General features: G+C 38.1%; 39 protein-coding genes, 2 long non-coding RNA genes and 10 pseudogenes across 50 annotated transcripts; 31 read left to right on the top strand and 20 right to left on the bottom strand.

Annotated features, from left to right (window-relative positions):
• Positions 1 to 1,481: 1,481 nt before the first annotated feature.
• OR52B6 (olfactory receptor family 52 subfamily B member 6) lies at positions 1,482 to 2,492 on the bottom strand. Its single transcript, XM_006203437.3, has one exon. The coding sequence runs from the start codon at positions 2,490 to 2,492 to the stop codon at positions 1,482 to 1,484; it is 1,011 nt and encodes a 336-aa protein (XP_006203499.1).
• Positions 2,493 to 13,730: 11,238 nt separating this feature from the next.
• LOC102532681 (olfactory receptor 52H1-like) lies at positions 13,731 to 14,681 on the top strand. Its single transcript, XM_015238361.1, has one exon. It carries the CDS (start codon positions 13,731 to 13,733, stop codon positions 14,679 to 14,681), a length of 951 nt encoding a protein of 316 aa, XP_015093847.1.
• Positions 14,682 to 26,255: 11,574 nt separating this feature from the next.
• LOC102529932 (olfactory receptor 52H1-like) lies at positions 26,256 to 27,302 on the top strand. The gene has a single exon (XM_006203436.2). It carries the CDS (start codon positions 26,269 to 26,271, stop codon positions 27,220 to 27,222), a length of 954 nt encoding a protein of 317 aa, XP_006203498.2. The 5' UTR covers positions 26,256 to 26,268; the 3' UTR covers positions 27,223 to 27,302.
• A 6,081-nt stretch (positions 27,303 to 33,383) lies between these two features.
• On the top strand, positions 33,384 to 34,455 carry LOC102529655 (olfactory receptor 52H1). The gene has a single exon (XM_015238360.3). The coding sequence runs from the start codon at positions 33,421 to 33,423 to the stop codon at positions 34,366 to 34,368; it is 948 nt and encodes a 315-aa protein (XP_015093846.1). The 5' UTR covers positions 33,384 to 33,420; the 3' UTR covers positions 34,369 to 34,455.
• A 3,725-nt stretch (positions 34,456 to 38,180) lies between these two features.
• Positions 38,181 to 59,969, bottom strand: LOC140698698 (uncharacterized). Of its 4 annotated transcripts, XR_012076545.1 has the most exons (5): positions 59,767 to 59,969; positions 58,678 to 58,836; positions 55,762 to 55,835; positions 38,588 to 38,671; positions 38,181 to 38,368 (listed from the first exon to the last, which is right to left on the bottom strand). It is a non-coding gene; the product is annotated as an uncharacterized lncRNA (long non-coding RNA). The 4 variants fall into 4 exon arrangements; XR_012076542.1 differs by lacking the exons at positions 38,181 to 38,368; positions 38,588 to 38,671; positions 55,762 to 55,835 and adding exons at positions 56,908 to 57,134; positions 57,907 to 58,020 and having other exon boundaries at positions 59,767 to 59,961; XR_012076543.1 differs by lacking the exons at positions 38,181 to 38,368; positions 38,588 to 38,671; positions 55,762 to 55,835 and adding exons at positions 57,233 to 57,385; positions 57,907 to 58,020 and having other exon boundaries at positions 59,767 to 59,961.
• LOC102532435 (olfactory receptor 52B2-like) lies at positions 45,813 to 46,382 on the top strand (annotated as a pseudogene).
• UBQLNL (ubiquilin like) lies at positions 53,607 to 55,928 on the top strand. Its single transcript, XM_072969353.1, has one exon. It carries the CDS (start codon positions 53,889 to 53,891, stop codon positions 55,731 to 55,733), a length of 1,845 nt encoding a protein of 614 aa, XP_072825454.1. The 5' UTR covers positions 53,607 to 53,888; the 3' UTR covers positions 55,734 to 55,928.
• Positions 59,584 to 62,656, top strand: UBQLN3 (ubiquilin 3). Its single transcript, XM_006203435.2, has 2 exons — positions 59,584 to 60,078; positions 60,365 to 62,656. Exon 2 carries the CDS (start codon positions 60,402 to 60,404, stop codon positions 62,361 to 62,363), a length of 1,962 nt encoding a protein of 653 aa, XP_006203497.2. The 5' UTR covers positions 59,584 to 60,078; positions 60,365 to 60,401; the 3' UTR covers positions 62,364 to 62,656.
• A 4,537-nt stretch (positions 62,657 to 67,193) lies between these two features.
• Positions 67,194 to 69,255, top strand: LOC102529130 (ubiquilin-4-like). The gene has a single exon (XM_015238403.3). The coding sequence runs from the start codon at positions 67,517 to 67,519 to the stop codon at positions 69,077 to 69,079; it is 1,563 nt and encodes a 520-aa protein (XP_015093889.2). The 5' UTR covers positions 67,194 to 67,516; the 3' UTR covers positions 69,080 to 69,255.
• Positions 69,256 to 75,610: 6,355 nt separating this feature from the next.
• Positions 75,611 to 76,567, bottom strand: OR52D1 (olfactory receptor family 52 subfamily D member 1). The gene has a single exon (XM_006203434.2). The coding sequence runs from the start codon at positions 76,565 to 76,567 to the stop codon at positions 75,611 to 75,613; it is 957 nt and encodes a 318-aa protein (XP_006203496.2).
• Positions 76,568 to 77,540: 973 nt separating this feature from the next.
• On the top strand, positions 77,541 to 89,196 carry LOC102531935 (olfactory receptor 51I2-like; annotated as a pseudogene).
• An 8,380-nt stretch (positions 89,197 to 97,576) lies between these two features.
• On the top strand, positions 97,577 to 98,515 carry LOC102538844 (olfactory receptor 51I2-like). Its single transcript, XM_006219933.2, has one exon. It carries the CDS (start codon positions 97,577 to 97,579, stop codon positions 98,513 to 98,515), a length of 939 nt encoding a protein of 312 aa, XP_006219995.2.
• A 12,798-nt stretch (positions 98,516 to 111,313) lies between these two features.
• Positions 111,314 to 112,258, bottom strand: LOC102528609 (olfactory receptor 51I2-like). Its single transcript, XM_006203433.2, has one exon. It carries the CDS (start codon positions 112,256 to 112,258, stop codon positions 111,314 to 111,316), a length of 945 nt encoding a protein of 314 aa, XP_006203495.2.
• Positions 112,259 to 120,426: 8,168 nt separating this feature from the next.
• Positions 120,427 to 121,371, top strand: LOC102528350 (olfactory receptor 51I2-like). The gene has a single exon (XM_006203432.1). It carries the CDS (start codon positions 120,427 to 120,429, stop codon positions 121,369 to 121,371), a length of 945 nt encoding a protein of 314 aa, XP_006203494.1.
• A 7,358-nt stretch (positions 121,372 to 128,729) lies between these two features.
• On the bottom strand, positions 128,730 to 129,785 carry LOC116282016 (olfactory receptor 51I2). Its single transcript, XM_031680990.2, has one exon. The coding sequence runs from the start codon at positions 129,711 to 129,713 to the stop codon at positions 128,775 to 128,777; it is 939 nt and encodes a 312-aa protein (XP_031536850.2). The 5' UTR covers positions 129,714 to 129,785; the 3' UTR covers positions 128,730 to 128,774.
• A 9,401-nt stretch (positions 129,786 to 139,186) lies between these two features.
• On the top strand, positions 139,187 to 140,181 carry LOC102528089 (olfactory receptor 51I1). The gene has a single exon (XM_006203431.2). It carries the CDS (start codon positions 139,227 to 139,229, stop codon positions 140,169 to 140,171), a length of 945 nt encoding a protein of 314 aa, XP_006203493.2. The 5' UTR covers positions 139,187 to 139,226; the 3' UTR covers positions 140,172 to 140,181.
• A 5,920-nt stretch (positions 140,182 to 146,101) lies between these two features.
• On the top strand, positions 146,102 to 147,052 carry LOC102531693 (olfactory receptor 51I2-like). Its single transcript, XM_006203597.2, has one exon. It carries the CDS (start codon positions 146,102 to 146,104, stop codon positions 147,050 to 147,052), a length of 951 nt encoding a protein of 316 aa, XP_006203659.2.
• Positions 147,053 to 151,408: 4,356 nt separating this feature from the next.
• On the bottom strand, positions 151,409 to 152,377 carry LOC102531448 (olfactory receptor 51Q1-like). The gene has a single exon (XM_006203596.2). It carries the CDS (start codon positions 152,360 to 152,362, stop codon positions 151,409 to 151,411), a length of 954 nt encoding a protein of 317 aa, XP_006203658.2. The 5' UTR covers positions 152,363 to 152,377.
• Positions 152,378 to 156,660: 4,283 nt separating this feature from the next.
• Positions 156,661 to 157,682, bottom strand: LOC102531205 (olfactory receptor 51J1). The gene has a single exon (XM_006203595.4). It carries the CDS (start codon positions 157,680 to 157,682, stop codon positions 156,729 to 156,731), a length of 954 nt encoding a protein of 317 aa, XP_006203657.4. The 3' UTR covers positions 156,661 to 156,728.
• A 2,749-nt stretch (positions 157,683 to 160,431) lies between these two features.
• Positions 160,432 to 419,539, bottom strand: LOC102530707 (olfactory receptor 51M1-like). Of its 6 annotated transcripts, none has more exons than XR_012076536.1 (4): positions 419,450 to 419,523; positions 200,870 to 200,948; positions 161,176 to 161,267; positions 160,432 to 160,886 (listed from the first exon to the last, which is right to left on the bottom strand). XR_012076536.1 is itself a non-coding variant. In XM_072969351.1 (4 exons), the coding sequence occupies exons 2-4, from the start codon at positions 336,298 to 336,300 to the stop codon at positions 171,052 to 171,054; spliced, it is 1,104 nt and encodes a 367-aa protein (XP_072825452.1). In that variant the 5' UTR covers positions 336,301 to 336,412; positions 419,450 to 419,539; the 3' UTR covers positions 170,963 to 171,051. The 6 variants fall into 6 exon arrangements, 2 of the variants coding, with proteins under 2 accessions (XP_072825452.1, XP_006203656.2); XM_072969351.1 differs by lacking the exons at positions 160,432 to 160,886; positions 161,176 to 161,267 and adding exons at positions 170,963 to 172,050; positions 336,275 to 336,412 and having other exon boundaries at positions 419,450 to 419,539; XM_006203594.3 differs by lacking the exons at positions 160,432 to 160,886; positions 161,176 to 161,267; positions 419,450 to 419,523 and adding exons at positions 170,963 to 172,050; positions 202,016 to 202,093.
• Positions 192,704 to 193,640, bottom strand: LOC102527829 (olfactory receptor 51B6-like; annotated as a pseudogene).
• LOC102527557 (olfactory receptor 51B6-like) lies at positions 199,588 to 200,927 on the bottom strand. Its single transcript, XM_006203430.3, has 2 exons — positions 200,870 to 200,927; positions 199,588 to 200,654 (listed from the first exon to the last, which is right to left on the bottom strand). The coding sequence occupies exon 2, from the start codon at positions 200,491 to 200,493 to the stop codon at positions 199,594 to 199,596; it is 900 nt and encodes a 299-aa protein (XP_006203492.2). The 5' UTR covers positions 200,494 to 200,654; positions 200,870 to 200,927; the 3' UTR covers positions 199,588 to 199,593.
• On the top strand, positions 213,815 to 214,741 carry LOC102527043 (olfactory receptor 51B5-like). Its single transcript, XM_006203429.2, has one exon. It carries the CDS (start codon positions 213,815 to 213,817, stop codon positions 214,739 to 214,741), a length of 927 nt encoding a protein of 308 aa, XP_006203491.2.
• Positions 224,316 to 225,246, top strand: LOC102527298 (olfactory receptor 51B2-like; annotated as a pseudogene).
• Positions 233,621 to 234,556, top strand: LOC102526789 (olfactory receptor 51B2-like). The gene has a single exon (XM_015238389.3). The coding sequence runs from the start codon at positions 233,621 to 233,623 to the stop codon at positions 234,554 to 234,556; it is 936 nt and encodes a 311-aa protein (XP_015093875.2).
• HBE1 (hemoglobin subunit epsilon 1) lies at positions 261,612 to 263,253 on the top strand. Its single transcript, XM_006203428.1, has 3 exons — positions 261,612 to 261,783; positions 261,907 to 262,129; positions 262,993 to 263,253. The coding sequence occupies exons 1-3, from the start codon at positions 261,692 to 261,694 to the stop codon at positions 263,119 to 263,121; spliced, it is 444 nt and encodes a 147-aa protein (XP_006203490.1). The 5' UTR covers positions 261,612 to 261,691; the 3' UTR covers positions 263,122 to 263,253.
• Positions 271,518 to 276,947, top strand: LOC102526108 (hemoglobin subunit epsilon-4). 2 transcript variants are annotated; one of them, XM_006203426.3, is made up of 3 exons: positions 271,518 to 271,612; positions 271,732 to 271,954; positions 276,819 to 276,947. In XM_006203426.3, exons 1-3 carry the CDS (start codon positions 271,521 to 271,523, stop codon positions 276,945 to 276,947), a joined length of 444 nt encoding a protein of 147 aa, XP_006203488.2. In that variant the 5' UTR covers positions 271,518 to 271,520. The 2 variants fall into 2 exon arrangements, with proteins under 2 accessions (XP_006203488.2, XP_006203489.1); XM_006203427.3 differs by lacking the exon at positions 276,819 to 276,947 and adding an exon at positions 272,806 to 272,934 and having other exon boundaries at positions 271,521 to 271,612.
• LOC102525863 (hemoglobin subunit beta) lies at positions 281,135 to 282,641 on the top strand. Its single transcript, XM_006203425.4, has 3 exons — positions 281,135 to 281,288; positions 281,418 to 281,640; positions 282,387 to 282,641. Exons 1-3 carry the CDS (start codon positions 281,197 to 281,199, stop codon positions 282,513 to 282,515), a joined length of 444 nt encoding a protein of 147 aa, XP_006203487.1. The 5' UTR covers positions 281,135 to 281,196; the 3' UTR covers positions 282,516 to 282,641.
• Positions 295,549 to 296,502, top strand: OR51V1 (olfactory receptor family 51 subfamily V member 1). Its single transcript, XM_072970774.1, is given in 1 exon segment — positions 295,549 to 296,502. A coding segment is annotated over 1 exon segment (945 nt). The 5' UTR covers positions 295,549 to 295,557.
• On the top strand, positions 309,033 to 309,962 carry LOC102530440 (olfactory receptor 52Z1P-like). Its single transcript, XM_015238388.3, has one exon. It carries the CDS (start codon positions 309,061 to 309,063, stop codon positions 309,940 to 309,942), a length of 882 nt encoding a protein of 293 aa, XP_015093874.2. The 5' UTR covers positions 309,033 to 309,060; the 3' UTR covers positions 309,943 to 309,962.
• Positions 314,778 to 322,258, bottom strand: LOC102530187 (olfactory receptor 52A1). Its single transcript, XM_006203593.3, has 2 exons — positions 322,225 to 322,258; positions 314,778 to 315,694 (listed from the first exon to the last, which is right to left on the bottom strand). The coding sequence occupies exons 1-2, from the start codon at positions 322,256 to 322,258 to the stop codon at positions 314,778 to 314,780; spliced, it is 951 nt and encodes a 316-aa protein (XP_006203655.3).
• Positions 327,621 to 328,577, top strand: LOC102529933 (olfactory receptor 52A5). Its single transcript, XM_006203592.3, has one exon. The coding sequence runs from the start codon at positions 327,621 to 327,623 to the stop codon at positions 328,575 to 328,577; it is 957 nt and encodes a 318-aa protein (XP_006203654.1).
• On the top strand, positions 355,992 to 356,936 carry LOC102529397 (olfactory receptor 51V1-like). The gene has a single exon (XM_006203591.3). The coding sequence runs from the start codon at positions 355,992 to 355,994 to the stop codon at positions 356,934 to 356,936; it is 945 nt and encodes a 314-aa protein (XP_006203653.2).
• LOC102525617 (olfactory receptor 51I2-like) lies at positions 369,310 to 370,262 on the top strand (annotated as a pseudogene).
• On the top strand, positions 386,533 to 388,857 carry LOC102529132 (olfactory receptor 52Z1P-like; annotated as a pseudogene).
• Positions 413,443 to 414,387, top strand: LOC102528352 (olfactory receptor 52D1-like). The gene has a single exon (XM_006203589.1). It carries the CDS (start codon positions 413,443 to 413,445, stop codon positions 414,385 to 414,387), a length of 945 nt encoding a protein of 314 aa, XP_006203651.1.
• Positions 419,540 to 419,619: 80 nt separating the features above from the next.
• LOC140698696 (uncharacterized) lies at positions 419,620 to 446,207 on the bottom strand. The gene is made up of 3 exons (XR_012076540.1): positions 446,062 to 446,207; positions 420,154 to 420,349; positions 419,620 to 419,726 (listed from the first exon to the last, which is right to left on the bottom strand). It is a non-coding gene; the product is annotated as an uncharacterized lncRNA (long non-coding RNA).
• Positions 428,237 to 429,196, bottom strand: LOC102528091 (olfactory receptor 51L1-like). Its single transcript, XM_006203588.3, has one exon. It carries the CDS (start codon positions 429,182 to 429,184, stop codon positions 428,237 to 428,239), a length of 948 nt encoding a protein of 315 aa, XP_006203650.2. The 5' UTR covers positions 429,185 to 429,196.
• LOC102527830 (olfactory receptor 52A1-like) lies at positions 441,894 to 442,836 on the bottom strand (annotated as a pseudogene).
• An 8,025-nt stretch (positions 446,208 to 454,232) lies between the features above and the next one.
• LOC102527559 (olfactory receptor 52D1-like) lies at positions 454,233 to 455,212 on the top strand. Its single transcript, XM_006203586.2, has one exon. It carries the CDS (start codon positions 454,233 to 454,235, stop codon positions 455,175 to 455,177), a length of 945 nt encoding a protein of 314 aa, XP_006203648.1. The 3' UTR covers positions 455,178 to 455,212.
• Positions 455,213 to 463,022: 7,810 nt separating this feature from the next.
• LOC102527300 (olfactory receptor 52R1-like) lies at positions 463,023 to 463,970 on the top strand (annotated as a pseudogene).
• An 8,022-nt stretch (positions 463,971 to 471,992) lies between these two features.
• LOC102527046 (olfactory receptor 52P1-like) lies at positions 471,993 to 472,959 on the top strand (annotated as a pseudogene).
• Positions 472,960 to 480,633: 7,674 nt separating this feature from the next.
• LOC102526792 (olfactory receptor 52A1-like) lies at positions 480,634 to 481,571 on the bottom strand. The gene has a single exon (XM_006203584.2). It carries the CDS (start codon positions 481,566 to 481,568, stop codon positions 480,639 to 480,641), a length of 930 nt encoding a protein of 309 aa, XP_006203646.2. The 5' UTR covers positions 481,569 to 481,571; the 3' UTR covers positions 480,634 to 480,638.
• A 12,502-nt stretch (positions 481,572 to 494,073) lies between these two features.
• On the bottom strand, positions 494,074 to 495,024 carry LOC140698965 (olfactory receptor 52A1-like). The gene has a single exon (XM_072970773.1). The coding sequence runs from the start codon at positions 495,022 to 495,024 to the stop codon at positions 494,074 to 494,076; it is 951 nt and encodes a 316-aa protein (XP_072826874.1).
• An 8,720-nt stretch (positions 495,025 to 503,744) lies between these two features.
• On the bottom strand, positions 503,745 to 504,668 carry LOC102526533 (olfactory receptor 52J3-like; annotated as a pseudogene).
• Positions 504,669 to 514,709: 10,041 nt separating this feature from the next.
• Positions 514,710 to 515,660, top strand: LOC102526272 (olfactory receptor 52D1-like). The gene has a single exon (XM_006203583.3). It carries the CDS (start codon positions 514,710 to 514,712, stop codon positions 515,658 to 515,660), a length of 951 nt encoding a protein of 316 aa, XP_006203645.1.
• Positions 515,661 to 528,050: 12,390 nt separating this feature from the next.
• LOC102526017 (olfactory receptor 52D1-like) lies at positions 528,051 to 529,034 on the top strand. Its single transcript, XM_006203582.1, has one exon. The coding sequence runs from the start codon at positions 528,051 to 528,053 to the stop codon at positions 529,032 to 529,034; it is 984 nt and encodes a 327-aa protein (XP_006203644.1).
• A 4,248-nt stretch (positions 529,035 to 533,282) lies between these two features.
• Positions 533,283 to 534,224, bottom strand: LOC102525771 (olfactory receptor 52E1-like). Its single transcript, XM_006203581.1, has one exon. It carries the CDS (start codon positions 534,222 to 534,224, stop codon positions 533,283 to 533,285), a length of 942 nt encoding a protein of 313 aa, XP_006203643.1.
• A 17,107-nt stretch (positions 534,225 to 551,331) lies between these two features.
• LOC102525529 (olfactory receptor 52E2) lies at positions 551,332 to 552,340 on the top strand. Its single transcript, XM_015238386.3, has one exon. It carries the CDS (start codon positions 551,332 to 551,334, stop codon positions 552,259 to 552,261), a length of 930 nt encoding a protein of 309 aa, XP_015093872.3. The 3' UTR covers positions 552,262 to 552,340.
• Positions 552,341 to 559,962: 7,622 nt separating this feature from the next.
• On the bottom strand, positions 559,963 to 560,898 carry LOC102525274 (olfactory receptor 52E2-like). The gene has a single exon (XM_006203579.3). The coding sequence runs from the start codon at positions 560,896 to 560,898 to the stop codon at positions 559,963 to 559,965; it is 936 nt and encodes a 311-aa protein (XP_006203641.3).
• Positions 560,899 to 567,388: 6,490 nt separating this feature from the next.
• On the bottom strand, positions 567,389 to 568,324 carry LOC102525364 (olfactory receptor 52J3). The gene has a single exon (XM_006203423.3). The coding sequence runs from the start codon at positions 568,322 to 568,324 to the stop codon at positions 567,389 to 567,391; it is 936 nt and encodes a 311-aa protein (XP_006203485.2).
• Positions 568,325 to 573,866: the final 5,542 nt, after the last annotated feature.

Here is a 573,866-nt window from a genome sequence, read left to right as displayed (position 1 = left end):
GTAATAGATAAATGATGTTGTATCATCCTCATCTTCTTTACAGATGAGTAGAACATGAAATTCATTGGGATTATGCAACCTCTCAAACTCATTGAATTAAGTAAGCAGTAGATCCAAGGTTTAAATCAGCATCTCCTGACACCTAGCACTGGTCTCTTCTCTACCTGACACTGAATTTCAGGGCTGAGAAGAACTCATTCAAAGAAGAATAAATATTGAGCAGAAAAGTGAGGTCAAAAAAACTTTAAAATAAGAATTGTATGCGCATTCACACGTATTGCATATTTGCTTTGGGCAGGTTCTTATGCTTTGGAGCAATAGAGATAAAAATCCTTTCAAAATGAACTCTTTCCTCAAGGAATGCATTCTAGGCAGGATGTAAGGGAACAAACATGAAAAAAGATCTCTAGTCAAAGAAGAAGAAATATTCTCAGGGCCCAACAAATTAGTGATTTAGATGAAAAGAAGTGGAGAATCTTAAAAGATGAATTTTTCACTGTGGGCTGAGTACCGGAGAGGACAGAGTTGAGATGTGAGCTAGGTTTTTGAGGATGAATTGTTCTTGGGCTAAAATTCGGGTTGAATTGCTCTTCTGAATCTCAGAGGACAACAGGCTAGGCTAATCTCTGGTGTTAATAATATAATGATTAGTGAGCAAGTTACCAAATTACACACTTACATTTCTTTAACATTTTATTAAAGAATATATAAATCTATGTCTATTAGATACAAGTAGGTATTTGACTTATTTTAATGATAACTATAATTTTTAAATACAAAGCATATTTGGATGGAAAAGAGTACTCTACCACCATACAATTATTTATATTTTGAGGACAACTCTTGTCTAGGACAGGTAACAGTAGCCCAGGCTTATTTGATAAAATTTTTTCAAAGGCTTATGTTCATATTTAAGCTGGTGATAAATAGATGTGTCCACCTACATATGCTGCTGTGCGTTAGCATCTCTGAACCTGAGTATTTAAACATGTCTAGTTATAGATGTGTGTAGCGGACAATAAAAAAATAAATATCATCCCAGGGGACTATGAAATTCTAGACATGATAGATCTCAGGGGTTCTCATTGTGAGAAAGATGTTAAACTGGCAAATTTAAATGTCAAAATTATATACAAGTGATTAGGTACCGTATTAGGGAGAGAATGAAAGTGGAGGCTGAAAAAAGTCTTATTCAAATGGTAGATTCCAGGTAAGTTATCACATTGCTCCTAATTAGGTTTTCTTGAGATAATGGGGGATCAGAAGTTAATTTGAATAATATATGGAAGAAAGTGGGGTGGGTATTACTACGGATTTATAAAAAAGTTAATCAAAGGAGGATTTGAGTAGAATGTCTAAATAATTGGAACCTAGATGAGGATAGCACAGGGGTAACTGGAAGATATAGAGATGGGGAGGGGGTGACTATTGAACAACTAATAGTACAGAAAGGGATTAAGTTGAGGTCAAGTTGGGAGCATTTATTTAGATTCTTTGGCAAGATTTGTAAACATCTGCTTAGCCCCGTCCAAAATCTGCTTGGTCCTCACTCCATAAATAATGGGATTGAGCATAGGTGGGATGACCACATAGAGGTTAGCCAGGAGGATGTGGACATAGCGTGGAATGCGTTTCCCACCAAACCTATAGGCAAAGACAGAAAAGAGGGCAGGGATGTAGAAGAGTAGGATGACACAGACGTGGGAGCCGCAAGTGCTCAGGGCCTTGGACCGGGCACCTTGAGAAGGGAGGTGGAAGATAGCTCGGAGGATGTGAATGTAGGAAACAGCGATAAGGATGATGTCCAGGCCTGTGCAGAGCAGAGCAGCTGCCAACCCGTACCAGACATTAGTGGAGATATCAGAGCAGGACAGACGGGCAATGCCCATGTGCTCACAAAATGTATGCACGATGATATTGATCCGACAGTAGTGCAGGCGCTTGAGGAGAAAGATGGAAGGAAACATGATGATGAAGCTGCAGGTCAGAGTGGCAGCGGCGATATTCCCAATGACTGTGCTGGTGAGGATGGTGGCATATCTCAAAGGGGAGCAGATGGCCACGTAGCGGTCAAAGGCCATTGCCAGTAGGACTGCAGAGTCAGCCACGAAAAGGAAGTGGATGAAAAACATCTGGGTGAGGCAGCCATCAAAGGAAATATGGCTGAAACCTAGCCAGAAGTTGGCCAGTGCTTTGGGCATGGTGGAAGTGGAGAGCAAGATGTCAGCACTGGCCAACATGGACAGGAATATGTACATGGGCTCGTGCAGGCTTGGCTGGGAGAGGATGACACAAATTAAAATGCCGTTGCCTGTCATGGCAGCTACATACATGGTGCAGAAGGGGGTGGAGAGCCAGATGTGGAGGTGCTCCAGTCCAGGGATGCCAATCAGGAGGCAGCCGGCCATGCGAGTATCAGAGTTGTTCACAGCAGCTGTGTTGCTAGCAGATAAAAGGGCCATGATTTTCCGCAGCGCCCTCGCCTGCGCCATAGGAGAAAAAGAGCTTCAGACACTGTACATTGACTGAGAGCCCTTATGGCTTGCAGTCAGCCACGAGGTCAGCACACACTCACAGGGTTCTTCACGTGTGTGTATTCTGTACAGGAAATCACATGCAAGATCTGCACAAAGCGCACAGCTCTAGGCCCTGCCCACAGACAGGCTCTGTGTCCTTATTCAGAGACTCCTCGTGCAGCTATAAGATATTCAGGCACCTACAGGGCTCGGAAACATTGCCAGTGCCAGTAGAGAGCCACAGGTTCTGAGAAGAGCAGGGGTAGCTAGAAAATCAAAAACAATCTCTGTAATCTCTACGGGTATGTGAACTGGAATGAGGTCTGCAGAAACCCCAGGCTCTGCACAGAAGGGCTGCAGTCTCGCCCCAAAGAGCAATTGCCCCTGCCTAGCAGACTATGTGGGAAGTTAGGGTTGGGGGCGGTGTGCCCTGCAGACCCGAGTCTCTCTTCTGCCAGTCACAGATGCTCTGACAATTACAGAGGCAGTGAAGGCAGCAGTGGCATTTAGAAATCACACTGGACAGTGTGAAATATTCTGGTTCAGAGATCTCGGTCAGTGAGACTGAGATTTTGGACAAGATACTGTCTTTTCTAAGAAACAATTGTTTGATCTTGAAAATGAGCATAAGTGTTGTCCCAGAGGTGTGTCACATTAAATTTTGTCTGTGGAAGCCTTATTAAACTGTGTAGTGCTTCTGGAGTCACCTTTGTGGCTCTGAAGTGTGGTGTCATCACCCAGAACATGAAGGAAGTTGTGGATTCTTCTCAGAGCGCCGTCCCCGGGCCAGCATCGTCCACGTCACCAGGGGACTTGCAAGTTCTTGCACCACAGACTTTATGAATCAGAAACTCTGAGGTTGGAGCAGCAATCTCTAATTTAGCAAGATCACCCGGTGATACTAATTCATGCTGAAGTTTGTGAACAACTGATGCGAGGACTGATGTTTTCACTTTCTCCTCTATCTAGTCTAGATGTCGATCTCATAGGGCCAGAAACTTCTCAAATTTGATAGTTTCTGCTGCATTGTCCGTGAAAATGCTCGGGCTTCAACTAAAACTAAGTAGTGCTTTCCTCAACTCACATCATCAGGATGTGAAGAAAATGACACAATCATAGCAATAGCCTTTACCACACGTTAGACCCCTTGACCCCTCCTTGATCCTATTAAACTGTTCTCACAAAGGCGATGAAACCTTTACCGCCGCCCAGACCCCTGTTCCTGCCTCTCAGTTGAACTTCCTTCCTACCTGACTGAGACTTCGGGACTGTCAGGAGCCAACTCCTCGCTTTATTATTACACTCCTATAAATTTATCTTTTATCTCTGCAAGCATTTCTCCACTCAGAGAAAGTAATGTCGATGCCATGCCTGCATTTTGATGTCTCCTCCCTTAGAGCTGTGGTACATTTTCACTTTACCTAGGCACAGGAAAGCTCGTGAAGTCATTTACTTATTTAGAGAGTATAAAGACAATATAAATCAATTATTTTATTATCCTAGTCACAAACAACTATAAATTCAAGTGAACATTTTCTTTTTATATTTAACTCAAATTTTCAAAGCCTCTGCATTAAGATGTACAAAATATTGCCAGAAGAGATTTTTTTAAAACATAAATAAATGGAGACGTATATCATGTACCAGATCAGAAGATTCAATGGCTTGTTAAAATATAAATATAAGTTTTCTCAAAATAAATATGTAGTTTTTAATTTAATTTAATTTCTCCAGCCTTATTGAGGTATAATTGACAAATAAAAACTATATATATTTTAGGTATACAATGTGATAATATAATATATGTATACACTGTGAAATGATTACCACAATCAAGTTAACATACTCATTTTATTTTTGTGGGCTTATCTTAAATTACTTTTAAAAATAAGCTGGATATACACACACCATACCAAAAAACACACAAGAACACAAATATACATATATACACATTTGTATATATGTGTATGTCTGTAAGTGTGCACATGTGTGTAAGTATTTATGTATGTATGTACATCTCCAAGAATAATTTGCCCACCTATTCTCTGAATCCACTTTCTTTCCTACCTCCTCAAGGACTTTGTTCTATCAATTATCCCCTCTTTTCTTTATCATCTGTTACTCCTGATTTCTTGAGTATTTACATTTATGAACATTCAAATACTTTTAACCTTGAAAGTAGACAAAAATTTAACTACTATAATAAGAAATTGCTTATTCACCTAGCTTGTCTCACTTTTTGTTCTATCTTCTTTCGTCCAAAATCATACCTTTCATTAGCTACTCATTTTGGCTTTGATTTCTTTGTCCTCCACTGGTTCTTCTCTTGCCCCTGAACTTCCATCCTAGTCCTCACAAAGGGCTCCTCTGTCCTTGCAGGCTGGACACCTGCTGGTGTTTCCTACTGGTGTCTCTATGCTCCCCTCACTCTTCATGCTACCTGGCCAAGCTGCTCACCAGCCTTGGCTTCATTTAGCCTGCATGTACTAAGACCTCCCAAATCTACAGTTGCCATTTATATTGCTTTTCAGACTCCAGATCTGCTTATCCGAAGACCTCCCCACTAGTCTCCTAGCCTGCAGTCCTTTCAGTATCTATTTTATTTCCAAAAAATCATTTTGAGCACATTACATACTTGATTACAGATAATTTCCCGTTGCTTAATAGATTCATATACACATGTTCTATGCTTTCTCTACTGATGTTGGTCAAGATGCACATCTCCAAACCTGCCCTTCTTTCTCTGTGGTCTTTTGTGCATTCCACTTCCTCTGTCTCCACCCTCCTCATTAATCTAGCTAGTCTGTATTTCTCATTCAGGAAGACTTTTCTCATTTCCCAAGGCTGAGTTATGCATGTCCTCTGTGCTCCTATATTCCCCTGCACTTATCTATTTCTTTTTCAAGCACTTATCACACTGAAATATTACCATCCCTGATATATCATGCAGGACACATACAAATACCATAAAAATCAGGCGTTTATAATCACAGATCTTCTGTCCTCACATTATTTTCTTGTCTGTAGTCTGTGTCATTCATTGCGTTTATTCTTTCCACAGTATCACTCAACACACTCATCACTACATGCTCCCACTTTTGTCAGTCACATCAGCACCTGCACAAAATTTTCTTCTCCAGTTTCAGTTCTCCATCTAAATAATCAACTTCCAAGGCAGGCTTTGTTCACAGTTTCTTCCTATCATTTATTCATGTGACTTCTGCTTTCATTCCAATTTAGGCGTCCATTGATGTTGACTCACCCCCAAACTAGGGAGCAAGTCCAAGTACTCTGCTTAAATTTATCTGTCTGATAGCCTTCTTTTTCAGAACTTCTACTTTTTAAATGCCCAATTTTCTTGCCCACTGATTCCTGCTTCTGTCATCTTTGGAAAAATTACCAGAAAAAAAGTGTCTCTTCTATGAATTCCTTTTTCTACCTGTTTTTGAATCCTTTCCCTGACTGCTCTGCCCAGGAACTTTGTTCTTTTAAAGTGGTCCACCAAATGCAGTAGAATAACTTTTCTTGCCTTTGCTCCTTAATGTCTAAGGGCAGAACATCGTGTTTACGAGTCTTGCATCCTCCTTAGGAGCCAAGGATCACTTATTCATCAATCTCTCCATCCTCACCTGGACAATGACCCTCCAAACTTCTCCCCTTTGACTTCCCAGGAAAACACAATTCACTCTAGCTACCCCGGACAAATTTTTCTTTCAGCCCTCCACTCCTTGAACATTGCTACAGAGCTTTCCACTTACCTGGTTCCCATTCTCCATCCATCTTGCTGTATTAATAACCTCCTCTCAATCCTGAAATATCTGACCCAGACTTACCTCCCCAATGCCACCTTCTCGGACTCACAGTTTCTCAATTCAACATTTCATACACAGCTGAGGCTTCCTTAATATACAGAACTGAATCTCGGGTCTTGCTTCATATGGTGTTTACTTCCTCTTCTCCTTTGGGAGCAAAAATTCTCCTCCCTTTGTGTTCTTCCCTTCGTCATTCATACTGTAGTGTGTGTCAGTTCTTCATTTCTTTGTGTGGCTGAATAATATTTTAATGTATTGAGGTAACATATTGTGTGCCTCCATTTGCCCATCAGTGGACATTTGGGCTATTTCTGTCTTTGGGCTATTATGAATAATGCTGTTGTAAACATGTATACGTCATGGTGATTTCTCCCAAGCACTTCTGGAACTTGAGAATCACCTGTGGTAACATGAAGGCAGACGTGGCAGCTTCTTCATTCTGGTATTTTTTACGGTTTGACCTCAGATACAGTAGTTTCTTCACTGAAATATTATTCTAACAGTCCTGGCTCCCTTTTCTTGGAACCTGTTCTTTCAACTCTTTCAAATGTATTTTTAAAATTAGTATCAAATTATTCTCCAGGATTTCTGTATCAATTGACAGTCATACAAGTCTGTGTGTACCTTGTATAAGACCATCCTTTGCCCCATAGTTAAACGCTATTCATTCAATTTTATATATATATATATATATATACATATATATATATATATGTATATTTATTTATTTATTGAGAACTTGCTGAGGATAACCAAACAGAGAAAGCCATTGCTCTCATGGAACTTACATTCTAGAGAAGAGAGATAGATACTAATAAGTAAATAAACAAATGAATCATCATATGACAGGTTGTGATAAGTGTTATGAAGGAAAATAAAGATAATGAGGTTGAGAATAATGGGGGCAGCGAGTTAGTGCTATTTTAGATTGGGTCATCAGGGTGATATTTAATCAGAGACTTGAATAAATTGAAGGAAGCAAACATTCAGAGTTCTGGTTGAAGATCAGTCCTAGTAGAGATAAAATTAATTGCCTCGAACCTAGAGACATGGGCTTGCTTGGAGTATCTGAGGACTAGGAAGTGGCATACTGTGGCTGGAGAATCAGTGGGGGTGAGCAGTTGGGTGGGAAGAGGCCAAACCATGCCGAGTTTTGTAAGTCATGCAATATAGATTATAAATTTTATTCTTAGTGAGCTAGAAAAACATAGTAAGAGGTGTTTGTTTGTTTTTTTTAAAGCTTTTTATTTTGAAATAATTATACATTCACAGAAGTTTACAAGAAATGTGCTGGGAATTCCCAAGCCTTCTATTCCAGCCTTTCCTGTAAGTTGACCTCTTAACAACTATACTACAGAATCAAGCCCAAGAGCTCGATCGGCACAATCTATACAGCTCATTCCAGTTCCGTCATTTATACATGCATTCATTTATGTGTGTGTGTGTGTGTGCAGCTCTGTACAGTTTTATCACATGTGTAGCCTATCATAACACCACGAAAATCATGATATTCAGCTGTTACAGGACCACAAGCTTCATCTCCTTTAGCCGCAACCATCCCCTCCCTCTTCCCTAACCCTTGGTAACCACTAAACTGTTCTCCATTTCTATAATTAGGTTATTTTACCAATGTTTCACAAATTTAATTATGCAGTATGTTTTTTTTTTAGTCGGGGGATAGCTTTTTCACTCGGCAGAATTTCTTTGAGGTTTATCTAAATTGTTGAGTGTATTAATAATTTGTTTCTATTTATTGCTGAGTATTATTCCACTATGAAACTGAACCACAATATTAAACCATTCACCCTTTGAAAGACATTTGTATAGTCTTCAGTTTTTGGCTATTGTAAGTAAAGCTTTATGAATATCCAGGTACAAGTTTTTTCATGAAAATATCTTTTATTTCTCTGGGATAAATGCCCAAAGTTCCTGGGTCATATGGTAAGTTCATTTTTAGTTTTAAAAAGAACTGCCAGGCAATTTTCCATAGTGGTTGTTGGGAAAAAATGGAACTGAGAAGTTATATGTTATGACCTATATGTTTAGAAATATTACTGGCTTTTACATGGAAAGTAAACTGAAGAGACACCATTTAAAAAGATACTACAATATTCCAGACAGAGATTATGGCCAGGTGGACTAAAGAGGGAAAGTTAGAGTTCTTGGAAATTGTCAGATTTTGAATGCATTTTGATAGTAGAACAGAGTTTAAATGATGATCACACATGTGATATAAGAGAAAAAATCAAGGATGATTACGAGGCTATTGGCCTGAGCAACTGGAATAATGGAGTCACCACGGTGATAGAGATGATTTAAGGACAGGAAGGAAGAGTCTGATATCGGGCATGTCAGCCTGAAATGCTTATCAGGAATCCAGGTGGCATGCTGAGAAAGCAGCTGGATTGGGGAATCTGGAGGATACATTTAGGAGTTAAACATGAATAAATGTCACTTAACGTGCACACACTGTGTCAGGTCAATCTCTCTGGAGAAAAATGAGGAAGAGAAGAGGAGACAGTTGGAGACTGAGTACTGGGATAGTTCAAAATTTAGGAAAAGGAAAGAGACAGAGGACCTAGAAAAGGGAACAGTACAGAGCAGCCAGTGCAGTAGAAGAGGGGATGGGAGAAAACAGAAAAACCCAGACACGAAGAGAGAAAAATTAAGTAGGTGAGAGTGTTTACAATTGTCTAATGTTGCTCATTCATTGAATAAAGTAAAGATGAAGAATTGCTCATGAGATGAGGTATTATGGAGGTCACTGGGCACAAGGCAGAAGGCAGTTCCAGGGGATGGTAGAGACTGAGAGTGTTTGGAGAGAATGGGGAGAGAGAAGTGGAAACTGTAATGAGGGAAATATTTTTCTCATATTTTTACAGATTATTGCAAGAGAAGAGAGAGATGCCAGTGATTTTTAAAACATTAATTTGCATCCTGTTACTGAAATAAACTCTTATATTAGCCATTTCTAGCACAGAAAACTTACAAAGATAGTACAGAAAGCCCTGTAATTAATAATAAGATATTATTACAAATCTTACTTTATGACACATTTGTTATAATCAATGAGCCACTACTGGTACATTATTATTAATTAAGGTAGAGATATATTAACTCAAGTCCATTTCTGATATAATGTGTAACAGAAAGATTTATTCCTGTTTACACTGTATTTGCAGTACAAATAGTGGTGTATAATTCTTGAAGATTATTTATACAGACAAGTAACCTTACAGTTCTTTGGTATAATAGATAATATAATGTATGTATCCATGTATATCCTTTATTACATACAACAGCTAATAATAATGAACGCCTTTGGGGCATTTAGTGTATGTCTTACAGATTCAGGAAATAACTCATGTTTATTAGGAAGAGCTGTAACTTAGACTTATTTTGATACAGCTTTCTAGAATGGCATGCATCTGCCACATTTTCAACAGCCACTTTATAATTAAATGTATTTGTTCCAAAGAATTATAATCTTGCTGGTTTGATAAAGAGACCAGTCAGTAGTAAAGACAGTTTCTGTTTCTGTGACTCATTGTTTCTTAGGGACATTTTGTTTTACTTGGTTTTGTGCTCAGACTAAGATATACTTATTCTATATTTTCAAATTGTCTATGTTAGGAACAGTGAGGAGTCTGGAATTTTATTCTATTTGCAAGCTACCAAGTTAGCCTGCCACAGTTTCATGAGGCTAGTAGAAGACACAAAACTCCTGGGTCAGAGACAGGACACTTCAGTGCACACAGCAGTGGCAGATTTCCCTAGATTTAACCTACTGTTCTTTTTTTTCCCCAGAGTCCCATCCAGGAAACCTCATTACATTTAGTTGTCATGTTTCCTGAGGCTCCTTTTGGATGCAACAGTTTCGTTTTTAAATGTTTTCCATCTCTTACTATTTTACTTTAATTTTTAAAAACTACTTCTTTGTGTATGTTATGTGTTTTTATTGGGAAATGTTTAATTTATTCTTCTATGTTGTTGAAATGGATGGAGTTGATGTCACTGTGTTCCCAATTTGATTTTTTTTTGCCAGAGAATCAACTCTGACTTTTGAAACGAGAGAAAGACAGTTTCATGTGAGAAGCTGAGAGACCTGCAAGAATTCACTCACACAGACAGAATCAAAAGAATAAATGTAATTTTTTAGGGAGGCAGAAGTTTATTTTACCCATTTTTATGTGCCACAATTGATCTGCCAAGCTAGTCAGCATGCAGCCACCTTTAATATCTTGTTCTGTGTTCTCTTCTGATATTCTAGACTTAATATTTATATCTGAATTAGTAAAATGCAAAGAATAGTTAACACCACAAAATCACAATGTATCTTCAGCTCTTTCTCCAATGTAAAGCTGCATCTGCATTATAAATCCATTACACTGTCATAAAAGACAATTCAAGTAAGAAATGTCTCTGTAAGACACTGAGATCTATGGTAGTTTTTTGTTGTTGTTGTTTTGTTTTGTTTTTTGTGGCAATGCATTAACAGCATCAATAAAATAAGAGTATTGGAAGTGAGAAAAAATGTGGTGTCAAGAATAACTTTTAAATGACTGAAAAATTGTGCTGAACACTGGAATTTGACACAACACTGTAAAATGATTATGAATCAATAAAAAATGTAAAAAAAAAAAAGAATAACTTTTAGGTTTCTACCTTTAGCAGCTGGATGATCACTTTGAATTCAACAAATTCTAATGATACATCTCCAGCCACTTAGTACGAATTAAATAGTTAGTGATCTAAGGGAGTAGTTTATGTAAAAGTTTAACTCATCTATCTTGCTCAGAAATTGCTGGGTTTTTTTCAGTCCAAAAAGTATTTCAATGCAGTTACAAGTAGAGCCTAGAAAGCCTCATTCAGTGAAATAAAAGGTGATATAACAATCCAGGAAAACTCTCACTTGATGGAGGAGTTGGGGCTGAGGAACTAAATGCACCAGAATTTGGAGGACATGGAAAGACTGGTGTTCACATCTGTCCTACAACCCTATCATCTGGAACTCACTAGCATCCCTAATCAATCAGCTGTCTTGTCTCCAAACAGTCACATAAATCATCTTCTGGAACCCAGAATTCTAAATATCATCATCACACCATTCTTCTGTGTCAGAGCCTGGTGCCTACCTACTTTAATTCATTTATTCTTTCAAAAAGTGTTAATTGACTAGTCTATATAGGTCATGCCTTGAAGAATCCTGGTACTTTCCGGTTTCTTACCTCTGTCTAAAACCCTGAATCATATCCTATGGGTATATGCTGTCATTTCTAGGCTAGGAAAATGTTAATGTAAACAATTAGGTACTAATAATACTGACTGGGGACTGGAGTTCCTGGAATTCCCCCAGGTTTTTAGAGTCCTCATTTTTTTCAGAGTTCCCACCACCCCCTGAGAAAACCAAGAGATAAAAGGTTATGCCATCCAGGTGTGCCTGTCTTTCCTGGCTGGAATTAAATTTCTTTCTCCCCATGCCTCACCTTCCTTTCTGTCTTCGTGTATGTCCTCCTCAATTGTGTTATGTTCTATCCTGCATCTCTGTGTTCTCATCCTTGGAGCTATCCTCTACAAGCTCTCTACTGGCTTTCTAACCCAGCACTAACCTCAAAATCAGGTGTCTGTGAGTATTATCTGAGTGTGGTGATGATGGCGACGGTGGTACAAGTTTGGGGAGGCAGAATGGGAAAGATCCAGGTAGCGTAAAGGGTCCTGTGGTAGGCAGAATAGTGAATGGTCCCTCAAACACATGCACATTCTAATCCCTGGAACCTGGGCATATGTTATAAGTCAAAGAAGATTTATGGTTGATAATCAGCTGACTTTAAAATAGGGGGATTATAGTGGATTATCTCAATCATTTATGAAGGATAGCTACGTACCTAGGAAAGAGAGTCTAAGAGAATAAGTAGGAGAATAATGCAGAGCTCAATATAACTATCTGATAGCTTCTTGTGTAACAATTAAGGGCCGTGATTGTACAGAGGAGTAGACTGTGTGGTTCAGCTATACTAAAGAACATTTCTTGTAGACATTAGCACTTGAAGAGACCAGGAGTAATAAGTAGAATTTCAACATGTTGAAAGAAGACAAGGTTGCATTTCTGGAAAAGACAGCAGTACACTCAATTAAAGGTAGGAGTGATGGAGAAATATAGAGAGGCCTATATAGATGCGTTTTAGGGAGCAGTGTAAGACGCAGTCACATAGGTAGATCTAATGTATTAAGGAAAGTACCGACTGCCAAACTCACATATTCTGTAGTCATGATGAGTGTGATTACGCACTTTTAAACAAGGTTGCCAATGTCTTGATAACATCATGTTTTCGAGAGAGCAATATGGCAGCAAAAGATGAAGAAAAGACTTTCAAAACAATGGAAGAACGTAAATTCTTATTCTGTGATTCCAATTAGTGATTAAGATGACTTGAGTAGGTGAGGAAGTGGAGAAAAAAGGGAATAAGTGATCAAACAGAGATTTCAGACAAGGATCCCATGAGCTGGCAGATAAGATACAGTGACTGAAGAAGAAAAAAGAGTCACAGTGAACCCTCAGTTTCCTGTTCCAGCAGTGGGAGGATGATGCAATCATAAAGTAGGGTAGCTGGTCAGGAGGTTAGCAGGTGTAAGAAGATACTGAGACTTGGATAATGATGTGTTAGTTGACCGAATATTTAGATGAAGATTTTCCTCCAGATACTGAAGAAGCAGGGGCAAGTAGGCAGTAGTAGATTTACTCAACAGAATCCTAATGATACATTGGTTTTATTTTTATTTTTTACATTTTGGTTGGGGGAGGTAATTAGATTTTATTTATTTATTTTTCAGAGGAGGTAGTGGGGATTGAACCCAGCACCTTGTGCATGCTAGGCATGCGCTCTACCACTTGAGCTATACCCTCATCTGATACATTAGTTTTAAAACAATGCAGATTTGCTAATTTGCACATGGTTCCTGTTATTTCTTTGAATGGATACCTCAGCGAAGATATTACTGAGACTCATGGTGTAGGGTAGATAGTCAATATTTACATCTTTGAGAAATCTCAGACTGAGTTACTTGGTAAGGGCAGGACAATCTTGAAATTTTAACTGACAACCAAGGGCCAATATGTTCGTAGGTCATGAATCTGTTGGGACTTGGTCCTAATATAGTAATAATACAGTTATGGTGATATCCATAGATGGGGAATAATTGGTTTAATTGAGGTCTCTTGGCAGCTTTTGGAAAATGCTGTAGTGGTTGTGACAAGAGGTAGGTTACATTTTCCCTAGTTTTTGTTAGGTGATCGTGATAGAAAGGGAGGATCCTAGTTATGGAAAAGACTGAAAGGGAATTCATGGGCTGTCTGTCCCTGGAGTCAACTGTGATATTTTGTCCTCAGGGAATGACAGTCAACATGATGGTCACGTTGAATTCAACAAATTTTAATCCAGACCTCTTCATTTTGGTGGGCATCCCGGGGCTGGAGCAGTTCCATATTTGGATTGGGATTCCTTTCTTCGCTGTCTACCTTGTGGCCCTGGCAAGTAACGGCATCCTTCTCTACCTCATCACTGTGGACCACAGCCTCCATGAACCCATGTTCTTCTTCCTCTCAATGTTGGCCTCTGCAGACCTCATATTATCTACCACATGTGTTCCCAAAACACTTGGCATATTCTGGTTGAAAGCTCAAGAAATCACATTTGCTGGGTGCCTCACTCAGTTGTTCTTTCTCCACTTCAGCTTTTTTCTGGACTCAGCCATCTTGTTGGCCATGGCATTTGATCGTTACATGGCCATTTGCTCCCCTTTGAGATACACCAGCCTCTTGACACCAAGGACAATTGTCAAGATCATGGTGGGCATTGTTGGTCGGAGCTTTAGTGTCATTTTGCCAGTCGTGTTCCTGGTGAAGCGTTTGCCTTTCTGCAGGACACGTATCATCCCTCACACATACTGTGAGCATATAGGGGTGGCCCGACTCGCTTGTGCTGATATCTCCATCAATATCTGGTATGGCTTTGCCGTGCCTGTAATGACTGTTATCTCAGACCTGATCTTCATTGGCATCTCCTACACTCTTATCCTTCATGCTGTTTTCCATCTTCCATCCAGAGATGCCCGCCAGAAAGCCCTCAGCACCTGTGGTTCTCATGTCAGTGTCATCCTCATATTCTACACACCAGCCATGTTCTCTGTCCTTGCTCATCGCTTTGGCCACAATATCTCTCATACCTTTCACATCATGTTTGCCAACCTCTATGTAGCCATCCCTCCCGCCCTCAATCCCATCATTTATGGTGTCAAAACAAAGCAGATCAGAGACAAGGTCATCTTTCTATTCTTTCCTAAAGATATGCAGTGACCTGGGGATAAGAACATGGGTGAGGAGAAAAATTGTGGGAAGTCAAGTAATCACACTGATTCAATAGAATTTCTTTTGTAAATAAGTAGCAGGAAGCCTCAATAATGGATCCAATTCCTATGAATTTCAAGGCCTCAATTCTGTTAGAGAAAATTATTGGTAAAATTAGAGGGAGAAAGGTAAGGATTCCAGGACCAAGAAAGTGATAGGCATCAGATGGAAGGCTCCTAATTTTCTACAATAAAAATGTCAAAGCACAACATTTTTACTCTTTCTTTGATTCTTTTATCCTGGTTCAGTTTCCTCTTTTTAAAATAAAAGAAAAGATCGTACTTAATTTATAGGCTTATTGTGAGATTAAATTTGTTTAACACAAAGTAAGCTCATAAGTTCAATAACCATCTGGATGAGAAAAACTTCCAAGTCTAAAGAACAGGCTCTACTTTCTACAGAATTAATTAGGGATGGCCCAGACTATATGAATCCCTTATTTCAAAAGTAAACAGGTTCTTAAAAATCCACATATTTGCAGACGTAAAAATTACTATTTGCATTTGAAATAATGTTTTCTCTGCCTAGCATGTTTCTATTCCCATGATGTTCCTTGAAAACACCTATTTTTCCTTCAAAACTCAGCTGTGATGTAAGAGTCGTGACTAGCTTGCCCTGTCCCCAGATGATGTCAGTACCCTCCCCTGTGTCCTCATGGCCCCTTGTGTTTCGTAAAGACAGATCTCTTGTCACTCTGTACTGGAATTGCCTGCTTCCTTATGTGTTTTCCCACACTAATCTGTGACATCCTTGAAGGCAGTGAACATGTCTTAGCCACATCTGCAGCCACAGCACCTGTTACACAGTAAAGTAAAATCGAATTAAAAAAATGGGTTTTCACGTAATCCCAAACAATGTGCAAAGTACCGTTCACACAACATCCCAATCAATCCTCAAACCTTGTGTGATAGGTAAGAACTCCATGAACACACGAGGAAACTGAAGCTTGGATGATTTGCTAAATTTCTCAATTCCATCCAAAGGTGGAGTTGGTAAATTGCAGCCAGCAGTCGGTGTTTGGCCTCAAGCCTTTTCCCCTTGATTCCGCTTATGTGCTTCCTGTAGATGCCTTAACAAATGTAGGTTGGATGAATACACAAATGAATGAATGGTAAACTAGGGCAAGGAATATGCTGTTAAGCTGAATATCATCTTTCAACACAATTCCTTGGAAAGTCTATTTACTTACTAAAAAAGGCTTTTGTTGCTGGTAACATTTTTAAGTATATGAACCACAAACAAACAAACAAAATACTACCTGTTCCTAAGGTGCTTGTATTCACATCTTCCTCCTTCTTGCCTAAGGGCCTTTGCACATTCTTTTCTTTGTGACTGGAATCTCTCTCTCTCTCTCTCTCTCTCTTTTTATTTTTTTAAGCCTGCTGGAGAGAATGTAGCATAATGTGAAGCAGAGTTAGCAATTCTTTACTTCACAGCTGAACAATTTGGATTGACTTTCTATGTATCATTTGTCGTATCTGCGATATAGAAACAATAAGGATATTATTGATTTGGAAGGAAGTAAGGACTAAATCCAATAATGCTTCTGAAGGGTTTGGCTCTGTAACTGACAGATAGCAAGAGCCCCAAAAAACATTTCTATTTGATTAGCTTTTAGTTAAAATTATCTTCATCTTTCAAATATTTTCCTCAAGGAATCTTTTCCTATCATCCCCAGGCCTGATCAGATACCTTTGTCATTTACTCTTAGAACACTCTACAGATTTTCATAACAGTTATCAAAGGTAGTGATTATTTTTTCACTTATAGTCTGTTGAATATTTGAATAATGCATGCCTTCCTCAAAGGATTGAATATTCCACGAGGAGAGGCATTATGTCTGATTCACTTTTCACTATATTACTGATGTCTGTCATGGTGTTTTGTTCCTACTGAGTGTTCATTGTATCTGTATTGAATGATTCAAGTTCTGCATGCATGAATGCATGGTTGATTGCCTGCCTACCTCAGCAATTTTGTTTCTCAGCACTTCACTAAATGTGCGCATGGCTCTACTAAATGACACACATTTCCCAAACGCATCATATCCTCTGATACTGCTAAGCCTTTGCACATGCTGGTCTCTTGGCTCAAAATACCTTTTCTGTGTTTTTCTTGAATCTTTATTCATCCTCAAGACTCATAGTAAGTGAACATAGTCCTCAAGATGGTCTCTGATCCCTAAGCTGTGGTATTAATACCCCTGCACTCAGTTTCCATGGACATCTCTGGATTACCTATGATTCTCATTCTGTATTGAAATTTTGTTCTACAAGTCTATTGACCTTAGAAATTTATGTCCGCAAGTAAATAGACTGTTATTTATCTCTGAATATTCAGAGTCCAGTTTGATGCCTAGTTTCCTGGGCCTGACATATTATTCCTAGTTTTAGTAAATACTTGTTGTGAAAAAGGAGTGATCTTGAAGTCCTTTTATAGCTACTCATAGTGCTTCCCATATTTCACACATACAGGATAGGGGACCTCTTCTGCTGAAGTAAGTTTCAAAGGGGGTTATTCAAATAGAATTATAGCGGATTGTCTTTAAGAAGCCTAAATGGCCAAGAACTGTATACCCTGTCTTGACCTTTACTTCCTTATCCATGGGTAGGGCTATGAAATGATAACCTTCATTCCTCTTCATATTAGTTATCTATGCTGTGTAACAAATTACCTCTAAAGTTAGCAATTCAAACAAACAAAAACAACCATTTATTATCTAAAACAGTTTCTGCCTGACAGGAATTTAGGAGTGGCTACCTAGGTGGTTCTGTCTTGGGTCTCTCACTAGGTTGCAGTCAAGGTGTTACTGAGGTCACAAGCTTCAGAAGGGCTGGTGGGAGCTGCAGGGTCTACTTCCAAGGTGGTCACTTACATAGTGTTGTTCGTTGGTGAGAGGCTTCAATCCCTCCTCACACAAGCTGCTTGTCCTCATGTCATGGAGGCCAGCTGCTTCCAGATGGGGCAATTCAAGAGAAACAGCAAGAAGGAAGCTTCAATGCCTCTTATGGGCTGGTCTCAGAAGGGACACCCTGCTACACACACCACATGCTCTTTGTTAGAGGTGAATCACTAAGTTCAGCCTGTATGTACGAAAGGGGAGGGGAATTAAGCTCTACCTCTTGAAGATAACAGTATCACAAAGTTTGTGAACACTTTGTAAAACCACCATGCATCATTGTTAATAATCACTCAGGTTCTTTGTCTTTCTGATGTGTTATCACCTGACCTTGGGTGACACACACACACACACACACACACACACACACGCACACACACACAGCAGGGTATCAGCATTAAAATGCCCTGGGCTCTACATATGAACCGCAGTGCTTACACTATATTTGTCACCATTGATTCTAATCAGAACAACAATTGTTTCCTCAAAAATTGTATCTGAATACATAAAGCATTTATAGAAAACATGAATAAACCCCTCCCCAAAGACAAAAGTAAATTTTGGGCAGCTGTTAGAGTCCACAATTCCTTATTTTCTTCTCTACTAATCATGCTTGTCATGGGATATACACTTTTCTGAAAATTAGGGTGGAGGTAAAAGTTTGAACTGGGAGAAGACGACAAAATGTTACAGTAAAGATGAGGTTCTAATGTAAGGTATGCTTTTGTCGAATGATTCTAATGTGATCTGAGTTTTTGCTATCACCATAAGCTAAAAAGGGTTTCTTAAGATTTAACAATTCAGTATTATCTCTCCTTTTCTCTGTATTGTGCTGTAACTTCAGGAAGTTTTAGGCCTTTTTTAGATGCATCAAGTAATATAAAGTTATTTTCTAATTGGCATTAGTAACTTCAATATATAAAAATGTTATATAAATAAATGTGATATAGATACATGATGATATTTCTACTACTAATAATAATTGAGGACATAGATTGAAAGCATAGTTTGTGGACAATAGTGAGCATTCAGAATGAGGTCCTCAACTCCAAGAAATTTGCCTTCTGAAGGTAGAGACAGAGAGCTACACAGATAATTGAAACATGGTGTGGTTAGTCCCCAGGCAAAGGGTAAACACAGGGGTGATTGAGGGATGACTTTCCAAATGAAGTGATGCTAGGTTCTAAGCTGAGTCAGACAGAAAAGAATAGGAAAGATGTTCTCTGAAAGAAGAAACAACATATGCAAATGTAAGATGCTTGCAAAATTACGTGTGTGTGAAAATCCAAAGAGATCAGTTGGAATGCAGGGTGTTTTGGAGATGAGTGGCAGGAGACAGAACTGAAGAGAAAGTTAAGGGCCTGAAATTGCTAGATCTTGTATGTTATGCTAATGGAGATTTATTTTATCCTAAAGACTCTGCAGAGATGACAATCATATATCTATTTTAGAAAGATTATTATGGCTTCGGAGGAGAGGGTAGATTGGTGGGGTGGAATTGAAATCTTTAGATCAGTAACAAGAATAGTTACTGAAGGAGGAAATGATGCAGGAGAATGGATGTGGGGCGTGAGGAGGATCGTGTCCCAGGATCCAGTTGAGCCCCTGGGACGTGCCCCACCAAGTGTGGGTCCTTGGCTTCGCACAGGAAAGAATTCAAGTGTGAGCCACCGTTGAGTAAAGGTAGATTTATTTAAAGAGACACAAACTGCATAGAGTGTAAGGCAAGAGAGAGGCAAGGAAAGGGGTGTGGGAATTGGGTGCTCAGGTTAAAGTAAAAGTAGGCACACACTCCATAGACAGAGTGCGGGCCGTCTCCAAAGGGGGGGGAGCGAAAAGGGCCACTAGGTGTGGTGTTGTCAGTTTTTATGAGCTCAGTAGCTTTACACCTTGCAGGTGGGATCATTCCAACTGCCCTGGGGAAGGGGTTGGGATTCCCAGGGATTGGGCCACCACCCTTTCTTTGGCCTTTTGCAGCTAGCTTTGAGACTATCATGGCACCTGCAGGTATGTTATTTATCAGGCTATTATAATGAGCATATAATGAAGCTCAAGATCTGCTAGAAGTCAAACCTCTTAATCCTCAAGGCCAACTAGGAGTTGAATCTTCCACCATTTCAGTGAATCTTCCACCATTTTGGTGTTAAATTGCTGTCATTCCTTGAGTGGCTGTGCCCTGCCCCCTTCCATGCTGTCTCAGAAAGTGGTTCTAAAGATATTTTGATGTCTACATTGACAGATATGACAACTGTATGTGTAAGGAGTTTCATATGAAAGTTCAAGCATTTGATCAATATGAATGATTTGTGATAACTAGGGTATTCCCTGTTTAAACCTGAACCAGAAAAAAAGATTCTGTATCTTTTCTTCTATAAATCTGTTCGCATTTTCATACTAAAACAAACGTTATACATATTTACACAAATGATTGAAATTTATAACATAAACAAAATAACAGCAAAGAAATGCAGGTCGCCTCAAACAGACACACACACACATATACATAACAAATACACAAAATATCACGTAAGCATCTTTAGCAGGAGTGGAGAGAACACTTGTCATTTTGAAAGCCCAGGAGATTCTGTCTGCTCAGATACTCCTGTCCCAGAAGACCTGAGCCTGCAGGGACTCAGTCCACCCCAGCCCGTGGGACCTCAGGACTGCAGGACCAAGACCTCTGGGAACAGCCTTACCGCGCAGCCCACAGCTCACTGATTGGATTCACGTCTGGAGCCTCTTGAGGGCCCACCAGCTTGAGTGCCTTCTCCAAAGGCCCAGGAAGAGAAAGAACATTGGCACCTTGAGGATGCCACTTCTGTCCACCCTCATCAAGGGCCCAGGGACCGGGGAGTCCCCAGGTGAGATCTACCTGGGAGGGCAGGTATGGTTGGAAAGCCAAGGGCATGGCTCAGGCCCAGATCCCGGGGCAGCTGACTGAAGGCCGGACCTACAGAGGACGTCAGAGGAGGGACAAAGAGTCAGTAAGAAAAGACAAGGTGGTCTCAGTCTAGCTTTCCCCTGGATATAACATGCAGACGTGAGGCTGGATTTAAAAATCTTAGCGGTTGGAGTGAGGATGGGTACTTAAAGCAAAAGGAAACAAGTAGGACTGGGGCCGTCTTGAGGACACAATTCAACAGCCAAAAACAAATGGTCTGAGAACTTGGATCTAAAGAATGGACCTGGGCTCTGTGATTTTCACGCGATTTGAAAGTTTCTGCCGTCCGTGTGTATTTGCCTTTGTTTGTGATTGTAATGTCATCACTAGTCATTATTTATTGAGAGCTTAACATTTCCACTCATTGAATTAAGAACTTTTCTCCTGTAGAAAAATCTCCTTACAAAGCTTCCATTCACAAAAAATTCTATGAGGAAATAGACATTTTAGAGAAATCAAATAGTTTGTTTGGGATAATCAAAAAAGAGGCAGAGATTAAGTGCAAATTCCAGAGCCTCGACTCTAAGATTAGGGTTCTTAAGTGGGGGCTATAATATGATTTCATGTGAGTTTACGTACCTGTGATTCCACAATTTCTGGGTATATGTGTAAAAATGTGTCTTTGTGTGTTAGTTCATGAATTAATTCATTATTTTAGCCATTTGTTCATTGACCTGCACTTTAATAGAATACGGAATAAATAGAAGGGAGACTAGAGGAGGGGTGGGAAGGGATGTGGCTGCAAAAGTGCAAAGGTCCCGTGTCACACAGGAGCTTGTGTCTGTGCATCATTCATTTATTTAATAAAACTTAAGTGTTTACAGAAATTAAATTAGGATAAGGAAATGAAAGTAGGAATATGAAAATGTCTTTACACTCAGGAAAGGGAGATGATAAGCAAATAAATGTAATAAATTATGATAAGTGCTTTCATAAGTCCATGGTTCTGTGGGTGTGAATAAGAGGACTCAGTCTTGAGGGTTAAGGAAAGGTTTCCTGGAAGAAAACCTAAGCTGAGACAAAGGACATGGACAAAAGTAATCAGTCCTAAAAATATCCGATTTGCCTGGATAGAACTTCTTGAGAAATGTTAATAAAAAGGATAATGATGATTTTGTTTTTTCTTTAGTGGAAATGCCTGTAGCGTTTTTCTGGTTTGGCATGTTCTGAGCTGGCAGTTTGCACAGGTTCATTTTCCTTTACTTATATAGTAATAGACATTTAATGATTGCAAATGCATTTTCAGAGACAATGAGAATATTCTTTTTGTCTTGACTCATTGGTGATATCCAATTCCAGAAATATTTAATAAGCACCTTTTAAGGGCTACCATTGTGCAAACATTGAAGATATTATTAAAACAAAAAAAAATGTTAAACAAAATTGACATGATCTTCGTCTTTGCAGAAATTGCAGTCTATCAGGAAAATAAATGACGATAAACTATTAGTTACAAGTAAGATGAATTTCAGAAAAGAGGAAATACATGTACAAAATAAAAGTTTCTAAATATAGAGAGATCAGGAAGATGGTTCCCATGGAAGAGATGTTTAAACTGAATGAAAAAGGGGCTTTATTAAGACTTGAATGATAAACAGAACTTAGCCTTGTTTGGGGAAAAGAGTAGGGATGAGAATACTTGTTCTGTCAAGCGAGAAGTATGTGCATAGCCTCACTGTCAGGAGACTTTGAAGGAACGGAAAGAACACTTTTTAGGTTACCTTTGTTTAGAATAGCACACGTTATCTGTTTAGACTTTTACTCATCCAAATGACCACTGTTCAGAGAAGCACAGTATCAATGCATGACTACTCTGTGCTTGGGTACTACTTTGAACACCTTGCACTGTGTTAGCTCAGCCTTAGGGAGTGGCCGTGGTCTCATTCTTCTTCACCACATGGGTTTCCACCATCATTGGCCTCATTTCTATTCATCTTCAGAGAAAAGATAGGAGTCTCAGTGGATACTGAAGTAAAAATATATGAGGAAATAATTAAATACTGTAAATGAAGTGGTAGAGGAGTTTACCATCATCTCTCACATGGACATTGCTTTTAACATGTGTATTTTTAGAAAATGCAGGATTTTTCTGGCAAGCATTTGTAGAGTATAGCAAGCAGTCTGAAAAGGTTGTAAGTCTAGATTGTGGAGACTCTGTTAGTTATGTTAAGGATTTTTAATTTAGATTGAAAAGATAATTGGATCAATATAATGGATTGTCTATGGTGGATTTAAAGAGAGAAGGTACAAATGAGGTATTTCAGATCTCTCTATTGGCTCATTTATTGCATGATATTAACATTCTCTGAAATATTAGACACAGTAGAAGGCATTAAGTTTGTGGAGAAATACGATGAATTTTAATTTTAATTTTTAAAATGTTAAATATGAGGTACCCATGAGATACCCAAAAACGGTGCACATCCACGGTGCAGATGGATATGTGTGTCTTGAAAGATCTAAATGGGAGCTAAAGAGTTGGGAGAGGCAATGTATAGCTATTAATTGGAGTCTGAAGAGTTGATGATATAGATCAGGAAAAGTATGGACAGGAAAAGGATGGCTTCAGGCAAAGCCTTGAGAAATAGCAGGATTTAAGAGCTACAGAGTAAGAGAAACAGTCAAGGATGAGGTACAATGTTAGTGATGTTGAATAAAAACTCAAAAAGTTTGTGATAAACATTAAGTGGATGTTTCCAGACTGAGGGGATGATCAGTAGTGTCAAAGGCTGCTGAGACGTCCATCAGGACTGAAAGATGGGTTGTGGACACCATGGGTGACCTTAGTGACAGCTGCTTCAGTGGAAAGGTGAGGACAGAAATGAGATTAACATGAGACAGAGGGTAAGTGGGAGCTGAGAATGGGGATGAGTAGTGTAGACAACTATGTATTTAGTTATAGAGGTGAGAATATAATTCTTTATAATTTAGTTGGGAAGACATTTGAGCACATTTTAATTGTTTCAGTGCTGAAGGAGCAGATGTTTTAAAGGACTAGGTTGAAGACAAAGGCAAGAAAGAGAATGGGTGATAATGAAAGGTACCTGATGACAGGGGAAGGTTGACATAAAGGGTATGAGTTTGTTTTTGGTCCCAGAAATGACAGGGGCATTTTTGCCAACTATAACAAGGAAAAAGGGTAGAGAATAGGCAGATGTGATGGCTATCTTACATGATTTCATAGCTAATGGATTCTAATTTCTCTCTGAAGTCAAATAAAAGATTATCTGTTGAGAAAGAGGGGGTTGGGGGTGGTGAATGTGCTTAGAGGAGAGGAGGGGAAAAGCCACAGAGGGAGACTGAGTTGAACAGGATCAGGCTGTTGGACCACTGGACAGGGTGGAAGATTAAGTTAACCGTGCATGATCATGAAATTTGGGGAACACAAGTGTGCCTAGTTAAGAAGTGATTTCCATTATGACCAAGAGTGCTTACTGGGTTTATTAATCTAGTAATTGAGTTTAGACACATACATGAAATGGAAGGTCAGTGGAGCAAGGGGAGCAAAATGTTTGTAAAAGAGTTGTTAAAATGGTGACTCATAGAATTTACCTTATGTAACAAGGGATGCAAAGAAACTTGGATCCTGAATGAATCATAGTGAAAAGTCAACACCCTACAGGGCTCAAGGTTGTTGAAGAGAGAATCAGTATTAGCTGAACCACATAATTGAACAGATACAATAAATACATTTGTTATGTGTGACATTAGTCAATTTTAGGTTACAGTACTTCAAAGGTATGGCCCTGGAGTTGTGTGGCTGACCCTCTGCAACAAAATAAAGCCATCCAGGATGATGCTACATACTTTGAGGGCAAGTCTTGGGTAGGTGAATGGCAAGGATGTTAAATTTATTGCAGGTAATAGCTGGGCTTGTGTCTTCAAAGAGTGAAGGGAATTACAAGGAAGTCTGTGAAGGCTAATAATTAGAAAAGAGAAGAAGTGTGTAAATGGATAGATTGATGCGTTATTTATTTTTCATTTTAAATGAGTGTTTAGAAGAGCTGTCTGCAGGCAGTATGACATGCCTTCATTTAGAAGTGCTCCTTTTAATTGTACAAAGTATCTCTTGCTTCACTTAATGCTTTTAAAATTAAATTTTACACTTTTTGATTTTCATTTTGTCAGGTTTGCTTCCTTTGTCTTTAATTTTTTCTGAAGAAGCCTTGTCTATCTGTCCCTTTTACCCTCTCCATTACTTTCTTTCAGAGCTTTCTCATGAGAGCAATGTGACATTGGATTTTATTTAAAGGACTTGATTCATGCCTATGTTTCTAAATATAGGAATTCAACAATATACGTTTATAATCATAAGTGATGTGCTTGATTTTAGGCTGTTAAGTTGTTTTGTGCTTCTGGTTTTCTATATTTTTTATTTGAGTTATTTAATATCTTTTACTATACACATATCATGTGTATACCCTTTGCCACAGACTTTACAGAGAATTTTGGTCATATACATAGAAGTCTAGGAAAATACCCCTTGGATTTGATTCCCATTTCTACCATTTCTTCATTGGGTGGCTTTGGCCAGTTACTTAACTTCTCTCTCAGTTTTTACATCTTTAAAATGTGATTAACGTTATTATTTATCTCACAATTTTGTTAAGATGATCATAAAAGTGATTACATGTAAAAAGTTCTAGATTTGTCTAGAATAATGAAGATTCTAAAAAATATTACCTTTTGTTCTGGAGGTTGCTTATTTCCTTTTATCTTGACCCAGAATTTAGAATACATAAATTCTATATTTCTTCCACTAGAAGTCGCCTCGGTATTTATCAAAAGCACACTTAAACTAATTTCCTCATTAAATCGTCTGAGTGGGCTAGAGACTGAGTTGTTTGTGAATCTTTTTCTCATATTATTCTCCATGGTAAGGCATCAAACAACACAGCCTTAGAAAACATTCTGATCTGCAAATCCCAAGACTGTCTAGTGTCAGGAAAATCACTGCAGCCGTGATAGGGGTGGTGTGACAAGTTATGGTTCCGTGTTATGTCTTTCCTTATACCTTCTCTATGTCTCCCGCCTCTTCTCAATTCTTCACATTGAGCAGTGTGTTGAGAAAGTCACCTGGTGTGAAGCAGCAGCAAAAACTGTTGTCTGCGGACTCTAAGGATCTTGGCTCTGCCAGTTACAGAACATGAGATCTTGGGTAAGATAGCTCTCAGAGTTTTTCTTCTATTAAAAAAAAGGAAAGGAAAAAAAAAAAAAGAGGAGGATAAAAATAAACATCTCACAAGATGGTTCTAAATGAGATCATACTTTATAAGAGTCTGGCCCATGAGAGGAGTCTGTAAAGATTAATTATCTCCTTATTTTCCCAATTATGCCTCACTTGTCTAATTTTTTTCTCTCTCAGCATGTGGTTAGATTGTTTTTCTCTATTCTTATAATTATACAGCAACACATTACACAGAGCCAGGAAAAACTTGAGCATTAAAATGGAAATAGCATTTTATGCAGTTTGAAGAAGACTTTGGCGAGCTCTGGGGATTAGTACCAGGAGTACGGCTCTGGGGAATTTTTCTGGAAGAAATGACCTTCACTATTAATAGCAAAGGGAGGCTCTCTCTTGGTAGATCCGAAAAAGGAGTGATGGTCCTAAGACAAGAGTTCAGGGAGAATTGCAATACAATATTTTAATGTTCATTATATACAATTTATTTTAGGACACAGAAGCTCTTCATCGGATGTCAATGGCCACGTACAACCTGACTGGCTACAACACAGGTGCCTTCACCCTTCTGGGCATCCCTGGACTTGAGCAGTACCACATCTGGATCAGCATCCCCTTCTGTTTTATCTATCTTGTGGCCATTGTGGGTAATAGCATCCTTCTCTACCTCATTACAGTGGAGCGCAGTCTTCATGCACCCATGTGCTTTTTCCTTTCTGTGCTGGCTATTACTGATCTCATATTGTCTACCACCTGTGTCCCCAAAACTCTCAGCGTCTTCTGGTTTGGTCCTCAGAAAATCAGTTTCCCTGGCTGTCTCACCCAATTATTCTTCCTGCATTACAGCTTTGTTCTAGACTCAGCTATACTGATGGCCATGGCCTTTGACCGCTACGTGGCCATCTGCTTACCCTTGAGATACACCACTATCCTGACGACCAGGACCACTGTCAAAATTGCTCTGGGAATCATCTTCAGGAGTTTCTGTGTTTTTGTCCCATGCGTTTTCCTTGTAAATCGTCTGCCCTTCTGTAGGACACACAACATTCCCCACACATACTGTGAGCACATAAGTGTTGCCCGGCTTGCCTGTGCTGATATCTCCATCAATATCTGGTATGGGTTTTGTGTTCCAATCATGACGGTGATTATAGATGTGATTCTAATTGCTGTCTCGTACACTCTCATCCTCTGTGCTGTTTTTTGCCTCCCCTCCCGAGATGCTCGCCAGAAGGCCCTGGGCACCTGTGGGTCCCATGTCTGTGTCATCCTTATATTCTATATACCAGCTTTCTTTTCCATCCTTGCACATCGCTTTGGACATAATGTCCCTCATACCTTTCACATTATGTTTGCCAACCTCTATGTTATCATCCCACCTGCACTCAACCCTATTGTCTATGGGGTCAAGACCAAGCAGATCCGAGACAAAATCATTCTTCTCCTGTTTCCTAAGGGGTCCCACTGATGTTTGCCTGAAGCCTAGGAGGCAGGGGCAAGTTCCTAGTGTACATTAGGTTCAAGACTGCACTTGTTGCTTTGGCCCCAGAGAAGAGCCTAATGAAAAAATTCCTTATTAGTCAGAAACGTGGTTTTGCTTCCTTTGTTGCTTTAGGCAGAAGTCTTCTCAGCCATTCTAAAAATTTTTTAGTCTAGGAAATAACATATATATTTTTGTTTCTGGAACCTAAAAGAATTTAATTTCTTTTAAATTCCCTAAGGTAATTGCAAAACTTTAAATGAAAACAAAATGATTAGTGTCTCTTTTTCTTTACAAAGATACTTCTAAGGAATCTGATTTTTTTTTCAGATTTATACATCAGAGTAGTTTATACATCATAGTAGTACAAGGAATTTCTACCATGATGATGCTGCGAGCTCCTAGAGTTTTAGTTTGGTTGCTTCATTCCGTACCTGGACAGCTTGAAGCATAAGTCTTGGCATGTACTGTGTGCATAAGCATTGTTTAGCAAATAAATGAATGGCAAATACCCATGTAGTTATTAAATTGAGAGCGCAGGGGTTTATTTGAGACAAAGGAAGAAGGCAATGATGAAATCTAAAGCTCATTTTTTACTTAATTTTGAGAAACCCAAATGCGATGTGGATGGGTAGAGTCCCCTAAGAAGGAATACACAGAGGAAGCCAAATTCTTATGGCCAATAAGATAGAAAAGCACATACAGACTAAGATGTGGGTTTCAGACTTGACCAATTAGAAGCACTGCTGGTCCCAACTCTCTTGTATATCTCAGAAAAATTGTAGTCTCATGCCAAAGTGTATCTCCATTTATATTATTCATTATCTCTTCAAATCCAGTATGCTTAACTTGGTCTAGTAAGTCCTTTAGTTTCTGAATCAGTTAAGAAATAACTATTTTTGGTATTTGGTGGGTGCCAATGGTAGCTGATGTCAGGTTTCCTCCCATATCCACTATGATCTTAAAGCCTACTGCTTCTTTCCAGACGACCTCTCAGATTCCCCAGTCCGGTGTAAACACCCCTTCTCTTACCACTTTGGTTCAAACACTCATCACTTTTCATCTGAATCAAACTACCAAGGTTCTACATGGTATCTCTCCTTCTAGACTGCTTTCCCATCTCCACACTACCACTCCATTCATGTCCCTAGATTTATATTTCTATAATAATTCTCAACATAAAATTTTAATAAGAAGCATATGGTCTTTGACCTCAGGGAGTCAAATTTTAGTATATCATTTTACTGGGTGACAGCCACACATGTTGTTTTCAACATTATCTGTATAAATAAAGGTAGTCTGAAGTTTAAGGAGAAGAGAAAGTAGAGCCAAAAGAAAAAACAATTAGAAACAAACCAACAGAATATCTCTGTCTGAGGCTAAGGAGTCCCTGTGAAATAACTCTGATTCCATGTTGTACGAAATCGCTAAATGGGAGTTCAAGTAATTGACAGGGGTCAAAATGAATATGTACAAAATATTAAACCCAGCATATGGAAATTTCCACCTTCGTCATTTTAACCACTTCATCTCTTAATCATAAAAAAAAAAGACTAACATGATTTCCAGTTGAACAAATTGTTACATACATGATAGTAATTGAATTGTGGGGGCTTCCATTCTGCTGACATAGCTGATTTGTGCTCCCGGATGACAATGCTGAGGCACCTCTCCTACATTGTGCTGATAGAACCGTAACATTCGTATGTAAAGTAATAGTTGGTTTGTTGTTTGCTGTTACTTAATTGGGGGTGAAGAGTGGGGGGTGTGGCTTACATTTTTAGGGTGTGAATTATAAATAGAGAAGGGACACCAGAATATGTTTGTATTTTAGTCCAATGAAAATCAGTAACTGATTTACTAGAAAAATATGCTTTTATTAAACCAGGTTATGGAAACATTAAGCTCTAAGTAAGTTCTTCACAACCTTTTGTTTGGACCAGGTGTTCATATAAAATACATACAACTTACCTATGGCCAGTTCTTTTCCACTAAATCTAGTCAAAAAGGACAAATGTCTCCATAAATATCCATATCATCCCAGAGTACTCTGAAGGTAAGAACTGGGAATTTTCACTACTTAAATGTACGTACTTTTCCTTTAAAAATATTGGCCCAAGAAAACTCAATAGTACATCAAACTAAACACTGGTGTGCATTTGACTGATATTTTCAATAGTCTCAATGTTAGATATAAAAAGATAGCCATTGTCAATGGAATTATTTGTGCTCAGTGTCCAACCAGAAGGAAAGCTGCCTGTGGACTAGATAAAGGCAAAAAAGGAGCACTCTTAAAGCCCAGTATTCAGGGTTATTGTTGAATATCTTTGTAGACATATAGGCAGAAAGACTGGATTTACCACACGTAGGGAAATTAAGCTGGCTGTTAGAGTTGTAGGACAAAAGCCTCTTAGATACGAACTGAGATCTGGGACTCCTCACAGTACCAACAGGCAGATCTAAACGTATCCCCACAGGAATGTATTTCATTAATTATTTGTTTTAACCACGATACGTTTATAATGAAGTTTCATTTTGTGTTGAGTCTCAAATGATGAAAAGATGACAGCCTCCCAAAGACCAGGATGAAGATAAATAGAAGTAGAAGATACAGCAAGTAAAGATTCCAATGAGAACAAAATGAGATTTAAGCCAAGGAACAACATAGTCTGATGTACATTTTGGAAAGAGCAGTCCGTCCTCAGTGTGGAAAATGCACTGAGGGAGACAAAACAGAAATAAAATGATACTTTAGGAGGCTATTAGAGTACCTTAGGGAAGAGATGATGATGGTAGCTGGGCACTGGAGACAGAGAAGAGAATGGATTCAAGAGATCTTTAGGAGGAAACAGCAGCACGATGTAGTTTAAAAAATTCATCTAAGTAGTGAGGTGTGACATTTGCTAAACTTTGGAACACTGAAAGAACAGGTTTGGAGAGGGGGCAGTGAATGCAGCTTGGGACCAGACGATTTTGAAGCTAAAGTGGGATATTTAGCCTAGGATGTTTCAAAGAGCCCTTTGGTGCCCGGCAGGTCCATCCCATGTGGTCCTTCAGAGGAATCTGCATCCAGTTTTTGTTCCACTTCTGCCCTGATGTAGACAGTTCCAACCCACTTTCCTGTTTTCCAGTCTTTATGCTCTCATCCACATATAAAACCAGTCCTTCAGGGGAAAAGAAAAGGTGCACAAATGCATTGTAGAGCTTATGAATGAAGATCCTGGATCCTTACTCTGAAAGGCAATGTTAGGCTATCTTGAAATGGACCGTATAATCATTTTAACAGGTGCACGGTGAGTCCGCCACTGTGTTAAGCATTTTATAAGCACTGCCCTATTTAATTTGTCAATCCTTATATAATCTTGAGAAGTAGGTAAGACATCATCACCTTTTAATAGATATGAAGTACCATATTCAAAGTCCTTTCCCTGGTGAGGGCATGAGCTCAAAACCTAGGTGATCAGACAAGTGGGCACACACAAGGCCACACACCTGCGGGCATATAGCTCACCTATAATTGCATAAGATAAATAAACTCTGAGGTAGTGTTAACTCACAGGCATGGGCAGGGTTAATATAATCTTCTTTATACTCTTTTCCTTGAGAGTGAGAAGAGAGGGTGTTAAGGTCCCTCAGGCCCTAACTATTTACCTCTTCCTCACATTGAACAATGGACAGAAAAAAATAAATAAATGAGCAGGGACTAAACCTTTGAGTCTTTTCCTTTCCCCTCCACTTATTTCTTTGGTTGGTGTGTCCCCGCCTCTTACAGGTTTTCTGTGTGACTATCAGCACAATCTTTCTTCTTTCCGTTTGACCCAAGCCCCAAGACTGGGTGAGTGCTGGCTGTTTGGCGGGGTTTGTTTGGGACTAGGATTTGGAGAGAGAGTGAATGAAAAGCTCAGGGCTCCATTTTCTAGGGCATGGACTGAGCACTGTAACTTTCTGTCCCGAGCAACTCCCATTTATAAGCTGAAGTCATGGTCTCCTGTACTTGGATACACACTCCATCAAATGAATGCCGATGATTGGAACAGATGATCATGTAAGGAAGGGGCTGGACTGTGGACCACCGTCTGAACTCTGGACTGTGTTCCCAGAACCCAGAACATATGAATGATGAGACACTGTTGAGGAGTGTTTAAGTTGCTATAAAAAATATGATTTTACTTATCGATAAGGGAAGGTCCGAAAGAAAAGAGTGCCTGATTTCTCTTTGGCAAAATTGGAAGAGTGGAGAAACTAAGCACTGGCCTGGGAGATGGAAGGTGTGGTGGTCTGGGCCTAAGAATGTGATCAAAGTGAGGGGAGGGAGAAGGTTGGGCCTGAGTTTTGGCCTTGTCAGGTTAAGTATCTGAGGCATGTGGCTGTCACAAACTCTTCCCTAGTGCTGATCTTGGGAGTCCCTGGCCTTGTGATATGGTTGGTTATTTCTAAATTTTAAATCACTTTCTATGTAGATGCATTACTGGAGAAGGAAGAAAATTGAAGAACCTAGCCTTTTTTTGTGCATGATGTTATTTAATCATAACTTGGACAACTGAATCACAAACATCCTTGTCCAGCAAACAACAGGAGTCTACAGCTGCCCCCTTTCCTTCTCTTCTAGCCTCGAGGGAACAGCTCACCTTTGTTCCTACTTGAAAAATGAATCTTTTTTTTTCTTTTTCTTAATACAATTTTTAAAGGTTACACTCCATTTGCAGTTATTACAAAATACTGGCTATATTCCCCGTGTTGTACAGCACATCCTTGTAGCCTGTCACACCCTATAGCTTGTACCTCCCACACCCCTCCCCTTGATTGTCCGTCCCCACCCCCCGTGTGTCCACTGGTAACCACTAGTTTGTTCTCTGTATCTGTGGGTCTGCTTCTTTTTTTATACTGACTAGTTTGTTGTATTTTTTTTTTTAGATTCCCCATATTAGTGATATCATACAGTATTTGTCTTTCTCTGTCTGACTTATTTCATTTAGCATAATGCCCTCCAAGTCCATCCCTGTTGGAGCAAATGGTAAAATTTCAAGAATCTAGTCTTTAAAAGATTAACTCCCAGAGTAAAGGTTTTGGGAATTTACAAAGAGAATGGCAGTGTCAAAATTCAGGCATGAAATCTTTTGTTTATATTTTCCTTGGTGTGTGTGCTTGTGAGGCTATGGTATGTGCATGTGGGTATGTGTGCACATGCATGTGTGCACACGTGTAGATCTGTGTAAGACAGAGGTGGGGGAAGGGAGTTTGCCTTGTGTAAGATTATGTGTGGGTTAATAAATTATGGTAAAATGCATGTGAGAATGTAAGTATAGGTCAAGGTATGCTTGAGATTTTAAGTACTACTAAGTACGTTTGTATATCTAAGAGACTATACGTCCTGGAGTTTATGTGTCTATCTAATAGAATATGTATTTAAAAAGAAAAAAATTCGTCTTTTGTACGGAAGTCTTGACCAATAATGTTATTAAATTCAAAATATTGAGATATTATGCAGCTGTATAGTGTTAGGGTGGCAGAAAACAGTATTTTTGTAGGAGCAAGGGCTCATGAAGCTCAACTGTAAAGTACTTTAAAAATTTAAGTTTAAGTTACACCTGTTTTTCAGCATAGTGTAGGAACCTAGGTAGTGTTTGTTGAACTGAATTTTTGGATGACAGTAAAGTGGTATTGACTTCACATATCTAAGAGCCACAGTTATCAGGTGGCCTTGAAAAGAATAAGTAATTGTCTTGGGGCAGAGATTGATAATCCACAGTGACAGATCTTAACTAATAATGTATGTAACATCATATAAACTATAATCCACCAACCTATGGGAAAGTACACCCTGTCATTTGTTAGCTTGTATCAAGGGTATACAGTATAATGAAAAAAGTGATTATAGCCAATATGGGAAGCTGCCTGGAAAAGTTGTGTAAATCAACAGAGGTGGCCAAAAGAAAGAAGATGTTCTCGATAGAATGCCCATACATCCCAATACATCTGAGACAATCTGGTTTGTGCGTGTTACCCACCATTGTTCTAACACCAACCTTTTATCACTTCAAAGGTGCCCTACTTTGAATGATAAATTAGCCGATCACCTTACCTTTAGGAGTCAGTAATGATGAGTGGTTGGAAGTGAGAGTGACTCTGACTGTCCTTTATCACCCACTGTCCTCAGGAGCTGGGACGTGTGTCACCTTGTCTGCCATGGTCATTTTCAACCTAAGCAGTTACAACCCAGGACCCTTCATTCTGGTGGGGATCCCAGGCCTGGAGCAAGCCCATGTGTGGATTGGGATTCCCTTCTGTATCATCTATATTGTGGCTGTTATGGGAAACTGCATCCTTCTCTACCTCATCATGGTGGAGCGTAGCCTTCACGAACCCATGTTCTTCTTTCTTTCCATACTGGCCATGACTGACCTCATCCTGTCCACAGCGGGAGTTCCTAAAACACTTAGTATCTTTTGGCTTAGGGCTCGAGAAATCACATTCTCAGGGTGTCTTACACAAATGTTCTTCCTCCACTATAGCTTTGTCCTGGACTCAGCAATCCTGATGGCCATGGCATTTGACTGCTATGTGGCCATCTGTTCTCCCTTGAGATACACCACTATCTTAACCCCCAAGACCATCATCAAGATTGCTGTGGGCATCTCTTTTCGAAGCTTCTGCATCATCCTGCCAGATGTTTTCTTGCTCACACGCTTGCCTTTCTGCAGAACACGCATCATACCCCACACATACTGTGAACATATCGGAGTTGCCCGGCTGGCCTGTGCTGATATCTCCATCAACATCTGGTATGGCTTTTGTGTTCCCATCATGACGGTCATCTCCGATGTGATCCTCATTGCTGTTTCTTATACGCTCATCCTCTGTGTTGTCTTTCGCCTCCCCTCCCAAGAAGCCCGCCAGAAGGCCCTTGGTACCTGTGGTTCCCATGTCTGTGTCATCCTCATGTTTTATACACTTGCCTTCTTCTCCATTCTTGCCCATCGCTTTGGACACAATGTCTCCCTCACCTTCCACATCATGTTTGCCAACCTTTACATTATCATCCCACCTGCACTCAACCCCATTGTTTATGGAGTAAAGACCAAGCAGATCAGAGATAAGGTCATAATACTATTTTCTACCAAAGGTAAAGAATGATGTTCCACTGCCCAATGGAAAAGCTAAGATAAGTTTATAATGTCTATTAATGTATCCAGAATTTAAAAAAAAAGCAAATGATATTTAAAGTAAGAACTGTCTACAAGTGATTTTGTGTACCAAGAAGGTGACATAATCTATATGAAAGAAATTGTTGTATGTATAAAAAAATCCTGGAAGACCTGCTTGCTTGTGGAACATGAAGTTGCACAGGATATGCTCAGAAAGAAGGAGGGGAAGACAAAGAGCTAAATTACTCCATATAGAAAAAGCAGTAAAAATGTGGAAATTGAGATTCGCACTTACGGAAAAAGGAAGATGTGTTAAATGGGACAGAGACACTGAAGAAGAGAGACTAAAACTGAAACTATCAAGAAGAAAATTTTCATTTAGGGGATTAGTCGATGGATTTAGGGCATTTATGATAATATCAGCTCTAATTATTGTCCATGTTATGTTTCTGTAGTTCCCTTTATTTTTTTCTGTTTTTAAAAAAAGAAATGGAAAATTTCATTTAAGCCAAATTTGAGGATGATAAGCCGGGAAGAGCATCTCAGAAAGTTCTGAGAACTGTTTCGCTAGTTAGAAATCAAGGCACAGTTTTATAAGTTTTTTGAGACTTGTAGTTCCCTTTAAATGTCACCCTCCCACCCCACCCCCAAAAACCTTTCGGTACAAGTCTGTTATAAGCAGGAAGTTCTATCACCAGTGCTATAATGGGAGCGGGAGAATATAGTTATGAATGCCAGAATTGTTGGCACCTATGCTGGGAGGAAAGAGTAGCTCCTAGGCTCCAAGACATATTGAGAAAGTGAGCTTCAGAGATGGTGCCCAGGAGAACATGGCCCAAAGTAGGTGGAGACTGAGAAGAGGGCTGGACTGCCCACAATACATAGATGAGACCTCAAGCCAATTTGTTTGGACACTAAAGAAAAAAAAATGGCCAGAGGACTTGTGGAGTTCTTATCTACAGAGTGCATTTCCTTGATTAAAAGAGAAAATCAATTACAAAATACATTTCTGTAGTGAGGAGTGCGGTGGGAAGGAGAAAACTACAGCAAAGTAATACATTCAACGTAAGATGCATTCAAATTCCATGAGCATTAGTGTGGAGAAAATACGTCGTAATCAAAGAGATATCCAGAGTTCTTCCAATAATTGTTTTGAAAATTATCTATTCATCTGGAAATTGTTTATTGAGTATATACTATATTCCAAATTTTGTTCTAAGCATTCAGGATATGAAGATCAATAACAGGGAGAGGCTCTGCCCTGCTTCTGCGGAGCTTATATTCCAGGGAGCGTGACAAAGAAGAAGCAGGAAAACAAATGTTTGTTACTTTCAAATAGTAATATAGTCAATAGAAAAATGAAGCCTAATAAAGTGATGGGTGAGGAAGACAATGGCAGGAGGAGAGTTAGTAGAAAGGCAGTGTGGCTGGAGCAGAGGGAGGTGGGATAGGAGTAAGGGATGAGGAGGGGCAGGGCCAGACCCCAGGGGACGGGAATCATCCAGACCTCATTCTTGCAAGAGGAAACAGAGTGAAAATGAGTTTTCCAAAGCACATAGCAAAGAGTTACAAATGTGGAGCTAGAGTAGAATCTGCTGCCCTCCAATTCGGTGATATCCCCACTGAACACGGCCTCTCTCCTCTGAAAACAGACTCCAGAGAATCCGGGGCTGTCGGAGCCTGTCTTTATCGTCCTTGTGAACCCCACTAGTCGGCAGTCATGCCACTGACTAAATGAGGACTCAGCTTTCTGTGTCAGCTTGCCAAAAATGCTGTATCAGAAGAGGTTATCTTTTAAACTCTTCTTGTCATTTCCATTTTGCTGAGTACATGGATTGGCCAAGAGCTGATATTTTTACAAGTTTGCTGAAGGAATAATAAATAAATAGAGTCTGAGCTGAGATCATTTAAAAGTACACACTCCTTTCATCCTGGTAGGAACTCAAACCCATGGTTATTCACTGACACGCACGAATGGCTCCCACGGAGGCTTAATGACCTAGAAAAACCAACAAAGGAAGGGACTGTCTCCTGCACGGTCTCCATTTTCTTCTCCCATCCTCTGTCTTTGGGCCAGTTATCTGTTATTATTTTTCTACCCTTCTCGGCAGAGTTCCTTTATTACTGTGGCTTAATGGTGACTCTGCTGGTTGGTAATTCTATATCTTAGTTTTTAATATGTGATCTTCTTGATAAATTTAAGTACTAGTTTTAAAAGCAAAATGGAGATGAATGTGCATCACAGGCTGTAAAACACTGTTCTAAAATTAGCTGTTATGTTAGGATTTTCACTAATTTTCACTGATATTCTCATCTCAGACTCATCATGTTCAAAGCAGAGATCATCATTGTCGTTTAAAATCCTCCCACCCTTTTTCTGTTTATGGGAGGAGAAAACAAGTTAAGCCCGGTTTTGCTCTTCCCTCAAGTGTAAATTTACTGCCCTAGCTGCTGATGGCTCCTTCTGGTGAGACTGGTTGCAAATATTCTGTCCCATTGTCAAATCATGAATTAAATCACATATTCTGCTTTGGATTAAAGAGGATTATTATACAAAAATCAGCAGTTAACTTGCTCACACATAAATGGTCTTGCCCTACATCTATTCCTTTCTGCAAATTCCCATCTCTCATGTTAGATATTAGATATTAAGACATTATCAACAGAGGAATTGACTTACTATCTTCCTCAACTCAGAACTTAGAACTGTATTCTACAAATAGTAGGGATCCATAAATGTGTCCGTAACATCCTCTTTTCAAGATGTCCCATACATGCCATTCTTTAAGTCTTTGTGATTCCATTTTTGTTGCCTCTTGGATTTTTAGCCCTACTCATTCCACCATCCCATTTGCTGCAATCTTAGCCAGACCATGTGCCTAGACCAGATACTGTGTATATGCTCTGTCATATGCCAAAGGCAACTTCACATAGTTACTGTATTCAGAAGAATAATGTAGGGCTTACCAAAGATGAGTTGTAGAATAGATTTACAACATTTGCCTTGGAAGAAAGGGGGCAGTTGGAGGTTTCATGCCTTGTATCTGCCATTTTGAACTTAATATCACTAAATAAATTTACAAAAGATTTATGTCGTAATTTCAGTCCAATAGCATTCTCAAAGTACCTGTTATTTGAAAGCAAATGCATACAAACTGGGAGTAGAGATACAGAGCCAGTACACCTGCTGCTTACAACCAAGAAGCTTGTAGTTTAGCAAAAGGGTAAATTACAAAAGTAGGTGATTTACTCAGGCAGTTTTATGTATTGCAATGATTGAGGTAGGGTGTTAGGGAAGCACAAAGGAAGCATACACAACCATTCCTTGCAGTCCAAGAAAGTTTCCTGGAAGAGTTCATTTCAGAGATTGTCTTGAAGAACACAAAGAAGCTGAGCCTCAAGAATAAGGGGAATGGGACCTGCCTGAGGGAGGGTATTGCTTGAGCCTAGGTGGGAAACCATGCATTTCAAAGATCTGAAAGCTTGGGTTGATGGAGGAGCCATCCATGGTGATGATGCATTGCTTAGGGGCTGCAGGGGTTGGGCAGTGAGAAATAGGGGCGCTCATTAGCCAGCCTGCGTGGATGTAGGCAACTGAATGGAATCTCGGTGGATGAGGTTTGTAAACAGTCCCGTAGCTTGATGCTATGATTTGCATTTGAAAGCTAATAATTACTCACACATTCTCTACTTCCTTTTGCAACCTAACTGTGAGGTAAGTAGAAGAGTCAGACAGTGGATATAGAAGTCTGAACTTTATTTCTGGTAGTATTGGATTCGAGAATATGATATGACTGTATATTCAGATTGACTCTTACTATTTTATTTCTACGTCTGAACTTGAGAGGACACACCCCAGAGTGAGTTGGAATCCACAGAACAGCAATACCAGCTCATTCAGCAGCAGAAGGAAATCGCTGTGTCACAAATGCAGATTGCACATATGTGGACGTGCGTAGAGAACGGTCTCTAGGTCAGGTCTTCTCGAACTGTTGATGAGGAATCATAACAATTTTAACAATTTTAATGTCTAAAAGCTGCAGATTAATACTTCTGTAAAGTACAAAAGATAAATTAGTAGAAAAAATAAAACTGAAAAATAAATGTCGAATACACAAGTCTTGCTTCTATTATTACATGCAAAAGACATAAAATATATTACGGTAAATACAACCAAAATAAACACAGGTGAAAAATAAAGGACTTACAGAAATCATACACACTTTTTTTGAGAGTATGCGTACAGGTGGTTAATGTAGAGAACATGCATTGCATCCTGAGCGTTTGTCATTCTGCGATTAAAATTAAACAAAAGTTATAGTGAAAAGTGAAAGCCTTAAATGCCTTTTGAAGCAACACCATGTGTATCAATAACTTCACCTTTTAAGGTATCAAATGAGTGCACATTGTTCTTGTTAATTTGTCTGACATAGGTTGGATTGATGACAGTGTTACTTGTAGGCAATAATTTACGTCTAAACCAAATTTTGTGTGTTTTGTTTATTTTTTTTCTAATGTGAAGAGTAAGGAAATCTATCTGACAAAGGTCTACCGAATAAAATGGAACACGTGATTTTAAAGAAATTTAATCATTATAAGAACATTTTATATTTTATTCAAAATTATGCAAGCGATGCTGTATTTTCATTATTTTATCTTCAGAGCTCACTAGTGGCCAGTTTCAACAATTTATTTTATGCTTTATAGTTAAATTCATATAACCTTTCAATAAAAGAAATTCTGAATCCTATGTGTGGATTTTGTTTTGATGAAAAATAGAATTCAAACATTCTATTAAATTTATAAGGTGTTCAGTGATAACTTTTGTAGATGGGCTACATGCAGCTCAATTTATTTACTGAAAATTATTGTTATTTTATGGAATGTGTCATGACATTCTGCAGAAAGACTGATCTTCCAAATTTCTAACTTCTGTATTTGCCTCTAAAACTTGTACACTATTGAAAAATATGTTGCATCGAAGTATTAAGAATATTAGACAAACAAAGATCATCAAATAAGAAAATCTGTCTGTCTAATTTACATTCTTAAGAAGTGGAGCCAAAAAGGTTTCTTGGCCAAAAAGTTCATTCCATGGTTCAAACATCCCCATAGAACTTTTAGCCACAATAACCATCATTCCTCATCAGGCAGAAACTCTTGTTTTTGGCCAACTTCCATGCTATCACACAATAAAGAGAGTCATCTTGAATGTAACACATTGAGTTTTATACAATTCCCCATTCTTACTCTAGCACAAAATCCATTATTCACTTGAGCTTTTATTTTCCACAGCAAGCCTTTAGGTTTACCTTGCGATGTAAGCTCCTTCATCGTGCTAGCTACTGCAGAATGATCACTGACTAACTAACCTACCACTGTTCCATCAGATCACACTTTTACACCAAACCTAAACCCTAAACTACAGCTGTTCATACTGTATCTTTCATAGTTTCATATACGGTCCAGATTTAGCTGGGTTTGTCAACAAGGATGTTATAAAAATTCCTTCACAGCACTTTCATGTTCAAATCACACATCAGATAATTATTGTCCTAGCAACATCTGCACATTCAAGCTGCAATTTTAAAAAACTGCCAGCTCTATTTGTCTTGTGAGTCGGACTCCCATGTCATTAACTAGCTTCTAAATCTGTCAGATGATGTTGTATTGGAAGATGGGCAGGTGCGCTCACAAGAAGTAGTGAAGGAAGGATTCCTCACCCAGAACCCCTAGGAGTGAATCGTCTCATGTGCACAGTGAGCTTGTTGTTTATGGTCTCTGGGCCGCATCTCAATAGCTCCTTCCAGACCCTCTAGGCTAGAATGTGTACACACACACACTCCACAAGGAAATGGTCCAGCACAGAAGGGGGTTATTGGACGATTCCAGAACATCAAAAAACACAATTACAATAGTATATGGAAATTTTTTTGTCTTTGGTAAGGTGTGAATTTGTTCTGTTGTGGTGTAAACACAAAATAATTTTATTCAAACTAGGGACTAAAAACAAATAAAAACTGTGGGTGACACATTGTGAAGTATCTGTCATTACTACATTCTCTTAGGTACCTCTAAATGGAAGGGAATGCATTTCTGGAGGAGAGAAAATGTTATGAAACGAACAATGCCTATTATTAGGGTCCAAGAGCTACCCCATGTGGGTCCAGCAATTATCTCAGAAAGCCAGAATTTGTTCTCAGGCCGACTCTTTCCAAGTCACACGTGCTTGAGTGATGCTGTGCTCATTGTCCTGAGCTCAAAGCACTCTGCTAGGTGATTTACACATGTTACTCGATTCTTCACAACCATCTTTTGGGGAAGATACACCAATCATCACTGTACGAAGGAGAAAACTAAGGTCAGAAGAGTTAAGAGACTTGTTGAAGGCTTCACAGCAGTGGAGCCTTATTCAAAACCAAGTCTGCCCAATTCAAAAGCCCAGACTCTTTCCACAGAGCTGCTTTGTCTCTTTATAGGGCTAAGGCAGAAACAACGCTAAATGATAATGCCTGTCCATATTTAGATGACAACTGGGTTTGTCATTTGCGTGGAGTGTACTGCATCTGCATCTGAGTTTGCTGTGCCCCATCCAATGGTTCTTTGGGGTCCTGTCTCCTCTCTGCTCAGTCTCTACCTTTTACCAGGTCCTGAATGTGTCCAGGAAAGTCAGCAGAGATGACCACAGACCTCTGTTAATTCCTCATTAACTATTCCCAGCTGCAACTAGCAAGTTCTCGATCCCGCCAGGGGCCCAGGGCCCATGCCCCCCTGAGGGGTTCAGAGGAGAGAGCCATAAATCCTTCGCATCCCCACCTGCTCCCTCCCAGGCCCTCCACAGGAGCATCTTTGGAGTCTCCTGGATCCTGGGTGCACTGACAGCTGAATGGACAAGCTGGTGCAGCAGGGACTGAAGCAGATAGTGGCTGGATGCCCATTCCTCGTCTTTAATCCTTCCTCTTCAGCAGAGGTGAGAGGGTCCTGTCCCATCAGCAGCAGGAATTCATCAGGGGAGATCAGTCCCATCCTAACCAGGATCTGGGGGCTCCTGAAAACGTCTCCTCCTTATCCTCTACCTGGATTTATTCCAGACTGAGCCGAACACTGAAAGTCCCATTAAAAGTGCCAATCCTTAAAGAGATGCTCCAGAAAGCCTCTCTGTCCTGATGGAAATGAGTTGTTTAAGATTTTTTTTCGGAGAACTACTCTGGGATGCAAAGGCAAGTCCCATGCAGAGGAGGGCCAGTGTGGCTGTTAAGTTTGAGAACTAGGATTAAGGCACCACCACTCCCTTGCTCTCTCTCACCATTCCTGAGCCAGAATCGCGTGAAAAGGTGGACTCTGGGGACTGAGAATAGGATTAGAAGACAATGCCGCCAAATGTTCTTACACACATTCAAGAAATCAATCACCTAAGTTATAAATAATAAGTAGTTCATTTGTTCTGGAACACGTGTAAGCACATTTGCGTGTCCTTTATGGTTGGATTACCGCATTCTGTTGATTCTTATTTTGTGGTTGGCTTTATTCCTTTGATAACTCTGTAAGTTTAAAAAGCTAAAGCTCTAAACTGTTCTTAGAAACAATGAACAGTAAATATATGTAAATTTTTTTTAAATGTGCAGTATATTGTATTTATGTATTTACATGCAATATATTGTATATGTGCTGTCAAATTGTAACAGTTCTACCTGATAAAACTGAAAAATGAAGGGAAAAAAAAAAGACAATGCCACCAAATTCCCCATTTTACGTAGAAACAGTCTGGTACTCAACTTCCTTTTCTTGAGCCTATTGGCAAAGGAAGTTCTTTCTTTAGTCTCATCAGATCCAATCTGAATCTTTCAGCCTCCTTTTAGCCTTTTCTTTTTTTTGAACTCAAGACCATGCTTTCAAATAACCTGAGTTCAGTCCCCAACTCATCTTATTCTTTTTAAGATTTAATAAAGGACTTTTTATCAGCTTGTAAAACAGAACCAATACAGTAGAAAAGACCACGAAAGGAATGGCTTCCCACAGAGCCAAGAGGGCCAAGGATAATAACAACAGTACTATTTCAAGTGCGTTGGGCAGTTACTGTGTTTCAGGCACTGTTGTACCCTATGCAATTGCTTTACATAGGTCATTTTTTTTATCCTTGCACTATTCCTGTAAAGTGGGTGCATTTATTTTTATCCCTGATTTAAAGATAAGGAAATTGAAGCATAGAGAAGTTGAGTATCTTGTCCAAAGCCACACAGCTTACACGTGGCAGTACGAGGATTTGAAACTAGGCAACCTGGCCTCAAAGCCCACTCTGGACTTTGAGCCCTGTGTTAGAGTGGGGATAAATAAAAATAAGAAAACGGTGATGCTATGCCACGTCTCCTTCTCGCCGTTACTACTCCCAAAATCAGGGTGGGGAATCACACATCCCGTTTAAACCAAGGTTCAAAGTGATTAATCGATTCACCCCAAATCATGTAATAAACCTGAGGCTACACACATGTCGCCCAAGTTCACTTCTTAAACTCTTCACTGTGCCTTCTTTTTCCGTGAAATCTCCCAGCCGCGTTCAGCGTGTTCTTTCATGTTCTACTCTCCCCTGGAGGGAAAACCTGTCCCCCAAGCCCGGTAGGCGGGGCACAGGATGTGAGCCACCCTAAGGAGAAGGGCTCTGAGGAGCCAGAGGCACCCTGAGAAGGATCAACAGAAAAGAAGAGGGAGGGGATGCGCTGGCCTGGGTGCCCGCGAGGAGGAGGGAGCGGGAAGTGGGAGACAAGTCTGTCTGCAGCTGGTTCATGCAGGTCTCGTCCCCTAGTGCCCCCAGTGACTCATGCCAGTAAAAAGGAGCGTGGGTGTGGATGGCGTCAGAATGGGGATTCCCTTAGAGTGGAAGTGGAAACCAGGGTAACACAGAGCCGCAGAAACTGTGTGTGTGGCAAAGAATGCTTTCTCTAAAAACAAGAATATTGCTGTCAAGTGAGGAGCAAGGCAAGAAATCCAGGGGTCAAAACAGTCCTGGACTGGGATCCAGGTCTCTCTCTTTCTTTCCTGTACATCAGTTTCCTGATCTGAGAAAGGGGCACGAGATCACGTGGTACCTTTGCAGTGCATCACCACCCACGAGATGTTCCAGGACTCCGAGGCACAGCTCAGAGACAGTCCTGCCCCTGGGAGCTCAGGGAGAGCAGGGAGAGTAGAGATACTACGTCACTTCTCCCTCAATGTGTCCCTTGCTGAATTTCTGACTCACAGGGGAAGCTGAGCTGTGTGAGGCTGGACACTCATGTGTGGATGGAGTCAGAATAAGGAGACCCTCAGGGTGGGTGTGGAAACCCAGGCTCAAGTAGAGCTGAAGAATCTGAGTTCATTTCTTGAATTCTTGTCACTCTGCCTTCTTTTTCTCTGAATGCCTCCAGCAACACTTAATGTGTTCTTTGATGTTCTGCTCTTTTCTGGAGGAAACACCTTGTCATGTCTTGGTGATGAGGAGAGGGACTTGGCAGGCAGAGCAGGCAGGTGGAAGATGAGAAGGGTGCAGCTGGGCACAGAACAGGACACAGGGCAGAGGCTGAGGCTGGAGGGCAGGAGGAAGGTCCCCAGCTCCCCCCTCTTTCCCTTCACTTGGCCTGTGGAAGGAAACAGAAGACGCAGCAGTGTGGGCTGTAGACACGAGGGAGATGGTGGCGTTGTCTTCGGAATTTTGCCAAAAGGAAGTAAGCTAGTAGGGCCCCCACGCCCTGATGCAGGCCTTTCTGACGAGGCCCCTGGCTATGGGTTGTGCCTGCCCTGTGGTTTGGGGAGAGACAGTCCCAGGCCCTGAGGCAGCTGACATCCTCCAACTCCTGTCAAGGCTGGGCCTGCCCTCTGGGTCCTGGCACAAGTTTCCCAGGATCTAAAGGACCCCGCAGGGCCCCCATTGTGAGAGGCAGAAGGAGGCCCCGTGACTTGGCAAAGCCTCACCCTTCAGAAGGAAGCTCTGGGTTTGAAACCATCAAGCCTTCCACATGGGCAATCCTCGCTGGGTCATTACCTGCCTCTACACTGCAAGAGCCGAAGTGTGAGGATCTCCGAGACTGTCCGAGAGGCAGTGCCACAAAGAAGACTGGAGCAGACGCAAATGTGAGGACCCTGAGAGCTTCATCCAGGGGCAGAAACCTTGTTTTCTGCTCACCTACCCCCGGCTCCTCAGTCTGCAGGACGAGGTTAAGATACCAGGTGCTGGGAGAGGAGGGTATAGCTCGCTGGTAGAGCGTGTGCTTAGCATGCACGAGGTCTTGGGTTCAAACCCCAGGACGTCCATTAAATAAATAAATAAATAAACCTCTCCCCACCGAAAAAAGAAAAGAAAAGAAAAGATACTAGGTGCTGTATCTCATAAAGTTCAAGGACGTAACTCTTGTCCTCGGGTGGAACATGCCAAGCCCAGGCTTATATCCTTCTTCCAGGCTGTCCTTTACCCACTTAAACCCAGGGAGGTAGCCCTCCCACCTCCAGCGTTTTAACCTGACCACCAGTTGCACTGCAGTCTCTGACCCCAGGCCCTCCCCCTGCAACCCAACCTGGATGCTCTGCTGTGTCCTCAGTGGGATCAGAACTTCCCCAGACTGAATTTCCATAGAACCCAGGGGGTGTCCTTGTGGACAAAGGACAGGAGAAAAAAGAGCCACAAAGCTGAGTCAGGGGATGAATGTCTGCACTGGTCAAAGAAGACATTAAGTTCCATGATTCAAGTATACAGAGGTATAGTGGGTCAGAGCCAGAGGGAGGGACGCCAAAGGCCATGAACAGCTGGGTAAAAGCACTGGACGTGATGTTTGGGACAGTGTCTGAGCTAATAAAGTATCTTCTGGAAAAGGATCTTGGAAGAGGAGTTTTGTCTGAGCACTTGTCAGTGCGTGGAGTAGAAATGGCAGTTTTATATCTTCTTCCTTCCCACTTACATCTCCCCTAGGCTGAAGGGAGCACAGATGCCTAACTCCTTTAACCTCAGTTAACTGAGGTTAGATTAGGATTAGGCAACAGGAATGACTTCCCCTGGGAAAGCACACCCCCATGTCCCCATGCCCCCGGGCTGAAGAAAAGACTTTCCAACTCCAGAAGATTGTCAGAAAAGCATGGCCTTTAGTCAGATGAGTGGATTCTCATCTTAGTTCTTCTACGTACCAGATGTACAACTTGGAGTAAGTCTGTTAGCCCTTAGAAACCAATTCCTTGATCTATGCTATGGGAGGGAGCATTGACAGACTCACAGAGAATTAGGGCATTTGTAGGTCGGTGTATGTCAAGCCCCTAGAATAGTGCCTGACACAAAGATGCTCCCAGCAAAGGCTGCGGCAACCCCAGCCCTGATCCTCACGCCCACCTATCTCAGATCTCTGTAGAACCGGTGCTTGCCTCTCACAGGCCCCTCTTATTCCCTGCAGGGACAGAGACAGGTGGAGCCAGGAGATGGGACCAGGCCCTGCACTGCCTGCTTTCAACCAGACTGTGCTCATCCCTGGGCCTGGGCCTTTTGTCCTGCTGGGGGTACTGGGAATGGAGGCCTTGCACGCCTGGCTTTCTGTGCCCATGTGTCTGCTGTACGTGGCAGCTCTGGCAGGGAATGCCCTTCTCCTGGGGCTGGTGGCAGCTGACAAGGCACTTCAGGCCCCCATGTACCAATTGCTGGGGTTTCTGGCCACTGCCGACTTGGTTCTGGCCACATCCACAGTGCCCAAAGCCCTGGCTGTGCTCTGGGGCCTGCGGAAGAGATCTCCTTCAGGGCCTGCCTAAAGCCCAGCTCTTTGTTGCCCACGTGGCCTTCATCGCCGAGTCCTCGGTGCTGCTGGCCGTGGCCGTGGATCACTATGTGGCCATCTGCCAGCCTCTGCGCTATGGTGCGTTGCTGACCCAGCACGTGGTAGGCATCGTGGCTGCAGCTGCGGTGACCCGTGGTGCCTGTGTCATGGCCCCCACTGTGGCCTTGCTCTGGAGACTGCCTTACTGTGGGCATCGGGCCCTGCCCCACACCTACTGTGAGCACATGGGCGTGGCTCAGCTGGCATGTGGCGACACGTGCCCCAGCGTCTGGTACGGACTGGCCACCAGGCTGCTCTCTCCAGCCCTGGACCTAGGGCTCATAAATGCTTCCTATGCCCTCATCCTCTGGGCTGTGTGTCGCCTGCCATCCCGTGGTGCCCGCCACAAGGCCCTGGGCACCTGCGGGGCCCATGCCAGTGTCATCGCTCTCTTCTACACACCTGCCCTCTTCTCCTTCTTGGCTCACCGTTTCGGCCACCACACGGTGCCCAGCCATATCCACATCCTGCTGGCCAACCTCTACGTGCTGGTGCCCCCAGCTCTCAATCCCGTGGTCTACGGAGTGCAGACCCAACAGATTGCTGAGAGGCTCAGGCGCCGGCTTCGGCTCTGCTGGGCGGGGGCCCTGAGGGGTGTGGGCCCTGAGAGGGCCTCCCACAGGAATGAATGAGCCCCTGATTTTCTTCAGCAGTTCCCCTCAGTTGTCCAAGCCCAGCTGCGGGACCCATCTGGGCAGAGCTCTAACCGGGGCATCTCCACTGTCTGCCACCAGGTGGCGCTAGGCCAACCCCAGCCCTATTACGGTCATGGGGGCAAAGAGCACATAGAACTGAACTTTCCCTACTTGGGTCTACGGTGCTGAGTCGGTTCCTCCCTCTTTCTAACTCCGCATCGATCTCTGTAGATGCATCACACACATTGGGCCTGGACGGTGGCGGACAGGGAGGCCTAGGACACAGCCCGGGATCAGGACCTCGTCTTCATCACTCTGCACAACTAGAACCGGGTTGCTGAAAGGTGGCTCTGAATGGGGCCTCTCCTGCTGTGTGTGACACAGAGCAGGAACTCCAGGTTTGCTGAAGGAATGAAAACAGGAGGGGCTGGGAAAGTGCCACAATAGGAATAAAACAGAACACAGCCCTGGAAACTGACATGATTCCTGACCTGGGTGATTATTATCTAAATCTTGGGAGACCTTGGCCCCGGGAGGGAAGGGCGTGGACAATTCTGTGCTGCCTCCTGAAGGCACTTTGCTCACATGTTGAGGTTCTCCTGTTTTTCCCACTAGAGCCACTCACTAGCCTTAGTTGGCAAAATACAGGAAGGTGACTCCAGAGTAAGCTGTCAGGCTTCAAGCTCTGTCTGTTCTCCTACCCTTCTCCCCTCCATCCCTCCCTCCCTAACATTCTATTAACACTCTGTAGAAACTCTGATCTTCCAATGTTCTAACTTCTGTATTTGCCTGTGAAATTTATCCAGTATTGGAAAATATGTTGCATAAAAGTATTCAGAATATTAAGACTACCAAAGTTCATCAAATAAGAAAGTCTGCCCAACTTACATCCTTAAGAAGTGGGGGACCCCCCCCAGTACCGCCTCTAAAAATAAATAAATAAACTGAATTACCTGCCACCTCCAAAAATACTTTAAGAAAAACGTGAGACCAAAAAGGTTTCTTATTTTGCAAAAACACTAAATTTTGTTCCGTAGTTCAAATATCTCAGTAGAACTCTTCTTTACAATAACTACCATTCTTCATCAGGCAGAAACTTTTTTGATCACCTTCCATGCTATCACACAATAAAGAGAATTACCTTGAATTTAACACATTGAGTTTTATACAATTTCTCATTCTTACTCAAGCACGAAACCCATTACTCATTTAGCTGATGTTTTCCACAGCATGCCTTTAGGTTTACATTTTGATGTAAGCTCTTTAATCTTGCCAGCTACTGGCACTGATTCCGGATAGGATTCGCACTCCACAAAGCTTAGATTTTTCAACTCCTTCTTCTCCTACCTCCCCAACCTCTGTGATTCCTCTGGACCCCATGGTTACAGCAAGGCCAGACCAGGGGAGTTAATGGAGAATGGGTCCCTGACCTTGGGCAGGGAGTCAGAGGGTGAAAATCTGCATAGCAAGATAAAAAGGGATGCTCTTTCACTGAGGCTTTCCCAGCAGAGCCCTGGGCACGTCCTCCTGGAGTGATACTTTCACTTGATCCCTGAGATCCTTTACTTAGAAGGGGAAATAGAGGTATTATGTGCTGGGTAAAGGATTCTGAAGGATGGGATGAGTCAGCAGAGGGCCCTTTTGCTAAGTGCTCACAGTACCTAAGTTGAGGGTGCAGCGAGAAGTAGGGAAATGATAAAGGGTTTAGACAGCGGATCTCCTGAGGCCAAACTCCTCAGTGGAAACATGGAGGCAACACACTCTTCATAGGAAATCTGACATCCTTCTAGGCATTTGGGTGGGTGTGAGACTTGTCACTGCCTGACAAGTACTCAGAGAAGAGACAGAGCAGAAGAACACAGAGTAATCGAGGGTGGCCGGCACGGGGAACACGGCTGTGGCTCCTGGTTCAGACCTCAGGAACCAAGCTCCTGGTTCTCTCTAGGGGTACCCCAGGCAAGAGTCTGGAAGTCCAAAGGCTTGACAGGCTCCTGTGGCTGATTAGAAAGTCCTGGGAGGGGCTTTCTTGGAGAACAGGCAGTGAAATCTGCTGGCATCAGGAGCTCCAATTAAGGGATACATTAGAATGGTGGGGTGGAATGGAGGTGCCTAGAATAACGGTGGAGACAAGTTTCTAGGGGTAAAGAGGGCATATAACAGAGCAGGCCTGTACATGCTGCTAGAGTGACCCCACCCCACCCCCGGATACACAGTTTGACCCTCATTCAAGGGTGCACGGTTAAGTAGATGGCTCTGTCCTCAAGACTGAGCATTTTCTCCTAGAGTAGTCCCTCCCTCAAAGTTGAGACCATAATCCTTCCTGAAAGGGACCCATCCCAAGGCCCCCACAGGATGTCTCAGGTTTGCCTTAATGTGTTTGGGCAGGAGGGCCCAGCAGGGCTGGACAGATCTCAGCTTGGGGACGGGTGAGAAAGACACGTCTGTAGTGAGAAGCTCAATCTCCCCCTATTTTGAAGGCACCTGTCTTTCACAACCCTTTTCTTCCACACCCTCCCCCGACTCCCTCTCCACACCCTCTCCCACTCTCAGTCCTTTCTGATGTCGAAATCTGTGCCCCTTCTGCTGAGATTGTTTACTTGGGCCAGCGATAAAATCCTAGGGGAGCTCAAAGGTCTTACTCCACGTCTGCAGCTGATACAAGATGCAGCCTGTCCCAGAACTCCTGACCCCCCTGCTGCTGCTGCTCCTGGTGCTCCCAGGACAGCCTCAGGTACAGGGGGAGGGCAGAGGGATCACAGGCATGCAGGGAGAGGGTTCTGGGCTTTAGGATGGCTCTCCTCTTCTCTTTGATCCTTTTCAAGAAGCCCCAGGTTATGGGAGACAGTGAAGGTGGAAAGACCTAGAGACGACAGACGGAAGGAAGATAAGGAAGATGGGATACCCTGCCTGCTCCGATTATCCCTTGTCGGGTATAGGCATAGGGTAAAAGAGGGGAACAAGGATGGACGCAGGAGTGGGAGGAGTCCTGGGTTGTACCTGTGCTCTTTTGTGAAGTCTTGTCCTTCCCAGATGTCTGCCGCCCTCTTCCTGTGCTAAGGATGCGGGAGGTAAGGGAGGCCCACCTGGGCTGTTGTAGGCTATGTAACCTCTGCTTCGTTACCCACAAAGGCTAAACTACTGGGCTAGAGTTACAGGCTGAACACATAGCCAGACGAACTACCAGGGCTGTAGAAGCTTTAAGTGTGATTGTTCAGAGAAGGACAGCGGCCACACATCTTAATTTTTGAAAATTATATAAGGAAACCCCAGTTGGTGCTATAAGCTTAACCAACAACTTGAGAAGGGGTCTTTGATCCAATATTGGCTCACCCAGCTTCAAATGGGAGTGGAGGGGGCAGGGTATGGTTCAGTGGTAGAGTGCTCATGTAACATGCATGAGGTCCTGGGTTCAATTCCCAGTACCTCCATTTAAACAAACAAACAAACATAATTACTTCCCCTCCAAAAAATAAATAAATAAAAAATAAATTTTTTTTTAATGAGAGTGGCGATATAGACATAGGGACACATGTAAATACCCTTAGGAATGTAGACACTCACTCAAATGAGCACATGGTTATTACACTTTCACATTCTGCTTCCTGCGTGCTGCGTGCCTGCACTCTTCCCTCGGTTTCTGTGCTCGGGGAGGCCTCCAGGAAGTCACCAGACCCCCTGTGGCGCAGCTCAATCGGAGAGGCTTCTCGTACAAGACGGTGCCCGGGGCTGAGACTCGACACCCAGTCCAGCCTCTGCCCTCGACTGGGTGACCCCACTGCGTGTGGATGGCAGGTGAGCCCAGGATGATTTCTCTTCTGCAAGCAGGTTTATTCCAAATGTGCCCTCCCCTGCCCTAACAAGTTTCCTTGTGGCCCCCGATCAGCTTCCTCTCTCTATTTTAGGTTTCCCCCCAGATAAACAGCCTGGGCCCGACTGATCGCCTCCTAGTGTTCCTCTCATGGGTTAAGGATGGTCCAGACCGCCCTGAGCTACTGCCTGGAATCTCTAACCCTATCATAATCCAAAGCAGTTGTATCCTTAGCCTGGTCTTATCTTAAAAACTAACTCTTCCATTCCTGGCCCTTAGACTCTTAACTTCTTCTCAGAAGTTTAGAGGATAAACTTAATGAAGTTTCAGACTTGGAGTCAAGTAGATCCGAGTTTGAGTCTCAGTCCTGCCACTTAAGCTCAGTGTCCTTGGAGAAATGAATGAACATCTCAGACCCATTCTTAGTTATCTGTAAAATGAGGCTGATTCAATATATGAAAATATCACATGAGATTACATAGAAATGTGTGGACAACATAGCAGGTGCTGATAAATATTGGTTAGATGAAAAAATTGCTAAATGGATCAATGAGTACACAGATGAACCCTTCAGTGAATTGGCAGCCTGGCCAGGGAGGTAGGTACAACTCACAGACAGGGTGTTTAAAGTCAGTACATACCGGAGAGTGATAAAGACCCAGCTGGGCAGGAAGGAGATCCTGGGCAGGAAGGGTGACTCTAGTCACTGAAAAGCCGCAGTGGAAGCTCATCTCAGGAAGATTATTGCCACTGACAACAATGCTCCCTAATTTCTATAGACATTTTGTAGCATATGAAACACATTTACATGTCGTTGCTTTTTTTTTTTTTACTGGTAACTGTTTTATTATTTATCTTTTATTGAGGTGCAGTTGATTTACAATGCTATGTTAGTTTCAGTTAGCACAGCATAGTGATTCAGCTATACATACATACATATCTTCTTTTTCATATTCTTTTTCATTATAGGGTATTACAAGATATTGAATACAGTTCCTTGTGCCATACAGTAGGACCTTGTTATTTATCTCTTTTATATATAACAGTTTGTATCTGCTAATTCTGACTCCCAATTTATCCTTCCCCTCTTTTCCCCTTTGGTAACCGTAAGTTTGTTTTCTATGTTTTTGAGTCTGTTTCTGTTTGATAAATACATGGCATTACTTTTTAAATCCTCTCAAAATCTGTGGGTAAGGCATGACTTACTGGCCAATGTTAAGCAAAGACAATACTTATAAGTCAGGAATAATGTAAAGAACTTTCCAAAGTGACCTCATGAATATAAATCTCCTTATATTCATTGTCCTGCTACAGGACACCTGTGTCTCAAGGGCAGGTGGAAGGTGGTGGAGTCTAGACACAGAAGAGTGTCCATAAAGAAGGGAAAAAAATAGTAGCTCACTTTTTCATTGCTTATTCTGAAATGAATACCTTACGCTCGTTGTTTTGCTTGCATTATCTTGGTCAGTCCTGCCCATCAAGGAGATAGATCCTTTTGTTATTCTTTTCACAGAATTTAGTTATGACCTCCAGCAAACTGTGTAACCTTTCTGAGACCCGGTCTCTGCATCTGTGGGAATAAACCTACCTTCCAGTGTTTTCACTATCATCGAACAACGTAAGGCATGCCCGGTGCCCATTAGGCCTTGTTGCGGTCAGTGTTAATGTTATTACTGTTACTGTTTTCGGTTGTTGTTGCAATTATCTATTGTCATAAAATACTGTAAATAAAAGAGAGATCACTGTTTGATTCCAAAGCCCTCAGTATTAATCAGAACACCAGCCTGCTCATTTTTAAATAGCTTTTGGTTGCCCTGATGATGCTGGCGGGGGGCTTGGTCTAGGGTCTTTGACTACCACCGGCCGCACAAGTCCTGTGATGACCTGGAGCTGCTGAAGAACTATGAGGAGAGGAAGATGGCTATCGTGACAGTGCTGTGGACGAGAACATCATGTACTTGAACCGCTACGGCACAGGTGACGTGGCCAAGGCGGGCCTCTCCTCCAACACCCCAGTGCTGCAGCGCCCACTGCCCGCTGCCGCCTACAACAACCGCTTCTCCTATGCTGGCGTGCCCTGGAAGGACTTGGACTTTGCTGGAGATGAGAAGGGGCTGTGAGTGCTCTACACCGCTGAGGAGACCAAGGGGAACCTGGTTGTGAGTCGTCTCAATGCCAGCACTCTCGAGGCGGAGAAAACCTGGCGCACCAGCCAATACAAGCCAGCCGTGTCAGGAGCCTTCATGGCCTGTGGGGCGCTCTATGCTTTACGCTCACTGAGCACCCGCCAAGAGGAGATCTTCTATGCTTTTGATACCACCACTGGGCAGGAGCACCATCTCAGCATCCTGCTGGGTAAGATGCTGGAAATGCTGCAGGGCACCCATTACTGCCCCTCAGATCACAAGCTCTATGTCTACAGTGGTGGCTACCTGGTTATTTATGACCTCAGCTTCCAGACACTGAAGCACAGCCTGCCAAGACCACCAGCCAAAAGACCCTCTGGGGCTTGGGTACAACCAAAACCTGTCAAACCCCACAAACCTTCCAGGCCCCCAGACTGCAGGACACAGCATTGGTAGAAGTGTGTCCTCCTTCTCCTCCAGATGGGCCACTCCCCAGAATGGCCATCAGCCCTCATGATTGGGAGACATTGATTATGTCCAGTTAGTTCTTCATAATTAATATCAAGGGACCCACACACAGCGCCACAGAGAAACATACATCCCACATAAACAATCTGTTCTTTTATTTATTTATTTTTAATAGTTCCATCCTGAGAACTTTGTCCCCAGTTTCCTGGAAAACTGTCTTATTTTATTTTGTTATGGAGACGAGACTCCCAAAGTACACCTCCTTCCCCAGCTAGTTCAGGCAGAGACTGTAAAGCTTGAGTTGACATCATAATATCCCTTTTCTGAAGAGGGTATGCTTTTGGTGGGTGGGGCAGGGGAGGGGAGACCCTGGGAGGGGCCATCACCACTTAGCCTACCTTCTATCAAGTATGAATCAGTAGCCACGCCAGACCTCAGCTAGGCCACATCTGGAGAACTGGGGTGGGGGTACAACATCGTAAAATACCTGGCCTCAGCCTGGTCACTCATCCCTTTTGGGGCAACAAGGAAACCAGCCTGTGGACCAAGAACACAACACCAGAGACGGAGGCCAGCAGAAGTATTTGTCTGCCCTCACCCCTCTGCCCCTGCTCCTACTTCCACCTGCTCCCCACCTGCCACGAAGGTCCATGCCGCACGTCATCTCTCGAACACCAAGGATGGCCCAGAGCGGGCGTCCTTCATGTCTGCCTGCAGGCAAGAACACCGCTTCGAGTGTCACTCGAGTGATAGTGAAGACACCAGGCAAGCAGGAAGACTTTATGATAACTGATGACACCTCGGTGAGGCAGTTCAAGGAGAAGCTATCGGCTCACTTTAAATGCCAAGTGGACCAACTCGTGCTGGTCTTCATGGGCCGCCTTCTCAAAGACCATGACACACTGAGCCAGAGGGGCATCCTGGATGGCCACACCATCCACTTGGTCATCAAGTCCAAACACAGCTCCAGATCCCTAGCCCATTCCTCACGGAAACCGTCGACTGATGAGCCCTGCCACCAGGACAAAAACACCAAAGGAAACAGCAGTGGGGTACACCAACCTGCCGGTGTGAATCACAGTCCAGTGGAATCAGCTGTATCCGCAGAGCCTGGCGTGCCCAGGGTGCACACTCAGGGCCTGGGAGTGCTCGGTCTGGAGCGCATAGCACAGATACTGGAGAATCCTGGCATCCAGCAGCTTCTGTCTAACACAGACTTCATGAGACGGTTGATCTCAGAACACCCAGACATGCAACAGTTGATGCAGCAGAACCCAGAGGTCTCACACATCTTTGACGATTCTGATGTCCTATGGCAGACTCTGGAGCTGGCCAGGAATCTTGCCATGATTCAGGAGATATTGCAGATCCAGCAACCTGCACAGAATCTTGAACATCCATCGGACCCACAGTCACATGTGGGCTCAGAGACCACCCGAGGTGAAGACAAGGCCCTGAGTCAGAACTCCGCTGATTTCAATGACCAAATGCTCAGTAGCTCACACGATCCATTTGGGGGCAACCTTTTCACAGCTCTCCTGGGAGGACAAGTGCCAGAGCCGGTCCAGTCCTCACCCCCATCTCTACCACCACCGCAGGAGTGGCAGGAACAGCTCCCACAGCTCCCTACAGCCCGAGTCATCTATGCCAGCTCTCGTGATTTATCTTCAACCGCCTCAGCCAGTGCTACCCCTAGCAAGGCAAACCAGACTTCCAGGGCCAATACTGCCGCCAGCTCCACCAGCGGCTGGAGTCATACTTGTGACATTGAGCAGCTAACTGGGGCACCAGCCTTACCCAGCATAGAGCTCACCCAGCAGCCCCAGGCAGAAGACAGAGATGCCACAACCCCTCTAGATAGCTCTGATCAGAAATTAGAGGATGACCTCCGGCTGCTGGATGAGCAGACCGGCTCCCAGATCGCCGGAAGCATGACGCAGGTGCTGTTGAACAACCCCTCCCTGGCCGCCCAGATGATGCTGTGCATGAGTGTGCCCCAGCTGAGTGAGCAGTGGAGGCAGCAGCTGCCCGCCCTTCTGCAGCAGACACAGCTTTCTGATATGCTTACAGCCCTAGCCAACCCTAAAGCGTCACAAGCGATACTGCAGATTGAGCAGGGTCTGCAGCTGTTGGTCACCGAGGAGCCTGTTCTACTACCTTGGGTTGCACCCTACCTATGGGGCCTGGGCTGGCTTCCTGCACCCAGCTGCAGCTACCCTGACACAGTGCCCTGGGCCTGGGATGTGCCAGATATGGAGGAGCCTAAAGGGCCCGAGTCCTGCCACAAGTCTGGAACGGTCCTGCAGAGTCTACAGTCCCGAGCTGGAGACCCTTCCCACCTCCTGCAAGCCCCTGAGATTCATTTCAGCAAGCAGATGGAATCTCTGCACGCCATGGGGTTCGGGAATCACCAAGCCAACTTGCAGGCCCTCATTGCCACCGAGGGAGACACCAGCGCAGCCGTCCGTAAGCTCAGGAGATCTCACGGATCCTAACCACTGTGCCCACCCGTTTGCTGGTTACCTGACTGCTGACCCATTTGACTTCCTCATCTCTGCCTTTTCCGTCTCTTCTGATGCTTCCAGCTAGGAGAAGTCCTGGAATAGGAGAAACCAAACAATGCTTTCTCTGCTGAAAAGACCACTGGCCATGGCTGAAAGATCTGTCAATAAAATGGCTCCATCAACTTACCTCCATCTGAGGTTTGGCTTACTTTTTTGCAAAAAAGGCCAACTGTCTATGTGCAATAGACACCTATATCACCTGCTTCACCTGCCTCACCTATTATGCAGGCATACATATACATACATGTTCATACATGCGTGTGTACATAGTACATACATGAACACACGTAGCACATGCATGTATTCACAGAGAGATAGAGAATCATATCTGCACACACAGAAACACTTGTACAGATATCATATGCTCACACACCCAAGAACACACATATATAGCCTTGGACCAGTGTGCACATGTGGCTCACACAGCCAAAGATTCAAGTATATAGGCACATAAAGTCAACACACTGTACACACAGCCACGTACACACAGCCCTGTACACACACGGCTGCACACAAATATGTAGAGACCCATAAACAGACCCACGTGTAGAGGAAGATAGTCAAAACGTACCCATGAGACGCTGCTACAGAGACTGACTCAGATATTTAGTCGTAAAGATTTCCTTGATTTCTCAAGTCCAGATTGCTCAGGTTTGAGTGTGGAAGAAGAATGAGCTGGTAGGCCAGAGTAGGAGGGATCCACATTCAGCCAGGTCTTGACAAGAATTTAACCACCAGGAGTCTCTTTATGAATTGTCGCTGTCACAATCACAGGGCCCTGCGGGGCTGCTGCTGTTCTGTCCAGCAGAGAGGGACGGAGCTGCTGCCACTCTCACTGCACAGCCCAGCCACGGCCACCCCGGGTCCCCACGGGGCATGGCGCCTTTCAAGAAGATCACATCCTTCCACACATCTGACGTTTGCAGCTTTGTTCTCTATAGTTAACCAAGGTCCTGTCACGCCACCTCCTGCCTCACCAAAAGTATCTCAGCCGATTGGCAGGTAAACAATTGTGATTCAATTATTCAATGATTACTTAATAAGCTCTTGCCATAATAAGTCAAATATTGTGTTAGGCCTTAAAAAACAGCAGTGACAAAACAAATATCCTTTATTTGTGGAGTGTATTCTCTTTCTTTTGTGGGAATACAACCACTTGAATGTATAGCTACGTGATAGGTTACGTGATGATAAGTGCTATAAAGACCGGTGAAGCAGGATAGATGATTCTAAGCAGGGAGTCATCAGGGAAGGCCTCTCTGAAAGGTGACAGCTGAGCAGAAGAGCTGCACATGCAGTTCCCTGGGAGAAGTATGTTCCAGGCAGAGCAGGCTGCATGAGAGCAAAAGCCATGCGGTAAGAATAGTCTTGTGTTTGAAGAATAGCAAGGGGGCAGTGCGGCTGGAGTGGGATGAACCAAAAGACAGAGGGAAAAGGAGGATTATCAGAATCATGAAGAGCTTTGTAGGTCTGGTAAGGACTTTGGATTTTATTATGAATGCAACAGAAAAATCACGGCTGGATTTTAGGCGAAGGGATGGAGTGATTCAATATATCGGTCTGGCTGCTGAGTGGGGAATACACTGTGGTAGAAGGAAAAACTGGAATCAGGAAAACTAGTTAGAGCGGGTGGGAGGTGGCGGTGTCTGGGACTAGGGCAGGAGCAGCAGAGGAGGAGAGGAAAAGCATTCAGATCCTGGACTGAAAAGAGAGCCCGCAGACATCCGTGTGGTCCTGACAAGCCACCCCTCCTCCAGCCCTGACATGACCATCGGCAAGACTGGAGGAGGCCCTGAGCTCCAAGTGCTTCAAGTAAACCTACTGCCAGAGACCCCTCACTCCGCTACCACCACCCACCAAAACAATACAGCTCCAGAAAGAAAATTATAGCCAAGAACAGCTTTTTCACCACCCGCCTCCATTAAGATGTCTCTCTGAATCCGATTAAGCCTTATGTCCTCAGTTTACATAAAAAGCCCAAATTCTTCAGACCATCGTCCTGATTCTCCCTAGGTGCTCTGAAAAATCCCTCATCCGACTCATCAATTCTCCAAACCATCGCGCCCCACCATGTAGAGCTCAGTTTGGCAACAGTGAAACAAACCTTGTATCGGCAACCTTTCCCCTAAACGTTCCCTCGCCTTCCTGCTGTGACTGAAGTCCGGCTGGCCGCCAAGGACACCGCTTCTCCAGCAGTGCTGCCTGCTTCCTTCATTCCCTGTGGACTCAGAAGTGGGGTGGGGGGGTCCTCCTGGGGCCTTCTATTGCTTCCTAACCGCAGTTTTCTAGCTTCAGTACTGCTCTGTCTTAATTATTCTGGCGTAATATCCTCCTAGCAAACTCACCATGGTTCTCTCCAGCTCTGCCTCTTCTCTATGTAGGCAGACGAAAGCAGACAATTGTGTTGACTAGCCTCATTTAACTTCATTACCAAAGCCTTCACTGTTCTGTTTGTGTTTCTTACTGCATTTTCCTATGCTAACTTTTTTCACCAGAAACCTGTGTTGAAACGCCAAGTTTTTGAGCTTCATTCCAAAGGCTTCTGATTCTGCAGGTCTAGGGTAGGGCCCCTAAAATGTGCATTTCTACCAATTTCCAGGTGATCCTGATGCCGTCTGTCTAGAGACCACGCTTGGAGATCCAAGGCCCTGGTCAATTCACTACCTTATATTTTTGAGTTGATCATTGCATGTCTTCTCTGCCCTTCTCAAACCCTCAACATCCTTTTATATATTCTGTCTCAGGTGATATTTTGCTTATTCCAACAAGATGGCAAAAAGTGACTTTCCCCCATGTCTGCCACTAAATCAACCAACTAACTTGCCTTTGTACCCGTATACTCTGCCCTGCCTCCTGTTATAATGAATACACTGACCATGCTCCCAAATCAAGCTCTTCACTTGGGCACTTGATTGCAGTCCTTCTATCTTCTCAGCAGCTACTCTTGCCACTGTTTTGTGTTTTTCTCACATCACTGTGTTCTTCCTCCCTGGATTGTTCCCATCCGAATAAAACCATGTTGTAATGGTCTCATCTTAAGGAAAACAAAACAAAAACCCTTAATTTTGTATTTCCACACAGCCATCACTAACATTTCCAATACTCTTATTGGATCCACTTTCTTTCCAACCCATTTACTTTTAAACCCACTCCAGTCAGGTTTTCTGCCCTCACCACTCGTCCAGACTCAGTCTCACCATGCTCTCCAGTCTAACTGGTCTCTCTTGTTCAAATCCAGTGGTCAATTCTCAGTGTTCATTTTACTGACCTACCAGCACAATTTGACACAGTTGGTTACTCTCTCCCCTTCTGAAATTCTTCTCCTTCTTCAGTTGGATTCTTTCCCTCTCATTTAACTTCCTGACAATGCTTTACTTGCTCTCAACTTCCTTTGCTAAATTCATCTGATGAACCTTCCAGACTTCTAAATATTGTACTGCCTATGGCTCAGTCTTTGTACCCCTATCCTTTCACTATACTCACTAATCTCACGATTCTAAATACTCTATCAATGCTGAAGAAGTCTAGACTCACAATACTGGACTTCCTACATTTCCATTTGGATATGAAATAGACATCTCAAATATATGTAAAACTGAACTCTTAATTTTATGTTTAACAACATTATTCCCCGGTGATTTTTACCTCAATAAATAGCCAATTAATTCTTTGGCATTTTCTGAGGAATAACAACAACGAAAATAAAAAGTTAAAGAAAAAGTTTATTCTATCCTTAACCTCTCTCTCATATCCTGGATCCCACCCATCAGAAAATCAATACGTTGAAATAGATATAAAGAATTCATGGCTGATGTTGAATCAGAGAGAAGACAGAGGCATAAGATGCCAGGAAGAAGAAGCTCAACCGAAGAGCAGCTGAGTTTGGGTCTTGATGGGGACGCAAGGGATGAAGGACCCTTTCCTCGTTGTCCAGTCCCAATGTGAGTCTCCACATACCACATACCAGGTTGTGTGAAAGCAGAACTCTTGGCTTGAGAAGGAAGAGTCAGCCCAGACTCCTCACTATGAAGAAGGCAATTGAGATAAAGGAAGGAGAAGAGTTGCAGGGTTGGGGGAGATGAAGTCGGCAGGGATCCCGAGCACCTTGGAGAAGTCTCAGGAATCCATTGTGTGAGGCTGTGATGTCAATGCTGAGGTCACAGGGGTGACCTGAAGGAGTGGGTTCTGGCTTAGAAGGCTTCAGGGGTGGCTGTTCAGCAAGATGAGGGCGGTTTGGAGCCCTGTATAAGAGGAAGGACGGGGCCACAGCTGACTGGTATGTATTCCCCAGACTGGGTCCTATTTGCTGCCCTTGCCCCTTCACTCATCAACTATAGACCTCTTCTTTCCCAGGGCCTCAGGCCTCCCTCCCCTGGCCCTCAAACTCTCTCAAACCCAAAGTCCTCCCAAAGCATCCTATCCCAGGGACCTCATAGCCCCTTCCACGTGGACCCTCAAGTTCCCCCACCCTGAGGCCCCAGATCCTCTTCCTGTCCACCTTTCTTACTTTCACCACTGCCCAAAAGGATGATGGAGGTCTATCATTCCCACCCCACCCCCAGCTGTGTCCCCACAGACTTGGACCTCCTGCTGCCCACCATGGCCAAAAGTGGAGAGGCCCTGCCTCAGGGCAGCCCAGTGCCGGTCCAGGACCCCCACCTCATCAAGGTGACCGTGAAGACGCCAAAGGACAAGGAGGATTTCTCAGTTACAGACACTTGCACCATCCAGCAGCTGAAGGAAGAGATATCACAGCGCTTTAAGGCCCACCCTGATCAGCTGATCCTAATCTTTGCTGGCAAAATCCTCAAGGACCCTGACTCACTGGCCCAGTGTGGGGTCCAAGATGGCCTCACTGTTCACCTGGTCATCAAAATGCAGCGACGCACCATGGGCACGGAGAGCCCAGCTGCTTCAGTCCCTACCCCAGCCCCAAGCTCTGGATCACTCCCTCAGCCAAACTCCATTTACCCAACAGATGGGCCACCCACCTTTAGCTTAGGTGTCCTCACTGGCCTCAGTGGGCTAGGCCTGACCTCTGGTAGCTTTCCTGACCAGCCAAGCTCACTGCTGTGGCAGCACGTGTCTGTGTCTGAGTTTGTGGCTCAGATCATCGACAACCCCTTTATCCAGGGTCTGCTGTCCAACACAGGCCTGGTGCGCCAGCTGGTTCTTGACAACCCCCATATGCAGCAGCTGATCCAGCACAACCCTGAGATTGGGCATATTCTCAACAACCCTGAAATCATGCGGCAGACCTTGGAGTTTCTACGCAACCCTGCCATGATGCAAGAAATGATGCGGAGCCAGGACCGGGCACTCAGCAACCTGGAGAGCATCCCTGGTGGCTACAATGTGCTCCGTACCATGTACACAGATATCATGGACCCTATGTTTAACGCAGTACAGGAGCAGTTTGGGGGCAATCCCTTTGCTACCTCCGTGGCTGCTAATGCCAGCAGCAGCAGCAGCCAACCTTCAAGGACAGAGAACTGTGACCCTCTCCCCAACCCCTGGGCTTCCACATACACAGGCTCAGGCAGCAGGCGAGGCAGAAGGCCTGGGGACCTGAATGTATCTGAAATTAGAAATAGGTTTCCCAACATTCTAGGTAATATAGGGCTCAATGACTATTTCCAGCAATTACCCCAGGACCCCCAGTCCCTGGGAACCTATCTGCAGGGGATTGCATCTACTTTCAGCCCAAGCCAAGATCTACCACCACCATCACCACCAGGAGGAAGCCAAGTTCCTCCAACTTCCCCATCAGGCCAGCCTATCCCCAAGGAGTCAGTAGCAATCAAGGGAAAGTCGTCCTGCCCAGCATTCCTGAGATACCCCACAGAGAGCAGTATGAGAAAAGATGGAGGCCAAAGTGGCACAGGGAATGGCTCCACTGGCCACAGCACCAACATATCTGATCTTGTCTCCGGGCTGGGGAATGCTGCCAGCAGGGCCCCATTTGTTCCTTCACCACCTTCTCCCACAGCAGCTATGGCAGAATTCCCTGAGCATGCCTGGTTGCCCCCACCAGGTTATCCGAGATCTCTGAGGCCAGCCAGCATGAATCAGACCCCACAGCTGCAGGACGAGATGCGCTGGCAGCTGCCGCTGCTGCTACGTCTTCAGGCAGCCATGGCCAACCCTCGTGCCATGCATGCCCTGCTGCAGATTGAGCAGGGTCTGCAGATCCTGGCTACTGAAGCACCTTGCCTCCTGCTCTGGTTCATGCCTTGCCTCACAGGTTTGGGAAGCATGGCAGCAGGTACCGAGCCCAGAGAGGGTGCCCTCATGCCTGAAGATTGCCTTCCAGCCCCAGCTCTTGAGGTTCCCTCAGCTCCAGGCTCTGTGGAGCTGGGCCTCCATTCCAGTCCCTTCCTCCAGATGTTGCAATCCCTCACTGGCTCCCATCCCCAGCAGCGGCAGCCCGAGACTCACTTCCAGGTACAGCTTGAGCAACTGCGGGCCATGGGCTTTCTGAATCCTGAAGCCAATCTCCAGGCCCTCATTGCCACAGAGGGTGATGTGGATGCTGCTGTGGAGAAGCTGAGGCATTTGTAGGAGCCCTGGTCGTTCGGACCGTATCTTCTCCTCTACGCACCTCTCCCCCCGTGTCCCGCTCCCTTACCTCCCCGATTCTTGAATGCAGCTGCACTATGAACAAAATTTACTATGATGCTCTTTGCTGTGGAGACAATGTTGTTCCAGAGTCAGTGAGGAGGAATGAGAGCCAGAACAGGGTGGGGGTGCCATGAGAGACCCAACCGCCCCTGCCACTGTACCATCATGGGGCCCCCATCTGAGCTCTGCTAATGCCTATCCTGAGATGCAATTACATCCAATCTCCAGTGTCATTTGCTGCCTGACTGTGATTCTTTGTGGGTTATGAGAAAAAGGGAGGACACAGGAGAAGAGGCGGTGGTAAGAGCTGCCTGTGTGGATACGAGGGCTTGGAGGGAAAACTGAAAGATCTGAAGTTAAGATTCAGAGGCACGGAGAACAGAGGAGAGTGAGCCGAGGTCTGCAGCTTTCCTGGTGTCCTTCCAAAGGTCCTCCAGATTTCATGTCCTGTAGGAGTTGTCACCAGCTACTCTGTGTTCTTTGGGGCTCTCTACCACTAGCCTGAGTAAAAAGTGGTAAAAATGAAGTAGGTAAAGATTTGAGAGGGGAGGGAAGAGAGTTCCAGCAGAAGAGCCCTTCTGCACAAAGGCACAGAGGGAGGGTGTGCATGCCACATGGGACTTGCTCTCCGAATCTCAGACAAACTTCTCATTTGCATTCAAGGATGCTTCCCAAAAGGTTTGAAAGATACTCCTCTAATATCTCTGCCATAAATACCTGCATGCACTTTTTCCTGGATATTTTAGGGTTTCACTACTTATATTTACTTTTAAATAATAGTTAACGTTATTGAGGCTTTCCTCTAGCCAGGCCCTGTTCTAAGCCCTTTACATCTGAATCCACATCAGTCCTTTAATGCGGGTAAGTATTATTATCCCTGCTTTCAGATGAGGAACACTGAGGCATAGGGAGAGAGGCAGTATGTCACTTAAAGTTATACAGCTCTTGTATATTGCAGGCAGGATTTAAAATTAGACAGTCAACTTCTGGAGTCTAGACTCTTAACCAGCACACCAAATCAAGTTAACTAATGTTTTCATCCTTACCCATAGAAAGTGAACCCAGAAGAGTAAAGGAATTTTTCTTCCTCCCAGACTATCCTATTGCTGGACATTTAGGTAAGCGAAACATCCTAGCCGCCCATGACAATGAATCATTGTCCAGGTGTTTCATTGAATCGTCTTTTCTCTTTGTTTCCACCTCCCTCCCTCCCACCTTTCTTTTCCTCCTTCCTACACTTATTTTATTTAGTAACCTGCTGCCACTGGGGTTCTAGTAGCAAATAAGATAAGGTTCCTGTTCTCATGGAGCTTACAGTCTAGTGAAGGGAGACAGAAAAATAAAATGAGTGACTGAAGAAGAAATATGACAGAAAGATAAGTTCTATGCAGATAATGAAAACAGACCGATAAGAGAGTGAATGGTTGGGAAGACCTCTGGGAAGAGATGGTTTGAATGGTTAAGAAGAGTGACTCTTGTAAAGACTAGTGGTCAAGCGTTAAAGACTTAGGCCACAGCTAATGCGATGACCTTAGGTGTGGGAAGGCGCCTGGCCGTTCCAGATACAGCAGGGGAGCCAGTGTGGCCAGCTTTTGTAAGAAAGGGGAAACTCCACATCAGGAAGTTAAGGAGACTGGTGGGAATGTGGCCATGGGGGGCTTTGTAGCTAGATACCGAGCTTGTATTTTATTCTGATGCTGATATTCCAAACGTAGCCTTTGCTACTCCCATCAGCGGCTCTTCTTAGGCTTAATTAAACAGACTCATTATTACAAGCCACCCTTAACACAAATCTACTCAGAGTATACAGGAGGGAAACTGCAGCTCACCAACTGGGCAGAATCAGGCATTTCTCATTGTCTGGGAGTCCTTGCAGCATAGCCACCCAGGAGCCGTCTTCTCCCAGGTGGCAGTTCCATGTTAAAAAATAAACAAACAAATAAATAAACAAACAAACAAACAAACAAATAAAACTGTCACTGGATTTTTCAGAAGGAAAATTCTGGCAAAAAGCACTGAAACTGCACATGACAGCGATCGCTTCACACCGTTTGATGCATCTAGTGAAAGTGCAGCTAAGATGGACAAACTTTAACCAGTCTCTGTGCAAAAGATGGAAATGCAATATATTTTCTAGAAATTAGATCTTAAATATAGTGAACTTCAGTTCAAACACATAAAGTCAGTGTTCTACTGCGTCTGGTTGGAGCCCTTAGCCTGACGGTAAGTTTCTGGATATGATGCTTTCTTCACCAGTGTGCTTGGAGCTGTCTTTGCTGTCTGCTGCTGAATATGTCCCTGGGGATTCAGTCAGCCCTGACAGACATGTCTGTTCTTTGCACCTCCCCATCCCGTTATGGACCTGACCACAGAATTTGTCAGATTGGCCTTGCCTGTGGTGTGAACATAATCCTCAGTGTTTAACAGGTGTCTGCTCTGTGCCAGGTACCATGGGTGTCACTTTATAAACAAATTCTTCAAAACAAATCTGTGAAGAATCACCATATTATAAATGATAAAGACCAGGCTTAAAAAGGATAAGTGCTTGCCAAAGTTATGAAGTGGTGGCTGTGAGATTTAAACCAGGACTATTGGACCCTAGAGATGCCAAGCTCCCCTTTTTCTTTTTTAATAATAAAGTTTAATTAAATAAATAGTTAATTATTTTACTTTACTTTATAGTTATAAAAGGAGTATATGTACAATATAAAATATTCAAATGATGCTAGCCCTTCAGGAGGGATAAAGTGTGGTTCTTGTATTGAAGAATTCGGTGGACTGTGTGGACTGGACTCCTGCCTTGAGACGCAAGTGTAGGAATGGTCTGGGAAGACCATCAGCTCGGGCAGCAGACGTTTAGGCACCAATTGTAGAGCCTGTAGGGGAGATGATGAAGGGGCGGGTCACCTCAAAGACTATGAGGGGAAAAAAAAAACCTGGAACCATGAGATATTCGAAGGTGATCACGGACAATCATTATCTGGAATGTTCTTCAGTGCCTGCTACACATTAATGCACCAGCTAAGGAAAATTCAGAAACATTCATTTGGATATCTGATTCTGCTGAGGGCAACCCAAATGGAACGCCCGATGGGAACTGATTTTGGCACTGATATCTGTGTAACAGAAGTTGTCCTGAGGCCCGGGCATTACTAGGAAAGTCCCACTAGGCTGCTGGCTGCAACCAGCCGTGAGGCTCACTCTGGGACATTTACTGGGACTGAAAAGGTCTTTTGAACTCAGAAATTACAACTTATCAAGGTCTTGATACTGATTGGACGTGGAAGAGGGCCAATTCAAACTAACTGAAATCAGGAATATTATATTAATATCTAATCGACAAAGTAGTGTAGAAAGATCTAGATGTTCATGCTGCCCACATCTACCAGAATCCTCTAGAGGTGGCATTTTAGGCAACTGGATTCTAATTTTACAGTCCTTTGAAATCGTAGAATCAGAAAAAGGGGTCAGGTGTATAACGGCAAAAGCCTAAACAACCCCACGTATCCATCTTCACAATAAAAAATGTAATTGTTGCAGGGATTAGACAGACCTTACTCTTAGGCCTAACCTGCCTGGAGCAGTCAGTGCCTTAGGGAGTCACTAGTAATCTGCTTTACATCAGAATATGTCCCCTCCCAGGTGACAATTCTCCTCCTCAAATATACTTTATATCTAGTAATTGTTAAAGTCGTGAAGACCTAAGGTCAGCCTGTTGCTTTCTCATTCATTTCTTTTGTCTCATCTTTGATCCTGCGGAAGCTGAGAGAGCACCTTTCCCCCCAAGTTCTTGGAGGACATGCTGCTGCTTTCTTAGAACTGTATGGATGGGTCACCCACCTGGTGAGTGTTAGAGATGCAAGTGGCCTCAAGATCCCAGTGAAGCTGGATGGGCTAATTATACATGTCTTTATTCCATTCATATAGAAACAACAACTTGAGACCTTGAACGAGGCATGGTTGGTATACAGTAATTTAGTAGAAGATAGCTGACTAGAATTAGCACTTCCTAAGCTAGTTCTTGGACTAATGCGTTTTCTCCTGAACTATATTCATTTATCAAACTCAAGTGGTATGATTTTCAACCATGCAAGGGGCTAATGCAAAACATGGTTTTAGACAGGAACATTTAAATTTTTTCTTTTGTTATTTAAATAAAATACTTTTTTCACTTTCAAAATTTAATGCTCTTGAAATATATACATACCAACACTTTCAGAAAGCTAACGTTCCAATAGTAATCTTGGCTAAGGGTAATCGAACTATTTATTTTCCTATATACAGTGAAGTTTGTTTGAACATTTGAAGTCCAGTTAAAATGTCTCAACTGTTCTGACTGTAAATCAACAACTGTAATTGCTCTAGGTCCCATAATATCTCTTTGTTGGGGGGAAGGTACAGCTCAGTGGTAGAGCACATGCTTAGCATGCATGAGGTCCTGGGTTCAATCCCTGGTACCTCTATTAAATAAATAAATAAGCCTAATTACCCCCCCAAAAATTGTAGAAACTATGTATACATATACCTTTGTGAATCAGAATAGTATATTGTAACCTGAACCCTAATATAAACTACATTATACAAGATATGCTTTCTTCTTAGGTTTTGTTAAAGTATCAGTTCTGTAGATGAATGGTTCCAACTTCACTAGTAATATAGGGCATCACTTCTCAAACTGTACTGGGCACAGGGACCATCTGAGGGTGTGCTAAAATGAAAATAATGATTCTGTACATCTGGGTTCCAGCCTGAGAGTCTACATTTGTAACAAGCTCCCAGCTGAGGCATTACTAAAATCAAATCTTAAAGAAAGCCAACCTCTGGCAGGTGGTAGAGACCACTGCCCTTCCCCTAACCAGGTCTACTTCTCAACTGTGACTTCATCGCTGACATCATCTCCCCTAAGGCTGGCTCTAGAGAAGGGCAGCTGCCACCTCATGGGAGCCAGGTGGTGGGAGGGCTACACTGGAAGGCGGTGTCCACAGGACATGGGTGAGAGGACATCATTGTACACCTACTGGTCCCTGCGTCCAGGTGTACTCGGTACTACATCTAGACTTCTTCAGACTCCTGCATTCTGCTCTTGAGGAAATATGGCACAGGCTAGAGAAGAAGCAGGGGAAGGTCAGCTGGTGTCTGGTTGGGAGCCACCATCACGCATTATCAGAGTGTCTGTCAAGACCCCACAGGACTGCCAGGAATTTATGATGGAGGAGAACAGCAGCATCCACCACTTTAAGAAGCAGATCTCCAAACGCCTTCACTGTGACTCTGACAGACTGGTGCTCATCTTCACAGGAAAAATCCTCCGGGATCAAGACATACTGAGTCAGCGAGGCATCCTTGATGGCACTACAGTCCACTTGGTAGTGAGGTCTCGTGTGAAAGGAACTCAGCCCGGTCCCGGCGCTCTGCCAGGTCCCACTGGACACTGTGCCCATCATTCTGAACCATCCACCTCGGAGAGTGCTGGGATGCTAGCCAGGCTGGGCCGGCTGGCCCAGGGCTCTCCTGATCTGGCGGACCTCCTTGGCCAGCTAGCGCAACTCCTGTTGATTGCGCCCGAGGCCGTGGTGCAGCTCTCGGAAGACCCTATGGTTCAAGGCCTGGTAAGTGAGAAGCTAGCCAATGCCAGCCACATTCCTGACTCCTCAAAGCCAGTACACAAACCTGAGCCGGCTCTTAAGGCTCTGGAAAACTTGCAGAACCCGGCCCAGCCACCGGAACTCCTGCAGGCAGACAAGTGGGGACTGGAGGCCTTGAAGGCAGTGCCAGGTGGTGACAATGCCACACATCCAGTCTGCTCTGATATCCAGCACCTCATGCTCTCCACTCTGGCCTCACTGGCTGCTTCCAAAGGCCATGGCCCAAGTTCAGAGCCCAGCAGAGGGGGCGCCAATCCTCACAGCAGTACTAACACAAACGCCACCACCATCCCCACAGCCGCTGCACCTGCCAGGCCACCGGCACAGGAGGTCAGAGTAGGAGTCGTTGCTCAAGTCAGGGGCATGGTCTCAAACCAGGCCAATTCAGGCTGCAGGACTGGGATGTCGGACTTAAATTTGGGCCAGGATCTTTCCTCCCAGGAGAGCCAACAGCCCATAGGGAAAGCCACACCAGCCAGTCAGCTGAGACCTTCACCCTCTGCCTTGCGCAGAGCTCTGCATGTCCTGCAGCAGAATCCAGCTCTGCTGCGCCAGCTGGTGACCGACAGCCCCCTGCGACACCATATGCCACTGCTTCCCATACTCACCAACCCACAGGCACTGCAGGCATTGATCCAGATAGAAAAGGGCCTGCAGATACTGTCCAGGGAGGTGCCTGGGTTGGGACCTTGTTTATGGGGTCCAGGTAGACCATATGGGGCTAGAGGAGCTCCTGAAACTAGGGGTGGAGGACAAGGTCACAGAGCAGACCCTGTGCAACCCACACTGGCCGTTCTTCAGCTCCTCCATGCACTGGCCAATGCTTGCTCCCAGTCTACCCAGTCCTCCCTGTCCTCGTGCCCCCTCGCTGACAGCTGCTACCAGCAAGGACTGGAGCATCTGAAGGCCATGGGCTTTGCTAATCGTGATGCCAATCTTCAGGCCCTGGTGGCCACAGGTGGAGACATCCATGCTGCCATTGAGAGGCTGCTGGGGGTACCAGAGGCCTAGTTCCCTCCAGCTGGTGCCCACAATGCACCACCCGCAGAGAGGAGAGAGGAAAGGGAAGGGGAGGGGAAGAAGTAGCTTATTCTGGGAATTCCTCCTGCTCATATTGTGCACACTGCTAGAGCCTCCCCTCACTGCCCAAGCCTGTTCTACATTAAAAAAAAAAAAGATTGCTTGGATCTCAAATGTGGTGTCGATTTGGGGGCTGGGTGGGCAAAGAGAACGTTGTTTGGGCAAGGGGTTGATCATGTTATGCGATCTTGAGTCTGGGCTTCACCTATTCTCATACCCCTGATCTCAGAGTATTTTCTAAATCTGAACATGAGGTAGGGAAATACTGAGCTTTCTTTTCCTTATCTCTACTCCTGCTCAGTTAGCAACCCAGTTCCCCCACCAACACTGCTATCGCCACCCTATCACAACTCTGCAGTGACTCGGAAAGAATCTTGGCTTTTGATCCCCCAGGAAGTCATGAATTTCTTCACGGCCTCTGAAAGCCACTCAGCCTTTGACCATGTTTCTCGGTCTTTAGATCCAGCCTCTTGATGTTGTAGGAAATGTGTTTAACTTCCCTCTCAGTTACGGCTCTTCCAATATCTGCTTGTGCCATGATCCTGCCCTTACACGAGGTCCACCTCCACTAATTTGGAAGCTCCATCCTCTCCTCCTCTGCAGGTTTCTTTCCTTTATCTACAAAATGTTCGACTCTGCTGCCTATTCAGCTACAGAACTTGATCTTTCTTTTCATCTCTGAATTTCTTGAAAGTGCCTCCCCTTCCATTGGTCACATTTCACCATCCTCTGCAGTCAGGGACTTGTCCACAGGACAGAGCAGAATCTTTCTCAAAACTGTTGCCCATTCCTAATCTTCCTAAATGTTTCTACCGTACCTGATACACTGATCCTTCTTTAAGCTGCTTAGTTTTATATATTTTCTTATCCATTCTCTTATAAAGTGATGCTTCCTGAGAGTATGTTACACCAATTCTTTCTCTAGTCATCCTTCAAAGAGTTTGACCATTTCCTTGGCTCTGGTTTTTAGTCTTATGTTCGCAGTTCCCAAATCTCTGAGTCTATGTGTACTGCTAACCTGTCTGGGTGTCCCAAAGGAAGCTCTGGCTCAGCATAGCCAAGTATAGCTTAGCATCTTTCCACTGGCCCCCCATTTCTTTCCTAAATTCCGTGGTTTCTTTGTCTTAGTAAAAGTCATTAATCCATTCTTAATCTATCCATTCTCTTCTGTAAACTTCTAATATCAGTGAGGAGACACATGGTGTAGGTGGATGGAACATTCTTCAGAGGACCAGTGGCTACCTGTAACTATGTAGTAGGATAAAAAGTGATGAGAAAGGAGAGAGCATGTTGATGGAGTTGCTTTAGGGGAAACCAGGGATTAAATTCAGAGCCAGACTCGGGTCAATTGAGGTTGGGCTGAGAAATAGCTGAATCTCATGCTTCCTGGGGGCTGGAGAGGACTGATGTCTCTCAGATAGACACTGTGACTTAACTGTGTTGTGATGCCCATGAGCCAAGAGACCTGAGGTTGTGGAGGTCAAGGGCTGTGTATAAAACATCTTTTGGACTCCACTTCCCAGCAGTGAGCCTGGTACACAGTTTACTCTTCATTTGCCTGTAGCCACCAGAATATTGGTCTGTATTTCTAAGATCAGTGATGCATGCTTGGTCTCTGTGATGAGGGAGATTCCTGGGGATGGAGTTGGGGCGATGGGCAGGGCAGTATTCTGGGATCCTAGAAGAAAGCTTCACCCTCCTCCATCATGCTGGCTCCAGTGATCAATACCTCAGTGGAGTAACACACCTTGACAATAATGTTAGTAATCTTCCTGGGGGCTGGACCCTGCTACCTCCAATCTGATAGCAGTTACTGGCTTCTACAAATTGCTTTCCCCCTCTTGGAACTATTGTATTCTAGCTTTAGGATTACAAAAGAGTCAAAAAAAAAAAAAGAAAAAAAAAAACGAAGGAGCTCTCAGGAGTGGAGTAGGAGTAAGCTGCAGAATCCTCTGTCTGTCTGTTACCTGTGGTTACGAAAGCTGAACTTTGGTCAGCAAGAGGGAACTATGGAGAAGAACAGTCCTGTGCTAGATCCCTAGGGCATCAGCCCAGTGCATAGGGCACAGCTCAATCCCTGTGCCAAAGTGTCTGCAACCGTGTGGTCCCTGCATCTCATATTATCTCTTTAGGCAGGACAAAGGGAGGTGAGATGCTCTTGGAAAATCCAAAATTGGAAAAGAGGGTTGTCTGTGGGAGATCTCTGCTAAACTGTTTTTTCTGTAATACCAGTGTTGGAGTGAGATTAAAAGTTTAGGGAAGGAGGAGGGATGCTGGGCAGAATGGATGGACTGAATCCCACAATGCTCTCTTATACATGCATCAATTTGCAGAATAATATACAATGAAAAATGTGGTTAATGAGACATATGGTAGAATTGTAAACTAAAGTTGGGCTAGTTCACATGGAGGATATCACACAGTCCTACAGCAATAGTACTGTAGAAAAGAGAATGTGATAGCCTTATGCCTGAATTTTCAGTCTTACGTAATGAGAGAAGCACAGAGATGAATTATTTCTACTCAATAGCAACTATTAATCGGATGCCTGCCGGTTGTAGATGTATATCACAAAATCATACACAGTTTCAATCGCAGGCATCTAGTCAGCACACAGACATTTATTCACATACAGAAATATAAAGAAAAATGAAAATTATAAATTGTGATAAAATGACTTCAGTTCTTCTTATAGGTAATGTAACTAAAATTCTTGACTGTTTTGCTTAATATAATACATTTAAGATCTTAAATGTCAGTGTTAGCTTTCACTGGGAGTAAAAAAAAAATGAGAAATTCAGAAAGTGACTCCTTGAAATTTCTTCCATGGTGGAGAACCTGAGAGAAACCCAGGCAGCCGGGGAATAATAACAAAGCTAGCAACCATTCTGGAAGCAATGGGAGCCTTTCTCTGTTGAGAGAGTACAGCTATTCCTTAGAAATTCCTGAAAGATATGGGGTGTTATTTTCATTTTACAGCTAAAGAAACAGGCTCAGAGGGGTTAAGTGACTTCCCACACACGTGTGGTAGAATTTCTAAGCTGGTTTTCACGATACCAGCACCCTCATTCTGTGCGCCACACACAGGATCAGATGATGAGAGTGCAGGATTCAAAATGGCCATTAAGGAAACAGAATGTGGTCAGAGTACGAAGGTTTGAATTCAGATAAGGGTGATGGGAAGGCTTAAAGGTCTGCCCAGAGTGTGGAATCTTACGGAGGGTGGAACCAATGGATCAGAGTTGGTGGTTTGTGGAATAATTTCTTCAGAAGGGGCAATGGGAACAAGACCTAGGGTTGAGCAAAGATGGACAGATATATCAAAGGGATGATGCAGAATTCTTGAGTTTGTCAGCTATACCAGGGAGCAGAGGAACAAGAAAAAGATATCTGTTGAACTCATTTAAAAATATATGAAAGAATATAGTCCATGAATAAAAGTATAGTCACTAAAGCACTGAGATGTGTCCGTCTCCCTGAAGTCTACCTCTGTCTGCCCTGTGTGGAGAATAACGTCTAGTCAGATATATTCTGACTTGACTCTTTATATTAAAAAAGTGCCTAAGGGTTATGCAGTGCTGGACAAGGGAAGTGGACAGGGATGAGTCACCAAGATCACTGACATTGGAGAGGATATACCTTGTATAGTTAACTCAATTTCTTGGACTGGAGTAAAGTCAAAAGCATCCAGTTCCTCTCCCACTGGGCTGCTGATTTTTGGTCTTGTGGGATGATGATTTTATGCCCTAGGCTCTGTCTTAAGTGATAATAGAGAGAAAGGAGAAAGAGAAAAGAAATAGCAAACATCATCCCCAAAAGAAGATGTTGGGAGGGAAGCTAGACTCTCTGACACACGATATGGTGAAGAGAGGTGAAGGGAGCAGAAGTATTCTTTACTGGATAATGTCTGAGAGGTGCCTGTGAGGCATCTTCAGCCATGTAGAAAGAATAGGTCCTCTAATAATGGGGTTTTGTGCTAGTTATTCTTTCCCCTGAAGTAGTAGCTGCAGTGCCTGCTGACATCAAATAAGGATGCTGACAGCCTCCAATGTCACTGTTGACAGCCTCCCTGAAACTTTCATCCTGAGGGGATCCCAGGGCTGGAGGCTGCCCACACGTGCATTACTGCCCCCTTTTGTGCCATGCACCTGGTGAGACTGGCTGGGAGTGCTGCTCTGACCCTAGTCATCGTGATGGGCAGTACTCTTTATATGTCCATGTATCTATTCCTTTGTCTTCTCTCACTCACCCCTCCTGGGTCTCACCTTCATCACTGTGCCCAAGACACTGGCCATTTTGTGGCTCCAGGCTGCTGGGATTCCCTTTGGTGGGTGCTTGGCTCAGAAACCTTATGTCCATTTTATCTATGCTCTAGAGTCCTTGGTTCCTCCTTTCATGGTCTTTGATTAATACGTGGCTATCCACAATCTACTGAGATATACAACACAGGGAAGGATTTGGTCTGATCCATCAACTGGAGATAGAAAATGAAGACAGTATAGAGCTAGAGTGGTTGGTTGAGAAATTTGTGGGTAGAATTGGGGAGCACAAAACTATGAGACTTGGGTCCTAATATTGGACACATCATTTGGCCGCTGGTGAACCTAAATTTCCTTACTAGTATCTCAAGCTCCTTATAGCTCTATGATCCTGTAAATCTAATCCATAGGTAGGTGCATTTTAAATATCACTGTGGGAGTCCAGAGTCCTGAATCCTGGCCCTGCCTCTAACACTAACTTTACTTTATTCCAGTGTAATACAAACAAAAATCAAATGAACGAATATCTACTCTGTGCCAGACACTGTGCTAGGTACTCTACATACACTGTCCATTGTTGTTACTTATCACAATAGCACAATGAAGACATCATTCATTTATTCATTAATTCAGCAAAGGACATGATGTATACCAGTATGACCCATGCATTTGTTCCATAATATTTTTGTAATACTTAGCAACTATATGTAAGGCACAGAAAAGATGCCTGCTGTGATGAAGTTTTAGAATGGCAATGAATCATGCAAGAAGCAAATAGACAAACACTATATAGATTGTTTTAGGTCATGCAAATAAAATAAAACAGAGCACACTTTTATATACTTAGGGTGTATTAGCCAAATGCCATCAATAACCACCAGCTTTATTGAATGCTTGATTTTATGTCATGCACGTGATAAACATTTTTACTAAGGCTGAGGATGGTTAAGTGGAATGCCCTAGTTGATGCAGCTCAAGTAGATAAGAAAGCCAAGTGTTAAGGCCAAGGTTATATGGGCCCAGGTCTCACTTTTTTTCTATTATAAAATATTAGGTAATGTGTAAGACATTGTTCATATAAATGCATAACCTTAGGACTATTACCATCTTCAAATCACAGGCTCTTAATTTAAAATGCAGATACCAGTAGCAATCTTTCTGAACCTTTGGGAGGAATATCTGCTGACCTATTTGTGTATTTTAAAACTGAAGTTACAAGTCAATGAAGGGATGTTGAAGACGACACTTGGATTCTGAGCAGTCTCCCTAAGTCCTCAACAAGGGATAATTTTATGGCTGAAAGGAAAAGAACCTCAAAGTGGAGGACCAGAGGAAAAGTGGAGAAAATACAGTTTTAATAAGTGCTATTCATATCCCAAACACTATCTAAATATTTTTAAGTTGTTATATAATATAGTTATCACAATAACCCTGTAAAGTGATATAATTTGAAACAGTCCTAAACATATAACAACTTGGCTAATAATATTTAGAGAGGTTACATGACATTCCCACATTTATTTATTGAGCATTTTACCTGTTATGTACTGTCTTCACTTTTCTACATTCACTGATTTATTTATTCCTCACCACAACAGTAAGAGTTACATATTAACATTATCCTCCATTTAACTGTTGGCCAAGCTGAGGCTTAAAGAGATTTAGCAACATGCTCGAAGGCCACAAAACTAGTAAGCAGAGAAACCAGGATTCAAACCCAGGTACTCTTACTTCAGACCTCCTGCGCGTCATCACTGCCCAAAGACTTGGATTCAGAGGAATTTCAAATGTTCTTTTCATTTTCTACTTGGACTCACAGAAGAGCACTCCCACCATGACACCCAGACTGCTTTCAAGCACAGGAAGTGACTTGATTTTTAGTACGCCATGGACGCTTCTGAGTCAAGAGGAAAAATATTATCATAGCTAATGAGGTTTACCAAGGCATGGTTATTGTTAACTGAAAACTTTTTCCAAAAGTGAAAGTATTATCATCTTTCTGGGCTATTCAGAATTGCTCAAGGAGCCTTAAGGATATGATACATTCAGTGTGATTGTTGATACCTCCAGCTCATCTGACCTTTTCTTATCCTTCCTCCCATACAACATATTCCTCTCGTATCAGAGGTCTCCATCCGTGAAAACGCATCCAGATAGCTACCATACACATTTACTTTTCTTATCTCCAGTCTCTGCTCAGAATTCATATTGAAATCTTCCCCAAGTGAAGCAGTCTTGAAAGTCGATTCCGAATCTCCTTGGTCCTCGCCCCATAGATGATGGGGTTGAGCACAGGAGGCACCAGCACATAGAGGTTAGCCAGAAAGATGTGCACATGCCTGGGGACTCGGTGTTGCCCAAAACGGTGGGTGAGGAAGGAGAAGAAGGCAGGAATGTAGAAGACCAGGATGACCCCGAGGTGTGAGCCACAAGTGCTTAGAGCCTTGCACTGGGCATCTCGGGATGGAAGACGAAAAACAGCACGGAGGATAAAGCCATAGGAGAGAGCAATGAGAATAGAATCTAAACCCATGGCCAGAAGGGCCACAGTCAGCCCATAGACAATATTGACAGTGATGTTGGCACAGGCCAGTCGAGCAATGCCCATGTGCTCACAGTACGTGTGCGCCATGGCACGGTGCTGACAGTAGGGCAGTCGCCTCAACAAGAAGATGAAGGGAGAGACAATGGCCACACTCCGGAACACCCCAACAAGGCCAATTCTGCCTATGACGGCATGGCTGAGGATGGTTGTGTATCTCAGGGGGTTGCAGATAGCCACATAGCGATCAAAGGCCATGGCAAGAAGAACCGAGGACTCTAGAGCATAGATAGAATGGACACAAAACATCTGGGCCAGGCATCCTCCAAAGGAAATCTCACCAGATTGGAGCCACAAAATGGCCAACGTCTTGGGCATAGTGGTGGAGCTGAGAGCCAGGTCGGTGAGTGAGAGAAGGCAAAGGAAGAGGTACATGGGTGCGTGAAGGGCACTGTCTGTCACTATGACCAAGGTGAGGGTGGCATTCCCAGCCAGCGCTACCAAATACATGGCACAGAAGGGGATGGAGATCCAGACGCGTGCCCACTCCAGCCCTGGGATCCCCGTCAGGAGGAGAGTGTCTGGGAGACTGCCATCACTGCTGTTGGAAACTGGCATTCTGGATAGCAAATAGAGGGCCCTGTCCGAGGGGTGATGGTACTTCTGTCCTGTAACAGGAGAGATTGGTTCATTCACACAAAATGATGACCTTTCTGTGAAATCATCTTCTAAGAAAGATTTTTATTGTTATTAACTTAATAATCTTAAAAGATCTCAAGGATGTATTTTACAACACTGACAATATTTTGTAATAACCATTAAGTGGAAAGTAACCTTTAAAAATTGTTTAAGTATCTTTAATTTAAAAAATAAAATTCAAAAAAAGAAATTTAAAAGATTACCACATATGATCCGTTTTTCCATCTGCCATTTCTTTTACTCAGAATTCGTGTTTTGAGTTCTGTGTTTCAAGCACCAAGCTAAGAACTGAAGCATTTGCCCAGTCTAACTCTTCCAGGCTCATCTCTCACCACACTCTGCACCTCATTCACGTGTCTTTTGTCTGCATACAGCTAATGAAATTTTGTGACTCTTTTTTTAGTTTATGCTATTCCATTTGCCCAAGAAGCCACTGTTCACTTATTTTTTTCTCTCTAGTTTTTAAACATCTGAACAAGTGTCTCTGCCTTTCCTCTCTAATTTAGTTCTTAGTAGTCTTTATAGTTTTCATTCATCCACTGTTTTTCAAAATCCTATTAAGCTGTCTTTATACAATTGCAATCTCCACACAACATGACTGTGGCTGTACCTAGAAAGTTTGACCAACATTCACTGAAAGACTCAATCCTGATAACCCTTAGTAACATAGCACTGCCTTATGCCTTAATGCTGCAATGTTTTATTTACTTAGTCTACATTTGTAAGGTTACTGCCTAAATGTACACCACACGGCTTGTTTCTGTATCTCACCTGGAGTGCCTGTAAGGAGGCTAGGCAGCCTGAGCACACTCAAATACCCCATCACTGAGTATCTGCAGTATTTAGAGCACACCTGTGGGTACAGTGGAAGAACGCAAGAGAGGCATTAGACATGCTAGCTGGGGAGCTGGGGAGCTGGGGAGGCAGCACTCCCAGCTATGGCAAAGCCAGCTCGAAGTCCTACATTCCCACTGGTATAACGGTTGCATGTAATGGCCAGATCAGAATGTCAAGTGCAGATAGAGGCAGATTGAGGAGGGAGTGGAGTGTCTTAGAGTTCGCCAACAGTAGCCATCCTGGAAGAGAGAAGACTTTTTTCCGTTGCAGAGTGCTAGTATTATATACTTCTTCTCTCAGTAGCATTGTTTACCTTAAAGAGTCCTTTGTGGGAACACTGGGACCCTGAACGTTACTTCTGAGTCTGTCTCAAAAGTGTTGTACGACCTTGAGAATATCCCTTCCCTTCTCTGTGAACTCTCAATTTATAAAAAAAAAATCCTGAAATACTCATCTCAGATTTTCTACCTATTCACTATTTAGCATTGGATACGTCTCACGACCTTTTCTTTTTTATAAATTGAAAATGGAAACACCTGGCTTACTCTTTAAGTGGGTGAGAAAGAGTAAAGTATGTGGGATTAAAAAGTTTGGACACCAAAACTAATGTTCTCCCCATTTTTACAAGCTCTTGGTCCCATAGTACATATTGGAGCGATACAGGGTAGAGCAATTATTCTATCTCTGTCTTAGCAAAAGGAGATCCAAGTTCATAGAAATGAACTGTTGTCATCTAGATCACAAAGCATGTTAATGTCAGAACTGAAATTAGGTCTCAGAGCTCCTAATTTAAAGTTTGGTGTTCTCCTCTCATTTAACCATCCATTTATATGGGCAATACTTTAGTTCCTATCTTTCTTTTTTGAGGCACTCTAATACTAATACGTACTGCTTCAATACCATTACTGATTACCTGGACTCCAAAGAGCCAGATGAAGTGGAAAGCCCTTCTTACTGCTCGGAGACTTTCACAGACGGCCCCAGTGACTAAAGGAAAGCAGCTGTGTGGTGGAGACCTTGGGGTTACTCCCATCGTCTCTTTCCCTCTTTACCCACAAAGAACAATTTCAAAAGGCCATTGTAAGGAAGCTGCTACTCTGTGAGCATCTGTGGATGTGAGGACCAGAAGGATTATGTATAAGCAGGACTGCTCTCCAGGGGAAATCACAGGAAAGAAGACATTGTACTGCAGCCCCAGTCTGGGTGGAATAGGGGAATCTTCCCAAATTTGTCTCACTCAGCCTTGTTTCTCGGTCACTATGATGGTTAAGTTTTTGAGGTCTCCCTCTAAGATCTAGACTTCAATAATTCAACTTCGAGTTCTTTCTCTGAACAAGTATTTTTGGGAAATACAATTTCAAGGACATACCTGTATGATTCACATCCATCCACAAGTTGAGTGCACCAAGGTTGGGGCTCTGTGATGAGTGTCACATACCAGTGTGAGGCTCTACGGGAGAGTGTGTGGTGGAACAGCAGGTTGTGCAGGTGATGTGTACCTGAATGTAATGGTTGTTAAGAGATATGGAAGTCTTTTTTGTGCAGATTGTATGGTTGTGATTTAAAGGATAGTAAGGTCTGAGTGTGTAATCTGAGATGCCTGATGTAGTCTCACTTTTGTGTGCTCATTGAGTGTCTTCAGCTTAGCTCCAGCCTCCAGCGTCCTCAGGTCAATGGGCTAGGTAAATGTGGTTATTAATTCTCTGTGACACTCAGGTGTGAAAACCCAGGGGGCCTGCTCTAGGGATGTCATAGAAACAGAGATAATTGGATATGCACATGCAAAAGACTGATGTTGGACCCTTCTCTCAAACTAAATAACAAAATTAACTCAAAATGTATCAAACATCTAAAATGTAAGATGAATCTATAACATCTTAAAAAAAACTTAAATATAAATCTTTGTGTCTCTGTATTAGACAATGGTTTTATGATATGACACACCAAAAGCACAAGTGACCAAAGAAAAAACAGGCAAATTGGACTTGACAAAAATATACTTTTGCCCTTCCAAGGACAGTGTCAAGAAAGTGAATAGACACCTGCAGAATGGAAGAAAATATTTGCAAATCATATATCTGTTAAGAATTTTATATCTAACATATATAAAGAAATCTTATAACTCAACAACAAAAATACAAATCAATTAAAACTGGACAAATGGTTTGAGCAGAAATTCCTACAAAAAAGATATACAAGTGGCCAATAAACACACACACAAACAGATGTTCAACTTCACTAGTCATTTGGGAAATGCAAATCCAAATTCCTATGAGATACCACTCCATTCACTCTCACCACTTCTATTCAACATAGTATTGGAAGTCCTAGCCATAGTAATCAGACAAGAAGAAGAAATAAAAGAGATCCATGACCCAGGAATCCCACTCCTGGGCGTATATCCAGAAGGAACCCTACTTCAAAATGACACCTGCACCCCAATGTTCATAGCAGCACTATTTGCAATAGCCAAGACATGGAAGCAGCCTAAATGTCCATCAACAGGTGACTGGATAAAGAAGATGTGGTATATTTATACAATGGAATACTACTCAGTCATAAAAACCAAGAACATAAGGCCATTTGCAGCAATGTGGATGTTCCTGGAGAATGTCATTCTGAGTGAAGTAAGCCAGAAAGAGAAAGAAAAATACCATATGAGATCACTCGTATGTGGAATCTAAAAAAAAAAACAAAACATAAATACAAAACAGAAACAGACTCATAGAAATAGAATACAAACCCCCTTGTGGTTGCCAAGGGGCCAGGGGGTGGGAAGGGACAGACTGGGATTTCAAAATGTAGAATAGATAAACAAGATTATACTGTATAGCACAGGGAAATATATGCAAGATCTTACGGTAACTCACACCGAAAAAAAATGTGACAATGAATATATGTATGTTCATGTATAACTGAAAAATTGTGCTCTACACTGGAATTTGACACAACATTGTAAAGTGACTGTAACTCAATAAAAAAAAATGTAAAAAAAAAAAAGAAAAAGAGAGAGAGAGCGATCCAAATTGGAAGAGAAGAGGTAAAATTTTCACTATACATGGATGACATGATACTATATGTAGAAAACACTAGAGGCTCCACACAAAAACTACTAGAGCTTATAACAGAATATGCAAGGTAGCAAGACACAAGATTAACATACAGAAATCAGTTGCATTTCTTTACTCTAACAATGAAATATCAGGAAAGGAAAGGAAAGAAACAATGTCTTTAAAACTTGCATCAAAAAATATTGAAAAAAAAAAGGAATAAACTTGACCAAGGAGCTTAAAGACATATGTGAGACCTACAAAACATTGATTAAGGAAACTAAAGATGACTTAAAGAAATGGAAAGATAACCTATGCTCTTGGATTAGAAAAATTACAATTGTTAAAATGGCCATATTACCCAAAGCAATCTATAGGTTTAATGCAATCCCTATCAAATTACCGAGGACATTTTTCACAGAACTAGAACAAATAATTCTAAATTTTGTCTATAAGCACAAAAGACCCAGAATTGCCAAAGCAATATTGAAGAAAAAGAACAAAGCTGAAGGAATAACCCTCTAGACTTCAGACAATACTACAGAGCTTCAGTAATCAAAACAACATGGAATTATCACAGTAATAGACATATGGATCAATGGAACAGAATAGACAGCCCAGAAATAAATCCACAGATTTATGGTCAATTAATCTTCAACAAAGGAGGCAAGAATATACAATGGAGAAATGACAGTCTCTTCAGCAAGTGGTGTTGGGAAAGCTGGACAGCTGCAGGTGAATCAATGAAGTTAGAGCACTCCTCACACCACACACAAAAGTAAACTCAAAATGGGTCTGAGACTTAAACTTAAGACAAGACACAATAAACCTCCTAGAAGAAACCATAGGCAAGACATTTGCTGACATAAATATGAGCAATGTTCTCCTACAGCAGTCTACTCAGGTACTAGAAATAAAAGCAAAAACAAACAAATGGGACCTAATTAAACTTATAAGTTTTTGCGCAGCAAAGGAAACCAGAAGCAAAACAAAAAGACAATATTCAGAATGGAAGAAAATATTTGCAAATGATGCAACTGACAAGGGCTTAATTTTCAGAATATGCAAATAGCTCATACAACTTAACAACAACAAAAAACAAACAACCCAATCCAAAAAAATAAGCAGAAAACCTAAACAAGCAATTCTCCAGTGAAGACAGAGAAATCTCCAATAGGCACGCGAACAAATGCTCAATTATCAGAGAACTGCAAATCAAAACTACAGTGAGATATCACCTCACACCAGTCAGGATGGCCATCATTAAAAAGTCCACAAACAATGCTGGAGAGGGTATGAACAGGGAACCTTCCTACACTGTTGGTGGGAATGTAGTTTGGTATGGCCACTATGGAAAACAGTATGGCAATTCCTTAAGAAACTAAAAATAAACTTACCATATGATCCAGCAGTCCTGCTCCTGGGCATATGTCCAGAGAAAAACAATAATTCTAAAATACACATGCACCCCAGTGTTCACAGCAGCACTATATACAATACCCAAGACGTGGAAACAACATAAATGCCCATCGGCAGATGACTGGTTAAAGAAGCTGTGGTATATTTATACAATGGAATACTACTCACACATAAAAAATCATAAAATAATGCCATTTGCAGCAACATAAATGGACCTGGAGAATGTCATTCTAAGTGACGTAAGCCGGAAAGAGAAAAAACAAATATAATGTCACTTATAGGTGAAATCTAAAAAATAAAATAAAATAAATGACACAAATGAACTTATTTACAAAAAAGAAACAGATTCACAGACATAGAAAATAAGCGTATGGTTACCAGGGGGAAAATGGGGGGGAAAGGAATAAATTGAGAGTTCAGGATTTGCAGATACTATTACATACAAAATAGATAAACAGAAAGTTTCTTCTGGATAGCACAGGCAACTATATTTAATATCTTGTATTAACCTGTAATGAAAAATAATATGAAAAGGAATATAGGTATGTACATGTATGACTGTGGGTTTTGTCCAGAAAAGTCCCACTGTGGAAGAACGAAATTACTCAAGACTTTATCAAGTCAAGAGAGTGAGAGGGAGCCGGAGGTCAACTCCCCGAACTCCTCCAAGACCCTCATTTTTATTGAGAATAATCAAAAGGTAGATACGTCATCGGAATTTGTGTAAAGGGCAGGGGGCAAGGCACATGTGCTCAGACACAAATCAACAAAGTTGCAGACGAACGGTTTTTGTGAAAAACAAGAACATAAATCTTAATTTCATGATACGGGAAAGGTTAAAATTTTCAAAGGCCGGGGGGCTTAACAATCGATAATAAATAACCAAGGATAAAGGGCAACTAACACCGATGGCTAAGCTTAGCGAATACACAAAACAGGCAGAAGTCATAAACTGTTCTTTTGAAAGGCACAAAGTCTCCATAAAGCCTAGAGTACTCATCAAGAGGGTTGCAGTGTCCCTGTTTCAGGAACTGGATTTAAAAAATCGGTAACAAAGTCCGGCCACCACAAGACTTCTTGTTAAATGATCAAAGGTAACCTGAGCAAGCGAAGCAGCCTCGCTGTTCCCAGCTAAGGGCTAAGTCTCAGCCTTCTGTGAGTGCCAGCAGCTCCACTCTAGCCACCTACGCCGTAGATAAGCGAAGTACGTCCTGCTGGTTAGAGCAGGTGAGAGTGATGGCTTTCCATAGCACAAGCAGCCCTTAACGCATGAGCTCAAGCCAAGCAAGCAGGCAAAGCATGTCTCTGCTTCTTACGGCAAGGAGACGGGTCGTAGCAGCCTTCTGCTAGCTTTAAAGCAGCTTTAAAGCAACTAAACTAAATTCCACAGATAAGGTGACGACTTAACTGAGAGATTAACGCTTGAGCTCTTACACATTTTTCTTTACGCAATAGTAAAAAGGGCAGATACAATTTAGACGTAAGACGTTAAGTTTGATTGCACAATTCCATATGCTTATGTCAGATTGAGAATAGAATTTAGCAAAATTAATTGTTACAATATCAAAGTTTGTTAATCCAAGTTTGTGCTCCCCCATATGACTGACACATTATGCTGTACACCAGAAATTGACACATTGTAAACTGACTATACTTCAAGAAAAAAAGAGAGATACTGCTCCATACATATTAGGAAGGCTATAAACAAAAACGAAATTAATAAAACACACACACACACAAACAGAAAATAACAAATGTTAGTAAAAATGTAGAGAAGGTGGAATCCTCATACGTTGCTGGTGGAAAAGTAAATTGGTGAAGCCATTTAGGACAACAGTTTGGCTTTTCTTCAAAGTTATACATAGGGTTACCAATGAGTCAGCAATTTTACTACTAGGTATATATGTTAAAGAACTAAAAACGTATTTTCACGCAGAAGCTTATATACAAATATTAAAAGAAGCATTATTCCTAATAGTCAAAGAATGAGAACAGTACAAATAGCCATCAACTAATTAATAAACAAAATATGGTATATTCATACAGCAGAATATTATATCAGGAATGAAGTACTGATATAAAATGCACCTTGAAAACATTTTGCAAGTGAAATAAACCAGCCACAAAACCCCACATATTTTATTATTATATATATGAAATGTTCAGAATAGACAAGTCTAAAAAAACAGAAAACAAGTTAGTTCTTGCCAGGGGTGAATGAGAATGGAGAGTGAATGCTAATGATAACAGACTTTCATCTTTGAGGGACAGCAATGTTCTGGAATTATATGTTGGTGACAGTTGCACAACTGTAAATATGCTGAAAAAAACCCCACTGAATTGAACACTTAAAACTGAATTTTACGGTATATGAATTATATTTTAATGGTAAAATTTAATAAAATTATAAAATCATGTAATCATTGAAACTTAAAAGTTTAACTGCCTGGGACCCATTTATCCATGTGACACCACACATAAAGCAGACGCAAAGCCTGGGTCTGGGTGAGGGGCACGGAGGAAGGGGCCAGGGCTTGTATTCCAGGTCTCAGCCCTGTGGGAAAGCCAGACATTTACAGTCATAAGAATGGAAGAAATTGATTTAGCTTCTTTTATTTTTTTCCTTTTTTAGTTTTCTCTGTTTATTTTTGAGGGAGTTTGCAAACAGAGGCAAAAGCAGAGAGACAATCAATTATAAATTATATTGGGGAAAAAAGGATAAACAGGAAAAAAAAAAGATAGAAATGATAACAATGAATATGTAGATGCCATTTGTTCCAGGGTTTTTACTGGATAAAATTTCATATTAGGTTTTCTGAAAATGTTAAGTGAATAAATGAGTGATCTGTGTTTGAATACGGCTCTGCTACTTAGTGGTACTATAAATTCAAACTTAATTTGACCTCCTGAGGAACTCATTTTTTCTCATTTGTACAATGGGAAGATAATATTTCTCTCCAAATTTGTTTGTTAGGATTGAAAAAGACAAAGCACATGAAATTCTTAGCGGAGTCAAAGGAACATTGCAAACACTGAGCATCATTGATGATTATTGTATTTTCTATCACCTATAACTCTAACCAACCCTACATCCCAGCTTCTGAAGTTTCCATAAGAAGAGAGCCCTGGAGTGGGGACTCGGCTTGGGAAAAAGAAACCCTAAAGCTGAAGGTCAGGAGGAGTGAGTTATATTATTGGCACTCACACTCCTCACCTGCCAGAGGTTCCTTGGGACCCATTGATAAGGTGCCATGAGGACTCGGAGTGGAGGCAGATAAGCCCTGCTCAGCTAAGGGGGAAGAGGTGTTACTGAATCAAACTTGGGTACCCTGGCCCACGCACAGTAAGTCAATCTACTGGTGTCTACTGACACCTGGTGGTGGCATTGGAAATTGCAGCATTTAGTGTAAGGCACAGGACAAGGAATCTGGGGCAGCTAAAGAGCAAAAACCCTACCTCTCCTATGGGTTTCAAGAAAGCACTTTTAAAGGCAAGATGAGGAAGGGGAGTTGCAGGATTTGTGATCAGCTTGAGCACAATCCTCTGATAGAGCAATGTCACAGGGATTAACATTATCAATCCTCGGCCTCCTGTAGGTCTGGGGCTATGTGCTCATAGTCATTCAGTGGTTAACTTCCTCCATTTGATAGGGATTTTAGTATCTGCAAAATGACTCAGGAAATGTGCATCAGATACTGTTATCTGTGTATTTCAGGGAGAAGCTAAAGATTCTGTGACCACCATACAATTGATCTACTGTTTAAATTGGTACCAGTTCTCCTGGCCCAACTGCTACTTTGGTCACTACATGTTCATATCCTTTTGATGCAGGAAAAACTGATGTGGGGCGTGAGAAGGGCCGTGTCACAGGCTCCGGCTGAGCCCGTGGGACGTGCCCCGCCAAGTGTGGGTCCTTGGCTTCGCGCAGGAAAGAGTGAGCCACAGTTGAGTACAGGTAGATTTATTCAGAGAGATTCATTGAAAGGCAAGAGAAAGGCCACAAGGTGTGGGGGTTGGGTGCTCAGATTAAAAGTAGGTACACATTCCATTGACAGAGTGTCGGCCGCTCCGAAGAGGGAGAGAGAGGGGGCTGTGGCCGCAAGGCACTGAGGCACCCAGTTACCAGTTTCTATGGGCTCAGTGGCTTCATATGCTAATAAGTGGAAGGACCAGTCTAACTAGTCTGGGGAAGGGGCTGGGATTCCCAGAAAGTTAGCCATTTCCCTCTTTGACCTTTTGTGGCTAGCCTTTTAGGACTGCCATGGTGCCTGTGGGCATGTTAGTCACCATGTTAATATATTACAGTGGCATATAATGAAGCCGAAGATCTGCTAGAAGTCAGATCTACCACCATCTTGAGCCTCAAGGCCTCCTGGGGGTTGAATCTTTCACCATTTTGATGTTAATTGCTGTAGCATTCCTTGAATGGCTGTGCCCTGCCCCCTTCCTGTCTCACTTTCAATCATTAATTCTTGAGCCAGGCCTTTGTGACTCCGGGGAGGCCTGGGAGACTACGGCTTTTCCAGAAACAAGAGCAGGCAGAGGACATGGGAAGGAGTGTGCCCCAGGAAGTTCCCGTAGTGTCCTGCTGGGTTACAATTGTGTTGCCTTGGCCTTTGCAGACAAGTCTGAAACACCCATGGGAATATAGCAAGAGGTGTCCACTGGGACCCCACTGCAAGGAGCCTGTTCCCAACAGGGTTTAGCTGGGAGATATTACGGCTTGCCACAAGCCCCTCCACTGCTCAGAGCCTGAGAGGCAGCTTCTGCGCAACGCGATGTGTGTGGGGTCTGCTACAGCCTTGCCTAGCTTGGGGGAAACACAGCCCCATCGTCCTGGAGCACCTGGGTCAGGCTGGGGCACCTCCTTGTAGCTGTTCCTCTGTCTTCTTATTTGTCTTCTCTTCCTTCTCCCTCTCCAGGTTCAATGTTCCAGCCACTGTCTTTTTAAAATCCCTTCTTGGATCTGCATTCCCTTTCCCTTCCCATTTTTATATTGTTTCTTCTATATTCTTTATCTCTTTTTCTCTGTCTCTTTCCCACTCTCTGCCTTTCCTGCTGCCCTTTGATCTTTCTCCCTCTGACTTTTCACTTCTCTCTCCATCCTTTGCTCCCACTTTTTGCTTGGCATGAACATGGAGAAAAATTATTAAGGAATAGAAAAGAACACTCAGCTGAACTCAAGCATCATCTCTAATGAGGACAGGAAAGAGGTACTAATGTTACGGAAACGACCGGCCAGTCAAGAAACAAGCACCACTCGGAGGGTTGGAGTACTCAGATGTATTACGCCGGCGGGCTCAGAGGGGCTTCTGCTCCGAAGCTCTGAGCACCTCCAAGACGTGCACATGAGGTCTTATAGGGTAAAGTACAAGCTTGGGGTATTCGGCCAATAGGCATGGAACACTTTAGCAGCATCATCATCACAAAAGTGGAGGCGGGGAGGCAGCAAACCAACATTCCAAAGCTAGATATGTATCTTTGAAAACCCAGCTTGCTAGCAAAAAACATGAACAGCAAACCAACACTAATTAACCTAGATTTACAAGTTAGTCTAGCAGAACTCAGATCAGTATTCCAATACTTAGATTTGTGAGTTATCTTGTTAGACCAGCACAGCTTTTCCTTCACACTAAAAGTGGCCGGATTCTGTGGCAGCCGGCTTTTAGTTAAGACAATTTTAGACTTCCTTATAGTGGAATATGTGACATGATGAAATGAAACTCAAGGGTGGGGTGCTCAAGAAGTTGGGGGGGCATTGTCTCCTTAAGACAGTCTCCTCTAAAACCCTCAGTGTCAGTTCCTTTGTGCAGTACTAATCAGAGCTCATTACGTTGGACGGGTTTCCCAGGGCTTATCCGATTCCTCCTTTCTGCCTCTTCAAACCCAGTGCCCTTACTCAGCATCTCCATCCTTCAACAGTAGTTCGCGGAATCTGTTGTCCAAAACACGTATCCCTCTGGTAGAGAATTTCTCTCTGATTTCCCATCTGATTGTTCATTGATATAAACTGAAAATTTTCTGGCAGAAAAACATTTTCCCCCCAAGGAACACATAAAATAATAAAGTACTCAGTAGTGGGTAATTAAACTGAAACATTAGGAATGATTCATGAAAGGCAGAAGGGATCTAACAAATTCCAAAACTAGTAGGCAAAGCCACTCAGCCCAGGCTCTGGGAGGGTCTTGGATGCGCCACAGAAATACTGAGCAATATTCCTAAACGTAGCTCCTTCCTCGGATGGTTGTTTCTGAAACTCCGCAGTGCAAGAGACCAAAGGGAAAGATGTAAAATGCATTGATGACTCTTATCAGCCTTTCTCACAACCTCATTTGGTCTGATGTAAAGGTAACATTTCTCATCATCTACTCTTGTTGAGTTTGAAAGTCTGTGAGAAGGAAAACAATGGTCTGTTATGGAAATTAAAGAATGCTGCTTTTTTAACCACTCATAGGAAAAATAAGGTAATGAATAGAATGTCTTCAATGTTACAGTTTTCCTTTCTCAAGTTTTCTTAAGCTTTTGCTTGTCTGCACCATAATTTATCAGCTGCCCTCTGCTTCCATGCCCGAGTGATTGCCTTTAATGCCTGCTTGGCCCAAATGTTTTTCATCCACCTCTTTGCTTGGACAGGGTCTGGCATCCTTCTGGCTATGAGCTTCGATCGCTACGTGGCCATCTGCAACCCACTGCGCTATGCCTCCGTGCTCACTAACGCCCGCGTCGGGGCGATGGGCCTGAGTGCTGTCCTCCGAAGCTTTGCTCTCATCCTGGTCTTACCGCTGCTGCTGCAGACTGCCCTTCTGTCGCCCCCAGAACATTCTCTCCCACGCCTACTGTCTTCATGCAGATATGATTAGGCTGGTATGCTCTGATGTCTCCCTTAATAGCCACTATGGGTTGTCCATTGTGCTAGTCACCTTCGGCCTGGACTCTGCACTCAGTTTCATCTCCTATGTGTTCATCTTTCGATGAGTGCTAGCCATCGCCTCCCGAGGGGAGTGCCTCAAGACACTCAATGTGTGTGTGTCCCATATTCTAGCTGTGCTCATCTTCCATGTGCCTATGGTGAGTGTGTCCCTTGTGCATCGCTTTGGAGCTGGCCTGCCCCATGCTGTCCATATCCTCATGTCTATAATCTACCTCTTTGTGCCTCCCATGCTCAACCCTATTATCTATTCCATTAAGACAAAGGAGATTTGCCGCAGATTTCTCAAGATGCTCTGCAGGGTTATGTCCTGACTCTTTGGTAGATCTGGCAGCCCTGGAAGATTTGTGTTGGAGGAAGAACCATCCGGACACCAGAGGAGGAAAGGATCACTGGGTGTCAGTGTTACGCTTTTTGTGAAAGGATCATTTAGTCTAGTATATGGGCCAGCACCTGCCAGGACCATCCTGGGTTTCATCCAAAAATCAACCATGTCAATGTTCTCTAGAGACAGAAAAATTATCTCTTTTCAAGAGTAACCAAGAGAATAAATCAATAAAAAATGTTAAAAAAAAAAAAAAAAGAGTAACCGAGAGAATGACAAATATTACTACAGGGTTAGGAGGTTTTTCCAAGAGGACCAGGGAACAAACTTCAAGACACTTGGTAACAAGGCTGGGGCTTCTGGTTACGGGCTTGCACAATTCTGAAAAAGACAGCGGCACAGATGGAGTAATTACAGGCTGGGAATCACAGCATTATCACATGCAAGTTTAGCTTGGGTGATCGGTTTTGGAGGCAGTGAGGATCCAAAGCCCTTCTTACCTTGCTGCTTGAAAAGTTGAGTTTTAGAGTCTGATAACTGTAATGCTTAATTTAATGGGTCAACTTGACTGAGCCTCAAGGCATCTGGATATTTGGCTAAACGCTATTTCTGGGTATGTCTGTGAGGGTAGTTCCGGATGAGACTAACATTTGAATGGATAAACTGAGTAAGGCATACTGTCCTCCCCGGTGTGAGTGGGCTTCATCCAATCCACTGAATTGCTGAATAGAATAAAAAGCTGAGTGCCTAAGAAAGAAATCTCTGTCTGATCATCTTAGAGCTGGATATGAGAACTCTCCTGCCTTTGGAGACCCTCCAGATTGGGACTGCAGCTTTCACCGCTGGCTCTCCTGGTTTTCGGGGCTTCAGACTCGGACAGTAACTGTACCATTGGCTCTCCTGCGTCTGGACTCCTGAGTCTCCATAATTGTGACAGCCAGTTCTTTATAATAAATTTAAGAAATCTTTCTGTACACGTATTCTACTAGCTCTGTTTATCTCAAGAACACTGACTCATACAACAGCTACGATACTAAAGCAGTCAGAACTAGACTTCAGGATTCTTGGCACGTTCTTTTCACACAGGAGGCCCTGAAATATGTAGGCACTTGGACCTGCCAACCCCAGCTGAACTCAGCAGCCCTTGGTTTATACCTCTCCTGTGACCTCCCTTCACTCTTTCATGTCTATCTGCCCTCCCCTCGTGGAATCTGAGCTCCCTAAAGCCGCAACCTTGTCAAACACTTTGTCCATCCACCTCGGACGTGCTGTTCCTCCTCCGTTCAAAGCGTGGCTGATGATGAGAGCAATATGAAAGAATTAGTGAGAGCCTGGATGAGTAATCCATAGTAAGTGGTAACAGAAGGAAATCAGGAGTGAACAAATTAATAAATGAGCATTTGAACTAATGACTGATTTCCTTGAATCAGAATCTCGTATCAGGGAACATTTCTTCTCCCTCGGTGCCCATAACTCCTCTATAGAGAGAAATGCAAATTAGAGGTGGCATTTTTTCCCCTTTGTTCTTTTATTCTCCCAGCTTCATTGAGTTGTAAATGATATATAACTTTGTGTAAGTTTAAGGTGAACATGATGACTTGTTACGCACAGACACTGTGAAATGATTACTCCTATAAGGTTACTTACCCCATCCAAAGAGGTGACCCTTGAGTGAGTGGACTGAATTCAGTCTTAATTTCCTCAACTGTAACATGGGATCTCTGATTCAGCTATCTCATATGTTTATTTCGAAGAGTAAATAAATTGTTCTGAAAATTATATGATAATATGCTTTGCTTATTTACTCAGTGCTTGTATTCAGCAGAATCAATGTAAAATCCAATGTTTAGCTTCAAAAGATCACGTGCATCAGCCATGGTCTAAAGAAATGTTTTGTCTAAGGTTTTCTTGAACCCCAAATAGAACTGTTCCACATCTGCTTTGTGTCCTCATTGTACTTGGAATGTACCTTAATCATATAAGTTGCTTTGGGCAGTTTGAATTCTCAACTAGACTCCAAGCAATTCATGGGCAGCAAGCCTGTCTTACTCATCTTTGTACCCTTCAGTCTCATTAACATAGCCAGACATCCTCAAAAAAATAGTTAGGACATGCTCAAAAACTACCAGACATACTCAAAAACATACACATCCATCCATCCATCAATACATACATATGTATATATAATGAATTTTTTTCTCTATTAGGAAAATAAGAGCTTATAATTTTTTTTTGCCTCCTGAATAAATTTATCTATAACTCAGTCACTATAAACAGGTTGTGCATGTGTATGCCCATGCCCCAGAGGTCCATAACTAACCAAGAGCTGGAAAGTGAGTACTTCTGAACACTGAAAGAAATTTCTAGCACTGTTTTGTGCAGTGATCTTTTATTTATGCACAGCTTAACTCAACATATTTGCATTAAACTGGTGTGACTTCTTCCCATTCCCAGTTACTCTCTCATCAAAATATCAACATGTCAACCTTAGATCATTACAGCAGCCTTTATTGATTTCCCTATGTTATTCAACCCTAACCCAATCCACTCTGCAAATTACAGAAATGCATTAAGGACAATTTCATTATATTATTTCCATTTCCATTACCATCAAGTCCAACCTTCTATATGGCCCAGAGGACCCTATGTGATATGACAACTCCCTTCTTTCAAACTTTATCTTGAGCCATTTCCCCTTTGTTCTTTTTGTTGCAACTTTAATGATCTTTCAGTCTCTTGAATATTCAAGGTTGATTCCTTCCATGTGGCCTTCACAAATGCTGTTACCCAAGTCTTGGAGGTTCTTCCCTTCATCTGGCTGGCTCCTTATCTACTATCTTCCAGCTTAAATTGCCCTGTGGAAGATTCCTAGCCTAATAAATGCTTATATTATATTCTCTATTGATCTTTTCTAGGACCTTGCAGAGTTGTGATTAAGTGAAATGGCATATTTGTTTGAGAATCTGCAAGAGGTTCAGAAAGACAGAAACAAATATTATAAGTCTTGGAGTGCAGAGAGATCATTCAGAAGAGGAGCAGTGAAGGGTCTTGTGTACACGCCACAGCTCAATCCTTGCAGAGGGAATGACTTGATAACAGAGAATAGACAAATACAAAATTGCTTAACTGAGTTCAGAAAATGGCCTTTTGAGAAGAAAAATTCTAATCTGTTTGAGATGTTTTGCATGTGGAACAGAATTTTTAAATGGCTTGTGCATATCTTAACATAGCTAATACATGAAGACAATGGATATTATATTCTTAATGGACAACCATGGGGAAATTGTGAATTCATTTTCATAGAACTGGTTACCTGACTTGTAAACTCCCCTGAATTCAGTAGTTCTCAACCAGGGGTGATTTTGTCCCTCAGGGGACATTTGGCAAAGTCTAGAAACATTTTTAGTTGTCAAAAATGGGGTAGAGCATCTATTAGGTTAAGACCAGAGATGCTGCTAAATATCTTACAATGCACAAGACATCACATTACAACAAAGAACTATCCCTCCCAAAAAGTTAACAGCACTGAGGCTGAGAAATCCTGCCCCAATTACAGACTCAAGGAGTTATGAATTCCAGGATGTAAATAGAGGTTCCTGAAGAGAACCACTGGAAAGAGTGAGGCCTCACCTCACACCCAAGAATGGGACAGGGAGTTACACGGCACTTTCCTTGAAGCAAAAGAGAGGATCCTCAAGAATTCCGCTCAGGAAACAAACGTCCCCTGAGGTTTGGGGAAAGCGAGGCATAGCAGAATGCCTCCTTACATGTGCCTGAAAATCTGGATAGAGCGATAAAAGCTCCCTTGCTGTTCTCATAGCAGGACTGAATGGGAGCCTAGTCCTGTTTTGCGGTAGGGCATTTGTTGCAACCATTTCCTGGGTGGGCTACATGTTACAGCGTGCTGTTGTCTGAGATCTCGGCCAGAAGAATGTATGGTTTTACAAAGGGGGCCTGGCTTGTGGATGGAATCAAAGGCAACCATATATTAGTTTAAACCAAGTGGAGAAGGAAAAGATGGGGAGAAAGCTCTTCATTCATCAAGGAAAGCACCCAATGAAAGAAAGAGTCAGCTCTAAACACTTAACATGCCTGGGACACATGACAGCAGCTAACTGAACCATAATCAACTATGAATCTTCCCCTTGCCCTTGTGGCTTCTCGGGGGAGGAGGAGCCAGAGAACATGCTTAGCAAGTGAAGGATGGGAGAAGACGAAAGGCTGTGCCTCTGAACCCTGGAAAGGGTGACTGTCCCAAGAGGCTGAGCAGTCTAATAGTCACCAGAGGATGTTTTATTTTCTGAATGTGACCAGAACCATAGGGAACTGAGTTCTCATCCAAGGGTAAGGAAAGAACTAATCCTTTCAGTACATTTAAAGGAGTAAGAAAAGTAAACTTATATTCTCATTATCCCTTATTTGTCATACTAGGTGAACAGATGACAAAATGCTGGGATTGCTTAGAAGGTAACGAGCTCCTCTCTTACATGCCTGCCCAGCGGCCACCAGATGGTGTCTTGCATTGGGTAGAGAAATGCTCTGGCAGGTTGCTGAGTTTTTTTTCAGCTAAGAGAATGTGCTTTATTCTCAGTAGTCATGGAAAACCTCAGGAGACTAGAGCCTTCCTGCTGTGTTTTCACACATGAAGTCAGCATCACTCTTTGCTCTCTCTCCAGGGGCTTAGAGTGAAACATAATAGTGGGAAGTGTGAACACACTGTTGCAAGCAGAGAGAAGGAAGTGTAGTTCTGCTGGTGTCTCTCATCTGTCTGTCTTCTGGTGAGTTCTGAAACCCAGTCGGGGTGAGCTAGCAGACTGTCCTGAAGCCTGTCTCAAGAAAGGGTTAAACTGGGGAAGGGGCAGGGTGAGGTGCAGAGGGAGAGACTGAGTGGTGGTTATCAGATAGAAGCATCTGAGCTGAGTGGGCAGAGCAGGTGGAAAGTTCCGTGGACTCGTGGTTCTTGCCATGGCACTATCTGATTGTGTGACTCTGGGTAATTCACTGTATTCTCTAGATTGCCCCCTTTCCAGAGTCAGCTTCCTTGGGATCCATGTTTCTCTGACTCACTAACATTGTTGCAAGTTCAGAGAGGAAAGCAGGACTCTGAGTACAAGAAAAGTTCAGAAATCCAGGAGCAAAGTGGTTACTACCAGTTTCACTACTCTAACAGCAGAGCCAGCTCACATGGTCTTACCTTATGAATTCTGAGAAACAATACATAAAAGTCACCCAGGAGATTATAAAAGTAGGAGAAATCAGCTAGTTATAAACTTTAGATGAACATGGATAGATAAGCATTTCTAGATTTTTTTATAATCCATGATGTAGATTAACAACTATGGCTTTTAGGGGGAGGTATAGCTCAGTAGTAGAGTGCGTGTTTGGCAAGCATGCGGTCCTGGGTTCAATCCCTAGTACCTCTATTTAATAAACAAACAAACAAACCTAATTACCCCTTCAAAAAAAAAAAAGCCCCCAATACTATGGCTCTTAGAAGACCCTTTCTATACACACTTCCAGTCCCATCTCTACCTTGTTTTTGTTGTCCTTAGCATCGCTGGCAAATCGTCACAGCTTTTCTTTGCTTGACCAAAAATTAACGAGGAAAATAAAAGAACATCAAAGCCATAAAGGATATTCTAAAATTTCCATAGAGATAGTTATAAAAAAGAAGACATTGAGGTGTAGAAAGAGAAACAGATTTGCTGAAGCTCACACAGCCAGGACATGCCAGAGCACGGTTAAATCACAGGACATTAGATTCCCAGGCCAGTACCTGTTCCCCTACACCATCCTGGTTCCTATAAGGCTTCAGTTAAAGAAAGGCTCTGGGTTGTGGGGTCAGAAGAAATTGAGTCCAGCATTGAATGCAGGTACTTTTTACATCATTTTCACCACATGAATCTGCCTTTAGCCACCCTCTCTCTTCAAGGATATCTGAGAAATCTCCATCCAGACACATACACCTCTATTTTCTTTATCCATGTCCTTTCCAGCATCTTTGTGATGCCTCTCAGACCTCAGTGGGGTCTTCATATCCTTTTTTAGAGAGTCTTATGTATCTTTATTTACATTGAGGTTTATCAGCTCCTTGATCTACTCTGGGAGGCAAGCTCTCCTCAGTGAGCCTTAGTTTCCACTTCTGTCGAGGATTTAAAAAGTAGATGGTTGTAAAGGTCCGTGCAGAGTGTTTGGCACATAGCACATGCTCCATAAGCACTGGTTTTCTCTCACTGCATTCTTTTCTTCACTTGCATCTAGACAACCGCCAAGTTTAGTGGCTGCCAGATATGATAAAGGATATGATCCTGGGACTGTCGGGCAGCCTTTTTGCCATGAATACTAAGGTGTAGATAGCCATACCCAGAATGCCTTTGGCTCTGCCCTTCACAGAATCCTGGTTTCACTGAAGCCTGTTTCCTTTTCCCTTTTCTTCCTATTTCCTTTACATTAGCTCAGTCCTCACCTGTTTCTGCTCCTTACCTTCCATGAAGCTGTGTAAGAAGGAATTGTAGTCAGGTGGGAAAAACAAGAGATGGAGAACTTTGGAGTCCTGGATCCCAAGGAATCACAGTTCTGAAGGGGAGACGTGCCTGCACAGACCGAACTGTAGGACCAGAAGGGGTGTAATCAGTCCAACTCAGACAAGTGGCCACTACCTTTTTACAAATCTGGAGAAGGTCTGAGTTCTATATTGATGGAGAAAGTCCAGGAGTCTTTCCCAGAGTGTTGATGTTGCATGACAAAGCATTGCAGCATCTCTGTGGCCTTCAGGTACCTAAGGTTCCCAGGGCCCCTTCCTCTGCCATTCCCATCAGGAAGGACTCTGAGATCATGCTCTGGCCTTGCTCTGACAGAGGTTAAAGAGGAAGGGAAAAGGATAACAGTGGTACATATTTCTGGGGTTCCCTCCCCACCACAGAGAAGGGTGCTTTATAAGCCTGAAACACATCTGCCAGGTGAAAAGCTTTTTGCCTTCTCAACCTCCGTCCATCATCAAGGAGTCAACATGGAAGAGTTTCAAAAATAGGAGAATGATAGGGGAACGAAAAACATCATCACTCTCAGAGGGAAGTAGCTGTGGGTTGGCCTCTAGAATTGGGTAAGTAATATAGACGTGCCACAGTAAGAAAAACTGAGTAAATGCAACACGTGAGGGTGGAAGGAGTGTCTGTGTGGGTGAGCGGGTTAGTAGCTGTGAGCAGGTAGGAGTCTATGAACATGCAGGTGGAAGTGTTTGCTTTGTGAGGACACAAACCTATGTGTGCACTTGAGTGTTATGCAGGTGTGAATGCGGCATATATGTCAGTGTGGACTGAGAGTACGAGCAGGACAGGACATGTGCGTGTTGAAGTGTACAAAAGTCAAGAGGGAGTGCCAAACACATAATTGTATAATAAAAGTAAGTTTGTGAGACAGAAAGAGATGTGGGTGAGTGCTTTTACAAAGCGTATGAATGGGATCCAGCATGAGGCTGTCGTGAAGGTACGTGACTGTGTCTGTGTGAATTGTGTATATTTTGAGAGTCCGTATGACGTGTACGGGTGTGAAAATCTCTATCTGGAACAATGCTCTCCCACAGGCTGAATGTTAGTGTACCTAGAGCAGATTTAAGGGAGAAATCATTTTTTTTTTCCAAAAACAGGGGTGGCTTGTGCCTTTGCACAATTAAATAAATTTTTTTTTTTTGTAGCAACTCTTCCAATGAAAGGCTGATGTCCAGAGGGGGTCAGTTCTCTCCAAGTCCCACTGCGCCTTCTGCATCCTGAGTGTACACACATGATCATTCAAACCAGCTCTGGGGAATACTTTCATTAATCACTGACACCACTGAATTAAATGACATTTTCAGGGGAAATTTTTAAATTTTCAATAGTTATTGATGGCTCAAACTCATAGTGTCCTTTTATAATAACTATCTATGAATTGTAATTAACTTACTTCCATTCAAACTCTAAGTGTCCTATAAAAACGATCTCTGATTTGTAGTTAACATATTTGCATTCAGTGATGCTTGTAAAGCAGTTAAAATTGTGGACAATATTGTTAAAGTTTTTTCTTGGTGACTAATTGATATGTTTAAGCATTTATCAATATCTTCCTTTTTCCATAAAACAGAGCCCAGGCCATAAAATATTCCAGAAAACAATAGCCCAGCCCATGCCTTGATGACCATAAAACACAAAGAAAAGAAGTTTGCTTGCAGTGTCCCCGAACCAGTGATTTCACGAGTGCATCAGCTCAAACTGTGTAGACACCTCCTGCTGTGTCTTTTACTCCCTGGTTCCCTCTCCTCCAGTAAGTGCAATTCTCACAAATCTCTCAGTCAGAAGGTCTGACCCTGAAAAGCTCTCTGGCTTTCTCTTGTCATGGGATTGTTCAACGTCACTCACCCTGCTTTCTTCCTCCTGACTGGCATTCCCGGTCTGGAGAGTTCTCAGATCTGGCTAGCCGGTCCCCTCTGTGTGATGTATGCCGTGGCTCTCGGGGGCAACGCAGTGATCCTGCAGGCGGTGCGAGTGGAGCCCAGCCTGCACGAGCCCATGTACTACTTCCTGTCCCTGCTGTCCTTCAGTGATGTGGCCATGTCCATGGCCACACTGCCTACCGTGCTCAGGACCTTCTGCCTCAATGCCCGCAACATTGATTTCCATGCCTGTCTCATCCAGATGTTTCTCATCCATTCCTTCTCCATGATGGAGTCAGGCATTCTGCTGGCCATGAGCTTTGACCGCTACGTGGCCATTTGTGACCCCTTGCGCTATGCGACTGTGCTCACCAACGAAGTCATTGCTGGAATGGGTTTAGTGGTGATTGCTCGGAGCTTCGTCATCCTCTTTCCTCTCCCCTTTCTCTTTAAGAGGCTGCCTACCTGCAGATCCAATGTCCTTTCCCACTCTTACTGCCTTCACCCGGACATAATAAAGCTGGCCTGTGCTGATATCACTATCAACAGCATCTATGGACTCTTTGTTCTCATATCCACCTTTGGCATGGACCTCTTATGTATCTTCCTCTCCTATGTGCTCATTCTGCGCTCGGTCATGGCCATCGCTTCTTGTGAAGAACGCCTCAAAGCTCTCAACACATGTGTGTCACATATCTTGGCTGTACTTGCGTTTTATGTGCCAATGATCGGGGTCTCCACAGTGCACCGCTTTGGGAAAAATGCCCCACGCTACATACATGTCCTCTTGTCCAATGTCTACCTCTTTGTACCTCCTGTGCTCAACCCTCTCATTTATAGCGTCAAGACCAAGGAGATCCGCCGAGCCATTGTCCGCATGTTTCATCGCATCAAAATGTGACTTCACATTTGGCTTATAATCTGTTGGTTACTGTAGCCATAGGCTGTCATCCATGGGGTCATCGTTGTCATCATCATCATCATCATCATATCATCATAAAGAATAACATGGACTTTTATACTGAAGGAAAATTAAAAGATCAGGAATGGAGCTGCAAAACTTATAGCACAAAACAAGTGATCAGTCCATTCAGGAAACAGTGGCATTTATAGAAAGATAACTTTTAGAGGAAATTGAGTGACTAGACAAAACCTTACAAAGGGGATTAATGTAAGCTAGGAATCATTTCCTATTATAATAAAAGTTACTAATATAATGCTAATTAATATATGGAGTCCTTAAAAGTTCCAGATTTTGTTTGAAATTATTTTTGCATGAATACACTTAACCTTTGTAACAATCTTACAAGGTACAGAGAGTTAAGTAAACTGTTCAGAGTAATACAGATAATCTGTGACCCAGAGGAGATTCAACACTAGTCTGTCTCCAGTATCTGTCCCCAACCACTACAAATCCTGCCTAACTGATATCACTATTAACATTACAGCTGCTGTTCTTGCTTCCACTACCATCATCGTTCTCAAAATTTAATGAGTTGTTTTAACTTCACAAAGTGAAATTTGATGTGCTGTCAGAATTTGCCGTAAGATGTATAAACAAGTATGACCCAGGAAAACTGATAGAGGCTGACATCTAGAAAAAATTCCAGGTTCCTCTCTGCCGCCCTTATCTGCCCACCACTCAAACACGTCCCAAGGAAAACAATATTTAATAGCCGAAACCATTCCTCCCTCTTCCCACTGGTAACCACTAGTTTGTTCTCTATATCTGTGAGTCTTTACGTTGTATTTGCTACTTTATTTTATTTTTCTGATTCCACATTTTCGTGATATCATACTGTATTTGCCATTGACTTCTTTCTCTAAGCATAATGAATTCTAGGTACATACATGCCATTGAAATTGGCAGAACATCATTCTTTTTATGGCTAAAAACTATTCCATTATATATATTATATATAAATATAGTATATTAATTAATATATACATATATATATATATCACACCTTCTTATCCATTCATCTGTTGATAGACACTGAGACTGCTTCTATATCTTGGCTATTGCAAATAATGCTGCTATGAACATTAAATGCATGATCTTTTCAAGTTAATGCTTTATTTTCTTTGGATATATACCCAGGAGTGGAATTGCTGGATCTTATGGTAGTGCTATTTTTAGTTTTTTGAAACCTGCATATTGTTTTCAACAGTAGCAAAACAAATTTACATTCCCACCAACATTGTACTAGGGTTCACTTTCCTCCACATCCTTGTTAACATTTGTTATTTCTGGTCTTTTTGATGGTAGCCGTTCTGGCAGGTGTAGGTGCGGGGAGCTGCCTCATGAAGTGAGAGTCTGGTAGACAGGAGTTAACAGTCCTGATTTACAAGACACAGCCCCTGCGGGGAGCTGCTTCATGGATTGAAGGTCTGGTATCCGGGAGTTAATAGCTCTGTTTAAGTTGCCTCCTTAGCGCAGTAGGCAGCGCGTCAGTCTCATAATAGCTCTGTTTACAAGACTCAGCTCTGGGAGGATTCCCTGTCCCGCCACCCCTACGTTCTTAAGATAAAGGATTAACAGATGTTTTCCCGGAAGGAGTTTCTGTGCTTTGTTCTTTGCCCAAGAAAAAGGGTAAAAACAGGACTCCTTAGATTGATGATTGTAAATGTCATTCCTTGAGATAAACATGAGTGTAATTGTAAAGAAATCTATGTAATCTTTCTGGTATTCAATGTTTCTTCCTTCTTGCATACTATAAAAAGTTGCAAAATAAACTGCGTTGGCGGTGTCTGCCCTTTGCTTTAGCAGGTGTAAGACTCGTCCCTCTCGACCCCATTCTGTGTCTGTGTGCTTTCTCTTCTTAGTCGTGTCGACCGCGTCTTCGGACCTGTTCGTTTTGCCGGCAGGCTCCGGCATGTAGGTGTTATCTCACTGTGGTTTTGATTTGCATTTCCCTGATGATTAGTCATGTTGAGCATCTTTTCATTTGCCTCTTGGCCACCTTTTGGGGATTTTAATTCTCTGCCACACAATGACGTAACGAAAGATGTCAGAAGCATGTGTTCTAGAATTTCTAGCTCCAAAAAGTCTGGAGTAAGCAGAATAGAGTTTTTCATGATTTATGCACTAGAAAATATTTTTTTAAAGCTTCTCTTATATAGATTTTTCTTGCATACTCTTTCCTTGATACAAGGGAGGTAGGATATATTAGAAAATCCCTTGACCTCATTTTAGTGCTTACGAGTAAGTCGAGCATATGTCTGTATTACACTAAAGAGGACACCCTATGGAGATTAATCTACTCACACAGAACCTGGGCTAGAGACCTCATAGCAGCATTGCATACAGTTATTAGATTTTTTTTTTCTAGTACAAGTCTTTATTGGTGAAGTGTTAGGAAACAGAAAAAGGGAACTATTTCTTAATGGAGATAATATATTTAAAATCCAGGTTTAAAAAATATCCAGAAGCACATTAAGAGACTCAGAAGTGCCCTTGTTCACTAAATTAATTACTTTAGGGGCAGGATTGAATAACATAACTTAGCAAGATATCAAACACAAAACAGTTGGGATATTTAGCGGTCCAGAGGCAGACTCTGGTCTTCAGTCAATGTAAATAATGACTTTTCTGATTCATACAAGAAGTTATTTATTTCAACATCAAATAGTAATAATAATAATAATAACAATAATAATAATAGTAATCCATAATGCCTTGAGAGTTATTTTAAAAGATTCTGCAGATGCAGAGACAAGGCTTGGAAAAACTGCTATACATGAAAAGGAGGTGAACACTCATTGATTCCCACCCCAGGGAGCAGGAGGAAGATGTCCTTTTCATCACAGGCCTAACTTTAATACCAGAGAGGACAAGGAGCAGGGAGTGGGAGCCTCCTTGAAGAGCCTCGCCCCCTCCCCACTCTTTTCTCTTTGTTCTCCATCATCAGTTAGAAATGCTGCCTGTGTGCAGAGGATAAGGGAAAAAGCATTTTTAGGTTTCATCTCCTCCTATGAGGCTGGTGCCTTAAAAATAGATTCACAACCTCAGCCTCCGTCCTAAGAAGGCCAATGATATGTAGAAATTCTCTTTCACCTCTTTTTATTTAACAAGGTTTCCTTTGAACTCAGCATTTTTTCCTCTTAAAGTGGTAAAATACCTGGATTTTGGCATAGTGAAAATAAAAAATAAACTCTTATACTCCTTTTTGGGAGGGGGGGCACTAGGTCTGCCCCTAATCAAGAAAGTGAAATACTGAACATGATTCAGATAGGCTGGTGAGAGGCTATTTTCAAATCTGTGGAAAAAAAATCTCTGAGTAATAAAGGTCATTCCTTACAAGCTAAACAATGAAAGCAATAGTGTATTCAACAGTGGATTGAGTGATACAGTCGTGTGCAAATACAAAAACAGAAACAGAAACAAAAAGGTCATTCTTTTGTCTGATCTTGTTGTGGGTGCATATGTCTTCCTCCCAGGCTGGTGCCAGGTGGTCAATGGAGACAGAAGACAGAGAAGGAACTAGAACAAGAGTTATGGGAGGATAGGATCCCTGAACTCAGGGCCTCACAGAGTCTCATAGAAAAGTTTACACGGCTAAATGTCATATAGAACCAAACAAAATCCACATTGCATGGACATGTGTGGAATTAATTTCCACGTGGGCCCAGGAAGTGGGAGAACCTTACAAAGGAGAGGGTGGTAAAGAGGGTGATGGATGGGCCCCTGGACACGGCTCACCATCTGCGCACTTCCTCAGTTCCACAAAGAGGTCCAGCCTGAGCTCATCGAAGCCGTCTCCAGGCCTGATCTGCTCTGCTAGGACAAGGTGACTTTGCTGCGCGGTAACAATTCAGTGAGATGAGAGTGCTCTTCCCGCAGACACTGTTTTACCAGGTGGTAAGTAGGAGCCAAGGTAAGGAGAGTCCGTTTCCCTAGGCAGGATCATCTCGAAGGGCATTTCCTCATCAGGAGACTATCCAATACTCCAGTATCAACTGGATACATTTTCTAAATGGGCCGATGCAGTGTGGGCTCAGGACTCTATTGTTCCGTCTCATTTTCTGATAGGAAGGGATCCAGTTGATTGTACATTTAAGCACAAGGAATCCAGACAGCTCAGTGGGCTGTGTGCTTCTAAATGCTTTTAAGTCTCATAGAATCAGCAAACAGCTTGTGGAGTCAGAATTGCTTTGTGAATTATCATCTTCCTGACCTCAAATCGTCAGGAGTCACTGCCAGGGAATTACCCTCTGCAGGGGAGGAGGAGGACTGCTCAGCAAGCCGAAACTCCACAGGAATGTCAGAAAGTGAGATTTGGTTTCATGGATTTCCTGTACTACAATTAAGTATATGTGGTTTGTCTTCATACTTATACTGTTAAGTGTTGATTTTCTTTTTCTTTTCTTCTCTCACCCATTGAAAACTTGTAGATCAAATATTTATAAGAAAATAAGTAACATAGATGTATTATCCATTAAGTGATTAATTAATTTGTTTGTTTTGAACATGAATAGCTCAGAAGTCAAATGACACCCCCTAAACATTTGCTGTTTCATTGAAATCTGCATAAGCTTCCAACATCTTCAAATGGAAAGGGTAACCCCAGCCAAAACTTTCTATGCATTTCCGGAGTCGTGTATCAATCACCAAAAGCATTGGTGTGTGGCAGAGTCTATTAAAAGTTTAGATGACAAACAGATCTCAACTAATAGAATTGCAGAAAACAGAGCTGTTTATTGGGCAAACTTGATCTTCCATCATTTTCTGTCTGTCATGTTGATCAGGAAAATTTTGCCCTAAAATGTTTCTCAACTTCCATTCCTCCTAGCAGAGATATTTAGCCACTGTCCTTTACTCAATCCTTGGCCTAAAAAAGTGCAGTGATTTTGGGGTGAAATGAATATAATTCTGGTGACAATCTGTTTTTCTTTGCTTATAAGGCACATAGTAGTTCATTCACTTATTTATTCACTCAGCATTATTTATTGAAACCCACAATGTGGCAAGCATGGTGTTAGGTTGGAGGGCTCAGTGATTACAGAATTTTGTCACTAGGGTTTCTGAGAGAAACCTACCTGGAGAGAGACAGAAGACGGATGTCAAGTCTCCTGGGATGTTTACTAACTGCACATTCCTTTTAAATACCTCCTCACAGAGCTGTACCGCATTTGACTGGCTACAGTGTGATGGCGGGTGTTAGTGGTGGAAATGTGGCCGGTGTTCTTGCGAACTGTGCCCAGGCGATGTATCTAAGGGAAATATCCCATATTATAAGCTTCCTGGGTGACAATCTGTATGTTTACAACGAAAGACAGATATAGGTAACAATGGTTTAGAGTCAGGTTTAATTAATTATTAGTCTCGACACTCAAGTCTATAGTCTTGATTGAGACAAATACTTTTGTAAATGTTAAACAGCTTAGAATTGATAGAGGCCAAATGACTTTTTTTTTATATTTGACATGACATTGTGAAAACAAGGTCTACTGTGGAAGTTAACTCAAAAATCTAAGAATAAAGAATTTAATATACAAATCTTGACTAAATGTAGAAGATGCAAGTAAAATAAATCTGAAACTCAAAGAAATGTCTGCTAAACAGATATATTAAAAATGATTTAACTGGCTTATAGACAGCAGATTGGTATGTCAATGATTCAGCTAGGTATGGAGTATATAATTCAACAGGAAATACTACTCAACATTTGGAAACCCAATAACTACAAGAACATTTTTACAAATAATATAGAAAAATAGATTTTGGTTATTATGGGAAAAGAGCATTGTAAGACACAACTCAGGTATCAACCGGACAATTGGTCATTATTTTTAAAACTATCCTGTTATGTTTTCGTCATACTCCTTAAAGAAGCCTTTTAACATTTAGTTCATACAAAAATATTATAAATACCTTTATTATTTATAATTTACTTACATGTCAGTACCCTGTTTAAATACTTACTTTAACAGTTTGAGCAAATACAACTTCTCTCAGACAAGAGGAGCCCTTTTTCGGAACCCTCCTACACTGCCAGTGGGAATGCAGTTTGGTGCAGCCACCGTGGAAAACAGTGTGGAGATTCCTCAAAAGACTAGAAATAGACTTACCATATGACACAGCAATCCCACCCCTGGGCATATATCCAGAAGGAACCCTACTTCAAAATGACACCTGCACCCCAACATTCATAGCAGCACTATTTACAATAGCCACGACATGGAGACAGCCTAAATGTCCATCAACAGATGACTGGATAAAGAAGATGTGGTATATTTATATAATGGAATACTATTCAGCCATAAAAACAACAACATAACATCATTTACAGCAACTTGGATGTTCCTGGAGAATGTCATTCTAAGTGAAGTAAGCCAGAAACAGGAAGAAAAATACTGTATGAGATATGTGGAATCTAAAAAAATTGAGAAAATAAATACGAAACAGAAACAGACTCATAGACATAGAATACAAACTTGTGGTTGCCAAGGGGGAGATGAGTGGGAAGGGATAGACTGGGAGTTCAAAGTTTGTAGATACTGACAAGCATATGTAGAATAGATAAACAAGATTATACTGTATAGCACAGGGAAATATATACAGGATCTTGTGGTAGCTCACAGCAAAAAAAATGTGGCAATGAATATATGTATGTTCATGTATAACTGAAAAATTGTGCTCTGCACTGGAATTTGACACAACATTGTAAAATGACTGTAACTCAATAAAACAATGTTTTTTAAAAAAAAGGGAGCCTTTTTTCTCACAAGTCTCTTAATTAGGAAATTGATCAATATTTATTAGGTAGCAGTAAAACTCATACATATACATACATACATCTATAAGAATTTATAATGGATTTTTTTTTCTGTTAAGAAAATAAAAGCTTTAGGGGGAGGATATAACTCAGCAGTAGAGGGTATGCCTAGCATTTACAAGGTCCTGGGTTCAATCCCTAGTACCTCCACTGAAAAATGAATAAACAAGTAATTAAGTAAACCTAATTATGCCCACCACCAAAAATAAAAATGAAAAAAAAAATTACGTGATGTTAAAAAAAAATGTTTAAATTTTCTGCCTCCTCAACAAATTTCTCTCTAATCTCTAGTCACTAAAAATAGGTTATGTGTCTGTGCATGTGTCCCAGTGGTCCTCTTCCAACCAAGAGCTGGAAAGTGAGTCCTTCTGTAACAAAGAAAGAAATGTGTTGAGATCCCTTCTTTGTTGAGAACTTAGCTCTGCATATGAGTATTCAACCGCTGAGACGCAGGCAATAAAGCACCTTCTAGTGTCACAAGTTCTTTGTTATCAAGAATCAGGCCCAACCCACCTCCACATCCCCTCTGCTTAACCCAGAGCTAGACCTGGAGTAGTCACTCCACGCACGTGTGTTAAATCAATAAAGAAGGGGTCACTGCACAAAAGGCTGATAGAAATACATTCCCTGTTACGTGGTACTCACTCTTCCCATCCTCATGCCTTCTTCTGTGATTCCTCAGTTCTTTAGTTGAGATGAGGAAGTGTTTCTTAGAAGGAAACCTAAAAACTACTGAACACACACTCAACAGTGTGGTTTTTAATATTCAGGTCTGGATACTGAAGCATCTGATTAGGATATAATCAAAAATAATTTTTTTTTCTTTTAAAAGGAAACTCTCCATTGTAAACATGGGAATCCCAGGGTGATGGGTTAATCTTAGTTCTTGATTTCTTTTTTCTTTCACTTTTTTTGCTCTAAACTGTATACAGAGTTAGCTATATCCATATATAAACAAGGATGGTTTTCCAGAATAACTGGAAGGAGGATTCTCTGGACTGAGAAGGGATAACAGAGTAGCTTTCCAGCTTCACTGGCTCTAAGACCCCCTCTTCTGCTATGGGAACAGCTCAAAGTAGCACTTTTTCTTTGAGGCCACTTCTGTGAGTCAGAGCTAAGTCTCTTTCTAGAAGATGTCTGACTCCCTCTGTTATAGCAATAAAGTTCATTTGTGCAATATTTTCTCTCAGTCCATAGGTTGTCTTTTTGTTTTGTTTATGGTTTGCTTTGCTGTGCAAAAGCTTATAAGTTTAATTAGGTCCCATTTGTTAATTTTTGCTTTTATTTCTATTGCCTGCTAGACTGCTCTAAAAGAACATTGTTAAGATTTATGTCAGAAAATGTTTTGCCTGTGTTTTCTTCTGGGAGGTTGATAAGTGTCTGCCTTGTGGTGTTGGGAATACTGGACAGCTGCATGTAAATCAATTAAGTTAGAACACACCCTCACACCATACACAAAAATTAACTCAAAATGGCTTAAAGACTTAAACATACTAGGTTTTTTGGATATAGATTAATTAATTTATTAATTATCCGACAAAACCTGATGAATACATTTTATGATGTCTCAAATCAGTACTGAATTTTTCAGTAGGCAGACTAAACATACATACTAACATATATACTAAAGTCACAAAGAAATAAAATGCAAAACTGTGTATAGTACATTCAGATAACTTTTTTAAATGTCAAACTGTCAATGTCTTCCTCATGAGAAAATTAGAAATGTGTTGAACTTTACAGCAGTTGTTTCAGGGTTTCATTCTTTTAATTGTCTTTAAATTAATACAGAGGAACATCAAAGTGTTATTTAATATCCATAGAATCCTTATCACCTATATTTTTGTCTTCTTTTTACAAATGAAATATCTGAGATTCAGGGAGTTTACGACACTCACTGAGATGGAAAAGTTATTAGAGAAACCAAGATTCCAATCTGGGTGAAAAATCATAATTATAAACATATATACTACACATGCATGCATGCACACAAGCACAGTCACCATTTGGAAGAGGAGATTAAAGCAAAGTGACTCAGTTATACATATACATACATATATTTTTTCAGATTCTTTTCCATTACAGTGTATTACAAGAAATTGAATATACTTCCCTGGGTTATAAGTAGGTCCTTGTTGTTTATCTATTTTATGTACAGTAATGTGTGTCTATTAATCCCAAATCCTAATTTTTATCCTTCCTTCCCCTTTCCCCTTTGGTAACATAGTTTGTTTTCTATGTCTGTGAGTTTATTCTTGGTTTGCAATTAAAATTTGTATCTTTTTTTAGATTCCACATATAAGTGATATCACATGATATTTGTGTTTCTCTGTTTGACTTACTTCACTTAATATGATAATCTCTAGGCCATTTAAAAATATATATATATTTAAAGCACCCAGCACAACATTTAGCAAATGGTAAACATACAACTATTTTTACCGTAACTATATCATTAGCATAACACCACCAGCCTTCTTTCCATAAGTTTCTGCAAAATGGATAACAATGGTATTTGGTGCATCCCATATTAAAGAAGATATAATATGCACACACCTATTCAAACTATGCTTTTTTATCAATATATCTGGATACATATGAGCCCCACAGTACTGTCCTGCAGAATGGCCCACGCTTGGATCATTTCCTCATTTTTTTTTTTAAACAAAGCTGTTCCCAGTCTGTACACTGTTTTCATTCCTGTATAGAATCTTTGTAAAGTATTTGATTCACTTTTCTACATTAATTAATTCAAACCAACGTGTGCTAGAGATAACCATGGCTCTAAAGGCCGTGTTAGATGCCCCTTTTCTGGGCTATCACCAACAGTAACCATGGCACCGTATCTCCCCAGATTGCAGCTGTTCCCTGCCCCAGTACTAACATTTATGTTTACTTACTGAGTGTTTTATGTGTTGATCAACTTCATTAATTCATTTAAACCTTAGAACAGCCTTATGAAGCAGATATTCTTATTAGCTATCTTTTTTCACATAAGGAAACTGAGGCACAGCAAGTTAAATAACTTTTCCAAAGTCACAAAAAGTATCAGTAGCAGAACTGGTGTTGGAATCTAGGTACTCTTTTTCCTATTGTTACCGAGTATATTTGATTTACAATGTTGCAGCAGTTTCAGGTGTACAGCAAAGTGATTCAGTTATACATATACATACATATATTTATCCTTTTTCAAATTCTTTTCTAAGTTATTATAAGATATTGAATAAAGTTCCCTGTGCTATACAATAGGTCCTTGTTGTTTACCTACTATATAAATAGTAGTCTGTGCATGTTAATCCCAAACTCCTAATTGATCCCTTCACCTCTACCCCTTTTCCCTTTGGCAATCATACTCTGTTTTCTATGTCTGTGTGTCTATTTCCAGTTTGTAAAGAAGTTCATTTGTGTCATGAATCTAGGTTCTCTTAACCATCATACTCTACGGTCACACTGAATTCAGAGGGTACGTGCTCCTCTGCTTTATTCTCCATGGACTCCTTCTGTGCCTGACGTGAGGCCTGGCACATCGTGGACGCTCAATAAAGAGCCACTGAATGGCCAGATGAGCCTCCTTTTCATTTGGTATCTTGCAGATCTCCAGGCCAGACTAAGTATCGTTTGTGTTAAGTATGTGTGGCTGTAGATGGCAATGCACATAAAAGGTAAGAATTGCAAGATACTCCAAAGCAGTGTCATCGACTCAAAGTCACACTAATTGGACTCAGGAGTGGGGCTTCCTGGATCCACCTCCCGCTCCTCCTCTCACTAGCTATGTGCTCCTAGACGATTAATCTTTTCTGTGTGTCTCAGTGTCTTCACCTAAAAAACAAGAATAATAATTTTACCTACATCGTAGGCTTGCCGATAAAATCTAATGAATTTTTAAGAGTAAAATAAATAATAAAATAAAATAAAATAAAATAAAATAAAATAAAATAAGCTTCGCACTTTGACTGTCTCCCAATAAGCTGTGAGGAAATGTTACCCTTAGTAGCACTCCGCTGCTGGGAGAGTGAGCATCAGAGGCTTTAAATGACGGTGTAGTTAGTCCAGTTGAATGAAGAGATCAGTGCGATTAGTCCTGACATCAGGCCTGCCAGGCATACATAGTCTGCCATTTTGTTTTAAACTAATGATCTCATATTATCCTTTCATGCTACAGAGTGAACATTCTGACTAGCATAGGCTTCTGCTGAATCGGGATGTAGGGGTGAAAGTTTGATGTGTTTCCAATATGCACCACGGGAGGTGAGTCTCTTGGGGCCTGGAATCAAGCCCCTGTGGGTAGTGACGTGGGCCCTCCACAGCCCGTGGTCACATCTGGAAGGGAGCGGCTCTCCTGGGACAAGAACCACTTATCCCCTGAGAGAAGCAGAGAGGAGCATTTAGAAAGCACCTGGTAGGGAGCCAGCAGGGGCGTCAACGCTCAGACTTCTCCCTTATGAGGCTCACCTCCTTGAACTGTCTGATTATTTTCATTCGACTGCCCCTCTCTCTCTCTCTCTCTCTTTCGTTTGATTAAAAAGCATAATGTATGTTTTATGGAAAAGCAGAAAATGAAGGTAAATAGATAATAATCTTCCCAATCTTTCCTAACCAGAAACAACTACTAATAAAATTTCCATTAATTCTTCCAAATATGTTTTCCATGCAAGTATATGCATGTTTAACAATAATATTACATCTTAGTGTTTTTACCAAGAAAAAAATTGAGACCATGCTACCAACACTTTTTATATAACGTTTTGTTTGAAATACTCCTCTACAGTGGTTTACACATTCTTCTAAGCTATCCTATGCCAGAAATCTGCTGTTGCAGCCACATCTCCTTTTTTAATTAGTGTAGGTTTTTTTTTTCAGTTTTTTTCTTTTCTTTTTTTAACATTTGAGAGATCTGCTTTATTCCTGTACCATTTCTCTCTTTTTTTAAAGAAATTTTCAGGACAGATAATCTAAACTGTACTAGAATTCTAAATTTATTTTTAAATCATTGTTCTGTGTTTCCCTAAATATTCAGAATGAAGCAAAATGAACTGGGAAAAAACAATACCTTCAATATTTGTTCCATCTTTTCACCAAGGCACATGATTTGTGTCCATTCATTCAAGTGTACATCTAAGTAAGTATGTGATAAGGAGTTAATCTCCAAAATATGAAGAAACTCCTACAGCAGCAAAAAACAAAAACAAAAACAAAAAACAACTGATGACTTCATTTCACTGTGGGCTAAGGAATTGAAGTTTCTCCAAAGAAGACATTCAAATGGCCAACAGGTATATGAAAAAAATGCTCAGTGTCACTAAATCATCCGGGAATTGCATATTGAAACCACAATGAGGTATTATCTCACATCTGTCAAAATGGCTATTTCCAAAAATACACAAAGGCTGGGAGGAGACTGAGAAATTCAGACCCTTGCACACTGCCAGTGAAAAAGTAAAATCATGCATTTTCTATGAAGTATGAAGATTCCACAAAGAATTAAAAGAGAGCTACCTTTGACATAATCTTGGGGAAAAGAATCATTTAGCCATTATGACAGCCTTCCCATGGTAATAAGTAACTTCCTCTGTGATGATTCACCTTAAAAAGAGATGATAGAAACATATTATAACAGAATGAGGGAAGGGACAAATTTTGAGGATGTACATCTTTGGCTTTAAAAAAAGGAAAATTTGACTTTATTTATTTATTTATTTATTTATTTTTGTAAATTATGACCTGGTGTACCTTGCCAAAACTCTTTGGTTTGGGCCTTAACTAGTGCCAGACTATCATCAAATATCTGGTGACAGAAATCCTAATAGGTTTGTGCCCAAAAGGAAATTTTAAAAGTCTTGTCAAAACAGGACTTAACACCTCAAATCTGTAAAGTAACAGTAAATATCCTCTGAATTTTGGCCTTTCAGTATGCCTCCTGATTAAAACTTGGATCCGACTAGCATTCTGCTAAGCTTTCGACGGATCTCTTTGGGTTTGATGGAATAGATAACAGGATTGAGCATCGGAGGCACAAAGAGATAAATAAGGGACATGAGTGTGTGCACATGGGTTGGGGCATGCTTCCCATAGCGAGCAGCCATGGACACACCAACCATGGGCACATAGAAGATGAGCACAGCACACGTGTGTGACACACACGTGTTGAGTGGCTTTACCCGTCCCTCCCAGGATGCAACAGCAAGTACAAAACGCAGTATGAACATGTAGGAGAGGAGAATGAGTACAGAGTCCACGCCAAAGGTAGAGATGACAATGAAAAGACCAAAAATATTATTGATGGTGATGTCACCACAGGGAAGACGGATCAGATCTGGATGCAGGCAGTAGGCATGGGACAGTACATTGGTCCTGCAGAAGGGCAACCTCTTCAGAAGGAAAGGCAGTGGGAAAACCATGCAGAAACTGCGGATGATGACAGACAAGCCCATGTGTACAACACGGGCATCAGTGAGCACTGTGGCATAGCGCAGCGGGTTGCAGATGGCCACATAGCGGTCAAAGCTCATAACCAGCAGGATCCCAGACTCCATAAAGGAGAAGAGGTGGATAAAGAACATTTGCGCCATGCAGGAATCAAAAGTGATCTTCCTTAAGTGGAAGCAAAATGTGGCTAGCACAGTGGGCAATGTGGAAAAAGACACGCCTAGATCATTAACTGACAGCAGGGACAGGAAGTAGTACATAGGCTGATGCAAGCTCTGCTCCTCCTTGATAATGAAGAGGATGAGGGCATTGCCCACAATGGAGACAGTGTAGAGGGCAGCAAGGAGCAGGAACATCCAGTGTTGGGAGGTCTCCAGCCCTGGGAGTCCTGTCAGGGTGAAAGTTGGCAACTCTGAGCTGTTGTGAGGGTTAGCTCCCATGCTGGGACTAATGTGCAGACTGTAGGACCACTATCCTGTAAAGACAAACATCCAGTTTATTCATGACCTAGACCTGATATTTGAAGACTCTCATCTACCATCCAGCCCCTCACTTTACACCATTAATCAATTCTGTTCACCAAATCACTCATTTTTGTCTCTTTTTGTCACCATCATTTCTAGACTTGTCTGAGATTTTTCAGTTTATCCAGCTGGTTAAACAGGTCTCATTGCCTTCCTTGACACCCTTACCTGTTTCCTCTGTGCTCTATCTCACATTCAAAGCTATGATCTTGTTATCAATCTGTGGGCATTTCTTTCTTCAAGACCTAAGACAAAATTCTCCTGATGACTGCTGCCTTGACTACTCTGCCTTCCTGAGCATTCCACTTTTTCATCAAGCCATAAACCTTTCCCCTTCCCGCTCTCTTTCTACTGAACATTTACTGCCTTATGATGACGCCCCCAGCTTTCTTATTCCTGTACAATCTTTCAGCTCTTCGATCTACTCATCCAGACTGAAGACAGATGCACAGAAAGATACCCATCCCTAGTGAAAGCCTTCTAGAGATTCATCAAGATGCACTCGACTGCCGTATTTCCACTCATCTTTTCATTCTTCTATCCATTTATCTTATGGCATTACTTTTCTTCGTGAACAACTTCATTTACTGAAAGTCTTCTCTTAATAATTTCTTTCAGATCTGAATAATACCTAGCTCCCTAAAGCCACTGGATTAATAAGCAGTTCGCAAAAGGAATATATATATATATGTGTGTGTGTGTGTATAACTGAATCACTAAGTTGTAATCAGAAATTAACACAACACTGTAAATCAACTATACTTCACTAAAAAAGAGAAAACCAGCCCCCCCAAAATATCATTTCTCTATACCATGGAATTGCCTCTCAGTGTTCTCCATCTCTCTGAACAATACTATCATTATGCCTAAGACTGAGACTCAAAATCCAAACATCATTTTGACTCTTTGCTTTACTATTACATTAAAAGGGGTAACAATCAATGAAAATGCTGACCCCTAAGTGCCTCTGCCAGCCTTTGTCCACTTCCTTCCACTCAGTCTCATGCTTCAGATCCAAGAAATCACATTCTTGTACCATAATATTGCCCTCCTAATAAATCTCACGTCTCTATTTCATTCTCTAATCTGGAGTAGGACTAATATTTTTAAAGGACTAATCTGAAAATGGCGCTGTTCTAATTAGAAACCTTGAATGCTCCCTTACTACCAGAGGGTCAAATCGAAGCCTGCTGGCCTAGAATTAAAAGCCCACTGTGGCCAGTACTAAATGGATATTTCTGGTCTCATTCTAAAAATTTCCAGACTTGTACCTCCAGATATCCAGATGGGTCTATTTGCTATTATCCAAGCATGAATTACAGCTCCCAGATCTCAGACTTGCCCAGAATGTGTGGGCTATATATTCAATCCATCTTTCGGGGCCCAGGATCGGTGATGCCATCCTCCATTCAAATTTGACTGGTCATTGCTAGAGGAGGTAACTTCTCTCCATGCCCCACCACTCCTACAGCTACAGGTTTACATCTTCTTTTGTGCCCCTTTCTCTGCCTGTTCTGCCTTATAGCTTTCTATCATGCAGTTCTAATAATTCCCACAGAATCACGAATCCCATCTTCCCTCCTGACTCACCAACTCCAAGAACTCAGCTCTGACTTTTATTAATTGTTTCAGCCCCTGCTTGCCTAGCGCAAGGCTGAGCACAGGAGGTGCACTCAGTAAGTCACTGATCCCTTCCGGTTTGGGGTTCTCTTCATTGTAAATTGGAGATGCTAAGGAACTTTGCTAATGGGGTTGCGAAGATCCAAAAGTGGACAGTTGCAAAACCTCTTAAGACCAAATACTATACTACTTGGAGTTCTAAAGGCTGCTTCAAACCCCCACCTCCAGCCTCTCAGCTGCCTTTTTAACTCCATCTGCATCAGGTCTCTTCTATCCTTTCTTTTCAGGATTCATTTTTTTTTTCTCCATTACATATTCATAGAATCTCTGTGTTTCCCTACCTGCAGGCTCCTCCTAAACATTTTTGTTTGCCTCTGTATGCGATAAGCAGACCTACTGGAGTCTTTTAGCACTGAATAGGATCTTGACAAATGGCTTCTAAAGCAGCCATTGTCTTTTTAAATATCCCGTCTCCTACCAGATTAACTCTGAAAAATGCACACAAAGGTATCTACATCTAAAGTGTAGCCTGAAGGGGTTTCCATGCTGAGAAAGTAATGCCTGAAGCAAAGACATGGCAGGATTTCAGAGAACAAGAGCAACAAATAGAAAATAAAGAATCGGGTAAGTTTTAAAGGTGAAAATAAGCAGAAAAAAACCCCAAAAAACTGACCCCAATTAGGGACAGTCTTTCCTTCTTCAGATTGTCACATTATAACACTCAGGATTTCTCAGCTGGGTCAGAGTGCTTTAGAGCCTGAGTCTGGAGTGTCTGACCCTCCAACTTACCTACCGGAGAGAGCTCTATGCACGGAAGGAAGGGCAGCAGTCGGGGCCCTGCATGCCCTGCCCATAGCCCCCCATTACCTCTGCCAACTCTGGCCTGAGCAATATAAGGCTGCATCCAGGGAGTCCCTTGAGCTTACGTCAGCTCAGGAGCTCATGGGCCGCTGGGAATAAGGGCGTCTACTGTGCCCCGCCCCTCTCTGACTTGGTGTTTCCTTGCTCATAGGGGTATGCAGGAGTAGAAATAATCAGAACGGGAAGGGGTCTGCAAGAACATTGTATATAGCCCCTCGTTTTGTAGGAAGGTCTTAGAGCCTAGGAAGGAGAAGAGACATCTCAATTTTATAGCTTGTTAAAGATCAACGGAGAATGTAATAGAAGCATTTATTTAGGTTAGGAGGTTAGGGGAATCCTCCATGGGGCAATTTAAGCTAGCAGATACTGGATAAGGATCCAGCCAAATGAAGGGAAGGGGAGTAAGGAGAAGCTTCCAAGACTTGGGGAGCAGCACTTGTGAAGGCCACATGGGAGGGGTCAACTTTGCATATTCACGGAACTGAAAAATCTTTGTGGTTGCAACAGAAAGAACAAATGGCTCAAGATAAAGTTAGAAAAAAAGGAAGTTGTCTTATTACTCAGGGTCCTCTGGGCCATCTGAAAGTTGGATTTGATTATATTGGAAATGGAAATAATACGATGAAATTTTACTTAAAATATTTCTGTAATTTGTAAAGTAAATAGGAAACGGGCTGAATAATGTAGGGAGATCAGTAAGGACACTAGCGTAATGATCTAAGGTTGACATATTGATATTCTGATTAGAGAGTCACTGGGAATGGGAAGAAGTCGATTAAACAGATGTTTAGGAGGTAACACTGAAAGGACATAATTATTTCTGCAAGTAGAGTTCACTCCGACACTTATTTGTTGAGCTCTCTTCTCTCTTCCCCTGTACATCTCTAATTTATCCTTCAAGACCCAATCTAAACTACTCTTCCTGATGTTTCCTATTTATAGCTGTCCAAATGTCTTTCCTGAGGCAGACTGACACAGGAAATGACTTGTTTAGTCTCTTGTCCTGATCACTGTGAGAGCAGAGAGGAGGCCTATCCTCTTCATTCTTCTACCTCAGACTCCCTTCTGTGTGGTTCTCTCTCAGTGATGAACTCCCACAAACCAAGACAATGACATACGTGCACAATGTTATTAATTAACAATGAGAAATAGAATTATTACATGGGCAAAAATTTTCTTCCCAACTTGAATAGCACATCCTACCTACCTGGTAAGAGACAACCATAGTTACATATGAGGTGAATAAAGAGAAAGAGGTAAAGGGCATAATCATAAAATTCAAAACTTTATGTCTTAAATTCTGATGGACAAGCATCTTTCCCCAAAACCCTAAAACATTAACCCTGTAGTCTCCGGTGCTTAGTGGGCCAGTCATGTCTTCTTATAACTGCTTGATGGATGCTGTCCTTCAAGTCTCTTTTTTCTTTGCTCTAATCTCCTCTTCCAAAGGGTGGCTGTGCTTGTGTGCATGCATGCATGTGTAGTATATGTTTATAATTATGATTTATCATCCAGATTGGAATCTTGGTTTCTCTAATAACTTTGGCAATGATCTTGGCAAGTGTCTTAAACTCCCTGAATCTCAGATATCTCATTTGTAAAAAGAAGACAGTAAATATAGCTGATAAGAATTCTGTGAACATTAAATAAGACTTTGGTGTTCCTCTATAGAAATTTAAAAGCAATTAAAAAATGAAACCCTAAAATAAAGGTTGTAAAGTCCAACACATTTCTACTCTTCTCATGAAGAAGATGTTGATGTTTTGATGTTTTTAAAAAATGTTATCTAAATGTACTAAACATAGGTTTTTTGTGTGTTTCTCTGTGGCTTTAATTCTGTATGTTCGGTCTGCCTACTGAAAACTCCAGTGCTGATTTGAGGCATTATAAAATGTATTCATCAGGTTTTCTCTGATGATTAAATAAGTTAATCCATATCAAAAAACCTAGCATGGTCACAGACACTTTGCAGGTGCTCAACAAAAATCAGCGTCACTTCTCTCCCATCCAAATCCCTGGTAATAAGAGATGGCGCTGACAGCGGAGATAGACCTTGGGGTGTGAATCAGGAATAATTATGCGCAAGTCTTGACTTTGTTAGCAACTTCATGATGGATGTCAGCAAGCCTCTTACGCCTTAAAGTCTTAATTTCCTCATTCCACAATTTGGGTGTGATACAAGATGGTCCAGAGACTCTCTTAATTTTAAGACCTTTGAATTAGTATCTTGGGACTCAGCCTGCCCACACAGCCCTCAGGATTCCCAGAGCCAATTGGCTATCCCATCTTCTCAAATTATTTCCTGACAAATGGAAAACTGGCAAGTCATTGGAGTTCTGGTTCATGATGGCTTACCATGTAGTATTGAGTTTCATGGTCAACTGGATCATTATGGGCATTTGTGCTCCAATTTTACAAATGAGGGATTTGGAATTTGAGCAAACTAAGTAATTTTCTTAAGGACACTGAGACAGGGAAGGTGATGGTTTTGAACCCAGATCTGGGCAAAGGGTGACAAACTATCCCAGTTTGCAGCTACAGAGGGTTTGTCCCCTGTGCAGGCCCTTCAGTGCTAAACTAGCACAGTTCCAGGCAGACCAAGATAGTCACCTACTTGCTGACTATAATTATTTAAGCTCTTAGTGGTTATGTTGTTTTGTTTCTTGAAATCTCTTTGGGTTGTGACATAATTCATAGAAAGATCTCTAACTTGGCAATCAGGTCTGGGATTCAGTATAGTTGTTTTCTGACTAATTGAATGGATTCTCTTAGTTCCTCTTCTATATAATGATGCACAACACAGTTATAACTCAAATCTCTGAAGCGTGTAAGGGGGAGAAGTGAAAGGACACAGAGGAGCCGTCCACTCAAGAGTTTTCACATTCCCTGCTGCCCCAGCCACCTCGCTAAGTCCTGAAACTTACTGGGCCCAGGGGATCCTTAAGATGAAGCTTTATAGCTCAAAGGAAGAGGCTGGCTGGGAGGTTGTGTGCAGAGTCCTCCATGTTTCTCCCTAAGAGACCCTTCACCTCTCCTCTCATCACTAGAGCTGCCCTGGGGAGGTAAGTTGGGGCTTCAGCTCTCCCTTCACAGAGGTCTATAGGAATCACATTTATAGCTTCAAAATCCTAAAGTGATTTAAGGTACACTTATGTGTCTGTGATCTAAGTTTAGAGATTTTCTCTTCATTCCACTTCTGCCCTCAGACCAATATTCCTCATCTGTAGCCCTCAGTGCCTGAGATCCCCCAGTTGTTGTTTGGTGCAGTTGCTTCTGTGTGTTTAACTTGTACTCTAGTATTCTCACTGCAGGGTGGATACACAGCCAAGATAAAAGGAGAGCTTTTGTTCGGGAAACTGAGAGTGGTAACGCAGAGGACCAGGGAACCTCAGCCCCTAAATGTTCCTCTTCATCAGTTACCATTTATTTAGTACATATCTTGCACAAGAGTCCTGAATATGAATTTTAAATGTTTTACTCTGTACTTTGCTATACAATAGCTGTAAAAATAAAGTATAAAGAAGTAAATTAAATTCATAGCTGGCAGGTGCTAAAGCTTAGATAAAAACAGTAATTAGATTTTAGGAGAATTATTTACATTACCTGAATTTATTTTACACTTCAAAATGTGGGTCATAATACATTCTCCCTAAGATAGTTTATTTATCCATTTAATCAATAAGAATGAGAAGCAGTAATCTCTGAATCCTAATCCTAATCTACGCCCAGAGACTTGGCTAAGCATTGAGGATAAAATAAGAAGAAAAAGATGATTATGGGATCCTGTAATTCACTGGGGGAGAAAGATACTAATCAAATGATCAAACAGATATAAAATAATTAACTGTGATTCTAAAGTATGATAAGATTCATGAAGTATGTGTGAGGATGCATAACAGAGACATACAACCACGGGCAGAGAAGTAACCGATGATTGGAATCACTGGAAGATTATGTGTTCCAAGGTAGTGCATATGCTGCTGCATGCCATAGTAAAACTGTTCGAATTTTCACTTGAATTCTTGTTTTAAAAGAGAAAGGAAACCACTGAAAGGTTTTCCATAGGAGTGTAATATCATTTTATTTATATTATTAACAAATGATTTGGCTGCTTCGTGAAGAATGGATTAGAGAGAGGCATGACACTGAGCTGGGTGAGCAGCAAGAGAGGTTCTGCAGACATCCTGGGGAAAGATGCTGAGGGACAGAGTAGTGAGATAGATGGGACTGATGGATTAGCTGGAAGTGAGACAGAGAGGAGAACCGGTGTTAAGCATATTTTGGAAAGCCAGTAATAGGTTAATTAGACCTGAGAGTGGAAGAGTGTAGAGATTCCTCCTAAGTTTTTCTGGCTTAAGTGCATGGATAAATGCCGATGGATTTTCATGAGATAAGTAATATTGCAGAGGATCAAGTATGATGATTAACAGAAGTTCAACTTTGCATGTTGTGTTTGAGATGCTGATGAGCTATTCTAATTGACAGCCCAATAAGGAGTCAGGTGGGTTGACTCTATAGCCACTGAAGAGAAATCTGAGCTAGTGACATAAATCTGGGATAACTGATGTACAGAGGAGAGGTAAGAACATTATGAGTGGAAAATAATCTTGAAGATACTGGTTATGAAAGAGAGCAGAGGAATGAGTGATTACTAGAAGAATATGTGGGACAATAAGAGGGTTTTTTTTGTTGTTATTTGTCTTCTTTGAAATTGATCCTCAATAAGGAAAAAATTGGTGTAGGTACAACATACAAAACTGATAAGAGTGATCTAAATCCCTCACTCTCAAACTTGGCTGCCTATTGAAATTGTCTCGGAAGTTTCTTTAAAAAAATATTGATTTTTGACTCCCACTGCTAGAGATTCTGATTTATGGTATGAGTGTGGTCCAGGAAAAGGAGATTTTATTTTAAAGATCTTCAAGTGAATCGAACATACAGCACAGTTTAAGAATACTTAATCTAAACAGAGGGAAAATTAAGAACATTCAAGAGAGAAAAACCAAGAGCAATCAAGAGTGGAGGAGCATGAGAGTCTGGACACTTGGTGAATAAGTGAGGAACTCAAGCAACAAAGAGAGGATAAAGAGCTGGAGTGATGCTCAGCTGCAGGCAAGAGAGGGGACACAGCCCAGAGTACAGACAGAAGTGTCATCACCTGCACACACGGGAATGCATTAGTAAGTGAAGAGATGAAGGAAAGACCTTGTGGAGGTCATATCGTACCTCACTTCTTGAAGAAGATGATGGCTAGAATTGGTAGATAGAAAGGGCAAATCATTTTCTGATATTGGAGACAAATTTGAGTAATTTTGCCAAGAATACTGAGACAGGAAAAATAAGATATCTTGTCCAAAACAAGAGTCAAAGGATTTTGTGGGGAAGGGATTGGAACCTACACCCCATCTGCAGATATGATGAGACTGCAGAAGGCCTGAGATCTAACTGATGATCCCCCAGCCTTCTCCTTCCTAATCTTTCATGATCTTTGGTATGAAATGTAAGTAATATGTCCCTTCCATCCTGGACAGTGACCAATCCTTCCACTGTCTGACCTCATTTTACTCTGGTTGTATTTCCCCAAAAGCTACTCAGGGACCCTTATGGGAAATTTTGGAACCAACATCACGAGCACTACCAGCTTCACACTAACAGGCTTCCCAGAGGTGGAGGGACTGGAGCACTGGTTAGCTGCCTTCCTCTTGCTGCTTTATGCTATCTCCATCCTGGGCAACATCCTCATTCTCTTCATCATAAAGGAGGAGCAGAGTTTGCACCAGCCAATGTACTACTTCCTGTCTCTGCTGTCTGTCAATGACCTGGGTGTGTCCTTTTCTACGTTGCCTACGATACTGGCTACTTTGTGCTTTCATGTACCAGAGACTGCCTTTGATGCCTGCCTGACCCAGATGTTCTTCATCCACTTTTTCTCCTGGACAGAGTCTGGGATCTTGCTGGCCATGAGTGTTGACCGCTATGTGGCCATCTGTAACCCCCTGCATTATTCTACAGTGCTCACTGACACCCGTGTGGCTCACATGGGCATATCCATCATCATCCGCAGCTTCTGCATGGTCTTCCCATTGCCTTTCCTTCTGAAGAGGCTGCCCTTCTGTAAAGACAACATGCTGACCCATTCCTACTGCTTGCATCCAGACCTGATCCGCCTGCCCCGTGGAGATACCACCATCAACAGCACGTATGGCCTGTTCATTGTCATCTCTGCTTTTGGGGTAGACTCAGTGCTCATCCTCCTCTCCTATGCACTCATACTGCACTCTGTGCTGGCCATTGCCTCCCAGGAGGAGAGGCTGAAGACACTCAACACATGTGTGTCACACATCTGTGCTGTACTCATTTTCTATGTGCCCATGGTTAGTGTGTCCATGGTCCATCGATTCGGGAAGCATGCCCCTGAGTATGTGCACAAGTTCATGTCCCTGGTATATCTCTTTGTGCCTCCAATGCTCAACCCAATTATCTATTCCATCAAGACTAAGGAGATTCGTAAGAAGCTACACAAGATATTATTGGGGACTAGGTACTGATCAGAAAGAGAACTTCTAGAAATCCAGGTTTCTAAGAGTTTGTTGTTATTGCCAATGTTTGGGTTTACAGGCTAGTCTGTTGGATGGTGTCAGTCTCCTATACGTGGACCTAGAGTTAGCTATATGGTGTAGCCTGGCTATAATCCATAACTTAAAACATCAGGCTGCCCTACTTTGTACTTAACTGAACCACAGGTTTCCATCAATGATTTCTCTCAGACGCAATAAGGATGAGTCTTCAACCAGACTCTTTTATTTGTTCTAATATACTAGTGTCATCTATACTTTTAAGTAAAGCTCAAAAACAGACAAAAACTGATGCATACATATAAACCATGTTATAACTGGGGGTTATGTTACTTGAGGTCATAGGTACCACCCAATACTTTTATTATTCTGAGACCTATAAAATGGCACATATGTGCTTACCATACTGACGTTGCAGCATCAGCCTGGATTCAGAACTTTAAAAGCAGGAGAAAAGTTTTGTGGAAAACAATCATTTGTTGCCATGTCTCACGCATGATGAGGGGAAGGCTCACCTTTCTTCTAGGGAGCTAGTAACCACCATAATGGGAAGGAAACCATAAACAAAACAAAAAGACAACCTATGGACTGAGAGAAAATATTGTGCAAATCAACTCTAGGACCATAACAGGGAGCCAGACATCTTCTAGAAAGAGACTTAGCTCTGACTCACAAGAGTGGCCTCAAAGAAAAAGTGCTACTTTGAGCTGTTCCCATAGCAAAAGAGGAGGCCTTAGAGCCAGTGAAGCTGGAAAGCTACTCTGTTATCACTTCTCAGTCCAGAAAATCCTTCTTCCAGTTATTCTGGAAAACCATCCTTCTTTATATATGGATATAGCTAACTCTGTACACAGTTTTGAGCAAACAAATGAAAGAAAAAAGAAATCAAGAACTAAGATTAACCCACAGCCCTGGGATTCCCATGTTTACAATGGAGAGTTTCCTTTAAAAAAATTTTTTTTTAATTATATCCTAATGCTTCAGTATCCAGACCTGAATATTAAAAACCACACTGTTGAGTGTGTGTTCAGAATTTTTTAGGTTTCCTTTTAAGAAACACTTCCTCATCTCAACTAAAGAACTGAGGAATCACAGAAGAAGGCATGAGGATGGGAAGAGTGAGTACCACGTAACAGGGAATGTATTTCTCTCAGCCTTTTGTGCAGTGACCCCTTCTTCACTGACTGAACACACGTGCGTGGAGTGACTACTCCAGGTCTAGCTCTGGGTTAAGCAGAGGGGATGTGGAGGTGGGTTGGGCCTGATTCTTGATAGCAAAGAACTTGTGACACTAGAAGGTGCTTTATTGCCTGCGTCTCAGCGGTTGAATACTCATGTGCAGAGTTAAGTTCTTAACAAAGAAGGGATCTCAACACATTTCTTTCTTTGTTACAGAAGGACTCACCTTCCAGCTCTTGGTTGGAAGAGGACCACTGGGATATGTGCATAGACACACAACCTATTTTTAGTGACTAGAGATTAGAGAGAAATTTGTTGAGGAGGCAGAAAATTTAAAGCTTTCCTTTTCTTGTTTTTTTTTTAACATCATGTGACTTTTTTTAATTTTTATTTTTGGCTGGGGGGTAATTAAGTTTACTTATTTATTTGTTTATTTTTTAATGGAGGTACTAGGGATTGAACCCAGGACCTCTTGAAAGCTAAGCATGCCCTCTACCAGTAGGGCTGCAACCTCTCCCTAAAGCTTTTATTTTCTTCATAGAGAAAAAAAATCCATTATATATATGTATGTATGTATTCATGTAGGTATATGTAATATGTGTTGGGAAACAAGCTGCTGGAAAACAAGCCACACCTAAATTTCCATGAGCTTAAAATATTATACTCACACTTGCTTGCTTAATATGCACATGCTTGCTTTGTTTTAATGTTTACGCAGTAGATGACCTATAGCACATATTATGCTAAAGAAAATTTCAGGTGAGCTATCCTGAGATTGACTATAAGGGCATGAAAGAAAGCAGATGTTTCCTTAGGGTAAAACAATGGACAGTCCTGAAAGGCCAGATCATCCATTAACAGAACTTTGTTCTGGCATGAAAGCATGCAGTTAAGCCCAGGGGAAATATTTGCTATCTCAAGATGTCCCGGAGGCAACAACAGGATAGATTTAGAACTTTTGCATACCCCAAGAAGGGTGATTGTTCCTGGAAGGGATGGGCCTGAAATTAATCAGTTAAACAGCAAGCAGAACTTGGTGCTTATCGCGTGGGATATCTAAAGCCCCACCTCTTTGATCGCATTTTTTCTGAGCTGTTTACTCCTGATAAATATGATGTTGACCAGGCATTTGGGGACTCTCAATCCACAAGATTTTGAGTCCCCTGGTCCCACCTTGCTCTTTACTTTGTCTCTTTGTTTCTTAAGTCTTGCATCGCCATCCTCAGACATGGTCCTGAGCTGCGCTGGATGCAACATATGTGTATGTGTTTTACTGCTGCATAATAAATACTGACCAATTCCCTAATTAACACACTTGTAGGGAAAAAATGCTTTTTTTTATCTGAGATAAACTGTGTTTGTTCAAACTGTTAAAATGAATATTTAAGTAGGGATTGATATCTAAGTAAATTATAAGTAATGAAACTGTTTGTACTATTGTTGTGTGAACTAAATGTTAAAAGGCTTCTTTCAGGAATTACAATGAAAACACATCAGGATGGGTTTAAAAATAATGAGCAATTGTCCGGTTTATACCTGAGCTGTGTCTTATAACTCTCTTTTTCCCTAATAATCAAAATCTATTTTTCTGCATTGTTCATTAAAATGTTCTTGTAGTTACTGGGTTTCCAAATGTTGAGGAGTATTTCCTGTGAATTATAATCCATACCTAGCTGAATAATTGGCATGAGAAATATTTCCAATCTACTGTCTATAAGCCAGTATAAATAGAGTTTTGAATATATTTGTTTAGCAGAAATTTCTTCATTTGAGTTTCAGATTTACTTTACTTGCCTCTTCAACATTTAGTCAAGAGTTGTTTATTAAATTCCTGATTCTCAGCTTTTTTGAGTTAAAATCCACAATAGATTTTGTTTTCACGAACACATGTCAAATATAGAAAACGTCATTTAGCACTCTAAGCTGTTTAACATTTCAAAAGAACTTGTCTCAGAGACATTGGACTTGAATATGGAGACTAATAATTAAATCTGACTCTAAACCATTGTTACCTATAATCTGTCTTTCATTGTAAATGCAGATTGTCACCCAGGAAACTTCTGTTTCCCAGTTAATAATATAGGATATTTGCCTTAGATACATCACTTTGGCACAGTTCACATAAATATTGGCCACATTTCCACCAGTAACATCCCCCCATCACACTGCAGACATTCAAACGTGGTAGAGCTTTGTAAGGAGGTATTTAAAAGGAATGCGCAGTTAGCAAACATCCCAGGAGACTTGACATTCCTCTTCTATCTCTCTCCAGGTAAGTTTGTCTCATAAACGTAATGACAAAATTCTGTAACCACTGAGCCCTCAAACCTAACACCATGCTTACCACATTGTGGGTTTCAATAAATATTGCTGAGTGAATAATCAGCTATGTGTCTTATAAGCAAACAAAAAGCAAAGTTTGTAAGAAAAATACACTGTCACTAGAATTATATTCATTTCACCCCAAAATCACTATATTTTTTAAACCCAGGGTTGAGTAAAGGACAGTGACTAAATATTTGTGCTAAGAGGATTGGAAGTCAAAAAACACTTTAGGGAAGAATTTTCCTAATCAACATGAGTAACAGAAAATGATGAGAGATCGTGGTTGTCCAATAATCAGATCTATATTTTGGAATTCTATTGAGATGGGTTTGTCATCTAAACTTCTAATAGACTCTGCCACACACCAATGCTTTCGATGATTGATACATGACTCCGAAAATGTATAGAAAGTTTATACTTTAAACTTATAGAAAGTTTATACTTTATACTATAAGTATAAAGTATAAACTTTCTATACATTTTAGGATTTACTTTCCATTTGAAGATATCGGAGGCTTATGCAAATTTCAGTGAAATAGCAAATGTTTCCATGATGTCAGCTGACTCCTAGTTATTCATGTCCAAAACAAATTAATTAAATAATCACTTAATGGACAATATATCTACTTTACTTTCTTATAAATATTTGATCTACAAGTTTTCCATGGATAACAGAAGAAAAGGAAAAAAACACACTTATACTATAAATAGGAACACAAACCATGTATACTTAATTCTTGTATAGAAATCCATGGAACCAACTCTTGGTTTCTGACATTCCTGTAGAGTTACTGCTTGCTGAGCAGTCCTCCTCCTCCCCTGCAGAGGGTAATTCCTCAGCAGTGACTCCTGACTATTTGAGGTCAGGAAGATGATAATTCACAAAGTAATTGCTGACTGCATAAGCTGTTTGCTGATTCTATGAAACCTGAAAACATTTGGGTGCTTGTAGTCTACTCAGTTGTCTGGAAGGCATCTGGTTGCTTGTGCTAAATGTATAACCATCACCAAATAGACACTTATTAGAAAATCATACGAAATTATATAGGATCCTGAGTCCACACTATATCAGCCCATTTAGAAAATGTATCCAGTTGATACTGGAGTATTGGATAGTCTCCTGATGAGGAAATGACCTTGGAGATAATCCTAGCTATGGAGACAGACTCCCCGACCTTTGATCCTACTTATCATCCTGTAAAACAGTGTCTGCGGGAAGAGCACTCTCATCTAACTGAATTGTTACCGTGCAGCAAAGTCGCCTTGTCCTAGCAGAGCAGATCAGGCCTGGAGACGGCTTCAGTGAGCTCAGGCTGGACCTCTTTGTGGAACTGAGAAAGTGGGGCAGATGGTGAGCCATGTCCAGGGGCCCATTCATCACCCTCTTTACCACCCTCTCCTTTGTAAGGTTCTCCCACTCCTGGGCCCACGTGGAAATTAATTCCACACATGTCCAAGCAATGTGGATTTTGTTTAGTTCTATATGACATTTAGCCGTATAAACTTTTCTATGAGACTCTGTGAGGCCCTGAGTTCAGGGATCCTATCCTCCCATAACGCTTGTTCTAGTGCCTTCTCTGTCTTCTCTCTCCATTGACCACCCAGCACCAGCCCGGGAGGAAGACATATGCACCCACAACAAGATCAGACAAAAGAATCACCCTTTTCTGGTACGACACAGTATCACAGAATCCACTATTTAATAGACGATTGCCTTTGTCATTTAACTTGTAAGGAATGGCCTTTATTACTCAGAGATTTTTTTTCTGGAAAATCTGAAAACAGCCTCTCACCAGCTTAGCTGAATCATGTTCAGTATTTCATTTTCTTAATTAGGGGCAGACCTAGTGCCCCCCCTCCCAAAAAGGCGTATAAGAGGTTTTGTTTTTTTTTTCACTATGTCAAAATCCAGGTATTTTACCACTTTAAGAAGAAAAATGTTGAGTTCAAAGGAAACCTTGTTAAATAAAAAGAGGTGAAAGAGAATTTCTACATATCATTGGCCTTCTTAGGACGGAGGCTGAGGTTGTGAATCTGTTTTTAAGGCACCAGCCTCATAGGAGGAGATGAAACCTAAAAATGCTTTTTCCCTTATCCTCTGCACACAGGCAGCATTTCTAATTGATGATGGAGAACAAAGAGAAAAGAGTGGGGAGGGGGCAAGGCTCTTCAAGGAGGCTCCCACTCCCTGCTCCTTGTCCTCTCTGGTATTAAAGTTAGGCCTGTGATGAAAAGGACATCTTCCTCCTGCTCCCTGGGGTGGGAATCAGTGAGTGTTCACCTCCTTTTCATGTATAGCAGCTTCTCCAAGCCTTGTCTCTGCATCTGCAGAACCTTTTAAAATAACTCTCAAGGCATTATGGATTACTATTATTATTATTATTATTTAATGTTGAAATAAAGAACCTTTTGTATGAATCAGAAGTCATTATTTACATTGATTGAAGACCACAGTCTGACTCTGGATCACTAAATATCCCAATTATTTTCCATTTTAAATCATGCTAAGTTATGTTATTCAATCCTGCCCCTAAGATAATTCATTTAATGGAATATATTTTGAGCCTCTTACTGTGTTTATGGACACTTTTGGAAACTTGAATTTTAAATACTTACAATATCTCCATTCAAAAATAATTCCCTTTCTCTACCACCTAACCCTTCAACCCTAGAGCTTTGTATGGAGTGAAAAACTCAAGGTAAGTGTATGATCTGCAGCTATGAAGCCTCTGGCCCCGAGTCCCTGGTGAGTAGGTAAGTCTCCACAGGGCATCTCCTTTAATGCATTCTAGATGTATGCCCAACTTAGTCTTCGAGCAGTAAAATGAGGACAAGGGATTTTGTGTCATAGCTTACCTCCCAGCTATCAAGGAAAGAGTATGCAAAAATAATTAACTTAAGAGAATATCCAAAAATTATTTTCTAGTGTATAAATCATAAATGCTCTACTCTGACAATTCCCAGCCTTTCTGAGCTAGAAATTCTGGAAGGACATAATTTTTGTCATCTCTATTTCATCAAGTATAGAAAAAAATTAAAACCCCAAGAAGGGAAGAAAAAGGTAAATCATATACTTAGCACAATGAAATAAGTCTATGGTTCAAATATCAAACATTATTTTCCTTGGGGAAGGAGTGATGGGCAGATAAAAGGAGAGAGGAATCTGGAGATTTTTCTACACATCAATCTCTTTCAGTTTTCCAGGGTCATATTCGTTCATACATCTTATTGTAAGTCTGGCATCAAATTTCACTTTGTGAAGTTAAAACACTCATGAATGTTTGAGAATGACGATGGTAGTGGAAGCAAGGACAGCAGTTGTAATGTTAATAGTGATGTTGATTAGATGGAGAGGCAGGATTTGTAGTGGTTGGGTACAAATAGTAGAGACAGATTAGTATTGAATCTTCCCTGGATCACAGATTATCTGTGTTCCTGTGAACAGTTTACTGAACTATGTATACTTCATAAGATTGTTATGAACATTAAGTGAAATAATGCAAAACATTCAGGACAGAACTCAGTACTTTTAGAAACCCAATAGTATAATAATTACTGTTGTACTAGTAACTTTTATTATAATAGAAAATGATTCCTAGCTTAGATTAATCCCCTTTGTAAGGTTTTGTCTGGTCACTCAATTTCCTCTAAAAGTTATCTTTCTATAAATGCCACTGTTTCCTGAATGGACTGATCACTTGTTTTGTGCTATAAGTTTTGCAGCTCCATTCCTGATCTTTTACTTTTCTCTCAGTATAAAAAGTCTATCTTATTCATTATGATGATATGATGATGATAATGATGATGAAAATGACCCCATGGATGACAGCCTATGGCTACAGTAACCATCAGATTATAAGCCAAATGTGAAGTCACATTTTGATGCGGTGAAACATGCGGACAATGGCTCGGCGGATCTCCTTGGTCTTGGCGCTATAAATGAGAGGGTTGAGCACAGGAGGTACAAAGAGGTAGACATTGGACAAGAGGACATGTATGTAGCGTGGGGCATTTTTCCCAAAGCGGTGCACTGTGGAGACCCCGATCATTGGCACATAAAATGCAAGTACAGCCAAGATATGTGACACACACGTGTTGAGAGCTTTGAGGCGTTCTTCACGGGAAGCGATGGCCATGACCGAGCGCAGAATGAGCACATAGGAGAGGAAGATACATAAGAGGTCCATGCCAAAGGTGGATATGAGAACAAAGAGTCCATAGATGCTGTTGATAGTGATATCAGCACAGGCCAGCTTCATCATGTCCGGGTGAAGGCAGTAAGAGTGGGAAAGGACATTGGATCTGCAGGTAGGCAGCCTCTTAAAGAGAAAGGGAAGGGGAAAGAGGGTGATGAAGCTCCGAGCAATCACCACTAAACCCATTCCAGCAATGACTTCGTTGGTGAGCACAGTCGCATAGCGCAAGGGGTCACAAATGGCCACGTAGCGGTCAAAGCTCATGGCCAGCAGAATGCCTGACTCCATCATGGAGAAGGAATGGATGAGAAACATCTGGATGAGACAGGCATGGAAATCAATGTTGCGGGCATTGAGGCAGAAGGTCCTGAGCACGGTAGGCAGTGTGGCCATGGACATGGCCACATCACTGAAGGACAGCAGGGACAGGAAGTAGTACATGGGCTCGTGCAGGCTGGGCTCCACTCGCACCGCCTGCAGGATCACTGCGTTGCCCCCGAGAGCCACGGCATACATCACACAGAGGGGACCGGCTAGCCAGATCTGAGAACTCTCCAGACCGGGAATGCCAGTCAGGAGGAAGAAAGCAGGGTGAGTGACGTTGAACAATCCCATGACAAGAGAAAGCCAGAGAGCTTTTCAGGGTCAGACCTTCTGACTGAGAGATTTGTGAGAATTGCACTTACTGGAGGAGAGGGAACCAGGGAGTAAAAGACACAGCAGGAGGTGTCTACACAGTTTGAGCTGATGCACTCGTGAAATCACTGGTTCGGGGACACTGCAGGCAAACTTCTTTTCTTCATGTTTTATGGTCATCAAGGCATGGGCTGGGCTATTGTTTTCTGGAATATTTTATGGCCTGGGCTCTGTTTTATGGAAAAAGGAAGATATTGATAAATGCTTAAACATATCAGTCACCAACAAAAAACTTTAACGATATTGTCCACAATTTTAACTGTTTTAAAAGCATCATTGAATGGAAATATGTTAACTACAAATCGGAGATCGTTTTTATAAAAGAACACTGAGGATTTGAGTCATCAGTAACTGTTGGAAGTATTTAAATTTTTCCCTGAAAATGTTTTATTCTGACACTTCACTGATTAATAAACACTCACCAGAGTGAGTTTCAATGATGATGTGTGTTTGCTCAGGAAGAGGATGGGGCAGTGGGACGCTGAGAAAACTGACAGCCTCTGGACACCAGCCTTTCATTGGCAGAGTTGTTGCATGAAAGCAAAAAAGAAACCACTTATTTGTGCAAAGGCACAAAGCTGTTTCTGTTTTTGGAAAAATATATGAATACTCCTCTAAATCCGCTCTAGGTACACTGACAGTCTGCCTGTCTGAACACTTCAGTTTTTTAATTTACATTTTTTATTAAAGTATATTGTTAATATAAGGACCATAGTTTTTATCTTTGTCACAGTTATCAACATTTAAAAATGCTTATCTATGTATGATTCATCTGAAGTTTATGACAAGCTGATTTCTTCTACTCTTTTAATCTCCTGAGGGACTTTTACATACTATTTCTCAGAAATCGTAAGATGAGAACAAAGTTAGACCATGTGAGCTGGCATTGCTGTTCGTTTGAGTCATGGCATTGGTAGAGATGACTTTGCCTCTGGATTGTTAAAAATTTTTCTTGTACTCAGAGTCCTTCTTTCCTCTCTGAACTTGCAACAATGTTAGTGAGTCAGAGAAACATGGATCCCAAGGAAGCTGACTCTGGAAAGGGGGCAATCTAGAGAATACAGTGAATTACCCAGAGTTACACAATCAGATAGTGTCATGGCAAGAACCACGAGTCCACGGAACTTCCCACCTGCTCTGCCCACTCAGCTCAGATGCTTCTATCTGATAACCACCACTCAGTCTCTCCCTCTGCACCTCACCCTGCCCCTTTTCCAGTTTAACCCTTTCTTGAGGCAGGCTTCAGGACAGTCTGCTAGCTCACCCCGACTGGGATTCAGAACTGACCAGAAGACAGACAGACGAGAGACACCAGCAGAACTACACTTCCTTCTCTCCATCTGTGACAGTGCGTTCACGCCTGCCTCTTTTATGTTTCACTCTAAGCCCCTGGAGAGAGAGCAAAGAGTGATGCTGACTTCATGTCTGAAACACAGCAGGAAGGCTCTAGTCTCCTGAGGTTTTCCATGACTACTGAGAATAAAGCACACACTCTTAGCTGGAAAAGAACTCAGCAACCTGCCAGAGCATTTCTCTACCCAATGCAAGACACCATCTGGTGGCCGCTGGGCAGGCATGTAAGAGAGGAGCTCGTTACCTTCTAAGCAATCCCAGCATTTTGTCATCTTTTCACCTAGTATGACAAATAAGGGATAATGAGAAAATAAGTTTACTTTTCTTACTCCTTTAAATGTACGGAAAGGATTAGTTCTTTCCTTACCCTTGGATGAGAACTCAGTTCCCTATGGTTCTGGTCACATTCAGAAAATAAAACATCCTCTGGTGACTATTAGACTGCTCAGCCTCTTGGGACAGTCACCCTTTCCAGGGTTCAGAGGCACAGCCTTTCGTCTTCTCCCATCCTTCACTTGCTAAGCATGTTCTCTGGCTCCTCCTCCCCCGAGAAGCCACAAGGGCAAGGGGAAGATTCATAGTTGATTATGGTTCAGTTAGCTGCTGTCATGTGTCCCAGGCATGTTAAGTGTTTAGAGCTGACTCTTTCTTTCATTGGGTGCTTTCCTTGATGAATGAAGAGCTTTCTCCCCATCTTTTCCTTCTCCACTTGGTTTAAACTAATATATGGTTGCCTTTGATTCCATCCACAAGCCAGGCCCCCTTTGTAAAACCATACATTCTTCTGGCCGAGATCTCAGACAACAGCACGCTGTAACATGTAGCCCACCCAGGAAATGGTTGCAACAAATGCCCTACCGCAAAACAGGACTAGGCTCCCATTCAGTCCTGCTATGAGAACAGCAAGGGAGCTTTTATCGCTCTATCCAGATTTTCAGGCACATGTAAGGAGCCATTCTGGTATGCCTCGCTTTCCTCAAATCTCAGGGGACATTTCATCTCATTTTCTCATCTCCTCCTCCCATGGCTCTCTTCTTTCACCCTTCTTTTCTCTGTGTTCTCTTCCACTTGTCCCTCTTTATCTTCTTTCCCAGCAACAGCTATGGTAGAAGTGATTCTTTTCACTTGACATCATGAAACTGTGTGCTTTAGCTAATGCTGTTCCTTATCTCCTTATCTCCTTCACTGCAGAAAACAAAGCAAAGCAAAGCAAAAATGAAAAAAATAAAAGAAAACAAAACTCTGATTCTACATTGCCCAAGTCACTGGACTCCTCTGATTATTCAATCAATATAGAGAGAAGTTTTTTAAGTGCCAAGGCACCGTGCAAAGCATTGGCAAGCCTAAGAACATGACAATATGTTCTTAGTTTTAATCTTATTTTCTTCATCCCTCTTTTCAGTCTGAAATTGCCTCATTACTTGTCTGTTGCCTGTCATCTCCACTATACGATAGGCACCAGACAAACGGGCCTGGACTGTTTTGTTCACGGGAGTATCTGCATTATTTTAAATATTGTAGGACATGTGCTAGATGCTCAATAAGCATCTGCTGAATAATTGAATTTATGACCCCTGTTCTTTTTGGTGAAAGCATTGTGAATGTACCTCTTGTTTAACATCTCTGAAGTTTTAGCGTCTTTGCGATTCAAATATTTCTGATCATTTGCATCATAAATGCTTTGGCATTCCCACAGTATTTTTTACTTTCCTGAGAAACTTCCACATTGATTGTGGTAGATTCACTTGTATTTCCAACCGTACCGTGCGTTCTCCCATAGAAGGATCGCACTGTTCTTGACCAGGCCCTAGAATAGTGCTTGGGATGTGATACTTGGTGACTGTCTGTTGAATTTATACGTGTTAATTGTAATCCAACCCAGGAACTAAAAACTATGACCTAGTTATGGTCCAGTCAGAATATAAGAACCACACCGATTCCTTTAATTGAGAAAAGTTAATGTAAAAAAGTTTTAACCAAGCATTAGAGAATGCACAAGACAAAAAGAGGGTATGATGTCATTATTAGAGGTAGGAACTTCAGGAAGCAGCTTCTAACCATAGGACTAGAAAAACAAAGTCAGAGGTTTGGAATGACTAATTCTTAGAAGCTTGAAGAAAGATGAAACCCGTGCCAGAGACTTCTTTAAGCAGGAGAGTGCAGTGAGTAACATAAGCTCTGTCTACCAGTGTTTCTTAACTGCTGAACCCATCTGGAAGCTAGCTGATATTAGAGTTTGGGATATTCTTTAAGTAATAATTGGACTCCTGTGATGTGGACAAGAGCCACAGAAAAGTGAGAAGTGGATCTCAAGGTAAACAGGCCATTTCTTGGTATAGAGCGTAATATATCCATTCACCTCAGTCTTACTATACCACTAGAACTGTAAGAGACAAGATCTTTCATGGACTTTCATATTCATAGCCAGCGCCATGGAATGTGTCAACTCACTGTAGTCTGTGAAAAATCATGGTATTGAACTTCTCATGTTCTGAGAAGTAGAGTTTGTGTTGTATAAAATGATCTTCTCTCTCAAAAGTTAGACAAGCCAGATTTCTCTGGGGACGACTTCAAAATTGGCACACAATTTAGAACCTACTTATATCCCTAAAACTGTACCCACTCAAGTAGAAGGGAGGATACTTTCTTCATGACATTGTTCACTTCTGCCATGCAAGCAGTTATCTCACTCTGTTATTATTGGCTTTGAGTGGTTCTGGAGCCTCCACTGGAGAGACAGCAGTCTGGGGGAGGAACCAGATGCCCCTAGGATGGAGCTCAGACATGGCATGGAGTGTCAGTTCATTAAACATTAGTGGTTGACCTTGGGACAAAACAAGTTGCAGCTGAGAAATTGGATTTTGTCTTTAATCATGTGAAAATATATCAAAGATGCCAAGTACATAAAATTTGGCCCATAACTTATACAAATACTGATTTATACAGAAGATGTTCAGGGTTGGTTTAAACTGGGACTTGAGATCATTCATGTTAGGTTGAATTTCATTGCAGCTGAACGTGGTGTATGCCTTCAGAAGAATGGTCTATGGCTTGCTCCTTCTGTAGTTTTTTTTTTTTTATTTCAAAAAATTTCCCAACATTTTATCAGGAAGAATTATAACATGGAAAATCTAAAATAATTTTACAGTGAACATCAGTATACCCACCACCTATATTATATCAATAATATTTTGCTTGTTTTGTCATGTATCTGCCCACAGAGCCATTCCTTCAACCACTCATCAGTCAATTGATTTTATTGTGCATTTCAGAATAAGTTGCCACATCAATACACTTCCTCCTAAATGTTTCAACCTTCATATAATTAATTGAAGTTTAATATTTTGTATAGTTCTTTGGGTTCTTTCAAGCATACAGTGCACAGATCTTACATGCACATCAGGTAAGTTCTGACAAATTTTTTGGTTTGGTTATGAAATATGGTTTTGGTTTATGACATATTTCTAGGTACTGTCTGGAGGCCTGTTTGCCTCTGAGTAGCATCTGGACTGTTGAGTGGATCAGCTTTTCAATATTTATCTTCTTTGCAAGAATCAGTGCTGTGTCTATATTGCTCTGCATAATTTCAGTGCTGACAATAATACCTGGAGCAAAACAGCGCTCAAAATGCATTTTTCACTTTTTTTTTTTTTTTTTGTCTGGTCTTAGTTGAACTGAACTAAGTTTGTAATTTTTAGGCCTCATCCAGTGATGGGGTAAAAGGAATGTTTGCATAAGATGCATGTTGAATGGATGTTGATATGCAGTTGAAGTAAATGCAAAGCACTTCAATTCATATATAGATCTGTAAAGAGACGTGGCAGTGTGAACTTGTTGGACATTTTGTTGATCTGTTCATGAGAATGTGGGTGTTTGTTTGAAACACTATGTAGTTTTAGATATGTGAGAAGGGGAGTACATTTGAAACACATTTGATTATTTCTTTGATTATGTGTATGGGTCTCTACTTATTTCTCAAATTGTGTCTCTAATCTGCATGAGTTTCTTATCATTAATGTAAGATGCAGCATGTATGTTTCCAGATATGTGACTAAAGCATTGGGCAGGTGTATGAAAATATTCAGGTTTATCTGTATGTGTATGGATCTAAAAGAGGCAATGTGAATGTTGATAAATAAATAGCTGAATGTGCTTATGGGTGTGTCTGCGGGGGTCTCAGAATTTCCGTGGTATGAATCTTTGTCTGCATTCACGGGATTGCATTCCTTGACTAAGGAAGGATTAACGCAGTAATGGAGACAGATGGTGACATCAGCAACAATGGGGCTGAGAGGGAGAGTCCCCTGGGAGTAATTCTCTGGTGGCCAGCTCCTTTCTCATTGATACCACCCTCCCTATTATCTTTCCTCTCCCTCCTCTGACCACAACAAACAAGCCTAGGGATCTGATAAATTTATGAGTCATAGGAAGCTGAGCTGATGCCGCTCTGCCCGCGGGACCCACGGACCAGTACATCCAGCCACAGGGAAAAGAAACGTCTGCCACCCAGTGAGTGTCACTGCCTTCACATCACTCACAGGGCTCCTAGACAGAACTTACCTCAAACTTCAGCACTCTTACTGCTACTCCAGGCAGACTCTCTCACCATTCTCCTCCAAATAGGAGCAAATTTTTTTCCTTTCCAAAGCCTATCACAGAACCTGATGCCAGTTTCCCTTCTTAGAATCAAAATCCTACTACCCAACCACACACGTTTAGATTAAGGGGCTGAGTCATCATGTCTACATTTTATCTTGAGGGTATCCTATACATTTTTCTGTTGCAATTTGAATTATTGCCTCCTATACCTAACTCTTGGGTGTGCAGCTGTAAACAAACAAACCAAAAAAAAAAAACACAGACCCAAAAGTATTGAAGTCATTCAACAGTGTGACCTGAGCTTCAATCTTAGCTGGATTTTCAATACTGAGTATGCCGTGGGGACGTAACTGATGGGGATATTACTGTGAGTCTGTTAGTGCTGATGTGTTTATGGCACTGTGTGTGTGTGTGTGTGTGTGTGTGTGTGTGTGTGTATGTATGTACACTTATAAGTACATGTTCAGGTGGGTATAAAAATGGGAAGATATCTGAAATATATCATGTAAAACCAATGAGTACTATCTGTCTTCTAAAATTCCGTGGTTGTGCTAGTGTTACGTGTGACCAGAGGAGCATGCAATCGTTTCTGTTCTGTATGATGTGAGATAATGCCTTTGAATACCCGAGAGTGTAAGTGTGTACAGGCGTGTAAAACAATGTATGTGTTGGTACCCTTGTGTGACCATGTGTGCGTGTGTATGCCCATATGCTTTCTGTGCAAAAGAAATGCATTGCTTGCGTTTGTTCCCATTTTCTTGATGTTTATCCCTAGATTAGACACATTTAGGAAAACTTAACTGACACCCTTTCGGTCAAAAGAAATTTTGAAAAAGGGTATTTGGGTGGTGACAGAGCATGTTCTCCTTGGGGCAGATATTTTCAAAGTCGCTTTCTGTACTGAGGAAAATTTGAAACATTGACGATCTCTGCCCTTCTGGATTACCTACATTTGCGCACCAGTGGTTCAGGATAGCGGGTAAAACTGTCTTGTAGAATCCTTAGTGTCTGTTGGTGCTCAGAAAAGTCTTTCCATTTCTTTAGGACCAAGAAATAGTCTTGGAGTGAAAATGATATCAAAAAAAGTAGACACAAGACAGGCTGTATGCAAGACTTCTCGGAGGCATCAACTTTAAATCTGGGTGGGCAGGAAGAGAGACGTTTACAGGGGAAGTAAGGAAAAGAAACCCTACTTATTAAATGCTTCTTTTGAATTCTCAGTTGGAAGGGAGAGAAATCAAAAGAATAGAATTCCTACTCACAGCCCATATATTTTCAGGATTATTACGGATATCAGGTCATTCTCTAGCTCTAGTCACCATCTCCTTTCACTGAATTTACCAAGAGGGCTGGGAAGAGGAGTATGAAAGTTACTATGCCTGTATTTCAGAATAGAGCTTTATTTTATTTTCTTAATTTTAAATACAGATTTTTCCAACTTTATTGAGCTATTATTGACATACAACATTTATAAATTTAAGATATACAATGTAATGATTTCATGGACATATGTATTACAAAATGATCACCACAGTAAGGCCAGTTAGCACCTCCATTTCCTTACATAATTACCATTTTTTGCATGTGGTGATAACAATAAAGATCCCCTTTCTTAATGACTTTCCAGGACATATATTACTGTATTGCTAATTTTAGTCACCATGCTATAGTTAGACCCCCAGAACTTATGCATCTTATAACTGGAAGTTTGTGTCCTTTGACCGACATCTTCTCGTTCTTCCCCCAAGCCTGCCCCAGCCCCTGGCAACCACCATTCTACACTCTACAGAGTGGAGCTTTAATTTTAAGATACCTAATACCATAAAAATGTGGTTACTGAGATATTTTGGACAAAAGCTGAGAAGTCCTTTATGATGTGGTTTCTCAATTTGTACTGTTCTGATTCTTACTTACTTTTCCTGGAGTCTGGCTGGTGCTGCTTAGGGACAAAGCCAGAGAAAGACGAATCAGCAAAGAAGGCAGAGAAGAAGATGCCAAGGCTGGAGGAAAATTAGGGAGAAATGATGCCTTTTAAGTAAGAAGGCCATTCTAAAAGGGGAGTTACCAATGGTGTTGACTCTGGCAGGAAGGCCAAATGGATTAGGAAAGAGAATATTTTCATTAGATTTAGTGACAAAGAAGTCACTAATAATCACCTAGAAATTAGTTTCCGTTGGAAGGGTGCAGTGTGGAAGCCAAAATACAATACAATACATTGAGCAGTGCTAGAAAGTAAGGACAATAAGATAGAACTCCTGAATTGGGTGATCTCAGAATGGACTAGAAAAACAGACCCAAGTTCCCCTTCCTTGGCATCCAGAGAGACAATGTTTCAAGAAGTTTGACTATGAATTGGAGAAGAGTAAAAGAATGGCAGCTAAAGAAGGAAGGTTCTGTTTTTATGATGGGGTAGTCTTGCCCATGCTTATTGTGTAATGGGAAAGAGACAGAAATTGAGAGGTTGAAGATGTGTATAATGGACTAATGGAAAAGGTCTCTGAAAGAAATGGCAAGAAATAGAATCCTAGAGGTGGAGGGTCTGGACTAGGAGAAGAAGAGATATCAGAAACCAAGAGGCAGGTGTGAATAAGTTTAAAGTTCTAGTAGTGGTAAATAATACGTCTCTTTGTCTCTTTTTCCAATAAAATACTTGCTTCTTTGGTTTTATCTAGCCATACACCTGGTTTGATTATAGAACTGATCAAAGGTTGGGGTTTACTGCGTGAATGTAAAAGAGAGGAAAAGAAGAGATGAAGGTACCAGTCCTAGTGGGAGATTAGGTCAGAAAAAAGTGAGGAAGGAAAAGCTAATAGATGAATAGATGAGAAGAAAATGAAAGAATGAACAAAACTCTGAGAGTCAGTCTATGGGCATGAGAACGTAAGGGAGCTTACAGTTTGAAGGCTATGATCAGAAGCTTAAAAAATAAACAAACAGAATTTAAGATTTTAAAGTTGGAACATGGGATTGGGAGGTTGAGGTGAAGTCTGAGTAACGGTATTGATTTTTTATCTTTAGAGGTTTCATCTTTGCCACCTCAAAAGTGTCCTCAAAGGCATGGGCAGTGTTTCCCTTTCCCTGTACAGCTTACTTTTTTCTTTCTTTTTTTTTTTTTCCCCTCAAAATTCCCAGAATATGGCTTCTGGGGTAAGATGGGGAAGTAAAGGGATACCACAGTTTAAGGTGAGCATTAGAGGCTTTTCTCACATTGTCTTTCGCCTTGTCATTTTATGGGTACTCCCTCGTTCATCATACATTCACAGAGTTTATACTATGGTTGAGACAGGATACTGGGTTCTGGTGATATAGAAATAAATGCAACCTAGAGCTCATAGTCTAATAGGGGAAGCAGGACCATAAACAAACACTTTCAATCTCTGACCCTCTGTGTTGGAGACAGGATGTCTGAAAGAAAGTGAAGAGCTTTCCCAACACACTCTCTTGGGCACATCCCCATCTGTGTTCCCCCACCTGCCTGCCATGTTGATCCTCAATGGCACCCCCTTCCAGCCAGCCACACTCCAGCTGACAGGCATTCCAGGGATGCAGGCAGGCCAAGCCTGGGTTGCCCTGGTTTTCTGCATCCTCTACCTGATCTCCATCATAGGCAACCTCACCATCCTCGCTCTGGTGATTAAGGAGCCTGCTCTGCACCAGCCCATGTACTACTTCCTCTCTGTGCTCTCTCTCAATGACCTGGGAGTGTCCTTCTCTACTCTTCCCACTGTGCTCGCTACCTTCTGCTTCAACTATCGTCATGTTGGCTTTGATGCCTGCTTGGTTCAGATGTTCTTCATTCATACTTTCTCTTTTATGGAATCAGGCATACTACTGGCCATGAGCTTTGATCGTTTTGTGGCTATTTGTGACCCACTACGCTATGCAACTGTGCTCACCAACAACCGCATCTTGGCTATGGGCCTGTGCATCCTTGCCAAAAGTTTCACCACTCTCTTCCCTTTCCCCTTTCTGGTAAAACGACTGCCCTTCTGCAAGGGCAATGTTTTGCATCACTCGTACTGCCTCCATCCAGATCTCATGAAAGTGGCATGTGGAGACATTCATGTTAATAACATCTATGGACTCTTCGTGGTCATTTTCACCTATGGCATAGACTCAACTTTCATCCTGCTTTCCTATGTATTGATCCTGAGAGCCGTGCTGGCCATTGCATCCCAGGAGCAGCAGCTCAAAGCACTCAACACCTGCATGTCGCACATCTGTGCTGTGTTGGCTTTTTATGTGCCCATAATTGCTGTCTCCATGATTCACCGCTTCTGGAAAAGTGCCCCACCTGTTGTTCATGTCATGATGTCCAATGTCTACCTGTTTGTACCCCCCATGCTCAACCCCATCATTTACAGTGTGAAAACAAGGGAGATACACAGAGGGATACTCAAAGTCTTCTATAAATCTCAGAGCTGACTAAGGCTGCGGACCCTGAGAGAACTACCTTAAAGAAAGGACTGGGGTTGTTTGCCATCTTTAGGAATGCTAAAACAAGGAGGAGAAGAACCAAGATCTTGGCAGTTGTGAATATGGAGCTAATAAAAAAATCTGACTCTATAAAATGATACAAATATGTATTGAACATTTACTATATGAAAAATTTTGTACTAGTTGCTAAGAATGCTATAACAGTGAGTGAAACATATTGTTAAGTGAGAGATATTTGCTGGGAAATACATAAAAAAAGGATAAAGATACCCTGAACATGTTTAACATATATGACAATCATGGATTTACAGTGCAGATAGCTTTGAACAGAGATAATTCTGCTACCACCCAGTGCGTGGAAAACACAAATAAATTTCTGTGGCAGCTTGGCGCTTCAGGGGAGAGAGAGGACCCATTGGTTTGTGGAGATCAAAATAAGTTTTTTCTGTGTTTGTAAGTAGCTTGTGAAGGATGAGAAGAGTTAGAGTAGTTGGTCGGGGTGACAGGAAGAAGGGACGGTAATGATTTTCGCATAGGTAGCTGCCTGAGAAAAGATATTTAGGCAAGAAAGTTTTGAACCTTACTATCCCAAGCATGGTCTGATGAACAACAGCATTGCTCTGTCTGGTGATTTTTTTAGAGAAACAAAAATGTAGACAGCACATAAGACCTACTGAACTCAAGTCGCATTTAATAAGGCCCTGGAGTGATGAAAGCTGAGAAGCGAAGTGCTTCAATTTTGTAACACCTCAGGTTATCTTGCCTATCTGATGTGTAACAAAGATAACAAGATTCCTGACTAACAGGAGATCCGGAAAGCTGTTGTCAAAGTGTGATTCCCAGACCAGCACCATCACCATTGTTTGGGAAATTTTTAGGCATGCAAATTCTCAGGCATTTCCTCAGACACCCTGATCAGAAACTCCTAGGTGGTGAAGTACGGAAATCTGGGTTTTAATTAGTCCTCCAAGCAGTTCTAATATCTGTTAAAGTTTGAGAACCTTTAATCTAGAATATTGGTCTAGAATATTTGGGAGATTTGCGAACAGCTTTATTTAAAGGGGGAGGTTTCATTTCGAGAAGCTCTGGAAACAAGAACCTGGGAGATTGCCTAAGTCAGATTGTGGGTGGATGTCAATGCTGGAGGAACCCAAATGCATGACAACTAGGCATATGCTGTTGGTGGCAAAGGGAAACGCAGACTTAGAGCCTACTATCTCCATGAGGTGGCACAGATGGGACACAGAAATAACTTCACAGAGGAAGTTTCACAGACGAACACTCTCCAGCCACTTCGCCACCACACAGAGGCTCCTGCCCCATCATGCGATTCTCTTCTTCTCCCAATTTCCACCCCCTGAAATCCCAACCTACCTGAAATCCAAAATTTAGGTAAAATCCAATGATAATTCTGCCCTCTAAGCAAAGAGAACCTAGAGGGGGAAAAATCAGTTGGTTGTTACAATGAGATACAGGATCAGCAAGATTTCTTGGCGTGGAACTTGAATGCATACAAGCTTCTGATCAAAGCCTCTCTGAGACTTTTTTCTTTTCTACAAAGTCTATTAACTTCCTTCTGGAGAGTATACTCCTCCCTTAAACGGAAAATGTTTACTCTGGTTGTATGTTTCCACACCAAACATGTACCTGCATTGTGTCTACCTTTGCTGTGCTCCATGGTGGAAATTTTGATTTCCATACCACAGTACAAATTTATTTCCCTATTTAAGCTCTATGGGGGAACTGCTTTATAATTTTGCCATAAGTGATATTTAACATTTATAATATATCCCTTTTGTTGGGATTTGCACAGACATTATGTTTGGCGTATCACTCTCAGAGTGAGCAAATACTCTGTTTTCTCTGACTTCTTTTCTCATTTAGTGGAGGCAGAACTAAGCCTTGAAAGAACTTTTCAAAAGTGGAAAAAAAAAAAAAGGTCAAATCTAAAATTCTACAAATAGTACAGTGTTCGGTGTGCCTAGTACATGTGAATTAAATAAACAGCCAAATGCTAATTAAATAAATGAAGGAATTGGATCCAAGCTGATTTATTTCCCTTTATGCCGCCTCCAACGACACAGCGAGAGTCACGTTGCTCTGTGGCTTCTCAGAGCCCCCCTCCCCTCACCAGGGACTGCTGCTCGGTCTGAGACACCGTGTCGGTCCCTTTCTTTTCCCATAATTCTATGACCTTATTCACAAGGTTGTTTTCTGCATTCTCCTGAATTTCATTCTCTTTTTCCTAACTCATCAATTTTAACCCAACCAGTTCTACAATCAGGGAAAGGAGAACGTTTTTCAAACAGCTTCTCTAAGACATTTCAAAGTTTTATACGGTGAAAGGAAAATTTTCTCTATGTCCGGCTTCTGTTTTCATCCTCTCCCCCCCCGGAAAAGAAGAGAGCTCTCCCAGAATTCTTTTCCTTGATACACACTCCATATGAAACTGAAGAAAAGAGGAGGTAAGATGCGCTATTTAATGGGAAGACTAGGTATTTGGGAAAATAAACAATTTGGAATGCCTAAAACTGAAACCTGCAGCAGATCTTCTGACAGGCATAATTATCACGTGTGGTACAATCACATTAAAAGAAAGTCACTTTCTTTTTATTTGAATCTCCCCCGTAGAATAGGATCTATTCTCTTTACAAATCAGGTTCCAAATTGAAACAATACTAATGTCATGAAATCATGAAGCTAACAGATGGCAAAGCTAGGACTCAAACCCACGTCTGTGTGAGTTTGGACCCCATGCCCTTTCAATACCCTGCGATGTCTCTCCTGGAAGAGACCTCAGTCCTATGAAACTTGGTAGAGAGTTGGGTGGGAGATGGTGGGACTGGGAGCCGAGCAGGGAACAGCAGTGGTAAGTCAATAAGGCAGCCGTGGTCATATATTCTATTGGTTAAATCCTGGGACAGCTTTACATTTCAAGTTCTGTTCTCCTGGCTCTGAGTTCTGAATTTTGTCCATTGGGCCTAAACTTGAGGTTCTGCCTGGAATATGAGTTTTCAGCCCAGAGTTCAGGGATCTAAGTGGGGTCTGGGCTCGGAGCTCTGACTTTGAGCCTGGATAATTGATGTGGGAGGGCTGTTGCTATGGAGCTTGGGGGAATCTGTCTCCATCCTCCTCTTCATCACAAGGAAGGAGCTGGAATATTATTTTCTCTGAGAAGAGAGGAAAGTACTTCCAGGGGGAGTATTTTTTGTTTTCTTTTGTTCCCAGGGTGAGATATAATCCCCCTCCTTTCCCCATCGTCAGCACAGCATCAGACGCAGGAAAACCAGGACCCCAGAGGCCCTAGCCCCTGGGAACTCTCATTCAGAGACATAAAGCCCGCCTGTCTCTTGGCTAGCGCCTGCCTGAGGCCCATTCTGGAGCCACTGTGAGCTCTGGCCTCTGTCTGCCAACTCAGCTCTCACTTCACAGAAAGAACTCTTCCAGGCGAGCGTGAATCTATTTGTGTCCCCGGGTATGTGCACAAGAAATGTGTTTCTGTGTCAGTTCTCTCTGTTCCGCTGTGTGGTTCCCTCAGCCTCTCTCAGGTCTCTGTAACTTTGAGTGAGTCTCTGTCCACGCGTGTGTGGAGATGTTTTTTAAAAAGGAAAAAATTCTCAAAATCTGATTTTTTGTGTCTATTTTCTTAAAAAGAAATAATATACATCCCGATGCCCTGCGTCCTCCGCAGACACTTTCAGATAGAGCTGCCGACACTGCTCCGCAGGGAAAGACACGTGCTAGTCACATGACGGGGTTGACGTCTTGCCTCAGTTCTATTTCACACAGTTCTATTTCCAAAATCATGATATTCTCAGGGTTACAGACTAAGAGAGATTTTTGACCTTCTGGAACATCCTGCCCAAGGGCAGGAGAGTTGAAAGGGACCTTAATCCCAGTTCAGCAGATGCTGGAATTCTCCCTCCAGCATTTCCATCAAAGGTCATTCAGCTGTTGCAGCTGTGGCTTGAATATCTTCACTGACCAGAAATTTATTACTTCATCATGTAGCTTTGACTCTCAGAGAAAGAGTCTTCCTTCCCTGTGCCCTAGACCATCCCCTGTCATCTCTGTTGTGGGCACACAACATGGTGACAGTGACACGGAGGTTGGTGTCGACTAAAATAAATGTGTACCCTGAAAGTTGAGAGTTCTGTTTTATTTGGCGGGAGGACTCGAGCCAGGATGACAGCCTCTCAGATGGCTCTGAGGGACTGCTCCGAAGAGGTAGGGGAGGGGCTAGGACATGTAGGATCTTTGCGACAGAGACCAGGTAGTTGGAACAATAAAAGTTATCTAAAGAAAACTGGGCATCTCAAGTTAAAGAATTTAGTGCTTTTCTATGTACGGGAGGAAGCAAACATTTGGGCTCACTGAATTCATTCCTTTGACAAGCACCCAGCTATCTAGGGCCAGTATCTTGTCCTTTCTTATTCTGAGTCCCCTCAGAGGGCACCATTGGAGTGGCTGCAGACGCCGGGCTGCAGGCTTGTCTTCACTGGAGGGTGGCAGTAGCCGCTGATGACCTGACACCGGATGGCTTCAGCATTCTTTGTGTACTGATATGGTTTGCAGTGCTTTTCGTTCACATTGGTAAAGAACTACCAGAGACTGAGAAAAGTTTAGGAAAGTTTGATAGACACGTTGCTACAGGCAACAGTGGGCCACACAGGCGACAGCTGCCTGCATGAGGGCCCAGGATGGGCATGCAGGGTCTTTCATTGGGGGGAGGGGGCTGTGCACACAAGGAGTAGGGGCTACCTGATCAGTTTGTGCGCAGGCACCTGATTGGCTGTAAGATCTGTCAGGGACTTCTCCGAACAATAGGTTTTCTGACTTGATAAGGGCAGGATGTGAGGCCAGTGCCCTAGGCTATTGTGGGGCTATCTCCCAGGGTGATGAGTTTTGTTAGGGAAAACACACATCAAGAGAAGATGTTTTATATCTTGCAGAAATGCAGGTATGCGAAGGGTCCTGCAGTGGAGAGTGGGGGTTAATGTGTCAAAGGCTCCAAGCACACAGGCACACGGAGAGCCCAGGGGTGGGGGTCTTATGACACCAGAGAGTGCCAGCTGTCAGTCTCCACCCGTCACCCACTTCCTCTCACACCCATCCCCACCCATCTCCGCTGCAGTCTCCTCTTCTCAAAACAAAACATCACTGGTTCCTTCAATGCTCTTTCTAGGACTTGGTTCTCCTTGCCTTTGAGTGTTTCCCAATTGGTTTAACTCTGATCTAGAATATGGAACCCATACTCTGCTCAGAATGGGCCTCAGGCAGGCACTTTCTGAATGTACTTCAGTTATAGCCCTGAGCAGTGTGTTCATGTTTTCATTAATTCATGAATTCTTGAGCATGTCTTTGTGCTAGAAGCAAGAAGTGGTGGGGAGGCAAGAATGAATGAGGCACATGTTTAACCCTCAAAGAGCCCGAACTATGACTGAGGGAACAGGGGTAAAAGTACTTCCCCCAAAATAAAAAGTATGTATAAAATATTACAAGTCATGGATGAAATTTTATTATTTCTGCTTAAACAGTGATAGGAAAAGCTGCAGACAAAAATAAAGGTTTTGAATATGAGTGATAGTAAGAATTCAAAAACAAGAAAGAGAAAGAAAATGAAAGAAAAAAAGAAAACATTGAACTGTAGATGCACATTTTAGAACATATTATCTTCTGAATAAAATATTCTTGTTCACGATGCCTAAAACCCATAAAGTTGCAAGCTGCGTATCACACTTTTGATTCATATTAGATTTACTATCCATGGAACATCCTGACAGGAGGACTTGAAGTAAGTGAATTAAAAGTCAGTTTCTTTGAGTAGCTAAATAAATTTAAGGTAGGTGAGAGCTAACTTTTGTTTTTGTTTTTGTTTTCCAAATGTCAGGTGAAGACTGATCTCTGCTGTTGGTGACATGAAAACTGAGAGCAATGAAAGTCTTGACCTCTTATCTGTCTTCCTGACTGGCATTCCAGGATTGGAAGCCCAACACGGCTGGCTTTCCATCCCCTTCTTCACCATGTACATTGTGGCCATTGTGGGCAACAGCCTAATCATGGCAGCAGTGCAGGCAGACCCTGCCTTACATGAGCCCATGTACTTGTTCCTCTCCATGTTGGCTGTCACTGAGGTGGGTGTCTCTGTGTCTACACTGCCCACTGTCATGGGCATTCTTTGGTTTGATACCTGCCAGATTGACTTTGATGGCTGCCTGGCCCAGATGTTCTTCATTCACACCTTCTCTTGCATGGAGTCAGGGGTCCTACTGGCCATGAGCTACGATCGCTTTGTAGCCATCTACAACCCACTGCGATATACAGCTATCCTGACCCTGCCCCGTATCATCTCCATGGGTCTGGGCATCACTGTGAAGAGTGTGACTCTCATGGCTCCCCTTCCAATCCTTTTGAGGCAACTGCCCTATTGCCACACTAACATCCTCTCCCACTCTTACTGCCTCCACTCAGACCTGATCCAGCTGCCTTGTGCTGATACTAAGCTCAATAGCATCCTGGGTTTGGCCATTGTCTTGGCCACTTTTGGGCTGGACTCACTGCTCATTGTGATTTCTTATATGCTGATTCTTTACACAGTGCTGGGCATTGCTTCTGGGGAGGGACGATGGAAGGCCCTCAATACGTGTGTGTCACACATCTGTGCGGTGCTTGTGTACTATGTGCCTATGATTGGTGTGTCTGTGATGCATCGTGCCGCCAAGCATGCCTCACCCCTGGTCCACACACTCATGTCTAGCATCTACCTCTTTGTGCCCCCTGTACTCAACCCCATCATCTACAGTGTCAAGACCAAGCCAATCCGACAGGGAATTGTCACCTTGTTTTCCTGTAAGAGAGAACTACTCTGAATCATTCCCAGGGGCAGGGACTTTGTCAGTCCATAAACTCTGATGGTGCTTCTTCTGTGGGCAAAGTGCTACATCAGGAGTTTTCAGGAAGAATGTGAGTCAGAAATTCAAAGTGTTGCCTACAGGATTGAATCTGGATCACAAGACTTATCTTAACCCCTCCCCATCTCACACCTTATCAGTGTATGTGTGTCTCTGTTTGTGCCCATGTGCATGCCATCTCTGGCAGATATGATGATCTTCAGGGCAGAGATCATGAATTCCCTTTTCGTTTTCCTCTCAAAGCTCCCAGCAAAAAGCCTGGCAAATAATAAGTTAACAGTAAAGGCTTAAGACTTGATGATATTTGAGTTGAAATAAAACAAATTCTTGTTTAGAGGGGTCAGGCAGGAATTGTGTCTCCTCCAAGAAAAAGTCATCCTAGGAATATGGCTTTGAGTAACGTAAGTACATTTTTTGGTTTGTCCCAGATAATCATGATTTACACTTATTCTTCTCAGCATCACTATTAATGGCACTCCTTTTTCCTCTCAAAAATGTCCTTGTTTAAACAGTAAATTAATGCTAAACCTATTCATGAAGCAACCTCCTTCCTATTATGTAAGGAACCAGACTCTTTCAACAACTTACCATCCAAAAGTCTCTACCCTCAGAGTTTACGTACTGGGAGATTCTGAGGATGAGGATTAGCTGAATAGATGGTGTCAGCTTAGGTGCCAAGTAAAATATGGCAAACTCACAAAGCCAGGTTTCAGATCCTAAGAATCCTAGGAAAAGCTCTAAATTCTGCTTTAGTAGAAACTTGGTTCCTATTTTTCTTATGTCATCATGCCTGGAAATACTTGTTCTCCTCTCCTCCCATCCCTTCGGCCTTCAGCCAGCTCACCATGGCATGCAGCAGGTATATTTTCACCTGTCCCTTCACCCCACCCCTTCTCTAGCTCTGTCAGCCTAGCTCCAGTGGGCACCGCTTCCTTCTGCCCGTGGCTGTCTGTGGTATCCCGGAAACCTTTGGTCAAATGGGAGAGTGTCCCCACACCTCCTAAACAACACAGGTCTGTGTAGGGTGGATTGATAAGACCGTGCTGGTCGATCAGTAACTGGTCTCAGATTTTAGCCTCTCTCACTTCAGGGCCTCCAGTTACAATGGGAGTGTTTCCCTCACCATGTGCTATTCTTCCAGACCTCATCTAGTTCATCAGGGTCACCTTTACACAGGGAAATTTTTTAAGTACTCAATCTGTTTAGGATAGTGATTGCTAAATTTTTGTGTATTCTATAAAACAATTAATGAAAGAAAAAATAAACTATGTATCTTTTTATGCATTTTCAGATTGACATCAAAATTTTATAAATTTACATAGTCGTTGAGCATGCATTTTGGTATATAGTATAAATATAGTGAGTTTAAAATAAATTGTTATATCACATTTAAAAATAACTAATGGAAACTAAATATGATATTTTGATACTTGACATCATGGATTTAAAAATGCATGAACACATTCTTAACCATTCACATATTTTTACATCAATTCCTTTTCTCCTTGAATCCAAATTTTTATTTTATCCCCACCAAAGAGTTTTTTGATTGTGTAATATATTTTTCTGTTTGAAACAATTTTGATGATCACTCTGTCATAATACTTTCCAAAAAATGTATATAAATGTATTTAAATTTGATGTTTAATAATTGATGACACATAGAGCATTATTTTTAAAATGTATTCTGCATTAAGTTATTTTTTTTTGCATTGAGTTATTTTTCTAATGCTTATTAGTACATAATTAATCAAAACAACATAAGCATGACACAAATATTGATATACTCAAAGTAAAATTTGATTGGCAATTCATCTCTTAATGAGCTGCATGAGCTTTTTTTTCTTGGAGGAGCTGAAAATGAATATTATTTATTAAAAGAATGAGACATAGTTCAGTAGTAATTCTGTTCCTATTGACTTTCTCCCTATTCCATAATTGTTAATACTGATATGTTTAATAACATAAATAAGATGATGATATGGGTACTGTTTTATCATTGCCCACTGCCATTTTTAATGCCTTTGGAATTAAAAAATAAAAAATAATATGACTATATACTTCAATTAAAAAATAATAATATGATGATGATCTGTTTGGAACAATTATTTGAATGACCAATAAATCCATTGGATTCCTCTTTACTTTTCTTGAAAGCAATGAAATTGATACCATTTGTCTTACACTAGAATATGTTACCTAGTCATTGGCATCATTTACTTCATCAAAATCTATGCCAATATTTCCCATGGTCCCTTTGGTATCTCAGAAATGTTTATCCTTTGGGGGTATATCATGGAAAGAGTCAATGGCTTTAGGAACTATGCATATTCATTTGCATTTTTTCCTTTTTTAAAATTAAATTTTATTTATTTTTTGGTTTAGTGAGAGAATGGGACTGTAAAAAGGAAGAAAAACGGTGTAACAAGAGACACAGTCAGACCAGATTCATTCTTACACAGCAATTTAAGCAAAGAAACTATATGAGCATTGAATATCTAAAAATTTATTCCTTTAAAAGTATTTGTGCTCAAGCACTTCCAAAAATATTCTCTCATTTCTCTAGGACTGCATGTAATTAATTTACAGACACTAAATTAGATGTTCACCAATGACAACTTCTATAAAGCCAAAGTGACTTTCCTAGACAAAATCTGGTCGAATTTCACAGTCAAATATCAGAGAAGATGATTTCTTCTGGACTGGTGCCCCAGGGACTTGGACTTACACATAAATATGCACTTCTGTCACTGAAAAGTGACCAATCATTTTCTTCATTTATTCAAGTAATATTTTGAACTTTGGGGTGCATGTATCTTTTCAAATTAGAGTTTCCTCAAGGATGGACCTGGAGATCATCCCACTAAGTGAAGTAAGCCAGAAAAAGAAAGAATAATACCATATGGTATCACTCATACATGGAATATTTAAAAAAAAAACCCACAAATGAACTTATTTGGAGAACAGAGACAGACTCAAATAGAAAACAAATTTATGGTTCCTATGGTAGAAAAAGGTGGAGGTAAAGGGACAAACTGGGAGTTAGCGATTGGCTGATACAAACTAGTATATAATAGATGAACAACAAGGTCCTACTGTATAGTACAGGGAACTATATTTGAAGCCTTGTAATAGCCTATGATTAAAAAAATACGAAAAGGAATATATATATATATATATATATATATATATATATATATATATATATAATTGAATCACTATGTTGTACACCAGAAATTAACACGTTGTAAATCGACTATACTTCAATTAAAAAAAATCTACTTTGATTCTGATATTGGCCACCTGTACTATGAGTTCAATAATCAGAAATTGTAACCAAAATGATGGCTTCCTTTCAAACTGGTATTTCTTAGAGAACCTACCTGGTTTCCACAAAATAATCTTTATGATCATTAAGGCCATATCCCATCTATCAGAACCTTTTCTAGTACAAAATCCATGATTCCAAAGGGAACTGGCTAAGAATCTGAACCACATTAATAGCATTAAGGTTAAAAAGAAAAAAAACAAAAACAAAAACAAAAACAAAAACACAGCCTGTTGTGGTCAGAAAAATGAGTTCCTGTTCCCACAAATGCTTTCAGTAGATCCTTGAAGTTTTAGTTCTAAATACTAGGGGTCTCTGGCAAGGCAGGAGGCTTAATCTAGCTATGGGGGCTCTTACTGTCTCACCCTAGTCTTTAGCCTCTTTGCATGTGTTCATCTAGTCTGCTGAACTCACACTGGGCGTTGATTAGGCAATCTGAGCTGAAAAGCTGTTGATCTCAGCTGGATAGTTCAGAAACTTGATCTGTATCCATCTTCCCTCAGATAATTCTACTCTTTTTCAAGAGACAGAGAACACACATACCCACTGTATGAGCCAGGGCAATGGAGTTTACCTGAAGGTCTCAGTGGAGCTGCCTAGGAGAATGGCTGGTGGGGGCAACAACTAAGGGTTTCATTCATCTCATTTCATCTCATTTCATTTCATTATTTAACCAAACCTATGAGAGAGAAAAATATCTAGAAAGGAAGAAAAAATTTAAACAAACTTTCACTCAGTCAATGATGCTTATCTCACTGGTTGGTAAATGTGCATGAATTTAATCAACTTGGACCCACGAGTCTTTTGGATAGAATATTTGCTGCAGGCACCTCCCCCACAAAAATATACTAAAAGCCTAGTTCATGCCAAACCGTGCTGAAAGTGTGATGGGATTTTATTTTTCAGTCTGCGTTTCCCAAATCTGACTACACTCCCCCTATAAAACTATGCTAATGATTTCTGAGTAATTTAATAAATTCATTCCTTTAACTTAAATGCTTGTTTCTTTGGGAAAAGAGGCGGCTCATTCCCTGGCGGATCTGCTTGGTCTTTACACTGTAAATGATGGGGTTCATCACAGGAGGCGCCAACACGTAGATATTGGCCGTGATAACATGAACCAGTGGAGAAGCATGCTTGGCAAAGCGGTGGGTCATTGACACCCCAACCATGGGCACGTAGAGCAACAGAACAGCCAGAATATGGGACAGACAGTTGTTGAGGGCCCTGAGTCTGGCAGTCCAGGTGGCTGAGACCAAGATACTTTTCAGGATGAGTGTGTAGGAGAGCACAATGAGCAGAGGGTCCATCACAATAATGAGCAAAACCAGAGCAAACCCATACCAGCTGTTGACTCGGATGTCAGCACAGACCAGACGAATCATATCCTGGTGGAGGCAGTAGGAGTGAGACAGGAGGTGGGAGCGGCAGAAGGGCAGGCGCTTGAGCAGGAGAAGGGAGGGGAGAACGGCCAGAACACAGCGACAGAGGATGGCAACCCCAATCCTGCCAATGACTTCACTGGTGAGGATGGTGGCATAGTGGAGGGGGCGGCAGATGGCCACACAGCGGTCAAAGGACATGGCCAGCAGCACAGAAGACTCCATGAAAGAGAATCCATGGAGGAAGAAGAACTGGGCAAAACAGCCCTCAAAATTGATCTGACGGATGTCAAACCAGAGGAGCTGCATGACTGTGGGCAGGGTGGTGAGGGTGAGACCCAGGTCAGTCAGGGCCAGCATGGAGAGAAACAGGTACATGGGCTGGTGGAGGGAGGGCTCTGTGCCGATGACAGCGAGAATGGTGGTGTTGCCCATGATGGAGATGATGTAGAGGCAGCAGAAGGGGATGGAGATCCAGATGTGGGAGGCCTCAAATCCAGGGATGCCCGTGAGGATGAAGTAGAAGGGGTCTTGGGTGGTGTTAGTCACCTCGGACATGACAGATCAAGGAAAAACCAGAATCTGTGTGTTCCATGATAAGATTTCCATCAGTGTGCTGCTGCCACAGAGACATCTACTCAATTTGCCTCTAACTTAAGGTCTTAAATATGTGTCTAGGATAGCTTTTCTAACATCACAGAAGAATACAGCAGTCGGACCACTAACAACAGAGCCGTGGCTCTTTCTGCCACACATTTTCATTTAAAATGACCTTATTTTTTCAACTTTCACATCTGACACTACGCACTAAGATTTAGCTTTACGCATCACGCATTCCTTGTAACACACTTCCCAGCAGCTCGGGCATAGATGTATATGCGCATAGAAACCTTCACAGGTGCAATTTCTAACTGAAGCTCCGAACAACTTTCTAGTAACCAAATCCAGATACGATTCCGTTAATCTTTTGCTCAACATACAGACAAGTAAGATTCTACTCGCTGCTTCCTCGTAACCCACTGAATGGGACGATTATTGAGAAAGTGAAGGGTGGCTATGTCCAGGTGTCTTGTTTGAGCACTCTGTGATTGCAGTGGCAGCTGCTTTTATCGGGGCATTAGAGCAGGCGGAGACTAAGAGAAAGATCACCAGTTTGGTTTGTGGATGCTGAGTTTGATGTTCATAGGAGCTATCCAAGAGAAGTGACAATTAGGCAGATGACCAAAAGGCTCAAGAAACAGAGATGTCTATGAGGAGTTTGGGGAGCCTTTGGCACATTGGTAGGAGCTGAGAACCTAGAAGTTGATGTGATAATTTGGCAAGAGTGTAGGGTGAGAAAGGAAAGGGGTTGAGGAAAGGTCTATTAAAAATGAAAAATTTATCAGCAGTGCAGATGTAAAAGAAACAGCAAAATAAACTGTGAAGGTCTGCTCATAGAAGTAGGTAGAAAACAAGGAAAATGGGAGTCAGAGGATAAGAAGGTAAAGGGTGTGGTTATGATACTAGTGCTTCTTAGATACTCAGTAAAACACACAATCCTAAAAAGCACCCACTCAATTTGGGATGTAAATGCCAGTAGTAACTTTTCGGGAAGACATTTCAACAGAGTGATGGGACAAGAAGCCAAACTGAAGTGGTCTGAGAAGCGGGTTAATAATGAAGGACTGGAGACAGCTTCTGCAGACAAAGGGGAAGCTATCCTGCCCCCTAGGGGACAAGTGGGGACTTTATTTTTTAAATAAATGAATGAATATAACTTGAGTAAATGAATGGTAACGAATTTTTGGCGTGTACCGAGAAGGAAAGCTGTGAATCTCCTTGTGAAAAAATACACAAAGCATTTAATGGGTTCCTAGGATTAATGGAGTCCACTCACATTCCCCCTAAAGTGGCCATAAATGCCAAACTAAGAATTCCTGAAAAATTATTAAACTCAAGAATTTAGAAAATAATATAAAATAAAATTAGGAGAAATGGGAAAATGATGACGAAGAAAATAAAATTTTTTTCAGTTAGAAAAAGTTTTTAAAGATAAATATTCAAAAATGATGTCTTTGAATGGGTCAATGTAATTTGAAACCCTCTAGCAAATCTGATCAAGAAAGAGAAATATAGGCAAACATTTAGAAATGAAATAGGATGAAAGAAGCAAAACTGTAGAGAAATTGCAGAGGCCAATGGGAGGACTCAAATGAAATAATAAATAATAGGAGTCAAAGTGTCCTGCAGGACTTAAGCAATAAACCAAAAGATGAGGCCAGAGCAGTTTTTTTTTTTTTAGCACTGAACGTTAATGGACTTGCTGAATATAGCTGAGGTATTAGAAACTTCTAAAATATTCCAAATAAAGAGCATGCTAGTCAGGTGTTTGGCCATTTGTAGAAGCATAAAGGAAAGAACATTCCAGACACAAATGGCGGTGTTACCTATTCAAGCACTCCTGGAGATGTCCAGACCCACCTGTGTGCTTTCTTGTTCCTTCAGTGCTCTCTGGGGTTTCTATTCTCTGCTCTGTGGCTGAATGTGGTTTTATGCTCCTGAAGCTCCCAGGCTGGAACGCGGGAGGTGGATGAAGAAACCTCGGAAAAATCTTACAGGAATATGATGGTTGTGTTCTGAGATTTGAGGCTCCAAGGGACAGAACCAGGAAAAATAACAGTAATAATAAATATAATAGCAGCTAACGTTTACTGAGTGCTCAGCAAGTACCAACAACTGAGCTAGCTGACTCGTGGCAATGTGAAGATTTTGTTGGGCGATGTAGAAAAGACATAGCCCATATTCTGGCAATTGTTTCTCAGTGATCATTAGTTCATTTCTGCTTACGACCATAAGAGAGGGACTATTATGTTACGCATTGATGTTGTCATCTTGGATATGATCAAACTCAGTTTTGATATGGCTTAAAGATTCTTGAAGCAAATATCCCAGATCTCTTGACAGAGTTAAAAGTCAGAGAGGCAAAATGGGATTTTTCTCTCTTCATGTCTTACAGATATTAGCCTCAACATACATTGCATTTTCTGCTTTTTTCTTTTTTTTCTATTGAAGTATAGTTGATTTACAATGTTGTGATAATTTCTGGTATACAGCATAATATTTCAGTTTATATATATATATATATATGTTTCCTTTTCATATTCTTTTTCACTATAGGCTATTACAAGATACTGAATATAATTCCCTGTGCTATACAGAAGGAACTTGCTGTCTATCTATTTTATATACAGTATTGTGTATCTGCAAATCCTGAACTCCCAATATATCCCTCCACCTCTACACCCTTTCCCTCTTGGTAACCACAAGTTTGTTTTCTATGTCTGTGAGTCTGTTTCTATTTTGTAAGTAAGTTCATTTGTCTCATTTTTTAGATTCTACATATAAGTGATATCATATGGTATTTTTCTTTCTCTTTCTGGCTTATGTCACTTAGAATGACAATCTCCAGGTCCATCCATGTTGCTGCAAATGGCATTATTTTATTCTTTTTTATGGCCGAGTAGTATTCCATTGTGTATATATACCACATCTTCTTTATCCAGTTATCTGTTGATGGACATTTAGGTTGCTTCCATGTCTTGGCTGTTGTAAACAGTGCTGCTATTTTACTCCTTCCTCAGGAAGAAGTATGTAGAGATAATTGATCTAGGGTTTTATATGTGACTTTATTTAGATTGTGCTTCTCTCCAGATAGTGGAAATCAGCAGCTGTTCAGGTGTTCACTGTGAATGTCTCTTGTTTTCTACCACCAAAGGCACAGTGTTTCCTGCAAATATGGCTTATCTTTGTGATTCCTTCTGTATCTGGCTTACTTGGCTTTTTGGAGCTTTTTTGACTCCAGGGAAGATCCACCTCTACACCATTCCCATGACTTCAAAAGGGACATTATGAATGTAGAACAGAATATAAATTTATAAACCTTGAAGATACAGAATTTAAATAAAGAACACAATTTAGTTGGGGATGTAGTATTACACACATTTGAGAAGTAGTCTTAAATATATGATTACTTCCTCTTTAGTAGTTAAGGCTTAAATGACATAATTTAACATTGAAAAATAAAGTATTAAAACTAACATTATACTTATCATTATACATATAAAATTGTCAAAATTGATAACATATTGATAATATTGATAATACCTGAAGCTGAGGTTATATAAAGAGTACAGAAGAGTTCTGTATCATATTCAATTTTTATATATATATATATAAACATTTCCCTCCTAAAATGTTTTAAAAATAAGGTAGTAGGTAGTATTGGGAAGTCCAATTATTTCATTCATGTTTATAGTAAAAGATTAGTAGGTATTGTCTAAAGACAGAGAATATTAAATGTGTATGGTTCTGTATGGCTCACAGGATATAGTGGGTGGGAAAACAGTAACAGGAGGGAAGTTTTAAAACGTGAATTATAGAAAACATACAGATGAGTGATAACTGATTTTGCAAAGCAAGGAGATATAGACCCTAATTGACTACAGAGGAACAAATAAACAAGAAGCCAAGAGAGGCTCACTCAGAAAGTGCCATTAATTTGAAGCATTTGGAACTTAGGAACGCAGAGTGTGTAGGAATCAAAACTGGAGATTTCATGAAAATCAATGGGAAGATAAATTAGATGCAAAATTCACTCCTTCCTACCACACAAGCAAATGTTTATTTCACTCTAAAATTGTCAGATTGCATTTTATACACATTTTAATTGGGATATAATGTTCATAGATAAAAGTACCCACATTATAAAGTGAAAAGTTCAATAATTATCACTAAATAAATTAATCTCACATCCTCAATCCAGATCAAGAAAAAAGCTTTACTATGTCCCAATGGTCAATCTGGGTAGGTGTTCTATATGCACTTGAAAAGAGTGTGTAATACCTATGATTTTAGAAAAAAAATCTCTTCTGACTTTGTCCTTTGTCTAAACTCTGGCTCTCTTCTCTGATAGCATTCGGGCAATGCCATGATGGACTTCCTTGGTCTTAATGCTGTAGACAATTGGGTTGACAACAGGTGGGAGGAAGAGGTAAGCATTGGCCATCATTGAATGCAGCAAAGGGGACACATGACATCCAAAGCGGTGCACCATAGACAAGCTAATCATAGGCACATAGTAAGCAAGTACAGCACAGACATGTGAGCCACACGTGTTGAGTGCCTTCTTCCGTCCTTCCCCAGTGGCGATACTCAGTACAGTGTGGAGTATAAGCCCATAAGAGACCACAATGAGCAGCGAATCTAGCCCAAAAGTGGAGGTGACAATGAAGAGTCCATAGATATTGTTGATAGATGTGTCCCCACAAGGTAGATGGACAAGGTTGGGGTGGAGACAATAGGAATGGGAGAGGGCATTATGGCCACAGAAGGGCAGGTGCCGTAAAAGCATGGGCAATGGGGCCATGAGCATAATGCTTTTCAGCCCAATGATAGCTCCAGTGCCAAAGATGCGGGGCAGAGTTAGGATGGCTGTATAGCGCAGTGGGCTGTAGATAGCTACAAATCGGTCGACAGACATGGCCAGCAACACAGCTGACTCCATAATGGAGAAAGAATGGATGGAGAACATCTGGAAAAGGCATGCATCAAAACTAATCTCAGTCGTGCCAGAAAGGAAGACGCCTAGCACTGTAGGCAGGGTGGATGCAGAGACACCAAGCTCAGCCAGGGCCAACATGGCAAGAAAAAGGTACATGGGCTGGTGTAGAGCGGCGTCTGTTCTGATGACATGAAGAATGGTGCCATTCCCCAGGAAGATGATAATGTACATCAGGCAGAAGGGGATGGATAACCAGATGTGCTCTGCCTCCAGCCCTGGGATTCCAACCAGAATGAACTTTGTAGGTAAGAACTCCAAAGAACTATTTGAGTTTTTCATGTTGGAATCTCTCTCCATAAGATCAGTGCTACCTTGAAAATTAAAAACAAACCAGTGAGATGACATTATAATGGAGAAAGATCACTGGGCATGAGGAAAGGGAAGGAGAAAACAAAGGTCACAGACTCAAGTGGCCAAAAATCTCATGCCTGAAAATTGACAGATGACTACCATCAAGAAATCCCCAGTTTTAAGAAGGGGGTTATAGTCTCCATCAGAAGGAAGCTCAAGGCTAGAAGAAAATTATTGCTGTAAATTATAGTGTATTTTGAATCTAGTAAGAGAGAAATGACTGCCTTATCTTGGTGTGAAAATGCCTGACCCTAGAAAGCTACTGGGAGACAGGCATGTGGGGACAATCTCAGTGTCAGATATGGAATAATGTCAAGAATAGATGAACAGAGGTATTATTGGTAAATATATAGATATAAGGCAAAGAGCCAGTATATAAACCACTAAAAATACCTGATAAGTGAATATGGATATACAAATAATTGAAGTCCAAAACAAGACTGAGAAATAGCAGTGACCCAGAATCTGGAGCAAGTGGCTGAAAAATTAAACTAGAAAAGAATAGAGCTCGGATCCTCACTGGCTTTGGCTATTCTGGGCTTTGAAAGGACAAGGAAGCACCTGTACAGATTATGTGAAAAGGACAGAATGAGGTAGGGACCAAGGTCGGTAGATTTGTATGGAGACTTTCAGGCTCATAAAAATATTCTGTCGTTGTGTGAATGCCATCCACAATCTCTCAATTCACAGTTCTCAGAGACAACCTACCTGCCCCACTGGGACTTCTTTCTGTCTCAGACACACCTCTGAATACACTGCAGCAACACTGGAAACCCAAACAGACTTTAAGGAAGGTTCTCCTGGGCAGAAGAGAAAGGCAAGAGAGGGAAGGAGGAAACCACCTCTTTAAAATGGGCGTATTTTAAGGTGAGCATTTTCCATGTCAGCACAGGACTAGAATTCCAGCACAACAGAATTCTGAATTGACAGGGTAGGAAGGTCCTCTGAAGGTATTTTTCAACTCATTCATCCAAACACAAGACACACACACACGCACACACACATACCTGCTAACATATTTGCCCATGCACATACTTCCACACTTGCTGAAATCCTGTCTAAACTTCCCGGATGTGAACTCTCTATTTATTCAGCCACTGCTGAACTTACAGGGATCTCACTGTTACATGGTGGTCATTATTAAGTTCTTCTTTTTGCCGAATAGTTATGACCAATCCACACTCCTTTCTGCCACATAGGACCTGTATCTTACAGGACCATGGCAACACAGAGTCCTGGACTTACTAGAAAATCTGTGCAACTTTCTTTTCCCACAGGGATTCAAATACAATCACCAAGTGCCCTGATGTCTTCTCTCTAAGCAAGTTATCATTATGTTAAGTGCTACAAAAGAAAAGTTCAGAAGCCAATAGGAAGGAACTAGAGGAGAAAACTTACTTTATTCTAAGAATCAGGGAATCCTTTCCTCAAAAACTATTTCAGCTGAGATCTGAGGAATTAGTAGACTTTTTCCAGGTTAAATGGAGAGGTTGGGTATAATAAAAGGCAGAAAAAAATTACCACGCCAGTGGGCATATAAAGCCCTACTTTGACAAGAACTGAAAGAAAATAGAGAGGAAAGGAAAACTCTTGATGCACTAGGATATTGAACTGGTGATTTTTTTCATAATTTTTACTCCCATGAAAATATGAGAGGAAAATATGAAATAAAAGACTGCTGCCTGCAGAATCTCCGTGCACCTGTCATGGGCTGATGCAATTTACCTCAGCAAATACCAGCTTAGGAGAGACTCTGGGCTGTGGGCTGAAGTTTAGGACAGGGAAATTCCAGAACAAATTATTGACCTCAAGAAATGATCACACATGGCAGAACTTCCTTTGTTTGAGGGACTTGAGGGAAATTTCTGTTCCCTACTTGTTATGGCCTCTTCTAGTTTTCTCCTCACCTCCAAATGCCCAACCCTTTCTTAACCCTTTCAATGAACCAAATATAGGTCTGCCTCTGGGTTGAGCAGCTATTCTTCTGTGGGTAGCCTCATTGCAACCTTGATCCTATTGCACCCCTATTTCTTGCCTGTCCCATGCCAAGTGACCTGATATTGGAAGAGACATATCTTGAACCTAGCGTCTCCCCTCCCTGTTATCAGCTATCTTCTTTGCCTCTGCACGCTCTTTTGTTTTCTTTCTTTCTTCCTTCTATCCTTTTTGCTTTTTTTTTTTTACAGGGTTCAAGTTTTCTTCAAAAAGATCTTAAAATGTAATTATTTGTCTGAGTTTAGGATTTGTAGGACAAGAACATTTCACACTGTGAGAGGTTGAAAGGAAATATTCAGCCTGTAGTCCACTTAGTAAGTCACAACAGACCTGAAGAAAGAAGAGCGTATTAAGCGATTCATACTGCATCCCTGGAAGTGGACAGAATTGGAGATGAACGCTGTGTGCAGAACACCTTCACATACTTAAGTTTTGTGGAGATTGGTTTCTTTATCTTTAAAGATAGAGGTGTTAAAACCCACCTCAGAGAGTGGCTTTAAGAGTTTCAGGTGAGCTTTCAGCAACCAATGAATATAACTATTCTCTACTCTTTCTGCCTCCTCTCTCAGGCATTCTCAGGAGGCAGAAAGGAAGGAATCATTCAAAGTCAGGTTGTTCTGGCATTTCTATTGATAATGATTTTTTTTTGGTCATTGCTTCACTGATACTCAGGGCACATCTGTGAGGGAAACAAAGACACAAAGATTTTCCACTTAACACATGAACATATAAATAAGATATACGCGTGGCATGACTAATTCAAGCTGTTATGATGACTAAACTATTTCTAAAATCCATGGCAGTCTCTGACGTCTTTCTTGTATTCTTCACCTACCATCAAGTTTAGGAAAGTTTTCTCTTGTTCTATCACACAGGCTCAGGAAGCTGGAAAGATGACTACTGAGGAGGGCTAATTGTAGGGTAGAGTTGAGAGTCTTTCTGAAAGCCACTGCTGAAAGCTGCTTCAGGAGGCAGGGCTGGAGATCACAGGCTCGAGACTCACCACACGCAGAACTGACCTCTGAACATTAAGTGACACTGGGGAGCCCACTCCAGCAAGTCGCAGCCACACTGGCATCAACACCTCCCCAGGCCTGGGGCCAAAACACTGCCTCCTTCTTTGTAAGCTGATCAGCTCTGGGGAGAGGAGGAAGAGAAAGGGATTGGGGTTCCCAAAGGAGCAACTACCCAGGTAATTACATCACTTTTTTTTTTCTATTGAAGTACAGTCAATTTACAATGTGTTAATTTCTAGGGTACAGCATTGTGATTCAATGCTTTTCTTTATAGTCCATTACAAGGTACTGAATATAGTTCCCTACTATACAATAGGACCTTGCTATTTATCTGTTTTATATATAGTAGTTTTTATCTGCTAATCCAAACTCCCAATTTATCCTTTCCCACCCTCTTTCCCCCAACTAACCATAAGTTTGTTTTCCATGTTTTTGAGTCTTGTCTCTGTTTTGTATATAAGTTCATTTGTGCCCTTTCACTCCTTTTCAATGTCCAGGGATCCTTGAAAGAAATGAGCAAGGGTACAGAGTCAGTACCTCTATGAAATGAGTATAATAATAATAATATGCATCTCTATGAAAATGAGATCGCTGACATGTAAGTCGCTTAAAAAAGTATCTGGCTTGTAAAAAATGCACCATAAGGGCTAGCTACTGTTATAATCCTATAGGACAATTATATCATGGAGAAATAATATATTATTATTATTATTATTATTATTATTATTATTATTATTATTATTAAAATTCCTAATTTATCCCTCCCTTCCCTTTCCCCTTTGGTAACCATACATTTGTTTTCTATGTCTGTGAGTCTCTTTCTGTTTTGTAAATAAGTTCATTTGTGTCAAACTATTTTAGATTCCACATATAAGTAACATCATATGGTATTTTTCTTTCTCAGAAATTTCTGGCTTACTTCACTTAGTATGACAATCTCCAGGTTCATCCATGTTGTTGCAAATGGCATGATTTTATTCTTTTTATGGCCGAGTAGTATTCCATTATTCATATGTATACACCACAACTTCTTTATCCAGTCATCTGTCAGTGGGCATTAAGGTTGTTTCCATGTCTTGCTATTGTACATAGTGCTGTTGTGAACATTGAGGTGCACGTATCATTTTGAATTAGAGTTATCTCTGGATATATGCCCAGGAGTGGGATTGCTGGATCATACGATGAGTCTATTTTCAGTTTTTTAAGGGACCTCCATAGTGGCTGCACCAATTTACATTCCCACCAACAGCGTAGGAGGGTTCCTTTTTCTGCACACTCTCTCCAGCATTTATTGTTTGTAGACTTTTTGATGATGTATATTTTGATTGCTTTCATTTAGATGACAGAAGCAGATTGTATTTAGGTGACAAAAACAGATTGGAGTAATTTTGATTTTCAAGTCTCATTATTTCTGAAATACAGATTGTAAGGTTATAGCTGCCATAGATAGTGATTCCTCTGAGGATCTGGGCAAAGAAAATTGAAAAGAAAAAAAAACTTCTGGAAAATAGTCATCATTCTAGATACCATAAAGAACATTCCTGATTCACTGGAAGAGGTCAAGGTGTCAACATTAACAGGAGTTTGAAAGAAATTTCAACCCTCATGCATGACTGAGGGGTTCAAAACTTCAGTGAAGAAGTCTAACTGCAGATGTGGTGGAACGAGCAAGAGAACTAGGACCAGAAGTGGAGCCTGAAGATGTGACTGAGTTGCTGCAACCTCACGATAAAACTTCAGAGGATAAGGAACCGCTACTTACAGATGAGCAAAGAAGGTTTCTAGAGATAGAATCTACTCCTGGTGAAGATGCTGTAAGGGACGTTGAAGGATTTTGAATTTTATTAAAAAACAGAAAAACAAAAAACTTGGTTGATAAAACAGTGGTCAGGTTTGACAGGACTGATTCCCACTTTGAAATAAGTTCTCCTGTGGATAAAATGCTATCAAACAGCACTGCAGCCTAAGGAGAAATGCTTCATGAAAGGAAGGGTCAGTTGATGCAGTAAACTTCATTGTGCCTGTCTTTAAGTAATTGCCACAGCCACCCCAGCCTTGAGCAACCACCATAGTTTTTGAGACATATTTCTGTTGTGCACTTAATAGACTACAGTATAGTGTAAACATAACTTTTATAGACACTGATAAACCAAAAAGCAAAAAATAGTGTGACTTGCTTTACTGTGATAATTGCTTTATTGCAGTGGTCTGGAACCTAACCCACAAAACATGCCTGTATATTACTATATATATATATACATATACCTACATACATATTATATCATATTTATTTTATTGTATTGTATTAATTTATCAGATTCAGATTAAAATCAGTCACCTTTCTATTTAATTAGCAGATAAAATGTATTAAAAGAAAAATAACTGATTAGAAACAAAATCCAGATATAGCCTGATGAAGTAAAAAATTATCTCTTTTTGGATGATATAAACATAAGGGTCACAGAAATACATGTAGACTTGTATTAATTCATTCAATAAAGAATTTATTTGCCAAATATTTATTGAATCACTGGTATATTCCAGAGACTGTGGGGGTACCTAGTGAAGAAAAGACACAGTCTGTGCCTTACTGAGCTTAGAATGTACTAGTCAAGAGAAACTTATAAAAAAAATAAGACAGTGCAAAGATAATTACTTCATTACAATTGTGACGTGTGGCATGAGACAAGCAACAAGAAACAAAAAGTGCAACTAGTCTTCACAGCCGCTTCAGGCTACTGTGAGGGAGACAGGGACACAGATCCAGGCCCTTACAAATCCAAAGAAAACAGGTGCTCGGGACATTTCCCCCTCCTGTGTTATCCCGCTAACACTCGGTCTGCAACGTCTACATCAGGTTGGCTTCTGAAACCTCACATTTCAAATTCTTCAGCCAACTAAGGATATTGCGCATTAGCAGACTTTCCTTTTTGCTTTCCGCTTCATCTTCTTAATAGCTATGCACAGTACATTTCTCCAGTAAGGTCTCAGCGGAGGAATTAGTGTGATTGCCCAAAGTCAGCGTCCCTCAAGAACCTTACAGGTTCCTGATTTACAAATGTCTTCCCTCCAGGCTTATTCTCAACGTGTATTCTCAGTTATAGAGCTTCGCTCTTAGTACCTAGTTTGCTTCCAATTGTCCCAAGGTTTAAACAGGCTTTTGGTGTAAAGATAAATATATGTGTGGATACATAATTGTATATATATACATAATTATGTATATATTTATAACAGAAGGAAGTGTTAACTGCATTATTCTTAACATTTTATAAGCAATACAGATACGGTAAGAATTCCTTTTGTTCCTCTCTTCACTGTCACAGATTCCCTCAAAAGAGTTATTATTGTTATCAATTTAGGGGGTGTTTTTACAGATACAAACAAATTGATGCTTTTATGTGATTAAATTGTTATACAACAATTATGTGTATATATATAAATATATATAATTTGCTATATCTTGCTTAAGCCCATCAATCTGGGTCTTCTTTTTTTCTGCAAAGTATTCCACAGTACGGACAGATTCTAACTCATTTAACTGTTTACCTGTTGACTGCCAGTTAGTTTTCTTTTTTTAATCTTATTTCAAGCATTGCTGGAGTGAAAATTCTTATTCAAGACCATGCGTCCATGAAGAAGCATAAGAGTATGAATCTAGGGCGGCGCTAAGAACTGGAATTTCTGGGTTAAAGAGCATGTGCTACGTGAGTTGACACATACACCAAAATCGGTGATAGAATACTGAACAGCACTAATTTAGATTACAATGTGTAGTGTATGAAAATGCACGTCCTCTACACATTCAGCAACATGCAGCTTTATCAAGCTTTCCAACTTTGAGGGTGATGAGTGCTCCCTTCTTCCCTGGGGCGGAGGGGGATCCTCTAGGAGAGCAGGATGAAGAGAATGTCCGCGCCCATGGCCAGCATGAGGCCCAGCCCGCAGAGTCAGAGCGGGCCAGGCGGATCATGTCCTGGTGAAGGCAGCAAGCATGGGGCAGTGCCCCAGGGTGACAGTAGTGAAATCTCAGGAGGTGCAGTGATGGTGCCACCGTGATGGCGGCACTCTGAGTGCCCAGCATGACCCAGGCCAATGCCACATGAGGACCCGTGAGCACAGCCGCATAGCGCAGTGGGAATCGGATGGCCACCAGGCAGTCCAGAGCCATAGCAAAGAGCACGGCTGACTCCACGAAGGAGGAGTAGTGCGGGAGTGCTGCTGCAGAACGCAGGGCGCTGAGCCCCAGCGCACCCAGCACTGGGGGCGGCTTGCACCGGCGCAGGCCCAAGTCCTTCACAGCCAGGATGGCCAGGAAGTAGTACATGGGCTGGTGGAGGGAAGGGTCAGTTCGTACCAGGTGCCAGATGGTGGCACTCCCCAGCAGTGCCACCAAGTGTCCTACAAATGTGGGCAGTGAGATCCAGTGATGAGCCCGCTGCAGACCTGGGAAGCCTGCCAGCAGGAACACAGAGAAACTCCAGTTGGCACTTGCTAGGGTGAACATCTCCATTCTCCAGAGGCTGCTTCGCTCTGTGAAAGGCGGTGGCGGGTGTGTTGAGGGTTACTAGGCCAGTAAGCACGAGATGCCCTGCTGTCTTAGGGTGACAGTCCCCAGCTGGCCGGCCTGGGCTCTCTGCACGCTCGGGGACTCAGTGACCTATCAGTTAACCCCTGTCTTCATAAGCAGTCTGTCCTTTTCCTGCTTTCTCCCTCTTTCTCTTATTCCCACCGAGTCTTTTACTTACCTCTGTGACATTAAACATCAACAAGGGTTTTCTCTGCTCTTCTTTTGGACCAGCTAGTGAAAGGCAGTTTTTTTTTTTAAACTTCTCTTAGAAAAATCTATATAGCTCAACCTTCACAGAATGCTCAGATGCTCAGAAATGTTGTTACTCCCAAATTGCCTTCTCTATTTGGCCTTACCCCTTCAAGCTTTTTCTGTAGAAGAATTTATCTCTAATTTTTCTAAGCAAAATGAGGATGCCTGTAGAGAGCTTCCTCATGCAATTTGCTCTTTACTTTATCTCCTTATTGTCATTCTGTGACCCTTTCCACATGTCTGTATGATTGGGAGAAGTTGTATCTTGCTTCTCTCTAAGCTCAACCCCTTTCAAAGAACCCAGAACTCACTAGTGAGTATCTCATGCCTCAAGCATCTTCTCAGGTCCTCTGGGAACCTCGTTCTTCCTCTCACTGAGTCACACTAATTCATCCTGTAGAGTCTTCATTGTTAAAAGCTGTTACCTTTACTCTAAGTCCTGAAATTTCTTTTTTTTTTTTAACAAATCTAATTTAAGAGTGGACTGACGTGCCTGCTCCCTTAGTTTTTTGTTTCTGTTTCTGTTTCTGTTTTGGTCTCTGTGTTTTCAAAGATATCTCTCCTTAAAAACCAAGCTGGATGTCTGACACAACTTACAAAATTTTAATAAATCAGGTAAACTTATTAGAGCAATGTTTCCTAAATAGGTATTGCGAAAAGCAACTATCAGAATGTGTACCTTGAAACAGAAGCAACAAAGACAAGGGGACGGTATAGCTCAAGTGGTAGAGCACATGCTTAGCATGCATGAGGTCTTGGGTTCAATCCCCAGTACCTCCATCAAAAAACTAAGTAAGTAAGTAAAATGAATTACTTCCCCCTGCCAAAAAAAAAAAAAAAGAGTTTAAAAACAAAATGTTAAAAAAAAAAAGCAACAAAGACAAAGCCTGTTCCTTGCTCAAATCAGTTTATTAAATACTAAATAAAATGCAGGGGTACCTGGCGAGAGGCTCACAAGACAAGCCCTGCTATGCCGGATCTCAGTGTCTGATATAATATTTGCTTCTGTATTCTCACCAGTAAAATAATGGTAATGATGCCTTCTAATCAAAGAATGAATGTGTTTTAATTGGCACACTGTGTGCCAGGTCTGGAATGTAATAAACAATAAATGTTACTGCTCCCAAACCAAACACTGATTTTCTTGTAATTTTTTTCCCATTGTCTGTACTGTCTCTTATTATACAGAAATAAACTCCGATCTCCTCTTTAAAATGAGAGTATTGGATCTCAGCATAAGGTGCCATATGCCTTTGAAAAACTGAGGATCTACTGAGGGAGGAATTCAGGGACAGTGATAAAAGGGGATCCTGAGGAAGAGATCACAGTTTACACTGAAAGACAGAAGGCAAGGCTGAGGGACAGACTGAAGGATAAGGCTGAGCAACAGAAGAAAGTATAGTGAGGGTCAGATGGGGGAGAATGAGAGACAGTAAAATGGTGGACTTAATAAAAACATGCTGAGAGGCAAAGATGGAGGTAACCATGGTTCAAGAATGCTGGGAAACAAGCTGCTCAAAAACAAGCCGCTGGAAAACGAACAGCTGGAAAACAAGCCACTCCTGAATTTCCATGAGCTTAAAATATTATATTCCACACTTGCTTGCTTAACATGCACATGCTTGCTTTGTTTTAATGTGTTATGCAGTAGATGACCTATGGTACATACTATGCTAAAGAAAACTTGGGGTGAGCAATCCTGAGATTGACCATAAGCGCATGAAGGAGGGCAGATACTTCCTTAGGATGAAACAATGGATGGTCCTGGAAAACCAGATCATCCATTAACAGAATTTTGTTCTGGCATGAAAGCATGCGGTTAAGCCCAGGGGACATATTTGCTATCTCAAGATGTCCCGGAGGCAACAATAGGACAGATTTAGAAATTTTGCATACCCCGAGGAGGGTGATTGTTCCTGGAAGGGATGGGCCTGAAATTACTCAGTTAAACAGCAAGCAGAACTTGGTGCTTATCCGTGGGATATCTAAAGCCCCACCTCTTTGATAGCATTTTTTTCTGAGCTGTATACTCCTAATAAATATGATGTCGACCAGGCTTTCGGGACTCTGGACCCATGAGATCTTGAGTCCCCTAGTCCCATCTTTGGTCTTTACTCTTTCTCTTTGTTTCTTAACTCTTGCGTCACCTGTCCTCAGACGCAGCACAAGAAGCAGGGGAGGCGGGAAGACCATACAGTGAAAGAAGAAAGGGGTGATGAAAGCTTCTGTGAAAGATTGCAAGTGTCATGGAGAAAGGGGGTTGTGTAACTTAGCTGAAGCAATGGGGGAGCAGAAAATAAGGGGGGATGCGAGGCAGAAAGGGATGGGGTGAAGGGCCTGGAGAATGGGGAAGCTAAGGTCAGAGGGAAGGACTTTGCTGAAAGACTGAGAGGAGGGAGGAGGATGACAGAAAGACAGAGAGAAAACTAGGGGGTAAAAACACGGGCTGAGGAACTGTGAAGGGGAAAGCCAAGCGATACATTGGCAGGAAGCTCAGGGACTCAGAGTGGATGTCGAGAGGCAGAGGGAGAAACAGAGAAAGAGGTGGAGAGGTGGAGTGGGGAGTCAGGTAAAAGAGGGGAGCCTGAGGAGAGGAATCTCTTGTTAGACAACAGGAAAGAAAGGGCAGGTCTAGGCAGCAGGGAGGATGGGAAGTGGAGGAGGAGGCGGTCAGACACCAGGGGACTGATGCAGGGAAGCATTAGGAACAGGGAGAGGATGGGGAGCTGGGTCTCTCACAGCCCTTTGTTCAGGCTTCTCAACTCTAGACAGGGTTTCATTAGGCAGCACGGTGGTGGAGGACGTAGCTCTCGACCCGAGAATCAGATCTGCACTCCAAGCACAGCTTCAGCATTGACGAGCTCGGTGACTGTGCAAGCCGCTTGCTTAGTCTCAGTTTCCTCGTCTGGAAAACTGGGACGACGACACTATCGTTAGGTTATAGAGCTGTTTATCTGTGGTTCTAAATGTGGCGCCGTTAGAACCACATGTAGATGATGATTATTTGCAGTTGTCAGTGCTGCCTTCTTATTGAAAATTCTCCACAACCATGATCCACCATATGACGGCTACAGGTCCTCCCTCCACACCTTCAGTGGACATAAGTCAGTGATAGGACAACTGCGAGGAGTGAGAGGCTGAAGGTTGGGACTTGCAGCTTGTAAGTGGTTTTTGGATGCACCAGCTACATCACTTTGGTGAAGGGAACAAATCCCTCTGCACATTAGCTTCTTTCTGTGATGGAAGGTTTTCCCCTATTGCCTGCCTCCTCTCCAGGGAAACTACTGGGCTTAATAGGAGTGTGGAAAAAAGTGCTCTGAAGTGTTAGAAGTCACATCAACTGGGGGAGGAGGGACAGTTGTTGAGATTATGATCCCTTGCCAGCCACAATACTGTATCACTCCACTCCCAAATCCAGCCTAGACACACATTCTGGTCTCTCTTTCCAACCAAAATGATCATGGAGAGATACCATGGAGCAGCAGCTCTAACCACAGACCCACCATCATCCTGGGATGATGGGTTATCATCCCATAATCCTACTTAGAGACCTGCTAGATAAAGGATGTCAGGGAGGTCACTGGACTGGCTGCCTGTATCCACAAATCAAGGGGCTTTCAGCAACTTACTGGTCCCTTGCTGTCTGTAGCTTCTTTCCCAGCCTCTGAGGTCTTCTCCCTCCTCACTCACACCTTTCCTATCCTCTTCTAATTGACTCAGGACTACTCTCTGCATCTGTTGCACTTGTAACTATAAGACTATCTGTTTTTCTCCCTTGGGTCTTGGGCCCCCAGAGGAAACTCCTTAAATGGATGCAGACCTGACAAATACCAAAAAGGGATCAGCATTCTCCTGGAACAGTCTGCGGGCACCTGAGTTATCTACCATGGAAACTTAGTGATCTTAAGTAGCAACATGAAATATTCCAGCAGACATGATGTTCCTTCATTCTCTTCTCCCACTAGCTGCTAGAGTTACCAAAAATGTATTGGGTGACCCTCAGTCCTGTTTTCTGTCATGCTCTTTTCTCTAGTCTAGCCTCCCTTTGAGACTGTTCTTCCTACCAGGTAGTTATTCACACTCATTCATTCAGTGAGTATATAGGGACTGTAAGCTTTCGGCCATATACATGGATGCAAAGATTAGTAAGACAGAATATCTGCTCCTGAGAAATTCATCCGTCTTTTGCAGGATATAGATACGAGAAGGCCAAACTGCCTGAGAGAGTAAAAAGAGATTCACAGGAGATACAAGGATTTAACAGATATTCTTTACTAAAAGCTGCTCTCTCACTAGATTCAACATTCCAGAAAGAAAAGGAAACATACAGAATTTATTCATTGAATATCTGTTACATGGCAGTAATTGTATTTTGGAGATTTACTGGTGAGCAACACATTCATAACTCCTACAAGGAGATAAACTTAGTCATGTATTCTGAGAGACAAAAAAGTAAACAACAAAGAAAAAAGATCTAAAACACAGAAGACTCCATTACTATGTGATAAATGTTACAACAGGAAATGCAGGATTCTGAGGGAGCAGACAGATGGAGCATCTGCTCTGGTTTGGAGAGAGAGTCTGCCATGAAAATGTCTGAGACTCCAAGATAAATTTCACATAGTTAATGGCAGAGGCAAGCTTCTCTGCCAATTTCAGGTTCACAGCCTCCTGAGCAATGGGATCGTGACTTAGACATGTTTGTGGTTGTTCCCTTCATTGAAGCTTTGTCACATTGCAGGTCATTGTGCAAGATCTCACAACTAGGGTGCCTAGAAGCAAACACTGACTTCATTTATCTTCAGCAAATCCACAGGAAAGGAAAATGAGAGGTGAGAAGTGTCAGGAGTGGGGTCAAGAGTGTCTACTAGATGAACAGAGCCTGAAGAGAGCACAAGATGAGAAGGATGTGGGGGACTTCTACCTGAATCAGTCATGAGAGAAGAGTGAAGAAGTTCTGGTTCTTCAAATGTGACACAAGAGTCTAAAGGATATGGTTTACTTAGGATAGAAACCTAAGAGAAGGACTTTACCAGGCAGGGAAGAGGGAGGCAGTCCCAAGGAGCCATGGAGGGAAGAGGTACATTTCCTGAGGTGAATTTTGAACAACAAACATTGATCTATTCTCTGCTAGGTTCTGCTCTATGTGCTTTTTACTTATTTCTCCTTTAAAATTTTTGCATAGTTTGATTTTAGTTTTAGTTTATGCACATTGATAAGACTCTTCCTCTGGGCAGTTTTTGATGCTACCAAAATATCTAGGTCTCATATATAGGAGAAGGCATAGTAATTTAAGCAAGAAAAGGTTAGCATTCATAACCCAAACTCAAGAAAGAAATTCATCCATATTTTATTTAGGGCAGTGAAAAAAAAAAAAACTTGGGAAAAATAGTGTGTGATAATAGGTACAAAATGCAGTAAATCTTTGGCCTGATTTGGGACCTTCTTCTGGGTACCAGTGAAATTTTTAGCTCCAGGATTCAGCACCCGCCTTTCTAAGACCCAGGAGATTGCTGATGGCATGACGGATCTCCTTGGTCTTAATACTGTATATGATTGGATTAAGCATGGGAGGCACAAAGAGGTAAACATTGGCCATAAGAAGGTGGACAGCAGGTGGAGCATGCTTCCCAAAGCGATGAACCAGGGACAGCCCCACCATGGGCACAAAGAACACCAGCACAGCACAGAGGTGTGAGGTACATGTTTGGAAGGCTCGGAGCCGCTCCTCCTTGGAGGCCAGTCTTGCCACTGTGTGCAAGATGACCCCATAGGACAGTGCAATGAGAGCCAGGTCCAGCATCACAGTGAACGCCACCAGGGTCAGCCCATACAGGTTGTTGAAGGTGGTGTCTGTGCAGGCCAAGTGTATGACCTCTTGGTGCAGGCAGAAAGAATGGGAGAGGACTTGAGACCCACAGTAAGGAAAAGTCCTCAGCAGGAGAATAATGGGAACAAGGGCTACAGGTCCCCGAAGGATGACAACCAGGCCTGCCCTGACCACTCGCTGGCTGGTGATAATGACCGAGTACCTCAAGGGGTGGCAGATGGCCACAAAGCGGTCAAAGGACATGACAAGGAGTACTGAGGACTCCATGAAGGAAAATGAGTGGATGCAGAACATCTGGATTTGGCAGGCTCCAAAGTAGATAACACGCGAGTTGAACCAAAAGATTCCCATAGTGGTGGGCAAGGTGGACACTGACAGGCCCAGGTCAGTGAAGGCCAGAAAGGAGAGGAGATAGTACATGGGTGTGTGCAGACGAGGGCTGGTCTTAATAATTATCAGGATGAAGCAGTTGCCAGAGATGGCCACGAGGTACATGAGGAAGAAGAAGATGAAAATCCATTGCTCGATGGTTTCCAACCCTGGAAAGCCAGTGAGGTGGAGCACCGGGCTAAACTGAGTGATGTTGGACAAGTGCATCCTAGGGGGATGCTGGGCTGATGTTCTTCTGGGGCTGAGCTGAAAATAAATGATTGTTCTGGTTATTAATTCTTTGGCTTCAAGAATAGTCACACCGTCATTATCAGAATCATGCTCATTGTCATCTTTGGTATCTACTTCCTACTGTCAACTCCACCGTCCTCCTACCTGATGGAAACTTTCTTTAAAGTACCAGGCTCACTAGGTTTTCTCTCGATTTCTATTCCTTCTCTGTCTCCTTTGAGGCTTCTCTTTCTTACTCAACACTTAAATACAACCATTCTTTTTCTTGGCAGTTTTCTGTCCATACTTTATTTTTCCTCCTTAGAGAACATTGACACTCTCATGAATTTATTTACTAACTTTATGTTGATAAGTATAAAATACATAACTCTATAATTCTCTTCTTTTTGATTTGCAGACTCACATATCTAACACCAGGCTGAGCATCTGGATCTAGTGTTACCTAGTTTTTTCAAAATTTTAATTTATAATGACTTCCCCTAACAGGGCTTTCATTCAGTTGTTTTCACTAACTCAGGAGTAGAAATGTGGACTTCAGAAATAAGTTGAATATGAGATATATGTTTGAGAGATATAGGCTGGATGAAGAAACTTAAAAAGTGAGGGTAGAGGTAAGTTTCTAGTATTGAGCTTTGGGAACATCTGAATTGTAGAGTTGGAAAAGAGAAGGTTTCACTAAAAGAGACAGAGGGGGGAAAAATGCCAGTTAGAGGAAAACCAGGTGACTGTGGTCTTGTATCAGTTTCAAGAGGGATAAATCAATATGTAACATTGCTAAATGGACAACGTAATAAGACCTGGAAGTGACCAAGGATTTAGCAACATGGAAGTTACAGCTGATCTTGAGAAAGCAGTTTCAGCGAGGTAGTGGGGAATAAAACCATCCCTGCCCCCCACCCCCCCAGAAAGACCATGAACATGTCAGTATTTCTGTTTCCCTCTGCTGTGGCCGTGGCTGCTTTTGGGTCAGAACAGTGACAGGTCCCAGCCGTTTTCCACAGGACCACTTGAGTGGGCAGCCAAGCAGTATCAATAAAGCAGTTCTTAGGAGGGAAAAAAGTGTGTTCATGAGCCAGAGAACAAGTGGACAAGAACAAAAGTAGTAGGTTTCCAGGGAGTGATGGTGGCCCATCTGAGGTTCAGAAATTCAAAGTGGAACTAGTCAGTGCTTAAGTGTGTTTTTAATCACTGTATTTACCTGTTTGAAATCAGAAAATGACTATACAGAGATTTGAATTGAACCAGGTTAAAGTTAGGATAGGCTAGAATGACTTAAGGTAAGGGTCTATGCAGTATGGGTCAGGGTAATCTTCAAAAATGATGCAAATTCTATTTACAGTCCAACAACAGACTCACGGACATAGGAAACTATGGTTATCGAAAGGGAAAGGGGTGGAGGGGGAAGGATAAATTAGGGGTTGGATACTAACAGACAAACGTCACTATATATAAAATAAAAAAGGACCGACTGTATAGAGCAAAAGGAACTATATTCAATTCCTGGTGATAACATATAATGGAAAAGAATCTGAAAAGATAAAAATACGTATATATGTATATGTATAATTGAATCATTTTCCTGTATACCTGAAATTAACATTGTAAATCAGCTACACTTCAATAATTTTTTTTTTAATATGACTCAGGCTATATGGCTGGACAAGGAGGCACAGCAGTGATAAGCATGCTGTCATGCCCTGAGAAGAACTGTCGGGGGAGGTGGCAAGAAGGAAAATGTTTAGGAATGAAGACCAGGGCCAGCCCCTCATCACTCTGACAAAGAGGTGAAAGAACCTATCACACTTTTCCTCTCAGTGTCCTTTTTCCTCAATTCACTACTCACCTACCGCCAAATGACTGTTTTTGTTTTGTTTTGTTGTTTCCTTTTAACCCTCCTGGCTAGAGCAATGCTCTTTAAATTCACCAGTGACCTCTAAGGCTGAAATTCAATGGAGACTCAATCATACCTGATTCCTTTGCAAACTTGTGTCTTCTGGCCATGTCTTCCTTTTTAAAGCTCTCTTTTGGAATTCTTGACGCCAGCCCCTGCTGATTCCCTTTAATGTTTAGGGCAGTACATATTCAGTTCCTTCCATCCGTTGCTCAAATGTTCATATTACTTAGTCCTGACCTCAGACACCTTCTCATTTATTGTTTTCTCTTTTTATTATTTTTACTGTTATTATTACTAGTAGTAGTACTAGTAGACTGATAACCCATAGAAGTTTATCCCTAGTCCTGACAACTCAGCTGTGTAGCAGACCTGAATATCTGCCTTCTTATTAGAGGTCTCCCAATTGATGCCAACTAAACCCAACACATCTAATACTGATCCATCACCTACCCTCTCCACACCTGATTCTTTACAATGTATTGAATCACTTTCCAAGACAACATTTTGGATCTCATGCTGTAATTGACCCTCTCCCTCTTCCCACACCTCATTTTTTAACTGACTTAATAAGTATGTTCTACTTCCTAAATATCCCTATTCCTTTGTTTCCACTTTTGTGCTCACTGTCATCATTCCTAAGTTTTTCCTGCTTAACTGACCTCTCTGACACTTAGTTTGCACAGCCTGACACCCCATGTCCTAGATCTGTTTTCCACTTGAGTCATGGGGTTTATCCCTAAAATGGTAACTGCTCTGTTCTCAGTCTTTCAATAGCTCCCCTTTCACCAGGATACAGTTTAAACTGGTCAGAAGAGCTCTGGTGAGACCTCAAATTTACTGCATTCCGGCACGACGCAGACACCGTGTAACACATTACATAATGTGACTATTTCTCACGACCACGAGGCATTTTATCCTAGTTCACAGAGGAGGAAACCACAGAAAAGGTAAATAGCTCTCCCAAAGTCTGACTTCAGAGAGCTAATTCCCAGTCTGTGAGCTAATCCCACGTCTTACGTTAATTCACAACATGAGTTTATCAGTGAGCTGATGTCAAGGATGGGATTTGAACCCACGTCCAACTACTTCCAAAGTGGGCAGTCCTAATACAAGGTAATACCCTGTCTTTACTCAGCCCTTTCAGCATTGACATCTTTCCAAATTCATTTTTTTCTACCATAGTCAAAAAACTGATAGTTTTTTCTACAATGACTCATATATACTTTTCTTTTTTCTATTCTTTATATTGCTTTATATTTTGCTTTCCTAACAGAAACTACTTTGCTTTTTTGACCAGTGAACAATACTGGTCCTTTAAGACAACATAAATATCATTTCCTCTGACAAATATCTCTTGGTGTCTTGTGTAGAGTGAGGCAAACCCTTCTGTACTCACACAGCAGCTTTGTGGCTGCAAGATTAAAGTGTAAATGTACACATACATCCTTTATATTTTATATATAAGCATATTTATAATTATATATTGTATCTAATGTTATATATAAATATATATATGCAAAATATGTATAAACATTAACATATATAAGTGTATTTACTTGTATATACTTTTCATATAATATACTATTTATACTCATATGCATTCTTTATATACTATATATTCCTTATATATACATCAAAAGTATAAGTATTATAAGCATAAATGTATGCTTAACAAATATTTATGCTTACATATTCATACTTGTGTTTATCTAAAACATAGTATATATAATATATATTACTTTTATATATAGTCCTAGATGTGTGTTTTTTAAGTTATGATTTTTAATCCCTATTTTGTACCAACTTGACCCTGGAGCCCAGTGCAGTGTCTAACACATGGCTGGCACCACTCTATACGAAAAACTGAGTAAGTGAATGAGCGAGTTGAGTGCTTACCCTTTGTCCAAATTAATTGTACCTAGAGGTGGGGGTTGAGTCTTGTTTTTACTGAGTTCAGAACAAGCAGGGCAGGGAGAAGGGTCTGGGGGAAATGGGACTTTTATAGAGAGACATGGCAGGGCTGGGAGAATTCCTGCTGGAAAGGAAGTTCTACTGAGTTTTTCCTGGAAATGAAAGAAAGTGTCCATGTTAAGGGACCAACAGATGTTTCTCCGCTTCTAAAAAACAGGAATCCATTCATCAGCACAACACCGTGGCTAACGACAATGTAATTACAACATTCACAGCAGAGGGGACACAGGTGAGACTTAAAGAGAAAATCCCTGAAAAGAGAGATTTTCACTATGCAGTGAGCAATTAGCTCTGTACTGTAAGTCCATCTTCTAAACATTCTTCTGCTTCAATTTAATGTATTCTATGTTAAAAAATGAATCAGTGATGGAGACCACTGCCTCTAAAATGCAGAAGATGCAGATGGAGCCACGCCTAAGCTCAAGGACAGGAATCAGACCAGGGAGGGGACATTCCCACGTGGTCAAACTCCTGTCAACCCACGTCCTGTGCCCGGGGTGGCAGAGCACATTGGAACGGGGGAGAGGGGATCCCGGATACTGGGGAAGTCACAGGGGTTGTCCATATTAATACACAAGGACTGAGGGCTGGGCCTCCTCTGCTTTGTTAACTGCTCTGGCACACAGAATGCACTCAATACGTGTGATGTTAGATGAATGGCTGTTTGGTGAAGAAAGGAAAGGGAAGGCTGAGAGCACCAGCCAGCTGGGCAGGCAGGGGTCTGTGGAGACCAGAGGGTAGCTGACATCCTGATGCAGCGGGAGGCTGACTCCCAGGCAGGAGCCAGGAAGGGCCCGGCTTGGCCACGGAGACCCAGGTCAGGAGGAGAGAGGCAGCCCTTCCCTCTGGCCTTAGCAGCAGAATGTTGCAGATAATCGCTCCTCTCCTCTAGGGGGAGCAAGCCCTGGGCCTGTCTCTGGCTCTGGGTCTGTGCAAACATGCTGAGGGTATCACAAGTGAAAGCATTTTTATGGGATCCTGGATTCAGGACTTCATTTTGAAAACGAAGAAACTAAGTAAGGCCCAGCTGGGGAATACATCTGCCTGAGGTCTTTTTAGCCTTAAGAGAGAAACCAGGATTAGAACTCAGACCACGTCCTTCCAGGGTCACTGCTCGCTTGGATGCCTCTACCCTCCCTCTTCTTGTCTCTTCTCTCTTAATTCTCGTATGACCCCTTAATATCCACCCCTGGAACCCTGGCACTGGACGGCAGTGCACACTCACCGACAGCTGCTGACTTTAGAAAAGTCAGGTCATCTGCACTGAAAGAGGAAGAGGGCGGGCAGGAGGGCCCCGGGGTCAGTGAGCGGCACCGCTGTGGCTGCCAGGGAGGGATTTATCTTCCTCCTTCCTCTGTGCTTAGGAAGCACCAAGGCTCCACCTGGGAGAAGCTGGGGACAAACAGAGAGTCCCCAGGGCTGGGGGCCCTGAGGACAGGAGCTGTCAGGACTCTCCCCTCCTTGGCCTGCGTCCCTCTGTCCTTCTGTGGGCTCGCAGGAGGCTGAAGGGCCCTGACTTTATAGTGTTCAGTGTCCGGGCTTTGGCTGCTGTCAGGTGTCTGCTGCGGCAACGTGGTCCTGCCTCGCCCCACTACTTCTGCTTCATGAGGAAACCAGTCCCAGGCACCATCACCTCACTGACCCCTTTCCTTTGCTCACTGGAAGGAGCTAGAGTTTGCTAGAGAGGCGGGACGTGATGGATGAAGATTATCCATGTGACCTGCACAGCGGCTCCAAATTGCTCCTCTTCCCTGAAGCCTCACAGCCCCAGGGCCCCAGGGGCCTGTCTCTCCTGCTCTAGCTTTCATGCCTGTTTCTGAGTTCCCTTTACAAGGCCATGAATGTGTCCTTCGTCTCTGTCAGTGACAGTGTCTTTGAGCCCAGAGGTCAACCAGATTAAAACGTTTTATCTACACCCCCACCCCAAATACACGTTCAGGCCTGTCTCAGGCTTTTCCAAGGCTCTCCACTCAGCCTTGAGTGTGTGGGGCAATCCTTTAACGAGCCCTACGGTAAGTTAGGTGTCCCTAACATTTCCCCTCTTCTTGCCTTCTTCTCTCTTCTGGTAGCACCCGCCATCATTTTAGAAAATCCATTTTCCCCTCTCAGTCTGTTGTAAAATCTGAATTGATGAGGTCAGGTCATATGCACATTCCTTTTCCCTTTCCACATGTGTGCACACACACACAGGCACAGATTGGCATGAACAAGGCAGTATATTGTTATTATCTTTCAAGCTGCGAAATATTGATCAGAGTTGTGTGAGGGCAAACCCCCAAATGGGGCAAATAGATCCAAAACACCCAGGTAGGAGGCAGTACAAATTTACACCTGGTTCAGAACACGTGGTTATGGCCAGATGCAGGCAGGCACAGTCAGGTGACAGGGCAGGGTGCAGGGGACATCTTACTGAATTGTACTTGAGGATGTGGTTTGGGCACAGACTTCATCTAGGCTTGTTGGAGAGGAAGTCCCTGTCAGAAAAATTTAAGACTGACTGAGCTCAGCCCCTTTCCACAAGGAACACAGGACCTGACCCTGTTCTGTATCAGAGATTAAGAAAACTTGTATGGGAGAGAGAGACAAAGATATATTTGATTCTAGAATTCTTTTCAGGGTCCCAATATATGTTATGTTTAAGGGACCTTTTATCCAGAATCAGTACCAAGTCAACTGGGTCAAGCTTGATGGGGTAAGAGATTAATGCAGAAATGAAACAGCCCCACCAGTATACATGCTGTAGTTTTTCAATACAACCATCAGGAGGAGCCTTATGCTCCCAAATAGGCTTAAATTCAAATTCTTCTCCCCCTCCCTTCATAACCCCTTCCCAAAAGGTTAAGAAAATAGAACTTTCCCCCCAGCACCATCTTCCCACATCCTCTGCACCTCTCATATAGCTCTGAAAATTTCCAGTCAGTCTATTTCACCGCTAAAGATGATCTCCGTCTCAGGCATACACACAACAAACCCACACAAGCCCACATGAAATTCTGAACTGACAGAGAGGATACATATTTCTCTATTTTCTCAAATTTTGAAGACAGTTTTATTGACCAAGCTTTGGATCCCCAGTCTGGCCAGACAGACCTAAATGAAATCCTTGCTCAGAGTTCTCTGTCGCTTCATGTTCACAGACTCAGCTGGGGAGGGGTGCTCTGTCACAGAAAATGGCTGTAGGTTGGAGGGGAGCAGAATTTGTCATCCCAAAGTATGCCTTTTTGGCATAAACATTATTTAAGACTGGTTATTTTTAAGAAACAGCAGACACAGGAGAAGCTCAGAAAACCTTTTGTACGTGATATTTATTATTTATAAGTGAGCTCTCTATTTGTAAGTGTGTCTCCCTCTCTGTAACAAGAAATGGAGACTGGCTAAATCTCTAGAAACTTATCTGAGGAGAAGACATGGACTGAAACCTGCATAACAACCTTACCCTTGTTTAGTGTGCTTTTCCAGATTGCCTTTCATAAGTGTCTCCCCGACACCCCAACATCTTCTTTTGTCTTTGGCTGGAGATGATATTATTTAAGGTAGTGACCTGGGTCATTTCAGGGAGCTACTCAGTTCTCCTGGGTCTCTCCCATGTATACAGGAGTATACACAATATTAATTAAGCTTTTGCTTGTTTTTCTCCTGTTAATCTGTTGTTTATAACAAGGGGTTTCTGCCAAGAACCGAGAAAGGTAGAAGGAAAATTATTTCTCCTCGGCCACAAGGCTGAGCTCACTCTTCTCTGAGCCGAGGTGCAGGCCTGCTGGATGAAGCCCTCCCTGGATGAACTCCATTTTGTGGTGTGTCACTGACTGCATCTTCGAGGCTGGCAAGACCCACAGAGTTTCAGATAGCAGAAATACTCTATCCTTATCTAGAGCCCTTGAAAAAGTTTCCAGTTGTAGTTTATTTTGTCCGTTCTCCTGCAACACTGGCTGTCTGCAGCTATGTAAACACAGAACTGCATGATTCCAGAAAGTCTGCAATGTTCTCCTAGCGGAAGGTTCCACATCTTCCCACAGCAGCCCTCTTAGAAAGTTTTTCTTTCCTTATAGCCTCCCTCTGTTCACTCCCTCTGAAGAGGAACAAATTTCTATTCTTATTGTAGACGGTTATCAGAGATACCCCTTTTGGAAAGCCAAGGATCTATCCCCTCCTTCCCCCAAACATGGTCTAAGCCCGCCTGTCTTTTTCACCTGTCTATCTCGACTCATGGCCCAGGAAGTTTAGAAAACTCAAGCACCTGTCTCACCAAAGCAGGTCTGACATTTCCCAAACTGTTTCCGAGGCCACTTCCTCACCTCTACCACAAACCTTACATATGTGAAAAAAAAGACAACTTCCCCAGGCTGGTCTCCTTGCTGTTCAATCAGTGGCCACCAGTATGTTGTGTGCGCATTCCACCTGACTGGACAGCCCCTGTCCCGTGCGCTCTAGGCAGACAAAGGATTAGACTCTGCCTACAGTAAGTAGATCTTGCAACTTGTTGGAGAAATGTTTGAAACTCTTAGTATTCAAAGCCTTTGAAATGCTTTAAGGAGAGTAATAAAAACAGACATTATTGCTGATGTTAGAGGAATGGAAAATACTTGGGAAAATCTTATAATAATTCCAGTAGGAGATGAGCAAAGTCATGGGACACAGGCAAAGAGAAGAGACCAACGAGGCACATGTTCAGAGAGAACAATCTTCATAACATGCAGACATCAAGGTGTGAGTGGAGTCTGACACCCAGACACTTTGACACCTATACTCCCTTATCATAGCAGTCTGGACCCATTTTTCTGAGGCCAGCTAAACACCTCTTCAAATTACTTTGTATCTCAAGTCTTATTGTTGAGTCCTAGCTTCCCTAACTGCTGGGATCCTCCCGGTTTCTTTGTAATAACCTGTAGTTGGAATCCAGATAGATCCGTTGTCTTCTGAAATCTTCTGCTAATTTTTCTTTTTCCTCTTTATCAAAACCATATTAGTGGCTGAGCTATGATCAAGGAGGAAACATCAGTTTAACCAGCTACTAGACAGTGTGGAGTTCCCCGAAGAGAAAGAATTTCTTAGAAAGGCTCAGTCAGGGAGTTGCCCTCCCCTCTGCCCCCAAACAAATTTTGAGACCAGAGCCAGGCCAAGAGTAAGCAAGATAGGCACCCAGAGAGCAAAATTTAAGCAGACACTCATTAGTGAGAAGAGATGCCACTAGGTGGCCTCCAAGAGAATCCTGGAATGGTGACCATGTCCTTCTTTCCAGGTTTTGATGGGCCATCTCAAGTTGCTCTCCACAATCTAGCTTCAATACAGAGCGAAGGCATTTTGGGTGAGATCCCAAAATGCTCCTTGCTTCTCCTTGGTTAAGTAGTGTTCTCTCAACCAGTTTGACTGAAACCAGCCCCTTATCTTTCATTAACTTAACATTCTTTGTCTTGTTCCCTAATGTAGCTCCATAATGTCTATAAGGATGAGAAATTTGGATATAGATAAGATGAGGAATGTAAAGTAAAAAAAAAGGAGAATCCCAGTAGAGAAGAAAAAAAAAACCCTAAAATCTAAAATGTATTGAATGAAATAAATTCACAAAGGAAAGAAATTTAAGGTTACCAGGGGGAAAGGGGGTGAGAAGGGATAAATTGGGAGTTCGAGATTTGCAGATACTAACTAACATATATATAATAGATAAACAAGTTTCTACTGTATAGCACAGGACTGTATTCAATATCTTGTAGTAACCTATAATGAAAAGTAATACGTAAACGAATATATGTATGTATGTGTATGACTGAACTATTATGCTAAGCACTAGAAATTGACACAACATTGTAAACTGACTACATCATATATGTATGACTGAATTACTCTGTTGTACATTGGGAACTAATACAACTAATGCAACATTGTAAATTAACTATACTTCAATGAAAGATTAAAACAAAATAAATAATAAATAAACAAAAATAAAATTTATTGGATGAAATCCAAATTTTTTGAACAACAGAGGAAAGGCTAAGTTAACTGAATTTTAAGACACATCAATATAAATCATCCAAACAGAAACATTGAATAAAGCAAAAATATATTTAAAAATTAAGAATCTCAGAGGTATGTGAGACAGTTTCAAACTATTATATGAGCAATTAGAGTTGTAAAAGAAGAGATTTTTTCAAAAAAAATTTCAAAACACTATTGCCTGAATTTTTAAATAATTTGAACGTAAATAGTAGTCATGATTTCATATGCTCAGCAAATTGTGAGTAAGGCCAATTAAAAAAGAAAGCATATAGCTAAATGTATATATTTCAAATTGTAGAAAACAAGTAATATACACACACAGAAACAGAGCAGGACTCTGTAGGGTCCTCCCTGGTAGAAATCTTTTCCGTGTCCCCCATTTCTTTTTGTAGGAAATACACTTCATTCACAATCCCTGACCTTCCCTGAATTACAAAGGGTAGGCTCAAAAAGCTGCTAATCAGGGAAGGGAGGGAATGCAGAGACATGAGAGGAAGACTCAAGCAACAATAGTGCAGACTTGGGGCAGGGTCCTGGGTCTGCAAGGAATACACATAAGAGTATCTTTGAGTTCTTCCGCAGGAACTAGGGCCCCCACCCAGGTGGAGGATGGCAACTTCAGGCTGAGCACCAGATTCCTGTACAATGCCCTGTTACCTCAGCACCAGCCATTCAGGAGAACATCACAAGCCCTGCCACCCTCACCCCAAATTTGGCCCATTAAAAAAAAAACCATCAAAAAAAAAAACAAACACATCAGGGTGTTCACGTTTTTTTGAACCCTGAGCTTCATGTTCTTGTTGCTTGGCTCTGCAATAAACCTCTCTCTGCTTAAAGCTCCAAAGTTTCGGTTTCTTCAGCTTCACTGTGAACTTCTATTCAGACACACACACACACACACACCTTAAAAGTAGCCATAGATAAAGACACTTTCATTACATAACAGAAAACTATTAAAAAAAAATTTACCAAAATTTTCATGGGGAACAACAGTCAGGGGAAGAAAAAAGACACATACCACATGACACAGGGTGTGCCTTCACCCCCAGGCCTGGGGGTTGACTAACTGATTAATTGGTTGACTGATTGACTGATAACTCATGACACGTGGTGCACTTCAACCCCAAGGCCTGGGGCTGGAGGAACAAACCTTCTCATAGAGACATGACACGGGGTGTGCCTCCATCCCCAACCCCGTGTCACCCTCAGGCCTTCTGATTGACTGATTGATTGATTGAGTGACAACTCCGTTTCCCAGAGCTCTGGTTGATTGAGGGCTCAGGTTTCTTGTGTTCTGGATTTTTCTTTTCCCCTTCCTCTCCCTTCCCCCAATGCTCATTTCTATCTAAGCTACCTTAGATTCCCTCCTCTAGTTATAGAATCCCAAATCTTGGGGACGTTGAGAGTGAGGACCGCTCTAGCTACTTCCTGCTGATCTGGGGTGATGATGGAGCTTGTTGGGGTCCCAGATTAGCTGGCTGTCCTTGCACAGGATGTGAGTAAAGGGTTGGTGTTCATCGAGGTGCTTGTATATGTGTGGTCTTGGCTGATTGGTTGATTACCTTGTTATATAATCATTTGAAGTTTATCTCTAGAGGAGAAGAAACACTTTTCATGAGAAGGCTGAAAAGACAGAGGTCAAATATAGAGAGCTAATCCTAGCCAAAGGATGAAAGGGGCAAACAAGGGTCTTAAAAATTTTTGAATTCTGTGCTTTCTGTTGGTTTAGGGTTTAGAAAGCAGATGTTGGAGTGTTAGTCCAGTGAACTAAAGGAGGAGTAAAAAGAGGGACCCTAATGTCAGAGACATTTTCAATTAGTATTAAAACAGTTTGGTGGGGGCCCTCAAAGAGAAAAGATTTGAACCAGGAGACATTTAAGGAAGAGGTTTCTCTAACAGGGATCCATAGTCCCCTAGGGCGATGGAAGAGTCTCACTGCAGTGTTGCTTGGAAAGCAGTCGCAGATCGCTAAGAGGTTCACGAGAATGTGTGCGGTGAACCAGATCTCATCAGGGTTTTCCAGGGGTTGGTCGGTGAGATCTGTTCTAGCTCCCAGAGAAATGGATAGGGTCTTATGACATAGGTGGAAGGGAAGAGACTCGTCTGGTGATGGTAATAGTGTAGCAGGATTGAGAGTCCCATAAACAGAGAGAGTGACATCTGGGTTTTCCAGTAGTAATGCTTGATATTTAAGAGGCCGAACATCTGAGAGCCAAAAATGTCTCTTGCCTTTTAAAAGGTCAGAAACTTGATGGTTAGCATATGCTTGTATAGGGGTCCCCAGAGTTAGCTTAAAAGCTTCCTTCAGGAGAGTGGAGAGGGCTCCCAACACTCTTAGGCAGGAAGGCCAGCCTCAAGCAGTGGGATCTAGCCGCTTGGAGCGGTATCCCATAGGCTGTTGGGTAGGATCCAGCCGTTGGGCGAGGACCCCCAAGGCTATTCCTCCTCTCTCATGAACAGAGAACTGTAAGGGCTTTGTGGGATCTGGAAGCCCCAAGGCTGGGGATCTCACTAGGAGATTTTTTTGATTCTTCCATTGCTTCCTGTTGGGAAGGACCCCATTGGAGATGTCTTTCCAATCATCTACACCTAAGGCCCCTTCTGGGCAGCTGGGGACCTCAGATCTCCATGAATCAGCTCATGGATCTGGTGTTTAAAGTATTGAACAATAGAGGCAGGGCTAAAGAGGCAAAAAGGATTCAGGGACAACAGCAAAAGGCGCAGTTCTTAGCTGCAGCCTTCATCTCCGCACCACCTCAGATTTACCCTCTACCAAGGTCCGTGGTGAGGACAGGATCCAGGATGCCTGCATCAGAACCACTGTCTCACCAAAAAGGAACCTGCTTTAAGTACAGCCAGGAGGGCCACTGGAAAAACAAATGCCCCGTGTATGGGAAAAGTCCACCAGGACCCTGCCCCATATGCAAACAAAAAGGCCACTGGAAGCGGGACTGCCCCCAGTCCCAAAGGGGGCTTGCGGCTCCCAAACCAATGATGGCTGAGATGACTACAGACTGACGGGGCCCGGGACCCTTCCTGGCTCCCACAGGACACCGGGTCATTTCTCTGGCAGAGCCTTGGGTAACCCTTGATGTGGCAGGTAGAAAAGTTGTCTTCTTATTAGGTAAGGTAGGTAAGGGAGCCACCTACTCTGTGCTGACTGCTTTCCCTGGACCCTTGCCCTCCCAATCCTGTGTAATAACGGGGATCAATAGAAGGCCCCCAAACAAGGTGCTTACTAAAAATTTACTTTTACACAGGAGTTTTTGCTGTTGTCTGAGTGTCCCTTCCCCTCGTTGGGAAGGGACCTACTTGCTCAGTAAATCCCAAGAAATAATCCAATTCAAAGACCCTTACATGAAAGACACACACCCCAAAAAAGGTCTCTTGGCTTTGGGAGCCTGCCTCAGTCCCAAGCCAGAAGAGGTCTCCCTCTACCCCATATTAAGTCTCAAGGAAACCCTCCTGTCTGGGAAACTGACGTCCCTGACAGAGCTACTATTGTCAGGTTAGCATCAGAAACGGAACCACGTGAGGCCACAGGCCAGCCTCTTCACATCAAAGGCCAAACCAAGAGCCTTAATGAAAAAACCTCTCAAACCCAGGAAGACTCCTCAAAAGTGTTTGTAAATAGATGGCCAAATGGGAGGCCATCGGTTGGACTAAACTGACCATCGCTGATATTTGGAGCCTAATAAACATTTTTTGGAAAAGTCTCCCCTAAGCTAAATGAGAAAAAACAAAACTGTCTTTGTTTTACAAATCTAGTCTCTACAGGACCAGAGGTGTGGCTCTAAAACTGATACAAAGCCCACCGACCCTTCCACCACTCCCCAAACCTCCCCTATGTATTTACCTTAAGAAGCAAGTATTTTAAAAAAGATGTTTTTTCTGGCCTTTGAAAAACAAAGTCTTTCTAGGAAAAACTTGCCTTTGAGATACAAATATTCTACCTTGTCTTCTCCAGGAACTCTGATCTCACCATCTTTTTAAAATGCAAATTTCAAAAAGGGGGGTGGGGAGGGATAAATAATTTGGAACTTAATTTGTGAAGGACAAGTAAAAATTTTATCTCTTTTTCATAAATATTAGTAAAGAGGCTTAGCCATCTAGATGGGCAACTTTGATTTGTTCTATCTGCCAAAAACCCCAGTTTAAATCCAACCTCTTTTGGAGCCAGTGGTTTTTACTTTGTTATATCTGATTCATGACTGAAATTTAAACATGGAAACTATAAGGTGTCTGGTTTGTGTGTCATAGATGTATGGTATTGGCACAATTAAATGGTAAAAGAGCTCTTTAATTGGCTGAAAGGAGATTAAGTACTTATATAAATACTCAAACATAGAGAAAACTGGCTAAAATAAATTTCAGGTTCACATTATCCAAAAAGGATTCAGTGCTGGTATTGGTATTGAAGCCAGCTTAAGCTCGTTGGTTTAATTAATATAAACTTGTCTTTAGAGACAACAGTGTTAAGTATAATACTTCGGTTGTGCCCAGGCTTATAGAGGTCAAGCAAAACTTTATTATATCTGTTACAAATTTGTCAACAAAAAAAGTAACTCAATGTAAAAAAAATTTCAAAAAGTAAACAAAATAAGAGATCTGGGGTAAATTCTATAGGAGTTTTCTTTTGAAAGTATCTACCTAAAATTATCTCTCCAAATTTTGGTACTTAAAACTAAGTTAAAAAGTTCACTGACTACCTATGTCATTTATAAAACATTAAAACATTAATTGATGGGCAGATCTAAGTTTATCTACCTTTGCCTTAGGAAAAAAAAAAAAAAACACTAAAGCGTAAGTTTCCAGTCAGGAAACGGTGATATGACAACCAATTCACAGTTGCTTGCTTCTTGGTTTTTGCCAGAGATTCATGGTTTTTGAGGGTTAAAATAATAATACATGTAGTTAAAGCTCCTAAAATAAGTATTTCAGTATACAGTGGGAAAGTAAGATGTATGTTTCAGTAAGAGTTTCGTAAAAAAAACTACGGAAAAAAAAAAGAGGTTTCACACATAATCAGGATTTTAAAAATCTAACAAATTCAAAAAGTTCTTTGTAGCCCCAGGTAACTTTAAGATGCTTTAAAGAAAACTTGAGACATCTCAGATATTAAGCTAACTAGGATTATTTAATATGTTAAGTTAAATATAATCAGTCATAATTCCAGTCATTACAAACAAATCTCTATCAATTACAGGTGTTTAACCATGCCTTTTAAATCTTTTTGTTGTTACAGAATGTCAAGTTGTTACAAAGGTGCTTCATCTTTAAAAAAATTCATCAGAAGTCAATGGAAACAGTGGGTTACAACAGTCCCAGTCAAATGATGGCCCATACCCTCAGCACTCTGGACACAAAAACAAAAGGCTGTCCTGCCCCTGGGGCCCCGGGATTAGGCATTCAGAGGTTTTTTGCTCCCTGATAGGCAGGGTCAATGCTCCTACTCAGCCTGGAAGTGGTTTCAGAAGACGACCATCATCCCTCTACAACCCCTTAAGAAGATTATGGGAGTAAAATCTCTGAGATGGGGATGAGACAGGAAGGGGGCAGGGCACAGCCATTCAAGGAATAACACAGCAATTAATACCAGAATGGCGAAAGATTCAACCCCCACTAGGCCTTGAGGCTCAAAATGGTCTTTCACTTTATGTTTAACATGTATGAAGTATAAATATTATGTTATATTTATATCATAGACATACTTAAGGTATGGAAATTTTTAAAGAACTCAGTTATTTACTGGTTTACGTGATCTTAAAGATTTTCTTAATCAGATTTTATTTTTCATTAGTAAAAATAAGATGTAAAAAATGTTTCATAGAGTTTTACTGAGGAATAATAAATATAAATCTTCTAATAGGGCTGCACGTGGCTCATAGTGGCTGCTAAAAACCACTGCTGATGGATTTTTACTGACTGTTAATCATCATTTTGTGCCAACTACCCCACACACATGCACATACATATCGTCTTCTATCATGTTGGCCCCAGGCTGTGCTAGATGATAAGTAGGTGCTTAGGTTACGCTTGTGAATGAGTGAATACCTGCCTTTAAAGACTCCATTCTCCCAGTATGTCTAGGCTTAGATCCTGGTCATACAGCCACGTGCATTTTGATAGCCCAAACACCCTAGCACAGATTCTACTCCACAGGCACCTAGCAAGTGTTAGTTACTGGGTATCTGTCTAATCTGGTCCACACGACTGACCCACAATGTAGGCTTCTTGGAGGTCTGCACTAGATCTGTGAGGGCCACAAGGAAGGTAAAAAATTCTGAGTAGATGCGTCCAACATTCACAGAAGAGAGTTCCTCTAAATCCTCATGAGAACATGCAGATTCAACATTCTTACTCCCTAGAACACATTGGCCTACAGAGGAAAGCCATCACCAGCTCTATAAGTTTGATTCTTCCTGTTTCTAAGCATAACACCTTAAGTCACTCAGTCTCTGGGAATCTCAAAATCTTCTGATAAATAAACTAAAACCTCTTCTAGGTTCTGCTTTCTCCCAGGGTCCTTAAGAGAACAGAATATCAGTCTTTACATTAGAATATTGTACATACTATCAAGCATTGTGCTTGTAAGCAAGTTTTCACTAAGTCCTCACCTTTTTTGGCAGACCAGACTAGGTTTCTTCTCACTACAAGTATCAAATTATCCCATTTTCACAAAATGCCTAATAATAAAAATAGCAGTCATAATAACAGCTAAAACTTCTGTAGCATTTACTATGGGCCAGGAACTATTAGATGCATTACATATATTAATACATTTAATCATTAAAACAGTCCAACACACTAAACAGACCAAAGCACAGATGGATGAAAAGATTTGCAAAAGAGCACACAGCCACTTAGTAGAAGGTGGCATTCTAACCAGACTGTTGAGTCCAAAACCGCTGAGAAGCATGAAACAACAAGTTTCTAGAAAGCTAGAGCAGTCATAACTGGCTTACCCATGCTGGGCCACAGTTAAGTGGTTGAAGATGCAACAAATCTGAATTGAGCTGGAGGGCTCAGATGCAAAGGGCCAACCAAAGACTGGATTACTTGTGAGGTGCAATTGGAAGAGGGGTAGTTTCGCTTTGGTAGAAAAAAACTTTGAAGAATGTCTGGCTCCTCACTAACTGCTGGGTAAGGACCAGGAAACACTTAGACTTCATCAAGGTTAGGATGTGAGACGTTAGATGATGAAAATAGGCACAGGGAGAATGCTTAAGGAAAGAATACCTTGGAATGCATGGATTGTGTCAGTGCCTTATGGTGATGGACCAGCACGTCGGAAATACCGTTTTTCATTTTAACTTCAAAAATCTCTCTTAACAATGGGTTTATTCGAGTTAACAATGCAAGAACTAAAGCCTAGTGGTTCAAGGACTTTGCAAGTTCACATGCCTGTGTACAGCAGGGATCCTTTTCCACCTGAGCCATGGTGAGACTTCAGAGACTGTCTTCTGCCCCGTTCCTAGAGGCCTTTCTCCTGGTTCGTTCACTGTAGGCAGAGATGGCAGTATTTGCAAAGCTTGGGAGGGGCGTGGTTGTAGACCCTCAGTCCTGTGTCTAAGAGATAAAGAGTTCAAGCCCTGGGAAGGGCTAAAAGTTAGGGCCTGTGTCTCATGGCTTAGATAGCACCCTTACCTCAACCCTCCTAACCCTGTGTGCACAGGAACTCCTGCTTGGGACTGCACAGGGGTTAGTCATAGGTGAAGAATTATTTTCCTGCCATTTATGAGCTCTTGCATTACCAACTGCCCCACAACCATAGCTGACTTCCTCTAACCAACGTCCAACTGCTCCCAACAGTCCTTCGACTTGTATGTTTCCCAGTGCTGGTGATGGTCCTGGTTCCCCGCTTTCTAGCCTAAATTCACGCTTCTGTAGCCACATTCAGACTCCTCAGACCCCAGAGAGGCAGGCAGAGGTCCTCAACGAATGGTTAGGGACATAAACTTCATCCTGCCATCAGGCCAACATATATTGAGCATCTACATGTGCTGGAGAATGTTGATTTAAGTGGAGGTGATGCCTGAATCACAGCCCCTGCCCTCAAAGTTTATTGCTAAAGACTTAAAAAAAAAACTGTATAATTTAAATGTATCAGATTGTGCTGAATAAAATCAAGTGCATTTTTATTGCAATGTTAAGTCTCACCAGGGCCTCAGTTCCCCTGGAATGGTGTGAAGCCAGCACAGAGTCACTTCCAGAGCCCTGTCAGGGCAACAAGATGACATGTGTATCTCACTGATGTGTTAATTTGTTAATACACTTTATGGAAGGACTTCTTTAGGGTAATAAACCATGTCCACTCCTCTGACTAGAGAAGAAGGTGGTTGCTGACCAGGAAGTCAGAATACACTGGGTTGTTACTTATTCTATCTGTATCTAAATGCATCTCTTTGCAGCATTTTTTACCATGTGCTTATCTCAGGGGAGGAGGGGTAAGATCACTTCGATGCCTTGTTGCCAGGCTGGAACCAGCCTAGCATTGTTGTCTTTGGCACCTCTGTATGCTCTAACCCCATGGTTTCCGTAGCTGGCAAACACCAACGATATTCTCATAACACTGATCTCAAGGCACTGAACCTGTCGCTGGGTGACCTCTAATCCCTCAGGTTCACTAGATACTTCCGCAAACTCATGGTGTAATAAAGACCTTATTTTAAGGTCTGGCCCAGTTCATGGCCCTAGTGCTCCAAACGTCTACAGCATACGTCATCAGACAAAAAAAGAAATGTTCTTTGGCAACTGCAATAAACCACCACTTGAAGTCAAGGTAATTACCAGCATTATTAAAGACATTCTTGGTTTTACGGTCTTTTCTTTGCCCTGTGCTGAGTGGGCTGCTGTGGCAAAGAGGAGAAGCAGTGGTAGTTGCATGGGCAACACTCTGTAGCCTACTGTGTATTTCCTTTTCTCTTTTTTTCTTTTCATGGCTATCCAGCAACTCTTAGGAAAACATGGAGAGCACAATGATTGAAAATTGTTCACTAAAATCAACCTTTCACATAACCACATTAAAATGAAAATTTATCAGTGGAAACTCAGGGAAGCTGAAAAAGTTGCCCTATGAATTTGGCTTCAGGACGCTCAGAACACATGCTCAGGAAAGAACAGGCAGACCCTGCACACAGGGGGCTTGGTTGTTCACTTTTGGAGTCTCCTGTCACAATGGATGGGCAAACAGCTTAGAGGGATGCCCCAGAGTGGCAGGAATATCCAGACATGTACATAGAGATGTGGGAACAAGAGGAATAGAAAGACACAGAAACATCATCCACCCTTAGTTTATTATTTTGTGTAATAAAGAACATTTTAATAAGCTCCGACTCTATTCAAAGCATTGTGCTTAGAATGAGTATCATAGTCCACAGGGAAAGGGGAGAGATAGATAAGGAAGAGGGAGTTTCAAGTGTGACAGGCATTTCTAAACAGAAAGAAACACCAGTCTCACGGGCCTGTCAGTACATGACACATTACACGGCTTTAACATGCACCAGATTTGCCATAGCCCCACTTTTGCTTATTGGGCTTGCCTCCCTATTACCCTATATTCCAATGATTCTGTGATGTTCTTCTCCTTTAGTGATCAAGGGCAAAGGATTTTGCAAAGGTCAGAAGTTCACCTGTGTCTAGACAGAACCAAGGGACCTGATTTCATCCATCTTCAAGGAAATACACTGCCCTGGGTGGCCTGCACAAGGCTTGTTGAACCCTGGCATCTTAGTCTTTCTGCTTCCTGTATTGAATCTATAACCACCGTTGCTGCCACCATTGAAAATGGGATCTTATCTGGCCGAGAGGTCCTCCTCACCTGGTGTGTGGGTGACACCTACACCTACAGCCTGCTGTGAAAGCCTTTTCTCCAGCCCAGGACTTCTTTCACACCTAGTACAAGTATCTCCTTTTTCTTTCTTTCCCAGCTAATTACACACATACTTTACCCTTTATGGCATGAGGAATACATGCCAACCTCCATTCATGTCCAGTTCCAACCTGAATTAATTTCCTCTCCAGGCTCTGATTATACATAACTTCTAATAAACTCTTTCTCATCAAGATTCATAATAAAACTTCTTCCTCTGGACCAAGAATTGACTTACTTCTTTATTTGAATTAACTGTACTGTGTAAAAACTGAGCATTCGTATTTTAGATATACACTGTGCACAATAGTCATCAATAGAAATTAGCTCAAATAGATACTGCTTCACTGATGACAATATTCCAGAAAAGGCAACCAACTTTGCACAAGGAACAAAAGAAGTGAAAGTCATTGGTTGTGGGAACATCCAGTCCTTAAGGAAAAGACAACTGTAGATGGAATCTGCTGTAAATTTTTTGGATCATGCCACAGGACATCAGAGCTGCTGTTAGTAGGATAAGAGTATTTGAGCACAAAATGAGTATCAGTTGAGCACATGCTAAGCACCTTGCACTGTGTTTAAGTTTTCACACAGCTTACTATACTTCACCCTCATAAAAAAGGGAGCAGCAGAAGAAAGAGTTGTGTCTGAAAGATTTTTTTTTGACAGCTGTCCATCTATTTTAATATATTTCTTAGAAACTTGTGCCAGTCATATTATCCTTATGTTTATAATCTCTTAGTCCTTTCCCAGATAGGAAAGTGTAAATGTCACTTTTTTTTTAATTTAAAAAAATTTTTAATTTTTTTGGGGGGTAGGTAATAAGGTTTTTTAAAATTTATTTTTATTTTAATGGGGGTACTGGGGATTGAACTCAGGACCTGGTGCATCCTAAGAACACGTTCTACTACTGAGCTCTACCCTCTCCCCTGTAAATGTCATGTTTTTGATGATGGCAGAGAGAATAACTGGAGTATGCTACTGCGAATCTGCTTAGTTTTAATGCTGTAGATGACAGGATTCATAAAAGGGGGGAAAAACAAATAGATGTAGCTCATTGTGATGTGTACCAGATGAGGGGCTTTCTTCCCAAATGTGTGGAAGAATGTCAAACCAACCACAGTGACATAGAAGACTAAGATGTAGCAGATGTGGGAGACACAAGTGTTGAGGGCTTTGGCCCTCTCTCCAGAAGCAATGCTCACGACAGTCTTGAGAGTCATAATATAGGAGCAAAAGATTGTCAGACAGTCCAGTAGGGCCATAGAAAATATCACCACAATAGGATACAGGTGATCGAAGGTGATGTCAGCACAGGAGTTTTATAACATCCTGATGGAGGCAGAATGCATGAGAGAGGACATGAGATCTGCAACAGGAAAACCAGTAGAGAAGCAATATTGGGGGCAAGATGAGAACAAATCCCCTCATAAAAATGCCCACCCTAGTCTTTATCACTTGAGTGTTGGTAAGAATGGAAGTGTATCTCAGAGGGTTGTGCATGGCAATGAACTGATCATAGGCCGTGGCAAGCAAAATTCCAGACTCTATGATGGAGAGACTATGGATGAAGTAGGCCTGAAGAAAGCAGGCTCCACGGCTCATTTCTCTGCGACTCATCCACACCATGCACAGCACAGTAGGCATGGTAATCAGGGTCATCCCAAGGCCTGCAGCTGCCAGCATGGCTAAGAAATAGTACCTAGGCTCCTGAAGGCTACGGTCATTTCTGAAGAGAAATATGAGAATGCTGTTGCCAAGAAGGATGGAGATGTAGACTACAGATAATGGGATGGAGATCCAGTGGTGGGCCTTTTCCAGGCCCACAAATCCAGTCAGCAGAAAGGGTGAGACACGTGTGTTGAGTCCCATGATGGGCACTATAATAGAACAAGGCTTCTCTTAAGGAAACCCTATGTATAGGTCTGCAGGTCTTCAGAAATTTTCCTTTAGTGACCTCTGTTTTTCTGAGTGTAGAGCTTCCCTGAACTGCAGTGACACCAAAGAAATGAAGCATCCATTCTTGGGAGAGTCTCGGAGATGGAAAGAAATAACAGTAATAGGAACAACAACTACAAATTTAGTTCCTAGTAAATCTGCCAGGCAACATACTAGGCACGGAGGATACAGTCATGAGTGCACACAGAGTTGGTTCTTGTTCTTGTGAACCTCAAAGCTTCAATAGCTTCAAGGAATAAAAGAGAAATAACACTGACATAAAATAAAATGATGATAGAAGACTTACAGTATTCCACAGGAGCATGTAGATTACTTACTTTAATAAATCTGGCAAGGTTTGGGAACAGTCAAGGAAGGCTTCCTCAGGGTAATATCTGACAGGTGTGTGGGAATCGATTGTATAAAGAAAGGGAAATTTTTGTTTTTTCCAGAATTTTCTCAGAAGAGAAATTTCTGAGGCAAGAATGAATTGAAAAAATAATGGATATTCAATGCAGTTATAAAAACGCAGGTGAGAGCAACAAATGATTAGATTGCCGAGGTCTGATTTGTTTGAAAAATCATACAAGAGGGCTAACGTGATACCACAGGTAAGGCTCTAAAATCGTTGACCATCTGTGCTTTGTAAATACATTTATCAGTGTTGGGATAAACTAGGACATGAGAAATGCCAATATATCATCATAGACATTAAGGAGAATTTTCTAGAGTGAGTTTATAACATATATGTATAACTCCTCTAAGACCTCTACACTTTGACTTTTAGAAAACTCCTTAGTTGAGGTCCCAGCTCCTCCAATTTTTAACCATGTAATTTTGGGCAAATCCTTTGGACTCTCTCAGCTTACAATCCTCAGCTGGAAATAAATGAGACTAGCCAACTTCGTCTTGTCCTGTGAGGAGTAAGTGCGATATAATTTCAGAGTTGGTCACTGGTAAGACACTGTGCATTTGTAGGGGGTTGGGTTACATTTATTGTAAAGGGCCATTCTGATTCTGTCTGGCAGAGGCAGGTGGGAAGCCATCACACTCAGCTATGTTGACTCATTCTGATTTATTCAAAATATTTAGTGGAGAAGAGGTTTAGGATAGTGGGGTTTTAAGAAGGCTTGGGGTGATAGTGACTGAAGCGAAAAGCTAGGATTAGCGAAAGGTTACTGGTGTCTGTTGTGGGGTGGGGAGAAATGAGAAGAGGGGGGCACTTTGGTGAGCACAGACCAGACCATCTTGAGGCTTGGGCTGCCTATGAGGTTGGGGGCGGGGGCAAACTTGACCTTGGTAGAATTCAGAAGAGAATCAAAAGTATAAAACAGAAACAGAAACAAAACAAAGCAAAATAACAACAAGAAACAGTATTTTGGCAGGGATGGGTCTCCCTTAGTTGCCTATTTGCACACGTCTAGTCAGTGTTGTTTCCTATGCCAGGCTGAGGCAGAGGGAAACAGAGATAGAGAGAATAATTGCTTCTTATTACACAACAAACATGGTCTACATGTGTTGCATATGCCCCCTTACTTTTAACAGAATGCCCACAGAAGTCTTATTTTCCCCATTTTTAAATAACTGATCCTGAAAATGATTCAAAGCACTTCAAAAGGTCAAAATGCAAGGAAACAGCTGAGTTGTTCTTTTTCTGTATGACATTAGACAAGAGGAATTCCAGAAATTTATAATCTGTTCAGTAGAATCTGTGAGAAAATCAGCTTTTTTTCCCTCCTCAATTCATTGTGCTAAGCTTTGGGTTTACAAAGGAACAGATAGTAAAACATTATCCCTGGAGTCAAAGGATTTCATTTATCGTGGAGTAACATATATAAATGTAAAGTTAGAAAATATTCTACTAGATAAAGAAAAGATAATAAATGTAATAAATACAAAGTGAAATTTGAGTTAAGAGGAAGAAGCATCTGAATCTTCTGGGGAGACTTTCACATAGGATGTGCTCTAAGAGGTGAATCTGGAAGGCCAAAGAAGATTCCATGATAAATGCAGAGAACAAGGGAGAAGAGGGTAATTCATATTCTAGGCTTAGGAAAGAGCATGTTTGAAGGCAGAAAAAAATGCAAGAAAGACTAAATGTATTGGAAAGCAACAGGATATATGTTATTGGGTAATTGGGAAAACTAGATGAGATTCAGTAGTTGTGGTCTTGGTGACAGGAAATTGAGAGGTGCCTTCTCTTTCCTACAGCCTGTCTTATGAACAATGTTAATCATTATTTGCTCAATAAAAAAAAGTCTTAATATGTCATCTTTCTGTGTTCACATTCAAGGACTAAGCATCTCTGCTTGGTTCAAGCAAGTAATGAGCATACTTTGTGGAGCTGGATGGCGGTAATGTGTGTGTGTGTGTGTCTGTGTATGTGTGTGGGTGTGGGTGGGTGTGTCAAGAGGCTAGGGATTGGAGGAACAGTTAATTGGTGATTATAATCATGTACTCAATGACATAGTTTGAAACAAAGTCCCATAATTCTAAGACTGTTGCCTTATAACCTTGAAAACTATATCCATCAACTCAAAGGAGGGTCCATCTCTGGGAAGCCCTTGATCTTATATTGATGAAAAACTATTTCTCCAAACTAAACATTCTGTTTGAGAAACTTGCAGTCTTCAGGAGAGACTGAATCTCTCTTCCTTTAAAAGTCTTCTCAAGGAGCAACACTAGCCAGACATTTATGTGACAAATTTTACAACATTTGCTTTTCCTTGGGCTCTTTATCCCACTTGTTTTCAATCTTCATTCCCCCAATCCTTGTTTGCCTTTAAAGTTTTCTTTTTATCTTCTGCATTTCTGATCTCAGCTCGGCTCTCTGACTAGGTAATCTATAACTAACAGTGCTATCTATCCTGATGGATAGTATCCAGCAGACCTCACTTAATAAAAGAACTCTCATTAGAAGTTTCAGCACATAATGTTTGTTCTTTTCCAAATCCATGGATTGATTATTTGACCTACAGTTACACTAAATTCTTGACCTTCTTACTAGTGACTGTTGGCTCTGAATGGTCTTCTATCCAAAGCATCCAGCAGAGTTTTCACTTAGGTAGTGTCCCTTGCTGGTAAAAATGATGACCCCCTTCCCCTCCCCCCTCCAACCCAACACCAGGTCCACTCCCTCTCTGTGTGGGTTTTGAGATGCTTAAAATCTGCAGTGCCTATACTTCAACATGGAAGAGAATGAACAAAGAAGTTCTCCTCTGCCTTTGGTTTACAGGATTTGTACAGTTATTTCCTGATGGATCCTGGGCTCACCTCTGGAAATACGTAGAAATTTAAAGCATGTTTAATGTCAAATCCCTCAAAGTGTGTCTTTGCCCTAATCTGAGAATGGTCTACTTGACAATGTTTTCTTTCTGTTCTATACTGTTGGTCATCATAGTGCCTCCTCTCCATAGCCTGATTTAGGCTCTTGGGGAGTAAATTCCTGGTAGAACACGCAGGAGCAAAGAGGAAGCTGGTTCAAACAGCTGAAGAGAGAAAGAAAGGAAACAACAGCTAATCCATCCCAGAGTCCTGAACTATACCAGAGATATCTGCTGCTATTTCCACAGATCTTCTGCCTTTCCCTTCCCCATCCACCTAGCAGGGAGGGGAAGGCAGATTTTAAGCATTTTCCTATTGCAAAAAAATATGAAGAAGCGATTACTCAGAAGACAATTTTTAGGGGAAGCTCTGGAGATATGTTCCTATATCCCATTACCTCTTGACTGACATATTGCCACCTTCCTCTGTAAGTTCCAATAAACCAACTCTCTACACCTCAACCCACCCTGCCATGCCCTGTTATTTACACTTAGCCTTCTAGGACAAGACACACTGGAGCCACTTACTGACATGTTCATCAGTCCTTTGCTCATCAGTTCCATAGGTGTGACTCTAGCCTGAGCCTGGCCAAGGTCTTACTTTCAAGATTACCTCTTTAGATCATACCCAGAAGCCAAGCTTCAAGAAGCATTTGTTTCAGAAGGTCCTCCCCAAGGCCCTTTTCTGCCTCCTCCCTCCTTCTTTGTTCTCATAGCCTTGGGGATTCAAAGCTTTGGTAGAGTGGTCCCCCAAGTTCTCACCCTATGTTCTGGTTTGGGCACTAGTCTTGTCACCAGAAAGATGACTAATTTTAAGTATCACATATTAGCAAGAAAGAAAAGGCTAGTAGGATGGCCTTTTTGAGAACTCCCAGAACTTTACCTCTACATTAAGGTATATGTGACTACAAGTATCCGAGCAGGGCATTAAATTGATCTATCAAGAAACTCTCTACACCCTATCTCTTTTGACTTTACTCTTGAGATGCCACTGCAACCCCAGAGCTTTGCTCTGTTTCATAGGAAAAACTGAACTTCCCAGTCGTTTATTTCTTATGAGCTCTTTCTCTAATGTCTCTATCCTCTCTCTGCAAGATAAGGAAGGACAGAAAGAGAGAGGAGAGAAATTTTAGGGGTTGCAATCAAACGTACCCATTTGAAGACTTAAGAAAACATATTGTTATTCTAATACCATTTATGTTAGTCTACTGTGGCAAGCCCTAGGATTACTGGCCTAAAGATAAAATCAAGAAAATTTTCCTTTGATTTAGCTTAGATCTCCCTTAATTCAGTCCCAAGAGCATGAGCAAGGGATGGACTCCTACTGAAAGACTGGTGATCTTATATTTTTGAAGGTATTAAATGAGAATACAACGTAAGATGTCCAACTACTTGAAGGTATTACAGGGCGTAGTAACAAGATACTCAGAAGTTGCACATATTTAGAGAGAGAAAACCAAGAGACACACACACAGATATGAGTCACTTTAAGTTTCATTCATTTTAATCAAAACTATATTTTACTAAAGATGATGCATGTGGTAGTTTCTATAATACAGTAGGGAACAGACCTATGTTATCATTATTCCCCTGAAATACACAGTCTAGAAGTTATGAAAGAAAAAATATAAATGTCATACTTAATTACAGACAGATATACAGCTGAGTTGAGTAGAAATTAATTAATTAATTAATTATCAAACAAATAGTCCCTTGAGCTGATCTAATAAAGATCATTTATTAGCCTGGAAGTTGCTAAAGATCTTGTTTCAAGTTTGTTTTCTCCATATTAGGACTAACTCATCAAGACAATGATCATCTGGATGAGGAATTATATTTCTATTTAGCAGTAGTTGTAGTAAAAATAACAGCATAGATATAATTATATCTCTGTTATATTACTTACATATATTTTAATGAAAAATAATTTTATTTAATAAATGTTTATCAAAATTTTAACTGAACAGATTTAGATATACTTAAATGTACTTTCTCTAGAGTTGTCATATTGAACTGAGAACAGGGTAAGGCTCATTGCTTTACTTAGTGCAGTTTTCTAGCTCCATATAAGCAAAAAATAAAAACAAAAACAAAACTGGATACAAGTCTGAAGTCAAGAGTGTGCTATTTTTAGGTATATCAAAGCCAATACATGCAGAACATAGTGAAAAAAAATGAGCTTTGACTTAAATACTGGTGACCCTTACCATAAATCCAAGAATCATATAATAGGCACCAGAGGCTCACCAAACAGGGTGATTACCTGGGAAAACAGCAAACACTTGGACACGAGATTAGTGTTGTATATATATTATGTAATATACAACTCAGCTACAAATGGGCAAGGTGAGATGATGTTCTATTATTGTATTATTTTAATTTCTTTTTATTTTGGGGGGAGGAGGAGATGATGTTCTAAATAGCACAAATGTTGGCTTCCATCTACATGGCTTTCCCTAGTTGCTCCCACCAACAGAGCTGTCAGCTTGTCCAGGTTCCCTGAATTATTCTTCAGAGAGCAGTGAGTCAAAGTTATGCTCTAGAATGAGGCAGAGAAAAGAAGCGAATTATACCAATCTGGATCTGCTTGGTTTTAATGCTATAGTGACAGGGTTCATGAAAGGGGGAAAAAGGAAGTAGACATAGCTCATCGTGATGTGGACCACATGAGGAGCATGTCTTCCAAACCTATGGATGAATGTCAGACCAACCACAGTGACATAGAAAACCAGGATGCAGCAGATGTGGGAGACACATGTGTTGAGGGCTTTGGCCCTTTCTCCAGAAGTGATGCTCATGACAGTCTTGAGGATCAAAGTGTAGGAGAAAAAGATGATGAGGAAGTCCAACAAGACCATTGCAAATACAACCACAACTGGATAGAGACGATTGAAAGTAATGTTAGCACAGGCTAACTTGATGACATCCTGGTGTAGACAGAAAGCATGGGAGAGTACCCGGGATCGACAATAGGGAAACCAGGGAAGGCAAAGAATTATTGGCATAATTGACAGACCGGCCCTTGTCAATACCCCCATCCCAATCTTTATTACCTTGGTGTTGGTAAGGATTGAAGAATATCTCAAGGGGTTGCAGATGGCAATAAAATGGTCATAGGCCATGGCAAGCAAAATACCAGATTCTACTATAGAAAGAGTATGAATAAAGTAGGCCTGAAAGAAGCAGGCCCCATGGCCAATCTCCCTGTGATTCAACCACAGGACCCCCAGAACTGTGGGCATCGTAGTCAATGTCACTCCAAGGTCAGTGGCTGCCAACATAGCTAAGAAATAGTACATGGGCTCATGGAGGTTATGATTATCCCTGATGAGAAAGAGAAGGGTGCCATTACCAAGAAGTATGGAGATGTAAACCACCAATAATGGGATGGAGATCCAGTGATGTGCCTTTTCCATGCCTGGGAAACCAGTCAGCAGAAATGGGGAAGCAGTGGTGTTGAGCCACATTGCAGGCCTTGCAGAGAGGCAAATATTCCCTTCAGGTCATGCAATAGGGGCTCTAGTCCTGTAGAAGTTGCTCCTGAGTGTGCTACCCGTTCATAAGATGTTTATCAGTCTTGACTTCCAGTGACAACAAAGATGGTAATTTAGTCATTCCCTGGAGATTTCTAGGCATGGGAGAATACAATGTATACAGAAAAACTCAATGTATTATTCCGAGTTGATTATATATAAGGCTTTGAACAATATATACTAGGTTCACAACAATATATGCAGAATAGACCTGGTTGATGTTCTTAGAAATTATATAATCAAAAAAAAAGACAAAATCAAAAAAGAAAGCACTATATTTGAATAGTACCCTATTAACACTGGAACTTACAGAGTGTTTTTCATGGTGCTCCTTATCTTGACTGCTGATATCGAGGGCAGATGTAAAGGTTTCCCAGCAAGTATGAAACCTGAAAGATCAATAGAAAGTTGATTCTAAGCTGTGTTGGAAGGGCAAGTATGAACATCCTATGGCAAAACAAAGAAACAGTTAATAAATAAATAAGCAAATAAATAAAATAAAACAAATAGTTGATTTGAGGGAATAACTAATATTAACTCAGTATGCCTAGGGGGAAAATTCGGTCGATAAACCTCTGGAGACTTTGGGGAAGCTACAAAAAAATGGTAAGAGTTCATTATAGGTGTTCATCTCCAAAACACATACACCTGGAAATCCATGTTGCCTGGCATCTGAATACCTTAGTTACTGATGTGCTGTGTCTCAAAGAATTCAAAATTTCATAATATGGATTCGAAACTTATCCGTAAAAGGTAGATTTTATGATAAACATTTGAGAGCACTAGCTGTCAACAGCACAACACAAACTACTGTTGGCATATCACCTATTTGGAGATACAAGGATAGAAATTAGTTATTTAGGCAAGTTCAAGGAGAATATTTTTTGAAACCTGCAGCGTCTGATGAGATTTAACAAAAGTGAGAAGTCTCTGTGACATTCAAACGTTAAGGTATCATCTAGCGCTGGCAGCCAATCTCTAGGAGTATAAAAATTGTGCCTTGGTGGCAGCAGCCAAAGAGAAACGGGGCCACTTTCTATTATGGTTCGTATGGACTATCCATCTCACATGCTTTGAAAAGAATATCTTGGTGTGAATTTAATGCATGACTCCCAGGACCCTTTTTCACTACAAGAAAAAAAATGTCTGCAAGATTACTGGGCCTTCATCTTCAGGAGAATTTTGTTCAAATGCCAGCTCTGCTACTTAGTAACAACAATGATATTGGGGAAGTCACTTAACCTTGGGCTTTGGTTTTATTATATTTAAATGGTACTAGAATTTGCCTTGGCCAGTCATGCTCTTCACACAGGGCGTGAGAATAGAATGGAGTTTTCAACAGGAAAGTGTTTTGCAAGGGTTAAATTATTCTTCACTTTCCAAGTTTTGTTACTGTTACTGAGAAGAGACTCCTTTCTCTCTGTCTGGTGGGTATACACCAGTGTTATTCATTCACCTGAAATGCGTCAAGTGTTCTTAAGAAGCCTGGAGAACAGGTATCAGATGATGGGGTTTTGAGGAGGCTGGATTTGACTGTCACTGGAAGTATTAAACTAGAGGTCATCTGAGCAGCGGATAAAAGATAATGTGTCTGAGTGAAAAGGAAAAAGGGATAAGGAGCATTGTGAGTGAGCGTGGGGACTTATGATGGTAAATAAGCACATCAAGCCAGGAGCACTAGGACCAGAGTAGGTTGAGGGAAAAGCGATTCAGTCTTCAGTCGGGCGAGAAGAGGAGGAAAACCTGACTTCTACCAGTAAGTGAAAGGCTCAGAAAATACTCATGCAATGTTAGAGAAGCAGGAGTGGGGGCACCAGACAGGGAAGACAGAGTTGGAAAGCAAATATAAGGAACAAATAATTGTTGTGTTTCCATTATGTGTCAGGACTCTAGAACATTACACATGCCTCACTCTTTAGTAGAATCCTTACAATAGCCTTTTCCCTCCATTCTATAGAGTCATACTGGTTACACGTCTAAGGTGATACACTAAGCAAATGACACAATCCTTTGTATGCACTGTAGGTTAGAAAGACTCCAGGAATGGGTGAAATCTCTGTAGCATTTAGGAGTACAACCAAGCCTGTTGCTTTTCTTTCTGGTTTCATACTGAAAAATTGAGCATTTGTACTTGATTTGCTCAGAGCTGTTTTTGTGGTACATGAGATTACCTGTGGGTTCTGCAGGGGTTAAAAATCGTAGACCTTTGTCTCGTCCCTGCAGCCACCCAACATTTCCCAAGGCTCTGACTTAAAGGGGACTTGGGTTTTCATTAATCAGAAGCTAATTCTCAAGGTCTCAAACCCTGTCACATAAACTGTGGACCCCATTCAGACCCCAGAGATTCAGCTCACACTTTTACGCTTCACGTGTTTCCTCACCTTCTCCTGGGCTCCTTGTCTTCACTTTTCTTGACACTTCCTTTTCTATCTCAATTACTTAATCCATTTCTCTATTTTTTAAAAAATCTCCTAACTTTTGTCCCTTGTCATTCCTTTCTAAATAGTTTAAATACGCAATCCATTCTTTTGTTTATTCTACCTGTAGGATTTCCCATGGTTGTATTTTTAATAATGGTAATATCCTTAACACAACGCCTAGCACATAAATTTGTGTTCTTTTAAAGTCACTAAATGATCAATTTGCCTGCACATGCAAATTGATTCTCTGACCACCTTACATTCCTGATTTTAAGCAGAGTCTCAATTCATCAAAGCATATAGATTGACTGACACGCCCTACAAGTGATTAATTGATTCAATACATAGCTGTGTCCTCAGGACCTGGAAATTCCTTCAGGGTTGTTATAAGGGATATGGAAAGAAAAGTCCTACCCTATTTTCAATTTAGGTGGTATTGAATGACGACTGCACACTGGGTACTTTTCCAGGTGCTGAAGATACACAACTATGTCCATCAATGTCCTTGATTTAAAGGCACATACAGCCCAGGCTCCATCCAAGATTCATTGATTTGGCATATCAGTCTTGGCTGACAGTCAAATAGTGACTTCTCACCACAAAGTGTTTGAATCTCTGATGATTACAGAGCTACCTCTCCTCACACTTTTGGAAGAGATTCTATCTTCTGAGCTTACCTGGACTTCTGGAGGAAAAAAAAAGTCACACCGGAAATCACAGGGTTAGAAAGGAGGCCAAAGAGGTTGAAAGTTTAGACATGAAGAGAGCAAGTAGGATTGTATCATTTACCCCTGAGTCTACACCTGCTATCTGGTTTGCTCCCATAACTCTTCTTTGCCTCATGTGTTCCAGATCTATCTTTGGCCTTATTTTATACATTTGAGGAGGTAATCCTTAAAGATGCCAGGTTTTAGAGATGTCTGAGAGTCTTAAGGACCCAAGCCCACTCTCCACATACTCTTGATATATAATAGCATCACTTTTTTTTTTTTTTGCTGAGAAACCAGATCCTTTTGCTGCCCTCTCTACCCTTGTGCCTTCAGTGAGACCTCAGTGAGAAGATTCATCAGATACTCTCACTGACCTGAATTTTGGTTCTTTCCCATTCTTCAGTGCCATAGTCATGAATCTGGAATTCTTAGCCTTATCAAGGATTTAGTCAAAACACCGTTCTTTTCATCATCTTCACAAAAGCCTGGCTGGTGGGAACATTTATTTTAGAAGCTCCTCTCCAGGTTTTATTCCTCATTTTGGTCATTCATTGTCACTTCCTTTCTGTCCTCTCTCTCTCTCCTCTTTTGTGTGTCTCTCCTTCTAAGTCTTCTTCATCCTTATTTGCACCCTCAGCTTTAGAGATCTGGGGCTTTGAACAGCAGTCCCCAAGGTCTCTGCCCCAGCTTTTACTTAAGCCCTGCTGCTAGGAGAGTGATTAGTTATTTATATCTATTATCACATGGAAAAAATAAAGTGGACTAGTTAAGGATCTGGAATGAAACAAAATCCTTAAGGGAGCTGCTTGGGAGAACTCCCATACCCTGTCTATAAAGTGAGGAATGTATGTGAATTAGAGGAGAGCAGGGTATTGGTTCTGGTGAAGTAAAAGAGATCCCCCCATCCCATTCTTTTTCCCCTAAGCTTGTCTGGCTTCAGGCAATGGGAGCTCGGAGCCCTGTCTCATGGAAAGGAGCTCCCCTTTCCAGTCCCTAACTTCCCCTTATCTCTCTGTATCCTCCATACCCATTTTCTCTATAAGGAGACAGAGAAGGGCGAGAATCATTTTCAGTCAAGTCATCAGTAAGACATGGAGGACAGGAATCACAATGCCCATTGTCTGGAAGCCAGAGGTCTTACTGCCTTCCCGTAGGAAAGTAGCAACACAGTAGACCGTTAATGACTTAGACCACTAATGCAGGAACTTGAGCACTTTGTTTACACTATGACTGTGGCTCTTGCTGTGCCACTTTGGACAAGTGATTTAACGTCATTGTTCCTGTGTTCCTTATCGCTAAAATGCATGTAATGATAATCACCACTGCATAAAGGTTTTGTGAGGTTTAAATACTAATTACTAAGAATAGTACTCAGTATGTAATAAGGACTCAATTGATGTCAGCCATTATTACCTCAGTCGTAATTATTCACACTTATTTTAATTATTTGTACTTTGGACCATCTTTCCCTACTGAAGAATGAACTGTTTGAGAAACAGACTTCACCTTTCACAATTTAATGACACATAGAATCCATGTCATCTTTTCTAATTTCTGCTCCTGGAGGTAGATGATGTCACAGGCAATTTAACAATGTGTCCCTGATTCTGGAGAGTAACTCTCATTTCCAGATTAAAACCACTAACTCACAAACACCATTCTGTTTACTAAAAAAACTTTTAAAAAATCTACATTAGATTTTAGTCATAGATCTATAGAGGATATAGAAATAAACACACAGATATGTTCCTTTTTTAATTAAGCAATTGATGACACTCAATTAATTTAATTACCCATTGTTTTTTATGTATTTAATTATTGAGACTGTGAGGAAGAAAATAGAATTGAGAAAATGTATTGTAGATAAACCTAAACCGGCAATTGGGAAAAGCTTCAATGAACAAATTTTTTAAATAAAAAGATTATTAAAGTTAATTTACATAAAGAAATATGAATGAATTATAAAGGTCTAGCTCAATGAATGTCATTTTTTAAAAACTGAAGTACAGTTGATTTACAACATTACAGTAGTTTCAAGTGTACAACATGGTGATTCAATATTTTTATAGATTATACTCCACTTAAATTTATTACAAAATATTGGCTCCATTCCCTGTATTGTACATTATATCCTTGTATCTTACTTATTTTATGCCAGTAGTTCATACCTCTTAATCTCTTTCCCCTATTTTGTCCCTCCTCCTTTCCCTCTCCCCACTGGTAACCACTATTTTATTCTCTGTATTTATGAGTCTGTATTTATGAGCCTGTCTTTGCTTTATTATGTTCATCTGTTTGTTTCATTTTTTAGATTTCACATATACATGAAAGCATACAGTATTTGTCTTTTTCTGTCTGACTTATGTCACTAAGCATAATAACCCTCCAGGTCCATCTATATCATTGCAAATGGCAAAATTTTATTCTTTTTTATGGCCTGAATAATATTCCATTGTGTGTGTGTGTGTGTATATATATGCATATATATATATGGTATACACATATACCACATTTTCTTTATCCATTCATCTGTAGATGGACACTTAGGTTGCTTTTATGTCTTGGCTATTATAAATAATGCTGCTATGAACATTGGAGTGCATATATTTTTTTCAAGTAATGTTTTCATTTTCTTAGGATATATAACCATGAGTGGAACTGCTGGATCGTATGGCAGTTCTATTTTTAATTTTTTGAGGAAACTCCAGATTGTTTTCAATAGTGGTTACACCAATTTAAATTCCCACAAGCAATGTACTAGGGTTTCCTTTTCTCCACACTCTGGCAAACATTTATCTGTTTGGAGCAGAAGCCCCAAGGGAGTTGGCTTTCCAGGGTGTGATAGCAGTCTTCCCCTTGGCCTGGGCTGTGGCCAGGTAGCCTTGGGTGCAGCTTATCCTGGTTTCACTTTTCCCCACTGTGTGTACCTTGCTTAGAGGCTGGATGGGAGCCAGAGGGGCTGATACCACACTACTCATCTGGCTTTGCTCCCTCCCAGGTTTATGCAGGCATGCCAGCTTTGGCAACGGTGGCAACAGTGGTCTCTGCCCTGGAGCTAGTTTTCCTCCCTCTCTAGGGGCATTGACTGCCTCTTCCCTGGTCAGAGGCAGGGCTGGGGTCCAAGCTGTCTCCATTCCAGTCTCTGCCTTAGTTGGTGAGTAGCCTGGGAGCAAGGGGTTAGTGCAGGCAGCGGTCATGCCGGGGCAGTTCTGGCAAGTAGGAGAGAGCCCCAGGCAGTTTTTAATCTATGACTGGTAGTAAACAAATCTGTAAATGTGCTCTTTAAGAGTGGAGTCTTGGTTCTTACAGCCGTCTAGTAAGTCCCACTGGTTTTCAAACCAGCTCAGGGGGCTCATCTTCCCAGTGCCAAACCCGAAAGGTGGGATGCCTAATATGTGCTCAAACCTCTTGCTCCCTAGAGAGGATCCGCCAGCCTGTGATATTATTTTCCTCTTCTCTGTCCCCTGCTAAGGTTGTGGGTCCCAACCAGGTTGCTTCTCCTCCTCTCCTACCAGACTCTTGTGTAGATCTTTCTTTCTAGTTTTGTTTGTGGAAGAGCCATCCTGCTAGTCCCCAGGTTGATTTCAGTGAGAGTAGCTCTATATGTAGTTGTATTTTTGATGTGCTTGTGAAGGGAGGCAAGCCCAGCGTCCTCCTACTTCACCATCTTGATCTCCCTCCTCCAGTGATAACATCATGCATAACTACAAAAAAAAAAAAAATAGCAAACCAGCAAGCTGACATTGGTAGAATCCACAGAGATTATCTACATTTTAATAGTTTTACATGCTCTCATTTGTGTGTATATGTGTATAGTTTTATGGAATTTTATCACATGTGTAGATTCATATAAATACCACTGCAGTCAAGATGCAGAACTGATCCATCCCCACAAGGCTAAACTCATGCAACTCCTTCAGAGACATGCCTACCTTTCTTCCTTTCCACCCTCCCCTCATCCGTGACCTCTGGCATCTACTGTCAACCTATCAACAAGTAGTTGCTGTAACCTCTGGCAACTACTGTCTTCCGTATCAAAAAATCTAGACATTTTTCCAAAGAAGACATACAAATGGCCAACTGGTGTCTGAAAAGATGCTTAACATCTCTAGTTATCAGGGAAATATAAACCAAAACTACAGTGAGGTATATCACCTCACACTTGTTAGGATGTCTATTATGAAAAAAGACAAAAGAAAACAAACCGGTAGGGATATAGAGAAAAGAGAACTTTAGTGAACTTTTGGTGGGAATGTGAATTGGTGCAACCATTATGGAAAACACTATGGAGGTTTCTAAAAAATTAAAAATAGGACTACCATATGATCCAACAATCCAACTTCTGGGTACACATCTGAAGGAAATAAAATCATTATCTCAAAGAGATCTCTGTACACTCACTCTCATTGCAGCATCATACTCAATAGCGAGGACATGATAAACAACAACCTTCATCAATGGTTGAAGCAATTAAAATAATATACATCACATTTTAATTTACCATATATTACACATATATATTTATATATACATATACACACACCCTACATATAATTCAGCCATAAAAAAGAAGGAAATCTTGCCCTTTGCAGCAACATAGATGAAACTTGAGGACATTACGTTAAGTGAAATAAGTCAGATAGAGAAAAACAAATATTGCATGATTTCATTTACATATGGAATTTTAAAAAGCCAAACCCATAGAAATAGAGAGTAGAAGGGTGGTTGCCAGGGGCTTGAAGTTGGGAGAAATGGGTAGATGTTTATGGGAGGGCACAAGCTTGCAGGTGTAAGATAAGTAAGTCCTAGGGATCCAATGTACAGCATGGGGACTACAGTTAACAATACTTTATTATGTACTTGAAAGTTGCTAAAAGAGTAGTTTTTAAAGGTTCTCACCACACACACACACACAAATACTAATGCTGCAACATGAAGGAGGTGTTAACTAACCTCATTGTGGTAATCATTTCACAATATATACATGCGTATATCAAATCGGCACAGTGTTCACCTTAAACTTGCATATGTCGAGTATACCTCAATAATGGGAAAAGTTAAAACCTATAAACCTAAAGACAATTAAAGACAATCAATTGGGTATGTTTATGTGAGTCTATTTCTGGTTTCTCTCTTCTGTTTCATCAGTCTGTGCGCCTGTCCTTCCACCAATACCACACAGTCTTGATTACTACAGCTATATAATAAACCTTAACTTTGAATAGGGTTATTCTTCTCATTTTATTATTTTTCAAAACTATGTTAACTACTTAAATCCTTTGTCTTCCCATATAAATGTTACAAAAAGCCTCTCTATATCTTTGAAAATATTTGCTGGGATTTTAGCAGAAATTACATTAAACCTATAGCTCGATTTGAAAAATAATTGACATCTTTCTATACTAAAGTTTCTGATTCACAAACATAGTATGTCTCTCCACTTACTCAGGTTATCTTTGGTATTGCTCTTCATTATGTTGTAATTTTTAGTATCTACTCCTGCTCATTTTTTTTATTAAGTTTACGCCTACCTGTGCATTCAGTATTAGAGAGGTTGTATACCTTAGCTTGTTCTGTTTACTTTGCTAGGGCATTGATTTGCTATGGCTGCCATAACAAAGTGCCACTGACTGCACGTCTGTAACAACAGAAATTTATTTTCTCATGGTTCTGGAAGCTGAAAATTCAGGTTCAAGGTGGCAACAGTGTTGGTTTCTTTTGAAGCCTCCCTCTTTGTCTTGTAGATGGCCGTCTTCTTCCAATGTTTTCACATTTTTTTTTCTGTGTATACTAGTGTCTTTCCATGTGCTCAGATTTTCTCTTCTTATAAGGACACTGGTCAGGTTCGATTATAACCGACTCCAACAGCCTCATTTTAACTTAATCACCTCCTTAAAGGTGATATCTCCAAATACAGTTACATTCTAAGGTACTGAAGGATAGGACTTTAATATATGATTTTTTTTTTTAGGGGTCGGCACAATTCAATCCATAACAGCTAGTAACCGATTGATGGTTCCAGCAGGAATCATCTGGGCCTCTGATTTGCATTAACCATTACTTGAGTCCTAACAAAGCTTGACTGGAACTGAAACTTTTCTTCAAGAACGGGAAATTTGTTATTCTGGTAACATATATTTATTTTCCCTTAAAACTGGTAAAAGGCAGGATGGTTTCTATAAGAGTTGAGGAGAAAATCACAAATACTATCCCTAGGTCTAGAGTGATGGGATACGCTTGGCTGAAACACTGTACTATAATTATGTTCACTGCATTTCTAAGAAAAGAGAAAAATTCTGGCAAGATAAACAATAAAGGAATGGCGAGAACTGTAGATTTTTGGGTTCATGTGGGTTCTAGGAGAAGCTGCCTGGCTTTTACCATATTGACTTTAATCCATCTAACTTTCCAATCTCAAGCTAGCTCTGAGATAAATCAGCAGAAAATATAATTAACATTCAAAAGACCAGCCAAGAAGATGCTTAAGTTTCCTCCAGGAAACAACCTGGAAAAATTGACTTTCAAGTAGATGTGGAGGGATACATGGCCTCCCATAGGTGATACCAGAGTCTGCTGGGGCCAAAAAGACAAGCTTTCTGACTTCTCACACATAAAGCCACCACCTGAGGCTCTATTAGCATCACACCTTATTTGGAGAAAATGCTCTAAGACCTTGGGGAGGTCAATTAAGTATTCCATCTCCTTCACAGGAGTGGCTAAGATAGAGAAGATGTTTCTTAAGATCCCAATTGGCTAGAAAAGGAAGAACTCTAGGGAGATGCTTTCTTTATTAATAACCTCACTGACTGGGTCTCTTAGCAGTCTTTGAGAAGCAGTCAAAACCTTACTCCTCATTCTTAACAAGCTATGGTGCATGTGAGTGGGGAAACACCCAGGAGATGCAAAACGAGGCTATCAGGAGACTCCTCTCTAAGCTGTCTGGAGAGATGACAAGGGGCAGAAGGGAAGGGTCTCTATAGCTCACAATTCTCAATGAAGGCACAGATCTCAGACTGAAGTTGGTAGCACTTGGGAAGAATTTTGGGCATGAGTATCTAGTGCCCTGCCTTGTGGTATAAATATGGTTGACCTTCCTATATGTCCCCCATCCTTTCTAGGAGGCAAATACACAGGTACCTCTTATTCTAACAGACTTTTAAAATGATACAGAGAAGGATTGTGGCTGTGAATGGCATTAGGTTACCTAAATTTTGGCATACTCAACTAGAGAGTCTTCCTGTTCTATCCTCAACCTTAGGAACCTCATTCCTTCCCTATAGTCTTTACTCAGCTTTTGTCTCTTCCCTCAGTTTCTTCTTTTCAGAAACCTAGAGAAGCTCCCATTAAAGGCATGAGAATTTCCTACAGCATGAAGTACGATATAGATCTGCATGCATTTCTTTGGAATAGAGAAGAGGAAACTGAGTTGAAGGTTATGGGCAAAATAGAATCGATCCCTCCACTAGTTCACTACTTGTGCTACATGTTCTTTTACAAGAGGGGATTGTTACCAAATTGCAGTAAGAGATTCTTCTAAAGAATATCATTGCTGAAGGGCCAGAGAAATAAAGGGAATGAAGCTGTACTAAGAACACACAAGAGCAGCGATGTGGGATTATCTTTGCATCTAACGACTGAAGAATAAACACCTTTTATTATAGTCTCAATAAGCACTAAATTTTGGGTTGTCTCTCACTCCTGGGAACAGAGTAGGGAAAACGACAAGTGATTTTATCCATTTTCCATCCCTTAGGGTCAAGCCAAAAGGGTTGAATCATTGTCTTATGCCCCATCTTCTGGCACCTCTTCACTGCTGGAAACCAGCTAGATCTCACTGGTACAGGTACAAGGTAAGATGGTTTTCTTTGAGAGCATCTCAAGAGTGGTGGCTTACACTGACCAAATAACTTCAAAAAAGCATGTCTGAATGAGAATATATATTTTTTTTAATTTGAGAGGAAAAACCAAAACAGCTTGAAGAAACTGTTTCAGTATGTGACAGGCCAAAAAGCAGGACATGCATTTGCTCTTATTCAGTCATTTACTGATGACTCTTGATTTTTTTCACAAGTAAATATATACCTCCCTCAGACTACCCCCTTTTGAGTAAAAGACTTTTCCATTCTCCCATTTATTCAAACTAGAAATCTAGACTCAGTCTCATTTTATTTTTTCCTCATTCCCATTTTTAACATATCAGCAAGTAGTGACACTACCTCAAAAATGCATCCTTATCTGTGGTTAAGTTTTTTTTTTTTTTTCATTTCCACTGCTGCTGTTCTCATTAGTCACCATCACTCCTCATCTGGATTATTTCAATAGATTTCTAACTCCTTTCTTTTCTTTTATCTTTCTTGATTATCCATTCTTTACATCATAGTCCAAGTGATAATTTAAAATGTAAATCAGAATATGTCACCATCCCCTCCTCCACTGAGTTTTTAGAACTCTTCAATGTTTTTTCATCACATTTGTAGTAAAAACAAAATTCCTATTGTCCTTAAGATCATTTGATAACTGACTGGCTGCCTGGGTTTCTGATGTTACCTGTTATCCCTCTTCTATTTGCTCACCAAGCTCCAGGCATACTAATTTTCCCCTCTCAGTAGGACAGTCTTCCTCTAGATCATCATATGGCCAGCTCTTCCTTGTTATTCAGGTATCAGCTCAGAGTAACCTCCTCAGAGATGCACACTCAGGTCACCCAAGATACTACACTAACCTAGATGCAGTTCTGTCCCCATCAATGTATTAAATAGTGCTGCTTTATTTTAAAATTGCACTTCTATGGATCTAAATTTTTCTTACTTATATTTAACCTAATTTATTATTTATGAGACCAGAGACTTTGTCTTATTATCATTTATTTCCAGTGCTTAAAATATCATGCCTATCACATATTGGGTGTTCAAAAAGTATTGGGTGAATTAATGTATATATGTATAATGTATATAAGTATACATACACACACATGCATGTATGTACATATGTACATGGGTGTATGTGTATATATACACATATGTATGTATGATTGATGCATATATGATATATGTATCACAGATTAGGTACTTTGCTAGGTGTTAAGCAAGGGAAATAAAACAAGAAACCCATAGTCTAGTGGATGTAAAAACCTCTAACATTAACTGACACCTCTCTGTTTAAGCAGCAATAAAGCCCTTGTTTAATATTGGGTAAGACAAATTCAAAAGCCTACAGCTGGATGTAAAGAGAAGAAGATCAAGAAGATGTTTTTTAAAATACAAATGGAGAATTTGAAAGGAGAGAAATCAGGTTCTGGGGAGTTATTTTAGTGGGCCAACAGAATAATAATGGGGAAAGAGAAAGAAGCTATGTGGAAATAAGAGAAGATGAAATTTTCAATGAAAGGAGAAATTCTATCATGAGCCATGTCCTTGGCCAGCCTAACCATTTATTCCAGCCCGAGGGTCTATGATCATCTGAATTCCAGTTCGTTTAGGGCCATGGTAGTGAGCAGTGAGCATTTCTGTAGTGTCCAGGCGAGACTAGTAAACCCTTAAGGTAAACCCTTTTAGTTTTCCAACACTAATCCACGAAATGGGAGGAAAATGTCTCTTCTTATCTGTTTGCCTTTCAGCAACAATGGTCATGGCTCAGGTCCTCTTCTAACACTTTTTTCTCTTAGACTCTGAGACTTTTGTTGAGGATAACATGAGTTAGGAATCACTACGTGAAGGTAATTAAAACTTCAGGTAGTAGATTGGAATGAGGTTAAGTTGGGGTCCTTGAAATCCTTCAAGGATAGATTCTTCTGTAAAGTCAGCATTGTTGATGGAAAGGGTTTCTCAGTTGGAGTATGCATCAAAAACTTCCTGGGGAGCTTGGTAACATGCAGGTGACTGGATGAATCTCCAAGGATTTGGTCCAGTAGGTAGGGGATGGTCCCTGGAATATGCAGTTAAGAACACCAAAAATACAGGTTATCTTAAGAATATGTTTTCATAAACAAAGGCTTATATTGATGTCATTCTTGCTTTTGGGAAAGAATTCTGAGACGGTATCTTTGGAACCATACCTTGAAAGTAGAACTGCAACCCTGGGTCTTAACTGAGAAAAAAAAGAACATTTCTTCTGGATAAATCTCACATGTGGCCCAACAGCAGCTTCAATGCCTTCCTCCTAACTGGCTTTCCGGACTTGGAGGCAGCTCACCACTGGATTTCCACACCCTTCTTCTTTGTCTACCTCTCTGTCCTTTTCGGCAATGGCACCCTTCTCTTTCTCATTAAGGAATATCACACTCTTCATGAGCCTATGTACTACTTTTTGGCCATGCTCGCAGCCACAGACCTTGGGCTGACCTTGAGTACGATGCCCACGGTGCTGGGAGTCCTCTGGTTGGATCACAGGGAGATTGGAAACGTAGCCTGCTTTTCTCAAGCCTACCTTATACACTCACTTTCCTTTGTAGAATCTGGCGTTTTGCTTGCTATGTCCTATGATCGTTTCATTGCCATTCGAAACCCCCTTAGATATACGTCTATACTCACTAATAACCGAGTGGTGAAGATTGGGCTGGGAGTTCTGATGAGGGGGTTTGTATCTGTGGTCCCCCCAATCTTACCCCTTTATTTTTTCCCCTATTGCCATTCCTCTGTCCTTTCTCATGCATTCTGCCTTCACCAGGATGTCATCAAACTGGCCTGTGCTGACACTACCTTCAATCGACTGTATCCAGTTGTGCTTGTAGTTCTTATCTTTGTGCTGGATTCTCTGATTATTCTCATCTCCTATGTGTTGATACTCAAGAGTGTTCTGAGCATTGCCTCCAAAGAAGAGAGGGTCAAGGCCCTCAACACCTGTGTATCCCATATCTGCTGTGTCCTGGTTTTCTATGTCACAGTGATTGGGTTGTCTCTGATTCATCGGTTTGGGAAGCAGGTTCCACATATTGTCCACCTCGTTATGAGTTATGTCTATTTTCTGTTCCCTCCATTAATGAACCCTATAATCTACAGTGCCAAGACCAAGCAGATCCAGAGTGGCATTCTTCGCCTTTTTACCACCCATTGAGCTGGAGCCTGATCTCTGACCATCATAGTTTCTCACAGGGAATGTAAGAGCTCTGGTTTTTTTGGCAGGGGGTCAAAGGAGGCTCAAATCAAATACCCATGATCAGATCTCTTGGTAAAATAATTGTCAAAGTAAAGCTACAAATGGCCCAAGGGATCTCCTTAAGCCCAGGTCTATGGCCTAGTCTAGTTTGTGCAATTAAAAGAAAAAAATCTATAAACCAAATATCACTAAAATTCTTGTGATAACAATGCCTTAGATGTTTATAGATGTGTCTATAATGTAACTAAAATATATTGATTTGGGGTTTGAAAGGTGGCAGATAGGAACAGAGTTATAACGATGTAAGTTGATTTGGGTGAATCAAAGTAAAGTTTGGTCTATCTATAGCCAATCCAATCTCTAACTGTCATGAACTCCCCAACAGAAATCCAAACAAACCATGGACATCTATATGTTTGGTCACTGAAGCAGGAATTTCCCTGAAAAGAAGTATGAATTCTTCCTTGAACACTGTTGTAATCACTTATCATTCCAATTATGTCACTGGTTCCTTCCTCCTCCCTTAAGTGATCATGACTTTATTTCAAGAACCATGAGTTTATATTTATTTTCCAAGGCACTATCTACTTATAAAAAATATTGTTTCCAAGTCAGTATCTGCTTAAGAAAAAAATTTCTCACTGGTTAGAGGACCCATGGATAAATGAGAAGAAATAGACACAGCATCTCCTTCCACCTTTATCCTGCCACCCCAGTCTTTAGCTCTGATGATGGCGCCATCTCCAGGGCATGTACCAGTGGCTCACGAGTCTGTCTGAGTGGAAGAGGTAGTTCCTTCTCCCTCCTTTTGCTATGAACAAAGCCTGAGGGACTGCAGCAACAGGTTTCCACATTTTTTTGGGAAAATAGTTGTTCTCTATACATGTACATATCCTGACTCCATTTTATAAGTGTGAGTTTTTCAAGGAATAGGATATTATTCTTATTTGATTGAAAATTTCTGATGAGTTAGAAAGGGACTTGTGACTTGTTAAAATATCTTCAGTGGGTAGAGGCTATTCTTTATTGCATTTCAGTAAAAACAAAAAAGCTAGAAAAGCTAGATGAGTCAGGAGACAGATTATAGAAGATGTCATTGGTGTCACTGGTGCTCTGTGTAGATCACTTTACAGGACTGTGCACCCACCCCTTGCTCCTGTGAGTGCTGGCTGCTCTCTGCAGGTGATTATTTTCAACTCAGTTGGAAACGTCTTGCCAAGGTTACAGCTCCTGGTCCCCAGGAAGCAAGTCGTAGACGTATACTGACCCTCTTGCCTTCTGAAGTGAAACTCCAGCAAGGATTATGTCTTTGCTGATCACCTTCCCTTGTCTGCCCTGTTTTTTCTCACTCCCTGTCTCCTAAAAGCATTCATTAATAAACCACATACATCTGAATTCCTGTCTCAGGCTTTGTTTATAGGCAGTCCAACATAAAACACCTACAACTCTCATTTCTTTCCTATTTTATCAAGAAATTTATTTGTGAAAGGACTGAGCTTATAAAAAGGGAGTAACTGTATGTTTTACTCGTTTTTTTTTTTCTCTTTTTATCCTCTGTAACATCTAAGTAACAGAGTATGAATACTAAATTGGGAGTGTAGTGTCAGTGTGATGGCAACTCATGTCCTGTTATCAATTTCCATGAAACCAAACATGTCCCTCAATGCCTCCTATTCTATTCACCCACCCACAGCTTATTTTATTCATAATAATATCATGAAATAGATATTATCAACATTAATCTATAGATGAGGGATCTGAAGATAAGAAAAATTAACTACCACATTCAAAGACATAAATTTATCAGCAGTATAGTTGTGATTCCAATCCACATCTTCTAATTCTAAGGCCAGTGTAAACAGTACTCCACTGAAATAGTCTGTCTTCAGTGTACTCTCTTCCCTCCTGAACGCCACTGTGCTTATGGAAGCAGTGCCTACTCCCTTCTGAGCATTTCTCCTCCTTCTCCTCCAAAAATGTGGTTCCTTGTAGGAGCTGATATTTTCTATTATATCTCCAAACCCCTATTCCCTGCCAAGTAAAGCCAGTCAAAAATCTTTTTCAGAATTTTTCAAAATAAAATCATGAAAAAGAGTTATGCTTTCATGATTATAGAAGTAGTAAGATGAAATGTCTAGAATTGTTAATGGTCATGTTTTCTATCAGGTGAGTGATCTCGGACTATAATACACATTTAGAGTAAATTACAAATAAGGAAATGAAAAATCCCTAGGAACCCTAAAGCCCCTGGCTCCATATTTTCCTGAGGCTCAGTTCAAGCAGCTCAATCTCCCCTTTAATTCCACGGCCTGATAAAGACCTCCCTTGTCATTTTATTTTATTTTGTTCAAACTGGCTCCAGCTGGGTTTCAGTCACTTATGACCAAAATAGTACTAATAATATAATAATTACACCATCTCAGTTACAGTATGTGAATCTGCTCCAAAGAATATTTAGAAACTTTAAATAGTTTTAGAAAACTGTCTATTTTCCCAAAGTACAAGAAATGAAAGCTAAAAAATGTCAGGAAAACAAGTCTGGCTACCATCTGATCAATGATTTATGATGTGATTGTCCTTGTATAGGAAATCCATTTCTTATTTGAAAGCAATTGAAGAAATACATTCACTAAGAGGCTATGGGGTTAAAAAAAAAAGGAACTGGACAAGCAGGGGAGAGATTAGATCAAAGGAGAACCTCTGTTTATCTACACAGAATTGCAAATGGCTGAGATCCTTCTACATATTTATTTCTCTTCAAGATCCATTTTGTCAATCAACATAAGCCCAACATTTCCTTGGGTGTCATTATCATTACAATGTTTAGAGTTTTCTACAGATCTCATACAGGTCTTCCTGTACATGTTAGGCACCGTTAGCAACTTATTTGTAACAGTATCTCCCAAGAAACACTGCTATATGTTTTGTATTTACAAGCAGGGTAGACTTCAGAGTGGTTCACTGGACCACCATACTACACACCAGTGAACCTCCTTCATACAGAGCAAGTCTGTAATTTAGCTTATGATAATTGAAACTTTAAAAAATACATGGGGAATAAATTCATGATGAATGAATTCACAACTGCCTGTTGAGATGAATAAAGAACATGTAGACACAGGAGATGTAAGGTATATAAGAGTATATACTGGGGAAAAAAATGCCTTTTCAAGTATCAGCCTCTGTCTTGCAAAGAGTATTACAGTTATACAAGCATGGGTTTGAAGGGATAATTTGCCATAAGAATAGTGAATTTGAGTTAGGAAATGTCAGGCTAAGTGTGTATTTTGGTAGATGAAAGAAACCACTCTTTAAAATGATCAGAAAGTGAGAAATACTAGAGATACACTGAAAAAGCATAGTGTGACATAAAATCAGCAGATTATTCTTTTTCCAAATACAAAACAAACTCATGCTACGTGAGAGGCAGATGAATTTCATTCAGTTAATGAACATGTAATCGTGGGTTTCTTCTCAGGAGATGCAGATTTTTATAGAGCAAATTTACGGTGATATATTTAAAGACACTTATTAGATATTATGAGCATTAAATTAGATAGTCAGAGTGAAACGTTAAAAGGATCCAGGGGTCTCTATATCCAATAAAAGAATGTCAGCTAATTCTATTTTATAGGCTAAATCCTCAGACAGCATCACTGTGATGAATAAGCTCCTGTTAGACAAAATCCACTTAGGAAATTCAGGAGTTTATGTCCTTAGATTTCTAGTGCTTATCACCCAGCTGGCAGGTGGCATGGCAGTGAATAGTAAAGAGGCACCATAAAAATGCATAAGATGAGATGGACTCTTCAGAGGAAAAATGTAAAAGCTGGGAAATGCAGACTAGTGTGGAATGCTCTAGGCTGACAGATAATAGAATCAAACTCCATAAAAAAAGGGAGCCTGATAAATGTTAACACAGTCTTGCTCAACAAATAGCTAAATTCCCCAGGATAAAGACTTCCCTGAATCTTTAGTGACAGTATCTAGAATGCCTGAATTTGCCTTGACATATATCTTATATAATATGGGTCAGGAATTGGACCTAATCTGTGTGGCACCAGAACTCAGACTTAGAGCCAAGGAATGGCAAATCCAGGTGAAAATATAGTAAGGTATCTGTAATACTGTGGCTGCCTGAATATCTTCAAAATATACATTCTTCATGAAGACTGAGCTCTGTGACCCAGAAGAAGACAGGCACCGACTGGATAACTTTTGTCAGAAAGGAAGGCTCTCATTACATGAAATAGGAAGTTCTTCCAAGTCTGAGAGATTATGCTGCTCTGATTCTCCACTTCATAGGAAGTATAGAAGGAATCGTAAAAGGAATGAATACAGTTTCATGAAACACTGAGCCATAAACGGGTACTTTAGGGAATGGCAGACACTGTTGCTGCCCTGCCCACTTCCTGCCAGTGCCCCCAGACCTGGCTGCTTCGAGTGATGGTTACTAAGGGCTAATAGCCTCTCTCATTCTCCAGAGATCGTCCCGGGCTTCACCTGGGAAGTTATCCTAACCCTGGGGCATCTTGCAGCACATGACTTTATATCTGTTCTAGAGAAAGTGATGATGACAGGAATGGTGTTATACTATTTCGCTCTCGCAAATCAAGTCACCCCTAAATTGTGCTTAGTGCAAAGAGGTTTCAGACACAAGGACATTCAGACTCAGGTCATTCACAGAGACTGACTCCTAACCATGACCCCCAAATCCTACTGAATTTCAGAAAGACTGATGAGCAGAGGAGAGCTCAGGAAGAACTTAACTGAATTTGAAACGTCAGAAGCCGAAATGTGACCTGCATGTTGGACGGCACTGTGCTCATTTTCATTTCAAAGTCTCAGGATTAGGCCAGGCTCCAGGATAGATTTAGGAGACAAGGCTAAGATGAAACAATAAAGTCCTTCAGATCCTTATCTCTGCCAGACCTCGAGTACAGTCCTTTCTACTCAAGTGCAAATTATCAGAGAAAGTCAAGGATGGAAAGGGTACCTTTATCATGTCCACTACTTCATCTTACTATTTGATACTTAAAGTAAAAGAAGATTTTTCACTTGAATTGTTCTTGAGGCAAGAATGATAACCTCTGGGTATGACCAAGAGACAGACAAATGGCTCACTGCATCAAAAAATTTATCAGCAATTGCACTCATTTGTGAGAAATTACTACTTCAAGAACATATATGTCAAGTACTGTAATGAGTGACCTCATTTGAAAACAAAGAAAGGTAAGCATCAGGGAATTTTCAAGCTTCATCTAAGTTTAGTGATCTCACTTGATCCAGGATTTAGGAATGACAAAGTCAAATGTTGTTTTGATGGTATTTTCTCTGTTGAGGTGGAGATCGGAAAGGACAAAGGTGATTTGACAGCATGACTTCCAACTGCTAGCTGAAGCTATAATTCTGCTTTCTGTCTGCAATGAAAATGTGGAGTTATAGGACAGAGTTCCGGAGGCTAACCTCCTCCAGAGGAGGCTAGGAAGAGATACCTCAGAAGCCTAATTGTCAGTAGCCAGAGGGACCATGGGCAACCATTTTTTCTATACAAATAATTTCACCAGTGAATCCTGTTAGCAGTCTTCAAAGATAATATTTGCACCAGAGTCTACATCAAAATTCATGAATTATCTTTCCCTTTAATTCCTGATGCCCCAGGTAAGGCTCTAGTGACCCTGGGAGAATGGAATGGAGATAACAGAGAGGAAAATAAAGCTGATTGCTTTTCGTGGACTGCTCTTCCTTCAAGTACATATGTTGCAGGAAGGTAAATAGAACACTGAGCATAGCTGTTTGCTTTTATGGACTCTATCCAGGGTAACAGATTTAAAGTTCAACTCCCTAGACAGTACTAGCCTTCAGAGATAAGAGGTGATTTTTCTTTTTTTAAATTTTTTGTCATGGTGCTTATATGAATAATCAAGAGATCCAAGTTCCTACGTAGACTTTCTTGTTATCCCAGGACTATTAAGACATTTTTCCTACGATGCTGTATTATTTTGAAGAGGCAGGAAGGGGAAGAGAGACTGACGTTGAGTTGAATGTACAGGGCAGGGTCATCAGGACACATGGAAGTCTCTATATTACATCATCTTCTCCTCTTGGTGTGTTCTCCATGTTGAGTTTTCTTTCTGTCACATCTCCCTGTGTTACCTTTCTGCTCTTTCTTCTCCTGTGTGCCTTTTGCCTTCAGTGATATGACTGACTCTCAGTTATGACAGAACCTTTGTGTGTGTTCTGAACTCAATGCCTGTCCTTAAGAGCTGCTATTCCATTAAGGCTTGGAAATGATCATTAGATAAGGGCTCCACTGGGAAAGAGAGTTGGATCTGATAAGTCATGTCCACTTTTGGGGAAAAATTGGAGTCTGGAGGGTCTGATGATGACTAAATATGCAGTTTGTTGGTGAGTTCTTGGTGAATCTTAATTGGACATTTGTTTGGGAAAAAGCAGTGTGTGGGTCAGTCAACTAATACATTAGCCAATTACGGTACCACTATCATTTGGAAGTCAATGTCATTACATAAATCAGTTTAATCATCAGTATACTATCTATTAGTGCATCAGTGTTTTAATAATAAGGTAATTAAAATTTCATAAATGATCTGACAGTATGTCAAAATCTGTCATTAGTTCCAGGAGGATTGATGTGTTGATAGAGCAGTTCAGGAAGATAAGCGATGTTAGCACTGAATTGGGAGTACATCATGCTTTAATTAGAATGAGTTAATTAGAGCCACTAGATCTGAGAGACTGGTAATAATGTGAAAGGCAACAGACAACATTTTGTGTTAAGTTTAGTTCTGAAGATTGGTAAATGTAGAAAAGATATCTGGGACTTAGCTAGAGGGAGAGGGCAAAGTGAGGGATATGATTGTAATAAACCCAAGAAAAGTGTAATGGGTATAAGAAGAAAGAAACAGGAAAATGATAGGATGGAGATGACATCCAGCTGAATCTTAGGTGCATAAGCAAGAGAGGCAGAAGCCACCAGAGGCACCCAGCCAAGGCCACCCAAAATTACGTGAAGCATGCACATGAGTTAAAAACAAATGTGCAATGTTGTAAGCCATTGAAGCCATATAGGCTTTTGTCATGTGGTAATTTTGTGCTAATATCATACTGGCATACATAAACTCTCTAAATATTACTTTATCAATAATACGATCTAGATAATAGCAATCCCTACTGTATTTGTTTTCTGTTGCTGTTTAATGAATTATGACAAACTGTGGTGTTTAAAACAAAACTCATTTATATCACAGTTTTGTAGGTCAGAATTCTAGTAGGTTTGATCACGTTCTCTATTTAGGATATCCTAAGGCCAAAATCAAGGTGAGGGCTGGGCTAGGCTCTTATATGTAGAGTCTGGAGAAGAATCCACTTTCAAACTCATTCATAATGTTGGCAAAATTCAGTTCCTTGTAGCAGTAAGTATGAGGTCCCTGCTTTTTGCAGACTGTCAGCTGTCACCCTCTCTGCAACTAGAAGCCACCTAAATTCCTTCTTAGGTGGCCTCTCACATCCTCAAACCAGTAACTATCTGCCAAATTCTCAAATTTGAATCACTTTGGGTCTTTGTTCCATCACTAGTCTGTATAAACACTATGCTTTTAAAGGCTCACATGATTAGACTGTCTGCTCATAATCTCCCTTTGATAAACTCAAAGTCAACTAATCAGTAATCTTTTTCTTTTGAGTAGTATTTAATATTTGAAAAAATATATTTCTATTTTATTTAATTTATTTTTTAATAATTTTTAGGACCAAAGAGATTTTTTTTGTTTTTAAAAAATATATATTTTTTGGTGTGGGGATGTGATCAGATTTGTTTATTTGTTTGTTTGTTTACTTACTTGCTTATTTATTTAAATAGATGTGCTGGGGATTGAACCTGGGACCTCGTGTATGTGCATGCTAGGCATGCTCTCTACCACTGAGTTATATCCTCCCTTGGATCAGTAAACTTAATTTACATCTATATAATACATTTAAGTTTCCTCCATGATTTTTCATGGCTTGACAGCTCTTTTTTTTTTTAAGTGCCCAATACTATTCCATTGTCTGGATATACCTATACCACATGTATTTATCTATCCACCTATTGAAGGGCATCTTGTTTACTTCTGAGTTTTGATAATTATGAATAAAGCTTCTGTAAACATCTGATTGCAGGTTCTTGTGTAGACAAAAGTTTTCAACTCCTTTGGATAAACACGAAGGAGCACTACTGTTGGACTGTATGGTAGAAGTATGTTTAGTTTTGTAAGAAATCTCCAAACTCTTTCAAAGTGGCTGTACTCTTTTGTGTTTCCACCAGCAGTGTGAGAGAATTCCTGTTGCTCTGTATTCTCACCAGCTTTTGGTGTTATCAGTGTTCAAGATTTTGGCCATTCTAATGTGTGTGAATATCTGCCTTTTTACTAATATATTCCCTGGATTTAGCACACAACTATGAGATTTAAAGGAGTAAGAAATATCAAATCATTGTATAACAGAGACAAGTATGATTGCCATGAATTAAAATTTAGAAATTGAAAAAATGAATCACTTCCAAGTTTCTATCTCTTGTCTTCTGGAGCCAAATGCAATGCTTTCTAGAAGCAAAAAGCTATAAACTCTGTAAGTTTAGTACTAGAACAACCCCATGAGGTAGCAGGTACCTGGACAGACTTCAGGCATCCCTCTTTGGAGCTCCTTGAGTGGGTTGGTCCTGTGGGATTCTATAATATGCTTATCCATACAAAGAATTACAATGTGAGCTTCAATTCAAGTAAAGATGGCATATGTTTGTTACTCACAAGATCATGAGGTTTGCATCCTTAATGTTCAGTCTAGGACTTCATTTATGTAGGGAACATCAACTTCTACTTATTGAATCAATGAGCACATAATATAAATGGTGGATCCAAAATGAAAGTGCCGACCTCTTTCCTACAATATAAAATATGCTCACAATAGAGAGAAGAAGAAACTAGGAGACAAAACTAGAAATCAACAAAATGTCTTGGATTTCAGGTGAGATCAGGTCAGACATTCAGATAAGCTCTAACAGAGGAGTCTGACCAGGATAATGAGCTATTAGAAAATATTAGAAGCAGAGGACTAGGGTGAGAAATTTATGAAGGAAGGATACAAGTTAGGCAAAATTCTGTACAGGTGCTGTGATTTATTATTTTTCAAATGAGATGGCAAAAATAATTTTATGGTCTAAGAAGTGTACTATATAGCATGTGGTTAGCTTGAGTTAGGAATTTCTGTAAGTATAAACTACATTCTGAATTTTGAAAAATTAGTATGGTAAAATGTAAAATATTTTGGGTATGATTTTTGTACTGATTACATTTTGAAATGATAATATTTTGGCTAAAGCAGATAAAATATATATTAAAAGTACTTATAACTATACTTTTTATGCTTTTTAATGTGGCTGCTAGAAAGTTTAAAATCATGTATGTGGCTTAAATTGCATTTCTACTGGGCAGGAAATTTAGAGAAAGCTTAATTTTTTTCATCTCAGGGACCCACCATGTGGTCCAACATCAGTGCTGCTCCTTTTCTACTGACTGGCTTCCCAGGTCTGGAGAAATTTCATCCTTGGGTCGCCATCTCCTTCTTTGTCATCTATGTGTCCATACTCCTCGGCAATGGCACCCTCCTCTTCCTTATCAGAGAAGACCATACTCCTTACGAGCCTATGTACTACTTTCTAGCTATATTGGCAGCCACAGACCTTGGAGTGACTTTGACTATGATGCCCACTGTGCTTGGTGCTCTGTGGCTGAATCACAGGGAGATCAGCCATGGAGCCTGCTACTTCCAGGCCTATCTAACCCACTCACTCTCTGTTGTGGAGTCCGGAGTCTTGCTCGTCATGGCCTATGATCATTTTATTGCCATCTGCAACCCCCTGCGATATACCTCCATTCTCACCAATACTAAGCTGGTGAAGATAGGTCTAGGGGTTCTAATGAAAGGATTGATACTTATTGTGCCCATAATCATCACCCTCTCCAGATTCCCTTACTGCAGATCCCATGTCCTGTCCCATGCCTTCTGCCTGTACTAGGATGTGATCAAACTGGCTTGTGCTGACATCGCCTTCAATAGACTCTATCCTATACTCCTGGTCTCTCTAACTGGTTTCTTGGACTCTGCTTATCCTTATCTCTTATGTCCTAATCTTTAATACTGTCATGGGGATTGCATCAGGTAAAGAGCAGGCTAAGGCTCTAAATATTTGTGTCTCCCATATTGGCTGTGTTCTGGTTTTCTGCATCACTGTGACTGGGCTGATCCTCATTCACTGATTTGGGAAATATGTGCCACATGTGTTCCATATTATCATGAGCTATGTCTATTTCTTCTTCCCCCCATTTATGAATCCAATAATCTATAGCATTAAGACCAAGCAGATACAGGATGGCATCAATCGCCTTTTCTCTTTCCATAGACTCTGAACATGATCTATTTACTTTGGGGGTTCTCCCCACTGTTGGATGGGTTTCTTGGCAAAATGGACTATATAATGCCAGTGTATCTCAGAATCAAAAGGATTGGAATTACTGTCATGTAAAAGACACAGGACCATAGCTCTGATTCTCACCCACTTGCTCATAACACACCCCCAATGACACTAAACTTGGCTCTATTGCTCTGGTTGGTAAATTGTTTGCTTTATTTCCTAACTGGCAGAATCACTTGTCTCAATGGTTACCTGAAGTCAAAGACACTTGAAATTGTTTCAGAGTCTACACAAAAAGAGGAGAATGTGATAGCTTGATAGAGTTCTCCAGCACTCTGAGGAAAAGAGTTCAAAAGTTTTCTTTATGCCTAACAGTGCATCGGAGGTGACGAAGGGTCTTTGACAACCCCATTGGTACTGCATGGTGGCAGGGTGGGTCAGAAGTAGATGAGAGTAAGATATTCAGACAAAGAGAGGTCTTGCTGCCGAAACAACCAAATGCCAAACAAGAACTCAGATTCCAGCAGATGCCAGCATGGCTAGACGCCCACCAAGGATTAGTGAAAAGATTCTGAGTTGATGATATCCGGTGCCTTCCATCTAATGGGTTCAGGACTCCAAATAAACTATAATAAAATAGTTTCATTTCTTACACACCTGAGTTCTGGTTCCATGTTCTGCAATTCCTAACCTCTATATGTGCTTAATGAAAAAGTGATCCTAATCATGGAAGCATCCTAATAATATGTTTGCAGAGGCAACATTTTGTCTTTTTTTCCTGAATTGGGGGGTTGTTGATCAACTGCCTTCAGGAAATATTGTAATTTTGTAGTCATGGAACACATAAGATATTTAAAGAAACTTCACTTAGGGCTTTGCATGCATTTTATTCCTTGCAGAGTTCAACATGACCAGAATGTATACATCAACAATACAGGAAGAGAAGCTTTATTTTATTAGTTCAACTAGGGGTAGGAAAGGTTAGGTAGTTAGGTTAGGTAGTTTGATGCATATTAAGCAAAATTATTCACCATGTTGGTGAATGAACTATCAATATATTCAATCAATGACTAGTCCATGGCTTTTTCTTTCTTTTTTTGAAAAGGAGATACGTGTTCCCATGTTACCAAGATCTTTGGAGTGATTTTCTATAACTGATAGATTCTCCTGTAATCAAATTTACTTCTCCATTGAAGATGGTTATTTACAAAATAACCTTTGGAAGCCATTGATTTCCCATCATTGTTCGCTCTCATTCTTAATTCTCTTAGCATTCCCCCCTCATTTTAATTGTTTTTTCCTTGGTTTTGTGAGAGAAAAGAATGAGTAGAACAATTGACATGTGTAACCCCATCAGTTTAAAAATATTTTTTAAAAGGATGTAGAACAACTTAAAAATAGGAAAAAAGATACATTTAACAAAACTGTAAGGCAACATGACATAAGTAAGTCTAAGGTAAAAAGTGTCTATAATAGAGAGGTACCTGGAAACAAATTCTAAGGGAAACAATAAAACAAACATGGTAAATCCACATTTATAAACTATTTAAAGAAGATGTTACAGGGGGAGGGTATAGCTTAGTGGTAGAGTGTGTGCTTAGCATGCACAAGGTCCTTGGTTCAATCCCCAGTAACTCCATTAAAATAAATAATAATAAATAAATAAAGGTAAATAAAACCTGATATCCCCCCAATTAAAAAAAAAAGGGATAAAATACTCAGCTTTAAAAAGAAAAAATACAGGGAAAAAAGAGTAAGAAAAATAAAAGTTAAAAAATACAGTGACAATTTAGATTGTCAAATTAAAAAAATTAAAAGATGTAACAGTCATGATCTTATGTTCTTATCATCAAAATAAATAAGCATAAGCATCTAAGAAATATAAGAAGAGACTATAGAAATGTGGTTCTCAATCAGCTCTAATTATTGTATCATCTTATTTTTGCATACAATTATATGATTTTACAATATGCTATTATAATAGGGAATATGCTATTCCATTTAAAAAAGCTAAAGCTTTTTTACACCTTTGTATATAGTAAATCTACCTGTGTCAAATTAGTCATAGGACACAAAATTTAAAACAAATCACACAGCATGGCAGAAAGAATGTGGATTTTGAAGAAAAAAGGTACCTCTATGCTTGTCTTCTTTACATACATTTGTGATCTTGAACAAGTTAATTAAACTCTGAGTCTCAGTAAATTCATCTATCTATTAATAATAACAAAATGCACCTTGGAAGAGCTTTTCTTTGTGAATTTGAGAAAATGCATATTGCCATTGACAGTCATGTGTTCTGTTAATTACATTAACGTCATTATCGCTGGCAAAGACAAGTCTGAAAGTTTTGACCTTAACGTTAAGAAGGAACAACATTTAGCCAGCAGAAAACTATTAAATGATACATTTTATATAATGAAATATATAGCTAAAATAATAACTGTTAAATAACATTTTAAAATTATTATTTTCAAAAAATGAAAATGATTATCAAGCTTTCTCCCTCAGTTACTCCCAACATAGCTTTCTCTTACAAATCCCAGGGCCTCCAGCCCAATGACATGCTTACTTCTGATTCCTTCTTGTCTTCATTTACCCTTACATCCTGGATGGATTTAATTGTTCAGTTCTTTACTCTTTTTTTTTTTTTTAAATGGAGGTACTGGGGATTGAACCCAGGACCTCGTGCATGCTAAGCATGTGCTCAACCACTGAGCTATATTCATCCCCCTGCTCAGTTCTTTAGAGACTTTATGTCAGTATCTTATGGTTTTTTGTTTGTTTGTTTCTTTTTAATCCATTTTAGACATTTTCCTCCTCTATACTCTTCCGAGAAAACATAACAAACAAAGCAAAATTATCCCTTACTGAGCTTTTAACATTTCCAGGTTTTCACCAACATTTACATAAATTAATTTACACACATTTTACCAGCAATTTTAGGAGCATTTATTTAATCGTTACAACAACCATTTCAAGAACTTCTATCATCCCCATTTTACAGATGAGGAAGCTATAATGCAGTGTGTAGTGAAGACACTAAACCATAAGAAATTAGGGCTCACACACAGACTGGCTCAAGTCCATGTTCTTAACAACTAATTATAGTAATTTGAAACAAAGCTTCAAATTTAATTTAATCTGATGATTGATCATTCTCAAGTCTCTTCTGCTCTTGTATTTGTTTTCTAAACTCAAGGCACACATAACAGAACTGCCTAGGAGACATTTCTGCTTGCATACTTATAGATGCAGAATGCCCTAAACTGAGTGGGTTCCCTTAATTCTTTTTCCAAATTTAGTGTATAAGACAAAGCTTAGTGCTAAAGAGTCAAACAACAAATAATTGTTGATGACTTAAAAAAACTGTTTTCTTCCTGTGATCCTTTTCTTAATATATGGAACTGCTCTCCACTCAGGTAAAATCAGAAAAGCAGACATTATCTTTCACTACTTTCTCTCCTCAATCTACCACCTTCAGTCAGCCACCAACTTCTCTTCTTCCTGAGTCATAGAATCTTACTCCCATCCAATTCTATCCAGTCCTACTGACAACACCTCATCATAGCCACACCAATACTATTTCTCACTTGGATTATTGCAACTGTATTTTATACTCTCTTCACCCACTTTTCTACTTTTCTAATGTCTTCCTCATACTTTAAACAAAGAAAAGATATAATAATGATTATCTGGTTATGTCCCCTTCCCCCCTTATTTCATACTCATTGCTCTTAGGGTAAAGTCCAACCTCCTTAAATGACCCTACCTGATTAGAACCTGCAACCACAGATACATTTTGTGTCAAATTTTCCAACATGTTTTGTTTTAGCTATTCTAAAAATTTTTTAAAATTCATTATATTTTGTCTTGCCTTTGGCCTCCCATCTTCCCTCTGTTTGGAACTAAACTTTACCGTACTTACAACTATCATATTCCTTATAATTTCATTGCTCAGTTATCAGCTTAAGTCACAATTTTTCTGGGAAGTTTTCTCTGATTCCCCCAAATATTTTCTATGTATTCTCCTTAGCATGCTTTTTTTTTTTTTTTTTAACGGGGGAGGTAATTAGGTTTATTTATTTATTTACTTATTTTTAGAGGAGGTACTGGGGATTGAACCCAGGGCCTCATGTATGTTAAGCACACACTCTACCACTTGAGCTATACCCTCCCCTTCCCCCTCCCCCAGCATGCTACCTTTCATATAGTAATGACAGTGTTACGAGCATTTATGGTAAATATTTTCTCTCTAGTACTCATGGCATGGTTACAGTCTGTGAATAAAGAGATCATGTTCCTCCTTGATAACCTGACACAAAATGATCAATGATCTAAAGATAATGTAATTCGAAGATTAAGTTGGCTGTCCCCCTACACTGGGCTATTAAGAAATCCACTGATGCTCTTCTGGATAAGAACTTATTTCTCCAAAGAAACAGGAAAGACAAAAATGCAATTGGAGTCATAACCTCTATGAGCAACAGTGGTATATGTGACCCCTGAGAGAAACTAGCATACATTTGGAACTGAAGGTTCTCCAGAGGCTCACGCAGATGGAAGATCCCAGGTGAGACGGCAAATACTACAGCCAGACCACTTTTCTTTAGGAAACATTGACTGTTTCCTGAGGATATTGACTGATGCCTGAAAAGCCTGAGGGCCTTGATTGAGTGGCTCTGCTCCTCCCAGAAAGAGGAGGGATGGTAGAGAGACCCAAGAGTCTCCTGAGTGGCTGTAGAGCTGAAACTCTGGGGAGGTGATTCCTACATGCATGAGGTTTATAAAGGGGCCTCTTGAGGAGGCTGACTGAGGGAATCACCTGGACTGAGTCTTCAAATAGGGCAGCAGTGGGTCCCTATTCCAGGAGCAAGACTGGAGTCGGGGAGTGTCAGGAACAGAAAAATGGAAGGACACCTCTCCCTTCTGATGTTAGATGCAACCAAGGAAAGAATTTAACTTTTTGCCAGAGGCTTGCCTAGAGGGAAGATCCCAGCTGAGGTGAGGAACTCGGCAGCACAGGCTTTTTCATTCTTTTAAATAAGGGTGTTCAAGGAACTGAGTGAGATTTGGCTTTTCTCCTCTGGGACCCTTGATCGGCACAGGATGACTGTGTGTGCCCGGAATTAACTGTGGCTTTGTGTGCTCTTATCCTTTGTCTGGTAGAGGTCTCTAGGCTTTATCAGATCCTAATAGCAGACTGTGTGTTTACCGTAGGAACTCTCTTAGAAAGGGCACGGGTCCTTGTTAGCGAGACTCATTAGGAAAATTCCTGGGATTCTGACCTTGGCTCATCACCCTAGAGTCTATGGGGGCCTCTCCCTCATCCCGCTCCAGAGGAATGGAGTATACAGAAAGAGTAAATGAGAAAGAGGAGAAATCACAGTCCTCTCCATTCACTTGTATATTTGGACTTTGTGATAGATTCACTGTTTACCATTTTCCTTTGAGGTCCATATATCTTTTCTATTCTTTCTTTCCTCAAACAACCAAGTCTCCCCTCTGTCCCTTCTCCTTCCCCCATATCTCCCATATCTAAGAATCAAGTTATGCTCTCAGATTGAGCACTTTGGGCTGTTTCTGTAGATGTCTTTGTGTCTTTTGTGTGTGAATAGGAATCTTGTTCACTTAGATAAATGTCATCACATGTAAATCAGGTTGGTAGGGTATCTAGAAAGAGGTCAGGAACGCAGATGTATCTATATTGCTTCTTTTTTTTCATGTTTTTAGCATTATAGACCTTATTGAGACACTTATGAACAATCCTTTGCATAAAGTTGCAGAGTGATCATTAAACCCAATTATAAATTCCTGGTTCACATTGTGAGCTTCCTCAAGACAGAGACTGTGCAATAAACACAGTGGCAGTCATGTGGCATGTGCTCCCAAATTCTGTGCAGAGTCAAAATGGTACTTTCCACTTGTCCCAGATGATATAGAGAAATGATGCTTCTACTGGCTCTTTATACTTTTATGTACACATTGTCCCTTGAAGGACAGACAGTACATCAGATATTGATAAGACAAGACTCCCAGAACCCTAAGAGGTCACTAAAGAAAATACATGCTCTTGGGAGCTGCCTATCAATTTCAGGATCATAGTTTCCCCATCTATATCCAGACAAAGTAATTATTAAGCACCTGGTATAATTTTCTTAACATTTATCAGGAAATAAAACCATACACAGCCAGGCTATTTTTGCTACATAATACAGGCTTGCATACAGTATGGTCTCACATCTGAGGAAACTGACTATAGGATGCCTAAGCTTGAAGACAGTATCTTTTTTTTTTTTCCCAGTGGAAGTAATTCGGTTTATTTATTTATTTAATGATTTGATGGAGGTACTGAGGATTGAACCCAGGACCTTGTGCCTGCTAAGCATGCACTTACCACTGAGCTATACCTTCCCTGGCCCCCTTGAAGAAAGTATCTTGTACTCTTAGAAATCCACAAACTTTCTTATGGATAAATATCAGGGTCCTCTCTTACTCCTGTGAAGTTTTCTCCTTGTGTTTTCTCTTTATTCCAAAAGGCTCAGGGACATGACCTACTTTTCTAAGAGCAACCACAGCCTTCTCTATATCTTGTTATTTTTCTGACCCACACCTAGCTGTGGAGAGAAACACAGTCTCTCTGTTTCTCAAACATTGTTCTGCTCATAAGAAACAGTAAAAACATGTGTCGATTTGGTCTTGAATGTTTTATTAAATGTCTCTGCAAAGACCTAATTTTCAGGGAGTAGCTCACGGAAATTTTACAAAGTCTCTATAGTCTGGAAATATAGTTAATTATTCTGCATTTCTTTTCTTAGATGAATCCAGGACCTTATGTACTGCTGCATATTTTTACCCCTGGGGATAGTTCACTATCTCACCCATCTGTCTTTCTCTTCCTTTTATACATTACTCTCTCATCCATGTTTTTAAACCAGAAGCTTTGAGAAGTAAAACAACATTTGCATAATAATCGTAACTTAAACCTCTATGTGACTTAATTGTGCTTTAATTTTAGGGAACTTTTAGTGTTGGTGGTTTCTATCCCAGTGAGTACCCTGCTTATGCAGACACAACCTCAGAGCATTCTCTTACACAAGATTTAAATTCTTTGTGATTTGTCCTGATTCTGATCTATTTCTGATATTACAGATATCTTATGAAGGAGGGAAGTATTCCACTGCTCGGTACCGAGACATGTCTTGATGCTTCTGAATTTATGGTGAAATAAGACTTCAGCATAAAAGGTACTAAGTTCTTTATTTTGGGTTGTGGGAACCAAGAAAATGGAAATAGTGGAGATGATTGATACCTTTCAGCTCTCAGAATATTATAATGTGACCGGTCACATGAGCAACAGTTCATCAAGAGGTAAGTACTGGAAGAAAAAGAGAAAGAGATATGAGGAGACATAGAGAAAGAATTTGAACCTTCAATTAACATCAGGTAATTCTGGAAAGGGCGGATGCAGAAAGAGAACCAGTGAATGGCGAAGGAGCAATGAAAACTACCATGTGAGGATATTTGGAGGGAATGAAGTAATCAGTCAGGTGGAAGAATAAAAAAGCATCTACCTCCAAAGACGGAATAGATATGACACGTTTAGAGCAGTGCTTCTCAGATATCACTGTGCATCTGAACCACCTGGGGATTGTGATAAAGTGCGCATTTTGATTCAGTGGGTTGGAAGTGGATTCCAAGGCTGTACGTCCAACAAACCCTCATACTTAGTTGTTAATTGTGGCTGGCTATTGCTTCTGATAGCCAGCCTCTAGAAAGGGGTAACTGCTGGAGTGATAAAGCAATTGGAAGTGATGGTAATGCTTATTGCATTCCATCCAACACTGATACTCAGTTTCAAAAGCAAACAAAGAAAAGTATTTTAGCTGAAAGTATTTATCATGATTGTGAAAGACAAAATTAAAATCAAAATTAATTGTGCCCCTAAAGTTACCAATCACACCAAGAAAGCACTTAAATAAGATTCTTATCCCTTTGTAATTATTCATCTTGCTTGTTGTTGCTATCACTATTGTTGCAAAAAAAAAAATCAAGCATACACACAATATTAGAGTCTGATGTTTTAGGAAAAATTAATGTAAATGTTTCTTTTAATTTGAGAAAAAATTAACCACTAACCTAATATTTTTTTTTCTAATTATGGAAAGACAAGTATAACTCATCTTAAGTGTAACATGCATATCTTTACTCTTCTGCAGGAAAATACTTGCAGTTACATTTATCTCATCAATTAATTATCCACAAGTATGAAGATTGTGATGGAAGCTTCTTTGCTACATTATCACTGAAAAATCTGGGTTCCTGGGTAAAAGGTTTCTAGAAGGCTGCTCTCCCCCTGTGCACATACTATGTGGCCCAATAGGAGTGCTGCCCCCTTTCTGCTGACTGGCTTCCCAGGTCTGGAGGCAGCCCATCACTGGATCTCCATCCCCTTCTTTGCAGTCTACGTCTCTGTGCTTCTTGGCAATGGCACCCTCCTCTACCTCATCAAGGATGACCATGGTCTTCATGAACCCATGTACTATTTCCTTGCCATGCTGGCAGGCACAGATCTGATGGTGACATTGACCACGATGCCAACGGTAATGGGTGTCTTATGGGTGAATCACCGAGACATAAGCCATGGGGCCTGCTTCCTGCAGGCCTATTTCATTCACTCCCTTTCCATTGTAGAATCGGGTGTCTTGCTTGCCATGGCCTATGACCGTTTCATTGCCATCCGCACCGCTCTGAGGTACAACTCCATTCTTACCAATTCTCGGGTGATGAAGGTAGGACTGGGGGTACTAATAAGGGGCTTTTTATCGCTTGTGCCCCCAATTCTGCTGCTTTTTTGGTTCCCATATTGCCATTCCCATGTTCTTTCCCATGCCTTTTGCCTCCATCAGGATGTCATGAAACTCGCCTGTGCTGATATTACCTTTAATCGTGTATACCCAGTTATTCTGGTTGCTTTGACTTTCTTCCTAGATGCTCTGATTATCTTCTTCTCTTATATCCTCATCCTTAAGACAGTGATGGTCATTGCCTCAGGAGAGGCACGAGCTAAGGCCCTCAACACGTGTGTCTCCAATATCAGCTGTGTCCTAGTCTTTTACGTCACAGTGATTGGCCTGACTTTCATCCACAGGTTTGGGAAGCATGCCCCACATGTGGTCCACATTACCATGAGCTATGTCTACTTTCTCTTTCCTCCATTCATGAACCCCATAATATACAGCATCAAGACCAAGCAGATTCAGAGAAGCATTGTTTGCCTATTTTCTGTGCACAAAAGGGCTTGAGACTCTATTTCAGAATCTTGAGATCTCTAGGATTTTTTTGCCTTTCCTATTATTGGAAGAGAACCTAGTTTTTATACATATACTTTTTTTACACTTACACTTTTTTTTTCAGAGATAGATGAGATTTTTAATTATTACATAAATCTAGATATTGACTTGAGCAGATAGAGAATCCTTCATTAGAATATTTATTATAGTGTATACAATATATTATATATTTTAATCTGCATGTAGGAATATGCATATTAGAATATATAATATTATATTAGAATATGTATAATATATTTTGCAATAAAGAGTGTAAGAGCCAGTGACCTTGGGGAAAGGGATACAGGAAAGAGTGTGATGGGACATTTCAGATCCTGTCTGTAAAGGAAGAATAAGTACTACTTTAGAAAATGTCAAGATAAGTAGACTAAAATAGCCTGGTTCAAACATGGGTGATCTGAAAAAAGAGGTAGTTTGGAGGTACATTTTGTGTATTCTATACAAAAAAATTAGAATGACATATTTATCATTTTCTCATATCTATGTTTTGTATCTAACTGTATTGGAAATGCTGTTGCTCTGTAAGGAAACAAACTTTGGAGAGGAAAATTAGCAAATGTACAGAATTCTAGAAAGCTTACTCCTGAAACTTCAGTCTCCCTTAGCATATCCATGTATTTTATCATTAGAGGGAAATTGATATGATTAAGACTGCAATAGCAACCAACTAATCTCCTATCAGCTAGTTGAAGCCAGATTCCCCATCACTCCTTTCCTTCATCCCAAAGGCTGCTGTACACCCACGCAACTAATTTTCTTCTTTTCAGCTTTCTACTGTACCTCCTGATATTTCACCCCGGGTTTCCATCTTTCCTCCCTTGCTTCTCACATAAAAGAGCTCAGGGCTTTTTTACTTTACGGCATTTTCCTGCTAATCAGGGCAGAAAACCTGGCAAAAGTAATGTTATGCACCGATAACAATAGTTTCTTCCTTCAACCTTCTTCGAACTCTTTAAGTCTTTATGCTGTTCATTTTGGTTGAACTGTGGTCTACAGTCTATTGTTAATGTTATAGATAATTAACTTATTCATCTACTGTTAGTTCTGTGCTATTAAATGGATCTAGTCTGATTATGAGTAGGTGGCCGAAAAAGTTATAATGTTCATTGCTCTCTGAAGACTGCTGTTTCTTCTTATTTCTAAGCTGATTCTTCTACTTGAACCTCCTTCCCACATCCTATTTGCTGATTGAAAACTTATGGAAATAATCAGTCCAGTCTAGATTCTCTCTGTCTCACCGAAGGGACTCTCCATACTGATGTTCTCTCGAGGCAGTGAGCACTCTAAGAATATTCCAGTAACTTCAACAGGGAAAAAACTCATCTATCATTTTCACTGGAGAAAGATAATATCAGTTGCCTCCACTTTCATTATCCTCTCCCTAAATGCAGTGTATACAGAGATGCATTGTCTAAAAATGAAGAGCCAGTGAATCCTCAATGTGAAAAATACGACATATAAGATTTACTGTATTATTTAGAAATATGTATAAGCAATAGAAGTTGCAGGTAGAGAAATTGACTCTGGCTCTTTTAAGCTAGTAATGGGCATTTAATTGGAAGAATATTAGGGTGGCATTCAGAATTACTCGCAAAATGTTCAGGCAACAAGGCATTTCCCATGAAACAAGTAGTAAATGTGCATCAATTCTCTTTTAGAGAAACAGGATATACTTCTGCAGCTATGAACCTGAGTCCCGAGGACACTACTGTACGTCCATTCTGTACATGTTAGTCTTTTCTTTTCGTATCAGTTTTGAATCAAGTTAGAGGATTCAATTTGCTTTGTTTTAATTATTTTTGAACCAAGTTGTAGAATCTACATATTAGAGCCTGGATGAGACTGTGCCCTGGATTTGGGGGTTGGGGAGAGCAAAATTCTCCTTTTCGCTGCTTTGGGGGGGCGGAACTAATCAAAAACGAAATGGTAAATAATGAGAGATTCCTTCAAATTTGGAGGGATATTTGGATACAGAACAACTCAAAACTGATACATGTCTACTCCTGCAGCATTTGGTCATTATGCATCTGGTTAGCGATGGTCCTTGGAAAGCTGGACATGAGGGTTCTATTCATTGTTATTTTGGTTTTGGTTGTCTTCCTCGACATACCACTTATTCTTATGACGTTTGTATATTGTGTGTATTTCGTTTAGGGACATAGGTTTCTAGTTACCTTTGCCATTTAGTCTGAAATGGGCATCATTCTAAAAAAATGAACTATATATGGGGAAACTGCACCCCACTGAGCACTACAAGGATGTCAAGAAAATAAAAAGTTTGGTGGTGGTAAACATTTAAGTCATGTAAAAGATTTCTGTAAAAATGGCAAATGCAATGTATTGCCCTATTTCCAAAAAATTATTAGAAAGGGAGCTACAGTGTTGTTCCCTTGACTGTTATAAGAAGACAGCCTACAGCAATAAATGTGGGACACAAATTTAGAGGCAATGTGCTAGAAAAAAATTAGGTTGCAGAACTCTTATGTTCAGAAAAAGAAACAGATATCTAAATACAAGTAAGAAGTTACTGGGATCAAGTTGAGAACCCAAATTTACTCACTTCGTAACAAGTGATGCCATAGTATGATTTTACAATCTATTAATCTTTAAGCAGCCTGTATCAATAGCACAGGGAACTATATTCAATAGTTTATAGTAACCTGGAATAAAAAAGAATAGGTACATATACATGTATAATTGAATCTCTATGCTGTATACCAGAAACGAACACAACAATGTAAATCAACTATGCTTCAATAAAAAATGGGAAAAAATCAGTGGAGATAAACGACAGAATGAGTACTGAAAATTACTGATTTTTAAAAATAAATGTACATGTATAGATTTTAATTTTAAATAAAACTCTTAGCATATGCATTCTTTTTTTTATAATTCCTTGCTTTGAAAAAAAACCTTTTCATTAATAAATCAATAGTTACCTACTGATCCAGTCATACATAAGGATATTTACAGTACAATTTAAGTAAACACAGTGTCTTTCCAAACAAGTGCAGCTTTGAGACAAGTCTCTTAGTCTCCGTTTTTCCTCTGATCTCTACCACTTGTTTTGCTAAACCTATAACCCTCCTACACAGTTGGTGTAGTACTGAGTTAGTACTGACCTGAAAGCCGGAGGCATGTCTATGCTTTCCTCCGGAGAGATTATCAAGTCAGGACAGTTTAATCCCTAGCATACCCTGAGTTCAGCCAGGGCAGTAATTGTGTTTCCCCATCAGCTTGTGGTCTTCCCAAAGATGACTACCTGCCAGTCTCTAACCCTCCAAAGCTGTTAATGTAGTCCTTTAAAAAGCATGTTATTTGTGGAGTCTGGCTATGGTTGATTTATTTAATTTGTGACAGACTTCAATTTCTTACAGTCATAGCAAACATCCTGGTTCAGGCATTATTCCAAGAATTATACATGAATTAATCTGTTGCATGTTCATGACCATTTAGCAGTTCTTAAGAAGGGCCCCCCAAAATCTAAGCAACACTGAACTTTCAAACATCCTGGGTTTTTTAAATTTATTTTTAAAATTTTTATTGAAGTATAGTCAGTTTACAATGTTGTGTCAATTTCTGGTGTACAGCATTAGTGTTTCAGTAATACATATACACACATATATTCGTTTTCATATTCTTTTTCATTATAGGTTACTACAAGGTATTGAATATAGTTCCCTGTGCTATAAAAAAGAAACCTGTGGTCAAACATCCTGTTTATGGATACAGAATTTGTCAATTACTTAACAATTCTGATTTATGAATGGGAAGTGATCGTTTCAGACATTTCATGACGTAAACATGGTAATGAAGATGTTGTGATTTTTCTTTCCTTTACTTATATTTTTGCCTGAAACGTAAAAAATATATTAATACCACCACATTTTCAAACATTTTACTAAACCTCTTAAAAGGCCCTTTCTCTAGATCTGTCCTCTTCCCCTTCCTTTGTGGGTGGTTTGTGAGCATGTGCGTGACTCTGCATACACCTGTGTGTGTGCGTGTGTTGAGTGGGGTGTCTCCAGAAACACTCTCTGGCCATGGGATCTTCCCCAGCCCTCACCTCAGTCCTCAGTTTCTTCATCTGTGAAACAAGGTTATTGGACCTTCTCTGTCAATCTCTCACTCTCTTTCCTCTCTCTTAATTAGCATACCATAAAACTGACTAATGCAGGATGCAGAGCACTTCCCACATCCTAACATAACTCCCTCTCACTATGTTTTACAGTTACACTCTCCACCCCTAACCCCTGACAATCACGTTTGTTTTTTAAAAAATGTCATATCAAAAATCATGTGACATGCAGTTTTTTTAAAGATTAACTTCTTTCACTTAGCACAATGCCTTTGAAATTCATTTAAGTTGTTGTGCTTGTCAATAGTTTATTCCCCTTTCATTGTTGAGAGGTAGTTCTTATATGGATATTCCATTACACAGATATTAACTGTTTTCCTGTCCTTTCCTGTGATAAAAGTTTCCAAGTAATTTTTAATTGGTTGGTGTGAGCCTCCACTTACGTTCCACTTTGACCACCCTTTCCCTGTCTGTTTGTAAGACATTTCCCTCAGCCAGAAATCTCCCACAACCAAATTTTAGATGCCAGATCCTCCTATCTTTGTCCCTCTCTTACTCATGCACCTTCTAGAAATCCCACGTTCCTTGGTGTCTCTATATTTTATATATTATATATATATTTTATATATATTTATTATAATATATATAATATATATATATTATATTATTATATATATATATAACATATAAATATATATATTATTATATATATATATATAACATATAAAATTTCTCCCCTTATTTCCTGTCCATCTTATGGATGCGCTTTCATGAGACATCTTCCCCAAGCACTCCCTTTATCTGACTCCTTACCGATTCCCTTTAGAGCACTCACTAGCCTTGGCTCCTCTGATAGCCCACCCCAGCCTCTTGGCATGATTGTCAAACGTTATCACTGCTGAACAGCTGGATCCAAAAGTATTGCTGACAGACAGGGCAAGGGAACAAAACTAGCATAATGAATTGTGATAGGGATAAGCACAGGTACTGCCCTTAAGATTAAGCTTCAACTCTATAACTTTAAGTGGGAAATACAGGTTATCTGTAAGGGGGCTTGAAAAGCTGAGGTGTGGAACCTGGCTCCTCACACGAGCTCGGGGTATACCAGTAATAGGATAAAGTCAATTACATAGTCAAATCTTACTGTTACTACTCTGCCCTGAGAGCTTCAAACCTTTATCTAATTCATCTTCACAAAAATTCTTAAGCTTTTGTTGTTGTTGTTGTTCTGCCTAGAGCATTGGGCTTTGATTTGAGTAACTTTTCATTACAGTTCCTAATATACAGATGAAGAGATTGAGACTTAGGTGGGTTCCTTGGACAAGTTAAGCACTTTACCCAAAATCATACATCATGAAATTTAGTAAGATAATATCAATACAAAAAGAGTTTTGGTACAAGTGAGGGGAAAGTTTTCTGTCTTTGGTGTTCTGGTCAGATGAAAACAGAATAGTTAGTCCATCTGTCACACTTTAAAAGGGACCTTGCACACCTGCTGACGACTTGGGTGAGGGGTATAAAACATGAGTTATCAAATCCAAAGGGTATATGAGGGTGGGTGACCCTAAGAAGAAGGAGATTGGCAAGGCAATGTTTACAAGAATACGTAAGATCCACATCATGCCTGACTGTGTGAATGGGCTGTATGTCTGAACAGTGTGTGAGCAACGTGTGCCTGTTTGCTCGTTAAGTCCTCCCGTGCGCCTAGAGGTGTCAACTACTTTGTCTGTAGATGTCTGTTTCTCTGTAATCTCCATGCCTGGGCATCTCTGTCTACTTCCCTGAAGCTCAATGGTTAAGTGTGTATCACAGTAAACATCTAATAAATACCTGAGGGATCATTCAAAATTTACCCATTCACCAAAATTCATTATCTAAATTCATTAAGTGTAACAGGTCTTACAATAGGTACTTGAGAAACAAAGGTGAATTAAATATAATCCCTAACTTAAACGGCTGTGTAGCCGAGTTAGGGAGAAAGATGTGCAAACACAGATTCAATATACGTAGAAATGAGCTATAAAAAATGCAGCATATCCATCAGAAGTTTTGGGGATCATAGAAAGGATGGTCAGCTCACACTGTCAGAGGCAGATCAGAGTCACTAATATGGAGTGACTTTAAAAGAGAAAATGTACCAGAAATTCCCTTTCTGTGTCTTATCACATTGTCATGGTGGAACAGATGAAGACAACAAACACATTTTGAAAGGTGATATTTATGCCGGTTAGATGTTTTAACCTAAACTTGCCTTTGAGTGCTGAAAATGCATCCATTAACCTATTATTAAATATGAATTGAGGTAGGAATCTATACCTACAAAAGAACTGGAGAGAGGAAAACAGTTAACGGTGACAAAGGCTTTATAATTACAGACAGAAATTGAGAAGGGATTAGAAGAACTAAAGTTTATATAAAGAAAATGAGATGGGTAGATAACAGATCTGTATAAAAGTGGCATTTTGATGAAAAAATAACAGTTCCTATTCTGTGTTCCTTTATATAAAATAACTAAAATCTATTGTGGGAAGTTACAAGAAGGTACATTTTTAGAGCAATATAGGAAAGACATCTTCAACAATTGGAGTTGTCCACTAATGGAACAGACTATCTCATAGATTGCCCACCACTATAAATCTCTGAGAAAAAGCAGCAAAATTATTTACCAGCATTTAAATATTCAGGCAAAATGTAGATGATTGTACAAAGCCTCTAAATGTCCTATGAACTCTGAGATTCTCAAATTGTTGGGAACTTTCTTGAACGTTTTTTATGCAAGTGCATACATTATATGCCAATCAGAAACCTCTGCACATTACTGGGGATTTCCCATTTGTGACTTTGTTCTTGCTGCTTCCTTTAGAAATAGCTCTTGTTTTTATTTCCCTGACACCCTTTTCCACAGTCTACTTCAAATGAATAAGCACAATATGTTCTCTACTCTTTTAAATTTGCATTGAACCTTATTTCTACAGAAGAAACTTTATTCTTCTTTGTAACAAATGATTGGTACTTAGAGTATTTATCCATTGAAAACTAGGAACTAGCTTTCAAAATACTTCTAGATGAACCACGTTTTACTGTATGTAGGAAGAAAGGAGGTTTATCTAATGCCAGCCCACAAGTCAATCCATAGAGCAGTGTGCCTGTCCATTGGCATGGTTCCCGAAAGTTCTGAGTGAGAGTTCTCCTTGGCATTCTGCTCATCACCATGTGGGTATAGGATGAACAGCTTCTCTTGAGAAACATGTAAAGGATCTTTGCGCTTTCCCTAAATCCATTGGTTGCAAATTTATTTGTCTCACATTTGAACTTTGACCCAGATTTCTGAATAGATTTAAGACAAAAGGCCTCTGCAGTGCCTTTACCAGTCACGCCCACGGTGACTCGCACCAAGAACCTTCTACTTCAATCTCACAGGCATCCCTAGCCCTCCCTGCCTGGATCCCCACCCCCTCGGTTTCTCTACACGTCCCCGTGGGCAGCACGGCCATTCTGGCCAATGTCAGGAAAGATCCTTCCCTGATGAACTGATGTTCCTTTCCACATGGGCTTAAATGCATCTGGTCTTTAGTTCCACCCATCCTCCCCACAGTTATGGGATCCTGTGTTTCAATGCCACAGAGTTTAGCTTTCAAGCTTATGTCCAATAATGCTTCCTCCTTATATTATCCTTTATGGAATCCTCTGTACTGATGGCCAAACCCTTTGACTACCATGTGGGTACCTGCTCCTACCTGCGTTATGCCGCCATCTTTACTGCCAGAGTCATCTGCATGGTTAGCATCACAATCATTGGCTGTTACGTCCTCCCTGTTCTTTTCTTCTATGAAGAGCTAACAGCTTTTCACTTCCTGCTCTCACATCTCTCTCCTTGAAAAAATGTTACTTTTGCCATGCCGTTCTCTGGAAGGGACTTTCTTTTTCTCTTTTCAGAGAAAGACCTATGTTAAACCCTTCACAACATAATTCCATTCTGTATTCTTTTATTCCTAACTCTACCCATCTGTGATCCTATGTCCTGGCTCCAACTTCTCACACCCTCAATATACACACCAGGATATTTCAAAGATAATAACACTAATAACACTCCTTGTAATAGTAATAATAATCTAATTATTCTACTGACTCTATGTACAAGGCATAAACAATATGCTAACTCATTATTTAAAATTTATTTTTCTTTTTCCCTTAACAGAGGCACTGGGGATTGAACACAGGAACTCATGCACACCAAGCACGTGCTCTATCACTAAGCTCTACCCCCAAACCCCAACTCATTATTAATTCTGTGAGTCAGGTACTATTGTCACCCCCTTTCTACAGATGTGGAGACAGAATTACAGAGATACAAAATGATTTTAGATATTAGCCTGTCTTCTTTTACCCCAGGATTGCAGAAAAGATAATATTACTTTCAATTTAATGTAATGGAAAGAGCTTTTTCAAGAGTTAAAGAAACAAATGTTGAATCTTTTTTTCCCCACACCTCCATCACTCTTCCCTTCCTTTTTTCCCTCCCTCTCCATCAGAGCCTCCTCCTCCCCCAAATATCATAAATATATTTGGAAATAGTCATGCTAGACAGCTAAGACTGGTTTCCTCCAGGGAGAAGAATGAGATTAGGAAGGTAAGGCTGCATGAGACCTTTCAATTTTTAGTTTATATGTATTTGTATTGTTAGAGTACTCTATAAGTAAAATTATTTTCTAGCTATATAAATGTTTGGATATTTTCTTACATATTCTAAGTTATACTTTACTCATTTGGAAAAGGGGGAGAAATGCTCACTGTGTAGTATATTAATGATTGAAATATTGCATATAAAACTCAGATCAGTAATTGATATGCTGAAGGTGCTTACATATATATATTAATAGGTAACATTTATAAGGTTCTTACTTTATGCTAGTCTCTATAATAAATCTGTTGATGCATTAGATCATTAAGTTCTAATTTAAACACTAGATGGCAAACACATCCGAATTTCATACTAAAGATCTCCAAATTCATGTAAGTTAAATTGCTCAATGTCATATACATGTTCCAAAGACTGAACTCAAATTGCAGTTTGTCTAATTTTAGATGCTGTCCTCCTCCACATAACACTATTCTGCTATTTTGAAAATTATTATTATTCTGTGGTTATCATGGGGATACTGAATTACAGAGAGGATGGAGTTTACGCCCTCAAAAGCATCTCAAAATAAAGCAGTTGACAAGAAACCAGAGACTTGTAGGCTATCTGGTGACCACAAGGGGGCGGCAGAGTTGTACTTCCACAACCCGGAAAACACATGAAGCCCTGAGCAGTTCCATACTGTTCTACACAGTAAGCTTTTTGTTATATTTATGAATGAATGAATGAATGAATGAGGAAATATGATAGATAGATGGATATATTAATATATACATGAATTAAATGCTTCCCTTCATAATTGTTTCCCTACTGTATAAAAAGCCCTAGTCTCAGATCTGAGATACATGGTCTTGCTTAATTTATCAGTGTCTACTTTAGAATTTAACATCAAAAGAAGACAAAGTATTTTTTTAAAAAACAATTTCTGATCCACAACTCATGCTTCATAGATGATTGGACTAATAAGTTTCAAGAGCATGTTAATTTGGAATGAACAGTATGATACCACTGAAGTGTGAAATCAAAAAATAATACAAGTAAGTGTATGTGCAAAACAGAAAGAGACCCACAGACATAGAAAACAAACTAGTGGTTACCAGTGGGGAGAGGGAAGGGGGAGAGACAAATTAGGTGTATGAGATTAAGAGATACAAACTACTATGTATAAAATAGATAAGTAACAAGGATATATTATATAGCACAAAGAGTCAAAGCCATTATCTTGTAATAACTTTTAATGAAGTATAATCCGTAAAATGCTGAATCACTACGCTGTACACCTGAAACTAATATTGCAAATCAACTGTACTTCAACAAAAAAGAAAAAGAAAAAATGGAGAATGAACACGAATATCTCCTCTTTTCCCTGAATCTGAGATCCCAGCTTCTCAACATTTTCAGCCCCACTCCTACTATGACAGGCCTCATAAGCAGGCAGGAAAGTTGAACTTGTAGACAGAGAACAGTATGTCAGCCGCCAAAGTCACAGTCCCAAAGCTGAGTCTTCTCTCATTCTGAAGGTGGGTAGAGGTCATTTTATGCTGACTTCAGGGAACAGGATAAGGACTTAGCTGCAGTTTTGTATGAGAAATAATATTTACCACCAGGCAGTGTTTCATTGTCTGTTTGTTTATGGTTTGGGGTCTTTGTTTTTTAGCTTTTGGGGGGTTTTTTGGTTTTTTTTTTTATTTTTTTTTGGACCACTAGTTCTTTGCAGAGACTTCTACCTGACGACAGTTAAACAGGAACTACAGGACCTCAGACTACCTACTCATTCCAATCCAGTTTCCACGGTTATAAGAGCCAAGCTCTCTTTAGTTGTTAAAAACTGAATTCTGACCTCCATCCCGACCCAGCCCTAGTTACTTTTTTTTTGAACATTAACGATGTATTATTCACTGTTTACTATCCTTCAGTCAGGGTCAGGACACAGTCATTAAAATACTCATCTGCAAAGCCTTTCTTTGATTTTCTATACTGTGTCAGGCCTAGGACTAGATGCTGTATATACATCATCACAATAATTTTTTTAGTTTTATAATATTTATATTATTGACAAAAAACTGAGGTCCAGAGATGATAGGATTTATTTTCTGAACTTGTATGGATGGCTTTCTCTTTTATTCACCATAATGTAATCTTCCCAGACACTAACAATTAAAAACTACTGTGAATTCGCACAAACTCTAAGAAAGTTGTTGTGACGTTAAATCTATTATCAATTTGTGGAAAGAAGATTATTACACTTTTCCTATTGAGCCATTGATGTAAGAGGAACAGAAAAAAAAATCAAAAGAGCAAATTTTTCAATGATTCCTTTACTTTTATGCCAAGACAAGCATGCGGACCTAGTAGGATGGCTATTGTCTGTGTCTGGTGTGTGGGGCAAGACAAGGGTTTGGACCAGACAGCCTGTAGTGCAAAGACCTCACCATCACTCTGTGAGCAGAGAGCTCTTTGCGGCTCAGGCACACAAAAAGGGATGTAGGGTATACAGAGATCTCTAGCACCTCTCCTTTTCTCAGAGGGGAAATAGTCATAGCCTGAGTTTATGGACTATGAGTCCTTACTCCTCTCTCCCACTCGGCATCCAGGTCAGAATGATAGGGCTTGTCCTGCCCTGGTGCTAGGCTGACTCACTCCAAGGCCTGGCCATGGGAGGGGCCCTCTCAGGGCTCCGATAACACTATCTGTAGGGCCAGGACCCAGGATGGGCGGCCTCTCCCCCAAGCCCCTGAGCAGAGTTTACTTATTTCTGTATTTAAATGGCATATTTATTTTTTTCCTCTGCTTTAAAAAAATTTTTTTTAATTGAAGTACAGTCAGTTTACAATGTTGTGTCAATTTCTGGTGTACAACACAATGTTTCAGTCATACATATACATACATATTGTTTTTCATATTCTTCTTCATATAGACTACAAGATACTGAATATAGTTACCTGCGCTATACAGTAGAAACTTGTTTATTTATTTTATATATAGTAGTTAGTATCTGCAAATCTCGAACTCCCAATTTATCCCTTCCCACTCACTCCCTTCCCCCCTGGTAACCGTTAAGTTTGTTTTCTATGTCTGTGAGTCTGTTTCTGTTTTGTAAATGGCATATTTATTTTTAAAGAAATAACCAGGAGCCCCCCAGCCCTGGCTGCAGCCTGGAAACTACCTAAGATGTTGTAGATTCCATCTCTTCCTTCTCCCAGAAGGAGCACAGGTAAAGGCAAAGGGGCTCAGGGAGAGTGCCAGGGAGAGCAAGTCAGGAGCTTCGAGTCCCAGCCTGGGTATTTCCGTGACAAATTAAATCAGACTTAGAAAGTCCCCACCCTTCTCTGAGCTTCAATTTCCTCTTCTGTAAACAGCATTTACTCTAGTAAATGGCCCTTTTGCTAAAAGAAAATTTCTGTTGGTCAAATTCATGAACCCCCTCAACTCTCAAACCAGGACTGTCCTTGAACCTAACGTGTCTCAATTAACACAGCATCCTCAGGTCCTCTCGTTCAGCCATGAAATTCTCCTGTTTACCCAGGCCCCCTGGGAACTGGATGCGTGTGTGTGTGTGTGTGTGTGTGTGTGTGTGTGTGTGTGTGTGTGCTGGCTCCCGTGAGGAGAAGGGATGCCCCTTCCTGTCCCTTCTCATACCTCTAGGAAAGAGCTCGACACCCTCCCCACATCACCATCTCCACTAACTCATTTCAAATTTTCAACCCTTTACTGCAGGGGGGTCGTAGGGAGTAGAGAACCGCGGTTAAGAGCAGACTCTGGAATCAGACTGCCTGAGTGGCTGAATCCAGCACCTCTTACTAGTTGTATGACTCAGTTCTCCCACCTGTAAAGCGAGGTTTTAACATCCTCCTAAGATTGTCGTGACATTGACTTAGTTAATATATGAAAAGGGTTTAAAGTAGTGCCTTACAGATGCCAAGTACTCCAGAAACATTGGTTTTTATTGTGTCTAACTGCCATCATGCTTGCTCCAGCCAACAACTATCTTATTCTGTACTTACATCTGTTCTTTTCACAGTAATAATAAAATAACAGACATTTATTGAAGCCTTGCTTATGGGCTCGACATTGCAGTAAGTATTTTGCATAACTTAAATCACTTAACTTACTTCTCTGAGGTCAGGAAAGAGTAGACCGAGTGGGGAAAGGGTGGTGGCAAACATGGCCGTCTTCAGTTAAACAGTTAGCTTTGCGAAGTCAAGGGCTGTGACTGTCTGACTCACTGTTATATCACTAAGATGTGTTATAATGCATGCAATTGGGGTTTAACAGATGTGTGAATACTCCAACATGGAAAGGTTATCCTCTGGAACAGGGATCTGAGTTATACTTTGTGACCAGGACAAAAGGATTTTCATTTGCGTTAGGACTTTGTACATATTCTGTTGTCTAACAAAAAACCAGGGCTCCGTGGAAAAGCCAGGTGCTCCTTCCCATGAAAGAAAGGGCTTCATCTGTAACTGTATGAAATGGGTGTTTCAGAGGGAATTCCTACCCTAAGCAGAAGGTTGTTCTCGATGAATTCCCAGCCTCACGTAGCTCCGTGAAGACCTGTGCTGTTAAATTGTATTCTCTGCTCCCCTACCATATACACAATGACGGACGCACAGGAGAGAGGGTTCTCCCCACACTTCTCAATTGAAGGAATCGAATTATCAAGTCGATGTGTTGAGGCAGATGGGGCAGTGGAAGAAGAAAGAGTTCTGAGTGAAGTGGAAACCACAATGCTCCCTCCCCATTCAGGGCTCCCACAGATGGGAATTCAGTGCTTTGCGAAGCCTGGCTTAAAACCAGGAGCCCCACAGATGAGGTAGAGGAGAGAGACGTGCTGCCTACACAGAGCAGGCTTCCTTCACGGGATGGGAGCCCCCTGCTCCAAACCTCCGAGACCCTCTTTTCAGCCTGTCCTGTCAGAATGTCCTCACCTCCATCCACAAACTGTTTTTCCCTGTCTGTGCCCCTCTTGGTTGTAGGAGTTCCCCCTGAGGAGATCCTCCCACTGTCTAGAAGTGGTCCTCAGCTTCCTACTCTCAGCTTCCTGAGTCCAGGGGCTCAGGGTTCCTTCCTTACCCTCTGCCATTGACCATGATCCTCCCTCCTCTCCATGAACCCTGCTGAGATCATCCATTTGATGATGATGCTTCCTTCAAGAAAAGACTCCTCTTATTAATGGCTTATCCTCAAATCCCATTCTAAATATCTGAAATCCTTCTAAGTAAGAGAGAATGAGGGGGAGTAAAGGGTAATGAGGAGATGGAGAGTGAGTAGGAGAGCTGTGGGGGAAGATGGACAGGATGAATGGATGATGAAATCTACCTCTCTTTATTGAGACCTGTTCTATTCTAAAGTCTAATCGGTTAAGCTCCTGCTTCACAGTGCGTCATATTTCCTTCCAACCTCAACCTCATACTAACTCCAGAAAATGGATACAATTCTTATTCCCATTTTTAGATGACAAGACTGAGCTCAGAGGAGTCAAGGCATGTGCCTAAGATCAGCCATGTAAGAGGCAATCAATGAACGTTAGCTCTTGGACCCAAGTCAGACTCTGAGTCTACTGCTCATAAGCCCTTTGCTGCACCTCTGAGGAGCATTAGCTGGACAGGCCTGGGGAAGCAGGGGACTGGCTGTGGATGAAGGAGGTAAGCCTGGAGAAGCCGATGACTGTAACTTTGGGCACAAGAGTTTCTTAGGGCTTGAACTTCCTTGAATTTTGACTCAGCAAACCCAAGGTCCCCTTAGTGACTTTGGGAGCTGGGGGGCAAGATGTGTTTATCAGAGGTCACAGAGAGGGCAGGGCCAAGGCTAGCTGCCAGATATCAGAGCCCAGAAGGGCTACAGGTCTGTGGGCTCTGATAGGTGGTGGTCAGGTTGGCGGCTCTGGGTGGAGCCATGCGTCTCAGGGCAGATAGGCTGTGCGTACAGAGGTGAGCATGGGGAAGAGGAGGAAGACACAGCCTAGCAGCAGTTTACATTCTTCTACCACGTGAGACTCACCTTCCCTTCAACCAGGGGCTAATGCCTTGATTCCTCTGAGCTTAGTCTTGGCGTCTATAAAATACAGATAATAACTACATCTATCTTATGGGGTTACTGAGGATGAAAAGAGATACACACGGTCTGGACCAGTGATAGCAATTCAGGCCAGAGCTATGGGCTCCTTCAGGACCCGATGTCTCAAAGCAGCAGGGAAAGTCTAGAAAATAACACCAACCACTCTTAAAAAGGTAGAGACTGTCTCAAAGCCTGATTTATAACTTAACAATGGCCTGACGCATTGTACAACAGGAGCCTTCCCCTCCCTCAGTAGGGCCATCTTCCCAGGTGCTGTGGTCACAGCCTAGAGCTTAGCTTTAGGGCTGAAACACCTGAAGCCACAGGCAGGATGAAGGTGGCTGACAGCAACTTTGCACTTTCAGAAAATCTCACTTCACACAGAGTATGATTCTGAAGCATAAGAGGTCCACTAAGAATCTGACTGGAAGTTGAACAGGATGATTACAGAACAAGAGACCACAGGAGAGATACTTGGAGAAATAGAGGAGATGTAGTCTAGGGGAAAATTAAAAGGGGATGGGAATTAATACTTACTGAAATCTTTCTATATATGAAGTACCATTGTAGGGTATTTAAATAATCTAATTTAATATGGTAATTCTGTGAAGTATATGTCATGAAACATACTGTAATTCATGCTAATGGTAAGTGATCTTTCTAGAGTATTTAGTATACACTAAGATACAACTTAAGCTCATTATATGAATTAATTTGTCCTCATACCAATATTCAGACGTCCATTCATATCTCTTAACTGATGAGGAAACCAAGGCATAGAAAATGTAAGAAAATTTCTTGAAGGCACATACACAAAAAGTAGCCAGTTTGTCATCTGAAACCAGATCAGGTTGTCTGGGCTCCCCTACTGTCTAGGTTATGCTGTCTCTTCTTAAGTGTGGGGGCTTGAATGTCAAAGGGGTGGAATAATCTGCGCAAGGGCACAGAGCTAGTAAGTAGTGAAGTTAGAATGTGGGCCCGGTTTTGTTACTAAAAAGACGGTGCTCTTTCTACAGCAAAACACCAACCCAGACATCCACTGCGGGCCCAAGAAATAGAAGCGGGTTAACCTGCCCCTACTCCCCACTTTCATGCCTTGGAGATTGCAGATCAGGGTTCAAGCCACAGCTGCAGACTATACCTCCTCAATATGGTTGCAGCTCCTTAGAAACATGTGAAAGAGAAAGAAGAAAAGAAAAATTTGGAAACAAGTTCAGAATAAAAAAAGGCTCTCTCTAGCTTAGACTACAGAGATTGTTGGATTATAGGTCATGTGTGGGTCTCCAAGAACACTGGAGGTCCATACTGGCACAGATGACCTCTTGACCCCTTGACCAACTGCAAGTTTGTTTAAGGAAGAGAATATATTATATTTTTCAGGCCTAACCCACTGCCTCTCTCTTTACCCTGCAGTGACTTGGAAATTCACTGTCCCTAAACATATGCATATCTGTCTATTTAAGTCTGTGTGACATCTTAATTAGTGCCAAGCACTGAGAACACGAAACCATGTGGGCAGCAGTGCTGTGGTGATGAGGGAAGAATACAAAAAATAAGAAGTTCTGCAAGGGCCCAGCACCTCCCTTTGCAGAGTTAGACCATGAAAGTCCTCTCAAACGCTACCAGTGCAGGACCCTGCGTTGTATGTTAACTGCTACAAAATCAGTTTGGGCTTCACACTGTCTTTCTCACCTGCAAGCTAAGTAGGAACACTGGGCATCAGTACTGTAGGAGTCTTCTGTCTTCTGTGTGGGGCTAAGCTCTCCTACTTCCTTGCTCTCAAAAATCAGCCATGAATGTTCTTCCTTCTAAACCAGAAGGTAAGGTCTGACACTGGCTGGGAAGACATTGACTAGCCAAGGAACATGAGGAAGAAGGACTCTATGAGAGGGCAAGACTAAAGGGAATGGGTGAATGGAAGTGTCAGAGAGAGAGAATGTAGACCAGAAGTTGAAACATGATCATTTCTTGCCTAAATATCTCCCATAAAGTTGTTTTGAAGGGGAGGGTAGTGCTCAGTGGTAGAGTGCACGCTTAGCACTCTAGTGCTAAGCCCTCCCCCCAAATAAACAAACAAACAAGCAAACACAAATTGTTTTGGGAGGTCTGAACAATATTTGGGAAAAAAAAACTCATGGATCTGCTGCCAACATTTAACTGTATTTTTTTCCCCGAGGGGAGGTAATTAGGTTTGTTTGTTTGTTTGTTTGTTTATTTACTTATTTATTTAAAGTGGTGGTCCTGAGGATTCAATCCAGGACCTCATTCATGCTAAGTATGCACTCTACCACTGAGTTATACCCTCTCCCCTTGCTGCCAACATTTAAATCGAGAAATGCCAGGCACAGAAAGGAACAAAACGCGTGCTCTCATTCGTAAGCAGAATCTAAAAAAGTTGAATATGTAGAAGCAGAGTAGAAAACTGGTTCATAGGGTGAGGCGGTATGAGAAATAAGCAGATCTTGGCCAAGGGTACAGATCTGCAGTTACGTATGATGTGTAAATCCAGAGATCTAATGCACAGCCAGATGACTATTCTTAGTAGTATAGTACCAAATACTGGAAATTTGCTAAGAGAGTAGATTTCAGACACTCTCGTCACATACACAAAAAATGGTAACTGTGAGGAAAAGATAGTTAATTAACTTGACTGTAGTAATTATTTTACTGTGTACATGTAGATCAAATCATGTACACCTTACATATATACATTTCTATGTAAAAAGAAAAGAAAAAAATACTCAAAGTATCTGCACTTCTAATCATCATTTGGAAGTCAGATGTAACCCTGATAGTTATATGTGAATACTTACTATAATATTGTTAACAACAGATAATACTTAGTGAGCATATACTGTGTCCCTATCTCTTGACACAATAAACTGAATTAATTTTCATTATTTATCCTATGAGTTAAATAATGTTATCATCATATATTTCAGAGACATGGAGACATTAAGAAACTTGCACAAGGCTACATGAGAAGTAAGTGGTGTTAGAATTACTGAAACCCTCTCAGTCCCTCATGGCAACATTGGGGTAAAGCACTGGTGGCCATATTTGATCAGGAGTGGGCTTGTATTCTTTGCAACCGCTGCCTGACACCCTATTCTTTTATGCGATTTGCCTGTCCCCAGTAGGCTTAGGAAACCTCCAGGGTAGAAAAGAGGAGGAAGGGAAAGCTTATTGTGGTGAGTGATGAAATCTCTTTCTCTGACCATATGCACCAGTGGGGCTGCTCCTCTCTAAGACTAAATCACTCTATCTCACTGTATTTTAGCTAGTTCTATACACCTTGCCTGAAGGGAGGTGGAGAACAGGTACTCTCCATTATGAAAAATCCATTCCGCTTCTCCTCAGCTTGAATTTTTTTAAATTCTGCAAGATCTTTTGTACATTATTTACTCCCTGTAAATAACCCAGACTTAGAGAGTCATAATTTTCCCTTCCCATATATATCTCTATTAAGTATGGAAAATATTACAATATTGCATGGTAATCAACTATTCTTTTTGATTGGGACTCCTGGAAGGCAAGGTACATATCATATTCTTATTTATCCTTCAAGTACTGAAATTAGAATCTAGCATATAGCAGCTGCTCACATTTACTGGATGGCTGTCCTGTCTACGGGCCCAGGGCCCTGTATCCCCTCCAGCCATTTCATCTGATTAAACAAGCTGCAATTTTTCCCTAATTCATATTTCATTTTCATCTAAGCCTCCATCACTGCCTTCCCATAGTCTAAGCACAGACATTCCTGTCAGGGCCCCAGCCTGAGTCAATGCCCTGCCTCCTATCTTCTTGGTCTGCATAGCCTTGTAGGCCAGCATCTGGCCCCAACACAGCCATGCTGAGTCATGCTGAGTCATGTTGAGGCTCAGGGTGTGTGGCCAGATGTTCTCAGACTTGAGTGATGACTGCTATCTGGGTCCCCAGCAGGAGGCTTAGAGGACAGATGACAAGAAAAGGAGAAGTTGACCCCTGACCATAACTCCATCCCAACCAACAACATGAAAAGAAAGGAATCTCTGAAGCAGAATGTGACATGTCCCAGAACATATTCCCTTCTGATTTAAAAAGGTATTTTTGGCCATCCTATTGATGCTATAAAATGATCTGTCATTGTTCATCAAATATTTATCTTTCAGATAGTGTCTCAAACCTAGAAGCAGAAAAAAAATTGTCAGTACATGTGTATGGATTTTGAATTCATAAAATATATAATCATTACTTAAATGTGATCAGAGTAATTTGAAGAATAGGACCTTTGCTAGTTAGGTCCCTCACCCTGTCTCACGTACTATGTAACTCAAGGCCCAACCTTAGTTTCCTCCTGTATATAAATATGTGCCAAGCCTGGATGTCTAAATAATTTTTCCAGCTCTCACCTTTCATACTGCATACTTACTTGCCATGTCCTGTAGATATGGACTGAGATATGAGTATGAAGGAGGGAGGCACGAAACAGAGGAAAAGGAAAATATCATTGACCCTTTTAGGGTGCCCCCAGACATCTCGATGACAAAGGGTCTGTGCTTTTAGAGGGACCATGCTCACATGCTGGTCAGATCTGCACAGGAATGCCACTCAGGAGCCTCAGTTTAAGGAAATATCTCAGGCCAGTCCTGGTACTCCACTCTTACTGGGAAAATGTCGACAACTCCAAGTCTGATAGGGAAGAAACATTCCTTGAGGAAAGCTAATAGGGTTCACATGTGTCAGTAACTGTCAAGGACCACTAAGGGATGAAAACCATGAGACGGCGCCTGGAGAGAGAAAAACCAGGGATTAAGGGATCCAGGAAGATCTCCAGAAGAATGATGTTGAAGTAGGCTTCTACAGAAGTTCATGGGGGAGACCAAAAAAAAAAAAAAAAAAAAAAATATATATATATATATATATATATATATTCTTTTTTAAATCAAAAAGGTGAAACGACTTGAGAAAAAAATTTAAAAAGAAGGGCAGATAGATTAGTGCAACTGAACCATGGGGAATTTTCAAATGAACATTTGATTTATTTAATGCACTGAGCTTTGTGAGGTTAGAGGCCCCAGGATACCGAGGGCCCATTACAGGCCCTAGAATATACTTGGCATAGTTGTTGGTATTTGTTGGTGAATTTGGTATCTGTGGTCAGTCTCCTGGGCTTTGATAGAAGCACAGAGAGAAGATTTAGTGATATTATGTTAAAACGTCCTTCTTGATTCAAGTGTACGTCCATAATTGGAATAGAGACAGGGAACATGATGCATATCTAATGAAAGTGTAGACATTAAGGAAGGAAATCTACCCGAAGAGTGTTAATAGAGATGACAGAACACAGAGAGTGAGTGAAGTGTGTAGTAACCGTGAGAGAGGCCGGAAGAGGAGAATTTTAAATCACAAATTCATGGGAAAAAAAAAGTAATGGAGAAAAAAAATCCAGGCATGGGATTAGATGAGACTAGTATAGTTTGGGTTGGGAGAGGTGTTTAAAAAGATGGTATTAGACCAAACATGAAAGTTGTGCCTAAGTAACCAGACAATTATTCATTTCCTTCATAGTACAAGTAAGTGTATGTAGCTTGATAGCTGAGAGCAAAGCGTTTATAGGTCAGGTGCTCTTGGTTTGTGTTTTCCTTGGGAAAAGTAAAGAATCATTTTGAGTCTTTTATTATACATAAAATGTGAGTAGTCATTTCACTTATATCTTCTATTTGTTGTGATGACTATTGTATATTACATACCGACTACTTAAAAGTGCCTGGAACGTATCACATACGCAAGAAGTAACTACTATTTTTATTGCTACCCTCACTGGTGTGTGCCAGGTAATATGGTAGGTGCAAGAGATACAGAGAGAAATAGCAGGGATGTCGTGTGTCCCCCTACGATAATCAAGTGAACAGAACTGGTAGAAGAGAGACTACAGATGGGTTCAGGATCCCATCTGAGAAGACATTTCATTCCACGCCAAGGTATGTCAATATTAGCCTTCTAGGCCAATAGGAAGGTGATAAGGATTAGAGATTCGACACTAAATTAAAAGGTTGCATCTGTAGAAAAGAAAGATACTTTCTTGTCCAGAGAGGTGGACGAGAGTCATTCATACATTTATTTAGAAAGCAAGTCCAGAATACTGCCCTATGACAGGCTCTGTGTTAGACTCAAATGTTATCAGTGTGAATAAAACATGGCCATGGAACTTAAACAAATGCATTTATTTTGGTGTGGGGGGTTAATTATTCAGGTTCATAAATGATTTTTACTGCAATATAATAACTGTTGTGATGAAGAAATGGACATGGAAGCAAGTCATTCTGCCAGCATTTATTCACCAAAGGGATAAATAAATGAGTGATGATATGGGACAACAGGAAGTTGAAGTAAAGAGATGAAATTAGTAGGAGACTGAAATAGCAGGTGTCAGAAATGATGGGGTTCTGAATCAGAACTAGGAGAAGGAAAGGTGCCCTGTTTCATCGAGGCCCAAGGTAGTCTGCTAAGGTCTAGTGGAAAATTGGATGAAAACACAGGCACTTGGGGAACCAGCTAGAATTCAGTCTTGGACAGAAAGTTCAGAACTCATAGAAACTCAAGATTTAGAAATAAGCAAGTCCTGAGGACTAATTCTGAGCTAGAAAAAGCTAGTTTTTCTTGTAGAAATTATTGAACCCGTGTGGAGTTAAGGCTCTAAAATTTAAAAAGAAATTACTTAACCTGTATATAATTCAGATGCTAAAATGTATCCATCTTCAAATATATTAGCTTCAGATTTCCTAAGGAACTGGCAGAGCTTTGGGATTTGTTTTGTCTGTTTACTTGTTGATCCCAAAGAAACCATTTAAGGGTATCCCCATGCCCTTGAACAGTGGTTCAGAGCAGATGACGAACAAATGTTTGTTAAATACAATTAGGGATGGACTCTGAGGGCCACAATCTAAAAGGTAAGCCATGGCCAATAGTGACAGATGCTACATCACAGCCTAAGGAAATGCATTCTTTCAGCAAAAGATAAAGATAGAAGTTTCCTAACAGTTCAGCCCTCCAGCTTTTCAGTGCCCACAGTTTTGTTTTTTATTTGCTTCTCTCTTGTATGCCATAGATCAATGCCTATACCTGAACTATTTGGTCAAGGTTCTGTTCACTACTGATCCTTCCACTGTCTTGACCATCTTATCTTTCTCCGTGCAGCCCCAGAAAAAAAATTGGGTCTTTAATCAAGGGCTCAGATCAAAATTTTATATGATATTCTAAGAGATCTTATTACAGATCTCCAGAATGGTCCAAGGAAAGAGATTCCTGCAGAGGTGAAATAGGACACACACAGAACTGTAGCAAGCTGGAAAACAAAGAGATCACACAATGCTTAGGGATCTGACAAAAGGAAGATTCCAAAGAGGGAGGGTTGGAGACATGCTTAGTTGCCCTTGATTCTTCCTTGTTTCAGGAAATGTGTTTTGACATTCTGCACCTGGTCCATTGTCTGAGCAATCTGCCCGATATTCAAAAATAGCACTTCTGTTTAGCCTCTGAAATTCACTTTTCCTTCTCAAGGCCATGTCTTCAACCCCAGGACTCTGAACTGGCTCACACTTTATCATTTCTTCACTGAACAGAGGGACTGTCTCTTGACCATTATCTCTGCCTACGTTGTCTGTTCCTGCCAACACCTACCAGCATTGCCTTTCTCAAACACAGAGTTGATCCTGCCATATCCCTTTGGGATGGGGTTGGGGAGTCAAAATCTTCCTACTGCCTTCAGGGTATGTCTAAAGTTCTCAGTCTTTTATGTAGATTAGCTTTGTTGAGATGTAATTCACAGACTGATTCATTTAAGCATACAGTTCTTTGATTTTAGTATATTCACAGTTGTACAGCCATCACCATGAGGCCAACTAGAGCTATCTAGACCTCAGCAAGTAGGACCTTGGTAAGATTATAGTTCCGAGATGCAGCCCATTTATTTTGCAGATTGAGACTGACTCTTGAAGGCTCATTCTGGTCAAAATAAAAGGCACAAAAGCCTAAAATAGAAACCGGTGTACTTATTTATTAATTTACACTGAGATTTATAACTGGAATGTTTACAACTATAAATATCTTTGTGAACAATAAATTCTTTTCTTATATCAATCAGGTGAATGTAGAGGAAATAAACTTTCAATTCACATAGCTAGATGCAATTCTGCCGAGTGATTATCCTTTTTTTTTGTAACAAATAGCTCCTTTATATTTATTACTCATGTATCTCATACATATTTATTATCTTCTAAGGCAAATTTATGTGTGCACAGAAAATACATGTTTTTTCATGTTTCAACACTGTATATTAATTAAAAAAAATTTTAACACATTTACTGTGGTATGGTTCCTATGTAGTAAGCCATACATATTTCAGATATACAATCTGATGAATTTTGATAGATGAGTACACCAATGAAAGCACTACCACAATCAAGATAGCTAACATTTCCACCAAGAGATCATCTTGTCAGTAGGGTCAGATATGGCTTTTTCATCCATCTTCAGGGAAAGGATAGTTTTGGGCTGGACACAAACATTATGTGAGGTTCAGAACATCTCTAGACTCAAAAAAACTAAGCCAACAAACAACCTTTCTTTTTCTATACTTTCCTTGTTGGCCAAATCTCTAATGATAAACAGACTTCTCTTTATACATGAGAACACTCCATAGATTATAGCTAAGAGCTTCTGGCCTAGGAGTCATTCTGTCTCTTTCAGGTGATTTTCAGTCTCCCTTTTCTATCACTAAATTTATTCTTAATCTTAATTGAACTTGGAGAATGAAATTTCTTCCCCTGGCTCTCTAGGACTTGCATGTAATCTAGTCACTATAGCCTTCATATTTTGACAATACTCACACATTTGTAAACACACACACATATATTACACAGAACATATTTATCAGGCATTTCTGAACAGTTAACCATGCAAGACCCACAAGCACCAATCCACAATCTTTTTCATTTTTCTATTTGTACAGAATCCAAGGACAGGGTCTTTGAAGGCAGTAGGAGACTCTGGCTCTCACTGTCTCTAGTTAGTCCTCTCCTTTGCTACTGCTCTGTTTAGTCCCGAGCCCCTATCTATGCCCACAGTTTCTGACCCCACCCAGCTATCAGCAGCCCAAGTCCCCAGAAGGAGAAAAACACTGGCTCTGTTGATCTCTGTTAATTTAAAACAAAACAGAATAAAATAAATGTTTCCTAAACCCCAGAAAACAAATGAATAAACAAAGAGAGGAAGAAGAAGAAGAGAAGAAGAAGAAGAAGAAGAGGAGGGGGGGAGGGGAGGAGGAGGAGGAGGAAAGAAGAAGAAAAGAAGAGGGGTTAGGAGGAGGAGAAGAAAAACAAACAAAAAACAGGTGCAGGAAACAGCTGGTGATATTCTGGACTGAAAGAGGCCAGAATACAGAGAGGGGCTATGGTAGCTTGTTGGTCTAGGCATTTAAGAGGTTCTCCTGATGCCTCAGACTCAGTAACATAGGGGTTGTGAAAATTTGGTTTCAGAAATAACCCTTCTGGGGCTATGATTAGCAAAGGCTAAAAGGGGTTAGGGAAAGGAGCCAACATTAACTGCCCCCTCTGGGTCATACAAACAAAGGATCCTGGTTACTCATAATTCCTCATGGTGGATAAGCTTGTTAATGAATGAGATCTAACCATAATCATTACTGCTTCTTTTAAAGCCCTGCTTACTTGCCAAACCTCAAAGTTATCCTTTTCTAGAGAGATGTAGATTTTTTTATTCAGGGAACATGCTATGCTATAGCTTCAATACATAATACCCAAAGTATTGAAAATAGCATGCCTAAGTGAAAAAAAAAAAGCCATTCACTTTTCAGAATTCAAAAGTCACGAAGGCAAGAACCACTCAACCTTCTAACAGCAGAGGTGGAATCTTACCATAGAATTTCCATCATTTTGGGATATACATGTCTAAGTCCTATACCTCGAAGAGTACCATTTGAATCAACCTTAGGTAGACATGTAAACACTGAGTTTATGTATGCTTTAGAGCTGCTACATTTGAATGAAGTTTATAAATTACTACTTGACTTCAGTCTTAAGTAAGAGCCATGAGAAATGGACCAACAACCTATGGTAGTGCAGTAAAGGGAAGGAAGACTAGGAAGCAAGGACTCTAATGATAATGTCATTCCTTCTGACTACTTAGAGTTGTCTTAGTTCATAGAATACATCAGGCAATACTATTTAAAATAAACAGAAAAATAGAAATCTCTCAGAAATTTAATCAGAAAAATAAATGAAGGCAACTTTGCTTAAGGTCAAAAAGCATCAAGGAAACCAAGAGACCAAAGTCCTGACATAGGAAAATAGGAAGTTCCTGACTTTTCTAAGTTGTCATACTCAAGCTTGAACTTTCGAGGTTCATCATGTCGACAAGTGTGCAATGACTGGCTGGTTCCGGCTTCCCATCTCCTCTTCCCAGTAAAGATTCCTCTTGCTTAATTAACGTTATCACATTACCTCTGGCTATGCCTTGGCCACACAGGTCCTGGAGGTCAGTCAAATCATCGATGTCTATGCTGTCAGTCACCAACTATAAGAAGTTCCTCTGAGAATGAAACCCAGCTCTGGTTCAGGGTCACCTACAACCTTTGTGAGAGATGATGCAGAGGCATGGTGTTTACAAAGCAGCGGTGTTGCCAGACCAGTGTTGCACAGTAGTCTCTCATTTTTGGCAATCATAACAGAAAATGGCAGCTGGCAGAATTTCCTGCTACTCATGGTACCCAACTTATTCTTGGCTAATGCAACACTTGACAGAACTCTGATCCCATCTATTTCTGTTGTAGGAATGTATACTCAGATGCATAATGGAAACCAACTAACTTATAGCCTCTCTAACCAAGAGTCCTAAGCAGCTTTTTGTACCTTCAGTGATTCATAAACCCTGTCCATAATTTGCCAATTTTGAAATTAAAAGTAAAATAACTCATTTGTGGTGAAGAAGAACTTTTGAAGCAATTTTTCCCAGATAATACTATGAAAAACCTGCAGTAGCATCAAAGATGTATTTTCTCTACTAACAATGTAATTTATATAATTCACCATACTAATAGCACCTAAAGATAATACAATATTTGACTTCAGGTTTAGTATGTATGTAATAAATTAGCTAGCAAGGTTTTAAAAAATAATTTAATTTTTTCCTGCTAAAAAGAGGCATCTTTTTCATTTCTTAAAATCTGGCATAGAGTTTACCAAAGTACAAATGCTACATGATACCCCAAGGGGCGGGAGTTAATTCATCAAATTTTGAAGTTTCTTTTAAAAAGTCATTTTTTAAATTTAAATACCTTAAGATAGAACATGTTTTTTACTTTATTAATTTTAACTTTACAGGTAATAAATGAATAGTCTTAGTTTCTTTTTTTCTGACCATTTAATCTTTCTGATCTATCATGGATAACCATGTCAGCTTATCTCTCCAAACTTTGGGTTTTTCATCCTGAAAAAAAGAGACAAAAATCATAGGAGAGATAAATAAAATACTTCAAAACGAGAAGCTGAGATAATTGAACTTGAGTCAATAAGCACCTAAACATAAATGAAACTATATTCAGCCCACAGGATCTTCAGAATCAGAATTCATAAATCTCGTATTGAGCTACAGACATGCTGCTTTTAAACATGGTTAACTTTCTTGAAGCCCTTTTCGACAGCTTTAGTGATAAGAAAACATGGGATGGACCTGATACCTGGAAACAAGACAACTCTGTTCCAAAAGGCTGTTACTAGAGGAGAATATAATCCACTCTCCAATACAGCTGGAACTGGCTGAGATTCTGTGTCAAAAATTGCTTTTTTTTTTTTTACCCTGATTTTATCCCTGTCACCGTCCTTAACCCCAAAATTAAACCTGGTTTGTCTGGAACTCTTTCTTTATCTTGGGCTTGGCTTCTCTCTAGGAATTTTTCTGGAAGAAAGAGAATGGCAGAGACACATGTCATCCTGGAGGATGATGTGAGGAGCAAAGAGGGTGCAAAGGCGGAATGAATGGAAAATTGTGTTGTTGATGGAGGAGGAGCCAAGAAAGGAAAGGTTTCTCAGAAACCAATACACATTATCACGAACCCAGTATACATCTTCAGTGCTGACCATTTCCTGACCTGACTCCACCCCTGAGGGACAAAGCTTGACCAATGACTTCAAGGTACTAGGGGGAAGAAGGGGCCAGCAGTCCAGCAGTAAAGAATAAAAGGCCACACCTTCTGACAGCAGCACATACTTGCTTCTGACACTTCTGTGATCACCTGTCAGCTCCAATACCTGACATCATGGTGCTTTTTACTGCCGAGGAGAAAGCTGCTGTCACTAGCCTGTGGGGCAAAGTGAATGTGGAAGAGGCTGGAGGCGAGGTTCTGGGCAGGTAGGAACTGGATTTCAATGCATGGGGGAGGATGGTGAATATGAGCTTGGCAAATTGACCAGGGAATTACTCAAGATTTTGGAGAGTTGCTGATTTTCCATCTGCTATGGTCATGTCTCCTAGGCTCCTGGTAGTCTACCCCTGGACTCAGAGGTTCTTTGACAGCTTTGGCAACCTGTCCTCTCCCTCTGCCATAATGGGAAATCCCAAGGTCAAGGCCCATGGCAAGAAGGTGCTGACCTCCTTTGGAGATGCTATTAAGAACATGGACAACCTCAAGGGCGCCTTTGCTAAGCTGAGTGAGCTGCACTGTGACAAGCTGCACGTGGACCCTGAGAACTTTAGGGTGAGTTCAGAAAATACTCATTTTTTTCACTTTTTACTTTGGATTAACAATGAAAGTTGTGTCTTTGGTTGGAAAGAACAGCAAAGATTTCAGAAATCATAGGTTGAACTTGGTGTTGTGGTGCAGACCTCCAGTGGACATAACTAAGCCCATCTTGATTCAAAACTAGTGACAGTAAAGTGACAGTACTAGTAGCCTGAGTTGGCTTAAAACTTTTCAGGAACTTTTGTCAGAACTGCATTTGTTTACACTAGAGAATAGGAGGAATGAAGTTGGCTTTTGGTGGATGAAGGCCTGCCTTTTGGAAGGAGAAATACCTTATTTTATGTAGTTCCTGATGATTGAAGTTTAGAAAGAGATTTGTGAGAAAAAAATTTTAGGCAGATTGTCTCAAAGAAAAATACAACAAGTAATCTCCAATATTTTAAATTCCTTGTCAGTTTTGTGACTATGTGAAGGCTTATTCCTGCATTGGTTGGAGACTTTACTAAACACTCTAAGAACCTATGTAGCTCTGAAATCCTATGATTATAGAAATTAGACCATGGGTAAATGTGAGAGGGAGGGAGAGAGACAAAGGAAAGTGGGGAAATGGGAGAGAGGGTGGGGAGGGTGGGGATATAGGTAGGCAGAATGTTGAATGGAGGGCCCATTACTTAAAATTAAAAATTTAAGGACTTAAACTTGAAGTTAAATTTAAGAACTAGCTTATCTGAATTCATTGCATAGGCACAATCTTTGAAGAGGTTTAAGATGTGGAGTTGGGAGAGGGTGTGGGTACTGAGATTTTTTTTTTCCCTGCAATTCCTTCTGGAAACTTCTACTCAACCTGACTAATTGTCATTTTGTCTTTTACCTAACAGCTCCTGGGCAACGTGATGGTGATCGTCCTGGCTTCTCACTTTGGTAGAGATTTCACCCCTGATGTGCAGGCTGCTTGGCAGAAGCTGGTGGCTGGTGTCGCCAATGCTCTGGCCCACAAGTACCATTGAGTCCTCTTTTCAGTTCACCAGAGCCCTTTTGTGTCCCCACCACCTTCCTTTTGCATGTGGGGACTGAGGTTTGGCCTTGAGAGCACAGCTTCTTCTTAATAAAATACATTCTACTCATTAATCAAAAATTAATATTGTGTCTTTTCCATCATTGACTCTTGTGTTAAAGGAGAAAAGGTTCATTGGCTGAGGGGTGAAGAAGAGACATAGGAAGAAACAGGAGCCCTTTGAGAAGAGTGCAGGGACTCATCAACAGAAGATAGACATTTTGGGAGGATTCTGGATGATCTGGGAGGATGCTGAGATGGACAAGAAGTTTTCTGGGGTGAGAAAGTGGTTAGTTAAGTTGGCAGACCTTATTATGGGACAGCACAACAAAAACTCACTGTAGGGGGGAAGAAAGGAAGTAGTAAGCCATATCTGAGGGGAAAATAAGGTAGATTTGTGGCACATGCCAGAGTTCAGTTTAAAAAAGAAAGCTTTGTAGGGATCTATGGTCTAGGCTGGAGTTACTAATACAGTTGGCTCAAATGTACATTTTGAATGAGCTAAGTTGTCATATATCTTGTGCGTTTGGATTGGAGATAAGAAGATGAGTTGAGGGATGGCTGAGGGTCTTCCAGAAAAAGTCTCCATGAACTGACGACAGCCTACTCTTTCCTAAACGGTCCTACTGTCTTCCTGGGGAGCCAAGGCTAAGACACTTGGAATCATTGTGCATTCCGACTGAATGTAACATTAATTGAAATAAAGTTAGTGTTAGGATATTGTGTAAATTTTGGGGGGCAGGGGGAGAATGATCAAGTCTTCATGTAGGAGGTAAAATACCAAAAAAAGCTCATTGTCTAAAACTAGCAAGCCAGGGCTTGGTAACTTGCATGAGAATGGCTCTCTGGAAGTAGAAGGGAGAGGAAGACAGGCGAGTAGAAAGGCTAGATACATAGCACAAGGCCTTGAAAGTAACAATAAAAGCTCTTACTATGCTAATGGCAAGATTAAACAATACACATTCTTAGAACTTTAAATGACTTAAGGAATAGGATTCGGAGGGAAGTAATCTGCTTAATGCATACAAAATGACTTAAAAATTGCAAAGACTAGATAGGGATGCTAGTTTATGGGAAAAGACATAATGGCCTCAACCTAAGAGGAGCAGCGAGGCCTGCAAAAAGCGAGGGACAGACAAAGCGAGAGTGAAGAAGACGTGTTTTCTAATCGGCTGGGGTAGATGAGGAGGAAGGAGGTAGGTGGTGGTAGATGACCGAAAGCTCCCAGCCTGGGTCTATCAAGAAGAGATCTGTGATGACCTGGAAACCCTCATATAGGGATGCCATTAACTCAATCACTCTTGAGGGAGTTATTGCTAGGTTGCTCAGGGAATTAAGACCTTCAGGACTTGAGTCAAATTCTCATATCAAAGATCGAGACTTCCACACTTTACAAGTTAGAGTGCCAAATCTTGGCAAATTTAACTCTGTTAGACATTTCATTGCTCCCACACGTTGATCAGAATTTGTCCTGTGAATTACCTTCACATTTGACCTTTGTGTCCACAATGGGGATGAGAGACCAATGATTACACAGTCGCAGGCTGTCAACAGTGCTAGTCTCTCTGAGCCTTATAGAGACTCATTATGCCTCTAAACAGAGTAAACAGGGGCTATTTACGGCACTAAACCTTTGTACCTAATCAGTTAACAAATGGGAGCAATGTACATTTTCAATCCATCAATCTCTTCATCTTTCTTGCCCCTCAACTACTATTCTGACTTATACTCTGAGTCTGCAATAATGGGCAACCCCAAGGTCAAGGCCTATGACAGGAAGGTGCTGACCTCCTTTGGAAATGCTGTTAAGCATGTGGATGACCTCAAGGGCACTTCTGCTAAGCCTAGTGAGAGGCATTGTGATGCATGGCCTGTGGATCCTGAGAACTTCAGGGTGAGTTCTGGGCATGCGTGTGCTGTGTTCTCTCATCCCAGGTATCTGTGCTAGGGCTACTTTTGATTTTTTTTAATTCTTGTTTTTCACTGAAGCGTAGTCGATTTACAATGTTAGTTTCAGGTGTACAGCAAAAAGATTCAGTTATACATATACATACTTACTTTTTTTCTTTTTTTCGTTTCTTTTCCCTTATGGCTCATTACAAGATACTGAATATATATCCCTGTGTCATACAAGTAGGTCCTTGTTGTTTATCTATTTTATATACAGTGATGTGTATCTGTTAATTATTGCTACTTTTGATAACAGAAGCAGCTACCTCTTGTGAAATAGGGGTTAGCTGTGGGGAATGGTATTTTGGTGATGGGGTTGATTTCGAAAGAGTTCTGTAAATGGCATAGCTGAGCCTAGGTAGAATAAGAAATAGACATAGTAGAAGGCCACTTGCATTTGATATTTCTGAAAAATACATCTTATAAAGAGTACTGACTGAAATTAAACTCAATGTCTTGGACTTGGGGACACAAGTTTGGGCAAGGAGAAGAGCATCTGGCCATTGGTAACTGAAAATTTCTGTGAAAATTGATGGACAACTTTTGGCACAGTTCTTTTTTTTTTTTTTTAACATTTTAAAATTCACAGTTCTTGAAGTTAGAACAGAACCAACAAGGACAAAGTAAGGGCAAGCTTCTCAAAAAGATGAAAATTTCCTCCTGCATAATGATAATTTGTCCTCGTACCCATGATGCAGGGTTCTATTTTATATGAATGCTCAGGAAAATTGTATGCATGTAATGACTGGAGACTTATACTACTTCTTTTTTAAAAATTAAAGTATAGTTATTTTGCAATATTGTTTTTCTTTCAGGTGTACAGCAAAGTGATTGTTATACAAATATATACACATATTTTTCTTTTCTTCTGATTCTTTTTCATTATAGTTTATTACAAAATATTGAATATAGTTCCTTATGCTATATGTACTATTTCTTAAGACCCCTGGAAGTACTATAGTCTTCCTTTTGAAAAAAAAAGACAAGAGCAAAGCAATACGTAACAATGTTCTGGGGTTGTAAGTTGGCAGGGCAAATGACAGGAGGATAGAACACAACGGGAGACAGAAAGCTGGGAGTCCTATTGAAGCCAACGTGGAGCCCATAACGACATTTTTTTTTTTTTTTTTTTTTGTGGGAACGTGGCCCTGTAAGTTGCTCAAACTCAGGTCAGGAAGCAAATGGGTATTGTATCTATCTACTGTAAGGCCAGATTGAGGCTTTCTGTTTACTGTGTACTATCTTCTTTTCATCTGCAATCTCTCCCCAGCTCCTAGACAACGTGATTTTGATAATCTTGGCAACCCACTTCAGCAAGGAATTTACCTCACAGATGCAGGATGCCTGACAGAAGCTGACAACTACTGTGATTTATGCTCTGTCCCACAGATACCACTGAATTGCCTGTCCAACCAAGCTGGTGGAGTGATCTGTGTTCCAAGAGAGTGCCCTGTCTCCAGACTTAACTCCTGATAAAATGAAAAAAATTATACTCTATATGAAATGTTCTTGTCTTTTCCTCTGTGCCTTTTGCTTTTGTGTCTACTCAGAAGATAGCAAGAATTCCATGGGGATTGGATGTTTTGGAGATGGGGCGTGTGAAGAGGATAAAACAGAGACATTTGTGAGATTAGATAAGACAACACACAACTTGTGGGTCATTAAGCTTCATAAGGTTCAGTGCAAGAAATGCAGAATGGAGGGACTCATGACAGATGTAAAAGCATTGCTGGTGGTGGTATAGGATAGATTCTTATCTGTACAAACTGAGGATTGAGCACAGTTTGGGATTAGAGTTTATCTAATGTGAAACATGTAGTTTTTGATCAGCTGTACTGGGATGAATTTGTTTCTCAGAGTATAAATATCTACGTAGGCATATATAGACTCCATTTAAGGGCGAAACCTAGAATTCACAAAGATATTGCTAAGGCTATTAATACATTTGCTGGATATTTGTACAAAATTGCTTCTAAAGAGCCATTTCAAACTTACATCCTATCCAGAAGCAGAGTGAAGTGTGTCTGAGGGAGGGAAACAGCCAGGACACGTGGTCTAGAGTGGGCATAAAAAGAAAGCTATGAGTTTTGGGTTTTAATCCCATAAAATATGAGGTGGGTGGTGTTAAGAAGATACAAAGAGTGAAATTATGGTCAGGTATTAGTCTAGCAAGAGGAATAAATCAGCAGTGTTTAGTGCCTTGGCAAAGCCCCAGCTTTGAGGGAAGTTGACACAGCTTGGTTCCAGGTGGGAGTTGAAAGGCCAGCCTGGAGCTCTCTGCTCACTGTGCATATCTGTTATCTCTTTCCACCTCCACAGACCTTGGGAAGAAGCTAGTGATTTTTCTTGATAAACCATTTTGAAAAAGAATTCACCCCTCAAGTGCAGGCTGCTTGGCAGAAGACAATGACTGAACTGGTTAAACTCATGGCTCACAAGTATCACAGAGAGCCCTGCCCAGGAGTGTAGAGTCACTAAGGAACAGCTGTTTTTGGTTGGTTGGTTTGTTTTTGTGGGCTGTAACAAAGGTTTCTTTCTCCTTTTTTTTAAACACCTTTATTGTGGCATGGTTCCTATACAGTAAACTATACATATTTCAGATGTACAATTAGATGAATTTTGACAGATGTATACACTTATGAAACCATACCACAATCAAGATACCTAACATTTCCATCACTCCCCAAAAGGTGCAATTTTTGAATTCCCAATGTATCTCTTCTCACCCTCTTTACCCCCTGATAACCATAAGTTTATTCTCGATGTTCGGTAAGTCTGTTTCTATTTTGTAGATAAGTTCATTTGTGTCCTTTTTTTTTTTTTAAATTCCACATATAAGTGATATCATATGGCATTTTTCTTTCTCTTTCTGCCTCACTTCACTTAGAATGGCGATCTCCAGGTTCATCCATGTTGCTGCAAATGGTACTATTTTATTCTTTTTTATGGCTGAATAGTTTCCATATATATATATATACACACACACACCAATACATGCATAAATAAAATGGGAGACAATGCTCAAGCGTGCAGATTGGCTACTATAGCATTTCAAGAAAGAGAGATCATTGCAAACTGCTTAGAGAGATGAAGGTTTAGGTGGGGGACATGAACCAGAAGAGGCTCAAAAGTCAGCTCAGAGCCACAGATCAGTACCGTGAGATCAAAAGGAAAAGGAAAGAAATAGCATAGAGTGGTTGGAGAGGCTAGATCACAGGATTTTTTTCTATGACTAGAAGTTAATGCCTGTTTCTAGGCAAGAGTACAATGTGATAAACAGAGAAGTCTGGAAGATTAGTTTGGCTGTGGGCACTGAATAGATGAGTCATTATGTGAATGCAAGATTTACACATCTCTACTGGCTTCCATTTTTATTCTAAAGCCTTAGCAGACATGGGGGTAAGGAGTCGGGGAAGTTGATTAAGGTGGGCTAAATTTATAAACTTCCAGTTATAAGATAAATGAGTACTAGGGATGTAATTTACAACAAGATGACTATTGTTAACACTGCTGTCTGGTAAATTTGAAAGCTGCTAAGAGAACACCCTAAAAGTTCTCATTATAAAGAGAAATGTTTTTTTCTTTTTTGTATCCATATTAGATATTAGATGTTAACTAAGTGTGGCAATCTTTTCACAATATATGTAAGTCAAATCATTATGCTGTACACCTTAAACTTATGCAGGGCTATATGTCAATTATATCTCAATAAAACTGGAATTAAATTTTAAAAATTAAAAAATAAAGTCAAAATATAATACCCACTCTAATCTCATGTACTAAATAATAAGGCCTAGGCTCACCTCTCCAACTTTACTTCCTCCCACTCTTCCCTTAACACATTTCACTCTGCCTTTGTAATGTTTTTCTCTAAACCTCAAGTTTGTTTTTCCTTTCTCTCTTTTTTCTTTTCTCTCCAGCCTCAGAATTTTGCACTTAACCTTCCCACTTCCAGCAACTTGTTTCTCCACATGACTCCTGCCTGACCCCATCTTGTCATCAAGGCTTTCACTTCAAGTGTGACTTCCTTTAGGACATGTATCTTTGTATAATTTTTCTGTCATCACTTGTTACTATATCATCAGATGCATTTCCTTCTTGTCATAAAACACAATCTGAAGTTCTCCTATTTATTTACTAGCTTAATTGTTAATGTTAGTCTTCTCTGTCCACTAGAATGTGAGCATCATGAGATTAGATTAAACTGTTTTGTTCATCCAATATTCCCGCTGTTTAAAACAATGCATGGCGTGAGTGGCCTCAATACATGTATTTTTTAATACATCATGAAGGAGTGGAAGACAGTTAGATGACTAAGATGATAATCTAGCCTTGATGTGACAAGTATCTAGGTGACAGTGGGAGCAGTGGGCATGGAATAAACTGGAAAAGTGGAACAATCATGAGCAAAAAGAATCAAAAAGTCTTGGAAAGTGACTGTCTAAAAAGGATGAGAGAAAAACAGAAGTTAGAGGTAACTTTTAGAATCACTACCTGGTTTGCTGGAAAGATGAGCAGTTATTCATCAACATTTATTAGTGTAGACAATGTCCCTGAGTCTGAGGGATTGCGGTGTGCATGCACTCCAGTGAAGATGGGTATGAGGACCAAGTACTTCAGCAAGTACCTGGAGCCACCCCTGCAAGCCAGACCCACAACTGAGTCTAATGGGTTCCTAGCTGTGGTCAGAATTTCCTCTCCTTTCTTTTATTTCATGGATCTCTTCTCTTGAAGCAAATCCTTTTGGCATTAATTCAAACTCCTTTCTTTCTATCTCTGTACTAAAGTGCTCACATCAACACAGCTGGGGACTGAAAGCTCACAGATAATCAAGTTGGTCATGGTAAACTAGCTTCTGGAAACTTAGCATTTCTTATCCACATTTTACATTTAAGTCTTTTCTAAACTGAAGAGATAAAAGTCTCTCACTATATCAAATAGACAGAAAAGATTTCTTTTCTTTTCTTTTTTAAAGATTTTTCTAATAGTAGAAATTCAGCATAATAATATTGGCTTGAACTGTTTAAATTTTAGAATAACACTGTAAATATACATGTAGATTATTCATTACACATATGTATATGTATATACCTATACGTATATATTTATTATACAGAATAAATAATCTCCATGTGTATATATATACATATATTTTTCGGGGGTGGTAATATTGATCTCAAGGAGAAACAAAAAAACTGCTTTCTGGAGCTCAAAATGCAAGAGCAATAAATTCCGAGAAAATAAAATAAAATGAACCATTTCCTCTCTCACTAGAAGTGTATATACCCTGTCTAGCTCTATAAATGCTTGTTTGAGATGCATGAGACCAAAGTACCTTAGATCACAGTGGCAGTGGTGTGTGGTATACTGTCAGTGAAGAATGTCTCCGCCTGATTAGACAGAAGGGAACGTTAAACACGGGAAGAGAGCAAACACCAGACACAACTCCCTTAATCCCTAGCCATTGCCAAGGAGAATTCTAATACTCTCTTCACTGATCACAAGAACTCATTTTCCCCAACACTCAATTGCATATTCTCTGACAAAAATGTGTAGATACGTGTATTGGCCAGAGACACTTGTCCATATAATCAGAATGAGAAAAATATGTTCAGACAAGTGCATATATTATTAATAGAACTCAACAACAATGAGTTCAACTCAAGCTCAGTTTTTCTCTAAATTACCCAGTCTTATCTATCTTGTTCCCAAAGTGATGCTGGACTGGGGTCTTTCTTCTTGTTTACAAGAACTATAAATTATGAGCCCCGCCTAAGTTTTACAAAACTTGGTAACTGGGGGAAGGGTACAGCTCAGTGGTAGAGTGCATGCTTAACATGCAGGAGGTCCTGGGTTCAATCCCCAGTACCTCCATTAAAATAAATAAACCTAATCACCTCCCTCCCGCCCTCCAATTTTTTTTTAATTAAAAAAAGAAGAATTAAAAAAAATTGGTAACTCAGAAGAGCTGTGGATTCTATAATCTAGGCAAACAGCAGAATGAAGTCTTGTAAACACTTGACATAATGTCCAATAGATTTCTAATTCTTACCCTTCCTAATTCTAGTTAAGCCTCATGGTCAGCCTACTGATTGCTTCAGGGATAGTGGAGGTGGGGAGATTGAGATATGAACTGCAGAATAGATGGTAGGGGAGAGGACAGCAGAAGCCCCCTGATAGAGCCACCCAACACTATCAGAGACACAAATGTCCATCTTGCTGACCCTCCACTGTCCAAGTTCCACCCTTGGTGGTGACAACCCACCCCTGACCAATAGTATCATTTTACTGGGAGAAGCAAGGGCCTGGGGACAAGAGAGGAAGAATAAAAGGCCACGTAGAGAAGCAGCAGCACAAACTTGCTTCTGGCACACTGGTGATCACCATAAGCTCCCAGACACCATGGTGCATTTCACTGCTGAGGAGAAGGCTGCCATTGCTAGCCTGTGGGCCAAGGTGAACGTGGAGGTGGCCAGAGGTGAGAGCCTGGGAAGGTAAGCACTGGAGGCTGGGGCAGGGTGCAGAAAGGCAGAAAGTGTTCCAGAAAGAAGGACTGGTTAGGTTTCTTACATACCCTGACTCACCATCTGCTCTGACTATGATCATCCCATAGACTCCTGGTCGTCTACCCATGGACCCAGCGTTTCTTTGACAATTTTGGTAACTTATACTCTGAGTCTGCAATAATAGGCAACCCCAAGGTCCAGGCCCATGGCGAGAAGGTGCTGACCTCCTTTGGAAATGCTGTTAAGCACATGGAAGACTTCAAGGGCACTTTTGCTAAGCTGAGTGAGTTGCACTGTGACAAGTTGCATGTGGATCCTGAGAACTTCAGGGTGAGTTCTAGGCACGTGTGTACCCTGTTCTCTCCTCCCAGGTATCTGTGTGGTTATGGTAGAGAACACAGGTACTTAGAGCTTATCCTTTTGAAGTATTTTTGGGAGGCAATATTTTAGGGAAAGCCTTGATTTTGGCATTTCAGTTGTTCCAAAGGTCAAAGGTAAGACCAAGTGGAGTAATTACTATGACTAGTGGAGGCTACTATTCATCTGAAAGCACTGAAAAAATACATATTGTCAAGAACACTGGCCAAAACTGAGCTGAATGTTTTGGCCTAGGGAATACAAATTGAGTCAGGGAGAAGTACATCTTGACTTGTGCAACTGAACTTTTGTAAGAAAACTGATGATGACATTCATGGTTCTTGAGTTATGAACCAGAACTGTGCAGGGCAAAGTAAAAGCTATTTTTTCATGATTTCCCCATGCCCCCCACCCCCAACCCCAGCAGTCATGAGATGTTCTTGTATACAAGGCACTGGATTCCTTGTCAAATGGGTGTCCAACCAATCTTAATGTATGCACTATCTGGGGACTTAAACTACACAATTAAGTCACCTTACAGTCCTATGATTTTACTTTTAAAAAAAGGAGAGAAGTAGCCCATAGCGATGTTCTGGGATTGGGTGCTTGCAGGGCAAATGTGGAGAAGAACAGAACACAGCAGAGATTTTTAGCTTAGAGGCACTGGAGCCAATGTCAATTCTATAATGACGCAATTTTGTGGGAGCATGACCGTGAAAGTTGCTCAAACTCTTATTAGGAAGGAAATGGATGGTGCATCTATTTGCTGCAAGGCAAGCTTGAGGCCTTTTATTTACTGTGTATTATCTTCTTCTCATCCCCAGCTCCTAGGCAACATGATATCAATTGTCTTGGCAACCCACTTCAACAAGGAATTTACCCCACAGATGCAGGCTGCCTGGCAGAAGCTGACGGATGCTGTGGCTAATGCTCTGGCCCACAGGTACCACTAGTTGACTGGCCAGCTATGTTGGTGCCTGTGTCCCAAGAGTCCATCTCCTGAAGACTGGAGACAGTGTCTTGTCTCCATACTTAATTCCTTTATAATAAAAATAAAATAAGAAACAATGCTCTATAAGGAACATCCTTGTATTTTCTCTCTGTCTTTATCTTTTATGTTAATTCAGTTAAAAAAAAGCACTCCTATGGGAATGGGAATATGGGAGTTTGGAGAGGATATAGAAGAGACTCACAGGATTCTGCAGGATAAGAGTGGCTTCAATGGGTAGTTCTCCTAGGAATGGAAAGTAGACCCTTGAGTTGGACAAGGTCTTTAGAAAAAGGAAGAAAACGGAGTTACTCTTGAGAAATGCAAGATGATTGCTGACAGTGAGTAGTTAAGACACGAAGTAGGGGACCTCTATAGGCTGTTACTTTTATACACTTAGGGTGGAGTTCTTTTTGGACTATAATTCTCTTCTATTTAATATAAGAAACATATTTTTAACAGCTATAATGAAGTTATAGCATTTTCAATGCTATTAATGGAGGAACCATCCCTAAGGCTGAACTGAAAGCCTTCGTTTGAATCTGTACACTACTTGCCAGCTCTGTGACCTGGAACACATTTATTCAATTAAGCCTTTGGTGGAGATAAAAGGCCATTTGTGTGGGAAAATTCAGGAATCAGCTTGCCAGGTGTAATTGGCAGAAGAGAAATTGGCCCTTAAAAAGCAGGAAAAGAAGCTATTATCACAAGCAAAAAGAACCAGTGAGGTTTCTTGTACAAGAAAGTGACATCATGAATAGGAAATTTTAGGGAATTGATCCATGTGTCGGCATAGACCTGACAAGGCAGAATCTACTTTGGATGTGGCTGTAGGAATTTGCTGTGATTACAGTGAACTGATAGGTAAAGGTCTAAACTTGACAGGAACAATGAACCGAAGGAAAAATCAAGTAAAGGACCATTGTGGCAAAGATGCTTCAGGACTCGAAACATTATGAAATAGAGAGTGGAGAGCTCACAGATGATAGCCACGTTCCCTGTCTGGTGAATGAAAAGAAGAAATCTATTAACAGAACAGAAAATGCCTAGAATTCACTTGTAGGCACAGTCACTTGTGTAAAAATCACTTCAAATTCCTGGACCCAAGTTCCTTGCATAGAAGTGAAAAGCCAGGGCTTTGGGATTAATAAGGATCAAATTATCAACCCATCACCTTAAAAAGTTCAGTTAACATTTTTCAGAATCAATTCCTTTGTTTGTAATATGGGATAATAATTCCTAACTCATAAATATGTTCCCAGGTTTCAAAGAGACATTTGTAAAGTGTGTTGTCTGTTATTTCTGAAAAGGGAGCGGTAGTGGTTTGTATGATGCACTATGATCTATTATTCCTCTGTTCCCTGTTTCATTCTATATTCTTGAACTGATTGCATTATTTCTGAACTTCAGATCTATATGTCTAACTATTTGCTTAATATTTCATTTTGGATTGCTCAATAGTGCATAAGCAAAGTATGTCCAAGGCTGACCTCCTGATCTTTTCCTGATTCCTGCTAATTTAGCCTTCTTTTTGTGTTCCTCATCTTAATGACTATCACATTATCAATTGCTCATTATTAATTGCTCAAGTCTGAAAATGGAGATGGCATTTGTACTTCCCTCCCTACTCCAATATCATACTATTTTTCTCTCATTTATTCTACCCTCTAAAACAAATTTATACACTGAAGCCAGAATAATTTTTTTGATGTATAGTTGATTTACAATGCTGTGTTAGTTTCAGGTGTATGGCAAAGTGATTCAGTTTTATATATATATATATATATATATTCTTTTTTTCTTTTTCAGATTCTTTTCCATTATAGGTTATTATAAGATATTGAATATAGTTCCCTATGCTATACAGTAGTTCCTTGTTGGCTATTTTATATATAGTAGTGCATATATGATAATCCTAAACTCCTAGTTTATCCCTCCCTCCTTTCCCCTTTGCTAACCATAAGTTTGCTTTCTATGTCTGTGAGTCTATTTCTGTTTTGTAAATAAGTTCATTTGTATCACTTTTTTAAGATTCCACATATAAGTGATATCATATGATAGCTGTTTTTCTCTGCCTGACTTACTTCACTTAAAATGATAATCTCTAGGTCCATCCATGTTGCTGAAAATGGCATTATTTCATTCCTTTTTTGTGTCTGGGTAATATTCCACTGTGATATTCCACATCTTTAGCCATTCATCTGTTGATGGACATTTAGTTTGCTTCCATGTCTTGGCTATTGTAAATAGTGCTGCTATGAACACTGGGGTGCATGTATCTTTTCAAACTAGAGTTACCTCCTGATATATGTCCAGGAGTGGGATTGCTAGATCATATGGTAACTTTATTTTTAGTTTTTTAAGGAACCTCAATGCTGTTTCCCATAGTGGATGTACCAATTTACATCCCTACCAACAGTGTATGAGGTTCCTTTATTTCCACACCCTCTCCAGTATTTATTATTTGCAGACTTTTTGATTATGGCCATTCTGACTGGTGTGAGGTGATACCTCATTGTAGTTTTGATTTCTATTTCTCTAATAATTAGCGATATTGAGCTTCTTTTCATATGCCTGTTGGCCATTTGTATGCTTCCTTTGGAGAAATGTCTATTTAGCTCTTCTGCCCATTTTTTGATTGGGTTGGTTTTTGTTTGTTTGTTTTTGATATTGAGCTGTATGAGCTGTTTGTATATTTTGTAAATTAATCCATTGTTGGTCCCATCATTTGCAAATAATTTTTCCCATTTTGTAGGTTGTCTTTTGTTTTGTTTATGGTTTCCTTTGCTGTTCGAAAGCTTTTAAGTTTAATTAGGTCTCATTTGTTTATTTTTTCTTATTTCCATTATGCTGAGAGATGGATCCAAAAAATACTGCTATGATTTATGCTAAAGAGTGTTCTGTCTATGCTTTCCTCTAGGAGTTTTATAGTATCCGGTGTTACATTTAGGTCTTTAATGCATTTTGAGCTTATTTTTGCACTCTGGTATTGAAGAGGTGAATATGTTCACAAACCAAAGAGCAGCAACACACTTCAGGCATCTCTGGCAGCAAATACTTTCATCACTACAGGCTAAAGCAGCTGATAGAAATGCTACCCAGCATCTTAATCCAGCTTGGCACAGACAGTCTGACCACTTTAAGGAGACTGCCTGCACCTCTGCCCAATCAATCTGTGGATGGAAACGCACCACTTGCTACTAGAGAGGATAAGGATTACGAAGTTCCAGATCTTGTGGAGAATTTGATGAGATGTCCAAGAGTGAAGCAAACCGACTTGAGTCAACTTCTGAAGAAGATAAAACTTGAAGAAGTTACCAGGGGCTGCTATTTTATATTATGCTGCTTTTTAATATTTTGTTTATGAATCTGATAAAATCTAGGTCTCTAATATTTTTTAAGCCCCAGCTCCTGAATATTGCAGCTCTTTTCAGTTTTTGCTTTACACATAATTCATTCTTTGGAGCTAATTAAGCGGAAGAAGCCTGGGAATAACATTTGAAACAAAGGTTAACAAAAAAAGAAAATGTTATCTAATGTTGATTTTTCCCTTATCTCTTCCTTTCAAAGCAAGCAGGATAAAAAGTAGTGTTGCTTCTTCACATGGTTCTAAAGGACAACAACGATGACTTAAGTTCAGAATTAAGGCAGAAAGGGAGAAACCTTTCTAAATATAAATTCAGGCTGATGGTGGGGGACTCACATCAAGAGCAACCTCTGCACTTCGGCGATCGTTCCGCTTATATTTAGGGGCACAGCTTGGGATGAAACTGAAATACTCTGAGTCCAAGCCGGGTCCCTCTGCTCCCTCTGCTAACCACGCCCTTGCTTCTTATCTCTTCCACACAGCTCCTGGGCAACGTGCTGGTGGTTGTGCTGGCTCATCACTTTGGCAAGGAATTCACCCCGGACCTGCAGGCTGCCTATCAGAAGGTGGTGGCAGGTGCGGCCAATGCCCTGGCCCATAAGTACCACTGAGATCTTGGCTTAGCTCTTGATGACCATGGGAAGATCCTATTTCTCTAGATTCTATCTTCTGAACTTGGGGAAGTCATGTCCATCCTCAGGAGTGTGGCTTCTGTATGATAAAGAACTTTCAGCTCAGTTCCCTGGTTCATTTCACTTATTTTATTTGAACATATCTTGCTTTACTTTATTTTACTTCACCATTTTTGAAAGAATGCTAAAACTGAGGTAACCAAGAGATTGTACATCTGGGAGAGAAGAGTAAATAATAACTGCGCTTTGCCCAGAAAAATACAGATTAGATTGCTGAAATGGTCTACTTGGGGAATTTAAAACTGAATATGAGAGCACGTACACAGAAGTTCTAATTGAATGTAATTTTTGCAACAAATGACATAACAACGCATCTCTGCATAAATGTCCTGATTCTCTTGAAGAAGGTTAATATTTTCCTCTTAATTATACTCAGACTAGGCACATCCTGGTATAGAAGTGTAGTGATTAGGTAAACTTGACAGACTGAAGGGGGAAAAAAGATCTCTTTCTTGGGGATTTGTAGTGTGTGTGTGTGTGTGTGTGTGTGTGTGCTCAGTGGGGCTGGAATCAAAGTAGAGTAGACATGCTGTGGATCCCTTCACAGAGGACAAGTGAGCTTGCAATGGTGAAGATGGCAGTGGGCCCAAGAAGTTTTCCAGAACCTTTGAGTGCTGATCTGGATTTGAGCTCAACTTTAAACATAACCCCATTTGTCACTATTCATTCCTTCTTATTTTTGCCTAGGATGTCTGAGCTTTCCATGTCTTATTACAATTTGCAGCCTTGTCCCTGCAGGGTTACGGATATTAGGGGAAGCCTGTTTCACTCTTTAGTCACACCAAGTAGCAACAGTGAAAGTCAGTAGCAACTCTTGTCCTGGGACTCGGATTGTGGTGGCTGCAGCAGTTGTCAGTACAGACAAGTGATTCATAGGCCATTCATGGCAGAGGAAGGCATAAGAAAGATGATACAATAGGAAAATTTAGGTACACACACACACACACACACGTGCGTGCACAATGGAATATCACTTGGGCATAAAAAGAATGAAATTTTGCCAGTTGCAACAACATGGATTGATCTGGAGGGTATTATGCTAAGTGAAATCAGTCAGGCAGAGAAAGACGAATACTGTATGCTGTCACTTATATGTGGAATCTAAAAACCAAAATGGACAAATGAGTATTTAAAAAAAAAAACAGAAACAGACATATAGATTTAGAGAACAAAAGGTTACCACTGGGGAGAGGGAAGTGGGGAGGGACACCTTGGGGTAGGGAATTAAGAGACACAAACTACCATGTATAAGATGGATAAGTAACAAGGATGTAGTGTACAGCACAGGGAATGTAGCCAACATTTCATTAGAATTTTAAATGGAGTATGATTTATAAAAATATCAAATCACTATGTTGTACACCTGAAACTAATATGATACTGCAGATCACCTATACTTCAAAAAATGAATGAATGAATGAATTAAAACGAACATAATTTAAGAAAACCATTTCTGAAAACAGGAAATGGCAGGGAAGTCTTTAAGTAGGTGATCATTTCTGTCATTCAAGACAGCAAAATTGTACCCTTGACAATTTACCTCTTTACAGGAAAATATAGTTGTATTCTATATTGTTATTTAATAAGGTCTGTGAGTTTTCCATTACACAGGTTTCTTGAAAAGACATGTCCAAACTTCCCCAGAAGCAGTCCTTTCACATACATATTGCTGACCTCTGATATCAGGGGTGTGAAAACAGGAGCTTGAAAACAGTATGAATGTAAAACAGTGATAAAGCTAATGGAGGTTTAAATTTAATAAAATGAAACTCAAAACCTAAAGTTCAAAGTAAATGTGTTTTTTTAGTTAGTTAGTTAGTTTTTTTGTTTTTAACGTTTAAAACATTTGAAAGAGCTCTTTTTCCAGAGGTCATCGTGTGGAATTTTTTCCCAGGGATAGACCAATAGTAAGATCTTCTTTGCTTCAGGATTTTAGAAAAGAATGAATATAAATTGAAAATGTTTAAATTCTTTTTTACCCATATAATTTTTTATGGGCGTATAATTCTGCCCTAACCTCCAGATAGCCAGACAAGAACCAAACCTTTCCTGCATGTCTGAGAATAATCAGAGTGAATTTGTTCCAAGGACTTGATGAACCTTGGGACAGGTAAAAGGGGTGAGGGATCTTTATTTATCTAGCAATGATGGAAAAAATATTTTGGAGAATGGAGCAATGGAAGTGGGCATTTTATGAATTTCGTTGGAACAACTAGAAATAGCAAAGTCTTTTTCTTCTACTTCACCTAAAAATATTTCAGTTGACATTTTGGAGCATTAGAGCTGAAAGGTTGAGACATTTTTGTTAAATATGTGTTGACAGTGATGGCAAAGGAGAGAGAGAGGTGATTCCAGACATCGAAGTGTCTGAATCAGAAGAGCCTAAGGAGAAACACGGTAAGTGAAAAATGTATGGCCCTTTCCTTTCTGAAAGGAAATGGGAATTCAGGAAGGGGAGGAGATGCAGAGGGTAGAGATGATAGAAAGTAGAGAAAATAACCAACAGTCCCCCAGGGAGCTCTGAGATCTTATGCTGGCTGATTTGCCCTTTCAATTACATCTTTTTTTTTTTTAAATAATTGATGGCATCTTTTTTTTCTATTAAAGTATAGTCAGTTTACAGTGTTGTGTCAATTTCTGGTATACAGCATAATGTTTCAGTCATACATACACAGACATATTCGTTTTCAGATTCTTTTTCAATATAGGTTACTATAAGATATTGAATATAGTTCCCTGTGCTATACAGTAGAAACTTGTTACTTATGTTTTTTATATATAATAGTTAGTATCTGCAAATTTTGAGCTCCCAATTTATCAGCAGCAGCAGAATTCTACACTTCAGAAGTTTTTTCCCGCCTAAGAAGTTAACAGGATTCATTACATGGGGGAAGAAAATGGGAGAAGGCTACTGGAAAAGCTATATAGAGCGAAGATAAAATTTTAGTAAAAGAAGGTTTAAACAAACAAAAATGTAGAGAGAAAATAGGATTATGGGTGACAAATTTAAATAAAAGAAATTATTACAAACACAGCATTCTTAGCGACCTCAGGGAGAAAAAGAAATAATCTAAGGCAAAGCCTGAATGCCTTTCCACATTTCTACCCCTCATTTTAAATCACAGAGAAACTTCTAAGTTCTCCCAGACCCTTTCCCAGGTCAGTCCAGGAAGAAACATGTTCTATGTCCCTGGTTAGCCTTTGAAAACATTGCTTCCCTCGATGTCACTAAAAATCAGGGTTTTAGTATTCTAGTATTTGATTTTTACTTATTTGTATTTCTTACTACATTGAGAGAGGGTTTTTAATCTGTGGATCCCCACACGGAATGGAGTAACTATTTCACAGGACACTCTTGATTCATATTTATTCTACTTTTCTATCGTCATTTATTTGGTCATATGACTAAGTTTAAGGAAAAAAATGAATGAATGAGTGAATGAATGCATGAATATTTGTTTTCTTATAAGGAGGATTTAATCCAAGCCAAGAGTCTATACATACTTATAACTGAGGCAGAGGCTTTATTCATGCTGTCCTTGTGATTATTTCATGTTTTCTCAAGGCACAGGAGACAATTTCATATCGTCTTTGTTTTTGTTTTGTTTTGTTTCTGTTTTTTCTGTCTTTTAATTATTTTTTATTCTTACATTTTTAGAGATGTGTAGTCAATTTACAATGCCAGTTTCAGGTGTACAGCAAAGTGATTCAGTTATATATATACACCAACCCATCCATATAGTCTTAAGTTGAACCACAGGGGGCAAATCCCTTCCGCTTTCTGGACCTTGGATTCTTCATTTGTGTATTAAGAAAATTAAGGAGCCAGTCTCTAAGAGATTACCAAACTATGATTCTAAAAATTGTACAAGTCAAGTTGCCAAGGAAGATGATTTTCGTAGCAAGTGGTATTGCTGGGATGGGACTTGAAGATATGCAGAGAGGGGGCTGAATGTCTGAGGTCAGTGCCAGGAATGCCAAGGCAGGGTATGACTGTCATCCTTCAAGCCTCATCCTTCGGAACCACACCCTGGCCTGAGCCAATCTGCTCCCAGAAGCAGGGCGGGCAGGAGGCAGGGCTGGGCATAAAAGGAAGAGCAGGGCCAGCTGCTGCTTACACTTGCTTCTGACACAACCGTGTTCACTAGCAACCACACAAACAGACACCATGGTGAATTTGTCTGGTGACGAGAAGAACGCAGTCCACGGCCTGTGGAGCAAGGTGAAGGTGGACGAAGTTGGCGGTGAGGCCCTGGGCAGGTTGGTATCCAGCTTACGAGGTAGGCTTAAGGAGAGGGACTGGAAGCTGAGCATGTGGAGACAGAGCGGTCCCCCGAGTTTCTGACAGGCACTGACTCCCTCCGTCCCCTATGTTGTTTCACCCCTTAGGCTGCTGGTTGTCTACCCCTGGACTCGGAGGTTCTTTGAGTCCTTTGGGGACCTGTCCACTGCTGATGCTGTCATGAACAACCCTAAAGTGAAGGCCCATGGCAGTAAGGTGCTAAACTCCTTTGGTGATGGCCTGAGTCATCTCGACAACCTCAAGGGCACCTATGCTAAGCTGAGCGAGCTGCACTGTGACAAGCTGCACGTGGACCCTGAGAACTTTAGGGTGAGTCCATGGGACCCTCAATGTTCCCCTTCTTCCCTTTTTTTATGGTCCAGCTTGTGTCACGGGGGAGGGCTGAATGGCAGGATGCAGTTCAAAATGGAAAAGAGATATTCTGGTTATATCACTGTGGGCTCCTCAGGACCATCTGGTTTCTTTTACCCTCTTTGCTCAACATCGTTTCCTCTTGTTCATTTTTTTTTTCCCCTCAAGGTAGTGGGGGAGGTAATTGGTTTATTTATTTATTTTAATGGAGGTACAGGGAATTGAACCCAGAACCTTTTACATGTACTCTACTACTGAGCTACACCCTCCCCCACCTCATTCATTCTTGTTTTCCTGTTTGTTCTCTGCAATGTCTTCTTTCTTTTTAAAATTAAACTTTTTGAGTGTTTAATTAAAAAAAACTTCTTTTAATCCACTTCAGGAATGTTACTGAACAGTTTCCCCCCTTATCTCTTCCTTTCAAAGCAAGCAGGATAAAATGTAGTGTTGCTTCTTCACATGGTTCTAAAGGACAACAATGATGACTTAAGTTCGGAATTAAGGTGGAAAGAGAGAAACATTCTAAATATAAATTCAGGCTGATGGTGGGGGACTCACATCAAGAGCAACCTCTGCACTTCGGCGATCGTTCCGCTTATATTTAGGGGCACAGCTTGGGATGAAACTGAAATATTCTGAGTCCAAGCCAGGTCCCTCTGCTCCCTCTGCTAACCACGCCCTTGCTTCTTATCTCTTCCACACAGCTCCTGGGCAACGTGCTGGTGGTTGTGCTGGCTCGTCACTTTGGCAAGGAATTCACCCCGGACCTGCAGGCTGCCTATCAGAAGGTGGTGGCGGGTGTGGCCAATGCCCTGGCCCACAGATACCACTAAGCTTCCTTTCCTGATTTCCAGGAGGGGCTTACTTGTCCTCAGAGCCCAAAAACTGAATCTGGAAAAACTTATGAAGAATTTTGAGCATCTGGCCTCTGTCTAATAAAAACATTTATTTTCATTGCACTGGTGTACTTCAATAATTTCTGTGACTCTCACTTAGATGGGCACATGGGAGGGCGATGCACTTCGGACATAAAGAAACACAGGGCTAGTAGAGACCTTGGGAAAATACATATGTATCTTGGACTCCATGAAAGGAGTGTAAAAGAAAGGTTGTAAATATCTAGTATCAAGGGGGAAACACACCTTGCTGTTTATTCTTACTTTCCGTTAGAAAAGGATTCAAGTTGAGGCTTGAATTGGGAGTTAAGATTATTGCTATGTTTTATTGAAATCAATTATTTTATTTAGCCTTCCTTGTAAATGTCTCTTTAATTGTCTGGAATCTCACAGCCCTAAATCTGTTAAGTTCTTCTGCCTAAAGACACCACTGTTCTTCCAAGATTTTTCCTTATGTGCTTTACTGTTCCCATTGCTCCACTTCCCCTGACCACTCATTCTAGTTTCCTCTGTCACCTTATAAAGATCTGCATGAAGAACAGAGAGCAGAGGGAGGTAGCTTTGCTACCTTTTCCATTGAACCCTTCCCCGTCTGTACTGGAAGGAGGGGACTACTCATACTGTGAAAAATATAGGACTGAAGAGAATGTAAAAAGGGGCTTTTGAGGCTGGATACTCACTGCTGTCTTGTAATCCCTTCATGTACCTACACCAGATGGAGTCCCATTCCACTCAGGATGCTTTAGCATCCACATCCGGGAAGTGATTGGAGGTCTGTTCTCTTCCTTATCCTGCCTCTGATGGCGTCTCTGCCCTTGTAGTCATTAGCATAGTGTTACCAGCAGCAACACATGCCAATTTCATTTTCTCATTCAATAGTCACTTACATGGATGCTTGATTCTGGAAATAATAGGCGAACTTCAAGCAGTCCTTGTCCCGTCCTGCATCCCAATTTTGAATCTAGTTGGGAAGATTCTAAAGGTAATGCATCTAATATGTGACTATAAATGAGTGTACAGGACTACGAGACCAGAGGGTGAAGCCTGTGATATGAAATGAATGATAAAGTAGATACTTTTTAGACAGAGGAGAAAAAAATAAAAAAGGAAAGGGAGGATAGCATACGCCAAGTCACTGATGAATAATGTGCTTGGTATTCTGAGAATTTCAAGACAATTAAAGCAAAACTGCCTGGAATGGAATGGAATAGAAAAGAATAGAACAGAACTAAAATATGAATATGAAGTTTGGTGAACACTGTGGACAAGAGGATACAATGTAGTCATCATGCATGAGATGCTTGTCCTGCTAATAGTTTAGAACATAATTTTGAAATCAGATAGCCTAGATTGCACACACCATTACTACTTATTAGCTCTGACCTTGTGAAAGATCAGTTAATTTTACTGAACTTCATTTTTCTTATCTGTAAAATACCTCAAATGATATACATCATTCCTATGGTGTGACTGTAAAGATAAGATTAGATAAAGTGTACAAAAAAGTTTATTGCAATACGTGGCACTCCACAATGCCTGACACAAGGCTCAGCAAATGTAATCTAAGTAGTATTTTTGTTACCATTATCATGAATAGTAAGGGTGTAGAGGTAGCATCATTCATATTGATGATGATGCCTGAAAGAATTGCCTCATTAAAGAGAAAAACCATAACCAGGAACATTATTTCTTGTCTGATACCATCCATGTTCCCCACACCCCATCCCCAACCTCTTATGTACAGGGATCTGTGTGATTTGTTCATTACTGAATAGCACAACTGAATGTATCAGTTGGCATCCAGCTGGGAGACTGAAAGCACATTGTTCATTATAACAGGAGACTGGAGACAAGGACTAACCAAGACTGACTAACAAGGAGTAAAGAGGACTCTAAAACTCTAAGAGTAGAAGAGTAGACTTCCTCTGAAGACAGAAGAAGCAGTCACTGTCCCAAATATAGAGACAGAACACTCAGAGAAGGAACAGTGTGAGAGAGGTCTTTTTCCTGGGACCTCGTGAGAGAGGGCATGTCCAAAGTTCAATGGATGGCTGGGAAAAAACTGAGGCTGTAAAGGAGATGCATAAGCACTGAGAAGTGCTATGTCTACAGCACTCATTGAAAATCTGCTCCCCAGGGTGACAAGGAGCCACCATATGGAGGAACTGCATCTCAGATCTTCCTATGAAACTACCTGGGGGTTAAATAATTTATGAGAAAATTCCAGAGAAGCAACACTTGACTACAGAGTTACCCAAGGGGGTGCCAGAGGGAGCCATTCACAGGAGGTGTTGCCTTTGCTGTCCTCTGCTGCAAAGCCACATGTGCCATGGGAACCTGGCCCTGGAGAAGCTGAACACCTTACCATGGCTTGGTGCTATAAAAGCAGAGAGGATGCAAGGTCCTGCCTAGAGAATCACACCAGAACTGGAAGGAGAGTCCCCTTACTCCACAAGCGCCTGTCCAGAACACTCTACTGACCAAAGTTAACATTGTGCCAACTGGAAAAGGAGAACTTTTATCAGAGTCCACCTCCATTATCACAGGACGGGCAATTAAGAGTGAATTTAGATTTGAGACAATATAGCAATCACTGACACACATGGTAGACAGTAGGTACTTGTGTCACTTGAAGAAAGTAGGGCAATATGTAAGAAAATTCCGATTAGAACCAGCAAATGATTAAGTAGTGTTTAGAGGCTTATGATAAAGTAGGTTTAGAGGCTTCTTCAGTATAAGAATGAGGGCAGACTTTATAATTGTTTGGATTAATACTCTCTTCTCTGTATGAGTTTGATATATTTTTCAACTTATTCACACACCGGGCAAACAAAAGGGGTATATTTTTTATGCTCCCATATCCAACAGAAAGATTATTTACATTACTTCTACTGTTTTTGTCTCGATGATGAGCATAATGACAATAATGCTGAAATTCAAGCACAGAGTTGGTTCATGATACTCTTACTTTATAGCAGATTTTCAACACCACTTTATAAAAGGTTTTGTTTTATTTTATTTTTTCCATTTATCCTTCATCCTTATGTTATCACTTTTAAATTATCTAAAAACTGTTCATGTACTTTTGTAAAATACATAATTTTTTTGCATTTTAATTTACACAAATTGTATTTTCCTATAAAATCTCATTTTAGCTTGTCTTCCTCATTCAACTTATTACATGAAAATTCAGTTGACTGGTTTTCAGAGCTGCAAAAATAGTATCCATTTGTTGTGCTTCATTTAGCCACTTCTCTTAGGAGGAAGTATGAGGATGTCCCCTTTTCCACCAACATAAGCATCAATAAAATGAACATCCTTTAATGTATTGTTTTATAGGAAACCAAATAGCCTGTGTAGTATAACTACGGTGGCACTGCTTCATCTTAACATTGATTTATACTTAATTTGTTAATATTGGCAGAGAGCTTTCAAAAACTGTGTATACAGTTTATATTCCTATTAACATTACCCACCCAACACTTGATTTGTTCAACTTTCTAATGTTTCCTCCTTAGGAATGCAAAGTGATATCAAACTTTTTTAAAATTAAAATTTATCTAATTACTACTCTAAGGATCATCTAATTCTCTTCTGGGCAATTCAGGCTGTGTGTCAATCACCTATTCATATAATTTTTTCAATTTTTAATTATTGTCCTATCTTTTGATAAATTTTAAGTTTTCTTTTAATTGATTCTTAATGTTAAAATGTGTTTCTAGGTTGTCATCTCTGTTAACTCTGGTATCATTCATTGAGTTGAAGTGATTAATTTTCCTTTCATTCTTTGTAGCTGGCAATCTGGGTTAAGATTTCTTTCCCTACTATTTAAACACAAATACTTTTTTTCTCTTAACATCTGTTGTCAATTTACTTTAACTTTAAGGTTTGTACTTTACTTGAAATTCTGTTTTGCATATAGAGGGTGATAGGAATACAGCTTTGCTTTTCTTCAAGTAGTGAATAGTTTTTCCAAATATCATCTACGAATCAATCTATTCTTTTGCTTTTCAGTGTCACCTTTGCCACTACTCAGGTCCCCAGACACATATAGATCTATTTCTGAACTCTCTATATGTTCCATTGTTTTGTTTGTTAATTCTATCAGTATCATATTTTTAAAATATTTATTTTAAACTATGATTCTATAGTATGTCTAAATATCTAATGTGTTCTTTCTAAATTATTCTTTCATGTACATTTAGAATGCATCTGTATTCTAAATGACAATTTCTTTAAACAACTTAGTTGGTGATCTGAGTGAGATTACCTTGCATTTAGAGACACATCTGGGGAGAATAGAAATCTTTACTATACTGAGTTGTACTATCCATTAAGATAACATGTGTTTCCATTTATCTAGATTTTGTTTTATGTCATTTTGGAATGTTTTGACAATTTTCATAAAATATATCACACAAAACAAAAAACAAATACATTTCAATAATTACAACTGCATCCTTGATTTTTCAGATATAAACATCCATTTGTGATTTTTCTCTTTTCCAAGATAATACAGTGGAATTAGAACACTTTATCTCCATTTTTTTCCCCTTTGCAACCTATCCTTCTTGTTATATGTTTTGAATATTTTGTTGTTTTAGCCCCTAAATTTTCTGTTAATACTTCAAGCAATGAAGAAATATTTGTAATTACTTACATACTGCTTTACATACATTCTTTCATTATTAGCCTTCCCCTTAAAATCATTTTCCTTTTTCCTGAACATGCTTAATATTACTTTTATTTGTTGGAAATACTTTTGCTAGTTTTGGTTTATCTGAAATTGCTTTACTTTTCTCCATTCGTATAGCATATTAGAATAGGATTATTAATATACAAGTCAGATAGCAGAATAAATTGAAAACCAAGAAATAGATCATAGTGAAATATAATAATTTGGTATATAAATGTGTAGTCTTTATATTCAGCGGGGGAGCAAAAAAAAAAAAAACCTCAAGAGAAAGTGACTTCACAATTTTGACTCTTACCAATAGTTCATGCTAGGTCATAATTTACAAGCAGTGAGTTGACTCATTTAACATCTCCTCGTAAATGCCAAAGATCTCAGGCTGGGATAGCAATATTGAACAGTGAGGAATTTTGAAGCTTATTTTTAACGGACCTGAATAGCAAGGCAGTCATGTTAACAAGATCCAGGTCTAGAAGAAAGCTGAATTGCGATGTGTATCTAGAATCAACAAGGTAAGGAATCCTTTTTAAGTCAAATGTTTTAGGAGGTCAAATCAGAGGTGAAAAATGTTTGATGATAAAAAGGTGTTTGAAAACAGCCCACGGTGGTCTGGATAGAAGATCAAACCACCTCCAACATTCTCTTAAGTAAAGCCTAATCCAGAGCAAAGCTGTAACTCTCATTCTATGAAGGATGAAAGAGATAAGGAAGCTGCAGAAGGAAAGTCTGAAGCTAGGAGAAGTTGGTTCATGGGGTTTAAGGGAAGAAGCCATCTCCATGACATAAAAGTGCAAGGTGAAGCAGCAAGTTCTGATGGAGTAGCAAGTTATCTAGAAGATTTAGCTGATAATGAATGAAGGTGGCTACCCTAAACAACGGATTTTCAGTATAGATGCAACATTTGGGAGGAGATGCCATCTAGGTGTTTTATAACTAGAGAGGAGAAGGTAATACATGGCTTCAAAGCTTCAAAGGACAGGCTGACTCTCTTGTTGGGGGCTAATGAAGCTGGTGACTTTAAGTTGAAGACAGTACTATTTTAACATTCCAAAAATTCTAGGGCCCTTAAGAATTATGGTAAATCTTCTGCTCCTGATCTCTATAAATGGAACAACAAAACTTGGATGACAGCACATCTGTTGGACAACATGGCCTACTGAATATTTAAGCCCTCTGTTGAGACCTACTATTCAGAAAACAATTTCTTTCAAAATATTACTGACAATACACCTGGTGACCCAAGAGTTCTGATGGAGATGTACAAAGAGATTAATGCTGATTTCATGCCTGCTAACACAGCATCCATTCTGTAGCCCATGGATCAAGGAGTACTTTTGACTTTCAAGCCTTGTTATTTCAGAAATACATTCACAACGCTATAGCTGCCATAGACTTTAACTCTTCTGATGGATCTATGCAAAGTAAACTGAAGACTTTCTGGAAAAGTTTCACAATTCTAGATGTCATGAAGAACATTTGTGATTCATGGAATGAGGTCAAAAATATCAAGAAGAATAGAAGTTTGGAAGAAGCTGATTCTAACCCTCATGGATGACTTTGAGGGGTTCCAGATTTCAGTGGAGGAAGTAACTGCAGATGTGATGGAAATAGCAAGAGAACTAAAATTAGGAGTGGAAGCCAAAGATGTTACTGATGTGCTGCAATCTCATGATAAAACTTTAAAGGATGAGGAGTTGCTTCTTATGGATGAGCAAAGAAATTGGTTTATTAAGATGGAATTTTCTGCTTGTGAAGATTGTTGAAAAGATAACAAAGGATTTAGAATATTACATAAACTTACTTGATGAAGCAGTGGCAGGGTTTGAGAGGAATGACTGTAATTTTGAAAGAAGTTCTACTGTGGGTAAAACACTGTCAAACAGCATTGTAGGCTACAGAGAAATTGTTCATGAAAGGAAGAGTCAATCGATGTGACAAACTTCATTCTATCTTACTTTAAGAAACTGCCACAGCCAACCCCAACCTTCAGCAACCACCACCCTAACCTTCAGCAACCACCACCCTGATCAGTCAGCAGTCATCAATATCAAGGCAAGACCCTCCACCAGCAAAAAGATTATGACTCGCTGAAGGCTCAGATGATTTACTGATTAAGTATTTTTAAATTAAGGAATATATATGGTTTTTTAGACACAATGTTATTGGGCACTTAATAAACTACAGTATAGTATGAACATAAATTTATATGCACTGGGAAGCCAAAAAAATTGTGTGACTCCTTTTATTATGATTTTGCTTTATTATGGTGGTCTGGACCTGAACCCACAATATCACTGAGGTATGTCTGTACTTTTTTGTTTTTGTACTTTTTTCCTGACACTTCTCTCCTTCTGAAACTCTTTAGCTGTGGTTTTCATCTGTGTTTCCACAGCACACAGATATGCATTAAAAGTGCACAGTAGATATCACACCAGATTATTACCCACTAATCTCTCTAAAGTCTGTTATTCTAAGCACTTTTTTTTTTTTTTTTTTTTTGCTGTGATCCTTACTATAGAGCTTGGACACATATGCTGGCACACAGTGTATTTTCAAAAACAAAATAGGGGGGAGGGTATAGCTCAGTGGCAGAGCATGTGCTTAGCATGCATGAGGTCCTGGGTTCAATCTTTAGTACTTCTATTAATTTTCTTTTAATAAAGGAAAAAGTTATTTAAAAAACCCCAATATTTTCTTCCATGCTCTGGGGACACAATTACCTCTGCATTAACCAGTCATCTGGGCCTAGACTCCATTCTCAGCAAAGTAGGGCTCTCTCATTTGGGGATAAAACAGGCAAATTTGAAGGACTAATTTACTTCTCCTTATATCCTCTTCTTTTAGAGGAGGGTAAAACTGGAAATTAATGGCAGCATATGAATTCAAATTTTCATTATCAAGCAGGTAAAGATGATCATGGTAATATGAATTTCTCTGAATAATTCAAATCTTCATTCTAGATGTAAATAAAAATTTACTTAATATCCATACATTTTCTAGGTTCTTTCTGAAGACCTTACTGATTTAATGTGACAATGTTTTGTTGTAGTTACTGGCAAAGCTATTCTTGTCTATGCGAGGATCAGAGAGCAGAAGAAGTGATGGAGATGGTGATTCTTGATGGTTTTGAGACAGGAAGTGGGCAGGGCATAGGTACACACTCCATAGACAGAGTGTGGGCATCTCCGAAGAGGGAGAGGGGGGCAGCAGCCAGGAGGCATCATGTTGCCAGTTTTTATGGGCTCAGTGGCTTCATATGCTAATAAGTGGAAGGACCAATCTAACTAGTCTAGGGAAGGGGCTGGGATTCCCAGGAAGTTGGCCATTTCCCACTCTTTGACCTTTTGTGGCTAGCCTTTTAGGACTGCCATGGTGCCTGTGGGCATGTTATTCACCATGTTAATATATTATAATGGGCGTATAATGAAGCCGAAGATCTGCTAGAAGTCAGATCTACCACCATCTTGAGCCTCAAGGCCTCCTGGGGGTTGAATCTTTCACCATTTTGATGTTAACTGCTGTAGCATTCTTTGAATGGCTGTGCCCTGCCCTCTCCCTGTCTCATTTTCACTGAAGTCATAGAAATGCTTCGACAGTAATTGGGCCTGGAGTCTAGCAGTATAGATTTTGGTACTCAATTTCTTAGAAAGTCCCTACAAGTCTCTTTATCTTGAAATGAAGAAACTGAATTAATTGTCTTGGCCTAGTCTGTAATTTTTTGGGAACAATTTTAAAAGTGTGTAACACTTTCAGTATTTAGACTGAAAATTTAACTGGTTACTTTAGTATAATTAAAGATAGATTTAGTTGTCACGACTTTTATATTTTTCGGCTTGGTTTTCAACTTTCATTCAGTATTTGTAATTTGATGACATCTGGTTTTTACTAAGTTGTCTCACATTTTCTTAAATATAGGGAAAGTATTAAAACAAAATCGATAAATTCCCTTAAGAAAGATAATTTATGTCTACATCAAATCATACAAATCCTGCTAAAAACTTCTCAACAAACAGATGGCCAGTTAGATGCATCATGTAACATAAGTTTTTATCATGCTTCTAAATTTTGGATAATCATTGTTCAACATTGTAATATGTAAAGTAAATACATATATATATATATATATACACACACACACACACACACACATACACACACACACAAATACTATATAATAAAGGAGAGCATTCAGAAAATGAATGGTTGTAACTATTCATGTAAACTGGAAATTAAAGCCCATTCTGTATTTGGCGTGAACATTCTGTCTCTGAGGCAAGCATATTTAGAACACCTAAATACCAGCTCTTCGGCGTAGCCTTATAGAAAGTTCATATCTTTTCATTCATGCCAAAACCCTTAGAGGCTTGGCCTCAGTTCTATTTATTTATTTCTGAAACAAACCTGCTTTATGTATCTTTGACGAAAGGGAAAAATCCATGGCCTGCTTCTGCCCTCTGCTGGTTTCCAGATGGGAACATTAGAGGAATTGTCTATAGAAGATGGACAACATCGTGTATTGTTCAAAGCAGGTCCTGTGTGGGCACCATTAAATAATTTTGCTGAAGTACAAGAAAAATCTGGACTGTCCTAGAAAACAGATGCTTTGTATTCATTGTAGTTATAAAGATACTGACTTTCAGACCCAACACTGTTCTTCTATGCCTTTACAGAAAGCAAGTACTGTTGGTCATTATTCTACCTAATCTGAAAAAGTCAGCAAGTAATCACATAGGGAATCAGCTCCAAAGGGCAGAAAAAAAGACAGAAGTGTCTGAACATGTTGGTCAGCCTGAATAGGAGAACATGAGAAAAGCCTTCCCTGGAAAAAGTATTCTGTTTAATTTGATTACAGACACACTTCCAAATCCACATTCCCGAAAAAGTACACAGAGGGAATACCATAATCCTAGCATTACTTCAGACTGAAATTCACTGTTGCTTGTCCTCTCCAATTATTTATTTTATGCCAGGCATTGCTCTGATTGCTAGAAATTCAGAAAGAAGTATTATGCACACTGACTTTGGGGTGGTCACATAGCACAGCATAATGTTTTAGGAAATGGTGGGTCTTTTTTTTTTTTTTTTAGTACAGGTAGGGTAGAGCATTTGACATATCTGAATACTTTCCTCTTGGAATCCTCATTTATTAGTCTCTCAACACTATCTTCTCCCAATTCCCATCCCATATATCAAAACAAAATTTTAAAAATTCTCCAGTATGTATTGCTCTTCTATTGCTATATGACTGATATTCTCTGGGGCGGCACCATTAACATTTGTGGCTAGTCTAAAAAACTCAAAGGAGAGTATATGCTTTCAGTGAAGGTCTACATTCACAGAATGTTTGCATCTTTTGTCATCAGTCCCAGAACCTAGCCTATATGTCTGGGCATGGTTGAAATCATATTTGAATTCTGAGTGCTATGACCCAAGTCAGCAATAATTCCTATATTCTTGTTTTATATGTCAATAAAAATATACATCTTACATATGATGACACCAGATTGATAGTGTATGGTCAGCAAGGATCAGATGTATATTTTAAGACATGTGTGTTCAGGTCTCTGCATTTTTGCAACATTTTTGCTTTTATACCTCTGTAATGGTACAGCTATTATTTCATAGATTAATTCATTAATCTAACAATTATTTGATAAATGCCCACTCTACGCTACACTTCAGTTTATATATCAGTGAGCCCAAACCAGACTTGACTCCAGGTCTTCTAGTACTTCCAATAGATAGAGCGGTCAGTCAGCATATAATTAGTGGTATAAATACAAAGCAGGGTATTGAAAAGAGAGTAACTTATTTGAGAGAATGGGAGAAATAGTGGTGGGGTTACAAAAATCCTTCTGAAGAAGCAATACTGAACTGAAACCTGGGCGATTAAGGAACCTTTTGTATAAATACTTGGAGTAGCTAATTCTAAGCAGATAAAAGATCAAGGACAACAATCCTGAGACAGGGATACTCTTACTTTGTTTTGAAGGAGAGAAAGATGCCTAGAGATTAGGGTGTGAAGGTAACAATGGTCTATGATGTAGAAGTAGAGGAGGATGGGCCAGATTATATAAAGTTTTCTGAACAAGATAAATAATTTATATTTTATTTTAACAGCAATGAGAATCCACTGGAGTGTTTTTTCAAGGACTTATATGATCTATTAGATGTTTGTAGACACACAGTATGGTTTCTCTGGGAAAAATACATTCTTAGGGAGCAAGTGCAAAAACAATTATAGTAGCTGTTAAATTATTACAATAACCAAGCAATAGATAAATGATGGTATTTATGAACCAAGATATCGGCAGTTTATAGGTGTATAAGTGAAAAGTGAGCAGACTCAGGGTATGTTTTAGAGTGGAAATGATAGAAATTGATGAAGGATTTGATGGACAGGGGAGGAAAGAGAAGAGAAAAATCAAGTATGACTCAAGAGTTTTCTTAAGCAATTGTGTGACTGATGGAGTCATTTTATGCTATTAGGAAGAAACAGATAATTTGTTTCTGGGGAAAATCAAATATTTGATTGTCATAATTCTAATTTTTAAATTAAATATGCACATGTAGATATCAAGTAGATACGTACATCTATGAATATAAAATCACAGGAGAGCAAAGGATGTAGCATTGTAAAGTTTCAGACTAGCAGAGTAAGTAAAAATTGACACTGTCCCCACTTCCAGGGAAATTCAGTTTGTAACAGATATACTGTCAGATAAGCTGGCTAATGAATATCAAATTATAAATTGAATAAATCATATAAAGATAAAGATGTATTACCAAGTAATAGGTATGTGGAGAAAATCTGTCTTTGTTAAGGGGCGTTCTGAAAAGTGATGGTTCAGATGCAGAAGGAAAATACAAGATTGCTTCAGAAAGAGAAGAAAGGAGTTGGGAAGAAGATGGGGAGGAACATCTTAGGAAGAGAGAACATAAGGAGAAAAATCTCATGAAAAAAGAAAGAGCAATGGCGGATTTGAAAAATATAAGCATTCAGGGCTAACACATTTTTCCCTCCAAGGGCAAAGAATCTCTAAGAATTCAATGAAGAAAATGTACTAAAAAGAGTAAGCTAAGTTATCTAATGTTGAAAGGGGCTCAGGGAAAGAAATAAAAGTGGATAGTCTCCTAGAAGAGATCTGACAGGTATTAAGGGTATGTTCAGCCTGAGGAGCTGCTTGGTGAGGCTAGTATGACAAAGATGGAGATTTGGTCACAAATAGAAGCCAGAATCTGAAGGTACTTCAATATGATGGAATAATTAAATCAAACACAAAAATCAGTATGGACTTTTATTAAACACCTGCCTATATTATAAGAGCCTTTAAATCTTATGTGATGACTTCCAGGACCAGAACTCAAATCACAAAAACAATGTGAAGAAGAAGCCAATCAATACGAGAACTTTTAAACATTCTACACTTAGCTATTTGACATTAGCCTTCTGATCTTAAGAATGACAAGTCCAAAGGAAGAGAAGATAACTGCTCATCCTTTCAATAAATGCTTAATAAGTGAATATTTAACCGCCTGATGACATGAATGAATTGAGGAGTGGAGAACACTGGGCTGATGTCAGAGGCTGAATGTCTTCAATCTAAATTTCAGTCATAAGAGCACAAACGAGTTGAAATCTCACGGGAACAGAGCTCTTGTGGGAAATCATTTGCCAAAGGTCTCATGCATAAATATTTCTCTCTGCTTATCACCAAGGTAGAAAATTGTAATTGTTTGCTACAGCATTCGGAGTGGGAGAAAACAGGATTATCTTCACTAAGTACTATTTAGTGGAAAAATGCACTTTGAGACAGCACAAAATGGAAAATTGCGGGTGCCAAGAAATTACTTAAGTGGAATTTGGATTCTTAAAGGTCAAATATGATCCTTTACTTTAAATGATTAATGAATTGGAAGGTGAAAACACAATTCTTTTGAGAATTTTAGCTCTTGATTTTACAGGTACATCATCTCACCAGCATCCCTGGGAAAATGTCCCAGGCAAAATATCCTTTCTGAAAATGAGTTTCTACTCTTGTCTATTCATTTTTCACAGGTGGCTTCTAAGGATATCTCTGTCCTATGCCAGTGGATAAACAATGGCTCATAAATGACATCAGGAGAACACCATTCTCTTCCAGCCAGCAGATAATATGCCTCTAAAGTTAATTAACTTTTAGCGTAATTTTGTTTACTAAGAAATTCCATCTAACTCTTCTGAAATTGGAGTGTTCCCTTGAAAAATACTTTCTTGCTGCTGAGAAAAATTACCTCAGTTCCATAATGATTGTTCCAGTAAGCCCTAGCATGAATTCCTCCTCCTTCCTTCTCAGTGGATTTTCTGGTCTGGAACAACAATATCCCTGGATCTCCATTCCCTTCTCCACCATCTATGCTATGGTGCTTTTGGGGAATTGCATGGTGCTCTATGTAATCTGGACTGAGCTGAGCCTGCACCAACCCATGTTCTACTTTCTGGCCATGCTGGCTGTCACTGACTTGTGCATGGGGCTGTCCACTGTGCACACAGTGCTAGGGATCCTGTGGGGAGTCATTCGAGAGATCAGCCTGGATTTCTGCATTGCCCAGTCTTATTTCATCCATGGTCTTTCCTTCATGGAGTCCTCTGTTCTTCTTACTATGGCCTTTGACCGGTATGTTGCAATTTGCAATCCACTGCGTTATTCCTCCATCCTGACTAATTTCAGAATTATCAAAATTGGGCTCACCATATTAGGTAGGAGTTTCCTCTTTATTACACCCCCTATCATCCGTTTGAAATGCTTCCATTACTGCCGTGCCCACATCCTCTCTCACTCATTCTGCCTACACCAGGACCTTCTCTGCCTAGCCTGCTCAGACATCTGATTCAATAGCTACTATGCCCTCATGCTCGTCATTTGCACACTATTGTTGGATGCCGTTCTTATTCTCTTCTCCTATGTCCTGATTCTTAAGACAGTGCTGGCAATCGCCTCTCGGGAGGAGCGGCGTAAGACATTTCAGACCTGCATCTCCCACCTTTGTGCTGTCCTTGTGTTGTACATCCCTATCATTAGCCTAACAATGGTGCACCGTTTCGGCAAGCATCTGTCCCCAGTGGTTCATGTCCTTATGGGCAACATCTACATTCTTTTCCCACCTTTGATGAACCCCATCATCTACAGTGTCAAGACACAACAGACTTGTAGCAGAATGCTCAGACTCTTTTCTCTGAAAATATATTGAGATATTTCGGTTTTCAAAAACAAAACAGCAACAACAAAAATAAACACAGAATAATCAATACAAAAAATAACTTTGATTAGAATTAGAGCTTTACCTCTGAGCCCATAGTTCTTGATTTTAGAACACACTTTAAATGTAATCAGAGAGTCACCTACAAATAAACCTCATTTTAACCTATGTCCTGGAAGTGGGTTGTTGTTAGGGATGGAGGTTGGAGATCGATCTGAAGCATTCCATAAATACCCTACCAACTGTTGATTTGTATAAAACAAGACATATGTAGGTCATGTCATAAGCATGACCATAGTCAAGAAAGTATGAAACTAGTTAATGTGCCCAGAGTGTATTTTCAAGCACTGTCTCTGAAAATAAAGTACAATGAAGCTAGATTTGAAGAGTCGGTCTTTCAGTTTCAAAAGTGGGTAACTTGAAGCTACTTCAGTTCTCTGAGATCCAGTTAATTAATCTTCAAAATGAGGAAAATACCCAACTCACAGAAATATTGTGATGATTGATGGGCCAAATTTTCCAATAGAATTTTTCTAAAATGATAAAGATGTTCTATAATATAAAGTAATATGGACCATCATATTAAGGATATGTTTTTAGTAAAAATAATCTGCTGATAATAAATCCACAGGTGAATGCTCACTGTACACTTTACCTCCTAATTTTCCCAGGTCTATAAAAACTTTGTCATTAAATAGACTTGAAAGATTTAATATTAGTGTTTGGGATGCTGGCAGTATTCTCTTTCTTGGACAGGGTATTTGTTATAAGCTTTCATTATTTTTGTGGTATTTAATCTAGCTGTATCTTTATTTATGGACCTTTCTGTGCTTATGTTAATAATAAAAGACAAATTTAAGGAGTATGAAAGTGTCAGTTTACAGGCACACCTGGCGAGTGAATAAACGTTTTTATTTCTGTCACTTTCTATAATCAACTGAAACTACAGAAGTACACAGAGGCACTGTGAGAGAAAATAATAACAATGTATATGAAAACCAATTTTATAAATACAGAAATTTTAGATAGTATTCTTAAATGATGAAACAAGATAAATAAATCGGAAGTCTAGGTGCCTACAGAAGGAGATACAAATGAGAAGAAAACTATCTGCATAGGACAATCCTGGAAAAGCACCCATATTTCTTATAAAGTACTGGTGAGGGGTGGGGCTGAGAATGGTAGAAAAGGTGAACATCTGTGTAAGTTTTCCTAACTACAGTATTCAGAAACTCACTCCTCTCTAATTCAAGCAAAATGATTGTTCTCTGTGGTAACTGATCAAATATGACCCAGATAGAGGGGCACAGAAGACAAAGAATGCCAGGAGTGAGGTATCATATATAAAAGAGAGAGATTATGTAAAATAATACATGTTGAATGCTGAAGTCCATGGACACATTTCTCCCATTCATCTCCTAAAATGCTAACCAGACTGATATTCCATAGTCAGGCAATTATAGAATTATTCTCTGTAAAAACTGTCTCAATACAAAAGAATAACAGATATTGGCATTTGACTATTACTCACTGAATTGGGTGGGCTCCTTCCTCATCTGCCTGACACATAACTAATTAGATAACAAATCCCACCATATTCATAGGAATCTCTAATAGGTCTTTGGTCCCTCACCATGAAATATGAATGGACAGCCAAGGATTACCAGAAGTGTGATTAAACCCACCAGTACAAAAACCACATATCCAAAATAAATTTTAAACTAGAAAATTAACTGTATGGAGCAGAGTTTATTCAGAGTAGGCATTAAGATATGAAAAGAAAACAAGTCCATAATTTTCTTAATGAGATAATCAGTAATATTAGATCCTTGATATAAGAACAGAATACTATTAATAGGAAACAATTAGAGAACAGAGAAGATTATTTGTAAATTGAACAACAATATGAAAGATGAAAGAAAAATCAATAGAAATCTTAGGAGACAGAGTTAAGAAAGCAGAGCAAAAGTGATAAATACAGGGACTGGGAGAAAAAAACCACATAAGGGGTCAAACCAAGAACACCAGAATTTTACTAATAGGAGTTCTAGAAAGACAGAAAGGATAAAAATATAGGAAGAATTTATTAAGAAATTATACAAGACTTTTCCTAGAACAAATGATAAAAGAACACAAGTCCAAATTGAGAATATCCACCAAGTACCCAGTTAAAAAATAATATATATGTTATATTACATGTGTGTGTGTGTGTGTGTATATAATAGTAAGTTAAGAGAATAGAAAGGTCAGCCACAGACTGGCAGGAACTATTTGCAAAATACATATCTGATAAAGGTCTTGTATCCAAATGCAAAGAACATTTAAAACTCAACAATTAGGAAATAACCAACTCAGTTAAAAAGTGGGCAAAAGATCTGAACAGACACTTCACCAAAGAAGATATATAAGTAGTAATAAACACATGAAAAGATGCTCAAAATCATTTTTCATTAGGGAATTTCAAGCTAAAACAACAAGGAGATACCACTACACACCTATTAAAATGGCTAAAATCCAAAACCCTGACAACGACTCTGGTGAAGATGTGGATCAACAGGAATCTCATTCATTGCTGGTGGAAATGCAAAATATTACAGCCACTCTGGTTGAAAGTTTTGCAGTTTCTTACAAAACTAAACATAGCTTACCATGTAAAACAAACAACTGCACTCTTAGATGTTTTACCCAAATGAACTGAAACTTATATCCACACAGAGACATGTTTATAGTAGCTTTATTTGTAATCACCAGAAATTGAAAGCAACTAACATGACTGGATAAGCAAACTGTGGTACATCTATACACTGCAATGATATTTGATTAGAGAGAGAGAGAGGGCTATCAAGCTGTGAAAAGACATGAAAGAAACTTAAACACATTTTACTAAGTGACAGAAGCCATTCTGACTACATATTTATATGATTTCAACCACATAACATTCTGGAGAGGCCAAACTATAGGAAAACTACAAAGATCAATGGTTGCAATAGTTTCAAGGAGAAGGAGGGAGGAATGGATAGGTGGAGCACAGGGGAATTTCAGGGCAGTAAAAGTGTTCTGTATAATACTGTAATGGTGAGTATATGACATTATGTATTTGTCAAAACCATGGAACAGTAAACAGAAAGAGTGAACCCTAATGCAAACTGTTTACTTTGGTTAATAACAAGATACTAATATTGATTCACCAGTTATTTAAAAAAAGAAAAAGTTATTCTAGGCATATACTTTTCAATTTTAATACAAAATATGGGAGTAGAGAGAACACACTAATAGCTTCAAAAAGAAGATGAGTGCATAAGTAAACAAACAGCTTGTATCTCCAGGATCAGAGAGCAGAATGGCACTGCTAATTTCAACAGCAACACAGGGATCTAGAAGATAGCATGATTTCTCTTCTCAATTTTGAGGGAAGCTACTGGAGTCCTGGGAGATAATGGTAGTGATATATTTCTGAATGTGTCTACACAGTTCCTCCTCTTTCCTCAACTCATAGAGATCAACAAGACGGGTAAATTTAACCATTCATATTTTCATATATAGAGAAATAGACAATTCCAAATTTTAGTGTCAGCTCCAGAATCCACACCAGAACAAAGACTGTGCAGGGAAGGAAGGTTGGGGAGTGGTAGCCTATAGTTAGTGAAACACTGATGATACCCCCAACCCCAAACTACATACACACCAAATTAAAAAAGAGAATCAACCCCAATGCTGTAAAATAGTGAGAATAGGTTCAAGACCCTTGGAATTACATATTCCCAACTGAGGAATTAAAAGGAATATTTGAAAGTGCATGGAAACAGGCTTAAAAGTAGTTTGGGAAAGTGTTAATTTTGCGGTAGGGAAAATGCTTGGAGGTGGAAGGAGTTATTTTGAGGCTTGGTAGTAAAGGAAAAAAGAAATCATGATTAAAGAACCAAAAGGAACATAACTGAATCACACAAAAAAAGGATACGTCATCTCTATCCCAACCAAAATTAGCAGCAGGGAATTAAAAAACTGCCATTCACTTCACTGATGGAAATGGGTGTCAGTTAGAACAAAGAACGAGTAAGTCGTCTTACCCTTCTCGCCTGCATACAACTGTTATCAATATTCCAAGAAACATAAGACATTTCAAATGACAGTTTCTATTAAAAAGTGGAAAGTGAAAGTAAAAATGTTTCTACTGATGAACACTCTACCTCCCACTACTGAAACACACACACACACACATATGTCATAGAAAAACTACAATTTATCTTTCCAGCCTAAATAAACTATCTTTATGATTAATTTGTAGATTTGGGAATAAAATAATAAAATTAAAGACAGAACAGAAATGTATAAAAATGGATGATATGATTTAAGAGTTGTTTGAAAATCAATATAAAAACTGAAGTACAAAATCATGTTAGAAATAATGATTACATTATTATTGTTATCTATTGTGTAACAAATCACCCCAAGATTTAGTATCTTAATGGTTTATTTTTTCCCACAATTGTGTGGGTCAACAGTTTACATAAGATTGATTACATGGTTCTGCTTCACGAGGAATCAGCTGTGGTCACTCAACAGGCAGCATTCAGTTAGGAAATGGGCCGAGATGGAAGGGCCACAGACGTCACTCACGTGCCTGGTGCCTCAGTGCCCCTCCACATAGTCATATCCCCTCCATAAGGAAAACTTAACTTCCTCGTAGTATGGTGATCTTAGTATTTCTCACATTAGTGGCTGACTTTGAATTAGAAACAATGTAGAAGTTGCCAGTCTTCTTATTACTTTGGTTCAGGAACCCAAGAACATTAGCATCATTCCTGCCACATTCCACTAAATAATGGTAGAAACAACTCTCTTGAATCCCAGATTTAAGGGGCAGTGGGAATAAGTTTCACTTCTGATGACCACAGTGGCACACACATACAAAGAAGGAGACAAGTGATTACAGTTCTCTTCTCAGATTACCTTCCATGTTGTCCAAAAGAGAATAGTGGAGATAGTAGATATAATGAAGACAAAATTGTTTAATACATACATAAATGGATTTTCTGGGAAATAAAAGGATCAAAGCCAAATAATAAAACAAAGATAAAATTAGTATTTTAAAGACATTTTAAGAGCTATTTCTGGAAACAAAAAGAGAACTTTCATCTTTACATTGAAAGAGCTTATCTTAAACCTTAGGCAAACAACCCAGAAAATTCTAATGCATTGAGAGAAAAGTTACTGAGAAACTTACAAAAAAAAAAAAAAAAGCTCAACAGAAAATAAAAACCCACCTTGCCTTTCATCAGGCTAGAATAAAAATTATAGCTACAGTCAGCTGCAAAATTAACAGGCAACTACATTTCTCCTAAGGACAAGCTGTAACTGTAATGCATCTTAATAATCCTCTTCTTTGGGTAACTACTGATTTGGTACTCACTGAGATACTTTGTTCTTTAAAATCATATACGACATCAGAAATGCTGCTCTTTAAAATTACATCAGTAAGAATGAAACATTCCACCTTGGCTAGAAGATAGATGTCACTTTGGAACAGAGAAGTAGCCTTGGTATACAATTCAGGTGCAGAACTTCAAAAAAGAGATACCCAAACATAACTTTCCAGAATGCATTTTGCAGCTTAGACTTGATGTTGCCCCTTTAAACATCCTTGCTTTGCTTTGAGCTTATCAAAATATGGCTTTATTTGATGGGTTTGGACATATGCATACACCCATGATATCATCACCACAATCAAGGTAATAAACCTATCTGCCACCTCCAAAAGTTTTCTTGTGTCCTTTTGTTTGCTTGTTTGTTTGTTGTGGTAAGTACAGTTAACATGAGGTTTACCCTGTTAGGCATAAAACACCATACTGTAAAATTGCATATATTAAATATGTGCAGTTTTTGTGTTTCAATTATACCTCAATAAAGTTGTAAAAAACCCATGGATTTATTTAAATTTTAGCTAAATCTCATCCTTCTCCTGAATCTTATAATAACTTTATTATTTCCTTTGATTGGGAAAATGTCCTCTGGTTCTTCTGGTATGTTCTCTTCCTCTTCAAAGAATCAATAAACCTCATGTCAGATGACAGTTTGCTTCTGGTGTCTTTATACAACTTTGTATGTCACATTGAGTCATGTTCTATTCAGTCTTTAAGTTTTAGATATTTATTTCTACTAAATAACATACCAAATATTCCCTATGACATGAACACTACTATAAATTTGAAAAAACTATTAACCAAATATATTTTATATACTGTATTACTAACTGCATTTTCTTTAACTGTACTCATCATTCACCACCTATTACTCTGTCAATCTATCTTATTTTGTTATTGAAAAACATCCACCCATTTATTTCATTTTATCTTTCTCCCCTGATAACTATTCCTCAATTAAATCTGAATGCTCAGGAAAAGACAAATAGTGAATAAAGTATGGCACATCCATCTACTTAATATTAAGCAGTTGTTACAAACAATGAAATAGACCAATATTGATTGAATTGGGCATTGTCTATGATTTCTTAAGTGCTAAATAATAAAATAAGATGTTAAATAAAGCATTAGTATCTTCCTATTGGGCTAACACATACTTAGATAAAGATTTCATGTCTCTGAGCATAAAGAAATGAATAAAATGATTCATCCCACCCTGACCACATTTGGATAGCATAAGAAAGAAGGAAGGAAGATTATTAATGTTTGGTGTATGCATCTTAAGTTTTACTTGTTATAATGGGCATGCATCACTCTTGTAATTTAGCAAAATCCAATAAAATACATTAAATTTTTAAAAGACAAAAGAAGGGATTGACATTTGTTCCTTTTAATATAAGAGATTGCACTGGCCTTTATGCAAGTTTGTCTACATACAAAACAGATGTTATGATATATCAGAAAAAGTATAAACCCCCTTAAGCCTTAAGGAAGATCCTTGTATATTCTTCCTCAAGACAAGTCATTAATAACCTTACATTAGCAAATCTAAGAGGTACTATATTAGTGATTCTTCCCAGATAAATATCCTCACCGAAGTGGTTTACCAGATACAAGTGGAGAGAATAGTTGCTGTTGCTAAAGCTATTCTTCAGTGCGGCAGAACAGATTACTTTGGGAAAAGTTCAAGGCTTCAGAGATCCTGCTCTCAATCACTGAGAAACTCTACATCCTACTAATGAAAATAAGTAGTTCTGCTCTTTTTTCTGATACCAACTTCCAGCTGTGTTATTTGAAGAACAAGGAGAAAACAGGAGTCCAATTATGTCTAATTAGCTGTCCAACACAAGGACTATCTGGGATACCTTCCTAATCCTTCCCTATTTAGGTTTTATAGTAAAATGAAGGCTTCATGGACATTCTCTCTCTCACTTTTTGGCTAAGGAACTAGCATTCAGGACTCTAACTTGCCTATAAAACAGCTATCCAGGGACAGTTTTGATAATCTTAACTGTTAAAGCAGATTTAGAGCTAAAATCCCAACCAGTTTAACATCCTCAATGTACAGAAAACAAAGCTTAGGCTCAAGAAATTTCTTTGTTTTTCTCTCTCTTTTTTAATTGAAGTATAGTCAATTGACAATGTTGTGTTAGTCTCTAGTGTACAGCATGGTGATTCAGTTATATACACGTATGCACACATACATATATACATATATACTTTTTCATTATAGGTTACTACAAGATATTGAATATAATTCCCCAAGCTATACAGTAGGACCTCATTGTTTATCTATTTTATATATAGTAGTTAGCATCTGCAAATGCCAAACTCCTAATTTTCCCTTCCCTCCTTTCCCCACTGGCAGCCATAAGTTTGCCCTCTATGTCTATAAGTCGGTTTCTGTTTTGTAAATAAGTTCATTTGTGTCTTTTTTATAAGATTCCATATATAAGTGATATCACATGGTATTTGTCTTTCTCCTTCTGGCCTACTTCACTTAGTATGATAATTTCTAGAAATTTCTACCACTGTCTTAGTTAGAGAGCCACATTCGCTTTTCCATTTTCTTGAAATCCACAGAGCTTTGACACCTGAAGCTTTCAGCTGCACAACCTGACCTAAAGCAATGGCAAAATCTAAGATGAACTGATGTGAGGATATTTATCACCTTTATTTATCCTGCATAGTTAAATATTCATATGCTCTTTGAAATAATATCAATCTATTTGATTAAGATGTCATCAAGGCCCCAATGATACTGTTATCTAATATACAGAGTTTGACCATGTAACTTTTCTAAAATCTGGAAAATTCTTTCCTAAAACATGTGGCTCCAGGATTTCAGATAATGGACTATAGACATCTGTAAGAGAAAGTGCATTGAAGGTCCAGATAATGATGAATTCACCTCTGCAGGGTATTACTGGAGATGGGTTTTAAACTAGTAACAGTTCACTACCCTCTTGTGTTTTATATGTATCTGAAATTATTATCTGCTAAAACTTTTTTTTTAATCAAAGGAGGAAAGTATGACTATTTCAAGGAGAAAATATGTATCTGAAATCATAATTTACCCAAATCTTTTGATTAAAAAGAATGCATGGCCCTTCAAGTAAATGAGGAAGCTAGAGCTGTAGAGTTTCAAAATTTGAAAATATCAGAGTAAGTTATTAGTACAGTCTACAGCCTCCAACTATGGATCCTATTCTTCGTTTTCTAGTCACCACCATACACTTGGATACAGACGCCAGTTCTTCTATTGTCACCTAATTCGTCACTGTTCTTCCTCAATCTCTTCTCTTTTAATACACTTTGGTCCCCTAAATTTGTTGTCCAAGGACAAGTGGAGAGAAATCAGTACTGTTCCTTTTTTATATCCAAAAGTGCAAGGAGGAACTATACAATTAGCCATCATTTATGTTTTCAAGAACTTTGGATGGAAAATATTTGAAAATGAAGGGAACATTTGTCTCTTTCCAAATAGTACTCACACCTGTGTAATAAGATACAACTTCTCTCAGCCAGCGAGCATAAAACATCTAAGTAACTGATTGGGGGACTGGGGCACTTGCTTAGCACTAATCATCCAATCGTGGTCAGTTGATGGTCAGTCATTATATTTACAGGAAAGTCCCACTAATACAGATTAAAAAGATTTCCAGGATGTTCTTGCTAAATATCAGCAAACCAGGGATATCTGGAAAGCCCCACTTGAAAGAAGTTTATTTAAAACATCTTCCTCCACAAATACCTTTCAAGTGATGGAGTCAGTTTTGAATTTCATTATTGTAAAGGAATTTATCTTTACCTCTTCTTTCCTCCATCTGGATCCCTCATTAAAGTGTCCTTCAAAGAATCAAAGGGATCTTTACAGTAGCTTATGATATTTCTGGATCCCTGTGGTGCTGACTAATTCTAATCTGTAAACAATGGAAGAGAGGGAAAGCCAAGGAGACTTAAAATTTCAAGGTAACTAAGATGAGAGCATCAGTTTCAGGTGCCTTCTAAGTATGGTACAGTTCTTCTTCTATATGTGGCACTGGCAACTTGAATTTGCAGATGCCTCTATGGAAACAAGTTATCATGCAGCAGCACGGGCCTCTGACATGAAAAGGAAACTTGGATATTTATCTGAAAGTATGTGTTAACTAGGGTGTCCAGGAGTGCTAGCCAGAGGAAAAACTACGCAAATTGTAGGGGAGGAGAAAATAGGAGTGCTTCTCCCTAAGGACCATGTACCAGAACCAGCCCCAGGTGATCTCTTTCCACAAAAGGAGTGAAATTCAATCCTCAGGGTCTGAATATCTTGGGTCTGAGTGATGCCTAGGAGATATAAATAGATAGTTCCAGATTTCCTGTTTGTATTTGGGGCATCTCTTTGTTTTCATTTTTTAATTTACTCAACTAGTTAAACATCTTCAGGATTCTAGACAATATAGGTAAGTAAACTGAGTAATGCTCAGTGAAAACATATAGAAAAGGACACCAGAAAAACAGTCAGGAAACCGCAGGAGATGCTCATTCTTCCTAGAACTTAACCATTTTGCATTTCCTTCAACCCTGACCTATGAAGTATTGGACATGGATTTTACTGGATGTGACCTACAATTGTAGAATCTCTGTGCTCTTCTATTAAATGAGTCCTCTGCAAAGAGCATAAATAATTCTTTTCTTTTAGAATGTGTTTATGCTATAGTCATTTTTCTTCTGATGTGAAGATCTGACTGTTGTGCTTAGATGTGTCAAACTTAAACTTATATTCCAGTAGTTAAAAACAAGACTCAGTAGTTAAGCAAGTTTAGTAAAGATAATGTGTATATGTACATATACACAAATATATGCATTAATTTTTCTGTAAATGTCCTCATTTCACCTGTTGTTGGGCTAGAATTATATCTGATTTGTGATAAACCATCCTACAATACTAACTTCAGAATTGCTTGTAGATTTAATTGATGTTTATTTGGAAGTATTTTATAAATGAAAACCAAACTTCAAATTAAGTAACTTTTTAATAACCATGTAGTCAGAATAAGACTTAACCAGTATTTAAATCTAATTCCAGATGGCCCTAGAACCACGCTGTTTCTACTAACCACATGCTGCCTGTGTGCATATATTCATGATTCAGTCAGACTATGCCATCAGTAATATTACAGAATAATGCTAAAAGGCATTCCAGTCCTACAAATTAGGTAACCGCAGGTGATAAGGCTACAGTTAAAACAGAGCCAAATAAAATGAAACAGATCATTAGTGTCCCAAAAGATCATCAGTACAATTAAAACAAAACCTGCATATATATGTGTATATGTATGACTGAAACACTATGTTGTACACCAGAAATTGACATATCGTAAACTGACTATACTTCAGTTTAAAAAACCAACCAAACAGCAAAAAAGAAAACCTGCAAATTTTGTTCCCCTTCCTTCGTTCCCATCTTCATTTCTAAGTTTCTATTGCTTAGACTCTTCTCTTCCCCACCCCTAATGTCCTAACGAAGCCTGCCTCACTATAAGCCCCTCCTCATGACTACACTTCACTCACATATGTGGCTCTGGCAAAGATCTGTGCCAGGCATGCTCCAAAATTAATCTTTCCTCTCACTCTCTGAAACCTAAAAATCCTATTTAAAAGAAATTTCAAACAATTAATTTATATGTTAAATGGTTAAAACAATTGGTTTATACATTGAAAGTGGATCCAGAGGCTTAAGCATCTCAACATTTTATTATAGTATTTTGAAAGAATCACAAACCAATTAAGGAAAGGCTTAATGGGCTATTTGAGTACTATATGGTCTAAACTGTAACTCCCAAAAAGGTGTGCTTAACATTTCAATCATATAAAAGCAGGGAATAGGATAATGAATACTTCATAAAAAATAAAAGTAAATGGAATAAAATTATACTGTACAATGATTAGCATCCTGAACTGCAGCAGAGTCAAGGGGTGAAGAGACAATTGTTTCTAAAGGCCCAGATACCATCTCAGAAAATAAGAAACTTAACTAGATTTATTTGAGAATAGCGACTGGAGGAGGAAGGGAGCCACTTGTCATTCACTTATTTTATATCTATGTCTCTTGCTATACTTGCTATATATTTTTTATTTGTGTACACACACACACACACACACACACACACACACACACACACAGCCTAATCCTAATGTTATATCTTCTAGCCTGCTTTTTCACCCAGCATCCTCTTTGCTTCTATCCACATTCCTTTGGAACTAAAGAAAAATTGTAATCAATAAATAATCATCCCTCCCTTTTCTGAAGAACTTTGGGTGCCTGATTTATAATGTGAAAACATTTATTTTTTTTTTTTGCTGCTGTGGTGATACCTTGAAATATAAAGTATACAGCTTATCTTCAATCAGTGGTTGAAGTAGGATAGAATATTTTTCACTTCGCCATATGCTTGGCATATCCATTTAAGAATCCAACTCAGTTTGGCATTGCACGTGGTTTAGGTTTTTGATGCTCATTCTACAACTTTAAGGAATGTATTGATGAACAGACAGGGATTGATTTAATTCACCTGTGTATCTTCAATGCCCAGCATGGGACATTTGTCTATTTTACACTGAGATATGATCAATGAAAAATATGATGGCATAGTTTTGTACCTAGTTTTATTTTTATAGGCAGTGTTGAATGATAGTCAAGATCAGAGCTTTCAAGTTTATCCTATCTGATGTTGAATCCCATGGGAACTAGGGCAAGAGGCTAAAAGTCTGGAAATTAACTTTTTTCTATAGGGATAAGAACAGTATCCATGTCATGGGATATTGTAAAGTTCTTCTCAATGGGCTACTGTGAGGATTTCATAAGTTAATACATATAAAGCACTATGACACATATTACACATTTATTAAATGTTATTATTTTTCAAGATACAAGATTTAATCCTTCCTTGGAAAGAGTCAGAGTTCAATTTTAGGTTAATCTATCTCACTGTCGTTTCAGAGAAAACATATTGGGAAAAAAAATCGGACCCGACGTCATTCAGCCTAAGGCAAATCCTCAGTCATCCCTCTGGTCCTTCATTAAAAGCCCCAGGTTTGGAGTAAGTGGTCACAGATGGCCTTTCACAATTATACCAGTCCTCAGGATATGTGGTATGTCCTGATTGGAATCCCAGGACTACAAGATTTGCACACCTGGATCTCCATCCCTATCTGTTTCATGTACATTGTGGCTGTTGTAGGTAACATCTTCTTGATCTTCCTGATCGTGACCGAGAAGAGTCTCCAGGGGCCCATGTATCTCTTCCTTTCCATGCTGGCCTTGGCAGATGTCCTGCTCTCCACAACCATAGCCCCCAGGATGCTGGCCATCTTCTGGTTCCATTCCATGGGTATATCCTTTGGTAGCTGCGTATCCCAGATGTTCTTCCTACACTTTATCTTTGTGGCAGAATCTGCCATTCTCCTGGCCATGGCATTTGACCGCTACGTGGCCATCTGTTACCCACTGAGATACACTGCAATCTTAACCTCCTCAGTCATTGGGAAGATTGGCATAGCTGCTGTGGTTAGAAGCTTTATCATATGTTTTCCATTCATTTTCCTGGTACATCGACTTATCTATTGTGGGAGAAACATCATTCCCCATTCCTACTGTGAGCACATGGGCATTGCCAGATTGGCATGTGACAATATCAATGTCAACATCATTTATGGCCTGACTGTGGCCCTACTGTCTACAGGACTGGATATAGTGTTCATCATTACATCCTACACAATGATCCTTTGCACAGTGTTTCAGATACCTTCCTGGACTGCCAGATTCAAGGCCCTTAACACATGTGGTTCCCACATCTGTGTCATATTTATATTCTATGCCCCAGCATTCTTTTCGTTTTTTGCCCATCGCTTTGGGGATAAAACTATCCCTCATCACATCCACATCCTAGTAGCCAACCTCTATGTGGTGGTGCCCCCTATGCTCAACCCCATTATTTATGGGGTGAAGACCAAACAGATCCAAGACTGAGTGGTTTTGTTTTTCTCTCCCATTAACACATGCTAAAATGAAGACTAATGCTAAATATTGGGTATTTTGAATAACACACACACACACATATACACACTATTTAACAGTCTGTTTCAATGAGGAATAGGAATAAATGAAATTTATGACAACTCTCAAACACACTTAAAGGGATAGAATCTGCCAGAAATGCCAAAAGCCTATACATTTTCCTAAGGCACTTAAAGATTTTGAAAAACTATTTTATTTTATTTTTAATTTTTAACACCTTTATTGTGGTATGGTTCTTGTACAGTAAACTGTACAAATTTCAGATGTATAATTTAATGAATTCTGATAGATGTATACACTAAATTGTCAATTCTCCTAGACATAGTATTATGCATTTTAACTTATTATAAAGGATAAATAAAGATAACTGAGAAAAATATTTTAGGATTTAACCCAGATGGACATCTCCTGTGTAGAGCAGGGAAATGGGAGTGATGGGTCACTGAGCTTTTTTATAGACAGTTGAAATTCTGCTGAAATACTAAACACTCCTACTGATATCAGCAAATACTTGGACCAATGGCATGAAGCCACTAAATTATAATTATTTTTGTCTGCATTTATTTCTTAAGTTAAAATGTGAGCTGTGAAATCAGATATTTTCTGATTCACTGATACCTCATAAAGTCTACTGTATAAATAAGCACATAGTATATATTTATTGAGTTAATTTTTCTACACATTGAGGATTTTAGGCCCAAATCATCAATGGAGACTCCATAGAGGGACTAAAGGACTGAAAAGTTCTATACTCAAGCCAAAAAAACTAAAGGCAAAGAAGATTAAATAGACTATTATGCAGAATCTTACATAAAAAATTCTCTAAACACCCCAAGTGTAATTATCTATAAGCTGTCTCCAGTCTGTACCTTAATTCCTTCACTTCAAGAAAATATTTTTATAATCTCTCCTTTTTCAAGGTCTAGTACATCATGAGAATGTGATATTTGACATTATTTGCACTTAAAGAAAAACCAAAAAAATAAACATTGAGTCATTCTCTTGAACATTCCAGATTAGTTTTTTCCCTTCCTTTTCAATTTTTTGGAATCATTTGAGGCGAGGCATTAACTCTTCTTTAACTGTTTGATAGAATTCACCTGTGAAGCCATCTGGTCCTGTACTTTTGTTTGTTGAGAGTGTTTTTGCTTGTTTGTTTTTGTTTTAATTTCTGATTCAATTTAATAACTGTAAATTAGTCTGTCCCAGAGTGTCTACCAGAGGCAAGAGGTGGGAGGAGGGGAATTGGATAAAGGTAGTCAAAAGTTACAAACTTCCAGTTATAAGATAAATAAGTACTAGTGATGTAATGTACAATATGATTAATGTAATTAACCCTGCTGTTTGTTACATACAAAACTTGTTGACAGAGTAAATCCTGAGTTCTCATCACAAGGAAGAAAATTTTTTAGTTTTTTATTTTGTATCTATGTGAGATGATGAATGTTCACTAAACTTTCTGTGGTAATCATTTCATGTGTATATAAGTCAAATCATTATGCTGTACACCTTAAATTTATACAGTGCTATAAGTCAATTATATCGCAATGAAACTGGACCAAAATTATTAATATGATTTTATTGTTCTTTTACATGCTGTTTTTTTAAATAATTTTTTACTGTAGTAAAATATATATACCTTACAATGTGTTTTATTAATCATTTTAAGTGTACAATTTAGTGACAACATCATACCTATTAAACAACAACTTCTCATTTCTCCGGTAACCTCTGACATACTTTGCATTTCTATAAATTTGATAATTCTAGATATTTAATATGTGGGATCATGCAATATTTATTGTTCTGTACCTGTCATATTTCACTCAACATAATGTTTTCAAAGTTCACCCATGTTGTAGCATATATTCATATCTCATTCCTTTCTATAGATTCATAATACTCTATTTATATATATATATGCTGCATTTTTTATTCATTAATCTGTTGTCATACATTTACTCTGGTTTCCACTGTTTGGCTATTGCGAATAATGCAGCAATGAACATTCATGTACAAGTATCTGTTTTATCCTTGTTTTCAATTTTTTGGGTATATATCCAGGAGTGGAATTACTGGGCTATATGGTAATTCTATCCTTAACTTTTTTATGAACTGTTAAACTGTTTTCCACAGAATTTGCACCATTTTACATTTTCACCAGCAACGTGTGATTGTTCCAATTTTTCTACATCCTTGCCAACACTTGTTAGTTTTTTAAAAAATAGTTTAGTACGTGTGGTGTGGTATCTCATTAAGGTTTTAATTGACATTTCATATGCCATTGGTCATTTGCATATATTCTTTAGAGAAATTACTACCCAAGTCTTTTGCCTATGTTTCAATTGGGTTGTTTGTCTTTTTGATTTGTGGCTGACTGAATTCTATATATATTAGGGGTATTAAATCCTTATCCAATGTGTAATTTGCAAATTATTTCCCCCACTTTGCAGGTTGTCATTTCACTTTCTTGATAGTGTCATTTGATGTACAAAATATTTTAAATCTGATGAATTCCAATTTATCTTTCTTTTTTAACATTTATTATACACACCACTTTTCCTTTGAGATTTATAAGGACACCATTTATGCACCTCTGCTTTCTCTAATTATAGTCAGGTAGTGATGACCTCTAAATGTTTCTTCAAGAGGACCTTTATAAAATGGGTCTCCACTTAACACCAGTCTATCTGACCAGGAAATAGGTCCAACTGATTTTACTCTGCTAAAGACCAAGACTGCCAGCTTGGTGTGTACTTCATAATTATACATCTATACTTTTGGTAAACAAATTAGAATTGATGATCCTTTAAAAAATATTCAGTAGCCTAATGACCCACCTCCCAAACATAGATAGGTAAAAATCTAAGTGTGGAGGTATTTTCAAATGTTAAATTGAAAAAATTTGTCTACCTATCCTGGAACTAACTGAGGTGCCTTTTCAAAAGTATACAGAATGAACCAAAATATCAATAAAACATTCTGGCCCTATGTATCTGGAACAGGGTAAGAACAGCTGAGTTGGAAATACTTTATAGGAACTGGTCTAATGAAGGTGATAATTAAATTATTTCAAGTAGATAGAATTACTAACACATTTTTATAGTTTGAGGGTGAAAAGGACCCAGGATAGAACTCTGGGAGCACAAAAAGGGTGAGGGGTGAAATAATTGAAGGAGATCAAGAGTCACCAACTACCAGTTATAAAATTAAAAAATCACTAGGATGGAATGTATAGCACAGAAGATATAGTTAATATTTTATAATAATTTTGTATGGTGTGTAATTTATAAAAATATCAAATTGCTTTCTTGGGCAGATGAAACTAATATAATATGTAAGTTAACTATACTTTAAAAACTCAGTAGAACAGAAGAGAATCAAAGTGGTAAACTATTCAGAATTGTTTGTTGGTGAGTCAAGAGCAAACTGAAGATTAGCTCAGATGGCAGTCTGACCTCTGAATCAATTCCATTCAATAGGAATCAGAAACATTGGTTCACTCCCTATCACAGAAGAAATTCTAGGAAAAGTGCTAAAGGTTCATTCCTTGCCTTTTGATCCTTATCACTTATTCTTCCTAAAATCCATTACGAATGCCCTTTTCCACACAACCGAAAGTATTCTACCTAAATTTGCCAGTGTCTCAATCTTACATCAAGTATCCTTTAAGCTTAGTTACACAGAAGAAAGTCTAGAAACCAGGTAAAACATGTCAAGAAGAAAGGTCCTGCCTGTGTGCATAAATTGTCTTAGAATTTATCATTTGTTCTCATGATAAAAGACATGCTAATTCATTTTACCATATTTCTAAAAATGTGAAGGCACATACATCTTTTTTTTAAATCAAGAGCACAAGGCATGATTCCTTCGCATATATGAGGCATATAACAACTGCTTCTTAAAGGAAAAAGGAAGAAAAGAGACATGGTATTAAGAGGGATGGAGAAAAATTTAGTCAAATGTGCAAACTTGCTCAAAGCTCAGTATGGTAGGATTTAGAAACTAAGCATCATAAACATAAGGATACAAAGGCTACAAAATCATGAAACATAAGCAGTAAGTCAAATTTATCATTCTGCAAGTATTTTATACCATTATATTGATAAGACTGTAGGTTTTGATAACAATTGATGAATACATAAAGAACTAAACAAAGGAGGTAATAGAAAAAGTATTAATGTGTAAATGGGGACACATTATCCTCATGATTTTTGTGCATGCAATTTTCTGAATAACCTTGGAAACATACTAAAATTTTTAGACTTTATTGTCCCATCATATGCAAAATGTTTTATTCTTTTCTTTTATTTCAATAAAAACATGGTTAAAATATACTTCCACTGAGTTTTGTTGTTAAGATGACTGTTTTGATCAAGAAAAGAGTCCAAACTTGTTTTAATTGAATGCCTCAACACTTCAGAACAGTAAGCCAGTGAGAAATCCATAATTTGTGAATCCTAATGCAGAAGGATTTATAAAGGACATAGCTCAACCTGGGACTAAAACATAAAAGAGAAAAGGAAAACATATACATGTTCATTATTATGCTCTTTCTACATTTATCACTCATTAATCTGGCAGGATCTAAAACCCTATTTATTCACTGTAGTTGTCATGAGCTATGATGATCTGTAAACTAGCTATCATTCTGGTAAATATCACAAAATGATTATATAGAAACCTCAAATATCTCAAATTACATGGATTTTTGTTGTTTTATTTTGATTTGAGATATTGTTACTTGCACAAAGAGTAAAGCCTGAAGATATTAATTACAATGCATTTTATGAACACAACATTTTTACCATATGGATACGGATCTGCTTGGTCTTTGCACCATAGACAAGGGGATTGAGAAATGGAGGGACCAGCAAGTAAATGCTAGAAAAGAGGATATGGATGTAAGGGGGGATGTGAGTCCCAAATCTATGTGTGAAGAAGGAGAAGAAAGCAAGGAGGTAGAACTGGAGGAAGACACAGATGTGAGCGATGCAAGTATTGAATGCTTTCAACCTAGCCTCCTTCTGGGGCAGACGAAAAACGGTGATAAATATCTGTATGTAGGACAATGTGATGAACATGAGGTCAAATCCCGCCACAGTGAAGGCCACAAACAAGCCATAGATTTTGTTAAGCTGGACATCTTCCGCAGCCAGTTTCACAATGGCCATGTGCTCACAGTAGGAGTGGGAGATGACTGTTGTATGATAAAATTGCAAACGGTACTTTATCAGCACTAGGTATGGGGCTACAAGAATGGCAGCCCTGAATGTTACTACAGCCCCGATTTGAGGGACTAGCTGGTGGGTGAAGATGGCAGCATGTCTCAGAGGATAACAGATGGCCACATACCGATCCAGGGCCATGGCCAGCAGGATGCCTGATTCAGTGCATTGAAATGTGTGGATGAGCCACATTTGAAGCAAGCAGGAATCGAAATAAATCTCTGGTACATGAAACCAGAAGATTCCAAGCATCTTGGGCACAATGCTGGTACTAAGTGCAATATCTGTGACTCCGAGCATACCTAAGAAAATGTACATGGGCTCATGGAGGCTGCGTTCTGATTTGATGATGATCAGAAGCAGGGAATTTCCAAACACAGCAATGACATACATGGCACAGAATGGAACTGCAATCCAGCACTGCACAGACTCGAGGCCTGGGATCCCTATTAGTGTCAACACAGAGGGCATGAAGACTGTGCTGTTGGAAAAGGACCTAGTGTCTTTGGGTCTCATAATGCAATTGAAAGAAGTTAGTGCTACTGTTCCTCTTCTACTTTCTAATTTCATCCAGAGTCATCATATTGCTAGAATTTTGTTGAACTCTGTGATTATATCATGCATTATATTTACATATAGAAGGGAAAAGACAGATCCTTAGTCACATCAGCATTTTCAGGAACGACATCCACAGCACTGCACCACAATAGGGTGCTATAGCATGAAAAGACAAACACGTCAGAACCAGCAAAATACCTGGTCAAGGGAATCAAACGCTGGCCTCTGTTATTCTTTTCTGGACCAGTGGATGAAACAGAGTTGTTCATTTTGTTTGGAAATTTCCTTTTAATCAGTTTGAATCTCTTCATATCCCATATCCACGTCCCTTAGGACTCTATTATTCCCAGTTGTCTTTATTTCAGGAACTGTTGGTTTGGACCAGCAAATTCTCAGACTTTGATCTGTATGTTAGGATAAAAGACTACCTATGAAGAGAAATAGATATAGAAACAGGTGACACCCAAGAGCATAATCTCTCTGTATAGCTATATCTCTCTCTGTCATCTCTATATATGTAAAAAGGATGTCTATTCAAAACAAAGTGAAGGAAGAGCTTAAGGAAAGATCATTCAAGTCCATGTTTTTTGGTGAGTCTGGGTCAAGTTTCTTACTATTTTTACGTGCCTTAAAATTAGCTGTGTCTTAAAATAATTAAAATTCCATAATGTGTATTATAGAATACCTAGAGGAAAAATCTCTAAGAAGCAAGTGTATTGGCAATAGCAACATCTGAGGGCAAGATGACTCATTCTTGATGACTGCAGAATATAGAAAATAGGTGAAATGGGTAACTTAGCCAGAGAAAGGCTATTTTATTGGAGTCAACATTTTAGAGCTACAATGAGCATGATTTTTGACCAATTTAGTCTCATTCATTCTTAATGAAACATAGATCATAAAGAACATTTGAATCGTTATATGACCTGAGACATAAGAAATTAATAGAAAATAAACTGTTAAAGGACACATTCTCTAAAAGGAGTCAAGTGTAGAAATACATATGGAAGACAGAGGGCAGGTCTTAAAACACCTGAAATGATCCAGTAGAGGGCTCTAGAGCAACTGATGGACATTAATCGCTTCTCAATTCACTGACTACTGTTTTTCCTTAAAACCTGAGCTCTTATGTTTTAAGTGGAAATCCTTCTCTGACCAAAATTAGTACTTTTAAAAAATTATATATTCTTAGTCAAGATTCTACAATTATACATTGGAGAACTCTTTGTGATTATGTGAAAAGTAGAATTAGCTTATTTTATTGTTTGGTAGACTCTCCAGGAATGTTGCTTTTGATCAGACAGATCATGATCAGCAAACTATTTACCAAATGTTACCAAAAATTCCAGTAATGCAGGAAGCAGCTGTGGTTTACGCTGGTAAACCTCAAGTGAAAGAACACACTCAGCCGGGCTCTTCTATGACAGAAGGAAGGCTGTATCGGCTGACAAATATTTAATAAACTAGGCAGTCAACTAAGTACCTTGATTTCCACAGGTTTTCTCCCCAGTGCTTAATTCTATGACTCTTCCATCCATAGATCACTGACTCTAGTGGCAGTACAGTTTTTCCTCTTCAAATATAATCAGAATTAGAACAGGATCCTTTAATAAAAATCATATTTTCTGACTTGTTCAAGAGGTAAGAAGATGATGTATGAGCATCATCAGACAAGAACAGACAGTGGGATGGCAGGTTAAGAGTACATCTTTTACTACAGGTCTCGTGGGATGGACTTATCATCGGAAAGGCTGGTAATGAAAAATTATGGGATTAAATCTGGGAATAGTGAGAATTACTTGCCAATTTTTCTTGGAACCTGGGTCTGCTACTTCCTGACACCTGAAGAGTATTATCAGTTCTTCATTTCACTATCTTTCATCACTTACCTTTCAATAACTCTTCGGAGATTTCAGTCTCATTTCCTTGCATTATGGGTTCTGCCATGCTTCTTCTTTCTCTGCACCCCCTGTAACAGCACCTCGTCAATGTTATAAACTCTAATCCACTTGGTGCTGGGACGCTCTGTCAATACATGGACATCTGTGGGATAGCCTTTCATGCTTTTCTCTTGTCTCTGCAATGCAGACACTCTCCATCATCTGTTTCCATGTCTGGGATCATGCTGGTGTGATCATCCTCTAACAAAACTCATGGCAATGTCTATGTTATTCTGAGATGAAGCATCAATTTATTGAGCTCAAATTGGAGAAGAAAAGCCTTATCCACCAATTTTAATATTCCCTAATGATTATATGGAGAAGAGGGACTTATGAACATGGAATGAGGGATTTATTAGTCACTAGACAAAACCATAACGGACCCAACATGTTTTAATTAAGTGCTCTGTAATTCATCCACACTTAATATCCCTAAAATCATTTCTACAACTTGTAAAAATCTCCTTGTTTTCTTTTTTGACTTCTCCCACAGGCTAAATGTAGAGAAATTAATATACACAAGATATATTTTTATAAGGGGAGCTCTTTTTGTACTGTCCTTATTTGCAAAACAGTAAAGTCCCCTTAAAGATTGGCATGCTCCTATGCCAAATGAATTCTAATGATACAAGTATCTTTGTGACCCTCCCTTTCACTGAGGTATTCTGGAAAAAAATTTGTATCCATAATTGAGCTTTTATTAGACTTTTACATCTAATTCTCCTGCAGGATCATTATTCGGATTTCTACTTTATTGAATCCAATTCTGTAAGTTCAACAATTTCTCAGAATGACCAATTATGATGGAACTTTCTAAATCCCATCATATTGAGCTCTTAGAAAGTGGTTGCATATTTGAATAATTTTTCTACATCTTCCTCTTTTTCTTTAAAAAGGGTTCTTTGTACGCTACATATATGTGGAGGAATTATGGTGTTGAGAAGGGTAAGTGTTAACTCTTCTCTAAATGCTTGCAAGACTTCACCATGAAGCCATCTGGTCTTGGGCTTTTGTTTGTTTAGAATGTTTGATTACTGAATCATATTCATTACTGGTAATTGGCTCGTTCATATTCTCTGTTTCTTCCTTGTTCAGTCTTTTGAGATTATATATTTCTAAGAAATTTTCCATTTCTTCTAGGTTGTCCATTTTATTGGTGTATGACTGTTCCTAATAGTCTCTTATGATCCTTTGTATTTCGGTAACATCAGTTGTAAGTTTTTTATTTCTGATTTTATTGATTTGGGTCTCCTCTCTTTTTCCTTGATGAATCTATCTAAAGGCTTATGAATCATGTTTAGTTTTTCAAAGAATCAGCTGTTGGTTTCATTGATTTTTTTTCTTTTTAGCCTCTATTTCACTTATTTCTGCTCTGATCTTTATGATTTCCTTCCTTCTAACTTTGGGTTTTCTTTGCTTTTCTTTTTCTATTCCTTAAGGTATAAGGTCAGATTGTTTATTTGAGATTTTTCTTGTTTCCTAAGGTATGCCTGTATTGCTATAAACCTGCCTCTTAAAACTGCTCTGCTGTATCCCATAGATTTTGGTTTGCTGTGTTTTAATTTTGATTTATCTCCAGGTGTTTTTTGATGTTCATATAATTAACAATAGTGTGCAGCACACTTAAAAATTGTTAAGAATGCTGATTTCATGTTATGTGTTGTTATTTTACTTTACCAAAAAAAAAAAAGTCAGCATTATTGTTTTCCTTGAATAATTCGTGACTGTAAAGGAGAAAGGGGGGTTGGATTGCTTCCAGGGCCAAGAAATGTTTCACTTCTTCATGGGGTGTTTACATATTTACATCTACCTTGTGAAAATTATTTAAGAAACTCTATCACATATGATTTTTACATGTATGTTAGAATTTAATAAAGCCTTCTGTAAAATGTTACATAAATACTTGCTTGGAAATAAAAAAAACAGAAAAAAAAGAAGAACAAAAAGAAATACTGAGGAGCTGGAGCAGATTACAGGATTCTCAAGATGTATCAGTGTTACATTACTGTGTGAGCCTATATTGGATTCTGGGCAAGAAAAAGTGTTAAGAAGTCAATCTTCAGATCATTATCTAACTTTGAATATGAACTATAGACTAGCTTATAGTATTATTTCAACATTAAATGTTCTAACATTGAGTATAATATTATAATTATGCAATAGAATATTATTTTCCTTGGTAAATACAGGGAGAATTATTCAGGAATAAAGAGGCACCATGTCTTCAACTTATTCATGAATGCTTCAGAAAAACAATTATCAATCAATCTATCATCTTTCTATCAAATTAAAAAAGGTAAATAGGTCAAAATATAAACAATTTGTGAATTTGGTTATGTGTTATAAGGGAATATCCTGAAGTATCCTTGCAAAATTCTATACATTTAAGATTGTATCACTATGGTTGGATAAAGAAGTTGTGAGATACACATATATATATATATTATGTACACACACACATACACACACACAATGGAATACTACTGAGCCATTAAAAGTAATAAAATAATGCCATTTACAGCAACATGGATGAACCTGGAGGTCATACTAAGTGAAGTAATACAGAAAGCGAAAGGAAAATACCATATGATATCATTTATATGTGAAACCTAAAAAAAATGACACAAATGAACTTATTTACAAAACAGAAACAGACTGACAGACACATATAAAACAAACTTACGGTTACCAGAGGGGAAGAAGGGTGGTGGGGTAAATTGGGAGTTTGGGATTTACAGATTCTATCTACTACATATACAGTAAACAACAAGGTCCTAAGGTATAGCACTGGGAACTATATTTGATACCTTGTAATAACCTATAATGAAAAAGAATATAAAAAGGAATACATATATAGATATATATATGTGTGTGTGTATATGTGTGTGTGTGTGTGTGTGTCTGAACCACTATGCTGTATACCAGAAACTAACACATTATAAACTGATTACACTTCAATATAAAGAAATTTAAAAATTATATCAATACAAAATTTTAAGCACTAGTTTTGAAAATGATCTCAATTCAGAAAAGGGTACAATTATTCACACACTCGACCAATCGAGAAATAAACTCATTTGCCTCTGATAGCCGCTTAGACTGATTCCTACTCAATCACCAAGTCCTAGCAGATGTCTCTTAAATAATTCCAAACATGATTTCTCCCTCTTATTAGTTATTACTTACTCCTATTTTCAATCTTACATGAGATCTTCTGAGAAATAAAATATATTTTTTGGCTTTTCAGTTCTTGGTATTTCTTATATATGTCCTACTTGCAAAAGTTACTAAAGTTAGCATTCTGAATCTAAAAACTAGTCTGGCATCTCCTTATAAGATGCAGTATTTGTTTTCAGGGTGCTTTAAATTTCTTGCATTTTCTACAGAAAATAAGCTGCCTAATGCATCTGTATACAGTCCATTCTAGTATGTATACGAACTCGTGTCCTTTTGTGCCACCCCAACTGCTATTTAACTTTTAGAATTTAGTTAGGTCGTCTTCAAATCAGGAACTTCGGCCATTTTCATTGTTTTTTCCAAACCCCTTCTAAAAGCTTCCAAAATATGTATGACAGTACCCCTCAGTTTCAATTTATGTAACTACCTCCTCTATTTAGATCATACGTCTAACTTATCTGTATGCTCATGACCTACTTAATATATGGCACATATTAATGACAAATATATACTGAATGAATAAATGAGAGAATAAGTACACATTTTTAACCAAAATTTATACGATAACCATTAATTCTCACAATAGCATCATTTACATATTTCTGAATTAAAAGCACATATACAGGAAAAGGTGTTCTTTCAAATATCTCCAACTCAAATAATTTAATCACGTAACATTTCAATAGTCCTGCAGTAAACTTTATAATGCCTAATACTAAACGTTCTATATCCTAATTTTAAGTTCAAAAACACCAATAATTAAAATCATAGATTTATTTGGCAAGGGCTCTATGCAGTATAGCATTCTAAGTGATTTATATAGATTAAGATCATTTAATCAACACAAGAAATATATGAAACAATTATCAGTATTTCTAAATAGTAGAGATATGAAAATTAAAAAATAGTGAACTCAAAAATATTGCCCCAAGTTACATGGTCAGTCAAGGGCAGAATCCAGATTCAAACTACATTTATCTTGTTTTCCCTGAAAATATTTCAGTTTACTTTGGGTCCACCTGTTACTTTGGTGATTGCTTGGCACTCTGATATGCAGTGTTGTCTGTTTTAGCTTTCCTGGTGTACATACTGAGCTATGGCTGATTTCAATCAGCCGATGTGAATCACTGAGGGCCAAGCTGGGAGATGCACAAAGCTAGCTCTCCTAATCCAGGGTGAGCTGGTGCCTCCATACAATAGCCCCCAATCCTATACTAGTGCGCTTCCTAGGATGATTATAATTTTACAGCAGTTTAGTAAGAGGATGGGGTTAAAGAGTCTTTCAAATCTAAAGGACTAGTACTACTAAATAGGGCCAGACCCAATGACACAGGACAAAAACAGTGTGGTTCCAAGTAAGGTCATCAGATCTCTCAAGCAGCTTCAAGTAATACAGGGTTGTTAGACTTTCTCTAGCACTATTCGGAGAATAGACGTCTTTCCCCACCCTATTGATGCTGAAGCTTAAAATTCCTATTGTAAGACACAAACCCTTCTTTCAACCAAGTTAATACCTGCCATAAATAACTGTTTCAGGTTGCGAAGTTGATATAAATTTTATGACTGACCCTAAAATTTTTGAAAATACATATCATCCTTTCATGAGAATTCTGAGCATGACTGGGACAATTCGGAGAGAGCTGGTTTGGACTGACGAATAATTTGTGTGACCAAACTTCATGTGGAAGAAGGTCAGACAGTGACTGGTGAGTGAGGCTCTGAGAGACGAGCTTTCTCAGGTCAGTCCCTTTCATAAGCCCAAATAAGAAATCATTGCTTCTCCAGTTAGAATTATACTGAAAAATACTGTTTTATTTCTCTTTTATAATGTCTGCCCTGATTAATCTGAATATCTCAAGATGCTTTTTATTTACCTTTAGTGACTTTTTGTAAATAAGTAAGATTGTCTTGTTTTGTGTTGTCTTGGGGAACTGGACTCTCTTAGGAATTTTTTAAAGGAGGCTAATTTTGTTTCCTAGTCCCAAAGCGAAACCAAAGTTCGAGATTTTTTTAAGGTGTGAACTACTTTTAGACAATGACTCTCGTCTGCTCTAAACCATACTGAGCCTCCTTTTCCACCCTTGTCCCAGGTGAACCTGAAAGCTCACCAGGGATTGGTGAAAAACAGTCCTGCAAGTGCGTCTTATAAAACACTCATCCTTCACCATCTGAAACAGCAAACAGATCTCCACTTTACGGCTTCTATGTGTATTACCAGACATGATCCCTGGTAAGTCTCTGGGTTTGAGATTCTGCACTAGGTGTAGGGAAATGGAAGACTGGTTTCAAAAAGAATGTACATATCATGTAATCTAATATAATGCCAGGATGAAAAACAATCAACACGATCTTGACAGTAGTTGAGTGTTCAAACAGTATGACAATTGTGTCTCATGCTTTCACAACATTGCTGAATCAGTTAATTCGTCACTGGGTGACACATTGTAAAGTGAGGAAGGCAAACAGGAGGACCTCTAGGGAATGATACTTGTGATGATAGATGCATGGAAAGCTTATTTGTTAAAAGATCAGGATATTATGCATGTTTAGACTGGGAAAGATGCAGGGAAAATGATGCCCTTCAGTAATTCAGTAGAAATGCTCATTCAGGTAAAGTGCTCATCAAATATCTCAAATTATTCATGAGAGGGAGAGGACAAACTCCCATGGATTAATAGCTGGCATTTATTGACAGATCAATACAATTTATATTTCCTGCTAAATATAGATGCATTTTGTGATTGAATGCTCAAACACTGTAATGTGTTTCTATCCTTGAATATTGTCTTAACGATAAAGAAATTGAGACAATTAGATGTTTTAAACTGGTGGCAGGGCATGCAAAGCTAAGTAGTGACAGCCAGAACTTAAACTCCTTGGACTGACTTCAGATTCTGCCATGATCCATGGCCAAAGTGTATCATTGGAATATAGATTCAGGGCTTGAAGGAGACATTAAGAAGGGGGAAGTTTGAGGATCAATATACATAAGACCTATTGGACATTTGGAGCTGTCCTGAGCTGTGGCAAGCTATCTCAGAAAACAAAGAAAGCCCTCTATCACTGGAGGACTTAAGACAGAGATCAGTATGTGACTTCACAGAGGGAAGACTTTCCTGAAAATGTAGCGAGTGTGGATTTAGAGCCCCAAATTCCTTAAATCCTTTAAATCCTAGGATTCAGCCTGATTCAAAACTGGAGTTGTAAGTAATACTAATAATTCAGATTTTATGCCATAAAGATGACTCAAGAATTTTACCTTGGCCTATGAATTTTAAGGGTTTAAGTTATCTTTCCTCTCTCTTATGAACATACACTTCTCTACACACAAAGTTCCTTTCAGCTTGTCTTTTGTCATTCATTGCTGTAATTCTCAACCCAAGAACACCTTTAGCCTCATCCCTCCGGACTTCTCCTACACAAAGTCAGCGAGTCTCCATAGGCTTTGCTTCCTGCTGTTCTTTTGATCCACATCACTTCCTAGTATCCCATGTATACTATCACAAGAATCTTTCTGACTTGATCTCCCTACACCTAACTTCCAGGCCCTGAAGCCATTCATCAAGTGCTAGCAGACTGAATTTCTTATCTTCCAAAAAATAACTCTCATTCCACCCTCCAAATTTAAAATTATTTGTTTTTAAAATGCTAACTTCACATTTGGTGTTCTTTCCTTTTCTTTAGACTCAACACCTGTCATTTCTGCTTATGAAACATTTTATATGTGAAAACTATTTATTGATTCACAGTCCCGCCATAGCTTATCTGCTTTTGTGATTTTGTACAAATTCTCTTCTCCTGAAATGACGTACTTCATCTCTCTTACATGGTTAATTTCTACTGAAAAATGATCTTCATTCATAGGCAACTTATCCTGCCCATTTTGATTAAAGGCACATAACCATTCAATCCTATTCAGTAAAGATTTTTTTTTCCAATGCAAGTCTATAAGAGTGATTTAGCAACCAGAAGCGATGTGCTTTTCCCTGCACACCCAGAGGACATTTGGTAACACCTGAAGACATTTTTGATTTTCATGACAAGTGACAGCTACAGACATCTAATGTGTAGCAACCAGGGATGCTGCTAAATGTCCTATGATTACAGAGACTCATCCCAAACAAAAAATTGATCTAACCTACCATGGCAATTGTGCAACGATTAAAAAACACTTCCCTAGAAGAATATCATTAGGACTCATAAAGTTAGAAATGTAGAACTATCATCCGGGAAAGTAACTACTTTGTTCATATGAGATATGATCTTTTAGACTGAAGGCATACTTTTCTATTTTATGTACCTGCTCATTTGTTTACTTGCTTTCTTCTCATTTTGCCCACCTTCCTCTAATTATTCACAATATTTACTTCTCTAGAGCTTTGGCTTCCATGTTACATTCCAAGCTTTTCTAGGCCAAATATTCCTCACTTGACCATGCTAAATCTCTCAAATTAATATTCTTGATAGAGACAGTAGCATACACTCTTGAGCCAAATCACAGAGATTGTTGACAAGTATGTGCATGATACGCTGTTGTAAAAGGAGTCCTCTGTCAGAAACATAGCATCTAATAAACATGTTCTACAAAATATGTATTGTAACTATTTGGTGACTGAAGAATCTAACATAGGGGTTGTTTCTTTCAGATTCTGAAGCAGCACAAACTGATTGAAATTTTTAGTGTATAACCCAACCTGATTTAGTTACACCCTGATGTGCATCTCATAATGTTTATGAATTATAACTATAAAATCTAAGAGGACACAAATTACATTTTCTTGTTCTCTCTAAGTCAACGGTCCATCAAATTTGGATCCAAGTAGATCTACCTACAACAATAACAAGTTTTAGCTTTCCATTAATAAAATAGGGTAGTGATGCCAATATCATAATTTAAAAGTTTAAAAATCTTAAGAAGTGAAAAAAAATAATGCATATTTAATAAATGGTTAATGCTACTTTTTTAATTCCAAGCACACAGCACAATTTAGAATCTTCCTAATTATACAATAAATAAGTTTATCTTTGCTCCCCAATTGCTTCAAACAAGACTTGGATCACAGTGAATGCTTAAATAATATGTATTGAATAAAACCATTAGAAAATAAACTTCTAAAATGTATGTCATAGTGTTACCTTCTGATTTGAAAGAGCTCTAGTTTATTATATTATAAATTTGCTCAAAGGAGAATTCCTGAACACAGGTCTTTCAAAGGAAAGCCATATTGAGAGATGAATAAGTTTTAAGAATAAGAAGCAATAAATGCTCTTGCAACTGACCTAAAGTGGGGTATAGATATGCTTTTATATCCAAGAGACAATCCAACTTTATCAGTGGCAAAAACTTGAAGGATGATGGAGAGAATGTATTGTGAGATTTTTCTTGTCCCATATCTGTTGTTTTAGGCCTTTCTCATTGTCTTTTATGCATTTATACTTTGTTTTAATGGTTTCAAAATGACCTGTATGGTTAGTTAAAAAATAATAAAATTTATGAGTTAGTATTTCGCATATATGGAGGTCAAATATATCTATATTTGTGTATGTATATAGATACAGATATAGATACAGACATAATTTTATTTTGGAAGAGATAAACGCAGGTTGTAGGGAACTGCGAGGCAGGAAAAATCCCAAGGGATTTGGAAAACAGTAAGTCAAAGCCATCCATAGAAGGCCCGGGAAGCATATAGTGTTATGTGTGAAGTAACCAGCGAAGGGCAGAGAAAAAGAAGGGGATGGATCTAGTCCTATGCCAAATAATGTGTCAAAGAAATATTTCAACTGTACAGAAATTGTACTTTCAGTAGCTATAAGATGGATATCTCTATGAGTAAAGAAAATATTGTATTCAATAGAGAGTTCTATGTTATTGCAAATAGTTAAGAAAAGTAACTATTCAGGCTTAATAGTTATTGATAATGAGGGAGAAGAATAGAAGACATTGACACTTGAAATTGAATAGAAGTGATGTGCACGTAGCAGAGCACAGCGAGGATATATCTAAAAGGAACTGCTGAGGATAACACCCATGAATTTAAAAGTAACACATTTATTTTCTCGGAGGTTAAGTAGGAGAAGGTGCAAGATGTATGGTTGTTTTTTGGGAAAACACAGAAAGTTTGAAAAATTAGGTTAAAAGCATTCTGAGAGAGTCGATTGCAGGGGATCAAACCATGAAGAGACTAATCTGCAAAAAAAGTTAGTGAACTTCAAAACTGAAAAATGTATATATAGTAAAATTTGTTTTCTGATTATGATCAAGCAGAATGGTTTGTCATCACTGTAGATCCTTCATGTCTAGCCTAGGTAGAGCCTACTTCTTGAAATACCTTTATCCTGGAGTACATTTTTTTCTCTTAATTTCAACTGGCAGGGCACAAAAAGCACAGATGGTGATTAGCAAACACAAGATAAAGGGAATTTGTTCCAATACTCATGGACCAGAAAGAAGTCACCCCATCCACTTAATTTTTCTCACTGAAAATGATAAAGATATGCAGATATGGAACCTGAGGATTGGTCATTTAATGGCACTGGCAAAAGAGATAGAAAATTAGAGAGGAATAGTTGGTATAGAAAAGATAAAATGGTATGCTCCTAATCTAACTACAGTATACTTTGCTAAAATAAATTAATTTCTTCTTATTTTTAATTTATGAAGTCCTAACAGGGACTAGAAGATGATACAGCAGTACCTCTGCGTGATTCTACTGACCAAGTCACCATGCTCATATTCAATGGCTCTGTCTTCATGCCTTCTGTACTAACGCTCGTCGGGATTCCTGGACTGGAGTCAGTGCAGTGTTGGATCGGGATTCCATTCTGTGCCATGTACCTTATTGCTGTAATTGGGAATTCCCTAATTTTAGTTATAATCAAATATGAAAACAGCCTCCATAGTCCTATGTACATTTTTTTGGCCATGTTGGGGGCCACAGACATTGCACTTAGTACCTGCATTCTCCCCAAAATGTTAGGCATCTTCTGGTTTCATGTGCCAGAGATTTCTTTTGAAGCCTGTCTTCTCCAAATGTGGTTTATTCACTCATTCCAGGCAATTGAATCAGGTGTCCTGCTGGCGATGGCTCTAGATCGCTATGTGGCCATCTGTAACCCCTTGAGACATGCTACTGTCTTCTCTCGACAACTCTTGGCTCACATTGGAGTTGGGGTGATACTCAGGGCTGCTATTCTTACAGTACCATCCATAGTGCTTATCAAATGTCATCTTAAACACTACCGAACTACCATCATCTCCCACTCCTATTGTGAGCACATGGCCCTTGTGAAGCTGGCTACTGAAGATGTCCAGATCAACAAGATATATGGTCTTTTTGTTGCCTTCACTATCTTAGGGTTTGACATAATTTTTATCACTTTGTCTTATGTTCAAATCTTTATCACTGTCTTTCAACTGCCCCAGAAGGAGGCACGAATCAAAGCCTTTAATACATGCATAGCCCACATCTGTGTCTTCCTACAGTTCTATCTCCTTGCCTTCTTCTCTTTCTTCACACATAGGTTTGGTTCTCACATTCCACCCTATGTTCATATCCTTTTATCTAACCTTTACCTGCTAGTCCCACCTTTTCTCAATCCTATTGTTTATGGAGTGAAGACTAAACAAATTCGCGATCATGTCCTGAAAATGTTCCTCTCCAAAAGACATCTTGATCATTAGTGACTCCTTCTATAGAAATTTTAGGTTGGTTCAAAGTTCAACCTGAATATGATGAAAAGCTATAACTTGAACAAATATCTACATTTGAAAAACGCTTTACATCTCAGATGCTGATAATTTAAGGAGGTATTTAATAAGTCATCAAACATATAAGAACTCTGACTTGCTCTCCATATAAAGAGCAAACTCTATTATGCTGAGATTTCAGATGGTTTCTGTTATTTGTCTGTTTTTGTTCTGTTCCTTTAAACCTGGAGTTTCCTCTCTGGCAACATATAAGCCCATACAGAAAACAAAACTGCAGAAAATAACACTTCATTCCAGGTAACTCCCAAGAACCATGTAATACATCAGTATTTTCTAACTGCTAAACTAATCCATAGCTATAATTCTGGTTGTCTCATTTTCTATTATCTTTGTGAATCTATCTTTTGACAAATTACCCAATTTGAGTTTTACCCAAAACCAGAGGTTTAAGTTCAAGAATTGAATACATAAACAAATGCACTCCCCTGCATTTAGAAATTTCATACTGCAAGTGTCTTGAATACAGCAACTGTATCTGATTTACACTTGAATCAACAGAAAGTCAATGCCTGAGACTACTTTGAATCTCAGTTAAAATGACACTAAATAATGAACAATTTAAACATTTTCCTGCTGTTGATCAATGGTATTCAAAAGCAACAAAACAAGAGGCTTTAAGGTAATATGCAATATCATCTTACAGAAAATCTGAATGTTAGAGCGTTCATTCCAATATTAGTAAGCTAAACAAAGATGAGAAATGGAATGAATCATTACATCATCTTGAAATACAGTATGAGCCAAACACAAACTGACATATGAGAAACTGTCTTCTAAAACAGGGACTACAGATCTTTCTTCACTCTTTGCTGTTTTGCTGCCCACACACCTTCAGCCTCTTTTCAGGATGCTGAGTCAGTAGAGATCAGGCTTAGATTTTCTTCAATCAATCTTAAGATTCAGAACAAATAAGATGATTCTTAAAAAGAACCATGTAGACATAGAGGAATTACTGTTTTTCTAAGTTTTAAAATAATGCATAGTCAAAGAAAGAAATAAGCCAAGCAAACATTTCAACCAAAAAGAAAGAAAAAGGAAAATAAGAAACCATGTCATTCAAGAGGGAGAGGTAGAGGATACTTTTGGAAAAAATAATCTTGTTGAATAAGGCAAAAATAAAGTTCAATCATAAGACACTTAGTTTTAAACAAACTTTGTGGGAAGAAGAAGTACATGAACAAAGGAAAAATATAGTGAGGAAGAAATAAAAGAGTATATTAGTGGATATGAGACATAAAATTGCTTGATGAAATTATGAAAACTTAATTCATTTTAATTCAATGTTAGAATATCAAATGTTCCAAAATGTTGCAGCAACCATAGTGAATAATGAATAACTGATGAGGACAACTCAAAAGAAAGTAAAATGGGAAATATATGCGTTCTTTCCAAGAGATCATCATACATAAAGGATACAGAATTGAGATAGTAAGTATGTGATATTCCTGAATAAGAGACCAAGGCAAATAGAATACGAGGACAATAACAGATTAATCATGTGTGAATGGGAGAGCCATATCCCAAAATATAAAGTGTACAAATGCACCATAATACACATATGGTGTTAGGAATACATTTGTATTTGAAAAGCATACGTCAATAAGAAAAAATCGATCGAGCAGTATCAAGAAAAAAAAAAAGGAACAGATTCTTTATACTTCTTTATACTTCAGAATACCTGGTTTCATTTATCCTTTGGAGTTGAGAAAAGACAAACAACATAAACCATAAAAATATTCATTATGAGGCAGAAAAATAACTTTCAAATGGAGACTGTAGAGAATAATACGACTGTGAGTGGGCAGTCAAGCTATTTAAGCCTATAATTAATTAAACAGAAGAGTAACATGTGTAATAATTGAGCAAACATTTTTTGTCTCTAAAATAGAAGACTGAAGTTGATTCATAAGAGTTGACAGTGAGTAGAAAATACAAACAAGGTGATTATCTTAGCTTACATAAGAATAAGTAGTTAGAATTCAATCTGTGATTTAGGTGATTAGAAGCCAGTAAGTAATATAGCCACTAGTGCAGACATATTTTCTTTGTCTTTTGGAATATAATTCTCATACAGAACAGTGAAAATAACAAGTTACTGTAAAGGAAACAATCATGAAAACACCATCTAGTTGAAGAAATAAACCATCTCTCATTCCCTACAAATCTTGTAAGTGTCCCTTTGTCATTACAATCTCTCACTCTCCCCAAAGGTAATCTCTGTACTAATAACTAAAATAATTATTTCTTTGTTTTTTCTGTATACTTTTACAACCTAAGCATGTATTCTTAAACCTTATAGTTAAATTTTGCTTGTTTTTCAGTTTTCTATAAATGGAAGCACATAGTATATATTCTTTGTTTTTCTTCTTAAGAATTTTTATCCAGGATACTGTTTGTAATATCTATAATGCTCATTCTTTCCCTAAATAATGTACCATGGTATAAATATACTACAATTTCTTTACGAATCCTATGTTTATGAGAGTTGATAAGGGTCAATTAAGAAGAATATATTTATAAACATTTGTGTATATGTATTTTGGTGCACTTAGAATGCTGATTTCTGCATCTAAAAGTCAAATTGCTAATTCATTTGGTACTAACATCTTCCAAAATCATTAGATAATATAACCTGTTTCTCAAATCACATGACAGCTCGTTTCAGGTAGTCTAACTGTTGGCACATGGATCTAGTTGGCATTCTGGTCATCTTTGGTCTCCTTTCCAGGTCAGATTTGTTCCGTGCTGTAGATCCAGGAACATACACACTTTTTCACATATAAAGAAGACATGGCCCCAAAGTGATGTTGCATACACAGGCCCTGAGGGTCTGCCTCACACCCAGGTTTGATGTGCCCTTCAACTAAGGGGTTAAGCTAATTAGACATAGAGTCCAGGGCAACAGGCACACTACTTGCAGCAGCTAAAGAGTTGAATGTGTCTCAGATTGGCATATAATGTAATGAACAATTTTTTTTATTAAAGTATAGTTGATTTGCAACATTGTGTTAGTTTCTGGTGTACTGCAAAGTAGTTCAGTTATGTATTTCTTTTTCATATTCTTTTCCATTGTGGTTTATTACAACATAATGCAATGAACATATTAAATGAGGGACTTACTTCAAGAAGCTTAAAATGAGAGTTTAAAGAGACTGTCTTAAGTTAATAATGAACAGTGTTATACCATTAATTTTATATGAGAAAGTAAAAGCCAAAACATAACATACATTCACACACACACACACACACACACCTTAAATTAAACTATATATTAAAGCTATTTAAGAGTATGGAAGTTCCGTTGATCAAGAGATTGTTGAAAAAGCCTATCATTTCCTTCTTTAAGAAGAATTATCTTCCTTTATCCTGTCATGTAGATAGGAAATGTGCCATCTGTGCATTGCTGATTTTTTTCCCTTTGTTTTATCAAGTCTTACTTCTTATAGAGCTTCCTACACAATAAACCCCGTCCTCCCTACCATTTGCAAGCACATTCTTCCCTGGGATCACTAAAGTGTATCTAGATAGCCTTTGAATACCCAGGTATGGCCAAGAGTAAATGAGTAGAGCAAATCAGAGTAGGCAACTACTTGTTTGGTTTCCGATTTCCTTTCCTTAGAAAGCATGAGCTAAAGCAGGCCAATTTGCTCAGTCAAGGAATGGAGTCCTATTATATATACCCCTCCACTTTGGTGTTCCTTTTCTCTGTCACGTATGGAAGAACAAGATGAATCTCAGTGTCTGGTGCTGTGAGAAACCCAGTTGCACTGTTTGACACAGAGAACACTGCTGTCTCCTGGCTGGACTAGAGAGGTCAGGTCCCCTGGGAGTTCAGTAAGAAGAGAGTCCTAAGAAATGCTGCCTGCCCCTCTGGCCCTAAACCTTCTTCTTTGCCCTGGAGAGTAAACAATAACTCTTAGGATTTGCAAAAGGCTAATGAACTTTGGTCAGCAGGGAAAATTACATTAGGAAACATAAATCTCCCACAACTGGGACCAGCAAAGAACAACCTTCTTCTGCGCTTGTCCCTTCCCCACTGCTGCTTCTGGATACTGAGTAAGTGGATCACGAAAAATGTGTACCAGATTAAGTGGAGTTGAAATGATATATCTTGAAGTACAAATACAAGTATAGTTAATTCATATGGACTGCATACAAAAATCCAAGTTATGAAAGTAAAGTATATAAATATATTTTTGATAGAGTCTGACTTCGAAGTTCTAGGAACTACAACTGAAGAATAGTCATAATAAATTGGAGAATCTGATTTGGAACATTGAGAGGTTAGGGGCAGGTAGCAGCATGCTATTGGAGAAGCTGGGTAGACTTGCAGATGTTTTGCTTCAAAGAGAGAGCATCATAAGTAATTTGAATCTTTGTACTACTATTTCTAAAGATACATATTTCAAAAAGGAGGACAGCAGTTACAGAGAACGTGTTAGCTCAATGTAAGGAAGTCTTTTTGTGAAAGTTATTCAGTAATTAAGACTGTCATGGAAAGGCACTGACATACACGTAGTCAGCTGTCAAGAAGCTATACTAAAGGATTCTGTTTGAAGAGGGCAATTTCGTAGAATAATCTCCTAAACATTTACAATTTACAATTTAAGAAATTAGGGTTGTTTGGGGCTAGTTCTTCACTTCACTGAATTCTTACTCAGAATAATATTTGGAAGTGATGACTTGATTAATGGAGAGATGTTTCAGAATGCTTAGAACAACAGCACTTAAAAATATATAGATCACCTTGATTTAGTTTTAGCTAATTACTTATGCAACCCCTCTGTGCTCTATTTCTCTCTCCATATATATATATAAATATATATATATATGTATATATACACACACATACATATACACATATATATTTTTTCATTGATGTATACTCTTGTCATCCCTAGAGCTGAACTATGTAGTTCATTGCTGGTGTTCAGTTACTGAAAAGTGAAGTGTTCCCAGCAACAACCTTTGTACGGCAATGAGAATTTTGTTTCGGGGACTTCTCTTCCTGTCTCTGCTGCCTCCCAAGGCACTTGAGTGTACCTATGTGTTTGCACCTGAATGTAGCTATGTGTTCGTCAGTTATTCTCCATGGAATATCTTACAATTCTCAGAGAGGCCCACTCCCTCATATTGTTCTTGTTTCAGCTTTCACAGAAGATAGAAAAAAAATAGAACCTTCTACTTCCCTTCAGTAGTAAGTAGTCTTGATTTCTATACAAGGATTACATCTTTCAGCACTGCGTCCAGATGGAGATCTAGCCTTCCAATTTCATTCCCTTAACTCTACCTGTAACTATTGCAACATCCTTCTCATCACTCTCCCAGTGAAACATCCAAGCTCCCTCGTCTCCTCCATCATGTACACTTTAAACTTCTTACTTTCTTTAACTAATATTTTCAACCTGTCCTTACTCCCTAATGTGTAGGAAACAGTCTGTGTGAGGGGCTGTAGGCATTTACCTAATTGAGGAATTTGCATTTAAGTCTTGTTTCCTGAATCAGAATTTCCATGGGAAGAAAGAAAATTATGCAGCTGCCACTGTCTATGTATGTGGATGTCGGAGTCCCGAAGCAACGTCATGTTTGAAAATTCTTCTGAGAGAAGAAAAGTTCAAAGTAAAGAGAGGTCATTTAATTAGTGAAGTCACAACCCTAGAAAGGGAGCTTCAACTGATATTTCATCCCAGAAGTCTTGGTATGTTCTGTACAAATGCCCAGCTCTGCTAGTCTAAAGTGAATGGACAGTAAAGACGAGAGAGAAAGTGGGGAGGAGAGAAAAGTGGAGCTCAAGAACTTTGGTGTTTCCCTGTCTAAAGTGTTGTTCCATTTTTTTTTCCTTTTCTGATTTCTATGAACAGGCTAGAAGAAGAAAGAGAAGATGGAGTGGGAGAGGAAGGTGAACACCAGTGAGAAGCCTGATCACACTGAGGTTGAGCCATGAAGGTGTGAGATAGTGCAGATAGGAGAGCAGCACGCGGCTGGAAGGGGAAGTCCCCCTCCCAAATCTGTGCATCATAGACAGGCCAATGCAGGGTATACAGAAGAGCAGCACAGTACAGATGTGGGAGACACAGGTGTTGAGGGCTTTCTAGCGCTCAGCCTTGGAAGCAATGGACAACACTCTGCAGGATGAGCAGAAACTATAAGGCAAGTTATGGTGAAAGAAGAACCATTTATGAAAAAAAAAAGCAAAAAGTAGAGGCAGCCTTATCATATTTGAGAAAAGATGTATTATAGAAAGAAGAAAATTGGGTTTTTGTGTGGGTACACTTATCAGGACGTGAGGGTGGGTTAGTCCTAATGAATGATCTATATTGTCATGATAAAAACTATGAATTGTGGTTACAGGGGGAGAGGTGGGTGATGAGTAGACTTTGTATCCATGAACGTGCTTCTGAAAAGTTTTATTATAGGCTTTTAATCACAATGTTTTTTGAACAAATAGGAAAGGCAACCCCACAAAATGTATAGACTGAAATTATCATAAATGTACAAAATGTATTGTTATTAAGAAAAGTAAAATATCTAAGATTCAGCACGAATATTCCTAGGAGAATATTTAACACACTGGTATAAATAAAATAGCAAATCAATTCCTGAAACATCACAAGAGTAGGAAAGAAGATACTTTATATTCAGAGGATGTAAGATGGTATGTGACAAGCTGGTGATCAATTCACAAACGGGAAAAGTCTTTGGGGCTACTTGGAAGGCTTTGATTTGGCTCCACTGTCCACGCGTATCAGAAAGGAGAAGCTGCTACTCTCAGGCTCTTAAGCATAGACTCAGGGTGTAGTTTCAATCCATGTGTCTCATTCTGTTCAGGGAGAGGTTATTGAATGTGTAAGGAACCAGTCACATCAGAAATGCAATTTCTACCGTCCCAAGAAGAATGGATCCACAAAACATGAAACTGGGTGAGGAGAATCAGGCACGCTTGGAATGCAGGCAGTTAACTTGCATCGGGAAAGCAAGGGAATAAAAACAGTAGTGGGCACTTGTGAATGGTAAGAACTATTTCTTTCAGCAAATCCAATGATTATTGTGGGTCGACCACACTGCAGGACTTGCAGAGAGGTAATGGGATATGTGAAGCCAAATTCTGATCAAGCATAGTTATCCAAAGAACAGCACGTCACCGGAGTTAGGTGTGAACATTAGTGATGAGAAGAGAGAAGTATGCGTAGGAGGCTCAGTCACGTGGGAAGTGTTTAAGGACTCAGTAGATACAATCAAACACAGGTCAACAGCATTTCCCTGCCTATTTTTCTCTGCTGTCCACTGCTGAGTGTGAACGGATGGGAGTATTATCTCTCCCATATGAATATTGGACAAGATGTTTTCAGTCACAAAGTGAGCAACAAAAATGCCAACTTCTTTGTTTCAGCTTTGCTCCCCCAAAATCATAAAAACAAAATTTTAATATTTTTCAAGGTCATCTTGTCCAGCTTCTGCTAAACTGACTCTGCAACATCCCTAAGTAGAATGTGCAACTCTGTCGTAGAAAGCCATTCATTCTACTGTGATAATTAAGGAAATCTACCTTCCTGCATGGAATTTGTGAATATTCTAAGCCCTCATTTGATAACTGATTGTTTAGATTTTACCTGTGTTGAAGGATTCCAGTCTGCATTCTTGTCTGAAAAAATCACCCACTTAGATACTTTCTCTATTCCCATAGGCTGGAAGGATTCTTGTAGCTCTAATATTCAGTAAACAGCAGCTATACACTTTTAAGAATTCATCTACATGAGGAGAAGAAACAATACAAAATGTCTGGATTTGCACACAAGGAAATTCCAAAATGGCAGGAGTTACTGAGGAATGGAAGAGATGACACCTCGGGACAAAGGCCAGAGCTTGCAGTGCAGGCCAAATGCGCATTTCTCTTTGGATAATGTTCCCTCTAAGTGTCTCATCATTAGAAACCAAACGGTTATGACATTTTGTTGGACAGTGTCTAATATGTGTACAAGATAGTGTAAGTATGACTTCCAAAAGTCTTTTTTTTTTTTTTCAAAAATGTACAACTTTCTGAGAAACTTTGCTACATTGCCTATATGCTAGGAGGCTCTCGGGCTCTACAAATCTTTAAAGGTTCCAATGCTGCTCAACGGCACTAACACCACCCAAAAGGAGTCCTGTAGTTTCTCACATGGCCCTAAGAAACACTGCATTAAACTTAGTCTAGCAGTTCTTCAAAGCATAAGTACAGAGCTGTTATGCTTTTAAAAAGTCTTATAGCCTAGATTCAGTACTGTCAGTCCTTTTAATTATTAAAGACAAGAATACTCCATAATTTCACTCTGAAGAGTTCATTGGTAAATATTTGGTGTTGCCTCTTTCACAATGTAGTATGAAATTTAAAAATCGTATTTCCAGTTTTCTATCTTCTCTTTTCTTTGTTCGCTTGTTCATTGCTTCCTTCCTCCTCCCTCCCTTTCTGCCTTTCTGCCTTCATTCTTTTCCAACCGTATCTAGACTAGCATGTGACTTCTCTTGACTCCCAACCCAAGTATACTTACATCATGATATGAGCTAAACTTACTTAAGATATTTCTGTCACTCACCAGACCAGGTCAGGGACACAACCTCTGTGGATGGTGGTGCAGCTGAGAACCTGTGAGGCTGCCTGGCCTGAGCTCAGTGGCAAGTGAGCAGGCTTATAAAGCACTGTTCTGGCTCTCCCTGAAGACTTACACCCAATCCCTGTACTATAGGGTCTGAGAGAAGCATCAAACGTGCATGTGCCAGACAGAGTGGTCCATAGTTCATTTTGATGGGTCTCTGCCTGCTCTCCAGGTGACATAAGCTTAGAACACACACCCAGTTCTGCTTCAGGCTTGCTTTCTTCTGTTTCCAGACAAAGACCTTTTTAACTCTTAGAGATAGAATGTATCACATAGGTCATAGATTTCTAGACCTAGAAGCATCTAGCAGGACATTTAGATCTCTGGGACATACAGTCCTTTATATCCTCCAACCCTCCTCCTCCAGATCAAGCAGTGTTTTTTCTTGAATTATAAACATCTTTTTTGAGTGAGAGTGGAGTATCTCCAGCACTAATCATAATATCAGATAATATTAATACAGCTCATCCAAAATAAATTCATTTACACTGAACTGGTCTTTGTTACAATAATATAGAGCTTACTTTCCCCTTGTGTTGTCCCTTCTGCCCTCCATTCCTCCTCAAAGTGAGTTCTTTATATTTACTGAGGAATGGTTTGGGGTGAGGAGATAGAGTGTTTTATTAAGATCATATCAAATGAGGCTGGATTTTGTTTAGAAGCAGAGGGAAGAGTGATATAAGACACATATCCTGTGTGGAGCTAGACAGGAATGTTCTAGAAAATTGAGGTAGGGACCACACTGGGCATGAAGTAGAAGAACCATCTCAGGGGTCCCACAACCATAAGCTGGTTCAGTGATTCACTAGAAACACTTGTACAGCTCAAAATAAAGTTATACTCATGGCTAAGATTTCATACAGCAAAGGACACCATGTAGGAACAGCAGAAAAAAGGTAAGTATAGAGGAAGGCTAGAGAAGTCACACACAGCCTTCCAAGTATCTCCTCTCTTACTTCTAGGGTCACTCTAGCTGCAAACTTCAGAGACACATAAGAGATGTTTCTATCCAGGGAAGTCTGCTTGGGTCTCTGAGTCCAGAGTTCTTAAAGGGAGCCGGTTATGTCAACTGTCACATGACCAGAATATGCAGACCCCAAACCAGGCAACACATGTGATATTTGTAATAAGTTCTATGATATCCTATGCATGCTAATAACTTGGTTCATCCTGACCTAATGTTTTGGGTATAAATAATGCTGTTATTACTCACTGACTATATGAAGATTGCAGAAGATTAGTTCTCAGACTTTGGTCAAGGACCAACCATTGATGTGGCTACAGAGAAAAGCAAGAGCTGAGTAAAACAGATCAGTTGTAATAACTTCTTTCTTATAGGGATCATCTGTGCATTAACAGGAGTATGCCATGACCATACTGATCATGTGTTAGAAATGTTTTCATTCAGCATGTGTGAAACATGACTAGCTTCCAATATGACATAAAAATCATTCTAATCTTAGATGACAAACTAGGACTGCAATTATCAATTCAAAACTAAGTGGCACTTTATGGGCCCTTAAACAATAAGAAGAATATTTAAAGAAAAGAGTATTGCAGTAGCAATTGTAAGAGCTTGCTAGAGATAATCAGATGGTTAAATGGGAAAGTTATTCATTTCAGAGCATAGAATATATAATCAGAGATGAACATTACAAGTTAGAAAATTATCAAAGAATAACAGACATAGTTGTGTGCAAAGACTAACCTGTAAGTGAAGAGGAGCAATCAAAAAGCTTAAACAAGTGTGCTCCATAATCATGTTTAGATTTTGAAAGCTATTAACTGTTCTTCTTGGAATTGGTTGAGAATGAAGGCAGAGAAGCCAACCAGCAGAACGGTTCAATAATCTGCTTAATTATTCAGGTCTAAATTTAGGCAGGAACAGTGGAATGTAAACGTGAGCACTGATGGCAAACTACTAAGAAAGAAAATCTACAATATTAGTAAGTGATTGGAAATTATGAGTGAGGGAGGGAGAGGACCACTTAGGAGATAATTCATACTTTTGGCTGGAGTGAAGAAGTGAATGGACATGCCATTCCCACCAATGCAGAACTCAAAAGTGGGAGCAGAAAGAAGTAGCATTGAGGATGGAGCAGGAGACAGGAAGTTGTATTTGGGGCTTTTGAGTTTAAGATTTCCATGTAGCACACACAGGGAGTTATCCAGGAGTGAGGCAGTAACCTGTCTGGAATCCAGGGGAGAGGGTGAGTTTGGGATTGAGGAGGGAAACATTTGTATCCAGGGGGCTGGCAGAAAATGCAGTAAGTAGAATTATCCAGAGAGATCAGAGAAGAACCAGAATGCAGAGATACTGGAGAAGTCAACAAAGCACAGATATTTAATAACAAGTTAGCAGTCAATAGCAAGAAGTATCAACCAGAGGTCCAGTGATGAAGAGGTAGGATTTCAAATAAGCTATTTGATTTTGGTCATTCAGAGTTCATTGGTGACCTTTGCCCAAGCAATTTCAATGGAGTAGTAGAGACAAAATATGATTGTATGTGGAGTGGAAGAGAAAACAATTTTTACTTCAGTTTAATTACAAGTAAACTATATTGTTTAAGGAGGTACACTTAAATAGTCACAATAAAAAATGAAATGAACACTATAACAGTCAGTATACTGATTTAATATAGTGACAGTGGTGAGGTTATATTCAGGAAAGCTGCAGAGGAAATTTGGATGTTGACAATTTATTATTTCCTTACTAAGGTGGTATTTACATGGATTATCATTTTACAAAAATGCACATTTATCACATTTTGTCCAACTGCACATTTATCTCCATGTAGTTCTCTGTATGTGTTTTATATTCCACCATAAGATATTTTAAAATGATTTGACAAGAAAAAGAGTAGGACAGTTTATGCAAATGTTTTTTACGTAGATTAATTGTGGGCCAAAGGGAAAAATTAGATTAAATGCTTAGTGATGGGCATATGATTAATACAACTTTATCTGATGAAAAGTCCTAGATAAGTTTTTAAACTGTTGTGAAGCAGCTAGTGGAAAAGGGGTCACTGGAGATAATTTTTTTCTAGTTAAAGAAGTGGAGTAAATTCAGTCTTGGTAAGAAAAATGTATTAATTTCCTGTTGCTGCTGATACAAATGGCCACAAACTCAGTGTCTAGAAACAACACAATATTGTTATCTTGCAGTTCTGGAGATTAAATATCCACAATGAACCTTACTGGGCTAAAATCAAGGTACCTGTAGGACAAGCTCTTTCTGGAGACTATGGAGAAGAAACTGTTGTCTTTTTCAGATTCTTAGGAGTGTTTGCCTTCCTTGACTCATGGTCTCATTCCTCAACCTTCAGAACCATCAATGTAGTGTCTTCTCTCTCTTGGACATCCTGCCTCCCTCTTATAAGAATCCTATGATTATCTCAAGCCCACTTAGTAAATTCAGGGTAATCTCATCTCAAGATCCTTAACTTAATCACATTTGCAAAGTTCCTTTTGCCGTGTAGGTAACACATTCATTCTGATGTGGAGACATTTCATGGGCCAAGATTAAGCCTACTGCTGGAGGAAACTTTAGAGGCAGGATAAAAATTTGGTTGAAACAGCAGAATGTAAGTCAAAAGGAATTTTACGCAGCCATATGAGAATTAAAGCCAATGGATGAGATGAGAGTCATATATACAGGAATAGCAGGTATAATGAAATTACTCCAGAAGATCTCACCCAGAGATTAGGGTTGGGTCAGAGGATGTTAAGAAGATGGGATGAATATGTAGAGTTCTATCCTAAGAATGGTGATGTGCAGGGTAGAGAAAGAGGCAGGATTAGCTGGAGGAACTGAATCTCCGGAACTCCTTCTTGTATTCTGAACAACAGAGGAATGTTTACAACAATGAAAATGAGTTTTTCATGTTGCATGTGACAATACAGGTGAAACTCAAAAACATATTCGTGACATAAATACTTGGTGGTGACTTTTTGGGAAAGTATTTAAAATAATGTCATATAGCATATATATTCTTATTATATATGCATATGCATATACTTGTTATATACACACACACATATATGCATTAAATATAATAAAACAAGGAAGGGAAGAACAAACAAGAAGATTAAATTTGTGTGATTACTTTTCTGACTTGACTTTGAGGTCTCTTATTTAGCAAGAAATCTTTTCCTTCATTGTAACTTGTTTTATTTAAGAAATTTGGACTCAGTTGGTGGCAAAATATTCAATGGAACCAAGAAGAAAAATATATGCAGGTTGTTGTATCGTTTTATACATCTTTCGTGTGCTTGAAATATTATCTAATACTAATATATAAACAAAAGAGAAAAAAGTATGGGGAGGCAGGCAAAATTGAACACCTCTGATAATATTAAATTAATTCAAAAGTAAAGAAAGTTTGATCTTCTCTGAATACAGGAGTTTACAATACCTTCCTTTGATATGGGAAGGAAGAATCTGAGGGCATAGCTAGATAAGGATTTTTATGTATGTCCTAGTGAAGAGTTGTGAACGTTTGAAATTGCTACTGTAGATTATGTAAAATGTCGTCAAGGATCTAAAAAATATGTATTTAGGCACTGAAAGAAAAATTAATTAAAGATCATTCATTTATACTTACTACAATATAAATATTAACTTTAGTCTTAATTAGAATTCAAACACATGAGTGTAAGAGTAGGAAATATAAACATATTTAAATTGATTCCAAAGTTAATTTTAGAGTTGAAAAACATAAAACACAAGAAAGAATAAACATTGATGGCCTTTTTCTGGAGTATGTGTGGTCCATAGCAAATATCAAAGACAATGAAATAACAATGGTTATCAAAGACTTATAGAAGATGAGGGTTTTGAAGGAGTGGGACTAGAGATCTCAAGGCTAAAAGTCCAGATGCTGTGAAGTCAGTGAGAGAGCATACTTGAAAGACTGAATTTAAACATTATACATTTTTTATAAATGATGGTGGTTTTTAGAATCTAGCACCATAAACTTTGATATATCAAAGTGTTGACATTATAAATTTCATAGTTTTATAGTTCTTTTCAACAGCAATATTAGATAATTGTTTGTTTCTTTCATGTCATCTTCTACTTCAACATTAAGAAAACAAACCACTGTGAAAGCAAGAACTTTGTTTAATTCACAGTGTATCTCCAGCTCTTCAAAAAGTTAAGGATAAAGTAGATTCAGTAAATAGCTATCACCCTGTCAAGGGTGATACATACATAGATGGTAACAACGAGCACTTTGCTTTGCCCAGAATGAACTCTGAGACTACAAACTTCTCTGACTGAAATATATGAACCACTGGGCTAAGAAATAATGAGAAGAGTTACCTATTTAAAAGTTTATTTTACTGATAATATTGTTCAGTTTATCTTTATTCAAATCATAGAGCAGAAATAGTTTTTGAGGTTATCCAACCTAATATTCCAGATAATTCAGAAGAATCAGTGGTCAAATAGAGTCTTTGCAGGCATTTGGAATATCAGCAAGCTCTTTGTTGCATGAGGCAGTCTTTCTCTGTTAGGATACTGCTCATTCATGTAATAAATGTGACTTGAGATTCTCCTGATCCTTTTTTGATGACAAGTTTCAGAATTTTATCTCATATCTGCTTAGTTTTCACCACGCACACAGTGGGATTCATCACAGGAGGAATGAGAAAATGCATGTTGGCCATGGTCACGTAGACGTGGGCAGGAAGTTTTGGGCCAAAGCGGTGCAGAACAGAGAGGTATATCATGGGTGTGAAGAAGAGGATCACAGCAGAGAGGTGGGAAATACAGGTGTTGAGAGCTTTGAGGCGGCCACCATGGGATGCGATGCTCAGTACAGTTTTCAGTATCACAATGTATGAGAAGAGAATGAGAAGAAAATCAAGTCCCATAGTGGATAGTACTATGAACAGTCCAAAGATGCTACTGATCCTAGTGCTGGAGCATGAGAGCTTTAAGATATCAGGATGCAGGCAGTAGGAATGTGAAAGTACATTGGAGTGACAGAAGCACGACCTCCTTAAGAGGATCGGGAGGGGCACCTACACAGTCAAGGTTCGCACAAAAATTGCCAAACCAATCCTGGCAATTACACTGTTGGTGAGGATGGAGGAATAGTGCAGTGGACGAGAGATGGCCACATAGCGGTCAGTGGCCATTGCCAGTATGATAGCAGACTCAGAAATCTGGAGAGTGTGAATAAAAAACATTTGGGTGGAGCAAACAGGGAACGTGAGCTCTCGAGCATCCAGCCAGAATATCCTCAGCATTGTGGGGAAAGTGAAGAGGGACAAACCCAGGTCAGAGGCAGCTAGCATGGCCAGGAAGAGGTACATAGGCACATGGACGGCATGCTCCTTCCATATAACTGTCATGATGGTCACATTGCCCACCAAGGTCATCAAGAACATGGCACAGAAAGGTAGGGAGATCCAGACGTGCACAGCTTCCAGCCCAGGGATGCCTGTCAGCAGGAAGGTGGAGAATATGGAGTTGGTGCTATTGGTAGGAAACATGATGCCAGGGCTGCATGCCTTTCCTAGAGTGAAATGCATTGTCAGACACAGACCTTAGAAATTGACTTGAGCTTTTATATGACTACTGGTAATACTTCTTATTTTAATTCTTCTTATTTACCTGATATGCATCTAATGAGAATAAGTGCTGATTCCCAATACTGAGCATCTGAGCCTTTGAACTAGAAAACAAGATCTTTTTTCTTTCTGATCAAATTTCACAGAGATTATAATGTATTGAAGAAAAACTGAGGAAAAAATATCTGTGATATTTAATTTACCTAAGTCATTTAATTGATATAATAACACTTTAAAATGAAAAGCCCAAAGTAATGTGCTTAAAATAAATTTCTTTTACAAATTCATGCAAATTCATTCCTGTAATTATAATTACAGTAATATATCATTCTATGGTACTTCTTACTGCCTTGGTCAATATGATACATATAAGATGTTGCTACTACTAACTGAAGTTCAAGGTTACACTTTATATCCTATTTTGTCTGCCATGAGATCAGTGTAGAAATTTTAAAAAAACACTAGAAACTTTTGCATTAATTTGACATAATAATTATATTTCTTATACATAGTAACAGTTATTATTAATATACAATAATAAGGTAGTTATTTGGTTTTGGATGTATTTTTATTGCATTTTTCTTAAATATCACTTTAGATGTATTTTACAAAAAATTATTTTGTGATTGATTGAAAGTTGTGGAAATGATCCTTCACTATACAGTTTATGAAGCACTGTTACATAATTCATTGTTGAATACTAACATATTATTTTTTGTCAGTTCATATATAAATGATAATTTAGTTTATTTGTTTTAAAAACTAAAATCTTTAACATGTTATTTATTTTTTTAAGTCATATCCATCTTATTTTAATTAGAGGACTAAAATTTTTTAATCGCAATCAGAGTGAATTTGGATGATTCTTTTGGCGATAGTAAGAAGGCATCCACTACAAGTCTACACATTATCTTTAAAACTTAAGAAAATTGTAATTAGCTTCAGAAGCTTTATTAGCTTTTTTTAATCTTGAATTTTGTAAAAATAGAGAAGCCGAGAGATGATCTAGGAAACTCACCCTTTTCAAAAAAAAAATTTGCAGTCTACCGCTATTATTCTAATTTGATCAAGGAGTGATAAAGCAGAAAAGCCCACCTCCATTAGGAAATATACAGAAGACGCGTAACTTCTCAGAGCTGTGTTCCTCAACATCTCTTTCAAGTGCAGGTGAGAGAGCTAAAAAGGGCGACAAGTCCTAAAGCCTCGAGGGTGGCATGAGAGAAGAAACAGACATATCTCTCAATTTTGGAGCTGACAACCACTGAGCATGGGCAGATATTTCTCATTAGAAAACGAAATAGAGAAAAGGCAAAAGGTAAATCTAAAATTATTTGGTAATAAAATAGGAAATTGGTTGATACATATGGTTCAAGATTTATTTTGAATAATAGCAGCTCTACTAAAGCAAATAAAATAGTAGTTTAGAAACTAGATATTAATATACAAAGGATAGGTAAAGCACACCCATGTTTGTGCAATGAAATCTGCTTTTCAGAACAACTCTTCAATTAAAGAGTAAACCAAGTTCAAAGTAATACCCACTTAAATAATTATAAAATATGAGAACATATGCCATGTGAATGGCATAATTATAATTCTGATATTTGTAACAAATTTCTTAACTGCATTGCTTATGCTTTTTGATGAATGATAAAAATGAATTTAATAAAGAAACTCTGATTTAAGAATTGTAAAACAACACCAACAATATTCCCAAGAAAAATATGAGAAAGGAAATAGTGAGAAGAAAAAAAATGGGATTTAGCAGAAATGTAAAAAAGTAAGAGTGCCATTTAGAAGAGGATCAAACCTGGCAAAATAGTACCAAGTTTAAGAAAAACTATAAAAGCCAATTAAGCAAACTTAGAAGTGCAGAATAGCAAATAGTATATTTAATGTGAAATCCTACACACATTGCATTTTAGGGGATTAAATGGTCCATACAGTGGCTCGATATTCTTTTGTGCCCAGAATTTCTTTCTCTATTCATCAACCCTCAGACTCACAGTTTTATGGCACTTACTTCCGGAGATTTAGTGAATAAGCCCTCAATTAAAAATTCAGATCAAGATATTTTTACAGTGGAGTGTGATAAAGCAAAGAGTCAGACAGCCTGGGCTGTATTTAGGACACCATCATTTAGTCTATTTCCCCAGAAGCCACCTGGACACCATACATGCTTAGAATTTCTTTCTTGGCTCATTGCCACTACAGGAACTGACTTCTCTTCAATAGATCACAAAGCCTCTGCTTCTTACTTCAGCAACAATAATATATAATTTAGAATTGACATGTGTAGGTAGCATTCCTGAGCTTGCAGAATTGGAAAAGAAAGTAAACACATTCTCCCCCTAGCTGGTTCTTTCTGTAGCACAGCCTAAAATTCTTCAGTGTCAGGTCCTGGATAAATATCTTCAATAACCTGGCTTATTCTTCCATCTGTGATACATACCAAATGCAGATGTGTGTATTTTGCCCTACAGTTTGATTGAACAGGGTGGGGTCAATGGGCTGTTACTTTTGTGTCTCCTCTGGCATTAATTATCCATAGAAAACCTCAACTGAACGACATTCTTTCCTAGAGATAAGATCAAATGGGAAGAATATAAAGCTTCTGTAGAAGAAGAAAATCCGAGAGAAGTAAGATCTGGTGATTGAAGAAATACCACTGTTGATTTAGACCCTGAATTGATGGACAGAAAATAAGAAGAAAGCTGTAATAAAAAAAGATTTTATGGCATCTTCTTGACTTGATGAGGAGTTTCCTTACTAGAAGAGACTATCATCATCGCCACGTCATTTTCTCACCCCTTGCACTGCTTTTAATCTTCCAGTATCATTCTGTTTTCTGATTCTCTTTGGCCCTGATGAAAAACCCAGGGCCTCCTGCCCCATAGCTTTGGTGATGAAGGGAGATTTTGAGGTAGTTGTGTTATCCTCAACCTCACCTGTCGTGTATCGCCAGAAGCTCCCGGTCTGTCTTCATTATAATCTACTGCTTTCTCAGTTAACCTCAACTATAGTAATGGTTCTAGAGCCACGGCCTCCCAGGAGCCAAGAAAATGGCCCAGGTGTGCATGGGTTCCCTGTGGAGCCCAGCATATGCCAGAGCGGAGATTTTTGAGCAGAAGACAGAAACAAGTCCTCAGTTTTCCTCCTGCTATTTTCCTTAAGGATCCTGGAAGTTAGGAATAAACAGATAATTTCTTCAATGGAATCTCTTTTACTGTAAAACTATTTTCCTGGGGACATACTGGTTGGTCAAAATAATTAATTTACATATATAGTTTTTTCACAAAATTGTTTCAAATTTATAACCACATAGGCTTTAAGTAACAATTTTTGACTTGGCTAAGTATATATAATTCCTAATTTCCTATGAGAAAATATACAACTAAGATCTTTCTTTTAATGTTAAAGTTTTCATCATTATAATTTTAAGGTCACAAAATATATCACTGAATGTATATTCCATAATTTATTTAACCATTTTCCAGTTCCTGAACAAATGTGTTATTTAATCATTTCAATGATTAGGAAGAAATATGAAGATTAATTCTTTAGGTAAGTGTGACAGAAATAATAGAAATAAAGAAAAAATAAAATTATGAGCATCTACTGCTCTGAACATGACTGTGCAAAGCAGCTTTGTGATCTCTTACTGCACAACATTCACATGGAACTTTTTTCACATTACTGCATTTATTCATGAAAACAACTCTTTTATTCATTAAATTGACTTCTTTCTACACATTAGGTAATCAGTAATATTCTAGTTACTAGGAATACAATAAAGCACACAAGGTCCTTCATATTAGGAATATTTCTTGTAGTGTAAAAAGCCAATAATAAATTTTAAAAATTGTAATGTTTCACGAAATAAGGTTCTTTGATGGAGTTAAGAGGTGATGTAATAGAGACTGACTAGAGGTAGGAAGAGCATAGAAAAAGGATCAGGAGAGAAGTCTGTTGGAGATAATGATTGAATTGAGACCTGGATAATAAGAAAACACCAGCCATTCAAAAAGAAATGATGTAAGAAAAAGAAATGATGGAAATAGTACCTTGCACACCGGGGGAAAATTCTTGCTAAGTGTTGAGGGGGAGAAAAAGGGTAGGATAGCTGAAACAAGGTACACAAAGGGAAGGAGGGTACTTGGGAAGGTAAAAGGAGGCACAGGTCTGGTCATTCAGACCTTAGAGATCAAAGAAAAAAGCTTAATTTCAGTCTAAGCACAATAAGATACCATTTTTTTTTCAGCAATGTGTAATTTGATCTCCTCTCTAGAGAACTGCTGTAGGATGTCAAAAGTGGAAACAAAGTCCATACTAAGGCTATTTGAAAGACCAGGTTTAAGATGATGTCAAGTTTTCTAAGGTAGTTAAAATATAAAGAAACATGAATGGATTATGTATCTGTTTTGGAGTTAAATGTATGAAGTGATTGTGAAGAACAAAAAGGAATCAAGGATGACCATTAAGTTTGAGGCAGGAGCAAATGGATGATTGACTACTGGGGTACACCAGAAGAAAACAGTAGTGGTTTGAATTCAGATGATGGTTGTCAAGATAAAGTGAATGAAATGATTTGAGACCAACTTAAGGTATAACCAACAGAGTTTGCTGTTGGACCAGATGTAGAGGAGGAGGAAAAAGGGGATCAGAGAGGATAATTTGTATTATCTACTTCCTTACGTATTTCTCCAGTGTATCCTTCTCTCTAGGACTTCTTCTCCCTGTTCTATCTTTATCTTCTGCATATTTATTATAGTCTTTTCATCTATGGCCACATTTATTTCTTTTACTAAAAATAAGAGTCTATGGGCTGATGTGCTTATGCTGGTTACTACATAAATCCCCTTCACCACCTTTCCAAAGCTATAGTCAAAGAGAAACATACAGGCACTCAAAATACACAAATTACAATATGAAACTCACATTAGCTATTTGCTTTCCTGACATAGCACTGTTTTACTCAATACATGAAATATCTTATGTATCTAGTGTTTCAGAATTTATCTTCAATTTTTAATATAATATATGTTATGGATGCTATGAGAGGACCACCTAAAACTAGTTTCAAGATTAAACTAGGGGAAGAGATAGGAAGTAGGAAAGTAGGAAAACCTCTCCCTTATACTTAGGCTTATTCTCTCTTTTCATGCTCATTAAGGATATTGAGTGATGGAAACAGGAAAACATGAATGTCATTCCTACAGAGTCCATATCCTTTCAGGGAAAACAGCCTCATATGATTAAATGATTAAATTAGAATCTTCCTCTACTGATACATAATCCCAGGGTCATGTTAAAATAAAATTCTGGCTCCACTTTTTCTGAATTTTTTTCTTTCTCCCTCAACTTAATTTTAAAAGTGTGGACCAAAGAGCAAGACTGGGGATCAGGAAATCCATACTCTATTCCTACATCTGACATTAGCAACATGATGTTGGCTACACTGCATCTATTCTCATAAATAAGTATTTTTTAATTTTAAAATATTAATGGTGTGGAGTCAGATAAATAATCTTGCCATAAATATCTACTTGACTATACTGATGTTTATTTACCAATATAAACATATATATGTATGTATATATATATAAATGATTATGTGCTTACAAAACCGCCCATTCTAGACATTGTTTTTTGTTGTCAAAATAGACTGATTAATACTGTGGAAGTACATGTGTGAGATATCAGAGAAAGCTCTCTGGAAGGTACCATTTAAGCTGAGATACAAAGGGTGGGAAAAAAATGCCGATATGGGGTTGTGAAGTGAGAAAGGAAAGAAAAGGAGAAAATCCATGAGACAAAGCAGGGGATGAAAAGTTTTGGAATCTATAGTAATTTGCAGAATAGATTTTTGGATGTGGATAAATGATTGATTTAAGAAGTATTATGAAACAAGGCTGGAGAAGTAAGTAATCTTAAGACATTCTTACATAATTCCCAAATAAATAAATATAAAGGTACTGATTTTGAGGGCATGAGTGTGTGAGTTTTGAGACGGTCAATGGTATGATCACATTCATGCTTTTTATAGATAACTTTACTTGCACTGTGGTCAGTTAATTACATGGGCATATTTTATTATTCTCAGTAAGGTTATTTCCCTGTTTCAAGGGAACTGTGATTTATACTGATAGCTAACATCAACTGAAAGGAATACTACTATGCCCCCAGGACTGTAACACTTTTTAAGATTATCTGCACGAAGTTTATGAAACTCCTATGTAAAAATTTATACTTTACTTATTTTTCAGATGAAGTATCAGATTTAGAGAAGTAAAGAGACTTTCCTCAGAGATAACTATTAAGCAGTAGGACAGAATTTAATTAAATGGAGAAAAGAAAGTGTGCAGTCCATGAATTTTGCCAGACTGAGTGTTGATCTCCTTAATTAACTCTATTACACATAAACAAACAAAAAAATAGGTTCTGCTGGGGTTCAATAGTTGCATGGCCTTGGGTGATAAATTTATTCTCTTCAAGTCTAAGTTTTAAACCTATAAATTGCGGACAGTAACAGTAATAGTATCTATAATATCGGAGTTTAGTGAGGGTAGATTAGATGATTCATATTAAGAATTTAAAATCCAGCCCTGTATATAGAATCTTCTAAGAAATATTGGTTATAAATAGTATTTCTCAGTAGAGTACCACATGTTTCTTTGCTATATTTAAAAACAAAATATGTCACCTGTATCTGTGTTGTGGCCTGCAGAAACAAGTAGGAGAAATTTGAGGATCATAAATTTTATAAATAAGATTCCAAGAAATTCTCCTATAATGATGACATAGAATTCCTGTCTGTTTACTGATGATCTGTTGTTTGTATTTAACATCTCCATTGGTCATTCTGGAAATCAGGTGAATCAGAGAGAAATTTACATCTTTAGAAAAGGTACAGTGAACCAAAGATCTCAAAAGAAAGCCACTTTCCAAAGGCCTTGATCTAATTATACTAATGGACTTGAAGAGGAAATGAAATCTAGGGTTAAGAATTACAAGCTTTATAACTTCTTTTTTTTCCTGGAATCCCATTTAGAAACAAAAGAGATATCTGGTTTTCCACCAGGTAGACCAGTACTTTGAGATCGTAAGTGTATGGGGAATGCTCCTAAAATTATGTCTAGAAGTGGGCAGTTATGGGCGTGTGTGTGTGTGTGTATTGGCGGGGTGGTCACCAGTGTATCTGAATTATTTTGAGGTTTCCCCATGAGAATAATGTCTGTTAGGTCAAAGTTATCATGAGAGGGTCCCTAGAGTCCATTAAACTCAGACAGCTATTTTTCTTCTATCGCTTTAGAAGGCCTAAATAAATCTTACTTTTCTACTATCATTCACAGTATTTTTCTCTTCAAACTAGGATTTTAAGCCACATGACTTACGAGAAATTTTATGCAATTCATGCCTCTATTGTGTGAATAGTATCATATAACTATATAGACTTGTTTTTAATCCTACTCTTTTACTAACTATAAAATATATGAGCAAAATTTTGCTTGGTTTTTTTTAACATGTTTATTTATTTCTTTAAGTTCCCTGAGCAAAAAAAAAAAAAAAAAAGAAACAAACAAACAATCCCACGGAAATATGTATGTATAATAATGTTGGGTAAGATTGATGCTGGTCTGTTTATATTATAGTATATTAATTTAGGAAGACTGCAATACTCCAAAAATTTAAATATTAGAGAAATGACTAAAAAAGCTTTAAATATGAACTGATAAAGCTAATAATCATGGTAAGAGTGCTGCTGCTGATGGTAATCACAGAGATAGCATTATGTTTAAATAGGAAGAAGAAACTCTTTAACAACAATTTAAAGTTTCCTTCTTTCTGTGCCTATATTATAACATATGCAAATAATACTAGAAAATGGTCACAGCTTTTGGTGAATAAACATTAACCCTTCGATCATTAAGAAAAAGTGTTTCATATACATCTAACAGCCAATTTGCCAGGATAAAAAGAAACGAAGTAGTGATAAGTGATATGTGCTACAACATGGATGAACCTGAAAAACTTTATGCTCAGTTAACGTCAGACACAAAAGAACACGCTTATGTGGTTCTGTTCGTAAGAAATCAATTGAAATAGGTATTCCATTCATTTCTGGGAATTCTAAAGCTACTGTACTCCAATGGTTTTTAGGAAAATTAGGTTTAGGGATTTCAAAAGATCCTCATATTGGCTATTGATATCCTAAATTGCTTTTGGTTAGGTTGGTACATTGTTAGATATAATGCATGAGGAAGGATTGCAGTTCTTAAATATAAAATTGGCCAGAGTCCCTGTAGGCGAGGCACCCACGAAATATTTCTCAGGCATTTTTCTCTAGAGTTAAATAACAATGTTCAAACAGCTTAAACAGCTTGGAGCTCAAACAGCCTGCAGGCCTAATACCAGCCAGTTCTTAGGGGAACAGCTTAGTCCAGAAGGAGTCAGACTTTTCAGCTTATTTCCACAGAACAGCCCCTATTCCAAAGGAATAAGCCAGTGGTTGAACCGGTACAGTTTCAGTGAAATTGCCCCTCTTTCCAAAGGATTGAGCTGAGGCTCTCAGCCAGTTTCAGTTGAAACAATCTAATCAGACTGAAGTATCCAATGAGTACTCACACACAGAACAAGATCTTAACCAGAAAGGATAAAACCTTGAAACAGATTCCAAATAAAGCCTAAAGAGCTTCAAATATAAAGAAGGGATGAGTTCAGATCCAGAAGAAATATATACCTTCAAACTCCAGGGTTGGCAACTAAAGCAGTGAGCTCAGTGAGCTCAGTTATGGGTATAACACCTGTTTGCTCACCAGCTCCAGAACCTTTGGGTTTTTTTCTGGGCCCTCTATAGGCCACCAAAATGTTCATCTAGAACAAATAAACTGCTAGATATTTCTCCAGAAAAGATGGGTTTATTCGAGATCAGCAGAGAATTGCAATTTGGCATTTGCAACCCTGGCGAGCTACATGCATGAACACCCTCACACAGCAAGGGAAAGAGAGCTCTTTTATAAAAGGGAAAAGGAAGTTGTGAGAACTACAGTAAACAAAAAGTCAATGGCGTTTCATTGGTTGAGTCTTTACTAGGAAAGAAGAAGGAGCCTGTCTTATTCCTGTTGGGTTATCTTCACAGAGCATGGACGTTCTCCCTTCTGGTTTCCTAACTCTCTAGAGTGTTTTGTTTATTAATTTTTTACACTCTGTTTGTACTTAAGTTTTAGAAATTTCTATTGGCATATATAATTCATCAATTTATTCCTCAGCATTTCCAGTCTATTTATGTGTTCATCAAAGTTATCCTTTATTTCTATCATGTCTTTTTTATTAATTTCTGACATTTCCTTTGAATTCTTTTATAAAATTTCCATCTTCCTGCTTACATTATCCATCTGTTCCTCTACGTCATATACTTTTTCTATTAGTTCCCTTACCACATTAATCATAGTAATTTTCAATTCCTTGTCTATGAATGTGACTCATATATGAATCTGGTTCTGATGTTGTCTTTATTTCCTCAGACTGTATTTTTTTCTTGCTTCTAAGCATGATTTGTAAATTTTTTTAAAAAAGATGGACAAAATATATTGAGTAATAGGTACTAAGGTATGAAAATATTTAATGTGTGATTTTATGTTAATCTGCATACAATTTGGACTGTTTAACATTTGCTATAGCTGCATGTGCTAAGGTCTCCAAATTCCTCTATTTTTCTGTCTGTCTTCATTATTGTCTTTGGGTTTTCTAAGAACTCCCTACATAGAATCTGTGTCTTGCAGCTTTTTCAGCTGTAAACCACTGTTAATATACTGAGCCCTATTGATATTGTGGTAAAGAGTGGGTTAGGGAAAGCATTCTACAATCTTATGGTAAATCTCTGATTTTTGGTGGGCCTGAGTCTTCAGGTTGTGACATTCACCAGGGTTTATTTACAGCTCCCTTCCTTTTACATGAGACAAGAAGACTAAAGAGGTTAAAATTAGTAATTCTCTTTCTTTCTTTCACCTAATAGAGACAGGATCTGATAAAGATTTTTTCACTGGAGAGTAGGTCTTTATTGTGGACAACACACTGGGTACATTTTAAAATGTTTACCTTTACCCTCTACCTGCTAGAGCTGCAAGATTATTTTTTAATTTGATTTTCATCTTGAGAACTTTAGGGGGCTTCTGGAAGTAAAGTTCATGAAAGTATGCCACCATAATATTACAGGCCCCAGAAGCCTTTAACTCTCATGTTAAGCCACACTGAGCCCCCAGAAATTTATATAAAATGCTGGTTAAGTATTTCTACAAGTTTATGGTTCCCTCAGTCTCTGTTCTAGGGAAACTGATGTTGGTTGTCATTCTCTTTATTTATAGAAAATAATATTATAATATATAAAATACAAATATATATTTATTTATGTTTCTCTCTGTATTTCCGGGTGGTGGTTCATCCTGGGACTTTAAACTCTGGTGGGTTCAAGAAAAGTCATGATTTTTAGTTTGTTTGTATTTTTTGTTATTTCTCCTATAAAAATGAATGTGATAACTTCGAGTCTCTGTATGTCAGAACTAAAAGCACGAATCTAACAACTTGATTTTGAAATCAAAAAATAAAAATACAATTCTAATTACATTTAAAAAATCAAATATTCAAGGTTAAATGTGAAAAAAAAATTGTACTAAATTTGTACAGTGAAAACTCCATAATACTAATGGAAAAATCAAAGAACATACAAGTAAATTAATAAATACTACATTTTCATGAATTAAAAGATATCTAAATTCTTCTCAATTTGATTTTTAGTTTCAACACATTCTCAATCAAAATATCAGCATGTTTTATGCACATATTGGCAAGTCCATTCTAATATTTATATGTAAAGGTAAATAAATTATAATAGCAGGAACAAATTTGGAAAAGAAGAACAAATTTGGAGAACTTGCTCTATTAGATTTAAGACTTTTTCAAAATAAAGCAACAGTAGTCAAGGCACTGTGTTATTTGTGAAAGGATAGACACCTAATAGAACAGGGATCTCAGATAGATCGCATCAATATATTAAATCGATTTCTGGAAAAAGTTCAAAGATAATTCAATTGAGAAAGAAGAGTCTTTTCAAAAAATGTTGTTGTAAGACAAAAATAATCTTGACACCTTATGTACAAAATGGGCCCTAAAGGTAAAATGTAAAAATTTTAGAAGAAAACATACAAGAAAATCTTATGATCTTGGGTTTGACAATGAGTTTGTAGGTATGACAAAAACAGTACAATCCTTAAAAAACTGGCCTCTATAAAAATTTTTTTAAAACTGTATTTCATAGAGTTAAATAAATATCTACCATATGATCTAGCCATTTCATTCCTAGTTATTACTCAGGATCAAATATTGGGTTAGTACTGTTTGAAGTGTAAGCCTTTTTATATCTTTTAGAAAGATACAAGAGATAAAAATATTGTGAGGGTCAGAAAAGATAGAAATCTTGTACAGGATAAAGTGATACATGAAAATAGAGAACAGAAATAAAGTACAACAATAAAATAGGTAAACAACTTACAGAGTGGCTAAAAACTGTGGAATGTGACAAAAGCATTCTGATTTCACTTAGTTAGGTTCCTCTTGGCTAATTTTGCTTTATGCGAAGTTAGGTTACTTTAGCCAGCCCATTTCCTTTGGGATCTTATGATACTTTGGTGATAGTAAAAGGAGCACTGTGGTACCCAAGAGAAAAATTACCCATGCATTTCACACTTTCCTGATGATACTGCCAGCCATGGCAGCAGTACACACCTGTGGGCATATATTATCTTCCTTTACAAATAAACAGATCTCAGAAGTCTCCCAGCAAATCCCATGACCCTGTTAACATTATTGTTTCTGCATAAAACCCTCTAGTTTGCTGGTATTCTCAGTCACTAGCACTGGGAAATCCATGTCTAGACAACTGGTTCTTGCCCTAAGGATAGTAAACAATCAAGTCTCTATTTTGCTTAGTTCATAACATTTAAAGAAATTGTATTATATTTTATTTTCTTCTCAAAAGCAGACAATTACTAGAAATTAGAGGATCATAAACTCATCTAATTTTTAATACCTCTCTAGGAAGATTTTTAAGCCTCTATTAATGTCTGCTATCTCTACCCTGAACTTCAGTAGTTCCAGATTTATTCTCACTGGTTTTCCTGGCCTAGAAGTTCATTATCTTTGGCTCTCCATCCCTTTCTCCTCCATCTATGCTATGGTTTTCCTGGGGAACTGCATGGTGCTCCACGTGATCCGGACTGAGTCGAGCCTCCACCAGCCCATGTTCTACTTCCTAGCCATGCTGGCCCTTACTGACCTGTGTGTGGGGCTGTCCACCGTGTACACAGTGCTGGGAATTCTGTGGGGGCTCATTCAAGAGATCACTCTGGATTCCTGCATTGCCCAGTCCTATTTCATCCATGGTCTGTCCTTCATGGAGTCCTCTGTTCTCCTCACTATGGCTTTTGACCGCTACATTGCCATTTGCAACCCTCTACGCTACAACTCCATCTTAACTAATAACAAAATTATCAAAATTGGGTTGGCAATCTTATGTAGGAGTTCTTTACTCATACCTCCAGTCATTATCCGCCTCAAGTTCTTAAATTATTGTCGTCCCCACATCCTTTCTCATTCTTTCTGCCTGCACCAAGACTTAATACGAATGGCCTGTTCAGATATTCGCTTCAACAGCATCTATGGTCTGGCCCTGGTGATCAGTAACCTGTTGTTGGATGCAGTGCTCATAATTATCTCCTATATCATGATCTTACATGCAGTCTTAGCTATTGCATCACGAGAGGAGAGAATCAAATCTTTGCAGACCTGTGTATCTCACATCTGTGCTGTTTTGGTATTCTACATCCCAATCATTGGTCTGACCATGGTTCATCGTTTTGGGAGACACCTGTCACCTTTGGTTCATGTCCTTCTGGGAAACATCTACATCCTTTTCCCACCCTTGATGAACCCCATTATTTACAGTATCAAGACCCAGCAAATACGAAGGAGGGTCCAGAGATTGTTTCACTTGAAAGGAATGTAAGTCTTGACATCAAATGTGGATGTATTTAAAAGTCAACAACTGGAGCTCAAAAGGGTAAGAGTCAGTAAATAATTAAAATATGTTTAATGACTTTAATTTGTATGATGCTTTTCACGTTACAAATATCTTTCTCTGTATTTTTTCTGTAATTATCATGTCAGTGAAATTGAGATGGGTTATGTTGTGATTAATTCTGTAAATCAGAATATACACATATAATAGGCTCAGAATCATAATGATGTATGAGGCAGATTAGCTATTAAAATTCACTTTACAATGGCCAGTTGAGGGAAGATAATTTGGAATTCATTCAATATGAAAAACATAAGTTTTGCTGATTAAAGTCCTTAAAATAATTACCAAAAGATCAACAATTATTTCAGTTGATTTTCACTACTCTAGGCAACATTCTTGTTTATAGTTTAGCCATTGTCTCTGCTATGCAGTTTAGCCACATGGTCATGTAATTGAGTAAACATCATAGAGAGTTTAGGCTATCTTGCTAATTTAAAAATTAGTCAAATAAACAAACAATAGAAAACTAATCTTAATGCTGGGTTGTCCATCAGCCAAACAATCTTTCTCCACTCTCATCCTATGAAGTGTAATTGAACTGGAAGCACAATCAGTAATTGCTGGAGTTGGAAAAAAGTACTTCTGTGATTAGATTTTTTATCCAAATAATAATACAAATAGCCATTCCACTTGAAAACTATTTGAAAGTGTTTCCTATGAGTCCATAGCTTATTTAAATCCTCTATCTGTTATTAAAAAAGAGAGAGAGAGAGAGAGAATGCATAGAGTGTTACTATGGTCAAGTAATGTAAATATGGTTCTAATTTATCTCCCCATCAAGACTGTGGTGGATACCATTTTCTATAACATACATGGATAGTTCAAAACACACAAAGGTTAAACGATATGTCAAATTTTTAGGAGGTGGTAGGGGATCAGATTTAGATATATTCTCTGTTTTATTTTCGAATTACGTGAAAACTCTTTCTTATCTTCCCTCTGTAAGTTTTAATATAAAATTGGTTAAATGGTTCTGCAACCATCACAAAAATTTATAAAATAAATAAAAGTGAAAAAATAATAAAGTAAATCATGGATGGTAATATGTACTCATTTGGACTCTGCTGGTATGTGTAAAATTACTTAAAATATTGTTATAATGATTCTTAAATAGTCTACTATATATATATTTAAGGCAAGTTTTTTTGAAATGTAATTTCAAATGGTAATTTCACTGTTTAGATGTACATGAACAGTCTGATGAGCTCTGAAAAATGTTTACTGTCATGTGATCACCACCATAATCAATCAAGATACGGAATATTTCCATCACCCTACAAGTACCCCATTTTGCTTTTAAGAGAAGCATGTAAATTCAGTCATAAATAATGTAATCTTTTATGTCTGGATTCTTTCACTTGGAAAAATAGTTTTGAGATTGATTCCTGTTGTTGCCTGTATCCACAGCTTATTTTTATGATTGAATCCTATTCCATTGTATCACATACAGCAGTTTATTTATTCATTAATTGATGGACATTTTAGCATCTTATAGTTTTGATTTTGAATAAAGCAGTTATAAAACATATATACCATATGATTATAAAACTATTTCTCTAATATTGGTACAGTTTATTTTTAATGCTCATATATTTCCTATTAATAATACAATAAACATTACATATATATCCACTATATATAGTATGTGTCTATGTATACGTGTTTGTGTGTGTGTGTGTATATATATTCTGACTGATTTCAACTAATTCTTTCCTTATAGTAATACATCCCAATTTTAGCAACTTCTACTTATTGAAAAATAATGCTAATGCATTTTTGGCATAAGTTAAGCTTTTTTTCCACTATACCACATTTAAATCAATTCCCACCCCAACATGACTCTGCAAATGTGCAAACTAAATTTTATTACTATATTTATAAATTATTACTAACATTTATTATGTTCTGTATATTATTATAAGTGCTTCTTATATATTTCCTCAATTTAAAGAAAATGGGTACATATATAAATCAACTTTCCTAAGAATTTGTAGTTAGAAACAGTGCAGCAGAGATTTGATTACTGGAAGTCAGACTCCAGAGACTGTCCTCTTAGTTGCAAGCTTATACTGTGCCCTAATGCCTGAAACTAGTACTTCCTGATTAATTACATGAAAATGATTGTACTCACTAAAATTATTTAAAGTGCTATGCTTTTCCATTCTTAAGTTTTACTATGAGTCTATGTATTCTCCACTATTTTGTCTTGTAATCTCCAATGACAATTACATTTCCCTGACTCCTCTATTAATAGTTCCTTTTATGAAATACATTTCTTCAGTTTCCCCCTGGTATGTCAGATGTACATTCTAAAGTTCATTTTAAGTAATATGATATCTATATATCTAGGATACTTTTTATAGACTGCTGTATTAAGACACCTAAGCAAGGAATCAGTAGATTCCTACGAGAACCCTTACATAGTTCCAAGACACTAACTCGTCTTCTCTTTGTAGAGAACTCTATTTTTTCTGAATTCCTGCTGAATTTTCTGAGGCTGGTTCTTTCCTCTTGGAATGGTAAATCTTTGCACTTGCTGGATCCACTTGGACAATATTCTCCTTCTGAGACCTCATTGATTCTCTTACTCAGTCATTAGCTCTCACAACCCTCCCTGTGTCTATGTCTACACGGCCATTTTACCCCTTACCATTCCAATCCTATTGTTTTTAAAAATATGCAGTTGGATCATGGACTAGCCTTCTTTAGAATCATTGCCTCTGTAACTAGTAGCCTGTTTCTTTAACCTGGTTCTACAATTCTAATTAAATTACTTCCCTTTTTATTTTTATTATCTTACCAGTGGATGATCTTACTTTCAGATTTTTTTAGCTTCTCTGTAAACCTGGAGGATCCCTGAAGAGTACTCTTTGGATTTTATCAATTTAAAGAAAACATCTAAAGGGTTCACACTGTGCCAAATAGGCATGGTGTTTGACAGTGATCCATGCTTTATCCATTTCATTTAATCTTCAAGAATACTGATGTTTATGAGATTCTGGATCTGAGTTTAAGAAGAAAGGATATTGGGGATTCTGAATCTGCTAACACATGCTCCTAAGGAGGGTATTTCCTGTGACTTTTTCTCCTGCCTTGTACACCAATACTGCAGCACCCACCCAGAGCTATAACCGAAGCTTATCCAAGGCTCCAGAAGGTCTATACTTGTGAAATGCTATTTGCTATCAATGTCTGTGGCTAACAATACAGCTGTAATTTAAATCTGTGAACTAATATATGAGAGGGTGATAAGAGCTTGTGAGGTACTTAGCTCCACAGGAAGACATGTCCAGGAACTTAAAAATGAATTATGTCCTGTGTTAATTACTTTATACAATTTGGTGCTCACAAAATACCATTTACTTATAATAACCACCCAACAAAATGGCTACTAGTATACTCTCCATTTCACACATGAGGAAACTATGGAGTAGGTTGAATAACTTGTCCAGGGTCACAGCTAGTATCTAACTAAGTGGAGATATTCAAACTCAGATTGTCTTGCTGTAAAATACCTTTAATACCACTTCATTTCTCACTTGTGACCAACCCCTTCTTTAAACTTTCTTCTCATTTGGTTTCCTTGGTCCCATTATATTCCTGTCTTCCTACTACATTCTCGGTTTTGTTTTTTTTTTCCAGTGCTGTTCTTACTATTATTTGCAGTGTTGATGTTATTATCATCATTATTATTATTACTCAGTGCCACTTCCTGTGTTGAGAGTAAGGTGTCAAAAATATTAGACCTTCACTAGCACCTAGTGAAAAATATTAGGTCTTCACTAGTGTCTAGTACAATTGCAAGGAATTAGTGAGGATGAAGTCTGACCACAGATTGCAAGATGCTGGATGTGTAACAGCTGAAAACAGCAATAATAAGCAACTTTTGAGAAGACTGGGGCTGAAGAAAAAGAAAACAGTAATAAACAGGATCAAAAGGTACTGGGAAATCTGCTTTTGAACAAAAAAGATAAACATGTCTGTTAAGGTCAGAGAGTCTGGTAGTGAAGAAGAATTTGAAGGAAGAAAGTGAACAACTTGTGGAATTAAGTTCCCATCACGACAAAATACAAATCATTCAGGTTATTTTGTGGGTGTTCTGCTGCTTTTTCTGCGGCAAAAAGGAGTCAGAAAAATGATAAGGAGTATATGGGAGATTTTCAAAAGACTCACATTTGATCCAGATCTTTATAATAAAATAAAAGGCAATGTTTATTAGAGTTAGTGCCAAAACTTATGTGAAAAAAAAAAAGGAGAGAGAGAGAGATACAAAAGAGATACAATTGAGGAAAAGGTGTATAGAACAGAAATGAATGAATAAACAATTGTCCAACAGCTGTGAAGGCTACTGAATGGAGGGGAGAGAAAGATTTTTAGTAGAGCTGACGGCATCCTGGCAGAAGAGGCTACACATGACCAGAGACAACTGATTTTTCTTCACCAGGTATTCAATTTTCCAGAATCAAGAAAAGTTAAACAGAAAGAGAGAAAGGGCCTAATCACAGGAGAGCATTGTTTGTCTAGCACTTGAAGGAAATGATGAGTAGATGGACAAGTGGTTCTTAAAGATCAATAAGATGCCAAGGAACCAAAAGACAAAGAGCAGGTTTGTTCAGGGTGTGATGTTTTGCCCTGTTCATCTGACAGTAATCAGGTAAGAGATTCTGTCCTGGGTCCTTCCAACCTCTTTCCTCTCTGACTGCGGGTCTGCAGTTGAGCTTCCTCATTCATATCTTTTTCTCTTGTGCCCACTCTATTCATTTTCCTTTCAGAAGTAATGAGGATACCACGTTTTAAATGAACATGTACTAATATATTAAAATAAAATCTGTTAAGGTATTATTGTTCACAATATCCATATATCATAATATCCATTGTTCACAATATCCAGGCCTCAGGAACTTAAAAAAAAACTTTATTTACTTTATTTATATATTTAACAGTTCTGAAGTATTTGCTTCTTACTTTTGAGAAAAAATGAAAAATATAGGAGCACTGACTGACTCCTCTTTAGGAGAAAAGGGTTACATGTACAGCTATGGAGAGTAACTGTTCCTCCTTTACCTACAAAGAAAAATATTAATTTAAAAAATGCTTCATTGATTAAAAAAGGTCTAAGAGCTGCAAGCATTTATTAAAACTGTACATCAGACCGAAGAAACCAGTTTAGATATCAACTCGACTACCGTTCATAGGATAAGCAGAGATGGCATGGTCCTCTCAGTCTGCAGTCTGGGCTTCCTTCCTCACCTTCAGTCATTCAGTTCTATTCTAAGAGTCATGCAGAACCCCAGTATTTTCTATTATAATTTACATCATTTCCCTTTCTCCCTAATACCCACTCTTACATCACTCAAAGCAACGTCCCATTGCAGCTGTGGGATCAGACTCACAAACTACGGCAGAAGGAGAGGCTATAAAAAGGAAGCCAACTGATTTGAGAAACTTCAGAATGTCATCAGACAAGTGCAGTCCAACGGGGCTCATCACTCACTAAGAAGGGAGTTTCACTAAATGCTCTCCTTCAAATTTATTTTCCTCCTTCTTCCCAACCTTGTGTATTTTTCTTTCTTATACCTTTAGCTTGCGATTTATGTCATATTATGTCATATTTTCTCATTTCCATTTTTTATTACCCTAATTCTACCCTGTTCCAAACAGACAGATAAGCATTACCCCCCAACTCAAAAAAGGAAAAGCAAAGCAAAGCAAAGCAAAGCAAAGCAAAGCAAAGCAAAGCAAAGCTCAGTAAGTAAAAACGACCATCAGAGAGAGCCTCCTGAGATTCCAGTACTTACCATCTGGTGAAACTGGCTTCCACACCCATGGCACCTAACTTTGTGTCTCAACATCTTTTCTGTTTTGGATGACATGAGGTAAACCCCTTCTGCACTAAATTGTTCAAAGAGATTTTTAACCGGCAAGCTGACAGTGAATAAAGAAAACCACACAAAAACCTATGAGATATAACCTAAACCCCCCCCCAAAAAAAACAAATCAGGCATCTCTCTTCACTTACAGAAAATCTTATCTATGAGTAACTGCAGTCAAGGCAATGAAATCCCAGTCCTATTTCTTCTGCTGACTTCCCACTTTGAAATTATCCCAACTTTCACATTCTGAAATAACTCTTCCTCAGAGAGATTGTCTATTTCAAGAGTCATAAACCACCATTCAGTGGACCCTTTATTATCTCAAAAGATCATGATTTGGCCAGGTAGCCAGACATTCCCATTGATAACAAATGTTATTTCACAGGCATGGGACATGCCCCCACCCACCAGCTGTGGATCTGTTTATGCCATGGCCCTGGCTAGGTACTGTAATATGGGCATAGGTGGCAGGGAGAAAAATCATAGGTACTTTCCTCCAGACCAGGAGTGTGCCTGATCTGATATCTGAGACACATGGGTCACCTTCAGAACCCAGCAGTCACTTACCGTCCAATACGGAATACTAGGTGCTTATTACCTTCTTTATTTCACAATTGTTAACTCACAGACATTGCACATGATAGGCAGTCTGTCCCTGATCTAGGTCCCAATGCTGGCTCAGAGACTGGTTCTATAGTGTTTCACTTTACCAGGAGAACTAAAACTCAAGAGAACTGGGGAATCCAGAAATTATCTGTGGTCTTCTGAGCCCCTGATCCTTTTATTAAGGCTAGGAAAGACCCACTGAATGGATAAATAGGCTTATGGGAAGAGTGTACTTCTTAGACAATCCTGGGGAATTAACAAGAGCCCTATCACTGGCAGCAACCCATACTGAGACTGTTCTGACAGACGCAAACAAATCATAGAAATATGGGATATTGTTGAGGTTCCACTTATTAAATGTCTGGATTTTTGTGAGTTAGAGGGTCTGTCTTTTAGTGTTGAGGGAACACACTCCTTAGGAATTTACTATCTCCTGAAAAATAGTACAAAATCCATGTGGGGGAAAAATAGAGCAATTTATCATCAAATATTTCTAAGAACATTTTTCTTATTAAATCTGAGTCAAAAATAAGTATATATAATACAACCCTCAACCCCTGCTGTCTAGTATAGGAAAGGAGCTATGCGCTATGTATAATGGGAGGAAATCAGCCTTTAGGATCAACCATCATTGCCATAGAACTTCTCAAGTTTAAAACACACTTCTGATGTATCAGTTCTTTTAAAACCACAGTGATTCCTGATATAATTATTTTCCCAATGACTAGATTAGGACATTGACATTTTGAAAGTTCATCTGTGCGTATAGTAAGAAATCAAGCTGAAAATTAAGTGAAGGTTTGCCTTTGTCAAATCTCATGCTCTTCTTAGACAACACTCTTATCAATAAAAAAAAGAGAGTGATCAATCAAAAGAACTACTTCTCCAATAGAATCAAAGTAATTTGTTTAAAGACAGGAAGTATTCAGGTGTAATTTATTATTTTTTATATGTGAAATACTACACAGAGAGTATAGGAGTGTATGGATTATATTTATATTTACACTACATGACAAAGATTCAACACCCCTTTACACATCCACCTCACCCAGAACTGTAAGATTAAGAAGAAGGACCCCAATTTGAAAGAAGTGGGATAAATAAGTGTGAAAATAGATCTATCTATATATCTCTATATAAATATCACTGCCTAGGTATACTCAGAGATTGTCTCTGTCCTATGCCATAACTCAACCCCTGGTTCTTTCTGATGTCCACATGTGGTTTGTCTTCAGGAATCCAATATATTCCAGCAGCATAATGGATGATGTGGGGTCATGACTAATGATGCAGCCAACAGTAACTAGTGGTTTTATGGAACTGAAAGGGCAGCAGGATCTATTGTTCATAAATATAAAGCAATTCTTAAAGAGCCAAGACATTAAAAGTTGTAATTGTGTCACTACCTTTCCCTTCTCTTAAGGTAGAAGATATGAAATTAGCAAGGAAGAGGACACGTGATAGTAAAGAACACAAAGAGATAGTTCTTGGACCTGAAAATAAAGAGGTAAAGCTTCAACACTGTGAAAAATCTTCTCATGCATTGATATAGACAATAAACAATATATAAGTTCTTTTTTTCTACTCATTATTCTAAATCTTCATTGATAAATAACTATGCCTCATGTGGACCCATGGATTTTGTACTGCATTTTTAGAATCAAATTGTTTACACTAACAAGACCCTACACCAATTAAATATAATTTCCCATAACTTTCACATCTCAGGAGTGGCCCTGATGGAAACCACTGTTATGGGATTTATACTAGCCTCCAGTGAGAGAGCCAGGAATTCCCTGGAGAGTAAAATTCTTCCGAATAGTAAAGCCAGATACAAGTGTAACGTTGGCTGGTGTCCTGCTGCCATTCAACACTGTCAGAAATGAGATACTGGTGTTCAGAAGCCAGATTAAAGTTTAATTACAGACAGAGAAAGAACTGAATCTCCAATAAGTTACTTTCTTTGTAAATGAGTCCAAAGATCCCTTCATATGTGTATTGTAACCTTAGGATGAATGTATTTGGATAAAGCACAGAATGGAGCAGAGCAACTTCCTTAGCACAGTGGAGGTCCTTAAAGATTTTCCATCAAATTTCAAAAGCTTAAGCAGGCTTTTCAGTGGAAGTCTAGGTATGTTGAACTTCTAAATAGGTAGGTAAAATGCTAAGGAAAGATAATTGAAGAATATTGGTGTATGTTTTCTTTCTTCTAAATTGTTTGTTTCCTTCTGTAGTAAAGTCTTGTGGATTAATTTCCGAGGGAAGAGTATGATGCACGTCACTTAGAGTAAAAGCAGTTCTTGCATAGGGATCCAGTGGATGTCATATAGGAAAATTCTTACCAGATACAAAGAGGAAAAAGTCCTTCTTGTGAACAGTGATGGTGTTAATTTTAAAGGAGAATAAAAAGTAGAAGAAGATGAAGCCCAGAGTTCTCCTCTCCTCTAGTCTTCACTCACAGATTTCGTGGACATGTTAATAAATACCTAAGATATATTAAGGGAGGCACTGAATGCAAATGGTCCAGTTTCAGATTAGAAATTTGGAATAAAACTGGTTTACAGGCAGCTGTGAGCTAGCAGGAAACAGTTGTCTTAAGAATATAAATGGCATGTGTCATGTTTAGGGGTATCTGAAACAGCAATTACTGTATTTCCCTTCACTTTCATATGGCAACCATGTGAAACAGGGACCCTTAGGAACCTCACTGAAGGTAGTTTAAGAGAGCTGGGAGTGCTGCCCTGAACTTGCTAGGTGAGTGCCAAATTGAGAAGGACAACGATCTTAAAGCCAAGGTCTATTCACTGGATAGCCGACCTTCCTTGAAATCATTAGTAAGTTTCGGTAAAGCTACAAAGAACCAAGGTAAGGAGTGGGTCAATGACACCAGTGGGTTTTTTGGGTTTTGTTTTTTTTTTTTTTTGCTGTTATTTTATTATTAAACTTGGACAAGATACACAAGCTACAGAAGATTCAGCACTGGGTGTTATGATCTAAGGAAGTATTAAGCAGTAATAACAGTATTTCATGTTGATTTTTCCTTTTAGTGTAATGAAATTTCTAGAAGGAAAGGTTTCAATATAGGGATTCAAATTTGAGTTGATTGAATTTATTCATGGCAAGATTGTTTAAGGTTAGCAAAGGCTTTCTTTAACTCAGAGGACATGATTTAATCCTTAAACAGGGGATTATTTTATGGAAACCTCTACTTGCTATTACATACACATCAACAATGATAAAGTTGAGAACAGTACTATAAAATTTGAAAAAAAAAAGGCCTTCTAATTATTGAGATTTAGTTGAACATTTTTAACACTGTTAACTATAAGAATTTAGCTTATTATAAAGTTGGTATTATATCCTTAAATGATTTGTTAAGTGGGTAAATCATCTGAAAAATCCTTAAATGAATAATGTAAGATTTTTCATCATGCCATAAGAAAAAATGAGAATTATATGCAGTTATAATGACACAACCAACCTAAGAAGCTAGAATACAATGGCTCCAACAGCTGATTCTGAATCCAGACTTCCTGGGTCAATATTCCTCCACTATCATTTATTGTTACTTAACCTCTCTAGTCCTCAGATTCCTTCTCTGTAAAGTAGAAATAATAGTAGTACAAATTCTGTCAGGATTAATTGAGAAAAAATGCAAACTATTATAGCAGTGCTTGACATACAAAAAGCATGAACTAATTTTTACTACCAATATTAATAAAAGTTGTGAACATAAAGTTAGCTATAAAATCAGTATATTGTATCAGAGTATACTTTTATAACTATTGGAACCCCTTTCACTTCATGATATAAACCCAGAAGCTCTAACTTAAAAAAGCATTGATTGTATTACTAAAGATATATGAAGGCTCACGCTTAGCTCACGGCAACATAGGAAAAAAAAATGTCAATTTTAAGGAAGCAATTCTTAGCATAAAGTGGAAACATATCTATCACACGATGGCTTGACTGTCAAGGCATATAAAGTTATTCTTCAACTCAGAATCAATCTAATAAAAATGAGTAGTAAAATAAAACACTGTATTTAATATAAACAAAGTTAGCTCTTCCCTTCCTCTTTCTCTTTTGTTTCCCTTTCCTTCCCTTCCTTTTATTTTCTTTCACATCCTGAATGATTTTATCCTAAAACCACTGATTGAATCACAGCTGTGTAGACATCTATGCTGGTGTGCGTGGGGTCAGGGAGTGGGTATGACCAATAGATCAAAACAGGGTGTTGGACCCTGAGAGTCGTGAGGAGGGTGTCCTTGTGAGGAGTAGACCAGCACAGGATGTCAGAACAAGAGAGCATAGAGGATGTTCAGATGGGTATGGATGAGAGGTTGTTAGCCTGGCATGAAACTGGATTTGAAATACCGTCCTAATGAAGTAGAGGTCTAGTGATGAGAGACAGAGCCTGAGCAGAGTAGGGTGAGTGGACACTCGTGGGAGGTGTTCTGAAATGAGGGGTGAAACTGTGTGAGCTGAGGAGGGTGTTCCCACAAAAGGAGATGGCAGCCTGACACAAAGTGTTGTAATCCAAGTAGGGTGAGGAGTCACCCACATGGCAGGAGTCACCCACATAGGGAACCTATGCAGGATGTCAGAACCCATCTGCACTGGGCAAAGGACCTTGGCAATGCTAGACTGGTTACATACAAAAAAATTATCAGATGAAGAATGTGACTGAAGCTAAAGTGTATAAGATTTTTCACTGAAAAATAAGGGAGTCACAAATGTGAAAGGGGAGAACATTTTTGATATTGGATTCAAGGTTGTATTTGTGTGCATTCATGATTTTCAGTAAGTAGATAAATAGAGAAATTATTGTAGATGTAAATTTGGGGGGATAACTATATATTATCTATCATCTATCTATTTTGTTTCTACTTATAATTTTAAATAAAACACTTAAATTTAATTGTATTCAACCATATATAATCTCTTCCTACTCTTCTTTGTAGGCTAAAGACATAAATGCTAACATGTTCCTCCAGTCATGCTATTTTTAAGATATTTACTAAAGTATTGGTGTTTATTATTTCCTAGTATATTATTTGTGTGTGTTGAAATATAGTTAAAATTTTATTCAAGAAATTATTTCTTAATGTTTGATACTATTTTTGCACCAGCTAAGAAGTAACACAATACCCACTTTGATGATTTTACTACTCACTCACATTTAGAAAAAAATCAACATATTATTTAAAAATAATACAATAAACAACCTAGAAATTAACTATAAAAATGAATGGCATCTCATGAAATTTTTAAAAATGACTTGGGGTTTATGTGGGTTATTGAAATTATTAACCTATGCTTTATTTCTGCAGGTACAAATAATAGGAAAAATGCCCAAGTTTCCAGATGTTGAATATTTTTATAGGTATGCTGTTAATGTGGGGAAAGTACAGAAACTTCTTTCAGAGTTTTGGCTAAGATGACTAAAAATATAAGTATTCACAAACATAATTCAATAAGAAATAAGAATACTGAGAATGAAATTTTTCTAAGCATTGGGATAAAAATGAAAAATGAATTCTTAATTTTGTCACTTCATCAATGATTAAAATGTTCTAGGCCAAAGGAAGTCTAGTAACTCTTACACTTTGATAGCAGTTGTCCATTGCCCTAACTCCAGGTAGTTATTCAGAAAGGCTTGGAAACATTCTAAGGAACAATTTCTTGATGTAAACATGGCTGGGATTAGTGCTGCCCCAGAGGAGTCAAAGCATTATATCCTCCTATCTTAAAATCTGTGTTTTTCTCCCAATAGACATTTAAAAGTTCACCCAGGCTGGATGCCAAGAAACATCTTTATGGGGCTTATAAATGGTAGCTGGTTCCAGCCACCTGCTCTCCCTCTAACAGGCATTCCTGGACTGGAAGCTGTACAGATATGGATCTCAGTCCCACTGTGTGTCATGTACCTAACTGCCCTCCTAGGGAACGGCACCATCCTCTTTGTGATCAAAAGCACCTCCAGCCTTCATGAGCCTCAGTACATCTTTCTGTCTATGCTGGCAGCCACAGATGTCGGTCTGTCTTTATCAACTCTAGCCGCAGTACTTAGTGTCTTCCTCCTGAATCACAGAGAGACTGAGTTCCACCCTTGCCTAACGCAGATGTTCTTCATCCACACCTTCTCCTCCATGGAGTCAGCCATCCTGCTGGCCATGGCCTTTGATCGATTTGTAGCTATTTGCAACCCGCTGCACTATGCTGGGGTCTTAACTCCTCCTCTGATTACTGGGATAGGGCTTGCAGCCATGGTTAGGGGTGTGGTACTGATGGCACCTTTGCCAATTCTGCTGAAGCGATTGCCCTTCTGCAAGGATGTCACTCTATCGCACTGTTACTGCTACCACCCAGATGTTATGAAGCTGGCTTGCGGCCCTATCAGAGTCAACATCATCTATGGGTTGTCCTTGTCCTCTGCTCCTTTGGAGTTGACTCTCTGTTCATCATCATTTCATACATTCTGATTTTAAAAACAGTGCTGGGCATTGCCTCCAAAGATGATCAGCTTAAGGCACTTAATACGTGTGTTTCCCACATTTTCACAGTCTGTATCTTTTATGTGCCACTCATTGTGCTGGGTCTAATTCATAGGTTTGGTACTTTCACATCTCCTCTTCTCCATGTCACCACGGCTAGCCTCTTCCTCTTCTTGACCCCTATCCTTAACCCCTTGGTTTATAGCCTAAAAACCAAACAGTTAAGATCTGTGGTGCACAAGATATTCAAGGGTAGGGGAAATTTGCTTAAGTAATCAAGGATGTGTTATATAAAAAGCTGAACTGATTAAAACATAGAGTAGAACAGTGGTTGACAGGAGCTAGAGGGTTGAGGAAATAGAGAAATGCTGGTCAAAGTGTGCAAACTTCTAATTATGAAATAAGTAAGCTCTGGGGATCTAATATAAAACGTGGTGATTATAGTTAACTATACTGTATTATATATTTGAAAATTGCTTAGAGTAGATTTTAAATGTTCTCACCACAAAAAAAGAAATGATAACTATGTGACATGATGGAGGTACTATCTCTACTATGATAATAATTCTGCAATATATAAGTATATCAAATAAATATTGTATACTTTACATTTACACATATTATATGTCAAATCTTAATAAACTTGAGAAATTTTTGTTTTGTTTTCAAAAAGAAGAAAAATAAGAAATATAATAGAATGAAGGGTGCAATTGGCAGACAGCAACAGGGTTATAATAAAGGAAGTTTATGTTTCTTCTTCAACAAAAAGGAATTATTAATTAGAAATTCCACATAAAATAAATTCTATCTACTCAGATAAAGTTAATGTCCAAATTTGAAGCAAAGTAAAATATGTCATGATATTATATAACTGTGGAGTGCAAGAAAAAGGGAGGTTTTACCTGGACTTTAAAAACTTCCTCCTTCAAATGGCACAGTAATCGTTACATTAGAACTCCATAGGAGAAAACTAATCCCTAGATAAGATCTGACTCTATCTGAAAGTAATGATTTTAAGTGTAAAGTCAATCTACAGATTAAGATTGAGCAAAATTCATGATATAATAGATTAGGGTTGACAGATCCTGTGAATTAAGGGTCTTGGAGAGAGTCTTGATGAGGTGACAACTGTTTGCTAGGCAAGCAAATATGCCTAGTTAACACACATACACATATCTCTTTCCCTGAGGTAAAAAAAAGGAAAAAAAAAAACCACACTTCTTCAAATTCTTGTGGGTTTTTTGTTTTTTGTTTTGAGAGATGTGCTCTTGATCTACATTTAAGGGAGAGGGTACTTACGAAGAGAATTTGAACTCTTCCCTTTCTCCAAATTGCTTTAGCACCTGAGAACGGGACCTCCAATTGGAACTCAAGCAGTTATAATTCAAATCAATGATGACATACTATTGTGTTTATATCTCCTTTATGGTGAAAGCAGGATCCGTTGTCCCTTCAAAATCAGACATCAAAACCTATCAACTCCTATCTTCATTGCTGTTGCAATAGAGGTCTGTGTTTGTTTAAAGGTAACTTAAAAATGTATGTTTAACGTTTTGAAATACAGAAAACCATGAATTGTGCACTTTAAAAGGGTACTATGGTATGTGAATTTCATATTTATTCTTTAGTTAATAAGCATAAAAATTTGAAGAGTTCTTAAAAGTATATATTTATGATTGAAACTAAAATAAACTGTCTATAAAAAGGTGATACCAAGAATGATAATAATTCTGTTAGAAATGGGGAGATTTTGAGTGATTCAGACACTTTTAAATTCTCCAGGCTTCTAAATGTTATTTTTTATAATTGTCATCCAAAACTTCAGTTATGTTATTTTAAATAATTTAAATTTTCCATAATTTACATTAAAAATCTTAGGTTAAAAGTCTGTAAGCCTCTTTTATAAAGTTTCAGTTTTTCTGATAATAATAACATCAGATAGTAAAAATTATAAGTAACACTTTTGTAGTGCTTAATATGTGCCAGGAAATTTTCAAATATAAAACAAATCTGAATTTATTTTAAAGGATTATTGCAAAGGGAGGAAAGATTGATCAGTGGAGACAGAACAGTTCAGCTGATCATTTATGAGATTTTTTAAAAATGGGAATTTAAATGGTGTGTGTCTGGCCTGTCACAAGTAAAAAAGAAGGCATCATCGAAGCTTATCTATGTCATATGGGGAAATGTGGTTCCTTGGTGTAAACAGTTTCCTTAACTATTGTGTAGAGAATTGTTAACCTTTGCTGTGAGAAAATTAATAAAGGGAAATCTTGCAAAAATGCAATTGGAAGGGCAAAAGGGGAACCTCTCATGAGCATATCACTTGATGTCAATTCAGATCCCAACAGGGAGAGGCATACCTTGCATCTCTAGCAGGAAGTGACACTAATTTACTATTGTTAGCAGAAGGAAGAAAAAGTTTCTCCTTGCCTGACAAGAGCTCAGTCAATTAGCCACTGCTACAGCTCAGCTAATGAAAAGCCTCTGCTTCAAATTCCTAGTTTCCTCCAATGGATTTTTTGTTTACAACACCCCTCACCCCCAACTTCCCCTTCTCTATAAAAAGTTTCCTCTCTTTCGCTTTATAGAACTTGCATGTGGCTTGTCACAGTTTCATGTTCCAAACTGCAATTCTTTGCTGCTTCTGGATAGACCTATTTTGCTCATAAAATAACTGGCTGTTTTATCGTTTTAGGTTAACAGGTGTGTTCCATGGTCATAAGGCTTAGACAATACTCACTGCCACATGTACTATATTCTTTACATGTATTAATGCATTATTATTCACAAATACCCATTTTATAGATAAGCACACAAGAGCATAGTGAGGTGTTAAAGGACACCAGAGGTAAGTGGCCAAGTCTGGTGGAGCTTTGACTCCAGGCAGTCTAGCTGCAGGAGCTGAGCTTTTAATTGCTTCTCAGTGACTCTCGAAACTAAACTCAGTAAAAAACTTGGATTTATGTTCTTACCTTCTCTATAAACATGCCGTATGAACATGGACAATTCATGTCTCTGCTCAGTGTCTCATATCTACAAAATGAGAAATCTATAATGATGGTCTCTATAATCCCTTTTTGTTCTAACATTTTATGTGGGTATGCCTCTAAGAGAAGACTTGTTGATAACTGAGTTGGCATAGTTTTGTTTGTTTGTTTTTGGGGGCAGGGAGGATTTTCTTCCAACAATCTTGAGTTCACTAATTTATCCGAAACAAAACTCTCTAGCATGCTTTAAATTTTCTCTTCAAATTGATCTGGCTCAACAGTTATTCTATACACTTTCATTGTCCCAAATGTGTGACAGTGTTTTTCACATTGAGTACGATTGATAATGACATTTTGCAAGAAGGTGCTTGAAAAACAAATTTTTTAATAAAATAATAAATTGTAATCTCTTGTCCTCACACCCTTCCACTCACAGACACACACACATGCAGACACAACACTAAATCTTACTATAGATCTAGCTACTGACATTATCTGCAGAGGAAATGTTTTTGCTAGAAATGATCCCATACAAAGAAAATGAGAGGACTTTTTTTTTTCTTTTTTTTTTTTTTTTTTGGCCCATTTTCTTCACTTTTAGCTTGCCAACCTTATTCTCTGACGGTTTCTGAGATCTCCTAAGACATCATAAAACCTGGCCAATCCTCAAGGGAGGTGGACACACCAACAGCTTTGTAACTAAGTTTTTCCACCTGGAAAATGCACCAGCAGTGTCAACATACTGGAGCACGTGAATAAAAAAATCCAACCACTATTCAGAGTCCAGGCAGATGCCACTCTTCCCAGGGGTCTTGGCCCCAAATGTGACCCAGGACTTATCTGACTAAACTTTAAGTATGAAGACCTGAAAGCAGTAAGTTATTACAGTTCAGGGGAAGTTCCTGGAAGATGGGCATAGGTTTGTTAAAGCTGGAAAGAAAGACACTCTTTTGATGGCTGAGTTTAGGGTTAAACAAACCATTAAGATTGTTTGTTCCCTCATTTAGCTGAGCCAGATCAAGACTGTTTATCATGTTCGCCTTTACTTTGCATGTCTTCCCATCCCCTGAAGTACTGCTGAGGCTGATATACTTCCTACTCTGCTTTTCTTTTCTTTCTTTTTTTTTTTTAACATCTCCATTTCCACAGGCTTCCCATTAATCCATTATTTTTGTTTCCCAAACATTTTTATTTTTCCTATTGTTAATTCTTTACTATCTATGGCAGCAACTGAGTTCAAGAGTTTTACTAAATTACCCAAATGTTAAATGTCACAGAGATGGTTTACCATAGTACTATTTATCCTCTCTTATGAAAGTGAGGCAGAATCTCACTTTCTTTATTTTGCAGGGATATTTGAGGATAACGTATCAGATGAGAGTTACCAGGTAATTTGGTCTCACTGTTCCTCATGCCTGATCCATGGAGAAGTTTCTTCCCTATAACAACCAATAAAGTCTTCCCCACCCCTGACCCAGGAATAGTTCAGAGAGACAATTGCTCCACGGCCCTAAGATGACTTGCAGAAGATAAGATGCCATACCTAAGTGTCTCCTTTTTGTCACGCTTTCCCAAGGCAAATATGCGATATACTGTATTTTCTGAATGTACAGGTATACTCTAGAAGAGAAAGCAAGTCCTTGTATGTGTGTATATATTCTGCAGAATGACAAATGACAGCTGGTAAATAACAATGCAGTTGTTCTTTTGTGTTCTGCAATGGAAGGACTTTACAGAACTAGGGCTTTGTAAGGAAGATGTTCTCTCTTTCCAAATCATCATCTTTCTTCTTAAGCTCTATCTACCTTACTTCCTTCTCACAGTTCCTTACTTCCAACAGTGCACTCTCTGCTTGCCTTCTTCATTTAAAGTCTTCCCCTAATGGCAATGTGATAGAACCCATGGATTTATTTTACAGAAGAGAATACGGAGGAACAGAATGGTTCAGCCACTGGTCTAAGATCACAAATCTAGTATATTGCTGGGGTGGTGGTAGTAGGATTCTGATTTGGGTATTTCTGATTCCAGAGCTTAAACTCTTAAATTCTGTTCAAATTGCCTTTCTTATCTCTGTTATCTTACAAAAAACTCTAGTACTGTTTTTACTATTTATATTTTATAGTTTATATTTTTCTGCTACCAGTTTCTCACTATCCATTCAATCCTAGGTGCCTCCTCTCATTCCCGATTTCTGGTGTTCTATTCCAAAACTGCTTTTACCAACAACCTTCTAATTATCAACTACAACATGGGGGATTTCTCAGCCCTCCAATTTCAATTATAGAACATTTTCTTCCATTGACTATTTGCTGAAACCCTCTCACACTTTTTTATTTTTTAACATTTTTTATTGAGTTATAGTCATTTTACAATGTTGTGTCAAATTCCAGTGAGAGCACAATTTTTCAGTTATACATGAACATACATATATTCATTGTCACGTTTTTTTTCTTCTTCCCCTTTATTTAGTTAACTGAGCCTTGTTTGCTTTTTCTCCCTCTCCTCAAAAATCCCCTTGCCTATGTCTCTCTCTGGTATATCAAACACTATTGTGTAGGTTCTCACCACTTGACCTCTTAGCAGCTGTAAAAGTTGCCAAGAACTTTGCACTGAATCCAAACTGCCTTTAATACTAATGACTTTGCATTCTGATACTTAGTTATCCTCATGATACCACACCCTCTTTACCAGACCTTATGGTTTCCAACAAAACTCAATTCTACCTATTCGATCTTATTTTCCTTTCCCTCTCTTTTACAACTCTTCATTTAATTCATGAAAATATTTCTAGTGCCCTTCCTCAATAAGTCTTATTCTGATGACCATACCTTTGCTCTTTTCTTGTTTGTTTGTTTTTATTTTTGTTTTGGCTTTGATAAAATAAGCCTGGCTTCCTCCTTGATGGGGTGAAGTCATTATCAAATAAAATAATGTTTGAGGGAAAAATATTGATTAAAGTTATGTTATTTATTTATTTATTTCTTACTTAATATATTTGTATTGAAGTATAGTCAGTTTACAGTGTTGTGTCAATTTCTGGTGTACAGCACAATACTGCAGTCATATAGGAACACACATATTGGTTTTCATATTCTTTTTCACCATAAGTTTACAACAAGATATTGAATATGGTTCCCTGTGCTATACAGTATAAACTTGACTATCTATTTTATATATAGTAGTTAGTATCTGCAAATCTCGAACTCCCAATTTATCCCTTCCTGACCTCTTCCCCGCTTGTAAACATACGTTTGTTTTCTATGTCTGTGAGTCTGTTTCTGTTTTGTAAATAAGTTTGTTTGTCTTTGTTTTTTTTCTAGATTCCACATATAAGTGATATCATATGGTATTTTTCTTTCTCCCTCTAGCTTACTTCACTTAAAATGATATTCTCCACGTTCATCCATGTTGTTGCAAATAGCATTACTTTACCATTTTTTATGGCTGAGTAGTACTCTATTGTATAAATATATCACATCTTCTTTATCCAGTCACCTTTTGATGGACCTTTAGGTTGTTTCTATGTCTTGGTTATTGTACATAGTGCTGCTATGAACATTGGGGTGCATGTGTCTTTTTGAATTAAGATTCCCTCTGGATATATGCCCAGGAGTGGGATTGCTAGATCATATGATAAGTCTATTTTTATTTTCGAGGACTCTTCATACTGTTTTCCATAATGGATGCACCAAACTATATTCCCACGAATAGAGTAGGAGGGTTCCCTTTTCTCCACAGCCTCTCCAGCATTTATCATTCGTGGACTTTTGAATGATGGCCATTCTGACTGGTGTGAGGTGATACCTCACAGTAGTTTTGATCTGCATTTCTCTGATAATTAGTGATATTGAGAATTTTTTCATGTGCCTCTTGGCTATTTGTATGTCTTCATTGGACAATTGCTTGTTTAGGTCTTCTGACCATTTTTGGATTGTGTTGTTTGTTTTCTTCTTATTAAATTGTATGAGCTGTTTATATATTCTGGAGATTAAGCCCTTGTTAGTATAATCTTTTGCAAATATTTTCTCCCATTCCATAGGTTGCTGTTTTGTTTTGCTTATAGTTTTCTTTGCTGTGCAAAAGCTTGTAAGTTTAATTAGGTCCCATTTGCTTTTATTTCTATTCTTGGGTAGGCTGCCCTAGGAGAACATTGCTGAGATTTATGTGGATAAGGTTTTGCCTATGTTTTCTTCTAAGAAGTTTATAGTGTCTTGTCGTGTGTTAAGTCTCTAAGCCATTTTGAGTTTATTCTTGTGTATGGTGTGAGGGAGTATTCTAACTTCATTGATTTACATGCTGCTGTCCAACATCATTTGCTGAAGAGACTGTTTTTACTCCATTGTATGTTCTTGCCTCCTTTGTCAAAGATGAATTGACCAAAAGTTTGTGAGTTTATTTCTGGGCTCTCTATTCTGTTCCATTGATCCATATGTCTAAACAAGCAGCAAATCTCTTACATTAATTTGTCTCACCTTTAGTTTTAAGTCTCTTCAAAGCCCTGAGATATAGGGAAGCAGCACAGCATAGGATTGTATTTTTTTAATCCATGAAATTTATTAAAATATAATTAACTCAGCATAGAATTCACCCACTTTTAGAACATTTTCAGAGTTCTTAAACCATTACCCTAACCTAATTTTAGAAAATCCCAATTACTCCAAAAAGAAACCTTGTTCTTAGAGACACTCTCTATTCCCATCCCCGGTCCTAGGTGACCACTTATCTAATGTCCTTCTGTATAGATTTTCCAGTCTCCGTATTTCATGCAAATAAAACCACACAAGCATGTTCTTTTGCACCTGACTTAAACTGAGCATAATGTTTTTGAGGTTCACCCATGTTGTAGCACGTATCACTACTTCATTTCTTTTTATTGCTGACAAGTTGGCTGTTGGATGTAAATGAAGACTTTTTCTTAATGAAGAGTTAATATTTATTCATCAAAAGCAGTGATCATTTTCTAGTGTTATTTGCCTATGTTATAATATAGGCACAAAAAGAAGGAAGCAAAATTAAAAGATTGTTAAAGAGTTTCTTTTTCCTATTTAAACATAATTGATATTAATGCTATGATTATCAGCATCATCAACACTCTCACCACAATTATTAGCTATATCATCAGTTCATATTTAAAGTTTTTTCAGTAATCTCCATAATATTTAAATTTTTGGAGTTTTGCAGCCTTCCCAAATTAATATAATATAAACAGATAACTGTCAATCTTACCCAGCATTACTGTATATACATTTATCTGTGGGATTTTTTGTTTCTTTTCTTTTCTTTTCTTTTTTTTTTGCATTGAGAGTCTAATGAAATAAATTAATATGTTAGAAAAACAAGCAAAATTTTGCTCATATATTTTATAGTTAGTAAAAGAGTATATATATATATATACTATATATATATATAGTATCTATATAGTTATATGATATTATTCACACAATAGAGGCATGAATTGCATAAAATTCCTCATAGGTGATGTGATTTAAAATCCTAGATTGGAGAGAAAAATACTGTGAATAATAGTATAAAAGTAAGATTTACTTATGCCTTAAAAAGTGATAGAAGAAAATCATGAGTTTTATGGACTCTGGGGAAACTCTAATGATAACTTTGACTCAGCAGACATGATTCTCATGGGGAAACCTCAAAATAATTCAGATACACTGGTGACCCCCCACACACACACACATACGCACATAAATAACTGCCCACTCCTAGACAGAATTTTAGGAGCATTTCCCATACGCTTACAGTCTTAAAGTACTGATCTACCTGGTGGAAATCTAGGTATATCTTCTGTTTCTAATTGGAATTCTAGGAAAAAAGAGGTTTTAAAAGGTAATTCTTAACCCTAGATTTCATTTCCTCTTCAAGTCTGTTTGATAATTAAATTAAAGACTTTGGAAGGTGGGTTTCTTTGGAGGCCTTTGGTTCACTATACCTTTTCTAAAGATGTAAATTTCTCTCTGATTCACCACATTTCTAAAATGACCAATGAGGATATTAGATGCAAGCAAAAGATTATCAGTAAACAGATAGGATTCCATGTCATCATTATGGGAAAAATTCTTGGGATCTTATTTATAAAATTTATGATTTTCAAATTTCTCCTACTTGTTTCTGCAGACCACAACACAGATACAGGAGACATATCTGGTATTTAAATATAGCAAAGAAACATGAGACACTCAACTGAGAAATACTATTAATAACCAGTATTTCTGGAAAGATTCTATATACAGGGCTGGTTTTAAATTCTTAGTATGAATCATCTAATCTATCCTCACCAGACTCCTATGTTATATATATATTATTACTGTTCCCATTCACAATTTAGATTTAAAACCTATCCTTGAAGAGAATAAACTTATCACGCAAGGCCATGTAACTATTGAACCCAAGTAGAACCTATTTTTTTATTTGTTTTTATGTAATGATAGAGTTAATTAAGGAAATCAATACCCAGTCTGGCAAAATTCACGGACTGCACACTTTCTTTTCTCCACTGAATTAATTTCTGTCCTGATGCTTAATAGTTATCTCTGAGGAAAGTCACTTTACTTCTCTAAATCTGATACTTCATCTGAGAAATAAGAATAAACTAGAAATTTTTATAGGAGTTTCATAAACTTTATGCAGATAATCTTAAAAAGTGTTATAGTCCTGGGGGGCATAGTATTATTCCTTTCAGTAGATGTTAGCTATCAGTATAAATCACAGTTTCCTTGAAACAGGGAAATGACCTTATTGAGAATAAAAAAATATGCCCATGTAATTAACTGACCACAGTGCAAGTAAAGTCATCTTTCAAAAGTATGAATGTGATCATATCATAGACCATCTCAAAACTCACACACTCCTGCACTTAAAATCAATACCCTTACATTTGTTATTTGGAAATTATATATAGAATGTCTTAAGATTACTTACTTTTGCAGCCTTATTTCATAATACCTCTTAAATCAAGCATTTATCCACATCCAAAATCTATTCTGCAAGTTATTATAGATTCCAAAACTTTTCATACTCCCCTTTGTCTCATGGATTTTCTCCTTTCTTTCTTTTCTCACTTCACAACCCCATATGGGCATTTTTTTCACCCTTAGTCTCTCAGCTTAAATGGTACCTCCCAGAGAGCTTTCTCCAATATCTGATACATTTCTTCTATAACGTTAATCAGTCTATATTTGACCACAAAAACAGTGTCTAGAATGGGCAATTTTGTAAGAACATAATCATATATATATTTAGAATAAATTTATAAATTTAATCAAATAGATCTTTATGGCATGATACTTTAGAAGATCATTTATCTAACTCCACACCATTAAAATATTTTTTTTGGTGGGGGAAGTAATTATTTTATTGATTTTTTTAATGGAGGTACTGGGGATTGAACCCAAGACCTTGTGGCTAAGCATGCACTCTACCACTGAGCTATACCCCCCCCATAAAATATTTCAAAATTAAAAAAAAAAACTTAATTCTGAGAGCAGAAGCTATGTAGTCAACATCATAGCACTAGTGCCAGATGTAGGAATAGAGTATGGATTTCCTGAACCGCAGTCTTGCTCTTTGGTCCACACTTTGAAGAATAAGTTGAAAGAGAAAACAAATATAGAAAAGAGTGGAGCCAACATTTTATTTTAACCTGGCCCTGGGATTATGTATCGGTAGACAAAGATTCTAATTTAATCATTTAATCATAAGAGGCTGTTTTCCCTGAAAGGATATGGACTCTGTAGGAATGACATTCATGTTTTCCCATTTCTGTCACTTGATGTCCTTAATGAGCATGAAGAGAAAGAATAAGTGTAAGAGGGAGGTTTTCCTATTTCCTACTTCTTCCCCTAAAGTTTAATCTTTAAACTAGCTTGAGGTGGTCCTCTCATAGCATTCATAACACATATTATATTAAAAATGGAAGACAAATTCAGAGACACTGGATACATATGATATTTCATGTACTGAGTAAAACAGTGCTATGTGGGGAAAGTAAATCATTAATATGAGTTTCATATTATAATTTGTGTATAAACTTTATGAGTGCCTGCATGTTTCTCTTTGATTGTAGCTTTGAAAAGGTGGTGAAGGGGATATATGTAACCAGTATAAGCACATAATGTAGATTCTTTATGAAATAAAGATTGTGGTGATGGTGTGCTAATCCAGACTCTCTCATCATGGTGTTTTTCACAGTAACATCTACAAACCTTTTCTCCTGACTGGTTTCCCTGGCCTTGAAGACTCACATCCTGTGATTTCCATTTTGTTTTGTGCCCTCTACCCAATTGCCCTGATGGGTAACACCACCATCTTAGTGGTTATTCAGGTGGAAGAGTCACTTCATGCACCCATGTACCTTTTTCTCTCCATGCTGGCTGCTAGTGACCTGGGACTCTGTGCTGCCACCCTGCCCACCCTGCTCAAGCTTTTCTGGTTCAATATCTGTGAAATAGACTTTGCTTGCCTCATCCAGATGTTCTTTATCCATGTTTTCTCCCTAATGAAGTCTGACATCCTGCTCACCATGGCTTTTGAACGCTATGTGGCCATCTCTAATCCACTCAGGTACACTACTATTTTGACTAATTCCATGATTGCAAAGACAGGTGTGGGGCTTTTGCTATGGGCTGTGGCTGTTATCTTGCCAGGGCCCTTTCTCATTAAGTGACTGAGGTTTTGTAAGGCCAATGTGCTCTCCCATTCATACTGCCTGCACCTAGGTATTATCAAACTCTCTTGTTCTGACCACTGCATCAATAGCATCTATGGCCTCATTATCATCCTCACCACCTTTGGAGTGGACTCTACTTATTCTCCTCTCTTACTTGAAGATTCTGGTCACTGTGCTAGGTATTGCCTCCCACGAAGAACAATTCAAGGCCCTTAATACTTGTGTCTCCCACATCTGTGCTGTGCTGCTGGTCTACGTCCCCATGATAGGTGTATCCATTATCCATCACTTTGGAAAACATGTTCCTCCTGTGGTGTACATTATCATGGGCTATATTTATCTATTGTTCCCTCCTGTTCTCAACCCTATTGTATATTGCATTAAAACCCAAGAGATACGCACCCGTATTCTGGGTAATCTACTGAAATTATAGCAGAGAGGACTTTAAGGTCATTTATATATTTCTGGAATAAATGCTAGGAAATTCACTTCTAACTTGGGCAAAGAAAACATGTATCACTGAGAAATAGTCCTATGTTTACAATCCTCATGCACATGTTTTCTCTCTCACTATTCTGGAAGTTTTCAAAAATAGTAACAATATCTTATGGTTTTTCATTTTCCTCAAGTAACTCATCTAAAATAGATGATAAATAATTGTACAAATAAAGGATAGGTTCTCAATAATCTCTATGCTCAGAAAGCCCTCAATGTCCACAGAAATCCATGAATTTGTTGAAATATTTGAAATGTAAAACATAAGGCATCCAGTATAGAACATGACTCCATGTAGTCTGCAATGTAACTTTTTCAAATATCTTCCACAAATGTATTTTTCATGAGTTTTTACTTTACATCCTTAAAACTGTATTTAATTTTCTCAGCTTTCACTTTTGGGAGTTTTATCCCATTTAGATCTTGCTTTACAAAAATATTCTTTTATTTTACCACGAACATGTCCCAACTTCTCTGACATCAATTGATAGACATACATATAAGGCTTGGAAAACTAGATTAAAAAAAGATTGAAATCAGACATTAACTGATACATTGAGATGCCAAGTTGTACTTTTTGTCTCAGATTTGTACGTGCTGATCAGAATTCTATTTATTTATGAAATTGTGTAATTAAATTTAAATATAGACTAACTCTTAGTAGTTGTTGGAGATTGTGTCACTAAGAATATTTATAAGAAAAAAAGTTACATTTTATTTAGGCAGCTCCCACTTTAAATAATTTTTGCCTCTAAGGAGTCATTAAAATAATATAAAAATAGAGAAATAATAGCACTGTTTCAGGTAATTTGCATTGGCAGCACGCTCTGCCAAGAATGAAAAGGAGATGTTTCATGAACCAGTATATTAACTTCTCAGCAGCTGTCTAGGGCCTTACATAGTCCTCATTTTCACATTTTGCTGACTGAATAGGGCTTTTCTAGATCTACTACAGAAAAACATGAAAGTCGAAATGTTTCATAATTTTATGCTTACATGGCATAATTTCCTGGACAAGCACAGGCAATTTAAACTATTTCTGAAAGATTGTATAATAAAGTAGGAGCTTGTAAATTTAACTCCTTGTCTCACCTGTGTCTCTAAAGAATCTAATGCCAGCCCACTTCACTCTCAGTCTAGACTCTCTGGAAAATAGATGGATGTTTTATTTCATTGTTACTTTGGAGAGTCAGAAAGTATATCAGTGGTTTCCTAAGCTTGGGGATGAGAATGGAAAGTTATTGCTAATGGACTTAAGGTTCATTCTGGGAGTGATGGAAGTATCCTAAAGTTAGTGTGGTAATAACTGAACAAGTCTTTAAATATCATAAAAATACCAAAATGTACACTTAAATTGGGTGTATTTTATGGTAAAAGTTAAGTCCAAAGGCAGGAAACGACCCATATTCCAGCTCAGTCAGACAAGAGAATAAGACTGTTACTCAGGTTTTTGTTCTATTTAGGTCTTCAACTGGTTGGATGTGGCCCACCCAAATTAGGGAGAGCAATCTAATTTACTCAGTGGACCAGCTGTTGAGCTCATGCAGAAATATCTTCACAGACACACCAGGATAATGTTTGAACAGATGGCTGGGCACCCTCTGGCCCACTTAAGAGGACATATTAAAATTAACCATCATAATGTTGGATTCCTTTTAAATTCTCAAGAAACAGATATTATTTTCAGGATGTTAAGAAATTATTAAAAGAGCTAAGGAAACTAGATTTCTCTGATAATAGTTCTCTTGTAGGCTTGGGAAATTCACCCTGCCATGGAGACATAATGATATAAATTGCATACTTCAAGGCAGTGACCACTACCATCAGTACCACCACTACCTCCACTTCCTTTGGCAATGATTCCAGGATCAATAAGGAGCATCAGGATCATTAATTAATTTTCCTAGGTACCTATTTCAATATTTTTTCTAGAAATCAAAGGTATATATTTTAGTGGCCAAGAAAGCAGGATTTCCCACTACCCATATAACAGGTTGACATTTTGGCTTACAAATATGAGACTGCATACTGAACACAAGTCCTTTTGAGTCCTGCTATTTGGGGCTAGATTTTAGACCTAAAAATTGAAGTAATAGATCCTAAACTGTACTGATCTAAGTAAGAAAATGGCAAATTGCATGCTGAGAGTGGATTCTATCTTATCAACTGAATTAGAAATGTATTAGTATTTAAAGTCTTAGAGATCACATTCTTTGATAGTTTGGTCACACTAAAGACTAAAACAATAAAATCAAATAACAGGCAACCTAGGGATAAAGGACAGACTTGGCAACACATGGTGCTGGAACAACTAGACATGTACCTATAAAAAATATATCTAGACACTAATCTAACACTTTTACAAAATGTAACTCAAATGGATAATAGTCTTGAATGTGAAACTCAATACTATAAAATTACTACTAGATAACATAGGATAAGAATCTAGGTGGCCTTGGGTTTAGTTTTTAGATATGACAACAGAAATATGATCCATGATAGAAAAGTGGTAAGTTAGACTCTATTAGAATTTAAAAATTCTTCCCTGTAGGGCAGTGTAACTATTATATATGATACTGTAATGATAGATACATGTCATTATAGGTTTGTCAAAACTCACTGAATGTACAACAGAAACAGTGAAACCTAATGTAAACTATGGATATAAGCTAATAATGTGTCAATATTGGATCATTAGTTGTAATGAATGTATTACACTAATGTAAAATGTTAATAGACAAAACTGGATGGGTGGGGTTAAAGGGATACACATGAACTCTGTATTTCCTGCTTAACTTTTCTGTAAAACCAAAACTGTTCTATAAGTTATGTATGTTAATTTTGTAAAAGCTTCATTAGAAAAGTTGGAGTTATTCAAGTACTTTCACACTTTACTTTTAGTAAAACTTTAAAATATCCAAATAAAGGACACACTGATTGTACCACAATAGCCTAATAGTTTGGCTTTGTCATAAAAGATGTTCATGTTGCAGAAAAGTCACGTAATAGGAAAACTCCTTATGTTTTATAGTATTCTTTAAGGATTCACAGGGAGCTGGCAAAAAAAAAAGTGCAGAATTGTTGTTCAGAAACTGGTCTTGGAGGGAAAATTATCAAATGCAGTTTAAAACTGGAAAACATAACTTCACAAGTATGAAAGATAAATTTGGTCAACTAATCCAAATACTGATTGTGGGTCTCAAGGTAAAAGCAGTCACTCAGTGTGTAAAATACCCAAAAGACTTCTCAGCCCAGAGGTTAGTCCCTGGGCTGTTTTTATAGACATCTATGTACAATACAGATGCATCTATAAGTATATATATTCCTAAATCCGTATAAGCTAGACATGACTTTTTTCATCCAGACCTAGGAATATCACTGTTGGAAGGACTGAGAGGAAATTTAAGATCTGTCTTTTTATGTTCCAAATGGTTTAGAAAAATTATGCACCTAAAAGGTAAATTAGAACAGTTTAGTGGTTAAATTGGGTTCTCCAATTAAGATCATTGCATTTTAAACCAGTCTTTATCTACCCATTAGCAATGTGACCTTGCGAAAGTCCTTAAAGTGCCTGAGTTCCTTTCTGTGTAAAACTGGGATATTAACAATAGTTGTGACCGTTAAATTGATTAATCAATGTAAAGTGGTTAGAATAGTTTTTAAGAAGATATTTCGTACATTATAAGGATTGATAAATATTTGCAAATATCATTTTCACCTTTATTGTTCTATTGCCCATTCCTGTGCTGATATCTGATACGCCTTCTAAGGAAACATGCTGACATTTTCTGTGTGGTTGTTATACTGCAAAGCTCGGCACCACCACCACCACTGTGATAAATAAAGCAAAGCTTCAGTATTGCGAGGTTAATAACTCTGTGGTTCTCCTCCACAGCTTAATGAAATAACCATTCAACAAGTCTCTCTTAGAGTTTTCATTAAAAGCCACTTTACCTATTCTATGTGTTTACTTCTTGATGAGAAATTTTTTTGACAGGTGACATGGCTTACTTTATTAGGAAATTTTGGCACAGTTTTCAATAATTTCACTAATTTGTTTTCTTTTGTCTTCATTATTCCTATCCTACTGATCCTTCATTTTGCAGGGATTTGAGGAGATATACAACATTTTAAAATTATTTTATTTTAAATATTATTAAATATTTCACAACATTCTTTACTTGAAATGTCAGGAAGTTCTTGTGACTTCCCCCATTTAATTTCTAAAAGCTCAAATGTTTCATCTTGGTGGTTGTCATGACTTATTTATATAGTTAGGCTAACTGGTGAGAACTTTGGTCTTTTCTTCCCCACCTGAATTTCATTCAAGGGGAAGAGGGAGAGAGAGAGAGGATGATAAGTATGTGTTGATAAGTGATAATGGTTCCTACTTCCTTGATAAAGGTTGGGTATGAGAAAAGGATTTCACTTAACTCAAGGGATGATTGCTAGGTATCTTGAAATGCAGGGTAGTTTTCCATCTGCTTGATAGTGTGACAGCCTCATATGAAAAGCAATGCCTTGGCAGATTCCAGATTTTCGTTCTTCTTTTTAGATGAAATAGTATTTATTATCCGTAACTTTGAAACTCCCTAAGAGTTGCCATCAAAAAGTGCTCATATACATATATGGTACCTTTGCCATGAGTACTGCTTTTGATTACAAACTTGACTATTGCATTAATGTTCTATAAGACTGAAGAATGGATAATTTTATATTTGAGAATTTTTAAAGAAAATCTATCATATTTTATAATTTTTGATATATTACAAGTAAGAACTCCTGCTATTAAGAGAAGTTTGCTAAAATTTGATCTTATTCTCTTGTTGGTGAATATGAAAATTACAGTCATCCTACTCTGTGGAAGTTTCTTTAAAATGATAGGTATTGAATAATGTTGGACCTTGATGCTTTTCCAGTGACTTTCTTGTTCTGAATGAGGATATTCTGTACTCTGAAATTTTTATTTGTTTTCCTTGACTCCATTCATTATCCTTGAGACGTAGGCTTATTATGATATGGATAATATTACAACCTTTGCACAGCAATTATAATGTCATATGAATTCAATCATTATCTTTAAGGGTTCAAGTGAGAGGCACAGAAGTGAAACTTCATTCCTTTATTGCAGAAAAATTAGGCCAAGGGAAAATATCTCATCTCTTCAGGATGGGAAACAAGAATTCAAGTCTTCAGGCTACCTCACATTACATATATCAATCTACCATCCAATCTATCTTCTCTCATTCAATTTGTCCATTGAAGGATGGAATATTAGAAATTGACACAACATTGTAAACTGACTATAACTCAATGAAAAAGAACAGAATATTAATACTCTAATTGTCTGTTCAATGTTACAAAGAAAAAGGAAAGAAAAATTACTTTTTGGTATCTAAAAATTGATTATCAATTTAGAAAGGCAAAAACTATGTAAGTAGAACAGTTAAAAGTTCAAAAGGCTTTGTATGCATAAAAGTATGCATGTAGTTATAACGATTTTAGCATTACAAAAAATAAGATTCTTACTTTTTGATTCACAATACTTTTTTCAGAAAGAAAAGATGTCCCATAAGAAAGAAGTGGTTTTCCCATTATCATTCAAGAATTTAGTTCCTTTTCTCAGACTGCTTTATTCTCCAAAATCATGCCAGAATTAAAGGTCAAGATTTTACTAAGATGAAGGAATAAATGCTCTTTTTTGACTGTTATTTACTCTAGCTCTCTTCTGTTTTTTCATGTAACAGATCTTGGCCACTTGTCTGTAACCACATCCAACTCCACATCCGCTCGCCTCATTGCCTTCTTGCTGACTGGTGTACCAGGGCTAGAAGACTTCCAAATCTGGATCTCCATCCCGTTCAGCTTCATGTATCTTCTTGCTGTGACAGGCAATGGCCTGGTTATGGCAGTGGTGGCTTGGGACAGAAGCCTCCATGAACCCATGTATCTCTTCTTAGCCATGCTGGCACTCAATGATGTCCTCCTTTGTACTGTCACAGTGCCCAAAATGCTTCTCATCTTCTGGCAGGGCCCTTCCCCATCAACGTTTCCTGCCTGTCTCACACAGATGTTTTTTGTCCATGCTCTGTTCCTCTCTGAATCTGCTGTTCTACTGGCCATGGCTTTTGACCGCTACGTGGCTATCTGTGCACCCCTCCATTATGCAACTCTCCTTACAGGCTCTCTAATTAGCAAGGTGGGCCTGGCTCTGGTGGCTCGAAGTGTGGTTGTTGTCATCCCAGGTGTCCTCCTCATTCTCCGACTGCACTTCTGCCGGAGCAATGTCATCCGCCACACCTACTGTGAGAACATGGGCATTGCCAAGTTGGCCTGCAACAGCAGGCCCCTAATAGCATTTACGGGCTCACTGCTGCTCTCCTCACCACTGGGCTGGACTTCGTCCTCATCTCCCTGTCCTACTGGTTAATCTTGAGAACAGTCTTCCGATTACCTTCTAGGGAGGCCCGAATGAAGGCCTTTGGAACATGTGGAGCTCATATATGTGTCATCTTGATATTCTACACTCTGGCCTTCTTTTCCTTCTTTACCCATCGCTTTGGAAACCATGTGCCCAGGCATACCCTGATTCTCCTGGCAAACCTGTACTTACTGGTGCCACCTACCATGAACCCCATTGTTTATGGGGTAAAGACAAAAGAGATAAGGGTGCGAGTGCTAGGGCTCTGTAGCCAACCAAAGTGACCCGAGGGTAATGAAGCAACAAGGAACAGGGGAGTCCAGGATGGAGACACAGGCCTAAATGTCAAGTCGGAATCTATCTGAGCAGATATATTCCCAGAACACTTAACCACTGAATAGAGCTTTAAAAATCTGTACCTCCAAATGTTATCTTACTGATATGGGGTAAACAGGGAGCTAATAAGGAACTGCTTTGGTACCACCAAGGATTATTTGAACATGTTAAGGAATATACCATTGTAACAGCGTAGGGCATTTAAATATCCTTTTTAGGGGTAGGGTATAGCTTAGTGGTACAGTGTGGTACAGTGCATGCTTAGCATGCACTAGGTCCTGGATTCAATTCCCAGTACCTCCATTTAAAATATATATATATTCTTTCTGTAAGAAACAGTGCCCCTTCTATGACAATTTGCTATAGACAGGACAAAATACAAAACTGATAAGAGTCAGGGATTAGTTCCGATTCCAGCCACACCATGACATCTACAGGACCCAGAATATACAAATAATTAAGACATAGTTCTTGAATGAATAAATAAATATTTTAATTAGTTAGAAATAAATGCTAATTATTTTATGTAACAAACTCCCAGTATATCTTTATGTATTATATATGACCTATAATTAAAATATTTATTTTCCTTTCATCTCAAAAACCTTTTCATTAGCTCTCAGGTGTGTTCTTCTTATCTCCTTTAATACCTTAGTGTAATAAAGATTCTTTTGTTACAAATAATAGAAATTTACTTTAGTTAGATTAAGTAAACAAAAAGCAGGAAATTTCATGGAAACATTCTAAGTGATGTCATGACAGTCAAGGATAATTTGAATATTTATAACTCAGGTAGGACAAAGGCCAGGCTGCAACAGGATCTCAATAGCAGGAAAGGATGAACTTTTTCTCGGATTTGGTGATACTATCTTGTCTCAGCTGCAGTCATTGTAGAACAAGAAGTATAACTGCTCTATAATGGGTCAGACTGCTAACTTGGATCAATCTGTTATATCCCTTATTCTGATTTAACAGGGATGAAATTGTGTCAGACAATTCTGAAGAAAAGGAAATCATGGTAAAAGGTCAGGATTATGTTCATTGGATTCATTTGGTATATTTATACAAGCACATGCAATTTTCCAGTTTAGCTCTTCCTACACCAAACATTCTTGCTAATTGCGTCCTACAGGCCTGGAACGTACTTTATCATCTATAAACTTATCTGCTATGATTCCAGAAGTGTAATCCCTATCTCCACTAGAAAATACTCATCTTTTGATTTATTAGAGAGCTTAAATATTTTCTTGGCATCAGACAGTCAAAAAGTGCATCATGAATATAACAGAAACATATATACATGGTCAAGTGGCTGAATTAATTGAATGAGGGTCTTGAAAATACTTATATTGTTATCATTCTCTTTATATATGCATATAGCTGTTTCTGGATTCTCTGTGTAATCAGGTGGTTATCCATACTGTACTTTTTTTTTTTAAAGGAAATTATGTTTTAATTCTTTAACTTATTCAATTAAATGACTTAATGACTAAGTGTGATAATGAAGTATTTTGCAGTGATGCTTTGTATAGTAGAAAATGCTAAACACTTAGATGGTAAAGAAGATAGCAGTCTTCTCTATTTTTGTTTTCTTCTTGCTATCATGTTTTGCCACAAAGGGTTTTCTGCATATAAAGATGATCAATGTATAATCTAAAGGATAACATTTGACATGAAAACAACTGCATTGCATTTTTGCCTAATTGAGGGACTAGAATACAAAAATAAATTATTATTTGGGCTTTTGGATATCTTACAGATTCTTCAGGTAGGCAGACAATGCTTTTAGAAGGCAAAAAATACTCATGATTTTATCAGACAAGGTAATATGAGTAAGCATGTCTCAATTTATAAAATCCATATACAAATGAGATAGATGCTTAAATCATACTATTGAATTCTAGACACGAACAAGAAGGCTTCTGGTTTTAGGAGCATAAACTACTTGCTGGAGGACTGGATTTCAGTCTTCAGTAAGTTTCCAAAAACAAGACAATGCTTCTGTTCTCAATTCTTGATATAACCTTGCCATCTATTCAATCATTCATTTATATATTCAATCACTCACCTCTTCACCAACCTACTTTACTGGGAAGAATTATCTTAATTTTGAGAATATCTGTTTTCTAAATGTCTTGGTAAAATGTATTTTATGAATATAAAGTAACTCTAATAATAGATTTTAAGAGCTAGTATAGAGGATAATTTGTAAACTCAAAATTGGGTTATCTCTGTAGACATTCATTTCAAATAATTTTACTGATATGTGAAATGCAAAATCTAAGACGCAATAGTTTAAATATAGTTCTGTTAGCAAAAAAATTGATTAAACTTTATATTTTTTGAAGCACAAGCATTAGAAAAGGTATGATCAGCATATATATATTAAAATATATATTTCATACTTGAAGTTCTTATATTAAGGATAATTATAAATAGTTCAATGTTACTTGTGCAAAGTACAGCTGATCGTAATGTTCACATTCTCCTCAAAATTAACTTTTTGCTATTAATTTTATGTTACTTATTTTATTTTACTTATTTATGTGAAATATTATCTAAGTTTGATGTTCATATATTTGCTTTATTTTTACTTGCTATCTCTTTGGTCAAGGTAAATGTGCTGCAGGAGAGGGGTAATTAGAAATAGAATAAAGATGTAGGAGAGAGGGATGGGAACAAACATAACTGAATTAAAACCAGGAAACAGACAATAGTTCATGGAAATTCTAGATGTACTCCGTATGCCTAAATTTTGAAATCCTAATTTTAAGTTAGCAGGATCTCTTTTACTACATGAAATGTGGACTGTCTTGGCAGGGCAAATCTTTCCCCCCAAGATTTTTTTCAAATCTGAGCTGGTCATTCTTTACCCAATAATTGATTCATTTCTTTATCACTTATACATTAAATAATTAAGTGGCTCTTTTAAACAAAGCATAGTGTTGATTCTCACAGGCAGTAAACTGCTTGAAGCACAGTTCCTGCAGTAGCAAGAATTAGACGTATGAAGACATACTACTTTTTGTTAAGACCAAGATAAATATTGGGAGTTAAAGAGCATTTTTTTTAAATGGATACCTATTTTATGTCCAACTAATAGTCACGCTTTTAAGATTCTACTGCTGTATATACTCTTTTATATTTCATTTACTTTCATTTTTTATTGAAGTATAGTTGATTTACAATGCTGTGTCAGTTTCAGGTGTAAAGCAAGGTGATTCAGTTACACATATATATATATTATTTTTCTGATTTTTTTCCATTATAGGTTATTATAAGATATTGAATACAGTTTCCTATGCTATACAGTAGATCCTTGTTGTTTATCTATTTTACATATAATAATGTATATACGTTAATCCCAAACTCCTAATTTATCCCTCCTCCCAACTCTTTTCCCCTTTGGTAACCATAGTTTTTTCTGTCTGTGAGTCTATTTCCGTTTTGTAAATAAGTTTATTTGTATCATTTTTTTTTAGATTCCACATGTAAATGATATCATATGTCTCTGTCTTTCTAATTTTCTTCACTTAATATGGTAATCTCTAGATCCCTTCATGCTGCTGCAAATAGCATTATTTTATTCTTTTTATAGTTGAGTAGTTGAGAAGTATTCATATATATATGTATTCTCACACACACACACACACACACACACACACCCCACATCTTTATTTATTCATCCGTTGATGGACATTTAGGTTGTATCCATGTCTTGGTTACTGTAAATAGTGTTGCTATGAATATTGAGGTGCATGTATCTTTTTGAATCAGAATTTTCTCTGGATATATGCCCAGGAGTGGGATTGCTGGATCAAATGGTAAGTCTATTTTTAGTTTTTTAGGGAACCTCCATACTGTCCTCCATAGTGGCAGGACCAATTTATATTCCCCTCAACAGTGTAGGAGGGTTCCTTTTTCTCCACACTTTCTCCAACATTTATTGTTTGTGGACTTTTGAATGATGCCGTTCTGACTGATGTGAGGTGATACCTCATTGTAGTTTTGATTTGCATTTCTGTAATAATTAGCAATATTGAACATCTTTTCATGTGCCTGTTGACCATTTGTATTTCTTCTTTGGAGAAATGTCTGTTTAGGTCTTCTGCCCATTTTTTGATTGGGTTGTTTGTTTTTCTTTCTTTTATATTAAGTTGTACGAGATGTTTGTATATTTTAGAATTCAATCCCTTGTTGGTTTTATCATTTGCAATATTTTCTTCCATTTCATAGGTTGTCTTGTCATTTTATTTATGGTTTCCTTTGCTGTGCAAAAGCTCTTAAGTTTAATCAGGTCCCATTTGCTTATTTTTGCTTTTATTTTCGTTACTCTAGAACACTGATTGAAAAAAAATATTGTTGCAATTTATGTGAAAGTGTTCTGCCTATGTTTTCCTCTAGGAGCTTTAGAGTATCCGGTCTCACCTTTAGGTCTTTAATCCATTTTGAGTTTATTTTTATATATGGTGTTAGGGGACAGTCTAATATTATTCTTTTACATATAGATGCCCAATTTTCCCAGCACCACTTATTGAAGAGACTGTCATTTCCCCATTGTATATTCTTACCTTCTTTGTCGTAGATTAATTGATCATAAGTGTGTGGGTTTATTTCCGGGCTTTCTATTCTGTTCCACTGATCTATGTGTCTGTTTTTGTGCCAGTACCATGCTGTTTTGATCACTGTAGCTTAAAAGGCATTCTTAAAGTCTTTTTTCCCCACATGATTTTTTTTGTATTTGAACAAGAATAGGCATGTGAACTAAGAAAAATCAATTAAATTTGCAAGGTTTGCATACACCTCTATGCACAGTCATGTGCTAGATAATTTCAGAGTAGTATAAAAAGAGAGTTTGTATATTGAAGAGTTCAATATAAAAACTGAGATCTGTATTATCTGTTTCCTGCAACCATAGACTTGTAAGTAGCTATACATACCTCAGCGAGTTACGTTTTTTATGTTTAAATACTGTATCTTAAATTATTATTAGATGCATTTAACCTAATGGGTTATAATCACTGGCTTCACAGGGAATTATGTCCAGTATTTCAAAACTTACTGAGTTTCAACTTTCTCTAAAATTAAAATTATTTCCTAAAATTTAAAAAAAATTGAAATTTGCCCCTTTCTATTCCAGAGGAAACTAGATTAAGAAAGCACAGAACATGTGTGTAAGATTTTAAAAAATGATATTGATGCACCATGAAGACTGATAACTTCTGATCTGAGCCCTAATATGCTCTTATAATTAAGATACGATTATTCCATCTTTAAGAAAGGCAGCATAAACAGGTTTATAAACACATTTGTATAACAAGAAAAATAATATAAGATTCCCTGACAAATATAGTATGTCAAGAAGCAAAGAAATATGGGTTTAGAATACTCAAGGAAAACTTCATGGATAAGTGACCTTGAATAAGAGTTGGGATTAGAAATGGGAAAGAATACATGGAAATAGTTTCCAACACATCCCACTCCAACATATTCATACTTAGAGGGGATTTACGAAGCACATGTTAAGTCAATCTGTATAGTCCCAGTGGACACCAACTCTCTTCTTTAGGACCTTTTCATGATGCATTCTTGGTTTTTTTTCTTCTCCTTAAGTAATCTTTTGTTGGCAACTCTGGGCCAACATACCTACAGCAGTCAAATTACTATGTATTTACATCCCTAACATTGATATCATCATTGTCTTGAGGACATGCTTACATCAAAGTAGAACTGATTTTTCTGGGGAGAAGTAGGCAGAGAACTCCTTGGCGGATCTGCTTGGTCTTCACACTATAGATGACTGGGTTGAGCACAGGTGGAACTAACAAGTAGATATGAGCCATGAAGATGTGGATGAGCGGGGACGAGTGTTTTGCAAAACGATGGACAATAGATAGCCCAATCATAGGCACATACAGAATAAGTACAGCACAGATGTGGGATGCACATGTGTTAAGGGCCTTAAATCTCCCCTCCTGGGATGAAATTCTTAATACTGAGTGAAGGATGAAAATATAAGACACAAAAATACCCAGAGAGTCCATGCCCCACAGCACAGTGATCAGAACCAACCCATATATAACATTAAACTTGGTGTCAGCACAGGCAAGGCGGATCATGTCCTGGTGCAGACAATAGGAATGAGAAAGGATGTGGGAATGGCAGAAGGGAAAGAAGGCCAGCCGGGCCAGAAGGGGAATCATGGCAAAGGCACTCCTAAGCAAGGCTGCAATTCCAATTTTAGTGATAAGCATTGGGGTGAGAATGGTAGCATATCGTAAAGGGTGGCAGATGGCCACATATCGGTCAAGGGCCATCGCCAAGAGCACAGATGATTCAGTGAAGGAAAAGGTATGAATGAAAAACATTTGGACCACACACGTATTGAACTGGATTTCCCTGGAAATGGACCACAATACCCTGAAGAGTGATATCACTGTGGGCAAGGACATGCCCATGTCAGTGAGGGAAAGCATGGCCAAGAAGTAGTACATTGGCTCATGGAGCCTGGGGTCTGTCCGGACAACATGTAGGATAGTACAGTTACCCATTATTCCAACAAGGTAGAGGAGACAGAATGGGATGGAAATCCATGGGTGAAATTCCTCATATCCAGGGATACCTGTGAGATAGAATGTGGAGGACAGAGTATTGTTGGAGTTTATGGTTGCCATGGGGCTTACTGTTAAATCACAATCTAATTTTGCAATCACATTCCAATAGGAGAGGTAATGAGAAGATCAGCATCTGTATCACAAAAACAAAACAAAATAAAATTTCAGTCCATCCTATAATCACTCCTAGATCCATCCCTACATTTTTGCTTTGTTTTTCTTCATTTCATTGCTGAGTGTTGTCGGTTAAATAAAATACCCACTTTTATAACCACAAGGATCTTCCCTTCTACTTCTCAGGTGCAGACCTATTAACATGCTCTCTGAATATGCGCAATCTTCTTCTGAAGACATTACTCAGAAAAGCACACAGAAAACTCACTGTAGACTACATTTTTAATTTTGTATTTTTCCTTAGGAACATCCTTGGCCAGAGTTATTGGTCTTATGTTAGCTCTTTCTCTTTAAAAAAAAAAAAGTCTTGCAGTGATTTATTTAAAATATCTTTATCTGTCTAAGCTTGATAGCTTTTTCAACAATACTAGAATACCATGAAAGACATCTTCACAGAATTCAAGCAAGTATTGGTCAGCATGGTTCTTGTTCTTAGTAACATATTTCTGGCTATATAACTGATGCCACAGGGCTAGTATCCACAGATAGTCAACTCTAACATGAATTTGGTTTTGGACTAGCATCCCCAATAGCTAAATACAGATTAAGACATTTAAAAGAATGTGTAAATTTTTAAAATTATTATTATACAATATGTAGTTTTATATGTAATACTCTTATTATAATAAATATATAATTTAAGCAAAGTACAATCGACTCTAACTCTGATTTTTAAGGTTCAGAAACTTCTTCCTATTATGTTTCAGAATTGAATAATCAGAGACTGGTTCTTTTTACAAAAAAAGAAATACAAAACAATAGCTATACAGGGGTTGTAGAAAGAGAGCAGAAATTCATGATTCAAAACAAAGACAAGAGAAAACAAAATAACAACAAAAAAATGCTCAAAAAAAGCCTACTGGTATCTGACTTTGACTCTAAATCTTTTCTGCTTGGACAAATGAGTGAATATATTTTCTCCTACTAGATTCCAGTACTTCTTCTGTGGCCAAGAAAAACATCTCTGAAGTAAGAAAGGTGAGCCACCTCTCAAAATCCCACTTGCCCATCATTGGCCAAGCATCCATGCTCCCCAAAATGCTGGTTTGAGAATTTATAATCCAGGAGACAGATTACCTCCTATGGTAAATTAATAAATTGGCATCTTGCTGTCTTGTAAAGTCTACTTTGGCCTTTGGGACATCAAATCCCCCTCAATCCCCTCTAGTTCCATTTGAAAGTAAACCCTGACTACAGAAGATATTTCCCTGTGATGTTAAATAATTTTCTAGGAAGTGAAAGATCCATAACAAAGACATCAAATAAGTAAATTACAAAGGTAAATTCAGTATTTTTGACTGTTCATATTAAAACTAAGTTCTCCCTAAATACTGTATGAACTAATACTTCTTATGACCTGCTATTTTCCTCAATCTGCCTGGCTTATTACCTCCTAAAATTCCTATCTATCTACTTCACCTTCCTGTCTATACTTGCATTAATTATTACCTTCAATGCCCAGATTTTCCAATATTATCCCTTCTTTTTGTTGATTTTTTTCAAATTTCTTATCTACAATTCAAATTTAGAAATTTAGTTCTTTTTATCTCACTGTTTTGTCAATTCAGACCATTTTTCTGATTTTATAACTCTCTCTCCCATTGCCAAGGAGTAAACATGAAGTTTAATTGAAAACTGGATGATATCTGATCTGAAGGTCAGTCTGAAGAAACTTTGGTCATCTCAGTGACTTTTTACTTAGGTTTTAAGGAGACAGCTATCCACCATCTCCCTTATTTAGAGTCTATTTCTGTGGTTCTGCAATCACATTAACCTAAGCTATATTCTGGTTTCAGTGCTTGCTCACTTTAATTTTGACCAAATGACTTTATTTTCTCTCGGTACCAAAGTTGCCTCCTCTGTAAACTGCAGATAGTGACAATTTGACAGGATGTTCTAAGGTAATGGAGATATTGTGTGTAAAATACTTAGCACAGAGCTTTTTGCATGATAACAATGATGATAACAAAACAATGATGGTGACAACAATAACAACAACAATAATTGTGGGGAGGGTGGAGGAAGACCTGAGGAGACTATGGAGTAACCTCCTATAGAGGAAAAGACAATGAGTGGCCATCTTACAAAAGTGACCCAAGTAGACTGAAAAGTAGAAAGTGAATTATATCACTTTCATCTCCTTTTCATCCAGTAAAAATTCAGTATAGTCAGAGATATGAATTGCTTCTAAATTATTTTCTCTTCCCCAAAATTCCTCTGATCATTATGATGACACTACATACATATTTTCCATTTTATTCAGGGCTAATTTTGGAAACAAACGAAAAAACAGTCCAGGATTTAATGAGATGTCTCACCAAGAAAAGGAATGAGATCTTTGGAATTTTAGTGAACTAAGAATCAGAGCAGTCACATTACCATTCTTAAGTTACCACAACATAAATACTCATTACACTGCTGATATTCACTAGTATCTGGTCCATCTGTTATTTCACAACCCCTTTATTGTAGCACTGTTTCAGTTCAACAATCCAACTCCTATTGTTCCTGATCCTACAATTTCAAACTCATACACATGATCTTGTAATGGCTTCCACCATTCTGCAGAGGAGGAAGATGGAGACTGTGGAGTTAGTTTATAAACTGAAAAATCTGAAGGACTTAAATAATGTGGGGTTTAGACCGTAATTAATAATTAATGTCATGTTAAAAGTCACTGATACTTGGGATGGAAGGGACCATGGAGGTTATCTGGTGTAATCCAAATCTTATTGCGGAATTCCTCTTGTGTTATGTCTGAGAATAGTCCCTCACCCTGTGTAAGCAATCGTCATGCCCACGGACAGAGAGGAGACCACTGACCATAAAAGTCTAAGGCATATCAGGTAAGCCTATCTGAAAAGTCTGATTCTGGTTTGAATGCTTTGAGCATGGGTATGAACAATATAGATATTTGGTGCAATTATGTCTTGTGATGAACAGAGAACCTCCCCCTTCCTGATCCAGTCTCCTGGTCCTCCTTTGTGTATCTGCCCTCCTCTCTTTTCTCTCTCAAGTCCTTCTCTGTATTTTCCTATTACCTCCCACTTTTATTTTTCCCAGTTCTCACCTACTTGGTAGAATAGTTCCTCTTGTCGTGAGAGACCATTCTGACTCTCAAGGCAAGAAAGATGATTAATAAGTCTTCCTCCAGTCCTTAGAGATAAGAGGCCCCAAGATAAATGCAGGATTGTGCCTGTAACCCCATCAGTGCCACCGTTTCTGTTTATGGCCCTCCTCCAAATTCTTCCTTTACCATTTCAGATTATGGCAGAAGAGTACAGTTTGGGAATACAAGGGAAAGAGGGCTATAATGATTCTCAAATATTTATTGCCTCAATATCTGGAACAAGGATATAGTACAACATGAATATGAAATACTAGTTTCTGTCCAGAATATGGTGGGTAGTAAAGAATTTTAGATATGGGGTAGCCAATGAGAGGGACTTATTGAGTTGAGGGACCTAGAGTCTATAATCTAAGAGCTAGAAGTGACTATAGTTCAATTCTATTATTATGTACTAGGTAAAAATAAGACTCCATTATGTGATTTACCTCCTCAAAATCATATAATAGGGAGTATATGGAAAATCTCTGAACCTTTCACTCAATTTTGCTGTAATGTTATATCTGCTCTAAAAAATAAAATCTACTTTAAAGATCATAAGCAATAACGCCAATATTATTACTCAAATCTGATTCTCTAGAGTGGTACCTTTATTCACTGTGCTATAGAGTTCTTCCTGATGAAACAGATTAGATACATTTGGTATGACTATAAATAGATGCTTCCTCAATGAATAAAACTCCCTATGTTTGTCAACAATATTGACTTCAAAACGTCTATGAGTGATTAAGCATGCAAAAGGGTTGGCATGTGGACACTGAATGATGAGAATTCTCTAATTAGTGTGGAAGTTTCAATTGTAATGACAGTCCTCTTTAGTATAGGAACTGCTTAAAAAGTGTGGTCTATTGTTAATCTTTCCAACTCTGGTTTTGAATTTGGCAATTTTGATTGGTTTAATTATAACTCTTAAGAACTGAATCATCTATTATCTCACCTAAGATATTGTTTATTACATATATTGCATATAGCTTACTACTCTTCAGGCACTGTGATATTTAATACATTCATTGATAACTGGCTCTTTCAGGAAGTGAAAAACAGAATTACCTCAATAGAAGTAATAGTTCTTATAAAGAAATTCAACATTCACTGATAGTCTATGAAAATAAGAGGTTATTTCTACTCTTCCATAGAAAAACGTTCACAACTCCATCTTTACACATTTCCTTGTGAAATTACTAGAGAAATTATTTTAACTTACTGCCTTCACTGGCACTGGATACTTTAGAATTCTCCTTGTACTTTAATTTCTTTAATATTAATTAACTTAAATCACTTTGACATCATCTGAGTTTGATGTGATCAAGGATCCCAAATTTAGAGCATTATCACTAGTCAAGGCAACCACATTCCTTTACCATAAGGTCTATGTATTTCTCAGAAACATGCCAGGAGGAAATAAAAAGGCAATTTCATGTCCCATTTCCAAATTCTTTCTTTGGCAACCAAAGTCATGAGCTCAATTTTGAATAGTTCACTATGATGGGGAGGAGGTGATGGGCAAATATTCACATTTAGAGCTATGGACAGATCACTACCTAGACCACAAAACCTAAGAGTAAATACAAACATGAAAGAGTGGTTGCAGGAAGAAAGGCATTCTTAGCCTCTTTTCCAGATCTTCCCTACTCTGTGCCCTGACTATAAAGAGCTGCATCGAGGTACCTCTGCCCTCTGGCTTCTAGTTTTACTTGGTCAATGATGGGAATGGCAGGAAACAGGAATACAAAAGAACATGCAATTGCAGTGTTTGCTCCCCTGACTCCTCACCAACCCTCCCATTTTGGTTCCTCATGGTGGCTGCCTCTCTCTACAGAAAGGGAACACTCATGCCAGGTGTCCTTCTCCACATGCTGTCCTTTCCATGGTCTGGTAAAATGTTTTCCCTTGCCACTTCAGGACTAGTGACGGGAGCAAACTTTCATCTGTAATACTAAGATCTATCTCTCTATTTATCTATCTATCTATATTTATTTTTGCCATTTTCATAAATGCTTTATTACGTCTATCCACAAATGGTAAAAGCATACAGAAGTGTATGTGATACAGAATATAAGTCAAGATCCTCTTTCACATGTTAGCTTATACTTTAAACATCAAGAAGAAATGTATTACGTACATTGAGATTACCTACTGATGTGCGTAGAAAGTTTAAATTAGCTGCAAGAAATTTTATCTAGACACACACCTGTCTAGTGCTAGTATATGTATATACATACACACAAACACACACACACATACATATTCCTTTTTGGTTTTCCTAAATCCTGCCTACATATTTGCAATGACCCCTGACCCCTTTATAAAATTCTTTCAATTCTCCAGTTTGACAATGGCATGTTCTTCCTGACAGAAAGTTAACTAATACAAAACAGAAATGTCTACCTCATATACATACATACATCTCTCTTGTCACTTTCTGTCTCTGTGTTTATCACCATCACTATCTTCGAGTTTATTATTGAAGTTTTTACATGTGCAATTTTTTTCTTCATTTTCAAACAAAAAGGCTGATGTTCACGTTTTGATTAATCAGGCCAAAAAGTCCTTTTTTTTCCTAAAATGGGGGTATTCACCTGAAAAAAGTCAGTTGCCCAAGTGGAAGAGAGAAAGATTCAGGTGTCTTTGCATATTTAGTTTTTCTACATATGACAATGAGGAGGAAGGAGAGGACAGACAGCAAGTCAACCTAGACAAAAAGGAGAACAAAGGCCTCTTTCACAAAGGAAGGTTGAATAAATTCCTTAAGAGACAATGCATATAGAGCAAAGTAGATGGAAATCACCTATGATTTACCCTGGAGCTAAGACTCCTCATGGTCAGTATATATGAAATAATGCCTTTGTCATGTATAAAACCTAACTGCATGTATTTGTTAAGTTTTTTTGGTATTTTCATATTCACTGGCCTTGTTTGCTATAAAATCGGTCTTCTTATCTGATTTAATCTTTAAAAGTATATTTTCATAGATTTTTTTTGTTTTAAATTCTTTACAAACTGCAGTTTGTTGTCTAGTTTTATTGTTTTCTGAGATAAGTTTACTTCCTAAATGATTTTTTTAAAACTATAGTTCTGTATAGTTTTCACTTTTTATTACCTTCTGTATTCTTTCTTATTTTCAGATTACCTAGCATTAATGCTGCACAAAATGTGATTATTTACATTTTTCAGCTTCCCATTATTTAACCAAGGGGAGGTTTTTTTGGGGGGGTGTCATTTAAAATACTATTTGTACAAAAATAATCAGTTTGGGTTCTCTTTGAACCTTTTTCTAATTGTCTCAAATCTGTTTCTATTCTCCCGTTAAAAAGTACACTTTAAGCTTGAGTGTTGAAAATTTGCTTGTTTCTTCTTATTTCCTAGGGAATTGTGTGAGACAGCAAGAGTCTTGGGCAGCTACAGTTCATGGTGATCTGGGGGATCGCTCTTGCTCTATTTTTGTTTAAAGTTCTGCACATGAGACAGATGCCTAATAGGAGAATACACTTACCAAGGGATATTGGTTTTTTTTTCACTCATTTCATGAGTTACAGAGCCCCTTTGGGGTTAAATCTGCATCTGCCTTGTAAGTTTTTCCCACTGAAGAAAACTAACTATACATTCATGGCCCAAGCTTTTTCTGACAACCATTCCACTAGAAGTAAACAAAGAAATGTAGTATTTTCATTTATTCCATCTCTAAATTCAGACATCCATTTGATTATGATTTGACTCAAAGTATGGAGAATGAAGTCTACTTTGTCTCAGTAGAAAGAAAATATACCTAGTTATTAACACCAACTCTACTATATATTATCTCTTTCACTTTTTAATAGTTAAGTTAACTTCTCTGTTTTAGTTCTAACATGGAAAATAGGACTTCTCTTCAAACCTGAATGGAAAATATCTCCATAAATTATTTGAATGAAATAAATTCCCTCTTACTAGACTCCCTGGCACCAGGATTTTAAGATGCTTTAAAGCTAGGAAGGAATAATAGAAATAATTGAAAGATATTTTTTTCTTGAATGGACATATAGAATTTATGAACTATCATGGAAGTATTATGCACCAAATGTGTCCAAGAGTTTCTACACAGGTTATTTTCAGGATGAGGAAAATGAATATAAAGGTCAAAATACTGGGGACTCTTTCACCTTCTAAGTGTGAGCAAGCCCAGCCCTTCTGGATGATAATACTCTTAGAAAGCCTTGGCGAATCTGCTTTGTCTTGATACTATAAATAATTGGGTTGAGTACTGGTGGAACTATCAGGTAAATATGTGCCATGGTTATGTGAATAATGGGGGAGGAGTGTTTTGCAAAGCCATGCACTACAGATAACCCTATCATTGGCACATACAGAATGAGCACAGCACAAATATGGGAGGAACACATATTGAGGGCTTTGAGTTTCCCTCTCTTGGATGCAGTGCCTAGCACAGAGTGGAGGAGGATGAAAGCATAAGAAAAAAAGATTCCTAGAGAATCTACACCCCAATAAAATGCAACAACAAACAAGCCATACAATACGTTGAATGAGATGTCAGCACAGGCCAATTGGATGACATCTTGATGTAAGCAGAAAGAGTGGGAGAGAACACGGGAGTGACAGAAGGAAAACGTGGGAATATGAACAAGAACAACAGGGAGGACAGTGGAGCATCAGATTACAATAAAGACCCCTATGTAGACAATGCATCATGGGGTCAGTTTGCTGGAATACCTCAAAGGATCGCAGATGGCAACATAGCGGTCAAAAGCCATGGCTATGAGCACAGATGACTCCATCAGAGAAAAAGTATGAATAAAATACATCTGGGCTACACAAGCTTCCAACTCAATCTCCTGAGCTTCAAACCAGAAGGTTTTCAGCACTGTGGGCAGGGTGGAGACTGACATGCCCATGTCAGTAAGGCACAGCATGGCCAGGAAGTAGTACATGGGCTCATGGAGACTCTTGTCAGTGTGGATGATGTGAAGGATGGTGCAGTTGCCCACTATCCCAAACAAGAAGAAAACACAGAAAGGAATGGAAAGAAAGTGTTGTACATTGTCGTAGCCAGGAATCCCAGTGAGGTAGAAGGAAGCAGACTGCCCAGGACTGGAATTAGAGCCTGTCAGGAGGCTGTCCCATGGAGCCATCCACCTACCATAAAAATAGACTCCTAAAAGGAAGAAAAACACACAACACTGAAAAGATAGCAACTCATGTTTCTCTATTAGCTTTTCTACCCAACTCTTATTGCTTTGCAGGGACATTATGCATAAAGATTTTGAAAAGCTATTCAAAGTCACCATCCTCTTTAAACGTATTATGGTGTAATACTTAAAATGGCTTATAATATTATATAGTTATCTGCCAATCTTTTACCCTATTGATTCTGGATTTGGAGTCATTTGTAGGATGTTCTTTCCTCTCCCAAGTTTACAACATATTCCTACTAACATTTTTTATAGGTTGTTTTGTTTTTATGTACTTTTAGATTCATCATTTACTTGCCATTTATTTTTGGATGTGATGTTAAGTAAGAATATTTTCTGAGATCCTGACTTCTCCATGTTAAGCACTCATTTTCCTCTGACAAGGACACCTGGTAGAAATATTTTAGAATAAGTATCAGAAAAAGCTTAGGCATTAAATGCATAGTTAGGTTTACCCAACAGAAAAAAAAAAAAGACTAATCAAGTCATATTACAGGATATGAAACTGGTATTTCAAAAAACACTATATACGCACCAAGAGTGGTTACCAACTAGAGAGGTAGATAAATCAGCCCTCAAACTGGTTTAAATGGGAACCAGAAGTCCACAAGCATCCACAAACAGTACTTTAATTTACACAGTTTCAAGGATTTTGGAGTTTGTTTTCTCTTTCATATTCCCCACCAAGGTTTATTTATGTGTACCTATTCTACAATGAGACAAGAGTTTTGTTTAAGTGAATTTTTATCATATGTCCATGGATATAATTGATTTGTGAGCCATATCAGCTTTGTTCATCCTGGAGCCTCCCTTGTATTGTCACTGAAACTCACAGCTAGTTTTCTAATGTTTCCATCTGTGAACATGGTCTTGGGTCATCTCTGATAGACACAAGAAAAATACCACCATTATAGACTCTACATCCCTAGGGTATTAAATAAAGTTTGCCACCCCATCCCCAGACTCTGACCCAGCGGCTCACTATAACTGCAACAATCTAGTACCATTTTCTTGATTTTCTTCTTTTTGGTATAAATCATAAATAGTCCTTCCTGCTCAGACTTCAGAGTATTTTTACCAGGCCTCCCTGCGTAAGAGCCTTGCCCTCTCCTGCAAATGCCTCTAAGTTTTACCTGAACATGTGCCGTCTTCTCACTTTTCTTTACTAAAACATAGGCCTTGGAGAAAACTGAAAGAGGTAGGCCTTGAAAGGAAACACTTTTGTTGGGCAGAGAAGGGAGAGAAGGGGGAAGAGTTGTGAGAATCCCTGCAACAAGAACACTGCCTTAGGTAGTTGTTGTGGTCCACAAAGTACTGGGGGTGGGGGGTGGGGTAGATAATCAGCTAAATTTTGTTACTTTACTTAACTCACAGGAATAGTTCTCTAAATCATGGTGACTCTACAATTACAATGGCAGATTGAGGTATTCCTGCTAAGAGGAAGTAAGCCTCATATGAAGTAGAAATGGAGAGCGAGAAAACTTTCAAGCTAGATATTTAGCCTGGGACCTTATAAAACAGTGAAACACAAGCAGAGCTTCCTATTGGGAGAGTCGAGAGCTTAGAATTTGGAAATAAGAAGGTGTACCTATTTCTAGTGAGAAGGCCTGAAAACAAGTGAATGAACCACCTCATCCTTCAAGGATTACGCATCTTTGCTTCAAAAGTAGATGAAAAAGGATTGGGAGAACAAAATAGGTTGCATAATCTGTCTTTCCTCATCTCTCCCCATCTCTCTTTATATTCATATCCTGCCCAACACCCTCCCAAAGCTGAGTACCTCTAGTCAAATTAATCAATAATCCCTGGTCACCAAATCTAAACAATGCTCCTGCCTCAATCATAATATAACTCTCAGCAGCATATGAAACTGTTGACCATTTTCTCATTTGAAAATGTTTTTCTCCATATATATATATTTTTTTAAAAGGTTGCTTTTGTCTCCTCCCATCTTACTAGTTGCTCTTTTTTTTTTTTTAAATCTTCATTGAGTCCTACTCCACTACCAGATTTCTAAATGTTATATAAGTATCCCAGGGCTTACTTCTGCTTTTATTTCTATTATATAACTACACTTTTTCTTAAGATATTTTATTCAGTAATTCTCTTTAAAAACGATCTATACATTGGTAACTCCACTACATGTCTCTATCCTTAATCTCTCAACTGATCTCCAGAATGGTATATCAGATAGTCTACTGGATAACTCAGCTTGGATGTCTAAAAGGCACAGCAAAGACCACCTGGCCAAGAAAGAATTCTTGATAAATTGCCTTAATATTTCTGTCTCAGTAAATGTAACTCATGCTATACAGTTGGTCAAAAACTAGACATTGCCTTTGGTTATTCAAATTCATTAATATGCTCTCCTATTACTACACTCAAATTATTTTAACTAATTCACTTCTGCTCTTTACCACAGTCATGATTTCTCTTCTAAACTATTTTTATTAGCCACTTAATTCATGTAATTCTTTCCACTCTTGTGTCACTCCCCCCAAATTAATTTTCCTTAGAGCAGTGAGTTCTTAAAGACACAGGCAAAGCAAGTCATTTCTGTGTTTAAAATGCAATTGCTGCCTACTGATCTCTGAAAGGAAAGCAATTGTCATTATTTATAAAATCCTTCTTCCTTGTGTATGGAAAGAGGGAGGTGGATTTTACATATGATTTTGCCCCTGCTCCCCTTCCTCATCATCTTTGTGCTCTCATGCTCAAATTCACTTGATTGTCTTATAGAGTTTTATTAGTTCTTATCTCACTGCCACCCTTGTTCACCGAACTACAGACATTCCTTCCTTCTTTCTGTTTATATAATAATCCAAGTTTCTTTCTCACCACTCTATTCAAATACTCTCTGTCCACGATCTAAAATATCCAAACACAACTCATCTCACATTACTTCATCACATTACACGGTTTTTTCCTACAAAATTCACTCATTTTTCATCTCACTCAAATCCACTATCTCCAGCTCCCAAAGCCAACCTCTTTTCTTTAACCCATATTTTCTTTTCTTCTTTCCATTGACAAATTGATAGTGGTTTTCCCTCCCAGCTCTGCCTTTCTTCCCCATGATAGACTTACTCCTGTCTGGAGGCTACTTCTGTTTCTCCATCACTTAACTTTCACTGCTTTGTTTTCTTGCTCATAGTTAAAGTGCTCAAGCTGGAGATAGTGTTTCTAATGGGATATAGAAGGTTATCAGTTTGTCCCTCTGTGATAAAAAGAAGCTCTTTATTTTTCCCGGTTATATAGGGTCCTTCAAAGCCTGAGGGACCCATAGTCACTAATGCTACATAAGGAGTAGGGATCTGTGGGCCCAAGGGATGGATGTTGTTCAAGATGAGACAGCAGGAATTTCTACAGGAACAGAGAATGTCTAAGGGAGATGTAAGTGGACAAATTCAAGGAAACCCTGACTACCTCTGATGGCTGGCTGAGTTTAGACACACAATGGGAGGTGGGAAGGCTCCAATTGAATAAAGCATTAGTGGAATAAAAGGACTATACATACTAAGACTATACAATAAAGTTAAGGGACAGTGGAACTAAACTAGGCACTAGGACTGGGCAGGTCCTAGAAATTACCAAGACTATGGGATGGAGTCCCCTAGGGATCTTCCTGAGATGTAAGAGTGAGTCAGAAATAGATATGTTCTCAGAGAGACTAGTATAGATTCAAATAATCTCAAATTCTGATTTGATTCAAGAGATATGAGATTATTAGTGCCCACAGCCACCTGCTGGAATTATATCCAAATCCTCTAAACTGGAATAATATTACATAATATTAGTCTAGGCTTAAATTATTTCTAGTTTATTTTTACACAAAATATTTGGCCTTAGCATAACCAAGAAGAGAAAGCAACAAATATACATAACATGAAATTAAGATTTAAAAAAGTACTGCAAGAATAAACATAGGGTATACAAAAATACAATTTTCAGATAGGCTTTGTAATGACTATAAATAAACACACTCAAGAAAATAGAAGGTAATATTTAAGTATTCAGAAAAAACTGAAATATTTTTTAAAGATTCAAATGAAAATTGTATAATGGAAAAAAAAAACTAAAAGCACAGGTTTAAGAAATCAAGTCTTCAATATTATTAGAGAACTACATGATTGAAAAGGTAAGTAAATGCCCAAATTATGGAGATCTCATGTAGTAAAGCCCAGATTTCAATCCAGGCAATCAAGACCTATAACTAAGTTTCTTACCTCCATTTATATGTGGTCAAGTAAAAATTTAAGCTAAAACTTAATTTTTAATAGTTATATTTTGGAAAGGTGCTAGAATTTAGAAGAAAAAAATTAACACCAAAATGAACATCAATTCTCTCTTGACAAATGCATATTATATTAAGAGAACTGTTGAGAATGAATATGTAATTAAATGAGTTTAAATATGTATGTATATATATTTTAATATATATTCATTATTTATATATATAGGATAAGAAACATACCATTTTTGAAACTTTATGAACACAACTGTCATTGTATCAACAAGAGTTGCTTCTCAGATAAGTTACATTATTTGCATATTATAATGAAAGGTGTTTTTTATATAAAATAGTCTTGACTAAATATTAGGTAAATCTAGACTCTATTATTGAATTTTTTTATGAAAATTATCTAAGTGGCAAAGTGAAGAAATATGCTATCCATTATCCCACTACCCCAATGTAATTCTTTTGGATATATTCAGGTGTTCTCTCCCCTTTTTCATATAGTTGAAATGTTAATAACCATATATTTTGTACTCTGATTTTTTTCTTATATATCAAATACATTTTACGTCTAATTAATTTCTTAAAATAAAATCTCAAAAATAACACTACTGAAGTAAAGAAGACTTTTTTCACTACTTAACTATTTAATTTTTTAACATATCACTTATACCGGTTTAAGTACATATTTACTAGTAATATTTTTGTCACTTGGATATTAAAATAAGCTTATAATAAATGGGTCCTTTTCTTGAAACATAAGCATAATCCATTCACATTTCTTTATATTTTAGCTACCTTAGAAAACCTGACAACATCTTAAACCCGGTCTTTCAAACAGCCTTAGTATGGACTTTGTTTCCAATTTTGACAACCTACATCAGTTCTATATAGAGGAGATCAAGTTACACATTGCTGGAAAAATGGTATCTTATTGCGCTGAGACTGAAATTAAGCTTTTTCACTGATCCCTACCCTTTGCATACCTTGTTTCAGCTATCCTACCCTTCTCCTCAACTCTTAGCAAAAATTTTCTCCTCATATCTTTTTCTTGCAATAATCTTCCTCAGTTCTTTGAATGACTCATCCAGGTCTCAATTCAACCATTATCTCCAACAAAGTTCTTTCCTGATCTTTTTCTAAGTTCTTCCTACCTCTAGTCAGTCTCTATTACATCACTTCTTAACTTCATCAAAGAACTTTATTTCCTGAAATATTACAATTTTTAAATGTATTGCTGATTTTTCCCACTATAAGAAATATTCGTAATATGAAGGACCTTGTATGCTTTATTATATTCCCAGCTCCTAGAATATTACTATTACCTACTATGTAGAAGGAAGTCAATTAAATGAATAGAAGAGTTGTTTTCACAAATAATGCAGGAATGTGAGTTCCATGTAAATGTGGTACAGTAAGAAATCACAAAGCTGCTTTGCACAGTCATGTTCAGAACAGTAGATGCTCATAATTTTGTGTTTTTTCTTTATTTCTAGTATTTCTATCACACTTACATAAAGAATTAATCTTCCTAATCAGTGAAATGATTAAATAACATACATATTGAAGAACTGGAGTATGGTTAAATAAATACTGGAACATAAATTCAATGATATATTTTGTAATTATTAAAATTATAATTATGCAAACTTTAGCGTTAAGAGAAAGGTCTTCATTGCATATTTTCTAATAGGAAATTAGGAATTATGTATACTTAGCCAAGTCAAAAGTTGTTATTTAAAGCCTATGTGGTTATAAATTTGAAACAATTTTGTGAAAAAAGTATATATGGAAACAAATTATTTTTGACCAACCAGTGCATCCCCAGGAAAATAACTTCACAGTAAAAGAGATTCCATTGAAGAAATGATCTGTTTATTCCTAACTTCTAGGATCTTTAAGAAAAATAGTGGAAGAATAATTCTGAGGACTTGTTTCTATTTTCGACTCAAAAATCTGTTCTGGCATATGCTGGGCTCCACAGGGAACCCCTGCACACCTGGGCCATTTTCTTGGCTCCTGGGAGGCTGTGACTCTAGAACTATTAATACAGTTGAGGTTAGCTGAAAAAGCAGCAGATTATAATGAAGACAATGCAGGAGCTTCTGGTGACACAGGACAGGTGAGATCAAGGATAACACAACCACCTCAATATCTCCCTTTATCACCAAAGGTATGGGGCAGGAGGTCATGGGTTTCTCATCAAGGCCAAAGAGAATCAGAAAACAGAATGATACTGGAAAATTCAAAGCAGTGCTCTAGGGTAGCAGGGGGTGAGAAAATGATGCAGTGATGATGATAGTATCTTCTATTAAGGAAACTCCTTACCAAGCTGAAAAGATGCCATAAAATCTTTTTTTATTACAGCTTTCTTCTTATTTTCTATTCATCAATTCAGTGTCTGAATCAACAGTGGCATTTCTTGAACCACCAGATCTTACTTCTCTAGGGTTTTCTTTTTCTCCAGAAGCTTTATATTCTTCCCATTTGATCTTATCTGTAGGAAAGGATGTCATTCAGTTGAGGTTTTCTATGGATAACTAATGCCAATGAAGAGGAGATATAAAAGGTTATTGATATTTATCCAAGAGCTGAGACTGAGAATTCTAGGCTGTGCTACAGAAAGAACCAGCTAGGGGGAGAAGGTGTTTACTTTCTTTTCCAATTCTGCAAGCTCAGGAATGCTACCTACACGTGTCATGTCGAAAGCATATATTATTGTTGCTGAAGTGAGAAGCAGGAGCTTTGTGATCTATTGAAGAGAAGTCAATTCCTATAGTGGCAATGAGCCAAAGAGAAAGAAATTCTAAGCAAGTATGGTATCCAGGTGGTTTCTGGGGAAACAGACTAAATGATGGTGTCCTAAATACAACCCAGGCTGTCTGATTCTTTGCTTTATCATACTCCACTGTAAAACACCTATATCTGAATTTTTAATTCAGGCCTTATTCACTAAGTCTCCAGAAGTAAGTAAAGACCAAAAACTGTGAGTCCAAGGGTTGATGAATAGAGAAATTCTGGGCACAAAAAAATATCCTTTTGGCAGAAGAATAGTAAGCCACTGCATGGGCCCTTTAATCCCCTAAACTGCAATGTATGTGGAATTTCACATTAAATATATTATTTGCTATTCTGCATTTCTAAGTTTGCTTAATTGGCTTCTATAGTTTTTCTTAAACTTGGTACTATTTTGCCAGGTTTGATCCTCTTCTAAATGGCATGCTCTTACTTTTTTTACATTTCTGCTAAATATCATTTTTATCTTCTCATCATTTCCTTTCTCCTAAATATTTATTTCTCCTATATTTATAGTGGATTATTGCTTATGTTGTTTTAAAATTCTCAATTCAAAGTTTCTTTACTAAATTTATTTTATCATTCATATAGCAAATGCAATGGAGTCAAAAATTTATTACAAATTTCAGAGTATGTAGGTGGCATGTGTTCTAATATTTTATAACTATACAAGTGAGTATTGCTTTGAACTTGGTTTGCTCTTTAATTGAAAAGTTGTTCTGAAAAGTGAATTTAACTGCAGAACCATAAGTGTGATTTGCCTACCTTTTATGTACTAATATCTAGTTTCTAAACTTCTATTTTATTGCTGAAGTAAAGCTATTATTCAAAATAAATCTTAAATCACATATATTAAGCCAATTTTCAATTTCATTATCAAATAATTTCAGATTTCCCTTTTTGCCTTTTCTCTCATTCATTTTCAAATGAGAAATATCCGGCCGTGCTCAGTGGTTGTCAACTCCAAAATTGAGTGATTTGTTTATTTTTCTCTCCTATGCCATCCTGTAGGCTTTTGGATTTTTAATTCTTTTTAGCTCTCTGACCTACAACTGAATTAGATGTTGAGGAGCACAGCTCTAAGAAGTTATGCATCTTCTGTATATTTCCTAATTTAGGTGGGTCTTCTGCTTAATCACCTCTTTTATCAAATGAGAACAATAGCAGTAGAATCTGCACTTCTTATTTCTGCAGGCTCTCCACTTCCTGTTATCTTCCGCTGTTTTTCTTTCATTTTGGTTTTTCTCTCCCTAAGGGTACAAAGTGCCACTATTGCATATCTGGTCTATGAGCTGTTATCACAGTTAATAGTGGAACTTGTGAGATTGACACAACTTAGCTATATGTTGCTAAATCCCAATACCTCCAGAACTCTGCAGTCTGAATGTGTTGGATAGAAAGGAAGGAGAAATAGGCAATGTTTGGAGGATGAATGCATTAGTTGAAAGGATGACTATTGCCTGGTTCAAAAATAGCTACCTTCCATAAGAAAGTGGCTCCTAATTTTTACTTAGTCTATGGAGACAGATGCAGGATATGCCCTAGTTTAGAATCTTTTGCTGTCACTTACAGTTCTCATTCCTTGGGAAAAGAGTCTAGAATATGTGCAGGTAAAATAATTAATCAATACATCTAATAATAATAATTAGATGTGGTATAGCGGACACTCAAGTGAAATTTAGGACAGAAACTTCTGTTGTCTTCATTCCACAATATCGTTTCCATTTCAACAAACAGTTGGCACTTGAATTGCACAAGTTCACTTATACACTGATATTTTTCAATAAATACATGCAGTACTACACAATCCAGGGGTGACTGAATCCACAGATATGGAACTGAGGATACACAGGGTTGATTATAGGACTTGAGCATCTGAGGATTTTGTATCCATGGTGAGTTCTGGAACCAATCCGCCATGGATACTGAGGGAACACTGTATTTCACAAATAGTTCTGAACAAACGAATTTTAAAGTACAGTAATACAGTTAAGGTTAGAGTCTTCTGATTATGAACTTTATGTTATAATTTTCTCTTTATTTTAGAGGTCCAAAATGCTTCAGAACTAAGATTAAGCATCTTATCCATGAATCATCTGACTCATACAAGTGGAATAAATATCTCTTCCTTGAGTCATAAACCTGTTTGTTCATATACATTTTACTGCATTGAACACATGGGAGTTTAATAACGGATTTGCACTGCTTTCTCCTCTATTAAAAAGTTAATATCTAAAGTTAGAGATTAGGTCCTAATTATCATTTTATTTTTAGGGTATAAGACATTCTCAATAATTTTATATTAATAAATAAATGAAGTCATCAGTAAATGAATGGTCATAGAAATATTGAGAGAATCTATATCATGTCACAGCTGAACAGAGGAAGTCATTTTCATCATGTCATTGACAAACAATACCAATACCCATCCCAGCACCTTTCTTCTCCTTGGCATTCCAGGGATGGAGGCCATCCACACTTGGATATCAGTGCCGTTCTGTCTTGTTTACCTAAGTGCTCTCCTGGGAAATATCTCTATTCTAATTATTATCAGAACAGATTCCAGCCTTCATGAGCCCATGTACTTCTTCCTCTGTATGCTCTCTGTGGCTGAACTGATCATCTCCACTACTGCTATGCCCAAAATCCTCAGCATTTTTTGGTTCAATGACAGGGAGATCTATTTTGAAGCCTGCCTTACACAAGTATTTCTCATCCATTCACTATGCAGCATGGCCTTGGGGTTTATCTTGGCCATGGCCTTTGACAGGTATGTGGCAATCTGCAATCCTCTGAGACATTCCATTATCCTGACACACAGAGTCATCAAGAACATGGGGCTAGCTATTGTTTTCTGGGGAACTTTGCTTTTCAGTCCTCAGCCCTTCATGCTTCAGTGGCTTCCCTACTGCAGAACTAATATCATCTCCCACACTTACTGCGAATTCATGGCTTTGATCAAGCTTGCTTGTGCAGAGACCAGGATACAAAGACTATACAGCCTAACTGCTGCCTTCCTTACTGGAGGTTTAGATTTCATATTAATCCTCTGCTCCTACGTTGTCATCCTTTACACTGTCTTCCGTCTTCCATCCAAGGCTGCTCAGCTCAAGACCTTGGGCACTTGTGGATCCCACGTGTGTGTGATCTTAGTGGCCTACACTCCAGCCTTTTTCTCCTTTCTTACTCACAGGTTTGGGCATGGTGTAGCTCCTCATGTTCACATTTTTGTGGCCAACATCTGTCTCCTTGTCCCACCCATGGTGAACCCAATGATCTACGGCATAAGAACTAAGAGGATCAGAGAACGATTCCTCCAAGTTTTGACGTCTCACAAATTCTAAAATAACCAATGCTTACTATAACAACTTTCTAAGACTTTAGGGGGAAAAGAGACATTTAGCCCTATTTCTAGAAACCTGAATGCCTACATTTTCTATTTGTAATATGAAGTGTTAATTAGCATTAACTAAATTTTGTTCTGCTTAGAAGATGGGCTGACTGAGATGATTTATTCTTAATATATTTACCTGGTAATGCAATATCTCCACTATTATGTAATCTTATTCACTGTTTCCCCCCATGAGGCTACTGGGTTGTTTAGTCTTTTCAGCTTTATCAGAGGTATTCTTACTGACTCACTACCTCTGACTTTCACTAAGCTGCCATGCATTTGTAAGTCCTAACTATTGGGATTGTCTCTGTCTCCTGAACAATAAGACTGGAAGTATTTTAAATCTATAACCCTGGAAATCAGGATGGTTCTATCAAAATGTCTTCTGAACAGGCAGATGAAGAAACTGTTAATATGCCTTCCAGAGGTCTTCCTGTAATTTCTTTGTGACATATTCTTATTTTACTTTATCTAGCCAGAATCTTTTTATAGTTTCCAAATAATGTCTATTACCACAGTGTTCCTCCAGTAGACTTAATGATATCAAAACTGTCCTACCATTTTTCCTTTTTCTGTTTCCTGAATTTGATTCAAGTTGATTTGGTTGATTCTTTGAAAATATCTAGAGCTCCCTCTCACATTCTTTGATGTTCCTGCACAGTCTAACCCTGTTTATTACTAACCTATGTTATGAAATAGAGAAGTATTCTATTCTGACATTTCCTCATTAATCATCTTTCTAGATGCTCTTGATTCATATTTGTATGAAATAATGTATAGAATCATTCACTATGGGTATATAAGTCATTATGGACATATCCAGTCATTATGGATATATAATACAATATAACGTTTTAAGAGCTACACTATTCCTAATGATGACCTAATTTTGTCATTAGGTCACATAGCATACTTTACCAAGCTCCTCTGCAGCTTGAGTACCTCTCTCAATTTGTAGTTATTCACTATCATGTCACTTTTTCTCTTGAATTTTTGATTTCTTTCTGAGCAAGAGGGTTGTCAGGTGTCAGCCATGAGCTGTTGAGCCATGGCTGTTGACTGCCCTATGATTTCACACCTCCGCCCTGGAAAGCCAAGTGTTCAGTATGGGTCCTTATTTCTAATTGCCTAAACTTATTTTATTATATTCCATTTCATATTGTGTTGGTTAAGATGGACAATACCTGTATATCTAAAATTCTAAAAGAGGTAGTAAAAAGCAGTGTTTAAGGCAACTGGCTCTCAAGAGATACTGCTCAGTTTTGAATCCCAAAACAACCACTTATATACAAGCAGTGTTGATCCTCATCATCATATTGTCTCTCTGCCTCAGTTTCCTGAATGATATTGATAGCAGCTATTTCAGAAAATAGTTCTGACACTAAAAAAGCCTCCATGTGATTTACTTCCATTGGAGTTAATGTATTAAGAGGTTAAAAAGGTAGAGCCTGGAATTAAGAATCATTATCCAGCAAGAATGTTTAAATTGGAACCAGAGGAATAAACTGGAAATAATTTTACTATCTGGCTCCTGTTTTCACTAATTCACATGACGAATGATGAAATTAGTCAGTAAATAGAAAAGGGAAAGATTCAAGGAAGAAGAACAGAGTCTAATTAGAAAGTTAGGCTGATGAGTTCTCAGAATTATCATTATAGTTTTGTTTATACTAATTCTACATAGGTCTACCTAACATGAAAGTGATGCTTTTGGATCATGCATCAGTTCTAATAAGTAAATTTTTTATGTGTATGAACTTTAGTTAATATAGAAGGAGTGTCTTCTTATATTTCTAGATCAATGACAAAACATATTCTGGAGTAGTCAGGAACCTAGTTCACACTACAGTTCAGCCAGTTGTTTAATTAAAGAAGATTCATTCAGTGAATGTATACTAGAATCTTACTGTGGCCCAGGCTGGACAGCAGGTGCTGAGGATGCAATAACAAACAAGGTTGACAGGAAGCATATAGGCCGCTTGCCCTATATATTGTGTATCTCGTATGGAAGGGTTATTTGGGAAGCAGCATAAAATAAAGTATTTGACACATACATATAAGGAGAAAACAATTTCACATTATGAAAATATGATATTGAAATATATTAGGTGTTCTGAGAGAACAGAAGATAGAGGTTACTTTAGATGGTATGTTAATTTTATCCTTAAGCATAGATCTGAAATATAATGAAAATATTTTTTTTTAACCTGAGGAAAGAAAAATTCATGCTACGTAAAAAGTAAAAAGGTCCTGAGGTAGAGAAAAGCTTACTTTGTGTAAGGATAGTTACAAAAACTGTGCTTGGGAACAAAATGGCCAAAGGAGATAGTCATAACAGATGTATGCCACACAAACCAAAAACATTAATCATAATTCTTGGGACCATAAAATTGTATCACCATGTTGGGGACCACTGATATAATGGATAAAAACAATGAAATAAGACCAGTACTATCCACTCATTAAAATTTAAGCTGGAATTCAGAGGACTTTCTTGGAAGAACATAACCAACTCTCATCTATAGTACTTGGAGAGCTGAGAACACTCAGAAATAGTGAAAGTCCAGGGAAGGTGAAATTCTCAAACCTAGTGAGTCTTACATGCCACCTTCAGAATGATCCCCAGGAGAGAGTGGGACACTGAAACGTAGTGTGAATGCACCTGAGCTGACATATCTGGAAATTTTGAAAACTCTGGTTAACAAAGAAAAGAAAAGAAAGTGATAACAGCAATAATGGGGGGGGGACAATTTGTAAGTTAGATGAGGAAATTTTATTGATACAGGAGCAATGGCCTGTTACATAACTTTTTTGTGAGAACCTTTAGAGTAGTGCTAATACATGGCTAGTTTGATTCTTGGAAGTTTTATTTTACTGAGTGAAATAAAAATGCTAGAAATGCCACCATCTCACATAATGCAGAAATCTATAAAGAACACTCAGAGATCTGGGCATGATGGAATGGACAGATTACAAAATGCCAATGAATCACTAGCTAACTGTGTTCCATGAAAGGCACTAGAAACATTTTATTACATGATGCCAGAAAGAAATTCATTGATTAGAGAGGGGCCAGCATCATTGAGAAATCCAGTGGTGACTGGCCTCCACAGCCTAGGCTAAAGGTAGCAGGTACTATTATAGAACTAGGAAGTACAAGATAAAATGACAGGGTTAAGGTAACAATACTTAATTATCTGAAACAAGGTGGCAAGTTTTTTGGGGGGGGTTTTTTTTGGTAATAAAGTCAAGGCCACTGTAATGGTCAAGGCTTCTGATGCAGAAAGAGAGATGGAGATGGTTAATATAATATGCCATTCCTAGGGGCCATATAAATGTCAGCCAAAAAGGTATTCAACCTACACAACCAAAAGAAATGGAAGCTAGGTCATCAGGAGGCTAAAGGCAACTACTTCTATAGTAATGTCACAATAATTTGCTCAGTTTTCAACTTGAGACAGTTTCCAGATCCAGAATCCAGATCTAGACTAAAGGAGAAGCTGTGTTTCCAACAGCAAGAATATTGCAACAACATTGGAAGTTTGCTTGGAAATAAATCTCCTAGTCCTTCTATAAGGAGTCATAGTACAAAGACATTTGGAGCCATGTTCTGAATTGACATAATGTCAGAAACTCAAAACATCATCTCACCCCTTTACTACAATGAGAAAAAAAAATAGGGAAAAGGTTAAAATGGATGTCTGTTTCATCTTTGATTCACAGAGTATTAACAAAATCCAATAGTTATTTACCTGCTCCCCAAAAGTATAATTTAAAAGAACATACGTAGCCGATGGAAACTTCACATTCATTTCTTGGATACGTGAGTGGGTAAGAGCTATTACAGAAGAGAAGGCTAAGTAGATTTTCCAACTGTCCTTCCTCTATAGATAGCAAATAAAAACAGTATTGCTTCTTGCAGGGAATCAGAGAGAACAAAACACTACAAACATCAAGGTTACAGAAATGATTACCCCTTTCACATCCTCATTCAATTCACCAATCTGGTCCTTACACAAGTCTGATACAGCCAAATGTTTTGCCTTTATCTAAGCAAATCATAGAGGTGGAGAGGGAGTTAGTGGGCTACGGAAAACACAGCCAATTAATAGAACCAATTGCAGTGCTGTGCCAGAAGTTATTATTTTGCTGGATTCCTCAGGTACATGACATACGGAAATTGATGTGGCAAATTCATTATTTTCCACTTCTATCAGGAAGAAAGTTCATAAACAGTTCACACTCACATGGAAAAACACCACCACCACCACCAGCATAAAAATACAGTCATGCCCAGGAATGTATCAATTCTCCTACTGTCCTAATATAGTTCAAAGGACTCTGGACAATCAGTACATTCTGGAGAACATTCTATCAGTTCATTTTAATAAAACTAGTTGAGCCATTAATGGAAATTTCATTGGAGGACTTGGTAAGACACGTTTGTTCCAGAGAGCACGAAATAAACCTTATGAATATTAAGTGGCCTATCTCATCAGTGAATTTTTTAAAAGGCTGTTGCTCTGAGACATGTTTTAAAATAAAGGATGAATGCTTGCATCTCACACCTCACCCAACAAAAATGAAATACAATTCGTGGTATATACCTTTTCATCTACTACAGACAACATATGCCACACTTGGGATTAATCTCTAAACCATTTATCAAGTGACAGGAAAGACTTTCTAAGTTTTGTGTTAGGTTCAAAGCAGGAAATAGTTATGAAGCAGGTCGTAGCTGCAGTGTACACAGCGCAACCCGCCAGTCTCTACGGTATTAGAATATTTGTGGTGGAACGATATCATGTGGAATTTAGAGTTAAATCCAGTAAGAGTCACACTGGAGACGTCTAGAAATCCAGAGTAAAGCTCTGTCATATGCAGCAGAGATTTTTACAGCATTAAAACTAACAAAAAAACAGGGGGCTGCTGCCTCGCCTCCGGCGAATAAGGTTATTGTCTTTCTCTTGCGCTCAATACAGAGCTCCGAAAGTCAGGGACTTTTTGCCTACCTCAGTCAGCCGAAGTTGCGAGGTGCCAGGTGAGCCGCAGCGCTTCCACTTCCGACCGGTTCCACATCCCCAGGACTGGGATTGAGGGGTGGAGTCGGGTGCTAGGGCCAGGGATTGGCTCACGAACACGGTCCTCTCCAACAAGGAGCGGACGAGGCCTGACGAAGATACTCGGTCTGACAGCGCTAGTGCTTCTGGGAAATCTCGAGCTGAATAGAGGCGCCCTCGCGGAGAAGATATCGCGAGAACCGTGGCGGCAGCGGCCGCGCGCCTGGAGCTTGCAGGTAAGTGAGGGTGGCGCCGAGGGATGGCGAAATAAAGAATAGACTGGTTTCCGACCACTGTCTGAGCCAACCTCTTCTTAGCCGACCCTGGGAGCCCTATCCCACCCCTCCGTATCCACCGCCCTTGGATCCAGCCCTGGACGGTGACCCCTGGTTCTCCACCCTTTCACTCTAGAGCGCCCCGTGTTCTGGCTCAGGCCCACTCTTACGGCAGCCCTGCCCTTTCCTTGCTGTCACTCTCTTTGCCCTCACCTCTCCTTCCGCCCTCCTTTCTGTACCAGCCACCTGTCTTTCCCCAGAAACTCCCCTTTCTGGTCACCTTTCTTAGAGCCCTTTCTCCTGCCAGGAGCGGCTGGGTTGTTCCCTTGTGCGGCCCATATCACTAACCAGTATCTGAGGTAAAGGGAGGCGGGGGCATACCTGGGGTGAGGGTCAGTCAGTGAACTTAAGTCTCCTTCTCGAAGTGTGCACTATGTTTTCGGCCCAAAACCACCATTCACTGAACTCCTTTCCTCACTTACGGCTCTTTTTTCCCCCCACAGGCTGTGGGCTGTCTCGTTTCTTGCCATGGCTTTCAGTTAAACTTTCTGTCGGCAAAGTTACTGTGTTCATGTTGCTGGTAAATAAAGGGCACACAGTTAGATTACCAGTATGTTCCAAGTACGTGCAGGAACATAGGCACAAGCTCAATATCTTTTAAACAGGGGATAGAAAATGGGGTCAAGTTCGGACAAGAGGTCTTAGTTCCAAATTCCTGCCCCAAAGTCTGCTCCTCAGTATGCTAAGCACACCTTCATCTCTGCCTGTGGGAGGGATCTGGTCCAGATTAAAGCCAGCCTGAGGAGAGGTGGTTGAGCTATGGAGCTGCATACCTGAGGCCTGTGATCTCCAACTCAGTTCATAGCCTTTCCCCCCATTGTTCACCGCCTAGCAAGACTATGAGGCAAGAATTACTTCAGGCAGTATTCTTCAACCTGCAGGAAACATTACCCTTCTTACTTCTTATATCCAGCCTGGGATTTGCTTCCTCTATATTGCGGAGTTTTTTGATAGTATCAGTATTTACCAGATTTCAGTGAGTTTTACTCACAGAACTTAAGCATTTTTAAGATTCTTGGCAGAGTTAGCAAATATTTGTGTTTAAATATGCAATTTAATGGGATCATGTGGAAAATGGGTTGAACAGTTTTGCCAGATGTTCTAACTCATATTTTCTGTGATCCTTGTTCTGTTTTTCTAGTATCTTTTTTTCAGTAGTAAGCAGTTTCCACCCTATGTTTTCCATTACTAACTTCTTGAAATCGTTTACTTTACTTTGTTTTCCTTTGTCTCCCCCCATAATAATGAGTCCAATTAAGAGTCTTAAGAAGGTAGTTTGTCTTTTGCATCAAAAAGAATCTCCCTTCTCCTGTCCTTTATTTTGGAAACAGACACTACTTTCTGATTCATTTGGAGAAACTTCTAAGTTGATTTGGAAAAGAATAGAAATAGTAATCCTTCATCAACTAGGAGTTACTGAAACATGAAACAAACTAACAAAAAACTAATAATTTTTTTGTTGTTATTTTACTTGACTTTGGTAGGTACCAGAGGTACAGAGCAACTTAACATGGAACAAAATATGAATCTGTGGCCAGACTACTCATTATTACCTAAATTCTGTCCTATCAGCAAAGTCATATGGCCCATCAGTTCATTTTAAGATGGAGATCTTACACCTTGGATCAGGTACAAGCGGGGCCAGAGGCACAAGTAATCTCCACAAGCCAGTGTCCCACTTGACTCTGTCACCTATCACTCTCGTATCATCACTTCTCCAAGTCACACCTGTTGTCTCAGGATGGTTTCTTATGACCAACTGAAGAAAAAGGAAATAAGTCAAGTTTGACCCATGAATGAGTATATCAGTACAGCTTTAAAATGGACTGCCTGTACTCTATAATACCACACAAGTGTGTCCCTGATAGCTAATAATGAAGGGAAATGCACCTGGTATTTGGAACATCTGGCTAAAGCAAATGTACCTGATAGTTATAGCTTCACGTTGTGTACCTGATCATCATTTTGTGTTCAGAAAGAAATGCCCTGAGGTAAAAATATCTGCAGACTCTTAGGAAGTTTGAAAGACTAATTGGTCAAGAGGCTGGATGGAGAAATAATGGAACCTTGGGAAAAGGATATCTGAGGAGGAGACACGTAGCTTAACCAAAGTAGAGGACAGAAGAGTAAAGATGTGTGCATTTACAGTTAACATTCAGCAGAAAACATTAAGCATGGAAGGAATATGAAACAACCAATCAGACAGAATGACTTGGCCAGAAGCCATCATCTGTCATTGGTCACCTCCAGTGCTGGAACGAATGCAGTAGACATGGGGTTAGAGATGGAGGTTTTGCATGAGCTCAACTCCTTGGGTTCCCACACACCAGGGCTACTCTTGCTGCTGCTGAATGTCCAGCCTTCCAGAAACAGCTGAGACGATTCCATCCTTTGAGGAAACCAATCTGCCACTTAGTGGCAGGTTAATTACACTGGACCTCTTTCATCCTGAAAGGATCAAAACTTCATCATGATGGGAACTGACACATACTCAGTCAGTTTTCTGTATGGAATTACTTTCTCTGCTCATCCAGCAAAACTGAAGGTTTCCAAAGTAATTGATCCACAAGAATAGAATCTTACCAAATATCACATCAAAGAAACTTTACAGTAATAGGGGTGCAGCTGTGGGCTCATGGTCATGGCATCCACTGGTCTTACATACCAATGACCCAGAAGTTTTAGGCCTAATGAAGTGATGGAACAGTTTTTGAAGGTGCTGCTGAGTTGCCAGTTTAGAGATGATATTGGCAAAGATTGGATGTCTTTCTCCAAGAGACAGCAAGTGCCCTAAGCCAATGGATTGATGTCTGTATTGCCACCAGATCAGGTAGGATTTTTTTTTCTTTAGCACTAAACATTTTTTCCTCCCCTCCTAAGGTCCCTTTTTCTTTGTTTCTTTGTTCTTTCAGTTAAATCCAGTGTGTCATTCCTCAAAAGACTCCCACTGGCAGTATTAAATATGTTCAGAGTAAATATTTTAAACAACAACAAAAAATTACTTAAGGACTGCTGAACACCCTCCCACCCCAAATATGAAATATCACACACATAACGGTTGCTTTAAAAATGCTACTTATTTTAACATTCTTTCTATGACTTTTTCATACCTTCTCAATGCAGGAGCTCTTTCTCTTTAGACTTTTCTCACATTTTCAATGACTTCCTTATTTTTAAAATTATATTTCTCTGAGTTTAACACATATTCTTTCTCAAGAAATGATATGTTAATAAATTGATTATTAAATAATTTGTAAACACATTCTTATTGACATTTTGAATAATTTTACATTTCCCGTATAGTGTGGGATATTTCTTAGGGTCTTTCATGCTGCTATTTTAGTTTTATGTTGATAAAGCTGTAAGGAGGAAGAACTCATTCAAGCCTGTTGTTTATCCATAGACATAGCATGTTGACTACTGAATCCATTTATTTCTCTTTGTGTGCTTAAAAATTTTTCTGTATAAATTTGAAACCAATTGGATGCATAAAACTTTACATTTTAGATTTATTTATTCTGTAGATTACCATAGAATTAAGGTTTGATTCGGGGGACATTCTTAGAAGTACTTGTGAAAAAAAAAAACCTGCTGGGATTTCAATTAAGATTGCATGGAATCAACAGCAGGAGAAAGAATAAAATATATACAGATTGTATATATACAGAGAAAGAACTTATAATTTATTTCCATATAACATGATTACCTATGTATAAAGTCCTAAAGAAACAGTAAAAAATGTCAAGGAACTGTTAAGTGCATATAGCAAGGTCTCAGGGTAAAAGGACAATATGAAAAAAATCAATTGGTTTTCTATAAGCCAACAATGAACAATTGGAATTTAAAATTTTAAAAAGTGAAAGCATGAACATTTACAATAATATAAAAAATTAAATATGTAGGTATGAATTTAACAAAATATGTATATGCAGAAAACTACAAAACACTGATCAAAGAAAGAAAAAAGATGTAAATAAATCTATATTTATAGGTTAGAAGGCTCAATGTTGATGCCAATTCTTCACAACGTACTGATTGATTCAGTGCAATCTCAGTCAAAATCCCAGAAAGCTGTTTGTCTGCAAACTGATTTTAATGTTTGTATGGAAAGGCAAAAGACCTAAAATAACCAGTATAATAATGAAGAAAAATAAAGTTTGACAATACACAATACTGAAATTCAAGACTTAGTATAAAGCTACATTAATCAAACAGCATAGTAGTGGAGTGAATCAACAGGTGGAGATGTCAGTATGAACATATGTCTAGTTAAATATAGATACAAATGGTTATGTATTAAAATATTTATAGTTATATGTATAGACCCAAATTAGTATACACACACTATTTCCTTGCTCTGTTTACTGATAGGGCCGAGACCATGTCATTCCAGTAGGACTGTGCAAACCTAGTTCCCAAATCTTGGTTTCTAATAAAATTCTCTGATAAAAAGAACTGGGCTCATTGGAGAAATAATTTTATCTAGCACTGGGATGGAAAATATTCAAGATGAGCCATGGAGCATCTTGTAGCACCAGAAACTGAGGAATTTCTGGGGTTGGAGGGTGGGAAACAATGTGAAATGATGAAAGTATGTTAAAGGAACACAGGGACCAACTGAAATGGGTCTCAGTGAATTAACATGAAACAATTTGGGCAAGAAAATGAATATATCACTATTGCACTATAATCAAAAATGTAAAATATATCCCAGAATCTATTCATATGTAGAGAAAAGAAAAGAAAAAAGGAAAGAAAGAATAAATAAGTCTCTCATGTAGAATCCCAAATAGTTTATGTAGATACTGTGCATCCAGGATGTGAAGCATAATTCTCTGCTGTTTAAGTGTGGGTTGTACAAGGTAATTTTCTTATAAGGAATACAGTATAAAAAGGTGGGGAAAGAGTAACTTTCTAGTGGAGAAATCTGATGCAAACTAGCTCAACCAGCAGATGGTTAATGAGGTAAGTTTTATAGTAAGTCGTGTTGATAGTAAGTTTAATTGATACAATGTGATGAGAATGGCAGTCTCTGTTGTCTTCCTCTGAAAGATTTGTAATCTCAATTTAACCATAGGAAAAATATCAGAGAGACCTTACTGGTAGGTGAGTTGTGTTCCCTCAAAAGTTGTGTTGAATTTCTAACCATTGAGACCTGTGCAAATGACTTCACTTTGAAATAAGGTCTTTGTAGATGTAATCAAGTTAAGATGTGGTTATACAGGATCAAGGTGGGACCTACATCATATGACTAGTGTCTTTAAAAGAAGACACTGTGAAGACACAGACACACACAAAGGAGAATGTCATATGAATGTGGAGGCAGAGATTATAGTGATTGCTCTGCATGCCGAAGAATGCCAGGAATTGCTGGCAACAATAGGAAGCTAGGAGGAAGCGAGGAAATATTCTTTCCTAGAGCTCTCAGAGGGAGAATAGTCTTGCTGACAACTTGATTTCAAACTTCTAGCCTCCAGAACTGTGAGAGAATAAATTTCTGTTGTTTTAAACCACCCATCTTGTGGTATTCTGTTATGGTAGCACTAGGTAACTAATATAACAATTGAGGGATATTCCATAAAACATTTGATCCATGTTCTCAAACCGAGTGATGGTCTTCAGTGTAAGATCATGTCATCTGCAAATAACTACATTCACTATGTTGTGTAGCCATCATCACTGTCAATTTCCATATTATGTCATTACTTCACACAGAATCACTGTTACTATCAAGCTGTAGCTCCCCATTCCCCCTCCCTCACACCGTTTTCTAACATCTTATCTACTTTCTGTCTCTGTGAACTTGCTTATCCTAAGTGCTTTGTATATGTGGAATCATACATTATTTGTCGTTTTGAGTCTGGCTTATTTCATTTAGCATAATGTCTTCAAGATTCAAGGATGTGGTAGCATGTATCAGAACTTTATTCTTTTATAGGGTTGAATAATTTGCCCTTGTATGTGTATACCAAATTTCCTTTATCCATTAATCTGTTAATGGACACTTTTTTTGTGTGTCCACCTTTAAGCTGCTAAGAGTAATGATGCAATGAAAGTTGATGTACAAGTATCTGTTCCAGTCCTTTCTTTCAGTTTATTTGAATATATAACCAGAAGTGAAATTGCTGAATTATATATTAGTTTTGTTTTTTAAATTTTTGAAGGATTACTGTATGTTTTCCATAGCAATGCACCATTCTGTGTTCTCACTAACAATGAACAAAGCTTTCGGTTTCTCCATATCTTCATCAACATTGTTATTTTACTTTTTTTTTTTTATAAGAGGCATCTAATGGATGTAAGGTGATATCTAATTGTCATTTTGATTTGTTTTTTTTTTCTAGTGACTAATGTTGTTGAGCATCTTTTCTTGTGTTTATTTTTTGGCCATTTGCATGTCTTCTCTAGAGAAATGTCTCTTCACATTATTTGCCTATTTTTAATTGGCAAATTGTTTTGTTGTTGTTATTGTTATTAAGCTCTAGGAGTTGTTTATATATTCTGGATATTAAACTCTATGAGTTACATGCTTTGCAAATGTTTTCACCCATTTGTGGATTGTCATTTCAGTCTTTTGATAGTGTCATTTGATATAAAATGCTTTAATTTTGATGCAGTTCAATTTAGTTTTTCTTTTGCTTTTAATGTCATATACAGCCATGCACTATTTCAAGCACTGAATATACAAAAATAAACAGAATAACCAGAGCCTCTGCATTTGTGAAGTTATATTTTAGGAGTTTCAAAAATGGTTGCATTGTTAGCCATTTGTTAATACGCCTGATATATTAATGATCTCAAAGAAAGCTTTTAGATTTACTTATTACTTCTATATTATAAATCTTCTAAATCATTATTTCTACAATTTTAATTATTTTCTTCCATCATTTTGATCTGTCTTTGTTCTTTCTCTAACTTTTAACATCCTGAAATTTGGTTATTGTATTTTAATTTCTTCTTTAAAAAGTTTAAGATACTTAAGACCATGATTCTTATTGAGAAAAATGTATCTGACTGAGAGCCATTTATCTTCCTATGTGAATTTCAGTTTCACTGAACATTAATGGAGCTTTGATTTTCCAAATATTTTAGTAAATATTATATGAGGAATTTTATTTTTAAGTGTATATTTACAGAGCATACCTGGTTTGAGCACTGATTTAAACTAATCCAGTGTAATAAAAATTTAGTTATTACTTTAGCATGTTTCTGTTTAAAAAGAATAAACCTGTAATGGAGAAACAGTTTCTGTGCTTAGGAACTGACACTCCTCTGAGATTTAATTTCCTCTTCTCTGAATTGAGTATGATAAACCATATCTATTTGTGGGCCGTATTTAAACAAGATAATGCAAAGCACTTAGAAAAGTGTCCTACTGCATAGTAAGCACTTAGCAAAATGCAAATTTGTTTTCTCTAACTCTCCTTTATATCCTAGCAAGCCTTGCTTCATTGCCCTTAGAGCCAAGTAATCTAATAGAGCCTAGGCATTTAATAAGTGAAGCAGTAGTGGATGACTGTGTAAAATGGAAAGTGATAGTCCCATTATAAAAAGATCTTTGCCAAGATGTCTGGAAGAACCTTAGGTATTGCAGGCTTGATCCTGAGAACCATGCACAATTTGGCTTTGACCACCAACCAACTCAGAGTTATTTGTTAGTTCTGAGGTAATCCTAGATACTATGTTCATTCAGAGCCCTCTCAGCAAGTGACTGGAAGTTTTAAATCTGTAGGTTAGTGGCAGGGCAAAAGGACAAGGTTCCTTTGCTGTTAGCACTTAATTCTGAGATATTTTCCTAATTCAGTTTAATCTAGCATTAGTAAAGTAGTGATTTGGCCTATTTTATTCACTTTTCTATATACCAGTGTTTTTAATGTGTCTAGTAGTTAAAGGTGAATAAATGTTTGTTGAATGAATGCTAGTGATCTTTGTAATATTTAATTTTCTGGATAATGTTTTAGTTTCGCCTTTGGAGATCTTATAGTCAAGTTCAGAGAGAACATTTCACATCTCAAAAATGGCATGACAAGTAAGCTCAAATTTAGTGAAATTAAGGATTTTAAGCATTAGTGTTAAGCATTTCTATTAGACAATCAGAGTAGAATTTGGTCAGTTGTGGATGTCTTTGTTTAGAATCAGATTATTAATACAAAAGAATACTGTTAAAATATTGACTTTGTGAATTATTGATTCTGTAGCACAGAGTACATAATATTAGATATTATCCTTTTTGACATAACTATTTTTTCCTTCTCAGATTTTTTGGGTCATTGGTATGCAGACTTATATGCAGATAAATATACTTATTTTGACCTGAATATATCTTTATTTGTTGTTGTTTAGCAGAGATATTCCATATTAGAAATAGATCTCAAAATTAATAATGGATAAATCTAAATTCTAATTAATATACATTTTTTGATATTTTCTTGAAAATATCCAGAAGGTGAGTGCGTATCTCATGGGTCTTGATGCCGTAGACCACTGGGTTGAGCACAGGAGGTACCAACAAGTAGACGTAGCCCATGATGACATGAACCACAGGTGGAGCGTGCTTGCCAAAGCAGTGAATGATGGACTTTCCCAACATGGGGATGTAGACCAGCAGCACAGCACAGATGTGGGAAACACAGGTGTTAAGGGCCTTGACTCGTTCTTCCTGGGAGGCAATACCGAGAACTGTGAACAGGATTTTCACATAGGAGAGCAGGATGAGCACAGAATCAACTCCAAATGTGATGATAATGACAGTGAGCCCTAAAATGCTGTTAATACTGTGGTCAGAGCAGGAAAGCTTAATAATATCTGGGTGTAGACAGTAGGAATGAGAAAGTACATTGGCCTCACAAAATTTAAGTTGCTTAATGAGGACAGGGGCTGGGATGAGGACAGTAATGACCCTCAATACAAACCCTACAGAAAATTTCAATCTGGTAGAACTGTTCAGGATGGCAGTGTATCTGAGAGGATTGGATATGGCTACATAGCGGTCAAAAGCCATAGACAGTAGAATACCTGACTCCATCATGGAGAAGATGCGGATAAAGTACATCTGGGCAAGGCATGCATCAAAGTTTATTTCACGAGCATTGAACAAGAAAAGCTTAAGCATTGTGGATAAGGTGGTGGCACAGAGGCCCAGGTCACTGACTGCCAGCATGGACAGAAAGAAATACATGGGTTCATGAAGTGATTGTTCCACCCAAATTACTGTCAAGATGCTGTTATTACCAAAAATGGCAATTAGATATAAGACACAGAAGAGAATAGAAATGTGAGGATGATAAGCTTCCAAGCCAGAGAAACCAGAAAGCAGCAAAGGTTGGAAATTACTGCTGTTGAAAAGTCTCATAACTGATGTGCTTAAGTACTAAATCCTCATCCTGAAAATGACAAAGAATAGGCTATTACATTATTATAATAATTATCAAAAAAAATTTCTCTTCTTTTTCTCTCATTTGTTCTACTGCCTTACCCTGATTATTTATAATCAGTTTATAATTACATCTATACAGTAATCAGAGTCATTTGACTCCAGAAATAAGCGTTGGTTTTTAGAAACATTGAGTAAACATAAACACAAATCACAATTTTCAGTTTTGACTATGTGATCCTCCTTAATAAACCTATGTTGGATAATAGACAAATATTGCAGTATGTATTTAAAGTACTGGCAAGCAAATGCTGTTTCACTTATTTTCCACAGCACACTGAGTCACACATATTGGAAAAAAAAATCAACTAGCACAAACTCCAAAAGAATATTAGTAAAATTAATCTGTAAACAGAGAACATTAAAAATTAAAAAATGAAGAAATTATAGCTAGCCATACTTGAAACATATATTTTTTATGACTATAAATTTAAAATCTATTATTTATAAAAGATAGAAGACCAATGAATATAGAGAAATAATTTAAGAATAAAAATAGGTGAGTAAACTATTTTATTGCATATTTTTAATTTATGTGTTCATTTATGTATGCTTAAATCTTATTCGTTTGACAATATAGGCACATTCGAAGTAATCAATTATGTTTTAAATGTTTTATGATATTATATGATTGTACCCTGACTAAATAATCTAATCTTTTTATAAGGACAAAAATACATAAGGAAGAATACAATGAGAAGTGACTTTATGTCTTTGGAGAAACAAATTACTTTTGTTGAAAAATATATATTTAAATTAAAAGAAGGCTGTCAAAATTTTGGAAGTTATAATGGAAGTTATAATTGAGGGATAATTTCTTCTCAAATACATATTTTATTTGGTTTGTGAATGATGTTCATGTACTGAATCTTTTTTTCCCATACTCTATAAACTACCTTGCTAAGTTTTATTTATGTGTGTATGTGTGTCTTACCTACCTGACAAACCTTAATCTTGTATGAAACTCAAATATGTATATTCTCCATATATACTTGCTGCACACTATGGCAGAAAAACCTCATTACCTGGAAGATTCACCAAAAATCAATTTTCAAAGTAAATCTATTTTTTTTAATTTACTGTATTTTTGATTTTGTGCAATTACTAATAAAAATCCTTAACTATTCTTAAAGTCTTTCCCCTCCTCCTTTTTTCTCTTGCCTACCGCTTTGATACCAACTTCAAAGAGGTATCAGAGGAAAAGAGAAGGAACTACAACTTCAGCTTATCGAATCTACTATGTACTTACATCATTTTTTCCTTCATTGCTGGTGAACAAATGGCTAAATATAGAACTCCCAATCACAATTAAAAATTAGTAGCATGACAGAGTGAAGTTAAAATACATCTATAAGAACTAAAAATAGTGTAGGGCTACATCAGTTTGGGAAAAAAAAGCGTAGTATAGGTGTACTGTCCTTTCAACACTTCTTTATGATATTTGGATAATAAAATAAAATACTGGGCCAAAAATTAACACAGTAGATGAAGCATTAGTTATTCCTGAATTCAACTGTAATTGGAAATTTTAAGATATTTCAAATGTAGTTAGAAATTGTTGAGTGAGTTCATATATAATATAGCAAACATCACACCGATTGTTGTGGAGAATAATTGATAGTGGAAAAGTTATCTAATATTTGAAAAAAAATCCCTTCAGAGTTTCAGTTTACACAGTTGGTCCAATTTCAGATAAAGAGATGAATTCAGTATCAAATGCAAAAAAGTGGAAAAAAATGGAATATAATAGCAATGATAAAGCTATAAAAATAATAAAGATGTTGCTAACATTGACAATAAATCTAGTGACAGAAGTTTCATGAATAGTGCTTCCAGATGAAGATGGGAAGAAATTAGTCATGTTATAATCATCTGTAGCCAACTTAAAAGTTTATATAATAAAAATAAAATAAAAAGCACATGATCCTGTGACAGAAGAAATCAAAATAAACTCACAGTCCACAGTAATTTATTTCATCGATAGTAAAAGACAAAAATTTTCATCTTTCATGATGATAATTATAAGCTCAAAGAGTATTCTGCGTCAATAGCAACTACCAGTGGACACTAAGTTGTTTTGATTTTGTGGTCCTAATTGGTTTTGAGGTTTCTTTAGAGAAAATTGAGCATAACTTAAGCAGTATAATTTCCCATGTCTGTTTGATGGATGGCAGAATGGAAAATGATGGTATGAGTTCACGCCCAAATCTTCTTTTTTAAGTAATGCTTTAGTGACAAGGGCTATATGTTTTTAGTGTATATTGGTGAAGTGTGTGTATTTTTGTATGTGAAAGAGTTTATGCATTATGTAGTCAACAAAGTCCGTAAACTCACTGGACAGAATCTCTTAAGGCCTGAGTGTCACAAAGGAATCATGCCAAATGAACCATGATTTATATAATTGAGATTCCCCAACCCTGTGTTTCAGGTTAACAATCCGGAATAAATTTCCCAAATGGCAATTTTATGCTTGTTCATCTGGAATGAGTTGCTCCTTTTCTGAATAGGAGCATCTCTAAGCCATGGAATAAAGATATCTACAGTATCATAGATAGATTATAAAAAGGTGTGTTGATGAAAGATGCATAATTTAATGCCATTTATATGTTAAAATACAATCGTATTAAACAATACACCTTTGGCAAAACCACATACAAAGATATAAATAAATGCATTGCAGATTGTGGCCTTATGGATACAGTGCCACATAGTGTTTCTTCCAAAACAGTATACTTTTGAGTGTGAAAGAAGACACTAGCAATAACCAGTAATTAGAATTTCTCTGTCAACAGGAGAGAAGAAAGGACTGGGATATATAGATACATGTAAATAAATAAACAAACAAGTTAAATAAGTAAACAGTAAAAGAGAGGAGGGACCTTGCATAGATCAATGTTAATAAGCCAGGAACTGGTATTTGTTATAAGTCACCCCTCTGTACCCAAGATGAAAACAATATTTTATTGAAATGAGCCCTGTAATTGGATACAAAATGTTTTTGTTTACTCTTAGTTCTATTTTGTTATGTCTGTTTTCTGTTCAACAGGTTACTCTCTCATCTTTAATATACTTAATATGTAAAATCAGAAAATATTTTCAATAATATAATATACTTGAATGTATACTTTGTATCTGGCATCTTTTTGGTACTTAGTACATATGTTTGAGTAAAGTAATAAATATACCAAATGTGATAAAATAATTCTTAGACAATAGATAATAATAGCTTATTATAAATATGGGTTTGATGACTACACAGAAGAATCTGGTACTTAGGAAGTTATTGAGTTGTGTCTATATGATATTGATATTTTCATTCCTGTTAGTATTAACAGTTTGCATAATAGCAAAACCAATTCAAGTCCTCAGTTCCAATAAATTTCCAATAAACCTCAGATACCATTTTGGATTTCTGAATAGTTCAGCAAAAGCTGCTCACATTATGATGAATTATTTTACATCCAGCTTCTAACTCTTGCTTCTGATCTGTCTTATATTCCTAGAGGCTGAAAGATATCAATGCAGATATGTGACAGAATTTTATTACAAATGTTAAGTTATAATGAGGTGGTATTAGCATGAAGGATGTAAATAGTAATAGTTTTTCACCTTCCTAGAGGCTGCATATCAATACAGCAATTAAAGTTTGTATGTAACATACAGTCCTTCCCACTATATCCTCCATGGATTGATTCTAGGACCCTTATGGATACAAAAATCTGCAGATGCTCAAGTCCCTTACATAAAATGTCATAGTATTTGCATATAACCTATGCATATCTTCCCATATACATTAAATTATCTCTGAATTATTTATAATACCTAATACAATGTAAATGCTATGCATTGACAGCTTGCAGCAAATTTAAGTTTTGTTTTTTAAAGCTTTCTGGATTTTTTTTTTCCCTGTTTTTGATCTGTGGTTGGTTAAATCCATAGATGTGGAACCTGTGAATATGGAGGGTCCACTGTATTATTACTGACTCGAAGATACGGAATTTGATTTTAATATTAAATAGAAAAGCCAAATAGCAAAAATAGTAGTTTTAAACAAACATTTGTCATCTTTCTGAAGTAAGTAAACCTAACTGACTCTTCCTTTTATTTTAGGAAATCTACAATCTTCTTAAAAACAAACAACAAAGAAATAAATAAATGAGTCTCTCTTCTCTGAATCCCAGTGCCATCTTACACATCTGAGAAAACACTGTAAATTACCTTTATCTTTTTATGAAGAATTTTTGTCTTAATCCTGTTATCCAAACCAGTACAGCTCACTCCCTTTCCAGAACCATTCAAAACACAAAACAAAATGGTAGATACAAATCTGAATGTATGAACCATTGCTTTAACTATAAAAGACTATTGTAAGTCTGGTATTATAAGGGTAACCACATATGGATCACAAGACGTATAAGAATGGATATATTGAAAATAAAAGAATGAGAAAAGTTAACACTATACATTTATCAAAATAAATTTTGCAGTTTCATTAGTAAAAGATAAATGTTACTCATTATGATAATATGACTAGAGATAATAAGAGCTATTAATCATGAAGAAATTCTAATTAACAAAAAGTTCATATTTTTAAAAACTTGTACATAGTTAATAATCACCTCAAAACATTATGCATGTAAGTGGAGAAATAAACAAAGATCACCCAAATGAGAACAAACATAGGCTATTTATTTATATCTTGCTACAGCAAGGATATCAGCCACCAACACTTGCCTTTGGCAGAGAATCAAAGGTCATTTGGAGAGTAGGAAACCTTGTCTTGGTAAATAAAAGGGAAATCTTCAGGTATCCTCTTGATTGGAAGTTGTTGGCAAGAGGAAACCAGACGTGGCTGCCTAGACTAGGATCTGTTATATGATCAATTAGGGAAGCGTATTTGGCTCTCTTTCATTGGGTCTCTTAGATGTGGGAGCAAAAAAAGGCGAAAAAAAGGAAAATTGGCAGTTGTTGACTTGGTCTGGTCATTTTGAGTCACTTATTATGGAAGTTGTAGACTGGCTTACATATTTCTTATGTAGATCAGAGTTCTGCGGTCTTATGGTCTGGTCATTGTACCTTTGTGTGTTCAATCCTTCACAGAGAGAAGACAATGAGAGACAAAGAAGCTTTTTAGTTTGATGCAGTCGGATTTGTCAGTTTTCCCTTTTGTTGCCTTTGTTTTTGGGATTATATCCAAAAACATCATTGCCTAGACTGATGTCCAGAAGTTTTTTTCCTTAGAACCCTTAAGCTGTCACCTTTTGGTGAAGACACCAATAATTCATTCACATATCTTACAAAAAAAGACCTTCTAGGACTGACAACATCGTGCATCCTGTATTCAGACTGTGTAGCTCCACTAGGTTAAGTTCCTTCTGTAATAACAACAGAGTTAAGGATTCTAAGGAAATAAATGTGTAGACCCTTAAGTACAGACTGTGTATAAACAACTTTTGTATATACATATAGGATAGCTTTTTTGAACTTATACAGCTATATACATAAAAGTAGCTGTTATTAGTTAAGCTGGTGTCAAAAGTTTGGATTTTTTTTCACTTGTACATTTGGGACTTTCTTTTGGTTGATTAAAGTTGCATGTGCTAAGTATGTGAATGAAAAAAAAAGAAGCTTTTTTTCTATATTTCCTTCCACTAGTTTTATTATTTCAGGTCTGATGTTTAGATCTTTAATCCATTTTGAATTTATTTTTGTATATGATGTGATTAAGGTTCAGCCTTTTTCTTCTGTGTGTCATTATCCAGTTTCTCAAAGCCAATGTTTGAAGAGATAATTCTTTCCCCATTTTGTGTTCTTGGCAATCTTGTCAAATATTAGTTGCCTATCCTTGGATGGGTTTATTGCAGGGCTCTCTGTTCCATTTGTTTATATGTCTGATTTGTGCCAGTACCATACTGTTGTGATTACTGTAGCTCTGTAATATATTTTGAAATCAAGAGGTACAGCGCTTCCAGCTTTGTTCCTCTTGCTCAAGATTGCTTTGACTTTTAGGATATTTTATGGTTCCATATAAATTTTAGGGTTTTTTTTTTTCTATTTCTGTGAAAATTGCACTGGAATGTTGATAGGGATTGCATTTAACCTGGGGGTCACTTCGGGGTAGTTGAACATTAGTATTTCTTCCATTCTATCAACATGGGATATTTTTCCATTTATTTATGTCTTCTTCAATTTTTTTCATCATAATTTTACTATTTTCAATGTACTTTTTCATCTCCTTGTTTAAATTTATCCCTTAGTATTTAATTCTTTTTGATGCTATTATTAATAGGATTGTTTTCCTAATTTCTTTTTTGGCTATTTTGTTGGTACCTTATAGAAATATAACTGATTTTTGTATGTTGACTTTATATCCTGTGACTTTACTGAATTTGTTTATTAGTCTTACAGTTTTTTGGTGGATACTTTATGGTTTTCCATATGTAGAGTGTCTTTGAGGAAACACAGAAATTGGAGAGCAAGGGAATTGCATTAATGTGTATCCAGTGTTTGGTGAGTTTGAGTTTCTTAAATAGCTGGGGAAAAAAGGTTATGTGCAAACAAAACAAAAACATGTCTTACAAAAATGAAAAGACTCTGAGGTTGCACATACCTTCCTTTTTCTATTATCTGTAAGAAAGCTGGGGTAACTGAAAAGAAGTATACAATGAGATGGTCACTTGTAACAGTTGGGATCTGAGACATAAAAGAGGTCCAGAGGATGTGTCCCCTTGTAACAATGATAAAAATTAGTCTTTCACTTTGAGTAAAATGAGAGATCCATGCTAGTTTTCAAGTAGGTAAATGTCATGATCTGAACTGTATGTTCAGAGGATAATTCTGACTGTTCTTTTGATCTTTGGCTAAAGAGGGAAATAGTTGAGAAAGGAGGCCATTTATGGTACTGTATCAAGCAACATGAACTAAATAATATTATATCAAAATTAATTTCCCAAATCTCATGAGCTTGTAACAACAAAAACAGCAAAAAGAATATATTGCTCGCTTATGTTTTCATCTTTGTTGCTTTGATCTGAAATTTATTTTGAAGTTCGTGAAGCCCCTGTATAGAACTACTGCTGTTTCATTGAGAAAAAGAGACAATAATAATAAATTATGGCTTTTAAATCTTCAGTTCATAAGTAACACAGCTAAATCTACTTGCGTTGCATTGACCAAAGCAAGTCCCAGGATGAAGACTGATGTCGCTAGAGTAGAAAAATAATACTCCCACAGTGAGAAGCACGCTTAGACAGCTGCAGTATTATTTTGAACTATTACATCCTACATTGTTATTACAAATACTCTATTAATAAATAATGGTTTGCAACAGAGCATTATTAGATAAGTACTTGTTCTGGATATTTTGGTAGAAAAGTGAATAGGATTTGCTGATTAAGATGTAAGCTATCAAAAAAAAGAGGTACAGAGAAGTATTTGGGGAATTTTATTATAAGCAATTATAAGATATATTTGCTGTTAGTGAGATGGGAAACACTGGGGCAAAACAGTTTTGGGGGTCAGTATCTGAAGCCCAGTTTTGGATGTGTTAATTTAAGATGAATATCATATTGTAAAGGCTAATACCCAATAGACAGTTTAATGTGTGAGTCTGAGTTTCACCTAAGTGTCCTGACCTACAGAAAAGCATGAAATAAGGAGACAGTGAGGCTAGAGAGAATTAGTTGTGAGGTGAGGAGAGTAGTGGGAAGTCAAAGAGAAAATGGTAAGGCATTAAATCATGAGCCATATACAGCTTGTACTAAGGACTCTGGGTTATTGCATGAGGTGGAAAATCATAGTTTTGAGCAAGGTAATGACAGCATCTAAATTAGATTTTAATGGGGTTACTCTGACTGCTTTTTATAGAGTCAGTTGAAATTTGTGGGAGTTGAGGAAGACTGAGAGAAGAAAGACAAGTTAGGATATTACAGTAATTCAGAATAGAGATAGATGATCATGGTTTGGATAAGATTGGTTGAAATGAGTTTGTGAAATTAGTTTAATTTTAGATATGTTTAGAGACACAGGCAACAAAAATCTCTGAACAAATGTCATGTGGAATGTGATGGAAAGAAGAGTCAAGAATAATGGTTTAAGTAAAAAAAAAAAAAGATATCTTCTTATAGAAGCAGAATGCCCCTAGGCTGCTCTCTTATTTCTTTATTATTTTACAGGGATTATCCTGATTTTACTACCTGAACATTTCTTAGAGAATATTCAGATTGCCTCTGTGACTCTTCATCTGCAGAAAAACCCACACATTACTTTCTCCACTGCTACATTGCTTTAACTGGGCCAGTTCCCTAGAAACCAGGGCAAAAGTAACAACAGTCTTGTTGACCAAAAACTAAAAACCAAAAATAAATAAATATGAACACGCATACAACCAAAAATATATATCTAAAATAAGAACAGCATAACAACTTCAGAATAAATGTTGCTTTAAAGTGGATATGAAATTATTAAGAAAAAATATATGAATCAAAGTATGTTCTCTGACCTAAAGCAATTAAACTAATTGTCAATGGCAAAATAGTATGATCTCTAGAGAATTCTCAAATATTTGGAAATTAAAGAACATACTTCTAAGTGATCCATGGCTCAAATAAGTCTAAAAGAAAATTAGGAAATATTTAAAACGTAATAAAATAAAAATACAAGATATCAGAATTTCTGTGGCAAGTAAAGCAGTTCTTAATGGCAAATATGATAGCATTTATTTCTTATATTTAAAAAAGAACAAGAGCTAAATAATTTATGCTTCCATCTTTTTAAAAAATGGAAACCAAAATAACCCAAAACAAACATAAGGAAAGAAATACTAAAGACAGGAGCGGACTTGAAAACAACAATAGAAAAAATAAATAAATAGTGGAACCCAAACCTGGTTCTTTGATAAACCTGTAAGCAGATTGACAGAGAGAGAGAGAAATCACCAACATCAAAAACTTATGAAGAAGGCATGTAAGTACTGACCCTACAGACAGCAAAATGTGAATAGTGGGATACTACAGACAATTCTATGCACATAAATGTGACAATTTAGATGAAACAGATAAATTTATTGAAAGAATAAATTACCAAATTACACTCAAGAGTAAATAAATAATCTGGCTTTTTTTCTGGATCATATCTTAGTGAATTTTTATCAAGCGTGTAAGGAAGAAATAACACCAGTTCTTCCCAATATCTAGAAACTAGAAGAGAAAGAAAACACTTCTAAACTCATTTTATGAGACCATTTGCTCATAATGACAACAAAAGAAAGATAGTACAAGAAAAAAAGCCACAGATCAATATTCTTTATGCATATAGATCTCAGAATCTAAAAATAGCAAATTGAATTCTGCAAAATAAAGACAAATAATACATCACAAAAAGTAAGATTAATCTCAGGACTGTAAGGAGAATTGAATAGTGAAATCAATCAGTGTATCCCAACACATAAAAATATGTAACAAGTAAAAGAATTATATAATTGTATTGATACCTACAAAAATCATTTGGAAATATTTTAATATCTAATCATTATAAAAATTTCAGCAAACTGAAAATAGAAGCAAACTTTCTCAAACTGATAAAGGACATCTCAAAAAAACCATTATAAGTAATATATGAAGGTTAAGTGGTATCTGTGAATTATTGGGAACAAAGTAAGAGTGTTCATTCTCATCACTTCTGTCCAGTATCAAATTTGAAGTCCTAGTATGTGCATTAAGGATAGAAAAAGAAACAGAAGACATTCAGTTTGGAAAGAAAGAAAACTGTCCCTCTTTGCAGATGACATGCTTTTACATAGAAAATACCAAGAAATCTAAGAAAACTTAATGGAAATAATGAGTGAGTTTATCAAGATCGATGGCAAAAATTAATCATATTTTTATACACTAACAATGAGCAAATTACAAAGTAAGAGTCATTTATAACAGCTAAAAAAAGATCAAAATATGTGCAAAATCTACATGCTTAGAGCTACAAAACACTGATGCAAGAAATTTTAAAAAGACCCAAATGAGACATACTGTCATCTTGTATTTTAAGAATATACTTAGGATATCAATTTTCACTAAAGTAATCTAGATTCAGTGCAGTTTAATGTATATATTTTCTTCCTGTGTCTTCTTTCAGTTAGTAGTGTCTTTATGAACATAAAATCTTAATTTTAATATAGTCCAGTTTATTAATGTCCTAAAAGCTATTTTTTTGTATTTTATTTAATGCTATTGAAGAAAGCTTTGCTTGTCCTAAAATAATGAAGGTACCTCCCCTCCCATATTTTTTCTTATGGCTTTATTATTTGGTCTTTCCATTAAAATCTAAAATAAATCTGCAATCTACTTAATTGTTGGGATTAAAATTTATTTTAGAGTAATGGATATGAATATCCAGCTTACTCATCAGCATGTGTTAAAAGGAAAGAACATTCTCTACTGTGCAGTGTGACACCTTTGTCATATTCAGCCAATTGTCCATTCTAGACTTCATATTTCTTACATTGGTCATCTTTAAAATCGTTGTTCAGTCCCCCTTTGTCATAATTAATAAAAATTTTTGTGTGAATCATATAGTGAGGTCTACTAGGAGTAGAGATGCATGGTTTTAATCATCTTGGCTGAAGTCGGCTGAGGACATGGAGCTAGGTTGCAGTGTAGGTGTGCAGCTACATATAGTGCAAATACTCTACACTGAGAACACAGAACACTTATCTATACTAAGAACATGGAACACTGAGACAAAAAAACTGATAAGAATGTGACATGATTTGTACATAATTTGTATTAATTTGTTTTCCCTTGTTAATTGATAAAATTCATCTGAGACTTTTTTGGCAGCTGTTGTGCAACCTTTGTCAGAAGTTCAGGAAAGATATAATTTATATTCAGGATTATGAGAAAAAATATTAATTGGTGAGGAATCCTAGAACATTTTGAATGACATATGTATCCTCAGTTGGCTTATACAGGTTGTTGTAAAGTAAATTGCATTCACAGGAATATTTGAAAATATGTTTCACAACACTTTGAGCATTGACCAGCGTTATAGGTTGACCTAACAATGTGGCTGGCTTAGAGGAAGAGATCAGATGAATAAATTCAGGCTGAGAACATTCTAGGATGCCTCGAAGTGTAGAAACTCATCCTGTGTTCAAGACTTCATTGAGACAGTACAAGTTAAAGAAATACCTGGACTGTTGAAACAACTCTCTGGGTGCAGCAGTAATGACAACTTGATTGTCCATAAATCAGGAAGAGGGCCTTGTTGGCACAAAACAGTACTGTGCACCATGGTAAAAATAATTTCAGATATGCAACCAAAGAAATGACTATACATCGATGAACTGGGAAAGATGGTGCAGGCTCAGTTTCCATCACCATGACTGGGTTATTTATTACTCACATCTAAGGATCCAGATCCAGAGGAAAAATTTATGAAAGTTGGAATGGAAGTAAATTTGTGCTGGGAGAAAGACCTTTCTTATCTACTTATGGACCATGAAGTGAGCCTACCCACAAATCTAGACGTATCTCAGCTGATACAAAATGATAATGCCCTTGGGGCAGATGATGGTTATAGGCCAAACCAAGGCATGCCACCTGGCTGACACTGAGACGGAATACCTGCAAGACCAAATATCAAAATGTCAACAGGCTTTGACTCCTATCATTATTGGGATATGTATGAGAGTCTCTTCCAGAGACGGGACACATTAGACGTACTGCTGAATGCCAGACCACAGGGCTATGCAGAGGTGTAGGAAACGAAGCTGAGTACTCAGTGCTGCAGTGACTTGTAAATGGTTCTGAGGCTGAGCTGTGGGTTGGCTCTTACTCTATGAGAGCTCCAACTCATGGAGAAATCACCTGGGAACTTCTGTGTGCCTGCCTGAGGGCTGGAGTTTTGGTACAACAGCCAGATTTCAAGGCCAGATGCAATAATTAAAGTGGCAGTTTGACATAGGTGTGTTCTAGGGACAAAAAGGGTGATGCCAATGGCAATGATAGACACTATATGCTAACAGCTGTGCACCTGGACAAAAGCTCCTTCAGCTGTGACTGTTACACTAAGATATCTATCCTAGAATCTAACAACACTCTGCTGTCGTCTAGTAAGATAGATGAGAAATGCGGACTCACAAAACTTCCTAAAATGAGGAGGTAGCTTGACTTGGTATTTTTGAAGTTCCAGCTAGGAAGTTATGAATAACAGTTTGTTATTTAGTTACTGGAATATTGCCGTACTTTAAGACAAAATGTCAAAATTTTGGGATACAGCAGAAGCAATAATTTAAGATGTATCTATAGTTTAAAATGCAAATATTCCAAAAGATAGAAACTAGAAAAATCAAGAAGTTTTCTTAACAAAAAGTAACATAATTACAAATTACACAAATAAATTAAAAGCAAGTAATAAAGATGAAATTAGAAATAAAATGAATAAATAGATCTAATATCAGTCTTAACTTGAATAGCTCTTATTTCATCCTGGCTTGTAGTTTGTGAGGTGAATGTTTTTAAGTTTGAGCATGATAAAGCCCCTATCAATGAACACAGAGAGTTCAGTCTATCTCCATCTCTAGGAAATAAGTGTTCTTTCCTTGAACTTAATATTTGATAGATCACTGGTGGTATCAGCGATTCAGGAAAAAAATCTGTGCCACACGTTTACAAATTACCTTATTTTTTACACCATAGACAATAGGATTGAGTGCCAGTGGCACAAGGAGGTCGATGGTAGACAGAAGTATGTGGGTAGAGGGGACAACATGTCTGAACCAATGGCTGAAGAAGGAGAAGAAGGCAAGGATATAAAACTCAAGGAAAACAAAAATGTGAGCTGTACAGGTATTGAATGCTTTGAGCTGTGCCTCCTTTTGACGTAGACGAAAAACAGCCTGGAAAATAAGGATACAGGAAATGAGGATAAAAATCATGTCAAATCCCAGAATTGTAAAACCCACAAAAAGACCACGTGTTTTATTGACTTGGATGTCTTCTGCAGCCAGCTTGACCACAGCCATGTGCTCACAGTTAAGAGTGGGCAATTACAGTGGAATGGAAAAGGTGCAGTCTTTTAATTAAAATGGGTAAAATGCCAACGAGCACTGTTGCTCGGATTGCCACAACCAGCACCATACTAACCAGAATGAAAGGTGTGAGAATGGATGTGTGCCTCAGAGGATCATAGATGGCAATGTAGCGGTCAAAGGCCATTGCCAACAGGATGCCAGATTCCATGCCCTGCAAGGCGTGGATGAAGAAGAGCTGGGCTAAGCAAGCATCAAAGGCCATGGAATAAGAGCCAAACCAGAAGATAGCCAACATCTTGGGAGCAGTGGCTACACAGAGCCCTACATCTGTAGCTGCCAGTACTGCCAGGAAGATGTACATGGGCTGATGCAGGCTGCGTTCTGCAGGGATGATTATCAGTAAAACAGTGTTTCCCAGAAGAGCCACTGGGCACACTACAAAGAAGGAAAACCCAATCCAAAACTGCACATGCTCTAGTCCAGGGATGCCAATTAGTGTCAATGTTTTGGGGTCCAGGTATGACATGTTAATGGATGCCATGAAAGTTAGTGATCTTTCTTTTCACTGCTGATTCTCATACCTACGGAAGAGAAAGTAAATGAGAAGTGAAAAAGGACACAGACCTCACTATCATTTAGACGTGTTTGAACATTGAAGAAATAAGTTAAGTTCTTTAGATAACAATCAGGCCAGAACATTCAGAGGTTCTATACAATATGACAGGACAACAATAGGAAACCATCCTACAAAAACTTTGCTAGAGCCATACAAGAACAGGGAAGAGTTTCAGGATTTTTGACTTACCATTTGTGTAAATAGAAACCATGACCCTGAGAATACTCATCTTTTGCATTTTCCGTGGCCTCTAGTCTGGGCTGTCTGAAAAACCACCAGGCTTTCCTTCTTTATTTATTTCTAAATGCCAACCAAATTTTGCTATAAATGCAGATTCCCCCTGGGATCCTTAAGGACCCAGAAGAGAATGTTTTTGTTGCCCCATGTGCATTAGTTCATAGTCCTATTGGAGACTTCACCCTCAACCATCTACTCCTGGTCCCAGAGAGCACTTTATTTATCCCTGAGTTGTTTGCATTGGTTATCAATTGGGAAGAGAGTTTAGCTATCTTATATTCACTTATTCCATTGTAAAAATGGACCAGTCACTGCAAGGCACTTAAGAATGACCCTTAGAGAAGATGTGAAGATGGTGGTCTATTTTTAAAGGCTGTTAGAGGTGGTTAGTTCTCTAAACTAATTATGCCTCATATGTGTTTAGGGTAGATTTGTTGCATGGAATAGGGAAAGTGAAATATGGAGGGTTTGGTTTTTTTTTAACAGAGAGACTTAGGAAATTTAAAAACATAAGGAGAATACAGAGAAATATTTCAAGAAGAATAACAGCTAAAAATAATGTAGAATCTAGTCAAAAGCAGAACTTATCTAGCCTAGAGTTACCACACAGCTGGATGAATGTGATTATGCATTTCCTCCACAATATAAAGGTCCATAGGTTACTAGTTAAGATTGTATATCCTTTTGCTTTACACAGTGGGAGTCCTACTTTTCTTTTTAATAACTTTACACATGTTATGACTCCATACTATACTGTGTTTCTCTGTTCTGCACCATACTATGATTAATTAGCTGTGGTTTGAATTCTGAAGCACATTTGAATATAATGACCAATTCTTAATACCTCCCTAGTTTAGCACTCTTTCTTGAATTTGACCTGAGATCCCTTTTATGGGGTCCAAATTGCAAATTTAAGAACTCAGTTTTTATTTCTCATTAATTTCTATTTCATTCTCTAATGTTTGTACCATTTCACATTTTACTCCAATCTGTTCATACCTAAACACTGATTGAAGTTACTCCCAGGAAGAGATTTTCTCTGATCTGGTCAAATCCATACACTGTAGAAAACCAAGCATGGAGGTCTCTATTTATCTCTGGGAGAAATCTCTTGAAAAAGGTCATCTAAATAACTGTTTCATACTCACTTGAAACAAGTGTATGGAGGTATAAAAGCAATTTTTGGTCCAGTAATTCTCATATGAATGAAAACCAAATCAATGGAGGGACAATGGGACCTCTTTCCTTGTGATCTTGTAGCAATACTAATGCTGTATACTGTACTAAAAGTAATACTGTAGCCAAAATACTCATAAAATAAGGATTAAAACAATAAATATGACAAATAGTTTCCTTTGATGTCCCTGTGTAGTATTTGGAAGGATATGTTGGGAGAAATGATGAAATGAGTGGAGGATGTTGCTAATATTTACGAGTTTGAGTTGCCAGAAATGATAGAAGCTAAGAGAGAAGGAAATCTCAGAATCTAAATAAATCAGCATCCCCTGAATTCAATAATTGCCTGAATTGTAAAGGCAAACATAAATAGTATTATAGTTAGTCCCACCCACTTGATGATAATGCTGTTACCAGATTATTCGTCTAATAATCAGTAAGTAGTTAAAATCAAAGGCTTCAAAATGTGAAAAATGACCTGGCTACTAATCCCGGACCACCCTTGCCCACTTAACTTTTATGGAATCTTGCCGAAGATTTTATTGAATCTTACACATTGCTCATGGGTTACTCATCTGTAAGTTAAGAATAGTAATCTCACTTACCTCTGTGCTAAATAAGAGCACATATAGAACAGATCAGTGGTTGGCACAGTTTAGACTTTATGTATAGTAGGTTATGAAAAAACTGGTTATTTTATCAAGACAAGAACAGCCTGCACAATATTGGGGAGATAAAAGAAATCATGCAGAAGTGAAAACTCCCTGATGATAGAAATGAAAAAAAAAAAAAAATTCCACAAGAAGGTGAAAATTCCAGAGTTGAAGAGCTTTCTTCCATCTTCTTATATATAATATTGATCATAGCCAAAATACTAAAGTGGTATCATAAATAGTTTGTAGATTTCCATGCAGTTAGAAAATGTTACATAATTTTTTAAAAATCTTTTTGTATTGATTACTCATTTTCAGGGTTTGTGAATTAGTAGGAATAAAATGGGGTGAGCCTTGTTCGTCTAAGTTACATTAAATACAGTTACTATGAGAAACAACCAGGATGTGAGTTTGATGACCTTTAACTTTCAAAATAATCTAAATGCAATCACATAAAGGATTTTCTACTTCTCAGTTAATTGAGTTGAAGAGAAAGAAAAAAATGTTAATAGGTGATACCCAACAGAAGCAAGAGGCCAGGGAGGAGGTTAGGATATTCTTTGTCTCATGACAAGAGGACTTACACTCTGTGTAAATTGATCAGATACTAAAGCTTTTTAAGGCTTACAATTTTCCTGTATTTCTTCTACTTCTCATATCACTCAAACAACCCCACATCTCCACAGACACAGATGGTTTCCTGTCTCATAATTATTCTCTTTTGTTTTCAGGAAACTAAAGAATGTTAGAGTTCTTTAGAACAGGCATCTGGGTGACTAGAATGCAGAATCATGGGAACCACCTTGCATATATCATAAATTAATTGAGGGCCATAAATAACAAGACAGTACTAAACTACCTGTAAAATTTTTTCAAATCTGAATTACTTTAATCTAGCCCCGCCCCCCAGCTCTCCTTTTGTTGATGAAAAATTCTAAACACAGAGAACAGAAATGGCATGGCAATGGACAGAAAAAAATTAATGACCAAAGCAGGATTTTAAAATGTCAGTCTATTTCCTGCTAAAATAAATACTTATTGCAGCTTATCAACTCCCAGTTCCTAAATTGCAGGGACAGAAACTTACCTGGATAGAATTGAAGGCTGATTTGGCATGTGAATGAGCTAATTGTATCTCTGTTTCCACCAACATTTCCAGCAGATGTTAACGGAAGAAGAGTTGCTAGGCCTTCCTGAGTGCCTGGGCTGATCCCAGAGCACCATTACCTTTCTGATTCCTCTAGAGTATTATTATCATTCTGATTCCTTCCCAAGAATGAGGCGGTCTTGGCCCTGGAAATTGGGTCAGAGAGTTCTCTGAATTCCAGAAGGAAGTGTCTGCCTGGAATGAGAATCAGGAAATATCTGATCTTGGGTTACATTCAGAGAAAGTTGAGTGTAAGCGCATGAGTGAGGTCAAGAGAATAGGAGAAATGGAGATTTCTTAAGATGTAGAAATGAAGAGCAATTATCTTTTCCATCCTCCGTTATCTGGCAAGATCTGTAGATGATGTAGTTTAGTTGAGGCTATTGTGTTGGTAAGTATAATAATAACCTTGCTCCACCTCCTCTTCCTTTTCCCACTACTACTATTATTATGTTCCTTCTCCTATTCTGCCTTCTACTGCTATTACTACAAAGAATGTTACTCCTGTTGCCTGGTATTTTATAGTTATTTTAAGCTTCAAATGAACCTCAAATACATTTTTTCAAGGACAGCAGTCTCTAATTTCTCCTGGTCATTAGATATTTAATAATTCATCATGCTCTCTCCTGTTATTTGATAGGAGCTGGCACTAACTTTAGTGACAAGACTTTTACTGTGTCACAGTGATCTAATCAGAACCTCCAGATGACAAGATTTATAGGTTACTAGCAGTAATGGGTTATCCCTCTCAGCAGTTGAAGGATATTTCAAATGCAGGCTACTTTCTGACTGAGAGCTTTAGTTCACTCACTTGCCATAAAAAAATTATTAATTAACTAAGAGTGCAATGTGGAGGTGGTAAACTGCCCTTCTGTAGCAAGCATGCAGGTTGCTGGGTCTTAGAATGGTAGTGACTAAAATACGAGGGTTTTTACCTACTATTCTTCTAAGCAAGGCTCTGCTGCCTGCTCTCACTTTCAATCCTCACATGATACCATCACCTGTTTGCTTGTTTATTTACTTATTTATGTTTTGTGGGGGTTTTTTTCGGTATTAAGTTGTTAGTAGTTGTTCACTCTCAGAATTATTTGTCTGGCTTCAGTACATATACAAAATCAGTTTGAACTGTGAAGAGAAGAAAATGCTTTCATGCACTATCAGTTATCATCTTCATTTATTTTTCCTATTCTTTTTTCCTCCCAGTTCCTTCAGGAATTTTTTCTAAGGGCTGACATCTCTCCCTTCTTCCCATCTTGTTATCTCAACTTCTTTTCTCTACTTTCTGATTGTTTTCCATTTTATTCGTTTGTCATCTCTCTTGTCTTTCAATTCTTTCTTCTTTGTCTCCTTCCTTGCTTCCTTCCTTCTGCTTTCTCTTTTCCTTTCTCTCTTTTATGGCTATCTGTCTCAGTTTTCTCAGTGTCAGGTTTCCATAAATTATCCACTCTTTCTGAAATATTTAACTTTCCCCTCTCTCCTTTCTTCAATATGCACATATCAATTTGAAATTCTCATTGAAATAATATAATATCCTTTAGCCTGAAAACATCTCAGAGATATTCCTCATTATATTTTATAGCAAAGCTTTTGAAATAATAGTAATATATATTATTATAAATAACATATTTAAAAACAATATATATTAGTATAAATAATAACATATAATTTTTTTTTTCTTTTTAAGTCCCATATTAGAATGGTTTAATCTTTATTTTTTCTACTAGAATTCTTCTTGCAAAGAAATGCACTTTTCCCTTTTGACCCAGCAGTTCTACTACTTGGTATGTACTAAAGAGAAACACACATGAGTCCACAATAAGTCTTGCATAATAATTTTTATAGCACTTTTTTCAGACTAGCCCTAATGACCCAAATGTCCATCAAAAGGATAATGATTTATAATTATTCAGTTTGATGAAGTTTAACATATGTATACTGTGTAACCATCACCCAACGTAAGATGTAGAAAATTTTCAGTACCCGAGAGAGTTCCCTCATGTCAAATTCCAATCATTAGCCAAATCCCTTTCCACTCCAAACAACTATTTCTTATTTTAATTACCACAGATTAGTTTTACCTTGTCTTAGATTTCATTTGAATGTTAAATTGTAAATTGAAGCTAATTGAGTGAAAAATGTAATGAAGAGATTCAAGTAAACAGTTGGTTATGGCAAAGGAAGAGTCTTGAAACAAAAGTTGTGAGTAGTGTACATTTACATATCATTCCAGTTCAAAACATGATATGGAATATTGTAGGAGAAGTAGAAGCAAGTTTGTTGGTGTATATACACATATATAAAAGTTAAAAGTGTTTAAAATCATTTAAGCAAGAAATAATGTAAACATTTGCATGTAGCAGTAGGATACACTAAAGACCTCCTCTTATTTACTCATGTCTCTATAAATATTTCGCCTTCTTACTACTTATCTTCCAACCATATAGTTCATGTAATGTTCTCCAAAATTCTGAGTCACTTCATGAATGTGTACATTGTTTGGCCATAACTATTACCTGGCCTCCACTGATGCTACTTTAAAAAGAGACCTTCTTTACCTGGTGCATGGAGCTGTAGTGGGGAAGGAGTCAACATGTTCAACTGTGCTATGCAGGCACAAACAGATGTTCAAGCTGTTGCACTTGCCCTCTGTTGTCAGACCTTCAGTTCTGACATGATCTTTCAATGAAGTAGCCTCTCTGGGATAGTGTGAGCCCTTAGTTGTGAGCCAGACACTTGAGGATCCCTTACATACATCTTTTCTCTTTACATAGTTGGAAAATGGCTTATTCCAAAATTGATAACAAAAACTATGTTTTCAAAGTTTTTGAATATATATTGAATTAAATACTCAATAAATGCATATGAAATGCACCTACATATATGTCTGACACTTAACATCAACTTAAGTATATAGTGTAATGTAAACCAGTTTTTTCTGTGTTTCTAAAGGGTGTGAAATGAGTCCTCATTTAAAAAATTAGGCTTTGAGGGAAATTAGCAGTAAAGATATAGGGCAGTGTGGAGTGGAGCCTTCTAGTACAATGCAAACAAGTGAGTTTAGCACCTCCATTGGAGAACCAATTGAAGACTAGTATGACAAGAGTAAATTCCAGAATCTGTCACTACTCATGTTACCAGTGAATAGTTTAGTTTTTCAGTTTATTGACTGTAACTGTTAGAACTAATAAAGACCAGTTTCACAACAAAAAATCGATATAAAAATCATTGTATTTCTGTACATAAACAATGAATTATCCTAAAAGAAAATTAAGAAAACAGTCACATTCAAAATAGCAACAAAAAGAATAAAATACTTGAGAATAAACAACCAAAGAGGCACAAGATTTGTACACTGAAAAGTATAAAATGCTTGAGAAATGAAGATAAAGATAAATGGAAAGACATCATGTTCAAGGATTAGAAGAATTAATATTGTTAAAATTTCCATACTATTCAAAGTGTAATCTCTATCGAAAATGTAATGTCATTCTTTGAAAAACAGGAAAAAAAACCCTAAAATTTATGTGGAAGCACAAAAGATCCCAAATAGTCAAAGCAATTTTGAGCAAGAAGGAAAATGGAGGCATTGCACTTCCTGGTATCAACATATATTACACACCACAGTAATCAAAACAGTATAGAACTGGCATAAAAGCAAAAATAATAGATCAGTGAAACAGAATACACAACCCAGAAACAAATCCACACATCGATGGTCAACTGACATTCTACAAGGGTGCCAAAACACAATGGGAAAAGGATAGTCTCTTCAATAAATGGTGCTGGGAAAATTAGATATCCACATGCAGAAGAATGAAAGTAGGAGCCTTATATGCCTTCATACAAAAAAATGAACTCAAAATGGATTAAAGACATAAAATAAGACCAGAAACCATAAAACTCCTAGAAGAACATCTAGGGAAAAACTTCTTGACATTGGTCTGGCAACGATTTTTTAGATATGACATCAAAGCACAGCCAACACAAACAAAAATAAATGAGTGGAGTTGGATCAAACTAAAAATCTTCTGCACAGCAAAGAAAACAATCAACAGAGTGAAAAGACAAGCTATGGAACGGGCAGAAATATTTGCAAGCCACATACTTCATTAGAGGTTAATACCCAAAATATATGAGGAATTCATATACCTCAAGGAAATTAAATCACTCTCTGGATTCACGTTATAATTAAATTGTGTTAATCAAAGGAATAAAGAATATGTTATTTGTCTTTTCAGTCCCCTTCAGGATTTTAGGTCCTGTTAAGTGGTTGGCAAATTAAATTATATCATATTACTGAAGGATGGCTACACTGGGAGCTAAATTCTGAGGAAATGCACAGGTAAATTACTAACTCTCAAATTATGTGGATTATCAATCATTACCAAGTATATAAAATAGTCTCCTTTCTGACAGTGACTCTACAAGGACCCATTTGTCAAATATTATTCTTGCTTATCCTCTGAGAATATTACACTGAGGCTGATACACAACAAGGACGCATTTGTCAAATGTTATTCTTTCTTGTCCTCTGAGAATATTACACTGAGGCTGCTACATATAGAAGCGTGTCTTTGGGTTGCTTGTTGACTCTGAGTCAGTTTCTTGTGTGACCTAATCAGAGTTGTTACGAAGTAGAGAAGGGTAGAGAAAAGGGGCTAACCTGAGTGATCTCAGTACAATTTTATAGGACATGAGACTCCTCCAAACACCACCTTCTTTTATTTTCTGAATGATCTAAATTCAAAAGAGGAGAAATAAATCTTTGAGCAGAGGAAATAAACATTTCTTATTCTCAATGTATGAAATGATGAAAGAGCCATATATTAGGAGGCAGAGATCTTTTTTAAGGATCTCATAGAAGTGAGTATTATCTCTCCTTTAGGAATTATTTTATATTCCATGACATATTCAAAGAAATAAAACATGGGTGGCAAGAATATGGATACCTTGTGACATCTGGACTCATGTACAGGTTGGTATTTTCAAGAGGATGTCACTATAGTGATCATATCATGTGCTTGTAAAAAAAAAAGTTCTTTGGAAACCAATGTGTGTATCCATTAGTATATGCACTTTTTATCTTTTGCAATGTTGTATCTATGCACCCATAATATATTTATTGAGCATCTAATAAGTCAAAGATAGTAGTCTAGACGTTGGATTATAAAATTCCCTGTACATGTATTATGTATTTTTTTTACCCTTGGAAACTCAGCTATTGTGTACTCTTTGAGTCCAAACTACAGAAAATTTCAATTTGTTGTGTTATAGTTGTTCTTCCTAATGGAACTTTTTGCTTTTATCCTTTGGATATCTATCTATATATCTATGTAATATATATGATATATACACACCTCCATATATATATATGTATGTATGTCACATATGTACTTATTTATATATATGTGAATTTCAGTTCCCAAGACCAGAAGTCACATTTTTTTAGATTCCATTCTAGGTGCCATTTATTCAAGCAGTCTTTCTCTCAGTCACAAAAATTAATTAGGCTTATTGCTGTTATTTCTGTAGAACGCATATCCCACTCATGATGATTTACTGCTTTACACTAAATTACTTCTTTACAGTCTGTTTTATAAGGTAAATCACTCAAAAAGCCATATCTGTGCAGTTCAAGAGTTTTTCACTAGAGAAAAACCTAGGTTTAGTAAATGTAGATGCCTAGAAAATAATCCATCAATTAGTGGTTATTTGGACAATTCAAGTGTGTTTACATGATTCTTGCAAGCAGATGAAAGAATAAGTATGTACTTTTTATGAGTGCGTATTATATTTATAAGGACTTGTTTAAGACATTAAGAAGTGTATTTATCCTCAAGAGCTGATGGCATTACTACTCAGGGTTGCTGCCTTGATGGAAGATGAAGGAGAACAGAAAACTTGTAACCAAGGATGTCTCTACAGACAAATAATTTGTAGCATCATAAAGAGTCCTTTTCTTTAACCCCCCCAACCCCTGCCTCCACACTCACCCATGGGCTTATCCCCATGGGTTCTCTGCCATGGAGGCTCAACCCTCCACTGAAATCATGAGAAGTGTAAAGAAATATGCTTTATTCAGTAACTGATATTTTGGATATCATTAGGTCAATTTATCAATCAAGTAAATGAACTGCTCTGTGTGTGTCAGAATGTGGGTCTCTGGAGAAATAAATGAAGGAGCACAAGGAGTGTCGATCTCCATAGTGAATTAACGTAAGTCTAAGAAACTGAGTATGAGAAGGTAGTGAATGGTGTTAATGTTAAGAAACATGTAATTCATATATATATAACACACACACATATATATGTATGTATGTATTATGTATATATGTGTGACCACACATGTATGTATATATTAGTCTCATGTATATGATCTTGTTTATATATTTTTCAAAACAACATACAATAATGTCTTTATTTTGAGGGTACACAATAGGAAAAACATTGGAAAAAAGTGGCATCATAGTAATACACTATACTTCATATTACTCACATGCAGTATGGCAAATGAGATCCAGAAGGCATGGACTATATCATTCTTATTTAACAACCCATTGCAAGGGTGTTAGTAATCATGTTCACATTTGGAAGTATTCCAAGGGATATCATAGTCTTACAACATGTAGTCCTATGAATTTTTATTTGTCCAGATTTAATATGTAACTCCAGAAGCTTGATTGCCTGCATTTTAACTTTCTTCCTCTTAAATCAGGAGATAGATATTATTTATTTCTATTCTCTAAATCATTTAAGAGCGTGAGTTGTGCATTCTTCTGCCTAAAGAGTCCTTTCAGTAACTCCCCAAAGGTTTTACAAGGTCTCTACTTGATGACTTACAGTGAAGGGAAATCTACTCACTCGAGAGAGATACTGAATAAGAGATTGAAGAGGACATTTTCAAAGTCCTACTCCATCTGAAATAGTTTCTGATTATCACTGATGTGAAAGCAACCCATAGAGAGAAGTTAAAGCTCAAAATGGGTTTGGAAGGCACTTCTGCATCTGAGGAGTAATATACTGCATTATTCAGCTTGGGGAATCTGAAGCATACTCTCTTTAGGCTCCAATTTATCAAAAGTCATATATCCATAGTTTAAATATAACTGTGTACCTCTCATGTTTGATGCTGGATTTGGCATTTGGAAATATGTGTATATGTTAGCAATATAATTTTCAAATAGGTATCAATAGGAAGGAGTGGAAAGGAAAAATAAATACTATGTAGTAAATGGTATGAAAAACTTACAGTGAGTGATGGATAAAAATATACCAAGTTAGTTTTCTACAACGGATTTGTCACCATATAATCAATGGAAAATTTGATGTTTTTCACAAAGTTCTGATAGAAGAAAATGAAGCAGAGAATTTTAGAATATTTGCAAGATAATTATTTATGCAAATAATGTTTTTCTAAAATGAACAGAAGGAAAAGTGAAGGCAGTTATTAATATGGAGAAATTGCCTTCATCTCCTACGACTTTTTCTCTTGATTTGTTAAGTTCCAAAAGCACTGACATTCACGTCTATTTCTATTTGTTCCTGCTTCACAGCAATTTTTCTCGCTATTTCCATTCCCAGAATGTGTACTATCCTAGATGGAGTGTGAGCTCCATCATTCAGATGCCAGCTTATATGTACAATTCTAATCACCCACACATACCAGTTATTCTCATTGTTATAATGCTTTTCTTGTAGAGTGTACCCTCCATGAGAAAAATATCTGATTTGTGTGTTACTTTATTTCCAGTGCCTAGAACATGATTGGTTGTACAGTAACTTGTTAATAAACAGTTGTTGAATAAACAGAATCCTTTTACTGGAAGTGGATGGATAAGATGACTTATATACTCCTATGAAAATATGAAATTATGCATGAATTATCTTTTTGTATTTCAAAACAGAGTATTTGATATGATGTTACACATTTTATTTCTCTGCTCCTAGGGAATTTAAATACACCTGATTATGAATTTGAACTGTTTTTTAACAGCAGATCATTAGGGATATTCCTGAGCTCAATCTCCATGTTTTCAGCATCTGGTTGTGATCATCTTGGCATAGCAACTTTACCTTCAGAAGTACTGATAAAAAGCAAAGGAAAGACCATAATGCCTCCTCTCAATACTTCTCATCGCGCTCCTGTAACCTTCTTGCTGATGGGTATCCCCGGACTAGAGCACCTGCATGCCTGGATTGGGATTCCCTTCTGCTCCATGTACGTGGTGGCCCTGGTGGGGAATGTGACCATTCTGGCTGTGGTGAGGGCAGAACGAAGCCTGCACGAGCCTATGTTCCTCTTCCTCTGCATGCTCTCGATCACTGACCTGGTCCTCTCCACATCTACACTGCCCCGCATGCTCTGTCTTTTCTGGCTCAGAGCCCATGACATTGCCTTTGATGCCTGCCTGACCCAGATGTTCTTCATTCACAGCTTTACTACCATGGAATCGGGTTTTTTCCTGGCCATGGCCATTGACCGTTATGTGGCCATTTGTCATCCACTGCACCATACCACCATTCTCACCTATGCTCGCATCACTGTAATGGGTATCATTGTGGTGATTCGGGGGGTGGCCTTCTTTTCCCCACATCCCATTCTGCTCAAACAGCTGCCTTACTGTAGGACACGAATCATTGCCCACACCTACTGTGAGTTTATGGCTGTCCTGAAGCTGGCGTGTGTGGACATAGGAGCCACCTCACGTTATAGCCTCAGTGTGGCTTCTATCATTGGTTCATGTGATGCAGTTCTTATTGCTGTGTCCTATGTCTTCATCCTCCGCTCTGTATTCCACCTGCCATCCCGAGACGCTACCTTTAAGGCTCTGGGCACATGTGGATCCCATGTTTGTGTCATTCTTGTCTTCTACTCCACAGCTGGTTTTTCCATTTTCACTCATCATTTCAGGAAAAATGTGCCTGCACATATTCATATTTTTATTGCAAATATGTACCTTTTGGTGCCCCCTTTTCTCAATCCTATTGTGTATGGAATAAGGACCAAGAAAATACGGGAGCATGTTTTTAAGGTGCTGCATGTTAAAGTTGCCTGATTGTAGCTGGATCAATAAAGACATGATTCAAGATATACAGAAATACAAGAGATGATGTGGAGAAAATAATTAATTGCTGTGACTTCCATAAGCTGAATTGCATAAACCACCTGAAAGTTGTTATTTATCAGATATCAGATGTCTAGAATAGCTAGGAATTCTCACTCAACAAACTATTTTAGCTTTTCATTTAGTAAATATTGGTGACAAACTTGTTAATTTCATGCTAGGTATGTACCCTTTAGAAGTAGGCACAATAGGGAATGAATAGTAGGTAGAAGGAAGAAAAACTGAAGTAGATACTTCCCTTCCCCCCCCTAAAAATGGAAGAGTTATCTCAGATCTAAATGCTGAATTTTATAGACTAGGCAGTTTGAAAAAAATTTTAAGCCATATATATGTCTGTGATTTTTTAGAACAGGTAATAGATGTTGTAGCTCTAGTCTGAATCAAATTAAAGTCTTGAGATAAATAAATAGGACTCATAATAACACACAAAGACAGAACAAAGATAATTAAGAAATGAGCATTTTCCTCAAGGAAAACAAAAACAAAATATGAATTAATAAATTCATAAACATGAATTTTTGTGAAGGTGCCACCATTGGTGTTAGAGCTTCAGTGGTTTTTACAGCAACTTTGATAGAGTCAGGGAGTATTTTATAAAATAAAGCAATATCCTGGATTCTACTGACTGGAAAAATGTAATTCATATTTTCCAAATTTGATATTTACTAGCAAAAATTACCAAACTACCAGATTACCATTTGCACTGAGTTTTCCTCTTTGATTACTTGACTTGGAACCAGTATCAAGACACAAAATGTGAAATCTCTTTATCAGCAGAGTCAAAATATCACCCCTTTTTATTGCCTTAATACCTAGGACTAGCTTCCTTCTTTGTTCATTTTGTTTCTCAGATTTTATTAGTTTCCCAGCTATATATTTCTCTTCTTTAAAAAAATATTATCTAAGAACTATGGAATATTTGTTTTCCTGGAAGCCATCAAAAAAGGGAGTCTGATACTTGTGCTCTGAAACTTTCCCCCACCCTTGGCTTATTTATCCTAGGGAACTTACATCAATAGCTAAACACAAAGACTAACATCTCTGCATTCACCAATTACTCTATAGTTTAACTATAGGTTGATTGTACATTTTTCTGTTTTGGAAAACTAAACATATTTGGCACTATTCTGTTGACACAGGAATTCAGGAATGGAAGCAATTTGAAGGCTACATTAATGAATGCAATTTAAACATGGTAGGTTTGAGATTCATGTAGAATATTAAATTGTATAGGCCCTGAGGGAGAATGTCTCAGCTAAGATAGATATTCATGTATCTTTATCATATAAATGGTGGTAGTTGTGGGGTCTGAGTAAATTCACTCAAGTAAAATTACATAATGATAAAATTAAGACAATCTGAAAAATGCTGACGTTTTTGCTTCCATGAGAAGGATAAGTAATACCCTCAATGTTAGGTCTTAATAGAATCAATTTATCAATTTTCATCCAACCACCTTTCTCCTTATTAGAAACCCAGAGCAGGAGGCTTCCCATCACACCTGGGATTTCCATCCCATCTGCCTAGTCTTTCTAAGCTACCTTCTTGCTCTGACTGGGAATTGTGTCCTTGTGTTCATCATCAAGACAGACCCCAGTCTGCCTGAACCCACTTACGTCTTCCTCTGCATGCTCTCTGTAAATGACCTGATGTTTAAGGATCTCTCTCCCTAAACCTCACTTTCTTCCTGGTCACTGAGAGAGATCAATTTTAAAGCTTACCCTGCTTAGGTATCATCCGTCTACCATGAGACCACAGAAAGACAACAGTGATTACCCATGAGAAAGAATGAAAAATTACCAGAGCAAAATAATTGAATTACAAGACAGGGTAGCTTGTATCACACAAGTGGAGAAGTTGGCCTTTGTAAGGACAAAGACAGTTCATTCATAGCAGCAGAAAGTCAGTGGTATTTGAGCTCTGAGGCAGACAGATGTGTAGACAAGGATCTTCCCTTTCCTCTTTTTTTCTCTCAGTGAAATTGGAATCGAGGTCATCATCTAAACATGGGGTTGTGGGAAGAGTGACAGAGGTTTGAATTAAGAGAACATATAAAATAATTTTGAGGAGACTGAGAAATTAAGAGACTTCAAAATTATATGTAATATTAGGGGCCGACTTGATATAGTAAATGTGAATTCAAGGTGAGACCAGAAGCTTGGTTGCAGAAAATATTTTCTATAGCACAAGTGCAAGCATGGAGTGGTCTGTTATATAAATGAGCTAAAGATGGCCTCTGTATATAGGCCTTTCTGATCTAGAGACCGCTTATCTTAGAGTCTATGAGATTGATATCCCCACGATTGTGTAGATTTCAACCTGTGTGACTGCATATAAACACCTAGACTGGCCTTGTACTTATTTTGAAACATTTACCAATATGATAAACAAGACAGTGGAAGAACACAAACTGCAATAGAAGTATAAAACATAAGCATAATTTAATGTTAAAAAATAGTCCTCCTTGAAGCAGTGACATTCCATTGTAAACTTAAAATGAGTGAGAGATGAGAAGGCATGGGTGAGAGAGATGGGGAAAGTATTAAAGGCAGAAGCAAAAGCACGAAACAGAATTTAAAGAAGACAGTGAAAAAAGTCTGGTCTTTTGTTTTTCCTGCTGTGTAGCACAAAGCGATGCCAGAAGGGTAATAGGGACCAGATTATGGTCATTTTGGATATTATCAATTACAATCCGTAGAATTTAACCACTTCATATAAGAAAGAATATAGACTTTAATTCAGTCATATTTCATTTTAAAATTTTGGTCATATAGTAGTTAAGTAAATAAAATATGGACTCAGAGATACCTGAATTCAGATCCTGATGTCACCCTTCACTTGCTATAGAATTTTACATAAATCATTTAATCTGTCAGTCTCTGTTTCCTAATCTGTTTAGTGGTAATTTTCTATTTCCAAAGGCTGTTTTGAAGATCAGTGAGAGAAGGGATTTTAAGCACTAAACTAAGGGATTTTAAGGACCTAGAAAACAATGATCTCTCAGTATATGAACATATTTTTTTCTCATGACTCTATTATGGTTTTATAATATTTTTCTACAAATATATTTTCTACCCAAGCACTCAATAGTCCTTTGGGAAATAATAATGTCCTTTTTCATTCTCTTAAGGGGTAGTTAATATTAATTACTCTACCCGAAAGTAATTTAGGTCTTCTAGTTTGGGAAAAGTGCCCATATCCTGGAGGACCACTGATTCCCCTGCCACCTACACTGTTTAATCCAGTGGGATTTGGCATTGGGTATAAAACCCAGCTCGTGTTCAATGAGCATACTTCTTAGCATCTGCCCCCTTATATAAGCTGGCTCTTTGGATGACTCTCAGCTTTTAATTTGGGTGAGTTGACAGAGATACAGGACAGGAAGAGAGAAGAAAGGGCTGCATTCAAACAGTTGCATTTAAAATTATGAGATCCTCAAAAATGTAATGTCCATCTCTTCAAATACCCTTGGTAAAGTTAAGAATAAATACTGTAGACATAATCCACTAAGAAGATGCAATGGACCCTTTCTTCCATCACTGATGTAAATATAGTCTGTTGATTAGCTAAAGTATAGGGAGCATATGGTCATAGGTACCCCAAGTGAGAATTAAAGTAGCATTAAACCTGATTAACCAGAACAAGCTTTAAGGTCAGAGACAGCTCTGAGCAAAGAACAGCCAGTTTCTTCCCACTGGACATTAGATATTGATCAATCATGGCAAACAGTATTTTGGGGGGAAGAATATTTAGGAGTAAGGTGAAAAAAAGGTGTCTGTTTACAGAGATGATCAGTTGGGTAAGACTAGGCTATAGCCAACCTTTTCTATTTCCTTTGCTTTCAAAACACTCCAGACCACTACATTCTTTTAGTCACATTAGCTATTGTTATTTTTGATGTGGTTAATCTTCAAATTAGTTATTCTATACAGACCATAGAGAGTAGAATATATAGAAAGACTTCCATACTGAAACTTTGTGGGGAGTAAAAATTTCACCTGAATAAATTTTCTAAAAGAAATCTGCTGACATCTCTCTGTCTATCATTCCTACACCCAGATGTTGATTCCTGGCCTGAAGTTTAGGAAGGCTAATAATTCTGAGAAAAAATTCAGGGTGTGGTCTGATAGGTTTACTGGAGTATTTTGCTTGTGCTTTTAAATATAAGCTTATTTTAATATATCCATGCATATTTGAATGCACTCATTTGAGCATTGATGTGGTATGCTTGTTGGGGCCTTTACATATATGGTATTCAAAAAATTAAAGAGCCCCTATGTGTTTGGATCTCTGGATATATTATACCGTAATTTATGATAACATATGAGCAAACTTCAGATGTAAATAAATCTGATTGTTTGTCTCTTTAGACATATGTAAATACAGCTATCTAGATCTTCTCTGAATTAATATGTTAATTTTTATAATTTGGGAGGCAACAGAGAAGTGTGAATAGTTGTATGTTTCTCTCAAAGCGGAGATCTAAGTAATCAAGATCTTCTTGCCCTCAGATAAAGCAGTAATTGACCTGAAATCCTCTTTTGATTAATTGCTCTCTCTCCATGTGCCTGTAGTCCTGTCTTCCAATCATGGCAGAACAAAGATGTAATAAAGATCTGCCAAAGAGAGGAAGCCCTTTTATTTCACTAGGCACAGAGGTGGCAGGGACAATTCTTTTGTCTTAACTCTGATACAAGACATCTTGTGGTAATCTCAGTTAATATAAGAAATAGTATCATATTAAGAAAATCTTAGGAAACAGCAGAGAGCTGTAGCTAAGAATATGGCTTTGGAGTCTCACAGACTACGCAGCTACTATATTCTTTCAATCATCATCATCCAGTGCCAGCCTTTGGGCTAGGTTATGGTAATACCTAGTTGTGACATAGTTTCTAGACTGAGAAGAATTTAATCTTATGACAGAGATAAGCATCGTAATAATAATATATTTATGGATCTAATCCATGATGTGATAAGGTTTTTTTTCCTTTCAAAATATCCTTTAATATTTTATATTTTTTTCTACAATAAATGGGGGGAAAAGATAACTGTTAGGAAGGCCAAGATCCTCATTCTCAGTTTCAAGACTCTCACAGCCCTCTTTCTTCCCTGATTATCTTAGAGAGATCAACCCTCACAGTAAATAATCAGATCTTGAAATTCTTGATGCAAAATTACAATCAGCAAACAGAGCTTAAAGTGTGACTGTTCACTAGAGAACAGAGTAGTATGGATGGGAAGGAGTTAGAGATCAAAAATAAATGGTAAAAAAAACCCAAAAACTTGTAAAGATGCAATGAGAGCAAAGAAAAATATCCTGCAAATTTCTGTCTGAAGTGATCAAGCAAAGAGCCATAGAGGAGATTACTTTTACCTAGACATTACACTGGAAACAGTGGTTTCCAAAGGGAAGTTAATAGAAGGGAGGGAGAGGAACACTGAAATCGAAGTATGTGAGAAAAAGCACAATTTCACAAAGAAGCATGTATTTGGGAAATAGAAGCTTAGTGTTACCCCATGGAGAATATAGAAAGAGTACCTGGTATAAAGTCTGAGGAAGATGGTTTATCTTGTTATCTAAAATGCAAGTCTTGTTATGCCATGCTTAGATGGCTTATTGAAGCCACCTTTCCCATGGAATAATTACCAAACCACAATGCTTACTTTCTTGAATTGCTCTGTGTGAAATAATGTGCTAATTTGCTAGCATGTATTAGTTAACTTCATCTTCCTATTAACTTTTCATTTTCTCCACTTTACATTTGAGAAAACTGGGAAACAATATATGGTCAGTATATATAACACAACTTAAGATTTATTATGGAGATAAATAATAGGGCATAGAAAGAGCCTGTGATGGGTGAAAATAATCAGATAGAAGGAAAAAAAAGAAAAAGAAAACAATTTATATCATTACATATGATAGCTGATAAATTTCAAGATTTATTGTACTTTATTTCTTCTGAGTCACATATAATAATTTCAAGTATTGTGTAAATGATCATTTATAGAGCTCAGGTCTAACTGGGAAATTTTTCAAATGGCCCTGGGAATATTTCTACTCAAATGGTAGTCAGTTGAACATGCTCTCCATTACCCCCAAAATACTGGATAATGTAAGTCATATTCCAGTTTAATGAGATACTTGATCAGACTTTGAAAATTACAATGAAGGAAACAGATTTCACTATTTGTAATCTCATTATTATTAAGTTCAACAGATGCATCATACTAATTAATGAATAGTAAGTAGAGTACATTAAATGGATAAACACAATTTCTTAGGACAATGAAAAGAATTTTGTTATTGACCTACACTTATTTCAAAATTATATTTCAGTTGCTTCATTATAGATGTTAAATACCTTTCAAATCAGCAGACAATACTCATTAAATTCAGGGTGTGAACATTGATAAATACATAATAATAAAAATATATGATAATGATTATTTTAAGGTAGTATCTAAAATAATACACTATAGATTATCAAGTTTAAATGAAAAGGCAAAATGTTTAAGCATTTGCCTAAAATTGCTTTAATAAATATGACTTTAAACATTATAAAAATATCTGTAGGTTACATTTGACTATGAATTTCACATCTGTGACAGGAAATACTGAATTTGGCATAATGAAAATAGTGTGAACTTTGCAGTCATGCAGAGTTGTGTTAGAATTCTGGTGTCTCAGCCATTCTTTCTGTGATGCCATTACATTGTCTGTGACACTTTGGGCTACTATTTTTTAATTGGTAAAATTGGAAAAGCAATATTTAGCTTGCATTGCTTTTCCAGCTACAAATTAACATATACAAAGGCTCCAGGACAATATATTTTTCATGTTAGGATCACTAATATTACTTTTCTTCCTTACTTCATATAAAAAAATGATATGAACTGAAATCACACTTACAAGGTATAAATCAAAAGAGATACCAAGTACATGGATTGCTGTAGTGACTAATATGTTCTGACACAGCTAATGAAAGTTAACAGCAGAGCGCTCTGGGGAATGTACAGAAGAGTTGAGATAGAAAACCAGAATTTTTGAAAATTAAGCTTAGTAGGTAAGTAGGTATGTCAGTCAGGAATGTTTCACTGAAAAGGAGAGGAATTAATGGAAGAATGTCTGTTAAACCTCAAGTTTTGTGAGGACTTCTATGCATAAGACAGATAAGTCCGTAGAGCTCTGTGGGAAAGGGCAGCACTGTCTCAGCTCCTCAGGGTAGGCACTGTGACAGTACTAGGAAGACGTGTAATGGATTGTCTAAGAAATGGGTAACCATACTTGAGAGTACTCAGACATTTGCCAGAAGGTTATATTTCGGAATGATGTTAAGAAGAAAGTTGAGCTAGATCAATTCTGAGATCTTTCCATTTATAATATCTGGTATTTCTATCAAAAGATAATTTGGTCTTAAAGTTAAAAAAATTGTGAATTTAAAAAGTGGAATTGAATTTTATTGTACATAGATGGTTAACAAATTTGGGGGGTTTGTTTATTTTGTTTTTAACAAAAGTGTGAGATTCATGAGTTGATTCATAATTAGTATCTTGTGGCTTCTTGCAAAATATTTACTTTAGGAAAAGTGTAGCATTACCAAGTTTTTTTTCACTCTAAGTTATAACCTTGCATGTTTTCTAATGTGATGATGTTTTGGGGTCTTCCAGACTTGATTTTCACTTGTTGCCAAATTTGGCTGTGATGATCTTGGCAGAAAACTTTTGCCATAAAAAGAAGGATTCCATCCACAAAAGAGAGATAGCAGCAGCACAATGGGACCAGCCAATAAACCCCAGACATCTCCAAACACCTTCTTGCTGATGGGTATCCCCGGACTAGAGCACCTGCATGTCTGGATTGGGATTCCCTTCTGCTCCATGTACGTGGTGGCCCTGGTGGGGAACGTGACCATTCTGGCTGTGGTGAGGGCAGAGTGAAGCCTGCACGAGCCTATGTTCCTCTTTCTGTGCATGTTCTCAGTAACCGACCTGGTCCTCTCCACATCTACACTGCCCCGCATGCTCTGTCTCTTCTGGCTCGGAGCCCATGACATTGCCTTTGATTCCTGCCTGACCCAAATGTTCTTCATCCATAGTTTTACTGCTATGGAATCAGGATTCTTTTTGGCCATGGCCATTGACTGTTTTGTGGCCATTTGTCATCCACTGCACCATACTACCATTTTCACCCATGCTCGCATTGCCAAAATGGGAGCTTCCGTGATACTCCGAGGGGTGGCCTTCTTTTCTCCACATCCCATCCTGCTCAAGCACCTGCCCTACTGCAGGAAACAGATCATTGCCCACACCTATTGTAAGTTAATGGCTGTGGTGAAGCTGGCATGTGTGGACACGGGGTCCACCAAGCGTTACAGCCTCAGTGTGGCCTCTGTCATCGGTTCCTGTGATGGCTTTTTAATCACTGTCTCTTATGTCCTAATCCTCCATGCAGTCTTTCGTCTTCCATCACGGGAAGCAAGTCTTAAAGCTCTAGGCACATGTGGCTCCCATGTCTGTGTCATCCTCGTTTTCTACACCACAGCTGTCTTTACCTTTCTCACTCACCGCTTTGGCCACAGTGTGGCCCTCCAAATTCATATCTTCATTGCCAATATGTACCTTCTGGTACCACCTTTTCTTAACCCCATTGTTTATGGTATAAGGACCAAGAAAATTCGATACCATGTCCTTAGTTCTCTAAGGGTAAGGATTGCTTGGTGATGCTGAAATTGTCCGCACATATGGTATCAGAATAAGAAGGGAAGTATACAATTAATTGGTCCATTTGTCATAACTGACATGAAATTTTCTCCCACTGAAATCAGACATTTTATCAGATTTTAATGGGGAAGAGTGACCACACATAATAGAATTTCCATTAGAATAGAATTCTAATGAAACTAGTAAGCTTAATATATTTTGTGTGCCTCTCAGTTTTAGGGAACTTACTTAGAATTTGATGAATTGAAAATGAACTCCTTTCTGCTCCCTGCTGCTACTGATCTGTGGTGTTCCTGGGGTAGTAATTTATTTTCAAATAGAGAGCAACTAAAAAAAGGAAGGGACCCGTGAGAACCTCAAAGAATTCCACATGAAGTATCTGCAATTGAAAATTAATGATCCTTTTAAATATTCTATAGAAGAGGCAATATATCAGGATTGATATCCTCTGAATACAACAAATAATTGTGTGTTTTATTCATAAGAATTGACACATTGGACAAGGTGTCAAATAGAAAAGTGGAAAAGTTCAACATTGCAAAAATCAAATCCACAGACTGCTAAATATTGTATTGCTTATAGAGTGTTCTCTCTCCACCAAGAATAACATCTGCTATTGTTTTGTTACCTGAACTAACATAGGGATCTCTTTAAACCTTCATCACAGAGTATCTTGAAAATAATCACTTTATGCTTGATGTTATATACTTTGGAGTTTGCCCAGTGCATAGGCAGGCCCACTGGGCTAGATTCACATATGCTGGTTTTTAGATGTCTCATGTCCTTATTTAAGGAGGAAGTCTATTATTAAAAATAACTCAATTTAAATTTTTAGTGATTGTGCTACTGGTGACATTGAAAATGAAATCATTAAAAAGAATATAAATATTTTACTGGAAAAAAATTAATATTTCCTCCTTAAAAACCATGGCTGATTCCTTTACTTCTTGGCTTACATAAAATGGAAATTACTCTGGAGGTGTAACTGAGCAAGCCTTCCCAGAACAGACCCCTCCCCCACCCTCTACTTTAGCTCCTCTCTGAAGTACCTAGATAATAGTATCTGATGCACATTTCCTGAGTTGTTTTTCGGATGCTAAAACCTTCATCAAATGAAAGATGTTAACTACTTGCTGGCCTTGAGTACACAGCCCTTAAGCTTACTAGTGCCTAAGGATTAATAATGTTAACCCCTTACACTGCCTTGTTACCTCACCACCAACCACTCAGAGGATTGTGCATGAGCTGATCACATATCCTGGGGCTCCCCTTCTTCACCTTACCTTTTAAAATGTTTTGCTGAAAGTCACCAGGGAGTTTGGGCTTTTCAAGAATTAGCTGTCCCAGACTACTTGTATGGTGCCTTACAATAAATAATGCATTTTCCTTTACCACAACCCAGTGTCAGTAGACTGGCTTTACTGCATATAGGTGAGTGGACCCAAGTTTAGTTCTGTAACAGAGATACTCAATAATACATGCTGAACTTTATTGGGTTGATCTCTTTTTATGATTTATTATTTGTAAAGTATTACTTAATCTTTTTTCCTTTCTTACTATTTTCCTTCTTTTTAGTGTAGGAGCTTCTTAGACATTAATATCTGGGCTGCTTCTCTTTGTTCTTCTTTTAATTGTATTAAATACCATTGTTCAAGTTTTTATCATTTCCCAGTAGGGGTGTATCAACAGTTTCCACTGATATGGTCAAGGCACCTTAGCTTTTCATTACTATGTGCAGTGCATTCTCTTTCTTGAGACCATAGTTATCCTCCTAAAAATTAAAACAAACAAACAGAACTTTATTTTGTCAGAACCATAGAACCTCCAGGATGGCAAAGCAGAACTTTCTGAATTACCCTTTCTGCTGTCTCTCTCGTTGTTTTTATACATCCCTTGCATTCTTTGTTCAATTCATTAAGATTTTTATCCTAAATCAACAATAATTCTCTTCATATCTTCATGTTTTTGCTTAGAATGTTTCTCTCTGACTTATCCTCTTTCTTACCTGGAAATAACTTAGTTATCCTTCAAGATATAGATCCTATTTAAACTCCTTGCCCTTTTCAGAAAGATTAAGTTTATTTCCTTGAGTCAAACTAAAAAATTCTCTCTACCACTATTATAAAAAAATGAAATGATATATTGTAGTCAGCTTTTAATATGCCTTTGGTCAATTAACCTCTTGATATAGTTAGAGGTTAAATGCATTGAGTCTAGAGTGAGTGCCTGAGTTCATTATTCATCTCTGCCACTTGCTGTCTGGGTACTCAGGTACTTTGCTGAAGCTTTCTAGGTCTTGTTATCATAATAAAATGGGGGTCATAAGATTTCCTTCCTCATAGAGTTTGTTTTTTAAATTTTTTAAATTGAAGTACTCCATAGAGTTTTAAGGATTAAATGAGTGAAAGCATATAAGGCACTGATAATAGTATCTCACAGTAAGCTTTTAATAAATAAACATTAGTTAACATTTAATGAATAAACATTATTGTAACAAGTATAATTTTTGTATATTGTGTGCCAGACTTTGTGAGACATATATATGTTGCATATATAGGTGTTTTCACACACACATACATAATTTAAATTATTTATCACCGTAATCACCAGATTGTTAGTCTGATTGCACAAATGAGGAATTTAGACTTTGATTAAATAATTTTTTAACATCGCATGTTGATAAAGTAGTGCAGTCTAGATTTAAAAAGACATGAAATTAGTTAATTCCATAGTTAAATACCATCCTTTATTTACTTTTTATGCCTAACACCTCTCAGTGTCCTATAAACATAAATGTTCAATGAATGCTTCTGAAGGAATGAATGAAGCTAATAAGGTGTTGAATTCACTTGTCATATATTTCAGAACTCCTGGTCATGTGATAATTATATTTAAGGAACCTGGATTAAAAACATAAGGATAGGTTTTAATGATCTTTTTTGTAAGGTAGTAGAGAGACGTGACAATGACAAAGGAATAGATCTCTCCCAGGCTTAAGAGAAGAGAATTTCTAGGGAAATTTAATCTTTGAAACTATTTGCCATTATGTTGTGTGTTTCTTGAAGGTAAGTTGCCAAGTCTGTACCTTCAAACTGTATTTTTTTTCACTTTGGAGTATGATGAGTCATGAGATCTAATTAATATATATTTTTCTGACATGGATCATGCTTGTTTATATGCTAGGTTTGAAAATACAAACTAAGGAATTAGCTTTTACAGGTTATTTACCAATTGATCTCAAATTGGAAATGTTCAACAATAATAATGATCATGCAACTAAATACTCAAAATCTCTGCATTAAATTCTAGTCAATATAGGGAAGATGTATAGTTTATTCATATAGTCACATATTCAACAGAAATAAATTTATGGAGTAGCTAAAATGTGCTAGGTTGTGCTAGATTCTGAGAAGAGGTTAGTGAAAGATAAGTCCATGTGTCAGAGAGTTTACATTCTGGTTGAAGTGACATGACCTCAACTGATGTTCAGCGCATAACTACATTGTTAAGCATTGTTAAGCAACTGATGTTCAAATGCATAACTACATCGGTTATTAAGCACTGCCAAGTAGAAACACAGATTTCTATAAGGGCATGTAACATGGGGTTTTGATCTAGTCTAGGGGAACCAAGGAAAACTTCCTTTAAAATGGCATTTATTTGAGTGCTGAATGGGAGTTAACCAGCTGAGGAAAGAGGGAGGAGTCATGAAATGGGGGTAGTAGTATTACAGGAAGAGAAAACAGAATATGTGAACATGTATGGATCTTAAGATAGATCTTAAGATAGGCAGGCACATCATACATTTGAAGAGCTAAAGGAAGTCCATTTGTGGGCTGGAATACAGAGCATGGAATGAAGAGCCTGAGTAAGGCTAGGGTAGTAGGATACAAGGGTGGGTTAGGCATGCTAAGGATTCACAATTTTATCCTAAAAAGAAGAGAAAGACAATGAAAGTTTTATGCACAGGAATGACATAATCAGGTTTGTGTTTTAAAAACACCATTGTGGCTGCAGTGAAGAAAATGAGTTGAGACAAAGAATGGATGGAAGGAATGGAGAAGACATTTTAGGAGGTTATAAGTTTTCTAAGACAATATGATGATAACTTGATCCAGGTTGGTAGTAATTATGATGGAAAGAATGAAGTCAATTTGAGTACCCTGAATATACTTCAGGATTTGGGACATGGCTTAATGAAAAGTTTGACAAGCTCACAGGTTTTATGTCTGTTGCTTACCCCTGCAATATGATTCTAAGCCTAGAGTCTAGAGTGGGTGATTGATGAAGAGCCTTTATGTGTGTGTTTGTGTCTGTGTGTGTGTATGTATGTGTGGTGTGTACCTATTCATATAAAAATATTTGAAGACCTGCGGTTTGCCAGGCACTGGGGAAATAGTGAACAGAGCCCCAATCACAGTCTTCAGGATGTTTACGTTTGACTACTTCCTACAAAAAAATTCTTGCAATTTCTCCTTTAATATTTATACTCAAGTTGAGCTTCTGACTTCTGCCAAGTCTTTCTGAAGCTTAGTCTATCCTAAAACTAGTATTGTGCAGTTTTTCTAGAGCTCATCTCTTGCTTTGACTTTAATGTCATTCTCTATTTTTCTTTTTACATATCTCATTTACCAAGCAGTAGTCTTAATTTAGTCAATTAATATTTTATTTACAGCATAGATTTTTTGCCACCTTTTTGTGTATCCTTGTTGCATCTAGGAAATCAAAACTCATAATATCAGTTTTAAGTTTTGTTTATGGAGGCCCCAAGGTCACTGGAAATTGAAATGATTTAAACTGGAAATTAAAAATGATTGATTTTGAAGCAAACCATAGCAATTAGTATATAATTATGGCTGCAGTCAGCTCTGCCTTCTGTTGCTCCAGGTATTCTTTAATTTTTCTTCTAAATGACTCTCCAGTCTTCCTCCACTTCCTAGAGCTCCTAAACCATAACATACCACACCATATCCCACAACACACCAGCAGTTAGTTTAGCAGTGCGCCTGAACAACTGTTCTTTTCCATCTGTGCTCTCCTCAGTCATTGGCTCTAGGATTTATTCCCCAGAATATCAAAGCTAAGTAATGGCCCTCTGTTAAGAGAGGCCACTAGGGACCCAGGAGGGCCAAAACAAACCAGCATAAATCTGCCTCCAGCTCAGACACTCCGTCTTACTCTGAACATCCGCAGATCTTCACCATATCTCAAGTAGACAGTTGCTTTGCTGGTCCTAGCATCGCTATCACTGGACTCACAACCATCTACAGGTACTATACTAAGAAAAGGGAGAAAAAGAGGGAGGGAAAAGAGTACAAAATCCTGAGGCACAAAGAGTCATGTATCTCAAATCTTTTCATCAGTATGTCACAGTCACCAACCCTTGTAAGATAATGGTTGGGGTCTGTAGTCTTTAGAATGCTCTATGACATTCTTTAGCAAATAGTAAGTAATATCTTTCTCATTTTTATACCTTAGCAGATACTGTCTTTACTCATAATTAATATTGATATAGTTGTTGCTGACAACTGTTCCTAATAGCTCAGACAAAACTTTACCATGTTGCTTAATGCTCTAATAAAATCCTAAGGCTGCCACCACATGGAGAATTTTTTTATTTACAGTATTCGTGATAGATTCATTCAGATTCTACCAGAAAACTCCCACTGATAGTGAGCTTCTGGTTTCCCAGGGCTGTCTTTTCTGTTTGAGTTTGTGGTAGGATTCTTTCCCCTATTGAACTAAAATGCACCTTTAAAATTTTTTTAACATTCTTTTTATTTTGATCAGGTATCTATCTCTGGTAACACTAAATATTTTTTTACTTATAGCATGTAATGAATCAAAAAAAAAGTCATGATAAAATTACCAAGATCATCAAATATTTCTTCTTATGGTATCAACTCAAGACTAGCTTTTATCCTTGTTATTATTTTTTTCCAAGAAAAACACAAAACAAAAAGAACATAATTTTTGCCTATCTCACTTAAACTTTGTACTTGATTGAAAAAGAAGAAAATTTGCATTTCTAGAGCACCAAAACATTCAAAGAATTATGCCAGGAAAATTGCACGTTTTATACAGTGTTAGAATTTAATGATGGATTTAATCCTTACTGTAAGTTTTGCAAGGTAAACCTCATCCCAATTTTGAAGTGAAAAAATGAGCTCAGTGCCTTAAAGAACTTGGTTAAGTCACATAAAATAAGAAACAGGACTGAGATTATAATCCAGTCATGTAGTTATCTAAAAGACCTTGTTATTTTTACTATACCAAGTTGCCTTCTAGGAGACCTGCCTGTCATTCAGCTCTGGTGTGCCTTTTACCAAAAGCGGTTGATATATGAAATACTTAGATCTGTAAAACTCAATTTACAATGTATAAATGCTACAATGTATTTTGGCAAATATACAACTCTATTCTGTTATCTTAAGTATTCAGAGTAAATCTACAAAAAGACAAATAATCCAACTTCATCAACTGAAACAAAAAAGGACATGATATTAATATTACTGTACTTTTATTTTTAAAGCAACTTTGTGTTTATGGTTTTTATCCCTTTATTTTAAGCTTTCATTGAAACTCCTGCTTTTCTGTGATTCTATTTTATAAATATTATATAATTGGAATATTTCTAATAAAATGTGAAGTCTAACCTGAATAGTAAATTTTAGTATTGTATGCTCTTTAACCTATAGCTGTCATCAAATAATTTGTAAATTTGTATTTCTATTCAGAATAGTTCTGTAAGTTAAAATATTTAACAAACACAATAGTCTTATTTATATAGGAATATATTTTATCATTAACCTCTAAATTATGTTCCCCATACAAAAACACATAAATACACATATATGCAGAAGACTATTACTTTACTTTTATCCATTTCCCAACCACACTTTATTGAATAATCTGGAACTTTAATACTAAATTATTATCTGTTGAGGCATTTTTGGATTCTACCTTTGTTATCCAAAATATCAGTTATTTCTCCAGAATACCATCATACTTTTCATATATGATTAACAGATTTCCTAGGTTATTTGTCAAAATCAACATTCCAGAGAAAAATCCCAACGCACCAAGGCCAATCTCAAGAACTGAGGACCCTGGGATGATGAAATTCAGCTTCCTCATCTTGAGTGAAAACCATGCTTTCTATTTGTCCCCCACCTCAATCCTGTAATGTTGTAAATTTTGGGTTTCCTGCCAGGTCCTGCCCTCTGGGAAAAAAATCAACAGCATTGCATACTTTGAATATTAAACAGGCTCAGGGCCACAGGAGAATCTAAACAATGGAGATAATATGTCTTTTTTGAGAATTTACCCCTGAGACTGCTTCTCTTTCCTGCAGCGAGAATAACCCTAGGGTTATCTCCCTTCTTATCCCCATTAGCTGCAGCATTTATCTGATCACTACTTGATAAAGTGTAATTGTAATTATCACCATAAACTACTATAATACCCAGCTTTTTTTAAGTTTATAATCATTTTATTTTTTTAAATTTTTTAACATTTTTTATTGATTTATAATCATTTTACAATGTTGTGTCAAATTCCAGTGTAGAGCACAGTTTTTCAATTGCCTGAGCATATATGTATTCATTGTCACATTTTTTTCTCTGTGAGCTACCATAAGATCTTGTATATATTTCCCTGTACTATACAGTATAATCTTGTTTATCTATTCTACAATTTTGAAATCCCAGTCTATCTCTTCCCACCCCCCACCCCCTTGGCAACCACAAGTCTGTTATTCTATGCCTATGAGTCTATTTCTGTTCTGTATTTATGCTTTTTTTTTTTTTTTGATTCCACATATAAGCGATCTCATCTGGTATTTTTCTTTCTCTTTCTGGCTTACTTCACTTAGAATGACATTCTCCAGGAGCATCCATGTTGCTGCAAATGGCATTATGTTGTCGATATACCCAGCATTTTAGATTCAAATGATGCAGTAATTTCAAAATGTCACTGTTTCTTTCTCCCTAGGAATCAGACCTTGAGGAGCTCAGGTTAGGGATGTCCTCTTGCAACAATTCCATCCCTCAACCCTTGATGTTTATCTTGGCTGGAATTCCTGGCCTCAAATCTTCCCATGGCTGGTTCTCTGTGCCTTTTTTCTTGGTATTTGTCATTACAGTCGTTGGCAATGCCACCATCTTATGCATCATCCAGGTGGAGAAGATCTTCATGAACCCATGTTTCTTCTCTTGGCCATGCTGTCAGTTGTTGACCTGTCTCTGGTCAGTGTCACTGTGCCCCGCATGCTGGGTATTTTCTGGATGAATGCTAAAGAAATCAGCTTCAATGCCTGCCTCACACAGATGTTTTTCATCCCTTCATTTTATGTAATGGAGTCTGGGATCCTCCTGGCCATGGCTTTTGACAGATTTGTGGCTATCTGGCACCCTTTGAGATATGCAACCATTCTTGCTAACAACATGCTTGTAAAGATGGCACTGGCTGTTCTGGCAAGGGCAGTGGCAGTGCTGGCTCCAGCACCCATCCTGGCAAAAAGACTGGAAAGCTTCCAAACCCACATCATTGCTTATTCATACTGTGCCTACATGGCTGTGGTGCAGATAGCCTGTGGAGACATCTCTGATCACATTGTCTATGGCCTTATGGTTATTGTTGCATCTGTGGGATTTGACCTATCTTTTATCATTCTGTCGTATGGGCTGATCCTTCATGCTGTCTTTCGGTTACCCTCTTGGGAGGCACGAGGCAAAGCTCTCAGCACATGTGGCTCTCATCTTTGTGTCATTGCTCTCTTTTATTCTCCTGTTGTCTTTTCAGTTTTGGCCCAGATTTTAGGCTACCATATGGCTCCTCATCTACAGATTATCATTGACAATCTCTACTTTTTGGTGCCTCCCATGGTCAACCCCTTGATTTATGGGGCCCAGACCAAGCAAATACGGGAGAGGGTTCTGCGGATCTTTAACTGTCATGGAGACTGAGCTTTATACCTGAGATGGACAGGAGACCTAGGATATGGAGCTGGAAATCATGTTAGGTTGGAGGTAGAGATAATTCCTGCTAGATTTGGGAATTCATGGGGAAAGGAATACTCAAGGCTAAAAAAGGACTCAGTCAGTATGGAAATATAGCTGGGGCATGTTCTTTCCTTCATGATATAGTTGTTATGAAACCTTCATGATCAGAACCCTCCCTAAATGCTCATGCATGTAATAAAGTAGGGGAACATTTTGTTGTTAATTTGTTTATCTAATCGTATAATATAACATAATATAACATAATAATATAAGATAATATAATGATAACATAACATAAATTGGAAGCCCATTGTTTCAAATGAGATAAAATGAATTTAAGCATATATCTAAAGACCCATGAGTAAAAGTAATTATTCAAAGATTTTTGTTGATTTAATGATTTTTCTTCAATATTATGTTTCAGATATTTCACCAACACAGAATTATATTTCATTGAAAAAGTCCTAGTGGAAATAAACATATATAAATATCCATGATCATATCAGTGAATAATGAACTCCTTTTCTATTGGAAGGGTTTTAGTAGAAAAACTAAAGTCATCTTTAGGGAATTACATTAGTGTCAGAATATAGAACCAATATACAGTAGATTGAACTTGATAGGTAAGCATTTTATAAATGGAAGAAAAAAAAAGACCTAACCTTAAGTTTTTGAGGCACTGACATACTGTTTTCCATGGTGCTCACACCAATTTACATTCCCACCAACAGTGAATGATAGTTCTCTTTTCTTCACATCCTCTCCAACACTTGTTATTTCTTGCCTTTTTGTTACTAGGCATTCTGATGGGCATAAGGTGATATCTCATTGTGGTTTTGATTTGCATTTCCCTTACAACTAGTGATGTTAAACATCTTTTCATGTGCCTATTGGCCATCTGCCATGTGATCCAGCTATTCTGGATATTTATACAAAGAATATGAAAACACTAATTTAAAAAGGTATATGCACCCTGTGTTCTTCACAGCATTAATAATGGAATGCTATTCAGCCATTAAAAAGTTTGAAAACTTTCTATTTATGACAGCATGGGTGGGCCTTGAGGTTATTATGCTAAGTGAAATAAGTCAGATAGAGAAAGACAGATTCCATATTATTTGATTGGTATGTGGAATGTGTATAAATGAGTGAATAAATAATATGAACAAATTACACCAAATAAAAAGCAAACATATAAATACAGAGAATAGAGTAGTGGTTACTAGAAGGGAAGAAGGATGGGGGAAGGGTGGAATGGAAAAGAGGGTCAACTCTATGAAGATGGATAGAAACTAAACCTTTAGTGATAAGAACACTGTAGTATATACAGAAGTTGAAATATAGTATTGTACACATACAATTTGTATAATGTTATAAACCAATTTTAAAGACCCAAAGAAGCTATTTTTTCTCTAGCTTCACTTTTTCTCTTCTTCCCATCTGACCTCATATGTTTTCACAAATTCAAGACACCCAAGTCTGTATCTTAAACTATGAGTTAGGTCTGTGTTTCAGAACACATTGCAACAGCCTTGTAATCCGCTTTTCATATACACCTTAAACTTAAGTCTTTCCAGACTAAACTCCTAATCTCCTTGCCAACTACATTGTTCCTCTGTAGTCCCCATTTTTATTCATTTGACCTGAGTTAAATTAAGTTTAAAACCTTTAAATTACTTATTTTTATTTCCTTGCCTTCATCCAACCAATGCCTGAGATTTCTCTGTGCTTTTTCACTCTTTTTCCTACCTCATACTTTCATCACTTTCAATCTCTGTACTGCAAAATCCTCTAACCTCCCTGTATTAAATCTCTCTCATATTCAAAATTGTTATTAACATTGTAACTGGAGTTGTCTTCCTCAAACAGTTATCTCATTTTGTTCACTTAAAATCTTCGACAGCTTGTCCCTCAATCTGTTCTCAAGATAAAGTCTTAACTCCATAGCATGGCCTTCAAGTTACTGTATGACTAGGCATCAGTCTGCCATGCCACATTCTTTACTTTCACTAATTCACAGGATAGGCATCAGTCTAGCCAAACCTGACTGCTTTATTTGTAAAGAAATCACACATTCCTTGCTACTCTAGGCATTTTTCTTTCATCTTTCTTAGTCAAAACTCTTCCCACCTCAAGAGACACTTTCTTTGATTTGTTTTCCTTAATGCTTGTCCTCAAACAGTACCAACCAGTCTGTCCAGCCAGACACTTTAAGTTTCTTTGACATTCACTTATTTATGATCTTTATTGTAGTTCAGTTATTAGTCTTGATACTATGCCATTATTCTTAACACTGACATTTCTTTAAGGCAAAGGCCATGTCCAGAAATTCAACTTTTCACCTCACATAAGCAGGTTCTAAACCCTGGTCTTAGGTTTTTTTTAAAAAAAAAAATGTAGTTAAACACCAATTCATAAACCAAGGGACCTAAACATGTAAGTCTTACCCATCGTCCCATTCCTAATGTGCATAAATTAGATACCATAATTTAGATACCTAATCTTCTAGTATGAAGATTGCATGATTTGTATTATCTCTTTTTTTGTCAGATGAGGAAATAAAAGCATAAAGTTTAAAACAACTTTTCCAAGGTCACATCTAATAAGTGGCAGATCTCTGATTGTATATGAAATATGCAGTACTTGAAAGCCTTTGATCTTTAGGCAATCCCAACTGACCTTCCTGCATACATTATCATTTGATGTGGTGTGTATTGTACCAAGTACATCTACTGTGTAAAGCACCTTGATCAGACTAAAGACATCAATTAAGCATAATATTGCATTAATCTTTAAACATCTGAAAAATGTAAATTTTAACTCTCAAACAGTTTGAGATCAATTAGACAGGAAAAAATTCAAAGTATGTGTAATATAATAGCATTTTTTTAAATGAAAACTGCACTGTTGGTGAAAATGTGACTTGATATAGCCATATGGAAAACAGTAGTACTCTGCTCAAAAAGGATAAACTTTCACTTATAAAATGAATAAGTTCTGGTGATCTAATGGACATTACAGTGATTATAGGTAACACTATTGTATTATATAGTTGACCCTTGAACATTGTAGGGGTTACAGACATAGATTCCCCACACAAAGTCATGCATAACTTTTGATTCCCCCAAACTTAATTACTTATAATTTACCATTGACTGGAAGCCTTACCAATAATGTGAACAGTCAACACATATTTTGTGTTACATGTATTTTATACTATATTCTTACAATAAAATAAGCTAGAGAAGAGAAAATGTTTTTAAGAAAATCATAAAGAGAAAATACATTCACCATACTGTACTGTATTTATTGATACTGTAATTTTATATCATCTGCTTACAGAATGAATTGTCTGTTTGACATCTGCATCAGTATTGTCTTATATGATACAAAACACTGTAGATGTTATGTGTATTACTAACACTGGACATAAAAAAATTAAAACATAATGTGAAAAATAAACTCATATTTATTTAGAGGTATAATAATTCATGCATTGATAATGAAGAAACAATAATGCTATTGTTTTATGGTAGCCCTGTAATCAATATTATGGTAGCCTTGTAATCAATATTATTGCTTCATGATAGCCTAGCTATCTTATCATGAATGAATCTTTATAAAAATTTTATGGCATACAGTATTCTAGTTATATTCATAATACCATATTGGGAACATTGTTGCATTTTTAAAAAACCTGTGGTGATAGGCAGATATGCAATTTCTCCAGTTATGAGAGAGGCATACTGTACATTAATATAATTCTTTGAAAGCAAATTTATAAAATAGTAAGAAAACTAACACATTATTAATTTTATATTAACTATCACTCACCTTATGTCTATGTAAGACTGGGCTAGTGTCTACATATATTTCACGAATTCATGACATACCTGCTGTTTCTTAATTTCAGTAGTTTTGGGTGGTGTGATTCAACTGGAAACTTTTTCAAACTATGATAAATCTGCAAAGATTTTTCCAATGTATTTATTGAAAAAAATCCATGTGACCCACACAGTTCAAACCTGTGTTCTCAAGGGCCAACTGTACACTTGAAAATTGTTAAAAGAATAGATCTTAAATGTTTTCACAGCCAAAAAGAAATGGTAGGTATGTGGTGTGATGCAGGTGTTGGCTAATGCTATCATGGTAATCATTCTGCAGTATGTAAGTGTATGAAATCAATACTCTACATCCTAAACTTACACAGTGTTGTATGTCAACTATGTCTTAATAAACCTGGGAGATAAAAGATTACAAAACAGAATTGATTTAATTCCACTATTGTTATAGAGTAGGTGCTTGAATCAGATTGCACATGGGAATTTTCTCTGTAGGTGATCTTATTTGGGCATTTGTATATGAACATCTATTAAAATGGACAGTCATTGGAACATTTACAGAATTGAACTTCAGTTTTTCCATAAAATTAATTTGAATTAGGACTGATAAAGTGCTCATATGTTGAATATTTTAACATGCTTTAAATTTGTATTAATTACCATTAAGAATAGGTATTCTTATTTCAATTCAGAAGAAGAGACTGCATATCAAAAGGACTAGAAAAGGAGTATAAATTTTAATATAGCAAGATCTTCCTTAAAACAGTAAACTATTACAGTGGAAGCAACAAAAAATACCCAATGTTGCTCTGCTCCTTCTATTTTTCCTTATCTCAGATAGCTATCATAACAATAACTCCACTGAATTTTATGTTGTGTTTTTTTGTACCAGTCCTTATTGTTATCAGTTTTAATAATGATAATAACTATATTTTAAGCACCTTATTATGTGCTATGCTTAAAATACATTTTAAATTGTTATGTTCATACAATAGTTCTTTTAGGTAATTGTTACTATCCCAGTTATAAGAATAAGGAAAATTAGGTCAGATAATTCAAATATTTTTAGTTCTCTTTTTATAACACACAGGTAATAGATGGTAGAGTCAGAAGCCAAGCCTAGGTCTGTCTCATCACAATATCCATGCTTTCAATCTTTTCACAATACTTTTTCCTTGAAAGAATTTCTTGAAGGCAGAGACTACATGAACATTATTTTCATCAGCCTTTCATAGTATGTGGACAGTATAGATAGTGAGTTAAAACAGAATGTATGAATTAAATATGGATGAATAGAAGAATAGATCTCATATCTTCTTTGGATCTAGAACAGGTAGAGGTGGGAGAATTGAAAATGTCTTCCACTTTCAATGGATATGTCATTCTTCTGTTTGAAGACAATGACTTTATATTATTTGGAAGTCTAATTATTTTGGTCTATCTTTTGTACTTATTTCTCTTGAAAGTCTCTATATGGAATTCTAATCCCACAAAATATATGGAATAATCTTATTTTTAAAATTACTGTAAGATAAGAATTTGATCCAGTATGTCTCAGGATTACTGGTGAAAACAGGCAGGATTATACAAAAAATGATTCTGTGAGCACTATCTTGTCTGCCTGTGAACTTTGACATGTCCCATCCCTCCCAGTAGAAAAGGCTGCAACCAGGCATAACTTTCCATTGGACTAGGTAACATGCAAAATCTCCACATATTGGAAAGCTGGTATTTCCAGTTGTTCTTCTAAACAATTGGCTTATTAATATGAAATTATTGCCATGAATCTTAGGCAGCTTGGTACCTGATGCCAATGTGTTAATTCTCTTCAAGGCTGATTTCACAAGGTGTGGGGATTATTTCCCTGGAACATAGTCCATGATGCACTCAGCAGTGTCCTATACCCTGTCTACGTCTCTGTGAGATTATAAAGGGACTTAGAAAAATGCCTTCTCTTTCTACATGTTTTTTTGTATGTTTTCCCAATAAAACTTTTTTTTTTTACTTTTTAGCTAATTTAAAAAAAACTAGCCATATAACTTCAGCCTTCTCCATAAGTTGCCTGTAGATTGCCTCTGTTTATTCCAGTAGATTCCCATGACTCTGAGACCTTCCTATAACCTGGGGAGCATGTTCTATTCATTAGTGGAACATGTGAGAAGTGTTGGGAAGGTGATACTTCAGAAGTTACCATCTAACAATAAGAGATGGAGATTGGTGGATAAATACCCCATATTTCTATCCCCACATTGGTACAATCTGGAGGTAATGTTTCTCACATATTTTCCAGTACCCCTGGCAGGAAAGGGCTGGTCATCCACAGAATTGGTCTGCTTGACCATGCACACTTTAATGGTTTTCTTCCCTCCTTCACAAGTTTTTCCTTGGATCAATTCCCAGATATACCACATACATTGAAATTCTTACTTTGGTTAGCTTTGGGGAAAACTCTTGATAGGAAATGCTTATGAGTATGCTCACCTATTTATAGACTGAGACCATCATAAGATAAACTTTAATCTTCCCTTCCTACTCTAAGAAATAATATATGTCATTAGCTTGATCATCAAGAGGAGGAAGACAAACAACCGTGGTAGATGAAGAAACTGAGTTAAGATTATTGGTGTTCATGTGGTGGTAATGTTGGTAATATATATGCTCTTAACCTGTGGAGACCCTGGACAGGAAGGTCTAATGGGAAAAGGGGACTGAGGGTAATATGGCTAAACTTCAGCATCTTGGATTTTCTTCACTAGCTTTTAAACTTTTTTGAGCTGTACGGATAAGAAGAATGGGATACAATAAGCTGTTTCATGCCCATCATCAGAGAAGTTGCTCAAATTAGTGGACAACATCTCAAAACCTTTCAAAGTGTCTCCTAATGACCTTTTGGGAAAAAACAATAAGTTCATAGTGAATTGCAATGATACACAGACTGAAAATGAACTCCTTCTAAAACCATCACAAACAAGCAATGCTAATCAATATAAACTCTGAAAAGCTGCATTGTTCACTTACCCAATAAAAGGACTATATTTGTACAGTTAAATAAAACCAAGTTATCATATTATTGAAATATGAATATATAATTTTCTATTGCAGAATGATTTGTATATTTTGATCCCTGATGAAGGCACAGATGAGCCTACTTTTCATTAAACAAGCACTCAAGGAAGTTAGATTCACACACATCTGCACATACTTCTCTATATCTACATGAGTTATAATAATTTATTAAAAACTTGAAGTTATGGTTGATACAATTTCATCATCTTAAGTAAAATGCATCATTCAAATCTCACGTTTGCAATGACTTTCTATATAAGGTCTTCTCTGATTCCCTCTAAAATCTAAATTAGTTGCTTCTTACATGTGAACGTAAATCTTTTGTTCTTATCTTACCATGGCCTAAATCAAATTAAATTATATTTATTCCTTTGAAATCATGAATATGTCTCTGTCACCATTATACTTCCAAAAGATAAACTGCCTCTTGGTATTGCAGAAAGATGCAATAGATGTGTAAACAAGAAAGGAGGTGGGGCAGAGAAAGAATAATGGGAGGCACAAAGATAAAGGAAGGAAGGAAGCGAGAGATGGAGGGATAATAATGATAGGAAATTATGAGATACATGTATACTTTTTTACCCAAGTTTATCTTATATTCTGATTGCCCTCGCCTGGGGAATATATCTTTAAGGGATATCATTATAATGTAAAAATCTTACCAAGATACACATAGTGCAATGAGTTTCCATCTTAAACAGGTAAATATATATTTCTCCTGTGTCATATTATTTTGGATGACTGCTAGGTGTCACGCTTCAGAATACCAACTGAGCAACCCGCCTGCGGATCTCCTTGGTCTTCACACCATAAACAATGGGGTTAAGGGCAGGGGGCACAAGCAGATAGATGGTAGACAGGAGGATATGGGCATAGGGTGATATATGTCCAAAACAGTGGCTGAAGAAGGAAAAGAAAGCAAGAATATAAAACTCCAGGAAAATGACAATATGGGAAGTGCAAGTGTGGAATGCTTTGAGTCGTGCCGCCTTATGGGGAAGATGAAAAACAGACTGAAAAATCAGAATGTAGGAGATAAAGACAAAGATCATATCAAAACCTAGAATTGCAAAAGCCACAAAGAGCCCATATGATTTATTAATATGAACATCTTCTGCAGCCAACTTGACCACAGCCATGTGCTCACAGTAGGAATGGGCAATAATCACAGATTGGAAAAGTTGTAGTTGTTTGAGTAGAATGGGTAAAAACCCAACAAGCACCGTTGCCCAGATTGCCACCATCAGTACCATCTGAATTAGAAAGACAGGTGTGAGGATGGATGTATGCCTCAAAGGATCACAGATGGCCACATAGCGATCAAAGGCCATGGCTAACAGGATGCCAGATTCCGTGCCCTGCAAGGCATGGATGAAGAAGAGTTGGGTGAGGCAAGCATCAAAAGACATGGAGCAAGAGCCAAACCAGAAGATAGCCAACATCTTGGGAGCAATGTCTATACAGAGACCTAGGTCAGTTGCTGCCAAAACTGCCAGGAAGATATACATGGGTTGGTGAAGACTGCGTTCTGTAGCAATGACGATTAATAAGAAGATGTTCCCCAGTAGAGCCAGCAGACACACACCAAGGAAGGGAAATCCAATCCAAAACTGCACATGCTCTAGGCCAGGGATCCCAATCAGGATTACTGTCTTCGGGTTCAGATATGACATGTTAGTAGATCCCATATGGTTGATAAATCCTTTCCTCATCACTGATCTTGGATGGAAAGAAAGAAGAGAATTATCTTCATCATTTCTTCTAGATCATGAAAAAAAAAAAAAGGAATGAAATGTGGCCATGTGACATTGAATCTTTCAGAGTCAGTTTAAGTCAATATCAAAATAGAATTCTTAGAAACCTTTTCCAAATACCAGTGTGGGTATTTGTGGATGAAGAAGATGAATCCAGTGTTTATCACCTAGCAATTGTTGAAATCAAAATTATGATTCTAAGAATGTTGATCTTACTAGCTTTTGAGGTGGGCTTAGATAGTCCCACAGATGGCAACATTAGCTTTTTTGTTTATATCCACCTTCAAACTGCAGACACATTTCAGATTAGGTGAAATTCCTCTGTGACACTTGAAGTTGTAGACTAGATCCTCAAACCTATAGCCCTGTCCATTTTGTTCAAAGGTCAGAATCTCCAGAAAGTGGTAGCCTTTCCCAGTCTTCCAATTTTCTTTGGTTTAGAGAGTAAAATATCTCCTTACAAATCTTAGAATTGAGTATCAGATTGGGGAATGAAGAAGTTTGTTCCACAAAAATTGATTGAGTTACCCATGTGTGGGCCCATTATCCAGGTTCTTGAAAGTTATATGGAGGCATGTCCTTTTATCAGTAGTGACAGAGCATTTTTGACTCAATGAGTTACTTCTTGCCCATTAGCTTTCAAAATGGATGTGTAAGCAGAATGGGGAAGAAGGTGATACAAGTCCTCACAGATCTTAGATAAGACAGAAAGTTGAGAAGGTAAATAGGAAATCAATTAAATAAAAGGGCACCGTAAATCAGGACAGAATGGTAACATTTAAAACTGGCCTACTGGATAACCCCTTTAGCTTAAATATTTTGATTTTGTTCATCTGTTTCAGATGCAAAAGGATAGGGTTGCCTGTGGGCCACCATACTGTTTATAATGGAACTCAACCTAACCTAGATGCTTTCTTTCAGTTTACTATATTCATTAGGCAGTAAGAGTCATTTCTGATACTTTTGATTATGTTGTATATTGATTATATTACTTGACAGTCACCCCAAATTTCTGATATTTTTATATTTTTTCTGCTCTTTCTTTAGAAATATACTCACTAAATCTTAAGATATCTTTATATACTCTCTTTTTTATTTTTCATTAATCATTCTGCAAGCTTAAAATCATGCAAAAGTTTTAGTCTATGATTTTTTTGTCATAGCCAAATACATTGAATAGAGAATACCACTCTGAATAGGATTTTATATATTTTCCTTTGAAGGGAAACAAGAGGAATTACTGCTGTGAAATTATATTTAAAAAAAAAAGACTGATTCACAGTCAATAGGAATATATATGTGGGTATAGCTAGAAAGTTCTCAATGTAGTAAAGTATGAAATACTTCAGTGGAGATGGAAAGTAGGAGATCTTTTTATATAAGCTTCTGTAGCTACATTTATCAGTAGACTATGATCAAGGCACTAAAGAGATATAGATGTTTTAAAAATTAGAAATTTTGTGTAGAGAAATTCCATTTGATGTTCACGTGAAATGAGGTTAAGTGGGAATAGTGATGGGTTCCCTAGAAGAGATTGGTGATACATATGAATATATCTTGTTAAGGGGACATGAGCAGACAAAAGCAGAGCCTAAAGGAATTACAAAAAATGATGTATCTTAGATAATTATTTATAAGTTGTCTGACAATGTAAAAGTAAAATTTAGCTTGTCTCACAATTGTAGGTGTTAATTAATTTATTGCATTACTTTTCTTCTATACAGCATAGTACGTGTATTATATATAAATGTGTATGTATTTATATAAACATATAAATAAAATAGATATATAATATATGCATAAATAATATATAAATATATATTTGTATATATTTTATATGACACTATATATAATAAAAATTTATGTATAATGTAAATATATCACATAAATATAAAAACATATAAAATATATATAGTATTATATATATGTAGCTTTCTGTATATTATGATGCTTTAACATCTTAAAAAGCCGTTCTGGCTGGGGTGAGGCTGTCCCTCCTTGTCTGGGTAAGCCAATTCATAGAGATAGCAAAAGGCCCAGCCAGTAGTGTACTTTTGATATGCAAACTAACCAATCTGTATCCCCTTTATCTGGCCCACATACTCCAAGAAGCAATATTTCTCTACCTTGAACATCCCAGGGCCAGGTACCAGGCAATAGAGCCCACCCCTACACTGCAAAGCCCACCAAAATTATTCAGAGTAGTCAATCCTATACTGTTTACCCTTCCCTGTCTTGACTTTACTATGGAAACCCCAATAAAGGGCTTGTTATAAGTGCCTAAGTTCTTCCTCACCCTACCCCTTCCTCCTGGCTTCTGCCTCCTGATCCCCCTGATGATTTTCCATTTGGCTTTGCAAGGCCTGTTGTGCCTCTCATCTAGGACCTGTTAGTAGCACAACCATTGTTTTCCTGAGATTCTCTCTCTTCTTTTGTGGCCACATCTGATGATTATCTCATAAAAATACAAAATATTTTATGTAAAATTATACTATAGGAATTTAGAAATATGACATAGCTTCTCAAATGCTGATTCTACTATTTACCTCAAATGGAATATTATCCAAATTCCTTAAGTTTACTCAACTATCAATGGAAATAATGATACCACTTAATTCACTGAATTATTGAGAAGGCTAAATAAGTTTATATATGAAAAACTCAGCATAAGGTATGGGAGAAAGTAAGCACTTAATCTTTGGTAGCTCATGCTTGTCAGAATCTGAACAGAACTTCTGTGAAGACAAAAACACATTACTGCCTTCTTGTGGAAGTATAAAACAAAAATACAGAAATGAGGAAACTTTATGAGGAAAAAATTGATTAAAAATCCATGAGACAATGAATTTTCTGAAGCTGAAAAACCTTCCTCAATTCAGTCCAAAAGATTGGACATTCATGTTAGCAGGTAAAATGATCATGGTTGTAATAGAAAAATGACTTCCCAATGATGTGTAGACCTTGGTGGAGTCAATAAATTTCACTTATTTAAATTGATTTGGCCACTTCACCTGAGAAATAATCATATTCTCCTTTAAAGTCTTACTAGGTAAATGGAAAATACATGAATAGGAAAACCAGTTTTCTAAAAAAGTTTAGATTAAAAATGCTTCTAAGACAGCAAAGACATGCATTTTATTTTTTTATGCAAGTTATCTCTTATAATCAAATGAGAAAATGTTTGTTCCTAATCTCTAAGAGAAAGAGAAGGAGAAAGGAATAGAAAGATATCTTCAATGGAGGCAGGGCAAAGTGTTAGAAACAAGAGACGAAAATAGAAGATTGTAATGCCCCAGATAAAGAGAGGACTGTATTTCAGGGGATGGGATATGAGTTGTAGCTACAGTGGCAACAAGACCAGACACCAAAGCTATTAGAGACAATAGGATGCTTCTACTTTTGACACACACACACACACACACACACACACACAGACAGACAACTTTCCAAACCACAATCCATCTCTTATTTTTTTAATAAAATAAGCAACATTCAGTTACTTTGTATGTAAATATTGGAAGAGGAGCCTGAAACCTTATTTTCATGTTGCCTTGGCACTAAGTAACTGGGACTTGTCAGTTCTGAGTTTTCTTCACACGTAGTTAAGAGGATGGTGCTAGGTTACCTTTGCATCTCTTTCATCTCTGTAATAGATTCTGACATGAATTTATTACAACTATCATATTATTGATAAATGTAGATGAGAAAAAAAAAGTGACCTGCCAAAGGAAAGATTGTTACAGGTTTGAGATCATCTGACTCACTATCCTTTCCATTTCCTTTAGAAATTTGCTACAATTAGAAACAATGAGCCGTACATAGGTTCCAATACATGGAGAAGAAACTCACCAAGGAAAACACATAGCCAGGATGTAAAAATCAATGGAATAGCTCTTTTCTGCCAGAATTTTGATTTGAAAATGTATTAATAATCAAATGTCTTTCATCATCTGTCTTTAGCTGTTGCTTTTCTTAGCCTTGGATTCTGAGCTGATCCCAGGGCAATTTTCAAACCTGTCCCTAAAGAGATCATTACACCACTGGAACTCAGCTTTTTTGAATCATAATGGTATCCCTTGCCTGAGGGCACACAGCCAGAAAGCACTCAGTTACTTCATAAATTGTTTCCAAGGAATGAGAATCAGGGAATTTCAAATTATGGGTCACCTTCAGAGCATGGTGAACCTGAGATCATTAGGCGTGAGGAAAGAAAATCTGAGAAATGGAAAATTTGTAGACTGGAAAGATTGAAGACAGTAATTTAGTCCATTTTCTGGCCTCTGATCAGACTTGTAGTTAAGGAAACAGAAAAGATGTTTATCTTTATAAATATAATGCTACTATATCTGAAACAAAGCTATAAGAACTTCTACTCTTATTATTGTACCACTACTGATGCAGGAAAACAGATGTGGAGCATGAGAAGGGCTATTTCCCAGGCTTCAGTTGAGCCCCTGGGACATGCCCTGCCAAGTGTGGGTCATTGGCTTCGTGCAGGAAAGAATTCAAGAGTGAGCCACAGTTGAGTAAAGGTAGATTTATTCAGAGAGATACACTGAAAGGCAAGAGAAAGGCCACGAGGTGTGGGGGTTGGGTGCTCAGATTAAAAGTAGGTATACACTCCACAGACCAGAGTGTGGGCTTTCTCTGAAAGGCATATGGGGGAGGTGGGGAGAGAGAGAGGCAGTGGCCACAAGGCACTGTGTTACCAGTTTTTATGGGCTTTGGTAGCTTCACATGCTAATAAGTGAAAGGACCAGTCTAGCTAGCCTGGGGAAGGGGCTGGGATTCCCAGGAAGTTGGCTATTTCCCACTTTGACCTTTTGTTGCTAGCCTTGGGACTGCAATGGGCCTGTGGGCATGTTATTCACCATATTAATATATTACAATGAGCGTATAATGAAGCTCAAGGTTTACTAGAAGTTAAATCTCCTGTCATCTTGAGCCTCAAGGTATACTGGGGGTTGAATCTTTCACCATTTTGATGTTAATTGCTGTAGCATTCCTTGAATGGCTGTGCCCTGCCCTCTTCCTGTCTCACTATTACCACTAATAAATTTGTTTGAAACCATTATTAGTTTTCCTTTGCAGTTTCAAAAAACAAACAAACAAATCTACTCAAGATCTCCAGGTGACTTAAGTTTCGTAGAATCTTGAGGAATATACATCAAATATGACGTTGGGGTTCTTATCACAAAATCAATGCAGTACCTTTGTATGCCATAGGACATTGTTAATTGCATGCAAAGTTATGTCGGAAAACTTACTTTCTTCTTTTTTATTTCCAGAAGCAGGGCCTGGTGTTCAGTTGATAACATTGATACGGGAAAAAGAATGTGGGGCAAGAGGATGGTAGTGTCCCCAGGTCTCAGCTGAGGTAGGGACATGCCCTACCAAGTGTGGGTCCTTAGCTTCGTACAGGAAAAAATTCAAGAGTGAGCCACAGTTGCATAAAGGCAGATTTATTCAGAGAGATACATACTCCACAGACTGAGTGCAGGCTGTTTCAGAAGACTAGAGAAAGGCCATGAGTGCAGGGGTTGGGTGCTCAGTTTAAAGTAAAAGTAGATACACACTCCATAGACAGAGTGCAGTCACTCTCACTCAAAAGGGAAAGTGGACATAAGACATGGTGTTGCTAGTTTTTATGGGCTCAGTAACTTCATATGCAAACAAATGGGAGGATTATTCCAACTACTTTGGGGAAGGGGATGGGATTCCCAGGAATTGGACCATCATCCACCCTTTATGTTTTATGGTCAGCCTTGAAACTGTCCCTGCACCTGTGGGAGTACCATTTAGCACGCTATTGTATTTCAATGAGAGTATATTAAAGCTCAAGGTCTACTGAGAGTTGAATCTTCCACCATCTAGGTGCTTGGTATATCATTCTTTTAATGGTCATGCCCTACCCCCTTCCCTCCTGTCTCAACATGATGTTTGATAATGTGGTATTTATTACATTTAAGTTGATAACACTGTATTGTAAAATTGAAATTTTCTCACTTAAAAAAACAGGTAAATATGTGAGGTGATGGATATATTAATTAACTCAATGGGGGAAATCTTTTCCCAGTGTATACATGTATCATATCATCATGTTGTACACTTTAAATTTCTTACAATTTTGTCAGTTATACCTCAATAAAACTAAGACAAATGTAAAGAAAGATTTTTAACTAAGTATGAACCAACTCCCTACCTTCAATCATCAGGTGGTATCTCAGTTGTGGGTTCTTGATGAGACTTCTGGGATTGTGTAAGCAATATATGACTATATGTCCCAGAAAATATGTATGTCCTATATACCTGATATTTACTAGAATTAAAAGGGATGGATGAAATATCCCCATATCTTTGCTTCCTTATTTTTTTTCATTACTTTTCCTACCAGATATGATCAAGTAATTTCTCCACAAATGGACTCTAAAGTTGATCACATTTGTTTTCCTTTCCAACCCACATTTTAAACCTATCCTGCAGATATTTCATCTTCATTTTGTCCCTGTGATATCTCTTCCTTTAATTTTCTTTCATTTTCTCTGTATCAATTACTTCATAATAATTCCCATCAATTGCCTTTTCTTCTGTATACTTTAAATATTTTCTCTCAATTTCTGTCTTTCCTGAACAGATAAGCATGTTCCAGTCATATAAAAAATAACCTCTTTTGAAACCAGAACTCTAGAGACTATCTCACTTTTTATTGAAGCAAAGGTTTTGAAATTGACTATCCTTCATTTCCTCTTTGTCTTGTTTTCCAATTGCTTTTCTTTTCATCGTAACATTATATTATTTCCTTTCTCTTTTATTTCTTTTTCCTCAGTTTGTTGAAATCACCCATGTTTATAATTAGCAACCTGAGCAAGTACTTCCTTATCTCCATGGAACTTATTGGGTTCATAATTGTATAAATTATTAACACCGAACTTTGATGTTATTTACTATATTTAGTTGTTGCCACCATTGTCTAATGCTTCATCCTTTATTTCTTGCATCATTCCTTTCTTCAGGGATTAATTTTTAAAATGTATGTTGTTTCCCTAGTTCCAGTGGTTGAAACCGTTGGATATGTGTTTACATATATTCTTACATATAAGGAATAATAGATTTAATAGAGAAAGGATGCAATATATATGTATACATATATATATGGATATATCCTTGTATGTGTGTGTGTGTGTGTGTGTGTATTGTTCCATTGAAGAGACATAGCAATTAGAGGGCACGTAGAAAAAATGTACAGTTAACATTGTACTTAATGGTGAAATACTGGATAGTTGTTCTCTGTATTAAAAACAAGATGGAGAAGGGAAGGTAAAGGTATAGCTCAGTGGCAGAGTGCATACTTAGCATGTATGAGGTACTGGGTTCAATCCCCAGTATCTCTGTTAAACAAATAAATAAATAAACTTAATGACTCCTCCCACCCCCCCAAAAAAGGTGGGTTGCTCTCTATTATTGAGAACAGTGTAAAGATGTTCATTCTCACCATTTCTATTTCAATATTATAATTCAAGTCCTAGTATATGAAATGAGGATAGAAAAGTAAGTAAAGAGCATGAAAAACCACCAAGGTCTCTAAGAAAATCTCCTGGAACTAATGATTGGGTTTATTAAGGTACCATGATAAGAGAAAAAAAAATCAGTGTACAAAATTAATTATATTTCCATTCAATATCAATGAACAATTGAAAATTTAAAAATTTAAAGTACTTTTCAATAACTAAAAAAGAGAAATACTTAGGTGTAAATCTACAAAGTATGTGTAGAATCTGTGTTCAAAACCACACAGCACTAATGAAAGAGATGATAAGATCTAAATAAATAGGTTTACCGTGTTCATAGATCTTTCCAAGTTGATTGATAGATTTAATGCAATTTAATGTACATATCTTCTCTCTATGTCTTGCCCTTTGCTTAATAGTGTTTTTAGATGAACAGAAATTCTTAAGTTTAAGTAATATCTTCCCAGGATTTCATTTTTTATATTCTATTTACGAATCCTTTGCTTATTCCCAGCTCATGAAGATATTCCCCCCATGTTTTCATTCATAGCTTTGTTATTTTGCCTTTTGCATTTAGATAAAAAATAAATCTAAAACTAACTTTATTTTTAATAATGTGAGGTTATAGTCAAGGTTTGTTCTTCTCCAAATGGATGCTTAATTTGTTCAACGTATCATATGCTGAAAAGAACATTATTTTCTACTATATTTTGTGGCATCTTTGTCATATTCAAATAATTATTCATGTATGAGTTATTCTAGATTATATTTTTTATAGTAGAAGCTATTTTTATCTCTGTCAAGACTGCAGTATAATAATGAACATAACTTTATGTATGAGACTTAGGATAGCTTACTAGGTATAGTAGAATATTATTTTAATTCCTCATCTGAGAACCTAGAACTATATTACAGTGTAGGTAGACAACTCCATATGATACAATTATTTCTGTATGTAGAACACAGGATACTTACTTAAATTAAAACCTCATAAAAGCATGGCATAATTTGAATTTTTTGTGCTTATTCTTACTAATTGATATAATTTACCCAGGGCTTTCATTTTATATATAGACAAGATGTGCTGTGAGGAGATGAAATTTGATGTATGTGTGCATCTTTAATGGATACTTTGGAGTATTTACATAATAGTGTTAAATTATATCAATAGTTGAACTCAGTTCAGGTTACTACTAACTGATGTTTGCAATGAATTAAATCCTTCAAACTTGCAAATTCCTCCTGTTTAAGTATCATCCAACTCTGTATTTAATCAAGTGACTATGACTAGCATAGTGTGATATTATCTTTCTAAATTGATTTCTAAAGTGTTTAAGTTTTATAATGAACTGTTCAGTAGACTTTGTGCTTATTGTCTGTATCATTATCCCATACTTATGATGTCATTGCATTGCTTAATCAAAAATTGGAAGATACTAAAAACGGTGAATCACTTTTCAGAATTAGTTCACTTTTCAGAATTTAAATGAGCATTTGCTTAGAAACTTGCTGATAATTTAATCATATAGCACAAAGAGTTCCAACATTGAAAAGATTTATGAAACCCATTAATGGCTTCCTTAAGCTGGTTTGTGATAGATGGTTATATCGGAGAATTTGGTTACCATTAAAATGGCCATGATAATTTACTTTTGGTATTCATTCATCAGATTGTTGTTTACTATGTAATTGAATAATCTTTGATAATTAAATTGAAAGGCAAGGACTGAGAATGATGTCATAGAAAACAGTAGAATATGGAACCTAAAGAATCAGTTACTTCACTCAAAAAACTATAAACTGTCAAAAAACTGACAGAATAAGCTTTTTAACAATGCCATGGTCTAATCTACACATGACAACAAGATGACTGCTCAATGAAAGGAAAAAAAAAAGGAACAGCTGAATTTTGGTAGAGATTGTTATGGCATTTTTGGTCATTCATCTACCATCTTGCCTTCTACAGTACAGCAATAGCTGTGGGAATGGGGACCCACATTTCTGGTGTGGCTAGCAGGTACCGGGAGGTGAATGCAAACTTTGTTCCTAAACATTGTAGTTGTGCATTTGACCTGTCTGTTGAGAAACCAGCACAGAGCATCACCTTTGCTTCCGCACCCTTAGGCTGGAGCAGATTTTGAGGGGGAAGCAGGGCCTGTAAAAAAGATTTAAAAACAAACACTGCCTGTGTCCACCTAAGGTGAAGGACAAGAATGAGAGCAAGTAGCAGACAGTTCCAAAACCCCAAAAGAAGGAGGTAAAGGGAAATGTTTCTGGAGGGTTTATGAGCTCACAAGGGCCACTACATCTGTCATGGACCATAGTATGCACCACATGTCCAGGACTGGACACTTGCTCAGAAAAGACCTGAGAGAATCCTAGACTGATACAACTGGTGGGTCTGTGGGCTCCAGTCAAATAGGAGGTAGAAGCTAAAGCAAAGTTGTCGGTGGCTTGGCTCAGCTCTGCCTTGAAGGAGCGACACAAATCAAGGCCAAGCTGCAAAGTGTGGGAGGGTAGTTCTTTCATTCAGACATCAGTGAGGCTATTCTCATTTTGTGTGGTCAGCTTTAAAATACCAAAACCAAATAAAGACATAGCAGGGATGAAATTTAAGACCAATATCCTTTATGAATATAGTTGCAAAATTTCTCAACAAAAAATTTGAGCTAACTGAATCCAATAGCATATTAAAGGATTATACACCATAACCAAGTGGGATATATTTCAGGAATGCAAGTGTAGCTCGACAACAACAACAAAATCAATATAATAAACCACATTAATAGAACAAAAGAAATAAACAAAAAATAACACATGGCCATCTTAGTTGGTGCAGAAAAACATTTGACACAATCTAACATTCTTTCATGATAAAAACACTCAGAAAACTAGAAGTAGAGGAAAACTTCCTCAACAAGCTAAAAGACATTTATGAAAAGTCCATGGCTAACTTTATATACAATGGTAAAAGACTGAAAACTTTTCCCCTAATGTCAGGGTATATGAAAAGGTGCTCGCCATCATTTATCATCAGGGAAATGCAAATCAAAACCACAATTAACTATCACCTCACATCTGTTAGAATGGCTGTTATCAAAAAGTCAGAAGTTTACAAGTGTTGGTGAAGATGTAGAAAAAAGGGAATCCTTGTGCACTGTTAGTGGGAATGTAAATTGGTAAGGCCATTATAAAAACATATAGGTACTTCCAAAAATTAAAATAGAACTACCATATGATCCAGAAATCTTATTTCTGGGTATATAGCCAAAGGAAATAATATCAATATGTCAAAGAGATATCTGCACTTTCGTGTTTATTGCAGCATTACTCACAGTAGCCAAGATATGGGAACACCCTAAGTGTCCATTGAAAGGTGAATGAGTAAGCAAAATGTGACATATATATATAAATATATATATTTATATTATTCAGCCTTAATAAAGAAGGAAATCTTGCCATTTGTGGCAACATGAATGAATCTGGAGGACATGATGCTAAGTGAAATAAGCCAGACACAGAAAGACAGATATCACAGTATTTCATTTATATGTTGAATCTTAAAAAAAAAAAAAAACTCACCAAAAAACAGTCAAAATCATGAGTCATAGTAACAGAGAAAAGAATGATGGTTACCAGAGGCTATGGCATGAGGGGAAAAGGGAGATATTGATCAAAGTGTACAAACTTTCAGTTATAAGTTGAATATATTCTAGAGACGTAATGCACAGCATGGTGACTATAGTTAATAATGTGTTGTATACTTGATATTTACTAAGAGAGTAGATCTCCAGTGTTCTCACCACAACCCAAAAAGTAACTGTGTGAGAAGATGGTTATGTTAGTTTCCTCCTAGTAGTATTTTCAGAATGTGTATGTCCAGTTTTAAAAAATTGCATGTTTATATATAATATATATTATATATACAATTTTTCCTTTTCAAAAATAATTGAAGAAAAAATTTAGTTGCTTTTTAGATATAAGGATATTCAGGTTTTATATTTCTTCTTTTCCAATTTTTGTAATTTATGTCTTTCAAGAATTGTGCTTATTTTGTTTATATTGTTGAATTCATTGGTACTAATTTATTCACAATGTTCCATTATTGATATTTTAATGTATGTGCTATGTAGTAATAAGTCTTTTATCTTTCTTTGTGTCATTCATTTTTATTCTCTCTCTCTCTCTGGCTCTTCTTCTATAATTTGCTTCATATTGTATTAATGCATGTTCCATTATTATCATTTCTTTCACCTTATTTATATTTAATTTGCTCTTATTTTTTCTTACTTTTTAATAACAATATAATGTACATTCATTTCAAGGATACACAAAATAGACATTAAACTGGGATGTAATGAAGTATTAACACATTTCAAATATTTAATATTGTAAAGAGTGCATTTTCTGTCTAACTAAGTTAGAATTTAAAAACATTATTCAATATTTTAAATATTTGGAAATCAAGCAGCACATGTCTCAATATCTCATTTGATAACACAGAAATCACAATGAATATTAGTCTTATTTTTAATTGAATAAGAATGAAAATACAGAATGTCAAATGTATGATATGCAACAAAATCAATGGTTAAAATAAATTCGTAATTGAAACCATATACATTCCAAAACAGAAAGTTTGAAAACTAACAAAGTGTTCTTATGAAGAATTAAAAGAACTACAAATTAAAAATAAAGATAATAAAAGGAAGAGATGATAAAGATTAAATTAGAAGTGAATTGCATTATAGATAGAGAGCTAATATCAGTGTTAACTTGAACATTTTTTATGTCAACCTACCTGTAGTCTTGGAAATAAATGCCTCTCAGATAGAGAATGATGATGTGAAATCCCAACAGTTAATAACAGAATCCAAATTCTTACCGTTTGTAGAAAACAATTCTCTACATGATTGCAGTCACTTGATAGATCACTGCTGGGATCCATGATTCAGAAGAAAAATTTGTGTCACACGTTTACGAATTACCTTATTTTTTATACCATAGACAATAGGGTTGAGTGCCGGTGGCACAAGGAGGTAGATGGTAGACAGAAGTATGTGGGTAGAGGGGACAACATGTCCAAACCGATGGCTGAAGAAGGAGAAGAAGGCAAGGATATAAAACTCAAGGAAAACAAAAATGTGAGCTGTACAGGTATTGAATGCTTTGAGCCGTGCCTCCTTTTGACGTAGGTGAAAAACAGCCTGGAAAATAAGGATATAGGAAATGAGGATAAAAATCATGTCAAATCCCAGAATTGTAAAACCCACAAAAAGACCACATGTTTTATTGACTTGGATATCTTCTGCAGCCAGCTTGACCACAGCCATGTGCTCACAGTAAGAGTGGGCAATTACAGTGGAATGGAAAAGGTGCAGTCTTTTGATCAGAATGGGTAACAGACCAACCATCACTGTAGCTCGTATTGCCACTATCACTATCATGCGACCCAAGACTGAAGGTGTGAGGATGGATGTGTGCCTCAGAGGATCACAGATGGCAATGTAGCGGTCAAAGGCCATGGCCAATAGAATGCCAGACTCCATGCACTGCAAGGCATGAATGAAGAATAGCTGGGCTAGGCAAGTGTTAAAGGCCATAGAATAAGATCTGAACCAGAAGATAGCCAACATCTTGGGAGCAATGGCTGCACAGAGTCCTATGTCGGTGGCTGCCAGCACAGCCAAGAAGATGTACATGGGCTGGTGCAGGCTGCGTTCTGTAGGGATGATGATTAGTAAAATGATATTTCCCCAAAGAGCCACTAGGCACACAGCAAAGAAAGGAAACCCAATCCAAAACTGCACATGTTCTAGTCCAGGAATTCCAATCAAGATTACGATTCTGGGGTTCAAATGTGATATGTTAATGGATGCCATAGAGGTTGGTGTTCTGTCTTCTCACCACTGATTCTGATACCTGCAGAAGAAAGCTTGGATGGGAAGTCAAAAGGCTTCAGCTTTCACTGTCATGCAACCATACTGAGCATTGAGCAAATAAGTTCAGTGCCTTGGATGGCAGTTTGGCCAGTATCTTCTACAACACCTGCCAAATGGCAGAAGCAAACAGTCTTTTCGAGAGCTGGAAAATGGGAAAGTGTCAGGATTCTTGATGTCACTCTTAGCTCTTGTGGAAATGAAAACCATGAAACTGAGAGCCCCAACCTTTGACTTCTTCCTTGAGCTCTAGCCTAGTTTGCCTGAAAAGCCGGCATTCATTGTCCCTTACGTACTTCTAGATGCCATTTTCATAACAGTTGGTAATTCTTCTGGGAGCCTTGGTGTCCTAAAAGAAATCCTGTTTCTCTGATCCTGTGACCATTAGTAGGTAATCTTGGGGGAACCTTCAGTATTAGTCACACTGCTCCTGGGCCCAGAGAATGAATTGTTTATCCCTGAGTCATTTGCATTGGTTCTCAAATGGACTTTGTCAGAACAGAGTTCACCTTTCTTGTGTTAACTCATTTCTTCATTAAAATATAGAACAAACTACTTTTTTTTTTAACAGTAAATGTGGCCCTGAGTGGAGATTTGAAGAATATGGTCTTCTTTCAGACACAGCCAGGTCAGCTTGGTTTTCTAAGTGAATTAAGGCCCAGTTATGTTTAGGGTAGATGTGTTGAGTGGAATAGGGAGTGTGAAATAGAGAAGCTGTTTTTGTTTGTTTTGGTTTTGGTTTTGGTTTTTTACCAGTGTTCAGGAGATTGAGAGAGAAGTGAAAGCAGAAAAACAATACAGAGGTGCAAAATTCAAGAAGAATGGACTACGTAAAATAGCGTATACACGCAGGATCTGGCTAGTTTCGACATACTCTTAAGCTAGATCTAGATTAGCATAATAATGTTTTTTCCCCCTCAGAGATTCAAGATTAGTGGATTGCTAGGTTTCTTGAGCTCTGAGTAAGATCACATATCCTTCTGTGCATAGTGGACTCCCTACTTTTTCTTTTTAAAATTTTTACATTGTACTGCGAGTGATTAGCTGTGGCTTGAATCCTGAAGATCGTTTGGTATAATGCTCTTAATACCTCTCTAGTTCAACAGTCTTTCCAGATTATGATTCATATTTTTGGGGGATGATTTGAATACATTTAATAATACTTTCTCTATTTTTCTCCTTTTAATCTTAGTTTCATTAATCACACTCTAATATTTTAATCATTTTACATTTTTCTATCTTCCATCTGTGCCTAAACACTGATCCCAGTTGCTTCAACAAAGAGATTAACTCAGAACGGGTCACTCTATACAACCTAGAAACAAGTTCTTTATGACTTTGTCAACCTAGAAGTGTTAGGAGGCAAAAGTCAAGCAAAAGTGTTTATTTGGGATCTAAGAATTGTAATTTCAGGTACCAGATGTCAGGAGCAACTCCTATAGTGTCCCACTAGGGAGAAAAAATTGGAGATTTTTAAAGACAAAAAGGGGAATATTTGCATAATTTACTTACAAAGAATTTTGATTGGTGTGGAGGCAGAAAGCTGGTCTTGTGAGTGTAGAGAAAAACAGTGAGTGTGTTTTTATTTTATCTAGTATTCAGCAAGCCGTTAAAATCAAGGACTGGAAAATCAGAAAATGACCTGTCTACTAATTCTGGATACCTCACTTACTATTTATGAAATCTTGCTAAAGCACTATACTTATTACTAATTGCTCATCTGTAAATTAAGGACACTATCCTTACTTAGCTGAGTGTTAAATGAGATCATGTATGTTGATTGAAAAAAAAATGTGCAACATAAGAACAGTGAGTTTCAGTTACATTCAGGGACCTTACTAAAGACTGTAGCTTGGACTACAGCCTGTCAATAAGAACTGCTCCAAAGAGTTAGGGGAGGAGCCAGTATATATTTAAATATTGGGTCTGGCAAATATTTGTAGTCAAGAGAAAAAAGATTACTGCTAATCACAAAGAAAAGATATCCCAAGTTAACGATCTTAGTGCTTTTCTATGTATGTGAAGATACAAGAATCTGGGGTTATTGGATTTTTTCCTTAGATGTTAACTATCTAAGGACCCATGTATGCAAAGCACAGAATGCTTCATCTCGTTTTTTCCATCATGAATTCCCCTCAGGAAGTACTGTCCTTGACTGCAGTGCATTGGTTACAAGTTAACCCTTTGTATAAAGGGACAATGAGCACCATTCTTTATTCTTTTTGTTTACATATGTAGAGCAGATTAGTGTCCGGAACAATTTGAATCCTTAATGTATGGTAGCTTATAGAAAGCCTAGTTATTTTGTCAAGGCAGAAACAGGCTGTGGAATAATGAGGAGAGATGAAACAAAATACAGAGAAGTGAAAATTTATTGATGATAGTACTAAAGAAAACTCCATGAGAAGAAGAAATTTTGAGAGCCTAATAGCTTTCCTCCATCATCTCATGTATAAGATTGGCCTTTTCTCCAAGTAGTCATCAAATGATCAGGTTGAAATAATAAGGTGATATTCTAACTAGTTACCTATACAGACCTTTTTTCTGCAGTTAAAAATGATCATATGATTTAAGAAAACAAAATTGTAATAATTACTCCTCCTTTCCTGACTCTGAGTACGTAGTGATAAAATGAGGGAAATATATGCATCTAAATTTTGTTAAATCTAGTTTCTATGACAGACAACAGGGCTTTATTTCTCTTAGCTTTTTGAAAATAATCTAACTGCTATCACATAAGGGATAATCTCAATCCTACTTACTGAATGAAAGAGGGAAAAAAGGTCCTAATAGGTAAACTCCAACAGAGGCAAGAGGACAAAAAGGAGATTGGAGTCTCCTTTGCCCTGACACAGAGAGGATTGAGCTGCTAGGTAGATATGAATCTCTACAAGACCTATGAATCTCCTGTCTTTCCTCTACTTTCTACATAACTTAAACACCCACCACATCTCCATGGACACCAAAAGTAGATTACCTCTAAATTAGCCTTTTTCCATTTTTTAATAAACCAGAAAACATTAGAATTAATGAAGATCCAGTCAACTAGAACCCAGAAATCTTAGGGACAACTTTGCTTATATTGTTAATTACTTGGGATCCAGAAATACAAGAAAATATGACCTAACTACCCATGAAAACCTTTGAATTCTAAATCATGTTAATCTAGTCCTTCATCTTTTGTTGTTGTTTTTGTTGTTGTTAAAAAATTCTAAACACAGAGAAGACATGGACAGAAATATTGAGTAAAACAAGATTTTAAAACCTCATTTGATCATTTTTTCTTAAAATAGACTGTCATCACAACCTTTTGTCAGCTCGCAATTCCCAATTTGTAGGGAATGAGCTGGGGGCTGGCCTGCCATATGAATGGGCTGGTTGCATCAATTTGTTTCCAGCAACATTTCCAGCACATATTATGGATGAATGGCTGGATATTACTGAGTGCCTGGGTTGATCACAGAGCATCATCATCCTCCTGAGGCCCCTCTTGAGCATTAATACTCTTCTCATCCTTGACTTTCTTCCCAGAGGCAAGTTGGTGTCAGACTTGGAACATAGAGTCAGGAAGTTCTCTGGTTTCTAGAGGAAAAGGAGTCTACCAGGAGCATACCTCCTGGATCACCTTTGGAGCAAGTTGATTTTGAGCTCTTTAGGAGTGAAATCAAGGGAATGTGAGAGATGGAGATATCTTAAGATGGAGGGAAAAAGGAGTCTCTTCTATCCTACTTATCTGACAAGACTCAGAACATCTTGAGTATATATATGTGTGTATGTGTGTGTGTATATGTGTGTATATATATATATATATATATATCCAGTACCAAAAATGTATAATTTTAATCTTTCTCCCAGCTTTCCCCAAAAGGACCTCTGGTCTTTTACCAGGCTGAATGACTGGAGAAAAGGAAATAATCAGGCTACAAAGTTATTCTCTCTTTCCTCCTCTTGGTGACATATTTATTAAAAATTTTATGATTTATCATCCAGACTTAATGATGGTACTAATATTTAAATTCTCCTAGGATGTGTCATGACTCAATATCTTAACTGGGTTGAGAAGTTAGTGAGGTTTCAACTTATTACTTCCTAACATAGTAGCCCCTCCCCAAAGAAGTCAAAGCTCAGGGCAAAGGTATTATATGCTATTACCTTACTGGAGGCTCTGATACTAAAAGCTATAAATGAAGGACAAGATGGGAGGTCCTTAATTATGATGCATCATTGAAACTAACTGCTGCTAAATGTGACTACATGTTCCATTTTATGAGACTGTTCCTTAAAACTTGTATCTCATTATTGATATTTATAGGAGAGGAAAGGGGACTTGATTTACCCATTGGCTCCCACCCATCATTCATAGAAGAATCAACCCCATTCATTTTCTGATTAATAGTATTGATAGCTTTGACCTTGAGAATGGGGTTTGGCGCATGGCATAAGGTGAACACTACAACGTTGTGCTTGAGTGAATTTATTCAGAGTCCACCAAGGATTTATCACGTCAGATCAGTTGAAACAAGAGACGTATGAGGGCCAATGGTTTTGGAGGATGCTTAAGAAGCAGTTTTATTTTCTAAAGCTTATTTTCTAAGCTTTTAAAAATTCTGAACTTTCAATACATTTGTGGATTATTTGGGTTTCCAAACCTAAGTTCTCTGAGTATCTTAGATTGAGACACTTGACTACTCAGTATTAGCTATTTTGTGTTTAAATTTATATATGAAAACATGTAGAGAAATTAAGCAAGCATTTACCTTTGTAAAAACGTTTTAGAAACTGTATTATAGTAATGATAATAATAATAATAGATAATAGTTGTAGTAGTTGTCATTGTAGTATCTATTATGCATATGTAAGACTTGAAGTAAAGATCTGATCCACACAGTAATTATGGTAGGAATTAAAGATGAGTCATTAATGAATAAAGCCAAAATATATGGGAAAAGCAGAAAACTCTTTTCTGTGTATAAGGCTTTTTGATAAGACCAACATGGTGTACACATCTTTGAGGTATCAAATTTGCCATGCATGGAGACACAAATTTTATGAAATAATTTATTTTTCTTATGATTTTATATATCAAATGCAATGTTTAAATGAATATTTTACTGGTGGAAGTAATTATCATCATTCTTAAATACTAGAGGGTATTATTTTGTATGGAGAAAAATAGTGATTCTGTCCATTCAAGAAACATTTTTCATTCAACAAATATTGAATGCCTTGCTTTTTATAAATTAGGCATTACTACAGTTACTAGTGATATAAACATGAATAAAAGAAATTTCAACATTATACCAAAATTTTGCAAAGTTGAGCTATGAGATTTATGTGACTTGAGTAGGTGAGATCATTGGCCCAAAGAAATACACAAAGTTATGGTACAAATATGATCTTATACACACTTACATTTATTTTAACTGTATTGAACACTTGAAAAAATAATTACATTGTATATGGACATATAGCATATTCTAAAATGTACAGTTACCCTTATTTTTTTAGTATTTATGTACTTATGAGTTAGGTCCATTCTTTCTGACCAATAGCAAGGTAACAATAATCATGTATCTGAACATACTAATATAGCGGTTATTTTTCCACTGCATAGAAGGAGAACTTCATTTCTCAACACTGACGGGGGCGGGAAGGAACAGAATGGGATTTCAAAATTTGTAGATACTGACAGGCATATGTAGAATAGATAAACAAGATTATACTGCATAGCACAGGGAAATATATACAAGATCTTGTGGTAGCTCACAGTGAAAAAAAAAGTGACAATGAATATATGTATGTTCAGGTATAACTGAAAAATTGTGCTCTACACAGGTATTTGACACAACATTGTAAAATGACTGTAACTCAATAAAAAAAAGTTAAAAATAAACAAACAAACAGAAGAAATTAAAGTTTTCTTACTGTATAGCACAGGAACTATATTCAATATCTTACAGCAACTTATGATTAAAAAGAATATGAAAATGAATATATGTATGTTCTTATATGACTAAAGTATTGTGCTGTACACCAGAAATTGACACAACACTGTAAACTGACTGTACTTCAATAAAAATATGTTAAAAAAAAAGGTCAAAAAAAAGAAAAAAGTACAGAAAGTAAAAAACAAAAAAACAAAAAAACCACCGTAAGGCTCTGGCTCTCTGTCATTGTAGAACCAGGAAGTTCCTTAAGGCTGCTGAATTTAGATGTTCTCTTCAAAACTTTGATCTTCTTCTTGTACTTGAACATCTATATCCTCATATAATACTCTGTGACTTCTTCGGATGAATGCATGTTAAGAACCTCGTATTTTTAACAACTCTTTCTTGCAGTCTTGAGAAAATAACTCAGTTGTATTGCATGGTTAAATTCATTTAATGTCTGTGACAATTTGCCTTAGTGATTTCATGCTTTAAAAGAGATTTGGGACACAAATAGTCCTAGCTGTTCTTTCAAATTCTTTTTTTTTTTTTTTGAGCTTAATTAGATGAATTAGCTTAAAACACTCTTTTTTAAAGGGACATTTTTATTTATTATCTTATTAATGTGTGCTGGATATTGGTTTATTTTGTATAGTTTTTACCTGGGAACAATGTTCTTGAAGAATTATTTTAACTTGTACTCTCTTGTATATTTTGTCTTACATTGTTTTCTGTGTTATCAGAAGTTTAAGACTTTACCTTATGTCAGTGTTCGTTTTCAAACAATTCCTCCTAGGAATTGCTAGGAGAATGCTAGGTTCTTTCATTCCTCCTCCTGAATGAACTCTGGTAAGACTTTAGAGAATCTACATAGCCAAGAGCTGAGTTCATAAGGCAGTGCTGTGATATATTTTCAGTACTTTTCTACTGAGTCATTCTTATCTGTGTCTTAACTGCAAATGAAACTAAAATGGGAGCTGGAGATGGACAATACATTGTACAATCAGGCCAATAGGCATCATTAGAACAAGAGCCTCAGGTTTTTCTTGAAGTGTTATTTTTTAAGAAGCTGTATATTTAGATAGAGATGAAACTTGCAGGGCTACCAGGAAGCAGGTTTAAATGCTTCTAATTCATAAGAATATTTTGGTGGGGTTGTATTGCATTAAACTATTAAGATAAATGTAAGAATTTAAATATATCTCTTAATAATGTAAAGGATCGTCGCATCCCATACTTTTATGTACTTTATGTGCACATAGTATAAATTCATTTTTCTTAAATTATTATAAATTCATTTTACTTAAAGTGAAACCCACATGACAAAGAATTGAATATTCATTATACACTTATATAAACACATTGAAAAATACATTAAACATTTCTGTCAAAGTATTTGGGAAGACCCTGGGGTATGAAAACTTTAATACCTCTAAGAAAATGGGAAGTTAAGAATTCCCCCCACTTATGTACAGCATTGTATTATCAGATAACTGTTTCCCATGTTTTATTTTAATTAATAGGTAAACTACATACACCCCCCCCCCAGTGATGAAAATCACATTATTTCTGTGGTTTCCATCCACTGGGAGCTTGAAAATTTATTGTTCTCTAAACTAGGAGACCAAGCTGAGCATTGAGACAGCCCCATCCATGGCAATGAGTTTAAGATATCCATTATTACATACTTACATTATTACCACAACAGCAACATTACGAAGAAGCAAATCCAACTGACTGTTATTCACCAACTTCATTGTCAAAGAAAGGGATTGTAGTTACCTTAAACTCTGCCAAAAATTCCAGCAAAACTAATCAAAGCTGACTCTGAAAAATTATTTTCCAGATCCTTTATCTACTGTGATGTAACATTCATTTCTGTTAGAAACCCTCTGAGTTCACAACACAATGAGTGTTGTTAGACTTCAGGAGTGATGGACTGGGCTCTTGTGGAGGCTATACTGATGGCTGCCAAAAGTTAAATAACTCCAAACCAATGGTTCCACATTGGAATCTGTAATATCAGTTTTCTTTTCTTTAGAGTACAAATTGCACTCTCAAGGATCCTCATTCTTTATTTTACACTTACCTGGAAATGGATTGATATTCAATACTTAAATCGTTATATCATCTTTTTCTTTTGAGGGGGAAAGGGCTGATAATTTTTACAATCTTTTTGAGATTGTCCTTAAGATTATCTTCAGGAGGTAAGACAGAGGCAATATCATGGCAAAGGTTCCTTAATATTTTTAAGTGGGAAAATAAAGAAGTGATCCTTGAGAAGAATATTATAACATTATTATGTAATCCAAAATTTATCTGAATGTTTACAATAGAAAATTAGACTAGGCTTACATCTATCAGTAGAAAATTTATGTAAAATTCTATTACATTATAGGTACACCAAATTTAATCAGAGAAAGTCCCAGAGATTAAATTAAGGGACCTATCTGCAAGACTCCTGATCTCTCTTTTCCTCAAGAATAATGAATTACCATAGCCAGAGGCTGCAGCCTATCAGCAAACCTAAAGAGAAGTTACCAAAAGTCTTAAAATGGGTAGTGTTTCTCAAGACTTGACTTATCTGATCATGTCATGTCATTTTGAGGCTCCAGTTATTATTTCCTCACATGGAAAAATAAACCAGCAACTGCTTGTCAAGTATTAATATGGAGACAGAGTCAATATGATTAGATGGAGATTTTCATCCCTAAAGATCAATGAGTGTAACGTTCCTTACTTACCAGTAAATGCTCGAATCACACACTCTCTAATTTGCTTTGTCCTTACCTCATAGATGATAGAGTTGAGGGCAGGTAGAAGTGCCACATAGATGTTGGCAACAAGAATGTGGACATAAGCAGGTATTTTTTGACCAAATTGGTGAGTGAGGAAAGAGAAGAGAGAAGAAGTATAGAAAACAAACATGACTGCAGCATGGGAGCCACAAGTGCTCAGTGTCTTGTGACATGCATCTTGGGATTTGAGGCAGAATACATACAGAGAATGTAGCCATAGGAGATTCCAACCAGTATTAGGGCGAGGACAAGGAAGGAAGCAACAAAAAGACCATAGATGGCATTGATTCAAATGTTGGTACGAGCCAAGTTGGCAATGCCCATGTGCTCACAGTAGGTGTGGGCAATAATGCGAGCATCACAAAAGGGCAGATGGTGGATTAGGTAGATCATGGGCAGTGTGAGCACAACTGCACTCAATACAACACTGAGTCCAATTCCTGACAGTACCCAGACTGTCAGGATGGTTGTTTGATGGCGTGGTGCACAGATGGCCACATAGCGATCAAAGGCCATTGCCAGCAGGACTGCAGATTTCATTCCTGTGAAGGTGTGTATGAAAAACATCTGGGCCACACAGGCTCCAAAGCTAATTTCATGAGCATTAAACCAGAAGATACCTAACATACGTGGTACTGAGGATGAGGAAAGGGCCAGATCTATGGCTGATAGAATGGCCAGAAGGAAGAACATTAGATCCCGGAGGGTTCTCTCCATCCATATGTCTGTCACAATTGTGACATTGCCAATAAGAACCATTAAATACAAACAAGAAAATCCAGGCATGGACAGTCTCAAGCCCTGGGATTCCCAAAAGAAAAACTGTGGATGGATGGAATATGGTTATATTCTGATGGGGCATTCTGGATTTGGCTGGAATTAGGAGATTTCTAAAAAGAAAAAAGGGGGGGAAGCACAAAAGCAGTTTCAAATTATAAGTTTTTATTTTATTAGAGTATAAATAAAGCAGTGATATTGTTTCCTATGTTCTTTGGTACTTTTTTTCCATGAACGAAGACTGATACCTGGATTAATATAAAATGTAAGGACTTTCCAAATTGAGGATGAGACCAAATGTAACAAATCATTACGGCAAAGAAAACAATGTGTAGATGCATACACACAGCCACACTAACATAAAGAAATAGACATGTAAAAGCCATACACATATAATCATATACTGTATCCCAAATGTATTCAATATATTTCATTTAATACTAATTTTCACATGAATTCAAATTCAAAAAGTCACCTATCAAACCAACAGGTATTCCTTGCTAAAGCATTCAGTAAACACTTGTAGATAAACACCATCAAACAAACCCTAAACCGAGACAGGTGCAGACATTGAACAAGTAGAGAACAAGTCTAAACCCGAAACATTTCTTATTAGAGCACTGTGAATTCCTTCGTACTTAGACCATAGTGAAACACAGGGCAACAAAGAGAAGTTGAGGTTTTTCCCTCTTCTTGTATACAGGGAGAATATCCAAGAAAGACAATAGTCCAAGTAGTTGAAATACAGGGGTTTAAGGGAAAAACTCATCATGGACCTAGCTCTCCCAGGTCATGAATAATTAATAATGTTTAAACCTTACTCAGAGCAATATGCAGAGGTTCTTATCCCATCATTTGATAATTCATTTTTAACATAGAAAATCAGACAAAAAAGGAAAGAAGAATTTTAGGGAAGCAATAAACATGGGGAAAAAAAGGAAATTAAGAGGAAAGAAACATGGTAGGTTGGATGGAAAATAGGAGGAAGGAAATGGAAAAAAAGAATTATTTAAAAAAAAAGTTTAGCTCTAAACAAATTTAGGATAATTGGAGAAAATAAAAGCCCCAAAGTTGTGATAAATGTATGTTTTCCAAGATCTTTAACAATACTGAAAAGCTGGGTTGCTAGTCAGAGGTTCTCTGATACCTAAAGTCTCTCTTGCAGGACTCAGTTCCCTGCTGCCTCTCTTGGTGTCTGTTTTTTAAGCTTACTTTCATCAAAGTTTCTCCCCAACTTAAATTCTTCTACTGCCATGAAAGGCCATTACCTTCACTATCCTCCATTTATCAGAGAGAATAGGAATTACTAAATTTTAAATCAATCTCCGTATTTCCTAGACACTGACTATTGAGTAATGAATATGCCAGAAATTGTCATCAGAGAATCTCACTCTTGATCAGTAGTCTGTAGAACAGAGTCATGAGGGATACACAATAATCCCTTATGAAAATCGATTCAAGCCTTCCTTACCTATGAGCAAAGGATTACTTAGATTCCTTGGTCAAGTTAGGTTAATATATAAACTAGCTCCAGCAGTAATAGGAAACAGAGAATCCCTATTATGCCTACCCCAGTGTATAAAGTTTGAAACTTCTGGCCCACAGTCTCCTAAGGGACAACTCAGAAAATAAACCCATGATGAATTTGGTTTGTTAGTGTTTTGTTGAGGATTTTTGCATTCATATTCATAAACACATATTGGTCTGTAGTTCTTTTCTTGTAGTGTCTATTCTGGTTTTCATATAGGAATAATGCTGGCCTCAAGAAATGAGTTTGGAAATGTCCATTGATTTTCAGTTTTTAAAAATGTTTTGAGGAAGACTGGTATTAATTCTTCTTAAAATATTTGGTAGAATTCACCAGGGAAGCCATCTTGTAGGGAGGTTTTTGATTACAGATTCAATTTTCTTACTCGCTGCAGGTCAGTTTATTTAGTCTATTTCCTCATGATTCAGTCTTTGTAGTTTTGTATTTCTAGGAACTTTTCTATTTGATTTAGATTACCTAATTTTTAGCCTTTTTAATTTCTATGAAATCAGTTCTGTCTTCTCATTCATTTCTGATTTTAGTTATTAGAATTATCTCTGTTTTTTCTTTATCAATGTAGCTAAGTTAATCAATTTTAAATAATTTTATATTTATTACTATTTTTTAATGGAGGCACTGGGAATCATGCATGCTAAGTACACACTCTACCACTGAGCTATACCCCTCTCAATTTTGTTCATCTTTTCGAAGAACTAAAACTTGGTTTCCACTGACTTTTCTCTATTGCTTTTCTAGTCTCTGTTTTTTCCATCTATGTTTACTTTAATGGTTTTCTTCTTTCTGATAGCTTGAGGTTTAGTCCATTCTTCTTTTTCTAGTCCCTTAAGGTGAAAACTTAGATTCTTTTTCTTTTAATGTAAGGGTTTTTGGATGTATGTTTTTCCCCTTAGCATTGTTTTACTGCATCCTGTAAGTTTGAAATGTTGAATTTTTATTTTATTTTTTTCAGTATTTTCTAATTGTTCTTGTGATTTATCCCTTGACCCATTGATTGTTTCAGTGTGTTATTTAATTTCCACCTGTCTGTGATTTCTAATTTTTTTTTGCTATTGATTTCTAGTTTTATTCTATTGTGACTGAAAATTATACTTTGCATGATTTCAGTCTTTACATTTAGTATGACTTGTTTTGTGCCCTAAAATATGATCTCTACTGGAAAATATTCTGTGTGTGTGTGTGTGTGTGTGTGTGTGTATTCTGCTATTGCTGAGTGGAATGGTCAGAACATGTTAAGTCTAAATGCTCCATAGTATTGTTAAAGTCCTCTATTTCCTTAGCAGTTGTCTGTCTGGTTGTTCAAATTATCATTGAAACTGGGGTATTGAAGTCTCCTATGATTATTTCTTCAATTCAGTCAATTTTTATTTCATTAATTTGGGAACTCTGATGCATAGTGAATGTATGTTTATAATTGTTTCTATCTTATTGGTGAAATGAGTTTTCCTCATTGTATAATCATTGTCTCCTATAACAATTTTTGACTTAAAGTTTATTTTGTCTGATATTAATATACTATCCTTGTTCTCTTTTCTTTATAATAGCATGGGAAATCTTTCCCCCTTTTTCTCTTTCAATCTATACATAACATATGTGACAGACTGTGAGGCATCTTTTTATAAATTTATTTGCCATCAATATACCTTCTTTGGTGTGGAGTCTGTTAAGGTCTGTGTACCATCTTTTCATTGAGTTGTTTATTTTTTTATTGATAAACTGTTAAGATTTCTTTGTTTTGAACACAGTCCTTGATACGACTTTTGAAAATATTTTTGCCCAATCTGTGGCTTGTTTGTTCACTCTTGACAGTGTCTTTCACAGAGCAAACATTTTCCTTTTTAATGAAGTTTGATTTATCAATGGTATCTTTCATGGATCAACCTTTTATGTAATATCTAAAAATCGTCATCATAACCACTGTTGCTTAGATTTTCTCTTTTATTCCTCAGGAATTTTAGAGTTTTATGTTTTACACTTAGGTCTGTAATCCATTTTGAGTTAGTTTTTGTGAAAAGTATAATGTCTATCTACAGATTTGCATGTGAGTGTCCAGTTGTTCCACTATTGTAACCATTTAAAAATATTATTTGTAAGCATTTGTAAAAATACCGTTTTTGCTCCATTTTACTACCTTTGCTACTTGTCATAGATCAGTTGACTGTATTTATGGGGGTCTATTTATGACCGCTATATTTTGTTTCATTGATCTATTTGCTATTCTTTTGCCAATACCACACTCTCATTCATTATTTTAGACTACCCAGTCCTCCAACTTTGTTATTCTCCTTCATTGTTGCATTGGTTATTCTATTCTCCTCCATATAAACTGTAAAATCAGGTTTTCTATACTACATGGCATAACTTTGTGGGATATTGATTGGGATTGTATTGCATCTATACATCAAGTTAGGAAAACTGACATCTTGACAATATTGAGGCGTCCTACACATAAACTTGGAAAATCTTTCCATTACATAGTTTCCTTACTTTTCTATACAGTTTTATAGTTTCTCTTCATGTATATCTCATACATATATTGTCAGATTTATACCTAGGTATTTTATTTTTGAGTACTATTATAAATAGCGATGTATTTTTATTTTATATTACACTTTTTTATTGCTGGTATAGAGGAATAAGATTGACTTTTGTGTATTAACCTTGTATCAGGCAACCTTGCTATAATTATTTAATTCCACAAATTTTTGTCAGTTCTTTTGGATTTTCTACACAGATGATTATCATCTGTAATCAAAGACAGTTTTATTTATTCTTCCCCAAACTCTATTCCTTTTATTTCCTTTTATTGTCTTATTGCTAAGATTGCCAATATGAAGTTAAAAAGCAGTGGAGAGAGGGAACATCTTTGCCTTCTTCCTGATCTTAGTGAAAAAGCTTTGAATTCTCATTATTAGGTATAATGTTAGCTATAGGCTTTCTGTAGATATTCTTTATCAAACTAAGTTACCTTCTTCCTAGTTTTCTGAGAATTTTTATCATGAATGAATTTTGGGTATTGTGAAACACTTTTTATCTTCATTTATTCTTAATATGATCATGTGATCTTTTTCTTCTTTATCATGTTAATGTGATGGACTATATTCATTGACTTTAAATGTTCAACCAGTCTTACTTACCTAGAACAAATTGCCCTGGTCATGGTCTGAAATTCTTTTTTTACATTGTTGGATTTGATTTGCTAATATTTTCCTGAGAATTTTTTCATCTAAGTTCATAACAGATATTGGTCAGTATTTTTATTTTTTTGTAATATCTTTGGATTTGGTATTACAGAAATGCTGACCTCACAGAATGAGTTAGGAAATGTTCCTTCCTCTGCAGTTTTCTGAGGAACTTTTCTCTAAATATTTGGCAGAATTCACTTGTGTAGCCATCTAGTCCTGCACTATTGTTTGTTGGGAGTTTTTAAATTACTGATTCAATTTGAGTACTGGTAATTGGTCTGTTCATATTTTCTATTTCTTCTGGGGTCAGTCTTGAGAGAGTGTACATTTCTACGAATTTGTCCATTTCTTGTAGTTTGTCCATTTTATTAGCATATAGTTGTTAATAGTAATCTCTTATGATTCTTTGGATTTTTGTTGTGTCATTTGTTCCTTTTCCTTTTTCATTTTGATTTATGGATTTGGGCCTTCTCTCTTTTTCTCTTGATGAATCATGCTAAAAGTTTATTGATTTTATTTATCTTTTAAAAGAACCAGCTCATAGTTTCATTGATCTTTTCTTTCTTTTTTTATCCTCTATTTCATTTATTTCTTCTCAGATCTTTATGATTTATTTCCTTCTGCGAACTTTGGGTTTTCTTTTTTCTTCTTCTTCTAGTTTCTTTAGGTGCAAGGTTAGGTTGTTTATTTGAGATTTTTCTTGTTTCCTGAGATAAACTTATATTGCTGTAAACTTCCCTTTTAAAAACTTTTGCTGCATCCCATAGGTTTTTGATCATTGTATTTTTGTGTTCTTTAGTCTCTAGGTATTTTTTTTTTATTTCCTCTTTGATTTCTTTAGTGATCCATTTGTTGTTTAGTGGGTGGAGCTGGAGAGGTAGGGGTTAGAGCTGGAGCTGGTTGTGAGAAGGGATATTCCCTCTGCCCAGTGGTCATCACTGACCTATCAGGGGTGGTATCTGATTCCAAGCTGATTGTGCCTGAGCTCTTTTTTCCCTTTTAGTTTGTGTTTTCCCCTCTCCTTTCACCCAGACCCTTGCCCCAGAATGAGGAAGTGCCAAAGATATTGGGAACTGTGTAGTCTCTCAGCTCATGTCGGCCTCAGGCAGAGAGCCAAGGTGTCTCCAATGTGCTGTCTATGTGGGTGCCCTCAGTTGATTCCCTTGCTTCGTGCAGATGTAGCCTCAGGTGCAAGCCCCCTTTGTCTCTCACAGCCAGTCACTATTCTTCGCCTCCATGGCCACTCTCCCTGCTTGAGTGTGGGTTGTAGTGCCCCAGATCTAATGCTATTCTGTAACATGGAGTGATTGGGGCCAGAACATTCACTCAGCTCAGGTTGGTGCACCTTACACTCACCAAAATGGTCTTGGGAAACCTGGCAGCCACTAGAGCAGACCTCTCTCTACCTTGACTTCAGGTCAAGTCAAGCTCATACATGCTCCTCATGAGCAAAGTCCAGGCTTTCTACACCCTCCTTTTACTCCCACTGGGCCTCCAACCAGCCAAGAGAGCTCTTCTCCTGTACATAGGACCCCAAGACTGGGCTGCCCAATCTGTGACTGTCACTGCTAACTCCTCACTCCTCATGGCAGGTGTTTACCCATGTATTCTTCCTCTTCCTCTGTGTGTCCTCCCAGGGCACAGGTCCCAACCCGATCACTTTTCTTCCCTTCTCAGCTAATTACATGTGGATCTTTCTTAGAGCCTTGATTGTACAGGAGTCCTGCTAGTTTCCAGTTAGTTTTCAGTGAGAATTGTTCCACATGTAGATGTATTTTTGTATGTTTGTTGAAGGAAGTAAACTTCATATCCTCTTACTCCATCACCTTGATCCATCGCTGGATCCTGTTATTTAAATCCATTCTGCCATTTTATGTGTGTTGATTGGGGAGTTTAAAATGTTAATATTTAAAGTAACTGCTTATAGGGAAGAAATTTCTATTGCCATTTTTGTTGTTTTATGCATGTCTTATAACTTTATGTGTCCCTCATTTCCTCCCTTACTGCCTTCCTTTGTGTTTAGTTGATTTTTGTAGTGACACCTTTTGATTCCTTATCATTTACCTTTTGTGTACTAAGTATTTTCTTTGTGGTTGCCACAAGTATTAGAAATAACATTCTGAAGTTATAACAATATATTCATAATTGATAATAACTTAACTTCAATCATATACAAAAGTTCTATTTTGTTAGAACTCCACCCCCACAATTTATGTCACAAATTACATCTTTATATATTGTGTACCCAATAACATAGATTTATAATTATGTTTGTGCTTTAAGATCCATTAGAATAATAAAATTTAAGTTATGAACTAGAATTGTGATAATACTGTTTTTTATTTTTGTATATGTATTTACCTTTACTGAAGAACTTTATATTTTTGTATAAGTTTCAGTTACTCTTTAACTTCCTTTAATTTGAACATAAAGGATTCCCTTTATTATTTCTTACGCAGCAGGTCTAGTCGTGATGAACTCCCTCAGCTTTTGTTTATATAAGAATATTTTAATTTTTTTCCTCATTTTCTGAAAGGCAGTTTTGCCAGATATAGAATTCTCTATTTTTTTCAACTTTAAATATATCACCCCACTCTCTTCTGGCCTATAAAGTTTATGTTTCAAGTTGACATTGGAACAAAGTTGATGTATTTAATGAATATTGAATGTGTTCTGTATCATTTCAGTTTTCTTCAGGACTGTTCCTATTAGATGTTTGATATAATTAGATGGCTAATATAATCATATTAAAATATTGAGTTATGGCTCCATCTGAAGCAGTAAGCCTAAGGGAATGCACAGGTAAATTGCTTCCTAAGTTAGGAAGTTATCAATCATCATCTACAATACAAACACTCCCCCTTCTCCCAATGATTCCCTAAAGACCTGTTTGTGCCAGAGGTCATTCCTGCTTATCCTCCAAGATTACCATGCTGAAGCTGCTACATATAGAAGGTACATGTTTAGGTTGCTTCTTGGCCCTGAATCAGTTTCTTCATGAGCTAATTAAGGCTGTTATGAAACTAGAGAGGGATATAGAGAAAGAAACAGTCTGGTCTCAGTGATCTAAGGAAAACTTTAAAGACCATGTGACACACTCAAACAACATCTTTTTATTTTCCAAATGATACAGATTCAAAAGAGACTATATAATCCTTTGAAACAGAAGGAATACACATTTAAAAAATTTTTCCATGGATGAAATGAATAAAAAACTAAATTCTAGGAAGCAACAATCTTTTTTTAAGGATATTTTAGAAGTGAAGGTTATCTCTTATTTTGACCATATTTCAGATCATATAAATCTATTGAAGGGACAATAGGGATACCTCATGACATTTGGACTCAACCACAGGTTGGCATTTTTAGACAGATAATATCACAGGGATTATATTGTGTGTACAAAAAAAGGTGTTTTGCAAACTAATGTATGTATCGGTGTGTGTGCATTTTTCAGTTCTGCTCTTGTAATGCTCTGTATTGTATTTATACTTCCAACATATACTCTTGAGCACCTAGTGAGTGATAGCCACTGGTTAGAGACTGGGTTGTAAAATTTCCTGTTAGTAATGTGATTACACATGAATGTGTAGGGACTCTTGTTTACGTATAGAATCTCATCTCACTTGAATCTCATTTGTAGTCCTTGATTCCAACTACACTAGATTTTAATTCATTACATCATGATTGTCTTTTCTGATGATTATTTATGCTCCTTTCCTTTGTTTATGTGTGTGTGCTTGTGTGTGTAAATAAATAGATATATTTAGATAAATGGTTAGATAGATAGATATCATCTATATCTGTACCTATATATTTATATTCAGTCCCCATGGGCTGAAGTCATATACGCTTCACATTCTAGCCTAAGGGCATCTACTCAAGAAGCCTTTTATTGACTCACTAAACTTAATTTGATTCCTTGCTGTCATTTCTACATAACTCATCCTTCCTTCCCCTCTGGTGTAATTTTGCCTTATAAATTACTTGCTTAAAGTTAAAGTGTAATTACTTGTTTAAAGCTAAATAATTTTTAAAAGCCATATTTGCATGGTTCAAGTGTTTTTTACTAGAATAAAGCCCAGAAATGTAAATGTAAAAGCCTAGGTAAAATTTCTTCAGTCAATGATATTTGGAGATTACATGTGTTGGCATGACTCTGGAAAGCATATAAAGAGGTAACTCTGTATTAGTTCTTATTATAGTACATATTATATTTATAAGAATTTATCTGAGCCAAGAAAAGTGTATTCTCTTAAAGAGCTGATAATAGTGCTACCCAAGAACTGTCTTGATGGGAAATGGGAAAAGAGAAATTTAGTAACCCAGGATTTCTCTGAGCCCTTTGTGGTTACCAAGAGTCTTTTTCTTTTTTAACCCTCTGTGCCCTTCCTTGGGTTCAACTACTTTATCCCAGAAATTCTCTCCCATGTATATTTGACTGTCCATGGGAATTATAGTAAGGAGTATAAGGAAATCTGCTGTAGTCAATTATTGATACTTCAGACATCATTAGGTCAATTTACCAATCCAATAAATAAACTGCGGTACATGTTTTAGGATGTGGGTTTCTGGATCAACAAATGAAGGAGCACAGTTAGGATCCAACTGCACATTGAAATGATTTAAATCTAAAAACAAATGAAGAAGACAAGGTAGTGAATAGGGTTAATGTTAAGAAATACATTATCCTTAGCAATATACATCTATTGGTTCAAAAGAACACAACATGTGCTTATTTAAAGGGTACACGATAAAAGAATAAATGATGGGAAAAATTTACTTCAGAATATTTTGTCAGATTAGTTATGTAGGCATAGTGTCAAATGAAAGGCTGAAGTTATGGATTAGCTTAATCCTATTCCAAAAATTATGCCAAAGACTTTAATATCATGTCCAGACAGGGAGGGACAGAGACCGTTTATCCTATTCCTCAAGTAAGAGTCTTTTAAGTAACTCCCTGCAATTTCTATAAGACCTCTGCTTAATCACTTCCAGTTATGGGAACTCTCTCACATGAGAGAAATATTGAATGAAAGCTCAGAGGAGAAGCACAGAACTACTCAATAAATATTCGTTCAACCAAGTACATGTATGACTACAGATGAAATCTTTTATTGGAAATGAAGGGAAAAGGTAACTTATAGGTCTTTGAAATAATATGAGATGATAAAAGTGTTATCTTTCTCTACTTCTAAACACAATGTTGGTTTGTTCTTAATTATCTGGTTCTAATGAACTTAAATGTGCCAGGTTATGAATTTGAGCTGTTTTTAAAAACATTATTAATGGCCCTCCTCAAGAAATTCTCCATTTTTCAGCATCTGGTTGTGATCATCTTGGCATAGCAACTCTTTCTTCAGAAGTACTGATAAAAAACAAAGGAAAGGCCATCATGCCTCCTCTCAATACTTCTCGTCCCTCTCCTGCCACCTTCTTGCTGATGGGCATCCCAGGACTAGAGCACCTGCATGTCTGGATCAGGATTCCCTTCTGTTCCACGTACGTTGTGGCCCTGGTGGGGAACGTGACCATTCTGGCTGTGGCGAGGGCAGAGCGAAGCCTGCACGAGCCTATGTTCCTGTTCTTCTGCATGCTCTTGATCACTGACCTGGTCCTTTCCACATCTACACTGCCCCGCAAGCTCTGTCTCTTCTGGCTTGGAGCCCATGACATTGCCTTTGATGCCTGCCTGACTCAAATGTTCTTCACCCATAGTTTTACTGCTATGAAATCAGGCTTCTTTTTAGCCATGGCCATTGACCGTTTCGTGGCCATTTGTCATCCACTGCACCATTCCACCATTCTCACCCATGTGCACATCCCTATAACGGGTATCATTGTGGTGATTCGGTGGGTAGCCTTCTTTTCTCCACATCCTATTCTGCTCAAACAGCTGCCTTACTGTAGGACACGAATCATTGCCCACTCCTACTGTGAGTTTATGGCTGTCGTGAAGCTGGCATGTATGGACACAGGGGCCACCAAGAGTTATAGCCTCAGTATGGCTTCTATTATTGGCTCATGTGATGCAGTTCTTGTTGCTATATCCTATGCCTTCATCCTCCATTCTGAATTCCGCCTGCCATCCCAAGAAGCTAGCTTTAAGGCTCTGGGCACATGTGGGTCCCACGTCTGTGTTATTCTTGTCTTCTACTCCGCTGCTGGTTTTTCCATTTTCACACACCGTTTTGGGAAACATATACCTGTACATATCCATATTTTTATTGCAAATATGTACTTTTCGGCGCCCCCTTTTCTCAACCCTATCGTGTATGGAGTAAGGACCGAGAAAATAAGGGAGCATGTTCTTAGGACACTAATGGTCAAAGTTGTCAGATTGTAGTTGGATCAATAAAAGAGATGGTTCAAGAATGCATGGAAGTAAAAGAGATAAAGTATAGAAAATAACTAACTGCTCCTTCTCCCACAAGCTGTATTGCATCTATCACTTGAAAGAACTTTTATTTACTAGATATCTGTAAATTCCAAAAATTCTAATTCAATATGTCATTTTAGCTTTTTCATTTGTTAAAACTGGAGAACAGATTAATCTCTGTGTCTTTTGAAGGATAATTACAAACATAGACTGAAGAGTAAAGAAAGGGGAAAACGAGAAGTAAACAATATATATTTTAAAAGAATTTTCTAGAGAACTGTATGATGAACAATATATATCTAGCAATTTGAAATAATTTCTTCCATGTATGTGGCTATAATTTCATAGCATAGATGTTGAATGTTGTATTGTTTTCTAATGGAATCAAACTGAAGAATTATTGTTTATCCACTTAAAGGAGTAGGACTAATAATATATAAATAAAAATTAGTATTAAATGAATCTCTAAAAAAACAAAGAAGCAGACATGAATCAGTGTGAAGGCTGTAGTTTTTAGTGTTATGTCTGCTCTATTTTCTAGAGAAATTTTGATAGACGTGTAGTGTATTTTTTAAAAATGGCAATATCCTGGAGTCCACTGACTGCTAAAATTGAGGTCATGCATTCCCATTTTCTTATAGTTCAGAGTCAGTACTACCAAGTTTCCAAGGTCTCGTGTGTTGAGTTGGCCTCATTCATTAGGTGACATGGAAATGAGTATCAAGACACAAGATCTGAAATCTCTTATCAGACAACAACACTGAAATAGTTCTTTATTGCCCAGATACCAAGGACTTACTTTCTCCTTTAGCTTATTGTCACTACCTTCCTAACCCTGTTATCCATTTCTCTTTATTTAAAAATATATAACCTAAGATCTATGAGCATTTTTATGCTTTGGATCTGTAAAAACTTTTTTTTTTAATCTTATGCTTTGAAACTTTTTACCTCCCCTGGCTTATTAGCCTTGGGAACTCACACCCATAATTAAACACATGAAGACTAACATCTCTGGATTCACCAATACTGTTTATAATTCAGATATGGGGAGAGTGTGAAGTTTTCCATTTTGGAGAACTGGAAATATTTGGTCATCTTTTTCCTGACTTCTTACTAGATGCCCAAACTGAAAATATCTTCTTACCTGGGTAGAATTTAAACTTCAGGACATTTTTCCAAGTAATTCATTAGCTTATTGGTTAAGGATCAAGCTAACTCCAGGTTTTGGAGGTAGACTGCCAGGGATGAAGTTCAGTATCGTGTGCTTGGCTAATTTTACTGCTGTTTAATTCCTCTTCACCTCAGTTTCCTAGTATTTACAAATGAATGATAATAGTACCTATCTCATATGGTTGTGTGATGACTAAATAAGACATGTGAAAAAGATCAGTGTAGTGGCACAGAGGAAAAACCCTAAATGTTAATTATTTTTATTTTTCCCCAGTGATTATAATTTCCTGTGTTTTCCACCTTTTGTTTGTTTAAAAATGCTTTAAGAAATGCCCATTACATCTTATTCAATGCCTCTACAACTGTGTAATATTTGTATTTTAATATTTATATAATGAATATATTTGATTTTATTCCCTCTTAGCTACATATTGCTAAATCAAACAACTCCTTGAGAAAAAAATTTTTTTTTCTTTTTCTGTAGAGTATGTTGCTCAATGCTATGTTGTACATTGATGACTTTATTAAAGCTTCTGGAGAATAATATAATGTTATTGGAGTTACAGTAGTTACAAGAATATAGTAATCACCTTTCATTTCTTCTGTTGATATAGTCATTTAATCATTTGTTTATTTGTAACACATGTTCAATTAATACCTTTTAAACTGAATTAGATTTATTTGGACTAATTTTAATAACACTCAAATTTATTCTTCTAGAATTGTTAAGTAATTCTCTTTTTTCTTTCTTTTCCTTAAAGAAATTTGTGTGAAAAATTCATAATTAAGTTATTTAGAATCCTTTGATTTGGTATATATGTGGCAAACATTGTAAACTAATTTACTCGTCTTCTGTGAGTACAAGGTTTCTGTGGCTTTCTCTGACTGCTCAGGATCTCCTTTCTCTTGTTTTATCATACGAATTAAGGATATGGGATCAAATTAGGGTTCTATAGACTAAATTATAAAGACAACATGCTGTATCATGCTTGATGGCACGCACTTACATGCTCTCTCATACATGCTATTCTTTCTTCCTCAAATACCTTTTCTGCTAGATATCACTGTCATAAACTTCCCACTCCTATTTAAGGAACAGCTCAGTATACAATTGAAAGAAGCCTCTTTTTTTTTTTACATTTTTTTATTGATTCATAATCATTTTACAGTGTTGTGTCAAATTCCAGTGTTCAGCATGTTCAGCACAATTTTTCAGTCATTCATGGACATATACACACTCATTGTCACATTTTTTTCTCTGTGATCTATCATAACATTTTGTGTATATTTCCCTGTGCTATACAGTGTAATCTTGTTTATCTATTCTACAATTTTGAAATCCCAGTCTATCCCTTCCCACCCTCTACCCCCCTGGTAACCACAAGTCTGTATTCTCTGTCCATGAGTCTATTTCTGTCCTGTATTTATGCTTTGTTTTTGTTTGTTTGTTTGCTTTTGTTTTTTAGATTCCACATATGAGCGATCTCATATGGTATTTTTCTTTCTCTTTCTGGCTTACTTCACTTAGAATGACATTCTCTAGGAGCATCCATGTTGCTGCAAATGGCGTTATGTTGTCGGTTTTTATGGCTGAGTAGTATTCCATTGTATAAATATACCACCTCTTCTTTATCCAGTCACCTGTTGATGGACATTTAGGCTGTTTCCATGTTTTGGCTATTGTAAATAGTGCTGCTATGAACATTGGGGTGCAGGTGTCATCCTGAAGTAGATTTCCTTCTGGGTACAAGCCCAGGAGTGGGATTCCTGGGTCATATGGTAAGTCTATTCCTAGTCTTTTGAGGAATCTCCACACTGTTTTCCATAGTGGCTGCACCAAACTGCATTCCCACCAGAAGTGTAGGAGGGTTCCCCTTTCTCCACAGCCTCTCCAGCATTTGTCATTTTTGGATTTTTGAATGACGGCCATTCTGACTGGTGTGAGGTGATACCTCATTGTAGTTTTGATTTGCATTTCTCTGATAATTAGTGATATTGAACATTTTTTCATGTGTTTTTTGATCATTTGTATGTCTTCCTTGGAGAATTGCTTGTTTAGGTCTTCTGCCCATTTTTGGATTGGGTTGTTTATTTTTTTCTTATTGAGTTGTATGAGCTGCTTATGTATTTTGGAGATCAAGCCTTTGTCGGTTTCACTTGCAAAAATTTTCTCCCATTCCGTAGGTTTTCTTCTTGTTTTATTTCTGGTTTCCTTTGCTCTGCAGAAGCTTGTAAGTTTCATTAGGTCCCATTTGTTTATTCTTGCTTTTATTTCTTCTAGGAGAAAATTTTTGAAATGTATGTCAGATAATGTTTTGCCTATGTTTTCCTCTAGGAGGTTTATTGTATCTTGTCTTATGTTTAAGTCTTTAATCCACTTTGAGTTGATTTTTGTATATGGTGTAAGGGTGTGTTCTAGCTTCATTGTTTTACATGCTGCTGTCCAGTTTTCCCAACACCATTTACTGAAGAGACTGTCTTTATTCCATTGTATATTCTTTACTCTGGCAATTGTTACATGAGTATTTTCAAAGAATTTGATCAGTCATTACTTGTATTTGTTTTGCAGTAAAAAGTGGCTTTTCATCATTTTATATTATTGGAAGATGCCAGGAGAATAATGATAATTATGATCACAGTTTTACTAAGACCATCAGGTATTATCTAGACATCCATATATGGGAAGCAAAGCCAAAAAGAGGGTGGAGCCCTTGATAAAAAGAAAGAAGGAGCAGAAAAGTATGTTTGAGGAAATGGGAAACTTCTAGGAGGAAATAGTAAACATTTGAAAAGAAGAGAAGCTAAAAATAATAGATACAGTTTGTAAGAGATACTCTGTGAACATTCTTTGAGAATAGTCTTTCTTCCAGAATGTTCTGGCCTCATAACATTCTGGCCTTTTTAGAGTATCCACTCTTAAAAGGTGTTTTATGGACAACACAAAGAGTGAAATTAGGATTCAATTATAGAAGCAAAATTTTCTGTGATTTATTAACATAATTGCTAACTGCAGATCCTTTTATTAAGTAATTTTTTATATTCCTAAATAACACCTCTGAGGATTAGGAATGTCAGCAGTAGTCTCAGGAAGTTATAAAAATAATGTTTTCCTTTTTCATTATACCTATATTCAGTAGATCCTCAGTAAACAAGAAAATTACATTAGCTAATAGGTAGAAAACTCATCATTAAATTGAAAAATAAGCCAAATTTCTGGTTTGTTGTTAGAGAGAGAGATGGTATTATATTTTGTGTTTAAAAATTATCTCTCGATTCAGATAATTATGTCCTACAATGGGGCCTCAGTAGTTGGTTCAGTAGAGAGTCAGTGATATGATACCCAAGCAGAAAGACTTGTAAGACATAAATAGAACAAGGAAATTTTGTGCTTGTCTGTCTTAATGTCATTACCATTCAGTGAATTGACTAGATCAAAAATCAAATTGTAACTATGTATGGTGATTACGGATGTTAACTAGACTTATTGTGGTGATCAGTTCACAATATGTACATTATGTTGTCCACTTGAAAGTAACATAACATTATATGTAAATTATATCTAAATTTTTAAAAATAGTTTGAAAAAGAAAAAAGAAAGAAAAAATCTGAATAGCAGCCTCCCCCTATACACACACATTAAAAAAAAAAGAAACTAATTTTACTTTTCCAACATCTTTAAAAGCAGTGTATTTGTCTCCATCATAATGGGACTAGTTCAAGTCATCATGTTTTCTTGGATTTATTTACAACATAGAACTTTACAATACTTAAAGGCATGAGCTCTGCAGTCAGACTAATTGTGTTGAAAGCCAACTTCATGACATATTCACTCTGTAATCAAAGAAAAGTAAATAACAAGCATTTTTCCTCTATAAAAGAGATAATAAAGATAAAAATCCTAAATATCTTGCTAGTTTTAAACAGATTCTTTAAAAAAATACTTTGAACATTTGAACCTATTCCAAAGATACTGTTATCTATTGTTCTTTAGAGATTAGGAGAGTGATTTTTCTAAAATGCACACAAGATGGATTCAGGCTGAAATCCAAATATTTATACTAGGATCATGTGGTCCTTTCTAAATGTAGTCTTATGTATTCTCTAAGTTTCAGTCTAGTCTTCTTTTCCCCAAACTTACCCGATGTCTCTTTCCTTTCTCTTTCATTCCTCTTCCTTCCCTTTGTCCATCATTGTGTCCTATGGGTGCACTGTGAACTGGGGTAAGGGAAGGCTCACCAGACTGAGCACCAGGATGAAATTCTGTCTGTCTTTTGTAGACACCTGCTCTGTCTTTATGAGGGCATTGCTGTTTGCCTGGGCAGAGCTTTCAATGGAAAATATCCCAGGGCCAATTTTTTGAAGGACAAAAGTTCTCTGAGGATTCTAGTGCTAACCTAGCTCTGAGTCAAAAGGAAAGAGCCATTAGGGAGCCCTGGCTTCTGAGAAAAATGTGGCAAAAAAAAAAAAAAGTGAGGTTTAGGTTTGGAAGATGACAGAATAGGAGGTCTTTGTACTCTTCCCTGGTGGAGGCACCCATTTAGCAAGTGGAAATGGATGAAAATACCTTTATGAGAGTTCCAGAATCTAGATGCAAGGTTACAGGACCCTGGTGGAGCACAGAATAAGAAAAGACAGATTAATAAGAATAAGTAGAAAAATTTCATGTCACACACATCAGCCCTTCCCTAGCCTGGCACTGCTCTGCACCAAAAGATTTCCTCAGCCCATGAGTTCTCTCATGGGAGGACAAGAGAGCAAGCCCGCCCTTATACATGCCTGTGTACACATACATATAATATGTATTTACGCGGTGTCCAATCTTGTTTTTTTAATTGAAGTATAGTAGGTTTACAAAGTTGTGTTAATTTCTGGTGTACAGCATGGTGATTCAGTTATATCTATTCGTTTTCATATTCTTTTTTTTATAGACTATTACAAGGTGTTGACTATAGTTCCCTGTGCTATACAGTAGGATTTTGTTGTTTATCTGTTTTATATATAGTAGTTAGTATCCGCAAATCCCAAAGTTCCAATTTATCCCTCCACCCTACTCTCCCTTTCCCATTTGGTAACCATGAGTTTGTTTTCTATGTCTGTGAGTCAGTTTCTGTTTTATAAATACGTTCATTTGTCTCATGTTTTTTAGATTCCACTATAAGTGATATTTTATGATATTTTTCTTTCTCTTTCTGGCTTACTTCACTTAGTATGACAGTCTTCAGGTCCATTCATGTTGCTGCAAGTTGCATTATTTTATTTCTTTTTATGTCTGAGTAGTATCCCATTCTGTATATCTATACATACAGTACAACTTCTTTATCCGGTTATCTGTCAATGGACATTTAGGTTTCTTCCATGTCTTGGCTATTGTAGATAGTGCTGCTATGAACATTGGGGTGCATGTGTCTTTTCAAATTAGAGTTTCCTCCAGACTCCAGATATATGCTCCAGAGTGAGACTGCTGGATCATATGGTAAATCTATTTTTAGTATTTTGAGAAAACCCCATACTGTTTTCCATGATGGCTGCACCAAACTACACTCCCACCAGCAATGTAGGAGAGTTCCCTTTTCTCCACACCCTCTCCAGTATTTATTGTTCATCGACTTTTGAATGATGGCCATTCTGACTGGTGTAAGGTGATATCTCATTGTAGTTTTGATTTGAATTATTTCTCTGATAATTAGTAGTATTGAGCATTTTTTCATGTGCCATTGATATGTCTTCATTGGAGAATTGCTTGTTTAGGTCTTCTGCCCATTTTTTTTTTTGAGTTTTTGTTGTTGTTGAGTTGTATCAGTTGTTTTGTATATGTTGGAGATTAAGCCCTTGTCAGTCTCATCATTTGAAAATATTTTCTCCCATTCCATAGGTTATCTTTTTGTTTTGCTTATGATTTCCTTTGCTATGCAAAAGCTTATAAGTTTAATTAGGTCTCATTTGCTTATTTTTGCTTTTATTTCTATTGCCTGGCTAGACTACCCTAGGAGAAAATTGCTACAATTTAAATCAGAAAATGTTTCGCCTTTGTTTTCTTCTAGGAGATTTATAGTGTCTTGTCTTTAAGCCATCTTGAGTTTATATTTATATATGGTGTGAGGGAGTGTTCTAACTTCATTGATTTACATGCAACTGCCTGACTTTCCCAATACCACTTGTGAAGAGGCTGTCTTTTCTCCACTGTATAATTCTGGCCTCTCTATTCTGTTCCTTTGATCCATATGTCTGGTTTTGTGCCAACACCACACTGTTTTGATTACTGTAGCTCTGTAGTTTTGTCTGAAGTCTGGGAAGGTTATTCCTCCAGCTTCATTCTTTTTATTCAGTATTGCTTTGGCAATTCTGGGTCTTTTGTGATTCCATATAAATTTTAGGATTATTTGTTCTAGTTCTGTGAGAAATGTCTTTGGGTAATTTGATAGGGATTGCATTAACTCTGTAGATTGCTTTGGATAGTATGGCCTTTTTAACAATATTAATTCTTCCAATCCAAGAGCATGGAATATCTTTCTTTCTTTAAATCATCTTTAATTTCTTGATCAAAGTTTTACAGTTCTCCTCATATAAATCTTTCACTTCCTTGGTCAGGTTTATTCCTAAGTGTTTTATTTTTTGATACATTTTTGAAGGAATTTCTTTTTTCACTTTCCTTTTCTGATATTTCATTGTTAGTGTAAAAAGAATGCAACAGATTACTGTATATTAATCTTGTGTCCTGCTACCTTGCTGAATTCTTTTATCAGCTCTAGTAGTTTTGTGTGAAATCTTTGGGTTATGGTATAAAATTTTAAAGTTTAATATGATTTAAATATTTAAAATCACATGAATATAAAATTATGAAATAAAATTAAACCAAATATTAAGGTGACATTAAAATTGATTTTCTTTTATGTTCTCTCAAATGAAAAATAAAAAGGCACTACTTAAAACAAAGGGACTAGACACTGTCTTTACTTTTTTATTCATACATATGATATTTTTAACAATGAACAATTCTCTCCCTCATAAAACAAACAAACAAAAAATGAACAATTCTGAGATTCAAGCAGTCCTGCTGAGAATCAGGCCCCAGACAGCCAGGGAAGACTTATCCTTCTTCCATCACCCCTTTCTTGGATCTTCCTGTTGTTAAGATATCAGCTCTAAAGTCTTAGAACCTGAATTCTGAACTCAAATCTCTAACTCCCAAATGGTTTCTTTCCCTGACACTATGGAGACCATGCCCACTCAGTGCCCATGGGAGCCTCAGAAATTGCAGAACATGTCTATAACTGAGCTCATCTGGAAAAGCTGTAAGTCATGGAGTGTCCCTCAGGCGAGATCCTCATCCCTACAGAAGCCCTGGTGAGATAAGGCAATGCAGTTGCTCTCATTTGTGTCCTGGGCTAGCTGGACCGCAGCCAGATGGAAGGTTTCAGGGCTCTAGTCAGAACAAACAGGCTCTGAAAACAGGCTCATATAAAAAGTTTCTTGGGGCATCTGAGCCCATTTGAGTTTGTGGCCCCTGAATAGACAGCCTCTGTTTTACTGTTATGAGTTGATTCACGCTACAACTTTCCTGGAGAATAAATTTGTGCATGAGCCCCTCTGCTTAGTTCAGTACCTCAAAGGAAGGCTGATGAAACAAAGGATGGGAGTGCAGAGGCAGCAGGCCTATATTCTCAACAAGCCTTAGAAATCGGTGATACATGAGCAATTTTCCATGCTGTTCAAAGTCATCTTAAATGCATTATGTCATTTTACTTTTACGAAGCCCCGTGGAACACTTGCCTCCTAATGGTTATGGTAAACTTTGTAAAGTTTTACAAAATTACAAACTTTGTAATTACACTTGTGTTCCAATTTCAGCTCCTTGAATTCATAGAAGAATAGCTCTGAGAAACTAAAAAGAACATTGTTAGCTTTTTTTCATATCTGTGTTATATGTATGATTACCTCCCTAAAATGTCCCTTATTGATCCAATAGAATAATGCCTGCAATGTAAAAAATACAGTATCTAATAGATGCTTGATTCATCTTAATTTATTTTATGTTTGTAAATAGATTAATAAGGATGTAGAATTTAGCCCAAAGATGTTAGAGGTCATTTATTTTATTTCTCCTCAAAGGCAGACGTGAGTTTCTTTTCCTCCATTCCCTCTTTTTTTTTCCATCCTGTAATCAGACAAGTTAAAAAATGCTGACAGAATTTAATTTTGTTGCAAACTAATCCCTGGATATATCTTAAATGTTTAGTATTATAAAATAAATACTATAAATAGTATAAAATAGTATTAAAAACTTAATAGTATAAATAGTATAAACTGTCAGTGCACTATAGTCTTTGGGGATTAGTATGGACTGTAATCAATTTATACTGATTCTATTGGCTGCCTTAAATTTATATAGAAATTATTTACCAGAAAAATAATAATACTCCCTTATCTTCTCCTTTTCTCTTTTTCTTTATTCACTCATTGGGACATCAAACAAATATATGAAAATACATGATGTCTGCCAAGTATGAATTTGTAATATAATAAAGGAGAAAGACGTACAGAAATAAAAATACAACATGATGAGATAGAAGACATGTAAGTGCACATACCATAGGGACACTGAGGAAACATGTCAATCATGGCTCAAAGCAGCTAGAAAAATAATCTCAGAGGTACTGATACGTGCATAGAGTCTCAAGTTCTAACTAAGTTCTTGAGGTTTTATGTGTGAAAAAATACCAGGAAGAACAAAGACACAGGGTCACCACTTGCATGAATTGAGTAAGTGATAAATTCTCTATGAGAGAGACATGAAAAGATATCTCAACAGGTTAGAAAAACCTCTTAATATTTTAAAAGGCATGAAAAGCCTCATCTCATTTGTAATTTCTTGGTTTATATTTTTGTGATGAATACCATTGTAACTCTGCATTATTTATTTACTTACTTTAAACTATATAGGTAACATATGAATATATAGAATGCACTGGCACTGTTAAAAAAGTTAAACCATAGTGATACAGCTAAATTACACTGTTTATATTCTTTCCACCTACCCCACATTTTCCAAAGTATATCCTTTAGATTGTTTCCTATGTTTATAAAATTCTTAGTATAGATCTGTTTTATATATATACACATACATATACACTACATATGTTTAATTTTTGCATGTGTATAGTGTTAGTGTCAAATTTCTGTTTCATTTTTCATTTGGATGCTTTCTATGTCAGTTTATATACATATATTGCATTCATTCTATGTGCTTCCAAGTACTCAAAAATATAAATATGCCACAGGTTTTTTAACTTGATATTACTTTATAGATGCACATTTTCAATGCTTCCATATTTCTTCTATTATAGGCAATTTTACAGTGAGAATCACTGTATATACTTCCATGTATACATGTGAACATTATTCCCTAGGATGACAGAGTTAAATTGATTAGCCAAAACTTTTGTTTTATAAGAATGACTACTATACAATTTTTCTCTAAAAGTCGGGTCAACTTTTGCCTACCAGTTATGCATACTAGTTCCTCTTTAACCTAAACTTCACTAATGCTTGTTATCAAAAATCTTGATACTCTATTGGCTAAAAATATGAAATGTGATTTGTATCATACTCATTTTAATTTTTAATTTCCTGATTGTAGTTAAGGATAATATCCATTTTAAGTGATTGGACATGTGCATTCACTTCAGTGTGAACTTTTTTGTACACACCTATCAACTGATTTTCTACTGGGACAATATATTTAAGCTGTTTAAAGGGAAAGGAGAAATAGAAAGAGTAAAACTCAAAATGAATGAGAAATATGAGAATGATGCTGGAAACACAACTATAGATAAAAGGATATATTTTCATTTGAGGATAAGAAAAGGATAAAAGACTTTCCAAAGCCAAAGCTCCTTGACTCACATATCCAGCTGTTCTCATGCTCAAAGGAAAATATCCATCTCTAGAGACTTGGAGGGTAAAATAGACAAAGTAAGCAAAATCTTTGACTACAAATCTTCAGCAAAGTAAAAGGCAAAAACATGTATCACTATTGTAAATCGATACTGATACCTAGTCTGCTAAATAAATATTCCAGTCTACTTTAGTGGATGCTGATTTGAGGGCTATTTTTCAGATCAATAATCTACAAGTATCTATACTAGAGGGTAGAGCAAAAGGAGTATCTCAAGAAGAGGGCTATTTAATTGTGTTTCTAAGAGGGAAAAGAAAACAAACTATGTGTTAAGGAAGCAATATACCTTTCAAAATATTGCTCTAAAAGAAGTCTTAAGAAATGGAACAAGTAGAATCAGCAGGTCACAGTATGGGTTGTGGGTAAGGATCGGCCAACATAGGAGAGGTACGCAGAGCAAAGGAAAGCTTATAAAAGAAAGCTCTGATGAAACAGACTACCTAAAGAGTGAACTTAATCAAAAGCAAGTCATAAAGTCATTTCACTAATTGAATTAATGTGAGAAAGTGAAGGAAGCTCAGAATACAGGTTATAATAATATCGTAATTCTTGCCCACTAAGGTCCCAAGTAAATACAAATTCAGGGGCCAGTGGAGAGTCACGAGCAAAGCAATGAGCTGTTCATTTGCTGAAACACTATCATCAGGCCCACTGTTACCATCCTAAATGAATTCTTTGTTGATCTGAATGAATCCCCTAAATGAACCCCCTTCTGATCATTGCACAGTAATCAACATATCCTCCCCAAATTTGGTGTTTAAGTCTCAAAGCTGCCCTCTGTCACTTGGCATGTCCTCAAAATATTATAACTAAAATCTAAAAAAAAATCTATTTTCTATTCAAAACCTTCCATCATCCCTCCCATTTCACTCTAGTTTGTATCTTATCATTGCACTTTTGTTACTAAGCCATCCAAAGAAATGATTCTTAGTTTTCTTCAGCTTTCAACTAATACCTGTTTCTTCTAAATGGAAGATTTTTGATTTTCATGTATTTAAACTCCAGTTTTTAGTATCTACATATTTTCCCTCACTTAGCATCTATAGAACAGCCACACTGAAAATTACAACTCTGAAATATTTCACACTTAGGTGATGAAATTATTTCTGTCTAAATATTTACAGACATTGTTTTTATTCCATGGACTGCAATTCCCTGTATTTTGGCTTACTTAGCTTACCAAGGGCTTCAAAATTTATAAGTTATTATTTGTTTGCTTTAGAGGAAAATTTATGAAAAGAAAACTGAAACATCTAATGCTGATTATGTCAGCATACAATAAAACCGATGTCCATCCATCAACCTTCATTCTCATTGGCATTCCTGGGTTGGAGGCGGCCCACATCTGGATCTCCATCCCTTTTTGTGTCGTCTACCTTTTGGCCCTACTGGGAAACTTTTCTCTTCTCTTAATTGTCAAGACCGACTCCAGCCTCCATGAGCCAATGTACCTCTTCCTCTGTATGCTGGCTGTGGCTGACCTCATTGTGTGCACTACAGCTGTGCCCAAACTTCTCAGCCTTTTCTGGTTCCATGATGGTGAGATTCGCTTTGAAGCCTGCCTCACTCAAGTGTTCCTGATTCACTCTTGCTCCACCATGGAGTCTGGCTTCTTCCTGGCCATGGCTTTTGACCATTATATAGCCATTTGCAATCCATTAAGACATTCAGCTATTCTGACACATTCTTCAGTTGTGGGTATGGGCCTAGCTATTGTACTCCGGGGCACAGCACTTCTCAGTCCTCACCCCTTCCTGCTACAGTGGCTTCCTTACTGCAGGACCAATGTCATTTCCCACACCTATTGTGAGTTCATGGCCCTCATCAAGATTGCCTGTGCTGAGACAAGAATTCGCAGAGCCTACAGCCTCATTGTTGCATTTCTTACAGGAGGAGTGGACTTCATATTGATCATTTGTTCTTACGTCCTTATACTCCACACTGTCTTCCACCTCCCATCCAAGGATGCCCGACTCAAGACCTTGGGTACTTGTAGCTCCCATGTGTGTGTGATCTTGGTGTCCTATACTCCGGCTTTCTTCTCTTTTCTTACCCACAGATTTGGGCACCAGGTGGCACCCCATGTCCACATATTTGTGGCTAATATCTATCTTCTCATCCCACCCATGGTGAACCCTATCATCTATGGGGTAAGGACCAAGAAAATACAGGATAGGTTTCTTAAATTTTTCAATCTTTCAAAGCCTCTTAACTAAATCCTTTTTAAAAAAATTTTTGGGTATGTAATATCTGAACAAACTTTATGTTATATACCTTTGTGGTTTCTTTATCAAGATATTTTAATTGTTTGAGGGATAATAAGGTTTTTCTATGGGAAGTAACTCACCCAAAGAAGAGCTATCACATTATCTCATCTCATCTATGTTGCAATAATGAAGCAAATATATTACCATGTTAGTGTCTTTTTCAAAATAGTAAAATATTGTTTGAAAAAGATAGAGAATCATATGAGGCTAAAAACAAGAGAAATTTAAAATCAACATGATGTATAATTATATACCTGTGGTTTATTGTATAAGACTTACTACTAGATTTAGAAGTTTCCTTTTTTTTTTTCGCCCCAGTTCTTCCTTCTTGACTAAATGTTCTTCTTTCATGCTTTAACACTTTCTTAGTGAGAGTCTCTTGATGCTAACTTCTCTGTTATCTGTTCATCTAAAGTTTTCTTCTCGAATGGTACTTTTCTAGCTACACAGTTCCATTCTCCAGTTACTATATTTTGTTAGCCTCTTGAAGTCATAACCCTATAGTCTTCTGGAATCTATTATTACTTTGAAGAGGTTTGCTATTGACCAAATTGTCATTAATTTGTAATCTTTTCACTATGTCACTAAATCCTGTTGCTTTTTTTGATGTTCTGTAGATTCACAAGGATAAATCTCATAGGCATTATACTAATTGATAAAAATCAGACACAGAAGACTACATACTGTATGATTCTGTTTAAATGAAACTCTAGAGACAGCAAAACTATGGTAGGGTAGTGTTCAGGCATCTATGTTTTAAAGTTTTTTCTGTAGTTCATAAACAGCTAAAATTGAGCTGCAACTGTGCAAATTGAGGTACAAAGAAATTAGTTAACCAAAGAGAAAATATTTCAGTCAAGTACTTCACCTCTAAAGCTAAAAATGTAGAGAGAAAAAAATGTGAAGAGAGGTAACATTTGTTAAGCATTGCCTGGTACCAAGCTCATCATTGTGTATTTTATATAATCACTTAACCTTTACAATATTTTCTAAAGTTAATTATCATATATACCCATATGATAAATAGCTCAACAAACTCATATTCAATTTGCTAGGATTTAAGTCTGTCTAGCTCTAAAACCATAATTTTCCTCTAATCTTACAATGATTCCATCTATAGGTTTATATTCTTAACCACTACACTTTATTTAGTTACATTACACACTGCTATATCAACATGACAAGTACTGTGATAGAAGTACAAAATAGGTAATTAACCAAGGCTATAATGTTTAGAAAGTCAAAACCTATTCCATCAGGACATCAGGAACATTAGATAAATAATTAAACAAAGATAACTAAACAAAATTGTGGATTAGGTCAAGTTGGGGTGTGTGTGTGTGTGTGTGTGTTTGGGAGAGATGTCTAGTTTTGAGTTAGCCAATTCTGTATCCAACCATCTCACTTCGTAAAAATTATTCCATTCTTTCCATCTGACGATGAACCATTTTGATTAATAATCAAGTTTCAACTTTCCAGAATGATTCTCAATATTTAAAGCTTGAATAATCCTTGAAGTCTCTTAAAAATGCAGATTACTCAGGCCTACTCTGAAACTATTAGGTTCAAAACTTCTGTGGTGTATCCCATGGATAAAATCTCATTTAAATTTCATAAGTCATCCTGAATATTTATGATTCAGTGGTCCACGGTTCATTCTTTGATAAATACAGTTGTAGGAAGCTGAGAATGGACATATAGATGTCCTTCCATTTAGAAGATACAACACGATTTAAAATTCCTACCAGGGCTTACTTACAGTTTTTAATTAGAATATAGAAAGTTGGAAAGAATATCACTCAAAACTTTATGAAAAAATATGCTGGATAATCAAAATTCACCATTTTCTTGACTATGTCAGATAGTTGAAATCAGAGAACATCCAACTAACACAAAATCTAAGGAAAAATAGGCAGCTTCAAAGAGAGATGGAACATGATCCCATACTCACCAGGACTGGATGCCAGGTGCCATACAAGCCTGTAAAAAGAATTGACTAAAATTTTTAAACAATTTCTCACGGCAAAGCATGGATCTGTGTAAGAATAGAAAATGCCTGGGAGACATGTGTATATGACATGAGTGGGAATTTACACCCACTCAAGTTTTTCTCCCTTGACCTCAAACAGATACTCATGGAAAGTCTGAGGGCAGGAGTAGAGGCCCAAAAAGGCCTTCATCGTGAGATAATCTGGTGGAAGGGAGTAGCAGCCACTGGAGGATGGAACTGCACCTCACCCAAGTTTTCCTCCCTCTAAGGAACAAGGGAAGACCCCACTGCCCCTGAGGGAAAGGAGCAGAAACAAACTCTGTAACCCCGGAACAAAGCAGGTTCATCAGAAGTGTCCTACAGCACTAGGGGAGAGGCAGATCACTGAGAAGTCTCCACTTTCAAGACCCAGGAACACAGCACCTGCCTAAGACAGACTGAAGGAGAAAAATCAGGAAGATAAATCCTGCTCCCACCACCAGATGAGCTGGGTTCATGTAACAAGTATCTGCGCTCTACTCCTGAGGGAGTGTCGAGACCATGAAGCGTGGTCTTGTCTGTGGCACAGGAACAAAGGGATGATCTAATGCTGATAGTGGGGTAGATATTAGAAAAGTCTTCTGACTCATCAGCCCTCACCCTGAGTAAGAGGTAAAGTGAGAGGGATATGAATCCTGTGATGCAGTCACCGAGGACATTCAAAGCAACAGCAGGAAGCAATGGATGACCTGATAGTCCTTTAACAATTAAAGAAGTTTAATCTACAATGAGCAATCTTCTAACACACACAGAAAAATTCCAGGCCCCAGTGGCTGCACTGGTGAATTCTACCAAACTTTTAAAGGCTAAATACCAGTTCTTCCACAAATTACCCAAAACATATAAAGAGAGTGAACACTGTCCAAATCATTCAAGAAAAAGTTGGGGCTATATAGTTAGAGTCTATTTCATAAGTAGAATAAATGGATAAATAAGGATGAGTTTGGGGCCACAATAGGGTCCTAGAAAAGCCACAACATAACTGATTGTTCTCAAATTTCAAGTTGTGTGTGATGTTAATTAATACAAACTCCCTCTAAGAATTTATGAAATAATATTTTCTATTGCAATAAAAGTAAGTAGGATTTTTTTCTAAAGCACATTCTACAGAATATGAGTGTCATAGGATGGTCTAAGGAGCAGTCTGAAGCCAATATAATTTTAAAGTTTAAAATGAATATTTGTAATTATAAGCTCTGAGGAGTCTTGCAATAGAAATATAGTTAAAAATTTAGCTTTAATGGCCAAGATTTACAAACATACTTTCCCTTGAATCCTTTCTACAAATAATGTCAATAATGTATATAGAAATAGAGAATAATTAGTGATATCACATGGAACTAGAGTTCCATCTTAAACACAAACATATGCACACACACATACATGGGGTGGGGGGATAATGCTGGCCTTGTAACATCACTAAGACTTTCAACATTACATTAGAGTGAAACTCTTCTGTGGTGTGGCAAAAAACACAGAGACAACTGTGTGAAAAAGAATTGTTTCTTTGAAAAAAGGTATCAGCAATCCAGGCTCTGCGAGAACTCATCCAGTAAATGAGAAACACAGTTCAGCTTTAAAATTAAAAATAAACTACACACTGACAAAGATGGCCAAGTTTCTTCAGTTCTGTTCATGGAAAATTCCCACCTTCACACATGACATAGTCACAATGTCAGTTTCATATACTCCAGCATGAACATGGCAAAGCAAGAATAGCATACTTTTTGACAGGGAGTCCAGGCATATGGGAACTGCTCCAGCATCTACTATTTTGGGACCAGCACTAGTCAGTGTAACTCATTTATTTTAGTTTAAGTCAGGATATGAATGGCTTTTTTGTTTGCTTGTTATTTGTGGGGAGGAGATGCAGTTTAGTTTTAAACTGATGATGACTATCGAATGTGATTGACTCAGTCATAATGGAAGCAGAATAGAGTGTTGGTTTTCTTCTACATGAGGAATCTAAATTATTTCCAAACAATGGAAAATTATAAAACAGTTTTATTTATGCATTTGACATGTGCTTAACTTTCCATTGTGGATTTGAGAAGGAAGCTGACAGGCCTCCCTTAAGATGGGTCCGCATAACTTCCAAATGTCCCTTTTCCATTCTGAAAATAGAGAATTGGTGCCACTCCCTTCTTAAATTTGAGTATTTACAAGAGCTATATTTTTTTCTTGGAAAATACTTTCAGCATTTTTTCTCTAATCTGTTTAGTTCTGACACCATAGATTACAGGGTTGAGAGCAGGTGGAATAACTACATAGAAATTGGCCAAAAGGATGTGGATGTAGCGTGGTATATTCTCGCCAAATCTGTGGGTCATGAATGAAAAAAATGCAGGAGTGTAGAAAGCCAACATGACACACACATGAGAGCCACAGGTGCTGAGGGCTTTGAGCCGAGCATCATGGGAAGGGAGTCGAAAGACAGCACGAAGGATGTGGACATAAGAGATGACAATGGCTATGATGTCAAACACTAGTGTAGAGATGGCACATAAGCCATAGATGATGTTGACCTTGATGTTGGCACAAGACAGGCGGGCAATGCCCATGTGCTCACAATAAGTGTGAGGGATAATTTGGTGTCCACAAAATGGTAACCGTATGATAAGTAGAACAAATGGTATGGCAAAAGACAAAGGTTTTAGGAGGATGACCAATGAAATGATGAATACCACCTTATTTGTCAGCACCAACGTGTAGCGAAGAGGGTTACAGATGGCCACATAGCGATCATAGGCCATGGCCACGAGCACAGCCGACTCCATGCCAGTGCATAGGTGGATGAAGAACATCTGGATGAGGCAGCCCTCAAAGGAGATTTCTCCCATCTTGAACCAGAAGATGCCAAGCATCTTGGGGATGGTGGATGTGGACAGGCCCAGGTCAATAGATGACAGAATGGCCAGGAAGTAGAACATGGGCTGATGGAGGCGATTCTCAGTCTGAATCACAGAAAGGATGCTGATATTTCCAAGGACAGCTGTCAGGTACACAGCAAAGAAAGGAAAACCAATCCAGATATGCAGATGTTCCAGCCCAGGTATCCCCAAAAGGAGGAAAGAGTAGGGATGAAATAGGGTGGCATTAAGTGAGGGCATCCTTCTGGGAGCGTTTCTATAGTTAAATGTATCATAGGTCAAGATCCTCTCATTCATGGAATAGTTTTCATCCTTACTCAGTGCACTCAGAGAAAGTGAAGAAATCAGTGAAACTCCTACCATATCTGCTGCATTGTTGCATCACAGAGGCTGGAAAGTTTATAAAAATTAATAGTAAAATGTAGTGACAAGATTTCAATATACTTCATCAAATCCATTCAATGGCATTTAATATTTTACTTCAACAAACATTGACTAGGTATCTACCATATATGCACCAAATTTTATGCTAAGACTGATGCGAAAGATAAGTTAAAGAAGGTTCTTTTCCTTACAGAATTTAAATTTTTAATGATTAGAACAGTCATACAAATCAGCCACTCAAATTAGTAAAATAGTTGTCAGGAAAAAGTTTTTCCCTTGCTACTTGGGTACACAAAATTTTTTTCTAGATATCTTTTATTATTATTTCATAGAAAAATTGGTTGATTCATGACTGTATACTTTAGGTACAAAATGAGAATACATCTTAAACATGATGACAAATTTATGGTATGTGAATTATATCTCAATAAAGCTGTTTTTCAAAAACTTAAAAAGAAAACACCATGATGACAACCATTATTATTCTGAATGTACCACATTTCTGAGTGGAACATATGTAATACATTCTTAAAAGGAACCATAAATGTAACAAACAAGAGCTTTCTAAGACAACTTTCGATCTATGCAGGCCTCTCACTGTTTAAGCTACCCAAAACCATTTCTCATGTCATAGTCATCTTCTGACTTTTCCTTTCTTGTTGGTACCAATATCAAAAAATAACCTGGCATTGAAGTTTTATTAATGAAGCCACAGAGGACTTCATCTCAGGATAATCTTCTTAATCTGGGTCTGCTTAGTATGGATGGTACATATCCCTCTTCATTTCTGTTCTGATGGTAGGCATATGGGGCCTTGCCATTTAAGTGTCTTCCTGTCAAGAAAAAAAACACAGATTTACACACACACAGATTAATGTTCAGGTTTATAAAATACCACAAAATTGTCAGGTAAAATGAGTTAATTTATACCTGTCACTCCTTGAAACCAAATCCACTATTTTTTTAACTATACTAAGTTGTCACCGTTATGTATCACCTTAATAAGTTTAAGTACACTGTAATCAAGAGTGCTATCTTTCTCTTTCTCATGCTATATTCTGTCTCTCTATCAATAGACTATAGGCAGATATAGATAAATAGGTTTATACATATGCAAAACAAGTTCAAGCTGCATTAGACAGATAAACCATAATAGAACAGTATTTCTGGGCATGAAAGAGTGTGTGTGTGTGTGTGTGTGTGTGTGTGTGTGTGTGTGTGTGTGCTGAAAGGGTATATTGCTGCTTGAGTCTTGGACACATTGCTTCAGAAATTATAGAAAGGAGAATATGATCCCAGATACAGGAAGGAGATAACAAATGTGAGTTAAGATGATTAGTCAAAGGCAAATAAATTACTAGATGAGGAGGGATATCAAGAAAAAAAATAAGAACTATGTAGAAAACATCCCTAATTTGAAAGAGGATGGCCATATGCAAGGAGTGGTGTTTAAATTCAGGGAATTTCAGAAGGAGATGAAATTGAATCCTATAATCAGATTTCCTTTCTGTGACTTGGGTTCAGCTATCTTAGAACTTAGTGTTTGGAAAATGGCCTAATACTTAGACATAGACATTAGGAATTGAAGCCAAGTTCTGTTGCTCATTGTCATGTGAATTTGATGAAAACATATCCCTTCTTTGAGTCTGAGATTCCTCACCTGTGAAATGAGGCTAACAATGCCTATGTTGCTGGTTGTTGCAAGGTTTTCATGGCCCAAGATGGTTCATAAAAATAGCATAGTTATAGTTACTGGTTTACCTGATGATATGAACATCGTGAACTTGGTTCTGACATATCTCAGCTTGTCAGGTAATTCTTACAGCTGACTTTAAGTCCTGATCCTCACTTCATCTGCATATTAATTTTATGATAGAGTGTATATATTTATAATGAAGTAAATCTGATTACCTTTATCCCTAGACATTTTCACAGATATTTTCATTACATACTTGATGATTCCACCATTACAAAATGATTAGGACTACCTTCTGGTTGGAGGAAAACAGCAAGTTGTTTGGTTGTGTTTTCCTACATTGTAACTGGTGAGGGATAATTTCTAAATAATTTAAAGTAAGTTCAACTGAATATAGGCTCAGGACTGGGGCAGGCACCCAAACTTTAAATTAGATTAGAGAGGACTGAAGGAGCCATAGCAGTGAGAAAGAGAAAGAAAACATGAAGAGAAGGAACTTTGATAGATCAATAAATAGGATTCAGATCAGCGGAAAGTGCATAGAAACAAATGACAAAGATGTTAAGAGATATATGAGCCCCATATGGAGATTAGAAAAAAATGAAGGCAGTGGTTGCTCAAGTGTATATAAGAGATTATGCCAACACATTCTTACAGATTATTCCATGATCCCCTCCCCTCAGTCAGAAGGTTTTCCTTTCACCTACCACTTTTTACCTTGTGCTCAGTTGGCCACAAATAAAGATCCACGCTTCTAAAACCTTACATAGCAGCAGAGACTCCTGGAGATGTTAGCAAAACTCCCCTAGCATCCTTCTGAACTCCATTTGCTTAGGAGGGGGGTTATTTTGTGCTGTGGCTACAGCCTCCAGAGTGAGAACTTTGTATTGGAACACCTTAGGGATAAGGGTAGCGACAAAGCTCTGAGGCCTGAATTAGCTCCTTTTCCAGTGAAATAAAATGCCACCAGACATAGATAGCCCATGTCTTTATTTCAAGACCCAGAATTTCAAATTTAGGATTAGTTTATTTCTAAGGGAAAATTATTATTATTATTTTTTAATCTTGTAAAATACTTAAATACTTTTTACAACAAGGTTCTTAGGATTGGTTCTAAGCTTATAATACTGAATGCTTCGAGATGGGTAGGACCGATCTAGGTCTCATGATCGATAAACTAATGGCTGTATTAAATCTGGGCATATCATCTTAGTATTGCATAACTACCATATTGACTCAATATTTAGTATAATTGAAGAGCTAAAAAATGAAGAAATACATAATCATTGCATCACAGTGACTCCATATTTAGCATTATCACACAATGCTAAAGTGAAGAAATGCAATACAGTTTTACATCATACTGAAATCTATCATATCACTCTGGAAGAAACTTCCTGTCAGTAATGAAAAGAAGAGGTGAAAATCTAGAGGAGAGAAACTAGTCATTTTGCATTTTGTGATCATTCTCCCACTGACTACTTATATAAAACCATTAAATATGTTTCTGTACCCAGTTCCACCATGAAGGAAAAGGTGTTCCCCCCCCCCGCCCCAACACCACCAAGCAATGCTCCAGACATCAACTGGGTATCCTATAGTTTAACTTAATTTTGACACTATCTATCTAGAGATAGTGTCAGATCACACAGGTCAAGGGTTTAGTCTCACAAGATTGCCCCCTAACCCACTTCAGAAACCAGTCACAAATCCAATTATCATCTGTGCCTCTGACCACCTTATAAACCAGACTAGGTTGATTATAGTCTCTAAACTCAGTCCTTTAACTTTAGTGGTCAGTCACAAGTCCAGGTTGTTACAGGACTGGCTGACTGGTTTTAAATCAGAGGTTGCCATGATCCCTTCCTTGAGTTCAATTAATTTGCAGAGCAGCTCACAGAATGCAGAGAAACATTTTACTTACTAGATTACTGCTTTAGTATAAATGGATATGACTCAGGAACAGCCAGGTGAAATAGATGTGTAGGACAAGGTACAGGGAAAGGACATGGAACTTTAATGCTGTCTTTAGGCATGCCACTCTCCCCAGATTTCCATATCTTCACCAACCCAGAAACCCCCCCAAGTTCCATTCTTTTGAATTTTTATGGAGGTTTCATTACACAGGCATGATTGATTAAGTCATTGGTCACTGGGGATTGAACTCGATCTCTAGACTGTCTCCCTTCCCAGGAGGTCAAGGGGTTGGGACTGAAAGTTACAACTCTCTATTTACATTATGGCTCCGCTAGCAACCAGACTTCATCTTAGGTGGTGCCCAAAAGTTACCTCATTAACATAACAAAAGACACATTCATGACTCTCATCTGCTAGGAAATTCCAAGTGTTTTAGGAGCTCTGTGCCAGAAGCAGGGACTAAACTCAAATAATTGTTTCTTATTATAAATCTTAATATCACAATTTATGTACAAATTCCTTTATCATCTCAATCTCAGTTGGTTTTATTAAGATATAATTGACCTATAACATTGTGTTAGTTAGAACTTGTTGATTCAATACACTTGAATATTGTAATATGATTACCTTAGTAACACCTCCATCACATCACATAATTATCACTTTTTTGTGGTAAGAATATTTAAGAACTAATCTCTTTGCAATTTTAAAGTATATAATTGAGTATTGTTGACTGTACTCACCGTGCTGTGCATTAGATCCCCAGGACTTATTCATCTTCTAACTGCTAGTTTATACCCTTTGACCAATGTCTCCCCAAGTCTCCACCCTCAGCCCCTGGTAACCACCATTCCACTTTCTGTTTCTATGACTTCATCTTTTTTAGATTCCACATATAAGTAATATCATAAAGCATTTGCCTTTTTCTGTCTGATTTATCCCTTAACTTAATGCTCTTAAGGTCTATCAATGTTGTCACAAATGGCAGGATTTCCTTCTTTCTTACAACTGAATAATATTCCATTATGTATATATACTACATTTTCTTCATACATTCATCAGTTGTTAGTTACTTAGGTTTTTTGTTTTTTCTGTATCTTGGGTATTGTGAATGTCACTGCAGTAAACATGAGAATGCAGATATCTTTTTAATGTCTTGTTTTAATTTCCTTTGGATATATACCCACATAAGGGTGTTCAAATGAAAGAACGGTCGACAGTTTCACAGGCCGTAGAGAGCTGCAACGAGGACAGCAGCACTTGTCTGGGCCTGGTGACTAGAGGCCACTGATCAGCTTAAGGTGTTGAGTAGGATGCCAGATTAAAGAGAGGTGGGATGAGATGAGGAAAAACAGATTATACATTTTATTGTGCTTGTATGGTCCTTCTGACATATTTTTGGACAACTCCAGTTGATCCATAATCCTCAAAGAGTGATGTTCATTCACTTTTTTTCTGATCTTGTAACCAGACATTTGTACACATTTCTATTTCTAAGTTCTAGGCCTCAACCCTCACCCAGGAATTCCCACTTGTTTCATGGTGTTATAAGGTCCTGAGCTAAGTATCTAGTATGGAAACTTTCTGCTCTCACTTCTGCTTCACTGGGGGTTCAAGTCTTGGCAGGAGTCTTTCAATCTTCCAGTGCAATTGGATAGCTGTCATAAAGTTAGCGTTCTGTCCCTCTCAGTTAAAGTATCAAAATGCATCTGAATCTCTGATCGTCTTCCTTCTCTTTTGTAGTACTTTCTGGGTTCCAACAACCAGCTGAGGTAACGCTCCGGCTGCAGAGACTCTCACAGCTCTCCCTGTCACTGCCCTTTGTGCTCAGCAAAAGCTTTCCCTTCCAAGACCTGTGTGTATCCCTCTGTTTCTTTCTTTCTGTTTTTTTTTTTTTTTGAAACACAAAAGTGAGAAGATAGCGTGTGTTCAGATAAAACTTGGAGGAATATGCAGGACAAAACAAGTATATGCCTCAGAGAAATCTGGAAAAATTTTTCAGAAAAAATAGTCTGAGAGGGAGGGGCCATTTATGAATTATATCCATCACTCTAATTCCTAGTGTGTGATGAACAGTCATTACCGCAGAGAGTCGAGGCCAGTTTCTGGACATAGAGTTAAAATGTTTCTGTGGAAAGTGCAGAAGCTGTAGAAGCGGGGGGCTTGTATTCTAATCATAACTGTTCTTTAGTTTGCTCAGTGGCATTTCTAAACCTGGAACTGCAAGATCAAGGTGCTAGCTGATTCAGTTCCTGGTGAAGAGGTCTCTTCCTGGCTTGCAGATTTCTGCCTTCTCACTATGTCCTCACATGGCCTCTCCTTTTCTTTTAAGGCCACTAATCCTATCAGGAGGGCCCCACCCTCATGACCTCCTCTAACTCTAATTATCCTCCAAAGACCTCATCTCCAGATATTATCACATTGGCAGCTAGAGTTTCAGCATATGAATTTGGTGGGGTTAGGGGTGGGAGGCACAAACATTCAGTCCATAACAGGGCCCTGAACTTGCAGGGTATAATGCCTGAACCAGTGTCTTAACTACTGCTGGCTACAGAATTTGAGAAGCCCAGTGCAAAGTGAAGTTGCTGGGGTCCTTTCTGGAAATGCAGAGATATAAAGAGCTTTTATTTTTTGTTGATGGTCTTTCTCTTTTGAGTAATTATGGTATCTTTTGTATTCTCTTTTATCGTGCTCTCTTCTGGGCATGGGATTCCTGTGGGATAAGGGCAAACATGCACAGGAGCACAGGATCCCTGTCCTGTGAACCAGACACTGGTTACCAATGTGGATAGGTTCAGAATTTGGAGCATGCCAAGGGCAAAGGACAGCAGCAGCCATCTCTGGGCAAGGCTAGAGTAACAAGAGGCCAAGAAATCACTCTGGGAAGATGTGGCAGGTACAGCACACGTTCACCTCTGGTCCCAAATCCCAGGACCTGCCCCATCTTTATATAAGATTTCAATTGCAGAACATAAATTCAAAGATAAAGTTATTTAAAGAACTCAAGACAACAATAAACCCAGCACCACAGAGCATTAAACCCAAGCACTGGACCCCCTTTTGAAAGCAGGGTCTTGAGTACTGTATTGATCAAACATCTACTGTCATTAACTAAGCCTCAACAAGTCCAACTTTTGAGATACATTGGTTACTATTTCTGGGGGGAAAAAAGGCAAAAGGACTGTGTAGGACCATAAATGCACTAATAAAGTTTTTATTTTTTATATAATAAGTAGATTTATTTAAAACATTTAAGGCACAACATGAGCATCTGCTTAAAATTATTGGTAAATTTACAGGATTCCATTATAAAATTTTATGTTAATTTTGCTAAATGGATATAAATCAAAATTTAATCACAATGCTAGAGTCCAATAAAAGGAATTGAAAGAATAATTGATTACATTTTATAATAACTATGAATGAGAAATGAGTTGGTGGAGTAAAACAGAAGGAACAACTGGAAAAAAAAAAAAGAGGAAAACAAAATTAAAGGTTACATAATCTGTCCGATGTCACTTTTGTTACTAAACTTAGAACAGAAGTGCTTTGACTTTGGAGCCCTTGTTCTTGAACAGAAAATTGTACTGTCTCCCTAAATGATGATCTGGGAAGGTGAGAGAATGAACTCCATCAATCATTGTGTGCTGTAGCATGGAGCAAATTAACAAAAGGTTAATGGAGACTCACAAGTAATCAAGAAACCTCACTTTTTTTTATTGTCTTCATTTCCTTAGAAATCATGGCTTTCTATTCATGACTCAGGGCCAGAATAGAAACTAGAATCCTCAGAGACATCATGCCCTTTACAAAACTGGCTCTGGGGGATTTTCTCTTGAAAGCTCCACCCAGGTAAAGAGCAGTTCCCTCATAAAGACAGAGAAGACTGAGACAAAACAGACAGAATTCCATCCTGGTGCTCAGTCTGGTGAGTCTTCCCTGTCTCCCAGCTCACAGTGCATCCATAGGACGCAGTGATGGACAAAGGGAAAGAAGAGGAATGCAAGAGAAAGGAAAGTGACATCGGATAAGTTTCAGGGAAAGAAGACTGACTAATGGTGCAGCTTAGGAAAAGAATAGCATCATGTTTAGGGAGGATCATATAATTCTAGTAAAAGCATTTAGATTTCAGCCTGAATCCATTCAATGTGCATTTCAGAAAGATTTTTCTGCCTGATATCTAAAAAATGATGGATGCCTAGTATCTTTGGAAAATACTTCAAAGTGTTTTATAAGAATTATCTATTCTAAAATCAAGGGTTTAATTTTATTTATTTTTTTTTCACATTTTTTCTCTGTGATTTATCATAACATTTTGTGTATATTTCCCTGTGCTATACAGTGTAATCTTGTTTATCTATTCTACAATTTTGAAACCCCAGTCTATCCCTTCCCACCCTCTACCCCGCCCCCCACCCCGGTAACCACAAGTCTGTATTCTCTGTCCATGAGTCTATTTCTGTCCTGTATTTATGCTTTGTTTTTGTTTGTTTGTTTGTTTTTGTTTTTTAGATTCCACATATGAGCGATCTCATATGGTATTTTTTTTTCTCTTTCTGACTTACTTCACTTAGAATGACATTCTCTAGGAACATCCATGTTGCTGCAAATGGCATTATGTTGTCAGTTTTTATGGCTGAGTAGTATTCCATTGTATAAATATACCACCTCTTCTTTATCCAGTCACCTGTTGATGGACATTTAGGTTGTTTCCATGTTTTGGCTATTGTAAATAGTGCTGCTATGTACATTGGGGTGCAGGTGTCGTCCTGAAGTAGATTTCCTTCTGGGTACAAGCCCAGGAGTGGGATTCCTGGGTCTATTCCTAGTCTTTTGAGGAATCTCCACACTGTTTTCCATAGTGGCTGCACCAAACTGCATTCCCACCAGCAGTGTAGGAGGGTTCCCCTTTCTCCACAGCCTCTCGAGCATTTGTCATTTTTGGATTTTTGAATGATGGCCATTCTGACTGGTGTGAGGTGATACCTCATTGTAGTTTTGATTTGCATTTCTCTGATAATTAGTGATATTGAACATTTTTTCATGTGTTTTTTGATCATTTGTATGTCTTCCTTGGAGAATTGCTTGTTTAGGTCTTCTGCCCATTTTTGGATTGGGTTGTTTATCTTTTTCTTATTGAGTCGTATGAGCTGCTTATGTATTTTGGAGATCAAGCCTTTGTCGGTTTCACTTGCAAAAATTTTCTCCCATTCCGTAGGTTTTCTTCTTGTTTTATTTCTGGTTTCCTTTGCTCTGCAGAAGCTTGTAAGTTTCATTAGGTCCCATTTGTTTATTCTTGCTTTTATTTCTTCTAGGAGAAAATTTTTGAAATGTATGTCAGATAATGTTTTGCCTGTTTTCCTCTAGGAGGTTTATTGTATCTTGTCTTATGTTTAAGTCTTTAATCCACTTTGAGTTGATTTTTGTATATGGTGTAAGGGTGTGTTCTAGCTTCATTGTTTTACATGCTGCTGTCCAGTTTTCCCAACACCATTTGCTGAAGAGACTGTCTTTATTCCATTGTATATTCTTGCCTCCTTTGTCGAAGATGAGTTGACCAAAAGTTTGTGGGTTCATTTCTGGGCTCTCTATTCTGTTCCATTGGTCTATATGTCTGTTTTGGTACCAATACCATGCTGTCTTGATGACTGTAGCTCTATAGTATTGTCTGAAGTCTGGGAGAGTTATTCCTCCAGCCTCTTTCTTTCTCTTCAGTAATGCTTTAGCAATTCTAGGTCTTTGATGGTTCCATATAAATTTTATTATGATTTGTTCTAGTTCTGTGAAATATGTCCTGGGTAATTGGATAGGGATTGCATTAAATCTGTAGATTGCCTTGGGCAGTGTGACCATTTTAACAATATTGATTCTTCCAATCTAAGAGCATGGAATATCTTTCCATTTTTTAAAGTCTTCTTTAATTTCCTTCATCAATGGTTTATAGTTTTCTGTGTATAATTCTTTCACCTCCTTGGTTAGATTTATTCCCAGATATTTTATTACTTTGGGTGCTATTTTAAAGGGGATTGTTTCTTTACTTTCTTATTCTGTTGATTTATCGTTAGTGTAAAGAAAGGCAACTGATTTTTGAACATTAATTTTGTAACCTGCTACCTTGCTGAATTCTTCGATCAGCTCTAGTAGCTTTTCTGTGGACCTTTTAGGGTTTTCTATATATAGTAACATGTCGTCAGCATATAATGACACTTTTACCTCTTCTTTTCCAATTTGGATCCCTTTTATTTCTTTCTCTTGTCTGATTGCTGTGGCTAGGACTTCCAGGACTATATTGAATAGGAGTGGTGATAGTGGGCATCCTTGTCTTGTCCCAGATTTTAGTGGGAAGCTTTTGAGTTTTTCACCGTTGAGAACTATGCTGGCTATAGGTTTGTCATATATAGCTTTTATTATGTTGAGATATGTTCCCTCTATACCCACTTTGGCGAGAGTTTTTATCATAAATGGGTGTTGAATTTTATCAAATGCTTTTTCTGCATCGATTGAGATGATCATGTGGTTTTTGTCCTTTCTCTTGTTGATGTGATGTATTACATTGATTGATTTGCGTATGTTGAACCAGCCTTGTGTCCCTGGGATGAACCCCACTTGGTCATGATGTATAATCTTTTTTATGTGTTGTTGGATTCTATTTGCTAAAATTTTGGTGAGGATTTTGGCGTCTATGTTCATCAGTGATATTGGCCTATAATTCTCTTTTTTTGTAGTGTCTTTGCCTGGTTTTGGTATCAGGGTGATGGTGGCTTCATAGAATGAGTTTGGGAGTATTCCCTCCTTTTCAATCGTCTGGAAGAGTTTGAGAAGGACTGGTATGAGTTCTTCTTTGTATGTTTGGTAGAGTTCCCCGGTGAAGCCATCCGGTCCTGGACTTTTATTTGTAGGGAGGTTTTTAATTGCTATTTCTATTTCCTTTCTAGTGATCGGATTGTTCAAGTGTTCAGTTTCTTCTTGATTCAGTTTTGGTGGACAGTATGTTTCCAGAAACTTGACCATCTCCTCTAGGTTATCCAGTTTGGTTCCATAGAGTTTTTCATAATATTCTCGTATGATATTCTGTATTTCTATTTTGTTTGTTGTAATTTCTCCAGTTTCCTTTCTTATTTTGCTAATTTGTGCTCTCTCTTTTTTCTTCTTTGTGAGTTTGGCCAGAGGTTTGTCGATTTTATTTACTTTTTCAAAAAACCAGCTTTTGGTTTGGTTGATTTTTTCTGTGGTCTTGTTAATCTCTATTGTATTTAATTCCTCTCTGATCTTTATTATTTCCTTCCTTCTGCTGCTTTTTGGGGCTTTTTGTTCTTCTTTTTTTTAATTGATTCAGGTGGTGGGTTAACTTGTTTATTTGAGATTGTTCTTCTTTTTTGAGGAAGGCCTGTATCGCTATAAACTTCCCTCTTAGCACTGCCTTTGCTGTGTCCCATAGGTTTTGAGTGGTTGTGCTTTCATTATCATTGGTCTCAAGGTATTTTTTAATTCCGGCTTTGATTTCCTCATTGATCCACTGTTTTTTCAATAACATATTGTTTAATCTCCATGTTTTTCTTTTTTTCTCCTTTGTTTCTCTGTTGTTGATTTCCAGTTTCATGGCATTGTGGTCAGTAAAGATGCTTGAGATAATTTCTATCTTCTTAAAATTGTTGAGGTTTCTTTTGTGTCCAAGTACATGATCGATCCTGGAAAATGTTCCATGTGCACTTGAAAAGAATGTATATTCTATTTTTGGGGGGTGTAAAGCTCTGAAAATATCCACCAAATCTAGTTTTTTTATTGTAGTATTTAATTTCTCTGTTGCCTTGTTTATTTTCTGTCTGGAAGATCTGTCTAGTGATGTTAATGCAGTGTTAAAATCTCCAACTATGATTATATTCCCATCAATATCCCCCTTTATCTCTGTTAGTAATTCTTGTATGTACTTAGGTGCTCCTATATTGGGTGCATATATATTAACAAGTGTAATATCTTCATCTTGTATCACTCCTTTAATCATTATAAAATGTCCTTCTTTATCTTTCTTTATGGCCTTTGTTTTAAAGTCTATTTTGTCTGAAATCAGTACTGCTACACCTGCTTTTTTGGCTTTTCCATTTGCATGGAATATCCTTTTCCATCCTTTCACTCTCAACCTATATGTGTCCTTCTGCCTAAAGTGGGTCTCTTGTGTGCAGCATATTGAAGGCTCTTGCTTTATTATCCAGTCTGCCACTCTATGTCTTTTGACTGGAGCATTTAGTCCATTAACATTCACAGTAATTAATGATAGATGTGTGTTTATTGCCATTTTGAACTTATCTTTGCAGTTGAATTGGTATATCCTCTTTGTTCCTTTCTTCTTCCTTTTGTGGTTTGGTAATTTTCCTTTGTATTATCATGGATTTTATTTAATTTTTGTGACTCCCTTGTAAATTTTTGACTTGTGGTTACCCTTTTTTGTAAATCTATTAACCTATACCCGTTTTTAATAAACTGATAATAACATGATCTCAAACCCATCCTACTGTTAAAAAAAATTTAAAAAAGAAAGAAAAAAAATTCTATATTTCCCTACCTCCCTCTCCCAGTGATTTGTATGCCTTCTTTTATAATTTTGTGTTTTCTTTATTTGTAATTCATGAGTCATCACCTTTCCAGTTGTGAGTTTCTCATTTCTGTAGCATCCTGCTGCTTTTCTATTTAGAATAACCCTTTCAATATTTCTTTTAGCATGGGTTTAGTGTTGCTAAACTCCTGCAGCTTTTTTTTTGTCTGTGAAACTCTTTATTTCTCCTTCTATCCTAAAGGATAGCCTTGCTGGATAAAGTATCCTAGGCTGCATCTTTTTTTCATTCAGGGCTTTGAATATATCTTGCCACTCCCTTCTGGCCTGTAGTGTTTGTGTAGAGAAATCAGCTGAGAGCCTTATGGGGGTTCCCTTGTAATTCACTCTTTGCTTTTCTCTTGCTGCCTTTAGAATCATTTCTTTATCCTTGACTCTGGCCATCTTGATTATGATATGTCTTGGTGTGAGTCTATTTGGATTCTTCCTGTTTGGGACCCTCTGAGCTTCCTGTACTTGTATATCTGATTCCTTCTTTAAGTTTGGGAAGTTTTCAGTCATGATGTCTTCAAAAACCTTTTCAATCCCCTTTGATCCTTCTTCCCCTTCTGGGATCCCTATTATGTGAAGATTGGGACACTTTATATTATCCCATAGGTCCCTTATGCTATTATCATTATTTTTTATTTGCTTATCTTGTAGTTCTTCTGAATGGGTGCTTTCTGTTGCCCTGTCTTCTAGATCACTAATTCGTTCCTCTGCATTAACTAGTCGGCTTTGCACAGCTATTAGATCATTCCTCATCTCTGTCAATGAGTTTTCCCATTTTGCTTGGCTCTTCTTTATAGCTTCAATTTCATTTTTGACATATTTTATTTCTCTAAGCATTATCTCTTTTAATTCCTTCAGCAATTTGATCACTCCTTTTTTGAAATCTTGATCTAGTAGGCTATCGATGTCTATTTCATTGAGCTTTCTTTCAGGGGATTCTTCTTGTTCTTTTAATTGGGAAAGGTTTCTCTGCTTCTTCATCTTGCTCATACCTCTCTGGCACCGTGGTTTATGGAGTATCAGTTGTCTATTTTGGATCTTAAGGATTTTATCTATCTAATGCCTATTTAGGAATACAACTTAGGGAAAAAAAAGAAAAAAGAAAAAAAGAAAAGAATAAGAGAGAGAGAGAAAGATTTTTAAAAGAAGGGAGAAAGAGGGTTTGAAAACAATGTATAATGAATAATAGAAGAGCGGGTTGAAGCAGAGTATTAATCGGGTGGAGACGTCCTTTTAAAACCTTTAAAAAAAAAAGGGGGTGGGGAGATGAATATATGTGTTTTAAGCCTGTGTCTAATCAATAACAGGACATCAAAACCCAAGAGAAATAGAAATGAATTAAGAAGTAAAAATTAAGAGAGTAATTGAAAATAGAACAGGTAAAAACAGATTAAAAAAAAAAAACCAAAAACAAAAACAAAAAACAAAAAAACAAAAACCAAAAAAAAAAAAAAGGGGGGGTTTGTCGGTGTTTCCTGGAGTGTGTGTGCTTTTAATGTGATGTCCTTCTGTCTTCGTCCTGTTTTGGAAGCTCAGCTTGTTTTCATAGGCCCTCCGTTGGCGCCCTCTTCTGTGCTGCTCCCAGCACCTGTCGGCAAGCAGATCGCGCCTCCTCCTAACACGGGGTCAGATGCAGCTCTCCTCTGCTGCGGGCGGGCGGGTCACTGCCCCTCCGGATGCCGCAGTCAGATGTTGCAGACTGGCCAGGCAGGAGGGCGGGTCGTGCCCCTTCCCAGCACCTCGGTCAGGGGTTGTGTTCCTGCCCGACAGGCGGGGGCCGCTCTCCCCCTGCCTGCGCCGCCGGTAGCTCCGCTGCTCTGTGCGGCTGCGCGCTCTGTGTTGGCGCTCCGCCCCGGTCGGCGCTCCGCCCTGGTCGCGCTCCGCGGGTGGGCTCGGGGAAGACCGAGGGGCAGGGGTTTAATTTTAAGGGTTTATTTATACTTATCATTTCTATTTTCTACATGAAGAAACTGAAGTACAGAGATGTCAAAGTTCTTGTGCAAGCTCACACAGCCATTTTATGCAATAGACTGTGATGCTGGAGATACAAAAACAAATGATATATATTCTATCTACCATTAAGGAATTCGTATTTTTTAAATATTTTATTGAATTTTCACAGCCATAAACAAAGTGCACATGATAAGAGTGTGGCCCAATTAATTTCTACAAACTGATTATACCTGTGTAACCAGTATATAAATGAATAAACAGACGTTATCAGCATCCTGAAAGTCCCACCCATACTGACTGCCAGTACTCCACAAAGTCACAACTACCCTGACTTCTTAGACTATAGATTAGATTTTACTAATTTTAACTTTTATTTAAATGGTTGGTTTCTTTCTCTCATCATTATTTTGTAATATACTTCCATTTTATGGCATGCAGTTGTAGACTGTTCATATGTTTGGTCTTTTAGTATATACTATGGACTACTATATTTAAGAATACAGAAGAAAAAGGCATGGAGTCTTTATGAGGTCATTTACCAGTGCCCCAAGTATATATCTGAATTATGTCTTGAAGGATGCTGTTTAAAATTTGCTTGATGGAACTTTCCATTATTGTTTACATGCTTTTATCCATTTTCAGTTTGGACATAACACTGTTATTTTTACCAATTCAAATACAAGAAAGTCAGGGAGAAAATATCAGGGTGTTCGTATGGTAAGATCAAATGGATAGACTAACTCTGGGCAGGAGTAAAATTTCAAGATGTTAAACACAAGATTGTAGGTATCATTGATTTGAAAGATAAGAACCAACATTGCTAACAACCCTTCTGTAACACATCCATCTCACTGTAACTTTGCCCCATCTAAACTTTTGTAATTCCTAAAGACCTTGTCAACAGATAGAAGACTACCCTTTGTACCCCTTCTCACCTTCATTTATCTATAGAGGTTATACGTTGCCCTTAGGGTTTTACACAATTTACTCTTTAACAATCAGCTAAGAAAAACTACTTAATGTCCTCCCTCAGGAGCATAAAGATTTATATAGCTGAGAAATCAGATCTTGTGCCTTTCTCCACGTTCCCAGTTTCCACTCTGATGTTTTGTGTACTTTGTCTATATTTGTCTCCCACTTGGTTTATTCATAAAATTTCCTGGCTACTTACCTGATATTTACCCTCTGCATGATCATAGGCTATAACTGTATGACCAGCAAGACATAGTTTTCACTTATTATATATATTTGCAATCGAAGAATATAATACCATTCCTTCCCTCTCCGAAAAGCCAGAGGAGCAGCTTATTTTTACCCTTGAGCAATCAAATCTACAACTAGTACGTAAACTTCCATTAACTGAGAAATTGTTGCATATGTGTATACTGGAAAAAGGAAAACTTTGTTGATTTGAAGATGATTTCCACCCATGGGATTTACAGAAAATCTTGCCTCCGTGAGTAAATTCTATGTTCCCTCCTTCTGTTATCCATTGCCATACCTTTTAAAAATATTCATGATTCCGTTGTGACATCACCTTATGGAAGTAGACTCTGTTCCTGTGGAAGCTGCCTCACAGTGTCTCCTGCTCCTAGCTTTGCTTGGAACTAGGAATGGTAAACCATTCATACTCAACTGCTTCTTCCATAACCTGTTCATTACACTCTTTTTTTCCCTCTTTATATCAATGTCTAGATAATACTCTGACTTTCTTGCTGAAAATGAAATCATAATTAATATTGCTGCCATGGAATCTTCAGATGATCAGAAAAGAGACTTTACACTAGAAAATACTTACACACATGGATGAATAGATACTTTGGAAATCCCCTATCAAATGTTATAAGCAAACAACATGAAGACATAAAGAAGGGTTTAGGGAACTTTGAAAATGATTGAATTATCATGCATCTAATTTAACAATACTAATTTTTTTTCTCTCTGGTTTTTGATTGGCATTTTGACATGTATCTTAAACTCCTAAAGTCATAATTGACTCAGCTATAAATGAGGAATACTAACATATTCTATTCAGATGGATGTTGTGAGTTTTAAAAAAGACTGTGTATTTTTGTAATGTGTGTGGAGGATTATGTGCTTGTGTGTGGTACCTATATATATATATAAAACATAGGTAAGACATATCCTTTATTTCCATTTTTCTTCCATTTCTATTCACTACTTTTCTCCCTAGCTTAATTTCCCAGACCTCCCATTAAAAGTATTTTAAATTTCTGATAAAACTCTTAAATACTTTGATCCTTAGATAACATATATGTAAAACATGTAAAATTAATGTTCTTCTTGAACATTTTTTTTAATATTAGAGATGATTTTTGCTCAGAGACTGGCCAAAAGTCTTTCAAATAAATGGTAGTTGGTAATTGATGTTGCTGTTTTCAGTACTCTTCCTATCTTATATAATAATGACTAAATACTAATACAATGATTGATTTTAATCCTTTAAAGTAATTTTTAATATTTTGATGGTTTAATATTTTGATAAATTTTGATAAATCCATGTGCTTATTGATTTGTTATTGTCCATCCTGTGTGTTAATCCCTGTTTTGTCATTCAGTCAAGTGGAACTGATTGCCATAATTGTATTTAGAGGCTAGCAGAACCTTAAATTGGTCAGAAGGGTTGGGGGAGGTATCTATTGGTGATGATTGCAATAATGAGAGAAGGTAGCTAATTAAGTGTTCTTATATTATCTTTCAAAGCCACAGAAAACTATCCAGTGACCTACAGATTGGGTGAGCATACATTTCTGAAGACCTATGCATTACCAAATAGGATGTTCCTTCCCAATGACACCACGTTTCACCTCTTCTCCTTCTTGTTGCTGGGAATCCCTGGAATGGAAACACTCCACATCTGGATTGGCTTTCCCTTTTGTGCTGTGTATGTGATTGCACTCCTAGGGAACTTCACCATTCTGTTTGTGATCCAGGCTGAGCACAGCCTACACCAGCCCATGTTCTACTTCCTGGCCATGCTGGCTACCATTGATTTGGGTCTCTCCACAGCCACCATTCCTAAGATGCTTGGGATCTTCTGGTTCAACCTCAGAGAGATCATCTTTGAAGCCTGCCTCACCCAGATGTTTTTCATTCACAGCTTCACACTTATGGAATCTGCAGTCCTTTTGGCAATGGCTTATGACCGCTATGTGGCCATCTGCAACCCACTCAGATATAGCACCATCCTCACCAACAAAGTTGTCTCTGTAATTGGCCTTGTTGTGTTAGTGAGGGCATTTATTTTTGTGATTCCATTTGTATTTCTCATTTTGCGGTTGCCCTTCTGTGGGAATCATGTCATTCCTCATACCTACTGTGAACACATGGGTCTTGCTCGCCTATCTTGTGTGAGTATCAAGATCAATATTATTTATGGATTATGTGCAATTTGTAATCTAGTATTTGACATCATAGCCATTGCCATTTCTTATGTTCAGATACTCCGTGCTGTTTTTCGTCTTCCTTCCCATGAAGCCCGACTCAAATCCCTCAGCACCTGTGGTTCTCATGTTTTTGTAATTCTTGCCTTTTATACACCAGCCCTCTTTTCCTTTATGACACATCGCTTTGGACAAAATGTTCCCCGCTATATTCACATACTTTTGGCCAATCTTTATGTCATAGTGCCACCAATGCTCAATCCAGTTATATATGGAGTCAGAACTAAGCAGATCTATGAGCGTGTGAAGAAAATACTGTTATAGAAACAAAGAAAGGAAAAAGAATGACATGTAATACATAAGAGGTTCAATACGCAATTTTATGGAACTTAAGTCAGAGAAATGCCTTCTCATAAAAGTTATGTTAGATGTATCTCTTTATTGGCTGTCTTCTGTAAGTATTTCAATGCCTTCTACCAGCTTTTCAGACCACTTCTTCCTCATATCTACTGCTGTATTCTCTTTGTTCCTTATAATTTCATTTGGCTGGTTATGCCATTTTACTTTATTCTTTCCAATATCTGATTGATATTTTATACCAAAAGTTTTGAATTCATCCATTTTTACTAGATCCATTGGTGTTTCATGGAGCTTCTTTCTTCTCCCAGTAGAATTATAGTTACTTTCTGAGTGTCTGTTTTCATAACTTCATGCTACTGGGAATAAAATGGTGACTATGCCACTTTCTTTGGCTTTGTGGAATTTATCAAATTTAAAATTAGTAAAAAAAATCAATTTATAAGCATTCATCCTTTCTCTTTCAGCCTTTTAATATCCTGGTAATTATTTCTGTTTACAAGTTATATTTAAAGTAGTCTGACAATTTTATTATCTTAATTATACTACTGATTTCATGCACATTTATCATAACTACTGTTATTTATTCTATTAAATGTATTACATTATATTTACTATCTTTTACTTCAGCCTGGCCTATAGATATTTCATGACCAAGATTTTCTTTCTTTGAAGTATTTTTGTTACTATTGTAAGTCGCCTTTGCTTTGCTTTTACGCATAATTTTACAATTAAAATCACTTTAGCTATTGCCCCACAAGTGCCCATACAACCTGTCAAATTTTAGTATAAGTTAGCAGTCTTACCACTTTCTAGTTAATAAGGATCTTTGAAAAATTTTAGTCCCCATATCTTCTTGCTGACATATACTATTGCTGGTTTAATTTACTTCTTATAAATTTTAAGGCGTATTGTTTGGGACAGTCAGTATTCACTTAAATGTTCCCAAATATTTACTGTTTCTATTGCTATTTGTTCCTTCTTACATCTTCAAAATTATAACTGTAATGATTTTATTCATGTGTGAAGAATAAACTGAAGTCTTACCTCCTTGATGTAGTTTTGCTGGTGATGAGTTTTCTGCTATTCTTTGCCTGAAATAATTTTATTTCATTTTAAGGTTATTAGAGGACATAGTATTCTAAATTTACTGGGTTTTCCAGCTTTATGGAAATATGATTGACAAACTAAAATTATCTATATTTAGCTTGTACAATGTGGTTTTTGAAGTCTACATTTGGTGTTTAATACACGTATACATTATGAAATGATTACCACAATTAAGTTTATTAGCACATCCATCACTTCACATGGTTACCTTTTGGTTTTTGTGATAACACTTAAGATCTACTCTCTTTAGCAAATTTCAAGTACACAAACAGTATTATTAACTATAACCACCATGCTGTAAGTTTGACTTGTTTTTAGATTGCACATATAAGTGAAATCTTACAGTATTTGTCTTTCTGTGTCTGATTTATTTCATTTAGCAAAATGTCCTCTAAGCAAGATTTCCTTCTTTTTATCAAGAAATAGTATTTTATAGTTTATGGTTTATATATTCTTTACTGCATATTCTTTATTGTTTCATCTGTTGATGAACATTAAGGTTGTTTCCATATCTGGGCTGTTGTGGATAATGATGCCCTGAACATGGTAGTGTATGGTAGTGTACATATTTCTTCAAGCTACTGATTTCATTTCTTTTGGGTATATACCTGGAAGTGGGCTTCCTGGATCACATGGTAATTATATTTTTAACTTTTTTGAAGAAATTCCATGCTGTTTTCCATGATGCCTGTGTCAAAGCTATTATATGTAAAGAGGTTAAAATTGAGCACAAAGGAATCCAAATGCTGATTTCCACACCAATTTCTACCAATCCCTAGCCATGTGTCTTTGAGGAAGCTACTTAACCTGCATAAGGTTATTCATTGCAGGTAAGAAGCAGGTTTATGTAGCCATTATCCTGATATTTTATGTCTACATTGTTTTCAGTTTTTTAAAGCAATGTAGGCTTCTCATCCCTCAGAGGGACAATTCTGAGGTGTGTTCCATTTGGTTCTTCAGAGACCCTAGTACAGTATTGTTGCCCACAATGGTAACCAACACACTGATTTTATTGAAGTGTTTTTTTTTTTCCTTTCCTATCTTAGTGTCCCCAGTCCATTACTGTGCTTCCTGAGATGAACCTTCAAATAAACTGTAAGCTCTTAAGTCCTTGTCAAAGGCTACACTTTCAGGAGAACCCCAACCAATATAGAGGCATTAATAGGATTATGTTAGTGTATTAATATAGGAGTAAAATTGCTCAACAAAATATGGATCTATTTTCTCTCTGGTTTATGTGTCTATGGGTATGTGTGCACTTTTCTTGTTTTCTGAATGAAAAGCTAATTGTTCTAGAATTATTTAATTATTAGTCCATCATTTTCCCCACTGACATACAACATAGAAGTACTAAGTACATACATTATATTTTGTATGAAGTAAATAGTTAAAATGAGATGAATCCCTTCAGGTTCAATAGTTTTTTTGTTTTGTTTTGTTTTTTGTTTTGGGGTTTTTTTTTTGTATTTTTACTTCTGAAAATGTATTTTTCTTCTCTCTGTCATACTTGATAATTTAGTGGGAATCAATTCTGAAATTGACAGTTATTTTTCTTCAGAATAGTAAGAATAGTATTTTATTATCAACTGGTATTTTTGTTGCATTCAAGAACTTTGCATCTAGACAAATTGTCTTTCCTTTTTTTTGGCTTTTAAATTTTATTGCTTATATGTCCTTTTATTTTCTCTTTATCTTTGATTATTTAAACTTTTAATGCAGTTGTAGAATGTAATTTTATATTATAGTCTGGTAACTATTTTTGAATAAACTTTTGATGTGAATATTATATATTTATGCATTTATAAATGTTTTATAAATGTTTATAATGAGAAAGTACTCATATACGGTATCTTTTAAAATATCATCTTCACCCTATTTTTCAGTTCTTCTTTTAAACATTCTATAAATAATAATTTAGAAACTCTTACTCTGTGCTCCATCAATGTAAAAACACAAGTATCAATTTTATTTTTTTGCTCAGCACTATTTGGAAATTCTATATAGTTATCTTTTTAGGATATCTACTTTGTTTATTTTATGTGTATTTAGCAATACTTATTACACGATTCTCCATTTTTTAGTTGGTTGTTTCTTTTTACTCAGTAATTATAAGTATTTATTAAATTTAAACCTTTCTTTTTAAAGATGATAAATGTAAAAATTTGAATAGGTCTTCATTTTGTTTAGTTATTTCAACTTCTCTGCACTGATTTATTTTCTTACTGTAACTATTTTGATTGACCCTCTTTATGTGCTGTATTATGTAAGTCTGAAGATCCACCTCAAGTGGAGTATTTCTCTATCTCCTTTTCCTATTCTTTTTTTATCAGTCTCTTTTTTCCTATTTCTTTCTCTGTTACTCACTTTACCCTCTATCCTATAAATTTCACCTACAAATTAATTCCTGTCTAGAAATTTTATGATGGTCTCTACTAAAACTCCTGTGATCTCCAGTGCAAAAATTAGTCTTCTAGTTGGAATTTCAGGATCTCTAAGAGGCAGTGATCAGCAGGTGCTTGGATCATTTGAGTTCAGAAGTTGAGAGTGTGGTCTGTGAACTATAGTCATGCACCTCCGTGAAAGTACTGACATAAAAAAAATGAATCCCCAGAAGTGTTTTTCAGCTTTCATTCTGTTGTAGTAAATCCTATCCTAAACTTAATTTTGTATAGTTAGGCTTGTTTTAGTCTTCTGAGTCTGGTAGAATAATTTAGTCCTCATCAACTCACAAAAGTGGGTCTTCATCTTATTCAGCATCTGATTTTTTCCTGGAGTACTTTGTGTATACTTTGTTTACTTTTCGAGGAATAATTTACATGTAGTAAAATGCATAGATCTTTTGTGTGCAGTTTGAGGAGTTTTGACTAATGAATGTACTCAGGTTGCCAACATGTAAATCTGATTATTTATATTTCCAATATTTCCGAAATACAGTTCATACTACTTGCCTTGTCTCTCAAGATAGCAAACATAATTCTGATTTCTATCACCATAGGATTGTTTTGCCTGTTTTTGAGCTTTAGCTACACTGATATAGATACAGTATGTATCCTTTTCCCTTTAGCTTGTTTCACTCAGAAAAGTGGAATTTTTAAAATATGTATTACATTGCAGAGTGTACAGTGTTTTTTCCTTTTATATTACTGAGTAATATTTCATTGTATGAATACACTCCAATATGTTTATCCATTGTCCACTTGAAGTACACTTGGATTGTTGCCCCTTTGGTAGTATTGTGAATAAAGTTACCATGAACATTTCAATACTGGATTTTTTTTGGACAAATGCTTCCATGTCTCTTGGCTAAACAATTAAAAGTAGAATTTTTAGGTCATAGGATGGATGTAGCAAAATGTATATTTAACATTAAAATATTTCCCCCCTACCATCAACTTTTATTTTAGTTGTTCCTTATTTATATTGTCAGTTTACATTGTCATCACTTCGTATCATCATTAAATGTGCCAATCTAGTGGGGCATAAAAATGCATTTTATTAATTTGAATTCTCCTTATGAACTAAAATTTTTAGGCATATTGTCTTGTGTTTATTAGACACTATGTATCTTTCTTTATGAGTACATGTTCAAGCTCTTTGCCCACTCTTTTATATAATTTTTTTTATCTCTTAATTAATTGAGTTATAGAATATCTTTACATAGTCTGAGTTCATGACCTATGTCAGAACTATGTATTGTAAATATTTTCTTCCCATCTGTGGTTTGTTGTTTCATTTTCAAATGGTTTCCTTATAGAATACAATATTTTAATTTTGATAAAATCCAAGATAGTCTCCTTTAATGTATCTTGTTGAAGAAATCTTTTTCTACCCCAAGGTCTCAAGTAAATTACTTTATCATTTTCTTCTAGAGATCTTATAATTTGAATTTTGATAATTAGATTAAGAGCTTAAATTTATCTCAAGAAATCTTCAGAACTTGGATTTATCTCAAGAAATGCTCAGATTCTGTATAAAACTTGAAGGCAGAGCAAATGCAGGTGACAGTTTTGATGTGGATTTTCAGAGAAAGACGGGGGTCAAGGATAAGTCCATGTTTTATTTTTCTTAGGACTTTAGAAGTGGGATAATGACCAGAAATTAAGATATGAAATACAGGAGTGTTACGTGTTTTTAGAAATCTTGGCAACAATAGGCTTTCATTTGTAAATAAGGTTAAAAAGTGACCAGAAAAATGTGAAGTAGAAGAAATAATTAAACAGTAGACATTCAATTTGACTTTCTTTTAAACTTCTTCCTTTACATTTTCATGGCTTAATAATATTTTATGATACACATTATGTATGTTCAACAGTAAACATTTTATACAATTAACAAATCTTCCAAAAATAAGTCTGTCACAGTTTAGGGATAAATAATTTAACATCCAGGAAATTTTTTGTGAAAATTATATTTTCTTGATATTTTGCATACTCCACACAATTTTATAACTAATTTTTCACTTAATACCAATCATGAAAAGAGTTCAATGCCAGTAAAATACTTTAAAGTAATTCATTAAAGATTATACATATCGTTACATTGTACAGTAGTTGTAAAAGTCAAACTGTGAAATCACAGTGGCTGTTTTGGAATCCAGGCTCCATGTGGTACTAGCTGCCTGATCTAAGGAAACATAATTTGTATCTGAATGTCTCATTTTTCTCAATTGTTGCAGGATAAAAATAAAACCAGAGCCATAGGATTACTGCCAGAATGAAATCAAAAAGTGTTTGAAACCTGTGCCTGATACACAATGAGAGCTTTAGAAATATTAGCTATTATATGCTTTTGAATAGTTTTTTTCTTTATTATTAATTACACATTTAAAATCATACTGATTTCAAACACACTCTGTTTTGATACTCATACCCAAGTTTGTGGACACTTCTCTGTTACTCTTAACTGACAGTCTTCAAAGTGTATCATCCAATTTTGAGCATATTAGAGCATTTACTCAATTATAGTTTTAACTAAAAATACAGTAGGACTATATTTTCCAATTAAATTTGAGAATAATACTAAAGGAACAATGTTAAATCTGTTCCAAAAATAGCATTGGTCTCTGAGACAATGAACATAATAATAACTTTCTTACAGTTTAAGTCCATGCTATGTGTCAGACAGTGTTAGCCCTTTGCTCATATTAACGCTTTTCGTTACAAAAAATATAATTTCCCTCCCACTTATGCAGGAGACCCCCCTCCCAGCATTGCAGAGTTAGTTATTATAAGTTAAATACCCAATGTTTTGTCATAGAATATAGGTGGTACATGAGCTGTCGTAAACCTACCCTACAAACTTCATCCCCACTTCAATCTCAGTATTAACCATACTGCTCTACCTTACACGTGAATCTGCAAAAATAAGGTTTTGTCAAATCTCTGTGATTATCCTCATGTTGTTTTCTCTTCATGAGATGCCTTTGTGTACTAACAGAAAAGTAGTTTTAGGATTCCATGCTATTCATTCACTTATATATGATATCTGAGCATTTATTCACTCCCTGAATAGAAATTACCCCTTCTTATTCAGAGATTTGGTTGTATTTCGTAGACTTATATGTTTATCTCTCAACATGCTTCATTGCAGAGATTCTGTGTTCTCTCAACACACCAGTTTTTATAAGGCAAATTACATTTATAGCCAAAGTACACAAATAACATCAAGAAATTTAGAAATTGTTCTTAAAAGAGAGAGAGAGAGAGAGAGAGAGAGATTTGATATGACCAAAGTACATCCATCACTGTTTTCTAAATGAATAGTGCTTCTATAAAACATATAGGAACATATAGGGAATATTTTTAATGAGAAGGGTATGTATTTAGTTTTAAACATACTGAATTTCTAGTATTTTGTAAGAATACATTTTTCTTCCACTTAGTCCCTGGCCTCTTTCTTTCACTTTACTTCCTGTTTCTAACTACTCTACTAAACCAATCAATCAACCGTTCAATAAAACCAATAAGAAAAAAGCTGTTTGTACTCTAAAAGTAAGTGAAATGGAATACTCAACTAGGTTATGAAAAGAGGGGCAGAGCAGGAAGAGAAAGCTACATAAGAAATATTGAAGCAGGCTGATGGAGAGAAATTTGGAGGACAGAAAGAGAAAAAGAAATAAAGAAAATGAGCAACAGAAGAAGGAAGAGAGAAAATGGAAGGGGAGGAAAAGAAGAAAGAGGAGAAGGAGAGAGAGAGCTGGAGGGAGAAAGAGAAAGAGAAGGAGAAGGACAAGAGAACACCTGGTACCCACAGTGGAAATGAAAACATGTCTTCTGTAACTTGACCCCTTAGGTATCTGGGAATCATGAACACATCTTATGCTGATCTTCAAATTATCATATAGAATGTTTGCTAATCCAGCTTGATATCTAGAATCCAAAGCTTCCTATTCTCATTCCCTGAATGAGTTAATACACACAAAAAGACATACTTCCCATTAAGTGATCGTGGCTGTACCTCGTTTACAAGGCCTAATTTCAGGGCATCTCCTCATTTATCAGATGTATACATGTTAACATATAATCTTTAGGACCAAAATGGGAGGTGTTTATCTTCTGTTTATTTTGGGATGAATATTCTAAGCACCCTTTCACAGATCTGCTTGGTCCTGACTCCATAGATGACAGGGTTGAGCATTGGTGGAATAACCACATAGAGATTGGCCAGGAGGATATGAATGTAGCAGGGAACATTCTGGCCAAAACGGTGTGTCATAAAAGAGAAGAGGGCTGGGATGTAAAAGGCCAAAATTACACAAGCATGGGAACCACAGGTGCTTAGAGACTTGAGCCTGGCCTCACGGGAGGGGAGACGGAAAACAGCACAGAGAATTTGGACATAGGAGAGAGCAATGGCCATGATGTCAAGTCCCAGGATAGCAATGGTCCCCAGACCATATATGATGTTGACCCTGATACTTGCACAGGCCAGACGAGCAAGCCCCATGTGCTCACAGTGTGTGTGAGGAATGATGTGGTGTCCACAGAAGGGCAGTCGCAAGATGAGGAATACAAAGGGAAATACACAGAGGAAAGATCTCCCAACCACCCCAAAGACAATAAGAGATACTGTCTTGTTAGTAAGGATTGTGCTATAACGAAGGGGGTTACAAATAGCTACATAGCGGTCATAAGCCATGGCCAGAAGGACTACTGACTCCATGCCAGTAAAGATGTGAATGAAAAACATTTGAGTGAGGCAGGCATCAAAAATGATCTCCCTGAGGCTAAACCAGAAGATGCCCAGCATCTTAGGGATGGTGGCTGTGGACAGTCCCAAGTCAATGGTAGCCAGCATCGCCAGGAAGTAGAACATGGGCTGGTGGAGGCTGTACTCAGTCTGGATGACAAACAACATGGTGAAGTTTCCTATGAGTGCAATCAGATATACAGCACAAAAAGGAAAGCCAATCCAGATGTGAATGTTTTCCAGTCCTGGGATTCCCAGCAGCAGGAAGGAGGAGGGGTGGAGCTGGGTGTCATTGGAAAGAGGCATCTTGGCTTGTGATGTCATATGAATGTGTTCACTGCAGATGTGTGCTGACCCATATTGGGAGGGACCAGTCTGTTACCATTAAGTTTTACAGTGCTGGAAAAAAACAAAAACCAAATATCCTACCTGTTTATCCCCATAGCAGAAACTTCATCAATAGCCTTTTTGCCAGAATCATTGAAATCCTCTGTCATAATAAAATTATTCTAATTGAAATTTAGTCACCAAAAACTGATTAATTTTATTACTCTAAATCTTTGTTTCAGAGAAACAAAGAGGGAGGGAATAAGAGACTAGAAAGTAGGATATCATGTAATGTTAAGAATGACTTTAGTGGGACCTCTTCATGGTGACACATCACTGACTGTGTCCCATGACTTTAAAGTGTATGCTTTCTGCCAAGAGCATGGACTGCTAAGAAAGGAGGCTAGAGGAATGAAAGTGAGATCACTGTTGGGTAGAAAAGATTATAGGAGTGGCAACCAAACATTAATTCTTATCAAATTACTGTTTAATCTCAAGTATCTATCTTCTTTACAATTTAATAGATGTTTATACAGAAGATATTGATGTTCTGAACAGTGAGATATATTTCTATTTCTCTGTCTCCATATATAGAAATAGGAACAAGCGATACACTTACAACCATCCCGTACTCATACAACCATTTTTTTTCACTATCAGTATTGTATTCAATAAACTACATAAGATATTCAACACATTGTTATAACAAAGGCTTTGTGTTAGATGATTTTGCCCAACTGTAGGCTAACGTAAGTTTTTCCTGAGTAGGTTTAAGGTAGGCTAGGCCAAACTATGATGTTTGGTAGTTTAGGTGTATTAAATGCATTTTTGACTTACAATGTGTTCATCGAGAGGTAACCTCATCTTTAGCCAAGGAAGATCTGTATCTATATATAATTGCTTATATAACTATACAACTCTGTCTCCATATATCTATATCTATATCTATATCTGTATCTATACCTTTATCTATATAGTTGACACTTGAACACTGCAGGGCTTAGGGGCACCAACCCCTACCCAGTCAAAAATCCACATATAGTTATGATAAATCACAGAGAAAAAAATGTGACAATGAGTGTGTATATGTCCATGAATGACTGAAAAATTGTGCTGAACACTGGAATTTGACACAACATTGTAAAATGATTATAAATCAATAAAAAATGTTAAAAAATAAATAAATAAATAAATAAATAACCAGTCAAAAAAAAATAAAAAGTTGATAATAAAAAAAAAATCCACGTATAACTTTACAGTCAGCCATTCGTGTCTTTGGTTCTGCATCTGTGAATTCAAACAACCATGGTTAGTGTAGACTACAGCAGATATTTATTACAAAGAATCACCATATAAGTGGACCTGCACAGTTCAAACCCATGTTGTTCAAGGGTCAACTATACACACTCATACACACACACACACATAAACACACACTGTTGTGACAGTTTGCTTAATTTTGCAAATGGTAAAATGAATACAAGTAGTTGTTACACAAATGATCGTTAAAGAGTCGTTTTCTGGCCTATAAGAAGAATCTAATTAATCTATGTTCTGGGGAATAATAAATGACTACAAAAATAGATCTCCCATCTCTCACAGATATATTCTAGAGTAGTTGACAATGATTTTTTTTAAAAGGTAAAAGAAAAGTAATTCAAAAAGTTGCAGAGGTTGATTTAGGTAGACAGAAAAAGAGGAAGTAAATATCCTATAAATTTGGAGAGACAGGAAGAAACAGTGACAGGGTGAAATCTCCTTTATGTACCTATTATCTTTAGAATAGCTTTTATAAAATTTATTTCAAGTTATATTTACCTACTATTTTGTCTAATTTCTGGACAGTGAGCTCTTTAATGTTAAAGAAACTCTCTCTCCCTGATGTCTCCATACCCAATATCTAATACTGAGCCTGGTATATTGCTTAAGGGAATTTTTAAATACATATTTTAAGGAATTTTTTGAATACTGAACCTAAGTACAATACAGAAATTAACCTTGATCTTTGTGTTTTGTTTTTTAAATAAGTAATAAACAAAATATAAGTACTCTGTAAGATTTCTTTGATAAAAAGATAATGAAATGTGGCTTAAATAGTACACAGTGTTTCCTAAAGTCTTAAGTCTTGAGTGGTAGAGATAATCATGAAGTGGACCCAAGGTTTACTGCCTATCTTCGGAATTTTAGCTCATAGTGTCAGAATTCTTTATGGTTGCAGGAAATGATTAGTCCTTCTAATATACAATACCTGCCCTTCCAAGGAACTACACACAGAAAATTCTGAACTCTAAGAGATAAGTGTCATAAGCCAACACTATACAAGGAAATACATTAGCAAAGCCTTGTGAACTCTGGAGATATAATAGTTTTTTTCCCCACTAATGTCTATACATATTGTAAAGTATTTACACAACACAATACAGTTTTTGAGTACGGGGTTGGTCCTTCATCTACAAGTCACACAGCTGTGCTCAGAAATGCACTAGAATATTTCTACTGTTTCTTTTTGTATATCTTTCAGTGTTTATCACATTAGCCTTAGGTTATGAGAAGACACATTTAGGATTCCTTTTTTTCTTTCTTTCTTTCTTTTTTACTTTACTCTGATATGAAACAATAAACAAATCTTCCTAGGTTGAGACACCTGACCTTAAAATGATTGGAAAGATAGAAATGCACACAGGGGTTATCAGGAGGGTGGTAGAACTCAGTGGTAGAGTATGTGCTTGGCATGCACAAGGTCCTGAGTTCAATCCCCAGTACCTCCGTTAAAAATAAATAAATAAAAACCTAATTACCTCCCCCCAAAAAAGAAAAAACGGGGGTTATCAATGATATTTTTTTCTCCTATGTAAATATAGAACCTCATTTCATGAACCCAATCTCAGCCCCTCTGCTCTTTTTTTGTGACACTTCTATCTTTTCCCCCTTCTTCCCCTCTGTCATTTTCCCTGTGGGCTTTGGAAAGGTGTGGTAGACTCACCAGACTGTGCACCATAAGTGATTCTGAGCCCCTAGGTTTTCATGTATACCCAAATAGAGAATGTAGTTGTTATCCTTTATATGATGCTACTGAAAGGAGAGCCTCCCAGTGAAACTCCCTAGAGCCAACATGCTGAAGATAGGAGGGCCCAGAATTCCCTGTTTTAACCAAGTCCTATGCTAAGTAGAAAAATCCACCAGGGATTTCTGCCTTTTTCTAGAGATTGTTATGATTTTATGTTTAAATAATTATTGCATATACTAAGTTAGATTATTCTACTAAATTAATTTCTCTTTTTTTAGCTTGTGTAATATGGTTACTAGAAAATTTTAAGTACATGGGTGACTTACATTTTATTTCTAACAGAGAGAATCATTCTAGAAACAGTAAGGAGTGGTGGGCATTGTTCAAGGGACAGGTAAGCAATACACACTAAGTCAGCTACATCAGGGGAACATATTACATTTCCTTTGGACAAGGGGAGACTGTCAACCTCAGACAAAGAGAACTGCTTCTAGTGGTAAAGGAGGCTGGGCAGAACTCGGGGTTTGCTTCATTGGGGCCTGCTCGTAGAAGACCATTCCAACTTTTAGAACACTCCTCAATAAATGGACTCCTAGGAGATAAATATTTCTTTAAGATAGTCAAAAATGCTTTCTATTTCCTTACCTGGACCTTAGGCTGGGTGTTTAAAACCCGGAACTCATTATTACCTTTATCCAAGTTCTTCAGCTTATTTGTCACAAAAAGCCAAATCCACACTCTCTTTATTCTTATGGAAATCTTCTTTGGCAGAAATACTTGGACATTCAAAGCCTTGCCTTTTTTAAGCACTTGGTTAAGGCTGTCTAGAGGTGATGATAAATGTAACAGTTTTGTCAATGCCCTCCATACACCACGAGTGTCCTCTTTATCAACAGCAGTGGAGGCCTTAATGACCTTAGCTAATCAAATAAGGAACTAATCCCAGATTCCCATTTTTAAGAATATTTTGCCCAGGAACCACTTTTGGTATATATACTTATGTCAGCCTGGATTCAGAACTGCTGTGTGTATAAGGAGTAAAGACAGGAATCGATACAAGTTGGAAGAAGCTAGAAAAGATTTGAAAATAAATTTACTAAACAGATTATTTATGCATGAATGAGTTGCTTTTGCAGAAACTAGGTACATTCAGTTTCTGGGATGGAACTGTAAGGAACTGGGTGTAGAAATTTGTGGAAGGTGATTTGTTATCCACAGCTACTGGACCTTTGTATCTGCAGTAAAGTGTCTAGTGCTGGACTTGTGATCACTGTTGGTCAGGAGGGTTTGTTGCCTTGGAGAGCTGGACGTGGAGCTGGGGGAAGTGAGGAGAAATTAGAATCCTCTAGTATCACTGTGTTTATCCATCGTTGCCTATAAGTTGAACATTAGAAAATAATGGCTGACTTTTCACATTTGCTCTCGCACCTTATGCATTTATTATGTAACCAACTCTAAGCTGGAAGCTTGAAGGGAAGAGAATTCCGGGAAACAGAGTGCTGGTTTAGCTAAGTAGTCACAGTACAAAATCACCAAAGGACACTTGATCATCTGTGCTTATCTCAGTGTCGTGCATAGTTAATTATCAGTTGATATTTTAAGAAATAAATACGTTGTTTAAATGAACCCAAGAATAAATTAACTCAGAATTCCATGAGGATATTTTTAACAATTGCAGAATGACAACAGTTTTTTTTAAACAAATTATTGTAAAGAACAAAAGAAGAGCAAATAAATTATTGAAGGATAATCAGCTATAAAAGTTATTCAAATACAACATAAATCTGTAGTGATGAAAATATTGTGATACTAGTCCAAGAATAAACAGACAAGCTGATTATATTACCAAAAAGCAGATTCTTGTACAAATCAAAATTCAATTTGAAGAAAAAATAAGTACAATTAAGTTCTGAAGTGTTGAGTTATTAGATCAATTATGTTATAAAAACAAGTTAGGAATGGAAACAGAGAAGTAGTTAATTTTCCTACCCTACATTTGACACCAAAATGAATTACAATTAGATTAGAATGAAATGTAAAAATGAATGCATAAACATAAATACACATACACAAATCCCAAGGAATAGATGTTGGAATGTTAGTATATAATAAAGCAATGCAAAACCAGAAGTCTGAAAGCTATTGGAGGCTGTGCTATAGGTAATATATCTGTAATGATTTCATTATAAATTTAATCTACCAGATAAACAACAAAGTCCTACTGTATAGCGCAGAGAACTATATTCAATACCTTGTAATGCCATATAATAAAAAAGAATATATATGTAAAAATGAATCACTATGTTGTATACCAGCAATTAACATATTGTAAATTGACTATATTTCAATAAAAAATTAGACAAAATTTAATCTACCATATAAAAATAAAGTAAATATAAAGAGTTCATAGGAAAGTGTTAACATGCAAAATGCATTCAAATAACTCTGTGATGAGACTTTTAGGAAGCTAGGCAAAAAATTTGGTGAAGTGGGAAGAAAATTACAGTAAATAAGGAACAAATACAAGAAGCAAGAATATGATCTATTCAATCAGTAACCTACTACCTAACAATTCTAAGTATACAACCTTTAGAAAATGTTCAAATATGCACAAAAGTATGTCACAACATTGATTCTAAATTAAAAGTAACTAAAATATTATACATATCACCAAAAGTTGAAGAGATAAGTAAAATGCAAATGAAAGGTTCTACTACATTTAAAAAGGAAATAACTATATCCCACATGTATCAACACAGATAATCTCTAAATTTAATATTAAGTGCAACAATTGTCTGTGAAATAATACACAGTACATTACCATATGAATTAAAAATTAAAACTCCATGTCCACCTCCCCCCACTGAAATTATTGAATTTAAAATGATAAATTTAGACTCTAAGAAAGATTTTTTAAAAAGCATGTGGTAGTCATTCTGTCTCTGAGGATGAGAAAGAAAAAAAACTGAAACTAGATTGGAGTAGTAGTCATAGGTTATTTCAACTTAAATCCTTCATATATTTGATTAAAAATACCATTTAAGATAAATAAATCATAGTAACGATAGTTTTTAATTCCACGTTATGGAAACAGAGTGCTTTGTTGTATGTTTCCTTGTCTTACTTTTAAGCTGAGAGAAAAATAGAGACCTTAAAATCTAGGGAGGAAAAGCAATGTTAACAAGAATAATGATAGGAAAGGTCATTGCTTGGACTATTCACACTCACTCAAAATGAAGTAATGCAAACAGTTCTCACTGTCACAGTAGAAATGAGTCCTTGAACTTAAAATATTTTGAAGACTATTCCAACCACAGAATCAATAGGGAGCCAAGATCAAATAAATCCCCTGGAATGGAATTGGCAGCACTAAATTTTGACAGAGAAAGGTCTTTGCGCAAAGAACAAACCAACATTTCTTGCTGGATCAAAATGCTTCTTAAACAAAGGAGGCAAGGGTCCTTATTTTTTAATAAGCACACAGAGTACTCGCTCTCGTATCTGTTTGGTCCTTACACCATAGATGATGGGGTTGAGTGAAGGTGGGATAACCAAATAGAGGTTGGCAACAAGAATGTGAATGTAGCGGGGTATGCTGTGTCCAAATCGGTGAGTGAGGAAAGAGAAGACTGAGGGGATATAGAAAACACAAATGACCCCAACATGGGAGCCACACGTGCTTAGGGCTTTTAGCCTTGCATCTTGGGATGGGAGGCGAAAGACAGCACGGAGAATGTAAATATAGGAGACGCCAACAAGGACTAGGTTCAGGAGAAAGAGAGAGACCACGAAGAGCCCATAGATAACATTGATACGGATGTTTCCACAGGACAGTTTTGCAATGCCCATGTGCTCACAGTAGGAATGAGCTATCACATGAGCCTGACAAAAGGGTAGGCGGTAGATGAGATAGATCATGGGAAGTGTCAGCAGGACTGGATGAATTACAATGCACATGCTGATGCCCACCAGCACCCGGGATGTCAGGATGGTCGTGTAGTGGAGTGGAGCACAGATTGCTACATAGTGGTCAAAGGCCATGGCCACTAGGACCTCAGCCTCCATGCCAGTGAAGGCATGGATCAGGAACATCTGGGCCACACAAGCCCCAAAGTTAATCTCATGAGCATCAAACCAGAAGATACCCAGCATGCGGGGGACAGAGGTTGTTGAAAGGGCCAAATCAATGGTTGAAAGGATGGCTAGAAAGTAGAACATGGGCTCCCGGAGTGTCTGCTCCATCTTGATGACTAGCAGAATTGTGAGATTGCCCAGTAAAGCCACAAGGTAAACAGAGCAGAAAGGCAGGGAGATCCAGGCATGGACCTCTTCCAGGCCTGGGATTCCAATGAGGAAAAATGTGGTTGGGTGAAAAAAACTCCTATTGTGATAAAACATCCTTCCAAACAACAGAGTAGGAGATGTTGTCACTCCTAGGAGGAGGGAAAAAAAAGTTGAGTAAGAAATAGTTATGAAAATGATTACCTTAGTGCTTCTATATATGGTGAACATGAAAAAGTTTGCTATTTCGAAGGTTAGATTAATTTTCTTTTTAATTTCTAAATTGAACCATTCTCATTTGAATGGGCATGTCTCAAAGGGCTTAATCCTTATACAGATTTAATCCTAATTTTTTTAACATGTAAGGTTTATCAGCATACCCTTGGCAGAGTTATTAGATACAGGACATAATATTATGTATGGAATAATTTAGTATTCCCTGTATCTTTTGTGAAGTCCTTCTCTAAAGAGGGGCACATGAAAAATCAACGATACACATATGGAAATGCAGGCATAACCCAAAAGGAGACAGATAGATGAGAAAGTAAAGTCATAGGCACAAATGTACGACACTCTCATACTTAGAAAAACCTGAAATTATCTAATGATCCATTCATCATTTATTGAAAACCCAGAAACTTTCTAATGATCCATTCATCATTTATTGACACAGAGAAAATACCAAAACCATACCTAATATCCTGTTAAAAAGACTGCAACAAAGTATCAGAGATACATATTATCACAAAGAAAAGCTCAGACACTCTGGAGCACACACTGGCTAGTCACATACCTCCATACTTGACAGAGCCCAGAAAGAAATATAATAATAAACTTTTGTAGATTTTCACTGATGTCTCCATTTTCCCAAGACCATTCGATTTCATAGAGGCTCATTTTTTAGTGCTATGGTTGTGGTGGTTTCTAGTGGTATTTGAAAACTTCTTCATTCACTTTCCACTCTACATCAGGTCCTCAGAGAAAACCTGCTCATTTTACCACTGCTGCAGAACTAGCTAGTACTTGGTTCACTGCTTCTGCCTGATTAAGACACTGGAAATGTGAGTACAGGACAACCCAGAAGGCTTCAGGTTGTTATGGACATGAGGAAGGCATTTTTGAGCATCACAAAACTGTCTGGAATAACAAAATCTAACAGAAGAGAGAATTACTTTCTATAATTGTCTAAAGGAAATAGAGAAATGTGCTTTCACAATGCCTTCAAAATGATGGAGAAGCAGTCAGGAGAAGCCCCATAAACTCAAATAATGAAATAAAGTGCCTTTCTCTGAATCTCTAACTTAAGGCAGAGTAATCCAAGATCAGGAGAAAGAAGCACAGACTTCTGTTCTTATCCTTTATGTAACTCCATATTTCCATGGGAAATACATCTGGGTGAAAAAATAAATGTTATATATGTTCTGAAGTTTGAGAGTGAGTGTGTGTGTGTGCATGTGTGCATGTGTGTGTGTGTGTGTGTGAGAGAGAGAGAGATGGAGGGAGAAAAAGAGAGAGAGAGTTGTATTTTGTAATGCTCCCATATTTGTGTTTTTTAAAAACTGAAACTTCTAGGTAATGGTCATTGCCCACTGGCAGGGTGCTGGCCAAAACCAAGCCTTCTAGACTTCATGATGCCTACCTTTGATTCATCTCTGAAAATTAACCCTCAATAACATGCCACTTCTAACCTCAGATTTCCATCATGCTTCATAAGCCCACGTCATCCAATCCCTATCACCTATAGCAGAAGCAGAAATTCTACTTTATCAACCATTTTGTGAATAGATTTTCAATGCCTTGCATCTTCTAGATATTTTTAGATACTCAATCTCTATTTAAAAGTTGCAAGATTTTCCCCACTATTAGATCCAGAAATTGGACTACTACATCATGTATATTGTATCAAGGAGGCAGTTCTCAGCCACCAGTGATTATCTCTCTCATTTGACTGCAACACATACCTAAATCAAAGGAAAATTCACCCGTGATACTTCATTCTTCCACAGGAATAGAGACACAAGGTGATGATCAAGCAGTAAAAAAATCTATGCCCGTTTTTTTTAATATAATCCAAAGAGAGAAATTTTATATTAAAGTTCTAGCTGCTTATAGCATTGGAAAAAACAAGTTAATTCAGTTTTCTATTGTAAATGGTGCCTTGAGATCGAATCCTCTGAGATTGCTGACAAAACCCTTAGACTATGGTTTAGAAAAACAGAAGCTCAAGAAAAAGTAACACAAATAGGAAATTATGTAGAGAAAATTATAAATGTGGTACCAAAGCACAGATATGATCATTTGTATATAGCAGAGAGAGAAACAGTCATGTCCCTCTAGGTAGGATTTTGCAGTCAAATTCTAAGGATTGCTGTTTTCCAGATAAAATAGTACTTAATCCATATTCTAAGTTCAAACATAATTAACCTAGCATGAGAGACTCCATTTTCAGACTTAATTCTCTCTGTCCCCCTTCATTGACTGGGTGTTTTAGGTTCATTGAATGCTTAGCTCTATGGATTCCAACCTGTGAGTCTTTTGTCCCACTGTCCTCAGTCGATGATTGTTCCTCTCTCTCTTCCCCTTTGACAATTATTCATATCTATATCACAGAGGCCATAGAGAGAAGTAGTAAAAGTAACCAACCCTGAAACTGACCTGATTCAGTTCAAATACTGGATTCCCATGTAGTGGCAACATCACCACGAGTGATTTATTAATATCTCTATGTCTCAGAACCCTCAACTGGAAAATTAGGGTTGATAATAGTACCAACAGCAATGGATATTTCGAAGAATAAATTAAGTAGTGAATATCAGGCATTTGGTACAATACCTGGCACATTTGAAGTGGTTAATTAAAATAGAATTTAGCTCACAAAACCACCTTCATAAACCTTGGACCTATAATAAACCATACTGAGAAATCTCTCATGACATTAAGTCTATTAACATTTGGTTTGAGAGTTCTCATTTATCTTAAGGATTTTTTCTTTAGTTTTTTAGTCAAATTATGTATATATATAAATATATATATTTCTTATTCTCACTATAATAAATTTATTTTGAGTGGAAGAATCCTATCTCTACTGCACACTTAAGCAAATATCTTAGATAATACTTAAAAAAAAAGCATATTATCAGCCTTAAGATTTAAAACACAGACTATAAAGCATGAAGTTAAATCCTTTTGACTCTTGTCTTTCCATTCAAACCTGAGAGTAGAATCTCTGGAAATTTAAAATTTCCATATATGTGTATAGATATGTATATACATGTATATTTATGAGTGTATATATTCAAATATGTATATTTAAATACATTTTTCAAATATATATTTGAATATGAGATTTTCTTGGAGCTCAGTTATATACATATATGTGTATATACATGTATATGTATGTATGTATAGTATTGAATATATGTATCTCCAAATATATTTTTCAAGTAAAATTTTGAATATGGCATTTTCTTGGAGATCATGGTATGTAACTGATAAGTTCAATTGAAGTTAATTTTAGGACATGAGCTGAGAAACATTAGACAAAGTCATACCCTTTTTTTACTGGTTGGGAATGAAGAAGCATCTATTTCTGAGTAGTTGCTGGTAGATGTCTCAGAATCATGCAAGAGCCAGCCTTAGAATCAAGATGAGTCACAGAATGTAAACCCTGAAACACTGAAAGAAACTTGTTCCTTGGTATCAAAAAAATAAGACCAACTTCTTAACTTATCTGTGACAAGGAACTCAAACCAACATTTTTATTTTGTTTTAAGATGTGACGAAATTCCCTTTAATGTTTAAGTAAGTAAGATCAGGTTTTTGTTTTGTTTTATTTTCTTACTTATAATTCACAATGTCTTAAAGATCACACTTAACCACATTTTTCCCTATGAAACCTTCCTATCAGGGGCCCTTATCCCCTTGCTCTAGTTAGGGCTGCTTTTATTTAATGTGTTATTAAGTAAGAGGTTTACACAAGATATCTTCAAAATGCTTTTTACTTTGTTAATCTCTTTAATCCTCAAAACAGCTCTGTGACATAGATCTTAGGCTTATTTCCATTATACAGATGGAAAACTTGAGCTATAGAAAAATTTAGCAACTTTCCTAAGGATGTACATCTAGAAAGTCACAAAGATCGAATTTGAACCCAAATGTCTGATTCCAAACTCTGTGCTGTTATTCAATATATTATACCATCTCCTTTTTCTGTTTAGTTTAATCTTGAGCCTATTTTGTTTCAATAAGCCTATAGAAGTTTCCAGAAGCATACTGTAAGGTCTTCACTTACCATGTGCTTGTAACTACAAACACACCTGAAAATATATGTATGTGAGGTTGGCACTGCTTCTGCTGAGTGCCTGCTAAGGCACCTCAACCCTACCCTTCATTTCAGCGAGTGGGTCTCTCTAACCATAGTAATGGTTCTGGTTTCTTATTTTCAGAGATAGTCGGGAGGCTGAGGAGTTGATATCCACACTATCAACTAGCCTGCATGGTTCTGCTTGAACTTGCATTCTGACTCATGATGTGTGATCGTGTCTCTTTTTCATGTTCCCATTTATTGGGTGCAGAAGACAATCGCAGGCTTATTCTGATACTGCCTGCAGTCAACCTACATTGTTCCATACTATCACAATGTAGTACAAACTACGTTGTTCTGTTTTGGTCCTATTTAGAAGAGGAACCTCAGAACTTATTGCAAAGGGTTATGGGAAAATGGGTGGGAATTACTTTTATGAAGAGAATAAAAATTTCCCCATGTGAAGAAATGGATGGAATGTCCTCATTAAGCCACATGTTACTTTCTCAGCCAGCCTTCTGATTCTCACTCTGGATTTACTCCTGAGATATCAAACACTGAATTGGAAACAACTCTGCCCCTAGGTCAGAAAAGGAGTCCTATGCATGTTGCCAAGCAGCTAGAAGACACTAAAATCACCTCCTCCTAAGGGCACATCAAAATTACAACTATTTACAGAGCAACTATTTATGAGAATGACTAGCAGAAAGTACTTTCTAGAACTAAGGATAAAGAGCTCAATGAGATAGGTAGGAGGGGTGGAGATGAGGTATAGTCAGGATTCACATCCCAGGTAGGGGACCCACAAATGTGAAGAATATTATAACCACAGTAGGTCTTCCCCAAAGAGTGAGGAGTCTAAACCCCACGTTGGACTCCCAAGCCAGGAGTTCAGCACTGGGGAGAGGAGCTCCCAGAAAGTCTGACTTTGAAAACCAGAGAGGCTTAACTTTGGGAGAGCTGGAGGGCTATAGGAAACTGAGAATCTGCTCTTAAATGCACATACGAAATCTCACATTCTCCATGTCTCAGCATAGAGGCAGTAATTTGAAAGGAGCCTGGGTCAGACCCACTTGCCGACCTTGAACAGCCCCCTAGAGAGGAAAGAGGCAACTGGGACTCCCCGGAGACAGGAAAGCTGGCAGCAGCTATGCTTAGGAACTCATTCAGTGGCGATGACCATGGCACTAGCAAGCAACATTTTGGAATTCTCCCTCTAGCCTGTTAGTGTCAGGCATTTTCCCTGCCCACCAGCAGGCCTGCAACAGCCACATGCCCCTGGCCAGCTGTATGTGGATCCTGCCCTGAATATCAGCAGGACTGATCAGTTAGCCAGTCGAGGAAGGCCTGTCCCAA

The sequence above is a fragment of the Vicugna pacos genome, chromosome 10, assembly GCF_048564905.1.
Source record: "Vicugna pacos chromosome 10, VicPac4, whole genome shotgun sequence".
NCBI lineage: Eukaryota > Metazoa > Chordata > Mammalia > Artiodactyla > Camelidae > Vicugna > Vicugna pacos.
Note: the sequence above shows the minus strand (reverse complement) of the source record. Positions and strands in the feature narration are given on the sequence as shown.

Excerpts from the sequence above, each read along its gene's own strand:
- OR52B6 (XM_006203437.3), bottom strand. The coding sequence starts at position 2,492 with ATGGCGCAGGCGAGGGCGCTGCGGAAAATCATGGCCCTTTTATCTGCT.
- LOC102532681 (XM_015238361.1), top strand. The coding sequence starts at position 13,731 with ATGATGGTCACGTTGAATTCAACAAATTTTAATCCAGACCTCTTCATT.
- LOC102529932 (XM_006203436.2), top strand. The coding sequence starts at position 26,269 with ATGTCAATGGCCACGTACAACCTGACTGGCTACAACACAGGTGCCTTC.
- LOC102529655 (XM_015238360.3), top strand. The coding sequence starts at position 33,421 with ATGGTCATTTTCAACCTAAGCAGTTACAACCCAGGACCCTTCATTCTG.
- UBQLNL (XM_072969353.1), top strand. The coding sequence starts at position 53,889 with ATGCCGCACGTCATCTCTCGAACACCAAGGATGGCCCAGAGCGGGCGT.
- UBQLN3 (XM_006203435.2), top strand. The coding sequence starts at position 60,402 with ATGGCCAAAAGTGGAGAGGCCCTGCCTCAGGGCAGCCCAGTGCCGGTC.
- LOC102529130 (XM_015238403.3), top strand. The coding sequence starts at position 67,517 with ATGGCACAGGCTAGAGAAGAAGCAGGGGAAGGTCAGCTGGTGTCTGGT.
- OR52D1 (XM_006203434.2), bottom strand. The coding sequence starts at position 76,567 with ATGCCAGTTTCCAACAGCAGTGATGGCAGTCTCCCAGACACTCTCCTC.
- LOC102538844 (XM_006219933.2), top strand. The coding sequence starts at position 97,577 with ATGGGATTGTTCAACGTCACTCACCCTGCTTTCTTCCTCCTGACTGGC.
- LOC102528609 (XM_006203433.2), bottom strand. The coding sequence starts at position 112,258 with ATGGGAGCTAACCCTCACAACAGCTCAGAGTTGCCAACTTTCACCCTG.
- LOC102528350 (XM_006203432.1), top strand. The coding sequence starts at position 120,427 with ATGGGAAATTTTGGAACCAACATCACGAGCACTACCAGCTTCACACTA.
- LOC116282016 (XM_031680990.2), bottom strand. The coding sequence starts at position 129,713 with ATGGGATTGTTCAACGTCACTCACCCTGCTTTCTTCCTCCTGACTGGC.
- LOC102528089 (XM_006203431.2), top strand. The coding sequence starts at position 139,227 with ATGTTGATCCTCAATGGCACCCCCTTCCAGCCAGCCACACTCCAGCTG.
- LOC102531693 (XM_006203597.2), top strand. The coding sequence starts at position 146,102 with ATGAAAACTGAGAGCAATGAAAGTCTTGACCTCTTATCTGTCTTCCTG.
- LOC102531448 (XM_006203596.2), bottom strand. The coding sequence starts at position 152,362 with ATGTCCGAGGTGACTAACACCACCCAAGACCCCTTCTACTTCATCCTC.
- LOC102531205 (XM_006203595.4), bottom strand. The coding sequence starts at position 157,682 with ATGAAAAACTCAAATAGTTCTTTGGAGTTCTTACCTACAAAGTTCATT.
- LOC102527557 (XM_006203430.3), bottom strand. The coding sequence starts at position 200,493 with ATGTGGCTCAACACCACTGCTTCCCCATTTCTGCTGACTGGTTTCCCA.
- LOC102527043 (XM_006203429.2), top strand. The coding sequence starts at position 213,815 with ATGTGGCCCAACAGCAGCTTCAATGCCTTCCTCCTAACTGGCTTTCCG.
- LOC102526789 (XM_015238389.3), top strand. The coding sequence starts at position 233,621 with ATGTGGCCCAATAGGAGTGCTGCCCCCTTTCTGCTGACTGGCTTCCCA.
- HBE1 (XM_006203428.1), top strand. The coding sequence starts at position 261,692 with ATGGTGCTTTTTACTGCCGAGGAGAAAGCTGCTGTCACTAGCCTGTGG. Across the intron at positions 261,784-261,906 it reads GGAGGCGAGGTTCTGGGCAG|GCTCCTGGTAGTCTACCCCT; the intron begins GTAGGAACTGGA and ends CATGTCTCCTAG. Across the intron at positions 262,130-262,992 it reads TGGACCCTGAGAACTTTAGG|CTCCTGGGCAACGTGATGGT; the intron begins GTGAGTTCAGAA and ends TTTACCTAACAG.
- LOC102526108 (XM_006203426.3), top strand. The coding sequence starts at position 271,521 with ATGGTGCATTTCACTGCTGAGGAGAAGGCTGCCATTGCTAGCCTGTGG. Across the intron at positions 271,613-271,731 it reads AGAGGTGAGAGCCTGGGAAG|ACTCCTGGTCGTCTACCCAT; the intron begins GTAAGCACTGGA and ends ATCATCCCATAG. Across the intron at positions 271,955-276,818 it reads TGGATCCTGAGAACTTCAGG|CTCCTGGGCAACGTGCTGGT; the intron begins GTGAGTTCTAGG and ends TCTTCCACACAG.
- LOC102525863 (XM_006203425.4), top strand. The coding sequence starts at position 281,197 with ATGGTGAATTTGTCTGGTGACGAGAAGAACGCAGTCCACGGCCTGTGG. Across the intron at positions 281,289-281,417 it reads GGCGGTGAGGCCCTGGGCAG|GCTGCTGGTTGTCTACCCCT; the intron begins GTTGGTATCCAG and ends TTCACCCCTTAG. Across the intron at positions 281,641-282,386 it reads TGGACCCTGAGAACTTTAGG|CTCCTGGGCAACGTGCTGGT; the intron begins GTGAGTCCATGG and ends TCTTCCACACAG.
- LOC102530440 (XM_015238388.3), top strand. The coding sequence starts at position 309,061 with ATGTGGTATGTCCTGATTGGAATCCCAGGACTACAAGATTTGCACACC.
- LOC102530187 (XM_006203593.3), bottom strand. The coding sequence starts at position 322,258 with ATGACCTTACTTGGAACCACACTGTTTTTGTCCT. Across the intron at positions 315,695-322,224 it reads AACCACACTGTTTTTGTCCT|TCTTCATGCCCTCTGTGTTG; the intron begins GTGTCATTGGGT and ends CCAACAGCACAG.
- LOC102529933 (XM_006203592.3), top strand. The coding sequence starts at position 327,621 with ATGCTCATATTCAATGGCTCTGTCTTCATGCCTTCTGTACTAACGCTC.
- LOC102530707 (XM_072969351.1), bottom strand. The coding sequence starts at position 336,300 with ATGCAGACTGGAATCCTTCAACACAG. Across the intron at positions 200,949-336,274 it reads ACTGGAATCCTTCAACACAG|GTTTCATACTTGCTGGGAAA; the intron begins GTAAAATCTAAA and ends TTGATCTTTCAG. Across the intron at positions 172,051-200,869 it reads AGCACCATGAAAAACACTCT|CTCAGCCCCAGAAGAACATC; the intron begins GTAAGTTCCAGT and ends ATTTATTTTCAG.
- LOC102529397 (XM_006203591.3), top strand. The coding sequence starts at position 355,992 with ATGTCTGCTATCTCTACCCTGAACTTCAGTAGTTCCAGATTTATTCTC.
- LOC102528352 (XM_006203589.1), top strand. The coding sequence starts at position 413,443 with ATGTCATTGACAAACAATACCAATACCCATCCCAGCACCTTTCTTCTC.
- LOC102528091 (XM_006203588.3), bottom strand. The coding sequence starts at position 429,184 with ATGAGACTTTTCAACAGCAGTAATTTCCAACCTTTGCTGCTTTCTGGT.
- LOC102527559 (XM_006203586.2), top strand. The coding sequence starts at position 454,233 with ATGCCTCCTCTCAATACTTCTCATCGCGCTCCTGTAACCTTCTTGCTG.
- LOC102526792 (XM_006203584.2), bottom strand. The coding sequence starts at position 481,568 with ATGGGATCTACTAACATGTCATATCTGAACCCGAAGACAGTAATCCTG.
- LOC140698965 (XM_072970773.1), bottom strand. The coding sequence starts at position 495,024 with ATGGCATCCATTAACATATCACATTTGAACCCCAGAATCGTAATCTTG.
- LOC102526272 (XM_006203583.3), top strand. The coding sequence starts at position 514,710 with ATGCCTCCTCTCAATACTTCTCGTCCCTCTCCTGCCACCTTCTTGCTG.
- LOC102526017 (XM_006203582.1), top strand. The coding sequence starts at position 528,051 with ATGAAAAGAAAACTGAAACATCTAATGCTGATTATGTCAGCATACAAT.
- LOC102525771 (XM_006203581.1), bottom strand. The coding sequence starts at position 534,224 with ATGCCCTCACTTAATGCCACCCTATTTCATCCCTACTCTTTCCTCCTT.
- LOC102525529 (XM_015238386.3), top strand. The coding sequence starts at position 551,332 with ATGTTCCTTCCCAATGACACCACGTTTCACCTCTTCTCCTTCTTGTTG.
- LOC102525274 (XM_006203579.3), bottom strand. The coding sequence starts at position 560,898 with ATGCCTCTTTCCAATGACACCCAGCTCCACCCCTCCTCCTTCCTGCTG.
- LOC102525364 (XM_006203423.3), bottom strand. The coding sequence starts at position 568,324 with ATGTTTTATCACAATAGGAGTTTTTTTCACCCAACCACATTTTTCCTC.